This window comes from Marmota monax, unplaced genomic scaffold (assembly GCF_021218885.2).
Source record: "Marmota monax isolate L192 unplaced genomic scaffold, Marmota_monax_Labrador192_F-V1.1 WCK01_AAM20220418_F8-fsc00062, whole genome shotgun sequence".
Taxonomy (NCBI): Eukaryota; Metazoa; Chordata; class Mammalia; order Rodentia; family Sciuridae; genus Marmota; species Marmota monax.
Genome location: NW_026695221.1, coordinates 1,296,371 through 1,873,086, shown reverse-complemented (window position 1 = coordinate 1,873,086; position 576,716 = coordinate 1,296,371). Strand labels below are relative to the sequence as shown.

General features: G+C 40.2%; 8 protein-coding genes and 1 pseudogene across 33 annotated transcripts; 4 read left to right on the top strand and 5 right to left on the bottom strand.

The window, feature by feature from the left end:
* Nucleotides 1-26,687: 26,687 nt before the first annotated feature.
* On the bottom strand, nucleotides 26,688-33,824 carry Spata19 (spermatogenesis associated 19). Its single transcript, XM_058575274.1, has 7 exons — nucleotides 32,243-33,824; nucleotides 32,016-32,072; nucleotides 31,265-31,357; nucleotides 31,018-31,109; nucleotides 28,541-28,618; nucleotides 28,066-28,141; nucleotides 26,688-26,851 (listed from the first exon to the last, which is right to left on the bottom strand). The coding sequence occupies exons 1-6, from the start codon at nucleotides 32,318-32,320 to the stop codon at nucleotides 28,075-28,077; spliced, it is 465 nt and encodes a 154-aa protein (XP_058431257.1). The 5' UTR covers nucleotides 32,321-33,824; the 3' UTR covers nucleotides 26,688-26,851; nucleotides 28,066-28,074.
* Nucleotides 33,825-65,595: 31,771 nt separating this feature from the next.
* Igsf9b (immunoglobulin superfamily member 9B) lies at nucleotides 65,596-119,444 on the bottom strand. Of its 5 annotated transcripts, XM_046432808.2 has the most exons (21): nucleotides 119,177-119,444; nucleotides 108,260-108,457; nucleotides 106,285-106,431; nucleotides 100,315-100,466; nucleotides 99,862-99,979; nucleotides 98,576-98,717; nucleotides 98,115-98,260; nucleotides 95,373-95,515; nucleotides 94,946-95,086; nucleotides 94,745-94,861; nucleotides 94,312-94,462; nucleotides 93,068-93,191; nucleotides 90,427-90,602; nucleotides 88,820-89,046; nucleotides 87,905-87,989; nucleotides 85,683-85,844; nucleotides 85,265-85,310; nucleotides 83,016-84,662; nucleotides 82,271-82,360; nucleotides 81,472-81,517; nucleotides 74,673-74,789 (listed from the first exon to the last, which is right to left on the bottom strand). In XM_046432808.2, exons 1-20 carry the CDS (start codon nucleotides 119,238-119,240, stop codon nucleotides 81,472-81,474), a joined length of 4,122 nt encoding a protein of 1,373 aa, XP_046288764.1. In that variant the 5' UTR covers nucleotides 119,241-119,444; the 3' UTR covers nucleotides 74,673-74,789. The 5 variants fall into 5 exon arrangements, with proteins under 5 accessions (XP_046288762.1, XP_046288763.1, XP_046288764.1 ...); XM_046432806.1 differs by lacking the exons at nucleotides 81,472-81,517; nucleotides 82,271-82,360 and adding an exon at nucleotides 65,596-71,810 and having other exon boundaries at nucleotides 74,668-74,789; XM_046432807.1 differs by lacking the exons at nucleotides 81,472-81,517; nucleotides 82,271-82,360 and adding an exon at nucleotides 65,596-71,810 and having other exon boundaries at nucleotides 74,668-74,789; nucleotides 93,080-93,191.
* Nucleotides 119,445-253,249: 133,805 nt separating this feature from the next.
* Nucleotides 253,250-327,268, top strand: Jam3 (junctional adhesion molecule 3). Of its 2 annotated transcripts, none has more exons than XM_046432803.2 (9): nucleotides 253,250-253,365; nucleotides 311,800-311,865; nucleotides 312,334-312,447; nucleotides 320,010-320,162; nucleotides 320,613-320,815; nucleotides 321,787-321,886; nucleotides 323,258-323,387; nucleotides 323,475-323,529; nucleotides 323,958-327,268. In XM_046432803.2, the coding sequence occupies exons 1-9, from the start codon at nucleotides 253,290-253,292 to the stop codon at nucleotides 323,991-323,993; spliced, it is 933 nt and encodes a 310-aa protein (XP_046288759.1). In that variant the 5' UTR covers nucleotides 253,250-253,289; the 3' UTR covers nucleotides 323,994-327,268. The 2 variants fall into 2 exon arrangements, with proteins under 2 accessions (XP_046288759.1, XP_046288760.1); XM_046432804.2 differs by lacking the exon at nucleotides 253,250-253,365 and adding an exon at nucleotides 311,429-311,510.
* Nucleotides 327,269-327,768: 500 nt separating this feature from the next.
* Nucleotides 327,769-406,778, bottom strand: Ncapd3 (non-SMC condensin II complex subunit D3). Of its 3 annotated transcripts, XM_058575301.1 has the most exons (35): nucleotides 406,639-406,778; nucleotides 405,448-405,585; nucleotides 404,277-404,431; nucleotides 398,570-398,732; nucleotides 392,548-392,732; nucleotides 391,772-391,942; nucleotides 391,608-391,669; nucleotides 391,164-391,251; nucleotides 388,481-388,611; nucleotides 386,989-387,061; nucleotides 386,139-386,264; nucleotides 385,757-386,009; nucleotides 385,111-385,167; nucleotides 384,796-384,882; nucleotides 380,223-380,296; nucleotides 379,585-379,719; nucleotides 378,659-378,879; nucleotides 361,327-361,518; nucleotides 360,895-360,992; nucleotides 360,627-360,742; nucleotides 357,961-358,068; nucleotides 348,927-349,041; nucleotides 348,737-348,832; nucleotides 347,514-347,752; nucleotides 346,520-346,599; nucleotides 340,956-341,093; nucleotides 340,509-340,642; nucleotides 339,916-340,115; nucleotides 337,657-337,767; nucleotides 335,507-335,689; nucleotides 334,703-334,869; nucleotides 334,299-334,438; nucleotides 333,302-333,379; nucleotides 328,650-328,872; nucleotides 327,769-328,571 (listed from the first exon to the last, which is right to left on the bottom strand). In XM_058575301.1, exons 2-35 carry the CDS (start codon nucleotides 405,509-405,511, stop codon nucleotides 328,463-328,465), a joined length of 4,572 nt encoding a protein of 1,523 aa, XP_058431284.1. In that variant the 5' UTR covers nucleotides 405,512-405,585; nucleotides 406,639-406,778; the 3' UTR covers nucleotides 327,769-328,462. The 3 variants fall into 3 exon arrangements, with proteins under 3 accessions (XP_058431284.1, XP_058431285.1, XP_058431286.1); XM_058575302.1 differs by lacking the exon at nucleotides 361,327-361,518; XM_058575303.1 differs by lacking the exons at nucleotides 398,570-398,732; nucleotides 405,448-405,585; nucleotides 406,639-406,778 and having other exon boundaries at nucleotides 404,277-404,412.
* Vps26b (VPS26 retromer complex component B) lies at nucleotides 406,665-427,062 on the top strand. 2 transcript variants are annotated; one of them, XM_046432638.2, is made up of 6 exons: nucleotides 406,665-406,887; nucleotides 414,435-414,591; nucleotides 419,265-419,429; nucleotides 422,182-422,357; nucleotides 424,165-424,307; nucleotides 424,723-427,062. In XM_046432638.2, the coding sequence occupies exons 1-6, from the start codon at nucleotides 406,665-406,667 to the stop codon at nucleotides 424,867-424,869; spliced, it is 1,011 nt and encodes a 336-aa protein (XP_046288594.1). In that variant the 3' UTR covers nucleotides 424,870-427,062. The 2 variants fall into 2 exon arrangements, with proteins under 2 accessions (XP_046288594.1, XP_046288593.1); XM_046432637.2 differs by lacking the exon at nucleotides 424,723-427,062 and having other exon boundaries at nucleotides 424,165-424,634.
* Nucleotides 423,050-433,698, bottom strand: Thyn1 (thymocyte nuclear protein 1). 6 transcript variants are annotated; one of them, XR_006849347.2, is made up of 9 exons: nucleotides 433,007-433,332; nucleotides 430,700-430,881; nucleotides 429,649-429,717; nucleotides 429,187-429,279; nucleotides 428,526-428,621; nucleotides 428,010-428,160; nucleotides 425,373-425,549; nucleotides 424,257-424,338; nucleotides 423,050-423,375 (listed from the first exon to the last, which is right to left on the bottom strand). XR_006849347.2 is itself a non-coding variant. In XM_046432641.2 (8 exons), the coding sequence occupies exons 2-8, from the start codon at nucleotides 433,047-433,049 to the stop codon at nucleotides 427,642-427,644; spliced, it is 681 nt and encodes a 226-aa protein (XP_046288597.1). In that variant the 5' UTR covers nucleotides 433,050-433,068; nucleotides 433,561-433,698; the 3' UTR covers nucleotides 427,482-427,641. The 6 variants fall into 6 exon arrangements, 5 of the variants coding, with proteins under 5 accessions (XP_046288597.1, XP_046288595.1, XP_046288596.1 ...); XM_046432641.2 differs by lacking the exons at nucleotides 423,050-423,375; nucleotides 424,257-424,338; nucleotides 425,373-425,549 and adding exons at nucleotides 427,482-427,688; nucleotides 433,561-433,698 and having other exon boundaries at nucleotides 433,007-433,068; XM_046432639.2 differs by lacking the exons at nucleotides 423,050-423,375; nucleotides 424,257-424,338; nucleotides 425,373-425,549 and adding exons at nucleotides 427,482-427,688; nucleotides 433,339-433,433 and having other exon boundaries at nucleotides 433,007-433,068.
* On the top strand, nucleotides 433,591-451,700 carry Acad8 (acyl-CoA dehydrogenase family member 8). Of its 3 annotated transcripts, XM_046432634.2 has the most exons (12): nucleotides 433,591-433,724; nucleotides 437,832-437,932; nucleotides 438,370-438,539; nucleotides 439,159-439,268; nucleotides 439,687-439,763; nucleotides 440,103-440,240; nucleotides 445,413-445,548; nucleotides 445,977-446,074; nucleotides 446,434-446,586; nucleotides 446,934-447,036; nucleotides 448,800-448,881; nucleotides 450,943-451,700. In XM_046432634.2, exons 1-11 carry the CDS (start codon nucleotides 433,622-433,624, stop codon nucleotides 448,850-448,852), a joined length of 1,242 nt encoding a protein of 413 aa, XP_046288590.1. In that variant the 5' UTR covers nucleotides 433,591-433,621; the 3' UTR covers nucleotides 448,853-448,881; nucleotides 450,943-451,700. The 3 variants fall into 3 exon arrangements, with proteins under 3 accessions (XP_046288590.1, XP_046288592.1, XP_046288591.1); XM_046432636.2 differs by lacking the exon at nucleotides 450,943-451,700 and having other exon boundaries at nucleotides 448,800-449,622; XM_046432635.2 differs by lacking the exon at nucleotides 450,943-451,700 and having other exon boundaries at nucleotides 433,637-433,776; nucleotides 448,800-449,622.
* LOC124085118 (beta-galactosidase-1-like protein 2) lies at nucleotides 450,943-536,853 on the top strand. 11 transcript variants are annotated; one of them, XM_058575306.1, is made up of 24 exons: nucleotides 450,952-451,056; nucleotides 451,852-451,898; nucleotides 452,863-452,983; nucleotides 454,743-455,129; nucleotides 484,682-484,774; nucleotides 484,918-485,115; nucleotides 497,074-497,142; nucleotides 500,725-500,820; nucleotides 502,046-502,154; nucleotides 502,377-502,469; nucleotides 515,794-515,875; nucleotides 517,368-517,432; nucleotides 522,728-522,812; nucleotides 523,838-523,975; nucleotides 524,671-524,751; nucleotides 526,036-526,142; nucleotides 530,048-530,194; nucleotides 532,818-532,886; nucleotides 533,386-533,473; nucleotides 534,213-534,300; nucleotides 534,591-534,702; nucleotides 535,301-535,417; nucleotides 535,550-535,613; nucleotides 536,469-536,853. In XM_058575306.1, the coding sequence occupies exons 4-24, from the start codon at nucleotides 455,050-455,052 to the stop codon at nucleotides 536,474-536,476; spliced, it is 1,989 nt and encodes a 662-aa protein (XP_058431289.1). In that variant the 5' UTR covers nucleotides 450,952-451,056; nucleotides 451,852-451,898; nucleotides 452,863-452,983; nucleotides 454,743-455,049; the 3' UTR covers nucleotides 536,477-536,853. The 11 variants fall into 11 exon arrangements, 9 of the variants coding, with proteins under 9 accessions (XP_058431290.1, XP_058431288.1, XP_046288587.1 ...); XM_058575304.1 differs by having other exon boundaries at nucleotides 454,638-455,129; XM_058575307.1 differs by lacking the exon at nucleotides 451,852-451,898 and having other exon boundaries at nucleotides 450,943-451,056.
* Nucleotides 496,406-496,548, bottom strand: LOC124085268 (small nucleolar RNA SNORA42/SNORA80 family; annotated as a pseudogene).
* Nucleotides 536,854-576,716: the final 39,863 nt, after the last annotated feature.

The following is a 576,716-nucleotide window of genomic DNA, read 5'->3' as shown; positions in this document are numbered from 1 at the left end:
TTTGCCTTTGGGAGAAAGACAAGCAACTTTAGAGTGATATGGAAATCACTCCCTAAACATTTGCAAGCCTTGCAGGACTTGGAGCTGGTCCCAAACCAAATTCAATCAGCCCTTTTTTCCCCCCACATTTGCTGCCTCCAGCTGAGATCCTTCTCATACAGTGAAGCCCAGTGAATGGGGTGCACCTGATGAGTCCCAAGAGGCCCCTGCCCCACAGAAAGTCACCGCGAGAAAGGAGGAACGGGGGAGGAAAGGAAACAGAGCCAGGCCTGGGACAGCTGCCATCCTGCGCTCGCTTTTAACAGAGGCCTCTGCCTACACTGAGAAGGACCTTCGCCTAAAAACACAAATGTACACGGCAAGGAAGTGATGCTGCTAGCCTGTGGGGCCCAGTTCCTGAGCTTTTAAAGACTGAAAATGTTCAGCTTTTCAGTGTTTGACTCAGAAAGCCCTAAATCCTTCTGGCTTCTCAGGTTAATAAATGGTATTTGCAACTGGATGCTGTGATACTGGCTCTTCTCCCCATCTCTTATCCATAGAAACCTAATTGTAAAGCATTCATTGGATTCGATCCTCTGATGAAACAATGAAATTTCAAAGCATCCATAAAGAGGCTGAAGAAAGCCTTCAGCACACATTTTATGTGCTCTGAAACTATAATAGTGAATGTGTGTAATTGTGTCTCTCCTATCAATAGGAAAATTGGGTGATTCATGAGAAGGGCACAATCTTAAGGACCAGAGACTGGCCAAATGAATATAGGTGAATATTGGATACAAATTTCATAGGGCAGCCACCCAGGACCTAATTCAAGCTGTTTGCCCTAATCCTTCTCAATATTGATGGTTACACAATATGTTCTCCACCTGTCACACATTACAAACTCTCTGACTGCCACGGGTACACACAAACCCAGGATTTTCCTAGCAAAGCCACCACCAAATCCTGCTATATCAAAATATTTGGAGGATTTGAAAACCCCTAAGTGATGTCTCTCTTCTAACATGGTCACTGTCTAACAGTCTCAAGTGGAATTAGAAAATCTAAATGATGGAAACCCCTCCCACTTCAGCTTTAGAAAGCTGTTATGGTCCTTTAAGCAACAAGATATTTTGTTTTGTTGTGTTCTGATCTGGTTTTTGCCCTTATTGCACCTGTGTTTAGAGAGATAAAACAGAAACACTGAGGCCAAATGGTCATGATTTTGTGACCTGAGACTAAACTCTCAACTTCTTAGCACCTTGATACCCTGGGGTATAAATAAGGGTAGGGATGGGAATGACACACTCTGTATTTTTGTGAGACCAGTAAGTGTTGTTATCAATGACATTTGTGATTTGTGAAACCTGCTAAGTTCATCACAAAGTCCCTGTGAAAAAGATCTCCAAAGCCTGCCCTGCTCTGGCAGTACAACACCAGGACCTACAAAGTTACACGAATGAGAAAGCCCTGTTTGCTGAGCCCTGCTGGTAAATGATACCAAATCCTCATGAATTATACAAAATGCTTCATGTGTAAACAGAGATATCATTTAATGCTACAAAGTCACTTCTGAATTTTGCTTCAGTGGCCATGAACTATGGATTCTTACTTAGCTGCAACTTCTGATTTCCTAATTAAATCCTGTCTCCCAAAAAGGAGACTGAAAGCATATGTTACCTCCCCCTGGAGGACAGTCATCTATGAGAATGGACTTGAGAGCACTGGTCACCTACATGTCCCTAAGGTACCCTGCTCCTTCTGCAGTGCATTCTAACAGTGGAGCTATTTCCCAGACTCAGGGTCCATGCAGACTGCTGGGGTCAAGTTCATTTCCTGCCTGCAGTCTGTTTCATTCCTTCTGAGTCCCTTCTCCTGCACTAAGTCAAGGATGCAGCTGTGTTTGTGCTGACATTCCTGCAGAGGGGAGAGAACATTGCTACAAGGCAATAAGAGGATGATAATTAAAACAAACAATAAAATGAAATTTTCATCAGCATTTTCAAAATATGAGTTTTTAACCAACAGCATTTTATACTGAGCTGGGACAATTCCATTTTGGCAGACATCCTAAATCCTTTGAAGCAGGGAGAGTACCAGTGTCCTTTCAGGAGAGAGGTCTGGCTGGGCCCTCTGGAGAACTGGCCAGGAGAGCATTTGTTGATCATGGCCTGGGTCTTCCCCTTGCTATGAGCTTGGGCTATACTGCTCTTGTAATGTGATTGCAAGAGCTCTGAAATATCATGCCTCTAAGAGGCAAATGGGAAGGAGAAGAGACATTCATCAAAGGCATTGAGCCAATCATCTCTGATTTGGGAAACCTGACAAATACAAACAAATGGGGAAGAAGATGCAACCAGATTAGATAGGACAAGGCTGGACAAAAAAAGCTAAGAATTCAAAAGGCACCTAAGGGTAAAAGCCATCCTTAAAAGATGGCCAGGTAGTCCTCAGAAAAGCTAATAGGCCAGAGAGGAGAATGTCCAGAGTCTGGAGCAGGTGGTATAAAAGAGAAGGGAAATGGATAGAGCATAGTAGCAGAACAGTTGGAAGAAGATTAAAGAAGAGGATTGCCTGGGCTTTTCAAGATGATCTTTGATAATCAAAATGAGTAGCTAAGACTGTGGACACAGTCTAACTGAGGTCCAGTCCTAAGGAAGCACACATCTATCTTCCAAAGAGTCAGAGGCTGCAGCCCAATGGAACTGTAGCAGAATGTAGGAATGGAGCACCACAACAGGAAGCCCACAGCTGGTACACAATGGGAAGAGCAAGAATCTTCCAAATAATCAAAGCTGCTTCTGAGATGGCGAGACACGCCAAAGAGAAAGCCCCTCCAATCAGAAATGCACCAAGTGTATCCTCAACTATTTATAAATTTTTTGTATTCCTCAAGTTCCTTCTAAGGTATAGTGTATATTTAAAACCTGATTTTTTTCTAATTACCAAAGCAATATATATTCTCAGCAGAAAAAAATTAAATACAAAAAGCACAAGAAAGTGTAAAAATTACCTATACATCCCCCACTTCATGAGTAATCATTATTTATATGTTGATGTTTATTCTTTATTCTTTATATATCTATATTATAGTGTCACAAGTTCAAGATAATAATGCACAATCTATTTTATAGCATAATATTTCATCCAAAATGGCATGAACACTCTTCTACATTGTTTCTGTCTCAATCAACAATTGTTTATGAAAAATGAAGCTGAATAAAACTCAGTAACCATAGGAATTTAGGACATAAATTAGGAATCTTTCACAAAATGCAAGAAATGACAGCAGGGACATGACATTTAAGGACCCTTCCTTACTGTCCCAGGCACACAGTATCCTCTCCACTCTCTCTGCTCAGTGCATGGTGCTCTCTGTGACCCAATTCCCTGATTCTATGCACAGTAAGTAGCAAGCAACAGCAGAGCAGCCCCACCAGCTCCAGTGGACCTCTCTCATCCTGAAGGCATAACAGCAACCTCCTAAATTCCCAATTCCAGATGCCCACAGTAGGTAATCTCTGATGAACTCCATGTACATCATCTTCACACCCCTGAAGTAATCAGCATAGCTGTTGGGACTGGAAGAGGCAGGGACTGGTGTGCCAGTCCATTAGAGACTTACTTACAAATGTTATTTACTGTTTCTTCAAAGAATATGCCAGGAAAACAGCCTGCATTAGTCAGGGGAAACAATTGCTATTTACGAAAACCCCAATGACTTATTTTTTGCTCACATACCAGCCTACTCTAGACCAGTGGGGATGGTGGGGGTGGGAGTCAGGGGGTCATTCAGAGACTGGCTTCTTCCATCTGTGGCTCCCCCATATTGTAGGACTTTGGAGTCCTCTACTGGACTCTTTCAAACGAACCTGTGTGGAGAGCAAATGAAGAAGTCTATATAGAGAAGCACTGAGGGCTCAGCAAACAGGCAGAACCTGTCAACAGATATACCAGTAAATGAGCCTTCAATACTCCCAATCTCCAGCTACCATTCTCCCTGCTCAACCCTAAACACTGGGGGAGTAGAAATGAGATGTCCCTGCTATGTCCTGTTTGAATTTCTGATGCACAGAAGCTAGGAGTATAATAAATGGCTTATGGTATCAAGTTGCAGGGTGATTTGTTACAGCCCTAATAGCAAGAATATATTCAATGCTTCCACATATCTGTATTCTTTCTATTTCCTTATTTTTCTTGAAAATCATCTCATTCTTTCCTAATTCTTTTTTTTCTTATCTCGCAAAGGCATTCAATAAAAGCCCACCATGCCTATATATATATATATACATATATTCATGGCTAATATTCTATTTTCCAAATACTTCTCCTAGAGCTAAAATCTCCCTTCCAAATACCATTTGGTAAGCTTTTACAAATTGCTTTGCCTATGCAACATGGGAGTCTCCAGCCTTTTAGTCTCTGGCCTGGGTCTTTTTCACCATCCACTGCCTGATTGTAAAATAAGTGTCCCATGTTTAAACTTTATTGTTAGGGAAGTACTCATTTCTGAAATCAATTTCTATATTATTCTAGGTAGACTAACTTCTGTAGCCAGCCACCATTTACAGAGTCCTATTTATCATTCATATCCTGGCCTGAGCCTGTGGAAGGGTCATTGCTCCTTCTGTCCAGTTGATTCTCCATCTCCAGCACTCAGCAGTCAGCCTGGGTCTTGTACATTTGCCATTGCAGGGGATCCTGGCACTCCCAGGAGACCTGGCCTAGAAGTAGCCCCGTCATCTTACCCACATTCCATTGGCCACAACTCAGCCACATGAACCTTCATAGCTACAATTAGTGTCCCCTTACCTGTGATTTCCTTTTCTGTGATTTGTAACCCCTGAGAAATTGTGGTCTGAAAATATTAAATAGAGAATTTCAGAAATAAACAATTCATAAATTTTAAGGTATACACTATTTTAAATCTTATATGGTCTTGCTCTTCCCTGATGTGAATCAGCCCTTTGACCAACATATCCATGCTATATATACTGTCACCCATTAGTTAGTTAGTAGCTGTCTCAGGCATCAGATGGACTGTAGCTCATCCCAAAGCTTGTATTCAAGTAACTCTTTTAGAGGACCCTAATGCTACCTTATAATGCCTACACCATACACTTCATTTCATCTCATCAAAGAGTCATTGTATCATCTAACATCATTGCAAGAAAGGTAAGTACAGTACAATAAGATATTTTGAAAGAATACATTCACACAACTTCTATTATGGTATACTTTATTATTAGTTATTATTGTTAAATTCTGGATGTTCTTAATTCACATTAAACTTTACCATAGGTTATATGTATAGAAAAAAAACATGGCATATATGAGATTTAGTATTATTGCACTTAGAATGTATCTCCCATGGACAAGGAGACTACTTTATAAAGAAGGCTTATGAAATTAGTTGTGCTCCCAAGAAGAAGAAATGGATTTAATGAGCATCTAGCCAGCTTCCACTACACTACCAAAAGTGAGAAAGAGAGTTTTGGCATAGTCATTTGCAAGAAAGTGGGGAACTGGAGAACACCATATAAGTGAAATAAGTCACTCAGAAAGTCAAGGGTAGTATGTTTTCTCATACGTGGAAACAAGTGGAAAAAGGGGACCTCATGGAAGTTGAACGGAGACCAGTTGAGGGGAAAGAAGGGGGAAGAAAAGGCAAAGTATTGGGGAAAGAAATTGATCAAATCATGATGTGTGCTCAATGAATTCCATTATTAAAACGCACCAATAAATTTTTTTAAAAAAGAAAATATTTGTTTTCTTTCCTCTCACCCTTGAGATGATGTCTCATAGCCTACCAAATGCCAAATTGAACAGGTGGTTTTAGAGAGTTTTGGAAAGTTTTTCACATTCAACATAGTATTTCTTGTAGTTTTGAAGATAGTGAAATGTCATATTATCACTCTTTCAAGATAGACTCCTCTACCCATTTCCTATCAATGAATCATTCATAAATTGAAGGGAAAAAATAAAAATTGCCAGCCCAGTGTTATCATGCTACATACACGTGATGCCCTGACCAGTTGCCTGCCCAGAGCCCCTGCTCTGTGAGACCAGGCCTTCTAGCAGCTCAATCTTGGAGAATTGCTAAGATTTTGGTATGTACTGCCAGCGGGGTAGGCACAATATTGAACCCCCATAGATGTCCATGTCCTAACCCCAGACCATGAGAATATATCACCTTAATGGCTAAAGGGGCCTTACAGATATAATGCTAAAGACTTTGAGATTGGCCTAGATTATGTGAAAGGGCCAATCTAAAGTCAAAATTCCTCAAAAGCAGAGAAACCTTTCTGGGCTATGGTCAAAAATGGAGTTGTACTCAGAGAGAGGTACTGTCCCTGGCTTGAGCCCAGAAACCAAGGAATTCTAGATGTTCAGAGTTGGAAGCAAGCACAGAAAAGAAACCAAGAAAGGTGCATGACCCTGCTGACATGTTAGTTTTAGTTCACTTGGGCTTCTGACCTATAGAACAGTAAAATAGTAAATGTGTTTTAAACCCACAAGTTTTGTGTCATTTGTTACTGCAGCAATAGAAAAACTAAACAGCCAGAAACTGCTCTAAACCCTAGAGGCTGAGTCTAACATTTTACTAGCACACAGTGCCCAGTGCTCCGTACTAGGAGCACACGGTAGGAGTACATTCCATGTTCCTCAAACCAGAATCTGGAAACTCCAAGGGCAGCCTTTTCTAGAACTCTAGCCTGTCTTACACACACACACACACACACACACACACACACACACACACACACCACTCCATCCCTCTTCTCTTTCTCCCCTGCACCCAAACCTCTGAGAGTCATGCTCTGAAGGAGGTCCTGTCAGTGAATCAGGAAGTGAACATCCATCTGAACACATTTGTTTGCCACATGCTGTGCAGCTCTGGATCTGCTTCTGAGCTTGGCCTCTGGTAGAGCAGAAACACAGCAAACTGACCAAGAACTGTTGGTCTTCCACCCAGAAGGTACGTTGCTTCTACACAGATCCAACCTGCCCAAAGACAATGTGACCACTGTAGTCCTACCATCTCCAACAACTCTCCTCAAAAAAGGATCTGAAAATTACCCCTCTCCCTGTGGATATTAAAGATGATAGTGTAAAACTTTATGTGGTCACTTATGTGCCCATGGAAACGGGCCCATTTTACATCCTCTATGGTTTAAGAAAAAAAAAAAAAAAACTCAAAGTGTAGGATTTTAGGTAGCCTGTGAAGTATGAATAGGATTATTTGAGTCTCTGCTTTCAGCCTTCCATATCTGATATGCTACATGCCCACCTATAAATGGAGTCTATCCTAGCCATGAAACTATGTACACCTTTGGGGCAGAGAATAAGGAGGAGAGCTAGACAGAAAGGAAGAGAAGTAAGAACTGCAAGTACATGTGTAGAACTGAATAACATTCTGGCTGAAGCATGGGAAATGCAGCCCTTGGGGGTTAGAAGGATGTTTTAAATTCTGTGAGTGGGAAGAGAGAAGTGAAGAGCAGGGGATGGACTATTGGCTCCCGTGTTTTACGGGGGCTCTGACTTGTGGTAAGGTGGCAGCTCCTTTGGCAGTGCAGAGCCAGTGCCAAGCACACATCCTACCCCGCAGCCCACCCAGAAACCTCCACTGCTTTTCCTGGAACAATAACCTTCAAAGGCCCCCAGCTGTCCCCTCCTGGCTCTTTCCAGACCTGTTCTCCTTGAAGGCTTTTCCTCATTTCCCAGGGCCACACTTCCTCCGCTACTGGGTGGACCAGGCAGTGAGGTGGAGAAGCTTCCCAACTCTGTGAAGTCTTGGGGTGCTCTCCCAAGAACCTCCCAAGTCCTAGAACAGCCTCTACAGATCCTCTGGGGAATTCCTGACATAAACTCAACCGGGATTCCCTCTGATGAGCCATAAAAATTGATTAGCATAATTAGATCAGACATACTATGATATCATTACAGTCTCCTCTGCTGTCTTCTCCCTTCATTAATAAAGTGTACACTCAGAATATAATTGTCTAGTGCTGTCTTTGCTGGCTCTGAGTGAAGTCCTGTGTGGACAAAAAAATCAGAGCGAGAACAGAACTAGGGGGTGACTTTTGGCCCTTCGTACTCACATTCCTTCATGCCTCCTCTCTGTGCCTGTGTACTCCTCCCCAGTTGGAACTGCCAGGCACCAGGTTTCTGCAGGAGGGGAAAATGCACATTGAACTTGGAGTGCCGGTGCTAAACCTGCTGTCTAGAGATGGCTCATGGACTGACCTTCCCGAGGCTAAAGGAGAACACAGCCTACATAAGTATCAAAGATGAGGGACTACAGCAGTCAGGAAAGCACATACAACCCCGAGGTAGAGACACCCATACAGTAGCAGTGAAGTGTTCCCAGCTCAATCACAGAGAGAATAGCAGGAAAAGTTTGAGCTCAAGGGACTTTGCACATTATCTGGGTCCCTCTGTTTAACTGAAAATTACAAATGGGTCTTTGTTCCTCAAGACACATTTCAGTTTCATCTCTCTAGCCCAACCTTTAAATGATCAAAATATTGAAGCTTTCTTCAAATATTGTACTAAAAGAAATCCCATTATTCCATTCAATAAAGAATCCAGGCCAGTGATATCATAAGATTTAAGGACCAAGGTGATCCATCTGGGAGGGAAGCAAGCTGAACCCACAGGCCAGGTGTCCTGTCACCCAGCCCATGTTCTCATAGTTGAACATACAATGGAGTTGTTTACAATAACTTGGTAGAAAAGGGAATATTCTTGAGTATTTTACAATAAAAGCCGCCTTCTGCTTTCTGACACACAGATATATTATTTCATGACCTCTGAGACAAGGGGTACATGTTACGGTGCATCTTCCAAAGGTTCATGCCTGAGTGCATTACTCAAAGACTCATGTGCTGAAAGCTTGGTCCACAGAATGGTGGTGTTTGGGAGGTAGTAAGGCCTTTAGAGGTGAAGACTAGTAGAAGGTGGTTAGGTCATTGGGGGCTCCACCCTTGGAAAGGATTGATTCTGATCTTATGGAGCGGACTAGTGACTAATTCTGAGGACAAGCAGTTATAATGAAAATCTGGCACTCTCTCTCCCTCTCTCTCCCCATTTCTTTCTCTCCCCCCGCCCCCACCTTCCTGTCTTGCATTTCCATGTTTGTGATCTCCTCTGCATATGTTCCCACTACTGTGATACTATCAACAATGAGACCCTCGTCAGAGTGAAGCAGATGCTGGTGTCATCAATAGTCTTGAACTTCCAGAACTGAGAGTTAAATAAACATCTTTTCTTTATAAAGTACTTGGTCTTAAATATTTTGTTATAGCAACAAAAAAATGAACTAATACAAGGAATAAAATTCAATATATATCAACAGCAAAGACATGAAAATGGTCAGAGAGATTTTCTTCTGTGAGAATGTTATTAACAACAACCTTATCAAGTAAAAGTAGCATTGGGGGTGGGGGAGCAGTTGGACATGTCAGGCCCTCTGTTAAGTATTTCTTTATGCATTCCATTCATCAGTCCTCCTAAACATCCCAGGAGGGAATGATTGTCATTGCCCCCATTTTCCAATGAAGCAGCAAAATAAAAGAAAGAAAAAGTAACTCTCCTCATGTCACTCGATTGATAAAGCACTGAGTAGGGATTCAAACCAGACCTGGGTGGCTCTCAGCCTTTCTGCTCAATTTCAGTTCTGATTCAACCCCTGGGCCCTTTCCCTCAGCCCCACGGTGGAGGCAGACTCAAAACTCTTCTAATCACTAGGGGACAGGTGTCTATTGACTGCATAACAATGTCACCAGTGTTCTTATAGGCACTGACAGTAACACAACCAACAGAGCAAGCAAGACCTCTGCTGTCTTGGTGGAGCCTGGTAGCACTGAGAAATAGACCAAAAAAAAAAAAAAAAAAAACATGAAAATTAGAAAATTACACACTCTGTGAGAAAGTGATAAGTTTAAATGCAATGGGGGGAAAGGGCAGGAAAAAAGAGAAGAGAAATGCTAGAGCAGTCTAATTTTAAAAAGGGTGTTCAGGGAAGGCTCACCTAGAAACTGACATGGGAACAAAGACTTGAAAAGGTTAGGAAGCATGTGCATGGTACAGAAGCTGTTCGAGGAAAAGTTCTCCCCTCCCAGGCATGGAAGACCCTAATTTCTCAGAAGCTCAACATTTATTTCTTTATAAAGAAATACAGGATGTGTGATAGTTACTGGCACAGAGTAGGTATTCACCATATGCTAATTTCCTTGCCTCTTAACAAGGATGGGTTTTCTTTCTAGGAAGAATATTTTAAAAGAGTTCGGAAATTTGGGTTATTGAAGGACTGGAATAGAGATGAAACTGAAAGGGGCTTTGAGGAACAAAGGCTCATTAATAATTCTCAGTTAAGCAGAAGGACCCAGCCCTGTCACAAAGATCAAATTAAAGATGCTGCCTTTCCTTCTGTAATGGAAGGGACTTTGTATGCTTAAGGCCTGATCCCCGTATCTCAGAATGTGACCTTATTTAGAAATAAGGTCATTATAGATGTAATTAGGTAAGATGAGGTCATACTAGAGAAGAATGGGCTCCTGTTTAACATGCCTAGTGTCCTTTTAAAAGGGAAAATTTGGACACAGAGACAAATACACAGAAAGAACGTCACATGAAGATGGAATAAGAGCTAGGGTGATAGAGCAAAAGCCAAGGAACACCAGACATGGCCAGTGAACCGTCAGAAGCTAGGACAGGGCCTGGAACATCATCTCACTCAGCAGGAACAACCCTGGGGACCCTTAAATCTTAGACTTTCAGCCTCCAAATTTATTTTGGGGAAGCCACCCCGTTTTCAGGACTCTGTTATGGCAGCTCTAACAAACTAATACAGCTTCCAGGCCTATCGTTTCTGATGTCCCGTGGTGGCTGTTATTAGACTGAGAGAGGGGCATGGAGAAAAAGAAGGAAAAAAAACACTTGAGAATGAAATCTTGGAAAGAACTTCAGGTGCTGATGCTAGCATTTGGAACTGAATAGAAGCAAATAGTTCAGAAACCTATCAAGTGTTAATGGAAGTGAGCACCAAAGAATCTATTAGCAGGCCTACAAGACATGTCAGTGAAAAGCACCTGCCAGTAGAAAGGGTATTCCCTGAGGCTGTCCTCAAATGTGACCACAGGAGGAGACAGAAAAGGACAAATCTCCAGAGTTTAGGGCAGGAGTTCTGGAGAACAATGGACAAGAACATTTCTCTCCAAAAACAGAAACAGAATTCAGGTAAGGAACAGCCCCGTGGCCAGGTAAAGCATTCTCACGTGGCCTTCTTCACCAGATGTCATCCCTTCCGTGGGTGTTGTGTGCCTGCAACTGACACTGTCTAATGGGTGTTCTTGCTAGTTAGCTTGACCTCTCTTCTCCCTTATATCCTGAGGGTAGGTAAATTGCCCTTCTACCTCATAGGTAGAAAGGAAGGAATGCTTGAGAAAGAGTACATGCTGGAGGTCAGGCTGTGTGGAGGTGTTTTGCATGGGAAGGAGAGCACAGACAGCTTGCCAGCTGTCCTCTGTATCCAGGTTTCTGTTTTCCTCCTCTTTCTGAGCAATGTAAGACTGTTTGGTAGTCTTCCCTTATCTGCAATTTTGCTTTCTGTGGTCAAGAGCCATCTGAAAATAGTAAATAGGAAATTCCAAAAATAAACAATTCACAAGTTTTAAGTAATTTCTATTACAGGATATTGTTAAAATTGTATCTTATTAGTTGTTATTAATTTCTTCCTGTACCTAGTTTACAAATTAAACTTTATCATGGGTATGTGCATATAGGAAAAACACCTAGTATATTTAATGTTTGATAGTATTCTTGGTTTCAGGCATCTGTAGGCTATCTTGGATCTTATCTCCCATGGATAAGGGTGGACTACTGTATTTCTTAGTCACTCTCATGATTAGGTATGGCCACTTACTCGAGCTCTCCCCAATAGAACCTGGGTAAAACAGATGTGTTCCTTTTCTAGGCCAAAGCTTCTAAGAAGCCTCTGTGCCCCTCCCAGCTCTTGGGTCTTCCTCCATCTTTAGGAAGAGACAGCAGAGCCTTGGGAGATCAGAGAATCAAAGACCACACAGTAAAAGATCTTGAGTTCTTGAATCATGGTGGCATGGAAAGCCATCTGCTGATCAGAAATTCTGCTTTGTACTATTACATGAGCAAGAAATAAACTTCCACTGCACCAAGCAACTGACCTTTCAGAGCAGCTAGAGTTACCTTATTTAATATGTGCTGCTCAGTCTACCCAATAGCAGAAGCTCTTCTCTCAGGAGACATCATGGTATCCTGAGCTAAGCCCTGGAGTAAAGTCATTTCCAGAATCAGCTCTGTCATAAACCAGCTCCTTGACCAGAACAAGACATGAACATCATGTTTTCACACTGCATGCCTTTGGCACCCAGCAGTGTGGTCTTAAGGGCTGAGTGAAAGGGGCTTCAGGCAGCGTCTCCACTACAAAGAATTGCCAGCCTTGATTGTTAGGTGTTCTGGGCTAGCATGTAAGGTTTTTTTCTGAGGACACAAGAGTGTAAGAGGTGTATCAATACAAAGAAAGCTGAAAGCCCCTGCTCCAAGGGCATCCCCTGAGGATCTTGTCTTGGTCAAAGAGACTCAACAACTCCAGGCTCTCCAGTTGATGGGACCACAAAGTCAGAATGCAGATCTGGTTCCCTGAAAATCAGACCCCTTGTAGACACATCTGAGGGGCCCAGAGTTATTGACCAGTGGAGCAAGGAAAGCATAAAAACAGAGGGCCTTGTGTGGTATAGATACCCTCCATTCAATTCTCTGCACTTACACAACAGGCAATATTTTCCCTTCCATACACAGAACAAACCTCAGGCTCAGAGAGTGACCAGGCATGCCAGAGGTCACACTGCTAGGTGACATAGCTAGAACTGCAACACATATCTGCCTGATTCCAAAGCCTCTAACACCAACCCAGTGTCACATCCACATGCTCTCTGTGTGACCAACTGGAAGAGCCTGGTGTCTTCTCTTTACCCCTCTGTCCTTTACCACACCCATCCATAACCACCAAGCCAGGGAGGAGCCCCCTTCCCCACCATGCCAGGTAGGGGGGATACCCTGTTTCAGAGAACAGACTGTTTTTCCAAAGCTCCTTTCTCCTATCAGTGTGAAGGTAACATAGATTCTTCTGCCTTCACAGCAATGCTTCACAAATATCTTAAATATTCACTGTGATTTAATGTAAATGTGCATATTTCTATACCTTGTTACAACACCATTTCAAACATAACCCAAGGAATCTGGATAAACCATCCCTCTACTGTTTCCTCCCTCCTTCTCTCCCTTCCTTCCTTTAATGTTTTATTTTATGTTTTGTCACCCTAAACCCCTAACTCCTTTCCACTACCTGTCCATCTAAACGCTAAGGCAAGCTAAACTAATTATATTGCTAAATTTCTTGGATAAAAAAAATTAAACATCATTTTGTCATTAAGTAAAAATTATTTTATTGTCTTCTATTTAACATTACCCACAAGCAATTTCAAATCAAAATTTAACTGAGAATGGGAATGTCTGGTTCTAACAATCACAGCTTACAGAACACAAAGATATGCAGGGTTTTATGTGAAGGTCACAGCTATGGGACATGCACTAGGCAGCTGTCATTATCCCCATTAAACTGATGAGAAAATTGAATCTCAAACATATTATGTGAATTTCTTGAGGGAGTACAAGGTAGCCAAGGGATGGGAGCATTTCGTGAGGACCTGTGGGCATATAGATGGAGAAGCTCTTCACCCTTCCACCTTCTCCACTCTTCAACACCTGCAAACATGCAGGTCCAGCCCAACATCTGCAGTAAGATCAAAAAAGTTTTAGCAGCATAAACCTCCGGCATATTATTCATTTGAATGGCAGTGCATAACGTGAAGATGAATTTCAGAGTTTGGAGCCAAAGATTGAACTTAGAAGTGGGTTCGTGTTGGAATATTAATGTCAGAGGTGGGAATGGAGAGGACGAGGCAGCGAAAGCCAGAGAGGGAAAGAGAGCTGTCTACTTCTGTCAGGCGGGAGCTCCAGAGCAATAGAGATATACTGGGAGTTCAATTTCTGTTTGCCTGAGCCAGGGAGAAAATCTAATTAAATATGGTGTCTGAGTTTGGAGAAGCTGGGATGGGGCTGGAATATAAAGTGTGGCAGCTACCCATAGATCAGAGGGCAATATTAATAAACCCACAGAAAGGGACAGCAGGATCCGCCAGTGGTATTGATAAAATGCAAAGCAAAGACAAAGCAGGCTGGGAATATTGCATGATAATGCTGATAAAAGCGCACTAGGGACGCCTCCCCTCCCACCCCACCGAGGCTGGGATTGCTGCCTGAGGAAGTTGGAGGCACAGATGCTATTCCCCTTCTCTCTTCCTCCTTCTCCTCTTCACCCTGACTCTGGTCTCACTTCTGTTTCCCACAAGCATGCGAACTCAGCATCAGTGAGCTTTTCTGAGAACAACTGAAGTCAGGATGGGCTATAAAGAATGAACAAGAGGAATAAATGAGTCTCCATTTCAGCTGAGAACATTTGGCAAAGGAAGAAATAATAAAGACTGCAGAACTCCTGTCTCTGTTTCTGCAAACTTCAAGAAGCGGCTGTTGGCACATTTGGTTCATATAGAGGAGTTGTGCTTAGAGGCTGAGGCTGCCTAGGTGACCCTATGGAAATGTCTCTTGCTAAGCAACCCATGAGGTTTTGGAAATTTGCAGCATTTTCCAGCCCCCTGATACTTCCAAAACCAAAGCAGGAGCCTTGAGAACTTACATAAGTCCAGTTGTGTGAAAGCTTGGGACTCCTTGGAAGTCTAAAGGTATAGGCCAGTACAGTTTCAAGGACAGCCTGGAAACTAATTGCCGCTCTTTCCTGGCTCCTCAGGTTTCCTGAAAACCATACCCCAAAGGGGTAGACTGGGGGCTTTTCCTGGCAGGTAAGAAGGACCCGCTCCTTCATTCTTCCCCCACCCCCTGTCTTTCTCAGTGGCCACCGTCCCAGTTGCAGCAAGTCCCTAGGATTTTAGCTTTAGTCATCTGTAGTTAATGACCATCTACTGGCACGTTAAGATTTTGTCTTTTATCTTCTTTTCCTAAGCTTTCTGTGTTCTAACAGGCATAGAGTATTTGATTGTGCATTTCTGTGCAGCCTATAATGCTGCATCATTTTCCAAAGACTCTGTGTGTGACAGTAACAACAGTCATTTCTCTAAATAAGTCCATCTCTGCTTACATCAATCCAACTTTAAATCTTTACCTTGACCTGCCCCTATCCTACCTACTCGTACATTTCTTCTGAATTTAGATTAAAATGGTTTTCATTGAAAACCCACCTTCATCACTTGTGTGTATTAACTGCTCTGAATTCCCTGAACCTCAGTTTCCTTTTTCATTAAATGGGAATAATAATCATTTCCACCACTCTGGATGGAGTATGAGGATTTTATGAGATTATCTATGAAAAAGATAATCAAGTTCTGACACTGGTTTCTGGCCACAAGCCTGGAGAAATGGAAATTTGTTCCACCATCAGGAGAGGGCCTAATTATTGGGATACCGGATTGTGTTTTGTTTCCATTGTGTGTCACAGCTTCTAGCAGCCCTTATCAAACATTTCATTTGATCTTGACAATCTCTTATGAGGTTTGGCAGCGCTATCCTCATTTTATAGATGAGAAAACTGGATCATAAAATGAAAAGAGATCTTGTAAGACTCCAAGCCGATCATATCATTCTGCTGTTTCCTTAAACTTTTATCTAAGGAAAATCACTGTTCAGAATCCTAATCAGAGCCCAAGGCCCACTGAGCCTCACCCAGGATACCCTTGCCAGGCTCTTCCTGGGTCATTTGTCCTCACTCTCCACACTAACTGTGTCTCCTTGGAGAAGGCACTTACAATCACTCAACTCAACTGCAATCTCCACCCACCAGGTTCTTCCTGCTCCTTCTGCTCCAACTGCCACAGCTGCTTCTTAGAGAGTCCAAGCCCGCTTATGCCTCAGAGCTTTAGCAGGTACTATGTCCTGTCCCTGGAACCCCCTTTTCTAGATACTGGTAATTCACTTCTTCACCTCATTTGAATTCATCCCCAAATGTTACCTCCTTAGCAAAACTCTCAGTCACCACAACTTTTAAAACAGCAACCTGAAACCACTGTCTGTCAATTCTCTGCTTTACTTTCTTTCAAAGCATATAGTACCATGGGCCTTCTAACTATTGTCCATCTATCTAACAAAATTTATCCACTGCCTGTCATCTATTATCTACCTATCAATCTGTCTACCTGTCACCTATTTATCTTTCTATCACCTCTCCTCTATCTGTAAATGTGCTTATTTTCTACCCCATCCTCCCAAAAATGTCCTTACTTTTACTGACTACTGTGACTTCAGAGCCTGTAAGAGTGTCTGGCAACTAACAGATGCTCAGGAGACAGCAGCAGTAAATACTCCTGTCTTTCTATTTCATTCTCACAATAATTTCAACCATCAAGAGGAGGTACGTACAGGTTAATAGATATACAGGTTAAGAACCAGACAATAAAAGCAAAAATCTTGGTTTCTCCATTGGTAATCTGTGGGATCTTGCCCTAGTTCCTTGGGCTCCCTGGATCTCAGCTCCACCACCTATAAATACAGATGCACACAGCACCAATGTAAGGTTGTTTAGGGGAGTAAGGGATGATGTAACTAAGCATGGAGTAAATATTCAGTAGATGTTACCTATTACCATTATTATAATTTTCATCATTGTCATGGTCATCATCATCATCATCATCATTGTTAGCTTTAACCTGGTAAATTAGACCCAATGAATACAGTGCTCAAAATAAATAAATAAATAAATAAATAATACCCAGGGAGGTTAATTGTCCCAAGAAACAACAACAACAAAAAAGGTGACTGTCACAACTGGGACAAGAGCCAGTCTACATATCTACTAGCCAAGATTCCTGACATCATGTCCCCTCTTTGCCACAGGTGGGTGGCCAATGGCAGAGGGAGCAAACTCCTTCCCCTGCCTTCCCTACATGGCAGCCAGCCTTTGATATGGAAAATTTTCCTTCCTGTTTTAGTTAACTTTTTTACTGCTGTGACTTAAAGACCTGACAAGAACAATTGTAGAGAAGGAAAAATTTGAGGGCTAATGGTTTCATAGGTAATAGTCTATAGAAGGCCAACTCCATTCCTCAGGGCTCAAGATAAGGCAGAACATCACGGCAGAAGAGTGTGGCAGAGGGAAGCAGCTCACATGATGATCAGTGACCAGAGAGGGAGAGACTCCACTCACCAGATACAAATATATAGAACAAAAACCCACGCCTCTAATGAACTACTTCTTCGAACCACAGCCGCCTGCCTCCAGCACCACTCAGTCAATCCCATCAGGGATCGATTTACTCATTAGGTTAAGGCTATAACCCAATCTTTTTTCCTCCAAACCTGCTTGCTTTATCTCACATGTGAGCTTTTGGGAAACACAGCATCTAAACCATAACACTTTCCAAGACTTACAATTGATGCTGTTTGTTGCCTGTCCTGTAGCCATTTCCCCCTCATCTTTATTGCAACCAAATCTCATTTCTATTTTGACAATGTTCCCAGTCCCCAGGATGAATCATCACTGCCCTAAATCAGTCACAGAAACCTGACTCTCCCTTGACCAATGCTGACCAACAAGATGGAAGGGTACCCTGCAGAAATCTCACAGGTAATATTTCCTCTAAGAAACAAGAGAGAGCCACCCCAAGAAAAGAACCTTTTGCACCTCCCTTGGCCTCTCTACTTGGGATGCTGTTGTGTGCTGACATAGTGCTTTGGGCTGTGGTCTTCATCTTGCAACCACAGGCTGACCACATGAGAAAACAGTGTACGTAGGCCAGCTGAATATGCAGGAGGAGGGACAGAGAGAAGCCAGCCCTGAAGCTGTCTTCTCTGGGCAACTAGCCTAATCCTGGAAGCTGTGGTGTGAGAGGATTATATGGCTTGATCGTTCAGCCATTGCTAGTCTTGTGTTCTATCACTTGCTACCAAAAGCATTCTGATACCACTCACCTGGGACCTCCCTCCTTTTTCCTGGCATCACCCCTTCATGGTTTATCTGGTTTTCTGTCTGTTGCTTGCAATTCCAGTCTGTATTGGCACAGCTGAAATAGGCAATGAGCCTATTTTCTTGATGTGCACAATCCCCAGCAACTGTGTGCTACAGCCGAACTCTCCCTCACCAGCTTTCTTCAGCATCTTCCCAGAAGAAAAAACCCTAAGCTCTGTCATCTCACTGGTCATGTTCATTTACCCTGGTGTCCAGCTCAGACCCTCCCCAACAGTTTTCACATATTCACTTGTGACACCTGCCACATGACAAGAACTGAGTAGTTGTACTGGAGAGAGAGAGTGAACAAGATACACATGGTTTTCACCTTCATGGAAGGCACTTATATCATACTTTACACTTCTTGATCTTTCAATCATGCTATTAAGATAGGACAGAAATCGGCAGTTCAATAGTTCATTGTAGATATGTAATATTTAAATGAGGCTCAGAGAAATTAAGTCATTTGCCCTTAATCACATCTAAGAAGTAACAGAGTTAGGATCTCAAACTTGATTTTCTTTCTACCATATGAAAGCCTAAATTCTGAATAAGTACAATTCAAGTCTACTGTGATACAAAGAGGAGGTCTATGGTCAAAGACATCCTTTAGTGACAAAGATGTCACTACAAGTTATGCCAGCTGTTGGGCCCTCTTGGGCCATGCCATGTGCCCCTATAGCCACTCATTTCATTTCACTGTACCACCAAGAACAACTTAACATCAAGGTCTTAGCCAGGCCCCCTAAGCACAAGGGAGCAAAAAGATTGGTGAAACTGTAACACACCTCCTGTTTCCAGACCTTCCCAACAATTTAGACAGGACCAATTCTGGGTTGGGGGCACTTCAACAGTCCCATGTCCATGTCCCAGAAAGGTAAGCTAAGGGTCTACCTACACAGAATGACTTGCCTATTCTCTTTGGAGAAAAGAGGTACAAGAGGAGGAGTTACATAAGTCAAGTGGCTGAACCACAGTCTCACAGTAGCATGGACCCAGCTGGACTGCCTCCCTCCACTTTCCTCCATGTAGCTCACCAGGGTGCTATCCTTGAGAATACAGCTGGAAGCGTGCAAACTCAAAGAATGACACTCTCTTCACTTTCACTTCATGAGCATTATTTGTTCCGCAGGGTAGTGAAATGTGCACAAACATTCACAGATACCCCTTTGCCCGTGTTTCTTCAGTGTGAACGGTGACATTCTCCTGGTAACACATAGAATGGCCACACCCATGGTGGTGGATTGGTCTTTCTCTGTAGTAAGCACAGCCAACCCTCTTCTGGAAGAATTCATAAAAAACTAGAAATCCAAGAAGACTTGTGTGGGTTGGATTAAAATTAAGGGAGTCAGGATGGGAGGGGATGTGGTAATGGGTTCAAGCTCAATAGGTTTTTTTTTTTTCTATAGCTTGTTTCACTCAGCTTCTCTTTTGTTAACTGTCTTGGACCACAGCTGGGCAAGACACTCGAAGGTAGTCTCAAGTATAGCTGGCCAAATATATCCCCAAAGACCATGTGAAGAGCATAAAAGATGCAGAATATCCTGCTGCTGACTGTGGAGTGGCAAGTTGTCTAAGGGAAACCACATATTCATCTCCCTGTGTCCCAATCATAGCCTGAGGATAGCTGTTTTAGCATCACCCAGAGGGCACTAATAAAAATGCAAGTTCCTTGGCCCCATGGCCAGCCTATCAGACAATATGAATCAGAGTGGTGCCCACTGATCTGGATTTTTAACAAGTGCTTTCCTGGCAAGGATTGTATGCCAGGAAAGTCAATGAAGAGTCGCTCTACCCCAAGCTCAGATAAAGTGCCCTATAACTTAGGTCCCAAAAGGAGGCTCCTGAGCACTGGATTGTGATTCACAGCAATGTTTCTTCCTTTGTCTGTGCTGGCCATGCCTGACCCCTCACCCCCGCCCCTCTCACAGGAATCTTAGCTGGATCAGAAGACCCAAGTGCTGTGCAGGCAGAAATGTTGTGTTTATGGAATGGTCAAAAATAAATGCATTTACCTCCCCTGCTAATCACCCCTAGAACCTGCTGCAGCCAAGGGGGAGTATGCACTTCTCCCTCTAATAGAATAAAAGGTCGACTATCCTCTGTTCCCAGCTGGAGTCACTTCTGTCTTGAGAGCGCAGAAGAGGAGTTCACCCACTGGAAGGACAACCACAGAGTCAGCTGTAGTGCCAGGGGGAGTATACTGCTGTTTGGGCACAGAGTGCTGGATGGAGATCATCTGAGCACTCCGTTTGGGATTGACCCCGGCCTTTGGGGATACCAAGAGGGCCCAACAGCTGGCATAACCGTGTCAACAGCACCATCTACTGGTCACCCAGCACCATAGCACCTTCCTCCAGGTCCAAACCCAGAGGAGCCTTTCCTCCCTGCCACCAGGCACTGTTCTTAGAGTGTGGGAAGTCCTGGGGCCAGGCCCTTCCCAGGAGGACCTCTCTTCAGAGCCCATAGAGCCAGGACTCAAGGACGAAGAGGAACTAATCCCATCTTGGCTAAACATGAATCTATGTTGACAAACTCTCGCTCCCAGATGTGCACTTAACCTTTTTTTTACCCAATGCTGGAGATTGAATCAGGGTCTCATGTATGCTAGGCAATTGCCCAACCACTGAGTCATACCCCCAGTCCTAACACTGAATATTTTTAGTTTTCTTAGATATTTGTGGTTCCCCGTTATCTTTACAGATCTCTACAATCTTTCATGTTACAGTATAAGTTCCTAGAGGGAACAATGACTGGGTATTTCTTTACGGAGTGACTAGGTCACCAGCTCACATCGCAATAGACTTTGGAGAGAGTTCGTGGATGTGAGGAATAATAACCAGCAATTGTCATTTGTAGAAAGCACTGTGCTCTCGCTGATGGCACTTCCCTCTTCCTGGCATGAGTCATTGTGGCTGTTCTGTGCTGAGGTTTACCAAATGTCAGGTGTATGCGGCACACTCCCCAGGGGTTATCTCACTTAATCCTCACAAGGACTCTAGGAAAATGATTCAGAGAGAGATTAAGCAACCTGCTCAAGATCACATTGCCACCAAATGGGAGAGCCAAGATTCCAGGCCTGAGCAATCAAAAGCTGGAAACTCCCATCTTAACAGTTATGCTATCCACCTCCCAGAAAAGCCCATGCATCCCTTTTGCTAAAATTATGCAGTCAATTCCTCATTAAGCCTTCAGCATTCTATCTATCAGGTGGAAACTGCCACAACTCCCTTCTCCCTGTAATCACTTCTCAAACATCAGTTCTTCCTGTATGACCAGGTGGCCTCATTTGCCAAACCTGCAGGCCTGCCCACATAGGAGGAACTGGGAGAGTGGAGAAGGCCCTAGACCCAAAGTAAGCACTAAGAGTTAACAAAAACCCTGGACACCCAAACTCAGACGTGAGATCCCTGCAGTCATTCCTTTGTTCTACAACTTTTTATTGAGCACCTACCAAGTAACATATAGGGGGAACTAGAGAAACAGCAATAAATGAGAGATGGGTGTGTACAAATATGTAACAATAAATCCCACCAGTGTGTACAACTATAATACACCAAGTAAAAAGATGTGAGAAAGAAAGAAGGGCCCTCCCTGTCCCTCTGGAGGTGTATATCATAATGGTGGAGACAACTGGCAAATAAAGATATGGGCAAATAATCATAGACAGTGGTTATGCCAAGAGGGCTGAAAAGAAAGTGGATGGTTTGCTCTCTGCTCTCTGGTCATCATGTGAGCCATTTCCATCTGCCACACTCTTCTGCCATGATATCCTGCCTCACCTCAAACCCTGAGGAATGAAGCCTGCTGTCTATGGACAGAGACTTCTGACACCATAAGTATGTCAGAGTGGAATTGTTGAAACAGTATCATGTGTTCCAGTGAAAGGTGTTCTTTCAAAGAAAGAGGCTTAGCAGAGTGAAGAGGATTGAGGGAACAACCTAGGACCACCAACTGGTGAGAATACTCACAAATTTCCTTCTTTCTGAACTCCCACAAAACTGTACCTGAAGCTTTGTTTCCTGCATAAAAAAAAAAAAACAGCAATTGAGGATATTATTTTCATCTCCCGTCAAAATCCACATCCTCAAGAAGATCATTAGGCCCTGTGGAATTCAGTGTCTCTACCTAGCCTCTGAGGAAACCTCACCACCTACAAGTAGGAATCTAAGACGCTGCCTTTCTGCTTCCCTGGAAGAAGTGTGTGTTGCTCAACTGGAACTATGCAAAGCCTTGTGGTTAATCTGGTATGATGGGAGTATGGGGAGATATAAGAAGTCAATTCCAGATGCAGAAAGCATCTCAGTAGGTAACTGAAAACCAAAGATAATGTTTCCAGCTGGTTTGGGGTTGAGGAGTGATGCTGGAGAAGAACCACACATTTCTGATCTCAAAGGAGACCCAGTAGATGAATGTTAAAGAATGATCCTCACCATCTGGGAAATCCATGGTTGGAAAATTGGTAGCTAACTGTTCTCACTCTTTGCCAAATAGCATTTGTTACAGCTACCCAATATCAACCATGACCTGGACCTACTAGAATTTATAAACAATCTGGAAGAACAATAAGAAAACTCTTATTGGAGTTCTGTCTGTATATCCCTTATGAAAGTGAATGATCTCTGATGGAGAAGAGAGGAGGATCAGGAAAAGAGAGGAATGATGGAATAAAACCTACACCAAACTATCCTATGTACGTATATGAGTATACATAGCAAATTTTACCTTTATGTACATCTATAATGCACTAATTTAAAATAAAAACTATAAGTTAATGGAAGAAAGGCCAGCAGAATAGAGAAGGGAAAGGGGAAGGAGTGGGAAAGGAAGGGGATTAGGAGTGAGGACTGATTTGGAGCAAATTATATTCCATGCATGTATGATTGTGTCAAAATAAACCTCAATAATATGCATAACTCTAACGCATTAATAAATATTTTTAAAGTGGAAAAAAATACAGAAAGTGGATGGTTGAAAGCCACTAGGCTGGTTCCATAACTTGGCTATTGTGACTGCACTGTTATAATGCCTCCATTATAGTTTGTTGATTTTAGTTCTTTTGGATAAAGTAGGAGTAAAATAGCTCATCACATGGCGGTTCCATTCCTAGCCTTTTGAGGAATCTGATAATGATTTCCATAGTGGTTGTACAGAATTGCAGTCCCACCAACAATGTCTGTGTTATAACACAATGGAAGTCTGCTCAGCCATAAATGAAGGTCTGCTCAGCTATGTCATCTGTTGGTAAATAGATGGAACGGGAGCACATCATGTTAAGTGAAGTAAGCCAGACTCAGAAAGTTAAGGATTGAATACTTGCTTTCATATGTGGAAGCTAGAGGAAATCAATCGAATTATACTATGTGCATATGCAAATATATCCCAATGAATCCCACTTTCCTGTATAATTATAATGCACTAATTTTTAAAAAATAACAGAAGGGTGAACAGTAGAAGAAAGGAATGGGGACCAAGGGGAGGGAAGAAGAGGCAAAAGAGGAAGTACTGGGAAGTACTGGGTAATGAAATGGAGCATATTTGTGTTAGGTATAAATATGTGACGATGAACCCACTATTATAATCCACTTTTTTTTTTTTTTTAAAGAAAGTAACTGGTTTGGAGCTCCTCCACGAACCAGTCCCTGACTTTGTGGGCAGGGTGCAGGGAGCGGGGTTGGAAACCTGGAGGCCTGGGGTCCCCAGGTGGCAGCGTCTTCGTGCATCCCGCGCGCTCAGTTCCCAGTTCCGGCTGGCTGCCTCAAAGTTTCCCAACTCGCAAGAGCAGCTGCCGCTTTCTCTTGCCTTTGTTTTCCCCCTCTCAGGATGGAAAATGAATTTCCAGCATCGCTGCGGAGGCTGCCAAGTAATTGGAAAACATGTCGAACAATGTGTCTGGTTGCTCCGCGGGGGCGCGCGGCCCCCCTTCTGGTGGTTTCCTTGTCGTTCCGGGAGAGGACGAGCAGCACCCTCCCCAGGCCGTGAAGTCACCGCCACACCCAGGGTGGGAGAAGCTGCAGAAGCAGCTTGTGTGGAGAGAAGGGTGTCATTTGGGCACCTATATAAAACGGGCCGATATCAGAGCCGCAGGGCATACCGCAAACAGAAGCAGAAGCTGTCCGGGTGTACGCCCACTACGTGGAGGAAGCGCTGACCTATAAGTCATCAGAGGCGGATCTATGCCCAGCAGCCAGAGCTTTTACCTCCTAAAGCCTGATGTGGAGTCAGACCCCACAGGGGCTGAAACACAAGGCCTTCTCTGCTCTCCCCACTCCTTCTCCACCTCCAGCATCCTCCCCCCCATCCATCTGCCCCAGGCCAATTCTCCTAGGCGGAGCACCAACCTGGCAGCTCACAGGGAGCATCTGCTTCCAACATTTTGAGCCCAGCACGGCCCATTTTTATGTGCTGATTTGGCATCCTTGCCTAACCTCCTTCTCTGGGAATGAACCAGTGCCCCACCCCATCTAGCAATGGATACCCAGGACACTGGTTGTGTCTTCACTTTGGGAGTCCCCACGACATTTAGTGCAGTTCGTGAGAGCAGCGTTTTAAGTCCCCCTTACATCTCACTCTACATTGACTGTCTCTGGAGGCTCCTGCTTATAGCTGATCTAAACAAACCCATCTCCCCTTTTGCTCCCTGGCTAGGCTTCGCATAAGGTCTGTCTTGGATGAGATATACCAAAAGGCCCAAGTTGGGTCTAGGTCCCTATCTGTCTAGGATTAAAAAGGTCCTATGAGAAGGGACACACACCTAGATGATAAAGACAGACCAATGCCCCTCCCCAACTAGCACTTCAAGAAGTTCCTGGGTATGACCTGTACCTGTGCAAGCCTAGACCCTGCATACCTGCCCACCTCCCTCTCCTAGCCCTCCCATCAGGGAGAGATCCATGACCCAAAAAGCCTTTATTAGCTCTTTCAGCTCCATTTAACTACACAAATGGTTTGGTCACAGCTGACTGGTCCCAAATTTGCCAGTGATTTTCTTTTAATTTACCGTGGCTCAGTCCCCCTGTAATACAGGTAAAGGAGGCATATTTGTTTCCAAACTCCCCTCCTGGGGTTAATCATGCACAGAACAAAACTCCATTTGAGCCACTTAATGATTTCATTTCCATCCTAGGTTTAAAGGCATTGTAGCTATAATACTAATGTGGGTCCCTCTATCCCCAAACTCCAGATGTTTGTGTATGCTCAAGAAAGTGAGAGCTTGTCATTGTTTAACCATTCCCTACCAGGCCAGAGCTGGCAATAGTAAGTATCTGTCACTTTCTGCATGGGATGGGCCCCCCTCTTTTCCTAGGCACATCTTCTCTCTCATAGGAAGCCATATTTGTCTCATGTGATTATTTTTACACCCACCTGTAGGATCTGCAGTAACCTCTCAGCCTCTTCCCCCCTGCCATATGCTTCTCCCCAGCCTCCCTTGCATTCCAGACATTCAGAGCCAGGCCTCTTTCCCTAAACATCATCACATCTCTCCATATGAGCATTTCCTATACCTTGAGGACTCCTCCTTTATCATAAGAGCCTGGCAACACCTCCAAAACTCTGCTTAAACATCACCACTGTGGCAATCAGCTGATTTTTTAACTCTCTAGCACAGAAAGTCAGTCCCACCTCTGTTCCACCATCTATATTCTTTTGGCTTATTTTCACACAGTATCTCATTTTGGTTTGCATGGCAGCCCCTCCACCCTCTCTGAGTTCCCTGGGGGTAGAAGATTCATCTGGATATCCTATATTCTAGCATTAACACTAGGTATAAATGCTCGATATGTTTTATTTGAATGAATAGCACCTATATCATTTTATGTATGTGGCTATGAATTATATTCATAACTAAATAAAATATGCAAAGGAAGTCCATCTGCTTAGGCTTCCCAAAAGGTGCTAAAATCTATACCAGGCCCTGCACAGGAGCTGACTCAGGAAAGACCAAGTCACCGTCAGAAAATGTGGTTTTTGCATGCAAATGGCGCCATCTGGTGGTTTGAGTCAAAACAGCACTTCAGCTTGTCATAGTGGACAAAAGGCTTCACCCCTGGGGTCCTGAGATAGGTGTTCCCTACAGAAGGCTCCCTACCCTCTCCTACCTCTCTTCTGCTGAGATCTAGGCAGGGCCCTTCCTTAAACAGTCAAGGGCCTTCCTTGCCAGCAGCTCTTGGATGTGCAACTTCTCCACTTCGAACATTCTCCAAGCTTGCACCTCAGTTTATACCTGGAACTCAGCCTTGTGTCCACCCTCGATGGGTTCAGGACCCAAACTGAACTTCTCCCTTTAGCCTTGGTCTATCCTATCCTCAGGACCTTTATCATCACTTGTCCATGAAACACATATTGCTAGTCACCTATCCTGTCTCAAATCCACCCTCTTCTCACCTCTCCTTGGCCTAGCCCATACCAGCACCCTTTCTAATGTTCCAGGAGCATCCACATTGCCTTCAACATATATTGCTGAAAATTGCCCATCATCTCCCCTCAAATTTGTCAGCCACATGTCCCCAGAGCCAGACTTCCAGCATTGGTTGGATGAGTGGGTGGGTAGATGGCAGGCATAGCATCTGTGCCAACACCAGGGGAGGTTGTTAAATAGCTTGTCTCTTTATTAGCAGTTCAGCAAGAAGATTCCAGTGCTACCACTGTCAAAATGAAGGGCTCACCCACTGGAGTCTCTCTGCCCAGGTCTGGTCACCCTTCAGGTCAAGCGGGAGGTGGACTTTCTTCTGACACAGGCTGCTCCTTGACCCTGAAAGCCTTCAACAGGGAAGCAGACAAATGTTTAAGGGGCGCATCATGCAGATGTGATGTCTTCTTGTAAGCCTACTGTTTTTCATATTGTCACCAGGAAAACTCACAAAAGAAAAGTGGCAGTGGTATATCAGACTGTTGGGATTGAAGCCTGGCTCTGATTATTCTAACTTCAGAAGGCCCTGAGAGTTGCTTACACCCATCCCAGCACCTGTGATTTCTCATCTCCAGGAATATTAGCAAACAATTGATGTGTGTTTACCATGTGCTAGACAGCCCCCCGAGGACAACCCTCTGACGTAAACACTGCTATTGTAGATGAAGAAATAGAGGCACAGAAGCACCTGTCATGGGTCAGCTGGATTAAGACCCTGGCTTGGTTTACCCTCTACTGTCTGTAAAATGGTTGATTTGGGATCAAATTAGAAACCTTGACAAAGCGTCTTATGCAAAAGCTGGCATATAGTAAGTGCTTGATAAATGCTAACATTTTATCTCCATAGCCTTCTTTAAGTATATAAAGGCTGGCTGTGAGTAAATCATGCCTTTAACCCCCACAACAACCAGAGCAGTTTTTCATCCTAGCAGGGATGCACTGACTGTTTCTAGCAAAGATCCTGTGTTGGGATTGCCCTGCCATTGACCTTCTACCTTCTGAAACTACATGAACAGCCACTTTTACAACAACTAGTACTGAGTATAATCAAAGAGACCATGTATGACATGTACCAAAAGTCATGTACAATATCCCTGGTTGGTGCCAGGCCCAAAATCGATTTACCCTCTCTCTGTGATCCTGTGACTCAAAGTGAGGTTGGTAGACCAGCATGAGGCATTACAGAAGCCCGAGCAGCACTGCCCAGGAACTATTAGAAATGCAGAAATGCAGCCCCACCAAAACCTCAAATATGATGTACTAAGCCTGTGAAGGATTGAGAAATACTGCTCTCTGGCATCACAGTTAAGAGAGACAGAGAGGCCATTCTGAAACTTAGTGATATGTCCTTCCAGAAATTTAAGAGAGTGTTTTGTAAGAACTTAACAGCAGTTGCCGTCTCCCTGGGCTTCATTGCCCCAGAGCACATCTGCCCCACCCACCCACACACACTGATAGAGATATAAACTATGCCTTATTATGGAGTTCCCCATCCCAGAACTCTTTCTTACTACCCAGGATAACCATCTGCTCAGCCCAGTTCCTCACCTGCTTGCTCTCTCACCTGTGACTCTCAGCAGTTTGAGAGGGAAGATCGGAAACTTGTGTCCTGACATGAGTCAGTCCTAAGATGGGAAATGCTGTAGGAGACAGGAGAGGGGTGGGGTGGAGAGGAATCTGCTGGGTGGCAAAATCTATCCAAACCAAATACCCAGATGACAGCACAGGGGCAGGGGCTGCAGTGGGCAGGATGTGGCTGGGCCATCACCACCTGTAGACCTAGGAATGAAGTCCTAGGAAGAGAGCCACAGCCCAGAGCCCTTCTGTGAGTTGGAAGGCACTGTGGGAGGCCTGTGGAGCCACCACCATGTATAAAACAGGAGAGAGAACAGTAGCCCTGGGAACTGCTTGTCCCTGCCCTTGGTGTTAGAAAAAGCACTAAAAAGAACATAGCTGGGTTTGGGCAGGAAATCCAGCAGTGGCTCCCACCCCACCTACCCCAGGTGAGAAATGCAAAGCATCCAGTCTCAGTGACTTACCTTCGTCTCACTTGCTCTATTCGATCTTGTATGACGTCATCCATCATCTCACTTGGCACTTGGAAGACACGGGTATGGCTGCAAAATGTGATTCAGACATGGGGATTCTGAGCTTCTTTAGAACTAGGCATAGTGAAACTGCCAGAGTTGAGATCATAGGAACAACGCTGTTGCCTATTGCTATGAACTTTGAAGCTGACTCCTCACCGTTCTCATGTAAGGTTGTTTTGATTTTGTTTTATTCTGTTCTGGTTTTTGTTGTTGTTGTTGTCTTTGTTTTTAACTAACCAACTACTGGTGAACCACCCAATCATGCTGAGCAGGCAGCAATGTTCCTAAGGAGAGTTAAAAAAAAAAAAAAAGCTTAATCCTTACTAATGCCAGCAAGACATTGGTCTTGTGGAAATCTCAATTCCCCTCTAACTTTATTTTCAGCTCTTATGATCAGTATCATACCATATATACTACGATTTAGAGAATTTTCTAGAAAATTCTGTCACAAGGAAGCTGCAGACACCTCCTTGTTATCTTTTCTGCTTGATTTCACCAAGCTGGACTTGCCTCCCCCTTTCTAGCCCACTTGGCACCCTTTCAGATTCTGAATCCCAGTTCCCTTCAGAAACCTGTGATCTGTCCACTGAATACCCCACTTCAGTGCCCATCAACACTGCCCTCCCAAGGCAATGACCTTTTCCTGGTGCTGTGGGCATTTGAAAGTGACAACAGCATTGATACTGCCTCCAATGGTCCTCTGCCATAAGGAGGTAAAGGTGTAATCCTGAATATGGAGCCTACAAGGCAGAGACAGATCAGCACCCAGATGAGGAGATGAAAACAAGGAATTGTCCCCAATTGAGGGAGGAATTCCCAGCCTGGGAGGGAAAGGAGTGCTCCAGAGAAGAAGGGGTCACAGCCTTGAACCCTGGATACACATGGGATACCATGGGTACCTGACTCTCCTGGTCTCTGAAACTCTCGTCTTATCCCCTGTTTCTCCAGTAATGCCTAGTTCAAGAGCCAGTCCTGGCAAAAGGCCTGCTATGGAGTTTCTCAAAAATCCTGGGCAGCACAGCCCAGCATATGTGTGACCTACGTCCCCCATGCTGTGCTCACAGATACTCCTTAGGACTTCCCTAACACTATCTTTAACTTTCTCACACCATATCTACCAGGTCAACTTTTAACCCTCTGAAATTAATGACTGTGTCTTGTTCTTTTCTCTCCTCCAATGGGGCCAGCAAACATTGGTGGTGAGTACCTGTCTATTAAACCATTTGTGTGGGTGGGAAACAGGAAGATGCTGTTGGTTTAAAATCTCCATTGAAAATCCAGAGTAAAAAACTTGTATGTTGAAAATCTACTGGTTCCTATATCCTTTTTCTAAAGCTTAAATCTAATTAGGCTATACAGCAAAGGTTTTAAAATATTGGAAGATGATGTGCATATTATCCAAGAAATACAACACTTAGAATTCCATAGTGCAACTGCTATGGAAAACCTTGGATTACAATCAACAGCATTAATGATTTAAGGATCCCTGGCAAGTTTCTCATTCAAAAAGCTCCTTCCCAGAGAGTTCTCAGATTCCACCATTGGTTATCCCTTCCTGTTATGTGGTTACTGCACATTTAAATTCTCCTAAAATGTAGGTGCCACTGGAAAACCTGATATCCTGAAACAAAAATACATGTCTTAAGAAATACAGCCTCCTTGAGAGCAAAGAACAAAACCAAAGATTGGTGCAGAAGAGTTGAAAGATGAGAGTATTCTTCAGTTTTCTATAGACCCATTTAAGCCCACAGTCTGTCTACTAGGAAGGGATTTGGAGTTGTCCAAAGCTTCAGCCAAATTCAGGGACCAGAAAGGAAGTTAAATGCCTCTGCCCAAAGAGGGGCAGCTTCACACCAGCTCTCTCTTCCCTTAGTGTTAGCATCATCACAACCCAGAGAAAGGCTGGCCTGCAGAGAATAACGAAGCCACCATCATGTGGTTTTGTCACAGCATTCTAGCCTTGGGCACTGGGAAACCACCACACACCTCAGTTGCAGAGGAGGGCTTTGACTTTTGCATTTTAAAGATTATTTTTTCGGGTAACTCTTAAAGTACAGGCACTTCTGAACAATTCAAGTGCAAAAAAATGACAGAAATCTGAAATGTATTCAGAAGCATTTAGGGAATGGAGAGCAAGCCCAGTTTCCCAACCCCTCAAGTCATTTAAAAATATACAAATGATCTGAGCTTTCAAGACAGCAAAAATATTCCCTTAAGACCCCAAAGCAAGACTGAGAAATTTTGTGTAACTAATTAAAACAAATAAACAAACAAAAAAGACTGAGAAATTTCTTAGCCAAAGGAGATGGCATCTCTAGAGAAGAGCGGTTGTAGGTTTGTGTTGGCCCAGTGGGTCCTGGAAAGAAGTACCTGTGCTTTCTCATCGGCCCTCCCCACCTCTTTGCTCAGGGCAAATGATGCTTTACCTCCATCTTATGAACTGAATCCTTGTTCTCTCCTCCAGTACCTCTTGACTCTGGTTTGCTAATAGATCAGACTTCGAAAGTTGGTGCTTCACCTAGGAAATCCAGGCAGGGGTCCATGTGATTACTGACCAGCATGGGCCCCCATAGCTGGGAATGAGCTGAGCCCTGGCCCAGCATCCCTCATAGTGGGTCATCCTGCCTCTCCTCAAACCCTCATTCCCAGGGTAATCATCTCAAACACAGTTACCACATCTCTGGTCACGTGCACATCTTGGCCATGAGTAGGAGAAGAGTTGGTGGACATCTTCTCCTTTATGTCCTGGGAAGCCTCCTCTTCTGTCTGAAAAGGGAGTAATTTCCTCCTGAGAGTGTCATTCTCCTTTTTATTTTTTCTTCGTACCAAGTATTGTGCTTAACCACATCCCCACATCCCCAGCCCTCTTTATGTTTTATTTTGAGACAAGGTCTTGCTAAGTTGCTTAGGGGCTTGCTAAGTTACAAAGGCTGCCTTTGAACTTGTGATCCTCCTGCCTCGTGGCCTCCTGAGCCTCTGGGATTATAGTTTTTCATGACAACACCAAACATCACTCCCCTTTAATTCTGAGTCTTCCTCTCTTATTCCTTCTCTTTTCTTCTCCATCATACCACACATAACATGCATCCATGAACATATACTCCATACCCGACACTTCCTGCACTAAGCTCCTCTGTTTCTACTCTCCTTGAGGTCCCAGGGAACTCCCCAAGTCCCTGGCCCTATCTCGCAGTGTTCCTGAGACATGCGCCTGGTTTATGCTGATGCTAACACATATCTTACCAGGACAAGAGCCCCATTGTCTTTGTGGACATTTGGATGAATTAGATTCAACTCTAAGCAGGTATCTCATAATGAACTTGGGTTTCCCAGTTTTATGAAGAGAGAAGCCTAGATCCTTGGCCCCCCAAAACTATCTCTCTAGATCTTTGGATACCCAGAATCAGAGAAGTATCCTACTCACCTTTTTCAACCAGTGCTCTACTACCGATACAGCCTCACTTTCCACAACTTCAACATCCTGCAACAAATAGGTAATTGGATAATCTCAGAAAACCTAGAACCCAGCCCCCACCCTATGTCTCTTATCCAAACATAATACTTTAATCTCTTTTTGAAGTGCAGTGGGGGTGCAGTGGGGAGAAGGTAAATGGGGAAAAATTTCACACGGCCACCACCAAAACCACTTACCGAACTCATCCTTGGTGGGAAGGGGAGCCCTATACCTTTCCGGGCGAGAATGTACAAAATCCATGTTGTAATGATCATCTTTGAACTTATACTAGGCCACCTTCTTAGCTCCCTCCTTCCATTGAAGCTGCCTGAGAACTTCTATAGGACAGAGAGGTCATTGGAGGGAAATGCCCATCTGATTGGCTGACCAATGATGATGTGACAATGACTTCTCTTAATCTCCAGGCTCAGAGTAGAGATGGAGAAGAGAGACTAGGAAATTCCCATCTTAGTGATGATCCTAGCTCAGAAGGGTGGTGGGGAATGAGAAGTAAGGGTAAACTATTGCCAGTAAGAGCCCAAGAAGACACCAAGGAGAATTTACCCAAACCACGGATAGAAAATGTTAGGGTGGAGCCTGGAGTTGGGGGTAGATTGATGACTGGTTCAAGTCCTGAAAAATGCTCAAAAAAGAGTTTTTTCAAATCAAAAGAATAAATCTGTGGCAAAAATTACCCGAGCCCTCTAGATAGTCATTCACCACAATGTCAGAGGTATTTCCTGTTCTCTTTATGTATAGGGGCACAACAAAGTTTGTTATCCATCCAGAAAACACCAAATATGGGACAACAATTTTCTCTTCAGGGATATTTGCTTTATTTTTTGTCTACTTTGTTCACCCAAGTGATTTAAATCGTTTTTAAAAAAAAACCAAACAATAAGAAGTAGGGAGTAAACAGTGAAAGCGTATTTCTTTGAAAGACATTTCCTGATGACTTTAGTTCATCCTGGGCGGAAAAAGAATAAAGTGAAAAGGACAAGGAGATCTCCTGTGACTTGAGACTTGGGGGCAAAACAAAACCTGATAAGCGTTCAGATAGCTACCCTTCCCATCAAGACTTTTTACCAGGAATTGAAAGAAGCTCGGAACATCCCAAAGGACCCTGAGCCATGTGCAGCGGCTCTCAACAGCAGCTGGAGTTCAACTCAGTGGATTCTGAGACATTAGGCTACTCTCAAGGTCTCAGAAACTAGGCCTATAATTCTGTCTCTCCGTTAACTTGTTCCATGCCCTTGACCTGATCTCAGGTCCGAGTTTCTTTGCTCTTAAAATGAAAATAAAATGGGATCTCTAGTCTCCATCTGGCTCTAATCCTCTATCAATCTCCCCATTCTTATTCTTCTAAGTACTGTAGAAAACCTTTTTCTCTCTCCTCAATTTTCCCAGTATAACCACTATGTCTCCTCATTCTCAACAAATCACCTCAATTTTATGTCATCCCTGATTGGGGCAGAATAGGATAAACTGTGTTGAAAGTTGAGAAAACAAATGATCTTCCAAATCAAAAAGGTTTCTTTTGCACTTTCAAAAGCTCCAGTGCAAAGTAGGCAACTCTTCAGAGCAGCTGTGCTCCACGTGGTGACTCAGAGATGCTGGAAACTTCCATTTTGCCACTGCATGCCTTTCAGGATGTGTCCTCCTTTACAAAACAAGGGGAAAGAGCACACCGAGGGGTCAAATCAGCTCTTCTGGGTTTCTGTCCAGAGGCTGCTCTTACTTAGAGAGCCTTTGGGCTGGTACTAGCCACAGGGCCCCAACATATCTCCAAAAGAGACTGGAAATTGTACAGAAAACATTTATTGTCATTATATTTGTGTCTGCTACCACCTCCTAAAAATTATGTGTTCTTCCTTTTGAAATAATTTTATTTTTAATAGCAAAATATTAATATGATTCAAAAATCAAAACTATGTGAAAAAGATAAATTCAGAGAAATTTCATCTTCTCCCCTAGACCATTCTAAATCACTTCAGAAGTAAATTTTCATAGTTTCTAGGATGTATATTCTGTGTTTATGTTATCAAAATGAAGCAGATACATTAAATATACTCTTGCTTTTTTATTACTATATAAAAGCATTTAGTAAAATGTAAAAATATATGTGTACCCAGAAAAATTTTTGCAAATACACCAATTTGGCCACTTCCACAAAAAGAAATGTATATTTCTAATACGCCAGCCAACTTTCGGGCAATACTTTCCCAATAGCATTTTTTACCTCACTTGCTATAGTTTAAGTTCTGCCTAGAAAGATACAGTATGTATTCTTTTCTCTCCAACCTCCTTCACTTAACATTATGTTGTTTCACGAATCTGTAGTTTATCATTTCATTTCCTAATAGTATTCTGTTCTATTACTGTAGTGCCAATTATCAAATTTATTATTAATATGCATTTTTATTATAACTAGCTTGATGCTTCTAAAAATAATACTACTAGGTCTTGGGTTGTAGCTCAGTGGAAGAGCACTTGCCTCTCCTGTGAAGCACTAGGTTCCATCCTCAGCACCACATAAAAATAAAAAAATTTAAAAAAGATATTTTGTCCATCTACAATTTAAAATATTTTTTAAAAGAATGCTACTATGAACATTCTTTACTTGTGTTTTGATTGACATACAATTAAATCTTCTGAGTATATACCAGATATTGGAATTGTTCATGGTAAGTTTTAAAGATATTCAAAATTAGTATATATCAAAAAGTAATGCAAAGTGTTTGTACCAATCTACTGCCCATAAACAATGTGTGAAAGTAATAATTGCTCCATATTTGTGTCAACACTTGGTATAGCCACCTCTCTAATTCAGCCAGCCTGGTAAAGTTATAATTTATAATAATTTAATTTGTGTTTAACTGATTATTAATGGGATTAAACATCTTTTTTATTTGCCAATTGATTCTTTGGGGTATTCTCTGTGTGTGAAATGCCTCTTCAAGTCTGGTGCTGCCCTTCAAATATCAGTGTTTTCTTTATTGATTTGTAGATCTTTTTTTCTTTCTTTATTTCTTTGCTTTTGTTTTTGTTTTTAGTACTTGGGATTGAACCCAGGGATGCTTTACCACTGAGCTACATCCTCAGCCCTTTTCATTTTTTCTTTGGAGGCGAGGTCTCACTAAGTTATTGAGGGTCTTGCTAAATTCTGAGTCTGGTCTCCAACTTGCCATCCTCCTGCCTTGGCTTCTTGATTCACTGGGACTACAGGCATACACCACCACACATGGCTCTAGGATTTCTTTATTGTGTATAGGAATACTTTATAAATATGTGTTTTACAACTATTTTATCCCAATCTATGATGTGGATTTTCACTTTTAGTATTGTCTTTTAAGGAATAGAGACTCTTAATTTTTATGTTTTTTTTTGTTTGTTTGTTTTTGTTTTTGTTTTTGGTGTGTGTGTGTGTGTGTGTATGTGTGTGTGTGTTGCTAAGAATCAGACCCAGGACTTCTGCATGCTAGGCAGGTGCTGTACCACAGAGCTATATTCCCAGTCCTGAGGCTTAATTTTCAAAGTGAGTTTTATTGATTAAATATTATACAGTTCACCCATCATAACGTGTAATTAAATGATTTTAGTAGATTTATAGAATTATGCAACCCTCACAGCAATCCAGTGTTAGATCATTTCTACCACCCCAAAAATGTCTGCCATACCCATTTCCAGTTAATCACTGTTTCTATTCTCTGCCCCAGTCCACTTTCTACCTCAATAAACTTGCTTTGTCTGGACACTTCATACAAATAAAATTATACCATAATGTCCCTGACTTATTTCATTGAGCATGATGTTTTTTGAGGGTTATCTACAGGGTGGTATGTATCCTAAATATGTTCCTTTTTATCAAGGAGTAATATTCTACCGTATATATATACTACATTTGTTTACCCATTCACTAGTTGACAAGCATATAGATGGTTTCCTATATATATTTACATATATGTATGTTTGTGTGTGTGTACATGTGTTTTATTCTCTTGTATAGATTAGCAGGAATGTATTGGTAATTTTATGCTTAACATTTTCCCCTTTATGTTTCATGGTGCCATGGGTCAAACTCAGGACTTCATGCATGCTAGACAAGTACTCTACCATTGAGCTATATCCCCAGTTCTCTTTTTTTTTAACAGATTTATTGAGACATAATTATATTCCATAAATTCACCTATTTAAAATATACAAGTCAGTAGTTTTCAGTATATTCAGAGATGTGCAATGATCACCTAGAGGTGATTGGATAGATCCAATTTTAGAATATTTTCATCACTCCCAAAAAAGACACTTTGTACCCATTAGCAGTCAAATCCCATTTCCCCCTAACCTTCCCTCAGCTCCAGGCAACCACTAATCTACTTTCTGTCTCTGTGGATTTACTTATTCTTACCATTTCATGTGAATAAAATCATACAATACTTGTTCTTTTGTGACTAATTCCTGCAACTTAACACAATGTTTTTGAGGGTCATTCACACTATAGCATATAGCAGTCATTTCATTTTCTTATTGAATACAAGTATTTCATTGGCTGGATATACCACATTTTGTTTATCCATTCTTTGGCTGATGGACATTTGGATTGTTTCTGTGTTTTGGTATGAACAATACTACCATGAGCATTGTGTTCAGGTTTTTATGTGGATATGTTTTCTCTTGGTTTTATTCCTAGCAGCTGAATTGCTGAATCACTTGGTAGCCCTATGATTAACATTCTGAGAAAACTAAATGTTTTCTAAATGGCTGCACCACTTTAACTTTCCACCATCAGTACATGAGGGTTCCAATTTCACCACATTCTTGTCAACATTGTTGAATACATTACTCTGACTGTAGCCATCCTAGTGAGTGTGAGGTAGTGTCTCGTCATAGTTTTGATTTGTATCTTCCTAATAATTAATGATGCTAAGCATTTCTTCATGTGTTTAACAGCCATTTGTATATCTTCTTTGGAAAAATAGCTATTCAAATCCTTTGTCACTTTATAATTGGATTGTTTGTCTTTTTATTATTGAGTTGTAAGCACCCTATACATATTCTGTAATATATATATAACATATGTAGTAGCATGATATATGGCTAGCAAACATTTTCTCCAATTTTGTGGATTGTATTTTCATATTTTTGGCAGCATAATTGGAAGTTTTGAATTTTGACAAAGTCCAATTTATCTATTTTTACTTTTGTTTCACGACTAAGAAACCATTGCCTCGTCTATTGATCATGAAGATTTACTCCTATGTCTCTCCAGAATTAAATATTTGTATCTCTTATGTTTTTTTATGATCCATTTTTAATTTTTATAGAATGTTTGAAGTAGTGTCCAGCTTCATCTTTTTGGATGTGAATGTCTCATTATCTCAGCACTGTCAAAAGAACATTCTCTATTGATTGTCTTGGCACCTTTGTCAAAAATCAATTAATGATAAAGGTAAGAGTTTATTTTTGGAGTGTAAGTTAACCTTTTTTTGCCTGACTATATGCAAATATCAGTTTTATGACCAGCTTTCTGGTATGTTTTGACATTGGAAAAGCATGAGTTCTCCAACTTCACTCTTCCCTTCTCCCCCAAGATTGTCTTTACAGGTTTCTTAAATTTCCATGTGACTATTACGATTAGTTTGTCAATTTCTATCCCTTCAAAAATCTGCTGGCACTTCATTAGGGATTGCATTAAATGTGTTCATCAATTTGAGGAGTATTATCATATTGACAATACTAGTCTTCAATTGATAAAAATGGAGTGTCTTTCTGTTAATTTAGATCTTAAATTTCCTTCAGTGATTTTTTGAAGTTTCAATGTATAAGTCTTCTACTTCATTTGTTATTATTCTTAAATATTTATTCTTTTTCTTGCTATTGTAGATAGAATTTTTTTCTTAATTACATTTTGGATTTTTCATTGTTACTGTATAGAAGTACAGTGGATTTTTGAACAATGGTCTTGTACTTGTGATATTGTCGAACTCATTTATTGTAACCAATTTTTAGTGGTTTCCTTAGAATTTCTCTTTTTTTAATTAATCAACAAAGAAAGTCAAATATATAAAATATGATCATATATACATACATACATATGAAGGTATATAGTTTGTATGTGTACATATATAAGGAGAGTATATATCGAATGTGAACCCTTCTCACTAGTTTTGTTAGAATATTCTGACAAGGTGAAGAAAAGTAAATTATGAAAACAAATAAGAATTTGTGAAAAATATTGTTTTACCTAGATTTTCTATATACTCACTATAAGAACTTACCAGTTCATCAGTTAACAAGAAGACTGAGAACACATGTCCACTCTGAAATTAGTAAGACTTTTTCCTTAATTTCTGTAGTCATATATTTTGTTTTCTCGTCTCGGTATCCAGACATGCTTAAATACAAGATCAAACGATCTGCAAATAGATATAATTTTCCTTTCTTTCCAATCTGGATGCCTTTTTGCTCCTCACCCAGCTTACCTAATAGTCCCAGCTACACTATTAAGTAAAACTGGAGAGAGCAAGCACCCTTTTTACTATTAAGATGATGTTAGATGAGGGTTACTTTTTTAAAGATGATACCTTTTATCAGATTGAGGAAGTACCCTTCTTGTTCCTAGTTTTTTTTAGTGTTTTTATCACCAAAGGGCACTGGGTTTTGTCGAATACTTTTTCTCTACCAAGGTGATCATTTGGTTTCTGCCTATTATCTTATTAATATCACATGTTACATTTTTATCTTTATTTTCAGATGTCAAATCCCTCCTGGGATAATATCACTTGATCATGGTATATAATCTTTTTTATTGTGCTGGAGTTGCCTTGCTAGTATTTTGCTGAGGATCTTCACATCTCTGAGAGATGCTGGCCTATGGTTGTGTTTTCAGGTGTCTTGTTTCAGGTATCTTGTCTTGTTTTGGCATCAGATTGCTACTGAGTTCATAGGATAAACTGGGATATGTTCCTTTCTCTTCTGTTTTTCTAAAGAGTTTATAAAAAGATGAGCAGAAGATCTTTAAATGTTCAGTATACATTTAAATTTTTAATAAATGCCTAAAGTTTTCCAACAAGACTGTAATGTTTTACTCTCTCATCAGAATTGTATAAAGTTCAACCTTCTCCCCATCTTCATGACATTCATATTGCCTTTTTTGACATGGCTCTTCTAGTTGGGGTATAAAAAGACATATCTTTATATATATTTTTTTTTATATATCATCTGTCTTAATTTAAATTTTTTAGATCTGATTATGGTATTAATCTTTTATGTGTGTTATTTCCTACATGTATTAGTGTAACATCTAAATCACTTATTTTTTTTCTTTTTATGGAGTTACAAGAGTTCTTTACATGTTCTGAATGCAGATACTTGGACAAATAACATGATTTGTAAATAATTTCCTTCCATCTGTGGCTTTTTGTTTCATTTTCTTAATGTTATCTTTTGAATGGAAAAAAAGTTTTAATTTTGATGAAATCAATTTTTTCCACTCATGGGATATTTTTGGTATCACATCTGCACAGTCCAAGGTCAAGTAGAATATTTCCTGTTTTCTCCTAAAAGTTTATGATCTTAGTGTTTATGTGTAGGTGTATGGTTCACTCTGAGTCATTTTGTAATGTACGCTATGGTTTGAATGTGGTTTGTCCCCTCTGAAACTCATGTTGAAATTTAATCCCAGTTATAAGTAAGATATGAGATCTAAAAGTGATTATGGCTCTTCCTTCACGAATGGATTAATTCATTCATGCAATTAGTGAATTTATGAATTAATGTGTTAATAAATTATCTCCAAAGTATATGCTTTAAAAAGTTAGTTTGGGGTCTGGGGATGTGGCTCAAGTGGTAGCGCGCTCGCCTGGCATGCGTGCGGCCCGGGTTCAATCCTCAGCACCACATACAAACAAAGATGTTGTGTCCGCCAAAAACTAAAAATAAATAATTCTCTCTCTCTCTCTCTCTCTCTCTCTCTCAAAAAAAAAAAAAAAAGTTAGTTTGGCCAGGTCTCCTGCACACTCCTTGTCTCTCGTCCTGCGCTATCATGACTCTGCCCACAAGAAGGCCATCACCAGGTGCAGCTTCTCCATCTTACACCAGGACCCATACTTGACCTGATGTGAGAAAGCATTCTAGCTAATCTTGGCAGAACACACATTCTTTGTAAGTATGCTCGAAATATTCTCTAAAATAAATATGTGCTATTGTCATAAAAGAAATCTCAATAAATTCTTTAAAAATAAATAAAAAAAATATCATCTGAATACAAAAGCATTAAATTAGGATTCAACAATGGGGAGAAATTTGGAAATTCCTAGTTATTTGAAAGTTAAATAATATACTTCTAAACAACACATGGGTAAAATGATAAGTTACCAAATTATAATATATTTTAGAATTGAATTTATATGAATATACAATTGATAGAATACAACTAAAACTATGTATAAAAGGAAATTTATATCTAAACACCTATATTAGGAAAGAAGAAATATTTCAAATCAATAATCTAATCTTCCACCTTAATAAATTAGATAAAGAACAACTAAACCCATAGGTGGAAAAAAGAAATGATAAAAACAAGAATTAAAAATCAATAAATTAGAGAACAGAAAATCAAAAGGAAAACAATGGGGGACCTCAATATAAACAAAAAATGATCTTTGAAAACATTTTTTTAAATTAACAACTCTTTAGCTAGGATGAACAGGAAAAAGGAGAGAATATATAAATTACCAAAATTAGGATTTAAAGAGAGGACATTATCACTGACCTCATAGACATTAAAAAGTTTCTATGGATACACTATGATATGCTTTACACCATAAATAGACAACTTAAGTAAATTGATCTATAACTTCAAAATAATGCCTATCAAAATTCCGGCATGGTCGGGCATGATGGCACATGCCTGTAATCTCAGCAGCATGGGAGGCTGAGGCAGGAAGATGGCAAGTTCTTCAAAGCCAGCCTCAGCAATGGCGAAGCACTAAGCAACGCAGTGAGACCCTGTCTCTGAATAAAATACAAAATAGGGCTGGAGATGTGGCTCAGTGGTTGAGTGCCCCTGAGTTCAATCCCTGGTACCAAAAAATAATAAAATTTTTTTAAAATTCCAGCATGCTTTTTTTCTTCAGTCTGTTACTGTGAGGTATTATATGGATTGATTTTTTAATATTGGACCATCCCTGCATTCCAGGAATAAACCCCACTTGGTCATGGTATATGATTTTTTAGTATGTTGTTGAATTCAGTGTGCTATCCTTTTTTGAGGATTTTTGAATTGATATTCATAAAGCATATCGGCTTCTATATTTCTGGTTTTGCAACCTCTTTGTCTGCTTTGGTATCAGGACATAAATGACCTAAAAGAATGAGTTTAGGCTGGGCACAGTGGTGCATGCCTGTAATCTCAATGGCTTTGGAGGCTAAGGCAGGAGGATCACAAGTTCAAAGCCAGCCTCAGCAATTTTTCCAGGACCTAAGCAACTTAGGGAAACCCCATCTCAATACAAAAATATTTTTAAAAGGATTGTGGATGTGCCTCAGTGTTTAAATGCCCCTGGGTTCAGTGCCTGGTACAAGTGGGGGAAATGAGTATAAGTGTTCCCTCCTTTTTAGTTTTTTGGAAGAGTTTTGGAAGGGTTGCTGTTACCTCTTTAAATGTGTGGCACAATTTGCCAGCAAAGGCATCTGGTCCTTAGCTTTTCTTTAGTGGGAAGTTTTTTATTATTGGTTCAATTTCTTTAATAGTTATAAGCCTATTAAGATTTTCTGTTTCTTAATGATTTAGTCTTGGTAGATCACGTATTTCTAGAAATTTGTCTATTTCTTCTGTATTATACAATTTGTTGGCTCATAGCACTGTCTTATAATCATCTTCATTTTTATAAACTTGGTTATGGTATTCTCTCTTTTATGTCCAATTTTAGTTATCTGATTACTCTCTTTTTTTATTAGTCGACTTGATTAAATAAAGTCCTGTCAATTTTGTTGATGTTTTCTAAGGACTTCCTGGTTTCATCAGTTTTTTATATTTCCATTCTCTATTTTGTTTATCTGTGCTACCTCTGCTACTTTATTTATTTATTTATTTATTTATTTATTTATTTATTTATTTATTTCCTTCTGCCACCTTTGTGTTTAGTTTGTTCTTTTCTTCATTCCTCGGGGTATAAACTTAGCAGGGATTATAGGCATGTGTCACTGCACCTGACAGTTTTTGTTCTTTCTTTCTTTTTTTTTTTAATGGTACTGGGGATTGAACTCAGAGGCACTCAACCACTGAGTTTTGTATTTTATTCAGAGACAGGGTCTCCCTGTGTTGCTCAGCACTTCAAGGTTTCTGAAGCTGGCTTTGAACTTGTCATCTTCCCGCCTTGGCCTCCCAAGCTGCTGAGATTACAGGCATGCGCCACCATGCCCAGCTGAAGTTTTTGTTCTTTTTAATGTAAGCATTTACAGCTACAAATTTCCCTCACCACTGTTTTCATCGTGTTCCATAGGCTTTGGTATATTGTGTTTTCATTTTCATATGTCTCAATTATTTTCTAATTTCTCTTGTAATTTCTTTTTGTACCACTGGTTGTTTACATTCTGGAAAACATTTGTGGATTTTCCAGTTTTCCTTCCACTATTGATTTCTAGTTTTATTTTATTATGATTAGGAAAAATACTAAGTATGATTTCAATCTTTCTAATTGTAGTATGATTTATTGTGGAACTGGAGCCTAGTGATAGAACACTTGCCTAGCATGTGCAAAGCCTTTATTTTGGTCCCCAGCACTGAAAAAAAAAATAGAAAAGAAAAGAAAAAGGAAGGGAAAAAAAAAAGATTTGTTTTGAGACCTGACATATGGTGTACCTTGGAGAAAGTCCCATGTGCACTTGAGGAAAATTTGTATTTACCTGTTGCTGAATGTAGTGTTTTTTTATGTCTTTTAAGTCACAGTGGTTTAGACTTACTCAAGCCCTTTATTTCCTTATTAATCTTCTAACTGGGGATTTAGATGAATTTTCTATTCACCCACACATTCATTTTGACCAGTATTCTTCATTTCTTCATGTGACTTTGAGTTACCATGTGTTTCATTTCCTTTCAGTGAAAGAATTCCTTTGATATTCCTTATAAGGCAAGTGTGATAGGACACATTTTCTCAGTTGTTTGTTAGGAAATCTCTTTATTTCATCTTTTTTTAAAAAGATTGTTTTTTTCTAAATATAAAAGTCTTGATTGACTTTTTTTTTTGTCCTTTCATCATTTTCAATACAGGCTTCATTCAGTATCCACAGGGTATTGGTTCCAGAACCCTGTGGATACCAAAATCCACAGATGCTCATGTCTATTAAATAAAATGACATAGTAGTTTCATAAGCCTATTCACATCCTCCAATATTATTTAAATCATCTCTAGATTACTTATAATACTTAATGAAGTATAAATACTATGTTGTCATACTGTATTGCTTAGGAAATAATGACAAAGTAAAAGATGTGTACATGTTCAACACAGATACAACGATTTAAAAATATTTTCAATCTGTGGTTCATTCAGTCTTGTTGATTTGGAGGGCTAACTGTATGTCCTCTATTGTTTATGTTGTTAATTATATTATATTAATTATATTGTTGTTCCTTGTATATGATAAATCATTCCTCTTCTATTCTTTGTGATGGTTAATTTCGCATGTCAACTTGGCTAAGCCATGGTGCCCAGTAGTTCGGTTAAATGCTAGTCTAGATGTTGCCATGAATATCTTCTGTAGATGTGATTAACATTTACTATCAGTTGACTTTAAGTAGACTAAGTAGTCATTTTTGTGTCATTCTGGCCCAAATACCTGATAAGTATCACTTAGAGAAGGAAAAGTTTATTTGGAGCTCACTGTTTCAGAGATCTCAGTCCATAGATGGCTGACTCCATTGCTCTGGGCCCAAGATGAGGCCAAATGTCAGGGCAGAGAAAAGCAGCTCACTTCATGGGGGCCAGGAAGCAGAAAAAGATAGAGAAGGGCCCATAGGAAAGATGAACCCTTCCTGTGCACACCCCAGTGACCTGCAGCCATGCCCCTGCGGCCTATAGTTACCACCCAGTTAGTCTGTTCAAATTAGGATGGACTGATTAGGTCATGGCTCTCATGATCCAGTCAGTTCACCTCCAAACAATCCTGCATCAACACAGGAGCTTTGGGGGGACACCTCATATCCTTACTATCCATAAGATGGGTGGGCTTCATTCAATCAATTGAAGGTTTGAAGAGAAAATGCCAAGGAGTTCCCAAGAACAATGGATTCTGCATCAAGAAGGCAACATAGAAATTCTGCCAGTTTCCAACCTGCTGGTCTTCTCTGAAGATTTGGGCTTTCTAGAAACCATAATTTTATGACCTAACTCCTTAAATAAATGTTTTGCTCAATAGATGACAGATAGATGATAGATATAGTTTTAGATGAAGGTGTAGCTATAGATATTTTATTATTTCTATTTCTCTAGAGAACCCTGAATAATACAGATTTTGGTACCAAGAGTGGTTCCAGAGGACAGAATATTAAGGATAATTTTTCTGAATGATTTTGGGATTTCTGTATTTGGTTCTCCACTAGTAAAGAGAGCACTTATAGCATGAGATGGCAATAGAGATATGAAAAATATAACCACTGGTTCTCCTAATAAAATACTTATAAGAAACAAGGTTCTCAGTAACCTTGTATTTGATATGTTAGAACATTTTTTGTTAAACTAAGGAATTGTAATGACTTTGCCTGATAGCTCTTAATTATACTGGACATAATAGGAAAAGAAAAGAATGTGTGCAGGGACTCAGACTTTTAGGTTAAGCACTGCATAAATGACATGAAAGTTTCTGTGTCTGCCATGAAAGAAAGTCTTATCTCTTCTGATCACAGAAAGAAGGTTGCTGAAAACCAAACCAAGTCTCCCTGTGAGTTGTTGAATTACAACACAAATTGAATTCCCAATTCTCTTACTCCTTTCAGAATTCTATAGCAAAATACCTTAGACTATATAATTTCTAAGCAAATTGAATTGATTGTTCATAGTTCTTGAGGCTGGGAAGTTCAAGATCAAGGCACTGGCAGATTCAGCATCTGGCAAGAGCTCATTCTACTCCATATGTGGTAACTGTGCATCTTCACATGGTGAAAGTACAAGGCAGCTCCCTTCAACCTCTGTTATAAGGGCACCCATCCCTCTCATGAGGGTGGAGCCCTCACAACTTAATCACTTACCAAAGACTCTAACTCTTTAACACTATTATATCAGGGACTGATTTCAACAAATTAATTTTAAGAGGAAACCAGTCATCAGAGCATCAAGTGTTCAAGGTGTTTGCTGTTGAAGTGAGCACATTGATTGTGAAATAGTGGGACCCTCAAATTCAAAATAAGAATATATAGAAAGATCCTCAGGTAGCTGAGGACATGAAAAACCTAAATTCTTCTGAGTCTTTTTTTCCAGAAGCTGTTCTTCCATTCCTTCTGAGGAAATCAGCCCTGCTTTGCTTGCGTAACCTGTAATAGATTCCCTTGCAGTATCTGCCTTGCAAGAAAATGCTCATTCTCCTCAGGAGCTGTGCCCACTACCCCTTTGCTTCTATTCTGCAAGTACATTCAAGTCCCAACAGTCACCATAAGACAAAGTGTGGCCAATGAGGGGATAAGCAAGCCTCGAAAAGAACTAAATGGTTTTTTAAGTGTATTCAGACAGAAATTTGGGGAAGATATATTTAAAAGAATATTAAGGGTATAGGAGAATGGTGAAAGGAACATAAAGCTTGATTAAGCTGAGTTTATTCATATGGGCCCACTAAGCAGAGATTCTGGATTCAATATTACAGCTCAAAGAGTAAGAAAGAGTCATTTTTTTTTTTTTGCATGTGTGACCCCTCCATATGCTTTCCCCATTTCCCTATTGAACATTTAACTATTGTTTGGATTCTTGAGAGTTTTCTTATGCATTAGGTATACTAGACCTTTATCTTTAATACATGTTGCAAATATATATTTCTCAGTTTGTCATTTTTCACTTTCAGCCTTGTTTATGGTGTCTTGCCATGTAAATTTTTTCCTGATTTCTATGTAGTCAAATGTATTTTTTTAATTGTGTCAGGATTTTGAGTTATAGTGAAAAAGCTTTTTGCCACAACCTAAATCATGTAGGAATTTACCTATGCTTTCTTCCAGGACTTGTGTGGATACAATTTGTACTTTAGCTCTCTAATCCTTTGGGAGTTAATTAAAAATATCAGTTTATCTTAGTATCATTATTGATTGTATAAATAATGGTGTATTAAAAATGAACTATAAAATGTCAGTGAGACTGAAAAATTAAGTCTTCATTATTCATAAATTCTTGGGATAATAAACACTTGGAGACATGGATTCCTATTTCTGGAATCAACTAGACATCAGAGTTGTCTCTCCATATCCTGCCTAGGGTCACCCACATATCTGGGAATCAGCTAACATACTGGCTTCTTATACAGGCTTCATTCCAATTGGAGCAATGTGGCTCTGCTCCATGTCTTAGTGATCTTCCAGCAGGCCATCATGGGCATGTTCCCATGGCAAGGGCAAAACCACAACAGAGCAAGCACTAACACAGGCTTATTTCAAGCCTTCACATGTGTAACATATGCTGACATCCCCTTGGGCAAGCCTAGTCAAACCCAGAGTAAAGAGGAAAGGCTCTAGAGGGTTTGAATATAGGAAAGGTATAGGATAGAGGTCATCTTTGCAATATACTACATCCTGTAGTCTCCCAGATCTAGTTTAATCTAGATTTCTCATCATCTCAGGTTTCTTGAGAGTCATTGTCACTATCTCCATTTCCTCCTTTCCCTTTTACCCAATCCACTGCAAATCAGCTTCCTCTCCTGATATTTCTATCATACTATTTTCAACAAGGTTGCCAATAGTCTCTAAATGGCCAACCCAACATGTATTGTTTCATGTTACAGCACGTTAGTTGAGCATAAGCCTAAGTCAATTCCTTCTGTAGTCAGGTCATGTTTGTGCCAGACATCTTCTTATTGTCCCTCAAGATCTACTTTCCATTCCACCCTTCCCTTTCTTCTACTACCTAGGTCACATCAATGGACTTTTATGCCTTCTAGTTTTCTCTTGGCCTTTACGTGCAGGAATTCTTACCTAGAGATGGGTGGGGAAAATGAGTGAGATCAAGGTATTTTTTCCCTTAGTTTCACATCCATGAGGTCATCTTGGGCTGGCTGAAACTCTTAACACCACCCCTTTCAAATAGAGACCTGATCTATTTCATTCCTCTTTCCCAACTATAGAGGCCCTTCTTCCTTCTTGTCTTCAGGCTTAGAATGGTGACAGCCAGCCATTAATTGCCTTGGATCTTGCACTATCCATATGGTCTAATTATACCCTCTCACATCTAAGAAAGTTGTCTCTTTAGGAATCAATGTTTCTGCAAAATGAATAGATTTGTATTCAATTAAATGTATCTATCTCTTGTTGAAACCCCAACTTATATAATACAGCATAATTCAGCATTCTTCTTTCCATCCCTAGTATATATCCATTTGCATTTTGGACTTGGATATTGTTTCTTCTGCTCAATAAATTACATAATTTACATATGACACGTAAGGGGAAAAAATGGAGAGAACCCCTGATCCTTACCCTTCGAGATTCTAGGAATTGGGTGTTCTGACAGGAAACAAAAATAATCATGTAAAACAAAACAAAACAAAAATAGGACTTTATGTAAACAGTACATGGATCTCTCTAGCCTATAGAGCACAGTACTCATATGTGCATTCTTCACATTTGGATATGCTCATCTCTATCTATGCTGGTAATAGCAGGAGCAGGAAACATCCTGAAATATACAATCAGCTGCTGTAATGTCCTTGAATGAGGGCTCTTGAGTTTCTATACTCATCAGAAGCAAGAAAGATATCCAGGCTGGGTTCTGTACTTCATGTAAACACTCTTGAGGATTCTGAGAAACAAAAGAATAAGGGACCCTGAAAAACTGCCCTTCCTATTTACTTGCCAAATGAGACACATTCATTAAAATATATGGTTCCAATATAAAGCTAACCTGATTTCCACCCCATCTTGTGAAGACATACAGGAAATATTCATGACCTTTCTCATTTTGACCCTATGATCATTTCTCCTTCTTGACTCTCTGCTCCCTGATTCTCCTTCTATCTTTCTGATCCATCCTTCTAGGTATCCTTCATAGGTGTTCTTTTCTCTACCTGCCCCTTCAACTTGGGAATTCACCAGGATTCTATTCTTGGCCACTGTCCATCCCTCTCTCCATAAGCAAACATATTCACTTTCGTGGTTTAACTGGAGGCTTCACCTGTTCTTCCTCTGCAACATAATGACTTAGGAAAAAGTGTTGGAAAAATCCCAGGGCCAGATAGTAAACTCCATGGTTCTGGGAGAAATTTGGTATGTGAAGATAGCTGAACCCCAGGGGAAGACAATTACAGCCACAAGTCTGTGCCTGTTTTCTCTGTCCTCCAAGGAGCAGAGAAGGACTGGGCAAGGGAGTTCTTCTCTCCCCTTGGTGTCTTGAAGGTAGGTTGGAAACCTCTTGCTGCTATGTTGCAGACACAAAGGGTCTAAAATGTTATTTGCAGAAGTGCATACTCTAGAGACTTCATCTCCTATGAACATATATCTAAGAAAAGAACTTGCAAACAGACTTACCTCTCTCAAAAAAAAAAAAAAATCAGAATATTTAAGATAAAGGATTGCTAAGAGAAAGTAATAAGTAATAAACATTCACAAATTCATATCTATGTACAGGTATGCATTCATAGATATCATTTTATACACACGTGTAATTAAATATATATTAAAATAAGTATCAGAGAATGCATAATCTGAGAAATGAGAATTGCAAAATTAATTCTAATAATAGTTTAAAATAGATGTACTGAACTCTCACAAAATCTAGATATTAAAATGAGGAGATAGATATAAAAATGTTCAAAAATATCTTTCAAGTTTGGAAAGAGAAAAATAGGGAAGGGACAAATCTCCAATGTCTCATAATATTCAATATGGAGGAAGCAGTCAGATAATAGAGTGTCTCAGTGGAGAAAGAGGTGGGTATCTGTTATCATTTCACAGTGGCAAAGGAAATACGAACTTGATTGGGTGCTTTGGAATGAAGCATAATTTTTAGTGGAATGGAAAATGATAGTTGATTTTCACATCTATGAAAATTGTCTCTTTAGGAATCAATGTTTCTGCAAAATGAATAGATTTGTATTCAATTAAATGTATCTATCTCTTGTTGAAACCCCAACTTACATAATACAGCATCATTCAGCATTCTTCTTTCCATCCCTAGTATATATCCATTTGCATTTTGGACTTGGATATTGTTTCTTCTGCTCAATAAATTACATAATTTATATATGACACATAAGGGGAAAAAATGGAGAGAATCCCTGATCTTTACTCTTTGAGATTCTAGGAATTGGGTGTTCTAACAGGAAACAAAAATAATCATGTAAAACGAAACAAAACAAAAGTAGGACTTCGGGATCTCTCTAGCCTATGGAGCACAGTACTCATATGTCCTTGAATGAGGGCTCTTAAAAACAGGGCTCCAGAAAACAGAGGGAATTATAAAACAGAGTTCTAAGCATGAACTGATGCCCCAAATGTAATGAGGAAGTAAAAGAGAAATAAAATAGCAGCTAAAAAATGAACAGCATAAACCATCAAAAATAAGAAAAAGGAAAATCAGGAAATCACAGAATAAGATGAATTCAAAATACAAGATAAGAGAATTACGCATAAAGTGTAACAGTTGTCACTCAATGTGAATTAACTGAATGCTCATTTGAGAAACAGCCACTATCAGATGGAATTAAATACTTTTATAAGTATCCTATTTAGGAAAAAAAAAGCATACTTTAAATAAAAACAAAGAAATATTGGAGACTTCCAGTGTTGGTAAGAGGACTAAAAACACCATCCTAAAAGACTCCTGCCCCCCAAATCTAGAAAGCTGAATGAGCTGTAACAAGCATACTTCTGAATGCATAGTTTGTAATTGCTATTAGCCAAAAATGAAGAGGGAACTGGAAACCAGAGTTCTAAGCATGAACTGATGCCCCAGTTGACCTGGGAAGAGAAAGACAGCAAGAGGAAAGGTGAGGATTCAGGCTCATAAGGAAAAAGCCGGGTTTTATCACCAGGGGAGAGGGTAGGCTTATGCAAGGCAAATTGTTGGTCCTGATGTACCACATAAAGCCAGGATCCTCAAAGGACCAATCCTTCAAGAAAGGAACAATGCAGGGAGATAGAATGTTCATCTGTCTTTATCTGAGCTTGAAGTTTATTTATTTCTTCTCCTACATCTCTCAATTAAATGTTCCTATTTGCCCATCTTTAATTAGATTTATTCCTTTTTATCTTATTTTGCTGTTGTCATCATATTACAAATGTACATTTTTAAGTCATGCTATTTTTTGCTGGAATAAAGCAACAACATCAGTCTCAGACCCAGAAAATTTTCCTCATTATTTTAGTATTTCTAATAGTTTGTCCATAGATTCTCACATTTTCTACATAGATACTTATATTATTTGAAGATAATAAAAGTTTTGTTTTACTTTCTAAATTCCAAAATTTGTATCAATTTTCTTTTTTAACACCATCAGTTGAATTTCCAAATAATATTGCACTTTGAAGTTAATATATTTTTCTTGTTCCATACTTTAAAAGGAATGCTGCTCATACTTCACCATAGATAATGATACTTCCTGTGGGGTTTTGGTAGGCACTCAGTACTGTAACAACATGTTCAACCATTAGCATCAGCCTCTGAAAGATAATCACTGCTGAGAAGCTCAGTCCCCAACCCATCCTTTCCTTGGTGAATGGAAAACACTCTAGCTCAACCAGAAAACAGTCAGCTGGTGGATTTTTTGGTTTTCTTACAGCAGACCATTTTGGTATGCCATCTTTTTTGAGCTCTGAGATTATGTCTTCCATATTCTACAATAAAGTTCTCACCTATCTATTTCATTTCATGTGGACCATTATTCTTATTAGGCTTCCAAGAACCATTCCGGTAGCTACTAGAATCACCTTCCAGGGCCCTTGAAAAATTGCTAAATCCTGTATCATGGGGGAATGTCACCATATTAAAATCCCCCCTAAAGAACTTTATACTCTGTCATCCTTGACCCAGTAGCCCAAGGATCTATTCCAGGGCACATTCCTCCAAGTTCCTGCTCAATACATGTTATCCTGGTTCCCTATCTCCTTGAAGAAATCTTCTCCTCCCTCAGCAGACTTAACACACCAGTAAGGTCAGTGACATAGTTTTTGTCTAAATGATAAGAAGGGACAAATGAGGCAGCTGCTGAGGAAGTTAAGTGCCTCGTTTGAAGCAACTACCTGTTCTTTAAGCAAGAAGGGGCTTCATCTTCCAACAAGGACTAGAGGTCTCAGGGAGGTTTAAGGTCTTCTAACACATTTGTCTATACATTCCTATCACAGATTTCAGGGTCTTACTGCTTTCCTATCACGACCAAAATTTCAGCATAGGAGACTCATTCAGGCTAAGATTCCAAAATTCTGCAACTCTCATAACTGCATACCAGTTTAGGTCCTTGGCTTTGTCTGCCCTTCTTCTACTTATGGTGGTCTCGTTAAAGCTGACAAAGAAGTATTCTGACTCATTTTGTATTAAATTAGCAATTGGATGTCTTGATCTTGCATTTTCTCTCTTCAAAGCATCAACAGCAAAGGCTGTTGTTCTTCAACAGCCACTCCATCCCACAATTCCTAGAAAAATTCTTCCTCCAGTATCTCTCTAATGTAAAATGTTCTATGAACCAGTAAATCCCTTTTGCTTGTACCCAGCCTCAGTTCTGCAGCTACAAGCAGTTCTTAGTACAAGCAGCTACACTGTTAGCATATGACAGGGTCTATTAACACTGTACTACTATATTAGGGTCTTATTGCTAGCCAGTTGGTAAGGAATCCAGCTGCAGAATTCCATCCATAGAGACTCCTGGAAATATGTCTTAGAATGGGATCTCTATATGCAGAGCCTAAGACAGGCAATCAGGGGTATGTAGGTTTACCCTTCAAAAAGAAAAAGAAAAAGAAAAACCATAAGGTAATAAAGAAAGCTAGACAGAATCAGGGTAAGAAGCAACCAGATAGTCTCAGGTGAATTCTAGCCTTGGCCTGACCCTGGAGATTGTGAGAGAGGTGCTCTACTCCGTGGCAAAGGGGGTAGCAATTTTTATTCCTGTAACAGCCACAACTTTTTATATTACTTCTTGGGGGAGAAATATATAACCTCTTAGGCAAGGGGTCTTATGCCAGTCAAGGCTAGCTCTCCAGCAGGGAACCTGTGAGCCACTTATCATCAACATTAAAAGAATACTCAGTGCACCCATCCAGTACACTGAGACACTACCATGCTTCTAAATCTCAAACCAATGTCTTGGAAAACCCACTCAGTGATTAGCAAATCCCTGTTGCTAAAATTCCCCTGTGTTGTCAGAACATCCCCTCTGCCTCCTAGCCTTTGATTAGGCCATAGTCATTGTTCAACTTTGTCTTTAACTCATTCCACCCCAGTGGCTTTTATGAACCCTTTCTCTTCTCCATCTTTCTTCTCTTCTTCACATTTAAATACCATCTCCACCCATTAGAGTTCCAACCTCATACATCTGGAGCATCTCCAAAGGGATGTTTAATAATCATTTCAAACTTTGTGACTTTTGATTTCCCTCCCCTCTTTCCTCGGTCCTCCCATTCCCAGTTGCTCATATAGAAACCTGACAGTCACTCTTGATTCTTAAATGTTATGGTTTAGATATAAAAAATGTTCCCTGAAAACTCATTTGTTGGGCAATAAAAGAATGTTCAGAGGTGAAAAAATGGGATTTTAGAGATGTAATTTCATCAGTGGATCAATCCAATTGATAGATTAATAATTTAATATGTTACTGGGTGGTAACTATAGGCAGGTGAGTATGTCTGGAGGAAGTAGGTTACTGGGGGCATGTTTTCAGGGACTATATCTTGTCTCTGGCTTCTCACACTTTCTCTACCTCTCCCTCAACTCTCCCTCCTTCCTGGCTGCCATCAGCTGAGCAGCTTTCCTCTGCCATGCCTTTCTACCATGATATTCTGCCTTCATTTCAGGCCCAGAGCAATGGAGTCAGCCAACCATGAACTGAGACCTCTGAAACCGTGAGCTCACGTGAGCTCTCAAATAAACTTTTCCTCCTCTAATTTGTTCTTGTCAGATATCTTGGCCACAGAAATGAAAAGCTAACAGACTCTCTTTCCCTCACCTCTGAAGTGTAGTTTCTCAGCAAGCCTGACAACTCTCCCTTACATATATACCTAAATTTACCTGAACTCTTTCCATCTTCACTATAGATGCCCAGTCTAAAATGCCATCTTCCCAACTTTGGGTCGTATTAGTGATCTTCTCACTGGTCTCCTGCTTCTCTGGTTCACTCTCCACCAGCAGATCTTTTTAAAGGACAAATTAGCTCATGTCTTTTCCCCACCCTAAAACTCTCTAATGACTTCCCATCACCCTAAAAATAAAAACCAATTCCTCATTCTGGCTTACAAAATCCTTTATCACTGCAGTACCATCTTCCCCCACTCTCGCCCTCCTCACTTATGTTTCTATTCATCAAACAGAGCCCACTCACTTCTCCATTAGATCTGTATTAACTGTACTCTCTACCTAGGATGCTCTTTTTGACAGAATTTCAGCTAGCTGGTCCCTTCTCAAAAGCAATGTGACAAGGCTTATAGGTTATTTTGGAGAGTTCTTCCCTAACCTCCCAACAGAGAGCAAACTACCAGTTACTCTCTGCTGTACTATCCCACTCAATTCTGCATATTCCTATTACAATTTAATATTAACTAATCAGCTGATGGACAACTGATTACTGACTCTCTACACCAGAATACAGGTTGCAGGAAAGAGAACATATGCTGGTTCTGAGCTGTTCCTCCCTCCTTACACCTGCTCCTCTGAAATCTGTGCTCTTTGGATGGGCCATCTTACCCCACTCTCTATTGCTTCCATCTCCCATGGTCAAGATCCCCTTTTTATTCATTGAAAGTTTTAGCACCCGCCTCTAGATCTTCCTCTTTCCAACTTCAATTTTCCAATTTTCTCAGTGATAAATCCACCCAGGTGATCCATCCATCACTCTGGTCTCTTAATTTTTGGAGCACTTAACCTTTGGTGAACTTTTTTTTTTTGTTGTTTTACCTTACCTGAGCCATCTCTTCCCACTATCAGACTGTGAACCTAGTAATTACCAGAAAATCTTTCTTTAAATTGTTAAAACCAGAATGTGACTACAAGTTTCTATTCTTTAATCACAGTAGTTCAATGCTATCCCTGTCACACTCAAAAACTGAGTAGTAATCAAGACTCATCACTTAGTCATCAGTCTTATCCTCCTGTTTACTTGACAACCTTCAGATTCCATGGTTGCAAATGATTGTTCTTTTATAATCGCCCTCGACTACTTTGTCCCACTTCCCTTCATATACTTTCCTAGAAAATTCATAATTCTGGCTAAACCACAACCTATTAATAATCACCAACTTCAAACTGACACAAAACCTAGCCTAGCAATTCTTAGCATTTCTCTGGGAAGCTCATTTATTCTTCACATTTTCTCCCCACCGCTATGGCACCTCTGGCCTTTCAGCTGATAATATGTTTCTCAGTTCATGAGAAAACACAAGTCCTCAAATGAGAGCTCTCTCCAATTCTCATGACATCACAGACTCTTCTTCCTTCTGGGCAATACATCCATATGCGGTCTGGTCCCTTCACTCTCACTGCATGAGTGACCATGCTCTTTGAGTCAACGTTTTTCTGGTATCATCAGTCACTTCTTCTATTGGATGATTTTGGAAGCAAAATATATATATATATATATATATATATATGCTTTAATGTCATCTAACTAAAAATAAATGATGCCCATCCTCTGGGCACATGCTTTCACTGGCTACCATCCATGCCTCTGCACCCATTTGCTAATAAATATGTTAACCTTGTCTTTATTTCCCGTATTCCTAAGATTTGACATGTGAGCCTTGCTGACCCTGGAGGGATTGACCTCCCAAAGCTAGCCAATTCCTAGAAAGAGTAAAAAACACATCTATGAATGTAATTTTTAAATGCAAAGGTCATACCTTTACCTACTGCTCTATGAGGATCTCACCTGCTGAGCCACTATGCACCTGCCCTAGTCAATTCAGAGCCAAACACCAGACTACAGGGATCCCTATGCCCAACAACCCACTGCAGTTATTGAAACTAGCCAATAACTAAATCTTCTTACCTGGCATCATACATTCCTTCCCATAGAAACTACAGTAAATTCTCTTGTCCATATTTTCCTTCTCTCTCTCTCTCCGTCTCCTGACCAACTGTACAGTTGCCCTTTGTGGCCCCCATGGCTTGGCATGGCTTGACATGCCATGGCATGTCCCTTCTCTCAGGAACTGTAACTACCTTTCCAAAGATAATTTGTCTTTTTATCTGTTGGCCTTGCTATACCTTAAATGTTCTATTAAATATTCCATTTTAAAACACTAGGCTTCTCAAAAGTGTTGTCCATATAACCTTATCTCTCTAATCACTCATTTTCTTCTCTTTGCTTCACCCTGATTTGGTTTCTGCTTCCATCATTCCACAGAAGTTGTTTTTACCAAGGGCACAGACGACCTCCAAGTTAAATGATGTCGAATATCAAAGATATTTTTTCTGAACAGTCATTTATCCTTTTGATAAATGTATTTTAAGTTTTTCTTTCGGGACCTATCACACTCTACTAGCAACTGGGACTTAAATAACTCCTTGGAGGCACCCACCTCCAAAGAGTTCACACACTAGTAAAGTGGACATACAATGAGCAAGGAAAACAGTGTTAAGAGATACTTCCTATGGCCCGTGACAAATGCCCCAAACTGAGGACACACAGGAGCTAAGTACCTCTCCTCAAGAAAGCTGGTTGCCTCCAGCACAGCTTCCCAAGAGGAATTGCAGTTGGCTCTGCACCACCTCACCATTTCTATGGCTGGTAAGATAGAGCTAGAGAGGGAGATGAAAGGGAGGTTTGAAATCCAGACTCTCTGGCCTCATGAAGAGCACCTATAAATGCTAGGAGGTGTTTCCATCCTTCCCTTTGTTGGTGGAAACTAAGTCCTTTCTCCTCAAAACCAAGTGAAATAACAGCTCTAACATAATCGCTTTTAGAGATTGGAGTTGCCAGTGAGAAGGGGAAAGTGGCATGCCCCTTCTTGGAATGGCTGCCACTGAGCTGCAGAACGTGGTATCTCAACCTGGAGCTGCTATGGGAGTCCCACAGAGCTTGCTCCTTGGTGTTTGAGAGGATATACAAACACAAAGAAGGTACTCCTCCCTGTCACTGTTTCTGGAGGATACTGGCCTCCTCCTCCAGAGTTCCCTCAGAATAGTTAAGTGCTGTCCCCAGGTTCATCCCTGACTAAATGGTAGAACAAGGACATGGATTTCTTCCCTGGGAGGGAACAGAAGTAAGCCCTAGTAAAGGCAGATGGTTTATGCACATGGACTGAGGAGTCAGGGGAAAGCACTGTTCTTAGCAACAGGACAAAGAAGCTGGGACCTCAGGGTCCTGCTCATGCCCCCCACTGATGAAATAACTAGAGCATCTAAAAATTCCTCTTGCGCACTAGGTTCGTAGTCAAAGGTCCTCGGCCCCTGGCCATGGAGAAAAAGGGTTCCATGGAAAGAGAACCCAAAAAGGGAGATTAGGAACACACAAAAAAAGACTTTGGCTAATCTGTAGGACTGACTTGGGTACCTCAACAAACCTAAAAGCAAGGGGTCTTGACCTGCAAAATCAGTTGTCCTGAGGTTTATATATAGCCTATAAGGTTTGCTGTAATGTGGGCTCCCCACAGCCCTTCTTTCTTCATCACAGTAATTTATCTGAATCTTCACTAATAAATGTATTGCACTGCTCAGTGATTTCCAAGGGATTATATGACTTCACTTGGGGGAGTACAGGAATCCTGGGGACCATGCCATGTCCCTATGAAAGGAATTCTAAGGGGGAAAGTGGTGAGGCCTCATTTTTACTTTCTAGGCAACTTCTTGGTACCTTAAAGCCTTTGTGGGACAAGAGTAGGAAAGGAAAGGAGGGAAAGATGGAGGGAGGGAGCAAGGAGGAAAGGAAAGGAAAGGAAGAGCCATGGATTAGCTCACTTACTGGTTCCCACCAAATATTCCCACTAAGTATTTTACTTAACACATAAAATTACTCTCAGTGCCAATAAAATAAACATGTAAACTATGTAAACTATCAAATACTTTGTCAACATGAAGTTAGAACCAAATTTTAAAACACACTAAACTTCAGCCAGGCACAGTGGTGCAGTCCTGTAATCCCAGCAGTTCAGGAGGCAGAGGCAGGAGGATCTCAAGTTAAAAGCCAGTATCAGCAACTTAGTGAGGCCTTAGGTAACTTAGCAAGACCTTGTCTCAAAATAAAAAATAAAAAGGGCTAGAGGGAAGTTGCTCAGTGGTAAAGCACCCCTGGTTTCAATCCCTGGTACCAAAAAAAAAGGCTAAAATTCTTTAAATATCACAATTTAACACAGAAGGTCCTCCTTAAAAATTTATTTTATCTCACTCCTTTTTATTTATTTATTAATTATTTATATTTTGCTTTGCCTCGGAGCTTGCAAATATTAAAAAAAGGTGGGGGGCGGGTATCGAAGTCAACAACCTCACCTGTAAAAGACCTATTCCCTGGGAGGACCCAGGGGTTCACAACCTGATGTGGGTGAAACTCAGGACTTCACGTTCATAAGATGGGTTTGGCAATGTTGGCAGTGTTCATTTGTATAAAAGGGAGGCAGCAAATCACTCCATGTATCAGCTTTTAAAAATTAAAAATAGAATCCTAATTAGAATAAATTATACTCCATGTATGTATATGTCAAAATTCACTTTACTGTCACATACATCTAAAAAAGAAAAAAAATTTAAAAAGAAATACAAAAAATTTAAGATCAAAATATAGGGGCTGGGATGTGGCTCAAGCGGTGGCGCGCTCGCCTGGCATGCGTGTGGCCCGGGTTCGATCCTCAGCATCACATACAAACAAAGGTGTTGTGTCCGCCGAAAACTAAAAAAAAAAAAGTATTAAAAAAAAATTAAGTTCTTAAAAAAAAAAGATCAAAATATATAAGAAACAAAAAAATATGTATTTTCATTATGACCTGGATATTAAAAGACAGAGGAAAGAAGAACTGGAAATGAGTTAAGAATGAGAACTGTGACTGCCAATTGAAGCAGAGGAAAGCTGAATGAATTCTAGAAGGTTCTCAGGGTATAACATCTCCACCTGACAGTTTCTAGGGGATTTTATATGCAGACTTTTTAACCATAACAGATGTTATGAAATTTGTAGATGGACTTATTTTTTGATTGTTTGTTTTCTTCACTTGGAACAACAGGCATAAAAAGATCATATTTCAGTATATTTCCTCTCCAACAAAATCCCAAATAAAATGAGAAGTAAGCATAGTCAGAGTTGATAGCCTGGGGGTAGTGCCTAGACAGAAGATAGGAAGTTAACAAATGAGAATGATGATGTGGTCAGGGAAGGAAAGGATTTCAATTAAGACAGGCGACTATACCACACCACCCTGGAGAATAAAATGGTGAAAGCTGCTAATCCCTTCAAGTGAAGGAAAAGACACAGTTCAATGGCAAGAAGTCACTTGACCTTGACTCAAAGCATATGAAATTTTTCTGTTGGAGGACTCATTTAGACAAAGGTGGAGTCAAATCAGAAAATGACTTCATCACATCATTGCAGAGTCAGAAAAGATTTCAGGCATTGTAAAAAGGCTACAAAGTAAAGAGGTTTATAAAATATACCTTCAACACTAAAATTGGTTACCCCCTTGCAGTTCTTGCTCAAGTACTACCTTCCTGGTGAATCCCACTCCGATCACTCCTGTTTCGCCTCCAATCAACTCCCTCCTCCTAGACATCAGTTGCTCCGGATCCAATTGGATTTTTTTCTTTTTCAAAAGACTGACCACCTTATTGCATTGTATGTAATTTTCTTGTTGCAATAATCATTTATTACCTGTTCCCCCTGCCATTAGAATATAAATCCTCTAAGAACAGGAACTTTGTCGATTTTCTTTACTGGTGGATCCCAAGAGAACATTTCAGTGATTCACACATAATATACCCTCAGCATATATTTGTGCAATGAATGAAGAATACCTACTTTAACTCTAAGCCTTAAATCTTCTCAGAATCATTGTTCAGCTATGAGTTTACAAAGGGTTGATTAGGGAGACCTAGGACCAGCAGTGAAATCAGGTAACATCAGAAAATACTTCCTAGGTACAAACAATAATTAGAAAATGAATTTTTTTAGCAAATGTTTATTTATATCAAAATACAAAACATTTCTGAAGCAGAGTAATGTTACATGAGGAGCAATTAAATACTAAACTTCTTTTAATCAGTTTAACTTGCAACACTCCCAGGGCTACCTTCACTGGCTACACATCTGGTCATTTGATGTGGCTTTTTCTTCTCTCCCCTTTTGTTTGTTTGCTTATGTACTTGTTTGCTCATTTTGACTTTTAATTCAGGATATGAACATGCAGTGTTACTGGCAATGAGTTGGATAGTATTCAGCAAGCCTGAAAATACCAGCTAGTGGAGCCTGGCATGACAGCCTGAACTAAGGCAGACTTTAATTGTCTCCCTACTTGAGTTTGGGTATTACCTTTAACTGGCAAGTCTAAGGCCAAAGGAATCACTGTCATTGGTAGCCAGAGCAGGAATTATTGCTTAGGGCCATGGAGCAGGTGTGGCTTATGGGTCATCTCCAGTGGGGTCTTCTCAGTGGGTTGGAAAGGAGTAGGACAGCCAAATGGCAGCCTAGAGAGAGGTGGCAGCTACAGTAGGCCCCAGGTCAAGGAACAGAAGGTGCAGGCATCCTGTTGGAGCAACTTTCTTCCCCAAGAAACCAAGCAAGGGTTAGGGAGAAGAAAGGTTCCTTCTAGTCTTGGATGTCTGTGATTTGGTGGCTAGAGGTACCTGCCCCTAGGATGGGCCCTTTATAAATGCTTAGAGTTTGAATATTTTGAGGAAAAAGCACCTGTTTGAGAGTGTAGCTATTTCTAATACACCTCCATTCCCTGACCGAGAAAAAAGGGAAGGATGTGGGAAACAGAAGAGAGCATGTCCCCCTTCGTTCCCACAACTGCCCCATTCCCAGGGCCAACCTGGGTCTCCCTTTCAAGCCCCCAGTTAGCACATTCACTTTGGCATCATGCACCTGTAATCTTACACACACACACACACACACACACATATTCACACACACACACATGTGCACATGCACTCCACACACACACAAATGCCTGGTTCTCTTTCAGCATTTGCTCAATAGAATAGTACCCCATCTTTACCATCCTCTTCTACTCCCAGGGGACCCCTTGGCTCACAGGTCCCTAAGACGCAGCCCCAGGCTTGGCACATGCTGGCATTCCCAGGCTTTTGAGAACAGGGTGATGGAGCAGGGAGCTCCCCAGAGACAGGTTATACAGAGTGTAGAATATGTTTGAATAAGGCTTTGGTACAGCACCAATTTAATGTTCTTATAGTTTGATTTCTATGTTATCTTTTAGAAGAAAAAAAAAAGCTTACTGAAAAAATAGTTTTTATTTACTTTTGAGTTACATACCTGAAGTTCAAAAAGTAAGCCTCTAGTTGCCATCAAATTCACACAGAGAGGTGTTCTGTGCACAGCTGTACAATTTGTTGGTTTGTCTTTAATTTGGAACCAAAGTCAGCCAACCAATATCACAAAGTCAGCTGCCCATGGTAACTGACTGTAACCAATCCATACATACAGAGAAGACATAAAGAGAGAGAACACAAAAGCCACCCCTAAATCTCCCACCCCAAATCCCTAGAGGAAAAAAAAAACTCATAGAAGATAAAATACAGCAAGATCTAAGGGACCAGTAGGACAAAAGCAGTTCTGTCCAGCTGGCATCTTCAGGAACAGCACCAAAAAGCACCCTAGCGCAGTGATGTTGTAATACTCAACATTCAAGAAATGAAAATGAGGTTTGAATGGTCTTTACAAGAAGATCTGGCATGGATGGGAGAACCCCCCAAAAAAGTTGAGCAAGGAATAAAAGTTCGAAATGAGAGCAAGAAATCTCATGACGAAACCAATAGTCTTTTCCAGACTTGTTAGAAAAGAAGAAATAAAAGCAAGAGGCTGCCAAGCATCTGGAGGTATGGAGTTGGTAAGGGGTCTTGGGGAAGAAGCATTGGGAGCTCCTTCCTCCACACCATCTCTTCATCCCCACCCTCTGTGTCTATAGACCACAGGGTGACAGGAGGAAAGAAATTCACATCAAAATGACCTCCAGGTATGCAATGTAAGAAATATATCCAGATGATACAGTCCTTCCTGGTGGAAGAGATAAAGTTGATGATAAAAGAGGCCAAAAGTTACTGACAGGAAGCAGGATGTAGCCCCTTCATGTCAACAAGTTGGACAAGAACAAGCAACCAGGGAAAGTGAACCCCATCTACACCTTCAATCTCTGGTCCCACAAATGGCAGACAGAAAACAAAATCTGAATGGAGCTTTAAAACTTTCTTATACTGATGTATATGAACTTAGTAAATGGAGTGTTATATCAACCATTTCCCCATCTAACACCTCAGTCTAAAAATTTTAGCATGAAGATCTTCCATAAAGCTACCCTTCCCAGTCCCTGGATTCAACATTAGTAGTTTACTAAACAGGAGAGACCCCACACATTCCAGTATCATGATGAATTCCTCATGGAGAGAAAGTGAGCCATGTGTAGGCTCACCTGTTCTTCCACATCGTACACTGATATTGCCCAAAGTGGTTCAATATGAACAAAGAGGAGTGGGAGGGCCCAGCCAAAGCCAAGGAGAAATGGACAAGCCCCTCTTCTCCAAGCTCCTGGTTGATGACAATGCGAAGACAGATTCCACCCTGGTCCCTGGGACAGCAATTCTCAGCAGTCTACTCCACAGTCTTATTCCACACAGTAGACAGAGGTAGCAAAACTACAACTCTATAAAGATTTTTCCCCACCTCCTTCTCAAAGAGAAAGCACCAAAATTCAGTATCCCTTCTGTATCCTGGGGACCAAGAAGAAAGTCACAAGCACATGGAGGAACTCAGAGTCCTGAAAGCAGCTGTAGGTCTCAAAGGCCTCATCAGAGCACCTCTCCCACCTACCATTCCAATTAACTGAGGGGTTCAAAGACAAGACATCCTGCTTACTCCATATATAATCAGATCTCAATCCCTTTTGTTCCAAGAAACGGGAGATTGATACTGTACTTAGCAGTCTTTTCTTCTCTAATGCCCACCCCTTGCACCATCTTGCTGAGGGCTGTGTCAAGGAAAGGACATAGGTAACACATTCTCTCCAGGCTCTAAAATTGCAATTATCTTCTCTATTTTCCCCAAAATGAAGGGTCCTAGTTGACATTGAGGAATGGGATGGAAATGTACAGACTCCCAATCTCATGTACCTTGGTGCTACTGAGGTTTCTAAGGATCAAGCATTTGGCTCAATGTAGAAAGAGCAGAGTATTGTAGGAGCCCTGGGGCCTCATGGAGTATGAGCCCTCTAAGGTGCTCGTGAGCTGAAGTGATTGACTCTGCTGGTGACATACAACCACAAGTAGGAGAGAGTCTATAGAGAAGAAGAGGTGGGCTCTAAGAGCCAAAAGAATAGTAATGGAAATCCTTCTTTGGTAGCTCAGGAGAGGTTGCAACCTGCGAAGGGACATAGAATTTGCTGCTCTTCCACTTGCTCAACCTCCCAGAAAAATCTTACAAGAAACATCTTGCTGTGTACTCCTTAAGCCTCCTGAGGAGATTACAGGAAAGACTGGTCACCTGCAAAGATGGACCCAGTATCAGAGCCCTTCCAATATTATTGGAGAGAGCCAATTTTCCTGCAGTATCTTTGAAAAACAGGAAGTATTTTGAGCAGATAACCCCAGAAAGCCAAGAACAATGCCCTCATGAATGACAGGGTCACATAAGGTCTAGGATCAGGATTTAGACTCAAGCTTCTCACCAACCCACTCTTCCCATAATACCCCCAAGTAAATAAAGAGCCTTTCCCATGGTGGAGGCATTTGAATTCCTCTAATGATCAAACTCCATAGACAGAGCTCTTAGATAGCATAACATTTGGTTGAGAAAGAGGGGTTAGTATTGCCCTTTTTGAGTGACAAGCAGGAGTAAGAGCTGAGAGATTGCAGTTGAGTCTCTCCTGGCTGCATGCACCATCTGGCACTGCACCAGCTTCAAACACATCCCTGTGAGTTCTTGGCAAGTCAGATGGACGAGCAAGCACCTAGGAGATGCTGGCAGTGGTTACAAGACATATGGCCTTGCAGGGTGTGTGAGGTCTTGCATTCTCAAAGAGGCATTCTTCAGGTCACACAGTTTCCTATTCAAACACAAACGAACTCCTGCTCCATTCTTGATCATATTCTTTCAAAAACACTGTTCAGTTTTTTAAGTCCCAGGCTGAGTGCAGAAGGAGATCCTCCTAGGACCCATCTTTCCAGTTTTGCCCCAAATTAATCTCCCATTCCTGATCCTCCACTTGTCCTAGGATTGGAGCACCCCATTTCCAATGGCACTTTATTTTCCAATTAAAAATAAATGAAAACAGGAGAGATGACATATCTATACTAGATAATCACATTCACACTTGTTCCAAGAATCTATAGCAATAATTATCAGGGTGTCTCTTCATCAAGACTGAGCCCAAGCTGTCAGCCTCACAATCTCTCTTACCACCATACCCTCCAAGAACTGCTAAGCCCAGGTGCTATAAACTGAAACAGGTGTTAACTCTAAGTCCCTAGATAATCTCAAACTCCCACTTTCCAAGCTACTAAGCTGAATTCCTTCCATGGAACTGGGTACCAACCCATAGCCACACAGGGATGGAATCACAGTTTCCAACTCTCCATCATTCTTACTATATATCAAACACCCCTTTCAAATAGTTCAAATCAGTGTCCCCTCCAGTAGCAAGAGACATGTGGATCTGGATTCCCTACAGCTATTAGATCTAATATATCCTACAACTGTCAACTCACCTGTCCTTTCTGAGAGTTCTTTGTTTTGTTATTTTAAAGTTTGTTTCACAAATACATATTTCCATCAGAGAGACCCAAGAAACTCTGAACAGACAGTGTATCTCAGGAAAGATGGAGAAGAGGTGTCATCAGGCATGAGCTAGTACCCCAGACCACCTGGGGATAGTGATACTGCTCAAAGCATCTCTAAGCACAGGTACAAAAATAAAGCAAACTATGACTGCATATAGGTATATAGATATGTAGATAAGATAGACAGATATACTTTATATAGGTTTTCTTCATATTTATATATGTGTGCAGAGGGCATGAGTCCCCACTCATCCTGCCCAGCTTGCATTTCTTGCCCACCCACTCCCAACTCCCCACATGGACCACTTGCCTGAAGTTTCCACTGTTAGTCACCACTATTGCATCTGATTCTTGCCCACCCCCCCACGTAAGCTCCCCTCTCTCCTTAAAATAGAACAAGTTTTATATATTTATATAATTTTATATACAATCTCCATAAAAAATACACTTAAGATAGTGTATTACTAATTTGACCCTCCTACCCAAAATAAAAGTTGTCTAGCAAAGAAAAAGCCAACCAAAAAGAGTGTCTCCTAGGCCTGATGCTACTCAGGCAAAGCAGTGTGTTTCTATAAATCTATTACACACACATACAACATGCATACATACATGCACCACACACACATCCCATATCACCCACACCATACTATATACACATACATACAACACACTTGCAGATACCATACATGCCACAAACACACATCGAACATATAGATACCATGTATACACTACACACTCATACACACCACACAATCATTGCACACCCCATCACACTTACTTCCTGAATCCAGGAAACGAACACTGAAATAGAGAACAGGAAGATAACCTGGTACCTGCAGAGAGACAGGTGAGGTAATCCAACTTCTCTGACCTAGTCAGGACAATGTCAACTCATGACAGGCTTATCATTGTTCATGGAAGTCACTATAAATATTCACTGATAGAATGATTGACAGTTTCCCTTCCACGGATAGCAAGATGACCATTCATTCCCCTCCATCAGATAAAAGGTTCCATAAGTCCCTAAGTCAAAAAGAAGCAAAATGTCCCTATGCCCTCATCACCAGAATGAGGAGCATCAAGCATTTGCCCCTACCATCTACTTATGTGAAGATCCCACATGGTGCCCAAAAGCATGCTTGCAGTATTTCTAAGGCTGCAAATGCAAATTCCCCTCCCCAGCCCAACCCCTGTGCCCTCCCCAATTCCTTTCCCCACCCAACCACCTCCCTATCATAAACCATGCACAATTTCAAGATCCCTGGAGCCACATAGAAGTGGGGGACAGAAGGAAAGGGAACCTAATTGATGTGTATAAGAGGTAGAGAGGGACAGTTTGCCCTAGTTCCTAAAATAAATCCAAGAAACCTAGTACCAGGAGGAGATGGGATTGGTAGGGAACATTTCTTCAAGACCCTGAAGAAAAACAGGCTGGATAGTCATTCATGTCACCATTAAGTAGGATGAAAAAGGTAGACAACCAAAAGACCAAGGATGGGACCTGAGAAATTGTACCATACTAGTTGAATTTCTCAAACTAGCTTTCCCAGCAAGTGGTCCAAGTCAGACAACTATGTCATCAGCTCTCTTCAGAATCCCAACTACTGCCACTGACCCACTACAGAAGAGAATGTCCAAGTGATTTCAATGACCATTTGCTATTCTACCAAAGTACTTAGTGATTGAGATATCCTGACTCTTCTTCCCCTAAGCCATGCCAGCCATTAACAATATTTCACTAATGCTTAATTTTCCTTATCCTACACAGAACTATGGATTGCTTTGGTCCAGGCTTAATTTATGGGGAATTTTTCTATCTACTTAAAAAAAGATCATGAAAAAAATTACCTTCTCCACAATTAAATGCACAAAACATCTGGTGGGGATGTTTTATTTATTCCTGAAAGACTTATTTGAAAGTATAGATAGGGGTCCAGAAATAAGGCTCTGGACCTGTGCAGATTCACTATGGGTCAGAGGGAGGGGGTAGTAAGAGACACCCCTATTTAAACTTTAAGTTGGTATGAATGCTAAATTCCAATCTGGGCTTTGATCCTTGGTTTATAGATTTCTTCTAAAGAAGAGATTTTAAATTCTGCCTCTTGATCCAAAAGGAAGCAGAGTTGGAGACATTAAGGAGGAGAGAAGATTGGCTGGTCTCTGATTACAGGGTGAAACATTCTCATCTACTCACCTCAGCCAAACTAGTGACTTTTTAACTTATCAAAAGACAAAGTGAAGACTAGGCATGAAGCCACTGTGTAGCTTCGTGACCTGAAGTAATTTCCTAGACCTCAAGAAGAAAGGATGACAAATATGGATGCCAGGCCCCATTCCTCTTCTACCGTCATCTCCAAAGTCTTGTGAACATTTTTAAATAATGAATGAGGAGGAAAAGCAACCGACCACTTCTTATGAGAGCAAACACACAAAGCTCATAAAAAGGATCCTTCCTTCTCTGCTGACCAAGAGCTAGTGATAGAAGGAGCATTTCAAGGAACCCTCCTAGCTTTAGACCTGAGGAAACCTGAAAACCAACAGATAAAGCTGAAGTAGATGGTGAAGATGTTCATACATGGGCACTTAGTGTTAGAGGCTAATTTTGGAAGAAGCAATGAAGTTCAGCTAAGAGCAAGACCCAGTCTGAGCCTGCGTGCCAGCCCCTACCCACAATCTGCTCTCAGTGGCTAATCCCCCTCCCCCACTGATCCTGCCTCTCGGGCTCTTCACTGCTACCACTCCTCAGCCTGTCCCCTACCAGGCAGGCACTGTTTTTTCTTGGAATGTGTACACTACTCTATTATTTGTAACTAAGTTATCACATGCCCCAAAGAGAATGGTAAGGCTCGATGTCCCCTGCTTTGGGGTTTACAATCCCTGGATCCTCACTCCCTACTTCCAGACTAATCTAACATTCTGTTTCCTTCCAGCCTCACATATACCTGGCAAAGGATCAGGGTTTCTTCTCCATACTCCACCTCTCCAACTACCCTTCCTAGAGTCCCCCTGCACCATCATTACCATACTCAGCATAGAACTGATCATCAAAACACCTCCCAAATACTCCACAAATGCAGCCATGTAGGGCTCTGAATCTCTGTCTTACTGGAGTTTGCTTCTGACTTTATTTTGGAGAAGACACAAAAGGTAGGACTGACCCCAGGAGCACTACTGGCAATGCTCATGGTTCTCACTGAGAGCATCCAAGAGCTTCCCTATGTTCCCAGTCATCACTGCCCTTTGACTTCTTCCCACTGCTCCCCCCAAATCCCTGCCGTGCCCCCAAAGCTCCTTTACATGCAAGCAAAGCAAGCCCAAGAGTAACCATTAGCTTTTCTTTTCCTAGGGTTTTCTACATATTGATAAAATGTACTTAACTACAATTCTTCCCTCAGCCCACCCCCGAACCCCAAAAGGCTTTTGCTAACAAAACTGAAAGAAACAGCCCCAGCCACAGACATCTCAGCTCTGGATTCAAATTCTAGGCAGTAGCAAAGATACCATGATGCTCTGTGACATCTGTTTCTCTCCTGAAGCTACTGTTTGTCAACCTTGTAGGAAAAAAAAGAAAATTCCACATCTGAATTTACCTTACTGAGTATCTTATGCACGAAAATAGCAGGAGAATAAATAACTGAAATCTGTTCAACCCCAAATATTTTAGATTGCAAATCAAAAATAATGACAGAGTACATGGAAAAAGATCAACAAGTACTTACCCCTATCCACCCCTCTGGATCCTTCCCCCAAGGACATGATCATGTGACCCAAACCCTTCCTCATAGAAGGGTGCAGACCCTGTCAGCCCTTTGGAATAAAGGCATCCTTCCTGTTGAGAAAGTAGAATCTGAGAAGGCCTCTCCCATCCCCAGTCTCTCAAGGGAAGTTGCTATGAAGATAAGTTGGCCAACAGGCAGGGTCCACTCCCAGTTGCTGGGGCCACACTGACAATCCACACCAGATTCCACTGGTGGCCATCAATCAAACCAAGAAACAGGATCCACCTTCTCCTTCTTATTGCTCGCTTTCCCTAAAACAAATTGCAGTCTCTCATGTCTCTTAAAGAGCCACTTTATCCTCTTCCTGCTCTGCGGATCACCAAATGGTGAAACAGCCACTGTTGCCAGTCAAGATGCAGAAAGAAGAGGCCGACAAAAATCTGAGCTACAGGAATAGGTTTTTATCTGAGTTACTTCTACTGAGAGGCTACCAGATCCTAAAGGGGTTTGGAAGACATGTGATCTCCCACAGAGTGGAGGGGGAAAGTACTAGAAAACTTAAGAGTGGTCATTGCTGTGTTCAAAGGCAGAGTGCAAAGAGCATTGGTTCCCAAAAGTGGAAACACCCCCAGCATCCATGTGTTCCCAACTGGACTATTACACATGTGCCCATACCCAGCATGTAGTGTGACACCTTGGCCATCCACCCCATGGACACAGAGAGGACCATATTTTGTCAATTTCCTTTGCAGTCCTTCAAGTAAAGACTAAAATAGCTCCCAGGGATGCAGGAAGGCTGATGGCCTCCAAGGACACTGTCACAAGAAGGAAGCCTCCATTGGAAGGAGAATGAGTCCAAGGCCACTGAGAAATAGGTAGGCCTTGGGTCTTTTCCCTGCCCTGAGGACACCACAGCACAGCTGCCACCTAGTGGCCAGCAGAAAACACAGCTCCCACCATTTGGTCTGATATGCTGAGGTAAAGGGCACTGGCAGAGGCAAGAAAAGAAGGGAGTCAGCACCTTTGTTGGCACAGGACCCCTGGAAAGCCCAGTTGTAGGCAGAGACACCTCAGCCCACAGCATTGGGCTCTTGGCCCTGTATAACATCCTAAAGAAGCAAAGCCTTCTATACCAGCTTCTCCTCTTCTTTTCTAACCTCAAGGCCCAGATGGCCTCAGGGACTAGAAGTCCCAGGAGGGTGCTAAGAAGTTGGCCTAATTTATCCCATAGTTCTCCAGACCTGATGCATGGCAATCACCTTCCATTGCAGGACCTTGGCTGGCCAGCCTGGTGGGACAAAGACTACAGACTGACCTGCTGTAAGCCCCCACATTCCACACTGATATTTCAGGTAGGTCTGCTCCCCACACATCCTGGGAGAGATGCTCTAGTTAGCAGCCCATGTGGCACAGTGGCAGTGGTAGCACCACCTCTGAAAAAAAAACGCAAAGAGGCACACAACTCTACTTTTCCAGTTTGCTAGAGATGCTGCCCAGTAGTCAAGTGGACTCCAATGCCCCACAGAATGCATTAGCTGAGGGTCCAGGTCCCAGAGCAATACAACACCATCTGCTGCACATTCTTCACCCTTGTCCATAAATGATCTGTAGCTGTGGTGTAGCTCACATGGCAGAGCCTCAAGGGTTGGTCCCCAGTTCACTAGGAAAGAGTAGGAAGCACCAGGGCCTAGCTGACAGAGGCAAATTCCATCCCCCAAAGTGGAAGCTCCAACAAAGGACCAGCTTCCCAGCCCTCAGAGGCCATGTCTTGCCTAGGTCATTGGGCCGAGCCATTGGCAACTGCAATGAGACGAGCAGAAGCCTTCTAGTGCTCTGACTTACTTGGTCAATGTCCAGGCAGGCCACTGGGGAAGAAGTGAATGTCCCCACACCTACCAAGACAATAGCACCAAGAAGGAAATACTTCAAGGTTCCTAGCAATTTCCATTATTCTAGGCCAGGCCAAAAGGGTAGCCTCCTATACAAGAAGAGGGGAGAGTGAAAACAGTTCCTCTCTCTGCCCCATTCTTGGTCTTCTGTTCTGTTCTTGGGCAGCACCGTTATCTCATGGAAAGAGAAAGAGGTATCTGAGTAGGAAGATAGCCTCAAAAGAGCTTCTGGGTGCTAGTTTGAACTATGATAAGATTTTGGTAGAGGAAGGACCAAGGTGCACATCCCTGCCTACTCCCTGTTTCACCTCCATTCCTGTGCCTCAAAAAGCTTTATTCAAGAGTACTTGGAAAAGAGTACCCCAGAACACAGTTATCTGAGGCATCCTCAGGATATGCTACTAGAGCTTGGGTCCCCAGGGTGGAGGGGGACCCCAGGGTAAAGCAGAGATTGCAGGAAACAAGTGGCAAGTATGCAAAGGAGCCGCAGGCAGCACTACACAAGTGGCAATTAATCAATCTGGAGAATTAGCTCCTACAATAGGAAAGGAGGAGCCAATCAGCCACCATGGAGCAACACTCCAGAGAGTGCAGAGCTGGAGAGTGATATAAATAGAGCTGAGGCAGCTTGGTGCTCTGCACAGGTGGCCCCAGAATGAGAGAACCTTAGGCCGCAGGGCTCCTGGCCCTGGCTAGACCAAAAGGAACAGCTGATGCATGATTGTGTGAGCTCGGGTTTGTGCACCAGGGCCTGCCATTGCAAAGCAGCATCTACTTCTGTCACATGGGCCAAACTGTGGAAGGTAAGAAGATGCCAGTCTGGCCTTGTGCCTGGCCACCCTTTCTTCACCTGGCAACCAAGCAAGAAAGGCTTGTGTTTATTTCAGTGGTAACGGTTTGCTAAACCTGCAAAGCAGGCAGCTGGCAATCATGGCAGGGCCCCATTTCTGTTCTGGTTGGGGCAAGTTAGAGAGAACAATGGTAAATTTAGCTGAGAGACATGAATCCTGTTTCAGCAAGAATAATCCCTCGAGACAGACATGAGGGCACCCAGCCAGCTCACAGCCAACCCTGCTCACAAACCCCAGCTGTCCACTGCCCTCCTCCTTCTTTCATTGACCACAGAAAGAAACAGCATTTTGCTTCAATGTACATATATATACACATAGAGAAACCCACCAACTACATACATGTGCATTTGTATCTATATCTATATATATGTGGAATTTGAAAGATGTATGGAAGTCTAGCCATCTCCCAGCACTCAAAAAAACTAAAACAGAAGCAGAGAGCAGTAAAAGCCATTGTTTTCCTCTTCTTCACTTTCAAAGACATTGAAGAAGCGAGAAAAATCAAGGGAGAGGTGGGTGGAGACAGATGCCCTTCTGTCCCCAGCTTGCTCCCTGACTTTGACCCACAGGCAGAAAGTCTGCCCCAGCCCTCTGTCCTGTGGACAAGACCAACTGGCCAGGATCTGGGGGAAGACTCCCACTCTGGCAGGAGAGAGGGCACACAGGACAAAGGTCTGAGCCATGTGTTGGTGGACAGAGGATGAGGCCCCACATGAGGTCCCTCCCTGCCCCCACAGCCCAGGACCCTGCCCTGGGACACTTAGAGTGGTGTGGAGTCATAGCAGAGTGGCATGGCCTGGGTCATCATGATCCACACTGTTGAGGATTGCTGTCTGGTCTTCTGGAAGCTGGCGGTGGCACAAGTCTGAGAGCCGGGCAAAAGGGTCAGGACGAGAGTGTCTCTTCTTCTTTCGGAGGCAGACAGCTTCGTCGGGCCACAGAACCTGAGAGTTGGGAAGCTGCTGAGCCTGGGAGGCAGAACCGTCTAGAGAAGGAAACAGACACACCAAAGAAAAGAGAAAGGACGTGAAAAGGAAGAATGCAGCCTCATGCACTCACCTTTGGCACTATCGAGGACATATATGCTAAGTTTCTAATAGTGAAACAAAGGGATCACTAGAGATGAGACGGAATTAAAGAGAAACCACCTTCTTTACTGCTAAGGCAACAACCAACCTGACCTTGCTCAACCTGACCTTATTCATTATAATGAGTCAAAAAAGTTGGATAGATATGATTTTTCCTTCTACAAATTCATAGATCTCATGAATCAATATGCAAATATTTCCTTGGCATTATCTACAGGGTACCAGGTATCATTGTAGGAACCAGGAATCAGGGATTCTAAGAATGGGCTGGGATACAATACATTTTTCGCATCTACCTCAAACAGTGATGAACATTACACTGATTTTAATCATTTGCAATAGATTCAGGACTGGACCCTTCCTATACTGCCAGGGGCACTCCTCTGCCTCATGGCCAATCAAGGCAGGAGAGGAGGGGGATGCAGACTGCAATTTTAGCAGTAGACACAGCACACACTGGCCAGGTTCAGGATATGTTATAAAGGTTGAGCCAATAGACCTTACCAAAGGAACTGGGTATAATGGGAAAGGCCTGCTTTCTATAGGATTATACTTCAGTATGGGGGCTGGGAGAAAGAGAAACAAAATTTTCAGATGCCATAAGTACAACAATGAAAGATAAAGCACTCCTGTGATAACAAACAACTGAGGCACTGCTTCTGCTCCCTAATGGTTTAACACTTGAATTGAGTCTTCAATTATAAAACTTCCACAGACCTAAAGGAAAATTATTCCATCACAAGGAACAGCCAGTGCAAAAGTTCTGAGTTAAGAGCAAATGTGACATGTTCCACAGCCCAGGAAGACTGACAGGAGTATTGAAGGAGATTGAGATCTGTTCTGGTTGCAAGGGGTAGGCTTCTGACAGGTTTTAACCAGAAGCAAATGTGTGCATGTATGTACCCACATACCACTGAAAAAGAGAAAACTGTTCTGTCCTCTAACACTCACTCTGGTTGCTATGTGCAGCACAAGGAGTGAGGATAGGACAGGAGAACCAGATGTAAGGTACTGCAACAGTCAAGGCAGGAGAGGAGAGGGATGCAGACTGCAATTTTTGCAGTAGATACAGCACACACTGGCCAGGTTCAGGATATGTTATAAAGGTTGAGCCAACAGACCTTACCAAAGGAACTGGGCATAAGCCATGAGAGCAAAAGAAGAATCCAGGTAAAAAGCCAATGTCATTTACTAAACTGAGGAAGAAGTGGGAAGGAGCTAATTTGGAAAGGATAATCAATAACTCTATGGGACATTATAAAAGTTTCTAAAACATCCAAGTGCATGTTCAACAGTCAACTGGAAACACAAAATTTGACTTTACAGATGAGACCTGAGCTAAGGACAGACATGAGAGTTGTCAACATAGAGCAGGTTCCAGGTCCACCATCGTCAGAACAAGAGAATCTGATGAGGCTTATTTTGCAATAAGAAAATAAATTTTGTTTATTATTATAACTTACAATCACGTATTACATAACAACATTTTGGCCAACAGTGAACCACATGTACAACAATAGTCCCTTAAGATACCACCTAGTGATATCCTAGCCATCCCAGTTTTACTTGACAAAATTGCCTCAAGACAAATTTCTTAGAATATGTCCCTATTGTTAGGTGATACTTGACTATACACACATACACACACACACACACACACACACACCCCAAAAAAAAAAGATGGGTTTAGACAGATCACAAATTCAGCTTTGGGGTCTACTTTCTCCCCCAAACCTTAAAAATTCATTTTCTTTTTTTAACCTCAGTATGACCATCTATAAACTGATAGGAAACCAGCACCACACAAGGCTAAGGGATAGACCATCAATCACCATATCCTAACGATTCAGATGGCTTCACATTTGTAACACTTTTCTATAATCTTATCTATGAAAGAAGTTGCTCTATAGATCAAAGGTCTGCAAAGAAACTGTTGAGCATTCTTCCTGACAGCAACATTCTTAACCATTGGTAGAAACAGTATTTTGCTAAATCTCAAGGAATTTTTCTGAAGGAGGACTGAGTCATTTTGTGCTATTTTAGAAGCTACCTTTCACTGTTGGATAAACATTAGACATATTTCAATGGAGGTGCCTTTTACATGATAATGAGACTTTACTTGATGTAACTGAGAAAAGTTTGATCAACCTGTAGAGGCTGGTCCATGCCACATGTAATCTAAGCACCGTTATTCCTGTGTTAAACTAGAAGACTTGAAATTTTAGAGGAAAAATACATAAGGAAAAGGTATATTTGCACAGTATGCTACAAAATGCAAAACAAAATACAGTGCTATTTATGTTATTCAAAAACACCTTAAAACAATGAGCTATATGTTCAAAAGCTACATGCACAGAAAATACTCTGCAGACACATAGAGTGGTGGTTTCCTAGGTGAGAGGAAATTAATTGAGTGAGGGGGGCAGTCAGATTTGAACCTTATCTTTCTCATTTTATAGATGAAAATTACATTTGTGTATTACTTGAAAATGAATGTTTAAAAAGAAACCAAGAGGACCAAGGTACTGTAGCTTAGTGGTAGAGCACTTGGCTAGCATGTGTGAAGCACTGGGTACAATCCTCAGCATCACATAAAAATGAGTATTAAAAAAAATTTTTTTTAAACCAAGAACAAGAGAAGCTAACGAATTTGATTCTAGAGAAAACCCAAGGTTGGAATCCTGGACCCAACTGACAAGCCTCGTGACAATAGAAAAGGTGGAAAGAGAGGAGCAGGTGCTTCCCACCATTTACCGGATCGTTTCTTTGACTTCGAAGAGCCCTTGGATGACTTTTTGGGCTTCTTTATCCGTTGGTATTTCAGAGCCTCCAGCCTCTCAGGTGCAGCAGCATTCCCCGACGCAGGTGGAAGTGTTCTGAAAGGGACAATTAGAGAGGTACAGGTCAGCTCCCACATGAGGGAGCTTTGGAAGAGGGCTGGAAGAAAGCCAAAGAGCTGGCCCATAGAAGGATGGAGCCCAGGGCTACAGAGTCCGAGGTATCCACAATGGTTCCAACCTGCCTTTCTATTGCTCCTGAAAGGAAGAAAACCCAGTAGAAAGTTCCAGCACCAGGCGGCCTATCTCAGGAAAGAAACCTGTAGAACATCAGAAGACCCTAAGAAAGGGAGAGAGAGAGACTTTAATCGTAAGCCCCATCACACATGACTCAGGCTGGGATGAGTAAATGTCAGAGAAAAAGTGGGTTCAACGTCCACATTTCCTAGAAATCAGCACAATCAAGACCTTTAGCTGAAAAGTAAAAGGACAGTTTTAAGCAGAAGGTGAGCAACTCTTAATCCCAATTAACTGACCTCCATCTCTAGAAAATGGAAGGGCAAAACAAGAAGCCCAATGCCCAGTGTGATGGAGGTTCCATAAAACCCAACTGCAATGGGTAGCTTCCCCTCTGTCTGCAATATTGAGCCAGAATCTTGCAGCAAATAGCAAAAAATAATGGTCACAAAGCAACATTTTCAGCAGGAATATCTAGTTGACCCTCTGCAGATGAAGCTGATTTCCTTCATCTTATAAGAGAACAGAAGAGAGTAGAAGTAGATTATGACAGGGTATTCAAATCTGCAGCTTCACAAAGCCCTTACTGTCTGTAATAAGTATCCTGTGAATTCTACATTTTAAGATTTAACAAAGACACTGAGGTTAGGAGGGAGGAACCACGTACATAGGTCTCTTCACCCAAGGTATGGGGAAGAGGTGGAATTTGTTATTTATTTGATGGACTGACTACCTGGCAAGGATAGGCAACTGTTTAACCAGAGCCTATGCAGTCCAGGTAATCAAGAAGATCCAAGTGAACTGAGAGGAGAGCAGTGTGTGACCATCTGTGCATAGTAGAGAGAATTTTCATAAGTCGTAACTGAAGAAAATCTGGAAGACGTATTTATCAAGACATATTTATCAATGTCATTTCTTCTCAAAGGAAGCCAGCTTGGAGCCTGAGAAATAAAGGGGAAAAGCGAGATAAGACGCTCTTTCTTCCCACAGCACTGGTATTAGCACGCGAGCAAGGAAGTAGAAACATTTTCGGACCATGGCGCGGCGGAGGTGACTCACATTCTTCCCCTCCTCAGTCTTCACATCTCCCTCCCCCATCTCCATCACAATCATGTTTTTTTTAAATCCTAATCAAAAGACAGATAACACTGGGAGGGCCAAAGAAGTCCCCAAAGGTCAGGAAGCCATCTGAAGTTAAAAAGAAGAAAAAAAAAAAGTAAAGAAAAACAATGAGAGAGGTAATGAAAAGACTGTAAACCCATCTCCCCAACATCAGATGTATCTATGAGCACCAGGGAAGAGGAAACTTACAGATTCATTGTCGATAAGCCTCTGGTCTCTGCCGCAGTAATTGGCAATGAAGTGGCCTCCATCTTCTTTGATGGATGTCACCATTCTGAAGTCTTTGGGCACATAAAGTATCAAGAAGCCCCCTCAAAGTTCAAGTCAAGAGACAACTTTTTCTTGACTCTCCACAGCTTCCTGACAGTAGTGCTAAGCAGCCCACAGGTGTCACATGAAATAGTAGTAGTTTGACTCACATCAGAAGTCGGGTCTTTTCCCAAGTCCCCATAGATCAATACCCCACTCCTTCCTTTTCTACAAATCCCAGAGTCTACCCAGAGAGACTTTCTACCATAGTAACAGCTGGAAGGGAATTTGGATGGCTAGGGCAGGAGGGAACCTGCCTTCCCGAGGCTGGGAGACTGTCCTCATCCCCTTATCAGCCTTGACCAAGGCTTCTTCATGCTGCCTAAAAGGAAAATCAAAGATGTGAATCCAACTGTTCAGTTATCTCCATCTCCTGGTCTTGGGCAGTTTCTTCAGAAAGACCATAAAGCTGAGGAATATACAGTCTGAGGAGGCACACAATAGGCAAGAATAGTGTTCTCCAATATAATCCTGGGTAAGCTACAGTTAGACACAGTTCTGGGTTACCCCCCAGTCAATGGGCAGAAGCAGTGGTTTAAAGAGCAGTTTCTGGCACACATGGTGGTATCCACCTATAGTCCCAACTACTCTGGAGGCTGAGGCAGGAGGATCATAAGTTCAAAGCCAGTCTGGGCCATTTAGAGAAACCCTTTCCCAAAATAAAAAGCAGTTTCCTCCTCTATTCATTATCTGAATACAAACTTCACTTGTCTGCTGAGATACTGTAGATAGGAGACAGAGGAAATCCCTCATGTACACACTCAGACCAGGGAAAAAGTGAGTGCATCCATTCTCCATGCGTCCAGCAGACTGGTAGGAGTGTACAGGTCAGCACCAACCCAGCCTGACCACAAGCTAGTCACTCTCAGTGAGGTCAGAATACAGACTATTGGTGAGAAGTTGGTATAGGGCACCCTGAAAATTCCTATGGATTCTTCAAGCCAGATGAAGGCTTGAAGGAGGGATGTTATTATAATCAATATGTTATTATTATTATCATCATTTTTACCACACTGCATCTGTTTACCACTTACCATGCCAGGCCCTGTTCTATATTGTCTACAATAATTGTCTTTAATCTTTACCCTAAGGGATAAGTTCACATTTCAGATGGAGAAACTGAAGTTTAGAGAGATTGAGCAATTTATCCAATAATCCAGTATCACGAAATAAGAGTCAAGATTCATTAGTATTAGACTAAATTACTCTTCAAATTATTTCCCCAATAAAAATAGATACAGATGCTCCAACAAAATGAGAACACTGCTTCCATACCACACCTGAGAAGTAACTCTTCCCTGTAATATAGTAGTTGCTAGTCACCAATGTGCTATTGGTAAGACAGACTGGAGATGGGGAAAAACTGGCTGAAGTTATGTCTTCAAGGCAAAAATTCCCAAACAGTAATGATTCAGTGAGAAGGAGAAAGAAATATCCTCTTGAGAAACAGCCAGACTCCAGTCCTTTCAGGATACTTGCTCCCCACCTGATATAGCTCCTGACTCAGTGCAATCTGACAAAAGTCTCCTGGGTACCTCAGGACACTAGCCTAATGCCAGAGGAAAAAATAAGTGTCTAGCAGGACAGGTGGGAAGGAAGGGGGACAGGAAAAATGGATCTATTTTTGGTAAATTTTACAGAAAAGACACATGAAATGTGTTCTAACAGACTTTACCAACAGCATGAAGTCCTCTGAAATCAAAATGCCTCCCTTTTTTAGCAAGGGTGATCATCTTCCCCTGTTAATATCAAGCTCAACTGATACCCTTCTGGTTTTGGAGCCTCTGGTGCTGATATCTTGGACAGGAAGCTGGGATTAGGCAACTCCATTCCTAACCCCAGAATAAAGCTATCAAGCAAACCTGTGCTTGACCTATAAAAGACCCTGTTGCAACAGAACCTAACCTCAGGCTCTCCAAGAAGTTATGGTCCCTATTTTCCCCCCAATCAGCCAAAATCCTTCTAAACATATAAGAATGCTGCAAACTCTGAAGTTCTCCTTCCAGGAAGTAAAGGATACCACTGAAAAATGAGCCTAAGCCTATGGAGTTTAGTGGGTCTCCCCTTTTTCCATATATTTCAATTACTGACCCAATGGCATTTTAGTGTTTATTGAAGTTCAGAACTACCAAAAATTGCTAGGATTCTAATTTTTTTTAATACTTTTTAATTGTAGCTGACACAATACCTTTATTTTTTATTTATATGTGGTGCTGAGGATCGAACCCAGGGTCTCCTCGTACATGCCAGGTGAGCGCTCTACCGCTGAGCCACAACCCCAGCCCAGATTCTATTTTAATACTCCCCTCCTCCTCCTCCTTCTTTCTCTCTCTCTCTCTCTCTCTCTCTCTCTCTCTCTCTCTCTCTCTCTAACGATGCACACAAAACCCCAATCATGCTTATTTAACAAAGAGGTCCTAGCTGCTTGGATCTTTACTTAAGTAAGATAGCAAAGGAACAAGGCAGTCAGGTTCAAAATAGACAAACTTCAGGGAAAAAAAACCAAAATCATCTGGACACTTCCTTCCCTGGATGCCCTATCAGCTAACCATTACAACACAGTTCCCAGTTACCCCCGAGTCAACAGGCAGAAACAGTGGTTTAAAGAGCAATTTCCTCCTCTTCTTCACTGCCTGAACACAAACTCCACTTGCTCAGTGAGATACTGTGGGTGGGAGGCAGAGGAAATCTACTCATGTACACATTATGACCAGAGAAAAGGTGAGTCCATTCTCCAAGTGCCTCACAGACAGCCAGGAGTGTACAGGTCAGCACCAACCCAGCCTGACCCCAAGATAGTCCCTCTCAGTAAGGACAGGGTACAGACCAAGTCTCTGCCTCAGAACCTCAAAACTCAGGAGAGGTTTATAAACAAATGGGGTTCCCTCCTATGTTCACCTATTAAAGGCAGATGCACCCTTGCTTCCAAATCCCCTGCACCACTGAGGTCACAACAGGTAGTAAGGTGGAAGGGAGTTAGATGAAGATGTGAGCACAGAGGTGCTACCAGCATCTGAGCGAACAGCTCTGCCCCTAGCAATCCACACAAGGACAGGTCCACACAATACAACTCCACATGTTGAGATGGGAGTTGGGAAGAGGAGAAAAGGGGGAGAAAGAAAAGAGGAGAGATGGGGGAGACAACAACAGGCATGGGAAGAAGGAATAGGAGAGAAATTGAAGGGGAAAGAAACAGCGAGAACGAACGTAGACAAGAGGCGTCACAACTTCTCCAAGCAAGACCCAGGGGGAAAACATGCAAAGGCGCAGCATGAAGACAGCATCTACAGAGGAGCCTGTCATCTCCCCATGGCCCCAGCAGCAACTGCGCCCCAGGGAGGCTCTCAGCAAGCAGGAGAGCGAGCAGAGGCTCCTGTTGCCCAGCACCATGAAGTTCTAACTCGGAGGATGTGGGAGGATTTCGTTCTCCTAGGCAGGAGATGTTGGCCACCCCGAGAGAGAAACAAGTTCCTCATTGCTGCCCCTGGTTTCTGGGTTTGCCACAACAGTGATAGGATAGCTGGGTTCTCTCAGATCTGGCATGGTGGGGTCACTAGGGAAAAAGAGGTTCAACAGAATAGGGAGTGGGGAGTAGAAGTAACCAATGAGAATGGAGTCCAGGCACTTTTCAGGAGTTGGAATGAAAGCTAGTCTAGAGCTACCTACCCCAAGGGCAACAGAGTCATAACTGGGGGACAACAAGGAAGAGTGGGAAGGTGCAATTTGGCCAGTCACTCTCACTCCTCTGTAGTATTTAACCAGGAAGCCATGGGAGGATCCTGGAGCAGGTGAGCTTATTAATGTTGCCTGCTGGTCCTCATCCTCCCTCCAGTCCTGGGGACTGCAGCATGACACTAGTAACCTCATACACAATTCCAGGGCCTCTTGGCTACTGACAGTTGTTTAGCTGCGGGTGATCGAAAACTATGTCAAGGCAGTCCTCTTTATGTTAGGCCATTCTTAAGACCTAAAGAGACTTAGAGTCCTGAATTAGAAAAATCAGCCTCTCTTGGCATTGCAAGGTGGAAAATGATAACTACTTCTCATCTAGAGAAGCCAAAAGCACTTAGATAAAAGACTCTCTCCCTCCCATGCAGGTGCTCAGTGCAGTGCCATGCTCTCAGAAGCATGGTCAGTGTCATCCGTGACCAAAATAAGCTTCTTTTTAGGTAACCATGAGAGAGAGAGCCTGCAGTGTCCTGGGCTTGTTGAAGAGACTCAATGGCCCCCCCTACAATGGCCATATTCTTTTGGCCTCCACCCAGAAGGATGGTAGAGAAAGGAGTCACCCATGTAGGGCAGGCTCCTGCAGTGCTGATCCCTTGTTCTTCCCTCTTGCTAACTCAACTTCCTTATGCCTAGAGGAGGGAGCTCCTGCCAAGGCCCTTTCTCTTGGAGGTCTGCATAGCAATTACAGGGACCTTGAAAAGCAATTTGGACCAAGGTTGAGGTCACACTTCAGTCTTAAAACAACCAAGAACAGGCTGCAAATGCAAGGAGTATGGGACAAGTGGTAACATACACTCGAGCTCCTTAAGATAACCTAATATTATGATTCTAAGAAGTGGGTGAGGGACCAGCAACCCCAGGGGAAGATCCAAGCCTTTGTAGGCTGGGTGGTGAAGAGAGGGACACTAAGCCTAAGGCTGCTGGGAAAACAGGGCAGAGGTTTGAGGGTAAGGGGAAGGTCCTAAATATTCATGTGGGTGCAGATAGGTCCCCAAGGGTGGAGATGCAAAGCAGATCTTGGGCATCCTGGGTCCCTTGGGTGCATGCAGGGTCCCGGGCTGCTGGGGAAGAGGTTCTAGATGTGTTGGCAGCAGGATGATGGGAGTCTGAGAGGGAGCAACTGCAGGGGCTCTGGGAGGGACTAGACATGGGCTGGGAGGTTACAAGCTGCAGCTAGGGGTGTCTGGGAAGAGCTCATTGTACAGCTGGAGCAGCCTGAGAAGCACAATGTGGGGAACCCAGAAGCCATGGGAATCCAGGAGCGGCAGCTGCCCCCCATGGGCAGTGAGGGAATGTGGTTTGGATCCCCTGTCAAGGAAGCGATGGCCCTGCCAAAGCCCCGTCCACCTGCCCACCCCCGCCCGCCCCCGAGGAGCTCCCTTACCTATTGAGCTGAGGAGAGGCTTGTCTCGACAACACTGCCCAGATAGCTGAGATCAATCAGAAACAAAGCAGTTACCAACACCGGCCAGGGGGAACCACCCACGCACACCCAGAGGGGAGGAGGGGGAAGCACAGCTAGCAGAGACCCACAGGCGAGGCCAGAGAATGGGGTGAGGGAGGAGAGGAGAGAGACGGAGAACCAGACGCACGATGGAACAAAGCAGGTGAGCGGGCTGCACAAAGCAGACAGGGCGACGACAGCATCTCCTGCAGACAGAGGCGGGACGCCCTAGCCAGAGCTCTCCTCCACCTCCCTACCTTCTCCACCCACCCACCAGGAGCCCCCGCAGTGGTACTGAGGGTGGGAGGTGGGCTTGCATTTCCAGGTACCAGAGAGGGTGGGAGGGAATGGGGGCAGGGGAAGGTTGCCGGGCTCCTCTTCCCCAGCCACCTACCAGCCCCTACCACCAGGCCAGCCTCCTCTGGAACTCTGCTCCCCTCCACAGGCGGCTACATCAAGAAGAAAGACCAAAGGACGGAACCAGAGGGAGAGAAAGAGAGAGAGAGAGGGAAAGAGACAGGAGAAAGGGAAGGGGATGGGGGAGATCAAGGGGTACTACAGAGTCATGGCAGGCTCTTCTGAGCAAGTCGGGTCAACCCAAAGGCAATGGAAACGAAAGAAAGGTGGACAGAGACTGACTAGAGAAGGAAGGAAGGGTGAGGAGAAGGAGGAGGAGGAAGGTAGGGTAGAAAGACAGAGAAGAAGAGGTATGGACAGATGTCCAGGCTGACTCTGGTACCTGGAATACCAGCTGCTACAGTTTAGAGTGTGCTCTCTCAGGCGGGCTGATCGCGGGAGCTTGTCTGTCTGTCTGTCTCTCTGCAGTTTCCTGTGAGGCACACAGGTGGGGATGGGGGATGTGGCTCCCAGCACACAAGGCCTAAGGTTTTTCTCCCAGCCTCCAGGATGCACCCTTCCTGTAGAGGCTGTGGACAGGGCCTGGAGTCCGGCGCTCACTAGGGCTACTAATGGGCAGGAGTTTGGGAACAAGCATCCCTTGACCTGGTAGTCCTAGGAAGTCAGGCTCTGGAGTCCTGCTTAGCAAGAAGGAGGGGTGAGGGAAGAGAAGGAGGCTATACAGGAGGTCTCTGGGCAACTCCAGGGAACCACAACCCAATGTCAAGATCATAGGGACTTGGAAGGCCTTGACTTCAAGGGCATTACTCACAGAAATCACTCCTACACCATGTTCCCCTCCCCTGCCCCAAACTCCCCAGTATGCTGTGGGCCTCCTGCGAGCTCTGGGCTGGGTGGAGAAGATCCCTTAAGCTCCTGGTAGAATACCTGGGCAGGTAAGCCTATCCCACCCCACCCCAGTGACCACACCCTGCCAATGCCGCGGTCAGAACTCCTACCAAAGGGATGCTGCAGCATGTCCACACAAGCCCTGTCATTGGGGCGATGGAAAGGTGGAGGGCAAGGTGAGGCATGTGGGGAGGAAGTTGACCAGGTGAGGTGGGTAAGAGACAGCAGCTCATACTCACCCTGAAGTAGGTAATGTTGTTGGGGGCTCTGGTCGGAGCAACTCCTCCCCCATCCTCCGAGGGGAAGGTGTCTGTCCAAACACATCCAAGTTGTCCCCAGGTGCCGCAGGGGCAGGGCCCGGCGGTGGGGAGGGGTAGCCTGTGGCCAGAGTGGTGAAGCCCATGGCGGGCCGGTAGCTGGGGCTCCCACTGCGACTGCTCTGGGAAGGGGAGCCCGTGGATGGCGTGGACTTTCGAGAGAAGCTGACTGCAGCTGGAGGCTGCAAGGTGATCTCCGACATCTCTGCCTGCTGTAGGAGGCCCGGGCGAGGCCGGGCACGGGCGGCGAGCTCTGGAGAGCCAGTGCGGGAGCTGAGGGGACTTTGGGTCAGAGGTGAGAGCCGGGAAGGCTGTAGCACCACTTGATGTAAACTGGGCTCGGTGCGCCGGGCCTGCCGGGGGCTGGGCCGAGGCCGGGGCTCATACCACCGGGTGTCCAGGCCAAATGTGCTGGGGCTGCCGTGCCCCCCGGGCTCAGCTGGCTCGGGGTAAGGCAACACGGGTATGCCCATACCTTGGCTGGTATGTCTTAGCTGCCCTTGGCTCACCAGAGGTTGCATAGGTCTGTCCTGCCACTTGGCGGCGGGCGGCACTGGGACAGGGCCCCTGCCTGGTGACTTGCCTGCCCAACCCTTTGGTGCCTCCAGAGACAGGATGCCTGGGTAGGCTGCGGGCACCTGAAGGGAGGAGGGGGGCAGTCCTCGGGGCAGGCAGGCCTTGGGCTGCAGACTCTCGGCCACATCACAGGGGTGCAGCTGGTGGGGGAACATCATGGCTGGGGTATCCAGCCCCCCAAAGGGGAATTCTGGCCGGCCCCAGGGCTCAGGGGAGCGCCCTCCCGTAGGGGTTTGAGTCAAGGGCAGCGTGCTGTTAGAAGCATTCTCTCCATTTTCCTCAGGGATGGTTGGGTGACTAAATGGCCCCTCTGTGTGCAGGGGTGGGGACGACATGACTGAGCTCAGGGGGCTGCCCACTTCTGGCATGTAGAAGGGTGGCGGTTCCACCTCCCCAGGGCTGCTGCTGCTCAGATACCCATAATACTGGCCATGGTGGAAGGGCCGGGGGGCAGGGGGCCTGGTTTGGCCGGTGGCCTGGAGTCGACCTCCCAGGCCACTGGGGCCCTCCAGCCCACGGGGCTGGAACCGAGGGCTATATGCTGGTGGTGGCAGGTAGGACTCCTGGCTGGAAGACAAGGGAGTCAGCTGGGACTTCAGGGCAGCCACAGATGTGGGCACCAGCGGGTCCTCATTCTCCTCGTCAGACTGACGGAACTCAGGGTACATGTCTGTCTCTTCTGCAAAGGGGAAGCCCTCAATGCGTCTGCTTTTCATGGAAGGCTCTATCTCAGAGGGATCCATTACAAAGCGGCCATCAGGGCCTCTGCTGATCAACTCGATGGGGGTCGTGGCCTCAGCCTCTGCCTCAGCCTTGGCCACACTGTACTTCTTGCTGCTGATGGCCCTCTTGGTCTTTTTGTATAAGGACAGCTCCTTCTCCCGTGTGGGACTCAGCATCCTCTTGGCTGCGGGCTGGCCCTGGTCATCGGAGGACTCAGATGGAGCACGAAGTGTGCGGATGCTCTCCGGACTCACCTTGCCAGAGGACAAGCTGCAGGGAGAGTAAGAGCAGGGTTAGGGTGCTTACACCAGCCTGTAGGGTAAGGGTGCTTATACCAGCCTGCAGCTTCTTTTCATTCTCTTAACAAAACACACTACCACCCAGGAGGGCAACACCGAAGAAACAGAGCAAAGATGGGCTGAATATTTTGGTGAGAAATACTCTGGCCAATTCTCAATTGTCTAGACATGTATTGTCCGTTTTTGGAATGCACACCCACATTGCTACTTTTATTCTGGCCTACCCCTATATTTGGCACACTCTGTCTAAGCACACCTCCAACTGCATTCCCAGGTTGTTCAAGAAATTCAACCTCATTTTAATACCAACTTAAGTATAACACATCATTTAGGCTAATCTGTTAGGGGATAAAAAATTATAGAAGTACATCACAAGGCTAAAGAGAAATAAATAACCTATTGATTTGGATTATCTACACTACCACTCCCTTCATCTCTATGGACAACTTAAAAGTAACATGCAGATCAGTCAACAGCTAAGAAACACAGAAATGGGGCAAAGCAAGGCAAACTGTCCACCTACATCTAGGCTTCCCATCCTCCCCACATACCAACAACAGCCGAGACACTTACGGAGACTCAAGACTCTTCCTGCAGTGAGTGATGGAGAGCGGAGGGTCTAGAGGGGCAAATGAATGGAGAAAGCCCTCTGAGTCCTGAATTCACAAAAACACAGCATCCCACACCCTGGTATCAATGCAGATCCACACAAGGGAAGGCACTGTGTTTGTACTGCATCTTCAAGTTCAGCTCAGAGGCCTATGCCCACCACCAGACCCTGCCTTCCCTTCAATCTTCCCTGTAACCTGCTTCCCTCCTCTCTTTCAAATCAAGTCCCACACTGGCAGCTCTATTAGCAGATACCAGTTTCCCAAATTCCAAGGAAGAGGAGAGACTGGGTTGAAGGAGGATGCTACAAATGGTCCATCCTTACTGATGAGGAGCATTTGAAACAGGGCCACATAGAGAAGGGGAGGAGACAGACACCTACCTTTTTTTCGCTTGAGCTTGCGCTTGCGCTGCTTGTTGACAAAGCAAGCAGCCAGAGTGCTGAACAAGATGGCAGCTGCCAAGAAGCAAATGGTAGCAACAATTCCAGCCAATACAGGCCGGGCCAGCCCATCATCAGTCAGGTCCGGCTGTGGGAAGATGTCTGCAAGGGAGACCAGGGAGCACTATAGGTCCCATCCCTCTCCACAACCTCCTCTCACCCAGACACTCCATCTCCAAGTTTCTTCCCCTATTGCTGTATAATAGGCAATGTTGGGGCTCAGCCTCGAAGCTCAACTCCAACACTAAGGAGGTGTGGTTATGTGAAGAGGAAAAGAAACAGCATCCATTTCAATGATCATCTATATTTGTCTAGTTCTTTACTTGGTGCAAAACATTTCTGTGCATGTTATTAGATCTTCTCACATTAACCCCATGAGCAAGACAGAGCACACAAACTGCTTTCACTCCCTAAATGTAAACACTGTGATTCACTTTGAGTGACCAGCTCATGTTACATCAGTATCCTAATCACAGCCCAGTTGTTTTGACCTCCAGTCCAGGAATTTCTGCTTTTTCCCATGCCATGTCTGCCAAATGGGAGCCCAGGGGTGAAAGCACTTTGACAGTAAAATTCTAGAGCAGGAGAGGGCTTGTTGCAATAGTATTCGGACCCATCTATTTTCAACTCAATACAGACAGGCATGCAGCTTCCTATAGCAAGGATTAGCATGCCCAGGTCACCTAAGTTACAGAAGATGCTAGAGCTGGCAGGGAAGGTAAAGATGGGTTCAGTTCTCTCATTTTATACATAAAGATCTAAGCCTTACTATGGACTCAAATTCCCAGAGCTAGTTAGTACCAGAGCCACGACTGGACCCCAATCTATTATATTTGACCCAAAAGACAACTGTATCAGTAAGTGCCACTCTTAAGGTTCATCAAAGGGAAATTCGATATATAGTGATATATTTGGCCACAAGTCCTTGCTATGTCAATAATAATAATGGATAAAAATAATCCAAATTATGCTGATGGGCTGAGTGGAAATTGAATGCCACAGCCTTTGCAAATGGGGGATTTAAATACAGGGAATGCTGAGATTGCTACATCCTCATTGCCTGTGTGGAATCATCTGACTAGGCATGTTTCCTTTCGGAGGCCAAGCAGAAAGCTACTGAATACAGAAGAGTTTACAAAAATGAGCCCACAAAACGCTCAAGCCTTCAACTTTGGCTTTGGCTGTTAGCTTCCTTGTTCCTGCATCTCTCTGAGTCTTCCCTGGAGAGAAGCCAAGACAGAAGTAAGTAAAGTTCTACTGCCTATAGCAGGTAACTCTATTTTACAACAAAACCCTAGGGTGCCTAATATATATGACAGAAATCACACTCCAATTCTTCCCCTCCCCCAAGTTCCCTTGAAGCTCCAGTTCTGCCCTTCCTCAATCTGGCCTCATCAGTGCTTCTGTAACTTCAGGAGGCTCAGTGAGTGAGCTTTTGGCCAAGATCCTTGTCCCTGGTCCCAGAGGCCTCTGTGCATGCAGAGCCCAAGGAAATGGGGCCATGGTTTGCTTGCTATGCAAGAGCCTCTTCCATACCAAGGATACTGCTTCCTTGGGGGAGGGGACTTTGCTCTGTTTCAGGAACTTGAGCTGGAGAGAAGACGTGTAGAAACTGGACTGGTGCCAAGAGAAAGAGAGATAAATGGAGAAAATGCTAGGGAGTTGGCTTTATTTAGCCTGAAAAAAATCTAGGGAGAGGAAGGAAGGCAAGAAAACAACACCAAACAACAATTTTCCAAATAAAACCCATATAATTATAAAGAAGCCTATAATAGGCATCCAATAAACACTTGTTGACCCTCTGTTTCTTCCCTCCAATGCATGTCCCACCCCCAGAACACAGTACAGCACTAGAGAAAACAGAAAATGTATAGCAAAACAATATTTAAATCAAGTTCTTTGTGACAACTATAATGAGATTTGTTGAATTTCCTTCTATGGTTATCCCAAAGAACTGTCAGAAAACCAGCTTTTTAATAGGATAAAATGCCATGCATCATGGAAGCATGGATCTGAAGGGTTTCAGAAATGCTTTGACTATGCAGTTTCAACTAAATATCTTAGTTTCCAGCCCAATCTGTCCTGTTTCACAAAAGGACTTTCATGCAGTTCTGGGGTTTTATGTCCCTATTACTATAGCAGTACCTCCACCCCCAAAGTACCTGTGCTGGAGACTCCGGCGATGTTGCTGGGCTCACTGATCAGATCCTGCATGACAGCCAGAACCCGGAACTCATACCAGGTGTCCTACAGCACCAGGAACAACACCTAGTCAGTGGAGGAACCTGAGACACTACTTCTTCCATCACTATAGATCCTGAAAATGACTTCCACAGAAAGAGCACCTGAGTACTGGGGTCCCTGGTGAGTATTTAATGGTGACTGCTAGCATTGGCCAGTTGCTATGGTATAAATATTCCCACCATGGCTGATATAAAGCTACAGACGTGAGGTCACTGAAAGACTTGCACAGATATATGTGCAATGGGCTCTCAAAAGTCACTGTGAGCCCATCTCAGCATACCACTAAATGAGAGTCCAGGGGAAAAAGACAGAATGATAACATGAGATTGGATCTGAGCTGCTTCCTCTCCCAATAGAGACACATGCATGATTAAGGAGAGATTGCTTGAAAAAAAAAAAAAAAAGTATTTTCCTCCAGTGGCTCTAAATTGTTAAAAGACACATTCTTTGTTGGGCTAACCTAGGGGACAATCCTTCTGGGACCTCCTCTGCCCATCCCTCAGCAAAAGCTAAGGACAGTGTTTTGAACACATACATTGGCCTCTCACCCTGCCCTAACTGGTGTTTGTCCTTAAGAAAAGCCATCTATGCAGCACAAGTACCCCGTGCCACCAAGCAGGCCCTGAACCTGAGGGACCTCAGCAGCCATGACCCAAGGAATCCAAACCTTGATAGCAGACCTAGGAGAATCCAGGAATGTTATAGGGAGGAACAGTGTAGGGCTTAGCCTCAGGCCCCTGATCTGAGTTACTCCAAGTTTCTGGTGGCTCTAGAAAGAGTTGTGACACTTCCAGAATCTGGGAAGAAGAGGCAAGGAAAAGCAAGGCCCCCACCTGTGATAGATCCTTGGCAAAGAAATCTCCATCAGTGCCTGGAATGGCATCATCTAGCATCTCCCAGCGCTCCCCGACTCGGAATTCCATGATATAGCGATCAATAGGGAAGCTGTGATTGGCAGGTGGGAGCCAGGACAGGAGCACACCCTGCTGGGTCCGATTGGCTGTGAGGCACCTTGGTGGGGTAACCAGCACCAGGGGTTCTGGAGTTGTAATAGGGAATGCTGCAGCAGAGGGAAAAGGAAGATGGCATCAGGAACACTGAGGTGGCCATGTCCTCCCCCACCCATGTTGGGAGAAAGAGTCGACCAGGAACCAACCAATGCACCATTTTAGAGGGGAAGAGGATGTCACCTAGAGTGGCCCTCCTGGTCCAAGGGAAGGGAAGTCAGGGACAGTGGCTACCATCAGAGTAGGTCTAAAGAACATACATGAAGGAATCAGATATGTACTTAAAAGGGAAAAAATGGGAACTATAGGGAAGAAGGAAGAATTAAGTGTAATTTAAATACAATCATACATCGCACAACATTTTGGTCAGTAAGGACCCATATATGGTACTGGTCCCATAAGACTATAATGGAGCTAAAAAATTCCCATTGGTGAATAACATAGTAGCCAATGTAACATCATAGAATAATGCTTTATTCAAATGTGTGGTGATGCTGTGCAAACAAACCTTTTGTGCCGCCAGTCATGTAAAACTGTGGCACATACAATTGTGTACAGTACAGAATACTTAAAAATAAGCAACAATGTCACTTGGTTTACGTATTTACTATACTATACTTTTTATCATCGCAGTATACTCCTATTTATTTAAAAGAAAACATTTCCTATAAAACATGACCTGTTCCAACAGCATCAGCTTCATACATCTCATGTTTACAGTGTCTCTTGATCACATCACTTTCTCTTGGGCTGTACCATTCAGGTTTGCTTAAGTACACTCTATAGTGTTCACACAAGGATAGTATTGCTTAATAGCACATTTCACAGGGATCCTCAGATTGCACCCCTGCTAATAAGTGACATATGACTGTATCTTTTGTTCCCTTCCTAGAAACTAGGAAAATCTTCCTGTGGCACACTGTTTACTCTCTCAATTCCATTCTTAGCCCAGGGACACAAAATGAGGCCCAGCAGAGGTACTTTAGATCTGGAGGTGAGCATCCTACCCCTGCTGCTCATCCTTGTGGAAGTACAGGAAAGGATTATGACAATAGGGCCTGAGTTGTGCCCCTGACTCTACCTACCAAGAGCAAAACAAAAAAGAGGAGGGCAAACACATCAGTAGGAAAAAGATTCCCAGTCTCCCCTGTAAACCCCACAGGACATGTAAACATGTGGCCTAATGAGGAAGGGCAAAATAGAAAAGCTCTTCTTTCTATCTGAGGATGCAATAGGAATTTGGCTAAATATATTATGACATTGGACCAGACAAATCCAACAGAAGAACATGACAAGTCATCAAAGGGAACCACTATAGAGAGTACTTAGTAAGGTACTAAGCCCTAAACAATAGCTCTAGACCATGGTCATTATCATCTTTATCCCAGCTCTGTGAGAAAATAGCCCCAGACGTACCAGTCCCGGACCCTCACCTAAAGTGTTCACAGTGACCACCTCACTGAAGGCGCTGGTTCCCAGCTTGTTCTGGGCCAGGACACTGAACTGGTATGCAGTCTCAGGCTCCAGGGTGTCCACCAGCAACCAGTTAGGGCCCGGTGGCACTGACAAGGACAGCCAGTCATGGGGCCCAAACTGTGCCCGCTTCATCCTGGCAGAAAAAAGAAAGAATGGGGGACAAGGGGTGGGGTGGGTCACACTGGAGAGAAGAGCATGCATGCAAGGTCCTCAAGGATAAGGCAGTGAGAGGACAAGCATTCCCAGGTTCCAGGACAGGAAGAGGGGATGGCCAAGGTAGGGTGACCTGTCTGGCTCTGGCTGTGCCAACCCTCATGATGCAGGGTCACCTACTACCACTGGTACCTCTACTACATAAAGGCAGTCTCCCATATAAATCATGCTAAAGACACTGATAAGATTACGAGCTGCACTGTGGGACAATTCCATCTTGCACACCCCTAAGAGTAGGCTCTGTCTTGGGAGTACTGGGAAGTAAAGATAAGCATCTGTGTAATAGCAGGACTAGGGAAGGAACCCAGGTGACCATGGCTGCCTACCTCCCAGGGAGAGCTCAAAGTGAGACCCAGAATAACCCAGGAAGCTCATTCAGTCCAATCAGATTTGGGTCATCTGAGGATGTCCAAAGAATATGGCAAAAATGACCAGAGGTTTTCTCATGGTGGTACCAGGATCCCTAAGGCCCTAAGGGTTAGAAATCATAATCTAGGAGGTCACACTGTGTGTGTGTAGGGATGAGTGTTTTCTATTGTTCTAAAGGGCCCCCAAACTTCCAACAGGCAATGAAGCCACCTACTGCAGGTGCAGTACCACCACATTACCACAGAGAGGAGACATTGTCCTGTGGGATTGGCCCACTTTGGCAGACCTGCACTGTAACTTATCTGATGCCCACAGGCTTCCCCTCTAGGTTTAAAGGCCGCTACCATGTATGCCCAGGAGGGTGAGCTGAGGCAGCAGAAAGCATAGCAAAAAGAAGTAGCGTCAAACATCTGAGTCAGTACAGGGAGAGTTGGAGGCAGTCAGAAAAGAAAAGAGGGAAAGAAACCTCCCCAACCTTGGCACCCACCTTTTCCCCACCTAGGGCACCAAAGCAAGTGAGCAGAGTATGATAAAGCAATGCAGATGAGCAGCCGTGTGGAACAGCACCACAAGCAGCAAGGAAGCCCCCAGATGTGTGCCCAACCCTTCCACTCGGGCACCCCCAAAGATGGCTTAGCCATGCCAAACACCCCTTCCCCTAGCCAGCATCTTGTAGCAGCCCCTGGGTGGTATGAGGAGTTCCCTCCCTTTGCCCTGGCATGGAAGGAAAAGAGATAATGAGTTTGAATGATGTTCTGGTTGCAGCTTCCCCCCCCCCTCCAGGAACACATCACCTATCCAAAATTCAAGATACCCAGGATATTCAGCCTGAGAACAACCCTAAACACTATGACAGAAAAAGGAGCAGGCTCCCTTCTTAAGCTCCTGTGCTGTTGAGGAGCATCTCATGGGGCCTCCAAGAGTCCCCCTGAATTCTGCTCTGACATCTGATTTTTTCCCCCTCCCCACACACTCAGACTGAGCCTGGCTAGAAACATAGGCCCAGGTGGGAGAGGAGAAAAGGAGGAAGGGGGGAGGTCTGACCTCCCTACACAAGGACGTGAACAGTGACACAGGCGGAAGTTCTTAGCTCAGGACAAGAGTGTGGAGAGACAGAACTCTACAGTGATGGGAGGGAATTCCACTGGACTTCTCTTCCACCATTCCTGTACCTCCTGTGCTTACTCTGGTTCACACATTTTTTAAATCTTTACTTATCCTAAAGTTTAGACAAAAATCTCACATCACTGCATCTGGCTGAATTAATAATGAGACATGAAAACAAATAGATATAGGATTCTGCAAAGTGCAGCTGCTGGAGACAGGGTCAGTAACGTGAACAGAAGCTCTCCATACTGGCTTCTAGAACCACTGGGCATGGGAAAGAATCAAAAGTATACCCTTCATTTCAGGTCAAGCTATTTCATAAAGTTCTTAACAATTAGGAATCTCTTCCAGATTCCAGAGGAACCTCAAAAAAAAAAGAACAAGAGATACACCAGATATGGTGGCATATGCCTATAATCTCAGCAACTCGGGAGGCTGAAGCAGAAGCATCACAATTTCAAGGCCAGCCTCAGCAACTTAGCGAGGCCCTAAGCAACTTGAAAGACTCTATCTCAAAATAAAAAGTAAAAAGTCTGGGGATGTGGCATAGTGGTTAAGCACACCTGTCTTCAATCCCCAGTCAAAAAAAAAAAAAAAGAAAGAAAGGGAGGACACAACAGGTGTGGGGGGTTTATCTCAAGCTGGGAAAGAGCTACGGAGGGTCACAGACAATTTACGCAAAGGCTCAAACAGACTTCCCTAATCTTCAGGGTGGGAACTCAGGAGTGCTGAATCCCTTATGAATCCCCAGAGCCCATAAGAACCTAGTCACTGTCTGACCCACTTTGCTGTCTACAGGGCTAGCAGGCTCAGACCCAAAATCTCCTTGGACCCTCTACCCACCCCAGGACTGCCTGTGTTGGACAGGAAAGGGAGAAGCAGAGAGCAAAGCATGCGGGGCTGACTCACAGAGGTCCGTACCAAACTGAGAATGTCTGCTCGTAGCCTCCATCATAGCCTGGTTCCCAGGACACGTTGGCAGTTGTCATGGAGACCTGGACCCGGACACTGCCCGGGGCATGGGGGCTGGTGCCTGGAGACCAAGGGAGACCTCTCAGACTGAAAGGAGCTGAACCCATTTGCTGGGCACCCATAATCTTGCTGCAGGGAACTCAAGAGAGACCAAAGTATAGAGTACCAACATGCGATACCTCAAATGGTTGAAGACAAGTGGAATCTCTGAGGTGCTGCCACCCACCCCCCCGACCCTACCAATATCAGATAGAGAAGCCTATCTCACCATGCAGTCTAGTCTCACTAGCAAGAGGCCACCTGAACTTTAAGAGTACAGAACTAAGGGTAATCTGAACCTTCTTCAACCCAGGCCAAACTCCTGTGCTCCTCTGAGGTCCTGAGCAAACAAAAAGTGTCACTTCCTATAAAGAGTCACCTTACATCCAAACACTGGTGTGAGACAACCCAACATGGCAGGTAATACAGCAACTCAGGTCTGAATCCTGGTCCCACCTGTTATATGACACTGATCAATGTGCTAAGTCCACACCAGTCTCATTCTAATGTAACCTGGGGATTCATCAGCTCCCACCTCCCAGGTTGTAAATGACTAGGTATGCAGACCAGTTGGTTCAGAGCGCAACACTGAAGGTGAATGCTCAGAGACAGTTAGCCATAGTTATGATTATGGCTCAGAACCCAGTGGAACAGACAGGCTACAAGGAGACAGGCTGAGGTTGGGGATGCACACCATAGGCAATCAGACCCAGAAATGCCTGCAAATAGGAATACCAGTCACTTTCTCCTGCACCAGTCTCCTATGCCAGCTGAGCACTCAGGCCTCAGCTTGTTTCCCTGTCCAACATGCCACATGGCCCAACTGTCCCTCATTTCAGTTCTACCAGCTTTCCCACAGCTCTTTAAATTCCAAGTCTCCAGTGTCCCTGTTGACCACACAGCTGCATTTTTTTTATCAGGTGGGTTTCTAGGTACATTTATTTGCCTGTCCTTCCCAAGAACTAGACTCATGTGGACCTTCATTTACAGAGCCTGCAGAGGACAAAGGCTCTGGGGTCAAGGATGGACTGACCTAAGAAGGATAGCTGCAGAGCATGAATAGTAGAATGCCCCTTTGGTGTCCAATGCCCAGACCCAACTCTGCCCTACCACCCACCCCGCCCAGCCCACTGTTCACATACCAATGACAGTGAGGTGGGTGCTGGCAGTGATGCTTGTGACCACATTAGTGGCAACACATTCCCATTCCCCGTGGTCCTCCTTACTCAGAGCACGAAATTGGAGACTCCCGCTGGGCAGGGCACTGTGCTTGCTTCTGCTGGGCTTCCCTACCTTGGCCAAACAAGAGGACAAGGAAAACATGGGAGCAGAGACCAAGGTTAGGAAAGGAGCAGACAATAGCTCAAGAGTCTGAGGAGGATAAGGATGTTGAAGGACAATCCCCAGGCCCTTGGGAACCACACCCTCCCACTGTTCCTTCTCAGATCACCCACTGATCTACATCCCCCTTAACATCCGGCTTGACATCTGACCCATGAGAGTGGGTCCAGAGCAGATCTGGTCACTGGGTTCTCCCACCTACACCACAGCCCAGGAGATCAAGAGCCCAGGTACCTTTCTCCAAGTGATGACAGGGAAGGGGTCCCCTGCAGCTGCACAGGGGATGAGCAGCTCCCGGCCAGCCTCCTGCCTATACTCCCAACCTGGTAGCACCGTGAAATACGGGGGATCCTGAGGGAAGCAAAGGCATGAGCGTGAAGTTGGGCTTTCAGGTGCCCCCCACTCATGAAGCCACATGCAGCCCTAGAGTCTCACCTTCAGGACAAGCCGTGCAGGTGCAGACTGGCCCATGGTCCCCAAGGTATTGTAAGGCACACAGGTGTAAGTGCCAAGAGCCTCTTCTGTGGCCTCCTCAATTCGGATAGAGCCATCCTCCATCAAGGTCCAACCCAGGTTCTGCCAGAGACAGACAAGAGCAGAGAACAGTGGTCAGGGAGCGGATGCCCTGACCCACCACTCCAGACAGAGCACAGGACAGAACAGCAGCTACAGCCTAGGGCAGGCGCCACCTAGGTGCCCTGGGAAAACAGCCAAACCTCTGTGGGACTTTTTTTTTTTTTTTAATCTTTTTTTTTTTTTTTTAGAGATGGAGGAGCTCTGGCAGAGAACCAGAACCCAGAGCTAGCAAAGGGATCAGAAAGGCACTTCTCATTCTGAATGCCAACAAGCATCTCACTCGCACCTTCTCCACCTGCAGGGGGCGGCCGTCCTTGTTCCACTTCACCACGGTGGCTGGTGGCTCTGCATCCACAGGGCAGCGGATATAGCCATGGATTCCCACGGGCACATAAATTACAGGGGGCATGTTGAGGACACGGGCTGGGTCTGCAAAGGGGTAGTGTGGGTGGGAGAGAAGAGCTCTATGAGAAAAGCCAGATGAGAAATCTAGGCAGGAGATGAGCCAGGACACAAAAGGCACTGTGCTTGCAAGGCACACCGTCATATCTATCCAGCAGTCAGCAAATACTTACCACATGGCTCCTCAGTGCTCAACACAGCATTATGGGCCAGGGCCACAATGGTTAATGGGGGCCAATAAACCTAGCTCTCTGGAAATTCTGGCCCAGGGGGCACACATAGCCAGCCAGGTCAGGCTGCAGACTTTTGTCTGCCACATCTACCATGTTTTTAAGAACTTTAAGCATTTTTAAAGAATGCTTGGTGGCATTTAAAGGCCCCAGTTTTCAGTTCTCCTAAATTCCTCAATTCACAGATATTCTCCATGTCCAATTCCCTCAGCCCCTAAATTCTGAACCTCAAAGCCAACAGTGGCCATGTCTTTCCCCTATAGTTCTTTATCCCAAGGTCTCTCTTGAGCAGCAAGCAGTTGGCTCTCTCTGCACATCCTGAGCCAACATAGCAACTTCAGTTCTAGGCATGAGGCTATCATGGTGTAATCACAGTGGGTCCTTTTTCTCCTCTCTATTCCTTCTGCTGGTTGTTCAGCTCCCTCTGCCTCTGTTTTGTCATTGGCCTCTGCAGTTGAAATGCAGAATCAACCCTGGCCACAGCAGATGAAAGGCTCTGAGACAGAAGATAATGGCCCTGGATCCCTGTGATGCAGCTGAGTCACCTCCGTTCATTTCTCCCCAGTCCCTCCAAGGGTTATGGAGAAGGATCCAGAACTAGGGAGGCTGTGAGGATGAATGAGCTGGTAACTTTTAAGCATTTGAGCTCTTCAGAGAACAGCATTACATAAATACCAGGCCAAGTTATATATTTAGACATAGCTTCCTACTTTTGTATGATAGAGTCTTTTTTTTTTTTTCCTTCAAGGTTTTCAAAGGGTTTATGAATGGGAAATACTCTGAACACTGATCTTCAGCAGAAATAAAGATCCTCTCACCCACCTGTAAATCTCAGCCCCCTGGATTCTCTTTGAAGGCAGGAAGGAGGTAAAAAAGGACAAGTGGGAGTGGGTGGTGGTGCCGGCGCTGGGGAGAGATGGGGAAACCAAACACTTCTCCCAGCAGAAAGATGGCCTACATCTTCCAGCATGGAATCTGCATCCTAATTAGGGTCATCATCCTTCTGAAGACCACCCCTTTTCACACCCCTGTCCACCACAGTCATTGCCATCTTCTTGTTCAGGTGGCACACCTGCATACAGCCCAGAGGGATAGGAGACATCTATGAGATGGAGTCTGCTCCTTCCTTCAGGATCTTCAGCTTCTGGACAACTTGGACATATCCCAAGTCACTTAGGAGCAATTTCTTCACCTACTAGTCAGGTTTTCACCCAATGTTCTGGGTGTCACAGCACTTTAAAGCTTGGAACTTATACTATACCATGCTACAAGTCCTTTCAAGTTGCTGTCAGTAAAACTGGAGAACAGAGACCTTTGCCATCCCACGTAGTCATTCCACAGAGATGAGAAGATGATACAAGTCTGAGGTGAGGGGTTCAATGAGGCTCAGTATTCCATCTTGGCTCCACTACCTTGGCCACTCAAGGGCAATTGTGTCCCAAACACTCAGCTTGGTGCAGCAGAGTTGGAGGAGTTCTACCTCTTCGGGCCACAACTATTCCTCTACTTCTCTTCAGCTCCTAGGCTGACTAGGGGCCAGCCTGTCTCCAGACTGCTATACTTCTCACTCCTGCCACTCTGTGCCTTGGGTGTATGCGATTCTCCCATACCAGCCCTCCAATGATGAAGTGTCTGTCACCTACAGCAACATTGTGGAGCCTTTGCTGTCTGAGTGATGGGGCTATCCACAAATCAAAAGCAGGATATTAATCCTCATTACTCATCCTTCTTTCTCTGTCTTTCTCACAATGCTCAGCTTGCCAGGGGGTGGGAAAGCAACCAAAGACACTCAAGTATTAAAGATTAGCAAACTGAATTGTTGTGCTCACACAGAGGGCCTCAATCGTTCTGGCACAAGAATGAGGCTCATTCATTTGGGATCTCTACAGCCCTGGAAAGGAGCAAGGAGGCAGACACAGGGAGCCAGGCATGGCAAATGGACCAACCTATTCCAGAAGAGGGTCCTCTTCCCCTCACCCCAGGTTTGGCCATAATGTGGAAAGACAGAGTGAGGCTGGCAGAAAAACTAACCCTGTACTGGTTCTAAGCTGTGCTCCCTTAAAAACCTGAGAGAAAAATCAACCAACAGTGACTGGTTCAAGGTATAGAATTCAATGCCAGAACAACTATTCTGAAGGGAAATTGTTCAAAGAGAAGTTCAGATTATCCTTGAACCAGACCTATGCTTGGCTGATGCAATGAATTAATGATCACATAGTGATGCCTGACCCATAGAAGATGCCTAGCAAGAGTTAGCCCTGTCCTGGTTTGTTCTTTCCTCCATCCACACTCCCCTGAAAGCTGCTTAGTCTTAGCTATCCTCCAGCCTCCAATCTGGGTAATGTGGCTTGAATCTTTTGGAACACCCACAAATGCTCTCCCTCACCCCTACTCACACTGCACAGTCAGGTAAGCCGAGGCAGAGGGGGAGCGCCCCAGGCTGTTGCTAGGAACGCAGGTGTACTTCCCAGCATCCTCTGGCTTCACCCGGAAGATGATCAGCGTCCCATCAATTAGGATGCGCACCCTCAGCTTCAGGTCGCTGCAAAGCCAGCAAGGAAACAAGGAGGCGAGTGCTATTGGTAGGTAGGAGAAGAGGATCTCATAGCAAACACTCAAGCAAGGGTTGCCTTCACCTCCCCTAGGTGCAGCAAGGAGACCCACTATTCCTGTCACTCTTGAGTCCCTCTCTCATGGTCCTTTCATGCAAAGACTGGCCTGAGTATGTGAGACACAAGACCCAGACTTTCCACTTTCCCCCCTTCTGCAAGTCTCTGGAGCCCACAGGCAGCCTGCAAAGCCCATGTTTAGAGCCCCTTCCCCCTGCTGATCTGGGAAACCCCTGTGAGCTGCTCACTTCTGGAAGTAGACATTCTCATCCTGCCAGTACCAGGTGTAGGTGAGATTGCCGGGATACGCCTCTGCCCTGCAGGTGAGCAGAGCATCCTGGGAGATGTTGACGGTGATGTTCTCAGGAGGGGAAACAATAAAAGGAGGCCCTAGAGAGAACAGGAAACAAACATCACCTCCTGATGGGGCAGAGCAATGACACCAAGCCTCCCAGGAAGGTCTGAGGTGGTCAGGGAGGAGCACTATGGGCAGTACAGCCTGAATAGTTGTCACAAAGACTTCTAGCCACTACAGGCTCAAACATCCTCCCTCTACCCCACCCTCATGTTCCCAGACCAGCCATCTATCCACCCCACACACAAACCCTTCCTGCAAAGCTTGAATAGGAGACATGCAGGAGGGAAGAAGTCTGGTTTATAAAAATCTGCAGTAAAGAATAATCTTGTTTCTGGAGGAGACAGAGCCTTGTGACTGCTTAGTTGCCAGAGGTAAAGATGGCAACTCAGCAGAGAAGAGGCTGGGGGCTGAAGGGAGAGTGAAATTCCAGCAGTTCCTGGTACTTTCTGTGGGAAAGAGAGGCAGAGCTGCAGCCAGCTCTTTCCTGAGAGGGGCAGCTTCCAGCCAAGCTATAGAGGGACCTCTGGCCCTGGCTGCTGCTCAACCCTTAGGACAGAAGGAGCAAATACTATTGTAGCCACTCTCTCAGCCAGACACAGCTGCCACCAACTCTCCCTATCCCTCCAGCAGGTGGTAGGTGGAGAGGCAAAAACCTCTCCACAGGATTCCACACATTCTGGGCAGTGAGTATCCAACCCTTCTGGGGCACTCCTGGGACCAAGGCTGGACAGAGTGGCATCTCTCGGTGCTGACTGTACAGACCCAGCTCTGCCAAATGCTCTTGGTGTTGTTTAAATGTCTGGGGCTTGGATCAAATCCTTATCTTTATTTATTGATGCCATCACTAATGGATAGATAACCCAAGGGAGGTCTCCTCTTTTGAGGAGGTGCAGGCATGGTAGAGATGCTATCCAGACAGAGGAAAACCAGAAATCCACTTAGCACAGTGCTTCCCTGCTACACTGTGTGATGCTCTTTCCCAGGCAGGCCAGGATGAAAGATGCAACCAGTGAGCTATGTGTGATACAGGAGCCTTTGTCCAGCTTTTGTGGTCTGCCCGTATCTCCACCACCCCCAGCTATGAAACCTATAGCCCAGGAAAATACCACTGTAGCTCAGCAGGGTTGGGCATCCCCTGCAAGAGCTCAGGAGGAAAAGAGGAAATAGTCCATCTACCTTGTACCAGCAGGTGGGTTGTGTGCATAGCCTCCCCCTGGATACTGTATGCTCGACAGGTATAGGCGCCTCTGTCCTCACGACTGACTGATGTCACCGTCAGGCTGCCGTCACTCACCTAGGGGTGGAGAACAAACACAGTTCACACCCACCTCTGGGCCCCACAAATGTAGCCCTCAGGCTGAGAGATACAGGCAAAGAAGCTGGACTGGAGAAGGTCCCAGGAACACATGCATCAGGGGATCCAGAGAGTAGGTGCCTCCTTATCTATCTGTCTCCCTCCAAGACACCCAGAGGGGATGCCTGCAGCCAGGCCAGGCTGTGGGCTTTTCTGCCTCCACCTTCTACCTGCACAGTAGTGTCAATAGTCATCTGCCTTGCGGGGGAGAGAAGGGTAGGGAGGGAGGGTGAAGAAGAGTGACTACAGCAGTCCCAGCCTATAGCCACGCTCACCTGGTACTTCCCACTAGCACCGAGGAGCGTTCCCTCCTTGAGCCAGGTGACGATGGGCTTGGGGTTCCCAAAAGCTGTGCAGGTCATGGTAATACTGCCACCCTCCTTGGCCTCGATGTACTGGGGGGGTGTTTCTGTAAAGGTGGGAGGGGCTGCAAAGGAGACCACGAAGGTGAGGAATGGAACCAGCCCACCCATACAGAACTCTCATTGCAACTCAGCAGAACAATGAAAGTGGAGATGGGGAAAGTCCTGCCCAGGGATATCATAGGGAAGGGGAGATGTGGGATCCAATCTCAGTCTGGCTCTAAGGATAGCCCCAGTTTCTGAATACCAGCCCTAAAGCAAGCCACTCTGAGCACCTCTAAAGGCACCCAAAGCTCAGGATCCAAATTCTATGATTTATCTACCAAACTTAAATACTTCCCAGTAAAATATTTATTGAGCATCTACTACAGGGAAGCTGCCATAGTCAGCACTAGGTAAATAACATACACAAGACAGCTCTCTAAGTTCCCAAAATTTTCTACCACCTTTCAGTGTTTCCACTCAGGATTATCGTGATGCATAGGAACTATACTTCCTGCATTCCAGCTCAGCCAGGACCTCATATTTCTAGGACATTTGCCATCTGAGCCCCATCCAGACCTAAAACAGATCCCAGGCCAAGGCTAATTTAAAAATAATCTTAAATTCCCAGATTCTGCAGAGAAAAGTATCTATCTGCCTCCCTATCTGGCTTCCATAGGTAAAGGTGAACAGCTCCCTCTGCAGGTTACTCCCTCCATAACTGTCCTCTGATTATGCCAGATTATCTTTCCCCTGCATTGAAATGTGACTAAAACTCCATCCTGTTTGTATAATCAACTTTTAAGAGACGCAGTCCCATCACCTGAGCTGCTTATAGAAGTCATCCAGTAAATCTTAAACCCTTAGACTATTGGTTCTAGGATGTTCCAAAATGGCAAGATAGGGATGGCCCCAATTTCTGAATACCAGCCCTAAAGCAAGCCACTCTGAGCACCTCTAAAGGCACCCAAAGCCCAGGATCCAAATTCAACTGCTGGCCTGCCACTTGCTATAACCTTGGTTCCTCAACCTCTCTGGGCTTTACCTAAAACCTCCACCCTCTGGAATTGATGTGAGGAATAAATGAGATCATGTTTGTGAAAAGGATCTTATAAAATACAAACGTATTTTTTAAATAGTTATTCTGCTATTACTTCCATACTTATCATTTCCCTGAGAGCTACTGAAGCTACTGAGCTTTCAGGGGCTCCCTCTCATCCACACAGCCCTGAACTTAGAACTCATCACAAGAGTTTAGAATTTGGTCCTGACCAGCCCCAACCTCTTCTCCTAAAACATTCATCCCCTCCTGTGCTTTAGACACATCACTTTCTTAGTCTTCCCCAAATGTGGCAAGAACTTCCAACTTCAGGGTCTTATGTATTTGAGGTCCTCTCTAGAACTCTATACCCATATCTCACTCCTCCTGTTCATACAAGTCTGTTGAATGCTACCTCTGCCTTACCTAATCAGTCCATTTCAGATAGTACTTCTAGAATTCCCTGCTCCCTTGCACTGTTCTATTTCTGTTAAGGAACTTATCAGAACTAACATCTATATATATATATATATATATATATATATATATATATATATGTGTGTGTGTGTGTGTGTGTGTGTGTGTGTTTTGTTCTTTTTTTGTGGTACTGCAGTTGAATCCAAGGCCTTATACATGGTAAGCAAGCACTCTACAACTGAGCTACATTCCCAAGTTCAAATACATGTATTTGCTTACATGTTTCTTATAAGTCCCAATTTTGGGGAATAGTGGCTCCCTGAAAACAGACACCTTTTCTGCAGTCCCACTGAATGTCTAGCTTTTAACACCATTTCTGGATGAAACAAGGTTCTTAGCAAATATTTGTTGAATGAAAGAATAAGTAAAATGAATGAACAAATGAATGAAGGTTTCTTCCAACATAAATTTAAATACATAAAACTTCTTAAGAGCAAGACCATGGAAAGATCACCTTGGTCTATAATCTTCAAAGCCCCATGGCTCAATGTAGAGACACAGGAGGCATTTGAAGAGGGATGATGGAATGTATTAAGAAGCATACTTGCTGGGCATGGTGGTGCACATCTATAATCCCACAGGTTCAGGAGGCTGAGGCAGGAGGATCGTGAGTTCAAAGCCAGCCTCAGCATAAGCAAGGCACTAAGCAACTCAGTGAAACCTTGTCTCTAAATAAAATGCAAAACAGGGCTGGGGGTGTGACTCAATGGTCGCATGTCCCTGAGTTCAATCCCTGGAACTGCACCCCCCCCCAAAAAAAAAAAAAGACAAGAAGCACACATCATCACAATCAAAAGCATACATAATATATATTCTTGAGAAAATCAATTGTCAGCCAGCATTTAAGAATATAATAGACTAATGGCAAAAAAAATCATTTCAAATCCTTGTAAAGGGATTCTGGAGTCCTAGCCCCTAGGCCCCAGGAACATGTGCTCATCTCCAACAGAGCCATCCTCACCCAACCTGCTCCCTGAAATACAGTTAATACAGCCATAGCCTCTGTTACTTCTGGTCTCAAGCTTAAAAGAAAAGATAATAAATTAAACTACGTCCTGAAGTGACAAATTAATTACTAATTACATAATTACTTTATTATTTAGGTGCTAATCAGGAAAGTACTTTGAACAATTTCGAGTTTTCAGGAAAATAATGGTTTGACTCTCGATTATTTACTGAATTAGGTGTTAGCTTGCCAGCTGCATTTCCAAGCTTAATTCTTTTTGCAAGTGCCCTATAATTAATAGTGCAGGTTAGAAACAGGCTGGCCTCTCCTCCAAGTAATTTGCCAACCTAAAGCAAGACTTGGCTTGAGCTTTTGGGGTATTTTATATATGATAAAGAAATAACTGGGTTTGTTTCCACCCAACTGGTCTTCAAAGAAAGCACAGAAGGGGAATGAGACAATTTGTAATTCTAATTTTTCACTGGCCTTTCAATTTCTCAAGGTGATCCTGTTTAAAATTTAAAAAAAAAAAAAAAAAATGCCTGACATTAAACCTTCTAGTTTAGAAGAAATAGAATGCTAGCACTTAGACTGTTCCATAATACAAATATTTATGATGGGAGGAACCTCAGAATTCAGTTAAGAAGGGAAAGGGGGAATAAGAGGAGAGAGATCTTTCTCTGCTATTGGGAGGCATCTGTTCTGTTCTGCCCATTTCACAGATAAGCTTCTTGGTTATAGCAAACTGTTCTATCATTAAGCCCCGGTTCTCAAGCGTGGAGCAGATGGTGTACCATGCTTGGCGTTCCTGCCCAGTGCTTCCATATGAACAACCAGCCTGCACTCCCTGAATGAGGAGAGCCACTTTCCTCACTCAAGGGTTCCAGACATGCTGCTCCTTCTTCCTGGAGTTGCCTTCCCAACCTCCCATCTGCTCCTGGCTGATGCTTCTCACCAGCCAAGCCTCTGAACAGAGGCTATTTCTTCAAAGAAGCTGTCCCTCCTATGTGCTCCCAAAGCCACATGGCAATCATCTCTGGACTTGACTGTCTCTAGAGTTTGAAGGATATTCAAAGCCAGAATTGGGTCATGCCCCTTGCCATATACCTGGAGCCTGCCATAAACTGGACACTCAAAAAGAAGTTTTGAATAGATAACTATTAGTGAATTCATGAGAATTTTTAGACTACCAAAGTCCTCTGCATCTTCCAGACTGACATCCTTGCTAACTACACCTTCAACTGGCTTTATCTCTTGAGAAGGAGGGTGGCCAGCATTTTATCCATAACTACCCATATGTAATTAATGTTCCAGACACTGTGCAAGATACTTTCTCACACAGCATTTCATTGAATCCTCACAACAACTGTGCAAATAGACATCGTTTTTTGTTGTTGTTGTTGTTTTCCTCCTGAGGCAACTGAAGCTCAGTGACATAACTTAACTTGTCCACAATAACATAGTTAACACATAGTGAGTTCATGAAATAAACTAAACTCTTTTATGGGTCATGGTCCATGGTTATTCTACTCAGAGCAGTTAGAAACTTCCTAAGAATCAACTCCCACTGGTGCAAACTAAGAAACACATACAATAAAAAAAACATACATTTCCAAACTAGATTCTACTTTCCCACCATGTGTCAACTGAACACCTGGTATCTCAGGTTTCTGAAATGGACACCACCATCCAGAATGATGCAAAAGAAAAGGAGGCAGCAGCTCTAGACAGGTTCCAACCATTTAGGAAAGGGCCCTGGAGAGAAAGGAAATAACGTGGGGACTCTTGGCTTGCTATTCAACCAGAGAAACTTTGAGCAGCAGATTCACCTTCCTAATTATATTTTGCCTGGGCTAATATTAAGATGAGTTTGCATTCACTGCACACACAACAGCTGGCATCAAAATGAAGTGACTCAAAATCTTGCTGGGTGGTAAGGACAAACCATCCAAGATTTAAAATCTGTCTACAATTAGCCTCTTCAGACTGATTGGCAGGAAATAACCACATCTGATGCCTGAGCCAACACTGACCTAGGGCTACCATCTTTAACATTTCCTGTCCTCTGGGCCAACACTCTTGATTAAATACTCTGTTCTAGGGCTGGGGCTATAACTCAGTGGTAGAATGCTTGTCTGGCATGCACAAAACTGGGTTTGATCCCCAGCCTGGGAAAAAATGAATAAATAGAGAGATAGATAGATAGATAGATAGATAGATAGATAGATAGATAGCAGGCTTTGTTCTTCCAAGACCCTGGATAGGTTCTCAGATTCAGAAAGAGTATGGGTCTGATCCAACCCTACTAGGTAGGACAGAGTCATCCTTCAAGGCAGATCAATACTGAGAGAAGCCTCCAAGCCAGGAACAACTCTAATTTCTCTTTTCCAACCACAGCAGCTATAGTATCAGAATCCAAACCAGAAAGACCTACATTGTATGTGGCATATCTAAGCACATGTGCTGTTAAAGCCTCAATAACCAGAGTGGTGTCTACAGTGGATCTGAATACATTTTTGTCATCAGTTGAATAAAGAGGAATAAGCATCTGTCCAAAAGAACAAAGCAAAACAAAAATAAAATATGCCATTCCCTCCCACTCTGAAGACCACTTCTTCTCTATCCTTTCTCTATCCAGAGCATCTGTTCCCAGATAAGAACCCTCAGAGACACAGAGGGTACATTATCCCTCTGAGGAGACCCTGAAGACCCAGCCTCTAGTGACATCACCATCATAGACCCAGGTCCCCAGCCTCAGCCAACACAAAGGAGCTGGGCCAGTTCACTCAAGCTCCCTTGCCCCCATATGGATATTTGAAAAACATCTGTACGCAGCATGATCCATTTAACCTGAGCTATAAATAACTGACAGCCATTAAAATTGTTCCTCTTGCCAGGATTCTTACATTTTATTAGCTGGTAAACTGTGTACAAACAGGGACTGCGTCTGGGTTTCCTTACTGTTATTTACCCATCATCTGGTGCAAGGCTAGGCGCATAATAGACCCTCAATACTTATTACCCAAATAAATATATTTAACAAGAAACCACAGTATCAACCTAAAAACACTAATACTAGACTCCAGGAACTCCACTGGAGAGAGGGAATGCACTCTCTGGGGTAGCACTAATATCCCAAAGCTGGAATGACACTAGTATTAGCCCTCCTGGTTTCCAGAAACAGATTCCCACCTCCCTCTTAGGAACTCTGAGACCACCTTGTACATAGGGAACTGCTGCTTCTATGCACCTCCACTGACCCCAGAGGCTCCAGGAAGACAATGGAGGTAGGCAGAGGAGTGAGCTGAGATCTCATGGGGCCAAGGTTTGTCCAGGCTCCTCTGCAGCAAGAATTGGGGGAAGGGATGGGGTTCCTTCTAGAGCAGGCCCTCAGAGGAGGTCTTCTTGGGCTCTTTCCAGGAAGGGGGCCCATACGCACCGTTGATGGTGAGATGGACCCAGCTGCCGTTGTGGAAGGTGTCATACTGCTGGTCCAGCATGAGCACTTTGCACTCGTACCAGCCCTGATCCTCAGAGCGCACCTGCTCCAACCGCAGGGATGCTTTATCATGAAGACTGGCCCGGCCTGGGGGAACACAGTGGACAAAAGCCCAAGAGGCCATCAGGGCAAGAACAGCAGCTTGCTACCCCCACCCCAAACCAAGCTAAAGACAGGAGACCCATCACAACCTTCAGGTCACTTCCCACAGCAAGGCCCCAAAATGACAGCTGGCACCCATCCCTGCCAGCAGCAGGTGGTAAAGGGAAAGGCATGACACTTGGCCATGGAGCCACTGTCCCTCCCCAGCTGGCCCTGCCCCAGCCTACACTGGCAGTTCAGTGCACTTGGCACTGAGAAAACCTTCATCTCCTTAGAACACACCCATTCTTTTGGAGCTCACTTGAAACAAAAAAAAAAGAAAAGCAGATGGATACAGAGCTGAGAAGAGATGAAAGAGAGAAGGTAAGAATAGAAAAGAATAGGCCAGGGGCATCCAGAAGGTCCCAGTGCATCTCCATTCCAGTTGAGCAATATACCTATCCTAGGCAGGATGCCCAGAACTGCCTCACTCAGCTTCTATCTGTTTCTGCCTTCCCTATGGTAGGGCAGAAGGAAGGCAGGCCAGGAATCAGGACTAGGGGTCCTCCTCATCCTGCTGCCAGAGCCAGAAAAACTACATATCTCAATAAAACCCAGAGACTCCCATAAACCTGAGGACAAGGAAGGGAAGGGTGGGCAAACATAGCAAAAATACTGCAGCCACCCTTCCTTAACTCCATCAGGAGGCAATTCCTGTGATATTCCAAGCACTGAGAAAGTAAGTGTTGTTGCAGGACCCCTTCCTGCACACAAGCAGGAAAAAGCAGCTCTCGGGGTCCCCTTCAGCCCACCTTTACTCCTTTATCCCCACCTCTATCTGTTTTCCTCCTTGTTTGGCACTGGAAATCTGCCTAAAAACAAACTATTAAAACCAAGCCCAGCCAAAAGGAGAGTGAGAGATATTAGCTTAGAAGAAAGAGAGGCAGAAAAAGAAGCCTTCTTAGAGGAAGGCAACTCAGACCTCATAAGCCACAGCAAAGACAAAATAAAAGCAGTGCCCTGCCTGTTTCCTGTCTTCCTCGCAATACCAGCATATGTTCATCCTCACAGACATTCACTCACACTCTCACACACACACACACACACACACACACACCCCACACCCTCCTCCCTGGCAGGCTGGCGGGCAGCGGCAGTGAGTCACAGGGAGGCCACTGCTGACAGAGTAATTGCAGAGCAGGACACAAACAGGGCCAAGGGAAGGGGAGGACAGGTGGCAGAAGAGAGAGAGACTGACACCTGCCAGGGGCACAGATGGGTGGGTAGGCGGGGTCATGGAGATGCACACTACACTTAGGGATGGAAGGCCATCCCAACTTCAGAACCAGGAGGGAGTGAGTGGGCCTAATCAGACTGGAGATTCTGCGGCACACTTGCCTAAGGGTGGGGCAGTCTGACTCCCCTCCTTCCCTGGAGAGGGAGTCCTTGCTTTCTCACAGTGGTGCCTCTCTCTCTAGCTTGCCCTGGGACTTCTGGCCTCTCTCCAAACTCCCAGCTGTGTGGTTTAGGAGGGCTTTAAGTCTGTCTCCTATTTCCTCCCCTCCTGCCACTTAATGAAAATCTATCAGTGGGAAAAGATGGGAGCAAAGAGGCAGAAATGGTGAAAAACAGAGATAATGGATCAGTCAAGACAAAGATAAAAACTGATAGAGACAAAAGCAAAGGCACTTGGGAACTCGTGGGTGACCACTAAGGCCTGGATAGGAGCAGAAAGGTCAAAATGAGAGGAAGATCTTGTCCTCAGGTTTATAGTACCCACTGCGCTCAGGTCCTAAGTCTCCCGAGGGAGCAGCACTCAGTATCCAAACCTTACCTGCATACTCAGGGTCCACGTGGGGCGGGTAGTAGCCAAACTTGATGAAGATAGGAATGGGGACCCCAAACTTGAACCACTCTACAACATAGGGCGGGGGCTGTCCTGTCACCGGGTGGATCACATCGCATCGCAGGACCACGCCCTCGCCAGCTCTTGCAGTCACAAACTCGGGCTCCTCTCGCAGGCCGTGGGCACCTAATGGAGACAACCAAGTTGGGACATGGAAAGGTGACAAAGAGATCCTGCTCCAGCAGTCTTATGCACCCCTTATCAAAGGGTGGCCTCTGCTTCCCTTGTTAAAACCATCCTCCATTCAAATCCTAGGCTTATCCCACCTGCTTTCCCTGAGAGGTCCCAGTATACCCTCCACCTGCTCTCCACCTGTCTATTCGTAGGTCTCTCTGCCCTGGGGGTACCTGGGCATCCACAAAGCTTGGGGCTAAAAGGAAGAAAGGAGAGGGAAGTAATTTTTTCAGTCCTAGAAGCCAGACCTTCCCTCCCCAATTCCAAAGAATAGCAGGCATAATTGTGCCCTGTTCCACTGGGACAACATCCCCCACCCGAATTATAAGGAGCCATAGACATGGAGGTGGAAAGGCCTCAGGGCCTGGGAATGTGAAATAGTCTCCCTGAAGCAAGATACTTCCCACTAGAGCCTGGTAGATGACAGAGCCAGCTCTCCTCCACTGCCCCACCCCCAACTCAGCCTGATGTTCACAGCACTAAACAAGAGTACTCCATACAGGATCAGGGGAATCCCTAACAAGAAAAGCTGAGGCTGCTCATGGCAACACCAGAGGGAAAACCCCACCAGTCTGAGCTGGCTTCTCCAGCCCCTCCTCCTACCAGCACACAGAGCCAGCCCTGCTGCAGAGGGGAGTGGGAGGGGCTGCAGTCCTCCAGTTTCCAAGCCCCAAATCGAGCTGATTCTCACAGAAGCCCCAGACATTACCATTAGGAGAGTAGGATGCTGGGGGCGGAGAAGGGGAACCCTGTGTTGGTCCCTGCCTTTGGCAGAGAACATCAAAAACAGGCAGCTAGATAGGACACACCCATCCTGGCTGGCAGTGGGTGCGGTGGTGGGGGGTGGCAAGGAAGGAAGCAGGAGTGAGAAACCCCCAACCCCACCCAAGCAGCGAAAAGAGTAAACCACAGGAGTACTGTCCATGCCCACAGCACCCACTCCTGGACTCCAAACAGGCATGTGTGCAGCCTACCTCCAGCAGACATTCCTCCCATACCAGGTCTCCTCCATGACCAGACACAGCAAGGCAACTGGCAAGGTCACCTTGTTCAGTACATCCAGTGAAAGGGGCAGCCTTGTCCCCTTCCTCCCCTGTTCTACCCACCACTCCCAAGTTTACCACAGGCTTTCCCCATCCCCAACCCTCCCAGTCCAGTGTGAGCATCTCTACTCTCCAGGGCAGCACCTAGGACAGCAACCGACTGGCTGCAGGCTCAAAGCCAGGAGTCTGTGGGCCCTCCTACCCAGAGAGGATGCCAGAGGAGAGCAGCACTGATCTTTAGATCTTTGTCCACCTAGTTCTGACTGTCTGCATCTCTGACCCCTGTGGGCTCCCACCTCTCTCTGTCATTTATGTCTTTGTGTCTGGCTGCGAGTATGTGTGTGTCCTGTGTCTACCGCTGTCAGTTTTCTCTCTGTCTTTGTCTCCTCTATGTCTCTCTATATATCTCTGTCTCTGTGTCTCCTGTGTCTATTTTTCTCTATCTTCCTCTCTCTTTCTGGCTCTTTCTCTGTATCTCTGTTTCTCTATTCTCTCTCTCCTTCTCTGTGTGTGTCTCTCTCTCTGGTTCTTTATGTTTGTCTTTCCCCACTTCCCATGTCTCTGTATTCCTCTGGATCCTTCTCCACGTCTCTGTCTCTCTGTAAGTCTCTCTGTCTCTTGCTCCCACTCTGTGTGGGTGATTCTGTCTACCTGCCTGCCTTTCTCCCTGTTTCTGTTTCTATTCGTGTGTGTGTGTGTGTGTGTGTGTGTGTGTGTGTGTGTGGAACAAGGGTCCAAGATTTCTACTGGCTTGTGGGAGGGGAAGGGGTTTTGCTTGACTCGGGGGAGGGGGTCTCTATGTTCATGTGTGCTTCTGTGAATTTCCGTGTGTCTGTCTGTATGTCGTCTGTGTGAGTGTCTCATTCTTCTCCCTCCCCCTCCTCTCGACTTGCGGAAGGAAGAGGAGGAGGAGGAGGCAAGCCCTCCCAGAAGCTGATTGGCTCCCGGTGACATCACTGTTTTCTAGAGAAAGAGCTAAGATCACAGAGTATTTTTGGAGCAAAGCAGAGTGTTGCACTCACCTGCCCGAGGCCCCAGCAGGTTTCCCAACTCCCCCTCCCCCAAACTTGCTTCAGGCTAGGTTTGCAGCAAGGTCCCTTAGGGAAAGGAGAGAGCCCAGCTGCAGCTGGCGCCTCGCCCACACCCCCAGAGGCACCTGGGTAGGGGAGCCTGCCTACTGCATCTGCACAAAGGCCAAGGCTGGACCAAGAGGAACGGGTGAACATTGAACAGCAGCACCTGAGCAAGCAGGAGAAGCAGCACGTGTGCATGTATGTGCACATTTGTATGAGCATACATATGCACACACATATGTGCATATGCACACTCAACAACTGAGTATCCACAGCACAGATGAAGAAACAAACCACAGGAACCTGGTGGTAGGGAAGGGAGTTATTCCCAGGAGCCGGGGTACCTGGGAAAGATAGAGTGAGGGGTTTCTTTGGCCCTAGAATCTAAGCAGGAGAACAGAGGTAGGGGAACAGCTGAGCACTTCTAACAGTGAAACTGCTCTGGAGAGCTGGCTGCTGGGGTTTAAGGCTGTGGGGGGGGGCAATACCAAGAGGCAGGTGGGCTTTGACATGGCTTCCCACAGTGCCAGCTGCTCATTTGCACCTAGCCCTGCCTTATTCTCACTGCATGGAAATGAAGCAGCCTCCTTCACGCCTAACTTCCAGGGTATTGGTGAAGGTTCCAGGTTGCCACCTCCAGTCCCAGCCAGCCCCTAAGCTTAGCACCAAGCCCCCAGCATAAGGCCCACCCACAAAGCAGTTGGCCTCAGTCACCTAGCATCTCCTCTGGAGGAACTTTTCAACCACAGAGAAGCAGCTACAGAGATGACACATCCCAAAGATGACACAACAAAATGAGAAGGATTTCTCCAAAAGAAAGCAGGGGGTTGCAGGGGTTGTGGCTTAGTGGCATAGCATCTGCCTAGCATGTGTGAGGCACTGGGTTCGATCCTCAGCACCACATAAAAATAAATAAATAAAATAAAGGCATTCTGTCCATCTACAGCTATGTAAAAAAAAAAGAAAAGAAAAAACAAAGCCTCCACTCTCAGCCTAAGGCCTCCAGGTTTTCTGGATCCTAAAATATTCATCTGCTTTTCTTATTTTCCTACACACACACACACACACACACACACACAGTTGCACAAGCACAGATCATGTTCTCTCACCCCATCACCCACAAGTGCTTCTCCCTAAGCCTGATCCTTTCTGCACAAGAGTGTGTCTAATACAACACTCTTTCCAGAAATGCTGAGAGAGAGAGAGAAAGAGAGAGAGAGAGAGAGAGAGAGAGAATCAGGCTGGCAGTAAAGAGAGAAGAGGGGCTTAATGGAGGAGACACAAAAAGCTCAAACACAGGAGGAAACCAAACCCAAAGCCAGGAGTGAAAGAGATACAGAAGCAAGGAGGGAGGGAGGCCCATCCTACTAGCCAGACACAGGCCAAGCCCAACCAGGAGATAGCTCAGGGGTACAATACAACAAAAAGGAACACAGGGATACAAAGACACAGACCCTCAGAGCACCCCAGAATGAGGGGGATACAAAACTAAGCCTGGGCATCCAGGCAGGTCTTCTTTATCAGCAGGGCCAGCTGGAGTGAAGAAAAGACAGAGGAAGGGAAAGCAGAGGGAAGAGAAGGGAAAATGCTTGAGGACAGGGGCAGCAGGAGGGGACCCTAACCCCTCCCCTTCACAGCAGCTAGTAAGGGGCCCAGAGAAGCCAAGCTTATCCATCCAGAGAGGAAACTGGCCTTGGCAGAAGGTGAGCACATTAAGAAAAAGGCTATGAAGAGCCACAGGTCACATATACCCGTTATCCAGAAGGCAGAAAGCTAGACACCCTGAGCCTAGCCAATCTGCATCTTGGGGGGCTGCCCAGCCCACCTTGGAGCTCTGCCACTCTGGCAGGGAAGAAAAGGAGGGGCAAGCAGGGATTTTGAGGTGGCTCCCCATGGGCTGGCTGACCTTTCAAAAAGCCCATAGGATACAAATCTCCCACTCCCTGGGCCAGGTGGTACCCAGTGGGTGACAGTCCAGGGCTGCCAGCAGACCCCCACTGAAGGCACAGAACAACAAGGTGTCCAGGGCCTGACATGGCTGCACATCCAACTCTAAAGCCTGGAGCTGGGTAAGAAGGGTCCTGAGTCTTGGAAACAATCTAAATTATAGGGGAAGAGATAAGAGCAAGGCAGAGAAAGCCTCAGCAGGCAAAACTCTACTACCTACCAGGCTCTGTGAAATCGATCTCACTGAACAGCCTCAATGGCCACCTTGCCACGAATACTATTTTCTCTGTTGTGCAAATGGTGAGGCTATGTGCCTACCCCAAAGTTATGCAGGTGGCAAAATCCGGATTCGCACTCTATGCCACCCTCCTGCCCCAACCACAGACCTAGAAAACCAAGCCCTCTCTTTTACAGCCCCACCCCTTCATTGTGGCACAGAGTTTAGTCACTCTCACCCCATACTCTGGACAGGTTCTGGGAGTCCAGATTCTACAGCCCAGGAGGACCCAAGAAGGATTACTGGGCAGGGGTCTCAGAAGGTAGCTGGACCATCTCTGACCCTCCATAGCATGAATGTAATTCTGTCTGAGAACCTGGAGCCCCTGCCTAAGTCTGGTGGTAGCTGAGGGAGGGAAGGGACGCGGGCTGAGCATCAGCCTCCAAGGCTCATTAATCCTTGTTGCAGCCTCCTCCTCTTCCTCCTCCTCTGGGCACCAGACTCTCAAACCACAGGCCTGTTGTCTAATAATACCAGCGACAGCCACCGCCACCTCCATCTGCCAGTCTAAAAATAATCCCTGCTGAGTCCAAAAAAGGCGCAGCCCCCAATAGTCCCCCAATCCCTCCTCCTCAACAAGCCAGGAGGCTCCAGGAGATTCCAGGAAGCAGGCAGACTCAGGGCTCTCACCAAGTGGGAGGCTCACACCCAGAGGACAGCGTGAGGAAGGCAGAGGCTGGCTCTCTACTGCCCAAAGCAAAGGAAACACCTAGAAAGTCTGGCTTGGAGAAGAGACCTGTGCCCAGACAAAGAAGTTGTTCTGCTCTTCTCACAAGGCAGGTGGGCTAGAGACCACCTTGGAGATCCCTCTGCCTCTAGGAAGCACACCCCCCATGTCTACTCCTATCCTCCCCACCAGTGTCTTCACAGCCTGTCCAGCTGTACCTCCCCATCAAGCCTCAGGGTCTACAGTCAGAGGTCAGGTGTGCCTAAAGTAAGCCTATCCAGAAATCCTAGCAACCTTACTATGAAAAGCAAGGTACTGGAGTAGGAGACAGGAATGGCTGGCTCCTTCATTCTGTGGGTGCCTCTCCTTCTGAGCTCGGCTCCCCCCCAGCAGCTGGTGAGGCAGAGATGCTATTAGCAACCTTAATTTGCTTGGCTAGATTGTATTTCCAAGAGCCCTTTCCCCATGAGCCACTAGCAGGAAGGAAGTCAGTAATTCAATCTCAGTTCTGCTCCTTTAATGGCTCCTCAGCAGAAAAGTGAAGCCACACCCCCTCCCATACCCACAACTCTTTCCCTACCACCTGGGCACAGGCCTGCCCCTGTACACTCACCCCCAAGCCAGAAGGCAGGCAGCAAGGCCAGCCCAGTGAGGGCATTACAGGCTAGGCCTGCCACCAGGCCAGGATCCTGGGGTAAGGGGCCAAATTGGCACAATTACTAAGTGGGAAATCAAAGTTCCATATTTACTCCTGGTGAAACATCAACACTCCCTACTCTGGAGCCAGAAAATGAGGACAGTGACTCACCTCATACAATATTTGCCTATGTGCAAGTCGTATGCCACAGCCCTGTCTCAATGGGCACATGTGACCAGGAATGAAGTAAGGGGCTACAAGGGGGGAAAGGTTGCTTGTCAGTCCCCTGTCTTCTCAAAAGGGTCGTCAGGCTGACAGAGACCTCCCTCACAGCCATGGCCCCATGGAATCTTTCTCAAAAACCCTCATGGACAGAGGCCCCATCTCTGCTCACCACTCTTCTGCTTATTCACGCAAGAGAGAACAGAAAAGCAGGAAGATTCTTACGAAAAATAGGTCAGCTGCCTCTAGCAGACCAGGCCAACACCCATTGGCAGTGCCCCTGGGCAATGGGTGGGGGCTGACTATAAGCTGCCTCTCCCACCCCTGCCTCCTCTCCCACCTCCCCAGGGACCCAGCCCCTTCTCTGTTCTACACTATGCCTGGATAATGGCATCTGATGCCACAGTCCCCCTTTTAGACAGATAGACCATTTTCAGTGTCCCCATAAGCTCAGACTCTGTCCTACCATTTAAGTTTTCTCTCTAGAACCCCAGCCATCCTTTAATGTTAATAACTGCTGAGCTGCCTAGACTCAGGTACAGAGCAAGGGGATCAGAAAGCAAGGAATATACTGAAGCAGTAGTCTCACTGCCACCCACAGCACTAGGGGAGAAGTGGCTCCTACCTCATGGCTGCACCTAACTACCTTGCCCTGCTGCAGTCCACATATGTGCACATATATACACAGGTGCTTGCATACACACATATAACATACAAAAGGCTGTACACAAACCTGTGCACATATATGGGAATACATATACAAGTACAGGTATACATACAGTTATATATACAAATGCACACACATACAGGTATGCATACAATGCAGGGACACATTCAGATACACACACACACACACACATCTGGAAGTTCTCACCAATTACAGATCTTTTCACCATTGAAATCCATTCTTAACAAGTTGCTTAACACATTCCAGCAAGCAAGCATCCCAGCAAGCAAATGGAAGGAGACTTCTCCCTAGGGACCCTGAACCCCAGCCGAGAAGGCCATAGATGTTGGGGAAGGAGACTCTCCTGGAGAAGAGAACTGGTTAAATCTCAGGCCCTGCCTTCTATGGGGTTTATCACCCACCCCCACATCTTCAGCTCAGCAAACAGGAAGGCTATGGGGAAACAAGCCAGGATCCAGCAGGGCTGACAAGGAGTGGGCCAAGGGAGAATGCATACAGAGGGTCAGCCTCTGAGAGCTGGCACCTGGCTGGGGAAAGGGCAGAGAGGAAGGTATAGGAGGGAGGGCCAGAGAGAGAATAGGTTTCAGCATTTCTCAGAGAGGCAGTCTTTGCTCCTCAGGTAACCAGATTCTAGCTTTCTGTCTCAGAACCATAAACATGAAACCAACTAGGACCTAGGACCTGACAACTCCAGAGATTGGCATATGTGAAGCTACAGGCCAACAACTGAAAGCTCGTTCTTCCCACTGTCTCTTGACCATCCCCTTTCCAAAACATGGCCTCCCCAGCTTCTCCCAGGGTACAGGCTGCCAGACACACCCCTGACTCCAACATATATGCACTGGGGACATATATACACAAACACACCACACACACACACACATACACACCACACACACACACACATACACATACACACACACACAATGAACACTTCCTGGGCCAAGACTTCTCATTTGATAGGACCAGTGAGGTTTAAACCTCCTCTCTCCCATGTTCAATGCCAAAGGACAAAGCATAGGTCAAAGCCAGGTATAGAATAAAGGGCACTGGTCCAACCACCATCAAGATCTGAATCAGAATCCCACTTTATCTGGGGATACTGGAGGCAGGAATAATTCAACCATAGAATTTGTGGCAAAGAGGGGAGGCAGCCTTGAGAATAAAGCCCAGACTTCCTACTATGTCTGAGGTTCAGAGTGAGCCAAGCAAGGCCGAGGGTATTCCCACAGTGTGGAAACTCCCCTCGACTTGCTAGGCAGACATCTGGGATGAGAAACTATGCCAATAGTCCCTCTCTTTTCCTCACCCTCCCAACCTATCCACTGACCTCAATCACACACCACCAAAGTCAAAAAGAGAAGTCTATCTCCATATTTGTCCCATATCCCTGGGTTGACCCAGTCCTAAACCAACATGGCTTGAGGAACCCATCCCATTTTACCCTCTGCCCAAGCAGCCCCTGCTAAAATCCTAGAGTGGCATCCAAATGTCCTTCCAGTTTAGGGATCTCCCCAGAAGTCACCTCTGTCAGGAAGAGAATAGCTGAGCTCTCACAAGGAGTCCCACCAGCACCCCAACATTGGCTGGTGCTGCTCACAGGAGGAGACACCCACTCACTCCAAAGGCTAGGTTTTGCATCCTTCCCTAAGCCTTTGTCCATTAACAATTGAGCTCTGCAGACCTTTAGAAGGATTTCCAAGTAGCTCTGAAGATTGCACACCATGCACATGTCTCTGGATGCAGGGAAACAAGAGGCTCTGCCCAGACAAGGTCAGTCCATAAAGGGATCTCCAATTCTGACAGAGGCAGTCCCCTTAACTTCTCCCCAAACAGTCCCAAAAGGGTCCCAAGTGGACCAAAGAGGAAAAAGTAGAGGAGGGGCCAGGAATCCCAGAGATATTGAAATTATGTTAACATTTAATGAGCACATACTGTATAATATATAACAGGTAGCCACTTGTTTCTTTATAGCACTAATGTTTGGCGGGGAAAAAATACTATAAGCTCGTACTATTAACCCATTTTCCACTGAGGCAAGTGACATTTAGAGAGGTCAAGCAATTTGTCCAAGGTCACAGGGTCAGCAAGTGGTAGAGCCACATCTTAAATCCAGGTGATTTAACTCTAAACCTAGGTCCCTAGCCACCATACCTAGAGCCACTATGGTAAAAAGACCCTGAGACCAATAAGGTATCCCTGCTTTCAGAAAGGGGTGCATGCCAAACCATCTCAGACAGAAGGACCTCTGCACTCTATAAGAAGGCATAACCTAACCTTCATGCCCAACAACCTGAAATGTTGAGAAGTTCTTCCTGTCTTGACATTTTGTGTGTTGCTGCAATATAAATCCATTTGCCTTTATTCTGTGCATAAACTTTAAAAAAAAATTTTTTTTAAAGTCCATTGCCCCTACCCTGGCTTAGGTTTAGAAGCTATATCAGAGCCTTCCTTCAGTGTCTCTTCTATTCAAAGATCCCAGCACATCCTTTTGTGCTTTCAGCAACAGTCCCATAGCAGGAACATACCAAAAACTGGAGGGGAGGAGGATGAGGACATAGGAAGACTACAAGGAAACAGGGGAGAGGATGAGGATGAGGCACATATTCTCGGGCATAACCCGAGTCACCTCACCTCCATTCTCAATCCATAAGCCTTGGCAGTCAACCTAGACTCAGTTTTCCCACCTGACAAATGGAGAGTTTCAAAACTATTCAAATAAACATACCACTTGACTAAATCATCCTTCCCTTCACCCTTCTCTCCTTCTGTTTTCAGACGTCCCCCTCCCAAGTAGCATAGCGACATATTCCATTCCAGAAACTTTCTTAAATCACCCTCCCCCCGCCTCAAAACACACACACACACACACACACACACAGGCCTAGACAAGGAGGCGAGAAGACCCTGGAAAGGACGCCTCCCGCAGACCCCTTCTGCTGAGAGTGGGTGCGCTGGTTGGCGGGTCTCCACCGCCTACTTCCACCTACAGACCCGTTCTCTCCAGCCGCCATCTCCTACAGGCTCTGTGAACTTGCCCTCAACCAGGTCGTGTGTGCGCGCTGAGGACCATGAGCTCAGAGTCGGGGCAGCCTCCAGGCTCCGCTTCTACTTCCATACAAGGGCTGAGAGCCGGGGGTGCCACCCAGAGGCTCGCAGGTCGCTCTGCCGTCTCCAAAGCAAAAGCCCGCGCGCTCACGCACGCATCACCCAACACCAAGGGTTCCCTCTTGCTTCTTCTCCGACTCAGAACAGAGAAAGCAGAAAGAGGAAAATCCCCCACCCCATTTTTGATGCATTAGTGGGGACAACTCCCGCGTCGCCTTCGCCCCTAGAAAGCTCTGCCTCGTAGCTAGGGAGGGCAGCATGGGGTCGTCGCAGCTGCTACGCGCTCCCGGGGAACTTTTGTTTGGCCGGGACCCAGGTGCGGCTAAAACCGGCGCGGGAGACTGCCAGGGCCAGCCCAAAGCGGGCACTCCTCTGCTGGGTTCATCAATTCTCTTCTCACTAGGTGTCTAAGGACCCCCGCCCCAGCGAGTGATCTGACCTCCAACTGCCAAGCTGTATGGGCAGGAGGGGCGTGAGCTGGAGCGGTAGCTGCCCGCAGGGCCGAGAAGCCTGTCTCTTAGACGTGGGTGCAGAGTCCCAAGCCTCGGTGTCGCGCCTCTCAGTAAGAACCCCTCAGTGGAGCAGTGGCACTGCACCGGGCTGGAGCGTGCTGCGGACTGCCTGATGACCTGCAAACTCCCCAGCAGCCAGAGTTAGGAGAGCCACTGCCTCCCCCAAAGCTCGAATAGGAGGCTGCTCCAACTAGAGGCAACGGGTTCGATGTGCCGGTGTGGACCATAGGGCCCAAGGTGAGCGAAGTCGACCTCGATTCCAAAACATTCTTTCCTCAAGTGCCCGGTAGCCTATTTGCTCCAGCCCCTTCTCGCCGGGGTCCTCCAGCCCGCGGCCCCCAGGCCCTCCCCAATAGTGCCCCGAGGCGCGCCTGGCCAGAGCTGGAGCCTCACCCGCAATAAGCAGCGGCGTTCTGCGGAGTCGGGGAGCTAGAGCCAGGAGCAAAGGGCTGAGAGCGCCGGGAGGGGCAGAGGAGGGACGCTGCACTTCAACTCACCTTGAGCCGCAAGACCTCGGGTGCTGATCACACTTGCTATCAAAGTGGCCACATACCAAATCATAGTACTACCGCGCCAGCCAAGAGCCTCATCCTATCTCAAAGTGCTCTCGCACCCGCACACTTCTCGTGCCCGAGCGCCCGTATCTCGCCCGCCTACGACCCGCGCCGGTGCTTCTGCAACCCGGGCTGCCCGCTCTCCATCCCTCCCTGGCTCAGCTTGGCTCGGCGCGCAGCCTCCCCGGCCCCAGCGCAGCGGCACCTGCACTACTAGTGGAGGCAGAGCACAGCCAGTTCTACGGTGAAGCCTAGCCCGGCCTCTGGGCCCGCCCCCGCCGCCTATTTATTGGTCTGTTTTCATAAGTCTGCGGACCGATTGGTTAAAAGATCTGCCCGTTGCGGCGCGAAGGAGGCGAGCCCATTTCAAGGTGCGTTGAAGTGTGGCGAGCATAGAGCCGCAGAATCATGCGCATTGCCTGGGAGAAGGCGTTGTAGCGTCTTCGCTGTATTCCGTTCTCTCTTCACACTGCATGGCAAGTTAAAGGTGAAAGAAGAGCTAGCTTCTCGGGCTGGCTAACGGGACCGTAAGAGTCTCAATTACCCCTGACAAGTCTGAGGGGATGGAGCCCCCGCCCACCCAGGGAACCCAACATCCGGTTTCCATCCAGCAAAAAGCAGTTCCCGGGAGAACCATGCTGATTCAGTGATGGGGAAACCCTGGAGCGGGCAGCCTGGGGAAGCTCGGGAATGTCCTTCGCTGGAGATCTTTTCCAAAGAGGTCACGCGCTGTCTCCCCCACCCCCACTCCTTTACACACACAGACACTCTTAGCCCAGAGCGATACACCACCTCCACCAAACGTGATATCAAGTTAGGCTCCATCCAGCCTGAAGGCAGGGGGATGACTAAAATGACCTCTAAAAGTCGCTTCGATTTTAAATGAGTCATTGACTCAGCTGAGGCGTGTCATAGACCCCTCTAGAACACAATGTACACACTGCCACCCCCAGTGCCGGTCCTCGTTGCTCATCATTACTAAATCCCAACTTTCAGTAATAAAAGTTTTTCCCCCTCTCCTAAATAAACGCTGCTTCCTCCTGCACATGATCCCACCCTCCCCACCTTACTCAGTGCCTAGCCACCTCTCAGCAACTTGAAACCAAGATGAATTTGGGGAGCAGTTTAGAGGCTTGGGGGTGGAGAAGACCCAGAGAAAGGGAAGAGCCTCTTATTCCTACAGAGAAAAATAATTACAGATCTTGGGTGGTCTTCATATTTCCCAATCTTCATACTTTAGCCTCTCCTCATCCCCTCCCCCAATACAGTTGTATTTGCAGAAGGAATAAATGAGTGTCATGGAAACATCTACTACAATCACCTCACACCCAGCATGCTGAGGCTGCAGTGAAGATGTTTGTTCTTTCAAGGAGTGAAAGCAGTGGTAAGAATCACACTGCTCCCTAAGGTGGGCTGTTGGCCTAGGAAGGAAGACAAAGGGACAGCAAAGGAGAGCTCAGGAATTTCACCAGCTTAGAGCACTCATTAGCCACAAAGCCCTGCCTCTAGAACATGAAGCTTCCAAAAGAACAAGGAGACTTGCTCTTAGGAAAACACACATAGACAGAAACACACACCTTGCATAGAAAGAAGTCTTGAAGATGGAGAAACAGCCTTCCCTGAAACTTGAACTCTCTTAGCTCACTACCAGACAAGAGATAGAAAGCTGGGACCCCAAGCAGAATAGCAAATACACTAATAAAGTTTGACATCTGAATATTATCTGTAGCACCAGATTATCCGTAGCACTCTTAAGTAACCTGCTACCTACCCACCCATTCTATTCATGCAAACACACTAAAGATATATCACTCTGGGGACAACTCTACCTGAACCATTGACTTAGGTTCTCTTTCAAGACCAAATGCCTTTCTTGGGACTATGAAGTGAGCTGGAAGCTCTAGGCCTCATTGGTATACTAATTCCCAAACAGAATACCCCCAAAATAACAACTCCACCCTTAGCACAGGCACACACGCACAATCTCCCTGAATCCTAGAACTGTGAAGTCTAACTGGAATCCATTTGCAGGATTGGTGCTATAGTTTGGAAATGGTTTAATTGTGCTCACTCAAAGTGTTTTTAGTCAACTTTTTTGCTTCTGTGACTAAAAGACTCAACCAACACAATTATAGAGGAGGCAAAGTTGATTTAGAGGCTCATAGTTTCAAAGTCTCAATCCATAGACAGCAGTTTCCGTTCCTTGGGGCTAGAGATAAGACAAGACATCATGGCAAAGACTGTGGCAGAGGGAAGCAGCTCACATGATGATCAGAAAGCAGAGAGTCTCCACTCTCCAGATACAAAATATATACCCCAAAGCTACACCCCCAAGTCCCACCTCCTCCAGCCACACCCCACCACTGCAGTTATCACTCAGTTAATCTCTATCAGGGGATTAATTCACTTTCTGGGTTAAGACTCTTATAACCCATCATTTCTCTTCTGAACCTTCTTGCATTGTCTCACACGTGACATTTTGGGGGACATCTCACATCCAAACCATAATACAAAGATTCATGTGATTAGAGGCTTGACCCCCAAAGCAGCAGTCTTAGGAGGTACGGAACCTTTAAGATATGAGTGCTAAATCCTTAGGGGAATGGTCTCAGAAGGCTGTTCTGTTGGGAGCCCTTGCTAGTTCTCCCAAGAAGGTTTGTTATAAAAGAAGCAAGTCTGGCTCCTTCCTCTCTGCTTCTTGTGTTGAAATGTAACCTCAAGCCCTAACACATGTCACCATTATTGCCATCTGCTATCTGCTCTGGGGTCCTTACCAGAACTGAACTGTAAGTACCATGACCTTGAACCTTCAAAACCATGAGCTAAATACACCTCTTCTCTTTATGGAGTTAACTGTCTCAGGCATTTTGTTAAGGTAAAAAAAGAAAATTGACTAATACAAATGGTAATAATAGGATTCTTCCCCTTCCAAAACCTATAAGCAGCTCATTATGGCCTACAGGGTTCTCTAGGTCTAACCTTACTTCCTTATTCTTTAGTGGCATGAATAGGTAGGGGAATGCGAAGCATCTGGGCTCATAGCAGCAAACTGAAGAAAATGGACAGAGCCTCTATCACCATCCAAATTGGTCATATTTGCTTGGCCATCCACTTTGTCCTATTCAAGGTGGTGGTTTCTGCTAGGAAAACTGAAGCTGTCAGGCTGGAAAGAAAAAAGTACACAGTATAGCTTAAATGCATAACTCATGAGATAGTTCAAAGGAACCTCTTAAAATGAGAATAACTTTCTGGATAAGTCTGTTGGAAGTAGAGTAGAACAAGGAAGTGAAGAAAGAGAGGAAAAGGAAAAATTCAGGATACAAAGGGGAAATTTAGCATCATCTTTATCATCAAATTTGTGTCAGTTGAGTTACAGATCAGCTCAGGAGAGACATGCTGTATCAACTGACAATGAGGAATGAGACCAATCAAATCTTTTCCTCTTAACATATTGTTGAGCTTTGAATCCAGGAAGGATGGAAACTCCTCCCTCACATGGACACCAAATTGAGTATTCAAATACAGCATAGATCCCAACTTATCAAAGGAGAAACATAACCCAACTCCAAGAACAACTCCAAGATGTACCTAGCTTTTCACTGATGTCCCTAATAAATGTGGTGCTGTATCTAGGAATGTTGTATATGTCAGGTATGGAAACTTCTGTCATCTTCTCTTAACCTCACAGAAGTGTTTTTTTTTTTTTTTTTGTTTTTTTTTTTTTTTTTTTTTTTTTGGAAATACAGAATGCTAGGCTTATTAGTTATCCAATGTAAAACCACACCTAGCCATACACCATGCCCATAGGTTCTTGAAGAACAAATGGGAAAGGTAACTCACAGGAGAGTCAAGTCTAAAAGAGAAGAGTGTCCTCATTCCTTCTTCCCATCCACTGAACAAGCATGACTCAAAAATATTAGTTTGCTTACCTGTCACTTCTAACCTTCCTCAATGATTCCAGTCTTTTTTGTAGAATGTTATTGGGACAGCTCTTTCCAGGAAAAAGAGGAAATTTTAAATCAAAGAATGTGCCCCAAATGAACACAAAAGAGTGTTTAGGACTTATATGACTAGAAAACTGTATAAGTTATCTTGTAATACAAAAACCCATCCTCAAATAATGTAGTGGCTTAAAATAACAAGTCATTTGCTTGTGCATGTATCTACAATTTGGACAGGTATGGTGGGAATGGTCCTCTACTCCATGTGGCATCAGTTCCACTAGAACATGGATGTATTCAAGATGGCTTACTCACATGGATGGCAAGTTGATGTTGGGTGTTAGCCAGGGCTATCAGCAAAGAGTGGTATTTTATCCTCATGTGAACTTCTCTATAGGTTGCTTGTGCTTACATATGACTTGGTGTCTGGCTTCTAAGACCTCACATCTGAATAGAACCAGCTGGAAGATTCACTGTCCTTTATGTCCGGAGACTGGGAAGACACGTAGTGCCACTTCCATAGGTATCAAACACTTGCCCCAATTTAAAGGGAGAGGATGTAGATTCCATCTCTTTTTTTTATTGGTTGTTCAAAACATTACAAAGCTCTTGACATATCATATTTCATACATTAGATTCAAGTGGGTTATGAACTCCCATTTTTACCCCAAATACAGATTGCAGAATCACAACGGTTACACATCCACGTTTTTACATAATGCCATATTAGTGACTGTTGTGTTCTTCTACCTTTCCTATCCTCTTGAAACAGCAATATCTGTTCCACATTACAAGAAGAGTTTGTGGGATGGGAGATGGTGTTGCAATTTTGGAACTGAAAAAATTTCCATGAAAACATTTTTTTTAATTAAAACAAAAATGAATTCTAGAGGAAATATCTAGAAAGGTATTTTAGATTTTAGCTTTTAGTCACAGTTTTCAGATAAATAAAACCTGTGTGTGTGTGTGTTGTGTGTGTGTGTGCAAGAAGAGGGAAGTGGAGAGAAAAGAAAGAAAGGGATTTATTATGGGAATTGGCTCAGCAATTATGGAAGCTGAGAAGTCCAACAACATGCCATCAAAAAGCTGAAGATTCAGGGAAGCTGGCATGAGTCAGTCTGAGTCCAAAAGCCTGAGAAACTGTTTTAAGTCCTGATATCCAAAGATCTGAGTATCTGAAGTTCTGATGTTGAAGCTCAGAAGAATGCCCCAACACTAGCAGAGATGGAAAATCTGCCCTTTCTCTGTCTATCTGTTCTATCCTGGCCCTCAACATATTGGACAGTGTCCACTGCATTTGTAAGGGTGGACCTTTTTTACTCAGTCTACTGATTCAAATTTTCATTCATTTGAGGGAAACAACCTCATAGACATACACACACACAAAATAATGTTTTGCCAGCTATCTGAGTACCCCTTAACGAAGTCATGTTGACACCTAAAATTAACCGTCATAAAGAGCTTGACATACAGTATCTGGACCTGATGCTTTAATTCAATCCCAGGTCCTGAGGATGTGCCCTTAGCCCTGATAAAATACTACACCTTTCACCTTGTGAAATATACAGAGATACCAGTCAGCATGTTTTAAAACAACTTAGAAGAGAAGAAAATAAAGGAAATTGGGTCTCCAAAATATAAAAAACTAATCTTAAGATCTGATGCAGGTGAAGTGGAGAAAAGCTCTGCAAGTTTCTCAAACCTTCTTATTTTGAAAAATTTCTATCTAGACTCAAAATATTATCCATTTAGACTCAAAATTTGTAGATACCTTGTTTGGCTTCCTTTTCTGCCAATAGTTGTTGGTCTCTTGGGCAGGTGACCTAGGATCATAAGTTGTTTTTATGGACCCAAGTAGCTATTTTAATAGTCCACCTTTCCCTCTTCAAAAATAAGTGGGTCATTGTTGCTGTTGTTATTTGTGTTGTTGTTGTTGTTGTTTTGTGGTGCTGGGACTTGAACCCATGGCCTTGTGGATGCTAGGCAAGTGTTGTACCTCTGAATTACATCCCCAGCCCCAAACATTAGTTCTTAAAGACTTATAGAGTTCTCCTCCTCAGTTGCAATTACTCCTGAAGTCTTGTTGAATGATGCTGAATGACTCAAGAGACTGAAACAGTCCTTCTTGGAATGTGATACCTGTTCGGACCACTATAGGATCATTTCATGACATCTTGTCCAGATGAGTCCATAGCCCAGTATGTTAGTCAGATTTTCAAAGTACCTGACCAGAACAACTTAAAGGAGGAAAAGTTTATTTTGGCTCACAGTTTCAGAGGTCTCAGTCCAACCATGAGAATCTAAAACATGAATATCTAATCTTAAAATTCATTGCTCTGGACTTTAGGTGAGGCAAAACATCATGGTGGAAGTGTGTGGTAAAGGAAAGCTGTCAACTTGTGGCAGCTAAGAATCAGAAAGAGAGACATCAAGGCACCAGGGACAAAATATAAACCACGAAGGCATGACCCCAGTAAAATACTTCCTCCAGCTACACCCTACCTGACTACAGTTAACACTCAGTACAGTGTTAGGACTTATATGATTAGAAAACTGTATAAGTTATCTTGTAATACAAAAACCCATCCTCAAATAATGTAGTGGCTTAAAATAACAAGTCATTTGCTTGTGCATGTATTTACAATTTGGACAGGCATGGTGGGAATGGTTCTAGATTTCTATCTAGACTCAAAATTTTATCCATTTAGACTCAAAATTTGTAGACACCTTGTTTGTAGTCCTTTCAGATTATGAATTCATAAAATGGATTAATTCACTAAGTGGGTTACAGCTCTCATGATCTAATCATTACACCTCTAAATATTTCTGCATTGTCTCACACACAAGCTTACTGAGGAACACTTTTAGATCCAAACCATAACACCCAGGAAGAGGATCTACCAGAACCACATCCATTGCGGGCATGCAGTCTAAGATTGCATAGATAGATAGATAGACAGACAGATAAACACACACACACACATATGTATATATATACATATGTGTGTGTGTGTGTGTGTGTATATATATATATATATATATATATATATACACACACACACATATATATCAGATACAGCTCACCTGAAAGCAAGTGATGGATGCCACTCTTCTATAATCTGCACAGGTGTGTATGAACATGTATATTTACAGAGCAGAATTCTTTCATGCTGAGCCTGAAGTTGGAGTTCTTAAAGATGTGTTTATGGCAATGTAGTAGAAATTAAGTGATAAAGAAACCAGTTCCTGGAATTTTAGTCAAACTGTATTCATTTCTTTTCTGGCTGAAAAAGGAACAAGTCTTTCCCAAGGCAGAAAGTAGATCTATAATTTAGGATAAGCTTATTTGAAAACCAGATAGATAGCACCCTCAACTTCCTCCTCTTTCTTCTCACTGTTCCAGGTCAATTCTTAACAACCTCTGAGAAGACATGTTTCATGTTTTTGTGGCTTCATCTAGGAATGCAGAAAAGGGGTTCAATGCTCTGTGTGAAATTTGTGAACTGCCCCCAGAAACACACTACTGTCACTCTTCAGCAATTCCTCACCTTGCCAAAGACCACTTCATGGAAAGTGTGATGCTCAGGCTTCCTGGGCAACTCTGGCCCACCTGAGCATACATGTGCCCACCCATGAGTAAAGGCTCCATCAGTGAGGTTTGCAGGTACAGATGGACAGCAGTAATCCACATGTACACACGCTGGCATATGGGAGTCTAAAATACAGCTAGAAGTCAGGTCTCTACTGGACCATGCAAGCTTTGGCCCTAGTAGGTTGTAGGTCTGGGCCATTCCCTTACAACTGAGTTCTTCCTCTTCCATTCATAGAAGGAGCAGTAGAATGTGGTAGGAACTGAAGTCTGCAGGAGAGAAGGATTTGAACATTCTGATGGGAAGTTTTTCTGTCATAGACTCCCCAACAACCAAGTTTTATATCCCTGTGATACTATATAGGAGGCAAATTGAACTTGGACTTTTATCTCAAAGGATTTCTTGGCCAGGGATTCTAATACAGCATAGAAGCTATGTAGCATGTGAGATGATGAAGTCAGAAAGCTGGCATCATTGTAACTGGCAAAAGGTTGATGGAAAAAGAAAATAATGAAGATAGTGAATTCAGTCCAGGAGCAGTTCACACTAGAAGACCAGAAATGGGAGACCAAGGACCAAGGCCCAGAAAGAATCAACAGAAGGACTTTCTCAGTGGACCAGTAGCCCCTGAACACCAATCTGAAATAAGCACCATGCCAAGCATTGTGGAAGACATAGTAGTGAAAACCACCATCTTCATCACCTCAGGAGCTTAGCATCTAGGTGGAGAGTTGAGGCTGACCACATGAACAGCAATTACTAAATTCTGTCAACATAGAACCTCAAGAGAGATAGTGGCCCTGTCCATTTTTGTTACTATAATAGAATACTGGGAGAGATTTAACTTTATAAAGAAAAGATGTCTATGTAGCTCACAGGTTTGGAGGATAAAAATCTAAGATCAGGTGACTTCATTGGTTTGGCCTCTGGTAAGAGCCCAACAATGGATTGTATTATGGTGGGAGTGAGAGAATTTACTGCAATCCAGGAAGCCAGAGAGGGTTTCAGATTTGGGGCTCATTGTTACAACTTACTCTAGTGAGAGGTCTCATAAGAACTGCCTTAATTCCTTCCAAGGGCAGCTCCCTCAATGATCTGAGTATTTCCCATGTCCTCAACAACTAAAGATTAAAGGTCCTGCCAACTTTCAACACCACCACACTAATGAGCAATATTTCAACACATGAATCCTTGGGGGACAAATCATATCCAAATCCCAGCACCCAAGCTTGATTGCAATAGACCTGCAAGAAGATGGTTCAAGTTGGTGAGGCTGAGTCAAGTCTGAGCTTAGTCGTCAAAAATTAAGAGATGAGGTAGACAAAATGAGCCTGCAGGAGAGGGAGACCACTGGTCTGCAACATGCAGAGGACAGCAACTGGTATGCCAAGCATCCCTGGTGCCTCGGCCAGAGTGAACACTCAATAAGCATTCAAGGCAAATGGATGTGCAGAGGCAATAATAAATTGACCTGGCTAGGAAGTCCGTAGCACAAAGTAGGAGTTTTTGTGTTCAGAATAGAGACTTCTGGGATAAGTGAAAAAATACACAGTTGGGAAAGATCAGAATGAAGAGTAGGCAAATTGGAATAAGCAGATGATGAGGAGGGGTTAACTGGAGGAGGTGAGGAGTATGTTTGGTCCTTTTATGGTTTAGATATGAGGTGTCCCCATAAAGCTCATGTATGAAACAATGCAAGAAGTTTTAGAGGTGAAATGATTAGATGATGAGAATTATAACCAAACCAGTGGATTAATCTCCTGATAGGGATTAACTGAGTGAAAACTGAAGGTAGGGTATGGCTGGAGAAGGTAGGTCATAGGGTGTGACTTTGAGTTAATATTTTGTCCCTGGTGAGCAGAACTAGCATTCCCCCTTCTCTTGGTGCCATGTCCTGAGCTACTTTTCTCCTCCATGCCCTCTGTCATAATGTTCTGCCATGCCTCATGCTCAGAGCAACTAGAGTCTGCATCTGTGGAGACTGAGACCTCTGAAACCATGAGTGACAAAATTGTTTTTTCCTCCTCTATGTTGTTCTTGTCATGTCTTTTGGTCACAGCAGAAAAAAAAAACTGACTAAAGCAGGTCCTAAGGAAAACCTAAGGTGCTCCAACAAAGCTGAGGAACACCAAGGTGGGGGCTGGAACATTGAATAAAAAGCCCCTGTAATGGTGACAGAAGATTTGTGCTTCTGCTTTGGAATTACAGTTGGATGGGCTGGGGATGGGGGGAGGGGGAAAGGCCTGGGAGACACAGCTGGAGGACTTGAGGGGGATCTATTTCTGGCACCCATCAGACCCCAGACCTCTCATTCCTGGACCTTTCCACACTTAGCTCTCAACCCCACACAAAAGGGCCTTGTGAGTGAGTGTCGAGAGATGCCAAATGCATCTTTATGCCTTTGCTCCCCTCCCCTTCCCAGAGCCTTGGCATGAGTCTCGCTCTACCAGGTGCAGGAGACAGGAAGGGAGGGACTGGCCACCAGACAGGAGCCAGAGGTCAGAGGGAACAGTCAGCTTCCATTCCCCCTGCTGCCTCCACTCTGACCCTCAGTGTGATCCCATCATTCATCCCTTGCCCCTCTGTCCCCATCCTGATTTCACAGCCCCCCTAGCACAAGACCTCCCTTCTCAATTCTCTCCTTCTCTCTCCCTCTCTCTCTCTCTCTCTGACTCTCTCTCTCCTCTCTCTCTCTATCCACCCCCCCCACACACTTTGCTGGGCTTCAGAGTGGTACAGAGAGCCTAGAGACAGAATTGGATTTATTCTTGGAAAATGTCCATGACAGAGGGTACCACAGCAACAAGTTTCCATGGTGCTTGGACACAAGGCAAATACAGTCTAAGGAGAGATAACTGGCCTCAGAGTCAGAAGACCTGAGTCTGATCCCTGCCTCACCTCACCAGCAGCATATCCTTAAGCTGTGTAACCTCCCTTGCTGGGAATTCTAAAAATGTCCAAACATTTAATCAACTTCATCAGGAATTTCATAAATGTCCAACCCTTTAAATCTGCAGCCTGCACTTCCAAGTATGTATTATTATTTATGGGTGCATATAATCAGTGCAGTCATCGTCTTTGCCATCACAGAACTTGCAGTTAGTAGACAATAGGGTTGCTCCACAGAGTCGAGTGAATTTAGCATTAGTACAGAATCAGCTCACAGTTGGCATTCAAGGGGTGCTATGTACACAAGATATATCAGAATCCCAGGGAGAAGAGCGTAGTATAGCTTCTATGTATTCCATGAGTTGCAGCTGCTATGGCCATGGTTAAAATTTAGGGGATGCTGCTGAATCTCTGAGCCTGCCTACTGCATGGAATCTGCTTCTAGTTGGTTAGAAACAAGTGACAACATGAGAGAGCAAAGACAAACATACAATGAGACAAAAATCATCTGACATAGGAAGTTCTTTCTATAGGAGAGATTTTGGGTATATATGAGAAGATGTGTTCCTAGGGTGGGGTGGTAGGGATATATAACTAGTGATGGGACCTATTGGGGGAAAGGAGAAGAGTTTATCCAGAGCCCTAACTTCAGAGGGCTCAGAAGCTAGACTCCCCCACCAAATACACATGATCCCTTTCTAGGAAATCAACTTGGTAAAATAAAAAAAATTTAAAAAGATGGACTTGGGGGTAGGCACAGCTGCCAGGGAAGCCTGAGGGGGTGGGGGGGAGGAGGCCAGTTTAGACTCTGAAAAGAGAGCCTCATAAGGAATCCAGTACAATAAGCTGATAGAAGGAGGAATGTAGAAAAAAGAAGGACAGAGGGCCAGGCTGCTGTGAAGGCTGCTCCCCTGGCAACCTCCCAAGGTTAATGTAGGGGCACCAAGCAGCTTCTGCGACATTCCAACATGAGGGAGGCTGGTTTGAAAAGAGCATTTGCTGCAGGGAGAAGGGACTTTTCTCTGCCCGAGGCTGCTGTTCCTTTGTAGAGATTCTTTGAGGCATGTACCCGGCAAAAAAAAAAAAATTAGTGGGGGTAGGAAGCAGAGTAGATGGTTTGGTTGAATGATGAATGGCAAACCATCCACTCTGGCAAATCATCCACTCTTGGTGGATGAGAAGGACATCAGGGGTTGGTTCAGCTGCCTTGGGCCCTGAGATGATGGTAGCTGGGAAATCTCTATATGTGAAATTCCACAGAGTCAAACTCCACCTTATAAATTATGGGCATTTAGAGAAGGGCACAAAGGAAGAGAAGGAAGAAGGGTTGAGTATCAAGTGAAGATTCCCTTTGAGGAAAGAGATCAGGAGTTTACAGTGTGGAAGAAAATGCTGACACTTTTTCAGGACTTCAGATTAAAGAGTTTGGTATAGTCAGAAATGCCCAGGCTTTTACCATATGTATATTAATACAACTGAAATCCATATATCTCCACAAACAAACACACATAAGCAGCACAGTACACACATACTCGCTGTAGGGACAAACTCATGTATGCAAAATCACATGTGTGTAGATGTACACATCAATGCAGGACACTCTTGCACACAGTCATGAGCTGAATCTCTTTGTATTATCACATGTGTTACCTAAAGAGTCCACACCCTCTGAAGGTATTCTCTTGGAAACTGTGTGCTTCATCTTCGTGCATTGTGAAGTTAACAAACATTGAACCACAGTTTTTGTACATGGGACCTTGTGATTTCCCACACCAAAACTCCAGCATGGATAGCTCTATAACATTTTTTTTGCCCAAGTTTTGTTCCAAGAACACTTGTTCACATGAAATCCACCTTCTTCACCCTTGCCCAGAGCCCATTGTCCAGGTCTGCTCTCTGGGGTACCCAGCTCCCCAACCTGCACCAGCTACAGATGCTAGGGGACATTCACCAGCAGGTGGCGCCAGCAGGAGCTCATGTAACCTGAATTGGCGTTAATGAGGAAAAATCCACTTTTCTAGGAGGAAACACAGTCCTGCCAGTAGGCAAGTAACTCTCCTTAATATGCCAAGATCAAGTCCCTGTGAGTGGATCTACCAAACACCCAGGCCAAGGAAAGTCACTCCCAAGGGAGAGAACAGATATTCAGCAAGGGAGGGAGGGAGCAGTGCAGCACTTTCTGTTTGGGCCTTCCGTGGTAGATGTGTGTGTACATTCATGTTTTGTGTGAACTAACATTAGTTGTTTGCATGCACATCTGAGTACTGCACTATAATGCTGAGGAGTTACTTATGACTCAGTGGATATGGGCAAAGCATGTCTAAAAAAAGCTTCAGCATGTCTGTGCACATATATGTCTGCATGTATTGCTACACACATTGCCATTCAGGGAGGGAATAAAGATGAAGCTGAGAAAACTAGGACTCCTCACAACTACAGTTCTGCCAGCAATGCACACACCACCGTTGTTAGCCTCCTCCCACACACTCCCCACACCACATACACTCCAGGGAAACACACACACACACACACACACATACACACTCTCACACCACCCACACAGACAGGTGCTGTGCTGCCACATACAGACCTGCCCACCCACACACTTTCACACTTATATATGGCCCCGTAGAGAACCTGAGGGATACATATAGATATGGCAAAGACATATACTGCTCAACATGTACAGGCTCACGTGTGCACTCTTGAACATTCTGTGTATATTGGTAAATCCTCATGTCTGCACACTCCCAGGAAAGAGGAAGAGAGAGGTTAAGAGAAAAGATATGACTTTTCTGATCTGTACAGCATACTAGCTTCTGAGCCTCTGGGGATGAGATCAAAGAGCACCCCCTTCTTGTCTGAGGATAGGAAGAATGGGAGAACAGAAGAAAGCAATCCTCACCATATGGGTCCTCCTGAGTCCTCCAGCACTGTGGACAGCATTTTCATAGCAGGGACAGGAAGCCCCTGCACAGTACTCAGAGCTACAAGACACTGAAGCCCATTATCTGCATCCAGAAGAGCAACTAGAGTCAGATATGACCAAATTTCAACCCCTTTAACTAGGAGTCTTATAAGAAGAAATAAAATGCCTACCTCTCAGGGCTGTTGAGGACCCTATGACTGAAAATCTACAAAGCACTCAGAACAATACTTGTCACATAATAGATTCTTAATAAAGATAATGAAGGCTCTGATTTCCATCCCCATGAACTTCACTATCAGAAGATGAATCGTCTGTGTAAACATACTAATTAACATGGTGCCATGACATTACCATGTTGTAGAGTCATGAGGCAGATCTGGGTTCCAGTCTAATCTTGCCAAATTAACTCTAAGATGTAGGCAAACCACTTACCCCATCTGAGACTTAGTTTCTCCTTCTATTAACCTGAAATGATCACAATAATCACACTAACACAAATGTTGAGTTTCCCATATGCTATACCTGCTATAAACACTTTATAAAGATTAAATCATTGAATTTGCATGACACTAAATGGAATGATCTGTTATGCTGCCCATTTTATAGAGGAATAAATAAAAATATTTGCCTAAGAGCAGACCCATAGAAGGAAAAAAGACAGGGCTAAAACCTCGCAGAATCTGTTTTTTAATTCATGACATTGCACTGCATCATTCATGGCATGTTGTGTGCATCAAATGACACATAGGTATAAAACTTCTTTGAAGATTGCAAAGCATTATACAAATATGGGGGTATATTGTTATGCATCCCAGCTTAGCTCATGGATAAGTAATTGTACAAAGAGTAAGAACTGCAATAAATATAGGAATCAGGATGGTGATGGGTACCATCTGGGACTGCTATATCACACTGAGAAGCGAGAAATAGGTAAAGGACGGACCAAAAGGGACAAGCAACCATGCATCCTTGCATGGTTTTTGCCTCTTTCCTTAGTCAATGCATTTATAGCTTGAAGCCCAAACTACTTTATAGAAATTGAAAATAATTTTCAAGTCACCTGTTAATTATAATCATTGTCTCAACAATCTTTTTTCCCCTTCAGTACCTCCTATCACCACTCCTGGACCACATTCCCATCACGGATGTGTCACCTGCTCTGTAACATATTGAGAATCACTAATCAGAAGAGAACCACTTCATTAACCCATAATCATCCCAGGACAGGTTTTAGAAATATAGCCAAGTCAAGAGGCCTTAATAGATTAGAGAAGGTATCTTTCCTGTTTCCAAGAATAGGACATGGAGATAAGGAACTGTTATTGTTTAGATATGGTGTCCCCCAAAAGCTCATGTGTAAGACAATGGAAGGTTTGGAGAAATGGTTGGGCTATAGCCTTAACCTAATCAGTTAATCAATCCCTGATGGGATTAACTGGGTGGTAGCTGGAGGCCTGTGGAGTGTGGCTGGAGGAAGTGGTTCATTGGGGGTGTGGCTATGGGGTACATATTTTGTATCTGGAGAGTGGAGTTTTTCTCTCTCTGCTTTCTGAACATCATGTGAGCTGCTTCCCTCCACCGTACTCTTCTGCCATGATGTTCTGCCTCACCCAAAGCCCTGAGAAATGGAGCCAGTCTTCTATGGATTAAGACCTCTGAAACCATGGGCCCTCAAATAAACTTTTCCTCCTCTACAATTGTGCTGGTCACAGTGTCAAAAAAAAAAAAAAAAAAAAAAAAGCTGATTAAAACAGAAAGTTTTTTTGCAAATCTCTCAAGAAAAAAGAGACATCTGTTTGGCTTCCAACCTGACTCAGTCTGAAACAATCTACTGCTTCCCATAGAAGATTCCTGATTCTCAGAAAAGAATCATTTTATGTATATATGCAGGGACAAGTCCCATCTTTTTGTGCCTCTGTTCTTGGCTAACCACAATATAGGACAGAACAGTCACTGGCCAGGGAGGGAGGATCTTTGTTCAAAACCCCTCTTACAACCTCCCCGCTTTTACTTTTTCCCAGTACTCCTTTTCATTCTAGAATTCTGAGCAGTCCTCCCCTTCCCCAGGCTGGCCCCCCTTCCTTCCTCTCCATCCTGATGAATCCATTAGGACAGAGTTCTTTTCTTGTGTTCCTCAAGCTGGCAAAATTATCTCAGGCATTTAATGGCAATGGCTGTGAATCTGTCACCATTAGCAGTGCAGTGAAGGCACCCAAGCAATCCAAGCTCTCTATTTTGCTCTCGCTCCTTTTCCATCTCCTATTGGGCTTCCCTCCAATTTCACCTGTATCTCCCTTTTGCCTAAGAAAAATGAAATAGCTTCTCCACTAAATCCCAAGGAATGAGAGTCTTCAGGAACCTCCACTAAATGAGGGAGGTTAGAAATATTAGGGGAAAATCCCAGTGAACCTCAGGCTAGCCTGGGTTTTAGAATTGTCACTCCACTGCTCCCTCTATTCATGACTGGGCTCTCCTATTCTCTCTAGAAGCTTCCCTTCTTTTTCTACTTGCCACTGGCATACAGAATGCCCCATTACTCCTGCTTCCCTCTTGACAGTCACTTTGCCCTGAGTTGGTACTCCCTGTTCCTGACATTTCTCTCTTCCTTTCACTCCCTGTTTCTCCAAACACAGCTCGTGGGCCACCTGCGTAAGAATCACATGGAACACAGAATAAATTCTATCTCAGCTCAGACCAACCCCAGACAGACTGAATCAGAAGTCAGGGGCAGGACTTGAGTCCCTGCTCTCTGCAAAGCCTCCCAGTGGCTCAGGTACTCTACAGCTTGAGGAACCAATGCCCTAATAGTAGCAGGAACCATTCTCTAAAGCCACCTGGGTTACTTCACTTCCCATTAGCCTTCTTCCAGATGAGGATCTGATGATCCTGAAATATACAAGCTCTTTGACTTATTTGAGAATCGCTATTATAGGAGAACCTTGTACTTCATAGAAACTGTTCAATTGGTTGAATTCATCTGATTTCTGAAGATAATTTTCAAGTCACCCTGTAATCACGTGTATACAGACACACAAGAACACCATTGAAGTAAATTACAGAGGCTCCTCAACTTACAATAAGGGTACACTCAGTGAACCCAGTCCTGCCACTAACTTACCACAGGAATTTGGCATATTGCCACACATATTTGTCTCTGTTTCCTTAGCTATCAAATGGGGCATGATACTTGTTTCTCACTTTATGATTATGATGTAGGCTTCAAACAAGAAAAGTGAAAGCATACTGAAAGGCCAGAAGACTTGAATAAAGAACACACATTTTATTATTAAGTAAAAAAATGCACGAGAATGAAAGATATATTATCTGTCAGGAGATTCTGGTCCCACAACTGCGTGAAGCTTGGCCTCCAGTCCACACCACTCCCTGGGAGTCTCCTCAGAGCTCATCCGGGGTCCATCAGAGGAAAGAAGGCTGGGCTAGAGGTCACGAATTCAAGGAAGGATTGCCTGGGTCTCCTAGAATGAGTCTCCCTCAATATGCCTCAATATGCCCAGAGGCCACCAGCCCCCAACAAGGGCAGTGGGCCCAGCCCTCTGCATTAGCTCCTCTCCCTCTAATTACTCTTTACACACTCTGGCGCCAGGCCCGCCAACCAAATTACAATCGATTCTTCACTCCTCCTGGATCAATGCCATCGATCTGGGAAAGGGAGGACAAATCCAAACTCACCCTCTTGGAAGCCAGTGGCCCAAGACAAGCCCAACAGAGTTCTGTATTTCCAAACTTTGAATGTTTGTGAACATGTGACTATATGCAAGCACACACAGATACACACAAGTGCACACACGCACTCATTCCTTTGCCCAAGAAGCACAAGGACACATATGTGTGTATGTGTGTATGTGTGTAGGGCCATACCTAGGTATCCACATGCACATATATAGTGTCATATACATACATGGACACCCTCATGTCTATACACATAACTGAAAAGCACACAAGTACACTCATACAAAGAGACACATACACATGCCACTGACTAGAAGAAGAGGACACTTTTGGAACCACAAAAAAAATGTGCTCTGGCCAAGAAACAAGCAGAATTCTTATATATCACCATCCCCTTTCCAAGACCCCTGCTAGCTGCATGCTCTGGAGCACATACTACCTATCAATCATGGATGGGACAACCACAGCATGCTTGCTTGTAGCACACACCTCTGAGAAGAAGCACTTCTGCCAGGGAGGACCCTTGCTTTCCCTCCTCTGGGATATGTCTTGCCTATTAATCTTGGCCTCCAGTCTCTAGGGGTGTTGGAGAAATGCCCAACCACTTTCTCAGCAGACAGGTCCATTACAACTCAGCTGGGCTTTCTCTACACCTCTGTTCTCAAAGGAGCTTGGAGTACATCTGCACCTGAGGCCTCAAACAATTGGAAATGAGGTGCCAAATCTTACACATATCAACACAGGATGACAGTCATTAGTCCACTCCCATCCGGCACAAAAAAGGGGACCCAAGTACAAAGGAGAGAAAAGGCAGCAGCATAGGACTACCAAGATGCCCAAGCCCTCATACTACACTGCCCCCACCCTGTGGCCAAGTTTATCTACTATCCCTCACACACACACCCCTAGGCCACTGGCCTCATGCCAGTATGTAAGTCATAGAAACACAAAACATCAGAAGTAGAAAATCCTTGGAGACCAAGTCACTCTCTGCCTGCATTCTCTCAACGTCTAAATTTTCATATTGACATTCTCAACAAATGACTGTCCATCATACTGCACATGTTCACAGACTCCATGGGGAATGGAGAACTCTCATCAAGAAGCCAGTTTTCTACCTGAGTAGCTCTAAAAGTTATTTAATTCTAAATGATGGGTCCTCCTATTAAATCTGCTTAAAGGGTTAGACCACAATTTTACATCTCTCCTCACAGTTCTCAGTATGAGACTGCAGGGACTGATAAGAACCTTGGAAGTAAAATGACCCTTGGAAGAATATGCAGGTTCTGTGACCTCTCAAATCCAAAGGGAAGATCTTGAAAAAGTCTGAGATATATCTTTCTTTTTGTTATTGTTGAATTATTTTACTTGATATTTTAAGATTTTACAGTATGAATCTTTAATTCACCACAATATACTTGGAGTAATATTGTACTGTTTCACATAAAATATAGGGTCTTTTCAGAATAGTTCCTTTATATTTTTCAAACTATGAAAGAAGTATAATTTTGAGTTTCATCTCTAATTTTGTACACTAATTTTTCTATCTAACATTGGGAAGTTCTTGCATCTCACTGGGCCTCACTTCCTCCACAATAAAATAAGTGAATAGGATTATAACAGATGATATAAGATATATGAGGTCTGAGAGAGGACATTTTCAGTGCTGCTCATGTACCATGAACATGCCCAAACCTTGTCCAGCATTGGATCCTACATCCCAGCATGGAAAATGGAAATCTCTGTCTTCATGATCTTCACATTCATTTCTGTGTAATCTATTCCCACCCCTCACTCAGAGCTTCTTTTTTTCCATACCCTCCCTTGAGGACATAAGAACCATCATCTATACCCCCTGAATCCATCACACCCCACTAGCTATAAGTGATGGACTGAGGGGAATTTTTTTATCATTCCCTGCAGATCAACACAATAGAAAGTCCATCTAACAGAAGAAGGCCTTTTTGAGATCCCAATGGTTTGCTCTATCATCCACATGTCATTATCACCACCCCACCATCTGTATGAAAAACTGGAAAGCATTTCCCAAATCTCCTCTCATCTATGTTTGCAGGTGTGCGTTTGATTTCACCAACTGCATGTACTCACACAAGATTTGGAAGACAAACGGAGGCAGAGGTACTCTTCCTGAAGCCCTGGATGCTGTGGTTATCAAAGTCAGAACAGTCTTTCACTTTCTGAGTTGAAAAACAAAGTTTCAGCAGCCTCTTCATCTGACTGCCTCATCAAAGATTTTTACTGTCTCTTCTCCCATCTTCAGTTCTTCAGAGGCTTCTCTGGGCAGTTCCTATCTGGATGGATAAGCCCCCATGTTAGTATCAAAGTTACAGCTTCCCAAATCCTTTATTGTCATGGGAATCATTCTAGTAATCTCATCCCTTAACCTACTTCTTCTGCCCTTCCAACCATTGTGTAAGCACTGAAATTTCTGTAGTAAGTCCTTTTGTGCTTGAATAACCTAGAGTTTTTCCCTTCAATGAACATTGACATACAAGGTACAAGCTGAGTTAAGAGCAGTTATGTTGTCAACTCCACTCAACAGATATTTAGTGAGTATCAATCATTTAACTACAAGGCACTGTGGCTGAGGTAATCTTAGAGACAAGTAAGTCATGCATACAGGTAATCAATGTCCTGACATGTTCAGGTTAGGAAAGATGTGGGAAGGATGTCCCAGTCTCTACCCAGTCAGCTGGGCTCAGAGGAAGGACCATATGGCAAAGGAAAGGCAGCCTTTGGGATCAGAAGTATTGAATCCTGGGTCTCATGCTCACTGTGGAACTTGGGCAAAGGTGCTTTCACTCATGTTGGTCAGCTCTTTGTCACTGTGACCAAAATACCTGACCAAATGCTTGACTTATAGGAGGAAAAGTTTATTTGGGGTTCACAGTTTTAGATGTTCGGTCCATAGTCAGCCAAATTCATTGCACTGGACCTAAGGTGAGGTAGAACATCATGGCAGAAGGTCATAGTGGAGAACAGCTGCTCAGCTCATGGCAACCAAGAAGCAGAGAGTGTGCAGGGAACCAGGAACAAGACATAATCCCCACGGGCACACCCCACCCCCATAAACTATGACTGCCTCCAGTCATGTTCACCTGCTTTTAATTACCATGCAGCAGTCTATTCAAATTGTTAATCCATCAAATGAATTAATGTACTAATGAGGTTACAACTCTCATAATCTAATAATTTCACCTCTGAAAATTCCTGCATTGTCCAACACATAAGCTCTCTCAGGCACATTAAAGGTCCAAATTGCAACAATTCAAAAGATTCCGTTGTTTTTGCTTTCCTCCAGCATTGCTGCTCTCCTTTGCACTCTTTGTTCACATGCCTCTTCCCAAGAGGTCTTTCAGAATCTCCTCCATCAATGTGTTTGTTCTATACATCACAGAAACTATTCAATATGTTGAATTAATCTGATTCCCATCCTAGCATTTCTTCTTACACACACACACACACACACACACACACACACACTCTGCTTGAGTAAACTACAGTTGCTCCTTGATTCCAATAAGGTTACATCTTGATAAACCCATTGTAAGATGAAAATATCATAAGTGTAAAATGCATTTAATACCCTTAACCTATCAAATATCACAGCAACACAATACACTATAGGTATTGGCTGTAAGCGCTGGTGATTGCTGCCACTGTCCCTCATTTCAAAAGCGAATCATACTGCATATCACTAGCCTTGGAAAGGATCAAAGTTCAAAATTCTGAGTAGAGTTTCTACTGAATGTGTGCAGCTTCTGCACCACCATAAAGCTGAAAAATCCTAAGTTCAACCATTGTTATGTTGGGAACCGTCTGTATTTGATTAAGGGGAGGGTCCCCAAACACAAGATTCTGAGATAGGGGTTCATATAACAGGGATTTATTGAGGGAGGGCTCTCAGGAGGAACCTTAGGGAATTGAGGAAAACAGGATGGGAAGAGGAAGAAGGCAAGGAGGATGTGGTTTCATTTGAAGTCTGGCTTCAGTTCATTTTTAGAGTTTTGAAGTACTAGCGGCACCAAAGACTTGTCCCACACTGAAGAAAAGGGGCTGGACTTTTGTAATCTGCATCAGTTCATTATGACTGCAGATGACCCCAGGTGGAGGGCAAGCATAAGTTCCCAGGCATTTCCCTGAAAAGATGGGTCTATCTCTGAGCAATACTAGCCAAATCTCACAGAGCCACTGAGGAGAGGTATAGCATCTCCCCCCCCCCCCAAAAAAAAAGGATCTGGAGGAGCTCCAATTGCAAGAAGTATAAAATAACAAATGCACTATAGGATTCCTAGAGAATAAGAATTGGACAGAATGGGGTCAAGAAAAAGATAGCAGTTTCCTAATCCAGATATTTTTCTTCCCCATCAGCTAAGCCAGAGAGAGAGATGATCAGATTCTCACCAAGACAGCACATGGTCATAACAAAGATTTGGTTATGTATACTGGTATTGGGGATTAATAATGAGCTTATTAATTAAGCAACATGAAGTCACAGGATTTTTTTTATTATATGCCACAAACAGAGCTGTTTTTTAGGTGGCCATGAATTCTGAACAGTTCATTGGGAACTATGTGCCATTGATTGTTACAGGAGTATAGTGGAGGAAGGACATCTGGGGTTGTACTCTTAAAAGGCACATATAATGTACCTAAAAGGCATCACAGAGCCACATACACTTACCATCTCTCCAAAACTAGTTTCATCACTTTGTAGTGAGATCTCACCTTCTTCCCTTGCTAGAAGGTAGCTTTGTTAACACCCAGAAGCTGAGGATGGGCAAGAAAAGCCTGTTATTGTTGTGCAGTACATCCCAGTGAAGATACAGTGAGCCCATGATGAGAAAGAGCAGGCCTCGTCCAGAGAGAAGAAATGCAGACCCAGAGGCTGCAGAGTGACCTGGATGCCTTGTACCCTGGCAAAGAGGAGCAATGCCACAGTGACCGGCTGCCCCAGATTCTCTGTCCAGGGAACTGATCTCAGGGACATGTGCTGCCCGCCTGGAGGTGGAGCTCCAATGTTGGATTTGTTTTTTCGTTTTTGTTGTTATACCTAATCCAGAAATCCTGAATCCTATACTCTCCACAACAGACTTCTATGGGTTCAGAGCCACCAAATCAGGAAAAGAAGTGTTAGGAGAATTCTGCAGAAGTCTCTTTTAACATGCTCTCAGCCTCTCTCCCCTGCCTTCAACCTCCATCCCTGCCTTTTCCCACCCTGCCTAAATGAAGCAGGTGAAGATTCCTCTCAGAGAAGAATTGGCCCAAGAGAGCATCTCTTCAGGCCAAGAAGAGTAAGTGACAGCAGCGAGTCTCAGAGAATCTGTGTCTGTCTAGACACAGAAGATGCCAAAGAAACTAAACCTGCACCCGGCGCCACTGCCCCAGGGCCTTGGCAGGTGTCCCACTCATGTCTGGAGAAAACAAGACACTGGTGACTCCCTGCTCACCACGCTGGCATTGTATATTGTTTTAATTTGCTGTATAAGCAACAACCAAACTGGCTCTTATTTACATGGTGAGCACTGAGCCGTAGCAGTAAAAAAAGGGTCACATTTTACAACAGATCTAGTAGTGTTCCCCATCTGGTAACTGCTAAAGATGAAGGTTTAACCAGGAAGATGGGGCTCGGGCACCAAGGAAAGGAGATGTGAATGGTCAGGGGTTTGCAGGACTCCAGAACATAGGTTTAGCAGGGTGCAGGGCTGTTGGGGAAGGGGAAGGGGGCACAAGTATATAGTTTGCCTGAATCAACTGATTGGCTTTGGTCAGTCTCTAAAGCTAAAATCTGCCTTTCTTTCCTTTTATGTCCTCCATGTCCTTCAGGAAGTATCTTCCCACTTTTCTCTGGGATATTGCTCCTCCCACTGCAAACACACCATTGGCTGCACTCCAAATACTATTCAGAAATGCTGCTGCTTCTCATTTGAGCCATTTTCTTTTGGACAACTGCTACAAACCAGAAATGCTACACACTTGATGAATTCTGGGGGCTTGCAGAGGGCAAGCCACTACCCATCCCGCTACCTCCAAGACTTACACATCTTAGAATGCCAGGCATTCTTTTCATTTGTGTAAGTCACGTTAGCAAAGATAATACTTGGCCAAGGACCCAGAGTCCTGTGCACCTGAATCATGCCTGCCACAGATACTCTCAGTTCTCATCAACCCCTATGATGTTGCTACAGCGATAGATATTTGCAGCACAAAGTCAGGCCAAAACATGATCTTGAATTTTATGCTGCCAAACCCAAATGTTCCTGGCTGAGCAGCCTAGACACACAGGTCCCTTTTGACCAGTTCCAGATAGCAGGTGCCCTTCTTTCTCTCCAGATCTATACCCACTTGAGCACAGCAGTAAGGGAATCCAAGTCAAAGTGCAATATGAAAGCAGAAGCATTTCTTCTTAGAGACCAGTGTCCAGAACCCCACCCAGGATTCCATAAGTCAGAACAGTTCACCAATATGAAGGCAAGTCCCAGGCCACCAAATCCTGAAGGAAAGGCATCACACCTATAGCACCATCTTCTTTCCACTTGTGCATGAAATGAGGGAGGCAAAAAGGAGGCAGGGAAATCCTGATGCTTTCCCAGGTTGCAGGCCAAACTAGATCCCTAGGCTGTTCAGCACTCTCTCACATGAATATTAGTCCCTGTCTGAAATTCCAGAATATTCAGGTCCTCTTACTCTCACTTGAGCTAACAGTAAGAAAAGCCAAATGGTTGATGCTGTGGGAGGCTTCAAATGATATTATTCTTTGCATAATGTTGTAATAACATAGTTCTGCCTGGTGATTACTCTATTACTATATCTTAATCATAGGCTAATGATGTACACGCACCCTGCTACTCTCCTTAGTTTATATGAGATCTCACCTGGATTTTGAGGCACCTATCTGCTCTCCCAATGTCCACACCCCATCTCACCCTCAGGAGTCAGCTCTATTCTCAGCACTCCTTCTTACAGGTAAGGTCAGATGAGGGTCATCTTCATGTGTCTACATTCCAACTAACAACATCCAAATCCAGGGTTTGGAGCTCACAGATATTTAATACCCATTAATCCTTCTTCCTTATCCTTAGGTGGTCAAGATCCAGGAGTCAAAATAAAATCCATAAAAGGTGAAAGGTGATTTTGGTGGTTTTCTGGGACCCAAAAGAAGAAGAACAAGGTTGGATCAGTGGTTCTCTGGGACTTGTTGACTCATCTAGGGGCTGATTTAGCACTACTTTGTGCTAGGCATTCATTCACTCATTTAGTAAGTATTTTTTAAACCTTTCCTTGGCAATTACTATTTTAGGGAAAGTGAATAAAACAAAGTCCTTACCCTCATGACACTCTATTCCTGACAGATGTTTAATGTCACACCTAGGGGATACAGCAGAAGTTCTTGGTCTTTGACCTTCTAGTTCAGATAGTTCAAACCAGTCATTCAAAGGGAAGTCTGAGTCCACGGTGGGGTGCTAAATCAGAAGGAGAAAAAAATAACACAGAGAAAGAAATCCCACTCCTTGACTTCAAGGAATGTAGAGTCAGGTAGAAAGGAAGTACAAATGAATTCAGTACAACTAACCAGGCAAAGAAAGACCAAAGGGATATACCAATGAGATGGGTCTGATGGAGCTATCCAGAAAGATGTCTCTAAGTGAATTTGTACAGATACAGATTCCACATCTGTGATTTATAATTTACCCTTGTGGACCTCATTTTTTTCAGGAATGCTTTATGCCATAAAGGTTATTTTGTACATGTTCATCCACAATATAACTAAGGCATAGAATATGCTCAGACATAAAGTATGATGTCCTCTGCTTGAAAGTTACTAATAATGCTACCATGATAAGAAGAAGGAAGCTGCTGGTGGTGATGATACTAGAGATAAGAGGGCTTCCTAAGCAGGAAAATTGCACCTGGACATAAATTGGCATATGCTAAACCCAAGAAACACAAATGTATTTGCCAAATATAAGCATGACAGATAATTGTTCACACTACTTATCTTGTGCCCTCAGGCAGGCAGTTCACAAATGTGGCCCCAATGTTCCTGGCTTTGTGGTATCCACATGCTTTTATATAGTCCCCTTCCTTCAGCTGACACACCATGTAAATGATGGTGTGTGTGTCACTTTCAATGCTGGATCACAAAGCCATTGTGGCTTCTGCTTTTGTCCCCAGATTATTCACCTGAAGAGAAGTCATTGCCATGCCATGTGACACTTAACTGCCCTGTGCAGGAGTCCATGTGGAAAGGAACTGAGATCTTCTGCCAAGAACCAAAATCAGTTTGCCAGCCAGGTGAGTAAGCCACTGTGGAAGCAGTACTTCCAGCCTACCAAGCCTTCAATCAGGTTGACTTCTGATTATATTCTCCTGAGAGAATCCATGCCACCAACCCAAGCTGTTCCTGAATTCCTGACCCACAGATACTATGACAGGTAAGAAAAGGGTGTGGTTTATTTAACCCATTAGGTTTAGGGATAATACATTATACAGCAGAGATATCTAATACACTTCCCTAGCAATAACATCATTACTGAAATATGCCATATGAAATGATGCTTCATTGGTGAAAGAATGAATGCTATTTCTAGCAGAAGGATAGTAAGTCAGACATTGTGATCATGATGGGAGAGAGGGAATGGCCAGTCAGGAGAATCAATACTCAAAACCTAGAAAGACACAAAACCTAACCCACAAACTTGTGTATTCCAGAAATGTCAGAATACTTCTTTTCCATAATTAAGAATAAATTGATTCCAAGTTATTATTATTACCCAAGACCCCTGTCTACTCCTACATCAACCTCCCTCAAGAATCTGGGAAAGAACCTTATTGGGAGAGCCTCTACTCTTAAGTCTAATATGTTCATCTCTGATCCTCAAGGCCCACACACCTGGACTCTTTAAAGCCAGTTTGCCTACAGCTGTAACAACTTTCTTGGGAGTCCCACTGTCCAAAAGTAGTATTGTTAAAAATACAATGAAGCCATTCCCTGGAGAGGTCTCACAATTCATTTATTTATTCAACAATATACATTAAGTGTTGTATTAAGCAAGGCTCTCCAGAAAAACGGAATGAATAGTGTGTGTGGTGTATGTGTATGTGTGTGTGTGTGTGTGTGTGTTTAGAGATAGACCGTGTATATATGTGCATGTATAGAGAGAGAAAAAAAAGAGAGAGAGAGATACAGAAAAAGAGATTTCAAGGAATTGGCCCATGCCATGGAATCACCACGTTCCAAGTCTGTAGCATGGACTAGCACTGAAAACCAAGAGAAGGGGTGATGTTACAGTTCAAATCCAAAAGCCATCTACTAGCCAAATTCTCTCTTCTTTGGGGAAGATCAATCTTTTTCTCCAATTGATTCAAAGAGGCATGCCCATATTTAAGAGGGTCCTATAGTTTGGATTTTGAATGTTCCTAAGGTCCATGGGTTGAAAGCTTGGTCCCCAGCTCATGGCACTATTGGGAGGTGATGGAACCTTAAGGAAGGAGGTTCTAGTAGAAGGAAGTCACTGGGGTGTGCCCTTGAAACAGGGGTCTGCTTCATTCTTTGAACATAGCCCTTGCTGCTCTGCCTCTGCAGCTTATTTTAAAACTGGCATCCCCCCCCCTCCCTAACCTTGGGGGAAAGACAACTACCCTTTTTTTTTCATCCTAAGCTGAGTTATCTGTTCTTAAGTAAACACACACAGCAGGAATAAAGTAATTCAGATTTCAGGGACTTGTAAGAAGACCTAAGAAACAAGTATCTCTCAAATCAACAAGTGAATTATGACCTCCACAGGGCACATCTGAAATGCAAACTTTGAATTACTTCTTTAAAAGCCAGTATTCTCTCTGATGGTCAGAATCACAGACTCTTGGATGGGACTCCCCTGTGTTTATCCTTTGGTAGCAAAGCAATAAAACTCCTTTTTCCTTTTTCTTAAAACCTGTCCTCATTATTGAATTGGCATCAAACCTAGGAACCAAGCTTTTGGTAACACACTTGAAGGGTATTTTGGGACCCTCTTTCTTTCCTTCGTCATGCCCTCTGCTAAGATGTACTATGATGTCGTAGGGCCAAAGCAACAGGGACAATCAATCATGGACTGAAACCTCTGAAATTATGAGTCAAAATAAACCTTTTCCTCCTTTTAAGTTAATTTTATTACAGTGATGGAAAACTAACACAGAGTCTGACCACTTTACTCAAAGTGTACTGATTTAAATATTAATCTCATCTAAAAAATACCTGCACAGCAACATCCAGATTAGTATTTGACCAAATATCTGGGTACCATGGCCAATCCAAGGAATTACAAGGAAGGCCAATCCACATAAAATTAGCCATCCTAGATGTTGTTAATTGATCTAAGCTCTGGAGATTCAAAAGTGAACCCAAACAAACAAAAATATTTGAGCTACTAGAAAAGGGTAAAATACCCATAAATGAATAATCAAATACATATATAATCTATGTGGTAGTTCTAATGCAAAAGAGAAACATAAATCAGGAAAAATGAAAGAAACTAATGAAGGTAGCACTTTTACATAGTTGCTCAGGAAGATCTTGAGTGACATTGATCTGAGTGACAGATTGATCTTAAGTGACAGAGACCTGACTGGAGTAAAATAGCAAATCATATGATTATCTGAGGGAAGGACATTTTAGACTGAACAAACAAAAACTGCAAAAAATCCCATTCACCAGACAGTTGAGGCTATGCCCATCTTCCCAGATCCCAGGCCCTCTGTCCCACTCCCCACCCAGGGGCATCCTTCCCCTGGGAAGTTCCCCTCCACCTCGCCCCAGCCCAGCATCATTCCTCCAAGAAGCCCAGACTTTTAGAAAGCAAAACCCAAAAAGGAAGTTTGTCTATAAAAGCAACTTCTCTTTTGGCAATATAAATCTCGTCTAGTCATCAAGAGAACACAGAAGGAAGACCTGGCCGCTTTCTTAGAAAACAGAGGGATGGAAAAAAAAAAACAAAAATTAATTTCTCAAAATAATAAAACAGCCACAGGAAGAGCAGTTTCCCATCACAGCCCCATTCTCAGCTGGAGGCATTTGGCAGATTTGAGGGATGAGAAAAAGGGCAAGGGTGGTAGAAGAAGTGGAAAACTTCTCATTTTTAGAACTCTATAATTCAGGAGAACTCATGAATTTCTGAACAAGAAAGTACAGAAATTCTTCCTTAACTATACGGCTTCCCCTTCCCCAGGAAACTCAACATGGGCTTGAAAATCAGATGGGAAAGGCAAGAAGCTTACTCTGCATTCACACAATCTCAGAAATGGGAGCCTAGAGCTCTCTTCCTAGGGAAGAAGCAACCTTGCCTTCCCACGCTGCACCCTGATCCCAGCCTGTGGTCACTACTATCGAAGCTGATAAGGAGCCTTCTGGAAGACAGCCCCAGAGAACCTTGAGCTGTGGTGACTACTGCCCAACAGAAGGGGAATCAGGATTAGGCACTGGCCTCCCCATGACCAAGCTGTTATGTACTTGAAGTAAGAAACCTGGAGCTGGGGAAGAGGTGAGCTGATACCTAACACCTTCCCTAATAACAATGAGCTTAAAACAAAGACTTGCCTCCCAGGAGGGGAGGGATGGCTTAAGGACAAATGGTAGAGGAGACCTCATTTCTTCTGTCACTCTTTCTTTCCATTACCCTCTTACACTTCAGCTCTAACACACAAATTATGGAGAAGAGGGTATCTGGGAAATTGAAATCAACTCAATTCAACAAACCTATATACATTAAATGTTCTCCTCTATGCCAAGTACCTAGCAATGCCAAGAAAATGACAAAGAAATGCCAAGAAAAACAAAATAAAACCCTGCCCTCTGTAAGCTTATCCAGGATCAATGCAGACAGGATACTTGCAACACCATTAGTAAAATATGAGCACAGAGGAAGAAAAGATTAAATTCTACCTGGTGGGCAGAGTTCTGAGAAGGCTATATGTGACCCTTGGGGTGTGGGTTGGGGATGATGTAAAGAGAGTAGCTAGCCTGCACAGGGCAGATAGTCACAGCAGGAAGTACAGTTTGTATTCCAGGGTTGGTCCAGGTGCTGGCCAGAGGGCAGGTCAAGGTGAGGGTTGAGGGTTGCAGTACCAAATTATTAATTTAAGAAGGTGCTTGTTCTTCCATTCTGAAGGGCTCCGTAAAAAAGCTGGGACCTATTCTATAAGCAAGTTTTAAACTTAAGTGTTCTTAAACAGAGAAATGCACCTATAAACTCTTTGAGCAGAGTAACCTTAGCAATAGCAGGGCACCAAGAAAAGATTACAAAGAGGGAACTTGGATGACCTTAGAAATCCGGGTCAATGGTCCAGGTGCCAGGTGTTGCCAGTTCCTATTAAGACAATGTCAGTGAGGGTGGGGAAAAGCATATCTGAATAAAGTTTCCAATGGAATACCAAGAACTAGGGACAACTGGTCAGGGTGGACATAGAGAGCGCAGACATCCATCATGCCTAGGTTTCTGACTTGGTTGGTGGAAGAAGCAGTACATGAAGGTAGAGACTGTCTCATCCTAGCCTTAGCAAAGAGCTGACACGAAGAAGTTGCTCAATAACATTTGTGGATCAAATGAAGAAAATAAATGAACAGTGGTGGACAAGCAAAGGTTGCTATAAACTTGCCCTGTGCATTGTCCTCCTATGAATGAGTAAACTCATTTAGTGGGTTGCATGTCTAGGGATAGCAGCAGTGCATAAAAAAGCTCTTAACGCACATGCAGGACTAGCTGATGACAGAATGCTTGGCACCACTGAAGAAAATATTTCTAGTCAGCGGATCTGCCACTTACTCCTGCTCTGTCTGGCTTTCAGGCTAAATAGAAAGGTAGGGCCCAGTGGTGAGTGAGAAGGGCAGATCCTACAGGGGAATGAGAGCTGTCAAGAGGCAGTGGCAGAACAGGCAAGAGGGGGACAGTGAAAGAACTGAAATCTATTAACAGCAGGAAATCCATAACTGGCTCTAAGGCCAGGAAAAGGGATTTGCAAAGAAAATTCTATTCAGAATATATTTCTTTCTTATCGCAGTAAATGGTCTGCCAGAATGGTATTGCTCTGTATTAAAAACCTGCTGTCCTTTCAAAATTGCACAGAGACACCCATGCATTATATCTGCTGTGTGTACATAAAGAGAAATATATCCATGGCTCTCATTCATTAATGTGGGGCCTCACAAGTTCTAACGAAGGTGGTATGCGGAAGAGTACTTTCCACAGAGTAAATAGCTCTTTTCTAAGCAGGGCTAATTCTCCACTTACAGACCATCCCAGAATATGTGCTACTGAATAAACTCTACCCTTTCCATTTTTAAAAGATATTTTGATTAATTTTAAAAACCTTATATAGCAAAATTGACTCTTTTTTTCCTTTCGTTTATACCTCTATGAATTTTTGCAGATGTGCAGGATCATATAAGCACTCCACAATCAGGATACATAACAGCTACATTGTCCCCCCAAAACTCCCTCAAGCTAACATTATATTCTCAAACCCTCATTCAATTCATAACCCATAGAAACCGCTAAGTTGTTTTCCATCAGTATAATACTGTCTCATCCAGTATAACAAATAAATCATGCTGTATGTAATACTTTGAGACTGGTTTCATTCACCCAAGCTGTTGCCTTACTCATTAGCCCATTTTATTTTTCTGTTGAGCAATGTCCCATGATATGGATGAGCCACAGTTGCTCCCTTGCCCCTGTGGTCCACCTCATACATCCTTGATATCTTTCTTATCCTTAGTACCTTAAATCAAGAAGAAAAGGCTCAGTTTGATGCCTTCATCTTTCATTAAATTGGTATTTATGGAGTATCTTTCATATTTTAGGCACTTGTGAAATGACTAGAGATGTACAATAAGCAAAACAGGCAACAATCCCTGCCTTCATGGAGTGTTCATTCTAGTGGGAGGAGACAGAAGTATATGACAAGCATAATACATAAAAAGACATGGGATGTTGAGCAATGAGGTATGAGGTGGGTATGGTGATGCACTTCTGTAATCCCAGTGACCTGAGAAGCTGAGGCAGGAAGATCACAGCCTGAGCAATTTAGCAACATCCTGTCTCAAAAAAAGTAAATAAATAAAAATAAAAAGATGCCTCTCAGTGGTAGAGTACCCCTGGGTTCAATCCCCAGTACTAGAAAAAGAGAAATAGAGAGGTGATATGTGCCATGGGGGAAATAGAGAAGGGTATGTAGAGTCAGAAATGTTGCAAAGAGTTGTGGTTTAGAGATGGTGGTCAGGATAAGTTCCCTTAAGAAGGAGATATTCAAACAGAACCTCACAGAAGAGTGAGCGAGCTTTGCCAGTACCCCAGGGAAGAACAGCCATCTGGCAGAAAAAAAAAAAAAAGACCCCTGAATGGTAAGGCCTGGCAGGCTCTGCTATAGTTCTTCAAGACAGGGTGCTTCACCACTATGCCTTCCCCAGTTCCCTCTGGCTGCCACACCTCAGAGCATCCAAGATCATGGTCTCTTACTCACCTCTGGACAGCTAACGCAGGACAGACAAGCCCAGGGTAGGATGCAGGAGCGAGTCAAGTCTGAGTGTGTGTGTGGGGGGCATAGGCTGGAGAAGCAGAGGGGTCCTTCAGGAGAGCTCTGGAGCTCTCATAAAGCTCTTCTAGAAGCAGGCAGAAGGGTACTAATCCATGCCTGTCTCACTGGCAAGGGTTCCAAATCTCATTAACATTTACAAACGTAGAATTAATCTTCTCTTGGTAATCTTTGTGGTTATTGATTTTTATTTTTAACTCTTGTTTTATGAAGACACATAAAGTGCCTTTAGTAGCACAGATGTTCCCAGGGGTGCAGAGGAAGTGGAGGTGGAGGGGACAGGGCATTCAGACCAGATCAAGAATTTCTTGCAGCAGCTTCCTGAAGCAGTATAGGAAATCAGATGTGTGTGAGCTGTTCAACTGATCATGTACAGAGAGGACCCCCAAAAAGGATAGAGACCTGAACCCCCAACACACCAATTATACCCATCTGCAGCTGCTAGAGAGAGCTCTGATTCATCTTAATCACATGCAAGTTAAAAATAAACATCAATAACCAGCGGCATGGAAAAAGGAGGTGACATTTTGAAATGCAAATGAAATGGGAAGTTCCAAAGCCTAGCAAGGAGAGTCACCAACCCCACAGCCCCTCAGCACAAGTTGCCCACAGATGATTTGGAGATCACCTCCCAAACCCACACCTCTCCAGACCAGGTACAGAATGCTAATTTTTCAGTGCTGGAACAATGATGGCTTGTTACGCTTGGTGCCTTCATAATTAGCAATGATATCAAGGACAAATCTGGGCATTGGAGATAGAAGACATGGGCTCATATCCAAACTCAATCACTTCCCAACTCCTGAACCTCAGCTAGGTGATATGATGCAGGTGTGTCACCTATATGGGACACTTAATGCATAAGGGCTGCTCAACAAGCATTTATTTTTTCATTCATACTAGTTCCCTCTGAAGATAAAATCTAATTCTTAGAGAAATTAGTTTAAATTACAGAAGATAAAAATCTTGATTAAATATCAAGTATGAGAACTTTCTCATACTAAATCAGGCACCAAGTATTCTTCAGGAATATATAAAATCACTGGAATATAGAGACACGCATTGAATAACGACATTTGGGTCAATGACGGACCACATGTACGATGGCGGTCCCATATATTCTATTGGAGCTGAAAATTTTCTATCACCTAGCAACATGATAAGGTCATAATATAAGGCATTAGGCATTACTTACGTGTCTGTGGTGATTCTAGTGTAAACAAACCTCCTGCACTGCTGATTGTGTAAAAGTGTAGCATATACAAATATGTACAGCACATAATACTTGATAATGATAATAAAAAACTGGTTTGTGTGTTTACTATTATAAGGTCCTTGCTTAGCATCTGGATGACCATCTTCAGTGACAGTGGTCATTTTAAGGAAAAAGTTTCGCTTTCCTGCCCAAGGGCGTTTCTGGGAAAGACTCACCAGTCCTTCATACCCACCCAATCCTTAACTGCCCTCATTAGGACCCACCCAGCCCTGATTCCTGAGCCTGCCCCATAAAAGTCCCAGAACTCAAGACTGTTTTGCCTCTCTCCTTTAGTGAGATGGCCTTTGTCAGCTCTATGTATCTCTGCCTGGTCTGTCTTTCATTTCTCGCTTACCTGTCTCTCATTCCTTGTTTTCCCTTCATTTTGGAGCCAAAATCCGGGATCGGGTTCCCCAGTGTGCCTGCTCCCCTCTTCAAGGATCACTGAGCATCCCAGGCCCCAATCAGGATTCCATCATGGGACCAGACCCTCCATTCTGCCAAACACCCTCTCTGCACCTACCACTGGACATTTCAGGTAAGACCTCTGTCTCTGGTCAACCTAAACGACCTACAGGTCCTGGGAAGTGACCGGCATTCCCAGGGTTACCATGTGGTCAGGGGCACCCCGAGCTACAGCTTTCACAGGTACAGCTGATCCCTACTGTAGACGGGGGTCTATAGGTGGTCTTTTATTTGTGTCTTGTGTTTTGAGAAAGAACCACCGAGGATGGTTGAGAGTTGTTCCTGGTGAGACTACCTCGTGGTCTTGGGTTAATCTCTATGGGCTTTTGCCCCTTCTACAGGCTTCTGCCCCTATTACGTAGTCCGGGCTAGGTGCCCAAGTGCCTCTACGGTCACCTGCCCCAACTCTTACCCAGCGGTGGTGACGACCCCCTGAGCATAACCATCCTCTCGACTAGGTGATACTAGAGACTGGGGGACACCTCACCTCTAAACTCACCTCTTACGTCTCACCATGGGCAGCTTCTCATCCATTCCCTCCCTTAGTCCCCTAGTCTGCTTCCTGGCTAACCTGAGGTCTCTCTCTCATCCTGAACATAAACCGCCCAAAACTTATCTGCTTGTGCAATCAGATCAGGCCTCAATATCCTTTGGATAATGTTAAGTGATCTAAATGGTCACTTAACAGCACTCTATATCCCAATATTATCAGGGATCTTTTCAACTATTGTGAGCATTCAGGGAAATGGAAAGAGATATCATATGTTCAGGCCTTTTCCTTTCTGCATTCTAAGCCCTCTCTGCAACTCTTGCTCTCCTGCACAAGTCCACTTAGTTCTCACTTAAAGGGACAGAAGATCCTACCCAGGACTCCTTCTCCTTCAATACAGTAACTGTCCCTCAGCCCTTCCACGCTTCTCTCATCCTGCCACATGCTCACAGGCTGCAGCTGCCCAACCCACATCTCTGTGTCCTCTATGAGAGGTGGCTAGGGTAGTTGGTGTAATATAGGTTCATGTGCCTTCTCTTTGTCAGATCTTTCACAGATAGAAAAGCGGCTTGCATCCTATACTTCAAGTCCTACCACATATATTAAAGAGTTTCAATATCTGACTCAATCAAAAAATTTCACCTTCCACGATGTCCATATGATCTTTTCTAACACCCTCCTGCCCAAGGAGCACAGGAGAGTTTGGGAGCAAGCTAGAAATTATGCTGATGAGGTACATCAGACCTCCCCTGCCCATCCAATTGGCACTGAAGCAGTCCCTGGTCAGGACCCCAATTGGGATTATAATTCGCCTAGAGGAGTAACTAGTAGAAACCAATTCATTACTTGCTTCATGACAGGACTTAGAAAGGCAGCCCATAAGGCTATCAATTATGAAAGACTCCAGGAAATCTTCCAAGATAAGAATGAAAACACTTCAACATTTTTAGACCGCCTGACCAAGACTTTATTACAATATACTAATCTGATCCTGAAACTCCAGATGGAAGACAACTACGAATGACCTACTTTTTCTCCCAGAGTTTCCCCGATATCAAGGCTAAACTTCAAGAGAGAGCCCCTTACTCCCCAAGCTGAGGTTCTGGAAGTGGCCTTTAGGGCATGTAGGGGAGAGACAAGAAGGCCCAGAAGCAGAAATATCAGATGATCACTCAAGACATCCAGCCGGCCTTAGCATCTGTCCCTGGTTCTACTGGCCTATGGAAGGGTCCCTTTGGACTGCCTGGACCCTATTTTAAATGTGGTGAGTCACTGGGCTTGAATATGTCCTAAGCCTCACAAGCTTCCAGGTTCTTGTCCTAAATGCCATCAGAAGGGACACTGGTTTGTTGACTGTTCCCAAGCCTATAGTGGCCCCCGGCCATCTGGCCCTTTTGGTTGCCCTTTCCAAATCTTAGGACTGGCTACAGAGGACTGACAAGTCCCCATCACCTGACCACTACCATCACTTCACAGGAGTTCAGGGTAACTACACCAGGGCTACATGTTCAGTCCTGAAGGAGTTTTGGGGGCCTACTACTCATTCTATGACCTATGTTGTCAGGGTAGAGAATAAACTCTACATCCCTTATAGAAACCTAGCCTTGTTTGCGCTTTTGGCTTTCTAATTTTTACTCATTCCTTTTTGGTCATTCCACAGTGCCCTGTTCCCCTCATGGGAAGGGACATCCTCACAAAGGGCTAGGCTTTCCTTCTCCCCTCACATATGCTTCCATCTAGACTCACCTGCTGCTCCCCTGATCCTCACTCTTACCTCAGGACCATCCCCTATTCTGTCTGCCAGTGCCTTCCCATTACCCACTTCCAAAGTACACCCTACTGTCTGGGATGTTTCGAGTCCTTCTATCGCCTCACACCACAAGCCCGTTCACATCTGTCTCAAAGACCACCTCCATTTTCTGGTCCAATCACAAACCCACTCTCCCGACAAAAACTCCTAGGCATACAGTCTATCATTCAAGACCTCTTGCCAAAGGGATTCCCCTTATAACACCCTCATCTTGGCAGTAAAAAAGCCTGATGATTCCTACTGCTAGGTCCAAGACCTCTGTTCCATCAACTCTGTGGTTGTCCCAATCCATCCCATGGTAACCAATCCTTATACCCTTCTCTCTACCATTCCTTCCAGGACCTCTTACCTCTGAGTACTAGACCTGAAAGATGCCTTCTTCTCTATGCCCCTCCATTCTGACTCTCAAGACGTTTTCATCTTTACATGGACAGACCCTGAGTCTTATAACTCCACTCACCTGACGTGGGAAGTTCTCCCCCAAGGGTTCCAAGACAGCCCTCATATCTTCAGACAGGACTTGGCTAAGGACCTAGCATCCACACATCTCACTCAGTCTATGGTGCTACAGTATGTTGATGACCTCCTTCTTTGCAGTCCCTCCTTTGAGGTCAGTCATCAGGAACCTGTAAACTTCCTAACTTCCTTTCTGCCCGTGGCTATAGGGTTTCTCCATCCAAGGTACAGCTTTCCTTGGCAATAGTAACATACCTAGGCCTCCTCCTGACCCCTGCACACAAAGCCATTATGGTTGTTAGAAAGGGCCTTATTGCTAATATACCAATGTCCTCTACTCAGGAATTAGTAGGTATGGCATGATCAGAGCTTGAACTCCTAACTACTCTATATTGGCTAAGCCGCTATATGATGAGGCCCAGGGCCCACTCTCTGAATCCCTCAGGGTCTTGATCCTACTGTTCAGGGATGGGCTGCAGACTCTCTACTCATTAACGAGTCAAAGAAACTCTCCTTTGGGGTCCCACTCATCACCCTGGCTCCCCATCACCTAAAGGAACTCCTCACCTACAAGTGCTTACATTTCTTATCTCCCTGTCACCTTTTATCTCTACAGGTTTCCCTGGTGGAAGATCCCAGTCTTATTTTCCACATGAGCTCACCTTCAAACCCTGCTACTCTCCTCCCCACTCCTCAGGACTCTTCCACCTCTTCTCCTCTTACCCATTCATGCATTGAAACTCTGGAGGAGCTTCTTCCACATCCTTCCCACATACAGGAAGGCCCCTTTGCTCCAGACACCATACACGTGGTTCATAGACGGCTGCTCCTTCCTTCAGGAGGGAGTTCATTGGACAGGATATGCTATAGTCTCTCTAACCTCAGTTGTGGAAGTGGCTCCCTTCCCCAATAATACACTCAATCAGCAGGCTGAACTTGTTGCCCTCATCAGATCCTTCACTTTGGCAAAGGCAGCCTCCTCAGTGTCTACGCTGACTCTACATACGCTTTCCACATACTTCTCTCCCACTCTGCTATTTGGAAGGAGCACAGATTCCTTACCACCAAGGGAACTTCAATTACCAATGCTCCCTTTATCTCCTCCTTCAGGCCTCAAAGCTTTCCACTGCCATTGGAATCTCACATCGTAAATCCCATCAGACAGACACCTCCTTTGTGACACCCGGCAACAACAAGGCAGACTCTGAGGCAAGGGCTACTGCCCTCCAAAAGCCTCCTCCACCTGCAATCCTCTGCCTTGCTAGTCCCCCAGTGGACTCTTACCCACCTGATACTCAACAGATGCTTATCTTCCTTCACAACCTCTTTCACCCTAACACCACACCACACCATATATATATGATCATATATATATATATATATATATATATATATATATATATATATGACAGCAGAATGCATTACAATTTATTTCACATATAGAGCACATTTTTTCATATCTCTGGTTGTATACATAGTATATTCACACCAATTCATGTCTTCATACCTGTACTTTAGATAATAATGATCATCACATTCCACCATCATTAATAACCCCATGCTTCCTCCCTTCCCCTCCAACCCCTCTGCCCTATCTAGAGTTCGTCTATTCCTCCCATGCTCCCTCTCCCTATTCCACTATGAATCAGCCTCCTTGTATCAAAGAAAACATTATTTGGTTTTTTGGGATTGGCTAACTTCACTTAGCATTTTCTTCTCTAACCCATCCATTTACCTGCAAGTACCATGATTTTATTCTCTTTTATGGCTCAGTAATATTCCATTGTGTATATATGCCACATTTTTTAATCCATTCATCTATTGAAGGGCATCTAGGTTGGTTCCACAATTCAGCTATTGTGAATTGTGCTGTTATAAACATTGATGTGGCTGTGTCCTTGTAGTATGCTGTTTTTAAGCCCTATTGGTATAGACCAAGAGAAGGCTAGCTGGGCCAAGTGGTGGTTTCATTCACAATTTTCCAAGAAATCTTCATACTGCTTTCCATATTGGCTGCACCAATTTGCAGTCCCACCAGCAGTGTATGAGTATACCTTTTTCTCCACATCGTCGCCAACACTTGTTGTTTGTAGGCATAATAGCTTCCATTCTGACTGGAGTGAGATGAAATCTTAGAGTGGTTCTGATTTGCATTTCTCTAATTGCTAGTAATGATGAACATTTTTCCATGTATTTGTTGATTGACTGTGCATCATCTTCTGAGAAGTGTCTGTTCAGGTCCTTGGCCCATATATTGATTGGGTTATTGGGGGGTTTTGTGTGTTTTTTTGGTGCTTAGCTTTTTGAGTTCTTTATATACCCTAAAGATTGGTGCTGTATCTGATGTGTGAGGGGTAAAGATTTGCTCCCAAGATGTAGTCTCCCTATTCACCTCACAGATTGTTTCTTTTGCTGAGAAGAAACTTTTTAGTTTGAGTCCATCCCATTTATTGATTCTTGATTTTAATTCTTGTGCCACAGGAGTCTTATTAAGGATTTTGGGGCCTAATCTGACATGATGGAGATTAGGTCTTACTTTTTCCTCTATTAGACACAGGGTCTCTGGTTGTATTCTTAAGTCCTTGATCCATTTTGAGTTGAGTTTTGTGCATGGTTAGAGATAGGGGTTTAATTTCAATTTGTTGCATATGGATTTCCAGTTTTTCCAGCACCATTTGTTGAAGAGGCTATCTTTCCTCCAATGCATATTCTTGGCACCTTTGTCTAATATAAGATAATTGTAGTTTTAATAAACACCCATAAGTCAAAGGCATTTCTGTATATCAGTGACAAATCCTCAGAAATGGAAATGAGGAAAACTACCTCACTCTCAATAGCCTAAAAAAAACCCTTGGGAATCAACTCAATGAAAGAGGTGAAAGATCTATATAATGAAAATTACAGAACCCTAAAGAAAGAAATCAAAGAAGACCTTAGAATAATGGAAAGATCTACCTTGCTCTTGGATAGGCAGAATTAATATTATCAAAATGATCATACTTCCAAAAGCACTATACAGATTTAATGCAATTTCAATCAAAATTCCAATGACATTCCTCATAGAAATAGAAAAAGAAATCATGAAATTCATCTGGAAAAATAAGAGACCCAGAATAGCGAAAGCAATCCTTAGCAGGAAGAATGAAGCAGGTGGCATCACTATACCAGACCTTAAACTATACTACAGAGCAATAGTAACAAAAATAGCATGGTATTGGCACCAAAACAGACTGGCAGACCAATGGTACAGAATAGAGGACACAGAGGCAAACACCACATCTTTAAAACAATTTCTTACTTCCCACCTTAAATTCTCTCCGGAGGACCTATAATTTCTCTCTACTCTCTCTGCCTCCTGTGAAATCTTCCAAAAAAACAATCCCACCTCCAATCTCTGCCCACCTGCCTTTCCTTTACATCAGGCAAGATGACATCTCCCTTGCTCTGATTGGCAGCTAGATTTTACCCATATGCCCCCAGTCAAGCAGTACAAATTTCTCTTGATACTTGTGGACACCTTCTCAGGATGGGTCAAGGCTTTTACTACCACCAATAAATGTGCCCCTACAGTGGCCAATATCATCATTGAACACATTCTTCCCCAATTTGGCCTCCCCTCCTCGCTCCAGTCTGATAATGGTCCTGAATTTACTTCCCATGTTTCATGGTCTGTAGCTAAGGCACTCACCATCTCCTGGCATTTTCATATCCCTTACCATCCCCAGTCCTCTGGGAAGGTGGAACATACCAACCAGACCTTGAAGAACATTCTCACTAAACTATCCCTTGAATTACATTTAGATTGGACTAAACTCCTTCCCTTGGCTCTTCTTAGGTTACGAGCCCCTCCAAAAAGCCACTCAACAGCTCCCCTTTTGAGCTCCTATATGGAAGGCGTATCTCCCTGCTCAGCTCACCACCCTCTGATTCTCCACTACCCCTTGCTCCTCATCTTTTCTGGCCCCTTCTTACATACATTAGGAACTTTCTCTGGCAATACACTAATGCTGTTCTGCAAAGCCTAATTCTGCCTCTTCCCCTTCTCCCACTCTGTCTCCTGGCAATCTGCTACTTTTTAACCCCCAAACAGGCCCCACTCCTCCTCTCAACTCTCCACAAAATGGACTGGACCCTACCAGGTCATTCTTATCACTCCCTCAGCAGCCCGCCTTGAAGGCATCCTTTATTGGGTTCATAACCCCATTTAAAATGGTTTTCTCTGCCCTTTTATACAGTGACACCCTCAGGCCTCTCATGCTGCATTTCTCCAAGGCCAGAACCCTCAATCTTCCTTCGTACTCTGAGGACCATGAAGACACTGCAGAACCATGAGTACCATCCTTCCCTTTTTCACTCTTGCCCTCCTTCCGTATTCTGCACTCACTTCTCAGGGGTACCATTACTAGGAATTATCATTCCAATTTCTAGGAGACTTACAGCAACTTGTTCAAACCATACTACTCATACAATCCCAGCTTGATTCTTTAGCTGCTGTGGTTTTGCAGAATCCAAAGGGCCTTGATCTTTTTATGGCTGAAAAAAGGTGGATTTTGTACCTACAGGAGGAATGCAATTTTTATGTCAATCAATCTGGTATAGTAAAGGACAAGATAACAACTCCAACAGGATCTTGAACATCAGAAACAACAGCTCTCCGCTACTGAAGGATGGCATTTAAGTAACTCCCTTCTTCAATGGGCACTTCCTTTCCTGATCCCTCTCCTTGTCATAGGCCTTCTGTTAATGCTTGTCCCCTGCGTCACTAGATTGGTTCAAGACCAATCAAAAAATCTCTAATCAAACTATAAACCAGCTTTTGTTACAGGAATATCAATCCCTCACCAAAAATTGGGGCACTGGGGCAGCATTCTTCCACCACTCAACCTCTGTCATTGTTCCATTGCCCTCCCTCTTACTCTTCCTGCCCAGTATTGCTCTCAGGAGGATCCTCAGCTCAAGCCTGGGAGCTTCCCAGCCCCATGTGTCTAACTCACTACATCCCCCTGAGCATCTGGGACCTCTTTCTCATTAACACAAATTTCCTGAGCCCCTTTCCTTGTGTGCTCTGCCAGCTTCCAATCTGTTCCTCTCTGTTCAGCTCCTACACCCAATCACCTGACCATCATCCCAGTGGTGTAATCACAGCCAGGCCGGAGTCAGAGCTGCTGCACAGGACTCAGCCCATTGTCCCACCACCTGCCTCTGCAATGGGATGAGCCCCCCACAGCACAGGGGAGATGAGGCCAGAAACATTCTTCTACAGAGAAAAATACATCGTCTCATTGCTAGTATGGGGGGATCAGATGCAGCAATTGGCTGATTAGGAAGGCTACATTAACACCCAGTCAAAACAGCTCTTTAAAACAAGCTTTGACAAAATTGTCACATTAGATGTATCTGAATAAAGTCAGCCGGGAGGCTGGCAGAGCACAATTCTACATCATTTTGACAGCCTGCATTAAGAAGCTGCAGGCACCACCAGGAAATTACCTCCAAGCTAAGCCCAAATTATAGCCATTGCAACAGACTCAACCTTGGTGGGGTGAGAGGCAGCCAGGGAAGGGACTTTGAGGGCAGAGAATGGAAGTTTTCCTCTTCTCTCTTCCCTTAATCAGGGGTGGAGAGAAGTGATACTGTCTGGTGGGGAGGCAAAATGGATCTTAGTGCAGTAAGGAGAGAGCCTTTTTGCTTCCATCTGAGTACTAATCCTCCTGTGCTTGCATTTTTGTCTAACCTCCCAGGTTAGTGACCTGAGAAATGCCCTGGATGAGGAGACAGTAACACCAACTTTATATTCCTTCTTCTGTTTCTAATGAGCCCTCCCATACTGGGCAACTTACCTCCTTTTCCTGGCCCTGTATTGCTTTCCTAGGAAACAAAGAATGCTAGTCCATGTTCTGCAGGCAGTTCTGTAGCCTGATTTGTGCAGCCTAGAAGAGGAGATCAGACTAGACAATCCACATCATCAAGTGTGAAGTTTCCAAAAGAGAAGGCCAGGGAGAGGTGTTGTCTTTTCAGCACTTTGGTATTTCTGAGATTGAGGAGTTCTATAGAAGAAGAATGTTTTCAACCCCAAAGATGGAAGATGACTCCCTCAGGTTTGCAGAAAAATTATATCACAGAAGTGATCTTATGGGATGTGTGGTGAAAAATTCAAAACACCATAGTCTCAATTGCAGAAGAGGTGGTATTGTGCCATTTTTATCTGTTATGTATACTGAGGCAGGCTCTAGGGAAAATGTCTTTGAAAGAAGATTCTGTTTCTCATTTTAAAAAAAAAATGTAAGAAAAGGAGAAAAGAAAGGAGACAGCAAGGGAGGGAGAGAGGGAGGGAATTACCAGACTTCTAATTGCTCTTGTAGTCTTCGCTTAAATAATCCCATATTCTACAGCTCAGGATGGGCCCTTTTCAGAAATAATTATCCTCATAAGCTTTATGGCAACTAAGGTAACCCATGAATCTTGCATTTTTGATAATGGGTCAATCTGATGGCCTGAGCTTTCAGGTGTCTGAAAGTTGAAGGGAGACTGTGAAAGCTAAATCTCAGGCTCCCTACATGCCCCCAACTTTGAAACAGTGGTAGGAGAGTCAGCTCTCAGGGTCTCCATGCCCACTACCCCTGCAGAGTGTCACTAATGCAATCTGATGTAGCAGCCTGTGTGAGGAGAGGCTGAAGGGGGAAGAATGCAAAAAGGCGTGCGGGCTCTGAATATTCATGGTGCTAGTTAAGCAACAGCTAATTGGAAAATGTTGGATTTTATTAAAACCTCAGACTTATATCATTGCAATAAGCACCAACATAATAACAATCATCTAATGGCCATTTTGGGTTTTTTCCAGAGCCTCTTTCCTTTCTCCCTGGCTGTTAATGTGCAGGAGAGAGCAAGCCAGTGTGTAGATGAGGCCAAGGGGAGCCTGCTCTATAGCTTGGTTTGTGCAGACTAGAAGCAGGAGATTGGACCACATGATTCACATCATCATAAGTGAAGTTGCCAGAAAAAAAAGGGGGAGTGGGAGCTGGGAAGAGATGTCTTTTTTGTACATTGGGATTTTTAAGATTTGGGATATATATGGAAGGAGTATGTTTGCCAACCCTGAGGTTGAAGGAGGCTTTGCATGCAGCCCAGTGCCTTGCTCTCAGCTGATAGTCAGAAACTAAGTGGTGACTACAGGACAAAATGAGCTTTAGAAGGGAGACGCCATAGGGAGCTCTGCAGCCTCCAGGTGTATTCTCTGATGGAATTGGAAACTGACTCTTCTCTCACCTTGGAGAGTATTTCTCGAGGTCTATGTCAACTTGAAGCCCTGAACAACTTCAGAAGTTGGGCAAGACTCCAGTCTATTGGTACAGTTTTCCTACCCTGCAGAGAAAAAGAAACCTCACTCTTAAAGGAAACAGTATTAAATAGTAGGAGGTGCCTTGGATCCTTTGAAAAGTGTCTAATATGATACTGATGTTCCATTAGAGGACTAAATACAATCATACCTTTTCAACTTTGAGATTTGCTAAAATGGGGCTGGGTTTGAAATAGAGCAGAGAGAGGAGGTTCTGGAAGTCCCTTCTTAGTGAATACCTCTGTTATTTGAGAGGATATTAGAGCTTGAATGTTATCCAAGTTAACAGTCCCACTTTTATCATAGAAATGATGGCAGGGGGTAATAAATGTCTACTTAGAAAATAAAAACTTGAACATTAGAATTGGAGGAAATGACTATAAATACCACCTGATGAGTGGTGTATTTGATTAATCCACCTGCCTGGCAGAACAGCCATTGTCACCAGCAACAGGCAGCCATTTTCCCTGGTACCTAAGACACAGCAAGTGAGTGTGAGGACCCTGAAACAGGAGCAGGATGCGGCCATGCCCAAGCCCCATCCATCCCCTGCATCTACCACAGACCTCCAACCACTACCCTGCTCTGCCCAATCCATCACAAGTCCTTATGATGTGACCTGTAGGAATGTTCCTCAAGGACAGGTTTCCCTGGGGGAAGCAAGGCAGGACTGAAGTCTTATACTCAGGCACTCATGAGGAAAAGGTGATGTCCAGAATAAACATACTCTCTCTCTCTCTCTCTCTCTCTCTCTCTCTCTCTCTCTCTCTCTGTGTGTGTGTGTGTGTGTGTGTGTGTGTGTGTGTGTGTGTCTCAGGGCATTTCTGGGCGAGATTAGCATTTGAATCAGGGATTCAGTAAAATAGATTGCCTCCCCACTCTGCAGACTCTTCACCCAATGTCAGTGGTGACCACAGGGACAAAATGGGCATTAGAAGGGCATTGCTATAGGGAGCTCTGCAGCTTCCTAGGATATTCTCCCATGGAGCTAGAACCAGCATGTAAATAAACATGCCTTTTCCACCAAACCAGGAGTAGAATAAAAATCAGAGGAAAGGGGATTTTCTCTCTTCCTACCTACTTTCTTGAGCTGAGACATCTCATGTCATTTCTCCTGCCCTTGGACTGGGATTTACCCTAACCACCCAGGTCCTCAGGTCTTTGGACAGACTGGAATGAATCTGGTTCTCTCTTCCCAGTTTGAGTTTGGCATATTGTGAGACTTCTTAGCTTCCATAATCATGTGATCCAATTCCTCATAATAGATCTTTTACATATAGATCACCTATTCTGTTCATTGGTGAACTCTTGCTAATATGCTCCCAGACACTTGGTAGTTAAAAACCCAACAATAAGCTGAGCATAAGGCCTCTATAAACTGACCCAACAGGCATGTTCTCGGTCTGAGCTGATATTCCCCAGCTAGAGGAGGAAGAGGGAGGAGCAATAGGTCTGAGGAGGACAGTCATCTGGACATGTCTGTGCCTAATTTCTTGATCAAAAATTCCTTAAAAGAGCCAGTATAGTGGCATATGACTTTAAACCCAGCTATTTAAGAGGTTGAGTTAGGAGGATCATAAGTTCAAGGACAACCTGGGCAATTACACAAGTCCCTATCTCAAAATAAAAAAGGAGTAGGGGATGTAACTCAGTGGTAGAGCACTTGCCTGGCATGCCTGAGGCCTTTGGTTTAATCTCCATTTCTGCAAAACAACCAAAACATCCTCAAAAGGTGTGAGGTGATAGATATGTTCATTGGGTTGATTGTGATAATCATTTTACAGAGAATGCATAGAGCAAAGCAGCATGTTGCAAAAATTAAATTTATACAATTTCTATTTGCCAATTATACTGCAATAAAGCTGGGGGTGGAAAAGAACATTTTACTCTTTTAAAAAATCTGAGTATTTTTTGTCCTCATCTAATTCTTGTTTCTAAAAAAGAAAAATTTAGTTCATTAATGAGAGTTACTTGAAATTTGACATCAAAGTCTACATAGGATATATATGTGTAATATATGTGTGTATGTGCATATTTGTATAAAATGTAAATAGACATACATGCATACATACATGTACATATAGATACATAAATAAATATATTTAAGTACCATTATATTTTCTTTCCATGTTTCTTTCTGCTCCATGCTTTTTTCAAAGATGGTAAGCCTTCCAATTTCTAAGCATGAGCTTTCACAAAATGGAAGGTTATAACTCAGATATTATGTACTTGATATTTCCTGCAAGTTTGTTTTTCTAAGTATTTAAAAATAAAGCATTTTTCCAAGAATGGCAGAAAAAAAAATCTCCCCCAAGGGTCTTGGGTCAGTCATGACTCAATTCTGAGTGTTTGTTGCACTGCAGAAGACTGACCAGACATTACCCAATGTCCTCAGGCTGACTAGCATAGATGATAGAATAAGCAACAAGAGGTTACCCCAAGCGGCTGGTGTCAGTCAAACTGGCAAAGAGATGAGCGTTCCTACTCATGACCATAAGACCAAAGATGTGAAGATCAATGCAGAGTCAAACAATGAAAACGAGAGAGCGCCAGGGATGGGAGCAGAAGGGACAGGGCAGAGAAAAACCATCTCTGCCAGCACGTGATCCACACCAAGTGGGACTCTGTTTCCACTCCAGGTCCAATTCCAAAATCTGTGTCCCCCATTCCATCAGGTCACCTCTGATGAGTGTGCAGAGGAATGAAGAGCCATTCTTGCTATCATTTTCCAAAATCACAAGTTTTCCTTTTTTAATTCTCCATGCTACTGTGTTTCCTTGAGAGGAGATGTGCCATGCTGTTCAAGGCTGTCACACCCATGTCTCCTGTACATCCAGCTCTGGTACACTCCCCCTGCCTAGCACAAAATCTGAACCTGGCTGCTCTGCTCATCTCTCTGGCCTGAGAGTGAACTCGCTCATCTCAGATACTTCCTCTGTCCTTCCTGACCCTCTTCTCCAGTCACCTGAGTCTCTCCCTTCTCCTGGGAATCCTGTGGTTCCCACTCCACAGTGTTCTCTGCTCCCTGGACATAACTGGTCCTGCCTGAGAAACCACTCATATGTCCTTAGATGGCATTTTGTCCTCCCCAGCAACACCAAAAACCTGGGACAGAGTTCATTGCTTCTTTCTCCATAACCCCAACAAACTCAGACTGTTCTTGAACACCCCTGCCTAGAGAGTTTTTTAGTTTTTTGCCTTCAGCAAATATTCCAAGGGTCTCTCAAGTGTCAGGCACAGTACTAGGTGTCAGGGATTCCAGCATGAAATGATCGGATCCTATTAGATGGACCACTTTAACAAGAGATGTACAGAGACCTTAGCTCATCAGACTTTTCTGTCCCTTCTCCATCAATATGAAAGGCCCAGGCAACCCGGTAGGAGAGCAGACTTGGGCAGCAACCTGCAGTAGATCTCCAGGAAAAGGCTGCAGGGCTGAGCTGCTGCCTGCATGTCTCTCTGGTCTCCCCCCTGAGGCTTCAGGCCTGCCCTTGATTGGTGACAGATTTGACTGCTCTTCATCCACCGTCTGGCTGCCTCCCTGCCAGCCCTGGGTTTCTGCTCCCTCTGAGTCACCCTGACCCCAGCTGCCACTCGCAGCAGGCTCTGTCGGCCACAACTATCTCCTCAATAAGTGACAGCTCTGCTACCTCACTGCAGTGGAGCAGCACATAGTGTCCTTGACTTTCTCCTGCCTGCAGTGCATATTGGTTGTCCTTTCACCCACTACAGCTCTGTTCACATTCTGTGGCTATCCTGCTTTCTACCCTGAACTCCCCAGCATCAAGGGAAACCTGAGTTGTCCCTAGTCCTGCTATACAGCAGCCATGTGTTTGACCTTGGCAAATCTCTTGCCCTTTTCTAAATCTATTCTTTTCTCTCTGAAATAGCAACAGCATGCCTACTTGATCACCTCACAAGATTACTGTGGTGGCAAAATAAGATTATGTGCATGGAAGTTTTCAGTTTTTGCAAGTGGAAAAACCCTATGAGAAACTAAAATCATGTTATTCTTATTGCTGTTATTATTCCTATATTATGACTCACCCCAAACCTGATCATGGGAAAGCTGGACTGAGTTTTAATGGACAGGGACTGTCTCTTCCTACCTTCCCCACTCAGATTCCGTGGTGGCTCCTGGCTTAGCCCAGCAAGCTCAGACTCACAGGAAGGATATTGTGGCCCCACCTGATTGTGATAGTTAATTTGTGTCAATTTGACTGAGCCATGAGGTGCCCATTAGGTCAAGCATTATTTTGGGTGTGTCTGTGAGGTGTCTCTGGATGATTTGAATTCATAGACTAAGTAAAACAGGTGAGCCTCCCTATGGGGTGGGAATTTCCAAGCAGTTGAAACCCTGACTAGAACACCAAGGATAATCCCCTCCCAAATAAAAGAGAATTCCTTCTACCTGACTCCCTTCAAACTAAGACATTGGCTTTTTCCTGCCGTCAGACTCAAATGAAACTTGGGACTGCATGAGCCAAATCCTTCTAATAAATCTCTTCATACACACACACACACACACACTCCTTGTCTTACAATGGGTTATATCCCAGTAGCCCCATTGTAAGTTGGAAAATATTATAAGGTAAAAGTACGTTAAATATACCTGTTTTAATCAGCTTTTTTGTTGTTGTTGCTGCTGCTATGACTAAAAGACCTCATAAGAACAATTTGAGAGGGGGAAAAGTTTATTTGGAGGCTCAGTGTTTCAGAGGTCTCAGTCCATAGTCAACTGGTTCCATTCCTTAGAGCTCAAGGTGAGGCATAACATTATGGTAGAAGAGTGCAGTGGAGGAAGGTGGCTCATGTGATGATCGGTGATCGGAAAGCAGATAGAGACTCCTCTCACTGGATACAAAATACATACCCCAAAGGCATGTCCCCTCATGACTCACCTCTTTCAGCCACACCCTACCTGCCTTCAGTTACTGTTCAGTTAATACCCACCAGGGGATCCTACAGCTGATTAGAAGCTGTGGCTCACTGCCACTGCCCAACATCTCAAAGAGAGTGTGCTACTACATATCACTAACCCAGGAAAAGAGCCAAATTCAAAAAGTATGATTCTGCTAAATGCATATAGCTTTCACACATTGTAAAGTCAAGAAATTCTAAGTCGAACCATAGTAAGTTGGGACCATTTGTGTGTTTCTATACATCCACATCCACACACATCCCATTGGTTCTGCTTCTTTGAAGAACCATGACTAATATAGTGATCTTCCAGGGGGCTTCATGAGGCAGTGTGTGGGAATGAAAATGGCTGCGGAATTTTTTGGTTGTCAGAATGACTTGGGAGAGGAGGTGCTACTAACATATCGTAGGTGAGGCCTGAAGTTTCTATATAAACACGTAATCCCCATGTTCATCTCAATTAAAACACTCCTTTAAGACAGTGTGACTGGAACCCTTGCCAGACTCTTCAAATTCATCCCCTCCACTCTTGCCTGGCTCAATTTGCCAGATCCACACAGCAATAATAGCCTCCTTTTGTCCTTCAAACACACCACACTAGTGGCTGCGTAGGTATTTTTCACTCACGGTCTACTCTGGAGCAATCACCCCTCCTCCTGTGCTCACCCCACCCTCCCATGCTCACCCACAATGGTCACAATGCTGGTTCTTGCTTTTTCACCAGGTATTTTATAGAATAGCACAACAGAGGCCTCTCTTCACCCAAATCCAGGGTAATGCTCCCTCACCTGAGACACACATTAATCCATCTGTTTTACCTTACACAAAGCACTGGATTCCCTATGAAATGCTAATGTCCATTTGCTTCCTACTGTTCCATTGTCTCTTTACTACCACCAGAATGTAAGGACATCAAGTCACCCATTTCTATATTCTCATAACACAATAGAAGCCCAAGTCAATATGTATTAAATGTAAATTGGGGACCTATACTGTGCTGGATGCCATGCGGGCATTGAAAGATGCAAAGTAGAATAAGCTCTTCCCTTTGGGGGGAAAGGGTAGGTTCTTGAGTGCCTTTGGCAAAAGTTATCTTAGACACTAGCATTCCTGAGTAAGAGCAACAGATATCTACACAACTACCAAGGCATTGTCTACGCCCAGACTTCTGTTTCTGCCCATGGCAGGGTTGGTGGCCTCTTTCTACCTCTAGTCTGCTCACAGAGACACAACCTTTCCTCTGCTCTTGACTCTCCAGCTTTTTCCTGGGGGTTAGATCCTGTCCCACTCTGAACCCTGCTTATCTCCAGAAGTCTGACTAATAGTGTGCTAATGACCACAGCAGGGCCACCTGTCTGAGTGGCCCCTTCATATCTGTCATCCCAGAACAGCTTGAGTCTTCCCTGTCTCTCTGAATACTTCATCAAGTTCAGTTGTCAAGACAGGAAGCAGCCAAGGAACATGGGCACTTCCCCACCACTCTCACTCTCTCTAGACTGCCTCCAATTTAGGCTTCCAGAATCTCAGACTGCCTCATGGACATACTCACCTAAATTCAGATGGACAGATATTCTTTGCCCCAGGAATTGATCTTAAGGAGAGTGTTTCCAAGTTGGTTTGACTTTCAACTTGATCCCAAACATCTCTTTACTGGCTCCATCAGGCTTTGGGTTAACCAAAAATCCCCAGCTCACCAGCAAATATTTTATCTAATGGCCCAACTGGAAACTAAGTTCTAAGCTATCTGTAGAAAACAGTGGGCTTAATAAGACCACAAATATTGGGAGCAAAAAAAAAATACACTAAGAAACGTCAGTGACATATCCTAACCAGCTTTCTATAGATGGATAAGTGTTCCACAAAGGCCTCTATGGTAAAGGCTTGGTCCCCAGCCTGTGGTGCTTTTGGGTGGTAGCGGAACCTTTAAGAAGTGAACCAAGTGGCAGACGAAAGAAATTAAAGGCATCAAAATAGGAAAAGAAGAACTTAAATTATCACTATTTGCAGATGACATGATTCTATACCTAGCAGACCCAAAAGGGTCTACAAAGAAACTATTAGAGCTAATAAATGAATTCAGCAAAGTGGCAGGATATAAAATCAACACGCATAAATCAAAGGCATTCCTGTATATCAGCGACAAATCCTCTGAAATGGAAATGAGGACAACCACTCCATTCACAATATCTTCAAAAAAAATAAAATACTTGGGAATAAACCTAACAAAAGAGGTGAAAGACTTATACAATGAAAACTACAGAACCCTAAAGAGAGAAATAGAAGAAGATCTTAGAAGATGGAAAAATATACTCTGTTCATGGATAGGCAGAACTAACATCATCAAAATGGCGATATTACCAAAAGTTCTCTATAGGTTTAATGCAATGCCAATCAAAATCCCAACGGCATTTCTTGTAGAAATAGAGAAAGCAATCATGAAATTCATATGGAAAAACAAAAGACCCAGAATAGCAAAAACAATGCTAAGCAGGAAGTGTGAATCAGGCGGTATAGCGATACCAGACTTCAAACTATACTACAGAGCAATAGTAACAAAAACAGCATGGTACTGGTACCAAAACAGGCGGGTGGACCAATGGTACAGAATAGAGGACACAGAAACCAATCCACAAAACTACAACTACCTTATATTTGATAAAGGGGCTAAAAGCATGCAATGGAGGAAGGATAGCATCTTCAACAAATGGTGCTGGGAAAACTGGAAATCCATATGCAACAAAATGAAACTGAATCCCTTTCTCTCGCCATGCACAAAAGTGAATTCAAAATGGATCAAGGAGCTTGATATCAAATCAGAGACACGCCGTCTGATAGAAGAAAAAGTTGGCTACGATCTACATACTGTGGGGTCGGGCTCCAAATTCCTCAATAGGACACCCATAGCACAAAAGTTAATAACTAGAATCAACAAATGGGACTTACTCAAACTAAAAAGTTTTTTCTCAGCAAAAGATACAATAAGAGAGGTAAATAGAGAGCCTACATCCTGGGAACAAATCTTTACTCCTCACACTTCAGATAGAGCCCTAATATCCAGAGTATACAAAGAACTCAAAAAATTAGACAATAAGAGAACAAACAACCCAATCAACAAATGGGCCAAGGACCTGAACAGACACTTCTCAGAGGAGGACATACAATCAATCAACAAGTACATGAAAAAATGCTCACCATCTCTAGCAGTCAGAGAAATGCAAATCAAAACCACCCTAAGATACCATCTCACTCCAGTTAGATTGGCAGCCATTATGAAGTCAAACAACAACAAGTGCTGGCGAGGATGTGGGGAAAAGGGTACACTTGTACATTGCTGGTGGGACTGCAAATTGGTGCAGCCAATTTGGAAAGCAGTATGGAGATTTCTTGGAAAGCTGGGAATGGAGCCACCATTTGACCCAGCTATTCCCCTTCTCGGTCTATTCCCTAAAGACCTAAAAAGAGCATGCTACAGGGACACTGCTACATCGATGTTCATAGCAGCACAATTCACAATAGCTAGACTGTGGAACCAACCTAGATGCCCTTCAATGGATGAATGGATAAAAAAAATGTGGCATTTATACACAATGGAGTATTACTCTGCATTAAAAAATGACAAAATCATAGAATTTACAGGGAAATGGATGGCATTAGAGCAGATTATGCTAAGTGAAGCTAGCCAATCCCTAAAAAACAAATGCCAAATGTCTTCTTTGATATAAGGAGAGTAACTAAGAACAGAGTAGGGTCGAAGAGCATGAGAAGAAGATTAACATTAAACAGGGATGAGAGGTGGGAGGGAAAGGGAGAGAGAAGGGAAAATGCATGGAAATGGAAGGAGACCCTCAGAGTTATACAAAAGTACATACAAGAGGAAGTGAGGGGAAGGGGAAAAATAATATAAGGGGGACAAATGAATGTCAGTAGAGGGAGCAGAGAGAGAAGAGGGGAGGGGAGGGGAGGGGAGGGGAGGGGGGATAGTAGAGGATAGGAAAGGCAGCAGAATACAACAGACACTAGTATGGCAATATGTAAATCAATGGATGTGTAACTGATGTGATTCTGCAATCTGTATATGGGGTAAAAATGGGAGCTCATAACCCACTTGAATCAAATTGTGAAATATGATATATTAAGAACTATGTAATGTTTTGAACAGCCAACAATAAAAAATTTAAAAAAAAAAAAAAAAAAAAAGAAGTGAACCAAGTGGGAGGTCACTGGTCACTGAGGGCATGTCCTGAAAGGGGACATTGGACCTCACTCTCTTCCTCTTCCTATCTTTACCATCTCAGTTATGAGGTTAGTGGTTTTGCCACATACTCTCACCATGATGTGGTGCCTTTCCACAAGCCTAAATGCAATGGAGCCAATCAATCATAGACCGCAAACTCCAAAACCATGAGCCAAAACAACCCTTTTCTCATTGTAAGTTGGTATCTCAGGTATTTGTTATAGTATTACTATAGCTTACTAACATGAAAATCATTTGCTCTGACTTGAGGTCTCTCCCTCCCTTGAATTCCAGCACTGTTTCCGAATGTTTTTTGTTAAAAATGTGAATTTTATTATGAATATGCAGCCTGAGATGGGTTAAGTCTCAGTATGACCACACCACCATTTTCTCACACAGTAGGTTAAATACCTGAGGAGACAGGAGCCAGAGCAGGCCAAAGAAAGAAGGAAGAGGAAGGAAGAATTAAAGGGACAGATTTTCAGAATTTCACCTCAGGTCACAGTTTTGTGATATTTTCTCTGAAAGGCAATACCCCAGGCAAGAAGGGGATTACCAAATGTCCAATCCCAGCTGGCTGCCCCCACAGTCAGTCTCAGCCTTGTCCTGGATCACTCTGAGTAGGAAGAACCACTGTCACCCTCTCTCCTCCCCCAGGGATGCTACTCTGATCACTAAACTGTCTGAAAAGTGTGAACAATTACATTTTTTGGTCTTTCATAGCTGAAATAAGGTTGAAATTACTCAAAGGATTTTGGGGTTTTTTTTCAGACTTTATTTGCCTGTTTTTTATCTTACAAAATGGGATTATATCATACATGATATTTTCACTCATTGAAATCATTCACATTACATTGTAAACATCTCTCCAAGTCAGTGAACATTAACTACAAGATAAAAGGTCAAAATTGGAAACTTAAAGGAAATTCTTGAAGTGCAAAAGGAGAAAAACAAAATGAGGAATTAGAAAATGCTGAGAACTGCATTCTCTATTATTAATACAGTCATACCTCAGTATTCATGGGAGATTGGCTCCAGGACCCCTGTAGATACCAAACTCTATGGATGCTCAAGTCCTGTAAAATGGCATGGTATTTGCATATAACCTATTATGTCTTCCCGTTTATTTTGAATCATCTCTAGATGCCTTATGATATCTGATACAATGTAAATGCTATGTAAATAGTTGCTGCACTGTATTGTTTGGAGATTAATTACAAGAGAAGAGTGTACACATGTTCAGAACAGATGCAATATTTTTTGTTTTCAATTTGCAATTGGTTGAATCTGCCAATGCAAAGGCCCTAATTTAAAATACATTTCTTTCCACAGGTGGTAGTGGCCCCATTTACTGGAACAATTCCAGGTTTCTTCAGGATTTGTGTTTCTGTTCAATAAAAATTATGTCAAATCTATAAATGTCTTATTTTTTTCCTCAAATTAAGTAAGTTTGAGTTGGGTTGTAGCTCTGTGTAGAGTGCTTAACTAGCATGTGTGTGGCACTGGGTTCAATTCTTAGCACCACATATAAATAAATTTTTTAAAAAATAAAGATCCATTGACAGCTAAAAATATATTTTAAAAAATTAAGTAAGTTTGTTGTGTTATAATTTGCATGCACAAGAGCAATTTACTCAAATAATATAAATCATACTACAGATTATAGTCAAACTTTTATGGTCTGGATATGAGATGTCCCTACAAAAGTGTTAATGCAAGAAGTGAAATGGTGAGATTTTGAGAGCTATAACCCATCGTCTATCCTAGTTTGAATGAACTGACTGGGAGGCAATCATAGGCAGGTAGGAAATAACCTGGAAGGGTTCACCTTCCCTGCAGCACCTTCCCCTCACTCTCTGCTCCTGCCCACCATGAGAGAAACAGTGCTCCTCTGCCATGCTCTGCTGCCATGCTGTTCTGCCTCACCATGGACCCAGAGCAATGGAATTGACTGACGATGGACTGAACCTCTGAAATCATGAGCCAAAATAAACTTTTCCCCCTCTAAGTTGTTCTTGTCGGTATTTTAGTCACAATGATAAAAAGCTGACCAACACACAAACTTTTTAATATCATGTGTTTCATTTGATCTACATATTTTTAATCAAGCATACCTAATATATTGGTTGAAACCACCTAGAAGCTAGCAACAGGGGCCTCACCTAGACCTCAAACTAAAGCAACTTCAGGAGTGGGGCTGTTGGGTGCATAGGCAGAGTTGTATTTCTGCCTGAGGCCAGGCTGCTTGAGCCACGCCCTAGTCTTCGCCTCCCAGACTAGGGACACTACTCCCTCAGACCCCTAGGCATTTCAGATAATCAATTTTCACCTTGAAGATTCTTCAATTGTTCTTCTTGAAAGGTATATGTTCTGAGCTTCTTCTCACCTCAGCCTTCTCTCTGTCTTACTCTTCTGTCTGTTACTAACCAACTGTTGTTAAGGGCTCAGTGAAATTTATATTTGGAACTAGTCTCTCTACCTCAGTGCTTTTCAACATAACTTTCTGCAAGGATGGAGATGTTTAATGCAGTAGCCACTAGCTAGCCACATGTGAATTTTGAGTATTTAAAATATGGCTAATGCATCAGAGGATCTGAGTCTTAAATTCTGTTTTATTGTGATTAATTTAAAGTTAAGGAGCCAGCTATGGCTCATGGTAACTGTATCAGACAGCACAGCCCTAGTTAATGGCTAAATGGACTCATGAATAATAACAATATCCAGTAGTTGTCTGCCTCATGTCAATGGTCTATCTCTTATTCTCTCTAGATTGCAGAAACACTTGCATTGCAACTTATACCCCCCTTTTAGTCTGGGAGGTGCCTCATTTCATCATATTTGCAAAGCAGATTTATGTCTTTGACCTTTAATTCTACATTTAACCTATATAGCTATCTGTTTCTCTGCAGAGAGTTTAAATTACAGACTCTCACCCCTGGGAGTTCCTTCCTTCTCCTTCATGGGTGCCAGGGAGGCTTAGGAAATCTACTTACTAGAAAGGAAAAAAGGAAGTTGTACTGAAGGAATTTAGAGATGATGCCTTAAGAAGTGAAAAATCATTCAAAATACAGAGCTGAGAAGTAATAAAAGTAGTAGACATGTAAAGAAAGCCTGGAGATTTAAAGTCTGAAAGAGCTAAATTTGTGTTTTCTTAACTATTTTGCATCTTTAATATCCTCCAAAAGGCCCAAATGCTAACGTCTGGCTCCCTAGGTTGGTGTTATTTGAAGGCGGTGAAACCTTTTAGAGGCAGGGTCTAGTGGGAGGTCTTCAGATCATTGAGTGTGCCCTCAAAGGTGATAGTGGGACTCCGGCCTCTTCTACTTCTTCTGATTTGCTTTATGGCCTTCACCATAAGGTAAGTGGTTTTCCTTTGGCAAGAACTGCCCACTATGATGTGCCCATATCAGGTGTCTTGCTACAGATTTAAAAATGATAAGCCAACCAATCTTGCACTGAAGTCTCAAAAACTGATATGAACTAAACCTTTTCCTTTTATAAGCTTATTATCCCAGGTGTTTGTTATAGTAATGGAAAGTTGACAAACGTCCTCACTATAAATATATGTCTTAACATGTTTGAATATCAGTATCTTTGTCTTTAAAATTGTGCATAATGCCTACCTTAGTTAGGGTTCTCCAGAGCAATAGAGCAATTGGGGGGGGGGGTGCCGTGGAGCAGAGACAGAGACACTGAGATTGAAGGGATTGGCTTACACAATTAGAGACCAACAATATCAAAATCCATAGGATGGACCTGGAGATCTGGTAAGATCCAATGTATAATTCAAGTCCAAAGGCCCTCTGTTAATTCAAGTCCAAAGGCCCTCTGTTGACAGAATCCCTTCTTGCTTTAGGGAGATAGTCTTTGCTCTACTCAGATTATCAACTAATTGGAGAAAGCCCCCTCATATTAGGAAGGACAATCTTCTTTACTCAAAGTCCACCAATTTAAATCCCTAAAAAAATCCCTTACAGAAACATCCAAAATAATGTTTGAGCAAATTATCTAGTGAACCTGTGGCTCAGACAAGTTGATACATAAAATTCACTATCACATCATCCTGTAGTGAGGGTTGCATTCATTCACATTTTGAGAGAATACAGATGAATATATTTGAAACTGTCAAGTGCTGTAAGGATGCTGATGCACCCAACCTAATTCCATTTTAAGATTGGGACCCATCTCATCACAAAGTCATGAAAAGTTAATTTCTGTTTTACTATAAATTAGTGAGATTTCTAAATTTGCTTGGAATGCCTGCCCAGTCTTGAACTCACCCATGCGTGGCTTTCCCTGACCAGATAACAACCCTCTCTGAAACATTAGTGGCGCCTCATAAATTCTGGTTTTCCCTTGACCAGATAACAACCCTCTGTGAAACCTTAGCAGTGCCTCATAAATTCTGGTGTTGGGATCTAAATTTATTCCCTAACTTGAAATGTTAAACCATTTAGATCATTAACCTACTACCTGCCTTTGTATTATTTATGCTTGTCAAAATCCTGTTATCTGTAAATTCTCAAGACACCCCCTTTTTGCAACTTTTGGTGCTATAAAACCATGCTCCTAGAGAACTGGGGTACTGTCCTCTAACCCAAGGATTATGGGAGAGACAGTCCCAGCTGGCCGGAATTAAAAGCTTGCTTTAATTTGATTTAAAATTGGAGTCGGTGGTCTTTTCTTTGCATCGTGGTTTACCAGGCAAAGATCAACAGGTACATAAATAAATGCTCAATATCACTAATAATACGGAAAATGCAAATTGAAATTACAATGAAATATCATCTCAACCTTGTTAGAAAGACTAATTCAAAAAGAAAGAATAATAAGTGTTGGTGAGAATGTAGAGAAAAGGGAACACCTACACATTGCTGGGAAGAACATAAATTAGTGTAACCATTATGGAGAAAAGCATGGAGCTTCCACAAAAATTTACAAACAGAACTACCACATGATCTAACAATATCACTTTGTTTTAGTCAACTTTTTTTACTGCTGTGACTTAAAGACCTGACTAGCACAATTTTAGGGGAGGAAAGGTTTATTTGAGGGCTCATGGTTTAGAGGGCTTTGGACATAGAAGGCCATCTCTGTTCTTCAGAAGTCAAGGTGAGGCTCAACTTGATGGCGGGACAGGGTGGCAGAGAGAAGCAGCTCACATCACCGTGATCAGGAAGCAGAGAGAGAAAGAGTCCACTCTCCAGATACAAAATATATACACCAAAGCCACACCCCCAATTTCCACCTCCTTTAGTCACATTCTACCACTTCAGTTAATCTCATCAGGAATTAACTCACTGATTAGGCTGAGGCTATAATCCAATCATTTCTCCATCAAAACTTCTTGCATTGTTTCACAAGTGAGCTTTTGGGGGAACATAACATCTAAACCATAACACACTTCTAGGTATATATTCCAAATAAATAACTTCCATACATCAAAAAGACATCTGCATTCCCATGTTCATTGCAGCATTCTTTGTAATAGCCAAGATGTAGAATCAATATAACAGTCCATCAGTGGATAAAGAAATAGAAAAAATGTGATACACACACACACACACATACACACATCCCTACATATACAAAATGGAATTCTATATGGTTTCTAAAAATAAGGAAATTCTGTCATTTGGGAAAATATGGATGAACCTGGAGGACATTACACTAAGTGAAATAAACCAAACATAGAAAGAAATACGGCATAATCTCACTCATATATGAAAACTAAGAAAGTTGAACTCATAGTAGAACAACAGAATGTTGGTTGCGAGGAGTTGGAAGGGTGGGGGTGGTTGGGGAGATGTTGGACAAAAGGTAGAAAATTTCACTTAAAAGAATAAGTTTGAGGGATCTATTGTACAGCATGATGACTGTGGTTAATAACAATAGATTGTGTTCTTGAAAATCACTAGGAGAGAAGATTTTAAGTATTCCCACCACAAAAAAGGATAAGCATGTGAGGTACATATGTTAATTAACTTTATTTAATTATCCTACAATGTACACATATTTCAAAACATCATGTTAAAAATAAATATACACTATTTTTATTTGTCAATTAAAAACTAAACTTAAAAAAAGAACAAAAGAGTCATGAAGAATACAACGAGCATTACCTGGAGGTAATAAACAAACAGAATGGAGGAGATAAACTGGAGTGGGGGGGTGGGGGGGCAAGCAGGAGAGTGCAGTAATGGTTCAGATTGAGCCCTGGATGGGCTTGATAGATGTGGAATTGGAAAAATGGAGATGTGAGTGACATTTTAAAGAAATTCCCTTTGAACTTGATGAAGAATTGGATACAGTAAGGAAAGAGGAGGAATATAACTTCCTAAAATGTAACAAAATGCCATTGGAATAGACAGAAATGTGTAGTATGGGGAGCAGTGGGAATGAAAGAGATGGTTTTATTTTTTAACTTGTAGAATTTAAGGTGGCAGCAAAGCATTTAAAAGCACATGCCCATAAACAGTGGAAAGCTCCATATTTTAAAGAACCATGATGAATCTGAGATTTTATCCCAATTCACGATTCCTGGGTCAGAGAGAGATGAAGGATTCTGTCAATGGCAGTAGCAGTAGCCAGAGTATCATCATTTCCCAAGCACCAATTCCCACAGGATAGAAGCAAGAAAGGCCAGATGATGCTTGCACAGGCAGAGGGGGCCATGTTCAAGGACAAACCAGAGTTTAGGAGACTCAAACCCTTGATAATGGGCTGTAAGCTTGCCTAGCCTTTGCCCCAGGGGAGACACTATGTTTATATATTAGACCATCACATATTTGCCCTTTGTTCTGGAGGGAAATCCTACACAAATGTCCTAGAAAAGATGGTCTTGAAGGAAAGAATTCATGTCTCATCTCACAGGATGTACAGATACATGAGAACCACGGGGGAAAAAAAAACCCAATACCAATCTGGATCTTTAAAAAGAGAAAATGACTAGGAATTTAGATTTGAGATTCCCCAATTGATGTCCAAATCATGGGAATGGTTTAGCATTCTGAGAGTCTATCAGTCAGGATTTTGGCAGAAAAAAACTAATTCACCCCACTGGTCAAAATGAAGATATTATAATAAAGGGTTTACTCACAGAGGTGAAAGTAGTGGGGAGCGAGAATGGGTATACAGCACAAAACAAGCACTGCCCCCTTGGTCACGAAAGGTTATAGGCCCAACATGACTGAAGTGCTTTATATTGTATAAGTGTTTTACTCACATCATCTTGTTTGCCCCACACCCACCCCGTACTGGAGTACTTGATAATCTTTATTTTACAATGTAGGTAACTAGGGTTCAGAAATGTTAAGCAACTTTCCCAGGGTCACAGAGACATTCTACTACCTTCACATGTCATAATCATGCCACAACAACTGTCTCTTGATAGGGGACTTGGTAACTTACCCTGTAAAGCATTCTAAATTTTAAGAAGTATATTTACAAGCATTGTCTCCTAACAGTGCTCACTGTGTTAGTGAAAGATTACATTACTATAACAAACACTTGAGATAATCAGTGCACCTGAGTTCAAGCCCCAGTATCCCCACCCCCAAAAAACAAAATTATAAAGAGAAAAGGTTTATTTTGGTCTTATTCCACGGTGGATTGGCCCTATTGCTTTAGACCTTGGTAAGAGAATATGGTAGAAGCACATGAAAGAGCAAAGTCATTCAACTCATGAACAGAATTCAAAAGAGGAAGCAACCAGAGTCACACAAATCCCCTTCAAGGGCAGGACCCCAGTGACATAAGATTTCAAACCAGGACCCCATCTCTTAAAGATTCTACCACTTCCAGTAGAACCATGGGCTGGAGACCAAGTCTTTAACACCTGCTTGGGGGCACTTATCCAAACCATAGCACTCACTATGTAATAATGGCCCTGGTAGAAATAGAGCACATTTCAGCTACAACAATCCCTTTTTTAAAATTTGTTCTAATTAGTTATCTATAATAGCAGAATGTATTTTAATACCTTGTACACAAATGGAGCACAACTTCTCATTCCTCTGGCTGTCCATGGTGCAGAGTCACACCAGTAGTGTAGTCATACATGTATATAGGGTAATAATGTCCAACTCATTCCACCATCCTTCCCACCTCCATACTCCCTTCCTTCCCCCTCACTCCTCTCTGCCCAATCCAAAGGTCCTCCATTCTTTCTTACCACCTCACCACACCACACCCCACATTGTGGATCAGCATCTCCATATAAAACATTCAGCCTAGTTACCTACTTTGCAAAATAGAAATTATCAGGTACTCCAGTACAGGATGGATGTGGGACAATATAAAGCCTTTGGTTTTTTGAGTTTGGCTTATTTCACTTAGCATGATATTCTCCAGCTGTATCCATTTACCTGAAGATGCCATAATTTCATTCTTCTTTAAGGCTGAGTAATATTCCACTGTGTGTGTGTATATATGTGTGTGTGAATGGGTAAAGAAAATGTGTGTGTGTGTACACACACACACACACACACATTTTCTTTACCCATTCACCTGTTGAAGGACATCTAAGTTGGTTCCATAGTTTAGCTACAAAGCAATCCCTTTAAATGTAGATCAGATGATGCCATGTGCCCACTCTCTAACCCTCCACAAATTGCCACCAGTGATTGAGTGCGGTGAGTACCTTAGTCTATAGAGCTCTCAGTGGTCTGGTTTGGGGCCTGGATTTCTCATCCCACTTCCTCAGTACTTCCAAATTAACCCAGTCTCTTTGTCCTCCCTTCAACATGTCAAGAACAGTTCCCACCTCAGGGCCTCTACCCCTGGCTGTTCTCCAGTTCTATCGTTCATTCACTAGGAATTCCATTCCCTCAGGTTCCACATGGCTTGCTCTCTCACCTCATTCAAGTCTCTGATAAAATATAAAAATCAAACTTCTCAAGGAAGCCTTCAATGGAAGACACTCTAAATATAATGTAATCATACACACATGCACACACAGCAGTGTGCGTGCACACACACACACACACACACACTCCAGACCCCCCACCTTTTCCCCCTCTTTCCCTTATCACTACCTGGCAGTTTATTTACATATTTGTCTTCTCTCTTTTCCACTGGCAAATAAGCTCCATGAAGGTAGGAACCTTCTTATTTTTTCACTATTCCCAATACCTAGAACATATTAAAAGCACACACACACAAAGTTGCTGAATAATAAGCTTGTGAATAGGATAGGAGGGGTGAGGGAGTTCAGAAGGTTCAAAATGGCTGTTCCAGGCCACCCTCTTCCTCTTCTTCCTTCCTCTTCTCCTGCCTCAGGCTGTAGCTGTGATCTTTCAAATGTTGACTCAAGTGCCTCCATGCAGAGCCTGGGTCTGCTAAATATTGCAGAACCTTCCTGGGTGGAACAGATGCTGAGTGTCAGAAGGTTTGTCTCCAGGAACAAAAGCAGGAAATAGCCTCACCAATCCCAGCTCCAGATGTCTGGGGTCCATAAGACAGAGGGAGTGAGAGTTGTCTGGAGTTGTCTTCCCTTGGTTGCCTGTTTCATCCCACTCCCTAGCTCTTCCTGGGGCTTTCTTTAGGGGCTATAACGCCCCTTCTGCCCTACAGCACCTTCTCCCCATTTGCCTTCCTCATTAACCCAATAGAAGCCAAAGACTGTGTTGGGAAAGTTAAGGAGGACATATTTACTTTTCTTTCCATTTAGGTAAAAGAAGAGAGAGCTCAAGGAAGCCTCTGTCTGCATTCTTGTGTATAGGATGCTAGACATGTTTGTAATTTCAGGACAGGACCCCAGGAGGCTATTTTCCAAAGGAAAGTGGCTTCTTAGGAGAAATTTTTAATAAAGAAAAAAGAAGACAACGGCTTCATAAGTACTACTTCCAAATAAAAAAATGCCTAGCACATAGTTAGATTGTGAAAGAATAAATAATGAAAGTTTGCCAAACTTTGTGAGTCAAGGAGGGCAGATGGGAGGTGACTACCTCTGAAAGTCAGGATATCTATAGTGATAGAAAGCCAAAGCTTAGTTCTCCACTCTGGGACCACAGCTTGGAGTCTGGGGCTGACCTTCATCCACACCCTCCTTCTGGCCTGTCTCTGAGGATAAGAAACTGATGTGACTCCATTTTTGAGAAACCAGCTTCTTCCTCAAGGCCTGTCCTAAGAAAGGGGGCGTGACCCTTGTCCTGGGAAAAACCCACAGAGTACTCCTAGGCACATACTCACCCTGCTGAGTTGTTTGTCTGTAAATAACAGGAGAGATCTGCGGTGCCAGGTGTCCCTGACTCAGTTAAGCTAGGTGATGAGCCATAGCAACCCCCTAGCAACCTCCAATCAGCATGAAACAGGGAAAATACCTGGGATGCCAGATGACCCCCCAGTAGTTTATGGTGGTTGATAACATGTTGGGAAACCATGTAGTTCAGCACGAACACCCCTTGTGGCCTAAACCAATACCAATCAGTTCAAAGGAATCCCCCTCTTGTACTAACCAATCATCCCTCCCAACTTGTTCCTGCCAGTGAATGTGCTAATCAATGTTAAGAGTTGTTGTTTGATTTTTCCCGTGGTATGGAATGATTTGCTGTGTGATGTTGTGACACATAGAGTATCCCCCCAAAACCTATAAAATCCCACTGAACAAAGGACCGGGACTCACTCCCTGGGACCGCTGCATCGGGAACGGTTGTGAGTCCAGGCTCGAGCTTGCAATAAAGACTCTTCTGTGATTGCATCAGATTTGGCTCCTGGAGGTCTATTGAGGTCCCACGAATCTGGCATTACAACGATACCTGATGCAAGTCTACACACACACACACACAAACACACACACGCACACACCAGGGCTAGGGAAAGCACTCCACCAGTAAGCTATATCCCCAGTCCCCTAATGCAAGTCTTAAACAGTGAGTGAGGTAAGACTGCCCTTGGAGCTTTGAGAAGGTTTGATTACTGATTTTCCAGATCATTTGCCTCTGACAGGGTTCTCTAAACACCGGAGGGAAACCTCACTTTCAAAGTGGAGGATCCGATGTGTTGCTGGGACTGTAGAGCATGCAGCAGTGGGGGGCCATGGTACACTGGAACCATGAAAGGCAAAGTCACAGCCCCTCTTGCACAACACTGAACCCTCAGCAAGAAAAGCAGAGGCATAGACACCAGGAGGCAGGGAACAACATGGGCTGGTCATAGTCCACCTCAAAACTGTACCAGTGGAGATGTCGCCAAAATATTGAAGGGCTTCACAATCCCTGGTTAAAAGGAAGCCCCAGAGGCACACAGTAACATTGAGGATCTGCTTTCAATTTCAGCTTTGCCACTAACTCACTATGTGCCTTGAGCAAACCACATTATCCGTTGGATCCTCAGTTTCCATAGGTAAAGTGGGATGATAACACATTTTGAGACTGGTGTGGGTGACATGAGGACGATGAGCATCTGAGCATGGGCCCAGCCCTTCCTCACTCTCCCTACCTTCAGTTCTGATAGAAGTTGACATCTGCTAACCACACACTTATTCCTGCCTCACTGAGCTCTTTCCTGGTGAGGAAATGAGGCACAGTCCAGATTCCTTGGACAGGACAGTAATGCAAGCCCATTCTTCAGCTCCGACCTTGCATCCCCAGTTGGGGTTTTTATCATTAACACATGATCTGGTGCAAATGAGAGGCCTTATGGGTAGCAAGGAGGGGCCCAGGAGACAGCACCTACTGCTAGTGTGTCTCAGAAGAGACAGATAAGTTCCTCAGGGTAGAAATCAGACAGGATGAGGAAGGGATGTGAGCATTCTCCTCCCTCCTTGGGCCTCTTGCCCAAATCCCAGAGCTGACAGCTGCTGTCTGAACCCTGGACCACTCCCAGGAATCCAGTGGATACTTGGCAGTAGTCTCCCAGGACAGAGGTTTTCTGGATTTCTTGTTTTTTGGTTTTTTGTTTTTTGTTTCAGTCCTATGAATGTGTTTGTTTGCTTGGTGAGAAGTAGTGCTAAGAGAAGATTGCAGAAGGGGCACGAGTGACACAAGAAACAAAGTCCCATAATACACACTTGTACTTCATGCCTCCTGTGGCTCCAAAGGGTAGAAAAATCATAAAGGGTTACTGTGGCTACCAGAAAAGGCTACATGACCAAGTCAATCTGTTGTGGGTGAACAGTTGTAGGCATCATCAGAGTCTAAGGTGACCAACCATCTTGGTTTCCAGGGACCGATGGTTCCCTGAACCCAGGACCTCCAGCTCTGGAACCAGGACAATACTGAGTGCACCAGGATGAGTTGGTTCTGTATTCTTCTCAGGATGCTCTCAGCAACAGGACAGGTGAACTTGATATTCTAAACCAGCTTTTTCTCTCAAATGCCTCCACCCTCCATGAAACGCTCTAGCCCCGTAGCTCCCTCCATCCTTCTTTGACAGTTCCACCAGCAGCCTAGGACAGAAAGAGATGGGGACACAAAAAAAGCATGCATGGGACGGGATAGTCTTTCCAGAAGCTGAGCTGAGAAGAGGATGAAGGCAGAATCCAGAGGAAGAGGAAAAACCAGACAAAGCCCCTAAGCCATTTTTATTAATGAAATACCACCCACTTTTTTGACAAATCTAGGCTCAGCCTCCCAAACTCTTCCCTTCGGGGCTCTGGCGTGTCCCTATCTCCCTCACTGTACTTGCGAAGGCAGTGACATCCTGCTGACAGCTTTGACAGAAACACATCTAATTTAGATACAGAAGCAAGTCAGACTCCCCCTTTCTGGGCCCAGTGTCTTTTGTTCCCCAGGGGACAGATTTTTCCTCACTAGTGGTCTCCCCACCCCTTTCCCAAGAGAGTTTAGGGCCAGGGGTACGGCACAGGACCTTGTGTTAGAAATGGTGTCTGAGGAATCATGCTATTTCCTTTTAGAGCCTCTTCAGCTTTTCTAAGTGTTATCATCCATACATCTTCTCTTTTGATCTTGGTCAACCCTGTGAGCTCCTGAGAGCTGAGTTCATTCAAGGTCACAGCAGAACTGTGCTGAGGCCCAAGCTCTCTGTTTGCTCTTTCCCCTGGCCTATTTTGCTTCACTCATAAATGGCATTGTCAAACAAGGCCCGCCAGGGCTGGATGGTCCAAGCCAGATGAGAAAAGTGTCACATGCATTCAGTTAAGCTCCAAACCATTGGTGCCAATGACCTGAGACATGGCCCAGATGTCCCCACCTCCAGGGCCCTACTTTAGATGTCTAAGCCCAGCCTGAAACCAGAGGAAATACCTTTCAGGACAGACTGTACCTGCAGAGCTGTCAGCAAGAGCTCAGCAGGTCTCTAAACACTGGTGCTCGTTCCAACAAATACCAAAATATAAAAGAGGTGTCAGCTCTTTTAAAGTTGCATTTTCTTTAGTTTTTCCAAGTTAAAGAAGGTTTTGGCAACATTAGATCTTCTGAATAATTTTCTGCTAAATAAGAGGGGTGGGCCCTTGCATATACCCTAACATCGAAAATAGAAATACCATCCTTCCCTCAAAACACAGGGGAAAGGCAAGCATCAAGGGATTGGGATTCTCCCATCAATTCCTGTGACCTCCTTTGAATCATTGTGTCAGAACAATTCTTATTCTAAACATAAATCGAGGGCAAGCCAAAGATGTCCGTGGGACTTAATGCGTACAGTCTGAGTCCCATAGTTCTTCCTCTTACAGCAGGGTGGCAGTGGCCACTCACCCTCATGCCTCAGCTTTCTATATTTGTGAAATGGGAATCCTAAGAGAGAGTGCCCACGTGTGGTCATGGAATTGTCACAAGGATTGCATGAGTGGTAACAAGTCAACCTCTTACAGAGTGCTGGCTCTCAGAAAGTACCTGATAAATCTTGGCTAATCTTATTTCTGTGTGCAAATAATGTAAGGAGATTCTTGTAGGGACTTTACATGTGTCATGTTGTCTAATTTTTAAACAACAACAACAACAAAAACACCTTTTTTTCTTTTAGGCTTTGAGACAGATAGCATGCATCCCTATTTATGGATGAGGAAACAGGTTTAGAAAGGTAAGTGGGAGATTAGGAGTCAGGTAAAGGTGAAGCCAGACAGACAAAGATGAAGATTCAGAGTCCAAGTGGTTGTCGTAAAAATACAAATCATGCCGAAGTCTTGGCTGAATTCTCACTGCACTAAAGCTGAAATCCAATGTCTGGGTGGCCCACCAGGCCCTGCCCTAAGCCCATTGCCCTTCCCTGGCCTTTTAGGGCCTCCTCCTGTGTTTCTGCTCTTTCCGTTCTCAGCCCCTTCACACATCCTCTTACTCTTTCTGCAGAGCTCTTCACCCTGCTATGCACCTGGCACCTCCTAGAGAGCCACCAGGGCATTATGCAAATAAAGAAAAGGCATCCACTTCAGTAGTGCCAGCCATGCCCCCACTCAGCCTATACAACTGGTATAAGCTGGACTTTAGGGTCATGCTTCTCTCACCAGACCCCTGTCAAGGCACAGTAAGATAGCTTTCCATTAATGCACCAAATCAATTAAAAAGAGGAAAGTTTTACTGTGCCTTACTGTTTTGGAGCTTTCATAGGTCCTCATCGCTTTGGACCTATGGCAGCATAGGCCATCATGGTAGCAGTGCATGGATGAGGAAGCTCATTCACCTCATGGCCAGGCAGGAAAGAGAGAGGAAGGGAATGACTGCCACACAATCCTTTTTAAGAAACCCCAGTGACCTAAGACCTCCCATTAGGCCCACCTTTGAAAGTTTCCACTGCCTCCCAATAGCACCAAGCTGGGGACCAAGCCTTCAACACATGGGCATTTGGAGGACATTTAAGATCCAAACTCATAATCTCAGCATTACCTATTAGGATCCAACTACAAATATTTCTGCCTTTTCTAACTTGGTCTTCTTTATTGTCCTTATTCTTTCTTGCTTATCACTCACTACAATAGTGATTGTATATTTGTATGTATTTATTTGTCAAAATCTGCCACTCCCTCTAGAACCAATGAGAGCAGGAACTGCACTTGATTTATTACCCTCCCTGGAACATAATAGGTAGTAAGTACTATTATTAATAGTAGTACTAAATAGGTACTATTTATTTTGTAAATAAATATTTATAAGTACATGACTAGTTGAAAGAATGAATGAATGATAAGTATGCCTAAATTAAGTTATCTGTGTAGATTTTGAGGGCATCATTGATTAGGGGTAAAAAATATATCTGAGGATACCTACAAGGTGCCCTCACAGGAGGATCTATATATGCTTAGTGTGTTCAACATTCACATTGTGAATTTCCACAATAGTCGCTGCCACCACAGTTACAAAGGACAGGAACTTGCTCTATTTGCTTACCATGATATGCCTGGTGATAACCATGTCCCTGGCACACAGCAGGTGCCTCATACATTTTTGTTAAATTAATAAATATTCCCAGCAGGTATTCTTTCAAAAGCAGTCACACTTCTGTTTTTAAGCTTGAATCCTATTCCGTTGATCAAATATTAACTGGAAAATCGCATTCTTAGGGAAATTGTCAGGAAACTCCCCAGAAAATGTACTACTTACACAGGTCAGAGCCTGAGCACTCAAACATCAGGATATTGAATTAGAATATCTTGCTGTCATTGTCTCCTTACAGATAATAGTAATACAATGCAGACAATAAAGACTAAAAAAAAAAAAAATCACCCTCCACATCCAGCATCCACCATGTCTAGTCACTAGTCCTTAGTAGAGCTTCTTCCCTGAACATCACCTTTTTCATTTAGGTAATTAGAATACTCACCACATAGGGACAGATAGAATACTAGGTATTACCTGGCACACAATAAGCAACTATTATTATAATTGTTTAAACAGAAGGTATCATTTGAGAAGGAAGCTGTTTAAAGCTCTGAGAGTATTTTGTAGGATGTTCCTGGCATCATTCTATACATAGAAAGGTCAGAAAACGTTTTGAAGTATGCTGTCTTAATAAAAAGTATTTTCTCCGAATTCTACGTCTACCACAATCAGCTATCCAGTTTGAGGTGGATTCTGATTGAAATTATAAAAAAAAAATTGGCAACAAGAATGTATATTACAAAACAAAATGTGTTGCTTTTAAAGTGATTTTGGAGCCTCAGTAATTAGTCTAGCAAGTTCCAAAGATATATTCTGCAGTCATCATTCAGTATTTGTTTCCTTTGGTAATCTGCCTTTAGAAAAAAAAAATCAACTGGGGAAAAACATCTGTCCTATGGCTGCCTGGGACTGAAGCCCCCACCCCCACCCCCCCGCCAAGGCCTTCCTAGGCTCTGTATTATAAGGAACTTCTCTTGGATCCCACATTCTTTCTTTCTGCCAGGCTGCTCCTGGGTCACTTCTCAGCTCTGGTAGCTGCTGAAACAAGACAGATGCTGCTACACAAAATAACTCAAGAACATACCAAAGCCTGTTGCTTGCAGCACTTGGAAAATTTGACATTCAAATATGCAAATATTTTATGGCACGAAGAAAGAAAAAAAGAGAGAAAGAGCTGGAAAGTCACATTTGAAAGGAAACATACTAGAGATGTAAGCAAACTAGAATTTACACTTCTGGATTATAATTAAACGGGTGCTATTATCAAAGGAGCACACAGGATTTGCTATGATTTGCTGCAAGTGTCTCTTGTTACTGGGTGATGTCACCAGATATGTCAACTGGTTTTCAGCTCCTGCACAATGACAGAGCTATGTTTGCAGCTCCAGGTATGAGCCTCATTCTCATCCTGACCAAAAGTACCTGTTAGCACAAAGGGCAGCGAGAAGAGTACAGCAGAGAAGTTGGTACACTGACTTGACCTCATTTTTCACAGTGCAATATGCATATTTCTTCAATGATTTGGATTAAAATTCTGCCAAACAATCACCAACATTCATGAAAAAATTTGAATTATTTTTCCTAAAGCTCTGAGGGTATAAGCAAAGTCAGTCTATTGTCTCAATGATGAAGTGAAAAGGAAAGCAAACAGAAAACCCAAAATCAGTCTGGGTCACACCATTAGCCTCTGAGTTATTTTGATCAGTAACTTCAACTTCCATCTCTGTTTCATCATATATACTAGTAGAGTTAGCCTAGATGATGCAAAAATTGTGTTCCAGATCTCAAAGTCTGTGAAAGATGGTAGTTGAAAGATTAGAATCAGACAGATCCAACTTTAAATTGTGTTTCCTTTATTTACTAGTGTTTTTTGAACATGGGCAAAATATCTTAATATCTTGAAGCTCTGGTTTTTATTTGTGAAAGAGGGATAATAATTACTCCTATATCACAAGGTTGCTCTAAAGTTTAAATGCAATTATGTCAGTAAAACATTTGACATGGGGAAATGTTTTACTGCTTTTATTCCCTTTTCTCCTTTATGATGGAAACTACAGAATACAACTAAACAAATCATAATGAGAGAGAGAAAGAGTGAGTTAGTGGCCTGGATACCAGCAACACTGACCTCATTCATGTTGTGTCTAGCCAGCAGAGATAACTTTGGATCTAGATTCAGACCCAGCCATGCATGGACTGGTCACTGAATCATAAGAGCATTTGTGCTACCTTTATACCCATAATTGGCCATCCCCTGATGTTAAGTGTTCTTCCAAACATGCCCTGCTCTTATGATTTAGATATTTGGTGTCCCCAGTAAGCTCATGTGTGAGACAATGCAAAGAAAATTTAGAGGTGAAATGATTGGATTATGATGGAGTTTACCTAGTCAGTGCATTAATCTGTTGATAGAGATTAACTGGATGTAATTGTCTTGTGGGCAGGTAGGGTGTGACCGGAGGAGGTGGGTCACTGGGGTCATGCCCTTGGGGTTTATATTTTCTCTATGGTAAGGGGAGCTCTCTCTCTGCTTCCTGGTGCCATGTTCTAAGCTACTTTCTCTGCCACGCCCTTCAGCCATGATGTTCTGCCTCATCTTAGAACCCCAGGAATGAAGTCAGTCATCTATGGACTGAGATCTCTGAAACCATGAGTCACAAATTAACTTTTATTTCTCTAAAATTGTTTTTGTCATGTATTTTGTTCTCAGCAGTGAAAAAAATTGACTAAAACACCCGCCATCATCCAGTGATATGTATTAGGAGAATAGCAGTAATTTTTAATACAAATGTAGCCATACAAGTGAACTTTACCATTGGACTCTCTCTCATCCTATAAATCACATAAAGATATATGGAAATGAGGGGTTTTTTCTACTTTATCAGAAATGCTATTCCCCTAACTTGACGTAAATGTGAAATTCAGTGATATGCTTAATTATATCAGTGGATATTAAATACTAAGTCCTACTATTTCCTAGGAACTTTGCTAAGCATTTAGTAAACAAGAGAAACATTTCATTGGTTTCATAGAATGAAGAAACCTGCTTTATCGATGAGCTGGACGACAGTTAAAGATGCTACTGAAAAGACCAAATAAAAGGAGCTTACCTCTTAGAGAAACTGAGAAGCACATCATATCAGTTATCTATTGGTGTTTAACAAATTACTCCAAAATTTGTTGGCTTAAAATAATAAACACTTATTATTTAACATAGTTTCTAGAATCCAGGAGAAATCCAGGAGGAGCTTAGCTGAATGTTTCTGGCTGGAACTTTGCAAGGCTACAGTCAGGAAGTCAGTCTGAGTTACACTCATCTGAAGGGTTGATCAGGACTGGAGGGTCCATTTCCAAGAGGCCTCCTCATATGCCTAAATGTTAGCTCTTGCCATTGGCAGAAGACCTTAGCTCCTTCCTTGGCAAACTTCTGATGGGGTTGCCTGAGAGTCCTAGTGACATGGCAGCTGATTTTCCTGATAGAGAAGGATCCTAGCACAAACCTCAGTGCCCTGTGTGGTCTAGTCTTGGAAGTCACACTCTTTCAGATCTGCAATTCCTATTGACTACTCAGGTCAAGCCCATTCAGTGGTAAAGGGGATTACAAAGGATGTGGATGCCAGAAGGCAAGGATCATTCAGGGTCTGGACACCACACGTATAACTGGACAGAAAGAGAATTCTAACTTTAGATCATGGAGGGGGCACTGGGCAGCAACTCAAACCAAAGACAAAGAGAAGAAGGAACAAAGTTATCAGGGTAAAGCTCAGGGAAGAAGTAGAAATTATCCAGAAGTGTCACCTCTATTAAGAAAGTGGGCAGAGTGTCTGGCTACCAGAAGCATGATCCCACACATAGGGAGAAAAGAGAGAAAGGAAAGTATAAAGGTGTCAGAGGCCCCCACAGTCCTGGGAGGACTGATACTGCCCATATGCTATGATTTGAATGTGTCCCCCAAAAGTTCAAGGGTTGGAAACTTAATCCCCCAATTGATAAGTTAATGATATTTGGAGATGGGGTCTCTGGAGAATAATTAGAATTAGATGAGGTCATGAAAGTAGGGTCCCCATGAGGGCATTAGTGGCTTTATAAGAAGAAGAAGAGAGATCTAAGCTGCTTTGTCCCTCCATGTGATGTCTTTTCCCAGGTTATGAAGGGCCCTCACCAAATGCCAAACAGATGCCAATGCCACGCTCCTGGACTTCCCAGTACTATGAGTGAAATAAACTTCTATTTTTTATAAATTTCTCAGTCTCAAATATTTTATGATAGCAACAAAAAATAGACTAATATACCATTTAGAAGAGCAGAAAGTAAAGAGAAGAGAATGCTGGGTGGGGACATGAGATCTTCAGTCATCTCTACAGCGACTTCTTGTTCCAATGTTCAAAGATGCAAAGGAATAAGAGATAGTCTGGAGGTCGATAGGAACTATCCTCCTGGACTCTTAGTGTCTGATTTTTTTTTCATTTTTTTTCCACTCTTGCATTGAGTCCAGCCTGGATTCTTGTCCTCTTTCCCTTGTTCCAAATTCCAGGCTCCAAAAATTTCTCTTCACATGTAATCCTAGAACAATCCTAAGAAAGATACATTTATAAAGACCTTTAATTAAGAATTTTCTCCTGGATATCAGCCTCCAAATGGCCAAGAAATTGGTTTGGCTGGGGTTTTTTTATGCTTTAGTCATCTATGCTGTGAGTATCAAAATTTAAAAATAAAAACAGAGAATTAACCTAATTATGTTTACAAATGTTATCCTATAAGGCACCATTCCAAGGCTCCATTTCCCACTAAGCAAACAAATGTGGTTTCCTAAGACTCTATTTCCTTTCCTGGAACATATCCTTGGGGAGTACCTCCTTTTTCCAAACTGTTTGTAGGTGCTGAATGCTACCCTATGGCCTCTACCCCTAGTAAATGTGGCTTCATTTAGCCTCGTGAGTACAGATTATGAGGCTTGGTTCCCCCTTCCAGGGCTAAGTAATAACAAAGCTAATGACCTTTACTTCTCTCCCTTCCCCTTCAGTCCCTAAAGACTCCCAAATGGAAAGAAAATGAGGAAGCCAGAGAAAAACTGCCTATTGGTGAGTCTTACTCCTTCAAAGCTGACAGCACAAAGCTGGTACTGTCCTGGGGGGCTCCCAGGGCTTTGCAGAAATAAGTCTGATCACAGAGATTGGCGGGTTGTGCTGACGCTGTTTACTCTGCTGAATAATAAAATCAGGGTTGATCTGCTCAGAACCACCTTGCTACATTCCTCCTGGGAGAACCCAGGGCAGAGACATACTGGCCACGAGATGGAAGGACAGCTGGGGACTTTCTGCCCATGAAAATAGTGTCATCTGATAGGAAAAGCAGCAAAGATCTGGGGCCTGAGGGAGAGCTTCTCCACCAGCTTCTACATCCTTTAGTACTCAAGGAAGGTGTCAGCATCTCAGCAAGGATGAAGCAAGTCTAGCCAAAAGCACATTATGCAAGCAGTAGTGTTGCCAAGGATGGGTTGAGATGCAAAAGCCGAGGGCAGAGATAACAGCATTTCCCAAAGCTCTTGGCTCAGCAGAAAGACGGTTCACCTTCCACATCAGTCTGGAATTTCCAAATTACCTGAAGAAGTCATCCAACCCCTTGCCAACTCTTCTGCCTCTGACCCTCTACCTTATATTTAGGAATACTGCAGATTCTACCCTATATTTAGGAAGGGGGATAGGTCTTAGCTTCTTGATCTGTCCCCTTCCACAGCAGTCACCTGTGACAGATGCAGAGTAAGTCAGCTTACTCTTCCTGAGAGCCGAAAGAATATGCTAAAATCTGTGGAACTGTTTTACATGAATTGCCTCATATCTGGTTAATACATTACTCTTTTGTAGAGTTTTCTCATGTCCCCAGTGTGCATTCTTTCCTTCTTCTAACATGATATCCCAAAAGAGAGGAATCTGTATTTTCCCCTTCAATGGAGTAGGCTTGAGATGTGAGTCTCTAATTCCTTCCCTAATACCTAGCAAAGGAATCCTTGCCCTGCTGAAGGGCATGAATATGTCAATACACACATGTATGTGTGCACCCATATACCTCTACATACATACCCATATATCTAATCTTCAGAAAATTTGTATTGAAGAATATATATTTGAAGAATATATTATTTTCTTAGAGAATTTTGGAAAAGCAGGTATCCCAAAAGAAAAATTGATAAGAAATTTGAATAGGCAATTCATAGCAGAGAATATTCAAATTGCCATTAAATAGATGAAGAAGTGATCATGATTAAGAAGAAGTTAAAACTACAATGAGATACCACTACACACCTATCAGAATAGTTAAAACTAAAAGGACTAGCAATACAAAATTTTTACAAGTCTGTAGAGCAAAAGAAACTCACATGCTGCTGGTAGTACTTCAAAACAGTATAATCGCTATGAAAAACTGTTTGGCATAACCTACTAAATTTGACATATGACTTTCCTATATCTAGCAACATTACTACTAAATACATACCATAACACACATCAGAATGACATGCAGCAGGGTGATTTGTAGTAAGAGTGAAAATAAGCCAAATGTCCATCACCAATGAAAAGAATAAGCTGTGACATATTCATATAATAGAACACTACATGTGATGAAAACTAACAAGCTACAGCTACACAAAACAATATAGATGAATCTTAGAACATAATCTCTAAATATATTCTTTAATAAAGTAAGTAAACATAAAAATACATAATACATCATTCCATTTATAAAAAAAAAATTACAGATGAATGAAAACAGCAGTCTCTAGGGATAAAACTTAAGGTAGTAAATACAGGATGGTTTTCCTGAGATTCCCTTCTGAGGAGTGAGAGGGGGGTTGGTATTTGGGATTGGCTATGGAAGCTAGCAGGGTATTGGCAGTGTTCCATTTACTTGACCTTGACTGACGGATATCAAGAGTTTGGTTTATGATGATTCATTGACCTGTACATTTTTATTCTGTGCATTGTTCTATTTAATAATAAAAACAGTAACTTTAAAAAATAGAAACAGGGCATGGTGCTGCATGTGTGTTATCCCATCTACTTGGAAGTCTGAGTCAGGAGAACTGCAGGTTTGAGGACTGCCTGGGCAACTTAGCAAGATCCTGTCCCAAAATTTTAAAAATGTTTTAAAATGGCTGAGGTAGAGTGCTTGCCTAGCATGTGTTAGGCCCTGTGCTTCACCCTCAACACCACACAAAAAAAAAAGGTCATCCTTCTGCCTTACATTATATACAGTTCCATTGTCTTGGGACTCTAGTTTTGTCCATCCTAAGATCATCTTAGTCCTCCACATGTTTCATTTGGAGACAGTCTAGGATCTATGCCTTTGATGCTTCTGGGGAGAGTAGAACCAGCCAATTAAGTTTCAGTGGAAAGGGCACTGAATTTGAGTCGACAATTCTGAGTACAGATCCTTAATCCCTTATAGCTCAAGGAATTAAGTCATAGTTACAATATTACCACCTAGGTGACCTTGGCACATGACTTAATCTCTGTAAGCCTCAGTTTCCTTTTCTAAATGTAGAGATAATGGTGATTAACAAATAGAATCAGTGAAAGGATTGTATATTCTAGAATAATTTAAGAGCCAGCATAGTGTTAGAACATAGAAGATGTTCAATAAGTGATAGGTGAGCAAATTCAAAGTGATAGCAATTGTTGCTTCTTGCTCTGCTTAAGTTTACCTTGATCTCTTCTGCTAGGTTAGTCTGAGTTTTTTTACTGTAGCAAATATCTGAGATAAATCATTTTACAAGGAAGAAAGTTTAATTTTGGCTCATGGTTTTGGAAGTTTCAGTCCATGACTGATTGGCCCTGTTGCTTTAGATCTGTGGTGGCACATCATGGAGGAAGAATGTGATAAAGGAAGCTATTCACCTGTGGCCAGGTATGAAAGAGAGAGAGGAAGAGACGAGTATACCACAGTTCCCTTTAAGGGCACATCCCCTAGTGATCTAAGACCTCCCACTAAGCCCCACCTCTCAGAGTCCCTACCACCTTCCAAAAGGATTAAGCTTTTAATGTGGAGCTCTGGCAGACATTCCAGATTCAAAACAGTATCAGCCTAAACTATGAGATAGTGAAAAGCACTCTGAATCTGGAATTAAGTGGATAAAGTCATTTACTTTAACATTCAAGTATCATATTTTTAAAGGCAATAATATTATCTACTTCAGACAGTTCTTATAAGGATTAGATCATCCAGATCAGAAGAATGTTTCTGGCATCTGGTAGACACTCAAAGTTTGTTTCTTCAACAGTAGTCAGTAGTTGTCAGGAGTAGGTAGTTGTTGGTGTTTAACTTAGAACATTCACTAGTGAGAGACTATAGAAAAGAAGGCTATTCTAATGATGTATATGATTCTACAACTCAGTGACTCAAAATAACCATTTTTCTTTTATTCATAATTCTGTAGGTCAGAGGAGAAAGGCCAGGCAGGGTTCAGATGGGCAGTTCTTCCTTGGGGTCTCTCAAGTAGCTGCATTTAGATGTTGACTGAAGCTGTTGTCCTATGAAGGCTGAGCTTAGCTGGATATTCAAGAGGGCTTACACAGTTAGCAGTCACTGCTGGCTTTTGACTGAGAGCTCATGTGGAGCTACCAACTCCTACTGAGCCCTGGAGTGCCCTTCCCATATTGTCTGGGTCGTTTGGAGCCTTATGATTCCAGGGTTCCAAAAATGAGTGTCCAGGCAGACAAAGCAGAAGCCGCATTGTTTTTAATGTCCAAGTTTTGCAAATCACCCAATATCATTTCTCCATAATCTTTAATCAAATCCCCCAAAGCTGTCCAGATTCAAAGAATGGGGACATAGAACTTGTAGCCATCTTTTAGTGTTCAATTTATATATGAACACTAACATCATATGTGAATTCTGAAAACTGTTCCTCTAATATTACAGGCAATGTAGCATAATGATTAAGGGTTCTGTCTGGGTTCAAATTCTGCCTCTGTCTCTCATTGGCTGTGTATCTTTTTGTTATTCAATATCACTGGCTCTTGGATTCCTCATTTGTAAACTGGAGATAATAATAATACTATCTCCGTCATTGGGCCCTACTGCAAAGGAGTGTGTAGTCTCTAGTAAACAAGCTCAATGAATATTAGCTCTTAGTTTTTGTTTCCACCCAGAATTATATCTGGTTCCATTGGGTTCTAGTTGTGTCAGTCCTAAGATCATCTTAGTCCTCCACATGTTTCCAATGGAGACAGCCTTCCCTTCTGGGATCTATCTAGGTCTTTGTGCTGAATTTGAGATAGACAGTCCTGAGTCCACATCCTACATCTGCCTCTTATTTGAGGGATGTGGGATTCTCTAAGATGTAGTTTCCTCATATGTAACATGGGGGAAAATGAGATCTATTGATCAAAGGGTAGAAGAAATTTAATGAGAAAGTGTTGGTAGAGCATTTCATGGATATTTGGTATTTTTAGTTTTAGTTTTTCATAAGAAAGAGAGCACGAGTCACAGAGGAGAAAGTCAAAATAGTATATCTCAGTGCCTGAAAGAAGCACCTTGATTAAATCAATCTCTTTGGCCAAGAACAAGGGAATATAAACTCTTTGTCAAGGATGCTGTTGAGATTCCATTCTTCCCTTGCTCTTTTCTCAGTGCCTCCTTGCCCAACGCCCTATTTTCCATGAACCCTGGAGCTCACACCATCTTGACCCTCCACAAACACACAGGTTAGATACAGAGTTCTCTATAGTGGCTTATTTTTTCACCAGGGTCACTTTGGCACAGTGTTTTCACTGGACTTTGTTCTCTCTCCAATTTATATACAAGCCACTCTGATACTTGTACAAATTTCCCAGAAAACAAAACACCAGAAAAGGGGTTAGGGTCCTTGGTTGGAGCAAGGTATGTCCTTTCTCATCTGTTCACTTTATCTCTATTTATTTATGTATGTATGTATGTATGTATTTGTAGTGCAGGGAGTCAAATCCAGGGCCTGGTGGATGCTAAGCAAGTGCTCTAGAACTGCGCTACATTCCCAATATATTAGTTAAATTTCTATTGCTATGGTAGAATATCTGAGACTGGGTAACTTATAAAGAATAGAAGTTAATTCAGCTTACAGTTCTGGAGTCTAGAAATCCAAGATTAAGTACAGCATCTGACAATGGCCTCATACTGCTTCATAACATGATAGAAAATTGGAAGGGAAAGTGAGCAAGAGAGACATAACTTGAGAGGCAGCTCACTTCACAACCTGCTCTCATGGTAACTAATCCATTCCCTCAAGAGAGAAAGCCATTAATCCCTCTTATTGACCTAAACACCTCTTAAAGTTCTCATTAGTTCTCAATGACATTACATTGAGAATCAAATTTCAGCATGAGTTTCAGAGGAGACAAACCATATCTAAACCAAATAACTTCTTCCCCTGTAACTTCTTTGTGTCAAAGAGAGCTGTCCATCCTTTTCTACTCTCCACCATGTCCATTTATTCATATATTCATTCACACAACAGATCGTTTCTAAATTTATTTTTTTAAATAAATGACAGTGGAATGCATTAAAATTCTTATTACACATATACAGCACAATAATTTTTTATATCTCTGTTGTATATAAAGTATGTTGACACCCAATTCAAGTCTTCATATATGTACTTTGTATAATGATGTTCAACACATTCCACCATCCTTGCTAATCCCCTGCCCCCTCCCTTTCCCTCCCACCCCTCTTCTCTATCTAGAATTCATCTATTCCTCCCATGCTCCCCCTCCCTACCCCATTATTAGTCAGCTTCCTTATATCAGAGAAAACATTCTGCATTTGTTTTTTTGGGATTGGCTAACTTCACTTAGCATTATCTTCTCCAATGCCATCCTGCAAATGCCATGATTTTATTCTCTTTTATTGCTGAGTAATATTCCATTGTGTATATATGCCACATTTTTTTAATCCATTCATCCACTGAAGGACATCTAGGTTGGCTCCACAGTTTAGCTATTGTGAATTGTGCTGCTATAAACATTGATGTGGCTGTGTCCCTGTAGTATGCTGTTTTTAAGTCCTTGCCGCAGTCTGGCTGGGCACACAATCACGAGCCGCCACACAGCTTGTAGATTCAAACAGCAACTCTTTATTCCTGAACTCACACCAGCCGTCTACAATCACGTTCTGGGGAAATCCACGTTCTCTGCCCAAATCCACGTTCTCTGCCCAAATCCACGTTCTCTGCCCAAATCCACCTCCACTGGGCTTCTATCTCTCAAAAAATACTCTGAATCCCGTGAGAACTCAAGGGGAACTCAGGCAGCAGGATACGCCCTATTCCCAGCAGGAATAATCTTAAACCTTAAACCTGGAACCTAAACCGGGAACGCCCTAAACCCGATTATCTTAAACCGGGAACACCCTAATCCGCCTTGGTCCTTGAGCAAGGTCACCTACATTCAATGTCACTGCAACATGGGGTACGCTGGCAAGGAAATTGTCATACCCACTTGGCTAATGGCTCCCAGCAAGTCCTATTGGTATAGACCAAGGAGAAGGATAGTTCAGTCAAATGGTGGTTCCATTTCCAGTTTTCAAAGGAATCTCCATACTGCTTTCTATATTGGCTGCACCAATTTGCAGTCACACCAGCAATGTATGAGTGTACCTTTTTCCCCACATCCTCGCCAACATTTATTGTTGTCTTCATAATAGCTGCCATTCTGACTGGAGTGAGAGGATATCTTAGAGTAGTTTTGATTTGCATTTCTCTAATTACTAGAGATGATGAATATTTTTTTCATATATTTGTTGATTGATTGTATCTCCTCTTCTGAGATGTGTCTGTTTAGGTCCTTGGCCCATTTGTTGATTGGGTTATTTGTTTTTTTGGTCCTTAGCTTTTTGTGTTCTTTATATACCCTAGAGATTAGTGCTCTATCTGATGTATGAGGGGTAAAAATTTGCTCCCAGGATGTAGGCTGTCGATTCACCACCTCACAGATTGTTTCTTTTGCTGAGAAGAAACTTTTTAGTTTAAATCCATCCATTTATTGATTCTTGGTTTTAATTCTTGTGCTATAGGAGTCTTATTAAGGAAGTTGGGATCTAATCCCACATGATGAAGATTAGGGCCTACTTTTTCTTCTATTAGATGCAGAGTCTCTGGTTTAATTTCTAGGTCCTTGATCCACTTTGAGTTAAGTTTTGTGCATGATGAGAGATAGGGGTTTAATTTCATTTTGTTGCATATGGATTTCCAGTTTTCCCAGGACCATTTGTTGAAGATGCTATCTTTTCTCCAATGCATGTTATTGGCACCTTTGTCTAAGATAAGATAATTGTAATTAGTGGGTAGAGAGAGGTGATGGGAGGGGAGGGGAGGGGAGCAGAATACAATAGACACTAGTATGGCTGTATGTATAAACGTGGCTGTAAAACCAATGTGATACTGCAATCTGTACACGTGGAAAAATAAGAATTCATACCCCATTTGAATCAAATGTATGATATGTCAAGATCATTGTAATGTTTTGAGCAACTTATAAAAAAATTTTAAAAAAGATAATTGCAATTTACATACAACAGATCTTTACTAAATACCCATGCACAAAATAAGCAAAAACCTGTGCTCTTTTGGCCTTTATTTTCTAGTGTATGCATGTGGTGGTGGGGGCGGGGGAGGAAGAAGTCTTCACTTCCTCCTAATGGGCCTACTAGAGTTTCTTCATCAGACAGAAATTTCAGAAAACACAACCCACCAAATGACCCAGATGGAGCATTGAAGAGGGAGGGCAAGGCTCTGGTATAGAGTCCATAAGAATTTGTGGTTACTGATATGGTCGTAGTTCAGGCTGAATGTGAGATGGGTTAGGGATGTGGCAGCAGGAAATCAAATAGCCTGAGGCACAGACTTCTCCCGAATTTATAGAGAACACCACCAGAGTTGGATAGGGAACCCTACTATAGTTGACCTTCAACCTCAGGAAAGAACACTGAGAGAATGAGAGTCCAGAGACAATTACTTCTTTGAGGGATATAGGACCCTTGATTGATGCCAGAGGCATTGGAGATGGAGATCAGATGCCATTCTCCCACTAGGGCTTTATAAACTGCCCAACTCATTGAATAGGTTTTTCAAATCAGGAGGCAATTCTGCTTTTCAAAGTCAGAAGTAGTCACTATACTCAGGGACCCTCTGTTTTCACAAGAATGAGATACTACAGCCCACAACTGAAAACTACTACTGAGGAAAGAAGAACTGTTTCAACTTCCCTAGGTTTCAACCACAAGCAAATAACCTTCTTCACCCATAAAATGTGAAGCCCTGCAGAGTTGCTAGAGAAAACAAAGTTCATATAGATCTGGCTATATTTGAGTATCCACTTTTTTGTAATGATGATATATACCATATATGTAGGATATTTCCAGAGAGTGCTCAAAATAAAACTTATACAAATGGGTCAAACCTAAGCAAAAGAAAACAGGTATTTTAAATTTCTGACAAATTACCCAAAAATTCATCAACAGCATTCAATTCTCTTGAGTCACTTCATGACCTCTAGCTCAATCCATCTCTCACAAATCACAATTGGCAACAAGATTCTACAATCAAAATGTCACATGGATCTGCACTTCTGTCCTCTAAAAGGAATAGACTTTGAAAGTAATTTAAGATACAGAGGAAAAGGAAATTCCTGAGGGAACAGGCAGAGACAGATTAACCAAATTATATCAGGGTGACTGTTTTAGTCAGCTTTTTCTCTGCTGTGACTGAAAGATCTGACCAGAACAACTGTAGAGGAGGAAAAGTTGATTTGAGGGTTCTCAGTTTCAGAGGTCTTAGCCCATAAAAAGCGTGCTCCATTCCTTGGGGCTTGAGGTGAGGCTGAACATTATGTGGGAGAGTGTAATAGAGGAAAGCAGCTTACATCATAGAGACCAGAGGCAGAGAGAGACTCCACTCCACAGATACAAATACATACCCAAAGCCACGCCCCAATTCCCACTTCCTCCAGCCACACCCTACCACTTTACCACTCAGATAATCCCTATCAAATGATTAAATCACTGATTGGGTTAAGACTCTTACAATCCAATCATTTCTCCTCTGAACCTTCTTGCATCATCACACACATGAGTTTTGGGAGGACACTTCACATTCAAACCATATCAGTGACAAACACATTTATCTTGATCTATGCATAACATAGATGCTAAGTGTCCATTTTATTTTTAAAAATTTGTTCTTTGTAACCTATGGATGGTTGCCTTGGTATTATGCTGTCTTTGACTTGATTTCTCAAAAACAGGTTTCTGCCTCAAAAAGAAAAAAAAATGATTTTTACTTAAAAACATAGTTAAATAAGCCAGGCACAGAAAGACAAATACTGTATGTTCCTACTCATATGTGGAAGCTAAATACATTGATTCCATAGACATAAAGAGCAGAATAGTGGTTACCAGAGGCTGGGAAGAGTGGGAGGAAGGAAGATAGAGAGTAGTTGGTGATTGTTCAAAAATACATTTAGGGGAAAGTTCTAGAGTTCTTTAGCACAGTAGGATTACTATAAAATAATTTATTGTAGATTTCAAAGGAGAAAAATAAAGGATTTTGAATGTTCCCAACACAAATAAATGATATTTCAGAAGATAGATATGCTAATTGCCCTGATTTGATCATTACACATTGCACAGTTATCAAAATAATACACACAAGCTGGGTACAGTGGCACATACTTATAGTCCCAGCTACTCAGGGAGTCTGAGGCAGAAGAATCAAAATTCCAAGGCCAGTCTGGGCAACTTTGAAAGACCCTGTCTGAAAGTAAAATTTTTAAAAATGGCTAGAGATATAGCTTAGAGTACTTGCCTAAAATGTGCAAAGCCCTAGGTTCAAACCCCAGTACCACAACTACATATATATACATATGTATATATATTGCACAATTATTTTGTATCAATTAATTTTTAAATAAAGAACATGAACAAGTAGGTGATTCCTCCTGTTTTCCATCAACATGGAGAACATGACCTTGGGTTAATCTGCAGGAAGGAAATGAGACTATTCCCCTACTCACCACTCCTTATCCTATCTCTTTATTTGCTTCTCAGTTAAGAGACACTTCAAGGGAAATGTGTATGAAATTTGGAAATCCTGGACAGAAAGATTCAAGGAAGTGAGATGCTTCTACCTGGAGACCAAGAGCCTGAGCTTAATTGAAAATTCTGATGGAGTCCCTGGAAGAGAGGGAAGGAATGTTCCAATGGTAAAATGTTCCTGACAATGAAGAACAAAAGGTTCATAAGTAGAAAATGCAGACTAGGGACAATATTTTTCAGGGACACGTGATTAAGTGTTAGCAGAAGGATCCTGAAACTGCAGTAGGCAGAGAATCTGGACACTAATAAAGCAAGTTACAATTGTTATAAAGGACAGTTCCTGAGGAGCCATTACAGGTCTTCAACAATTTTAAATAGAGGGTAGTTAGGGAGATGTTGGTCAAAGAATATAAAATTTCTGTTAGGAAGAATAAATTTGAGATCTATCATCATCGAACACAGTGACTTATAGTTAATGACAATGTACTATATACTTGAAATTGCTAAGGAAGTAAATTTTAAGTGTTCTCTCCACCAAATGAGAAACATATGAGGTACTACATATGTAAATTAGCTCAATTGAGCCATTCTACAATGTATACATATATCAAAACTTCAAGTGGTACATCATAAATACAATTTTTGTCAATTAAAAATTAAATGAATATATAGGTCTGGTAGCAGAGTGTTTGCCTAACATATGAGGCCCTAGGTTCAATCACCAGCATTTCTAATTAATTAATTAGTTAATTAATTTAATTAAAAGAAATGATGTGGTGTATTTAAGGAAAATGTATTCATTCTCTCTTTTTTTTTTTTTTTTTTGTTGTTGTTGTTGTTGTTGTTGTTTTGGCACTTAATCACAAAGGCACAGAGCCATATCTCCAGCCCTTTTTATTTATTTGTTTGGTATCAGGAATTGAACCCAGAGGCCTGTAACCACTGAGTCACACCCCAACCCTTTTGTTTGTTTTATTTTGAGACAGGGTCTCATAAGTTGCTTAGAGACTCACTTAAGTTGCTGAGGCTGACCTTGAACTTGCAATCCTCCTGCCTCAGCCTCCTGAGTTGCTGGGATTACATACATGGGCCCTGGAGCCTAACAGGAAGAAGTATTCTTTCTTAATGACTAATAGTACAATATTTAATAATTCATTAAATTATACCTCATTGATCTAAAATGTTTAATTTGTTCTTCAAACATTACTTTCATCTAAGAAGTATAAATAAAAATTCATGCAGAAATGTGAACTTTCCCAAAGATTGGGTATAGTCTCAAACTTGTAGTTCTAAGGCACATGATAGGTGTTTATTGGGTACTCTTGTTGCATTATTGAACTGGACTGATTTAAAATATAAAACACAGTCTAAACACATATGTATCTATTCCTCCCCAACTACATTCAACTGATCATGGCTCGGCCGTCTGGCACGGGAGCTTGAGCTGGGCATCACAGTCTGGCTCCTATGCTGAGTCTCACACCTTCTGTGGAGACCTCACACCCTTCTCTGCATTTGTCCTTGATCCAGGCTGTTCTGTATTTTTAGCCTGGTTTCTTTGGCAGTTTTGCAAATGCTTTTCAAGATGCTATGGGTACATATTGAGAACTCCATGGTAGAAAATTGGGAGTACCTCTGAAACCTGCCCACCTTTGTCCTCCAGTCCACATGGATGATGGTTCCTATCTTGCTCTCTGTCCCATTTTTGCTCTCTGACACGTCTGAGTGCCAGAAACCCAATCTGGAGTTAACCTAATAAATCAAACTGAACTTTGGCATGAAAAGAAAGAGAAGGCTTTTAAAGATATTACTTTTTGTCATTAAGCAAAGAGTTAGTTCTCCTATGGACTGACCTTTATTTGACTTTAGAGGACTAAGCATATGGCTTATGAGCTTGGGAGTTCTGATTCTTTTACATCAACAAGAGAAGGCCAAACCAAAGGTTGGGAAAGAACATTATAGGGGAGGTGTCAAATTTGCCTGTTTGAGGTTTGTGGGAAAATGCATAAGCATAAGAAACTCCTTTCCTCTCCACTGAAAAAGTTTGGGAAGTAGGGCAACAAGACAAATGAAAATTAGCTGGAAAGAAGAGTTTGCTGATATTAGGTAGCATGTCCTGTCTAAAGGGATTGACAAACACTTTAGCTACCTTCTCCATAACAAACTTAAAATCACTCTTCCTTGTAAAATGTTTAGAAAGAAGAAAGTTGGCTCAAGAGAAAGTATATTTAAAGTGGGGGTGGGATGAACTAAAGATGAATTAAATACTGGGAATCACACTGAGGAAGGAGTGACAAGTCACTCAGTACTCTGGACCTCAGTTTCCTCTTCTTTTATAAATACTTTAGATTCTTTCAATAATTCAATACCCGCATTGTATTATTATACAAATGGGAGATCTTTTTGAGCTAAGGAAGAATTTGATTTCAAACATAAGTCCATAGGATGGTGGACTAGTAGTTATTACACCACTAGTAACTAGCAAGTCAATTTTCTCAATGACTTGAGGTGGCGTCTGGGGCTCCTCTGGTGCCATAAGGAAGAATAAATTATGGTTCAAGTAGAATGTGGGCTCACAAAAAAAAAAAAACCCTTCTGTGAATTAAAGAGATTGTTTCTATCAATGGGAGTCAGCATAGAAGAAGGAGCTAGGGAAAGATAGAAGGAAACATAGTAGGAGAAGCAAGACCTTCTTTTGAGAAAGATGCACAGTTTAGGGACTTGGAGGAGAGGGGAGAGGACTTGTATATTTGCCTGTCCAAGAGAGGCGATTTTGTCCAAAGAATACATGGCAGCATCAATGTTTATACCAGCACAATTCACAATAACTAAATTGTGGAACCAACCTAGATGCCCTTCAATAGATGAATGGATTAAAAAATGTGGCATATATACACAATGGAATATTACTTAGCAATAAAAGAGAATAAAATCATGGCATTTGCAGGTAAATGGATAGAGTTAGAGAAGATAATGCTAAGTGAAGTTAGCCAATCCCAAAAAAACAAATGCTGAATGTTTTCTCTGATATAAGGAAGCTGATTCATAGTGGGGTAGGAAGAGGGAGCATGAGAGGATTAACAAACTCTAGATAGGGCAGAGGGATTGAGGGGAAGGGAAGGAGCATGGGATTAGAAATGATGGAAGAAGGTGATGATCATTATTATCCAAAGTACATGTATGAAAACACAAATTGGTGTGAATATACTTTGTATACAACCAGAGATATGAAAAATTGTGCTCTATATGTATAATGAGAATTATAATGCATGATGCTGTCATATATAAATTAAAAAATGAAATATAAAAAAAGAATATATGGCTATCTCTGTATCTAGACAAATCATAAGGCTAGCTGAGAGACATAGACCTTTGTAAAATATCCACGCCCACCTCTTAGTGTTCATTTTAAATATAAGGCAGATGTCAGGGAGTACAGACTCTCATCTGCTCCCTTACAGTGACAGATATTGATGTGATGCAGAATGGTGGCACTCAGGCTGGAAGAATGGCAAGACCTTATTACAGTTGTTCTCTATGCAAATATTTTGTGCCAACTATATGTTCAAAATTTCCCACCAATATCTGGAAAAGTCGCTACAGTGTCTTATCAAACTCATCAGCATAGGGTGAGCAATGCAGTTGTCAAAAAGCATTGAGATTGGTACCATATCTGCCTTTACCTATGAAAACTCACAGCTTTTTCTCACATATGAAATGATGTTAATATCTGCCTCATCTTGTAGGGTAGTAATGTGCTCAAGTAAGTGCATGTTTATGAGAAGTCCCTAAAAGCATCAGGCTCAGTGTAAATGCAGGCTGTTATCATTACTGCCCTCTCTGTTGAGTGCATGGCTGTCATCCTAGACTAATTTGCCACACAAAAGACATCTCTGCCTCTCACCACCTGGAACAGGCATCTTGCTTCTGTCTATTTTATTGATTGCTGTCTCATTCCCTTCCTCACTTAAAAAAAAAAAAAAAAAAAAAAAAAAAACTTTTTTCCCCTGCTGATGCCTCTTAATTTCCTTCTCCTTTGACTGTTATTTCAGCAGCTCTGCTATTTAGCTCCATGGTGTCATAGCAGACAGTTGGTAGGGAATGAACTATGCTAAATGACATTGCATGAAATCCAGGGCTAGCTTCTTGGTGGTTAGAAAGCCTTCTCCAAAACTCATTGCAGCTAAATGACTTAGCAGGGAGTTCCTGTTGACAAGAGTAAAGGAATCACCTTTTAATCCCTTCACTCCCAACTTGTGTATACACAACACATGCCCCCCACAGGGAAATTCAGTGGACCTTTATTGCCAACTTGAACATGGCTGTGCCCATATTTCCTCCCTGGGTGGAAGGAAACACAGGTGTGCCAGTCACTGCTATGGAACCCAGACACCCCAACCACCTGCCCTCTTCTCAGAATAGCTGTGCAGCAATTGAAGAGCAAGCAGTGCATGTTCTTCTCAACACATTTGAACTTGGGGGAAAAACTCTCTCTTCTTGGAAGCTGGATGATATGTGCACTACCTGACATTAGTGGAGATGCCAGTCTGGCCACCAGGAGCTGGGGTTTTACACCTGGCTCAGCAGCTTACTTGCTGTGTCACTGTGAGTAATTCCCTTCTCCTGTCTCCTGATCCACCACAGAATTCACAAGCTGTTGGGAAATTGCTGCCTTTACTTGTTCTCCAAGAAGAATTATGATGTGGTAGACAGAAAATGAGACTTGAAATCAGATTGTTCTAACCCTAGCCCTGTCACCTGTGACTGTGTGACCATAGACAAGGGAGTGTTTAATCTCTCCAGACCTAAGCTTTCTCATCCTTAGAATGAGGACCAAAGGATAAAAGATAGAGATCTTCTACTCATATACACATATTTCCACTTAAGGATGTAAAAAGTAGATTTTGTGGATGAAACATAACTTATGCCATGTGAGTCTGTAAGGAAGTCGGCTTGAGACTTTAAGATCCTTTGCATTGTAACAGTTCATGATTCTAATTCTTTCTTAGACTCAAAATTCCTAAAGTTAAGATTTTAATCAGCAGCAATTACAAAGCCAGTCATTTGTTGAAAACCTACTGTGTACCATTCTACTCTTTTCCCTGAAAAACTTAAAATGTGAATGGACTATATTTTTTAATCATTAAAATATAAGACACTGGGTGACAAATAATGAGATTATATAATCCTTCTAGATTGTGAGGAAGAAGTGACTATCTCAGATGTTGGTACTGTGCTTAGCCTTGCCTATCCCCCATAAGACTCAGGACTCCACTAGACCTTAATTAATTTCTATTTCAGTTAGAAGAGGCCAAGCAAAATGGGTTATAAGGAGGAATAAAAAAAATCCAAATTTTCTGTTCTCAAGTGATATAACATGTTGTCTCAGGTCTTCTGTGAGTAAGCTGCTTTTTGCCAGCACCACGGTTTGGGGAGTGATGTCAACAAGAGGTCCCCTTGATGGCCCTATGAGAGGAGTGACTCTGCTCAGAGCTGTGTTCAGAAGCACCTGCAAACAGAAAGGGCACAGCTTTGATCTACCCAAGGATCCTTCCAGAATCCAAGTCTTAGCACCTCCTTGGGATAAGGCGGGAAGGGGAAAGGGAACTACTGGGGAATGTATTAGAGCAAATTAGGTTACATGCACATATGTCACAATAAACCCCATTACTATGTATAATTATAATGCAGTAATGAAATAAATGTATAAAAGGAAACTCAAGCACTGTTCTCCCTATTTCAGAAATAAGAAAACTAAAGAGAAAGATATTTACCCAGGTTTCAAATAAAGGAGACCAGAAAGTTGGAGCAAGTACTGCTTGTGAAGACCAAATTTCCAGGGAAAATTTAAAGATGGTATGAATTCCCCTTTCCCCTACTATCCCTTACAACCCTCCCACAGATGATGGGCTTAAGTGGGTGAGAGGCAGGCACTTTGAGCCTGAAGATGGCTTGCAATAGAGGGGAAAGAGGAAGAGACCTCTCCCTGAGGAGCCAGTTACTCTTGCTACTGAGTTTATGTTTTTAGAATAAATCACTTGGTATAATAATAGAATTGAAGGTGCTGGAGTGGAACATCAGGACAGTAAGAGTTCCCACTGGCATCTCAATTGGGTTTTTTGTTTTGTTTTTGTTTTTGTTTTTTTGGACCCCAATGTCCTCTTACTCACAGGCAGAGGGAATTCTGACCTGATGAGGGGGAAACTTCTCTTTTCCCTGCAGCTTCTTCTACTTGCCATGAGAGAGCATTCTCTTGCCACCATCTTTATTGACCCCAAATCTGACTTCTGGGAGATCTTAGCATCTATAAGCCTATTTTCTTTTGTTTGGTTTTCTTGTATGTTTTGGAGGGAGAGGACAATTCATAGCTATGAGGGACTTCAGGGGCCATCCAGTCCTGTTCCCTCATTATCTCACGAGGTTAGGTTCAACAACTTGCCAAGATCAAAGAAGCTCATTCATGGTAGATCCCATACCTGTGTCTTCTGACTCTCCTTGTTATAGTGAGTGTTCTTTCCACCCTAATATGCTCATTCCACTGAGAAGATTGCCGACAGGAGCCTATTCGCCCAATGAGAACAGAGATTTCTAATGAATTCAAGACATCCAGGCACTTGCCAGTCTCTTCTTATATTTCCCAAGCAGGAGTAGAAGTAATCCTCCTTTATGCCCTTCTCTCAGCTGTCTTCACCCACTTCACACCTATGCAGTCTCCAAAGCTTCACCCAGCATCCCTTTTACTGAGAGCTTCCTGTTCCCCAGGTTTACTTAATTATTCCTCCATTTGATTCTTAAAATACCTTGTGTTTTATGACCCAACATAGGTTTATTATGGCACAAGAAAGCCATTGATTTGCCTTCAGACTTCCTCATTCAACAGATTTGCTCTTCTGCTGGTGGAGACCTGATTTAGCTGACAAGGCAGCACTAACATGTAGTATAGTGCCTGGCACAAAGCATATATTAGTGAAGTTTGTTGAATAGATAAAGACTTATTCATATTGCCAGCAGGTGTCTGGTCTGCTAGAAGAAATCAGCCCCACCTCTGGAGACCAGTAAGACTTCCAATCTTATTGAAACTTCTCATGCTATTCTCCAGCTTGGGGGAAGAACAGCACCTCTGATGGGTACAAGACCAGCTGTGCTGTGCACAGAAAGCAGCAACAGGTGGAGTGGAGGAGGTCCCAGTGGAGGCGGTGATGGGAGGGAGGGAGGGAGCACACTCAAGATCAGTTGTGGGAGTAGTGATGATGACAAGTCCAAGTTTAAGGAAATGCTAAGTCACCAGGCAAATTATGAGCCACCCTGGAGGCAGAAGAAATCAAGGAGATAAGAGGAAATGACTGGTTTGACTTTTATGACTCCATTTAGAGCTTTTCTTTTTGCAATGGCTGGTGTCACCTAGGAAGAAAGGGGGTGACTCTCTAGGCTTAATGCCCCATGGCCATGGCAATATCCCCCTCTGTGTATTACCCCATTCTGTCAGACCAGGGCAAACCCCAGAATCTGTATAACCCTAGAGCCCCCCACAGGATGCCTAACAAAGTGTCTGAGGTAACAATTACTAGACAGAATAACTATTCAATTAACAGTGCTGTGCAGCCATGTTGTTAGCAGATCTTGGAGAAGGCTCCACCCACAAGGGGAATGGCTAACAGTTTGATGGCTTGAAATTCATGCCTGCTCTTTTACCATTGAGCAAAATTTTTTGATGAACCATTTTGTGTTTCACAAGGCCTCAGTTCACTTTTCTGGAATACCAAATGTTATTCTAAATCTGTGTTTCTTTTTTTATTGGTTCTTTTTAGTTACACATGACAAGAGAATCCATTTTGATATAATTATACAAGCATGGAATGTATCTTATTCTAATAAGGACCTCATTCTTGTGGATGTACACAATGGTGAGAATCACTGTGGTGTATTCGTATATGTACATAAGAAAATTATGTCAGATTCATTCCATTGTCTTTCCTTTTCTGATCCCCACCTTCCCTTCATTCCTCTTTGTCTAATACAATGAAGTTCTATTCTTCCCCTCACCCCCTTATTGTGGGTTATCTTTCACATATCAGAGAAAACATTCTAACTTTGGTTTTGGGGGATTGGCTTATTTCACCTAGTAAGATAGTCTCCAGGTCAATCCATTTACTGGCAAATGTCATCAAGTTGTCCTTTTTTTTTTTAAGTTGTTATTCTTAATGGCTCAGTAATCCTTCACTGTGTGTGTATGAGTGTGTGTTTGTGTGTGTGCATGTGAGTATGTGTGTGTAACACATTTTCTTTATTCATTTATCTCTTGAAGGGCACCTAGATTGGCTCCGTAACTTGGCTACTATGAATTGTGCTACTACAAAACATTGATATGGCTGCATCACTGTAGTTTACTGATTTTAAATCCTTTGGATATATATAGAGAGGAGTGGGATAGCTAGGTCAAATGGTGGTTCTATTCCTAGATTTTTTTTTTTTTTTGAGGAATCTCCATACTGCTTTCCAGAGTGGTTGCACCAATTTGCAGTCCACCAATAATCTATGAGTGTACCCCCTACCCCACATTCTTGCTAATATTTATTGCCTTTTGTATTCTTGATAATTGCCATTCTGATGGGAGTGAGATGAAATCTCAGTGTAGTTTTAATTTGCATTTTTCTAATTGCTGGAGATGTTGAACATTTTTTAATATATTTGTTGACCATTCATATTTCTTCTTTTGAGAAGTGTCTATTTAGTTCCTTTGCTCATTTATTGACTGTGTGTGTGTGTGTGTGTTAAATTTTTTGAGTTATTTGTATATCATTGAAATTAATGCCCTAAAGTGCAGGTGCAAAGATTTTCTCCCATTCTGTAGGCTCTATCTTCATGGTCTTGCTAAATCTATGCTTCTATGATTAGCTGTCCCTCAAGTCCCTGGCCTGAACATGATCCTATGCCCCAGTCCTCTATACTGTGCCCCGACACCCAGGGGATGACACTGCATCTCATCTGCCTTGAGGTGATAAGACTTGGCAAAGATTGGGTTGTAGCAGAAATTCAAAGCAGGTAGATTCAAAGAGGACCAAGACCCACTCTCCAATAAGGATGGATGTACAGCAAAATCTCTTCACTAAAGAGGACAGGTTCAGGGCTAAGCACAAGGTGCTGACTATTGGATCCAGGGAGGAAACAGAACCAAGCCAGCATCCTTGGCCCATCCACAAGAATGGGATCCTAATTATAACCTTTTTTCTCTTTCCTTTCTGCTCCTCTGCATGTTTAGGAGGCTGGAGTAAGGAGGACTCTGTGATGGAACCTCCTATTAAAACCGTTTCCTATGTGCCAGACATGGTGCTGCAAGCCTATAATCCCAGCAATTCAGAAGGCTAAGGCCCAAAGATCACAACTTCAAGACCAGGGAGACCCTGACTCAAAATAAAAAATTTAAAAAGGGGCTGAAGATGAGGCTCAGTGGAAAAGCACCCCTGGGTTCTATGTGCATGTGTGCGCTCACATACACCATGTGCATGTGTGTGGTCTCACACACACACTAACTCTTCTTTATCTCCTTTGTTAAGTAGCAAAGACAACCAATTCGTCCCTCTTCTGAGAGGCAATTTCCTCAGAAGAGGTCACCACAGCTCTATAACATTCTTCTTTTCATTTTGCACTTCTTACATTAGCAACTCAGCCTATATGCCGATTGTTGTCGTCCATACATTAAAATGGCAAAAACCTGCAGTCCATGCATGTTAAGTGAAGAGGAAGCTTCAAAGAAGAGAGATTTTATTGCTCCACAGCTAGTAGAGGCTGAAGAGTGTGTGAGGAGGCAGACTTTGGAAGAATTAGACTCCTCAGACTGAGAAGGATGCTCAAGAGGCCATCAGCCCTCTCCCTCCAGGAAGGAGCCTGCTTACTTTCAGACAGATCTAAGAATTAGAACTTTATTCCTAATGATCTCTGCAATAAAGGTCTTTGTTACTTGGCTCCACAATCTGATAGCTGTCATCCTGATTGTCAGAGTTCTTGAAGCTAACAGAATATACTGGATGTAGTTTGCAGGAAATAATTCTGAAAACCCAAACCTGCTGAGGGATGCTTCTAAAACAGATAAACTTTGTTTTTTCCCAATTTCATAATAAAGAAAAGGGAATGAAAGGGAAGCTCTGTAAAAATTGTTGATATCTAAAGAAACGGACAGCTGATGTCAAGTGTTCTTAGAATAGTCAGGAGTCAGGGTGATATAGGGACAAGAGGAAACAAGAACAGAGAGATGGAGAAGGACAACTCAGAGTGAGACTGCCAGGATCCTGACTCCCGGGGTGGGACCACCCTTAGCTGTGGGTCTTCACAGGAACTCCAGGCACCTGAAGCTGGGCTCTGGAAACACACTGTTGTCCCTGGCTCTGTGTCTCTGAAGTTGAAGAAGTGATATCCCTACCTAATTTTGTCCATGTGTATCTCATGTCCATCATCTCGCTTTTGCATTCTGGCAACCACACAAAAATCTCTTCTTCATTCTTCTTACTAGTCAAGTTTCATTCTGCTTTGGGATAAAGAAAAGTTGAAAAATAGTTAGCACTTCTTTATTTTGTGTGTGTGTTTGTGTGTGTGTATGTGTGTGTGTGTGTGTGTGTGTGTGTGTTAATGAGGATTGAACATCCCAGCCCTACTTATTTATTTAGATACCAGTGATTGAACTTAGGGGTGCTTAACCACTGAGCCAGATCCCCAGTCCTCTTTCATCGTTTTTTGTTTGTTTGTTTGTTTGAGACAAGGTATTATTAAGTTGCTTAGGGACTTGCTAGGTTGCTGTGGCTGGCTTTGAACTTGAGATCCTCCTACCTCAGCCTCCCAAGTCTCTAAGATTACAGGTATGTGTACTATGGACAGGTTTATTTTTTATTTTTGAGACAGGGCCTTGCTAAGTTGCTTAGGGCCTCACTGGGTTGCTGAGTCTGGCTTCAAACTTGAGATCCTCCTGCTTCAGTCTCCCAAGTCACTGGGATTATTATATACCTGTGCCAGGCTTAATTAGCAATTAATTGCCCCAATCTGAGATGGAGCATTGGTTGAACCCATCCACTTCTAGCCACAGCCCCATGATACAGTTTGTTCACTTCTCTCAAAAAGTAACTACATGAAAACAGTTGAATTAGAGTACCTCAATTATTCTATACTCAGTTCTTCTGAATGTTCATTGCTTTCTGACTTCTTGTATCTAAGATTCTGCACTCAAAACAGAAAGTAATATCTAGGACTCTTCAAGGCATTTTCAAGATATGTGCACTTTTAACATCTTCCTCCAAGGTGAAAAGTTGATTGCCAATGATAAAACAGTCTCTTTTATTCCATATCTACTGTACTTTTTAATTTTTTTTGGTGATTTGTATCTGTATATCATGCACCTTACCATTCTACTATAATAACTACACAAATAATCTCAGCCTGGTTCATCCTACTGGCAGGTTTGTTTTGTTGTTGGTGGTGGTGGGTTTTTTTTTTTTTTTTTTTGCTTCCTTTTTAACAGAGAGAGTTAATTAATACTGCTTCTCTGAAGGCATATGCTCAACGTGGTCTCTTCTGGGTGGAGATTAGCAAACGTAATTCCATCCCAGATTTAGTCCCAGCTCAAGGCTTCAGTAGAGAAGTTCCCACTGCATTTCTGTAGGGATCCATCACTTCTTTACTAGTCCAGGGCCTCAGCAGCATTGCCCCCATTTGTCCCAGTCTCTTGCCTCTACATCTCAGAGAAGACACCTCAACCTCTTCATATCACTGCTGCAGAATTAAAGAGTCAAAGGTCAAGGAGTGGTGGCTCAGTGGTAGAGCACTTGCCTAGCATGTGAAAGGCACTGGGTTTGATTCTCAGCACCACATACAAATAAATAAAATAAAGGTTCATCAACAACAACAAAAAAGGGCAGGGGATATAGTTCAATTGGTAGAGTGCTTGCCTTGCATGCACAAGGCCCTGAGTTCAATCCCCAGCACCACAAAAAAAAAAAAGAAAAAAGAAAGAAAGAAAAAAGAAGTCAAAGAAAGAATCTTTGATCCAGAGCCTCATAAGCTCCTCAGTGCAGGAAACACTATTTCTTTAACTGTCTCTGAATCACTCACCTCTTCAGGCAGCCTCCTCTCTCTGGAGGCAGGTGAAACAGGCAGGAGACAGGAGCAGCCAGCCAGCTTCAGCCCTGAGTCAGTGATGACTCCCATTGGCTTCTCCTCCACTGATTAATCACCTCCAATTATGGCTTCTGACTGGGCCTCAGTTGTTCACATCATCGCCTCCTCTGTCGACCCTCGCCTCCTCCCAACAGGCTGCCTATTTTTCTAAGGTGATGGCTGCATGATGTACTTTCCAGAGTCCCAAAAAGGTACCCCAGCAGCCAAATGACTCAAGAATAAGGACCCACCCTCTTCCCCCTCACCATCTGCTCTCAGCACCACAAAATCTTCTGGGGCAAAAAGAAAAGGGACATGAGATTTCTTCCTTCCAGCATCCTATAGAAGACAGAACCCATTAGCTAATTGTATAATATCTGTTGTGTCTCTCCTCAGCATTGATTAAAAAAGCTTGTTCTCATTTCCACTAATTATTCAGCCTCCTAGAGAAGACTGCCATGCACCCTGGTATGACCTGCAACACCCCCTTGGAGGGTGTCCCATGGCTCCACCCATCCTCTTGCCCTTGCTTCCCTCTCTAGCCTCACATTCACACCTGCCTCCCTTTTATCCCTGCCAAACAAGCCCGGGGCCCATCTGCCTCTGTGGAATTCCTAAGCATCCTTATTTGGCTGCTGGCCCAGGCACATGGGTACCTAAAGGCACCATGCCATCTGCCCGCCTCGAGGGGTATCACACTGGGCTTCCTGCCCTGAGTTGCCAGCAGAGGGAAGGGCACACAGCCCCATGGGGCATGGAGGAGGGGGTCTGAGTGCCAGGATATAAAGTACATTCCTGTAGCATGGTACCATTTACAAAGAACATCCACAGAGGTTGTTTCATCTGATCCTTGTGTAATCAATAGCAATTACTATACAACTATCCTCTAAGAAAGTTTGGTGGTATCATTAACCCTATTTGTTAGAAATAAGGACACTGGGATTTGACATGCCTGTACAACTCACCCACTCTCACTTAGCAATGCTGAATTCAGAGCCTGTGTTCCTCCATTTTATCAGTACCCAGTCCTCACACTAGGATTATGAAATAACCCCCCCTGCCAGAACTTTAGAATTACACAGCCCTGTAGTTGAATTAGACCCTGAGGTTTTATTGTTGTTGTTTTGTTTTGTTTTGGGGTTTTGTGTATGTGTGATAGATACTGTTCTGAGCACTTTTTAAGTACATTTTCAATTCATTTCACTTCCCTAACTGTCCTTTGAGGCAGAATTATCCATATCCTATACTGCAGCTCCAGGTAGAGGCCTGGGCCACCTAGCTCATGAGTCTAGCATGGGTCAGACTCCAGGGCTCCAGTCTAGCATGGGTCAGACTCCTTTTTTTTTCTTTAATCATTTTTTAATTGTATTGGACACAGTACCTTTATTTTTTATTTTTATGTGATACTGAGAAAAGAACCCAGGGTCTTGCACATACTAGGCGAGCGCTCTACCACTGACCCACAACCCCAGCTCCCAGGGCTGTCCTCTAACCACTCCACTGACATCTAACTTCTCCAACTTCACACTGTATAAACTTGAGCAAATCACTTACTTTTTGCTCTTCCAATATCCTTCTTCTGTCTCCCCCACCGCCCCCTCTCCCGCCCCGCCACCTTTCTCTCTTGATGTGGCACTGGGAATCAAATCCAGGGGTGCTTTGCCTCTGAACCACACCCCCACAGCCCTATTCATTCATTTATTGATTGATTGATTTTTTTTTTTTTGGCTCAGGATCTCATTAAATTTCCTAGACTGGCCTCCAACTTACAATTCTCCTGCCTCAGATTCCCAAGTCACTGGGATTATAGGAGTACTCCATCATTCCCAGCTAATATTCTCATCTTTTAAATGGCAATGGTAAGAACCTTCCTCATATTGTTGAATGAGGGCTAAAGAAAATAAAGTGGATATTGTATATAAAACATGGAGTCCAGGGCCTAGCAAAAAATGAACGTGATAGAAGTACCAACTGCAAAAGGAAAAGAGGGCAGGAAAGACAGAATATTGAGAAGGACTGTGTTAGAAGATAGCTTCCCTGTTCCCTCTGCTCAGAAGTCCACAGTGGGGAAAACAGTAGATGGTGGTGAACCTGTGTGTTGGAGTAGGCTCCAGGGAAGCGTGTCACATTCTTCCACTTCATGTTGAACTATTCCTTTCCTAAGCATCTCTGGAGCCTGCCTGTTCCACCAGTCCCTGAGATCATTCTGATTCCAAAAGGCAAAAGCCTTTGTAATTAAGATTCTTACCTACTGGGGACCTTCATCATCTTTGAGAATCTGATAAAAATTACAAATAATTTTTCCAGAAAAATTCACTAGTCCCCAGATACATAAGAATGTTCTTAGAAGTTCAGAATGATCATCAGATCACCAAGGGAGTCTGTTTGAGTCCAAGCTGATGAGCTTCTTTTCCATGTAATCAGGAAGCATTCTTATAATTTTATAATTATTATCATGGCTAAGGTTGTCAGATCTTGTCCTTTCGCTTTCCTCTCCAACTTCAAACTAGACTGTCTTTCTCTATCACACACAAACACAGGATCCACCCCCACCCTGGGCTTCCCTGGACACTGCTCCTGACCAGTGCAGAAGCTGAAACTGGTTGCGATGGCGATGGTGATGGCTGTTGCTAAGAGAGCCAGGAGGCCAGGGTTGGGGGAGGAGTGTGGGCAACCCAGCAGGGCAGCACCCCCCCTTGAGCTTGTCTGAGCGCCTTAGGCTCTGGTAACGGTGTTCCCAGCTGGCTGCCATGGCAACGGCAGGCTTGGGAAACTATTCATCACAGTCTGGACAGGTTCCCCAGCCTGCACTTGTGCTTTCTTTTCCCTAAGTGGCTAATTGAGGTGTGAAAGGGTCTGCTGTGAGTGGCAAAGGGGACAAAGGGCAAAGGGTTGGCACTGAGCAGGCCCCCCCTGAGGCTGAGAAGCTAGGGATGGGGGCTAAGCCAGCTTCCCAACAGAGGTCCTGACTGCTAGACAAACAGCCCATACACAGAGATGCCCATTCCTCTGCCAGGGACTTCTGCCTATGAGTTCTACTTCCCTGAACAAGCGCCAGCCAAAGAAGACCCACCAGTTATGTCCCAGGTAAGCCTGCAGCCAGGTGATACCTGGTGACTTCTAGCACAATCATTCAAAAGATGTGATGACTGTGGATTTTTCCTCAGGCTAACAAGAAGAGGATGTATGGGTAGAGATTGGGTGTGGATAGTCCCTGGGTCTAATACAAATGAGGCTAAGGGCAGATGAAGTCAGAGGTTAACAAAGCAGATTAAGGCCTCGTCATTTTCCTGAAGCTACCAATACCCTGGTGTGGTAATAGGTTCTATTTAAAATTATTGTCTTCCCAAAGCACTCTCCTTGTCACCTTTTATTGAGTGGTGAGTAAACACTGTACCTATCTCAATGCAATATTCAAAGCAAGCTTTTTATTTTTATTTTTTTCTTATTTGGTGCTGGAGTTGGAATCCAGGGCTTTTTGCATGCTAAGAGCACACTCTACCACTGAACTATACCCCTAACCCCAAAGCTTTCACAGAAGAGGAAACTGAGTCTCAGAGTGGCAAACCATTTGCCCAAAATCATGCAGCCACAAAACAGTAAAAAGCTGACTTTTGAGCTTGCATCTATCTGCTCACAAATCCCATCTTTCAGTGATACACCAGCAGACAGAAGAGGAGCCAAGTCCACGTGAACATGATTGTTCACTTCTTATGACTAAAAGGAGCACCTGAACTTTGAGGTTCGGTGGCCCAGTGATTGAGTGCCTCTCTTTCTTCAACCACATCCTGAGAGCAGGGTTCCAATTTCTTTAGAAACCAGAATCTACTGTGGTAATCACTGCATGGTTGTTTAAAAACACATGTTTCTCTGAGGCCCAGAGTCCTAACAGCTTAATGGTGACTCTTGTTCCCACAAGGAACAAGATCCCCAGTGAGACACATTGGACCCTCCACTGCCCAAGCAGCCAGGGGACAATCTCCTGGAGACTGCTTAGTTGACTCTGCTCTCAGAAGCTCTGAGAGCAAAAGGAATTGGTTGGGCCTAGCTGGAATAATGGAAAGAAAGGCAAGCATTTAGTAGATCTAGAAATCTTAGCACATTTATTTGTTTCACCTTCACAATAACCCTGTAAGGTTGACAGTGTTACCACTCATATTATGGAGTGAGAAACTCAGTCCAGAGGAGTGAAGTAACTTGAATAAGACCATAAAGAACAAATGCCCAAACTTAACTGGCTCCTAAGTCTGTACCATTTCTATTCCATCCTCTGACTTCCCACAGATGTTGGCCGCTCCTCACGGCCTGGCAAAGTCAGAAATCCCCAATTCAGCCTCAGAGCTGGGAGTCCAAGTAGTGTACCTTCTTCCTCAGGGCTCCCTCGCCCACACAACAGATGGGCATCTTTCTTCCTCTGGCTATTTTTATTTCTCTTTTCCCATTCTTCTTACCCTCTTGGCTCAGTCCAAGGAGGAGAGCAGGAGGAGAGCTAGCAAGCTAGAAGCCAGAATGAGGCTCTCATCCCATCTCCTGTAATTACAAGAGTAGACAGTGGACTCCTAACATCCCTGAGTTCCAGGGAGGTGCCATCAAGGAACCCTGGAAATGAGGTTTTGGTCCCCAGCCTGATTGTAATTCAGGGTGTACCTGTAAACTTTCCTCTTTGGTCTGTGTTGTGCTTTCTTGAGGGAAGCTCTAACATCCACTGCTCCTGCCTGGATCATGGGATAATCAGACAGGGTCAGACAAGTGAGCATCCTTAGTGTATACTGTTTTCATTCTTTGGGATGGATTCATTCATCCTCAGTGTGCCCTTCAGTCTCCATGCCAGAAAGAAACATCAAGCTCAATCTGATTTTAAGATCATGACCTTTTTGGGGATCAATTCCTAGGAAGTAGTTTGTAGTCATGGGAACAGCTCAGGATTAGGAATCAGAAGATACATGTTCTATTCCCAGTTGTGCCACCAACAAATTTGTTGATCTTAAACAAGTCACTTAACCTTCCTGGGCCTTAGTTTCCTCTTTTGCAAGAATTGGACCAATTAGTCCAATCTAATATTTTAACTGTTTCTCTGAGTTCTATATCTTCTTAAATACATTCCACATCTCCCTGCCCTTAGCTGACCACCCCCAAAGGTATAATGTTCCTTTCCTATTCACGCCCTGCCAAGATAGAAAGAGAATAAGGTAGTTGGTTTGTTGGTGTTATGACTTCTTTTCTTTTCAGGCAGGAAGTCAAATTTAAATTGCACCCTGGTCAGTTCCAAAGCACTGATGCTCAGGTCTCTCACACAATGGATTACATAAAAACAGCTCACCTCTTATCTCCCTTTCTCTTTGTTCCTGCTCTTTTCCAATGATTCAGTCAAGTAATATGTACTAAGTGGATGTGTCTGCAAGGCACTGCACAAAAATGTAATCCAAAATGACAAGGTCCTTGTCCAAGAGGAACTTAGAATTCCATAAGGATACAATACAGATGGGAGCATTAAAGGCAGCCTGCTGCCTTCATGCAGTGGGAGAGGATAAAGGATATTTTAATACCTTTAATGTTTTAACGTTTCTTTTTTCCCACTTTAGTTGTTAATTTTACAGTGCTATCATGTTTTTTTATGTTGGTCTTCAAGCCATGATCCTGTCTTCTGTCTTCTCATTCATGAAGAAAGTCAAACTGCTTTAGGTCTGCTCAGCAGACCCACCATCCTTGCCCTTTCCTGCTGGGTCCTCATTTTTGTACCCTAATATGCCAACAATCAGGTGATGTGACATTTCTGCAATGCAAGTTCCTGTATCTCTGCAACCTAATGCAAAGGTCTGAAGGCTGCAATATTGTAGCAATGACTATGGAAGCAAATGATAGCCCTCTTAGCAGGTAGAGCTCATAGAGGCAATGGACATCTGCCTTCCTCCTCCCTTGAGGTTCCCTGGGCTTTGAGGTATCTCCATGTTCCTGAGTTCTTTCTCTGAATTCCTTCACTAAGCCTCATAGAGGGCAAGTGCTGCTTGCTGCCTCCTGTCCTTCTTTTGTGCTGACACTTAAACTCTCCACATCTGCTTATCAATAACAACTTCTCTAGAGATCTTTACCATGAGTGAAGAGCTTGCACTTACAGTTTCTCATTTAATTTTCTCATTAATGCTGTGATAAAGGATTATTATTGCTCCTTTTTGACGGATAAGAACTTGAGAGTCAGGGATATGTAGTGAGTGGTCCCAGGCTTCATAGCAAGGTCAGTTGAACTGAGTGGGACCTCACTGAGCTCTTTTGATATTTCTAGCTCTTGCATAGTCTTATATAATTAAAGTCATACATAATTAAAGGGAGGACTTGCCTCTGCCCCCTGCATTCACTACTCCCCTAAAATATTACATCACCTACTTCATCAGGGCCTGTTCACCTGAGGGGCTCTGGGAAGCTCCAGCTCTCACCCTGTTTCCTCTTTCTGCACAAGAGCCCAGAGCTCAACATAATGATGTCTGTATTCCACAGGAGAAGGAGTGTAGCAGATGAAAGGAACAAAGAGGTGTTCTGGTACCCCCTCTGAGGACCAGGCTGAGGGTTCCAGACTAATGTAGGGTTCCTCATCCATGAGATCAAGGGTTTAATCACATAATGCATTTTTGTTTTTTTAGGATTGATTTTTTCCTAGGTAGAATTAAAAAAAAAAATTAGAAAAAAAAATTTAGGACTTTGGCCCAGGAGCCCCATGTAAAAACTAGGAAACAGTTGGTCATAGAGGAAAAGTCAGGGCTGACCTGCTGTCTTTGGCTAATGGAGGCTGGCGTGTGTAGGCAGGGGAGGAAGGTGTCAGGAGCTCTCCCTGGAGAAGAGGAAGTCTGCCATCTCACAGCTGCTGAGAGCTCCAGAATGGAGCCTCACATCAGTCTACATGGCTAGCAAACAAATCTGTCACAGATGTGAGTTGGGTGGAGGGGCTGAGCCCACAATCCTCATAGTGTTTCTAAAGGAGAAGTGCACAGGAGGTGCTAGGGGCTTAGACCAGAGTCATAAGCCATGGGGGACGAACATGCAGCCCAGCTCTAGTCCATTCCTCATGGACCCTCCTCCTGGCCACCTTCCAACTCCCTTGAACCCACACTGACTCCTTTAGCAGCGAGAAAACAAATGCCAATAAGTCAGGCTTCGGAGAAAGTAGACAGAAAGCAAAGACAGGTCCAGTGATGGAAAATGAGGAAGAGACTGGAATTCAAAGGATCTAAGGAGAAGGAAAAAGAAGAGAAGGGTCTTCTGAGGCCAGATGATAACTAAGCAGAGAAAAGAATTGGAGAAAGCACAGGGGTTGGGGAAGTAACATGGCAGTTAGTGTGGGAGGATAAGAGGTCATAGCAGTTCCCACCTACTCTTTACACTGGTAGACCATGTGAAACCAATGGGCTGGTGGAGACAAGCACCAGAAGGTGCCAGATCCTGACACTCACACCTCTCTCACCTTCCCTTCTGTTCCATCATTGCTGCCCCTTCCCCTGGGGGCTGAGCCAGTTCCTGCTGGGCTTCTCACCCCTCCTGCCCTTGAACTGCTATAGTCTATGTCCTTCTGACTCTGTTCATTCACCTGCCACTGTCAAGAGCTGAAAATCCAGAAGCTAAGATTCTGAGTCCAGCCCTGATCCTCAAATGCTGGGCAGTGCTGGTGGACTGACTTACAGTCTGAACACTGCCATTTCTTCATTTATGATCCTCCCATGAGAGTTGTAAGGGGATAATAGAGTGGATGTAAAAGGATTGTAAAAGCACCAAAGGATAAGACACTTTGGATCCTAAGTTTATTTATAGAACTGATTCCTAGGATTTCTTTAGAGGAGACATTCCATGTCCTCTACAGTATCACCTATCCACAGTGCTGTGATTTTTTTTTTTTTTTTTTTTTTTTTGTGGGCCTCAACACACATTACAGCTGCTCTGTCTGAATCAGAAGAGGAGACTTTGCAAAGTGAGCTCTGCTTGGGTAAAAAGTAGGTGAGTTTACAGACACCTTCTAGACAATCTGAACTATTGTCTGAGACAGGGTCCTAGAATTAAAGACTAAGAAGTATTACTCCTGAAGCAAATCTAGGCTTTTACTGTAAAATAATCTAGGTGAATTTTCAAGGAGCCACTGAATATGTATGAGAGAGAGAGAGAGAGAGAGAGAGAGAGAGAGAGAGAATGAATATGAATGAATATAGAGGAAATGGCAAAGAAGCAAAAGGGAAAATGATGGATAAAGGCAATGGAAGAAAGAAACGGAGACCTCAAGGACCAAGCATGAATGTGGTTGGATAGAGACACAGAGAAAGAATGGGGAGAAATGAGGAGCAGGGAAAAGATTCTGGGAGAGAAATAAGGAGGCCGAGAGGAGCTAAGCCAGGCAGCCGGTGGAGCAGGCAGATGGAACAACAGAGACAGAGAACAGAGCCACAGAGTGGGCACGCAGCAAGGCCTGGCAGCCAAGCCCTGTGGATTTCCGTGGGAAGCAGATGCTTAGATGGGAGCAGCAGCTGATGGCCCCTGAGCACATGCATCCTTGTTGACTCCAGGCCCAGTACAGCCTCCTCGGCAGCCGCCTGAGCCTGGAGGAGCAACTCGGGTCCAGAGAGGCAGATGAATGACAGCCCTGCCCCTGTGGGGCCTCCACTTCTTCTCCACCATCCTCCTCCAGGCTCCACCCACTCGCTCCTTCTTCATCAGAGGCCTCGTGAATCCAGGGAAGCCATGAGCTGCCACCTCATGCCCGGAAGGAAGCGGGCTGCGTTGGAGGGGTGAGTGTGAGCCACCTCACGGTGTGCTTAGCTCTTCCTGGGGTGGAAGGGTTTGCTGGGGTAAGCACGCTGGTGCGGGAGAGGTGGGGAGGGAGAGAAAGACTGAGGCGCAGAGCTAGTGCCAAGAGGCTAGGTCCCCACAGCACTGCTGGCTGCAGAGGGGAAGGGCTGCATAGCTCTCTCCCCTCCTTTGGCAAACAACTGCCTTCCCAGACCACCCCTGCAACCCAGTCCCCTGGCTGCCCTGATGAGGGTATCTGCAGCCCCTTTCCATCGCCCAAGCCACCACACTGCCACAGCCTCTTCTAAGCCAAAAGGAGCTGAATGGACCCTGGGTCAAAATAAGTTGGGGCTTTTCTAGCCTTATTCTCTTCAGCTGCTACCTACAGGCCATTTTCCTATTACTGCTGCAGAGAGCAGCATCTATGGGAGTCTGGTATGGATGATGCCAAATTCCCTCTGGTATGAAGGAAGCTCAGAGAAGGAGGTTTCTACCAGGACCTAGCCCTCTTCCTAGTCCAAGACAATGCCCATGCTGCCCCCTTCACCCACCCACATTGACCCCCTTTAGGAATGGCACCCTGAGAACACAGCAGTGACACTCTCATATCAGGCTCCCAGATGTTCCTGGAGCAGTCCTTCACTAGTCCCACACCCAAGGTCAGGGGTTTTTGCCAGTGGTCCCTGAGTAGACAAGAGTCACCAAGCCCTGGGAGGGATGGTGGTGAGGGAATGGAAAGGGGACGTGTAGTGCATTATCAGAATGCAGACACAATACGAGTGAAAGACAGGTACCATGGGAGCCAGATGGGCTAAGAAGAAACAGAAGTTAAGTAGGAAGAGACGGATAAACAGCAGACACCAAGCAACCAGCCAAGCATATGCTTTGCAAGTAGGCAACACAAGCACCCAGTAGGGTTCAGTTGGGGGAGGGGACACGGACCGATAGGGAGGGGGACATGGGTTTTGCTGGGGCTGACTGCTGCCTGGTCAGAATTAGTGATCTAATCCTTCTCCATGGAGCCTCAGAAAAACGGAGCTGCAGCTAGTGCTGGCAAGGAAAAGAGGCATTTGGCAGGGAGGGGGAAAAGAGTGCTTAGGCTGGTTGCCCAGGGGATCGATCTCAGTGGAAAAAACACAGTCCCAGACTTGAGAGTCTGAATAGCCAGGTGCTATTTCCAAGACCCTGGAGCAGAGACCCCTAAAACGGAATCAGCTTCAGGAAAGGAGTATTAGGAAAGGAGCAGAGAATTGCTGCATACAAACTCAGGAATCCTTGAGCCCTGCAGGTGCGGGTTTCCCCACTAATGAAGCCCTTCTAGGCTGAAGCCCTCAGTCTGGATGATGTCATCCCTTTGAGCTCTAGGCAAGGAAGGGGTGGAGCCAGACTGCAGCTTTGCGGAGTTTGCAGGCTCCACCCCCAGACCAGTCTCTGCTTCTGGGCCCTGGCGGCTCTGCTGTAAGCCAGGTGCTGCTGCAGAACTGAAGGAAGGATGAGGTTCTCCCAGAGTCACCCCTACAGAAAGCAGGTCCTGACAGGGAATGAGCTTATCTTACCTGCCCCCTCATTCACCACATCAGTGTTCTTCCCATAATTATTAAGGGAAGTCCTGAAATTTTGCAGAAGCCCAGTTTCCTGGAACCCTAGCCTCTGTCTCACCTTTCTTTCCCCTAGCATGTCAAGAAATGCTCAAATGTGCTGCCAAGTACCATGTGTCCCACTGGAATTTCTTCTCTGAATACTGATCCAGAGAAGAGTAATTGAGGGAGACAAGCAGCACCCTGGGTCTGTTAGTGCTGAACTAAAGGAATAAAGGCTCTGAGCTGAATCTGAGCCTGTTCTAAGCCCTAAAGCCAGCCAGAGCTCCTGCAGAATGGTCCCTTCACCTCCCACATGTTTGCACTGGACCTAAGCCAGCCCTGTCCCAACAGCTGGCCTCTTTCCAAAGCTGGCATTGGCCACAGCTTCCTGCCTCCCTTCCTCTTTCCCTAGCTTGTACTAGCCTCTGTGGTTTGGAGCCTTAGGTTCTCTAGAGGGCAATAAAAAGACCATGCTATAAGCAGATCTTATGTTTGGAGCTTGAAGTGTCCAGGTGCTAGATATGGAGGTGCTAGTGAGGATTGCCTCAGGCAACCCCATACCTGCCTGTAGTAGCACAGGTGGCAAGAACTAGCCCCAGTCTGGTCTGTGAAACATCCCACCACAGGGCCTCTTGTCTGGACTCAGCTGCTTGGCACAGCCCCAGTGCCCAGGGGCAGAGAGCAACTTTCCCAGGTGCAAGCCCTCAGAAGCCTGTGAGCCAGGCCCACATGTACCCACATGCCCAGGGCAGATGCTCAGCTCAGTGCCAGGGCCCTCTTAGTCCTCATCAAGCTGCTGGCTCTATATGCATGATAGGTCTGGACCAGAAAAAAAGTGAGGATGAGGGTGACAGTAGCAGGAGGAAAGGAAGGTCTGAGAGTAAAATTTCTACTTTGATTCATTGAGCCCTAGACCAGGGGTCTGTTGGCAAGATAAGCACCAGGGTCATTACTCCTAATTTTGCCAACTCAGGAACTTTACACATGGAACAAATCACCCCAGTTGTCCACATTAGCATGCATATTACACTATCCAGGCTGCTTTCTTATATGTCACACTTGATTCTCCTAATACTGCCATGATGAAGATAAAGCAGATAGTAATTTGATTTAGGATAGGGAAACTGAGGTAGGATTTGAGTATTTATGGAAAGCCTCACAAAACATGAAAGTAAACAAAAATTAGTGAAATAGCTTATTGTGAACACCACTAAGCTGAGCAATGGGACACCTAGATATCCAGTATGGTAAGCCTTGCCCTGTGTCACACTGCTTCCCATTCTCAACTCAAAATGAAGACACACAGCAAAGTGAGTAGGGGTAGACATTTCCACCCAGATTGCTGCTTGAAGAAGGAATGGGAAAAGGAGAGCAGGGCAAATTTGTGATAAAGTGAGCTGTCACCTGACATAGGCCTGGACGAAGGGTGCAGAGCTTGGGATGGAGAGAGGGGGCTGTGGCCAATGGGCGTGACCTGAATGGGCTGGTCTGGCTGGAGGGGTGTGGTCCACTGTGAAGATGCTGGTGGTGTGAAGGCTGTTATTTCTTTGTGTCTTTAGGACTGCATTTGTGTTCAGGTGCGTACATGCATGCATATATATATTGTGTGTTTATGAGGACATGTTAGGAAGGGTCTTTGCATGAGTTTGAGATAACCGTCTATGTTAATATATATCATATGATGACCACAAATACATGTGCTTAAAGGATAGAAAAAGAAAATAAGAATACATTTGCATGGAGATGTAAGTAGGTTCTATACATATTTTGGGGGGTGACTGTAAGAGAAAAATTTTACAGACAGGGTCAAGAATGTATGGACATATTTGTGTGTTTGGAAGCACATGCATAATGTGTGCAGGGAAAGGTGGATATGTGTGTAAAGAACGCTAGCACCGTGTCAGAAAGGTTTTATCCAGGGGTCCCCGGAAAGACTCTGTCCTTGAGAGGATTCTTTGAGGACCTCTTACTTGGGACAAATGGTGACCTTGCCCAGGCAGCTCTGAAAAAGCCTGTGTGACCTTCGTAGCACCTCCTCTTTCATTCTACTCCCCTCCCAGTTCCGCAGAGGACCTAGAGAAACCTCAGTCTTGGGCAGATCAATTATGGCTAATAACATTTAAATTCTGGCCTGGAGGTGCTGAGGAGGCCCTGGGAAAGAGGAAGAAAAAGGTGGAGTGGATTCCAAAGGAGGGACTTGGAGTTATCAGATCTTATGTTCAGATCCTGAAGTGTCCAACCCCACCCTCCTGGATGCCTGAAACCCAATCCCAGATTTCCTGAGCCCACCCCATTTATGTTGAAGCTGTGACTGGGCCAGAAGGCTTGTGTTCTGGGGGCAACAAGAGCTGCCTACAACCACGTCTCTGAGAGCCTTATAGGGAATCAGCCCATGGCACCACAGAGCAGACGGGTTACCATTCTCTATTTTCCTAGCCAATGCCCTAACTAAAGAACCAGTGAAGACAGGTATCTCAGCAGTATGGCTCTGGCTTTCCTTAGTGCCCCTTCCAAGACAGATGTGTGTCCCTAATCCTGGGAAAGCAGAGAGTCCTCCCTCTCCCACACACTCAGCTACACAGAGAGGCATCCACAGTCAGCACAGAACCCACTTCTCCTCCATCTCCAGGTGTTCTGGTTGTGCGGAGCCTTCCCCTGTGGAACTGAGATTTACAAGGCTGTAACCCCTGCCTGAGCAAAGGCAGCGTCAGCTTTAATCACAGAATGGGGTGCTAAATCTTAAGGCCTCTGCAGCCTTGGCCCCAGCAGTCAGTCTCAGCCACAAGAGAAAGAGTGATCTCAAGGAGGAGAGCAGGGAACTGGGCATGAGCAAGAGCACAGACAGTGAGGCCCTTGGGGCAGCCAGGAGTTCTTTCCAGGGCTCTAGTCCCTACCACCTGGGAGGTCTGCAGAGGATGTGAGGCTCTCTTTCTTCCTTTCCACCCTTAGTTGAGGGTGCACCTGTATGTCAATGTAGCAGACATTCAGAGCACCCATGGAAGAGCTGGAAGGGACCTCAGCTCTACTTCCATGTCCTAACCCTCCCCACCTTTTCACAAACAAGCAACCTGGAACCCCAAAGAAGGAAATTGATTTGCCAAGGTCACAAAGTTAATTTGGGGGCCACATCAAAATTATGGTTTGGGGGCTGGGATTGTGGCTTAGTGGTAGAGTGCTTGCCTAGCATGTACAAGGCACTGGGTTCAATCCTCAGCACCACATAAATGTAAAATAAAGATATTGTATTCACCTAAAACTAAAAAATAAATATTAAGAAGAAAGATTACAATTTGTTAGGATTTTTGTAATTTTTTTCCCACCATTTGGTGAAACTTAGAAATATTTCAGAAGGCTACACAGTGGCCAGCTTCCCTTAATCTGCACTAGTAAAACACTGTGATTAAAATTCTGCTACATAGCTCTTGCCGGGAAATGCAATGATATATCCAACCAGTGTCAGCAGGAGCAGTTGCCTCCCACACTAAAACAGGGACTCTAAGCCCAAAGTCCATGCTTGAGCTTCCTGGAACTCATAGCCCCTCAAATTGTAGGCAGGTTTTGGAATGTCTATGCTCTGGACATTTTTCTGAAAAGGGGTCTATTGCTTTGGTTTACAAAGGCATTCACATAGACAGGGTTGAGAATCATTGTTTTAAAGCATCAGGAATCTAGGATTCAGAGAAATCAGGCTTAGCAATCAGTTGCTAGGCACCTTAGCAGCATTTAGGGACCTAAAAGAGTTGAATTATTGTTTCCTTGTTTTATGAGTTGATATTTTGCAGTAGGAGAATGCTTTTAAGCTCTGGTATATAAATTCCTCAAAGGTGGGGTTCTGGTCCATTTTTTTCACCTATTTCAGGTATCTTAGAGCCTGGGTCTATGCCTGGGCATAATGAGTGAAAATACAAATTTGATAATTAGATTGATTTATGAATCTGCTCAGTAATTCTCTTTCATGACCACTCCTACTTGATCTCCAATAATCACAAGAATTGCTGTCATTAAGAGACCTCTGTGTTGGGCTGGGGTTATGGCTCAGCAGTAGAGTGTTCGCCTCGCACGTTCAAGGCCCTGGGTTCGATCCTTAGCAATTTTATTTATCAATCAATCAATAAAATAAAGTTACAAAAAAGAGAGAAACCCCTGTGTCAAGAATTACAATGATTATTTTATAATTCAATGTTATACTTCAAGGCCCTTTCCCTACACAGTTAAAGATGGACCACCTTGGGGAAATCAAGGCAGTGCAACCAAACTCTGAGTTCAGACCTCTTGGCATAGCTTCACAACTGTCCAAGTGCTTTCAGGAAGGCTGAGGCTTTAGAGGTAGTGGGAGGTCTTTGGGGGTGGGAAGCAGATGCAAATGTGCTATTTGCCTTGGGATACCAGCAAATAGAACAGGATTGAAAAAATCCCTGTCTCAGAGTCTATACCTTGGAAGTCAGCATTCTCAGGCATAAAAAGAGAAGAGTTCTAAATCAGACCAGGGTCAGGCTGGATTTGGGCTCTAACTCCTCTGCCTCTGTGTAGATTCTGTTTGCCCCTCCCTCCCTTGCCCCACTTTGCAGCCTTCACAGCAGCTCAACTATTAAACCCACTGAGAATTAAGAAGTGGAGGTACAGAGAGAAGCTTGTCCTGGGACAGAAAGAGGCCCTTTATGAGTAAGGAAGGGGAGAAGCGGATTCTCAGGACTCCAGCTGGGCCAGCCCTCCTTTTCCTCTGGCCTCTCCCACAGTAGCTGGAACCTCCCATGGAGAGCTGAGCTCTAAGAGGCGGTGGACAGCTGCTGCTTCTGTCTGGAGCTAAAAATAGCCTCCTCTCTGACCATGTCCAGCTCCAGCTGGGCCAGAGCTCTGAAGAGGACTCAGAAGCAAAGGGACAGAAAGAGTCAGGCCAGAAACAAGTGCCCCTAAAGAAGGCAAAGACCAAGTGAGACAAGGGCAGAGAAGGGACAGACTTGGGCCCTACATCTCAGCTGGGGTTTTCAGAAACTCCTTAGAAAAGAGATAGTGTTCCTCACCCCTGAGTTTCTGAGGGGAAATGAGTCATGTAGAGATTGGGCAGACTGACCTGAGTCATATCTAATATCCAACATGAATGAAGTGTTCATACGCACCAGGCACTGCTTTAAGATGTAAAAGGACCCAATAATGTATATATGGGTATTGTTATTTCCTTTGACAATGGAAGAAAGGAAAGGTCCAGAGACATTAACTCATCAAATGCACAGAGCCAAGTGAGGATGGGTTCTACCTTGGGCAATCTGAATGCAGAGCCTACAGCCCCAGTCACAGCCTGGGCCACAGCTGAGATACCATCCTAGACAGGGCATGAAGAGGCTGAAGAAGAGGAAATGAAGTCCCAGAGTTGCCACACAGGGTCAGCACCAAGTGAGATGGGCCTTGTGACCACAGGCTCACCTACTATAAGAGCTCATTATAATCCTAGACTTGTGACGGTTCCTAGGCCCAGATTTCCTTAGCCCCTCCTTTGGATTTGCTTCACTTTTTAGGTAAATCCTCTAGGTGCCTGTTCATGCTCCTATGTCCTGACAAGGTGCAGGGACATGATGCCCAACTGACTTCATGGTGTGGGAGTCTTAAGACACTGAGAAAAGCAGCTATAGTCTTCCCAGGCTCCTAAGAAATCATGAGAGTATGGGAACAGAGAAGGAGGGCCAGCTAAGGGTAGTTGGAGAGGAAGTTATTTAAATGCTTAGAGTAAAGCAGATTAGAATTTCATAAAGACTTCATGAAAGTGGTAGAGGTTAGAGGGAAGGACACACGGAAAAGAGAAAAGGAAAGTAGGAGAGAAGGAGGAAGAAAGATAATGAGAGAAGAATGGCATCCTCAAAAATAACTGTCAACCTGGCCTTTCTTTCCTCAACCAGCAGAGCCTCAGAGAAGGCTGATCCTGATGAACTGAAATGGAGATGAAGAGTACAGAGGCAGGGACAGAGCCCCAAGTCAGCAAGAGTGGGGAAGGACAGAGAGGGAGGATGGTGGCTCCAGATAAATGCACAGATACTTCTGTTGAGCTTGCCTAATGCAATTAACAAAACACCTTCATAAATCTTGCATGGTGTCTGGAGCTGTCTCTTTTCCTCAAGTGCAGAGGCTAGCTCCAGAGATGCCCTACAGAAGGCTATCTGACCTCTCCAGCATCTGGATCTCATGAAGAAGGCAGCATAACCTTAGTAGGAGAGCAAGAATATCCCCTTCCTCCTGAGCACCATTGCCAGGGTGGAGGGGAGACCAGAAAAAATATATAGAAACCAGAAAAGATGGGGAAAGGGGAGATGAATTTGTATTTGCATATGTGCTGGTCAGTAGTTTATGCCTTCTAAGCTTATTATGCAGAGGTCCACAGAATCACCTTTTAGAGGGTAATTTTTCCTTGAAGGACAGAGCAATAGAGAGTATAGGAGATCGAGAGTACCTGTGTGGTGGTGTGAACATGACTTGTCAGTATGTTGATGTTTGTGTTTTCATGTGTGTGTCTGTGTTCAGTCTGTAAAACTGGTGACTCACATTAACTGGGAGCTTTCTGATCTGAAAGCTTATATTCATCTATTTTTATCTTCTCTTTGTCTCTTGGCCCTTTTTTTCCCCTTGTCTTTCTCAAATGTACAGGGATTGGGGGTCTCTGAATGCTGTGTGTATGTGCTGATTCAAAGCTTGGGCCCAGAGGTGGTTACCCCCTTGAGGAACAGAAATAAATGTACATATGTGCTCTGTGGGTGTCTAGTGGAGATGCACTCATGATACACATTATCATGTTCTGTATGCACATGGGCATTCCTTGCATATATGCAAGCATGAAAAGACCGGGATTATCCCTGGAAGTGTATAAATCACCTGCTCAGACTCTTTGACGGTTGATGTGTAGCTAAACATTATGTATATTTTACATCTATAACTATCTCCCCCATCACTCATGGGAATGAGTTTTACCCACCTCACACCAACCAAGGTGGGCACACTCACATAAATACATGGCTCATGCCCACCTCACACCAACCCTGATGTGTGTTCACATGAACACACAGCCACAGGCACAGTTCTAGGCCCCTGTCTTTGGGAGATGCCCTTGGGCCCATGTCTTCTCTCTTCTCTGTCCAGTCACCTTCTTCCTTATTCAAAAGTTGTAGTATCTTATCTGGCAAGCCACAGACTCTGTCAATGGTCAACAGAGAACAAAAAATTTCAGCTACTGTGCTGGTCTCTTGTGACTCATCCTAGACCCCAGCACCTTTGGCCTTGAGGCACCTCTCCCCAGGCTAGCAGTCATCCAGGTATGTGGGACCTAGAAATACCTTGAAGATGAGCAGAGACTGAATGCTGCCCTACTCCTGCGAGCTCTGTTTCCCTAGTCTAGGAAGAGGGAGAAGGGAGAGTGAACTCTGATGGCCATCTCCTTTAGGAGCCAATGTGTACCAATCTGGGATACACTGTATTCTTCAGTGTTCTGGAATGCCTGAGGGTGCCTAGACCTTGACTCTGTGTTGATAAGACCGTATATACATCCCAGTGTCACAGTCTGTGTTAGTCAACTTTTCATCACTTTGACCAAAATACCTGACAAGAATAACTAGAAGAGGAAACATTTATTTTGGGCTCACAATTTCAGAGGTTCAGTCCATGGTCAGCTGACTCCATTGCTCTGGTCTGAAATGAGATGGGATAGCAGAATGAAAGGGTATAGCAGAGAAAAGCTTCTCAGCTCATGGCAATGGGGTAAGGGAATTCAGGGATAAGGTATAGTCCAAGGGCACATCCCCATTGACCTACCTTCTCCAGTCATATACCCACCTGCCAATAGTTACCACCAGTAGTTCATTTAAATTATTCATCTATCCAATGGATTGACAGGTTACAGCTCTCATAATCTAATGATTTCACCTCTGAATATTCCTGTATTACCTAAAACATGAGCTTTTTCAGGAGATAGCTCATATTCAAACCATAACATAGCCTGTAAGCACACACAGCATGTGACCATGCTCTCAATGCCACTGTACTCATGGGGCAGGCCACACTGCCTGTCTTCCCACCAAGTCCTGCATGTTGTGCACTGGCCCACAGCAGCACATACTGGCATGCACACACTCTTAGAAGATTGCATGAGAGATCAGGTGTGGGGGCCATTATTATGGGCACAGACACAAGTCATGGGCTTCAAGACCAGTTTATTCATAGCTCAAAAGCCTCAGCCCCTTAACCCAAAACCTCTGCTGAGGACCTTATCAGCCCAGAGGAGGAGCACAGGTATCTCATTTGTCTTCACAGAGTCACTGTGGCTCCTGGTATCCAAGCAGGCACTGAGCATCAGGTCCTGGAGGAAGCCAGCCATCTGTCCATACACTCACTTCATTCCAGTCCAAAAACATCTGGGGATTGAATGCTTTGTATGAAGCACTGAGTTGTCATTACAAAGAGCAGGCCTGAGTCTCTGCCCCCAGATCTCTGCCTCCAGATTGGCTGGCAGGGAAGAAGACGTCTGCACAATTAGCCATGACAGAATATGCCCCCTAGGCTGTGTGTGCTCTTGGCTCAGGAGGAATAATTACCTCCTACTGGGGCCTTCACAGAGAGCAAAGCAGAGGTTTTTGCCTGGGCCATGGGTAATGAATCAATTTCACCAGGTCTGGGGGATCTTTTCAGATGGGGGAACTGGGCTACCTGGTAGTATGGTATTGGGGGCTGTACAGGGCTTAGGAGAGAGAAATCAAATCTTACCAGTAGATGACCAGGGCACAAGCCCTGTCTTGACTAGTCTTTGGCTTTGGGACTTTCACCTCAAGTTTTGAATTATCTGCCTTTCTTCTTACCTTACCTGGAAAGAAAAAGTGTGTCTTTAAAAAAGTTCCAGATACATTTTTTTTAGTTGTAGATGGACACAATATCTTTATTTTATTTTTATGTGGTGCCAAGGATTGACCAGGGCCCCACACGTGCTAGGTAAGCAATCTACCACCGAGCCATAACCCCAGCCCCCAAAGTTCCAGATACTTTCTAAGTGGGCATCTTCTTAGCATTTGTAATAGGATACTATTAGGACCTACCCCACAAGAATGCTCTGAAGATTGAATGAGAAGGCTTTATGAAAAGCTGTTAGCACAGAGCTAAGTAACTATGTGCTGTTGGAGTCATTATTAGTCCATTGTATAAACTAACAGTGATTCTCAACTAGTTTTGTCTCCCAGAGAACATTTGACAATGTCTGGAGACATTTTTGGTCATTGCAACTGCTGGAGTTAGGAGTGGGGCTATTACTGGTATCTGGAGGATAGAAGCCAAGAATGATATCCTACCATGCACAGGACACCCCTACAACTATGGATAATCCACCCCAAGATATAAATAGGTTGAGAAACCCTGACCAAAGAGTTTTATGTTCTTCTAAAGCCAATGAGTTGATGTTGATTTTTAAGCAAGGAATCACATAATAAAATCTAAATTTTATAAAGAAAACTGGAAAAGTTGTGATATAATTGGAGAGCTTGATTGGGAGGCACTGCAGATATGCAGATAAGCAAGATTTGGTGACAGAGTGGCTCCAAGTGGCAGTCAGATTAGAAGGAGGGCACAAATTCAAGGGCCTTGGCAACAGGAAAGTGATGGGGGATGGAAGAGACAGGCACAGGGCATTTGGGGGGATTCTGAAGCTTGTAGCTTGTAGCTTGTGGGCTTAGGTGTGTGGTGATGTTCCCTTTTGATAGCTTATAAAGGGAAGACTCCATGTGAGAACTGTGTCCCAGGGGCTATATTTGAGAGGGAAGTAGCTCTGATAATCTGAGCAGTACCCCTCCAGTCCATCATCTCCCGCTCAAGTTGTGGGTCTCCAAACTTCAGGAGACCCACAGCTGCACCCATAGGTACTGAGAAGGGATGGGCATCCAAATGCAACATTTCTTTCCCCTTTTCCCATACAGTCATTGAATTAATGGTGACAGTGAGGACCTGAAAGAAGGAAAACCTCCGAAGGACCTTTAGCAGATAACCATAACCCACAGCTGTCCTCTTTTGATGTTTAAGATATGTCATATCCCTCATGTGATAGTAGTATCTGTCATGGGCAGAAAGGAAGGACTCACGAAGTCCAGGGAAGATTTGATCAGCATGTAGACTGAGCCTTATTATAACCCCAGTTCTCATTGCAAGCTGAGTTCTGAAGATAATTTTTATAAGAATAAAGGGGAAGTCCCCAAGCAGTCAGTACCTCTGGGAAAGATAGTAGAGCAATCTAAGATGTTGGCTTCTACTCTCACAAATATTATAGCTTCAATTAAGCCGCACAACTAACAGGTGGAAAATAATCAAAAGACAAAGACAAAACACAACTAAAGAAGTCTCTGGTATAGTATGAAGAGTACTAGATAGAGATTAGACCAGAGTTCTATCCCAATGCCTTGGGCTGAAGCAAGTGTCTGCCTCCCAAAGCTCCAGATACCTCTAACTAAGTCATAGTCCAGATTTTGTGTGGTGGTGGCTCTTCTGATTGATTGGGCACTGAAGTAGTTTATAGACTAAGCAGGAGATCTGTGATCTAATGGTGACTGGTGAGGCCTGCAGAGGGGTACCACAAGGATGTCATGGCCATGTGGTTGCAGTTTATTGACCATTACTGATTCAGGGCAACTGATTGGGGTGATTTCTGAGGACTCTTCAGTTCTCAAATTCTATACTTCTATGATCTAAGTGTAAAATTTCAAGATACTGACTGGAAGCACAATGAGGCAGAGATCTGTGTGGGTTGGAATGATCAGGGAAGGCTTTGGGAAGGAGGCGGCACTTTGGTGAGGCCTTGAGATGGGGGTGTAAGAAGCTGTATAAGAGGTGGGAGGACATTTATGTGCATGAAAATGGGGCTGAGCATGGGCTGTTCTTGGTATAGGAAGGAGGAGGCCAGCATTGCTGGAGCATTGTCTGTGGTCAGGGCAGTTAAGTTCAGATACATGAGGCTGGTTATGGGTAAAAACAAGAGCCAAAATTTCTTGAGAGCTTTCATGTGGTATACCACAGAGCAAAATGGTGTTCAGTGCATTAATTATCTCTTCCAAGCCTTAAAAGTCATCTGCGAGGTAAGTACTTGTTACCAGCCTTTCTTGTAAAAGTGGAAACAGAGCTATTCTGTGACTTTCTAAAGGTCACTCCTCATGAAGGTAGTAGAAACCAGCCATCAGCACAGGCAGTATGGTTCTCTCTGCTCTGTGGCCTCCTATCTCCTAGAACCTTGGCAACAAGCAACCCCAGTGATGCAACTGAGACCTTCTGTCTGAGTCTGTGGATTCTGAAGTCCAGAAAAAGGGTGGAAACAGCTGTAGATTGAGGAAAGAAGACTTTGTGCTATTTGAACAATCATACAAAATGATCCTAGTCAAGAATAGAGCGGAGTGGACCCAGACTACAGGCAAGTGCTAAGTACCATGGGTCGTGGCTCATTTGAGACTTTCTGCAAGTCTTAAATAATCTCTTCGAAACAATGGGAAGTATCCCAACATTGTTGGGTAAGGCAGGAATGAAATGCCAGAGACTTGGGTGCTCAGTGTGGGAAGGGGTGAGAATAAAGCTTATCATGGTCTCATCACAAGCTCAAAGGCAGAAGGCAGTAGCCTGAATAAAGATCTCATTTTAGACAAAGCTTAGCCCTGTCTTTGCCCATAGTCACAGCCTCTGACTCTCTCCATGCTGTCCCTGCCTGGCACCTGGTGGTGCACTTGGGAATTTCTGTCCTTTCACCCTCTTTTACTAGCCCACTCTCTCTTTCCTTTTTGGGTTCAGAAGCAGCTCCAGCCTCAACATTCAGCTTGTACTCTTAGTTCAATGAGACCCAGAAAGGTCCTGTTGTATGTCACCAGCACCTAAGCAGGTGGAGAGACTATGTCTTCTCTTGCTTTGATCATTCTTCCACCATTTTGTCCCAGTCCATCAGTAGTACCCATGTGTGCCAGTATGGCTTAGAAATCTAAGGATGGAAAAAAAGACAACCTAGGAATGCCCCATACTCACCCACAACCTCCCTTTCTGCTCCCACTTTTTGATCTTTCAATTTCTGATCTCCCAAAATCTGCAGACCACCTGGAGACTCTCATTTCTGGTTTCTCCGTGGAATTTCCTGTCATTGAGGAAGGGCCAAGCCTATAACATTGGGCTGAAAGATCCCAGAAACCATCAGCTACTCCTCCTCTTCCTTGCTGCCTTAGCTAAGCTCTCACTCTTGTTGTTCAGTATATGCACATTGACAAAAGGCCTGATCTCATAACTCCATCCAGGACTACTTTCTCCCTTCTGGGCTGGGGAGGCCGTCCTCACTGCTAGGAAGTTCATCTTCATTTTCCAGCTTAGTTTCTCAAATGCATTTATTCCTTTCTGTTTCAGGGAGTAGCTGGGCATGATACTTTACAATAACTCTATTCTTTAGTGTCCTGCCCTCAACAAAATCCATGCTTCATCTTATCTTTTTCAAAGCTATAGCCCCAAGCCAGGTGTAGTAGAGTATCTGTAATCCCAGCTTTATTCAGGAGGCTGAGGCAGGAGGATCACAAGTTCAAGGCCAGCCTGGGAAACTTAGACCCTGTCTTAAAAATAAAATTTAAAAAGGACTGGGGATGTAGCTCAGTGGGAGAGTATCCCTGGGTTCAGTCTCCAGTATCAGAAAAACAAAACAAAAAACGAAGTTCATGGCCCCAGGTCCTTGGATCTAAAGCACAAGAAAGAAAGAATGCTTTCCTTCCAGCTAATAACACAGGAAGACAAGCCAGGGCTCCTCCACTGTCTTTTTTGACATTGAAGAGGCCTTATGAAAGGGCCCACAACTCACCACAGATCTCTGGGCTTTGCTATTTTTTTTCCAATGGACCTAGTAGCCAGATCCTCTCAGTCAGGTAAATCACCAGCATCCTTGCTTCTGTCAGAGTAAGAACCTCTCTTCTCACTTGCTTCTTTCTCTTTTTATGTATAGCTCTTCACTTACATGCACACATACACATATCACTTGGGGCCCTATCTGGATCTGTCACTGACAACTCAAGTTGTGATAGGCAAATTGGCTTGCATGTTCAGAGACAGGAAACCCAATGATGCATCTCTTTCTGCCCAAAGAATGAGAAGATAAGAGAACAGAGATAGGTTGCATCTGCCAGCAATACTGGAAGGGAATTGCAACTAGAGAAATGATCACCTGCAACTGCAATCCATGCAGACCCAGGAGTCCTCTTTGCTATGGGTGGGGGTGAAAATGAAGTCATACTCATTCCCCTGTCATATATTGGACTAAAAGAGGGGCATTGGGTTTGTTCCCTATTTGCTAAGAAAACTTAAACCCTTTTCTAGTTGTAACAAAACATCTGTGGCCTTTAACCCCCATGTACTGCATCACAAAGATAAGGCAAGTCTCCTGACTCTGCAGTTAGCAGGGTCTGGAGAAGAAAAAGCTGTTGCAGAATGACTGGCAGCCATTCTGTTGCCATCATACTCTTGTTGCCTGCAGAATAAAGTCCTAGTTACGTAAAGCTCCAGCTGACTTGGTATAAGTTATGACTAAGAAAACTTTCCAACTTTCCAAAGACAGTTGGTGATCCTCCACCCTCCGCCCATCAACTGGTGAGAACTACCCCCACAGAGAGGCAAGCAGAGATGAGGGCTCCTAAGCTCCCCGTGGCCCTGACTCATCACACGCAAACACTCCCCAACGCTCTTTCCCAAAACAGTTCCCCTCCCACCCACCCACCCTCCTACCGGGGCTGGGTGACAAAAATGAACACCCCAGAGATTTTGCCAAATTCTGGGCCAGGGAACATAAAATTACCCATAGAAAATGGGAGGAGCAGACCTCCCACAGAAGCAAACAATTGTCCACTGGAAGGAAAATCACCATTTGACTTACATGATCACTGTATTGTTTTCCAAATAACTTGGACTATTTTCCCTCAAAAAAGAGCTCAAAGCTCTAGTCATAAAATATTAGAAGTTAAAGGAATCTCAAAGGTCATCTTTAACCCCTCTCTCTTTTCCAGTTTTCATGCACCAACCTATCCATTTTTAAAAATCGATCTGGTCATTCATCAAATAGTTACTAAGTTCCTACTGGAGAGACAACTTTGTTTCCTCAAGGAGCTGTCCTCTACTGGGTAAGAAAACAAGTGAAAAGACAGTTGTAATAAATGTGAGAAGCAATATGGGAGGAATAGTGAATGTTCTAAAAGCATGTCACCCAACTTTGCAGAGTGGAGATATACAGGGAGGGGAATCATATTTTAAATTGAGCTATGAAAAAGAAAGAAGAAAATTCCTTTTGTTCAATAGGAGGTCTGTTCAACTCATACTATGTTCAACGCATACTATGGTTTGAGAGATCATTTGTGAAGATGAATATGCTTGGTATTAGCAAATAGAGTTTACTGTCAGATAAAGGAAAGTAAAGGTACAAATAGCTTAAATATAATATGAAGCACTAGATTATGCTCTCATGAGGAAGATGCATGCAGTTTCAAGGAGAATTTTAAGAGGCAGTAAAGGGAAATTTCCAGGTGGGAAGATCAGAAAAAGCTCCATGGAAGAAATGGAATTTGAATTCATCCTAAGGATAGATAGGATTTAGAGGCACATATGGGATGGAAAAGGCATTCCAAGTCAAAATAAAGATACTAGCAAAGTAGCTAAGTAAATAAACATAATTAGCAGGTAAATGTACTAGCAAAGGGATGTAGCTTAGAGGTAGAGCACTTGCCTAATATGTGCAAGGACCTAGGTTCAAGGCCCTAGTACCCATGTATATGTGTGCGCGCACACACACACACACACACACAAAGAGTAAGGTAAAACTCAGATAGGTTAAGCAAAATTCTCAGAGTCACAGAGGAGTTCTTCTGAATTCAACTGTAGTGTTCCTTAGACAAGTAACACATGAGTTTTTCCCCTTGGGATGACTGGGTACCCCTCTCTGCTGGAGGAGTGCTTTAGCTGACTCCACCATCCCTAATGAGTCATTCCATGCAAAGAAAGCAGACTCCAGGTTAGCAATTCAGGCTGCTCTACTCTCTCTTCAGCATTTTTTGTAGGAGTACATAAATCCTCATAAAGAAGGTAGAAAATCAAAGGATCTCACTTTGGCCCTTCTGGATTCAGTTTGAAATATTTGGAATTCCCAAAGATGTTCTCCTTTCTCTTTCCTCGCCCCCACCAGAACACACTGACCTGTGGCCTTTAGCATTAACCTTTTGTTGTTTTATGTACAAGCCCAGTTCTGGGTTCATGGTGACATAGGAGACTGTTTATGAGTGCAAGTTCCTAAAATTCTGGGAACTTTACAAATAATTGCCTTTGAGCAGTCAGCATACAAAACCAGAAAACTTAGCATTTAAAGGGAACATTTTGCATTAAAGTGCCTGTTGGGGTGGATGTTGGGAAGAAATATGAAATTGTAATAGTAAGAATCAACCACAAGGTGGTGCAGTGAGGCTGCAGAAAGGAAGGGCCAGGGTGGGAAGGGGATCCTCCTGGATCCTGCAGCAGCCCACAGTGGGAGCAGGCTGCCTAGCCCTCTTTCAATAAGGTTCTGATTAGGGCTTGACAGTGGGATTCTGGAACATGGAGGAAGACTCCAAGAAGCAGATTTTCCTATTTGTGCTCCTCTCCTTTTGTAAAACATTTATGATCAAGAGCAGGACCAGGGACACCTACAGGCCACTGCAGCTGTAAACTGTCCTGCAAAACCATCCCTTAGATGGAAGAGGGAGCAGCCTGTGCCAAGAATTGAGAGACTGCTAGTGACGGGAAGTGTGTGTGTGTGTCCTTGAGGTTGGAATGACTGTTAGGCAGGGTCAAAGATGTTTTTTTTTTCTTTGTCATTGAATGAGCTTCTTGGAAACAAAACCCAAGTTTTGTTGCTAAAGGAAGCCACACCCTGGAAATCTGCTGCTTCCCCAGAATTGGATATTTTGAGGGGCTATCCTGAGAGATGGTTTGGATACTTCTAAGAAGCAGCTGAAAGCTTCCTTTCCATTCTTCATCCAAATGCATCCTACACATAGACTATGCAAATAAAAATCTTCTCCCACTTTGGTTCAGATCTGTTGTTAAATACACATTCCTGCAAATGTCCTTTTCCAGACACTTCTCAACAGTTTTCTGCAAAATGCTGCTTAAAACACATCAATGCGCGCGCGCGCGCACACACACACACACACACACACACACACACACACACACACCAGAATAGACACAGTGTAATGAAGAGACAAAAATAATCTCATGCAGTTTGAGGGCAGAGCACAATTTGACCTTGGAGTGGGACATTTGGTTCCTTCTTGTGCATGCTGGTTCTGAGCTCAGCCTGGAGAGATGGAGGAGGAGAAGGAAAAGAGAAATGGAGGAGAGGTTCTCAGAGTCCCATTTGCAACCTCTGCTGCCTAGCTGGAGAGCAAAAAATGCATCAGAGGGAGGCTTTGATTTGGAATTTTCATTGAAGTTAGGCGAGGAGTGAGAGGAAGACACACTAAGAAGAAGCTGGTCTCAAGAGGGCCAGAAAAGGCTTGCCTTGGAACTTTGCATTTAGTTTATATAGGGCAATGCAGGAAAAAGGAGGTAGAGGTGGAAAGTTGTAGCTCAGTGGTAAAGCATTTGCCTAGCACATGTGAGGCACTGGGTTCAATCCTCAGCACCACATAAAAATAAATAAAAGTTTTGTGTCCATCTACATATGGGTGTGTGTGTGTGTGTGTGTGTGTGTGTATGAAAGAGAAGGTATATGTACAGGGATCTGAGTGTAAAAAGAAAAAGTGAGAGACAGGGAAGGGAGGAGAAAAAGCCAAACCTAGAAGTGGACACATGCAATTGAGAAGAGGATACAAATCCAAGAGTAAGCCAAGGAGACAGAAGTGAAGGAAATGGCTGGAAGAGCTAACTGATAAGAAGAATTGGAATAATGCAAAGATTAAGGAAAGGGAATGCAATCTAAAGAGAGCAGGCAGAAAGGGTGAGATCTGAGAACATGAGGGAGAAGGAACGGGGTGGATGGTGGTACGAACTGTGCAAGAGCTGATGTGCAGCTGAGCTGGCCTGCCTGTGAGTGCAGCCAGGCCTGTGGGGAAGCCACCAGCTCATCTGTTACTTACAAGCACAAACTCCCCCTCAATCCTGATTAACAGGAATTAAGTGGCATATGGCTAATCCTCCCTGCCATGGTTATTAATACTCTTCAGACAGTGCAGAGGGAACCAGGCAGCATTCCTTACTCAGTCCAGAGGTTTCTCCTAGTCTGGCATTGGTGAGGGCAGGCTCTGGCCACCCACACCTGCTCCAGCCAGGAGGAGGAGGAGGGGAGGCAGAAGTGGCTAGAGAGCTTTCTCTAAAGTCCTTGAAGGACTTTTAATCCTCCACAAGTGTGTGCTACTGGCACATCTTTCTTGCAAAATACATCTCTGTCTGTTGTTTTATTTTAAAAGTCACAGAAAACCTATGAGGGCAGGGTAATATATGCTATCATTCCCATGAGAAAAAAATTAGAAAAACAAACCCAGGAGAAGTAGAAGAGACATGACATAGGTCCATTACTTATGTCAAGTCTGTGTCCTCACTCCTAGCCTAGTGAATGACAAATGGCAGCCACTTGCTCGATGGCTTAGGGAAACACACACACACACACACACACACACACAGGGGAGGGGGAATGAATAGGGGAAGGAAAGGGAAGGGGAGATAAATTTCTGATAGTGGGAAAGTAGGAGGAGACAGAAAAGGGGACATCAATTTCTGACAGTAGCTGGTACAAGGCTAAGTATACTATGAGCACCTGATGTGTCAATCATTATTTTTTAAAATTTGTTTGTTTAATTTTTTAAATTTATTTGTTCTAATACATGACAGTAGGATGCATTTTGACACATCATACATAAATGGATATATATATAAGTGCTTGTTCTTCTGGTTGTATATGATGTAAACTTACACATGTTATATAATCATATATGCACATAGGATAATAATGTCCAATTCATTCTACTATCATTCCTACCCCCATGTCCCTCCCCTCCCTTCACTCCCCTCTGTCTAATCCAAAGTACCTTTATTCTCTAGGCCTCTTACTGTGAATTAGTATCTTCATGTCAAAGAAAACATTTGGCCTTTGGTTCCTTGGGATTGGCTTATTTTGCTTAGCATAATATTATCCAGTTCCACCCATTTACTGGCAAATGCCCATACTTTCATTCTAATTTAAGGCTGAGTAACATTCCATTGTGTGTATATATAACCACAATTTCTTTATCCATTCATCTTTTGAAGGGTGCCTAGGTTGGTTCTATTGTGTCAATTATGATTCCTTGCTAGGCTTTGTCTTAGGTGAGTCATAAAGCTGACCCTGAGATAAGAATTTATGTGAAAGAAAGTGCTCTTATGGGGAAATTGCTAAGGAGTGTGGGGAGTAGAATAGGGAAGGGAAAGAAGTCAAGCAAGAACACATTTTTAGGCATGTCCCAACCTCAGATGATCCTTAGAAGAGCTCAAAAAGGAATATGACTTCTCAGTTTATTTCATGGAAGCAAGAGAATTGGACTTACAGGATTATAGTGGACAAAAACTGCCAGGCACTTCCAGTTTCCTAAGCATGATTGACAAGTGGCTCTAACACTACCACCTGCCATCCTTTGAATAGAGCTGTGAGTGCAGGCTGTTAGAAGTGGGGGAAGGGCCAGAGCATCACTTCTATGGTTCAGATGTTGAATGTCCCCCACAGGTCCATGTGCTAAAGGCTTGATCCCCAAGGTTGTACTATTGGAAGGTACTGTATGGATCTTTAGAAGGTGGGGCCTTATGGGAGGTCTTTCAGTCACTGGGGATGTGCCCTCAAAGAGGATTGTGGGACCCCAGTTTCTTCCTTTTTCTCTTGCTTCCTGGCCATGAGGTGAGAGGTTGCTTTGCCAGGCACTTGTCATGCAATTCTACCCTTTCTGAAGGCCCAAATCAGTGAGGCTGTGTGATCTTGGACTGGAACCTCTAGAACTATGAGCCAAAATAAATCTTTTCATTGCCTTGGGTATTTTGTTATGGGATGGAGAACTAAGTAACTACAATGCCTGCAACAGACAAAAGGCCAAGGCTTTCAGATCCTCCCCATTTCAGTGAAATGTTAATTTAAATTTGCAAATTTATCCATTCTTCTACTGAAGGGCATTAGGTTGGTTCCATAGCTTAGCTACTGTGAATTGTGCTACTATAAATATTGATGTGGCTGCATCACTTTAGTATGTTCTCGGAGTCCAGTATTAAATTCCAGTAAAATTTCTCTTTTACCCAACTCACTGAGAACCTTTTTATGTACTTTCTTGGTCATACATCACAGAGCAGTTTGTAGAGCAACCTCCTCTAATTCACCATCTTCTAAGAGTGAGCCCCATTATTACCTCTTTATATCATTGCTTACTTTCAGGTACAGTTCCTATTTTATTTATTTTTAAAGCTTTTCTTTTAAAGCAACTGTTAGTCTATCATCTCTTTACCTAGTAAAAGAAATACTATCAAATTGTTTTGTCTTTACTCTAGCATAATAATTTAGCTGGATGTAGAATCCTAGACTTATTAATATAAATAACTTTGAGATTTTTCTCTTAGTCTTTGGGTTCTACTATCTTACTAATGTTATGTCTAGGAACAACCTGCATGACTAGATGTGATGAACAAAATGAGATATGTCTTCATCCTTAAGTATTAGGCAGGGTCCCACAGAGAGACAGAACCATAAGCCTTGTTTATAGGCATGAGAAATAATTTGTTAAGAGAGTTGGCTGACATGATTATGGAGGCTGAGAAGTCCCATGACAGGCTATCTGCAAGCTGAAAAACCTAGGATTCCAGTAGTGTGACTCAGGCTAAATTCAAAGGCCTCAGAACCAGGAAAGTCTATGGTGTAACTATCAGTTTGAGACTGAAAGCCTGGAACACCTTAAGGGCTGGGGTGTGAGACTGACTGCCGGTATAAGTTTTGGAGCCCAGAGGGCAGCTAGCCTTGATCTCTGATGTCCTAGGTACTAGATGAAAGGTCTATCCCAGTTGTTGGAGAAAAGAGTTCATCTGCATTTGTTCTCTTTCACATGTTCAGTTGGAAGACAAATTTTGCCCACCTAGTCCACTATAACTCACATAGTAATCTCTGGAAACAACTCACAGACACATGTAAAATAATGCTTTACCAGGTTTCCAGGGGTTTCTTTTTCTTTTTAAAGAGAGAGAGAGAATTTTTTAATATTTATTTTTTAGTTTTTGGCGGACACATATTTTTGTTTGTATATGGTGCGGAGGATCGAACCTGGGCCGCACGCATGCCAGGCGAGCAGCTACCGCTTGAGCCACATCCCCAGCCCCTCCAGGGGTTTCTTCAATCAGTCGAGTTGACACCTAAAATTAACTGAGCTACAACTCTAGCCCAGGAACAATATTAATGTCTGCTGTTCTGCCACATTACACAGAAAAATTCTGAATAAGAAAAAAGAAAAATCTAAATGCATACTGAGCTGGAAACAGATTCTCAAGTGACAGAAAATGGAAGGAATTTAAAGCCAAAACAATAACTTTGCAAGTCAGAACCATTACAATATAGGAGGAAGAGAAGGATGAAGGGGGAGGATAAGCAAGAGAATGAGGAGGGGAAGGAGGAAGCCCTGGATGTATCAGAGCAAGAATAATATCCACTGGGTAAGGAGATAGCCCCTAAAGCTTTTTGAACCAGGATTATGTTGCTCTTTTAGGGGAAGGGGCGTGGTGAGGGGGGAGCAAAAACAAAAACTCATCAGTTTTTGCCTTAGGCTCTGGTAAGAAAAAACAAGTTCCTAAGAGAAACTAAAGGACTGTGTCACATGTTGGTGTTGACTTGAACTTATAAACTCTCCTGTGGCATGGATGTCCCCAAGCCTAGAAATGAATAATGGAAGATCTTTTCTTGCACCATGGAGTCCTGCAGAGCAATTGGTAGTTGGAAACACACAACTTGTCCTAGTACATTCTAAGAACACAAAGATCCTCACAGAATAAAACAATCTCTGTGAAGACTACTTAACTACAAACATACAAGCCACCAGGTGGAGAATCAGCATACCAGCACCTTGAGATAATGAAATAATCCTGAAAGACACCGCGCTGCACTACGAATGGAAGACACCACACAACACAAATCACCAGAGAGGTTCCACTTTATTACAAAAGGCTGTGAGCTTATATAGATCTAAGGAGAGGTGGCAGGGCTTAGGTAAATGACGGGTCGCCCGTTTATTGGTAAGTTCTTCCAGATGTCAGTTCCAGAGCCCAAGAAGTTAGTTCTTATTGGGGCTAAGGTTTCCCGCCAGCGGGATTTGAATATTGGTGCCCGTTGGAAAGGGAGAGGCAGGAAGAGAAGCCCTTCAGACGCCATGTTGGGGTTTTTGGGGTGTGGCTGCCGTTATATGGTTTCCCAACAAATCCAAAAGAAACAATAGAAGACACTTACAAAGTATAGACAGATAAAAGAACTAGAAAACACAGATAAAGAAAAAAGAGCATTAAAAAAGAATAGGCAATTGAGAAAAATTGCCACATAGAACTTTTAGAAATGAAACATGTATGAGAGGGAAAAAAATGGAAGAGGCAACTGGAGAGGCTGGGATAAGAGGATCATAGGTTTGAGGCTAGCCTCAGCAATTTAGTGGGACCTTGTCTCAAAAAAAAAAAAAAAAAGAACTGAGGATATACCTCAGTAGTTAAAGCACCTGGGGGTTTAATCTGTTGTGCCAAAAAGAAAAAAAAAATAGGAGAATAAAGGAAAACTGGTGAAGTGAAAGGTGGATCTCAGAAAATCAGGATGAAGCACAGAGGGATTAAAGAAAATATTGCAAAGTTGTCAGGAGATGTATGCAATATGAAATAAGAGTTGTAATGAAATAAAACAAGAAGAGAGATTAAATAAAGGCGGTAAACGAAGAGACAATGGCTAGAATTTTCCAGAGTTGCTGAAAGGAATTCAGGACCATACAGAATGTCATAATTTCATGCCCCAAAGTTGCTCAAATTCTAATGAGAAGGAGAAGGGGAAAAATTCAGTAATTATGATTAGGGATCAAAGCAATCCTCAGAAGAAACAACATTTTTTAAAAATATTTTTTCTAGTTGTATATGGACTCAATGTATTTATTTGTTTTTATGTGGTACTAGGATCAAATCCAATGCCTCTACTCAGTGGTAGACCAAGTGACAGTGAAGACAATATCTATTACAACTTGTGGGAGGCAGTTAAAACTGTCTTTAGAAAGGATTATAGCTTCAGACAAATACATTAGCAAAGAAAGGTTGTCGAAAGCACTTTAGAAGTCTGAGAACTACAAAGAAAACACATTACAGTGCAATGTAAGTATAGTGTAAAATTGATGCACACATAGTGCATTCAGAAGGACAGAGGAGGGCACTTAAATCATCTTAGAGGGAACAGGAGGATAAGGAAATTCTTACACGAGGACATGATAGAATTAGAAAACTGAGTATAGTAAGCAGAGAGAAAGACAAGCAGAAAGGACCACACAGGCCACTTCAGTGGCTTGTGAAAGTCCAACAAGTTTTGAGAACAACTAGCTCAGTGTAACTAGATTCAAGGAGACAGAAGAGGATGTAATATGAGATGGGGAAGTCCTAATGCTCATGAACATAAGACTTCTTTTTACAGCCGTGACTTCTTCAGTCATACTAAGGGATTTTAATTTTATTTTGAAGGTCGTAAGGATCCACTTAAGAATTTTAGGCAAAACAATCTAAGCAGATGTTGGTTTTACAGGATAAAGGAATCTTATAGTCATTCATTGCAAAGACATTTATTGAAGGGCTAAGGATGTAGTATTTACCTAACATGCCTGAGGAATTGGGTTCAGTCCCCATTAACTAACACACACACACACACACACACACACACACTTATTGAGATCCTATTATTGGCCTTGGTCCTGTCTTAGTCATAATTTTGTAAAGTCTAAACACAGAAAGAGCTTCCCGCAGACCATTTTAACAAGCCAAATGGAAAATGATGGAGCTTGCAATGGGCCAGTGACGGCGGCCTCTGCCTGCCGTGGGGAGGGCATAGAGAGAATCTTGTATGTCAAAATTGGTGTACTTCCCATTTTCCTTCCTATGGCCTGTCTGGGGAAGTAGCTAGAACTGGACAGTATAATTCTAGGGAACAATTACTGTCTGGAAAACAAAATATTGCCTGGGAAGAAAGAATGGACTAAGATAGGATCCCAGGGTGTAAAGAGTGCAAAAGTGTAATTTGCTGTTAGGGGATGGATGATTCAAGGTCTCTGTTCTTGGCAGGGCTGAGCGGCATCCCCACTGGAAGAGATCTCTGCTGAGCATCTTGAGTGCTTTGAGGATTCTGACACCACTCAAGAGGACATATCTATTCCTCCTAATCCTAAATTCTGTGGGAATATAATGCCGTGAAACTAAAGAGACACTACAGAATCTTAACCAGTGTCCCTATCCACAGGCTTAAGTATGGTGTTGTGAATAATCTCTGGGAGAAGACTTCCTGTGGTATAGCCTTCATCATGTTGAAGACCTGGAAAATGGAATAAAATACCCACTCTTTCCAGCCCTAGAACAGGATATCTAAAATATCTACAATAGCAACCATAAAAAAAGTACTCTCCCCACCCCAGAGAGGCCTAAGCAGTACAAGTTACTGTGCTGAAACCCTGGGCCCAGAGCTCTCTGAAAGAACTTGCCCCATCCCAAAATATTGAAATATGGAGTTGGTTCTAGCAAGATCCTGGTAGCAGAGGCAGAGTAACAACAAAGGCCTGAAGGCTTGGTCTCTCTCTGGTGCTGCTAGGAAGTGTACACTTCGATGGTACAATCTGTGTGAAGACAAAATTACCTTTAATTGGAGGCCTGGGATAAAAATATCACAATCTGTAAACAAAGTAGTTCTAGCATCCTGGAGGCACACTACTGAAGCACATAGCAGCAAGTACCTATTTACCCAGGTTGGGGCTGCCCCTTCCCTGCTCTACTTGGAAGTGGTCTCACACTGAGCAACAGTTGCTCCTGGGTTTCCCTCCAAGATAATTCTGGCAGTACTGGTGTCCTTGAGGATCATCAGTGGCCCTAGCCCTGAGGTTCAGTTTAGAAAAACAGTTTCTCACTTTCTCCCCATTCCAGTGGATGTATTCAACACATTAGTGTTTTTTTTTAAAAAAAAGTTGGTCTGTTTTATCTCATCACAAAATGATTCCTGCAGGGTGTCTGGGGACTGTTATTTACCTGCTGTCCAGGACCCCCTTTGTGGTGTCTATAAGGGCCCCCCCCCCTAATCAAAGAAATAACAGAGACACCCTGATAGAGCCAGCATGGATATGTACTTCACTAGGACTTAGTGTGAAGCATGGGGAAGCAAATTTTCTGGCAGGGACATCCATTATGCATGGTATTGCCCACTGTTGATTATGTTGTTGTGTTTTATGTATATTGTGTAGTAAATGTTCCCTGGCTGTTAGAGGATGCAGCCCCAACAGTTTAAGTCCTGCTTAAACCTCTGGTTATCGGTGACAAGTTCTGCTCCCTCACATAATAAAGTTTGAACATTGTTGAAACACACCAAGGCAAGCATATAAAGCAGGGTTTATTTAGAAAGGGATAACATAGACTTCTCACTGGATGGAGAAGGGGGCCATAACTGGTTATCTTGGTATCCCGTGAAGCCAGGTGTTCTGCCCTTTTTATGTGTCCTAGGCATCCTTTGTTCTCCAGTCCTCTTCCCCTTATCTTTCTCCTTCCTTGCATATGTGATTAGGCCCAGGAATGCCCAGTGGGATGACCAAATGGTGGGGAACAGGTGGGCTGAAGTGGGGAAGGGCAGGATGGTGCAGCCCAGGACACATTAATTAACAACTTAACTATAGCTCCCTGTAGGGAAGGGCAATTCCTGGGACAGGTTACCTTAGCAACAGGTTGGAGCAGGGGGAGGTTCTTTATGAGGGTGGAGGAAGGGCTCTGAAGGAATTAACATTTCAATCCCTCAGGGTTTCCTACTTCTCCGGACTCACTTAAAATTGGCCTGACTGTATCTGACCTGATTCGATTTACCTATCCTTACTGACTGCTTGTCTAATTCTGGCATCACTGCCCTACTACAAATGAAGGACTATTTTTAAACCCCTGTGTGTATGATTTTCTTATTAAAGAAACACACATGAGCACATGAACACAAAGCCTCCTGTGAAAGGTTTACTAAGTAGCTGCTAACAAGGGCCTCTCTCTAGGAAGTCACGTGATAAAAACTTAGCATGACCTTTCCAAATGAACTACTGCAAAAGAGAGGAATGTACAAATAAGTTGAACTGTAGCATATGTTACAGAGGGTTGTGTCTGCTATTATTTTCTTGTGTGGGTAGGGGAGGGGAATCTTTTTATTGAAATAAAATTAAAGAAGTACTTTGAAGACAAAGAGCATGGGATTAGAGCTGGGATAAAATGAGAGCATACATAGTAGGATATATTTCAAAAGATGGGGCTCAAATGGAGGGAAAATGAAATGAAACAACAAAGATGAGGCCAGACTCCCAACAAATTCTGTACAGGAATGTTTTAATAGAACAATTTTGGGGTAAGAGACTTCCCTCAGTAAAAGGATCCCTCTCTCTCATCCTATGAGGGTTGATTACACATGACCAGTCAAGGATATAATGGTACAGTGAAGGAACAGAAGCCACAATCATATGACTTTTAAAGAATATGGTCACACCAAGAAAATAAACACACTGAGGTAAAACTCCCTCTTCTCATTAAGGCTCTTTGGGAATATTGTGATTATTTTGCCTGACATGAATCAAAGTGGTGGAAAAGGGAAAGGGCAATAAATATTTATTGAGAATCAGTATGTTTCAGGTGTTAACCTCATGTAATCCTTCCCTGACATGAGTAATGTTATTCTTATTTTACAGACAAGGAATATAAGGCTTGGTGAAGTTAAGTTAACCTTTCCCAATGTTACAAAACCCAGACTCCTCTGTTCTGCTCAGAGACAAGTCTCATAGGAAACCATTTCTTTGTCACTTGATTTGCACTTTATGTTTGTATTGAACGGTATTGCAAATGCTTTTGCTTAAGCTCAGCACAAACATATTTAGTTCCTTGAACTCTTTTAACCCATTAATTCTCAAGTTTTCAATTCTGTCTGGAATTGTGGGACATGATAAGTTAAGAAACAGATCTCTCCAAACAGGAGGGAAATCAGTAGAATAGAGGTAGGAGATAGGGGGAGAGAGGAGGGAAAAGGGAGGTATTAGGGAAAACAATTGACAAATTATATTCTATTGTGTGCATATATGAATGTATATGTGACAACAAATCCCACAATTACAGATGATTATAATGCACCAATAAAAAATAAAATCCCATTGAAATGTTAAAAAATAAATCATTACCAGAGAGAGAGAGAGAGAGAGAGAGAGAGAGAGAGAGAGAGAAATGTGTCTCTGCCTAGTAGCCACACATTAGAAATAAGTATACTTGGATGATGCTGAGGCAGAGGCACAGACTGCACACCCCATGCTTGATGAATGTATCCAGAGCTTTGCTTCTGGCCTCATTGAGTTCTGATTCCCTTCTGATCAGGGTCAGCACTCTCCAGGGAACAATGAAATCCTGAAGAACAGACCATTTCACAGGGACACTCATTACCCAGTCCCCCTGCATCCCTAGACCCACTACTGTTCCAGGAATGTATCTCCACCATCAGTAATAACATTCAAACTCCATCTGTGGAGGAAAATCAATGTTTTACAATGAAGCACCTGCCATCCTCTCTCCTAGGAACCTTTGCCCCTTATAGAATATTCATGAAGGCTTTCTTTGTAATCTCTAAGTTTCCAAAGATTCCCTAAAAGACAAGACCTTTTAACAGAAAGAACTATTTCAAAATGCAGGCACAGGAAATTTAGCAGAAGAGACACTGGTTTCTGAAAACTATAATCGATCCACAGTCAGACACCATGTCACATTTCCTAAATAACCAAAATGTTTCTTCATTTAGGTAAATATGATCAGGTGAGATCATAAAGGGAGAAGAGAGCAGAAAAAAAAAATCCCTGGACCCAAGTGGAATTTTCCTCTTTTTGATTTTTCCATTTGTCTTTGATAAAAGGAGAGAGACCACCATTATAAAATGACTCTTACACCATATGCCAAACATTTATTTATGATTTTGGCATATGGTGACCTGAACTGGAAAGAAGGTTTAAGAAAGAAAAGGCAAATAGAATTATAAAAGTTTAAAGTTATTTAAATTTTTTTATTCTGTCATTATGAAATTTTTTTTGGAAGGTAATTAATTTGCATTTGCAATGGTTTGAGAAGTTTTAAATATGTATGAAGAAGATCATAGTAATGGAAATTGAGGCATATCTTAGCAACAACCTCAATCTATTTCATGTTTCTTGGCATTTATGTATATAAATTTGCTATATATATATATATGTGTGTGTGTGTGTGTGTGTGTGTGTGTGTATATATTTCCAAGACAACGTAGTAGGATGAAGTCCTTATGTTAACTATTGAGAAATACTCATTGTTGGAAACTGGCATGTTTTATTAATAAGTATATTCAGAAATCTGTTGTTATGCTGTTTCTGGGAGTGTTAGGAATATTCTTTATATATTTGATACAATGAAAGTTTTTTCAAGGATTTTTCACACTATTAAGTAACAATTTTTTTTGGGGGGAGGGGTTACTGGGAATTGAACTCAGAGGCACTTGGCCACTGAGCCACTGTATTTTATTTAGACAGGGTCTCACCGAATTGCTTAACACCTCGCTTTTGCTGAGGCTGGCTTTGAACTCATGATTTTCCTGCCACAGCCTCCCGAGCTGCTGGGATTACAGGTGGGCACACGGTGCCCAGCTTTAAATAAGATTTTAAATCCTAATTCCTCCTTAGGTCTAGTTTCTAGTTTGTTTTTATCCTTGTCTTCAGCTTCTTGTCTTCATAAGATTCTGCTCCATTTTTCTCCCCTAACCTTATTTGTTGTCTCCAAATATTCGGAATTCAAAGCAAAGAATTAACCCGATATTCTACATATAAACTATTTGGGCATGCCATTATAATTTTGATCTACCACAGAAATGAATTGTTTTAGAAGAATATTGCTTTTATGTACATCATAGTGTATGTCTTACTAATGTTTTAGGCAGATTTTTGTTTTCATCACATTTTGAATCAGGGCCCCTAAAGATGTGAAGATAATAATGCTTCCAAGATAACTAAGCTGCATCCTTATTTGTAAAATAAGAAAAAGATGAATTCCCCACATTTTAATGGAGTGTTTCTTCTCAGACCTGTAGTGACAGATTTATTCTAGTTATAGAAATGTACCCAGCCCCACTTTTGAACGTTTCTTTACCCTCCTCCCACCAAGTTCTTTCAAGAGATATCAAGGGCCAGGTTTAGAGCATCGCTGCCTCCATAGCAACCAGACTTCAGCTTCCTCTGTCACCATGGTGCTGCCTCGTCGTGGCCGGTGGTCGCTATGGTAACTGGGGGCGGGTTGCAGGCTCCAGACCGGCTGGACGCATGCGCGCGGGGTCCGCGAGCTGCGCCGCGCGCCCGCCGGGCCCCTCACCTCCCCTCGACATGGCGCTGAGGCTGCTACCGCGACTTCGGCTCGGTGCCCGGCTGCCTGACTTCTTTCTGCTGCTGCTTTTCAGGGGTGAGTTGGCGTGTTTCTGCCGTTGGGAGGGTAGGGTCTCCCTCCGGGCGATGGAAGCAGAGCGGGCTGAAGCGGATGGTTCTGGTACTGAAGGAATAGCGGTCCCAGCTCTGGGGACTCTGGGAGTCCCGGGCCGAAGTAGCAGCGCGAATCCCTGGTAGGGGGTGGGGTTTCGAGCCGGGGTCTGTGGGAAGCCCGGGCAGCCGGGCCCGGGCAGTGGGCTTATTTCGGGCAGGCGGAGTAACTCCGAACTGTGGGCGCTTCCCGGCGAGGGTCTGATCCCTGTTGAAGGGCCTCAGCTCTGGTGGAGAGCTCTCCGGGACGGTGGGCTTTAGTCCCCCAGAGTGGGCACCGCCTTCTGCGTGGACAACAGCAACTGTGGTGTGGACTCGGAAAGTCACTGGGAAGCTGCGGAGTAGTGCGGTGTCCAAAAGTGGACAGCGAGTGGCTTTGCAAAGTACCAGTGAGGCAGTACTCCGAGGCCTGTCCGGTTTCTTGGTTCCAGCTAGAGCTCTGCTGATCTGCTTTTCGCCAGTCAACAAAGGAATTGAATTGGGCAAACCCAGCTTTCCTTTTCCAGAGATAAAACTGCACGGTTATCAGTCCAGTACCTCTTTGTATTTAGCCTGGTGGGGGAGACCCTTACCCCAAATAGCATCTGGGCCATTTTGACCAGGGCACGCTGATAAACCTGAGAAATTTGTTCATATTCTTTGCTACTTTTTGGAATTCTCATGAGATCCGTATTTCCCTGGTTAGTTGAACAGAAGTGCTCTAATAGCTTCCATTTAGTATGTATTAATACACCCACACACTCTCACGGCATTTCAAAGTCATTATTTCGTTTAGACCTTAGAACCACCTGTGTGAGGTGGATTTTATTACACTATTTTCAGATTTTAATGGAGTCTATTTCTAAGGCTGCCTTCAGAGTAAGTAGTGTAAAACTCACATTTACTCAAAAGAGCTTCACCAACTCTTCTTGACTAGTAAGCTTTCCAAGGTAACCAAAACTGTCATCCCTTGATGTCTTCCAGAAAATACCAATTAAACCACGAAGGGGCTCTTGGGAATGGGGGTGGGGTGTGTGTGAACAGATTTAAGAAAACAAAGATTCTTGTGTTTGATGCTTATTCTAGTAGGATGCTCAGGTTGGTGGTAGTTAAAAACTAAGGGTCTGGCACAAAAATAAGAAGGATCAGTCTCAGCAAAGTTACTTCCAGAACCAAATGCAATTGGAGATAAAAGTGACCAAAGGCTAGCCAGGGGACAAGGGTGTCAGGAATGTCCAGCTCCCACTGTGTTGGTTACACTGACACTGTCCTATTCACAGACTGTAACAACTCTCTATTGTTGAAAAGATTTGTTCACATGAGTTTGCAGTTTTTATTGCAGAAACATTTGGTAGTTTCCTGCAGGAATGAGTTTCAATTTTGTGGTTTATTAATAATAATATGCAACTCTAATCTTTGATTTTGCCCTCTCTGAGGGGCTAATTTTGTGATTTTCTTGCTATAGAGTGTTGGAATTTACCTGAAGATCATAGCAGGAAGAATCAGATTTTCAAGACCAGGACTAATGACATTGAATCAAGGTGGCAGGATGTATTAATCCACTTTGAAGCCACTTTGAAGGGATGTAACTTTTTTTTTTTTTTTTTTTCTGATTGGGTTTTCCATTCTTAGGTTTATACTAACCTAAGTGTACTCTATTAAACTTTCACAAGATCTTGACAATGATGTCTTTTTAATTTTTTTTTAGGATTTTTTTAACTGCTATTACTATTCAGTGTTTTCTTTTAAAAAATGTCCCTGATTTTATAGCAAACATTAATAGTTAAACTTTATTGGCTTTTGTTAATTTAATATGAATTAGTGAAATTTTTATTCGGATCAGTTTAACCAACTAATCAAGTGTTCAAGACCGTCATTTGTAAATAAAATATTCCTGTGTTCAATTGATGACAGTTGCAATTCAACAAATCATTATTAGACTTGTGTGTTTCAAAAAAAAACAAAAGAACACCTGTCCCGGGAATGAGCAGTTTTAAATCAGCTGCTCATTCCCAAATGACTTGTTGATGGACATTTGTTCTTGAGTACTGCAGACTAGAGAGAGTGAATGGGTAGCTGCTAGAAATACTTAATTACAAATAATTACACTTTTATATCTAGAAAGATTTATCAGCCACCCAACCCTAAACTGTGTGAAACTTGCTCCTAAGTCAGCACCATAGCATAGATTTAAATCAGTTCTTTTGAAAAATAAGTAGACTTTTATCAAGCTTACTTTCTGAGGTGGCAGAATGTAACAGAAGGAGCTATGGATTTAGTGCATTCAACTAGCAGCTGTTAGGGATATGATATTAGTAAATTCCTTCTTCATAAATTCTTTGAATTTTTTTGAAGCACTAGTGGGATAAAATATGTGTGAATGAAGTTAGGATGTATACTGTCTGCTGAAGGATATCCTAGTTGTGAAGTTCTCTATTAAGATGTTTTTTAGGGGCTGGGGATGTGGCTGAAGCGGTAGCGCGCTCGCCTGGCATGCGTGCGGCCCGGGTTCGATCCTCAGCACCACATACAAACAAAGATGTTGTGTCCGTTTATAACTAAAAATAAATAAATAAATATTAAAATTTAAAAAAAAAAAAAGATGTTTTTAGAATCAGGTGATACTGTATGAAAGTGATGCTGTTAGAGTTGAATGCAAATTTTAAATTTTTGTACTCTCTAAATTCTAGCGTATATGCATATATCTTTTCTGGAGTATAAAGAGATCATGAAAAGAAAGTTTGAGCAAGCATATTCTTTTACACTCAGTTTAGCAAGGACTGTATCCACTACCGTACTGTAGTGTAGGAGAACCTTAATTTACTGCCTCTTTGCATTTGCCATGGCACACTAACTTTCTGAAAGTTAGTCCTTGTTTCTGATGTTCCAGGAATGCTGTGTTTATGTTTTTTTGGTTTTTTTTGTGTGTGTGTTTGTGTGTTGGTAACTGGTATGTTTTCTTTGTTTTTAAATAGTATCTATTATGTGTTATATATTGCATTCCCCATGCATAGTTAGTATGTATAGTGATTGCAGTGCTGCTTGTGTAAAAAAAATAAACTTTTTAATACAATTAGGACCATATAAACATTTTTTTACTATGTCTTCTTTCATTTGCAAAGTATCTCAAGACTCTTGTGGTTCCCACAAATTATTGCTAAGATCAGACTGTACTATATTCTTGATGTCTGCTATGTTTGACAACCTCAGCTTCCTAGCTCTAACTAAGCATATATCTTAGTCTGTTTTTCAGTACAGAAGACATTTTTTTTTCTTAGTAGCTGTGATATACTAGGCCCTGTTTTCCATGCTAAGGGTGCAAAATGAATAAAGCCCCCAGACCTTAAAGAACCAGAATGACTGCATATTGAGTTACACCAAGCTTTAGTTGTTTTGTTTGGTGTGAGTGCATTGTATCTTCTAAAGGATATTAAAACTTTCTTGGGAACAGAGGCTGAATTTCTTTTTTATCTTTCCAGAGGAGACCCTAGTAAATGTGTCACTTAAAAGTCTGTTAATAGTTTTTAAACATTTTCTATGTGTCTAGGCATTTTTAAATGTATATTATTTTCATTCCAGTGGCCTTAGGAACTTTGGGAAAGTTTCAGTTTTTACTATAGTAGTTATGGAATTAAGAATAATTATATCTTGGACTTATTTAATTTCATAGTCTGTTTTCTGCCATCTTCCCTGTGCGGTTACAAGGTTAAGAAGAAAAACATGGAGAAATACTTAGAAGTTGATACAAGCTGTAGGTACTACTAGTATATGTTTGTAATTACATAAAGTACTAGGGAAAACACCTGGAAGAAAGTGTACTAAAATGTAGGTAAGTTCTCTAAGTGGTAGGTCATTTTCTACTGTTTTGTTTTCCTGTATGATTCTTTTATCCTTTTGTCTGCTTTTCCAGTTTTCTTTAATGTGAGAGTGTTTATTTTATATTGAGAAGATTACATTGTGTTTTGAATTCTAGTAGATAAAATAGTGGAATTTTAAACTTGGCACTAGTAATGGAAACACTTAATTTGTTTAGTTTAATGTGATAGCTTATAGATTGTGCCTTTTTCTAGCTTCTTAATGTCAGCCACATTGGATGAAGGAAGGGCTGATTTGAAGTTCAGTTGTTTGATCATGTATTGTTTGTGACTCATTGAAGAGCTTGTTTGGTGTTGGCTTTTGGATTACAGAGCCAGCTGTGACATCACCAACAAATGGTTAATTGGAAAACTAAAAGAGAGCTGCTGAGAGTCCCTGTCTCCCCTCTTCTGTTTGAACAAACAAAATAATCTGAGTAATTGCTTTGTTCTACTTCTTCAGAGTTCAGTATTTATTGAACACTTAACTGTGTGTCACACAGGCAACTCCTGGAGGAGGATCTCTGTTCTCTTCCTCTCAGGTAATAAGAATACAAGGTCAAATTAATTTCCACTGAAAGTGACTCAGAAAGGTGTTTCTTGAAGTGAATCATCACCTAATGGGCCCCATCGCTCTTCCTGCCCAACATGGACTTTTTTTTTTTTTTTTTAACTTAAAATTTATTAGATTAAGAATTAACCTTTGTAAATTGGCCTCTGAGCAAAGCAGATTTTAAAAAAAACTTTTATAGTTGCATAAAATAGGTCTGAACATAAATTATAATTTAGGCATGCAGGATCAAAATTATGAGTTCAATAATATAGAATTTTTTTTTTTTTAATTGTTGGCTGTTCAAAACATTACATAGTTCTTGATATATCATATTTCACAATTTGATTCAAGTGGGTTATGAGCTCCCATTTTTACCCCATATACAGATTGCAGAATCACATCAGTTACACATCCATTGATTTACATATTGCCATACTAGTGTCTGTTGTATTCTGCTGCCTTTCCTATCCTCTACTATCCCCCCTCCCCTCCCCTCCCCTCCCCTCTCCTCCCCTCTTCTCTCTCCAACATGGACTTTTTGTTGGCTATCTTTCTCCCACGAAAATATTTAATGTCTTTAGAATGAAGTGCAGCTGTCTGGAGGTTTACAGAATGAAAATCCTGACAGCTGCTTTCCTTTACCTTTTTTTGGCCCATGTTTTCCTCTAAAGCATCTCTATCAGAGTTCTGAAATTTACATTTTAAAAAATTTTTATTGATTTATTTTTTTTAGTAGTGAGAACTGAACCTAGGGGCACTTAACATTGAGCCACATCCCTAGATCTTTTTATTTTTCATTTTAAGACAGGAATCTCACTAAGTTGCCACAGCTGACCTTAAACTAGTGATCCTCTTGCCTCAGCCTGCGAATAGCTGGAATTACAGGTGTGGGCCACCATGCTCAGCAAGAATTCTGAAACTTTTAATTAGCCAGCTCATATTTATTTGGTAGTCTCCATTTTTGAGGCAGTAAAGGCTTCAGTGCACAAAACAGAGAGATTTAAAATAATGCTGCCTTCAACTGGAAGTAATGGACAGTTTAGATAGTTAACCAAGCAAGCAGCCTTTGGGTAAATATTTTATGTATTTAAAAATGAGAACACTTAACTCTGGGTTGCTGTGGCAGAGAAGAATTTTTAAGAATCACTTGGACTTATTTGGGATAATTTTTATTTACATAAGCACAGATTTGTGGAAATGAAAGTGTTGAGAACCAGAAAAGTAGAGGAAATATATGAGCTAATATAAATAATATAAACTAATAGTATTTCCAAGTCTATACTTGGGAATACACATATTATTATTTGGGAATAGTGAGATATTATCATGATAAATAATAGCAGCTGTCATTTATTTATTTATTTTTTCTTAAATCTTTTTTATTTTAAGAGGGAGGGAGGGAGGGAGGGAGGGAGAGAGGGAGGGAGGGAATGAGAATGAGAATGAGAGAATTTTAATATTTATTTTTTGGTTTTCGGCGGACACAACATCTTTGTTTGTATGTGGTGCTGAGGGTCGAACCCGGGCCGCACGCATGCCAGGCGAGCGCGCTACCGCTTGAGCCACATCACCAGCCCCAGCTGTCATTTATTAATCATGTGCCAGGCATTGTGATGATTGCTTTATCTGGTATCTTAGTAAGTCCAGACTACTATAACAGAATACCATAAACTGGGATGTCCATGAACAAGGTGCTAGCATATGCAGTTCCTGTGAGGTTCCCCTTCCTGGCTTGCAGGAAGTCATGGACTGCTGTGGAGTGAAAGGTGCTCTGATACCTTTTCTTATAAGGGTCATCACTAATTCCATAATGGTGTCTCTACCCTCATGACCTCATCTAAACCTAATTACCTTTGAAAAGCTTCACCTTCTTATAATATTACATTAGGGGTTAGGGTTTCAACAGGAATTTCAGAGGGACACAGACATTTAGCCCATAGCACCCAAACTGTCTTTTTGGTCTCAGCAGTTTTTTAGGTCTCATTTTGCAGATATGGAATCTGAGGCTTGGGCAGGCTAATTACTTGTTGTCCACCACAGAGCACATTAGCAAGAAACTAGATTACAAAGCACTTTAAATAATAGCCTAAGAAATTTGGGCTGTGTTGTGTACAGTATATAAATTCATTTGTCAGTTTAAAGCAGGAAAGTTAAATAATCAAAATGTAATCAAGAATATTAGAAAAGAAAGGGCAGTGAGGAAGCTGTCAGAGTAGTTCCACCTAACATAATTCAGTGTAAACATCTTGATGTTGAACTAGTTTTTTTTAAATATATTGCCTGTGGGGAATATGTTCCAAGACCCTAAGTGGATGCCTGAAACTGCAGATATTACTAAACCCTGTATATACAATTGTTTGTCAGCTGTTTCGCTGTTGCTGTCAAAAGAAGAATTTTAGTGGAGGAAAAGTTTATTTAATGCTCTCAGTTTCAGTCCACAGGCAGCTGGCTCCATTGCACTGGGCCCAAGGTGAGGCAGAACATCGAGGCAGAGGAAAGGGGAGGGTCCTGCCTCCTCCAGCATACCCTACCTACCTAAATTATTACCTAGTTAATCCCTATGAGGGAATGAATGCACTGATTATGATATGATGTCGAGACTCTCATAACCCAATCATTGAATTTCTACACTTTCTTACATTGTTTTACACATAAGATTTTGGGGATACCTCATATCTAAGCAATAATAACTGTGTTTTTTTCCTGTATATACATAGACAAATTTAATTTTTTTTTTTCATTTTAACTAAGCACTTATGCACTTGTCTGAAACTTGCAGTTTGATGTACAACAAGAAAACTCACATACATTTTCTTTTCCTTCTTCACAATATTGTCTGTAGAAGATTCATTCTTTTTTTAATATTTATTTTTTAGTTTTAGGTGGACACAATATCTTCATTTTATTTTTATGTGGTGCTGAGGATTAAACCCAGTGCCTCATGCATGCTAGGCAAGCACTCTACCACTTGAGCCACAACCCCAGCCCAGAAGATTCATTCTTACCATAAATTTTAGCAATATCAAATGATTTTTTTTCCTTATTAAGTCTAAAATTTCTACCTTTTCCCTTAAGGGTAAAGCTTTCTGGCTTCTTTGTAGTATTTCTGAATTGCCATCATCACTACTCTTGCATTGTGGGGCTGCTATTAAATAAAATAAGGATTGCTTGAACATAAACAATGTGATATTGAGCCATGATCTGGTAACCATGATGTCTACTAAGTGACTAATGGGCATTAACTTGTATATGGTTATGCCGGACAAAGGGATGATTCATGTCCTAGACAGGACTTAGCTGAAAGGCATGAGATATCATGCTATTCAGAATGACATGCAATTTCAAACTCATGAATGCTTTATTTCTGCAGTTTTCCATTTAGTATTTCATTTCCTTATTTTGTTTTTTGTTACTTTTTTACCTGCCTGCCTTTCTGCCTACCTGCCCGACTCCCCTCACTCCCCCTTTCTTTCTTTCGCTCAAACTCAGCCTAGCATATGCTTTGGCAAGTATTCTACCACTGAGCTACCTCCTAGCCCCTATGTCTGAAATATTAATATTTCAGACTGCAGTTGAGCTTGGGTAATGAAAACTGTGGAAAACAAAACTGCAGATAAGGAAGACTACTGTATCTGAAAATATGCCTATATTAATCTTATTCTTGAAGTATGTGTTTGCTAGATTATAATTTTAGATTGACAGTTATTCTGTCATAAAACTTGGACTATATATGCCTTCTGGTTTCCATTATAACTGTTGTGAAGTCTGCAGTCTGTCTTATCTTCACTCCTATCTGATCTTGCTGTTTTTTCTCTAGCTACTTTAAAGATGCTTTGACTTTCTGAAATGTTACTACAACGTGTCTTGGGGGAATTTCTTTTAAGTTATTCTACTTATAATATATTGCACTCTGTATCTGTGAATTTCTTTCCTGTTATTTCACAGGTATTTTCTATTCACATATTGCTTGGCTTCTATTTTCTTGATTCTTCTCCTTTGGGACTCTGATTAAACATATCAGTCACTCTGGCTTTAAGACTGTTAATCTTTCTGTCATAATTGTATGTTCTTGACTGTCTACTGTTTTATGTTCTGTTTTCATATTTGTTTGTGATTAACTACTTCTGCTTCCAACTCTGTCTATTGTTTAGTCATGCATAGAGTTTTTCTCACTGATTGCTGTTCATTCCTGAAATTTTACTTGGTTCTTTTTGTCCTCTTTTTGCTTGTTTAATTTTTTATTCCTTAAAAAATTGAAACATTTTATGCTTAGCTTTTTTGTATTTCATATCTGATATTTCATATTTCAAATATCTGAAGTCTTAGGCATCTAAACCTATTTGTTGTTTCTTATGACTCTTTGCTTATAAGATGATATTTGGTTGATGTTCATCTCTGAAAACTGGTCTTAACCCAAGAAAGCATGCATTTTTGTTTTGTTTTGTTTTTAAGACCATATGTTCAGTTGAGTGCCAAGATTGCCACTCTCTGGGATGATTGTTGCCCCTTCTCTGTCACTGTCATAGTTTGAAAATATCAGCCTCTGCTTCTCTACTTTCCTGCTGGTCTACAGGTACAGTTTCCACACTGATGTGTTAAAATGAGCAAAATTTTCCCTCAAAATTTCCCTTTCCATCTTATTACTTTCTGGTTCAGCTCACAGATATTTGGTTTGCCCTTTTAGGGGTCTCCCATTTCCTGTGAGCCCAGAGATGCATGAAAGCCATGGTTTATGCTGGATATGATATGGCATACCTGTAATTCTAGTGACTTGTGAGACTGAGGCAGGAGGATCACAAGTTTAAGGTAAACCTGGGCAACTTAGACTTTGTCTCAAAATAAAAAAATAAATAAATAAAAAGGGTTGCAGATATAGCTCAGTGGTAAAGCACTCCTGGATTCAGTCCCTAGTAACAGAAGGAAAAAGAAGTCATAGTTTAAAATTTGGAGAATTACATCTATCCACACTAGATATTCACCTGAAACAGAGTTACTCTGTTGTAGAGGCTCTAGTGAAGACATTTAGAGGCAGAGTACAAAGGTAACCCTGAGTTTTCCAGCTGGAATCTGAAGTTCTGGTTTTTACATGATGAAATTCTGGCTCACTGAAAGGTATAGTCTTGTGAGGAAAAAAACTGCATCTGTGGAAGGTTCCATTGTTCATAGCCTTTAGATACTTTCCTAGGTGAAGGAAGGAGCACAGCACTGTGGGTGTTAGGCATTTCCCAGTTTTGCATGTGATTCATATTTTGGACCTTGGGGAAATAATTGGTTTTAATCAAACCATTTGAAAGTAATTTAAACCCTGCCTCTCTCACACTACCACCAAAATATCCACATTTCCTTCCTGTTGTTAGATAGCCCACTTTAGCTTCCAAAGAAGTGATTTTATAGGTATATCAGAGAATTTGTAACCAGTTAATTGAATTAGTCCATATTTGGTCATTATAATTGTATTTGAGGGTTTTGAAAAACTGTTTAACAGAAACTCTTTCTCTTCTGAAAGTTTAGAGGTGCTTTAGAAAAGCCAGGTAAATCTAGTTTGAATCCCCTCTGTACTCTTGAGAGGTGGGCAGAGTTATCCTTCAGAGCTTTAAGGTTTTAAAATTTGTTGGTTTTTTTATTATTATCTGTGCAACCTTACTTACTAGATCCAGTGTTTCAAGAGTTCCTGTGTTTGTTTGCCATGAAGAAGAAAGGGATAGCTAGTTGGTTTTGTTGGCATTCTTAATTAGATCTGATTTCTTAGCATCAGATCTGAAGTTTTCAATCTGACCATATTTGGCCTCGCTTTTAATTCTACTGATAAGAGAATGAGCTTGGAACCTTAGCTGTGAGTCTAGAGCAGTTGCTCAGTAGGAACAACTATTTAAGTGCTTTTTAAATTTTATTTTATTTACCAGGCACAGTTTTAGACTTTGAGGGAACATCAGCTTTTATGTTTTGAATAGTTAATAGGAAAAGGTGAAATCTATGATTCCTGTCCTTCAAAAGCACTTTTATGCATATAGGTGAAAAGTTTTCATATACGTTTTGGGATTTTATAACTCCCTAAAAGAAGAACATTTGTGTACCTCTGAGAAGCTGCTCTAGGAGTTCTTGGGGATACAGTCTTAGGGCATCTTCTGAAATGGATCTAACTACCACATGTAGGGTTCAGAAGTGGTAAACAAATGTATCACTTTGTTATTTTGTTATTTCTTCTTTCAGTTAATTCTGTTGGAGCCTGACTTTTTTTGCTAGACTATTTTATGATTGCTGACTGTCAGTTTCAAACATCTGTTCATACTCTCTATACATTTCTATCTTAAGTTACTCTACAAAGATAGGTCAGAGTTGAGACTTTGACTTATATTGAAAAACAAGTTATGCATGTAATTGTAGAAATGTTTTAATTCTGTGACTTTTATGGTGTTTCATCATGTTGGTATAGCTCCAGGAAGGGAATAGATTTAAGTCATATGAGAAACAGCAAAATGCTGATGTGAAATAATTGCTAGAATTCCTCTTCTATCTGACTGTGGAGTCCATTTATAACAGATCTCACTCTTTTTTTTTTTTTTTTTTTTAAACCCTCCTTCTTTCTCTCTAACTTAGGCGCTAGGACTGAGCAGACATTTCATAACATTGGATAAGGGATCTGGACCTCAATGAAGCCAAAACAAATATTTCCTCCTACTGTTACTCTATGGCTAATATCCCACATGCTGTTTGCAAATGACAACAAAACTCTCAGAGTGAGTTCAGAGTCAGGTAACTTTTTTGAGGAGTATGTTTTGTGTTTTGTTCTTTCTTGAACTCACAGGTTTTACCTTCTATGCTTTTCTTGTCAAGTACATTTCCTAAGTGTAAAGTAAATAAAATCTGTTAAAACCTTGGTTGCTTCTCTAATATGTGTGCAGCACCTTTTAGCTCACATTTTTAAAAATCTCCTTTAATGAAACCTCACAGGAAGAAAATTAGGTAGAGTTTAGAGACTCTAGTTTTAAGCCTTATGATTTGTTTCTTTCTCCCATCCATAATGGAATAGTTATATGACCTGGTTGGTTGTAAAGCCTGTTTTTGAGTGGGTGTCACTTTATCTTCAAAGGAGAAACTATTGAATTTGGCTTTTTGGATGACGGAGAGGGAAACTTTCTTTTCCTGCCTATGTCTACCCTTCCCAAAGAGGAGCTGGGGAGATGGAGGAGGATTCTAGAAAAATGTTGCTGTTCTCCTGTCTTTTACAAGGTTATGACTTTAATGATTCATTTTTCTTCTGAGAGGATCCCAAGATTAATAACATGGTCTTTGCCTCTGTAACATTGTCTGTCACTGTCTTCTGAATAAACTTGTTCTTTGACAGTTCCCTTCAGTGACTGTAGCTCATTCACTACAAATGCAGGACATTGGTTTTTCTTCCTGTTCATCTCCCATTCTTTCCTCAATATCCTCCTTCATGGACTTTTCTGTAAAGCTTCTCTTGTAGATCTCTAGACAGGCAATTTCTTCCTCTTCTGAATTCCCATTTATCTGGAAGGTTTGAATCTTGACATAGGTTTGAATCTTGGCTCTAATATATGACTCATGAAAGCCAATTCTTAAGAAAGTAGAAACAAAAATAACAGTCATCAATATAGTAAAATTAAAATTAATTCGTGTGAAGGGCTTAGCAGAGTGCCTAGTATAGTAGTAAGCTTTCAGTGTTTTGTTTTTCATCAATAGATGGTAGAAATTTGCTATTACTAATTGTTGTTGCTGCTGCTACAGCTACATCTATTACTACTATCCTACAGTTAATTTGATTCTTAATTATTCAGAGGCAAATTTAAAGTGAAGCCCATCACACAGGCTTCAGGAGCTATTCCAAGGCCCTGGATTTCACCCTGTCAGTGTGTCCTCAAATATGCAGAAGTTGTTTTGGCTACTATCAATTAAAACTTTTTTTCTTCCACTCTGTCTTCCTTTCTCTTGTACTTCTTAGGTTGAGTAGTATTGAAATGGCCATAGGCATTTTTTCCCAGCTAAGGGGAGGTGAGTTGGGAGCTATTCATTTTGGGTAATTAGAATTGTAGGCAACTCAGTGTCGGAATGGCTTCCAGGAGTGTTCTGTCATGTTATTTGACTCACCTAGGATTATGCCATGAAGCTGTAGGGCCTACCATGAAGGCTACTCTGTAGTGCCAAAGTTATAGTCTGTAATAACCATTTCAGGGAGAATGTGGTTGAAAACTGGGTAATAAACCTCTGCAGGGAGGGAAAGAGTGTTTAAGATTAGCCACTCTGCAAGGAAACCTGAAATGCTGATTTTTATAATGTGAAACTTTAGATTGAAGTTTTTCTAAGGTTAACAACTGCCCTTAAAACTGAATGATTTCTAGTTAATGAATATTTGATTTTCTCATGATATTATCAATAATGATTTGGAAGTAGAAACAATCCTTGCAAACTATTAATAAATATCAAATTATTATTTTAATATTTCATATTAAAAATTTTATTTACCATGCTAAAAGAAAGTCTTAATTATTCTGTTATTGCTCTAGATAGTATTACAAAATTATTGCTATATGTTGAGGTGATCAAAGATCATAAAACATGTAGGAAAAATTATAGAATACCAAAGAATTACTAAAAGTGATTTTAATGTTATCATCTCTGCTTTGCTTTTATTCCCCTGAGTTCTGAAGTTTCATTAGTTCTCTAGTTCTCCAAAATTATTACAGTCCTAACTTAGAGGACCTTCTCTTGTAGAAGCTTCCTTTATGGCTTATTTTGATGAGATAGCAAGTTTTAAAAATCCAGTTTTCTTATGTTGGAAAAATTTTATCTAAAACACAGATTGTCCCAAGTTTTTCTGTGAAAACAAAAATCTAGTTTTAAGTTTCGTGAGTAAAGAAGAAAATTTCTCTTTGACATTCTTGGATTTGAAAACTGGTTCAGTGATTATTTGTAGAAAAGATTAGACCTCTTATGCCTAGGGGAAAATGTCATGCCTGAACTAGCAAGCATCGAATAATAAAAGGTTTTAGTGGAAATTCCAGCATATTTTTAAGTAAGGGAACTGCCAGTATAAATCACTGAGTTTGTGTTCTAAACGGCTTATTAAATAAATAACTATTAAGAAAGGATGAGTTCAGGACAAGAAAATGCTATGTGAACAGATAGGCCCTGGGCTGTTTTTACCTGAGAGTTTCAGATTTGTCTTTCCCCATACATTGTTGGTGAAATGAAAGGACAGAAATATCACATCGTGAGATTATTGTGCCATGTACTGTTAGGATGAAGGACATTTTTTTTTCTTAAAAAAAAAAAAAAAATATATATATATATATATATATATATACACACACACACACACACACACACACACACACACACACACACACATATAAAGGAAAAGTAAGAGAGCATGAAAGGAAAGGAAAACACTTTAATTCAACAAAATCCTTCTGTTTAACACCCCAAAATTCTTATGCCAAAATTAACCATAGGCACGGGCATTAAACCCAAGCATTATAGGCATTAAATCCTGGCTTCCCAGCTCTCTCTCATGGATTACTTTAATATTCATTTCAAAGTGTTAGTTGAAATCTTTACAGTGATATTAATTATTGTTTAATAGCTAGAAGTATCAATTGGACAGCAAAATCTTAGAGTCTGCCTTATTATAGACATAGCTAGATAAGACTCTTAAAAAAAATTTCCTGTGAAGATTGTTTTAGTTGGCCTTCTCTGAAAGAAGGAACTATCTTATAGACCAAATATAGCTACTCGATAACTAGGCTGAGGGTCAGAGGAGACCCAGCTTTTGCCACTGATTTACATTATGATCCTAGCCAGTCATTTAATTCTTTTGTGTTAAGTTCTATACCCATAAAACAAGCATTTATTCCTCTTAACTAACATAGACATATAGGTTACAGAATTTCTAGAGCTAAAAGGTACTAGTTTCTTAAAGCTACAGAGTTTCTCAACCTTGGTGCTGTGAACATTTTGGGTTAGATAATCCTTATGAAGGAACATCTGTATATTGTAGGTTGTTTAGCAGCATCCTGGCCTCTTTGTATCAGTATGAATGTTCCAGTTGTGACAACCAAAAATGATTCCAAACTTTCCTGATGCTCTATGGTTGTCAGTATCCCAGTTGAGAAGTACTGCTATAAGACATTATTCAATAAGAAACAGCTGAGGCCTAGAGTCCAATTTTATTTATTTATTTATTTAGGTGATGCAGGGCCTTGCACATGCTAAACAAGAATCAAATTTTATTAATACACTCCCTCCTCAATTCCCCAGATTCTACCTTGAATTAATTCATTTTAATTCCATACCAAAAGTAGTGGCATATATTTAATACCAAAACAAAAAAATTGAATGCTCTGAATTTAACAATAATGTAGTATCCACTTACCACTTCTAAAGCTCTTATCATGCTTTAAGCATCTTAAATGCTTACAAAATGCTTGAACAATGCTTATTAAGAGTTGGAATGGGGGCTGGGTTGTAGCTCAGTGGTAGAACACTTGCCTAGCATGTGTGAGGCACTGGGTTCAATTCTCAGCACCACATAAAAATAAATAAAGGGCCACCAACAACTAATAAAATACTAAAAAAAAAGAGTTGGAATGGATCAGCCACACCAGTAAGTTTAATTGGATATGATGTGTGGGATATTGACAACTAGTGAATTTCATGCTATTGAAAAGAACGGAAGAATGCATTTCAGGAATCTAATGCCTCTTCACCAAATAAAATCAGTGTGATTTTATTTATATACAAACAGCCTTAGGTTTGTATTGAATTTCTTCTGTCTTCCATTCTTACTTTAAAACATCAAGTTTTTTTTTTTTGGGTGGGGGGGCTGATCTTGGTACCAGGGAATTGAACTAAGGGCCACTGGACCACTGAGCCACATCCCCAGTCCTGTTTTGTATTTTATTTAGAGACAAAGTCTCACTGAGTAGTTTAGCACCTTGCTTTTGCTGAGGCTAACCTTGAACTCGAGATCTTCCTGCTTTTCAGTTTCCCAAGCCCCACTGGGATTATAGGCGTGTGCCACTGCACCTGGCTTGTTTTTAATAATGGAAAATCTTCACATATAGTATGTAGCACTTATTAAATTTTATTTTATTATTTAATTCCATATCTGATGGCTCAATTGAGTAAAATTAGCTGTCAGAAAAGAAACTGATTATCAGTCAGGAAAGCTTAAAACCATTTAGGACACACTTTGCTTTAGCGCCAGAATATATCTTCTGAACATCTGGATTTTGGAGTGCTTTCAAAGCTCTTTGCTGAGGATGTCTCTAGATTTCAGTATAGTCTGGTTAGCAGAATTTTTTCTTTGACATATGTGTAACAAAGCCATCTATCTTTGAAAATGCCAAACTATTACAGTGTTGGAAACCTCAGATGCTTTTGTTTGAAGCTGCTTTTTTTTTAATCCGTTGAAATCTTTGGATTTAGATGTAATTGGGTTGTTATATAATGTGATTCTGAACATATTGGCATGCACAGTATGAAATCTGGATGTGACAGATTCTGAGGTTTGCAAACTGATAAAAACTATAGAATAAAGGACATTAGGCATGAAGGTGATTATCTGCCATGGTTATGTTTGCTTATTTTTCTATTTCTCCTTTCATTAAGTACATCATAAATTATCTTGAGCTAAAGTATTGGCTAGCTTAGATTCTTGTAGGTTTCATTCTTTAAATTGGGCATCAATATTCTTTGTGATATTTTCCACTAGAAATGTGATGGAACTAACAGCTAGACATTGTGGATTGGCTAGTACTAAAGGGAAGCTAAAAGTGACTAAATAAGTTACATATAAGTAGTGGTATGGAAGGACAAAATAGAGCTGTCACATAGAATTTATAGGAGACTCAGTGTGGGGTCAAAAATATATCATGTAAATTGTATAATGATGGAAAAGTTTCATGAGGTTAAAGAAGGGAGCCACCACAATGTTATGTTTGGAGACATGGGTTTTTTTAATTAAGAAAACTAATAGTATAAATTTTTTTAAGTTTAAAAAGTATACGTAAAGAAAAAAAATCACTCATAATCATACTGTCTTAGGGCATTATTGCAGGAACTTAAACATTTTTATGTATTTAGTCATTTTTCTATCCATTTGAGATTAATATAATTGATACTCTAAAATTTTGTATTCTGCTTTTTAAAATTCCCTTCTTCAAGTTGCCCTGCTTGCTCTCTGTATTTCAGCTTTCTTGGCTTGTTTTTATTTTTCATCCATGCTCAGAGATATTACACTTGCTGCCCATTGCATAGGATGTGTTCATTACCCACCTTTTTGCATACCTGGACCGTATTTATCCATCCAGTTCAATCTTAAATGTCCTTCCTGAGGTATGCTTTCCTTGATTCATACCTTCTGTTATACACGTTTATAGTACTTTTTCAATGATATTTAATGATGTAGAATAAAATATGTTTTGTTTATGTATGTATTGCTAGAATATTTTTTAAAATTCAGCGCTAGGAATAGGACCAAGAATTTTGAGCATGCTAGACAAGTGCTTTACCACTGAACTATAACCTAGCCCTCGAATACATTTTGTATGCAGGCTGTATGGGGATAGGAATTGTTTGCTGTATTTCTTAGCCTCCAGGACAGTAAGGGTAAGTGTTCAGTATTTCTTGAACAAACAAGGGAATGTATGAATAAATGAAGAAACATAGGCAACAGTTTGCTTTCTTCGTATATAAATATTTGTCAAAATTCAGTTGGCCCTCTGCTTTTGAGAGTGGATGTGCTTCTGCACCTTGGACTTTACCAATTGCAGAATAAAAATAGTTGGGAAAAATGTGTTCTGAACATGTATAGATCTTTTTATGTTATAATACAACTATTAACATAACATTTACATTGTGTTAGGATGTTATAAATAATCTAGCGATGATTTAAAGTTTGCTTGAGTTGTTTTAGGTTATATGTCAATGCTATGCCATTTTATACAAGGTTCTCGAGCATCTGCAGACGTCTTGGAACCAATTTCCCTAAGATACTGAGGGACAACTGAATGTGCTTGGTAGTGAATGTCTATTAAGTCTAACAGTGAATCTTTTTTCAAGGAGCTAACACTTTATTAAGTGTTTTTGAGTCACTGCTGTTTTTAACCAGGATAGCCCACATTCAGGTTTACTTTGTTAGGTATCAGGGCTAGAAGGTGGCTGCTCAGGATGGTGCTTATCCACTGCTTTCAAATTAGTAAGTAGATTTGGGAACCCTCTCTTCTGCAGGCTCACCACCCACCCCCATTTTTTTTTTTTTTTTTTTTTTTTTAGTCTGTGTTCCAGTATCAGGTAACCAATAATATTGAAACTTCTGCATCAGAACTCTCTTAATACCTGACTGGAAATTGTATGTGTGTTGTGTGTGCATCACTTACCTTGCACACATGCAAGCAGTCAAATGTTTGTTTTTCTTGCTATAGAAACAGGACCTGAGGGGAGTTTCAGGCTGCTACCATCCCACCTCTCTACAAGCAAAATCATTATCATCTAGGTGGGACCTTTTCACAACTAAATGCCTAAGATGATAGATGGTTGAGTGAGCTGATGTTAACAGTGGCCCCAGGTCCTAAGAACACGAAAGATTGACTTCATTACTGAGTTGGGGGAGGACAAAAAAGGGGCACCATGCTGCCAAATGTTTCCCAGCAGATACCATAGCAGCTTGTTGCAGCACCTCCTGGTAGAAATACTGCCAGATCTAACTCTAATTAGTCCTTTGAAAATGTGGTTCATGGCTTACAGATGAGCAACTTATAAAAATGCATGATCTCAGGCTCAACTACAAATGCAGTGAATCAGAATCTTCATTAAATATACAAAATGCCCAGTGATTTGCATGCATATCAACATTTGAGACACACTGGGTTTGGTAGTTGTATAATGTGTAAACTGACTGGTTGCAGGTCAAGGTCATAGCATTTGGAAACTTAAGTCTTAATCTTAGATCATGATGTTTAAAGGTGTTTGATCTAGAGTTTCTTCTGACTGGGTGAAAAAGTGGCCCCTATTCAATATGGTCATGTTGCAAGTAAATGAAATAGTCATAACTTAGTACTTATGTACTGTTTTTATTTAGAACATTTTATTTCCATTTAATTTGTCTGATTTTGTTTTTTATATGAGAACAAAACATTCAAGGTAGTCATCTTGTGCCAATGGGGGATAATGTTTTTCATGTTTGTATTTGTGTATGCAAAGAAATATTTAGAAGATATTCTAAACGGGTATTTTTTTCACTTAGGTCTGGCTTATTCTGTTATCAAACCTAATTTTAGCAAGTGAAGAAATAAAGTTGGTTTGTTCCCTTTTCCTGTTGAACTTTTTGCCTCTCACATTTGTTCAACAGACCAAATATTGACAATTTTATGTTTTCTTTCTAAAATTTAACTACATTTAAAAGAATTAATCTAGTAAGTGAATCATTTTTTCTTTGCTATACTTAAATATAATTATTAACATTGTCTGGACCTTAGAAGGACCAGATACTAATAGAGTGTGTTCTAAATTTAGTACAGAGAGGAATGAGCGAGGATTCTCTGGTCATTTTCCTGATCTGTTCACTTTCATCCAGGAAGGCTGGGTCTGTGGATAACCCACAGCGTATAAGATAGAGCTTTGTATACTGAGACAAACATTAAGAAAGGGCCTTTATGCTCATCATACTGAATATGATATACTCAGTAAGTATATAATAACATTAAGTTATGTTGGGCCATTTATTTTAAGGTTCTTCTCAAATCCAGGGTCTAGTTGTTGGGACAGATGTTTACTTGGGACTCTAATCACTTGCTTTTTCACTCAGGAACAGGCAGTCTTTTTTTTTTTTTTTTTCATTTCTTTTATTGGTGCATCATAGTTATATATAATGGTGGGATTTGATGTTATATATTTGTACATGCACACAATATAACAATATAATTTATCCAATAACATTCCCCAGTATTTCTCTTGAAGTCTTATTCCTGTTATCCAAAAGCTAGTTCTGCATTTTCCTACCCCAGTTCTTTCTTCCTTCAGCAAAGAATGGTTTTGTTTTGATGTTTCCAGCTGTTCTGTGCTTCAAACTGACTTCTGTGTATTGGGATATGCAGTTGATCACTCATTAATACATTTGGATTCTTCTTTCCTTTGGTAGACTTTGGCCAGAATTACTCTTAACCTATAGTGTACCAGTTGACAAAGGATGTGTTAATTTGTGGTTTCTCATAATTCATCAAATTTAGAGTACTTAATGAAATTTATTATTACCATTAAATATTTGCTGGGTGCCTGCATTGTGCTTTGCACTTTGCTGAACTGTTTGGGGATTACTTCAAGAAAACATATTGGTGGGGACTGGGGCTTTAGCTCAGTTGGTGGGGTTCTTGCCTCGCATGCCCAAAGCCCTGGGTTCAATCCCCAGTACCGCCAAAAAAAAAAAAGGAAAGAAAACATATTGGTGTGTCTTGGGGGTTGCAGAAAAGGGATGGAACATAGTCACTACCCCCATGCGGTGCAGTCCCTTTGTAGTTTATAGTATAGAAAAGACTTTCCTATCCCTTTCCACTTCATGCCTCATGACCAACTGAGCAGCTTGGGGTGAGAGGGAATACTAAGAGAGGAATGACACTTGTTAATGTCTTAATTTCTATGTACCATCCTCCTTTTCAGTAGTTCAAACTTAGAAACAATTTCTTTCTTTCTTTCTTTCCTTCCTTCCTTCCTTCCCTCTTTCCCTCCCTCCCTCCCTCCTTCCTTCCTTGTACCAGGGATTGAACTCAGGGGAACTTAACCATTGAGCCACAACCCCAGTCCTATTTTTTATTTTATTTAGAGACAGAGTCTCACTGAGTTGCTTAGGGGCTTGAGCTTTTGCTGAGGCCAGGTTTGAACTCGCAATCCTCCTGCCTCAGCCTCCAGACGAGCTGCTGGGATTACAGTTGTGTGCCACGGCACCTGCCCAGCTAGAAACAATTTATAAGAGGGAATCTCTTAAGTACTATAAAAGTTGGCAAATTGTGGAAATAGTCTTTAACTTCTGTGATTCATTTTCTACATTTAAAGATTTCTCTGCTTCTTGGATTGCGTTTCTGCTGGTCACTTTGTTTTCTGTATCATGCACTCAGGTACAGGGCGCAATGACACCTTCATTTTAGACGTGGCAAAATTACTGACTACTCTAGAATCATTTTATGAACCTTTTTAGAATGTAAGGATAAATCTCTTTAGAATATAAGGATATAAATTAATCTCTCTCTCTCTCTCTCTCTCTCTCTCTCTCTCTCTCTCGTATTGAGGATTGAACCTAGGGGTGCTCTACTACTGAGCTATGTCCTCAGCCCTTTTTGTTTTATAGTTTAAATTAGGGTCTCACTAAGTTGCCCAGGCAGGCTTTGAACTTGCTATCCTCTTGCCTTAGTCTCCTGAGTAGCTGGGATTATGAACATGTGCCACTGTGCCCAGCTTAATGTCTTATGGGGACATCTGTTACATCTTATTGGTGCTTAGCTATTCTGGCCTTGAGGAGTAGGCTTACTTCTTGTTATATGGTCAGCACTTTTTTCCCCTCTCCTAATAGAGAAAGGAGGCATAGGGCATTGGAAATCCAAATTGCAAAGAATTGAAAAACAATTTAAAATACTTTTTCTTTAACATTTGTTATAGTTCTGACTTTTTCTCAGGCTAATTATTTTCTTTAATTCTTTTTATATGGCATGATGCTACTTTATAAATTCTATAAATCAAGAAAAGTAGATTTAAGGAGTGATCTTCAGCTTTTTAGAATTTAAAATCTATTCTTAATTTTCTTATTTCACATATATGTCCTGTTCTTTGCCCTGTAAGATTGATACTGAATTCTTGCCATGGTAAACGACTCTACCCTTGAGTTGTTGACTATTCAGTGCTTTTAAAATTGTGAAGACTGTGTTAGCTTTTTCTAATCATATTAAGCCTGTGAAAAACCTATAAAGTTTAAGTAGCACACAGGAAACATGTTCCTTTTCACTTGGTTCCCCTAAAAAATCTGCATCAGATCCATTCCCTGAGCCTAGTCAATATTTATGGAGTGTCTGCTACACACATAAGGCAACTGCTGAAGTATGACTCTGCCCTCCAGGGGAAGAAGAGTTAACCATTCCTTTTGTTGCAGCTACACCATGCTGTCACCTATATGTAGAAATCTTAGTTTACAAATTGGCTGCTCTTCAGGGAAGGAGTAGACACAAAAGTTTAATCTCAGAGAGGAAAACTAAGAACATTTTTCAAATTAACTGAAATTTTTTGTTTTGAAAGGATCTCTTAGTGAAAGAAAGCCAGTTATTGGAAGAAGCACAATAACCAAAACCAGACGAAATACATTAGAAATATCATACAAAATATTTGAGATTTGCAAAATTAGCTTTAATGCTTTGGGAAAGACAGTAAAGCTTTTTCTATCTGTGCAGGATTTTGCTTCTCCTGCTTAACTCAAGTTAGAAAACTGTAGACCCTGAGATGTAAGTGCCAGGGCAAGAATACAGATAAGCATTCTCTTCATATTTGGGTGAACTCTCTTGCCTATCTCTTGGCCTTACCCCTTACTTAAGAATAGCTGAAGTGATGTTTGACTGAAATGTACCATACTTAGGACATTGTCAGAGTGCACTGAACTGTGAATTAGCAAATAGCAGCATTTTATCTTCTGCTTTCAAGGCTTTAGTTGTATGGTATATTAAGCTTTTTAAAGTGTGATTTCAGAGCTAGCTTGTAAGACTGATCTCTTCCCCTGCTGATATTTGTGAAGACTCTCCTTCCCCCAAAATGTCTTTTCCATCAACATTTGCACTGATACTCCACCCTTTGAGAACTTTAGTTTGAGTCAGAGTCTCCAGAAAGTCTCCAATTATATATACCTGGACTTGGGGGAAGAGTGAGATGAGGTAAATAAAAGATGAAATATTGGGGAAGACCCTAGGTAGGCTCTTGCCTGGGTAAAGCAGGCCCAGGAACAGATTTGAATTGTATCAACAATTTTGTTGAAGTCTGTTTCAATTTTTAAAATTTTCTCTCCTATATTTCACTGCTTGGAAGAAGATTTGAGGGTACACACATATGTGCTGCTCTTCTCTGGTGGTGGTATTGGAGAAAAATACAGTGTTTGTCATTTATAATTAACTATACTGTACTTACAAGCCAAATACTACTGTACTTGGTCTGGATATGTTTATTTCCAGATTTCTGTCTTTTTCTTATTTTTTCTAACTTCATCTTATGAGGCTTTGCCAGTGGAGATTTTCCAGTAGTGTTACCCAAGTCAAAGTGTGCTATTTTAAAAACTTACTTTTGGGGGCTAGGGATGTAGCTCAGTTGGTAGAATGCTTGCCTCACATGCACAGGGCCCTGGGTTCAATCCCCAGTGCCACAAACAAACAAGCAAAAAACCTTACCTCTGCTTTGAAGTTGGCCATCTTCTTTAATGAAAGATCTTCATGGTATTGAGATGTTAGCTCAATGAATGTGGAGATAGGAATATAGCCTTATCATTTCTAAAGGGTTCCACTGAAACTATTAGATTGTTCCAAACTTGCATTTCTGGTTAGAAAAATACTTTTGAGGTTAGTCCCCCTTTCCTCATTTAAAAAAAATTTTTTTTCCTTAGTTCCTATCTCTGGATTTTTGGTGAAATAATGACGTTTTTCTGATCCAGATAAGTTGCTGTGACTCTTCTGTTCTGTAGGGCCCTGTATCTTCTGAGGAGTGATTGCTTTGTGCATAACATAAAGTGTTTTTTGCTGCTTTCCACCCACAGAGCCTTTCTTGCTGAGGAGGAGGTGTGATGTAAGAAAATTATAAGGCTTTTCAAAAATACTTGAATTGATGGTCCAGATGGTGAGGAAAATCCTTGGGGAAGTTCAAAATTGAATGGGTGATATCAGATTTAAAAAATCCACAATTAGACTCTGATTCTCTTTTAAACCACTTTAGAGTTTCCACTCTTACTTTCGTGACTGAGTTTCCTTTCCCAGTTGAAAGTGTGCTTCTTGAGGGCAGTCTTGGGTTTGTACACTATCAAACCCCCAGCATGTGTAGACCAGTTCTCTAATAAAATAATGATTGCTGACATGTCCTGAATGCTTGTGTGTGTGAAATACTGTACTTTATGTGTGCTATCTTATTTAATTCTTACAGTCTTAAGAGGAAAACATTTATAATTATTTGTTTTATAGATGAGAAAACAGATTAAGATTCAAGTTACAAACACCTGGTGAGCAGTGGATTTAGAATTCAATTCCAGGTATTCTAGAATTTCACATATTAATTACTATATTTTACTACTTCCTTACTAAACACTTAATTTTAAAAGAAATATTTCTTGAGTAAAACAATGAATGAACCAAACATAAAATTAGTTTTCCAAAATCACAGTGATGTTTTATGTCTCTTTAGAATAAACTGTGCTTAGTGTTAAGCAATCAGCCAGGAAGCATGTTGCTGTGCTTGGTGCTACTTGTAATTCAGGAAGATATTGCCCCTGTTATAAACAACAATTAAGGGGTAATAGTGTAAACACTGCAAATATTTCTTCTCTGTTCTTATCCTTGCTAAACAGGAGCATTTTAACATTGATATTTGAATTAGGAACTCCACATTTTGCTTAGTGGTAATGACAAATTAACATGACATTGTATATAGAATGGTGCTGTCATTTAAGTACAAATCAAAAATGTGGATTTTCATCCCAGTTCTGTAGTAAGTAGTATATTCTGAAAACCATTGAGTATTTTTAAGGGTAATTCCCACTTAAGTGTAAGTAGGACTATTTGATTTGCTGAAGATATGACCAGAATCTTTATTCAAAAGTGGTGACTTGGGTAAGGATTCTGTGTCCTAATGGTGAGAACATTGGGCCCTTTTAAATTTCTGTTGGGAGTTTAGCTAAGGCATTCCTATCATTAGTACAGTTGCTCTGAAATTGGTATATTAAGTGCAGTGGAAAATAAGCAACCTTAGTGCCTTTTCAGTGGTGCAGTGTTCTTTGGGTAGGATTTTCCATACACCACCAGGATTACCTTTTCATCTTGAAAAGAAATCTGATCATATTATTTCCCTTACTTTTTCTTCATTTCAGTTTTTTTTTAAGTGCATGTGGTATGCCAGGAGTTTGTCTAAGTTCTTTATGTGCAGTAACTCATCATTATCTTAGTTACTTTATGAGGTAGGCACTTTACAGATAAGAAAACTGAGAAACAGTTAATACCCCAAATAGCATACCCCAAATAGCATAGAGCTCATATCAAGTCCCCAGAGTCCAATCCCCAAACTGCACTGTCAATTACTTCTCTATACTGCTTATCAGGGAAATATTTATTTCTAAAAATCTGCTGGGTGCAGTGTTGCATGCCAGTAATCCTAGCAGCCTGGGAGGCTGAGGCAGGAGAATTGTGAGTTCAAAGCCAGCCTCAGCAAAAGCGAGGCACTAACAATTCAGTGAGACTCTGTCTCTAAATAAAATACAAAATAGGGCTGGGGATGTGGCTCAGTGGTCGAGTGTCCCTGAGTTCAATCCCTGGTACCAAAAAAAGAAAAAAAATTCACCCATCAGATTTTTTTCTGAGCCCCTAGTTGTGAATTCAGAGATGACCAGGTGCAGACCTGTGGGATACAGTGATCTCTAAGAGTGCATTTAACTGGAGTGCTTTGTCAGTGATTTAATCAGGTGCTTGGAGCCACTCCAGTTCCCTGCCTAGTATACAGAAGGGAGCATTTTAATTTTAATTTTTTTAAATTTTTTATTGTTGGCTGTTCAAAACATTACATAGTTCTTGATATATCATATTTCACACTTTGATTCAAGTGGGTTATGAGCTCCCATTTTTACCCCATATACAGATTGCAGAATCACATCAGTTACACATCCATTGATTTACATATTGCCATACTAGTGTCTGTTGTGTTCTGCTGCCTTTCCTATCCTCTACTATCCCCCCTCCCCTCCCCTCCCCTCCCCTCCCCTCCCCTCTTCTCTCTCTGCCCCCTCTACTGACATTCATTTGTCCCCCTTGTATTATTTTTCCCTTTCCCCTCACTTCCTCTTGTATGTACTTTTGTATAACTCTGAGGGTCTCCTTCCATTTCCATGCAATTTCCCTTCTCTCTCCCTTTCCCTCCCACCTCTCATCCCTGTTTAATGTTAATCTTCTTCTCATGCTCTTCGACCCTACTCTGTTCTTAGTTACTCTCCTTATATCAAAGAAGACATTTGGCATTTGTTTTTTAGGGATTGGCTAGCTTCACTTAGCATAATCTGCTCTAATGCCATCCATTTCCCTGTAAATTCTATGATTTTGTCATTTTTAATGCAGAGTAATACTCAGAAGGGAGCATTTTTAAACTCTTAAGACTAGTGTGTGGTTTCAAGCCTCTAAGGACTCAGAATTTTCATCTTCTGCCCTTCTTACTCACAGTGGAGATATCTATATTAAGTACTTCTGATACTGTGAAAAACTCATTCTGTTTTATAGAATGAATAAGATCAGTAAGAGTTGGTGCTTGTGTTCATCACTTTCACCTATCCATCTTTATAACTGTGTGATCTCTCTGTGAGTTTGGTCATCTGTAATTGGGGTGCTTGTAGTACTTACATCATATAGGATTGTTTGGTTGAATAAGAAAGTTTGTTGCTTTATAAGGAGCTTATTGGTTAACACAGAAAATACTTCAGAAAACATCAGCAAGTGTGTTTATGTGTGTTTGTGTATGTGTGTGTGTGTGTGTGTGTGTGTGTGAGAGAGAGAGACAGTATATAATTAGTACATATTTATAAGCATATGTAATTGATATACTTACATTGTAATATATGTTATAATTTAATAGTGATATAAAGTAAATATATCAGTTATATAGGTAGTAGTTTTAATTATTTGACTTAAAACATGCACTTCCATTTCTGATGCTGATAGAGCTAATTTTCAGTTGTCATTGAAAGGAATTGGACCCAGGGTGATTATCAGTAGTGATCTATCAGCATTAGAAATGGAAGTGCATGTTTTATAAATATACTCACTGTATAGAGCTAATTTTCAGTCGCTCTTCTATATTAAAACTGTTGCCATATAAGATGGGTAGTTTTGGGCTGGGGTTGTGGCTCAGTGGTAGAGTGCTTGCCTTGCATGTGTGAGGCACTGGGTTTGATTCTCAGCACTGCATATAAATAAATAAATAAAATAAAGGTCCATCAATGACTAAAAAAAAAGATGGGTAGTTTCCCCAAAGAAGCTATGTTTCCGTTTTTAGAGATCCATTATTTTCTTTCCTCTAAAAATGGATTTGATTAGGAAGGCTGTGTCAGGAGGGAGAGGCTAGACCCCAGATCTCTGAGGTGTTGGACTGTGCTCATACTTTTATTGTAACTGGGTGTCATTTGTGTATGGATGTCCTCTTTATGAATCTACAAAATAAAAAAAATGTTATCTATCTCTTAAGATGAATTATCTGAAAAGAATACAGAGATTCCTGCTTTACTGTTTATCTGGAATGAGAACAAAATGTTTTTTTTAAAGCTTTACTTTCCCTTTATTTTGTGATGTTAACCTTTTTTCCAGTTTTCTTTCTACTTGGTACATAATAGGATCTCATTCCTAAAATATTCAGAAACAGGGCCCAAAAGTTCTTCATTCTAGGATGTTTGGGGAAAATCATTGCCTGATATTAGAAGAACTAAACTTACTTTCTTTTTCCCTTTATCCCTCTCTCCCTTTCTCCTTTCCCCACTCCTCCCTCCCTCAACCTATCTCACCTAGGACATCATGCATATAGCTATCACAGAGCTACACTTCCAACCCATTTACTTCCTTATTAGTGCTCTGAATTTACTGAACCATTTATTTTCCCTTAAAATTGTACACAACAGCAGGAAAAAATTAAATTGCTTGAATTTTCACTGATGTCTTTCTACAGATGAGTTAAAGGATAGGTGTGTGTTAGATGGGGTACCAGAATGGAGAATAAATATAAGAAAGGTATAGAAAAGAACAAAGAGTCATCAGTGAGGATCCATGTTCAGTGAGGATCCAGGGTTTTTTTGGGCAGGGGGCTGTGGGTACCAATTGAACCCAGGGGTGCTTACCCACTAGCCACATCCCAAGTGCCTGTTTTATTATTATTTTTTAAAATTTTGAGACAAGAGTCTCACTAAGTTGCGTAGGGCCTTGCTAAGTTGCTAAGGCTGGCTAAACTTGTGATCTTCCTGCCCTGCCTCCTGAGTTGCTAGGATTACAAGTGTGGGCCAGTGCACCTGGTTCATTGTATGTTTTTATACTCTAAGCTTTTCCCAGAAGGAAAAGGATTGAACCTAGTGCCTCACGTGCTAGGCAAACGCTCTGCCAATGCCCCAGCCCAATGTCTTTGGATTTAATATGAGGGTAATCTTGCCCTCATAAAATAAGTAGGGAAATATTTCCCTCTTTTTACTTTTCAGGATAATTTGTTAGAATCGATATTCTAACCCCCTCCCCCCTTTAAATCACCAGTGAAGCTTTCGGGCCTGAAGTTTCCTTTGTGGGGAAGATTTTAACTTAAAAAAAAGGTTTTTACATATACATCTTTCACAGCTATCCAAGTTACTTATTTCTTGAGTGAGCTTTAGTAATTATGTGTTTCAGGGAACTTATCAATGTTGTCAAATTTATAAGCATGAAATTGTTCATAATATTTTCCCCATTCTTTTAATTTATGTACAGTTGTACTGATGTTCCTTTTCTCATTCTTTTTTTCCTTAAATATAGGTATTTATTTGAAATTTTTGCTCTTTTTATTTGTGCATATTCTTTAAAATATTTACTAAATAATCATATTATACATTACCTATAAGATACAGTCTTAATAACCTTTTCTTCCATTCCTTTAAAATAATCATTGATTGGCAGTCATAACATTTTTTATGGCCATAACAAGGACTCTGTTGATGATTTCATGCCCTAAATGGTCACTAAGCACCAAAAGTGAATGAACAACTTCTTAGAGGCTAATCTTGAAAATATAGGTACTAAAGTGGCAATCTAAGTACACAAAAACTTGCCGTTATTAGTATCTGTTTTTGTCATTTGATAAAAATATCCATGCCCCCCATGGATAATGTTATCATTCTTGATACTGTTCATGTCTTCTCTGTTGTTCCACATTAGTCTACATAGAGGTTTATTGACTTTATTGATTCTGTCAAAGAATTAGCTTTTGATTTATGATTTTATTTATTTTTTCTCTGTTTTCTTTCTCATGGCTTCTGCTTTGGTCTTTATTATTTTCTTTTTTCTTTCTTTTTTTAAAAATATTTGTTTTTAGTTGTAGTTGGACACAGTACCTTTATTTATTTATTTTTATGTGGTGCTGAAGATTGAACCCAGGGCCTCGCATGTGCTAGGCAAGCGCTGTACTGCTGAGCCACAACCCCAGTCCTTTATTCTGCTTTCTTTATTCTTTATTCTGCTTTCTTTGAACATAATTTGTCTTTTTTCCTGATTTCATAAAGTGGAAGCTGAAATCATTGATTTGAGATCTTTTCTTAAATAGGCCTTGAGCACTATACATTTCACCCTAGTTAACTGTTTTAGTGGCTGACTACAAAATATGATGTCATGTATTCATTTGTCATTCAGTTCAAAATACTTTATAATTCCTCTCGATTTCTTCTTTGACCTATGTGTTATTGAAAAATATGTTCATTTCTAAATAATTAGAGATGTTTTAGATATCTTTCTGTATTCAGTTTCTATTTTAATTTCTCTATGGTTACACCGCGGACTTTGTGTGATTTTAGTCTTTTAAAATATACTGTGATTTGCTCTCTGCTTCCTGTCGCCTCATCCTGAGCTACTTTACTCTGTCATGCTGTTCTGTCATGATGCTCTTTCTGCTTCACCTCCTGCCCAGAGCTATGAAGTCAGCTGACCATGGATTGAACCTTTGAAACTGTGAACCCCAAATAAATCTTTCTTCCTCTATGAAAATCAAAAATTACTGTGATTTACCTTATTGTCCAGAATATAGTCTGCGTTGGCAAATGTTACATGTGAACTTGAGAAGGTGTATTTTGCTGTTTCTGTGTGAAGTGTTCTAGAAATGTCAGCTAGGTCAAATTGGTTGTATTATTGTTGTTGTTTTAGTCTTCTACATATTTACTGATTTTCTGTGTACTTGTTCTATTAAGTGTTGAAATCTCCAACCAAAACCTTGGATTATCTGTATTTCTCCAGTTTTAAGATCATATATTTTGAAACTCTTTTATTAGCTATGTGATTGTTTAGGATCTTAATGTCCTCTTGAAGAATTGACCCCTTTATCAATATGAAATGATTTTCTTTCTCCCTGGTAGTGTATTTTGCTCTGAATTTACTTTGACTTATATTTATTGTCATTTGATAAAAATATCCATGCCCCCCATGGATAATGTTATCATTCTTGATACTGTTCATGTCTTCTCTGTTGTTCCACATTAGTCTACATATGGTACTAGGGCTAGAACCCAGTGACTCACACATGCCAGGCAAGCACTCTGACACTGAGCTATAAACCCAGCCCAGAACAAATTTTCTTTATGAAAGAATTATAATTACTAAATGTAGAAAGAATGAGGGAAACAGAAAATCACCATTAGAACACCCCAGTAAAAGATCTGATTATTACCAAATTAGTGAGAAAACTTGAAGAAGAAACAATATTTAGATAGCCTCATAATAGCTAATCCACTAAAATACTTGTTAATTACTGTGATAATTGTTCACAGTTTTATGAATTCTTTGATTCTCCTCCCTCCAGGAAGTGAAACTTAATTCCCCTTCTATTTGAGTATGGATTGGACTTCCAGTAGAAAAGGGAAAGGGAAACAGAACCTTCACAATGAGGGCTGTGGCTGTGCTAAATAAAATTTATTATATTTATTTATATATTAAAATAAAATGTTAGTTTATACAAGTATCATATTAATATATGGCTACTCAATTTTTCTTTTTGTTAGTGTTAGAATGGCATATGTCTTCAGTCTTTTATTTATAAGTTATTTGTATTCAAAATTGTCTTACTTTTTTTCCCCAAATCAAATTTGACAATCCTGCCTTTTCATTGGGGGTGTTTAGACCACTTATATTTAATGTGATTATTAATATAATTAGGATTAAGTTTATTCCCTTGCTATTTTTGTCTTATTTGTTTTTTACTCCTCCTCTTTCTTTTCACTTGTATTAAATATTTCTTATTACTCTAATTTATCTTTGTTAGTTTATTAGCTATAATTCATGATATTGACATATTTAAAGAATAGTAGTTAGGTATTTTATAGAATGTCTCCAATTTTGTTTGTATGTTTTCTCATCGTTAGACTTGGGTTATATAAATTGAGGAGGTATGATAGAGGTATAGTGTACAACCTAAAACATTGCTGATAATGCTACCCTGAGCACTAGGTTTAGCCGGTGTTTGTTAGTTTTCTCCATTGTGAAGGTTCTTTCTTTCTTTATTTTTGTGTGGTGCTGAGGATCAAATCCAGGGCCTCGTACATGCTAGGCAAGCACTCTACCACTGAGCCACAGCCACAGCCCTCATTGTGAAGGTTCTGTTTCCCTTTCCCTTTTCTACTGGAAGTCCAATCCATACTCAAATAGAAGGGGAATTAAGTTTCACTTCCTGGAGGGAGGAGAATCAAAGAATTCATAAAATTGTGAACAATTATCACAGTAATTAACAAGTATTTTAGTGGATTAGCTATTATGAGGCTATCTAAATATTGTTTCTTCTTCAAGTTTTCTCACTAATTTGGTAATAATCAGATCTTTTACTGGGGTGTTCTAATGGTGATTTTCTGTTTCCCTCATTCTTTCTACATTTAGTAATTATAATTCTTTCATAAAGAAAATTTGTTCTGGGCTGGGTTTATAGCTCAGTGTCAGAGTGCTTGCCTGGCATATGTGAGTCACTGGGTTCTAGCCCTAGTACCATATGAAAATAAATAAATAAAATAAAAGTATTAGAAAAAATTAGAAAAGAAAATTTGTCCTATCTCTCTCATTTGTTTGCTTATTCATTCATGTATTTATATCAGTATGGATTCACAGATTTTTTATTCTCTGTGTTATAACACAAAATTTACATACTTTGGTTTTTTGCTCAAAATCTTTGAGCTTTGGCCATCAGACTGGGTTCTTTTAAGTTGGCTCCTGGTCTTTTGATATTTTCGTGTTTTTCTTTCTTTCTTTTTTTTTTTTTTAAGTACTTTTGTACTTTCTGGAGCTGCAAGATACTCTAGGACCATCTTGTATTTTCTCTGTTCTAGATTCTGTCATTTCTCCAGAGCCCTGGTTCCTGTTACAGGAGAATGTTATTTAGAAAGTAAGAACTGGCTGCTAGTTATGATCTTTGTTACTAAGGTATCACTGCTTCTATGAGTTCTCAGTAGACAAGGGTAGGGGATATATGTATTTATACTAACCCATGTATATACACAAGTATGTATTTATTTATTTATATATTAAAATAAAATGTTAGTTTATACAAGTATCTCTAACTTTTATCTAGCACAACAGGGCTAATTTCTAGCCTTTTTCCTTTCATATTCATAACTTCTCTCTGTGAGAGCTTGGTGTTTTGTTTTGCTTTTTTTAAATAACAGGGATTGAACCCAGGGGCGCTTAACCACTGAGCACATCTGGGCCCTTTTTAAAATATTTTATTTAGAGACCGGGTCTCACTGAGTTGCTTAGGACCTTGTGAAGTTGCTGAGGCTGGTTCTGAACTCCCTTTCCTCCTGCCTCAGCTTCCCAAGCTGCTGGGATTACAGGCACGCACCACCATTCCTGGCTTGGCTATATATGAGATATTTATTAATAGTTCTTTTTCAACCCTTGTATATTTGTATATTTAGTGGCAAAATATGGAATGCACTTCCCTTGGATCAGTAACAAGATGATACCTATTCTATTTCTATTCAACATGGTATTGTAGGCTCTAGCCTGCGTAGTTTGGCATGAATATTTAAAAGTCAACAATTAAAAACATCAAAGAAAACCCAGACTGGAAAGGAAGGAATAAAGTATTTTCAGAATTGCAAACCCATATTGCTGTGAGAAAAATTTTACCAACTAGAGTTCAATGTTTGGGTAAAATTCTTGTATTGGGGCTGGGGTTGTGGCTTAGCAGTAAAGCACTCGCCAAGCACATGTGAGGCCATGGGTTCGATCCTCAGCACCACATAAAAATCAATAAATAAAATAAAGATATAAAGAAATCATAAAAAAATTAAAAAAAATTATTGGTAACCTTTTAATATCCAGTCAAAATACTATTTTTTCATAGTAGTTTATGTCAGTTGCTTTCCCCCTGTCTCCTTAAATGAGGTTATGTAACTTGTAATACAATTTCCTTTGTCATTGTCTGCAGTCCCTCCTGGTTCCCTGGATATCCTGGCTAATTAAAAAAAAAAATGCAGTAAAGTTCCCTCCTTCTGGTATATAGTTCTGACAGTTTTGACAAATGCTTACCATCATGTATTTGCCCTGACAATTTGCCCTCATAGTTATTACATCCTTGAAATTCCATCATGGAGCCCCTTTGTAGTCAACCCCTATCCCAGGCTTCTTTAAGAAAAAAAAATTATTTCATTGTTCCTGATATATTTTGTTTTTGTTTGTTTCCTGTTGGTTTGTTTCAGGAAAATGTTAAGATAATTTTTCATAGTGACTTTTGGTATAAAAAATATGTAGGTTAAACAGGGCTAGATTTGTTGAAATTTTTTACATCACTTGTTGGAATAACTGTCCAAGGCCTGCCACTATTAATATTTTAAACATCACTTGCACTATAATGACATAGGCTAGCTGACTGTGATTTCTATATTACCTCCCCCCCACCCCCCGTACTGGGATCAAACACAGGGCCTTGTGCATGTTAGAGAAGCACTCTATTACTGAACTATATCCCCAGACTTTTTTATTTTTTATTTTGAGACAAGGTCTCACTAAGTTACTGAAGTTGTCCTCAGACTTGTGATCTTCTTGCCTCAGCCTCCCTAGTAGCTGAGATTACAGGTGTATGCCACCATGCCTGGTATTACATTTTCTTTTCTACATTTTTTTCTACTTCTATCATTCTTTCCTTTTTCTTATATTCATAAATATGTCCATTTATTCAATAAACTTTAAATATTTAATCCTGACCATGTATGTAGTGTTAAAACTGTAGATTTTACTCTTATATTGGCCTCTTTTCTCCTCTCTTTAAATCAGTTTTACACTAAATCACAACATTTATTTTCAAATATTAGTTATGTTCAGTGTCTACATTTATTTTTATTTACTGACTTCATATAGTCTGTATTTACATAATGTATATAATGAATATATTTTATTTCAGGTCTTTCAATTTAAAATATAAGTGGATAAATATTTTATTCTTTATTGAGATTAGAAAACAGTTTAAATTCTTTTCATGTTAGTATATGACAGAATAGTCATCAATAGGAAAAAAGGGTTTCCTACCCTTGTATTTCAGACATGCTCTATAGCTTATAATCTTTTAATTTTTCTATTTTAGGTGGGACTGCGCTGAAACTAATATGAACATAGGAGGTGTAACTTTTTTGTAAAGACTATGTCTTCACTTTCCTCACTCTTTAACATCTCAATTATCATTAGAAAATTTTGTAGCTTATTCATTTTTCTTTTAACATTTCAAGTCTAAAGCCCTATTTCATAGCTTGAGTATGTTTCTTGTTGCTCTGTCAGTGGAATAAAACAAAAAAGTATTTTGTCCCTGTCTTCTGTACAGTGTGGTCTTTGTTAGGTGAAATTGCCTTATATTTTTTACTCAAGGATTTCACTGAAGTGGCTCATCCATTCAGATTCTAAATTAGGATGATAATTGCTGTACTGCCTTTCATGATAACTTTCATGTATCTCTTGAGGATGTGAAGACAGAGTGGGCCCTTAAGAGGATATGCTAGGTAGGGAATTATTGCAGTGCATTTGTAGTTGGGATGAAAATGTAGCTTGGAATTATTCTCTGTAGCATATGAGAGCACATACTCCTCTCTCGGAATTCTGGGACCAGATTCTGTGATCAGATCCAAATAGTTTTTTCAGGATTGGGCTTACACAGAGACTAGTTTCATGTCAAGGTCTTATGCTCAGGGCAGTCATTTGAGATTATGTATTTGTAGATGAGGCATTTTACAGAAAAGAATTTGCCTTGACACATGTTCTTTGTTTAGTCATACACATTTGTCATGCCTCAGTACTTCCCAAATGGATCTCACAGAAACAGACAGGAGAGCTCTTTAAAGCCAAGAGTTTTTTTACACTTGTTCTGATTAGTCTGCTGTTAGAGAAGGTATCAGTGCCAGGTTCCTGTGAAGAAGCTGAACTCTCCACAAAGGATTTGTTATAGTCCTGTTACTTATTTCAGTGCGAAGCCACATTTATTGTAAGTAAAGGGGGATTCTGTGCAGTTCTATTTCCATTATACAGGATCTTTCTGAACTATTAAAAAAAATGGGAATCCTTTTACCCTTACAGTAGAAATAATGTCATTATTCTGGGCCATCTCTTTCTTCCTCCCTTTACCTTCTGCCTTCCTTCTACATATTCCTCCCTACCCTTCCTTCTTTCTTTCTTTCTCCCCAAACCCTGGTTTAGGATGTTTTATTCAGATTTTTTACTTGGTAGTGTTATGATGAAAGAGCATATGCAACCCAGCCTTTTTTTTTCTTTTTTTTTTTTTGGTCTTCTCCCATAGCTTTTGTTAATGATAGTAACTTCTTCCCCATGATAATCCCAAACCTTCTACTTAAACTGTGTAAAGCTTTGTATTAAAGAGGGATGGATAATACTCCTTCCAGGGAAATTATTTCCTTAAACACTGTAAGGTAAATGTTAAATGGAGTTTCACTCTGTTATGTGACAGGATTAATCAGATGCATGTGTAACAAATCTTTGATGGCTTGGTTTGGAGACAGTAGAATTAAATAGAAATAAGATAGTGTACTCAAATAACATTTCATGTCTTCCTGCTCCCTTAACATTGGAATATTCATAATACTCCTCTGACTGTGCATTTAGGGTTGTCCCTGAAAGAACAAAGGTGCAGTAGCATGACATGGATTCTTTCTCTAAAAAGAGCCATAACAGAATATTAGTGTGTCAGCATTCACCAAAGAAACAGAATAATTTGGGGATAGTTAGGTATGATAAACAGAATTTTTATCATACCTAACTGGCTTATGGGATTATGAAGGCTGATTGTCACTGTCTTCTGTATGAATCTGGTGTGGGTCAGCAACCAGGTGCAGATGAAGTCCAAAGACTATCTTCTTGCATGGGGGAATTGTTCTGTTCAGGCCTGTAGCTGATTAGATGAGACCTACTGACACTATAAAGGACAATCTGTTTTACCCAAAGTTGACCAATTTAAATATTAATCGTTTCCAAACACACCCTCCAAGTTGACACATAAATTCCCAGCAAGATTTTTTGAAATTCCATAATATTTGGTTGTGCATTTTTGTCCTTTATTTTTAAGGTTCTGATTGATTACATAACCATTTAGTTTTTGCCTAAATCACAATGGACAAATATAACCAGAACTTCATCTGTTTGTGTTCTTGTCAGAACCCATAGTTGATCATAAATTGACCAATTATGTTTAAGTGAATGGGTTGGGAAAACATTGATATGTGTTCTTTCTTCCTCATCCTTGGTCTTAAATTCCTTAAAAGAAAAAAAATATTGTTAAGGAACTGAGACATTGTTGAAAAGTTTCAGTTTTATAGGTTATATTTTTCTTTAAGATGGATTTTGCTAATCAAGTATTCACAAGTGGTCTGTTTTGAAGAATAAACATGTAGCTATTCTCCTCTGGAAGTCCTGAATTGCTGCTTTATATTTAGACTTCAGCCTTGATGGTCTAGTACAATCCCACAGTGACGTATGCTGACGTGCACCTACGCTGCCTGAATCCTGGGCATGGAAACTTCTTTTGAGTAGAACACAACTGGACAGAATGCCAGAAGGCTAAATATAACTCTTTAGTGAGCCAGACATAAACTCTTAGTAAACAGCACATCAGACTTAGAGTGAAAACATTTTCTAAAACAACTTTTTTCCATCTTGGTTCACAGTAATAAGTATAAAACCCAATTAATTTAATGTCTCATGAAAAGATAAGCCATTGATTTTTTTTTTTCTATTTTAGCCATCCTGCAGTTAAATAAAGAGCCATTGTTAAAGACAGAAAGAAGCCCCTTTATCTCTCACTATTCTAGCTTTTTGTTCTTTAGTTAACAGGTGTGTTCAACTGTCACATGATTTTTATTTCCAAAATTAAAAGAGAGGTAATTAACACATTGAGACTTTGGCTGCTCTTTGAATGGTTTGGAATTTGTTTTTTCATGGACCTTCAGGATGCTTGCACTGGTGTACTAAAGCTCCTAGAAAAAAATCAATCAAAATAATCTAATCTCTACTGAATTAGGGAATTTGTACACAGAGACTAACATTATCTCAGCATCTGTTATGGTTTATGTATGTTTTTATTATAATAATTTATGTTATTGGTTCTTATTTGCCTGAGGCTCTAGAAGCATTTTATAGCCAGTAACTCTTCAGAATAGTAAAGAGAAGTAGGAGTCATCCTGGTACTCAACAATAGAGCTATATTTCTGAGCACAACTCCAGATTTGGGGTCTGGCCCTCATGGAATGAGTAAATTAGGGTTCCTCAAATAGGGCTTCACAGAAGAATCACCGGATAGGCGTGACAAAAAGATCTCAATCTTTCCCATCCTTTTGAATTAGGTTTGGGGCAAGTCTGCTCCAAGGAATGAGGAAATGAGTTGGGAAATAGCATTTTATTTAAAAAAAATATTTATTTAAAAAGAGTACATGTATAATGGCATAAGTTGGCGTGAACATACTTTATATACAGAGATATGAAAAATTGTGCTCTGTATTTGTAATAAGGATTGTAATGCATTCCACTGTTGTCATGTATTTAAATAAATAAATAAATAAATATTTATTTATTTATTTAGTTGTAGATGAACACACAGTATCTTTATTTATTTTTATGTGGTGCTGAGGATCAAACCCAGTGCCTCACAAATGCGAGGCAGGTGCTCTACCACTGAGCTACAGCCCCAGCCTGGGAAATAGCATTTTAAACAAGTAAAGTGATCATCATATAACTAGTCTGACATCAGGTCCCTAGACCCTGTAAGAATTTCCGGAAGGTCTCTCAAAACTGAGAGAGGAAACAGCATTTGTTGTCCACAGCTGTGCAAATGATTCCAGATTATGAAAGGAAGGGGAAACAAAGAACACAGTAGCTTCAGAGAAGAATCCAAGGAGCGGTGTGAACTAGGAAGGCAGTTGTGAACTTCAGCACATCAGTATTTCCTCTCCTGCCTTATCATTTTCATCTGCCTGTTCCTTCCAGTCTCCCTTAACTCAGCTTCATGTCCTCACTGGAAGGAAGAAATGGCTGGGTTGAAAATGGTAGTGCCAATGCACATCTTAAAAGTTTTTTTTTTTTTTTTTTTTTTTAAAGACCATTTCCCTTCCAAATCCATTTAAGGCTTTCAGTAGAACAATAGGACATCAGTTTAGGCTTCAGGGTCTGATTCATGTCTTCCGTTCAGCTTCAGAACTCTACACATACCTTTGCTGTCTGTTTTAGTTCTGAATAGATTTTAAATTACGTTTCTTCTTATAAGAAATATTATGAAATAAAGCAAGAAGTATGGACTAGGAATCGGTACTCTTGGCTTTTGACTTTAACTTTATACTTATAGTAATTATTCTCTCTAGGATTTGATCCCCTATCTAGAAAGTGAATTTAATTATCCTTACACTCATTCGTAGGATGTTGGGAGATGGAATCAGTGTTCGGAGTGTGCTTTCCGAAGCCCAGATGATATTCAGAAGAACATACAGCTCATTAAAGTCCTAGCAGCACTTTTGTTTCTCTCTGCTTCATCAGTTATCAAAGTGTTAATGAAACAAAGTACGGTGTCTGCTTTATACTTTTCTCTATATTAGGCATCTAACAGTCCTGTTCAGGGAAAAGTACTCCAATGAGCTCAGTTCTCTTTAGCAGAATAGTCATCTGATCTACAAGAAGTAGCTTACCATTACACTTGCTACGTATCAAAATAACGTTTTCTGGATTTTAAAGGCCTCACTTCTCCTTGTCTGTTCTCCCCATATACACAACTGATTGGCTCCTTATATGTGGAAACTTATACTCTGTATAGCTGGTAGATTTTTCTGTGATAGTCCTTCCCCTGCCTATACTTGTCTTTTCAGACAAAGTATATATTTTTCCTTGTAGAACAGTGTTGAAAAGGTTGGGATGCTAGTAATTCTTGGGCCTAGTTCTTCATCAAGAGGTTACTTAGACTTAAAAATTGATCCAACTGATGTGATTCTGCAATCTGTGTATGGGGTGAAGGTGGGAGTTCATAACCCACTTGAATCAAAGTGTGGAATATGATATGTCAAGAAATTTGTAATGTTTTGAACAACCCACAATAAAAAATTAAAAAAAAAAAATTGATCCAAATTATCTGTGGCTCTCTAAGCTGTCCTAGCTTTACTCAGACTCTCTATCCAAATGAGGAAAGGCTGTTGTTCAAAGGCTGTGACTCACATAGATGAATAGCCCCAGTATGCCCCATCCCTGCCATCATCTTTTCTGCCCAGCTATTGCTGCAGCCTGCAGATTAATTTATATGCATGATGATGCTGTCATCTTTTTCTGAGAACTGCAAAAAAAAAAAAAAAAAACCAACCAAACAAACAAACAAACAAAAAACCAAAAACCTTGTTACTGGGAAGGGCTTGTGCTCTTTATTTTAGCACAGACCACATTTCTGCATGCTTAAGGCAGATTCAGAGCTGGCTTACTCTCCTACACAGTAGTGTCTCTTTCCTAAGGCTGTGATTATTGTAGTTCAAACACGAGCACACAAATGGGAGTGGACATTGCTGGGTAGCTCTGAGGACTACACAGGCAGAGATGACCTAGGAAACTTATGACAGAGCTAGGACAGCAAAGTTAGTTTCTTGGTCAGGTCTTCCTCTGTAGAAAACCCTATGCCTGATACCACTATTTATGGCATGGGATATGCACTTAGAAATAAATTTGTATTGTGTGTAATCTTTCTGAATATTGGTTTTATTTCTTTCTCTGCAAATCTTACCAGTTATTTCTAGACACTCAATACCTAGTTTTGGCCTTAAAGAAAATTATAACTTTCTCTTTTTCACTTGCTTAATGTCATTGTAATACATACAAACCTGGCTTGGATATTTTGTGGGATAGCCTTCCTTTGGACCATCATGTGGTCATTTAGCATTTGGAAATTAAGTAGTTAGATAATAGAGAAATAATTTTCAATCACTTTTATTTTCTCTTGCCCCATTTCTTTTTCTAATATATGTTTTTTAGTTGTAGATAGACAAAATACTTTTATTTTATTTATTTTTATGTGGTGCTGAGGATCAAACTAACCAAGTGCTCTATCACAGAGTTATAACCCCAGCTCACCTTGTCACATTTCTTATCCAGCCTACAAACAAACAAACAAACAAAAAAAAAAAAACTGGTCAAAATGTTTATTTAATTTTTTTCATAGAGTCACAGAAAAAAGAATTATAGGAACCAGCATTTAATGGAAGAGTATTAGACTTAATACAGTGTGAAGTACTAGCTCTATACCTTGGTTGTGGAATAGCAGGTCACTTCATCACATCATTATTTATCAATTGGAAATAATACCACTTGCTTTATCTTCAAAGGTAATCCTAAGGATTATATCTGAATCGTCTTTGCTTCCTTTTCCATCTCTGGAACTATGACATCATTGATGTCCCTTGTTTTGAAAATGAGGAATAATGCCATTGCAGTAAACCATTTTAAAGCTTGATGCCTCTGAAAATACAGAATTAGTTTAATCGATCTCAAACAAATAGGCCTAGTGGAGAATGTAGTGACAACTTATGACAATTGCTGCTCCTGATTACCTTAAAAAAGGCACAGAGGAGAAAAACAAGAAGAGAGTAGTAAGGCTAGTTGGTATTCAGCTGGCCTTTCCATGGTTGTCTGTGCCCATCCAGGACTCCTTTCTAATTCTTTGCACTGGATGTCTGAGCTGATGTGTTTCTCTTGTTGGGGACCAAGTGCCTCTAGGCATAAAGCACATACTGACTCCCACAGTGAATCAAATAGTAGCATTTTTGTTTGCAAAAGGAAAATCAGCATTTTGGGTGTTGTTTATTGTTAAAAAAAAATGAAATAAAGAAAAGCGTTTTCTCCTGGGTTTTATTTAGCCTTGACCTGACACAGCTGGTTTTTGTGTAGTGATACTATGGATTAAACCCAGGGACTCATACATGCACTCCACCACCACCAGTCCATTTTTTGCAATTATTAATCTGCTTAAGGACACAATAACCTAGGTCCAGTTTCTTAATATAACTAGTGATGCCATTCTGTGTGGTTTTATAAATCCATTGTCATCTTTGCTTCCTTATAGAGACAGCCCTCCCGGGAGTGGGCCCTGGTGTCTATATTCTCAGAACTCATGCCTTCCTTAGAAGGGATTAAATATAATTGAACAAAAGACCTTGTCATCTGTGCATTTAAGCATATTTTGAAACTCAAAAAATTTAGAATTTCTGGCTTTGGTGTAAATTTAGAAGTTATAATTTTTATATTTTTCATCTATGCACACATAAATCTAATATCTCTTCCTTATTCTTATAAGGACACTAGTCATATTGGATTAAGCCCTACCTTATGGCTTTTTTCAACCTTTAAATGCCCTATCATATTAGAAGTTAGGACTTCAGTGTTTGAATTTGGGGGGGAGGGTCACAATTTAGTTCATACATTCTCCTTTCAATTCTCTCTTCCCTTTTTTTTTTTTTTTTTTGATAGTCTGTTTTTCCTTCACCTGCTTTAGGCCTCATGCGGGATTTTCCTGGGATCCTCATTTGTATCATTCCACTCATATGTGATTAAATTTTAAAACTTGTTTTTCTCTAGGTCTCTTAGAAAGGCCATTGATCCCTATATAGCAAGTGTAATAATAATGGTAATAAAGAGTTCTTCTAAAATGTTTAATTGTTTATATTCAATTATTGACAAAAGAATAGTAAAGATTTTCTAATATTTTAACTTTTAGGAAAATGTAGAGGTACAAAATCACACTGAAAATAAAAGGAACATTATTACAAATAGAACCTATATTTTTTGGATAATATTTCATAGCTTTTTGCATATAAAATAATTTTGAAGACAGAGCATTCCTCTGTCATGAATTGGGTTCTAGTTTGCAAACATAACTTTTAGTTCTACTTGAAATAATTAAGTCTCTGGGAAATCAGATAAGCTAGGAATGTCCACTTACCAATTTACAGTGTGAGAGAACACTCCAATGTCAAAAGAAACACTGACACATTGTATATAGTATTGAAATGTAACATTCTATCCCATAAATATGTAAGTCACTATGTGTCAATTAAAAATATAAAATGTTTTACAAAAAAAGAAAAAAGAAACACTGACAGACCAGTGATCAGGGGTTGAAATATTGGCTTTCAGCCAGCTTTATTATACACTTGGTATAGATTTTTGTCATGCCATTTGCCATATGTGTTGAAATTGTCTGTATCTCTCTTTCCCACTTGGAACCAGTAACTCTTCCAAAAACTACTTGGGTCTTAGCATTACTATTGGGAATCAAGAGTATATGATGAACAAGAATGGCCAAAACTGCAAAGTAGTTACAGTGCTAGCTTATAGTGATCTGAGCAAAGTGGTTTTATACTGTCTTGATCTTGAATAGTTAGCAGCTGGTTCCGAGTTTCTCCCCTTAAGCCACAGAAAGCAAAATAGACCTTATTTGCTAAGTATTATATATGTCTGTTTTCACCTGTCTGGGGGATACCTGAAGGACTAGTGAAGGGTGCTTGTCTCTGTCTAACTAGCAAACCAGGCAAGAACAGTGGACACTACTTGTAAGAGATACAAAGTAACTATAAACCCACAGAGCCTGAAGAGATTCTGGCTAGAGATAAAGAGTAGGCACAGAGGTAAAGCTTTGTGAGATTCTTTAGGAGATAACGATACTCAAAAACAACCACATATATTGGGGAATATTGAAAGCCATGCTTACATCCAGGCAAGACACATACTCAGAGAAAGATCTGAGAAAACTTTAAAATCATATCTCAGGCTTGATCCCTAGGTTTAAAGCAAGACTAGCTATAGATAAGGGTGAAAGAGAGCTAGTCTGCAAACTTCATGTATGTTTCAACTTTTGGCATTCAAGGTGATCTCTGTTAATTCAAGGTGATCTCTGTTAAAATGTTAGTGAAATGAGGTTAAAAAACCATAGTAATCATGATTGAAAAGGAATAGTTTTGCAAAAGTTTGGAAGTCTCAAAATAAACTTGTAACTGCAGTGTTAAATAATAATTTTTATTTTTCAGAAACCATAAATAGCAAATCCTGGGTCAGGGGAAGAATCTGCTTTCAGAGTTATCATATTATAATAATCAAATGCCACATTTTTCAACAATAGAAAAATTGTAAGTATAGAGAGAATAGGAAAACATGACTCATTCAGGGGAAAATGGATTGATAGAAGTTGTCTCAGAAGAAACAGACTTTTGACTTATTAGACAAAGACTTTGTTTAAAATATGTTTAAAGATAATACGGGAAAACAAGAAAGAAGGACTAAAAATCAAGAATATGGTTTGTGAATAAAATGGGACTTATCAATAAAGAGATGGAAATTGTAGAGATGAACCAAACAAAATCTGAAACTAAAAACACAACAATTGCAAGTAAAAGTTTATTTAGAGGGGTTTAGTTGCAGATTTACACAGGTAAAGAAAAGAATCAATGACCCAATTAAAATTATTGAGTATGAGGAGCAGAAAGAACAAGAATGAAGAAATGTGAACAGAAGTTAAGAGACTTTTGAAATACCATCTGAGGAACCATCACACATTATGGGTGTTTCAGAGGAGAGATAAAGGGGAAGAAAGATTATTTTAAGAAATCATAAAGAAAAATACAGGGGCTGGGGATGTGGCTCAAGCGGTAATGTGCTCGCCTGGCATGCGCGGGACGCTGGATTTGATCCTCAGCACCACATAAAAAAAATAAAATAAAGATGTTGTGTCTACTGAAAAATAAATAGTAAAAAATTCTCTCTCTCTCTCTCTCTCTCTCTCTCTCTTAAAAAAAAAAAAAGAAAAATACATTTCCCAAATTTAATGAATGATCTGAATCTACAAGTCCAAGAATCCCAATGGACTCTGAGTAGGATAATCCAAAGAGATCCCCACTAAGATACATAAACTTCCCAAAGCCAAAGAAGAAGAAATCTTTAGAGTAATAAGGAAGAAGTGATTTGACAGATAAAAGGGATCATCAAGAAAGATTGTAAGCTGATTTTTCATCAGAAACCTTGGAGGCCAGAAGGGACTGGTATGATGTATTTAAAGTGCTGATGAAAAAAATTCTGTATTAGCCATAACAGTTTTTTGAAAATGAAACAGAAATTAAGATATTGCCAAACAAAAGCTGTAGAAATTCATTATCACTAGAACTTTAGAAGAAATATGAAAAGTAGTTCCTTAGGTTGAAATGACTGTACTTTTTTTAAAAAATATTTTTTAGTTTTAGGTGGCCACAATATCTTTATTTTATTTTTATGTGGTCCTGAGAATCGAACCCAGTGCCTCACGCGTGCTAGGTGAGTCCGATACCACTTGAGCCACATCCCCAGCCCCATGACTGTGCACTTTAAAAGACAAGTGCATAATAAATAATTATAATACTATATTGTTTGACACACAGTGTGTAAAGATTTAATTTATGACATCAATAACATAAAGGGGGAGATAGAATTGAATTTTTGTATGCAAGTGAAGTTACATTGGTATCAGTTCAAATTGTTTTAATCCTCATGATAACCAGAAAAAAAAAAAAAAAAAAAAACCCTATAGGTTAAAGCAATGAGACACTAAAGGAAATTAGAAGTGAATCACTATAAAACACACCCAAACACAAAAGAAGACAGTGATAGAAGAAATGAGAAAAACGAAAAGCTATATGGCCTACAGAAATAAATATGGAAATGGCAGAATTAAATCTTTCCTTATTTGTGATTACGCTAAATGTAAAATGGGCTAAACACCATGAACAAGTGATATTTATTCCTGAAATTCAAGGATGGTTTAACATGTAAAGTATTGCATTATAGAAATCAAGGAGGAAAACATGATCATCTTAATGCAGAAGAAGCTTCACTTTCATGATTAAAAAAAGAACTCAGTAAAGTAAGAATAGAAAGAACTTCCTAAACTTGATAAAGGCCATATAGGGGGAAAAAATCACAACTAACATCATACTCAATAGTAAAAGACTGAGCTGGGCATGATAGCACACTACTGTAATCCCAGCACCTTGGGAGACTTGAGGCAGGAGGATTGTGAGTTCAAAGCCAGCCTCAGTAACTTAGCAAGGCCATAAGCAATTTAGCAAAACCCTGTTTTAAAATAAAAAGGACTGGGGATATAGTTTAGTGGCTAAGTGCTCCTGGTTTTAAACCCTGGTATCAAAAAAAAAAAAAAAAAAAAAAAAGAAAGACTGAAAACTTTTCCCTTTAAGATCAGAAATAAGACAAAACATGATTATGTTCATCACTTCTGTGTTGTCAGCTTTCTGTTGCTGTGACAAAATACCTGATAAAATCAACTTAAAGAGGGGGAACAATTATTTTGGCTTATAGTTTCAGTCCTTGGTTGGATGGCTTCATTGCTATTGGCCTGGAGTGAGACAGAGGATCCTGGCAGAGAGGGTATGGTGGAGGAGAGCTGCTTACCTTGCTGCAGCTGGGAAGCAGGATGGAGTGTGGGGGAGAGGCAGATAAGAGCCCAGAGAGAAGATATAGTCAAAATTCTAAGATACCTGAAGATATCTAAGATATCTGCCATCAAAGATACTCCCTTCAACGAGAGTTGAACCTCCTGTGGTTTCCACCACCTCCAAGTAGTTTTCATTCAGCTGTGATCCATCAGTGAACTAATCCACTGCTAAGGCCAGAGCCCTTGTGATCCAAGGGCTGCATAGGAGACCAAGCCCTCAACACATAAACTTTGGGAGATTCTAGATACAAATTATAAAAACTTTTCTTTACCAGAATGAAGAAAATTTCTAGCTAGAGCAGTTGGTAAGAAAACAGATATCTAGGTTTGAAAGGAAAGAGGTATAATTATCTCTATTTGCAGATGACATGATCTTATATGTAGAAAATCCTAAAAATCACACACATACACACACACATAAATAAACAAATTTAAACAAAGATGCATTATACAGAGCAAACACATAGAAGTTATGGTTTCCATTTTGGCATGTGAGGAGCTTGGAGTCCTTACTCCATCCTCATAAGGCAAAGGATCAACCTAAGGATCATCATCTCTTAGATCATTAAGGGAACTGAAATCACACATCAGACCATTGCCCCAAATGGAGAGAAAGACAGGCAGACACATAGAATGCTAATCTACTAGAACAGAAACCCAGGAGCAGAAACATTCATGGGAATCAGTACCAATAGCAGGAACTAGGTTCTAGGAAGACCTGAACTAAAAATAAATTGCTGGAGGCTTAGTGTGAACAAGTTAAAAACTCCAGGGAACCTAGTTTTAGGAGGTTCCTGATACTTTTGAGTGTTACCTCCAGGAACCCTATCAGGTTCTCTTAGTGAAAATTGGAGGACAATCCCTTTCAGATGGAGGGAAAATGTATTATTTTGAAATACTTCTAGAGCATTCTGTTCTTAACAAGGTCTGCCCACAAGAGAAACTCTTTGCAGACTCTAACAATTAGGGAATATTATCAGTCCAGTTAACTAGAAAGAAGGGAAATATCTAAGTCCAGCTCACTCTGACCATCTTGTCCAACCTAAGCCCTGAGGGGACAGGAAAACACTTGTGAAAATCACAGCCCAAGGGCACAGGTCACTAAAAGATGAAAGACCTAATTATGGGGTTATAGGCTGTCTCCCCTGCCCCCACATTACCACTACATCTTTAAACACCTATATACCACAGTTTCTTTTACTCAGTACATCATGTTTGGCTTTCAACAAAATTCACAAAGTTACTAAAGGGCAAAAAACAATCTGAGAAGTTAGAACTCTAATGTGGCAAAGATGTGGGAATATCAGACCCTTGTCTGATTTAATACAAATGTTATTAATATGCTAAGGGTTCTACTGCAAAAAGTAGACAACATGCAAGAACAGATGAACAATGCAGGTAGAGAGATGAAAAGTCTAAGAAAAAATAAAGAAGAGATGCTAGAGATTAAATATTTGCAATAGAAATGAAAAATGCCCTTGATGAACTTTTGTCATCTGAACACAACTCTGGCAAGGATCTCTAAGCTTGAAGATCCCTCAAACCACAAAGAACCTAAAAAAAAAAAAAAAAAGGGGGGGGAACAGAATATCTAAGAACTGTGGGACAACTACAAAAAGTGTAACATGTAATGGTAATAACATTAAGAAAAGAAAGAAATGTTTGAAGCAATCATGATTGAGGATTTCCCAAAATTAGTGTCAGAACTAAACGATGGGTCCAAGAGTCTTGGTGAACAACATCAAGCAGGATAAATGCTGAAAAGTCAAAATCTATGCAATTATATTCAATCTGCAGAAATAAAAAGTTTTTGAAAGCAGAGAAAGGGGGAAAGTTCCTTTCTTATGGGAGAGGAAGTATATAAATTACACCAGACTTTAGAAACCATGCAGATAAGAAGAGAATGGAGCATTTCCAACTTTGACCATTACTTAAAAGCTTTTCTGAATGTTATGTATTTCGCTTTTTTGTATGAATATGAGTTTTCTTTTTTCTGGGATAAATACTCAAGAATATTATCGCTGAGTCTTATGGTAGTTGCATGCCCAGTTTATTTTAATTTATTTTTATTATTTTATGTCTTCTTTTTAGTTATACATGAAAGTACAATGTATTTTGACATATCATGGAGTATAACTTCCCATTTTTGTAGTTGTACATGATGTGTAGTTACACTGGTTGTGTATTCCTATATGAACATAGGAAAGTTATGTCTGATTCATTCTATGATCTTTCCCATTCTCATCTCCCCTCCCTTCCCGTTACTCCACACTGTCCAATCTGGTGACAACTGTCCCCGCCCCCCTATTGTGAGTCAGCATCCACATATCAGAGAGAACATTTAGCATGCTGTTTTTTTGTTTTTGTTTTTGTTTTAAGAAACTAACAAATGGCAATGGATATATAGCATAGTGAATCCTGATTATAATGTAACAATAAAAAAATTTTAAAAAGGAAACTGACAGGACTGGGATTGTGGCTCAGCAGTAGAGTGCTCGCCTATCATAGGTAAGGCCCTGGTCGATCCTCAGCACAACATAAAAATAAATAAATAAATAATAAATAAATAAAGGTATTTAAAAAGAAAAAAAAGTATGTTGGCGCATTTTTTTTAATTGGTTGTTCAAAACATTACAAAGCTCATGACATATCATCTTCCATACATTTGATTCAAGTGGGTTATGAACTCCCATTTTTTACCCCAAATACAAGTTGCAGAATCACATCGGTTACACATCCACATTTTTACATAATACCATATTAGTGACTGTTGTATTCTGCTACCTTTCCTATCCCCTACTATCCCCCCTCCCCTTCCCTCTCATCTTCCCTCTCTACCCCATCTGCTGTTGTTTAATTCTCTCCCTTGTTTTTTTTTTCCCCTTTCCCCTCACAAACTCTTATATGTAATTTTGTGTAACAATGAGGGTCTCCTTCCATTTCCATAGTTTCCCTTCTCTCTCCCTTTCTCTCCCCCCACTCGTCTCTGTTTAATGTTAATCTTTTCCTCATGCTCTTCTTCCCTGTTCTGATCTTAGTTGCTCTCTTTATATCAAAGAAGACATTTGGCATTTGTTTTTTAAGGATTGGCTAGCTTCACTTAGCATAATCTGCTCTAATGCCATCCATTTCCCTGCAAAATCCATGATTTTGTCATTTTTTAGTGCTGCGTAATACTCCATTGTGTATAAATGCCACAGTTTTTTAATCCATTCATCTATTGAAGGGCATCTGGGTTGATTCCAAAGTCTAGCTATTGTGAATTGTGCTGCCATGATCATTGATGTGGCAGTATCCCTATAGTATGCTCTTTTAAGGTCCTCAGGGAATAGACCAAGAAGGGCGATAGCTGGGTCAAATGGTGGTTCCATTCCCAGCTTTCCTAGGAATCTCCATACTGCTTTCCATATTGGCCGCACCAGTTTGCAGTTCCACCAGCAATGTACAAGTGTACCCTTTTCCCCACATCCTTGCCAGCACTTATTGTTGCTTGACTTCATAATGGCTGCCAATCTTACTGGAGTGAGATGGTATCTTAGGGTGGTTTTGATTTGCATTTCTCTGACTGCTAGAGATGGTGAGCATTTTTTCATGTACTTATTGATAGATTGTATGTCCTCCTCTGAGAAGTGTCTGTTCAGGTCCTTCGCCCATTTGTTGATAGGGTTGTTTGTTATCTTGTTGTTTAATTTTTTGAGTTCTTTGTATATTCTGTATATTAGGGCTCTATCTGAAGTGTGAGGAGTAAAGATTTGTTCCCAGGATGTAGGTTCCCTATTTACCTCTCTTATTGTTTCTCTTGCTGAGAAAAAACTTTTTAGTTTGAGTAAGTCCCATTTGTTGATTCTAGTTATTAACTTTTGTGCTATGGGCGTCCTATTAAGGAATTTGGAGCCCGACCCCACAATGTGTAGATCGGAGCCAACTTTTTCTTCTATCAGGTGCAGAGTCTCTGATTTGATATCTAGGTCCTTGATTCATTTTGAATTTACTTTTGTGCATGGCGAGAGAAAGGGGTTCAGCTTCATTTTGTTGCATATGGATTTCCAGTTTTCCCAGCACCATTTGTTGAAGATGCTATCCTTTCTCCATTGCATGCTTTTAGCGCCTTTATCAAATATAAGAAAGTTGTAATTTTGTGGATTGGTCTCTGTGTCCTCTATTCTGTACCATTGATCCACCTGCCTGTTTTGGTACCAGTACCATGCTGTTTTTGTTACTATTGCTCTGTAGTACAGTTTGAAATCTGGTATCGCTATACCTCCCGATTCACACTTCCTGCTTAGAATTGCTTTTGCTATTCTGGGTCTTTTGTTTTTCCATATGAATTTCATGATAGCTTTATCTATTTCTACCAGAAATGCCGTTGGGATTTTGATTGGCATTGCGTTGAACCTGTAGAGAACTTTGGGTAATATCGCCATTTTGATGATGTTGCTTCTGCCTATCCATGAACAGGGTACATTTTTCCATCTTCTAAGATCTTCTTCTATCTCTCTCTTTAGGGTTCTGTAGTTTTCATTGTATAAATCTTTCACCTCTTTTGTTAGGTTGATTCCCAAGTATTTTATTTTTTTTGAGGATATTGTGAATGGGGTGGTTTTCCTCATTTCCATTTCAGAAGTTTTGTTACTGATATACAGGAATGCCTTTGATTTATGCGTGTTGATTTTATATCCTGCCACTTTGCTGAATTCATTTATTAGTTCTAGTAGTTTCTTTGTAGACCCTTTTGGGTCTTCTAAGTATAGGATCATATCGTCCGCAAATAGTGATATTTTAAGTTCTTCTTTTCCTATTGTTATGCCTTTAATTTCTTTTGTCTGTCTAATTGCTCTGGCTAGTATTTCAAGGACTAAATTAAATAGAAGTGGTGAGAGAGGGCATCCCTGTCTTGTTACAGATTTTAGTGGGAATGCCTTCAGTTTTTCTCCATTTAGAATGATGCTAGCCTGAGGCTTAGCATATATAGCTTTTACAATGTTGAGGTAAGTTCCTGTTATCCCCAGTTTTTCTAGTGTTTTGAACATAAAAGGATGCTGTACTTTGTCGAATGCTTTTTCTGCATCTATCGAGACGATCATATGGTTCTTATCTTTAAGTCTATTGATGTGGTGAATAATATTTATTGATTTCCGTATATTGAACCAACCTTGCATCCCAGGGATGAATCCTACTTGATCATGGTGCACAATTTTTTTGATATGCTTTTGTATTCGATTCACCAGGATTTTATTGAGAATTTTTGCATCTATGTTCATTAGAGATATTGGTCTGTAGTTTTCTTTCTTTGAAGTGTCTTTGTCTGGTTTCGGGATCAGGGTGATGTTGGCTTCATAGAAGGAATTTGGAAGAGCTCCTTCTTTTTCTATTTCTTGAAATAGCTTGAAAAGTATTGGTATTAATTCTTCTTTGAAGGTTTTGTAAAACTCCGCTGTATACCCATCTGGTCCAGGGCTTTTTTTGGTTGGTAGTCTTTTGATGGCTTCTTCTATTTCTTCCTTTGTTATTGGTCTGTTTAAATTGTGTGTGTCTTCCTGACTCAATCTGGGCAGCTCATATGACTTAAGAAATTTATTGATGTCTTCACTGTCTTCTATTTTATTAGAATATAGGGTTTCAAAATACTTTCTAATTATCTTCTGTATTTCTGTAGTGTCTGTTGTGATATTGCCTTTTTCATCCCGTATGTTAATGATTTGAGTTTTCTCTCTTCTTCTTTTCGTTAGCATGGCTAAGGGTCTGTCGATCTTATTTATTTTTTCAAAGAACCAACTTTTAGTTTTATCAATTTTTTCAATGGTTTTTTTTGTTTCAATTTTGTTGATTTCCGCTCTGATTTTAATTATTTCTTGTCTTCTGCTATATTTGCTGTTGTTTTGCTCTTCCTTTTCTAGGGTTTTGAGATGTAGTGTGAGTTCGTTTATTTGTTGGTTTTTTCTTTTTTTGAGGAATGAACTCCAAGCAATGAATTTTTTTAAAAAAAACAAGTGCCAACAGTTAATTGCAAGAAAGTCTTCTATTAAAGATAGTTTTTTTTTTTTTTTTTTAGTTTGGAAGGGTCTACTGGACATTTCTGTACTATCTTTGCATTGCAACTTCCTATTAATCTATAATTTATAATTATTTCAACATTAAAACTTTTCTCAGCAAAAGAAACAATAAGAGAGGTAAATAGGGAGCCTACATCCTGGGAACAAATCTTTACTCCTCACACTTCAGATAGAGCCCTAATATCCAGAGTATATAAAGAACTCAAAAAATTAGACAATAAGATAACAAATAACCCAATCAACAAATGGGCCAAGGACCTGAACAGACACTTCTCAGAGGAGGACATACAATCAATCAACAAGTACATGAAAAAATGCTCACCATCTCTAGCAGTCAGAGAAATGCAAATCAAAACCACCCTAAGATACCATCTCACTCCAGTAAGATTGGCAGCCATTATGAAGTCAAACAACAAGTGCTGGTGAGGATGTGGGGAAAAGGGTACTCTTGTACATTGCTGGTGGGACTGCAAATTGGTGCAGCCAATTTGGAAAGCAGTATGGAGATTTCTTGGAAAGCTGGGAATGGATCCACCATTTGACCCAGCTATTCCCCTTCTCGGTCTATTCCCTAAAGACCTAAAAAGAGCATGCTACAGGGACACTGCTACATCGATGTTCATAGCAGCACAATTCACAATAGCAAGACTGTGGAACCAACCTAGATGCCCTTCAATAGACGAATGGATAAAAAAAATGTGGCATTTATACACAATGGAGTATTACTCTGCATTAAAAAATGACAAAATCATAGAATTTGCAGGGAAATGGATGGCATTAGAGCAGATTATGCTAAGTGAAGCTAGCCAATCCCTAAAAAACAAATGCCAAATGTCTTCTTTGATATAAGGAGAATAACTAAGAACAGAGTAGGGACGAAGAGCATGAGAAGAAGATTAACATTAAACTGGGATGAGAGGTGGGAGGGAAAGGGAGAGAGAAGGGAAATTGCATGGAAATGGAAGGAGACCCTCAGGGTTATACAAAATTTCATACAAGAGGAAGTGAGGGGAAAGGGGAAAATAATACAAGGGGGAGAAATGAATGACAGTAGAGGGGGTAGAGAGAGAAGAGGGGAGGGGAGGGGGTATAGTAGAGGATAGGAAAGGCAGCAGAATACAACAGACACTAGTATGGCAATATGTAAATCAATGGATGTGTAACTGATGTGATTCTGCAATTTGTATACGGGGTAAAAATGGGAGTTCATAACCCACTTGAATCAAAGTGTGAAATATGATATATCAAGAACTATGTAATGTTTTGAACAACCAACAATAAAAAAAAATTTAAAAAAAATGTGCCAACAATTAATTGCAAGAAAGTCTTCTATTAAAGATATTTTTTTTTTTTTTTTTTTTTTAGTTTGGAAGGGTCTACTGGACATTTCTGTACTATCTTTCCATTGCAACTTCCTATTAATCTATTATTTATAATTATTTCAACATTAAAACTTTAAACACTTTTATTTCTAAATGACAATGAATATCAAATCACTTTGGTATTTGGAGTCCAGTGAATAAATGAAAAAAATAAAGTAATGCTGATATTTACAGTTTTCTAGAAGTGATATGCTTTGCAGTTATTTAAACTTACGTAAAAAAATTAGATGCCAACCTAAGTAAATGGAAGAGTCTATAGTCCTTTTGAATTTTTTTAGGTGGATACCTAAGTTAAAAGAAATTAACTGTCTTAATTGTGTTTATGGTCAGCACATAATGAAAATCCTTTTGTGACCATGGATAATTTTGAGGTGACCTATGAACTTCTGACATTTCAATTCAGCATTAATGTTTTGAAGTTTTGCTTTGGGGGTCCTTAATGAACATCAGCATCTTGTAGTCTGCTGTTCTATCCAGCTAAAAGGTAGTGAAAAGAGAAAATAGCTGAGTCTGCATGATCAAAAGACTTTCTCTTTACCAAAAGTGGTTGTGTTCTTATCTTCATAAGACATTTACAGTTGAATGTGAGAGATGGTGTTCCACCCCTTTTCTTCACTCCGTATTCTATGTTTAATCTGTGTGAGTGATCTAGTTTTTGTCTTTGCCATCATCTGGTGTTATCACTATTTTTTAAAAGATATTTTAATTCTGGTAAAATATTCATACAAATTCCTTTTTTTTTTATTTTTATTTTTGTGGTGCTATGGATAGAATCCAGGGTCCTCACACACACTAAAAGCAAGTGGTCCACCACATCCCCATTCCCAAATTTGCCCTTAAAGTGTACATTTCTAAGGCATTAAGTAGAATCATAATAATATATGACCACTACTGTTTGTTTCTAGAAGTTCTTCATCTTTTTATCATCCCAAACCCAAACTGTACCCCTAAAGTAATACATTACTCCTTTTCCTCATTTTCTAGTACCCTCTAGCCTACTGTCTATAGATTGCCTATTTTAGTTATCTCATGTAAGTGAAATCATAAGTTTGTCTTTTTGTGCCTGACATTTTATTTTATATAGTGTCTTTAAGGTTTATCCACATTGTAACATGTGCCAATTTCTTTTTATTTCCTTTTTTTCTACTTTTTAAGGCTGAAAACACTATTGAATGTATATTCTGTATTTTATTTATCTATTCATTTGTAGATGGTCATTTTTTTTTCCCTTTCAGCTACTGGGAACAATGCTTCTGTGAACATTGTATGATATATATCAGTTTGAGTCCTGCTTTCAGTTCTTTTGCCTGTATGCATAAGGGTGGTACTTTAGCTAAATCATATAATAATTCTATGATTAACTTTTTGAGGAATTGTCAGACTTCTCCACAGTGGCTGTACTGTTCCCGTCAGCAGTGCACAAAGGTTCTGTTCATATCCTCACCAACACTTGTTATTTTCCTTTTTAATATTTAAAAAAATAGTTCCTCAGTGAATGTGAGGTAGTGTCTCATTGTGGTTTTGGCTTTATTTTCCTGAAGGTTAATGATGTTCAGCATCTTTTCACGTACTTACTGGCCACTTATATACTTTGAAGGAATGTCCTTTGCCCATTTTTGAGTCTGCTTGTTTTTTTGTGGGTGAATTGTGGGAGGATTTTTTATATATCCCTTTATATTTATGCTTTTCAGTACTTTCACTCTAAGTTGTCTTTACCCTTTGTTGATGGCTCCCTTTAAGCATAATTCTTAACATTTTGAATGAAGTCCAGTATACCTATTTTTCTTTTGTTGCTTGTGCTTTTGGTATCATATCCAAGAAATCATTGCCAAATCCAGTGTGAACATTTTCCTGTTTTCTTGTAAGAGTTTCATAGTTGTAGCTATTATGTTTATATTTTAGTCCATTTTGAGTTAATTTTTATATATGAAATATAACAAAAGAGCCCACCTTCACTATTTTTCATATGTATATCCATTTTTTCCCATCATCATTTTGTTAAAAATATGTCCCTTCTCCACTGCATGATGTTGACATCCTTATTGTAAATTATTTGAAAATCATGTGAAGGTTCATTTCTGGGATTTCTGTTCTATTTCATTGTTCAGTGTATCTACTTTTATACTTTTTCCACACTGTTTTGATGTCTGTAGCTTTGTAGTAAGTTTACATTCAGACATTGAAGATAACCATAAAGATGAATAAATATGGTGACTGTTTTTAAAAAAACTGAAGTGTAAGCTCTGAGAACAAAGAGTTTTATATTTTGTTTATATCATCCCTAATGTCTAGACCAGTCTCTATCATATAATACTTGCTAAATAGAAATTGCTCAGTAAATGGATCCTCCCATTTGTCATATGGGATAATTATATTTAAAATTCATATGGGATATTATATGATGGAATCCTCCTATAAGCTTAGAATCTGATGGACAGGACAAGACTAGACATGAAAATAATAGGAACAAGATTTGTTAGGTTAGCAAGTTTTTTTTTTGTTTTTTTTTTTTCCTTTCTTAAAAAACCCTTTCTTAGTTCTAAATATTGTCATCTCGGTGTGAGTATTCTGATAGCATGGGATTTGGGGGATGCACATCTAAACTTCAGCAACTACTACTTCAAGCTGGCCTACAGACTCACTTCTTAACTGGGTATGTTAAGATCTTATTCCTAGTATTTTCCACATGAGTTAACTTATGTTGTCTGCAAGTGTAAAGTTCATGGCTTGAAATCCTCATAGCACAATTTTTTTTTAAATGTTATTATTACTAAATTTAAAAGTGGAATTCTAGGCTATTGGAGATGGACAGACTTAGGAGTTTTAGAATACTTATAAATTTAAGAATTGTTTAGGAATAATGTGAGAATTCTGAGAAAGAATTCTCAGCTTGAACCTTATCAGATCTTGGGCCCAGTTGTTACAGTTAATCCCTTGCCTTGAAGCAGTTCTCTATTCTTGAATCTTCTTGGGACTTATTCTTTCTTAGGATTGGCACAAAAAGCTGCCTGTGAAACTTATCTGGTATAGAAGGACAGGAGAGAAATTACTCCAAGCCTCCGATATGAAATGCAGAACATTCACTTTTGTTCCAATTTTTATATGGCACCTTCCTTTTCCTCAGTGTAGAGGAATAAAAGAGATGATTATCTCCACTATTTGAGGTTATTACTTTAGTTTCTTTTAGGTTGTGTCACAGGAGAGTGAGGAGTTGAACCTTCAAACCTCAGTTTCTTGTATCTGATGAAAGAGAATGTAAAGTCAGACATGAAAAGCCAAGCAAGAAAAATTTTGTTGTAAGTGAAAGTGATACTCAAAGTATGATTTGGGGAGGGGGGCAGGGCATAGAGAGGGGTCTAAGCAGAGAATTACAAAGAAAACCATATTACTTCCAAATTTATTATTGTTTGATGTTTACCAGGAGAACTAGGACCCACCTTCTGTACTCATTGCCAATCACTTGTTTCACTCCTCCTTTTTGTTGGGAAGGGGAGGTTTTGACCCTAGTTGATCTTCTCCAGAACTATCAAGGAGACCATCACACACAGGGGCTTCATCTTCAAGTCATTTAATGTTAATATGAGTGTTGGGGGTCAACTTCATCTTAAAGTGCTTTACTAAAGAAATTTCCCTTCTGAAATACATTGAGAAACCTATAACTAACAGTACAAAGATCCCAGTAGACTCTGTCAGGATTTAGCACCATTGATCTTTCCTTCTGGACATTTTTCTTGATTGGTTCCCTTTGTTTTCACCTGTTTATTCCCAGGTTAGTATACCTATTGTATTTCTACAAGTTACTTGATTGTTCACTAAAGTCAATTCAAAGAAACCCTGGGACCCTGCTGCAATGTTGTTGGCTCATGTCCTATTGCTTAGTACTATTATCTAACAGTTTTAAGAAACAAATTGGTTTAGTTTTCCTTAGATATTTATTGTGGAGATATATATCTGTTGGCCTTCCATGAAAATTGATACTGTGCTGACTCTAGCTATTGTAGTGCCTACTTATCCTCTTGTCCACCAGACGTTGCCATTTTTAATATTTCTACCATTTTGATGAATCTACTTACCTCTCCTAGTAATCTGCGTCTACTCTATTTCTCTTCTGGCCATGGCTCTCCAATTTATTTTGTCCTCTTGGCTTGTTACTTATTAGAGAAAGGATATAACTGGGCTATGCAGTTGCTATCTAGTTGGGCAGTGCTCTTATGAGTCACCTCTTAGGCCTCTGTGACAGTCTTTGGGTTGGATGCTTATCCCTGGTCAAAGTTACTTGAAATCAGAATTTTGGTGTCATCTAAATCATAGTGATCATACTGAAAGAACTGTTGTCACTTTCCTTATAAGGAGCCTTGTCAGATACTTAGGGCATTTATATTATTCACCCATTAATAGGCTCCTGGGAGCTTTCAGACTAAAGGGGAAGTAGAAAGTGCTGCACATGCATTGGGTGTATTTTTGGTCTTCAGAAGGAGTTATCCAAAACAAAATATCTTTAGTTGTCCTGGCCGTATAGCCCTTTGTAGAAGTAGTGCTTTAGAAACTAGTAGCAACTCAGGTATATTATATTTCTGTTTTCCATTTCTTTGTTTAAATGAGAAAGAAAGGATCAGAATGTATAGCTGGACATGAATGCATGTAGCTGGACCATTAAATAAAATATAGAAAGGAAAAAATGGATTGTTTTGGCCAGCAGCCTACTAATGTACAGGGAATTGGAAGGCAGCTCAGAGTAGCAAGTCTCTATTCACATTTTCTTTCCAGCAGAGTTATGAACATAACCAGAGATCTCAGTAAGAGTTTTCTCTAGTAAGACCTTTTTTGGGGTTGCCACATTTCTTAGAGGCCAAGTAGCTGAAGGATGATATTTTTTTTAGGTGTTGATATGCCTACTTGATCATCTCTCTAAAATTAGTTGAGAAATTTTGAAACCAGGCAAGTAGTGTATCTTGATTTCATTACTTCATGGAATCACAGTACTGTTATCTTTTTCATTTCCACAAAGACTGATGCAAACTTATTCATGGACTGGAAACACTAGGTTAGATGAAAATACTGTGATGTGGACTCTGAGCTGGTTGAGAACTCTCTAGGGTGGTGATGATTAACCCTCTCTAGGGTCATCCTGAAGGGGTGGGGTAATCCAGACCAAGAGTTTGGAATGTGTGATGTAACACCAACAGCACTTTTGCTGGCCTTGAAGCCTAGAGGAAAGGGGAGAGGCTGGGAGGCGTGGCAAGAGAAGGCCCCTACAGATATGATGAAGATTGAGATTCTAAGTAAGAAGGGAATGATTAGAGAAAGGTTTAGAGCTTCTTGAGGGCTTTTTACTGGGACTAAGAAGGAGAGTGCATTTGTAGAACTCATTTCTTGGTTCCTTTCGGAGAAGTTCAGGCTGAAAGGAAAGTAGTCAACTTGCTAAGAGACTTTGTTTTGAAATATATTTTCCATCCCCTATGGTTAGGGACTGTAGCTTACATAGAAGGTTAAATCCTGATCTCAGTCCAAGGGTTTTTCTGAAGTATAGAGATGCCCTGTTTCTGATTTGATTTTTCTTTTTCCTTTCAGGCTGCCTGATAGGGGCTGTGAATCTCAAATCCAGCAACCGAAACCCAGTAGTGCAGGAATTTGAAAGTAAGTACATAGAGACACTCTGAGGAGAATGGGTACCCTCTAGTGGACACTTGGTAGTCTTGCAGTCAACTTCGGGACACATCTATATTGCGCAGGGCAGCTACTTAGTGTGCCTGTGGAGAGAAAGCAGCACATTAGCAGGCCTGCAGTACATGCTGTGCAGGTTTTACATTGGATAACATTCCTTTCTTGCCTGCTTTGTGCTCACTCAACAAAGAAGTTTCTTATATAAATCAGGGTTAGGGAAGCTGTACTCTCTAAGATCCTTACTAATGTCTTAATTGTTTTTCTGGCAAAATCTCATCTTTTTGCAAAGTCTTTTGGAACTTTGAAGGTATTGGCTGGGTTTATAATCTGCATAAAAGGGCTTTTAAACTAGAGATGGCTTACAGGGTCTGGTTATACTTGTGATCTCAGAAGTGTTCCACATTCACTGAGTGTTCATTTTTTTTTTCCTTTGCTTATTAGGTGTAGAATTGTCTTGTATCATTACGGATTCACAGACAAATGACCCTAGGATTGAATGGAAGAAAATCCAAGATGACCAAACCACATACGTGTTTTTTGACAACAAAATTCAAGGTATGATCTTGGAGTACTTTTGCCTGTTAACCTCTCCTTTGTCCACAGGCCTGGGCATGCACTTATGGCCAGCAGGATTGATAACCTGAATGTGTAGCCAGGACTGTTTTCATTTTTAAAATTTATTATGGAAAATTTCAAACATGCCAAAGTATTGAGAACAGTGTACAAACCTCCCTGCATCTGCCACTCAGCTTTAACAAATATCAATTCATTAGTTAAGACTTTATGCACAACACATCTTTTTGAGGAATTACAGTGAAAGTTTTCTCTCCTCTGCTGTCTTCTTGTCATGACCTGTGACAGGAGTGATATAAGGAGTGTATCGGACTCAGGTGTTTGTGGAGCTACCCATCATGTCCCAGGCTTGGTGCTAGGGCAGAGACAGCACTGGGCAAGCACAGGGTGTCATGGTATGACACAATGTGGGAGGAGCATGGTGGTCAAGGAGGTGGCACCTGGGCAGTGTGGGTTGGGGGAGAGTGGGCAATTAACCAGGCAAGGGGAAGTATAAACAAATCAGGGCAGGAAAGAATGCTTCTATGTGAAGACATAGAAGCAGAGAGCTTGACTGACAGGAGTACAGTTTTCTACCACAGCTGGGGCTTGGGCAGGGAGAGGAGGAGGAGATGAGGAGATGAAGCCGGTACACTGATTGCCAGGTTAGCCCACCAGAGACTCTGAGGGGAAGTTCAGTGGTCATATTTATGCTTTAGAAGATTGAAGTTTTGCAAGGAAGAGGTTGGGGATAGGAAAACTTGGAACAGAGTGCAAGTGTCATGTCAAAATTATAGTACCTGGAGGAAGCTAATGGTGGCCTGAACTGAAGCTAATGGTATCTGCAGTAGAGATTCAAGAGAGGAACCACTAGGACATCGCTGTGGGAGTTTGCCAGAAGGCCGGGGAGCAGCGGCATGGAGTAGAAGGACATCACCTTTTTTTTTCTGACAGAGAAGGAATTATCAGAAGGTCAGTACAGGTAGAGTCAGATTTTCAGAGAAGCTGAGTGTTGAGAAAGATTTATGGAAATAAACTATGGTCATTTTGGTTTGTGTTCTAAATATCATCAGAAGTCATAGGCTCTTAAAAATAGTATTGTTTTGCTCACTCACGTGGGACTTTCCCTCACCCCCCTATATTTAAAGAGATTGGAATATTACTCTGGGGGTAGGGAGCTGTTTTCTTTGGCACTTAAGCTGCCCCTGCTGAACTGTACATACAATTTAGATCATCAGAGAAACCAAGTGAGAAACTCTTTAAAGGATTTTCTCTTCTGGGAATTAAACATCTTACTTTTAGCCCTAGGGATGGGGAATGCAAAGAAGAGAATTCACCAAGCAGGACACGAGGGCTAGAGGAAGACTTGAGTCTACTTTATCTCTTCTTGTATCTTGAGGCAGGACAGTATCAAAACCACTCTGCTACGTCTCACCCTTTGATAGTGAACAGTTCGGTGGTTTGCTAGTATATTCACATAGTTATGCAGCCATCATCCCTATCAAATTCCAGAATATCTTCATCATCCCTGAAAGAAATCCCATCACTATAGCAGCCAGCCCCCAACTCCATCTCCCAGCAAAGCCCTTCGTCAGCTTTCTGTCTCATATCAATGTAATCTTACCTTATGTCTAGCTTCTTTCATTTAGTGTATTTCCATGATTCACTCGTAGTGTAGCATGTGTTAGTGCCACATTCCTTTTTATGGCTGAATCATTCCATTGTAGGTTTACCACATTATTTTATCCATTAATCAGTTGATGTACTTTTTGAGTATTACCAGTAATACTGTTATGCACATTCAAATGCAGATTTTTGATTTCTGAGGTTTTCATTTCTGAGGGATGAATGACAAGTACAATCATAGGGTCATATGGCAGTTGGATGTTTAATAATTTTTAGAAACTGACAAATTGTTTTTCAAAGCTGCTTTATCATTTGAAATTCCCATCAGCAATGTGCTTCCCATATCTTTACCAACACTTGTTATTATCTGCTTGTTTGTTCCTAGAAGTCTTAGAGGGTATGAAGTGCCTTGTGGTTGTGATCTCCATTTTCTTGATGATAAATTAATCTTTCCATGTGCCATTTGTATATTCTCTTTGGAGAAATGTCTATTCATAACTCATGTTCATTTTTAATTTGGTTATTTGTCTATTTGTTGTTTAGTTGCAAATTGTGTGATACTGGTCCTTTGTGAGATACATGATTTGCAGATAACTCTTTTCTGTTGTGTGGATTATCTTTTCACCTGTTTGTGTCCTTTGAAACATAAATTTTTAACTTTAATGTAAAGTCCAGAATAACCATTTTTAACTTTTGTGATTTCAAGTTATGCAAGCCCAGAATCACTGAACCATATCCCCAGCCCTCTTTTTTTTTTTTTTTTTTTTTTTTTTTAAAAAGGCAGGTTCTCCTGAATTGCTAAGGCTGGCCTCAAACTTGTGATCCTCTTGCCTTAGCCTCCTGAGTGATGGGATTAGAAGTGTGTGACATTGCACCCGCTAGTATAACTATTTTTTTTTTTTAATGTGCTTGTGTTTTTGATGTCATGCTGAAGAGGAAAATATACCTTATAGCTTTGGTCTTTGTAAGAGTGTTACTTATTACTGGTCTTTTTAAGATTGTTGTTTAAACCCTTGTTTAAATTGTAATATTTCTGTGCTAGGTTTGAAGCTCTTAAGAGTGTAAGCTTGCAATTATCTTGACAAACTGCTGCCTGAGATAAAAGCCACTTTCCTATATTACTTGCAGATGTCTTCTGCTTTGATAAACTGCTTATTGCAAGAATTCCAAGTTATGGTCTTGGTCACATGGGCCAAAAGTTCAAACCTACCAATGTTGTATTGGTTAAGAAATGATGTGAAATTTCCTATAAAATCCCTGTGTACCCTCAGCTTGGGTCCCAGAATTTCAGAGCACTAGCTCATCTAGGTCTGCCAATGAAAATAAACTTGAGTTCTCCAACTCTCTGAGTGATGCTTGGTCTTTTGTTGAATGCGATTTCCACAACAATGTCTAAGAAACCATTGCTAAATCTAAGATCATGAAGATTTATGCCTTCTTTTTCTTCCCCAAGAGCTTTAAAGTATTAACTCTAATGTTAGATCTTTGTTGTAAGTGAGGTTGAGGTTCGGCTTCTTTCTTTTCCTTGTGGATATCCAGCTACCCCAGCATCATTTGGGTAAAGTCATTGTTTTTTGTTTTTTTGTTTTAATCTTTTATTGATTTTATTTTTTTAAATACACGACAGCAGTGGAATGCATTACAATTCTTATTACATATATATACCACAACTTTTCATATCTCTGTTTATATATGAAGTATGTTGACACCCAATTTAAGTCTTCATACATGTACTTTGTATAATGATGTCCATCACATTCCACCATCTTTGCTAATCCCCTGCCCACTCCCTTTCCCTCCCACTCCTTTTCTCTATCTAGAATTCATCTAATCCTCCCATGCTCTCCCTCCCTACCCTACTGTGAGTCAATCTTTATATCAGAGAAAATGTTGGGCATTTTTTTTTTGATTGGCTAACTTCACTTAGTATTATCTTCTCCAACGCCATCCATTTACCTGCAAATGCCATGATTTTGTTCTTTTTAAATGCTGAATAAAATTCCATTGTGTATATATGCCACATTTTTTAATCCATTCATCCACTTGAGGACATCTAGGTTGGCTCTACAGTTTAGCTATTGTGAATTGTGCTGCTATAAACATTGATGTGGCTGTGTCCCTGTAGTATGCTGTTTTTAAGTATAGTCCAAAGAGAGGAATAGCTGGGTCAAATGGTGGTTCCATTCCCAGATTTCCAAGGAATCCCCATACTGCTTTCCAAATTGGTTGCACCAATTTGCAGTCCCACCAGCAATATATGAATGTACCTTTCTCCCCACATTCTCACCAACACTTGTTGTTTGTCTTCATAATAGCTGCCATTCTGACTGGAGTGAGATGATATATTAGAGTAGTCTTGATTTGCATTTCTGTGATTGCTAGAGAAGATGAGCATTTTTTCACGTATGTGTTGATTGATTGTATATCCTCTTCTGAGAAGTGTCTGTTCAGGTCACTGTTGTTTCAGTGTTTAGCTCTTTGATTTCTTTATATACCCTAGATATTAGTGCTGTATTTGATGTGTGAGAGGTAAAAATTTGCTCCCTGGATGTAGGCTCCCTATTCACCTCACAGATTGTTTCTTTTGCCGAGAAGAAACTTTTTAGTTTGATTCCATCCCATTTATTGATTCTTGGTTTTAATTCTTGTGCTATGGGAGTCTTATTAAGGAAGTTAGGGCCTAATCCCGCCTGATGAAGATTAGGGCCTATTTTTTTTCTATTAGACGCAGAGTCTCTGGTTTAATTCCTAGGTCCTTGATCCACTTTGAGTTGAGTTCTGTGCATGGTGAGAGATACGATTTAATTTCATTTTGTTGCATATGGATTTCTAGTTTTCCCAGCACCATGTGTTGAAGATGCTATCTTTTCTCCAGTGCATGTTTTTGGCACCTTTGTCTAATATAAGATAATTGTAATTTTGTGGGTTAGTCTCGTGCCCTCTATTTTGTACCATTGGTCTACCAGCCTATTTTGGTGCCAATACTATGCTGTTTTTGTTACTATTGTTCTGTAGTATAGTTTAAGGTCTGGTATAGTGATATCACCTGGTTCACTCATCCTGTTTAGGATTGCTTTAGCTATTCTGGGTCTCTTTATTTTTCCAGATGAATTTCATGATTGCTTTTTCTATTTCTATGAGGAATGCCATTGGGATTTTTATTGGAATTGCATTAAATCTGTATTATGCTTTTGGTAGTATGGTCATTTTGATAATATTAATTCAGCCTATCCAAGAGCAAGGTAGATCTTTCCATCTTCTAAAGTCTTCTTTGATTTCTCTCTTTGGGGTTCTGTAGTTTTCATTGTATGGATCTTTCACCTCTTTTGTTAAGTTGATTCCCAAGTATTTTTTTTTTTTTTTTTGAGGATATTGTGAATGGGTTAGTTTTCCTCATTTCCTTCTCAGAGGATTTGTCATTGATATACAGAAATACCTTTGATTCATGGGTGTTGATTTTATATCCTGCTACTTTGCTGAATCTTTAAATCTGAAGCTTAATTTTGCTGGATACAAGATTCTTGGTTGGCACCCATTATCTTTCAGAACTTGAAATATGTTATTCCAGGATCTTCTAGCTTTCAGGGTCTATATGTAATCTGATTCCTTTCTCTGTGGCTTTTAAAATTCTCTCCTTGTACTGTATGCTGGGCATTTTCATTATAATGGGTCTTGGTGTGGATCTGTTGTGATTTTGCACATTTGGCGTCCTGTAGGCTTCTTGGATTTGGATTTCCGTTTCATTCTTCATGTCTGGAAAGTTTTCTGATATTATTTCATTGAACAGATAGCTCATTCCTTTGGTTTGGACCTCTATGCCTTCCTCTATCCCAGTAACTCTTAAATTTGGTCATTTTATGCTATCCCGTATTTTTTGGATGTTCTGCTCATGGTTTCTTACAATTTTTGCTGCTGTCTACATTGTTTTCAAGATGATATATTTTATCTTCATTGTCTGATGTCCTGTCTTCCAAGTGGTCTACTTTTTTGGTGATGCACTTGTTTGAGTTTTTAATTTGGTTTATTATTTATTTCATTTCAAGGATTTCTGTTTGGTTTTTTGGTATAACCTCTATCTCCAGCTGTTGAGGTGATCTTTTGCTTCTTGGATTTGTTAATGTAGCTCATTGTCAAAGTGATCTTTCACTGCCTGTGTTTGTTCTGTAATGTCTTCTTTGAGATCCCAAAACATTTTAATCATGCATATCCTGAAATCTTTCTCTATAATTTTTTTTCTGCTGTAGCTGTCAATTCTTTTAATGATGTGTTGTCTTGAATTGTTTGTGGTACTTTCTTCCATTGTCTTTTCATGTTGCTCAAGTTTCTTTCCAGCTCTGTGGGACTGCTGTGTTATTGTTTTTATCCTATAGATTTGTAGTGCTCTTGCATGGTTTCAAGATCCCTCCTTTGTGGGGAAGGACAATGTTAACAGATCCCAATATCAACAATACATCACCTGTTCAGATGAAGATCCGAGCTGATAGCCATGCCCACCAAAAAATGTCAAGAAAGGTTTTCCAAGATGGAGTTGGTCTTCTTCCAGTGCCAGGGTGTCTGATGAGGTAGGGAGAGCTGGGATGTCCTTGTGCTATGCCTAGAACACAGTCAAGTGACCTGTGTGGGAGCGGAACGCAGTCTGGAGTTCTGCAGAGGTGCTGATTTGGTGATTCTGCTACGCTGTTTGAGAGCCGTGTGTGTTAGTACTGCGGGCTTTGGGTCTGGAGTCCAGAATCTTACTGGAACACGGAGGCTCTGATTTCTGTGCAGGTGGTCGCAGTGCTGGTGATTTCTGTGAAAATCCGCTGTATAGGAGTCCTGTCGCATGCTCTGAGGTGTTGTATTCTGTCTAGGTGAGACCTTGTGGAGAAGCTGCCTCACTGCTTTCTTGGATTCATATCACAGAGCAGCCAGAAACAGTACCTCCTCTCTTCCACCATCTTGGATCAAAAATGCTTTTTTTTTAATGTTACTTTTTCTTTCAATGGGGAATCCCTCTTGGGAATGATGAAAAGGAAATGAGGTTCCTGGCTTTAAGGACAGAGACACATGCAATGAATGTCTCTTAATCAGCTGCTGTTTGTTGCTCTTAGGTTACAAAGAGGAGTCAGTCCTGGTTATTGTCCTCATGTAAGATTGCTACTCAGCCTTGAGTGGGTGAGCAGGGAAAAGGCAATAAAAGGTGATTGAAAGCCACAGGGACCCTTATCTGACAGATAAGCACCCAGAAGGTGGGGGCTCTGTATGTTAAAAGCTCCCCCCAGCTTTAATTAAGAGAAATCACCCTTTTAGACCATATTGTCTCTAGGACCCTCCCTTATCACTAAAACCAGGTAATAACCTCACCCACCCTGGTGGCCAAAAATTCAGGATTCTCAAAAACTTGATGGGGGCTATTCAAAGGATAGTGAACCCATTACAAGATCAGGAAATGTAAACAAAAATGAGGGGGCTCAGTTTCCTTAAAAACTGCAACCCTGAGCACCACACCTTTCAGTTGGAGATGGTGGTTCATGCAATTCCTTTGCTGTCAGTCAAAAGTCAGGAGGTGGAGTTGGGTAGGACTCTGGAAACTTACCTGGAATTCCAATAAAAATGGATGGCAGAATGGGTATGCTATTCCTCTCTGTGAGAGGACCCTCTCCCCCTTGAGTGTGTGCCCCTTTTCCTCTTTTGTCTTATAATAAACTCATGCCTGTTACTCTTAGTAATATGTTTCAAATCCTTCTGACCTGACCCAAGAATCAGTGTTCGAAAGGGGTGGGGGGTTTCCGTGCTACCTCAACTTAATGGAAGGTCTCTGCCCTGTGACAATCACAGGATTCACTTCTGTTATATGGGAATAGAAACAAACCTGTCTGCAGCCTGGCATCAATTCCTGGCCTTAGTGACCACCTTACAGTAACAGAAATAAGATAGACCTGTTTTTTAAAAATATATAGGGGACCTGGCAGGTCGTGCAGAACTGTTGGGGAAAACTTCCCTGAAGATCTGGAATGTGACACGGACAGACTCAGCCCTCTATCGCTGTGAGGTTGTTGCTCGGAATGACCGCAAAGAAATTGATGAAATTGCCATTGAATTAATTGTGCAAGGTAAGAGTTCATGTGAAGGTAAAGTGTTCATCTTCAGGGCTCATGAGTGTGTAGCTATAAAGTAAGTCATCAGTTCCTATTTCCATTTCCTGAGGATATCACATGACTTGGGGGAGGAGAGCTTGGGAGTCTGAGACTGCCTAAGTTGAGGGGAAAGGTAAGAAGGAAGTGGAGCTGCCCCCATTCTCATCATCTGTGGGAAATGCTTTAGCATACTTTATCTCCTCCACAGCATCCTCTTGAAGATGGAAGGAATTAAAAATGCATGTGTGATTGGACTTGGGGTGGCATGAACTCTGAGGGTAGGATAGTCTCCAGATGTGATGACTGGGATTGCAGTGGTGCAGGAGCTTCTTGGCTGGCTTCCTTGTATTTGGAGCTGATTTAGGAAAATGTTGGATGTTGCCATGTTGCTGAGATCTTAAATACCAACCCATGCTTTTCCTGCAGTGAAGCCAGTAACCCCTATCTGCAGAGTGCCAAAGGCTGTCCCTGTAGGCAAGGCAGCAACGCTGCAGTGCCAGGAGAGCGAGGGCTATCCCCGGCCTTACTACAACTGGTATCGCAATGATGTGCCGCTGCCAACGGATTCCAGAGCCAATCCCAGATTTCGAAATTCCTCTTTTCTCTTAAACTCTGAGACAGGCACTCTGGTAAGAATCTTCTAAGAGGTGAGGATGGAGATATCTTTGTTGGGGGCAATGGATTCTTTTTGTGGAAAGAATAGTTATTAGGAGAGACAGTAAAACTATTTTGTATGACAGGAACTAAGAATCCAGGATTATTGAGATTCTACAAGAAAAATAACCCTTCGTTTATAAACAAGTCCTAAGAGGGTAAAATAAGGAAGGGAAACCTGTAGATATAAAACGGACCAAGGAAGTGATATTAGCCAAGTGTTATAGGTGGACATTATTTGAGTCCTGATTTGGACTGTACAAATCATTAGGAGATAATCAGGAACATTTGATTACTGACTGGATATTTGATGATAATAAGCAATTGCTGATTGCTTTAGGCACGATAATGGCATTGTTATTATGGTTTTAGAAGTCTTTATTTTCTAGAGACGCATATTGAAATATTTATGGATAAAACATGTCTGGAATTTGATTCAAAATAACCCAGTGCTGGTGGTGGTGGGAAGTATATGAGGGAAGGAAACAAGATTGGTTATCAGCAAGTCACCCCAGACTTTGACAGCAAGATGGGGTTGGTCTGTATAATACTCAACCATACATGGTAAATAGGTGGGTCTTAATAGGATCCTTAGTATTTGTTTTGACAAAGTGTTGCCTAAGGAGCAGTCCTGGTCAGAGTCCCTTCACCAAATAACAGCAAAGCACACACAGCTTCATGTTTTAGATGTTGCTGGCTTTGGCACCTCTGGATACTAAGGGGAGCTCATTGTTGGGGAACTCTTAGGCCAGAGTGTTAGGAAAGCAGGTGAGGGAAGAAGCCAGACAATGCCTGGGATGCCACAGGAAAACTAGAAGCAAATTAGCAGATTCTGACTACATTCTGGACTCAGTAGGACCTTGGCAGCTTTACCTTCCTCACTCCTATCCCTTAGAGGGCTGCCCTTATGATTGGTCTCAGTATTTACCTTCATTTCTTGAAACAGGTTTTCAACGCTGTTCATAAGGAGGACTCTGGGCAGTATTATTGCATTGCTTCCAATGATGCAGGCTCAGCCAAGTGTGAGGAACAAGAGATGGAAGTCTGTGAGTTACTTTTTGGAAAGATTTTATTCAAAGACTGGGAAGTGAATAGAATATTTAAAATTGAATATTAGATGGTCAGTTTAGACAATGTTCTGCCATAGGTCGCCTTTCTTTTGGAGCTGACGGGATTCACCAAGATCCCTGGGGGAAGTTTAAGGAAGGAAGAGAAAATGCTATATCTAGATAAGTAGGTCTCTAAAAGAGACCTTCTGAGGTCTCTTGGTGCTGGAAACATGACCAGTCATGTAACTTTCACAGAGTGTAATTAATGCCCTTTCTCTGGTAATTGATAGAATCATCAAAATACAAGGTGGTATAAGGCTTTTGGAAAATTTTCCAGTTACAAATTTTTTTCAGGAAACTGATTGACACTGTTTTTTTTTTGTCCAACTAATTTTACCCTGCTCTGTGATAATGCCCTCTCTAGGGTACTGGTTATAAGGGGAGGTTGTTGGAAGGAAGAGGGAGTAGATGGGGTATGTCTGAACCACTTGGGGAATTTTATGACCTTTTCCCTCTTTTCTGTTTGCAACAGTTGCAGAGTAGGGTTTCAAAAATTGCTTGATGATAAGAACCATTTGGACCACTGTTTAACAGAAAGATAGAAGAGCCTTCCCTAGTTATATGCCAGAAATTTGTGTGTATAATAAACAAGCATTCCAGTGATTCTTGTCTATCAAATTTGGGAAACTGCTCTAGGGCTATTTTCTCCTGAGTAAGAATCCTGAGTTGATAGTTTCCTGCACATTTTTACATGCACTGTTATTTGCATAAAGGAAGCAGCCACTGTTGTTCTCAAATTACAGGTGACCAAAGTGCCTTTGCCCAGTGTAGAAATGAGAAAAAGGAATGCAGGGGTTATTTTCTAAGGGGGCTTAAAAATAGGAGGCCTGCTAATGGAGTGAAAGGGCAAGTTTTCATTTAGTACTTTTTTTCTTTTAAGGCTTCAAATTAATTTTCTTCCCTTAAAATAGTCCACAACAAATAAGGGTTCTGGAAATTAGGATTTTTTCCCCTTTCCTTACATTCCCTGGCTCCTAATTCTAGACTTAATATAACCATTTCTTGCATTAATAGTATTCTCAGGCATTTAGCCAGAGGATTTTAAAAGATGAGCCCCACTTAATTCAGTCTTCATTGTGACTGCATTTGAACCATTACAGTCTCAGTACTTTATACATGGTATCAGGGGTTGTGGTGTCCTGTGTGTTCTAGTCTAGAAAGATTTTAAATGTTCTCAATATACTCTCCTGGCTAGGGTAGACATGAGAGGGCAGAAGGGTAAGTGAAGCAGTGAGGCACAGGTAGGTCAAGGTTTTTTAAGAACAGATAGTGTGTATCATCCCTCCATACAAACCTCCTTTTCTACAGATGACCTGAACATTGCTGGAATTATTGGGGGTGTTCTGGTTGTTCTTGCTGTCTTAGCCCTGATAACGTTGGGCATCTGTTGTGCATATAGACGCGGCTACTTCATCAACAATAAACAAGATGGAGAAAGGTGAGCCTGCCTTACATGAGAAAAGCAAAGTGCAGCCTGGCATTAATATGATAAACACACCACTGAACTGCCCTCTTCTGTTCACAGTTACAAGAGCCCAGGGAAGCCTGATGGAGTTAACTATATCAGGACAGATGAGGAGGTAAGGAGGAAAGAGATTAGGTAGCTTTTAGAAAAGCTGGGGGTGGGGTGGGGAGATTTATACATTGTATCAGGGGTTGTGGTGTCCTGTGTGTTCTAGACTAGAAAGATTTTAAATGTTCTCAGTTTACCCAGTGGGAAGATGGCATTCTAGCTTGGAAATGGAGGGGCCCATGGGAATATTTCTGAGTTATATTGCAAACCCTAAGCTCCTCAACTCTGCACAGGTAACCTGTGCACAGCAGTGGCACTGACACTTTGCAGGCTCTAGTGGATGTCACTGTTTAAACGTGATCATTTCTTTTATTTTGTTTTGCCCTTGGTTTCCTCTTTGGAGACTTGTTTAGCCCCTGTGTGATTTAACCAGTTCTCTTATTTACAACCTCATGACAACTCTGGATTGCTTCTAATTTTACACTGGTTTTGCAGGGTGACTTCAGACACAAGTCATCGTTTGTGATCTGAGACCTGGCGGTGTGGCTGAGAGCATATGCAGATACCTCTACTAGAAAGAAACTCCTGTCAAGGGCAGTCATGAGCCAAGTGCACTTGGACAGAGCTAGACACTCATGCACAAGCTTTTTGTTTTGGCCAAAGTTGACCACTACTCCTTTCTTACTCTTTTAACAAGCCACACAAATAAAGGAATCTTCCACAAGATGGGCACAGTAACCACAAGGAAAAGGAACTGTGAGTTCACGAGTTGGGTCTCCAACCTATTGCTGACCCAATTTTCACATGGGTATTAGGGTGATCTGAAAGGTCTTGCCCATATCTGTTCTCCTGGGCTGGGCACCACAGATCTGATTTTGCCACTGCTTGTTCATTAGCCATAAGCACTGGCCACAAGAGGATGAGGTGACTGTGATAGCAACAATGTGAGCATGGCACAAGGTCTTCAGTTGCCATTTCCAGTAATAACTTCAGAAAAGGATTTGCATGCAGTGCCTCATTCCATGGGCCCACAGGTCTCTTCTTAAGGCTCTGGTGATCAGTGTTGTTGTGTCCATCTTGGAGAATCTTTTTGGATCAGCATTTTATAAAAACAACCAAAATCAGGAAGGTAAATGGCTTGCTGGAAGAGGGTTCTTCTTACCCAAAGAACCCTGCTAGTCCATGAAGGTATAAGGATTTAAGGAAAACTTCATCTTTGGCTAAAGTCTGAAATGGTACTGAAAGATTCTTTTCAGTGGGTCTTGCTTATTTTATAAAATTTTACATTCTAAATTTTTCTAAAGATGTATTTTGATTATTGAAAAGAAAATTTCTATTTAAACTGTAAATATATTGTCATACAGTGTTTTAAAAACTATTTTTTTTAAGAGTTTCACTTAAGATAGAAGTTCTAAGCTACTAGTATTAAATTGGAAAGTACCAATAGTTGAGAGTATTTTACCCAATGAATCCTCTCAAGGAGACTTACTAGAACATTCCTTTGTTCATGTGCTTTAGCATTTTTCATTAGAAAACTTATGCCATGTGTACATCAGACCATTGTTACTTAGGAAACTTTTAGAAAATTCCAGTCTAGCCCTGTTGACATCTGCTTGCATCTCTCCAAAAGAAACTTAGGGAGCTCTCAGGTTAGCTCTGAACTGCCTTTTCCTGAGATCACAACTGCCTGTGCCTGGAGACTGCCAAAGAAGCCCTTAGATATCTGTAGTGACCACAATGATATATTTTTGGAGTTAAGTCAGATAACACTGACTTGTAGGTGCTGGTGAGAAGGCCCACTGTGTCTTCACAGTCCTTACCACAGCTGTGTCCCTATTAGCTTCAGTAGTGTTGTGTATTTGCTGTATAGCTCTTAGAAGTTCTAATGTGGCCACTTAGGAAACTTGGTGTCTTCTGTGTGGCATCCCAGCCTTAAGGTTCCTGAGACAGACCTTCTTTTGGTTGTAGCTGGCTCACAAATCAGTGGGTCTTGCTATTTGGTTTTTAAGTTAATTTTAATTGTGTAGTTCATAAGACTGTCTAGGCCAAAGGCCATTTTGAAACCAGATCTGTCAACTTAAGTAATATTTTTAAAAGAAAATGAATCCAGCTGTTTCTCTTTGCTATGAAGAAAGCACCCTGACACCATAGGTTCTCTCTCTCCTTCATAATAAACCATTATGTGGTGGCAGCCAGTCCAGCCTTTTGAAGACTATGAGGAAGTGCAGCCAGGTCAAAACACGATGGTGAGGAAAGTAAAATGCCTGCCTGAATCAAAAGCAGTTTTCTAATTTTAACTCTTTTATCTACCTGAGACACTGTTCACTTTGTGGGAGACATTAGAAACTTGGCCTAAAAGCCTTTGTTCTTCAAGAGTAGATTTTTCAGCTTCAAATACAGTGCTGTGTTGGACTCATGATGTGAAGTGGGTTGAATCAAGGAGCTTCTCAGAGGTGCGCCTAATTCCATGTGTGCCTGGAGGGTGGCTTTTTTGTAGAATGTAGTCACCTTGTAATTCAGATTTCAGTGTCTTAATTTTTTAATACTTTTGGTTTTTTTAATTGAATACTTGAGACATGTTGACTTTGATTTAAAGTTATATGAAATATTGTGCTGTGGGATATTTGGCAGGAACAGCAGGCAACTCTCCCACACTTTGTCAGTGGTACCAGTCTTGCATTTGCATCTTGAATGCTTAGAGTTGAGACTTGTTCTTTCATGTCTGCCACCTCCTGGAAGGAAGGGGGTCACTCCCCCAGTCTCTAACTGTTGAGGAATAACATGCTAGCCTTTTTGGCTGTAATAGTGATAGGGTGTCCTTATTACCTCCCTTCTTACACCCTAGAGCCTTCTGCCCTAGTGCCATGGAAGTGGTTCTGACGCGTGGAACTTGGGAAACTGTTAACTGTAACTGTAAAACTGCATACAGAGAAGGAGCACCCATGTTTCTTTAAGATTTGAATGTGACTAAAGAAGCCTGAACAAGGATGTTCTCTGGCCTGACATGGATGTTGCTGTACATAGTTGTTACAGACTTGTACTAACACACCTATAATGTGGTATTTGTTTAAACCTCATTTATAAAAGCTTTAAAAAAAAAATCTCTTCATTCTTTCTTGATTGTGATTATGTTAACGTTCATGTGTTCTCCTAGCATTTTATTAGGCAGGTACACTGAAAAGGTACACTGTCTGCGGGGAAGTCAGTACCTGAACTTGGAACCAAGTGTGTGTTTACTCACAAGCAGCTTTTTGAGTCACTCAACCAGTGATGAAACTATCTTTGTCACAGATCATTTATGGCAGAGCTGTGGATGGAGCACAGTAACTTTCCATCTTCCAAATCTAACTAATACACATGCTGAAAACACAAATACTGCTGGGCGTGGTAGCACACAACTGTAATCCCAGAGGCTTGGGAGCCCGAGGCAGGAGGATCTCAAATCAAGTTCAAGACCAGTCTCACCAACTTCAGTGAGACCATTTCAAAAAAAAAAAAAAAAAAAGGGGCTGGGATGTAGCTTTATGGTTAAGTGCCCCTGGATCCAATCCCTGGTACCAAACAACAAGAACAAAACCCCTACAATAGTAACTTTGGGGGTGGGGATGTTACATGGTGGTAGAGCACTTGCCTAGCATGTGTTAGGTCCTAGATTGATCCCCAGCACTTAGAAAAAAATTCAGCATGAGTTATTAAAAAGACAAAACAAAATACCAATATGTTTACACTTTTGCCTTTATAATAATGGAATCAGAAAATGGAACCAGTCAGGCATGTTGACCAGCTGCTGAGGCAGGAGGATGGCTTGAGGATGGCTCAGGAGTTGGGTGGGGGTTGGGGTAGAGGTGGAGCCTGGGCAACAAAATGAGACCTTGTCTCTCTCACCCACACACCAAAAAAAAAGAAAAAAAGCCAACTGAATTTCATCCTAGGCATTCTTGAACAAACATTATTTTAAGTTCGCCTGCTAGTGCCAATAAAAACTCAAGTTACACCCCCATTGTAAAGCAATCCTTAACAGAATTTCATACAAATCGGCCTCAGTGCTATTTCACGTAAGCAACATCAAGCTGTGTTTTAAAAAGTAAAACTCGTGCTAATAAGGCTGTTATTAGAAGGCAGACAGCTTCCATATGGGAACAAAGGCAGGTGGCAGATGAACCAAACCTTAAGGAAAAACATAATCATCTTTTTCTTAACAGGAAAGACTTCGTTTCATTCTTAAATACTTTATGTAAACTTAATACAACTACCTATGAAAGCCCTGTTTCTAAAAAATCAAAAAATTCTACTGAATACTAGAAGACTGTATTTTTTATGCTTGACCTTTATTATAATTCATTTTAGAAAGCTGTACATTTTTTAAAATCTGCAATTATAAATAATAGAAAAAATATAACAATTGAAATTTTGACATTAGACATGGGAAAATATTTACTATAAGGAATTTAAACAAGCTAACAGCAGCTTGATTCATATAAAAAACTGAAATTTTCCAAGTTGTGTTCATTAAAGACCAGATTATAGCTTATCAGAATGGACTTAAATTCAGATGGATAAAATTATGATATTAAATAGCTTAACTTTAGGATAAGAAAATCTAAACCTGGCATTTCTCTTATTTCACAATTTTTTTAAAAAATATTTTTTTAATTGTAGATGGACACAATACCTTTATTTTATTTTTATGTGGTGCCAGGGATCGAACCCAGTGCCTCACGCATGCTACGCAAGCGTTCTACCACTGAGCCAGAACCCCAGCCCTATTTCACAATTTTTTAACCACATATATTATGAAGAAAAATAACACAAGGTTGGTCAGCCAAACACAGGTGAACAAATACAGCACTGGGACAGATCCTAAGGAAAAGCTTTGGTATTACACAATGAAACATTGCCTGAGGCATACAGCAAATGATTCCTCTGCCTTTCCATGCTCAGGATTCAAGAATGTTCCCTTGGGCTCTTGTCTTCCTGGACAGGCACTGGAACACACTATTTCAGTTGGCTGTTTTCAGGGGGCTCTTTCGGAGGGATCTTCGACTGGGGTTTGGGTTGTCCTTATTCCTGGCTGGAGACTTCACATTCCACTGCTGAGGCTGGGGAGGTCTAGGAGAAGAAATGAGACAGTGATTCTGAAACTAAAAGAAAAACCCTGATCAAAACAGAACTCTTTGGTAAACTTACGGTTTATCAGGCAATGATAAACATAAAATGTCATTTCCTTGACTCTGGGCTTCAGTTTTCTCTGAAAGGGAGTCAAAACAGAAATTCAGTTTTCCCAGATCTTCAAAGCCAGCTAATGTATCAGACAAGAAGGAAACTGAGAACTTGCCTCTGGCTGAAAAAGAAGTCCATGGTGTCCCTATGTAACTGACCCCTGCTCCAAATGTGACATCACTGATGGATTCTGGGGAAAAGAGAAACAGCACTGTCAAACATGGGTATGAGACACAGTCACCTGAACAAGTAAATTAACAATTTACCCCATCTAGCAGGCCTCAATCTGACCTTTCCCCAGGACTTAGCAGTGTAGAGAAACTCTTTTCTCCTGGAAGCTCTTCCTTCCTCTGACCACAGCCCTCCTCGGCTGCTCTGCAGCCTCTGTATCATCCTTGCTCCTGTCTCTTGCTTCTCACTCAACCTTCATCTTTAAGGACTCCTAAGTGCTAAGGACCAACAATTCCACTCAGAGCCCTTCAGGTCTGGGTTCTATACTCCCTATTGTTCCTCATCTGAGTTCCCTGAAGAGATATCTCTGGCTTTACCTCTGCTCCTGACATGCTCCTTTTGTATTTCCAGCAAATAGATAATCTGTAGAAATACCAGCCATCATTAGCTACTCTGCCACAGTGACCAGGTCCTGTGCATTCTAGTTTCCAAGTATTCCTCCAACCTTGCTAGCTGTATTCCTGCCTTGCCACGAACATTTCAATGCACCTCACCCCTCACACCTTTCCTTTCATGGTGCTGTCCAATTCTGTGACCTTACCTCCTCCAGCTGTATCCTTGGGTGGCTAGAGATCTCAGAGCCTAGGAATATTGACTGGGTTTGCACTAACTATGGCTGTATCTTACTAAGAACTATACCAGAACCTCAATTCTCTTCATCTCTAAAATGGGAGTAAAAATGTATCTATCTTATGGGATGGAGCAAGGATTAAATGAGACCAATTATGTAAGTACTTAATACAATATTTGGTACAAGGTAATTGCTGAAGAAATGTTAGCTACTAGTATAATTTATTAGCTACTATCCCCTATGTCACTGGAGTGACATTTAATTAAAGTCCTTTAATTAAATATATGGTAGTTACTAACTTTCTTAGGTATCTCAATGACTCTATTCCCAGGAGGGCCTAAATTCCATTCTTGGTTTGAGTTGGCCCGAGCTGCCTTTACAAACTTATATGCACACGCACACTCTGCGTTCTATCTGCATTTACCCCATCTGTGCATCACTGTTCTCTGAACTGTCACACTGTGTGCACACTCTAGCTCCTTGGCCTAGCCTGCCCATCCCATCTACCCACAACATCCCCACTGTGTAGACCACTTCCAGGGGGCGGAGCACATGCTCAACTGCACATCTGATGCCCTCCTTTCTGCAAACACATTTGTGGGGCAAGCTTAGAGTTCTAACCATTCTTTATACACTGTCACTTCTGAGTACAGACTGAACTGAACTAGTCAATGTTTTCTTGTTTTTGCAGTACTGGAGATAGAACCTAGGTCCTCACACATGGCAGGCAAACATTCTATCCCTGGGCTACACCCTCAGCCCCCTGGCCTTTTATTTTATTTATTTTTTTGAGACAAGAGTTTTGCTCTTAACGAGGATGGTAAGTTCAAGTTTGCCTTGAACTTACCATCCTCCTGCTTCAGCCTCCTGAATAAATGGGATAACAGGTGTACACCACCACACCCAGCCTAGTCTGGGGTCCTAAAATCTACTGCAGTGCTATGTACCTGAGTGCTACTCAGAATTCATTAATAGTGGCAGAAAATTCTATCTCCAGTGCCTCCATTAAAGTAGCTCAGCACTTTTTTCTGTTCCTGTGAATTTTCTCTTTCCAGTGTTGTCATCTGGAATTCCCCTTCCATACAGATTACTTTTCTCATTCACAAATCTCTATATTCCAGGTGATATGTTTCCCATATTTACAAAAGAATCTATGTTATGGCTCTTACATTCCCAGTACACTCTCCTTAGAATCAAAGGCAGAAGGGTCTTTGCTGCTTCCATTATTAAAGCAGTGAGAGAGACGTGCTAAAATCCCCCACAGATTTCTAGTTAAAACTCTAGCTCTGAAAATGATTCCTTTCCACTTAGCAAAACCACTGTGTGAACACCACTGGTGGGCTACAATGGTTGAGCTGGGTAGTCATTTTCCTACTGTTTTTTTTTGTGTGTGTGTGTGCTAGGGATTGAACCCAGGGCCTTATGAATGCGAGGCAAGCACTTTAGCAACTGAGCTACATCCCCAGCCCTCTTCCTACTGGTTTTGCAGAGTAGAGATCACTTCCTAACAGTCACCCAACTAAACTTTAGAGTCACCAAAAGAATTTGTATTCCCAGACCATGCTGGAATCAGCACTGAGTGCTCTTAGTCTCTGATAACATTCTCTCAAGAAGGAGAGTTAATAGGAAACCATTCTTTAAGCATTTCTCCTGTTTCACAAAAGAGATGAATAGAAGTTGCACCAATAGAAACATTACATTCTGCTGCCTGGAGAAATAGCAAGTGCTCTCCTGACCCAGTGACACCTGAGTCTTATTTTCAGTGTGGAGATGAGTCTACACATGCAAATTAAAGTGGCATTAATGTACCATGCCATGTTTCACTGCTGAGGAACAAATGCTGCTAGGAAACAAAATGAAGACTGAAATCAGGGACTCATGAGATAAGCATAACTAAAATGAGATGTATTCTTCCTGTTTCTTCAGCAATATGGCACCTAACTACCAAAATAGACACATCTGATACCCCTGAGGCAGGAAAAGAACCGAGAACATATATAAACTTTTTCTCTTTGAAAGAGGCTGGTTATTTTACATATATAACATTACACATGTGAAATATACAGGAAGCCATCATTACCCACTGACTGTCATCCAGTTGTTTGAGGAGAGATGCAAGGTGGGAATTCTGTCATCCATGAATCTCCCTTAAAAGAGGGCCCTGTGTAAAAACTAGCTATAACCCTGTAAACATTCTAAACCACAGTATCACAGGTTAATACAATCAAAAGCAAGCAGCTAGGACACAGGAGGTATGCAGTAGAAGTGAAGTGACTACAGGTGTGACAAACAGTGGCCAATCTTGTGTAGCTCTCCTACCACAGAACATCTTAGCACTATGCTCATCTCTTAATGCCAGGATCAGAGGTTGCAAAGATGGGCTGAAGAGGTGACACAGAGGTTGGAATCAGAAGCTTGAGCTCAGCCCCCAGTTCTGCCACTGAATAGATCTCTACATTACCTCCCATGTCCCAGGCTCTGTGGTCTGTCTTGTGGAGACAGGAGTAGAAAAGCTTGCAAACAATTAGCAAGATTGGAGAGAAAATGGACAGAAGTGTGATGAGCACTGCTGAGAGGATCAGAGGGCCATGAGGGGTGCCTGCTCTAGTCTGAAGGTTCCAGATGAAGACATGGCATGTGAAGCCTGTACATGGCTTGTACAAGTATCCAAGGGGACTTCACATGGCTGGGTGCATAAAGTGGGGACATACAGAAACACATCAGGCAGCATTTGGAAAGGACAGTACATATTTTGGACAGTAACAGTTTCCTTATAATATAGGTTGAGTGTACTCAGCCGGAAAAGTGGAAATCTAGAATTTTCTAAAACCTGATATTTTTTGATGGAAAAGTAAGTAGGAAATTACATGTGTGACCTCTTAAGATGGGTCACAGGCACACTAAAAATATTATATAAAATTACTTTGAGGTTATGTATACAAGGTATATATGAGACATAAATGAATTTTCTACTTACTCTTGGGTCCCATTCCCAAGATACCTCATTATGTATACACAAATATTCCATAATCCAAAATATCTGAAATCTGAAACACTTCTTGTCCCCAAACTTTTGGATAAGAGATCCTCAACCTGCATAATCATTTTCTCATAATAATGGTTTTCATGGAGTTTGAATTAATAAGAAGTTATAAAACAAAAACTGGAGGGAAAAATACTCTTCTTGCTCACCTCTATTTTGAAATGAAAAGAATGGGACATTAGGAAAGAGCAACTAGTGGGGAATGAGAAGACAAAGGCTCTCAACATAGGTAGGATATAATCCTTGACACAACACTAGACTGCCAGCCTCAGTTTGCTCTGAAATGGAGCTCTATGACATACCAGGCACCTGCCAGAGCTATCCTCTGACCTTTCCCTAGGGCAGCCCAGCTTCACACACCAAGTATAGCTGTCCAGGCAGGGAGGTGGTGACAGGGCTGCCTCCACAAATGGTGCAGTCTGGGTCAGTGACCTGAACTAGCTGTGCCTCAAGCTTCACATCTGTCACACAGGATCCCTCATAGGTTGTTGTGAGATTTAACTGAGTTAACACACATACAAATATTGGGGAGACTATCCAACAATCCATCAGTCAGTGCTCACTTAAGTAAGCATATGGCACCTAAATATTGTAGTGAAATATTCAGAATGAAGCAGTCTGAATATTGCACTACAATGTGGCCAATTGTCAGGAGAGGCTTTATCCAATTACAAGAACTATCTTTCAAGAGAAAGAATGTTAGCACAACTCTATCAAATACATGACTGTAGGAGAGAGCAGGAGAAGCCAAGCTTATTCAAACTGGCTACTTACTCTCAGGGGTGCTGATTGCTCTTTTAGTTACATGGTCAATAGCTCCATTAGACTCTCGCTCCAAGCTGTAGGAAGATGCTAGGATAAAATGGAAAAGTCTTATCTGTTTTAAAAAAAAATAACAACAAAAAACCCAACACAATATCATAGAACAAAACAAGCAAATGAGAAAACATAAGGTATGTACAGCAAAATTAAAATCACTAATGTTTAAAGTGTTCTCATAGAGATGATTCAGAAAGTACTACAAATAAATGATACAATGAACAAAAACATGTTCATTCTCACTAGGATTCCAAGAAATGGAAATTAAAACCATACCATTTTTGGTTTACAGAGCTTAGCAAAGACAATGGAAAATTATAAAACCAGTGTTCCTAAGCAAGGAAAAAGACATTCGTGCACCATATGACACGGATTATGGATGGTTCGATACTACTAAAACTTTTCAAATATTCATAGCCTTGGCTGGAATTAATCTTAAGGATTACCCACATACAAGGGTATATGTGCAAGGATACTTATTGTGACATTACTTACATCAAGAATTTGAAAAACATCTACACTTTCAAGAGGGCAATAATAAATAAATGTTTTGATCTTTCCAAAATATTGAATGCTATAAAGTTACTGGGAGAAAAGTTTTGCAAGTTCATGAAAAAAACTTTCACTATATATTATTACAAGTGTGTGCAGGGAAGCAGGTTATAAAGCAATGCAAACTACGATCCCAATTTTATAAACAAAACATAGGTGTTTGTATGAGGAATAGAAAGTCTGAAGGACCAAATACCTCTCTACTGTGGGTGAGTTTTAAATTTCACTCTATTTCCCAAACCTTTTAGCATAAACATGCTTGTTTTCTTATATATAATCCTAATTACCCATTTAATGTTATTTGTTTTAAAAATAAGAAAACAAACAATTTAAAGAGGAATGAGAAGTAGATTATTTTTAAGCCACATGCTCTAAGTCTGGCACCAACCCTAAGGCTTACCAGGGCTGCACGGGTTTTCTGGGCTTCCAGAATTTAAAGTGAAAGGCAACACTCCTAGGCTCCGACTGCGATGCCTATTCTTTGATTCCACAGCTTTCTTTACAGAATTCAGGATTGCAATGGTACTCAGGGACATTGGCCTGTGGAGGACAAAATGCCACAGACACTGACTCTCAGTGCAGACCACAGTGTAGGTGGCAGTGAAACACTGCAATCTCTGCCCACATCCTTTCAAATGCATCACTCATCCACTCTCTTTCCAGTCTCCAAGGGAGGGGTGTGGAGTAAGGTGTCAGAACAAACACAGTGACAAGACTCCCAAAGCTGATGCCTGATGGGACAGAAGAGACGCCTCTGAGAATATCATGAGACTCAGCCTGTCACTGCCTCAGTGGGCTCCCTACCTGGCTTTGGGCATTAACATCTTCAGAGACCCGGTTTCTGGTGTGTGAGGCAAAGTCATTGTGTGGCCAGTGCTAGACCCAGGTGGTGTAGGCCTGCTTGTGGCTGGGGATACAGTGGCATTTTCTTGTCCATCAGGAACTGGCATTGTGTCTAATTCCAGAGCAACCTGTTAGAGAAGATGAATGGAATCTTTATATGTTATGAACAAGTCCATATGTAATCTATTTTAAAATATACCAGACGTGGGCAAGTACAAGTTTCTCTTCAAAACAGAGAACTATCAGCAAGCTGCCATACAGAGATGCTGTGACATTAAAGAAAAGAAAAAAAAAAAAAGAAGTTTTTTGTCCTCATCACTTTTTAATGCAATATCTGCCTAGATTCCTCAGGCAGTGGGAATATTGTGCTGCTAATGCGAGCAGCAGCTAAACCCAGATGTGCCCCCCCCAGGGACAATATGCTTTTAAAAGAGGGAGCTGCAAGAAAGATTGCAACATACTAAGATTCACAGATGTCTAGGATTCAGTAGTCACTGTAATCAAAGATCAAATAAATTTCCCAAGTTCGCCTTATGGGCTTTCACACAACTATTTCTCCCAACTATTCTTGTGGTTTCCCAGCAAGGTCCTGTGATAGGCCTGTGGGCAGGGAGTCCTCAAGCCACTGGTAGATCCATCACATTTAGCAAAGGAACACAGTGGCAAGATTCAACTCTGACTGACTTCTGGATTTTGGGGAATATTGGAAAACCCACAGAGAGCAGCCTGGATGGCTGGTCTACCTATGGTGGGCTTCCCACCTACCTGCATGGCTTCTGCCCTGTCACCACCTTCAGTCATCCTGTTCTCACTGGCCTCTTTGACCAGTTTTTGCTCCTGGACCAGCTGTTCATTATACTTCTTCATGTCGTACTCAAGCTCTGATGCCAGCTGTTTGTCAACTGCAAAGAAATCTTTGATTTCATCCCGATAATCTTGCATCACCTCCTAAAATGAACCCAGAACCATCCTTTAGTGTTTTCATGAATAAAAAAATAACCTGTCGGGGATGGGGTGGCTCAGCAGTAGAGCACTCGCCTACCATGTGTGAGTCCTGAATTCAATCCTCAGCACCACATATAAAGAAATAAATAAAAGAAAGGTATTGTGTCCAACACTACAACTAAAAAACAAATAAATAAATATTTTTTTTTAAAAAGAAATAACCTCTCAGACACAACTTGATTAATAATAACTGAGACAGTAAGACTTCTATTACGGCAGCAGACTGTTTCTATTATAGTAAATAACAAGTTACTTAACATAATGGAATATTCTGAGAAAACACTAACTATAATTATACTGACCACACAAGCAGGTGATCATGAAGTGATATATTAACTAGTCCTTCTGCTCTCTTAGGAATCTTCCTGTCTATCCACCAGAGAACAGGCAATCACCCAGGTTCCTGATCAGAGAAAGACATGGCAAAGGCTCAGAGACCCTTGCAGTAGAATATAGGAGGCTGTGCAGCCTACAAGCTGCTTATACATCCACATTAGCTTTCCCCACTACCACACAGGGGATTACAACTAAGGTTCAAATCCCATTTTTTCTGAAGATTTTTTACAGAAAACCCTTTATCACATCTGGGTAAAACCATTCTTGGGTCTTAACGATGGTAGCTAGAAACAAGGGCTCTTGGCTAACAGAAATTATTTCACCTAGCACTATTAGAGAAATAAAAAAATACACTACAGCTCTAACGAGGAGGGAAGCCTAACAAAGAGAAGGATATCCATCAACTTTTCCAGCTGCCATGAGGAGATTCCACAGATAATGATAAAGCAACCCTGCAAGGTGTCCTCTGGCAAGTGCTCAGAAATAAGAGAATGACATGATTTTCTTAAATGTTTAAGTACTATATTTAGGATGTAAGTACCTTTGCAACTCCACTCCACCCCATCAGTGAGGTTTAAAATAGGATAAAACAAAAATAATTGGAAATTCTTTCTCAATGTAATTGCATTGTATTCTTTTCAGTTTTAGGAAAAAACATATTATTTTATTTTATTTTGGGTACTGGAGATTGTACTCGGGGAACTCAACCACTGATTCACATCTCCAGCCCTATTTTGTATTTTATTTAGAGACAGGGTCTCACTGAGTTGCTTAGAGCCTTGCTTTTGTGGAGGCTGGCTTTGAACTTGTGATCCTCCTGCCTCAGCCTCCCGAGCTGCTGGGATAACAGGCATGCACCAGTACACCTGGCAGGAAATAAAATTTGAGGAAGAAAAATACATGATGTGAACAGAATAACTCTGCTAAATCAAAAGAAAAATTGCTGCTTTTATTTTTGAGCAATTTTGTCTGAGGTCTGAGGCCTCATTTAGGCCAGCCTGCCCTGTTAAGTAAACATATCCTGCCTTTTCTCAGATCCAATCTTCTCCTATAGCAACTCCAGCCCAGGAATGGTGTCCATCTCAAATGGTGCCCCCTACCCATCTAAGTGCATGCTGCCACAGGGCAGTGATTTCCTGATCACATCTGTCTGCAGCAGTGTGAATGGCAAATACCCCACATTGAATACCATAACCAACTTTCACATCATCCTTCATCAGGATGAACTAAAATGATGACTCTGTCCTTAACCTCAGGAGAGAAAGTCTTGGAAATGCAATCTAATCCCATCAGGGATATATATATGCTCAGCCCAGTGAGTCAGCTGTTTACAAACTTGACTGAATGAGAAAAGGAAGAAATAACTTTAGTGGAGCCTTTGGTCAAAATTCCCCATTTGCTCCACAGCAGACACTGGTCTGGCAGGCAAATTTCTAAACAGACCAAAATAAGGTTGCTTCTTTATGTAGCATGTCTTATTATTACTGCAGACAGTTACACGGGCAGAAGACACTAAGGAAAGAACTTGGAGTTAGGGGATGAAAACAACCACAAAATTAAAGTTCTTCATTTACCCTGAGATAGTTCATAAGTTCTCGCAAAGCTGGTATCTTTTTTTTCTCCAGCAGAGTTTTCAGGGAGATGATAATCGGAATAATATTTTCTATGAAATTCCTCTTTTGAACCTGCAGAAATACAAACACATGTTTTAAATGTGTAAACTTCTGAAAGTCAGATAAAAACTTTTCCTTAACCTAGTTCTTTTATTATGTTTAATCTAGTACACTAAATGTTTATTTTTGACTTCTGATTATGATACTGGGAATATATAGGACGTACAGTTTTTTTTTTTTTTTTCTGGACTTCTTTTAAACATTACCCCTAAATACTCAGGAGGTTTGTAAAGTAGGAGGTGGATAAAAACTACTCATATTTCCTAAGTGGAAAAAAAAAAAAAGTAAGAAATATGTTGTATAACTTGACAAACATTTTAACAAGTGCTAGGTACTTATGTAATACTTGATTAGTGCATCAAATATTTTGCAATAAATCTTAGAATTAAAAGTATTCATTATAGTAGTCCACATATGTAATATTTACCCTTCTAAACCTGAAAAATACTTTTTGTTTTCACATAAAGTCATTAGTATACATTTCTTGCTTGCAAATACTCAATTAAAAAAAAAGTCTTATCAAAGTCCCTAAAACAGGAGGGAAATAGGTATAAATATGAACAATTTAATAATAAAAATGAATCTAATAAGATTATAAGTTTAGCAATAGTCTTCAATGTGACCTAGAGTATCATCAAGCATATTTTATGTCCCAGATACAAAGCTAACTTCTGAGGATAGAGAAATGAAGTCCAAAATTCCTGCCCTCAGGTTGTTTCTAGACCAGTATGTGTGTGTGTGTTGTGATAAATGGTACAAGGTGCCAAGTGCACAGTGTTAAGAAACTCATGTATGGAGAAGGATGCCTAGGAGGGAAGCATTGTACATGAATATTGGAAGCCTCTGCCAGATTTGTAAGCATGGGTGAAAGGAGAGTGCCCAGAGCTTGTGGTGATCCCAAATCTCAGTAAGAGTCAGGTTTTGTGGGAATCAGGAATGTATACTGGAGGCTTCTTTGAGAGATGACACTTAGGATGTGTGGGGATGAGAAGTGGGTGGGAGAGTGGAGTGGATTGGGTGCTGCAGACGGAAGAACCAGTGTCAAAGTCACATAGCAGGCAGTACATCTCATATCTGAGGATTGGAATGATCAGAGGTGATAAGGGAGGAAACGGTTAGGGCAGGGACAGGCATACTAAGAGTTTTGTAGTCTTAAAGGAGAATCAGGTTTTTTTTTTTTTTTAATTCTGAAGATAATGGGAAGCTATCGATGTAGTTTTAAAAGATGCCATTAGTGAGATATAATGTTTATAAAATAAATTTACCTATTTTAAGAGAATAGTTCCATGAGCTTTGGGTGAAGTATATACTGAGCAACCAATACTACAATTTACTCACGATCCATTCCCCCAAAAGTTTCCTGCCACAATTCAGTCTATCTGGCTCTAGGTTATTTGAAGCAGGAGAATAAAATTATCACATTTATACTGAAAGAAAATCTGCTCTGGCAGCAACTTGGGCTTAGCTTGTGACAGACAGAAACCAGAGACAGCCTTTGTGCTAAGAAAACTACTGGATTTGGCACAGAATTAAAAAAAAAAAAAAGTCAGAACCAGGGGAAATGCAAAAGAGATAGATTTGTAAGATTAAGCCAACAGGATTTCTCAGCAAGTAAGAGGTGATAAAAGTCTATTCCTTTAGGGTCAACAGCCTTTAGGAGTCAGGTGGGAAATACAAATTGGCCATCCAAGATAGGCATAAGAACTCAGGGTCTGGTAAGGACTGTGGAAACTCAGCTCTTTCCCAAAGTCAGTCAAATTTCACCCTGGTCAAACAAGCACATGCCAGGCATACCAGACTCCTGCTCTGCATTCTGCTGTAGCATCAAGTTCCCCTTTGGATAATTTCGTAGACAATGGTTCCCTTCTCTACAACAGACTGGGAGAAGGAAGAGGCTAATATCAGGAAAAAGAAATGACTAATTGGTTTTGACAGAATAAGTTTGAGACACCTGTGGTACAACCAGATAGGTGAGAGAAATTGAACTCAGGCTCACAAGAGAAACTGGAGCTAGAAACCTGTTGAAAGATCATCATCACCTGGGCAAGAGTTAGAGCCTCTGGTAAGAATGAGAGCAGGGCCCCAGTAGAACACCACCAAGATCATTGGGGAAGCCCAGAGGTGTGAGCAGGTCTGCTGAAGGAAGAAGTGCACACACACCTGGGAGATGAGCTTTTTCTGGGCTTCCTGCATGACTACGTTTGCCAAGGCCATGTCATCTTCTTCCATAAGGAGATCCTTATCTGGTTTAGCTCTCATTGCTAAAAGCTTGATCTCCTTTGAGCTGAGGACCTCAAACGTATCTGAGAGTAACTCACTGGCTTCCATGTCCAGGGGCAGGATGCCATCTGCGAAGCATGCTAAGAAAGAGCGCAAGAAACCAGCTTCTGAGAAACATGTTAATTTACAGAACTGCGGGTTATCTGGGGCTGTGAGGGAGGTCTGTCTGCATGGAGTACAGCTGATAGGGAGTGTGAACAAAAAGACGAATCTTCCTACAGTACTGGCCCACTTGCCACAGGACTGCTATTTCATTTTCAACACAGCATTTCTTCTTTTTCTTCTTTTTTCCTTTTGAGACTGGGTCTTACTAAATTGCTTAAGACTTCACTAAGTTACTGAGGCTAACATTGAACTTGAAATCCTCCTGCCTCAGACTCCCGAGTTGCTGGGATTACAGGCATGCACCACCATACCAGGCTCAGTATTTCATTTTTTAAGCATACATTTTACCCCCAAAACACCAGGCCTACCCAAAATACTAAGGCAGATTTTAGAAGTGATGTTGAATCGCTGCTCATCTGTGAAGTGCTCTAGAAGAAATTTGTAGATTTTCATTCGCCTCTCCTTGTTTGTCTTTCCTTTCAGTGAAAACAGCCGCTTCTCTCTGTGGCAGAACAGCACAATTTTAGGGCGTAAAAGTGTGGGAAACAAGGATTTAAGACAGCATTTTTATAGCATCCTACAAGCTGTGTACCAAAGGCTCCAGGACAGTAATGAGAATGTCTTCACAGACATTCCCATTTGGACTCTGTTCTTACAACTGAATTTTCTTATGTTATCCTGCCAAGGAAAGTGACGTCAAAATATATGCCCAGATTACGACCTGGTCCAAACTTGCATTCAAAACCGCCAAACATCTCCTGAGCCTCACCCAATTCTTACTGAGACAAGGAGAGCATCTAAGCTGCTTCACTGACCTCTCTGACTGAGGGAATTTGTTATACTTCTCGTGCTTCTCATAGTTGTTGAAGTGAAAAATACACTCAATGAAGTGCTGAAAGAACATGACAGGGTTCCTCTTCAGTAACAGGTGAGCCAGGCAAAACTCTCCAAATCTGCAAAGAAGGAAAAGACAAATGAAGGAAACCCATTTATTATTTGTAGACAGCTTCTATAACTATACTAAGAACTCAGCAAAACAGAAGAATGCTAAATAAGGGTCAGGAATTCCAAATCCATCCAATAAACAGCTTTATCACATCAAAAGTAAGGAAGAAATTTCATTTGTTTTGTCTGTCTCTTCTGAATGCTCTCTTTTGAATCCAAGATCAGTATAAAGACTTTCTCTATCAGGTTTCTTTCAAAATTCTAACAAGGCATTACTTTCCACCTATATTTTGAACAAGGAAAAACAACTAACCCAAAACTGTTTCTTCAAGCAGAGGCCAATGGTCCTCAAGGCTATTGCAGTGACAATGATCACCTGAAAATAAATACCTGCCCTTCAGTTCCCAATTTCAAGTTTATTGTTCACAATAATGACCAAAAAAAAAAAAAAAAAAAAAAAAAAGTGAGTTTAGTAACTAGAACTTTATTCAAGGAAGAGATTAACAACAAAAGTTTCATAAATTGGGTCAGCAGGGTAAGTATTCCCACAAAACCTGACTCTTACTGAGATTTGGGATCACCACAAGCTCTGGGCACTCTCCTTTCACCCATGCTTACAAATCTGGCAGAGGCTTCCAATATTCATGTACAATGCTTCATATCTGAGAGATGCCACTGGGACTGCAGCAAAATGAAAGGCAAAATTCTGATGGTTTCCAAAGCCAAATGTAATTTCCAAAAACCCTAACTGTTCACCTAAAAGCCACCTGACCATTTCTATCTTACTATAATGGTAGGTGAAAGAATGACAAAGCTTTGGGTGTTCTTACAGGCCAACCAGAGACTATGTAGGGCTTTCTGTGGTTTATTTACTGCTGAGACAGTGTTTTAATTTCATTCCAGAGCTCAAATGCTACATAGAAGCACTCCTTAGCTCTCCACTGGAAAGGAGCAAACAAGGATGATCCAGACAACTTGAGCCTGACCTTGCAAAGCATTAGAACTTTGCAGGTGATTTACCTTCCCCTAGTGGTGTTCCTTGAGCTAAGATTCAACACACACATTAACAAGTCAGATAAGGTGAAGGTTCAAATCAGTCTGTATCCACAACACATACATTAACAAGTCAGAGAAGGTGGTTTAGAAATTATGATGAAAGTAAACCTGACTAAAAATTCTGCTGCAGATAATCACACTTTAACTATTCACCTAGTATACAAGGCAGTACTCTGACATAAATATATGAAAACAAAACAACTAAAGAAGCGACTGTATTTAATAAAAGTAATTCTCTAAAGAGAATTCACTTAAGTCCAGCTAGAAGCACCAGTTTGATCTAGGCAGTCAGAATACTCTATACAAACTATGTTGTTTAGGAACCCAGATTTGAAAGGTAAAGGTAATCATTCTCAAAGGACAAGTTTCATATCAGCACAATTCACAATAGCCAAATTATGGAATCAACCCAGATATCTGCCAATAGATGAACAGATGAAGAAAATGTGGTGTGTTTGTATGTGTGTATGTATACATATAATGATTTCCTTTTACAAGGTTAGCCCCCCCCACACACACACACAATGGAGATTTACTCAGTAATGAAGAATGAAATAATGGCATTTGCTATGATGGATAGAAATGGAGAAAATCATGCTAAGTGAAATAAGGCAGACTCAGAAAATCAAGGGCCGGATGTTTTCTCTCATGTGGAAGCAAGAGCAAAACAAAGGAGAGGATATCAGATATTATGAAGACACCAGGAGGAAAAGAAACAGCAATTTAAGGCTGGACCAGAGATGTGAAGGACCTACTAGCAAGAGGAGCTTGATTTTGGGTTGAGAGCTAGGAAGAACAAGGATGGAGGAAAGAACTTGCCTCCAGTTTCCAGTAGAATTCTGGTAGAAATGGGTGGGAGCCCTGGGTTCCACCCTGAGTAGGCACATGCAGGCCAGATCAGGAACAGGAGTTCAATAACAGTAGCCTTTGTTGAGCTTCAGAAGGGCATGCGATTTGGGAAGAAATGAGAAAGAAGGCCGATTTTATGTTTTCTACAAGCTGACAATAGAAGTGAATGGACTATATTTCCCCTGTAGCCTTCTTGGGCTCTTTGATCTAGGTTTCAATTCTTAGTAAGAGGATAATGATTTCTTTTTACAAGGTGAGGCCCACATTTTCCAGCCTCCTAGTATTTTCATTCATTCATTTAATACATGTTCACTTAAGTTTTAAGCTCCCTTTCAGGGTAAGTCCTCTGTTCCTCAGGAAGCCTGTACCATAGTGGGTACAGGTTTTGTACTGATTGCATGTATAACAGATGTTATACATGCAATCAGTACAAAGTAAACTGGCAAAAGTACTCTCAAGAAAAAGAAAAAGAAAAGCTGGAAGTGGGTGCAGGAAAGGGAGGGGAGTGAGGACTGGCTATTGGTTAAAACAAATGAACACATTGTTCTACCTGATCCAGCTGATAACATGCAGCCTCCCCGGTTATAGCTCCTATATCTGCCTACTCTGCTCTCTACTTCCTGGTATGTTGTTCCTAGTTTCCTTTTCCATTCCAAACCCCAAAATGAGACTCAGAGTGTCTGCAATGTTCATATAAAGAAGTTCATGGGACATTCTAACTTTTCACTTTCCTGACTTCACTGTTTTCAGTGACCCCACATCTTATTCCACATCGCCATTATGCTGTCACATCGCGGACTGTGTCACTCCATGCTACCTTGCCTTTCTAGCTGTGTGATTCCCTTACCTCTTTTGACTTACTGTGCAACTTCACTAAATCCTCTAGAAAGTCAAGTATTTCATTTTTCTTCCAAACTAAGCTGCTATCTTTTTTCTCTTTTCTTTTTCAATGGCACAATACATTAGATAATTTATTTATTTAGCCTTGAACTCTTTGCCCCCTGCCTTTCTGCACTTCTGTTTCAATTGGCCCAATAAACATTCTATTTGCTAAATGGCTATTACCCAATGGTTACTGAACCACAAGGCCAACATCCATTGGGCAGAGGAGAAAATATATCACATGATTCTGCAGCGTTGAAATTTGGGTTTATAAGACCAATTAAAAATGTCATATTAATTTGCTCACACCAGAACCTTTATGAAATCAGCTGGATCATATAAATAAATAAGGTTTGCATTGGTATATCCATATTGAAAAATTAATATAGTTAATGTAAGTAGAAAAGTCTGGACTTTAACCTAAAAATCAGGAAGAGACTGTTTTAGTCAGCATTTTTGCTGGTGTAACCAAAAGATTAATAAGAACAATTTCAGAAATGTTATTTGGCAATCAAGGTTGCAGAGATCTCAGTACATAGATGGTCAACTCCATTTCTAGTGGCCTGATGTAAAGCAGAACATCAGAGAGAAGTGTGTGGTAGAGGAAAGCAGCTCAGAACTTGACAATCAGGAAGCAGAGAGAGCATTTTTCACAAGAGACAAAATATATACTCCAAAGGCATGCCTCCAGTGACCCACATCCTCCAGCCATACTTTACCTGCCTGTAGTTACCACCTAGTTAATCCTTATTAGATTAACACACTATTTAGGTTAAGGCATCATAACCCAAACATTTCACTTCTAAATGTTCCAGTATTGTTTTATACATGAGCTTTTGGAAGGCACCTCATAAGTAAAGCTATAACAAAGACTAATAACTTAAATAACAGTTATCAAATAAGGCATCAGCTTTTAGAAGCTGAAAATTCTGGTCCACATTTGAACCATTATTTAAACAAACCCAGAATGCAGAAATAAAATGGAAAGATTTAAGAGGGCAGTATTAAATTCTTAAAAAGGAGCTGATAATCTTACCATAGTATAAGGTATCCTTATCTGGTTTTCTTTCTGATTGATGCTCAGTACCTGTATTCATTGGTTGTGCATATATTTTATGCACTGATCAATGTTCTCTTGGAAAGTAAGCTTAAAAACTTTTAATACACATTTATTTTTAACCATTACCTAAAAACATAAAAATTGTATCTATTTACTGGGTACCATGTAATGTTGCAATGCATGTATACATTGTATAATGTTTAAATCAGGTAAAACATATCACCTTTTTTTTTTTTTTTTACATGCACATATAGAAACTGGCAAAAACGGGGGAAAACAAGGAAATACAAGTTAAGCAATCAGTCTTACCTCCCAGACTCATCATCTAAGAGCATTAGAACACTTCTAATTATGCCTGCCCCTGGGCTGTGCACTGCACTGTACAAAGACAGCCACTCAAATCAGTGTTGGGAAGCATTAAAAAGGTGGGAAGGAGTGGCATAGCTATTTCATTCCTTTCTCAATTATAATAACAATGAAAAAGAAAAAAAAAAATGATAGCCCCAGTTTTTTGCTTCTGGCTCTAGACAGTATTAATTAGAATGTTAACCTTCTGCTGCTTTGTTATGTTAAATGTTCCCCCTTGGAAAATTGCACCCAAAGCTTTAAAAGGGAGCAGAAATTCTTCTGTGAAACTCAGACTAAATTATTGGTGGCTATATTTAGAACAGAGGAACCCATTATTTTAAGCTATTTTTAGTTAATGAATTCTACAAAGATCTTTTCCCCAATGTGTTGGCTTTTGCCATGGCATTCAACACCCTACTTTTCAATTATAGACTAGCTTTAAAAAGAATTATTCATACAACAATCTAGGGTGGCAAATTCTATCAAGATCACTTCTCGACCCCTTGAAAATAAATTTTTAAAATGATTCAAGTATAAGAATTAACAATTGGCAAAGTTAACTCCCCACTCCTTTCCAATTCTCAAGAAGCATCCATTTCTAAGGAATCTTTAAATAAATTTTAAATAAACTAAGGAATCTTTAATTAAACTCCAACAGGGGTTTCATGAGCTACATGCTATGGAATGTTTCTTTACATTAATAAAATTATCTTCCTTTTAACAATTTAACCATTTCTAAGGAATCTTGTAATTTGTACACTCTATTTTACATTGTGAAGTTGTCTTAATTCCTAGAATTCTTACAGTTTCTGCACTGAAAACAAAGTCCAAATTCTTTATTAAAACTAACATTTTTGGGGGAAGGGGCTTAGAAATCAACAGTTAAGTCAAAAGTTGATGGCTTCTATCCTATTTTAATGTGACAAAGGCATGTAATGTTCTTTAGTATTCAAGGAGAGCAAATGATGTTAGAAAAGGAAGTCAATGCTGAAATTATTTAGTGGTGAGTCTGAACACATTTAGTTTGTTTTATTTTTGGCTTGTTTTATTTTTGTTTTAACAAAGATCTGTTATATAGTTCAGTATTTTAAAAATCTACCATTTTTTTCTGATAACTACCAAGAGCTCACTAAATCCTAAATAACTCAACTCTAAGCCAATTTGGAAGAAAAGAAATCTAAGGCATACCAGAAATTAGGTAAACTGTTCAACTGTCTGACATGCAAAGGAATGATTTACCTGGCAATATCTGGGTGAGAATCTATCAGAGTGCTGACAAATCGAAAGAACAGAGAGCCCTTCCATTTCACAAATTCTTCCTGTACAAAGAGAAACCGGCATATTTCAGGATAAATTTTAACATGTAAACCTTAAATGCATCCAGTCACATAGCCACCTGTTGACTTTCCTTTGTATAACATCACATCTGCTAGCTATTACTGGTCTGTCTAGGACATAGGGGCATTCAGAGTATTCACTTCACAACCATCTTGAAATCATACAACATTTGTTAATTCAAAGAAATGTGGAGGAATATGTGGATAGAGCAGCATCAAACTTTCTACTATTTTAGGAAAATGACTCAAAGTACATGGTTTTAATGGGGTGTAGCCACTATTGCCTCTGTGAGGTACAGAATGCATGAAAAAAATGAGCATGTTAAGTATACCAAACTACACAACTTACTGAAATGCCTTCTTTTTCAAAATCAAATATCACTTTTTCCTTGTCAAAGGTCAAACACATGTATACAAGAAAATCAAATACTCTTTAGAGGTTTGCAATTCATTAAGTTCTTTTGCATGCTGAAATATCACATTGGACTCTAAGCAACACTATGTGATAGCCAGCACAAATATTATGATCCTTGTTTTACCAAACAATAAGTATGAGAAACATGGACTTGTTTAAGGTTGAGAAGAATAACAGAACTGGAACTATTTTTCTAACAAATATGCTTTTCTCTACCTGCTGTTTATTTGCAAAAGTGGAATTTTACACTGCTTGACAGGGTGTGTAAAAGAACACTCCAAACGAATATTTGCAAGTAACGAACAATGTATTTAAAAGGCTGCACTGTACATTAGAAAAGTGACATTCTAAACCTGAGATGAGGTTAATTATTTTTGAATTGTACTACAAAGCTATCATATTTCCTATGTAATTTAATATTCCTTTAAGCCAGAACAGTGCTAGAGAGAAAAAAAGACAGTTTAATAACTCTCATACATACCTGCAAAAGGTTGGTAAGTAATATGAGTGTCTGCTTTCGGATAAATGGATCTGAATCCTTCAGGCAGATGGAGATATTAGGAATATACTTGTCTACCATGACAGTGTACCGGATACAAAGATCACACATCACAATGATGACATTGTTTCGAACAGCCACATCTTCAGACACCTCTAGTTCTCGCACAAGGGCTGGGATACTCTTCTTTGCAAGGTCTTCATGCTGTAAACACAGCTTACCTGCCATAGAAGAAAGATGTCTTGACTATATTCTATGATTTCCACCCCCCAATACCAGGGAATGAACCCAGGGCCTGGCCTCACTCTACCACTAACCTACACTCCCAGCCATTTTCTATAGTTTTTATTTCATTAAAGTTAAAACATTATGCTCACAATTACAAAAAACAAAAGCAAGAGCCAGACAAATCCATCCCAAATATTACAAAGTTTAAAGTACTTTAACGAAAAATAAGCTCCAACAGGGGTTTCATGAGGTACATGATAAGGAATGTTCCTTTACGTTAATAAAGTCAACATTTGAATTTTGTAGTTATCTTCTCACCTGGATAATGATGGGTAAAATCTTACAGATGATTTATTTTACCTCTTAATGGGTTTGAAATGTGAACTAGGTAAGTAGGAAAAAAATGTCAACTCATATTCCTTCTTCATAATTACAGGAAGGTTGCTGAGTTTTGTGGCCTAAGGAATGTTCTGCTCTTATTAACAATTCTTAGACTTTAACAATAACCAATACCACAAAAAACAAATATCTTATATCTACCGTAAGATATACAATTATACTACAGGAAAAAAAAATCAAATTATAGCACAGAACTGTTTTCAAGATAAACAACAATTGGAGTCGATGGAAAAATATACGTATAGTTCTTCTGCCAGTTTTAGAAAGTATTAAATAAACCATCTCCTTTTATAAACTGAACTTCAAATTAATCTTTCTATTCCCAGAATGCAGTTTACTAAATGCAGTTCTTGATAAGCAGATTTCATGGTGCTACATTAGGAGTTTAAATAATTATAGGAAGTTATAATTGTAATAAATTCACATAATTCCACTGAAAAACATAAGTCTACTAGAGTGAGTATTTTGAATCTTATAGTCTTGGATAATTACCAACTCAAGGGCTCTCTCACTGTGAGCACTTTTTTATACACATAAGCAGACTACACAAGCTACATTTCCCCACATGTTGTTCTTACCTAAAGTGATGATGGCATGTGCTCTAATCACAGAAGGCATGACCTGAGATGGGGGCTGAATGGCTGAGGCATCACTGGTACCTTGAGATGATGGTACTATAGGAAAGTTTAAAAGCATTTATTGACAGTTCCTCAGCAGTTTACTCAGGCTTAAGAAAGTATGAAACAGAGTATAATTTCAGTGCCTTACAGTGATCCACATCAGCAGAAGAAGCCAGAATGGACTGAATCAGAAGGAACACTCGTTTCTCCACTCTGGCTGGACATAGCTGGGCTATATCTCCCAAGGTAAAAATGTACTTCACCTACAAAAGAATTGGTTTTGCAGTAAAAAATAAGGCAAAAAGAAAATTTACTAGTTAGAGTAACAATATGTCAGTGGGATTCTCCTTTTTTCCCAACTACACAAACTTTACTATTTTTTGTTTCAGAAAAACACATGACCATTGTAAAAATTTAGTCATATTTAATGAAACAAAAATTAGAGTGACCATATAATTTTATCATGTAAAATGATAACTTTGTGAGTAAACAGGGATACTATTAATAATTATGTTGCAATAACAGGTATAACACTCATCTATTTCTTTTTTTTTTTTTTAAACATATTTATTTATTTATTTTTTTAGTTATTGGCAGACACAACATCTTTGCTGGTATGTGGTGCTGAGGATTGAACCCGGGCCGCACGCATGCCAGACGAGCGTGCTACCACTTGAGCCACATCCCCAGCCGGACTCATCTATTTCTAATCCCACTAAAGATTATCATTGTTTTTGTTCTTTTCAAAATCACATGGCTTTATGTTCGCTTTCCTAATATACTTACCAATCATGCTACTTGGAGTTTGTAATTATAACTCTGAATATGAGCTATACTTTAATGTAAATACATACAAAAAATATGTTTAATGTCTATACAAGTAGGCCATTTAAAAATTATCAATGTTATAATTTTTCTCACTCTTCCACATTTAGTAAAAATTTATGTTATTTCTAACCCTTTACTATTATTTACTTGAGTTATGATGAATCCCTTCTATACTCTTGTATACTACTATATTTCTTTAGGTGTGAATCCAGGCTGAAACAGCATGTAAACCCACTTTACATTTTAAAATATATATCCAAATTGTTCTCTAAGTTTACTGCTTAGACTCCTCCCCAAAACACAGGGACCTGTTTCTTCAGCCCTTGCTACCCTATGTTTACTAATGGCATTTATCTTAGAGGTCAAATTAACACTTCTCTTTCTTTACCCCAAAGATAGAAGAATAACACTAAACAGTATATGGCAAATAAAAGTAAAAACTTATTCTAGGGGCTAGGGATGTAGCTCAATGATAGAGCATTAGCCTAGCCACGTATGAGGCCCTGGATTTCATTCCCAGCTCTGAAAAAACAAACAATACATATAAGCTTATGCTAGAGACAAGTGTGGGGGCACATACACCTACAGTCCTAGATACTTGGTTGGGTGAGGTTAGAGGATCACTTGAGCCTAGGAGTTGATATTGGTCTGGGCAACATAGCAAGATCCAATCTCAGAACAACAACAACAAAGAACCAAAGCAAAGCAAAACAAACAAACCAAAAACCTCAAAATGCTCATTCTAGGGTAGGAAAACCAATAGTAAATGTAGTTGGTTTTAGAGAATATCGAATACACAGTTATCTTAAACTTAGTGGATTAAAAAATAATTAAGCTCCATTTAAAGTAGTATGAATTAAACAATGTATATAGGGCAAAACTTCACTCTATGTTTTGACTAACGGATAGATTTTAGTGATATATTTAATAGTTGAAAAAATCTTAGGGGATTAACTCACTGATCATAAAAAGCATTCTTCTTCTTGTGGGCAATGGCTCTGCTCAAACAATTGAGAAAAGCAAGACTATCTAAAATCCTGGGTCAACTCTGAACTACACATCATGGCTCACATACCTAAGTGTCCAAATCCCGGTAATGATACTGTTCATTAATGAACATAAACGTACTAGTGCCTCAGGTACAATAGCTTTCTCTCTTACAAATCTAAATTTGGTCTACAATCACTAATACTTTTAAGAGTGAAATGAGTAAAGTGAAAACTGAACACAGAAAATAGATGCTCTTCTAATTAAAATGGATGGGAAAAATAGTTTTAGTTAAAGATGATGGTTTGTACCGAAGGGCATCAAAAACCATTTCCTTTATTGGATAGTGTCAGATGCTGGAAATAGAATTATAACAAAATCTATTTTGTTAACAGCCCACTGGCTTGACATGTCCTGACTCACAGGAATCATTTTCATGGAAACAGTTTCTAAAGTAGGAGTACCACAAAATACAACCTTGCTCCTCCAAGGTCATTTGTAAAATCTTTCCTTATATTTTTAGACACTGTAAGGACGGTTGGGAGTCGCCTGGGCTCCAAAGACTAACTTCCCCATCCCCCAAGAAGAGCTGTCCAATGGTGAGCCCTGCTGGCTCACATGATCCTTACCCACCAATCAGACTAGCCCTGCTGGCTCACATGATCCTTACCCACCAATCAGAAAGCACCCCATACCAACTGTCAACCGTTAAACTGTTAAGCTGTCATAACTGTCAAACCACCCCCGGCTCTATAAATATGCAGAGCTGTTCCTCAATAAATGAGCATTTTCTCCAACAAGCCTTGTTTGTTCTTTCATTGGTGCCAAAACCCGGGACGGGGAATGCCTCGCTGCTCGAGGGCCCCCTCTCTCAAGGCTTGACGTCCTTGTCCACTCTTTCGAGCGCTGCTACTATTCACACAACACCGGCTCTTCAGTAGGTGAGTTCCCCTATTGGGTATCCAACTTCAGATGGGCTATACGCAGAGGCTTTGACCGTGATCGTCTGGCAAACCTCTGACGCCCAATCTGGAGGAGAGAACGCACCCCACCACAACCTTCACCGTCACGGTGGACTCTGGAACCCGGTTCGTGAGGAGGTACTGGGGGGTGGAAGAACAGGCACTCCTCTCTCTCTCTCTCTCAACCACCCTTGTCCCTCTCCTGACCTATGGGGGCCTCTTCTTCCCTCCCTGCAGACTCCCCCTTATTAAATTCTGCACACAAGATTGGCCTTACTATCAATTAGACAATCAAAGTCAATGGCCCCCCCCGAAGGATCCCTAGATCCTGCAATTCTCAGAGATCTGTTTAACTTCTGTGAGCGCTCGAAAAAGTGGAAGGAGATCCCTTATGTTGAGGCTTTTTCTTTTCCTTGTTCTCCCCGACCTATTCAGCAAATGAACTCCCTCCCTACTGACCTCCCCCGTTGGCTCCATCCAACCTCTCAGGTGCTCCCCCTGACCCAGCCAACACCTTTAGTCCCCCCCCCCAAAAAAAAAAACTAGGTCCCAAGAGTTTCAATGGGTCCTCCAGGCTTATAGCCTTACTCACCATGATATATATATGTTGGGATTATAATACACAAGCTGGCCTACAGAGTAGGGACCGATTCTCTGCATGTATCATTGCTGGGCTCAAAAAAGCGGCACATAAGGCCGTCAATTTCCAAAAATTACAAGAGACCCCATCGGAATTTCTGGATTGGCTTACGAAAGCCCTTCAGCAGTAACGTAGACACTAGATCCTGATCCATCCTAGATGGCTGTCATGTCCTTATGACATATTTCCTCTCGCAGAGCTACCCCGGCATCTGGGTCAAACTAAAAAAGCTCGAACAAGGCCCTGCCACCCCCCAGACTGAGAAATTTCAGATGCTTGCCCAGGCCCTGCAGGGTGCTTCCTCGGGTTGCCGCCCATCACTGCAGGTCAAAAACACCCTGGGCGCCTGCTTCAAGTGTGGCAAGGAGGGACATTGGGCTAGGGCATGCCCCGCACCTTCACTCGCATACCCTATGCCCTAAATGTCAACAACAAGGTCATTGGGGCTCTGACTGTCCTAGATCCCGTAGGAGGCCTATGGCCAGGGAACCACCCAACCTTCTGGGCATGGCAATCGAAGATTGATGGAGCCTTGAGTCCTTGTCCCCGGCTGTAATGATCAATAGACAGGAACCCAGGGTGCAGATTCAGGTGGATGAACACAAGGTTGACTGGGGCTACCCTCTCAGTCCTGACAGAATTCTGGGGCACACAGTGCCGTCCACCTCTCGTATTGTTGGGGTAGGAGGAAAGACCATCTATCCAAAAAAGACTCCCCTATTACTCTGTTCCATAGACAACTTCCCATTCTCTCAGATGTTCCTAGTTATGCCCCAATGTCCAGTTCCTTTGCTTGGCCGAGATATTCTCTCTAAATTCAATACAACAATCAATATCCGGGCTCCTGGCATCAGTTAAGCCCCAGAATCTGCCTGTTCATCTTTTCTGGCCCTTTTGGCAGAAGACTGGCCATTCTGCTCCACTTGTGAGGCTGACATGAAACACCATACTAAAAAGGACGCCTTACCTACGAACCTGGTCGACCCAATTGTATGGAATACCCACTCTCCCTCCACTGTTTCCTGCTTATCAGTTAACATTCATCTCAAAGATCCTAACACGTTCCCCAATCAGGCTAAATACCTCCTGTCCACAAAAGCTCTTCTGGGCCTACAACCTATTATTCACGACCTTCTTAGCAAGGGGTACCTCCATCCTGCTCATTCCCCTTACAATACTCCCATACTAGCGGTAGAAAAAGCCCAACGGGTCCTATCGCTTAGTTCAGGACCTACGACTCATCAACACCTCCATTAGGCCCATACATCCTTTGGTTCCCAACCCATATACCCTGCTATCTCAGATCCCCCACACTGCCACTCACTTCTCGGTCATAGATTTAAAGGATGCTTTCTTCTCCATTCCCCTTGCCCCCAAATCCAAGATCTTTTGCCTTTACCTAGACAGATCCCACCACCAGACACTCTCGACAACTAATCTGGACTGTCTTTCCTCAGGGATTTCAAGATAGTCCACACCTCTTTGCACCCCCAGTGCCCCGAATCCACCCTCTTGCAATATGTTGAGCACCCCACCACAGCCTTTATGGCTACAGTGGCCCTCAGGAACTCCTTCCTTGGGCAGATTTGAAAGTCCTAGTCCTCTCACCTTAAGACTCAGCTGCTAGAGAGACGCTTACCTTCCCCTTCCTCTCCCTCTCTCCCCTCTTTCCCTTCCTCTCCCTCTCTCCCATCTTTCCGACCCTGGGAGTATCCAGCCTCTCCAGGAGGTATCCCGAAAAGCCTTGGCCAAGGTCTCCCATGGCTCCGGCTCCGTCCAGGACGAGAGCTTCAACTGTCAGGATTTGGCGAAGACCAATTTCTGCAGCTCAAACCTGCCACTTAGGCACTCCTGATTTTTTGGCTCTAGCAGGGATGCCCCTTTTGCCAATAAATCAGTTTCCTCCTTCTCTGCGTCCTCTTCCCTCCTCCTTACATGGGTAATGTGTCTTCTCTGCCAGTCGACTCTCCCCTACAATGCCTCTTAGATCAAATATAGTACCCAGGCCTGGCCCACTTATCCTTTAGACAACCAAAGCAGATGGCCCCTTTTTGGGTCCCTGGATCCCTCCATTCTAAGGGATCTCTACAATTACTGTGAGCGTTCAAAAAATGGGTAGAGATTGCTTATGTCCAGGCTTTCTTCTTGCTCCGATCCAATACTGCTCTCTGCACCTCTTGCAAACCTCTACAAATTCTTCTAGCCCATCCAAAGGGTGCTCAACAGAAGACACAGTTCTCCTACTTAATTTCTTGGCCTTAAAGGGATATTGGGCCTCTCCACAAAAGGCCCAAATAGCATGTAAAGAGGTCACATATCTAGGGTTCTCTATCTCTCAAGGGAAAAAGGCCATTACAGTAGACAGAAAACAGCTTATTGTGTCTATACCTACACCAAAGATATAATCAGGCCAAGGGCCCCCAAGATGAACCCCTACCCTCAGCGGCAGGGAAGCCCTTTACAATCCTTAAAAAGGCCCTCCTCCGGGCACCTGCACTGCATCTCCCTGAACTCGTCCCGACCCTTCACCCTCTATGTACATGAGAAACAAGGACAAAGTCTGGGTGTTCTGGGTCAGGAATATGGCCACACATTTGCACCAGTGGCCTACCCATCCAACCCCACAGGGGCTGGTCCCCAGGCTTCAGAGCCCTAGCAGTGACCCATGACCTCCAGAAAGAAGCACACAAGCTTACCTTTGGCTCTGTGCTAAACATCTCATCTCCTCACCATCTAAAAGATTTCCTCACTTACTAGGGGCTACAGTCACTTTCCCTTCCAGGGTTCTATCCCTCCTTATCTCATTCCTTAAAAATCCCTCCATCTCTTTTCAGCCCATGCTCTCCAATAAACCCTGCCTCCCTCCTCTCATCTTCTCCCTCACAAGATCCTGTCCACAAATGCCTGGAGGTACGATTTTACCCTGCCCTACTACCATTTCTGAGGGACCCCTGCCCTCTTCGGACCTCGTCTGGTTCTCAGATGGTAGCTCTTTTATACACAAAGAGGTTAAAGTGGTGGGTATGCTGTTGTTTCCCTCTCATCCATCATAGAGGCAAAACCTCTCCCACCCAATACCACCAACCAACAAGCTGAACTCATAGCTGCCACAAGGGCATGCGAGCTAGCGGAGGGAAAAACCCTCTCCCTGTATAATACGTCTTCCATATCCTGATCTCGATGCAGCCATTTAGAAAGAAAGGGGGCTATTGACCACCAGAGGTACGGCAGTCATTAATTCCACACTATTTCTGGCCTATTCCAGGCTGCTTCCAAACTGGGAATCCATTGCAAGGCCCATCAAACTGACTCCTCCCTTACTACTATGGGGAATTCCAAGGCCGATCAAGTGGCTCAATCAGCCACCCTACAGAGCTTTACCTCCTCTCCGCTACTCTTCGTTACCACCGGGGATTGACCCAAAGATCCCCAACAACTCTTCCAGTTTCTTCACTTTCTATTCCTCTCTAGTCCACAGAGTCTCACTACTTTCCTTCACTCCTTTTTCACCCTTTAACCATGTGATAAGACCTACGACAGATCACTTCCGCTTGTCAGATCTGTCAGAGAACCAATACCAATACTCCATTAAAACCTAAACCTTTCCCTTCTCATCAGGCCCGTGGTCATACCCTGGCTACAGACTGGCAGATTGATTTCACCAACATGCCCCGAGTAAAAAACATAAAATATCTTCTTGTATTGGTAGATAATTTTTCGGGATGGGTTGAAGCCTTTCCCACTTCTAACAAGCGGGCCTCTACAGTAGTTGATCTGTTGCTTACTTACATAATCCCCCGTTTCGGGATGCCCACTTCTATCCAATCTGACAATGGCCCAGAATTCACCTTGCAGATAACTCAGGGACTGGCTCACATGCTATCACTCCCTTGGCATTTCCATTGCCCTTACCGCTCCCAGGCTTCTGGAAAGGTTGAAAGGACCAATCGGTCCCTTAAAGCTCACCAAGCTCACCATGGAATTAAGCCTGGACTGGGTAAAGGTACTCCCCTTGGCTTTATTGCATATTAGGGCCTTGCTAAAGAAGCCTTCTAATCTCTCACCTTTTGAAGTCATGTATGGCCATCCCCTCGTTCCTCCTGGATTGCCTACAGAACCCCTACCCATCTCCGAAACCTATGTCCTGCCCCTCCTCTTCCATCTATCAGTATTTAAGGTTGAGGTATTTCACATAAAACCTGGAGAGATCTGACTGCTCTCAAAGGGAAATCTGGTAACAATGGGCCACTGTCCTCCCTTGGCCGCCTTCGTTCAGAGCGTGGGAGAAGCTGCCTCTTTATTACAAAGCCAGTACTTTCTTGGTGTGACTAGGGAAAGGTGGGAACAGTGATAGAAGTCAGAGAAGCAAGCTGGTTTGGAAAGCTGGGATATTTTGAGAAAGGTAAAGAGAGAAGCAAGCTGGTTTCAGAGACACCCAGGTAGGAGAGAGTTTCAAGAGCAGCCTTAATAGAGAGGGGAGGGAGCTAGATTGGACTAGGAATGAAGAGTGGAATTGAGGGTGTTAGGTGCAGGACAGGCTGGCCTGCAGGGCATGTCAAACAAAGCTAGCTGCAGGATGACCTGGCCTCTCAAACCCTCTGTCTGGTTCTTTATCACCTGTTTGCTTCAAGCCCAAATGCCCAAGCCCCTGCTCAAGGCTGAACACTTAACCCCCCTTGTGCCAACAAGGCAGCTTGCAGACCCAGAGACCCCAATAGATTTGGGCTATAAAAACTCCCTGTGCCTCTTCCTTCCCTTTATCATAAAGTTCATTCAGACTCAGGTGGGTAGAAAATTTCTAATCAAGCTTTTAACCAGCTTCTCCTCAGGAATTACCAACTCTTGGCTACTGATGATACCTCCAGTGGAGACCTATGCCGAATGGACTGACATCATCATGGATCTGTGGTGGCAAGGAACCTTCGCTGATCTGGTTCCTGAAGTTATATCAGTCCTCTCTGCCCTCCTGTGGGGGCTCCCCACTTCCCTCCTATTCTCCCATGCCGTCCCATCTCAGTAGGAAGCACGCAAAATGAGTGGATGCCCACTCTCATTTAATAACAAAGAGGGGGGAATGTTGGGAGTCGCCCCGGCTCCAAAGACTAATGTCCCCATCCCCTGAGAAGAGTTGTCCAATGGTGATCCCTGCTGGCTCACATGATGCTTACCCACCAGACTAGCCCTGCTGGCTCACATGATCCTTACCCACCAATCAGAAAGCATCCCATGCCAACTGTCAAACTGTTAAACTGTCATAACTGTCAAACCGCCCCCGGCTCTATAAATATGCAGAGCTGTTCCTCAAAAAACGGGCATTTTCTCCGACGACGAGCCTTGTTCATTCTTTCAACAACTAGACCCTATTTCCCCATTTCTATACTCCAATGTTCAAATAGCTCAGAAGTTAAGAAAATAAACAAAAGACTAAGGGCATATGCTATTGTTTTCTTACCTTATTATTTCTAAGTTGAACTCTACCAAAATTATAACACACATTGTGATTTTCCTATTGGAATCAGGTTTCTCATAAACTCTTAACTGGATGAAGTGTTCCATCAAGTTTCCCCCCAAATATTAAGTATATGAGATAAAAATAGATGGATTATTCATAAAAATTTCTTCTTGAAAAAGAGTGAAGCTCTAGGCTACAACAGCCCTTTTCTTTTTTTAATTGTATCTGAAGTACACATGTAAAATCATCCTCAAAAAATCCCTGCTGATAAAAAAAGAAGAGGAAAGAATGGTTAGGAAAAGCAGCTGCTTACCAACAGGTCTTCATCCATGTTCCCTGCCCCATCCTCCTTCAGAACGATGTTGGAGAGGTGGTACTCACAGGTAGACAGCACATTCCCACACACCTGCTTCAGTAGTTCCTGTGGCAAGTCACAGATCAGCTCTAAAGGATCCCATTCATCTCCCAGACAACCCACCAACCCCAGGTTCTCAGAGTAGCCTCTAGGATCTTCAAATGCATGAAAAACTCCAACCATTGTTCATGTGCAATCTTTACCCTGATTTATCCAAAAACACCATGACACAATTTAAGCAATCTGGCCATGAGAATTGGCTAAGTGAAATTTTCAAAGAACAGTCTGGGAATATCTAGTGGCTTCAATTGTATTATATCTTTAACAGCAATTACAATTCTTCTAGCATATGCAGGTGGCAAATTAAGTACTGTTAAGTGAACACTTCTATAGTGCACACTTTAAAGATATACACAAAAAGGACAGTTGCTATTCTTCTGAAACTTATTAATTAGGAACAAGTTTTCTGTGTTCTTTTCTGTTTATAATAACCTCCAGAGGTCACTGCTAGTGCATATCATATACTTCCAGAGGTCACTGCTAGTACATACTTGGTGCCAAGAGCATGAAAGAATTCTACAATTCATTTTCTCTAGGAGACTGTTCCTAGAGAATAGCTAAGGCTGAACTAAGTGCCTCCACCCCAGTACTTCATGTCACTTGATGCATACTTTTATTTTGGAAGTAACTGTTTTATACTGAAATTATGTGTCTGGGATATGTCTCTCCAACTGCACTATAGGTACTTAAGAAAAGACTCTGTCTTAACCATCATCTAGTACATAGAAGAACTAACACAATATGGTACTCAATGTTTGCAAAGTTGTAGGAAAATCATTGTTATGCATAAAATGCTTTTTAATCTGACTTGGCCTCAAATGTTTCAAAACTATTATCTTTACTACCTTTAAAAGAACTGCATCTAAGATTTTAATAAGACTGGACAATCTGGATCACATTGTTGACCAAAGAGAGCTTTATCTTGATGAAGAGACAAAGACCTCAAGACTTTTTATAGTTCACAATATTCCACTGTGCAGATAGTTCATTTTTCAGTTAGCATTGGTAAAAGAAACACTGGGAAAGTATCAAAGACCTGAGTTATAGTCATAGCTCTACCATCAGTAAGCTGTGTGCCACTGAAAACTGCAGGATCACAGTCATATCTGCCATAATTCCCCACCCCCCCATCATTCTCTCTTTATTCTTTCTAGAAACACCAAAACACCAACTACATTTTTTAATGCTATTCAAATGTGTTCTTTCCAATGTTTCTTATTTAAAAGCTTTTCATACAATTTCTTTGGTTTTCAGATAACAGGTTAGAAAAATAATAATTCAAGTATCCCTTTTAACAATATAATTATTGAAAGCCAGACACTAGAAAAACACCAGATACCATTTACATAAGAAACAGCTCAAGATTTTTTTTTTTTAAAGGTAAGTGCATTCCAATCACTTTTAAGGTCACAAGCAAAAATGTCACAGTACATTGGTGTATTAGATTTGTTATTATAAGTAGGAAATGTAGCATTAATTATGGACTTTCTCATAAGACCTTATACAAGAAAAGAAAGCACAGGAAGGTAGCTCAGATGAAGAAAGCAGTTTTCTGAAAAACTTAGATACACTTCAGAAATTATTTAAATTAACTTATAACTTTCATAATCATTATTAATAGTCCTCATCTCTAAATGTTTTTATTACAAATAGCACTGTTTAGGAGTATACCTCATGATAAAAGCAGAAGACACAGCAGCGCTAGAGGCATAGTTCATTGGTAAGAGCAGTTGCCTAGCATACTGAAGGTGCTGGGTTCTAACCCCAGCACCACATAAAAAGAAAAAAGGCACACTTATGATTTATTAGAGATTTTTTAAAATATTTATATTTTAGTTTTAGGTGGACACAATATTTTTATGTGGTGCTGAGAATTCAACCCAGTGCCTCACACATGCTAGGTGAGTATGCTACCATTTGAGCCACATCCCCAGTCTCTTATTAGAGATATTAATATGGATGCCTTTAAGGGGTCAAAGTAACTCTCTGCCTTACATAAATCACTGATTTGGAATTTATGACTATGCACCATTAGGTATAGGCTGTAGGGAACCTCAGGGACAAGATAAAGCAAAAAATATTTGAGTAATGTAACCCTATAGTAATAGGACACTCATTTTCCAAGATTATAACTTACCAAAAGATCAAAAATTTTTGGTGTGGAGGAAACTATCTGATGAGGTAGAAAACTATACATTAAATGTTCTTGAAATAAGAGTCTATGCTATAACTTGTTCTTGAAATAAGAGTCTATGCTATAACTTATAACAAGATAATCTTGCAGAATTCTCATCAGGAAATAAATGTTAAGCAACAGCATGTATTACTAAAAGATACTTGTATCTGGAGCCAAGGAGAGAATCATGTCTTGATTAGTCTATGTTCTTGGGGAAAGTCAGCTGCTAGTCACATAAGCACTGCCTTGTTGTACCAAAAGCTACTGGGGACTACACATCCTTAGTGTCCCATATTTATAGAGACACTCTTCGAACTTCAAAATAAACAGTAACAGGTCCAAATACAAATAAGTTGAAAACATATCAGAGCAATGTATAACGTCATACCTGTTCCTCCACTGGTGTCTTTGCAGATGCTTTACAAAGTCTTTGCAAAGTGTCAACAGCTGAACTGATCAGCTCTAGGGACCACTGAAATCCATTCAGCTTACACTTGACAACATCTAAGAAGGAGAACCAAATCCTACAAGTTAAACTGCTTAAAAAAACAAAATTTACACACACACACACACACACACACACTAAAAAAATAAATAAAATAAAATAAACTGAAGTTAATAGCACCAACAAGAAAGACTGTCTAATAGACACTCACCAATCACCTTGTCCCGGGTGCTCGTAGGAAGATGCTTAGCAATATGCCCAATGACACACAGGATATGTCCTAAGGTATTTGAATTGGGATTCTGCTGACTAGAGGAAGGATAGGGGAAATACCAAGATAGAACCAAATTAACCATTGTGCTGTCAACTAAATATATTTTCTTTTCTATCATTAATACTAGAGGAAGTAAGGTAGATACATGGCTTAAAGGGTCATGCTGTAGTTACCTGTAGGCACTTACTGAACTTAGGGAAAAGGTAAACTGCTTAAAAGTGAGTTTCATTTTGTTTGTTTTATGCCAAGGTTTAAAGAAAATATTTCTATATTCAAAAAGTTATTATTATGAAAGAGCCCACTTTCCTAACGCATGAGTTTGTAAGAACAGTCAATTTCCACCACTGTCTACATTGTAAACATTCGAACCTGCTGATTTTCTCCCAGGACTGTATTATTTTGGTGTAGTCCAGCTTGGTTGATGAGCAAGCAATTTTGGAAAGCAGCATCCAGGCTGGTGCAGAATGTTCTGTGCCAGTGTGAGATATCATATTGTTTATAAAAGTGGATGAGAATTTATCTTTTTTGGACCAGATATAAAAAGCCTTATTTAGGTAGCGGCTGGAAAACAAAAACAAAAAGGAAAGCAGAATTGTAACTATAAATAAACAAAACTGTTTAGATCAATCCCTCACTGAAAGGGTAGCAATATCTGCTGTTCTAGGATTCCACTGCCACATAAAACATCCATGTAGATGGTCTAGCTAGTAGTATATCTGATAACAAATTTTGTTTTTCTTATAGAATAAGTTGTATTTGCTTTTCTCCCTTACAAAATAATTATTTTCAAATGAATAAAATTTCATAATTGAGACCCTTCTTATCCTCATTCCATCCACAAATTCCATACAAACCTAAAGGATAGGTTACCATAATGGATATATCCAGAATTTATAGCTATAGTGATAAAAACATAGAAATACTATCCTTTTGTTTTTATCCACTGGAAGGATTGAAAGAAACCACATCCTAGCATTTAAATATGACTATAGTAAAAGAGATAAAATCTCAATTCACAATAGCTACATTGTGAAACCAACCTAGATACCCTTCTGTTGATGAATGGATAAAGCAACTGTGGTATATATACACAATGGAATACTACCCAGCATTAAGAGAATAAAATCATGGAATTTGCAGGTAAATAAATGGAGTTAGAGAATATAATGCTAAGTGAAGTAAGCCAATCCCCAAAAACCACATGCCGAATGTTTTCTCTGATATAAGGATGCTGATTTGTAATGGGGATGGGAGGCAGCCTGGGAGGAATAGATGAACTTTAGATAGGACAAAGGGGAGGGAGAGTGAGAAAGGGGGCATGAGGATAGGAAAGACAGTGGAATGAGACATCATTTCTCTAAGTACATGTATGAAAACACAAATGGTGTGACTCTACTTTGTATACAACCAGAGACATGAAAAATTGTGCTCTATATGAATTGAATTGCATTTTGTTGTCTATATAACAAATTAGAATAAATAAAACTTTTAAAAAGAGGTAAAATCTGCTGTAACCTATTAATACTACTCAGAAACAGATTTTGAAAACTTTAAACATAAAATTAAAAATGCTTCTGGAGGCTGAAGCTGTAGCTCAGTGGTAGAGCCCTTGCCTACGGTGCATGAGGCACTGAGTTTGATCCTCTGTACCACATAAATATAAACAAATAAAATTAAAGTATAAAAAATACAATAACACTATTTTTAAAAAGGTGATTATAAAGATCACCTCATAAAAATGCTTCTGATGTATTAAAGTATTCATATTATATCACTATTATTTTTAAGCAGTCTCTTATTTTACTTCTTACCATAGTACTGAGACCCTGACTCATGAGACAAAGCCATGTTCTATATATTAAGCAAAGGAAAAAACATACTTCTTCCTCCAATTAATTCTTCCTTAGACTGCTGGAGCACACACACATGAGATTAATTAGACTTCTTCATTAAATATTTTTTAAAAGAAAATTCTCAAAGCATACAGTCAAGATAGCTATACAAAACAAACATCTATTATCACAGTAAGTATATTATGCTTACTGTGATAATAGATATGTTTGTTTTGTATATAAATGAATGGTTTTATTAATAAATTTATTAATAAATTGTTTTGTACATAAATGAATGGTTTTATTAATAAATTAACTATTGTTTAAAATATATTTCCAAATCAAGAGTTTTACTACCCATAGCTCACGATATTTATGCTAACACCACATGATCTATGCAATCAACAAATATTTTAAAATTTGTTTACCCTAAGTACATGTATGAAAACATGCATGGTGTGACTCTACTTTGTGTACAACCAGAGACATGAAAAATTGTGCTCCGTTTGTGCAATATGAATTGAATTGCATTCTGCTGTCACATAACAAATTAGAAGAAATAAAATTTTAAAAAGAGGTAAAATCTGCTGTAACCTATTAATATCACTTAGAAACAGATTTCAAAACCTTTAAACATAAAATTAAAAATGCTTCTGGAGGCTGGGTCTGGTTTACTATATTAAGTGGTTTTACTATAAGGCAACCAACAGAATGAGGAAAAAATTCTCTGAACCTCCTTGAAGTCTCAAATCTGGCTCCTCTGACAACTTATATGTGAAGTACTTCTCATCTCACTCCTCAGCCACACCCCCAAATCAATCATAGACAGTACCTACCTAGTTAGAATGAGAAACAATAACAACAAAACAACAGAATGAGATTCAATAAATGCTAACCAAAAAGCACCAATGACTGTCTCCTAATGTCAAAATCAATAGTCAGTAAACTTATTCTGTTTTATTTGGTATCTCTTAGAGGTATAAACTGTTATTAGTCACCCTTATTACTCTGCTCTACCTAGTGGATCACTTTTATTTCCCTTCTCTAATCTCTTTCATTCTAATCACTTTAATTGCTGATTTTGAAAAGCTCTATTCCTGGTCCTGTTTTCTCTTACCTACAAGCTTATTCTATGGATCTCATTCATTACAATGAACTCCCCTCTCACATGTGATCAAGCATCCAAGACTACATTCAAAATTGGACTCCCATCTCCAGCCCTCCTCCTGGTCCCCACCTGACCTTTCTTTCTATACCTCAAGTCAATGGCACTTGAAAGTCATTTTCCTTAGCGAATTTGTGGAGCCTTCAGACCTCTCAGGCCTTTGCATTGCTATTTCCTACCTGGAAATCCTCAGTTCAATGGTTGCCTGATTAATTCCCACATGTTCCCCAATATTTAGCTCATGCTACCACTTCTAGGAAGCTATCTACTATGGTTTGCATAAGGTTTGAATGTGCCCCCCAGAATTCATAGGAAGCTTAGTCCTCACCATGGAGGTATTAAAGGTAGTGGAACTTTTACCATAGAAGTAAGGTAATGAGGTCATGGGGTCACCACCCTCAGAAGGGATTAATACTGGTCTCTCAAAGTTAGTTCTCACCAAAGCAAGTGGTTACCAAAAAGAGCAAGTCTGGCCCCTGAATCTCTTTGGCTTCCTGTCTCCTCATGTGATTTTCTATGGATGCTCTTGCCTTTGTGATGTCACCTACCACAAGTTCCTCACCAAAGGCTAAATCTGGTGGGGCCACTTGATCTTGGACTTAGAGTTTCAAGAACTATGAGCTAAATTAACCTCTCTCTCTCTCTCTTTTTTTTTTTTTTGTGGTGCTGGGGATTGAACCCAGGGCCTTGTGTATGCGAGGCAAGCACTCTACCAACTGAGCTATATCCCCAGCCCTTCACCTCTCTTCTTTACAAAATATTCAGCCTCAAGTATTTTGTAATAGCAACAGAAAATGGAAAAAACACCCCCCTAAGGTTGAAAGGAAGAAGAGAAGGAGTAAGAAAAAGGAAGGAGAAGGATGAACAAAGAAGAGACAAAGGAAGAGGGAAAGCAGGAGGAAATCACAAAAATGCTACATGCCCTTCCTCTGTGCTTACTTTCTTCCAAAGTGGGTGTAATTTACTTTCTACTAAAATCATGATTTTACTTTGTTTTGGAATTTCCACTGGATTGAGAGCAACCTGAGAGGAGCAAATGAGTTGAATTCTTCTCCAACACTTAAAGTGCTTAAGAGTGCTTCTGATTTTTAAAACAGATTCCTAAGATCAGTGACTCTCATGCCTTTTCATCTAAGGATCCTTTAAATTCTTTTCCTTTTTTTCTTTTGTTTTTTGGGTGGCACTGGGCCTCAAGCATGCTAGGTAAATGCTCTACCACTGAGCTGCACCCCCAGCCCAGAACCTCTTTAAATTCAAAATTACTGACCATCCCAAATAATTTGTCTATGAGAATTACTGTTGTTATTATTTGAGGATTATTATTGTCATATTAGAAATTGAAACCTAGAAATTTAAAAAATTGGTTCATTTAAAAATGACAACACTGTATGTTTATATATATGATCTATGCAATCAACAAATGTTTTTAAATTTGTTTACCCTAAGTATACATATGAAAACACAAATGGTGTGACTCTACTTTGTGTACATATATATAGTATTTAACAAAAATAACTCTTTTCCCAAACCAAATAAACTTAATGAGATGAGTGTCAATGTTAAAATGGGGAATTCTCATATATGCTTCCCTCTTTATGTTTTACTATTATCTATCAGATGGCTTCAGCAAAATTCCACTATCTTATCATGAAAGAATGAGTGAAAAATGGCAAGTAACATCTTAATATTATGATTAAAGGCAGATTTCACAAATCAATTACACCAGAATTACTGGTGTAAGAGGTTTTGAACTAGCCCATGTCTTTTAGTGGTTACCCTAAATCTTTACAGTTAAGGGCCCTACTCTACCTTTTCCTTTCTGACTGTAGGCAAATGAGTCTTATGACTGCTTTATTGAGAAAAGAAATGCTAGCAAGCTCTAGTGTTCATGTCCTCTTTTGTACTTCTCTTTCCACTTTATCTTTTGATTACATTTATCTCTGAACTTCCTTCCTCCTACTTTATTCATTTATTTGTGCAGGGAATCAAACCAAGGGTGTTCAGCAGAATAGGCAATCACTGTAACTCTGAGTTACATCTCTGGCCCTCCTCCTACTCTATGAAGTTCAAACCTTGAAACACTATTCTGTTAGAGTCTGTAAACAAGTCAAAATAACACCTGGCATTTTGCCAGGGGAATGTTAGAGTTCGTAAACAAGTCTGGATGGTGCCTGGCAAAATGCCAGAGGGAGTGGTTTGTGAAGTAACGCCAGTGAGCCATTAAGTGTGGAGATTCCTTATTGGTTGACTGATGTATCTAGTTTATGCTAATTAAGATAAGCTGTGTGGAATGTATAAATATTGCTCCGGTCCTACGATAAACGGCTTCCACTCCTGCTGTATCAATCTACACAAGTTATTCGTCACTCCCCGGTTATTTTGCTGTAGCCGGACTGCGGCACTATTCTTTTTCCAGAAACTTTCTTCACTACATATCATCCATCTTTCATTTACCCTCAATAGATTTTCTGCCTTTCACCTGTATTTCTCACCTGTGATCTCAAATATCCATAGGCTGTTTTCCATATCTGAAAATGAAAACAAAGCCTGTGGAGGATGCTGTCATACTCTCAAATTGTACAGTACACCTCAACTGCACATGTTAAAATGTGTTACAGAACACATGAAATGTAAGTAACTCAGACCAGGGGAGTCAGGTAAGACTTCCAGAGGGAAATAAAGAAAATCTTGAGGAACAAGAGCAAACAAAGGAGGAAAGGCTGTCCTTTTAGGGACAGAGAATACCATGCTGAAAGTGTGGTGTTCAAAAAGGCAAGAAGGTGTGGGGAATAGGCTGGGATTGTTAGGACATAAAACCCATGTGGGGAAAGATGAGGGATGCAAGAAGTGCTATAATTGAGGACATCTTATGAAGCTCTCTGAAGAAATTATGCATGCAGAAAGACCGCTCTGGGTAGAGTGCAAAATGACAAAGGACAGCCTGCCCAGGAAGGCTGGAGCACTCAGGGGAGGAAGAAACACATTCTTGGGATGGCAAATGTTGAGAAACAATGCTAGATCATCCTCTAAACAAGTCTAGACAATTTATACTCTAACCAAAGATGTAAAAATGTCCATTTTCTCAGATTCTTTTCAAGTCTCACATTTTGAGAACATAAAATTTATTTTAACTCCTCTGAGTGTTAAAAAATTTAATATCAGATTCAATATGCTTCTGTTTTTCATTTGTTTCAACTTTTGCAAACTGTATTTTAAGAGAATGTATCCATTTCTTTATTAGGAGATCATGCTTATTGATTTATAAGTATTATTAGTAGATACAGGACATCATCCTTTATCAAATGTTATACTTTTTCCAATTTGTTCTTTGTGTTTTAATTTCATTTATGGTGCCGTCTTAGCCTGTTTGTTTTTTTTTTTGTTGTTGTTGTTGTTGTTATAAAGTAATACCTGAGATTGAGTAATTTATAAAGAATACCAATTTATTGCTTATAGTTCTAGAGGTTGGGAAGTCTGGGGATAAAGCAGCAGCAGTTTCAGCAACCACTGAGGTCATTCTCTGCCGCCAGGTGGTGCCTTGCGTGCTGTGTTCTCCCAAAAGGGTGGTGTGGATATCTGTATGGGTAAAGAGGCAAGAAAAAGTCCCTGTTAAAGGTCCTACCTCCAGACACTGCTATTAAATTTCAACATGCGCTTTGGAGGGACCATTCAACCATAGCAGGTATTGACAATAACTATTCAAATAGGTATTCACTGAGGTGCTATAATGTACCAGGCAAGGTGTTGCTTAGGCTTAGTGCTGAGAAGATTTAACCTGTTCCCTTTAGAACTAGGTACAGAATTGTGTTCCTTTGAAATTTTTATGTTAAAATTCTAACCCCTATAACCTCAGAATGTGATTGTATTTGAATATAGGGCCTATAAAGAAGTGATGAAGTTAAAATGAGGGCCATTAGAGTGGGCTGTGATCCAATGTAACAGTTGTCCTTATAAGAGAAAATCTGGACTCACAACGAGATACTAGGGATATGCACGCACAGAGGAAAGATAGGCAGCACAGATGTGGCTATCTGTAGGTCAAGGTGAGATCTCAAGAGTAACAAAAGCTGCCAGAACCTTCACCTTGGACCTCTAGTCTCCAGAACTTGAGAAAATATATTTCTGTTATTCAAGAAATATATTCTGTGGCATTTTGTAATGGCAATCATAGCAAATTAATATAGGGGACTATATCAATGAAAACTTTAAATAAAAAACAAGTATGAAGAACTATATATACTCTTTTATAAAAATAGTAATATATTCTAAACATTTTAGAAATTTATATGACTGTAATTTTACCACCCATTTCACTGATAATACTATTTATCTGTGTCTTCTCTTTTCTCTTGGCAAATCTCAATAGCAGTTCGTCCTTTCCATTAAACTTTCTGAAGACTTGGTTTTTCTTTGTTAAGCCAGTACAGTAATATCTGCTCTTATTTTTTGGTATTTTTCTTCAAGCTTACTCAGTTACTTTTTCTAACTTAAGCTAAACATGTAGGTGGTTCATTTTCAGTCTGTGCTTCCCCTCCACCCCTTTTTTTGGTATTAGGGATTTAACCCAGGGGTGCTTTCCCACTTAGCCACATTCCCTTTTTATTTTTTGATACAGTTTTTCACTAAGTAGCTGAGGTTGGCCTCAAACTTGCAATCTTCCTGCTACAGCCTCCCAACCTGCACCACCACACCTGGCCAGTCTGTTACCTTTTCTAAATATTTAACATTATACATTTCTTTCTAAGTACCCCATTATATGATTCTTCAAGTTTTTCTGTATATACAGTTCCAAAACTAATTCACTGGTCTCTGACCGTGGAATTGTTTAAATGTTTTGTTTGGGGCTTTTTAACCCTTACTATTAATGCTCAGTGAATATTATCTGATCCATATGAATTGGTTGGTAATTTTTGATATTGGCCTTAGGAAGGTAGTACATGATCAATTTTTATAATTTTTCTAGCATGCAACAGTATATGAGGACATAAGACATACCAAAAATACAAAGCAGACTTCGCCCAACCAGTGAAGTTATCAGATGCACAAATCTAAAGTCCTTATGCCTAGTATAAGCAAGAAAGCAAAATACAAGATTGACAGTTTCAACAGAAAACTGAAAACTGTAAAAAAATAAAAATTCTAGAAATAAAAAATGCAATAATAATTCAGTAAAAAGATTTAATAGTGGAATATTCCAAGCCATATGAATAAAGCCTGGAATAACTAAATAATATCAAAGAACTATACAAGGACAAGGGGGGAACAACACAAGACTTACTCTACTATAGAGACCCAACAGAGCCACAATAATTAAATCTGTGATACCAAACGGGAAACAGATATACAAAAAAGGAGTAAAACAGAACTAGAATTAAGAACAACCTATTTGTCATAAAGATGGTACTGCAAAGCAGAGAATAAAAGTTGTCTTTTCAATTAATATTTCAATTGGATCTTTATTTAGAAAGACTTGAAATTTGATCCCTAATTATATGGTATACAAAATTCAATACCAGATAAATTTTAAAGATCTAACAGTGAAAGGGAAAAGAAAACTATAACAGACTTCTAAGAGATTATATAAGAAAATATTTACACAAATATACGGTAGGAAAAGACTTTACAACCACTATGGAAAACAGTATAGAGGTTTCTCAAAAAACTAAAAATAGATCATATGATCAAATGTGATCAAACTATCTCACTCCTGGGCATATATCAGAAGGAAATGAAGTCAGCAGAGAAAAAAGAAATACCTGCATCCCCATGTTTACTGTGGTATTATTTATAATAGCTAAGATATAAAATCAAACTAGGTGTCCATTAACAGATAACTGGATAAAGAAAAGAGTGTATATACAAAGGAAGTATTATTCAGCCATAAAAAAGAGTGAAATCTTGTCATTTGCAATAAAATGGATAGAACTAGAGAACATCATGTTAAGCAAAATCAGACACCCATAGAAAGACAAGTACTGCATTTCTTTCTGATATGTGGAAACAAAACGAAACAAACAAAAATAAATAAATAAGAAGGAAGAAAGAGAGAAAGAAACCCAAAAGTAGAAGAGGGATTATTAGGAACTGAGGTAGGAGGAATAGGGTAGGAAGGTGAAGGAAAGAGAGAGGGTAGAAGACGAAATGATCAGTAGGACTTGATCAATGCGCAACATATGCATGTATAGAAATATCACAGTGAATTCCACTAATCTGTACAACGTGTTAATAATTTGAACCACAAATAAAAACCAATAAAATGATGATATGCTAATCACAAAGAAAACCAATAACAGACTAAACACAATCAAAAGAGTAGAGAATGCCCTGGGTTTAATCTCTACCACCAAAAAAAGAAGAAGTAAAGAGTAAAAAGGTAAACCATAGAGTGGGAGAAGACATGTGCAATATATAAGCTTGTTTATTGAAAATGTAATGAACACTTTCAGATGAATAAGCAAAAGAGTAACAATCAAATAAAAACTAAGACAAGAGACCTTAACAGGTAATTCACAAATATGAATGTCTAAGTGGTAATCCACATGAAAAAAGGCTCAATCTCATTAGTCAACATGGAGTCTAAACTGAAGACAATGAAATACCGATCTCACTCACCAAAAGAAAAAAAAAAATTCAAAATGCTGTTTGAGACACAGAACAACTGAAATACACTAATAGTAAAAATGTAAATTGCAATTACCACTCTGGAAAATTCTAGCAGTTTTTATTTAAAGATGAATACAAACATTATTATTTAACAATAATTTTCCTACGTATATACCCAATAGATGTGTATATATAAAGATATGTATATGAATGTTCACAACATAAATTTGATTGTGTTTCAGTCACAAATATCACACTTATGTGTATTTGTGTGTGTGTGTCCAGGAATTAACATGAATGATCGACATAATAATCTGAATGACTTCTACATTATGTTGAATGAAAGGAATTAGATTCACAAGAGACATACCACAGAATTCCATTTATATAAAGTTCAAGAATAGAGCAAAGTAAAACGTGGTGTTAAAATCACAAGAGTAGGGGGCAGAGCAGAGCCGCCGCCCGCTCCCGGAACAGGCCCAGCGACCCGCTGGCATGGTAGTCACGTCACCCCAGTTGGAGTAGCGGCCGAGCAGAGCCGCCGCCCGCACCCAGAACAGGCCCAGCGACCCGCTGGCGTGGTAGTCACGTCACCCCAATTGGAGTAGGGGCAGAACAGAGACGCCGCCCACGCCCACAAGGTAGGCAGACCTGCGACCGAATGGCGGAACAGGCCCAGTGGCCTGCCGGCGCGGTAGACATGTCATCCCAATTGGAGTAGGGGCAGAGCACAGCCTTCGCCCGCGCCCGGAACAGGCCCAGCGGCCCGCCGGCATGGTAGTCACGTCACCCCAATTGGAGTAGGGGTAGAGCAGAGCCTTCGCCCGCGCCCGGAACAGGCCCAGCGACCCGCCGGCGTGGTAGTCACGTCACCCCAATTGGAGTAGGGGCAGAGCAGAGCCGCCACCCGTGCCCGCAAGGTAGGCAGACCTGCGACCGACCGGCGGAACAGGCCCAGCGGCCTGCCGGCGTGGCAGACACGTCACCCCAATTGGAGTAGGGGCAGAGCAGAGCCGCCGCCCGTGCCCGCAAGGTAGGCAGACCTGCGACCGAACGGCGGAACAGGCCCAGCGGCCAGCCGGCATGGTAGACATGTCACCCCAATTGGAGTAGGGGCAGAGCAGAGCCGCTGCCCGCGCCCCCAAGGTAGGCAGACCTGCGACCGACCGGCAGGACAGGCCCAGCGGTCTGCGCGTGTGGTAGACACGTCACACCAATTGGAGGAGGGGCAGGCAGAGCCGCCACCCATGCCTGCTAGGTAGGCAGACCTGTAACCGACCGGCAGAACAGGCCCAGTGGCCCGTCAGCGTGGTAGACAGATCACCCCAATTGGAGAAGGAGCACAGCCGCCGCCCGCCCCTGCAAGGGAGACTTTTCAACTATACAAGAGCAATATAAATATATAGGGGGAAAATTTCAATAACACAACAGTTGCACCAAGCAGAAAGAAACGCGAGCAGTATGAAAAGACAAGGAAAGAAAGGACCACAAGCAATGCAGGTCAACTCAACTTTAGAAGAGGTAACAGCTGCAGCAGATGGAATGTCAGATAAAGAATTCAGGATATACATGCTTCAGATGATCTGGAGTCTCAAGGAAGACATTAGACAGCAAAATCAGACAATGAAAGATCACTTCAACAATGAATTACATAAACAAATCCAAGAAGCAAAAGATCAACTATACAGGGAGATAGAGGTTATAAAAAACAAACAAACAGAAATCCTAGAAATGCAGGAAGCAATAGACCAACTTAAAAACTCAATCGAGAATACTACCAGCAGAGTAGATCACTTAGAAGATAGAACATCAGACAATGAAGACAAAGTATTTCAACATGAAAAGAACATAGACAGCTCAGCAAGACTGTTAAGAAACCATGAGCAGAACATCCAAGAAATATGGGATAACACAAAGAGACCAAACTTATAGTCATTGGGATACAGGAAGGTATAGAGGTCCAAACCAAAGGAATGAGCAATCTATTCAATGAAATAATACGAGAAAACTTCCCAGACTTGAAGAATGAGACAGAATCCCAAATCCTAGAAGCCTACAGGATGCCGAATGTGCAAAATCATAAGAGATCCACACCTAGACACATTATAATGAAGATGCCCAACATACAGAATGAGGAGAGAATTTTAAAAGCTACAAGAGAAAGGAAGCAGATTACATTCAGGGGTAAACCAATCAGGATAACAGCTGATCTTTCAACACAGACTCTGAAAGCTAGAAGATCCTGGAATAACATATTTCAAACACTGAAAGAAAATGGGTTCCAACCAAGAATTGTGTATCCAGCGAAATTAAGCTTCAGGATGGAAGATGAAATTAAAACCTTCCACGATAAATAAAATTTAAAAGAATTTGCAGCTAGAAAACCATCTCTTCAAAACATCCTCGGCAAAACATTACAGGAAGAGGAAATGGAAAATAACAATGAAAACCAACAGTGGGAGGTAGGACAGTAAAGGGGGGGAAAATAATCAAAGAGGAAAACAAACCATGTTTAGTAACAGAAATAAACAAATATGGCTGGAAGAACAACCCATATCTCAATAATAACCCTAAATGTTAATGGCTTAAACTCACCAATTAAGAGACACAGGCTAGTAGAATGGATCACAAAACAAGACCCAACAATATGCTGCCTACAGGAGACGCATTTGATAGGAAAAGACATACATAGACTGGTGAAAGGTTGGGAAAAATCATATCACTCATATGGACTTTGGAAACAAGCAGGAGTGTCCATACTCATATCAAATAAAATAGATTTCAAGCCAAAGTTAATCAAAAGGGATAAAGAGGGACACTACATACTGCTCAAGGGAACCATACACCAACAAGACATAACAATCATAAATATATATGCCCCAAACAATGGTGCAGCTATGTTCATCAAACAAACTCTTCTCAAGTTCAAGAGTCTAATAGACCACCATACAATAATCATGGGAGACTTCAACACACCTCTCTCGCCACTGGACAGATCTTCCAAACAAAAGTTGAATAAGGAAACTATAGAACTCAATAACACAATTAATAACCTAGACTTAATTGACATATATAGAATATACCACCCAACATCAAGCAGTTACACTTTTTTCTCAGCACCACATGGATCCTTCTCAAAAATAGATCATATATTATGTCACAGGGCAACTCTTAGACAATATAAAGGAGTAGAGATAATACCATGCATATTATCTGATCATAATGGAATGAAACTGAAAATCAAGGATAAAAGAAGGAAGGAAAAATCATGCATCACTTGGAGAATGAACAATAGGTTACTGAATGATCAATGGGTTATAGAAGACATCAAGGAGGAAATTAAAAAATTCTTAGAGATAAATGAAAACACAGACACAACATATCAGAATCTATGGGACACATTGAAAGCAGTTCTAAGAGGAAAATTCATTGCTTGGAGTTCATTCCTTAAAAAAAGAAAAAACCAACAAATAAATGATCTCATACTTCATCTCAAAATCCTAGAAAAAGAAGAGCAAAACAACAGCAAAAGAAGTAGAAGGCAAGAAATAATTAAAATCAGAGCTGAAATTAATGAAATCTAAACAAAAGGAACAATTGAAAAAATTGACAAAACTAAAAGTTGGTTCTTTGAAAAAATAAATAAAATCGACAGACCTTTAGCCATGCTAACGAAGAGAAGAAGAGAGAGAACTCAAATTACTAGCATACGGGATGAAAAAGGCAATATCACAACAGACACTTCAGAAATACAGAAGATAATCAGAAATTATTTTGAATCCTTATACTCCAATGAAATAGAAGATAGTGAAGGCATCGATAAATTTCTTAAGTCATATGATCTGCCCAGATTGAGTCAGGAGGATATAGACAACCTAAACAGACCAATATCAATTGAGGAAATAGAAGAAACCATCAAAAGACTACCAACTAAGAAAAGCCCAGGACCAGATGGGTATACAGCAGAGTTTTACAAAACCTTTAAAGAGGACCTAATACCAATACTTTTCAAACTATTTCAGGAAATAGAAAAAGAGGGAGAACTTCCAAATTCATTCTACGAGGTCAACATCACCCTGATTCCTAAACCAGACAAAGACACTTCAAAGAAAGAAAACTACAGACCAATATCTCTAATGAACCTAGATGCAAAAATCCTCAATAAAATTCTGGCGAATCGGATACAAAAACAAATCAAAAAAATTGTGCACCATGATCAAGTAGGATTCATCCCTGGGATGCAAGGCTGGTTCAATATACGGAAATCAATAAATGTTATTCACCACATCAATAGACTTAAAAATAAGAACCATATGATCATCTCGATAGATGCAGAAAAAGCATTCGACAAAGTACAGCATCCCTTTATGTTCAAAACTCTAGAAAAACTAGGGATAACAGGAACATACCTCAATATTGTAAAAGCAATCTATGCTAAGCCTCAGGCTAGCATCATTCTGAATGGAGAAAAATTGAAGGCATTCCCTCTAAAATCTGGAACAAGACAGGGATGCCCTCTCTCACCACTTCTGTTCAACATAGTTCTCGAAACACTGGCCAGAGCAATTAGACGAAAGAAATTAAAGGCATAAAAATAGGAAAAGAAGAACTTAAATTATCACTATTTGCAGTGACATGATTCTATACCTAGCAGACCCAAAAGGGTCTACAAAGAAACTATTAGAGCTAATAAATGAATTCAGCAAAGTGGCAGGATATAAAATCAACACGCATAAATCAAAGGTATTCCTGTATATCAGCGACAAATCCTCTGAAATGGAAATGAGGACAACCACTCCATTCACAATATCCTCAAAGAAAATAAAATACTTGGGAATCAACCTAACAAAAGAGGTGAAAGACTTATGCAATGAAAACTACAGAACCCTAAAGAGAGAAGTAGAAGAAGATCTTAGAAGATGGAAAAATATACCCTGTTCATGGATAGGCAGAACTAACATCATCAAACTGGCGATATTACCAAAAGTTCTCTATAGGTTTAATGCAATGCCAATCAAAATCCCAACGGCATTTCTTGTAGAAATAGAGAAAGCAATCATGAAATTCATATGGAAAAATAAAAGACGCAGAATAGCAAAAACAATGCTAATCAGGAAGTGTGAATCAGGTGGTATAGCGATACCAGACTTCATATAGCGATACCAGACTTCAAACTATACTACAGAGCAATAGTAACAAAAACAGCATGGTACTGGTACCAAAACAGGCGGGTGGACCAATGGTACAGAACAGAGGACACAGAAACCAATCCACAAAACTACAACTATCTTATATTTGATAAAGGGGCTGAAAGCATGCAATGGAGGAAGGATAACATCTTCAACAAATGGTGCTGGGAAAACTGGAAATCCATATGCAACAAAATGAAACTGAATCCCTTTCTCTCGCCATGCACAAAAGTTAACTCAAAATGGATCAAGGAGCTTGATATCAAATCAGAGACATGGCGTCTGATAGAAGAAAAAGCTGGCTACGATCTACATACTGTGGGGTCGGGCTCCAAATTCCTCAATAGGACACCCATAGCACAAGAGCTAATAACTGGAATCAACAAATGGGACTTACTCAAACTAAAAATTTTTTTCTCAGCAAAAGAAACAATAAGAGAGGTAAATAGGGAGCCTACATCCTGGGAACAAATCTTTACTCCTCACACTTCAGATAGAGCCCTAATATCCAGAGTATACAAAGAACTCAAAAAATTAGACAATAAGATAACAAATAACCCAATCAACAAATGGGCCAAGGACCTGAACAGACACTTCTCAGAGGAGGACATACAATCAGTCAACAAGTACATGAAAAAATGCTCACCATCTCTAGTAGTCAGAGAAATGCAAATCAAAACCACCCTAAGATACCATCTCAATCCAGTAAGATTGGCAGCCATTATGAAGTCAAACAACAACAAGTGCTGGTGAGGATGTGGGGAAAAGGGTACACTTGTACATTGCTGGTGGGACTGCAAATTGGTGCAGCCAATTTGGAAAGCAGTATGGAGATTTCTTGGAAAGCTGGGAATGGAACTACCATTTAACCCAGCTATTCCCCTTCTCGGTCTATTCCCTAAAGACCTAAAAAGAGCATGCTACAGGGACACTGCTACATCGATGTTCATAGCAGCACAATTCACAATAGCAAGACTGTGGAACCAACCTAGATGCCCTTCAATAGACGAATGGATAAAAAAATGTGGCATTTATACACAATGGAGTATTACTCTGCATTAAAAAATGACAAAATCATAGAATTTGCAGGGAAATGGATGGCATTAGAGCAGATTATGCTAAGTGAAGCTAGCCAATCCCTAAAAAACAAATGCCAAATGTCTTCTTTGATATAAGGAGAATAACTAAGAACAGAGTAGGGACGAAGAGCATGAGAAGAAGATTAACATTAAATAGGGACGAGAGGTGGGAGGGAAAGGGAGAGAGAAGGGAAATTGCATGGAAATGGAAGGAGACCCTCTGGGTTATACGAAATTACATACAAGAGGAAGTGAGGGGAAAGGGAAAAAAAATACAAGGGGGAGAAATGAATTACAGTACAGGGGGTAGAGAGAGAACAGGGGAGGGGAGGGGAGGGGAGGTGGGATAGTAGAGGATAGGAAAGGCAGCAGAATACAACAGACACTAGTATGGCAATATGTAAATCAATGGATGTGTAACTGATGTGATTCTGCAATCTGTATACGGGGTAAAAATGGGAGTTCATAACCCACTTGAATCAAAGTGTGAAATATGATATGTCAAGAACTATGTAATGTTTTGAACAACCAACAACAAAAATTAAAAAAAAAAAAGAATTATAATGCAAAAAAACAACAACAAAGTACATGTATAAAGGCATCAATTGGTGTGAATATCCTTTATATACAGAAATATGAAAAATTGTGCTCTGTATGTGTAATAAGAATTGTAATGCATTCCACTGCTGTCATGTATTTTAAAAAAAATAAAATCAATAAAAGATTAAAAAAAAATAAAAAAATCACAAGAGTAGCTCCCCCACTAAGGAAAAGAGAAGGAGGCTGGCTGGAAGGAGGTTGAGGGTACTTCTTGGGCCCCACAATGGTCTATTTCTAGACCCAGATAGTAGTTACATGGGTATATTTTCTTTGTAAAATGGTTTGTTTAATTTTCTATGTACCTCTATACACATACTGAGACATAAAATTTTGAAAAAAAGAAAAATGGAATAAACCTCCCAAAAGCGTCTCGAGCTATCATAGATTTCTTTTTGTGTTTGTGTGAAAAATTGATTCTACTTTTAATCATTTTACCATGAAATTTTACTACATTGGTTGTGCATAATAATATAGCCCTACAACAACAACAAAAAAATCAGCTGATTCTATTGCTGGTTAAATCCCTCCCTTCTAGGAAACCTCAGTAAAGCCACCTAGTTGGTAGTGAGAAAATATTTACTGAATGAATGTTTTTTCAGTCATAGAGAATAAAATAGAATAAAAAGAATAAATAAATAAATAGAATAAAAGAATAATTTGCCACCGCCACAGAGTGGTATTTTATGACACTCAATTCTATTACTCTTTCTATTGCATTATTCTTCCATAACTATATGTAAAAAGCAGGGAAATATTCGTGGTATGATAAAGAAATACAAGAAAAAGAAAAAAGCAACCAAGATAGCTCACACACAAATCAATTATAAGATTACTACAATACAGATTAAAATGTATCATTATGCATGCACCCTTAACAAAATGTTCACTATATGTAGTATAAGCTCAATAAATATTATCAAATGGAAAAAGTATTGCAATGTTATTAAGTCCACTAATCCAATAAAGTGTTACAAAAAGTTTAATTTGTAAGTCATTTTTCATAATAACCAGTATTAGGGGAAGGTACTAATATGATGCATCCATCAATGTTTTGTAACAGATATTTAAATACCAGATCAAATTGAAAAGGAGACAGAGGGAAGCAAAGAAAGCAATCAATTGTGACACAAAAACAGTCACCACAAAAATGCCAAAATACTTGCAATGGAAAAATTTATTATTAAAAAGTCATAAAGCCTTCTATGAGAAGCAAAAATCATATAGTTAACATACCTTAGTTCCTGGCTTTCTGTAGTGAGGAGGGCAAGAAGTGACCAAGCGAGTACTTGGTTGTCATCCTCCCCATGAAATTTACTGTGATGCTTAATATTCTGCAACAGGAGCTGGTCCAGGCACTCCAGGGCCTTCTCCTGCACAGTGCTCTCACAGTCCATCACCACCGGGATGACCCCCATCAGCCAGGCTTTCTGGATCAGGACACATCTAGGTTGGGCCTAAGGATTAAAAAATTATATATTAGAAAGTCTGATGCTATTAAAAGTCTAAAAGTTCAATCTCCAGCTTATTATAAACTAGTACATACTGAAATTTTAAACTTATTTTATCCCAAGGAATAATTAAAATAAATACTGATAGAAAAAGTAAAAATATGGATTTCTTAAAGACTTCTCTCATGAAATAAAGAAATAAACATGGTTTTAAACTTCTGAATAGCCAATTAGTTGGCAGAAGCAAATTATAGAATTAATGGACCTCTTTTTTAGCAATATCATTTACATACATCTTAATTGACAAAAATTAATCTTGGCCTCTAACTTAACAAAATTCATCCTGAGAAACTCTTTTTTCCTATCTGAGATTTAAAATGAATTCAAGAATTCAAGAATGCATTAACATTCAGCAGTAATTCCTAATTATATTTAATAGGAAGCACAGTAATTGTAAGACTGAAAGATTATCTCTTTTATACTATACATTAGTTTCTACCAAGTCAACTATACATTAGAAACAGGCCATTATTATGTAGAATTACTGTTTTTTTATTTGTTGCTGTTGTTCATTTGTTTTGTGCTGGGGATTGAACCCAGGGGTTTTGAACATGAAAAATATATGCTCTACCACTAAGCTATATCTCCAGCACTAGAATTACTTTTAATGTAAAATACCATGCATTAGATACATAATGCTTTGCCTCTCACCATAAGAAGTTCAGTAAGAGATTGTAGGGCCTGCTTCCGGACAGATACTGCGGGGTCCCGACAGAGGTCCTGTAGAGTCGACAAGTCCTCCTCCATACCCAAGATGTCAGAGTGTTTCAAAATATTCACTAATACCTGAAGGCATATAAACAATAAGAAGTGATGATTATAGCATAAGTATAGAAAAACCAAAGACAAGGGATACTTAAAAAATGTGATTCTTAACATTTTGAGAGTCATGTATGAATCCATCCGTTCCCTACAGCATCGCAACTTCTCAATCTGATGAAAGCTAAGGCCCCTCTCCAGACAAAAATTTTTATATTTATAAAATTTTTAAAAATTTCCATCAATTTTACAAACCTATGGAAATTCATCCACGGTTCCCAGATTAAGAATCTAAACAAAACAAATTATAGATACAAATTTGTGATTTTTTAAAAAGCTAACAACCAATAAAAAAGCTTAAAAGCAGATAATTCTTCTGTACAATTAATCTATAACAGAACCAGGGTTAACTATGAAAAGTCAAGTTAAGTAATAAATATGGCCTTGAAATTTTAAAAATATTGCTTTGTATTTCCAAGTTTCTACTGCTTACAAAGAGTATTTTTTTAAATGCATAGAAAAATCTCCACCTGAACCGCAGACTTCCTGACATTTGTCTTCTCGTCCCTGATTCTCTTTCTCAACATTGCCATAACACATCTTTCTGTTGAGGAAACATCAAAAATTATTCCTGAAAAACATAGGATGCTATCTAACATTTCACCACCCAATAATGAGAAAATACGCTCCTCCTAAAAACTCTCTCAATTAGCTTATTTTAAATCCTAATAAATCACATTATTCTGAAAAGTATTGAAAAAGAAGAAAATTTAAATAATTAGGTAGTCACTAGAAAATATTAATCCTGGAATATTAAAAAATTAGATTTTAGAATATGGAACTTACCTCTAAAAATTATTTAGCTTTTCTATTTTGTTTAGCTGTAAACAGGGTTCTCTAACCCATAGGGTTATTTTAAAAATTCAATGAGATAATATATAACAGTCACTTTAAACTTTCCACACTTAAATTGCTAAAGACTCCAAAGAACTTTTTATAATGTGAATTATAATTTTTAATGAGTTAGAAATTTAAATTGAGAATTTTAAAAACATTTAAAATGCTTTGTTTTGTTTTGTTAAAACCCAGGGGCACTTTACCACTGAGCTACATTCCCAGCCCTTTTTATTTTTAAATTTTGAGACAGGGTCTTGCTAAGTTGCCTTGAACTTACAATCCTCCTGCCTCAGACTTCTGAATTGCTGGGATTACAGGGGTGAGCCACCATGCCTGGACTTTAAAATTTGTTTCAAAATAGTAAGACATGCACTTTTAAAATGAAAAATAACTCTTATTTTCCAAAATAAAACAAAGACAAAAAAAAAAAAAATGAAAAGAGTGGCAATGTTTTACATTTTTGAAAAGTCTTTAACGTTTGGTTTAATAAAAGCCAGCTGGATTTGCACTTCTATTTGTCATGATTTCACACATCTCAGGACCTCAGGAAAACTCCAATTTACACTTGCAAGAAAATCATGGTGTGGAAAGTAAATGATGTCTTGATATTATTATGAACAAAGTATTCATTTCAAGGCCCCCTGGAAGAGGCTTAGGAAAAGGCTTAGTTATTCCTCAGGACCCCCAAACCACACTTTGGGAACTGCAGATATATAAGAAGGCACCTTAAAAAATAAAATATAGAATGGACATACTTCTAGAAAGGTATAAACTACAAAACTGACTTAAAAAAAATAGAAAATTTGAATATACCTATAACAAGTAAAGAGACTGAACTGGTCATCAAAAAATTTCATACTGCACATATACAAAAGCCAAGAAACAGATGGTTTTACTGTAGAATTCTACCAAATGATAAAAATGAACACAAATCTTTCACAAGTTATTCAAAAGGTAAAAGAGAAGAACATACTTTCCTACCTCATACTAGGACAGTACTGCTACGACAGCAAAACAGACAAAGACTTCTCAAGAAAACAAGGGATTAATATCCCTTATAAAAACAAACACTAGAATTCTAAACAAAATACTGGAAATCAAATCCATCAGGATACAAAAGTATCTTGGGATTTGTGTAAGGAATTAAATATTGATTCTATGTGTGAAAATCTAATGACATAAAAGTGATAGCAACAGAATAAAGGACAAAACTACCCAATCATCTTGATAGATGCAGAAAAGGCATTTGCAAAACCTAAACACTTTTTATTATAAAAATGTTCAACAAACTTGGAATAGAAAGAAACTTCCTCATACTGATTATCCTGGGGGAAGGGAGGAAGAAAACCATTGCTAGCATGATATTCAATGGTGAAGACCAAAAGCTTTCCTCAAATACAGGGAAAAACCAAGATGTTTATGCTTCGTTTCTCTATGAAACACTGTACTATGGAGTTTACTTAGAGCAAATAGGTAAGACAAAGAAACAAAAGGCAATGAGATTAGAAAGGAAGAAGCAAAATTATCACTATTCATAGGTGACTTGATGTTCTATGTTGAAAATCCTAAGGAATACACACACACACATACACACGCACACACACACAAATATTAGAGCTAGTAACAAGGTAAGCATATTGCAGGATACAATATCAATACTCAAAAAAAACATTTCTAAAAACAATGAACAATTTAAAATGAAAAGAGCAATTTTATTTATAATAGCAACAAAAAGAGCAAAATACATGGAATTAAATTTAAAGAGTTGCTCAAATGAAAACAACAAAAAAACACTGAAACAAACTAAAGACCCAAACAATGAGAAATCCAATCTTCAAAAAATAGGGGACTTATTACAGTAAGATGGCAATAGTCCCTCAAGTGATCTACAGATCAATCCCTTTGAAAATATAAGATGGCATGTTTTGTAGAAATTGAAAATTGATCCTAAATTTTGTATGGAAATATGAGGGACCCTAATTATCAATTTTGAAAAAGAAAAAATATGGAGAACTTATACTTTCTGATTTCGAGAATTATTATTGAAGGAAACCAGCACCTTAATGACTCTTGAAACAAAAATTTTTGAGGTAAAGGCAATCAAGAAGCATTAAACAAGCCGGGCACAATGGTGTACCCCTCTAATCCCAGCGGCTTAAAAGGCTGAGGCAGGAGGATCAAGAGTTCAAAGCTAGCTTCAGTAACAGTGAGGCGCTAAGCAACTTAATGGGACCATGTCTCTAAATAAAATACAAAATAGATTGTGAGTAAATTTTTGGAGATGTGGCTTAGTAGTTGAGTGCCCCTGAGTTCAATCCCCAGTTCAAAAAAACCAGAGGAAAACCTTTCTTTATCCTTTCTGTTTTCTGTATAAAGAAAGGATATAAACTTTCTTCTACTGGAGACAACTCTGGATTTTTATAGCCCAAAGGCAGCACCAAAGGAATCTGCAAACAAACCTAAAACTTCATCCCCCACCCCAATCTATTTTCCCACAAATTAACTGCTTGTTGTTGAAGGGGTGAGGTAAGTAGAGTTTAAGCCACTGCTTTGAGTTACTTCCCATTAAGATTTCTCAGTTTCTCATCAATCTATCTTTTGTTTCATGGATTCATTCCAACTGAAAACTCATGAGGGTTGAGGAAATATTAATTTTCCTCTTCTGCACTATAATACAACAGTAATTAATGCAAGGTGGTACTGGCATGTAAACAGATATTAGATCAATGGTATAATATTGAGTACAGAAATAAACTCACACATCTCTGATCAACTTACTTTTGACAAAGTTGCCAATAACATCATCTTTCAAACAAGCAGTACTATGTCAACATGCAAAGAATGAACCAATATCGTACCACATGCAAAAATTAATTCAAAATTGATCAAAGACCTAATTATGAGAACTAAAATTATGAAACTCTTAGAAGAGGAGTAAGTAAATCTTTACGACTTTTGATTAGGTAATTTTTTTTTTTTTTAGCTGTGACATGCAAAGCACAAGAAAAAATAAATAAATTGAATTTAAAAATTAAGTGTTTTGTGCCTCAAATACACTATGAAGAAAGTGAAAATACAACCCACAGAAAAGAACATTTAAAAATCAAATATTTGACTTAGGGTGGTGATACATTCCTGTAATACTAGTAACTCAGGAGGCTAATGCGGGAGGATTGTAAAATCAACAGTCTCAGCAATCTAGCAAGATTTTGTCTCAAAATAAAACATGAAAAGGGCTAGGGACATAGCTCAGTGGTAAAGCACCCTGGGTTTCACATATTACTCACTGCAATTATGGTATAGCTATTACAAAAAGTTACGGTTCCTCAAAATGTCAAACATAGCTACACCATGACCCAGCAGTTCCACTTCAGTGTGTGTCTACACTAAACTTATAGAAGAATGTTCATAGCATTTGTGTAATTCTACATCATGTACAACCAGAAGATGAGAAGTTATACACCATTTACGTATGAAGTGTCAAAATGTATTCTACTGTCATATATAACTAACTAATTAGAACAAATAAAAAAATGTAAAAAATTTTAAAAAATGTCACAGTAACTTATTAATTGGATTCTGGAATGACAAAAGAAACAGGATCAGGTATTATTTGTCTTTCCCCCTTCTTTGTGGTGACCTTTCCCCAAACACAAATGTAATCTCTATTGAACATTCCCTAGTAACTAGTTCTTTTTTTGACCAGCAATCCCAAGAGTTTGTAACATTTTTTCAGGGGCAGGTGGCGGGGCATGGAGGTTTACCCCAGATGTCAGGGGCACTCAACTACTGAGCCCCAGCCCCAGCTCTATTTTGTATTTTATTTAGAGACAGGTCTCACTGAGTTGCTTAGCACCTTGTTTTTCCTGAGGCTGGCTTTGAACTTATGATCCTCCTGACTCAGCATTCGAAAATGTTGGGATTTCAGGCGTGTGTCACAACACAACACTCTATTTTAATAAGAAATTAAAATATTTGCTAATGTTCTCTGTAGTGTTACAGTACACTGGGGTTTAGTACATGATAACTAGGAAATACTTTATTCTACATCTTAAAGTGAAATACAGTATAGTACAAAGGCATCAATTAAGGATAAAATAGAGATTATTTTACTTTTAAGGAAGTGTCTTAATTCTTAAGAGTAAATAAGAAAAAAATTAAAAATTTTTAGTACTACCCATTTGATAATGATAAAATCTGACATACCTCTAGATCCAACTTCACCACTATTGTTTACGTTCAACTCCCCTGAGGGTTCAGAAGGGTTAATTGTCTGTCTCTGGTAGGAAAAAGCTAGAAAAAAAAATACACTAGTTAAGGTAAAAATCTGTTACATTTTTAATAGTATCAGTAAGACATGTTCCTCACTTAAGTTACTAAGTTATTACTGAAATGAACTTCTTTGATAGAAGCAAAGTACAACATTAAAACAGGTAAATATGGTGGCAGAAAAAATATTTCAAATGTTTAGCAAGTCTTTAAAAACAATTATTAATATTTAAAAATATATTGATATATTACCTGATGAATTTCTCAGTAAGGTACCAGTATGAGTCCCTAGTTGTGAAACTATCGGACCTAAAAATAAGCAGATACATAACAGGGAAAAAGTGTCATGAACCCTGAGTAAGAATCCATAGAGGAATCAAATTCAAGATAATCAGACCTAAAGACAAAGCATGTATTCTAAATAGCTGACAATTGATAATGTTTCCTAGAAGGGAACATATGGCCCTATAATGCAATGCCCCACACCGTAAAGTAACTGGAAAGGCAGACAACAACTTTACCTCTAAAATATGAATATATGACATTCTTTACAAGGAACTTTAAAATTAATTAGGCCTCCCTATTTTAAAAGTCATTTGAAGCTGGAGGTACAGAAAAGTAGCAGAGCACATGCCTAGCAAGTGCAAGGCCCTAGATTCCATTTCCAACACCCCTACCCCCAAATATACTCAAAATGATTTATGAGAGTGAAATTTAATCATATCAGATCCATTATTCTTGCCATAACAAAGAATGATCATCTTGCAGTCCATTTCTTGATTCTTCTTCTTTTTTTTTTTTTTCCCTTTTTTATGGTGCTTTGGTTTGAAGCCAGGGCGTTGAACATGTTAGGCATATATTCTACCACTGAGATATGCCCTCAGCCTCTCCTACTTACTGTTAATGAGGAGCTCCAATACACTCTCTGATGCATTGCTAATGGACAACTCCAAACAATGTGCAAAGCTGGACAGTGCCTTGCTACGGACAGTAGGTGCCTTGTCTAAACAACGATCAAACATAATTTCTTGCACCAAGAATTTGTGCTTAAGGAACTTCTGATGCTCCAAGGAGACAGTGCCATCTATCTCTCTTTCAGGCAGCTCTAAGAGAGCCAAGACAACATCAAGAGTAAAAACCCGATGTGGGATCTGGTAAAGTAAAATCATAAGAATTATCATCAGTAGGAGAACCAAAGAAACCCTTCTTCATTCAGATCTGGCTGTCATTAGAGGTTTGCAGAGCCAGAACCCAGGATTTCATGCAGATACATTGCCTACCTTAGAACTTCGTGAGTATTTGTAAAGCCAGGCAACGAATGTAGCATAATCTGCAGAAGGAAGTTTACTGAGCAGCTGAACCAGGGACTGAGCTGCAGAAGTACGATACTCTGATTTATCTATCACCTGAAACACAGAAAGAGAAAAGTTGTCTAGCTAATAACCTCCTATAGGACAAGTGAAACTCATGTTGTAATACAAGTTGAACATTAGTGAGAATAGCTAGTTGAATAATCTTTAAGTGTTAAGTAAATGACTTATAAAGTTTAGGTTTCAGGCCCATTTGAAAATTAAACCATAAATCCTTTCTCAAGGAAAATGCAAATACAAATTTAGTATACAATTTAAGAGTCTATGGATCTCCAGGGCCCATAGGGTTCAAACTAAGAATCATTTGTCAAAACAGTCACATAAATTTAAGATACTCATGGAAATGAACATTGACTTGACAGTGGATAATATTAGAGAATTACTGTTTTGTTTAGGTTATGTTTTAAAATGCTTATCCTACGGAATATACATGTGAAATATTATGAGTGAAAAGATATGATGGAATTTACTCCAAAAATATGTTGGGGAGAAATAAATAACACAAAATTGGTAAAAATGGGTTTTGTTTTACTTGGTGGATTATCATACAACTCTGTTTCTGTGTTTAATATTTTCTAAAATATAAAGCTTATTTTTTTGAAAAAAACACTGTTTTGGGAAACATCAAGTATTCAATAAAACTACTCATTCCCAAGAACAAATACAGGCACACACTTCCTAATAATTATGTACTTACATATTATTACAATATTACTATTATTACTATTACTTTTGCTACTAGTAGTAATGCAAATGATACCTTGGCACAGATGTGCTGCAATAAAATACGAAGGACTGGAAATATACTTTCTTTTAGTTCATCCACAAGTGAGCTATTTAAAAGAAAACATACCAACTGCTTACAATATGCCTCTTTTTCAAAACATAATAGTTATTACCCTTGACTCTGTCCTCAAAAATTATTAGAAATCCCAAATATTAAAAACAATCCTATACATTAAAAATAATCTACTCCCATATTATAAGAACTATTTCAGAAAAATAAAGAATAAAGATATATCTTAAGGAAATGTATATACTATATATATTTAACATGTATACACTTTATATAAATATATATATATATATATATATATATTTTTTTTTTTTAATTATATATATTATATCAGCACAAAACTGTTAAGGACTTCCTATGCACTGCTTAAGAGAGCTGCTGCTGAGAAGTTGAACTGTCACGGAAGAGTAAAAAATGAAATCTTCATAAAACTCTTTTGACTATTAAATTTCATATTAAGATGTAAAATATATCCTATGTCCTTTTAGGGTAAATATAAGAACAGACTAAGACACAGTACCACCTTGTGGCAGATAAATGAAATGCTGATACTTTAAAGCAATTGTAACATTACTTCTTCAAAAGAAATTACTGTAATACTTGATCCAATTTTAGCATTAAGTTTATTTGTACTATTACGAGTATTATTATAACTGGAAACATGATTAACTGTAAAAACTATCAAATCCAAAGTGACAGTGCTTCCTTTTAAAACAGTTGTTTAATATTTACATAAGTCCTTAGTGAGGGACATTTGCTCAGTGACCAGATACCATCTATATACTGCATCTCCAACCACACCACACACCTGTAGGTATGTAAAACTTTCATGTGCACATACCACTTCTCTTCTGCATTTCCATGCTATAATAGAAATAAGGAAGGAAGGAAAAAAAAGCCAAGGACAGAGCAAACATGTCTTTCCCAATAAAGTTAATGATGGAATTTTTAAGCAGAGTTGAATGATTTGTGGGAGGAAAAGTAGTCTTTCAATTTTTGCTAAGGAAGTAAATGCAATTTACTTTTTTCCTTCAGGAATTATCTTCTGTAGGAAGAGGGTAATAGAAAAATTAGAAGAAAAAGGGGGAAATGGGAGAAGAACAAAAGCAAAAAGACTAGAAACAGAAATGAAGAAGAAGTCCAACTTCCTTTTCTGTTGCAGAGGTGAACACAAGCAAAAATGATAGAAAAGGAGGCAATTGTCCTTTCTTAGCAATTGATCACACGGATGACTGGAATTAACCTAGAGGATGGCTCTAACCCATGATTATAGGTTGTCTATCTCAAAATGCAGAGGCAGTGATACAGACCACAAGAACCAAATTATTTTGACTCATAAAACTACCACTGGGATACATATTCCAACTCCATAAATGTCAGAAATTATGTTAGTGCAGGGCCCAGATAACTGAGGGAATGTGATAGAGAGTAAAAAGTCAACATTTGTGTGCTTCACCTGATAAACTGGATTGCTTGGTTTCTACGATTAATGACTTGTGATGTAATAGTAAGGGGGGCACGATGGGATCCTTTTACTTCTAACATCAATATTACATTTAGCATTTGATGGAAAATGCTACCAATAACCTAGAAGAGAAAAGAAAAGTCAATTTAAGATATAAGAGAGTCCAAGAGCCTCAAAAGTAGTATATAGACTATAGTAAAACATTTTGAGCCATCTAAAAAGAGGCTGAGTTAAAAGAATTTCTGGCTGAACACTGGGGATATATTTCTTAGGTAATTAGCTATTCAATAAATGAACAATGTAAACACTTTGAAAGAATTGCTTTAAGTTAACAAACATTCCCTGCATATTATAACCCAGAATTTAGGGCAAGAGGAGAACTGCCAATTATAAATAGTAAACAATACTATTAAAATCCCCTCATTAAAAAGTGGGGAGAGAATACCTTATACTTATATTTTACTTGAAGTTTACAAAGCACCTTCCAAGATATCATTGCATATAATTTTTTCACCTGGCAAATAAAACATTTACTGTAAAACTAAGTATGTGGTAGGTGTTGCATTAAGCCCTCTCATATATATAACTAGACTTTACTGTATTTAGTTTTAAGCTTCTCAACAACTCCATGAGGTAAGCAGGACAATGTATAGTTTCCACTTTACAGATAACAAAAGAAGCTCCAAAGGTGGGTTGTCCAAGGACAAGTAATTAAAGATCAGGCTAAAACCAAGTTGCCTAACCTCAGGTCAATATTATCACAATTTAAAAGACACACCATTTGTAGAGATACAGTGGACCTAAAAGGATGTATTTCCTATTTATTTTATCTTTTAAAAATGTTAAAAAGGGCATGAAAATTAAAAATACTTCTGTGAATTACATCTACAGTTCAATTTCAAAGAAATGACATATAATAAATTATAAAACACTGAAAGGTCTCTAAATAGACATTTTGCTCAGTGTTTGGCATGCTTAATTTCATTTAATCCTATGACAAACCTCAAGCTTTCACAAGGTTGAGTAACTCATACAAGGATATGTAGTTAATAAGTAGTGGAGTCAGAATTTGAACACAGATAGGTAGAACCCCAAGCGCGCCCCAAAATCTTTTTACCCACCACATACTGCCTCTGTAAGTTAACCATATGATAGCCACTAAAAGTCACAGGACTTAGAACAGAGAACTGGGTGTGAGGGGGGGAGATGAGATAGATCAAAGTCCTGTGACTTAATTATTACCCTAACCATGATGCTTATTGGCAAAACTTCTGAGGTAATTTAGGGGGAGGAATACAGATATCATTAGGAACTCCTATAAAATTTCTGTAGAATATCAATTAAAATAATACAAATAATAATAGATATACTGGGCACACATGAATTGACAAGGGAAACTTGAAAATTCTATGACTGTCTATTCTTTTTAAGACAATTTGATGAATATTTCTGTACTAGTAACTGTGCAGCAGTTTATCTGTTCTTCCTACTTAATTCACACCAGAACCATTTGTTTTCTGAAACCTTTCCCGCAGCTATCAAATATATTGGATATAAACTTGACAATGAAACTGGACAGCAAACAGAAATAGTGCTAGTTTTTATCTTACAAGTAATAGAAGTTCTTGCAAATGATCTAGTAAATTAAAATGGTATTGCAGCAGTTGACCATTATTCACAGAGGATATATACCAAGACCCCCTGGTAGATGCCTGAAACTGTTTAATATTAAACCCTATACTGTATACTAAGTTTTTTCCTACGTGTATATACCTATGATAAAGTTTAGCTTATAAATTAGGCATATTAAGAGAATTAACAAGAACACTTCACAATAAAATAGAACAATTACAACATATAAAAATATATAATAAAAGTTATGTGAATGTAGTGTCTTTCTCTAAGTATCTTAATAAAGCCAGACATAGTGGTGCAGACCAGTAATCCTAACAACTCAGGAGGATGACTGCAGGGCCATCACAAGTTAGAGGTCAGCCTTGGCAACTTAGTTAGATTTAAGACATTTAGCAAAAAAGTATCATTTTCAACTTTAGCTTAGGAGTGAGCAACAATGTTGAATTAGAAACAACAGTATTTCCTTATCTGGCCATGACAGAGTAACTGATTTTATACTTGCCCTCCAACTGCCCTGAACAACTCTAAAACTGAACCAAAATGTCTGAAAATTTTTGGTTGCTGGGGATATAGCTCGGTGTTACAGTGCCCCTGGGTTCAATCCCCAGTACCATAAACACACAAAGAAATCTTATTGTGCCATACTCACCATGCTCATCCTTCTTCTTCCCTGCAATTGACTATAGGAACCTGAAATCTTGGGAAGTGAAACCAGGATTTTTTTCTTTGGTGGTATTGAGAATTGAACCAAGGGCCATGCACTCAGCCACTGAGTGCTTGTACTGGGGACTGAACCCAAGGGTGTTCTACTACTGAACTATATCCCCAGCACTTTTTAAAATTTTATTTTAGACAGGGTTTCCATAAGTTGCCCAGACTGGCCTCAAACCCATTATCCTCTGGCATCAGCTACCTCGTAGCTGGGATTATAGGCAAGTGCCATCACATTCAACTATCAATTTTTTTAACACCTTTCCATTATGTGATTTGCCTTCTTTCAATACAACTAGTAGCTAAATTAAATCCTTCTCTCCTTTACCTTATCTCCTTCTCCATGAATTGGGGAACACAGCAAATACAATCCACAATAAGCCAGTTCTGGAATGTACTTTGCTTGGTTAAGGTTTCTAAAGAAAAAAGGCAAACCAATGGTTAAAAGACAAGATTTCACTAAGAATATTCCTTGACCCTATACGCCTTGTTTTATTAGTACTTTTTATTTTACTTATTTATTTTTTTTGAGATATAGTCTTACTCTGTTGTGCTGACCTTGAACTCCTGGAGTCAAGCAATCCTCCTGCCTCAGCCTTTTATGTAGCTGGGACTAGAGGTGTATACTCTCTCAGGGCTCATCTATAATTAGTATTTAAATGAATAAGTTCTACCCATATGCCGATTAGAATAAAACAGCATCTATACTTCTGTTGGATCAAAATTATTATACAATATTTAAATTGTAGCACTGAAAGATTTAATGGCTCACCTGACTTGTGAAACATTAAATTCATGAAGAACTGGCTCAAAATTAGTTAATGTGACAAAGACCTGGAAGAGAAATACCAAGAAAAAGTGTAATTTTTCTTACTCTACAAATTATCAGTTATGATCTATACCTTTCAAATTAAAATTATTTGGATTTTCACTTGCCTCTATACAAGTCTGTACACACTGTGGCTTTTCTTTGAGGGAAAACTTGGGCAGAAGTCTTAAAAAATTCTTCAAAAGTTGAAAGATGGCATTTCGAATTTGAGAAAGGTCCCGGGCAGAATAATAAATATTCTCTTCATCATCTTCTTCTTCTTCTATGATTTCATCTATCTGGATTAGCAAAAAATGTGTAAGTGACTATTTAGTAATGCCTAACACTTTGTCCCATGCCTTTCACTTTATCCAAATCAAGGCCAGCTAAACTCCGGCAGTAGCTGAGTTGCTGATGTGATGTGACTTTGATCAAGTCTCCATGGTCAAGCGGTAATCACTGAACTGGTTGACTACTATAGGAGTTTCTTACCTCTCTATTTTTTGTCAATGAAAAATCTTGTGTTTCTAAGATGTTTTGATGTCAGTAAATGCTATCATCCTATTTTGTCATATAAGAATTTGGAAATCATGCTATTTTATTTTATTTTCATGAACATAAGTCCTTGGGATACTTCAACCACCCTCTCTAATGACAGTAAGATAATGCAAAAATTATACCAGTTAGCACGCTGCCAAGCACACTTGGGAATAAGCCTATGGAAAGATGATGATGAGGGTAAAAGATGACAAGGCAGAAATAGGACTTCAGTACTATACAAAGCCTAAGAGGCAACCTCAACTCATAGAGGATAGCAGATGATAGTTTAAGATCTTTTGGTTATAATCATGATTAAAATCTTGTTTTTGTATAAATACATTTTATTATTCCACTTACTTCTTACCTCAGTATCCTCTTTCCTCAGTGGCTTTCCTCTTTTTCTGTTCCCCCTTGGATTAGCCTGAGAGCTCTTAGGTTGCTCTTTCTTTCTTTTTCGATTCAAGTTAGATTCCTGAGGCCAGCTCTTCTTTAGAATCTGAATGCACTTGTCAAACATTACTGGGTGAAATACTTGATTGGCTACACTACCTAGTCATAAAGAATAAAGAATATGGTGTGAACATACTATGTATACAACCAGAGATATGAAAAATTGTGCTCTATATATGTAATAAAAAATGTAATGCATTCCACGGTTATATATAAATTAAAAAAAGAATAAAGAATAAGCAACTTACATATAATTATCTTGAGATACATCTATAACAACAGATAATAAAGTTAAAAAAGTAAAATACAGGCTTTTCATTAACTGTGAATAATAATCATCCTTTGGCAAAAAAGGAATCATTTTTAACTTCAGCTTGTTGGGTAAGCAATAGTGTTGAATTAGAAATAACAGCATTCCTTCATCTGGCTATGACAGAACAATTGATTTTATACTTGCCCTCCTACCATAAACAATTTAAAACCAGACCAAAATGTCAAGAATAACTATTTTAAGGCATTGAGAAACTAGTGGCATAAGGAAAGCAATCCTTAGGAAAAGGGAAACAAAGGTAAATCCTGAAATTGGCTCAGTTTTATTTCTACAAGTAATTTCTGGACAACAGGAAAGAAATGATAAATCTGTACAGATTATGATGGTGTTTCTAAGTTGAGACATGAGAGTCAGAAAGACAGGGCTAGCTAGAATTTATAAGGAAGAGTACATTAAAAAATAATAGAAATCTGCATAGGGCTAAATGTAAGATATGTACATGTCGGGTAAAACTTCATTATGGATGGCTAAAAAGAAAAAAACAAAAACAACAACAAAAAAAAACTTTCCAAGGCACCAGAAGAGGAATTATTTTCACAACTCACATAGGATTGAGAAGTTTGAACTCTATAGACAGCCTGAGTGGAGACCTTGATAGAACTCTGAAGCAATCAGATACATCTTAATAGTAGGACTAAACTAGATGTTGAGTAAAGGCTGCTTTATTACCTGTCATAATAAAGGATTTTTAAAAGCTTCCATAGAATCAAGTTACTCTACCAAAAGTTGTCTATCAAGACATACTTAAATCCAGACATTCAACAACCTAATCTTTGTCTACTATCCAATAAAAAAATTACTAAGTATGCTAAACAAGGAAAGTGTACCCCATGAAACAGAAACTAGTCAACAGAAACAGTCCAAGAACAATAGGGATAATGGAGCTACCTGACAACAACTTTAAAGCAGATATTATAAATAAGCTCAAGAATTAGGGCTGGGAATATAGCCCAGTGGTACAGCATGTGCTTAATAAGGCCATGGGTTCAGTCCCCAGCACTGAAAAAGGAAAAACAAAAAACAGGTTTAAGATTTAAATGTAGATATTAGAATAATTAAGAGAGAAATGAAAAAAAAAATTAAAGAATCAAATGGAATTTCCTTGATCTGGAAAAGAAACTTTCACCAGATGCACTGGATGCTTTTAATAGTCGATTAGACATTACAAAAATAAAGATAAGCAAACTTAAAGTAGAAATATAGAAATTAAAAAAGATTAATAAAGACTGGGTAAGCTAAGGAAGAATATCAGTTTACCATGAGTCCCAGAAAAAAGGAAGCTAAGAAAACATTTGAAGAAATGTAACTGAAAAATTCCTAATTTGTTGAAAACTATAAATACAAAGATCCAAGAAACTTAATGAACTCAATCATGATAAATACAAAGGAAATTATAATGAAGCATATCTAATCAGATTGCTGAAACAGAAAATCTTACAAGTAATCAAACACCCTCCCCTACTCCTTGAAAAAAAGACACAAAGCATATAGAGGAACTATGTTAAAAATCACAGATGTGCAGTCACAGTGGCACACACCTGTGATCCCAGAAAATCAGGAGGATCTTGAGTTCAAGCCCAGCCTCAGCAACTTATCAAGGTCTAGACCCAGTTTCTAATAAAATATAAAAAGGGCTGGGGATATGGTTCGGTGGTTAAGTGCCCCCTGAGTTTAATCCCTTGTACCAAGAAAAAAAAAAAAAAAAAAAAAAAAAAACCCAAATCACAGATGCCTCATCAGAAACATCGTAAATATGTAAATGAGACAACCATGAAACATCTTTAGACTACCAAATGAAAAGAAGCAAATCAAACCAATATAAAACAAAAAACCTATCAACCTAAAATTCTATATTTGGCAAAAACATGATTAAAGGTGAAATAGTCATTTTGTGCAGTCAAAATCCATGAGAGTTGATCTCCATCAGACCTGCACTATAAGAAATATTAAATAAAAGTTCTTGAAGAAAAATTACATGAAGATGACAACTTTTATTTATTTTCTTGATTTAAAAAATTCTATAAAAATAAAGAAGAAATGTTAATGAATCATAGGGTTTACAACATATAGAAGCAAAAGTTTGTATACCTATGCAAAGAAGAAAGGAAAATATACCATCTTAAGGTTACTGCATTATGTGTAAGTCAGCAGAATAGTATATGAGGATAGACCCAAATCAAGTACTTACATACATTCAAAAAAGCATATATAATAAGCCAAAAGAGATTTATAGGGTACTAAAGAAATCACCATTAAAACAACAACAACAACAACAACAACAAAAAAACACAGAAAGAGGGACAAATGGAACAAAAACAGATGGAATGGGATAAACAAAATATAAATAGCAAGTTGTCAACCATCCATACTGAAATTATATGAAGTGTAATTTAAACAATCAGAAGGATAAAAAATACAACCCAGTAACAGACAGTGTGTAAGAAACCCTTCAAACACAAATACACAGATTAAAAACAGGGTTCAGTAGTGTACCTGTAATCCCAGCAGTTTGGAAAGCTGAGGCAGGATGATCACAAGTTCAAGGCCAGCCTGGACAATTTAGTGAGACCCTATCTCAAAGTAATTTTTTTATTTATATTTTTTATTTGTTCTAATTAGTTACACATGACAATAGAATGCATTTTGACACATCATACATAAATGGAGTATAACTTCTCATTCTTCTGGTTGTACAGGATGTGGAATTACATCAGTTATGTAATCATATATGCACAGAGGGTAATAGTTTCCTATCCATTTTACTATCCTTCCTACTCCCATAACTACCCATTGCCTACTCTTCACTCCACTCTGCCTAATCCAAAGTACCTCTATTCTCTTACCCTCACCCCTTATTGTGAATTAGCATCTGTATATCAGAGAAAACATTCAAGCCTTTGGTTCTTTGGGATTGGCTTATTTTGCTTGGCATAATATTCTCCAGATCCATCCATTTACTGGCAAATGTCATAATGTCATTCTTCTTAATGGTTTGGTAATACACCATTGTGTATGTATACCACATTTTCTTCATCTGTTTAGCTGCTGAAGGGCACCTAGGTTGGTTCCACAGCTTAGCTATTATGAATTAAGCTGCTATAAATATTGATGTGGCTGAGTCACTATAGTATGCTGATTTTAAGTCCTTTGGGTATAATCTTAGGAGTGGGACAACTGGGTCAAACGGTGGTTCCATTCCAAGTTTTCTAAGGAATCTCCATACTGCTTTCCATAGTGGTTGCACCAATTTGCAGCCCTACCAGCAACGTATGAGTGTAGCTTCCCCCCCCCCCCCATCCTTGCCAACATTTATTGTTGCTTGTATTCTTGATAACTGCCATTCTGACTGAAGTGAGATGAAATCTCTGTGTAGTTTTGATTTGCATTTCTCTAATTACTAGGGATGTTGAACATTTTTCATATATTTCTTGATTGATTGTATTTCTGCTTCTGAGAAGTGTCTGTTCAGATCCTTAGCCCATTTATCAAAGTAATTTTTTTTAAAGAGCTAGGATGCAGGTCAGTGTAGAGTGCTTGCCTACCTGTATAAAGCCCTGGTTCACATCTACTCAACATTGTATGGGAGATCCTAGCTAGAGCAATAAGGTAAGAAAAATAAAAGATAGCCAAATTGTAAATAAATTAGTAAGACTGTGTCTATTCACAGATGATATGGTCTTATGTTGAAAAAATTCTTTTAGGACCAATAAATGAGTTTTAGCAAGGCTGAAGGATACAAGATAAATAATCAAAAATCATCTCATTGCTACTACTAAACAATCCAAAAATGAAATTAAGAAAACAATATCATTTATAATAGCATTGAAAAAAAAAAACAAAAAATATTTAGGAATAAGTATTCAAAATAAGTGTAAGAGTTATACACTGAAACTATCATTTAAACATCATTGAAACAAATTTAAAGAGACCTAAAATAAATGAAAAGATATCCTGTATTCACAGATTGGGAGACAACATTAAGATGGTAACACTCCCCAAAATGATCTACAGATTCAATGCAATCCCTGTCAAAATCCCAGCTGTCATTTTTTGTAGAAATTCACATGCAGAACCTACAAATCATACAGAAATGTAAGGAACAAGGAACAGCCAAGAAACTCTTGAAAACTGTGAATGAATACTAAGTATCAACAGCATCCCAACCATACTGCAGAGACATTTAAAACAGAAGGTAATTGGCGAGAATATAGCTAAGGCATAAATATCAATCCGAATCATCTGGCAGTGAAAGGCAGGAGTGAAACAAAATTTCTAAAACTACCACTTTTCTGAGATGGCCCAGTTACAACCGAGATACTACAACACTTAGCAACTAAATTCTTTAGGAGCAAGTCATTAAGGAAGCATTAATAACAAATTGTTGTTCAAGGTTTTAAATATATTTTTACCTGTTCCCAAGCCATTCTGAAAAAATCCTTAACATGAATTACAAATGCATTTATACACACAAGCAGGCCAATTTGACCAATCCTGTGACTTTCTTTTCTGTAATAAATAGGTTGGAGGCATGTAGCTCAGTGGTAAAGTGCTTGCCTAGCATGCATAAGGACTTTGGTTCAATCTACAGCACCACAAAGAAAAACAAAATTTTAGGTTCTTTAGCTCCAGCTCAATGTTCTACTTCTTCACTTCCCACAGGAAGAACAGCTAACCTAAGCACTATGACAAGCACAAGGAAAAAGAAGAATAGATTTCATAAATAGAATCCTTTTCGGTTGTTTCCTTCATCGAGTATTCCTAGTTGCTTTCACACTTTGTTGATCAGAATGGTTTTAATCTATTTTTAATACTCACATGGGAAAGCTATAACACAATGACTCCTCAGAGAAGCTTTTCTCAATTTTAACAGTAAGTCAGAAAAGAGGACAGAATCAGAATTTTATACAAGGGCTAGGAGGGGGTAGGAGCAGAGTTCTTGAAGTTGAGAAGCATTCCCCCTCCAGCTTGATACTTCTCAGATTATGTGTATTAGGTTATAGATATAGCATCATTTCAGAAAACAAACACGTCTAATGTTAAAAGAGAAAGACATCTTTCAAACACCTATAATATGCCATGTACTTGCTTTCCTTTAATCTTTGGAACAACTCTAAGAGACTGGTTACCACTGCTTCATTTTATAAGTAAAAAAATGTGTAAGCATTGAAAACAACACAGAAAAAAAAAATAACAAATGATTTGTCCTACTGTATCAAGCACAGTCATCCTTTGGTATCTGCAGGTGATTGGTTCCAGGACCCCCATCAGAATCCAAAACTCAAGAATGTTCAAGTTTTTTTTTTTTAGTATAAAATAGCACATTTGCATTAACCTCCATACATGCTCCAGCACACTTGAAATCACCTCTACATACAATACCAAATACAATGCAAATGATAAGTAGTTGATATACTGCACTGTTTGCACTGTTTAAGAAAAAAAGTCTGCTCATGTTCAATAGAGGCAACCATCGCAGGCCTAAATATATATATAATGCATCAATAACAGTGTAACATTTTTCTTTTTAAATATTTCCCATCCAATAGTTTGTTGAATCCACAGATGATGCTGAACCCTCACAGGAGACAGAAGAAGGTATACATACCTGGTACTTCTAATAACAAAAAATAAAGCCCCGCAGCATGAAGACCATATTCTCGATATTGTACATTGACATTTTTCAAATGGACTATTTGAACAAAGTGATAGAATAACGCCACTAGTGTACTATGGGAAATGTTGTTCTCAATGAAGAATGTCCAAAGGCTCTGAAGGAAAAAGGAAAATCACAAAAGCCAGTAATTAGAGAAATAAAAAAAATCTCTTACTTGCTTTTTGTAAGAACTTAGTGACTTATAAGAAGAGTAATAATGACCAGGAATGAAGCTCAGTGGTGGAGTGCATACAAAGCACTGAGTGTTCACAAAACCTGAGTTTGATCTCCAATAACCCCCATCCAAAAGGAGTAATAGAGCAGTGTGATTTTTAATGACAAGGGTTTGCCATCTGAAATGATAGATCAAAATAAAAAAATTATCATTCATCCTAGAATTGCAATACCTTCTGGTCTATTCCAAAATTTCTCTCCCCACCCCTAGTAACCATTGTTCTACCCTCTGATTCCAATTCTTTGCATTGATTTTAGAATCTGCATATAAGTGAGATCAGATGGTATTTTTCCTTCTGTGACTGAAATATTACATTTGGTGAACAAATAAGTCTAGGGGTCCAATGTGCAACATGAGGACAGCAGTTAAAAATACAACATTGAATGCTGAAAATCTGCGAAGACAGTTGACTTCAAGTGCCCTTAACACAAAAAGGTAATTACAGAAGGTGATGGGTATATAAATTTACCTGTGGTAATTATTTTGCTATGTATAACAAAACTTGTAAACATTATATAAACACAAAAACAAATTTATAAAAATCTAATAAAAAATTATAATTCAAATCAGATGTGGTAGCACATGTCTGTTGTACCCGGTACAGGCTTAAGCAGGAGGATCCTTTAAGCCCACAAGTTCAAGATTAGCCTGAGTAACATGGTAAGACTGTCTCCAAAAAAAAAACTATTAAAAATTGCAAATATACAAATATAAGAGAAATACATTCTTGGTTGTTTTAAATATATATACTTATTAAATTATTACAATATAAAACCATAATAAAACTTCAGGAATACTCAGAAAAGTTACCCTTCCATCTATGTTAAATATACCCAAATCCATTTATCACTTCTTGCTGAGAAAATCAGAACAATTTATATTAAAATTTAAATGTTCTACAGACTGTGGGCAATAGGAGCAGAAAAAGAAACACTGAAAAATTTCTTATTAAAATTTCAAAAGTAACCTAGGTGAGAAAGAAAACAAACCCTAGGGCAAAAATCACAGTTTTATTAATTTTATCATTGCCCCTCTGCTTCTTCCTATTAAATACATGAAGAGGAAATGAGTCATTTTATAAACTAAACAGAGAAACTAAATATAGTAGTTTTAAAAAACACAAGTCTCTTAAAAAATGAATATCATACTTCTTGCTTCCTTGAAAAGACAGGGTACGTAGTAGGTAAGGCTACAGATTAGTCACACTGAATAGCATGTGGCACTTTAGAGGCCATTGAAAATCTTTCCATACTCTGCTTTCCTCCATGATGAAACTTTTGCAAGAAATTATCTCTTCCTACCCTTACAATAGTCACATTGTTATTCCTAGTGCCAAGTGCATTTCCACTCTACTTGCCTGGCTCCAGCTGTTGGGTCACCTCAGCAGTATTTGATCCCACGGCTGCTGTCCAGTCCTGGCCCCAGAGACCTGCAGTCCTATACTTCTGACTCCTTCTCCTATGGTGCCCCATTCAACTACTCTCCATTCCTGTCCTGTCCTGATCTCTTTTAACTTGATCTCATGCATGGCTGTGCTTCCACACATAGCTTGATCTGGAAGTCTGCTATTTCTCCTGGTCTTTTGAACCACATTTCTGGAAGGTGCAACTCTCAAAGATCTCCAAACAGAATCTCACATTCAAAAGTCTAGAATGGGCTGGGGTTGTGACTCAGCGGTAGAGTGCTTGCCTAGCATGCATGAGACACTGGGTTCGATCCTTACCACTACATTAAAAATAAAATAAAGATATTGTGTCCACCTAAAATTAAAAAAAAAATTCTAAAAAAAGAAACAAAGTCTAGAATGGAACTCAACATTTCTACATGACCTTGCTTTCTCCCTTACTTCTCATCATGATTAACAATATCATCATCCTCTAGTTTTAATATCTTGGGGATCTTTGACTTCAATTTTTCTTTCCCTGCCAATTTAGCATTTTGCACCATGCCTTAGATATCTGACAAAGGCTTCCTAGTTCACAAAGTCCTATTAATTTTATCTCAATAAAATTCCCTAGTTTTTAGTCTTTCTTTGTGTTCCCACAACCAAAACTCAAGAACACACCATTAACACTCTACACTACCATAAAAGTTTCTCAAGGATCTCTCTGTATACATTTTTTCCCCCACTTCATTTTGTCTGCAGTCAAGAATATTTGTCCTAAAACTAATATGCTCATGTTATTTACTCTATTGCTCACTGTAATCTCTTCCATTTGGGGCTGACTTTGAGTTAATATATTACAATGCTTAGAACAGAAACTCATTTTCAATATTTACCCTATCAAAAGTTTTCTAAACTCCATAGTTAAACCTCACTTAAAGGTTACCCAGGATCAAATAGAACTGTTAAACCATCTCTATGAGTAGTATAGTACTATCTGTACTTCTTCAGTGATGTGGAGTAGATGGGAGGGAAGCAATCACAAAAAGTAATATGTTAGTGTGTTCCTACTTGGACATTTTCAGATATCAATTTTATGTATGTTTTGTGTATTTTGTTTTGCTGTGGATATAATGTAAATCTATTGATGTTAGAGGTTACCAGTGTATAACCAATTAGTAAAATTAGCACACTTTGTATATTTTGTGTTGAAATTCACAGGAAAGCTTGTCCTCTGTAAATGACTTCTGGACATGAATTTGTTCAACGATCTCCAAGCATTGCATATGCCTGTACTTGCCTACTAGACTGAAAGTAGAAGAAAGTAAGGAGGGAAAGATTCAAAGACAAAATAGCATATTAGAAGATTATAACCATTGCTATGTGTACAATTTTATTTAACAGTTCTGTGTACATAGTGGACAGGTGCTTCTATATATTTGTAAGTAATTCATATATTTAAAAGTAGAAGTAGAATAAGACCTTTTGTAAACAGCTTTTAAAAACTGATGGGAAGGGCTGGGGTTGTGGCTCAGTGGTAGAGTGCTTGTGTAGCACATATGGGGCCCTGGGTTCAATCCTCAGCACCACATAAAAATAAATAAATAAAATAAGGGTACTGTGTCCATCTACAACTGAAACAAAACAAAACAAAAACTGATGGGAAATACTGTGTTTGGAATTGTTAAACCATTTCTGAACAGAATATTGCCAGTACTTGTTCACTGGGTTGAGGGAGGTGAGAGGGGAGAAGTTGTAAAAGGTGTTTCATTAAGAGTATGCTAAAAGGGGGATAAAGCCCAGTTGGTAGAGTGCTTGCCTTGCATGTACAAGGCCCTGGGTTCAATTCCCAGAACCACACACACACACACAAATAAAGAACCAACATGCTGTTTAAAAAAAAAAAAAAAAAAAAGCATGCTAAAAAATTTCAACTTACACATTGTCCTATAATGCACATTTCATTTAACTTTGTTGTACTGTATATATTGTATATATACCAGACAAAGAGGTCCCAACTTTTTAATATCTAGTCTCTAAATAGTAATAGAGGATGTTAATATATGAAAAAAGTAATAAACACACATTTTGTACACTTTGTGCTAAAATTCATAGAAAGGCAGTCTTCCGAAAAGAACTTTTGGAAGTGAAATTGTAACATCTGTGTGTGCCTATATCTATAGCATGTGACACAGGAGAAGGAAGTGGAAGAAAGGAAGGATTCTAAGCCAGAATGATCCTAATTAGGAAGATACTTTCAGAGATACACATTGTTATATGTGTATAGTTTATTTAACACTACTATATATATAGTGAACAAACTTAAGACCTTATTTGAAACCTCTAGTCTTTCTAGATGTTTAGAAGTGCACAAATATGTTAAAGGTAGAAGTTGTAAACAAAACATTTTGTAGTTAAAAAAAAGTTACCCATGATCTGTTTATTTTCAGTCTAATTTATCGTTCTGTATCCCACCATGCATTTTAAAAATGACACATGCCACACACTCACAATTCTCTCAACATTCTCTGCATATTCCCATTGTGTCGTTCCTTCATTTCTTTTAGTTCACATTCTACCCAACTGTGAAGACTCACCTCTGGCTGACTGCTTTCTACAATCATTCCAATCCTACCATGGTCCCTTTTCCATGGCCCTATTAGATGATATCTGCATTTCTTTTGGAGCATTGTTTACAATATGATTCACAAAATACTTCTAGGTTCCCTAGACTAATGATGGCACTGTACTTCTCCCCTCTCCGCAGCTACATGTGGTCATTAGATTCACTTTAACCAGTACTCAAGTGTTTCTGGAAAGGCTATTTACTAAGGGACAGACTCTGTACCCTTAATCTCAACTGTCTTCTAAGGTACTTAATGAAGTGCTTAGCATTACAAAGATGAATTAATTATCAGGACATATTAATAGTACAAAACAATGAGTTTCATTGTGACATTTTACTGATTGATAGATACTGGAGATTGAACCTCAGACCTCATAACATGCTAGGATTTTCCTCTCCACTGGGCTACCTAACCAGTGTTTTCTATTTTAAATTTGAGAGGGTCCTGCTAAATTGTCTAGATTGGCCTTAGATTTGCAATATGCCTGCCTCAGCTTCCCAAATAGTGGGATTACAGGCATGCATGACCATGCTCAGTTCTCATTATGACATTTTCATAATGCACAAAAATGCTTTGATCATAACCACCTTCCTTATTACCCACCCCTTCTCTCCCTGGGGATAATTTAGTTTTGAATAAGTATATACAACCTGTAATGAAGACACTTTTTGTTAATTTAAATGTTTCAAGAATATTAATATCTGTTTTTTAAATTATACTTCCCAGCACCCTCCCCCTTTTTTTTTTTTAAAGAAGTTAATGATCTAAGTATTAATAAGCACACTAGGTAGAACTCAATATTTAAAGGTAATCTTTGGAAACCTGTAATTCATCTAATCATTTCTCAGTTAGGGCATGTCTGTATTGTTATTTCTATTATTTTTGGCCTTTTTTTTTCATATTTTGATTGTCTGATTTTCTTCTTTGGTTTTGCCTTTACACTTTTGCTTAATTTGCTGTGGTAAAAAGTGGTCCTGTGTTGTCAAGTGTAGTAGTGTAGTGCACACCTGTAATCCCAGCAGCTGGGGCAGCTGAGGCAGGAGGATTGCAAGTTCAAAGCCAGCTTCAGCAAAAGCAAGGCATTAAGCAACTCAGAGCGACCCTGTCTCTAAATAAAATAAAAAATAGGGCTGGGGATGTGGCTCGATGGTTGAGTGCCCCTTAGTTCAATTCCTGGTACCAAAAAAACCAAAACCAAAACAAAAACAAAAATCAACAACAAGCACATTAAATCTTTCGAAGGAAGGTTATTAAGATGTTGCAATGAATGAACCATATTCTTTATTATTCTTATTGTATCCTTTATGAATTGTGAATGAAAAAAGCTAAATTTAAAATTATAATGACTGCTACTTTTAACACCTAAAGATGGCTTACTTAATTTTTTAAAATAATTTTTATTTTTATTTTTACCTCCGAGGACTCATGTTCTTCAGTAGCAAAGGGAAAAAGACTTTCATAAAGTTTTGTGAAGGCATTCAATCCAGTCTCTATGATCTCTGCTTCTATGTTGGAATCCAGTGGTTCAGTCTCTGTGAAGTCCAGTTCCCACACTGTGTGTACCCATTCTAGGGAAAAATGTAATGAAAATAAAAGTGCTTTAAAGCAAGTAAAAGTTGTCACATACATTCATGAAGACAAAAATCACAATTCACATTTAATTACAGCAATACAAATGTTACATCATTAAAAGAAAGTAGTAAAGGTTATGAAAAAATTAAACCATAACTGGCAATTAGGTTAACCATATAAAAATATCAAAAAAGAAAACAGTTTTTAGATGTTAAAAAGCTTTGGGGAATGAAATTTGAACACACTTAATGATGAGGCTTTTCTATAAGTTCTCTCTACAAAAAAATAAAATTAATCAATGATGGCCTCGGATGCTTCTTTCTGAAAAATCTAATAACCAAGTTAATAAGCCCAAATAAAGTGACATTTATTTAGAAAACAGTTGTTTTTTCAAAAGTGGCCCTGCACAGTGTAGGGAGTGGACAGGAACAGTTAACATTAGATACTCCAGAAATTTCTCAGGTTGACTATGAAGGCTTGGGCCCAGATGGCAGAATCGGGAATGGAACTGGTAAGCAGAACAACCGGTTATGGTGAGCGTTCATGAAAGGGAAAGTGTAGCTTGACTGGTGCCATTAGCTGGCTTTAGGAATCCCAGTTTCATTCTTGTGACGTTTGATGTCCACACGTGATACATCTAGTTGATGCTTATGAACAGGAAGTACAATAAATAAGTCAAGAGGAAGAAAGAAATTTGGGATTTAAAACTAAAGAAAGAGATGAGAATGGATATGTCCAAGAATGAAATCGGGGAGGCCATAAAAACAGATGCAGACTCAGTGGAAGAAATCAACCAACATAAACTCTTTTTTAAAACGGTTAACTAACGATATTGAGACCCCACGGTAAATCAAGCTGGTCACGATCCTGGCGCGGCACAATCCTGGAGATCCCAGACAAGGCCGAGTGTTTAGTGTCCCCACCCCTCCCCCATCTGCACCCGGACCCGGGCTGAGGTTCCCTTGGGGAACCCTAGTCCTGCTCCCAGGGACTCGCGGCTGCGTCTGCTTACCGAGGCTGAGATCCAACGGGAACCATGGTTGCAGGCCGCTCCCAAGGTCCCGCAGGGCCACCATAATCTCTGAAGCCCGGCTTGCCACCGCCGTACCCAACTTTCAAAGCTCGCTCCCGCGCGCGCTCCGAGACGTTCCTGCGGACCAATCAGCACATAAGGAATTTCTAACCGACCCACCGCCAGGCTGGGTGGCTTTTATTATCTCAACCAATCACGTGGGTCGTTCGCCGCATGCGCAAAGAATGAGGTTGAGGCTAAGACTGGAGGCTTAAACTAGGTTCCACGGGGTGATTTGTGTGTGTGTGTGTGTGTGTGTGTGTGTGTTCTCGTTAAGGCAGGACCAGGAACTAAATTAAAGCCTAATAACTTAAGTCCCGTCTCACTTTTGTATGTGGGAGGAGATCTAAGGAGAATTTGAGACAGAGTGATTCCTGTAATAAGTCACCTTTGCTCTCTGTCAAGCGACATTTCGCGTGCCTGTCAAAGAACTACCTTGGAGCGGTCAGACATCACTCGAACATTGTATATATCTGAATGTCATGGTAGCCCAATGTCTATCGAGTTAAGATGAAAAGGAAAAAACAACCAAAAGTCTTCTGAGAACACACGGATTTTACGGAATGGTTGGGCCGGAATTCTGCTGGAAAGAGTCGGGGCTGCCATGTCAACTAAGGGAGCACTACACATGCGCACAGGAGCAGACCTCCTGGTGGCTTAGCGGCCGGAGAGGGAGAATAAGGTGTGCGCATGCGCGTGGCATCTCTTTCCCATCCGGGCCGAAGCTCGCCTCCCCCCACCCCCGCCCCGAGCCGCCGAAGCACCTCGGTGCGTTGCACCGCGGGAGGCTAGGCAGGTTGCGGTGTTGCTGGCACCGGGCGGTGGAACTGTACACGGCTCTGCAAGGCTGCCCTCCCCTGCATTGCACCGCCGACCCTCGCCTGCTAGCTGCAGCCAGCGGATCCGGCTTGCATTGCTCCTCCGTGCATTGCTGCTCCGGACGCTGCAGCCCGCAGCCTCCAGCCTCACCCTGCCTTCCACCTCCTCGTTGGAACACGCAGTCGGTGGTCGCCCAGCGCAGCGGCGGAGCCAAGCTGCGGTGCCAGTCGCCGAAGGCGCTGCCGCAGCTGGCCCTCTGGCCTTCTGTCCCTTAGGGCAGCCCGCGCCCGGGAGGAAGGGAGCGGTCCTTACCTAGACCTGCCCTGTCTGGCGGTGAGATGAGCTTCTTCGGCTTTGGGCAGAGCGTGGAGGTGGAAATCTTGCTGAACGATGCGGAGAGTAGGAAGCGAGCGGAGCACAAGACGGAGGACGGGAAGAAAGAGAAATATTTCCTCTTTTACGACGGAGAGACAGTCTCCGGAAAGGTGAGCCTTGCGCTCAAGAACCCCAACAAGCGCCTGGAGCACCAGGGTATCAAGATCGAGTTCATCGGGCAGATTGGTGAGTGGACCACCCTTCCTCCCTCGCCCCCGTCCACCCTCTGTTGGAGCGGTTCAGACGGGGCTTGGCGCCGAGTTGAGGGCTGGCGGGGACCAGAGTGTTTCAGGGCCCAGCTCCAGTAAGGCCTGTCACAGTCGCTTGTCATCTGCAGTCTGAGGCCTGGGGCTCAGCCACAAGTCCCGCCCGTGGGTGACTCCCCCTGCGTTACTGTCTTCCCTGCCCAAAGTGACAGCGCAATGCCAGGGAGGTGGTGACAGCCAAAGGCGGGAGATAGCGCCCTGCCATGTGGTCAGATGGGCACCTGGCCTTGGGCATTGTTGTATTCTCTTCAGCATGCTCCCAGCTTTGCTACTTGCCCCCAGGATTTCAGAATGAGGTGCTCTGGGCATAACCGGCAGGTGGGTGTGTTAGGGAGGAAACAATTTTTCAATTCTGGCTTTCCCTTTGCATGGACAACTACAGCTGTCAGACCCAAAGTTAAGCTGTGCCCCAACTAGTCCCCTTTTTCTCTTTAGATATGGTGTGGGAGAAAAGACTCACCCGTTCTGTATTATCTCAGTTCTAAACAACCTATCTTGTGCCTGTTTTGAAAAAGAAGAGGTATAATTTTCTACCTCAATCCAGCTGCCTAGTATAGACTATTTCTCAGACTTCTATTCGAATGTTGTCCTTCAGTCATCTAATTTTCTCCTTAAAGCCAAAGAAATGATGTTTCTGAAGCAGCAATTAAATGATCAAAATTTATTTTTCAATGCTCTGTAACAATCTTTGACATGACTATTAACTATTACTATTAGAACTAGACAGTAAGAGGCAGTAACAAGAAAAAAATTTGAAAGCTGCCCATCAAAACTGGATTCTAATTCTAAGATTATTTAGAGACTTGTGTGTGATTAAAATGCTCAGGCACTTCTAAAATAAATGTTTTTTTTTTTGTCAAGAGATCACGAATAGGTTCGCAGTAAATACTCTGTGAGCCATAAACACCTGTGGCAGAGAACCATGCCCTATACCCCATGCTGCTCATATGACACTGTTTTTAGAGACTTCCTTGGGAAATATTATTAAACTCTCTCATATCCTCAGAGTTCAGCAAAGCATTTTCCCTCCTCTCTTTTATAGAGGTAGGAAACACTGAGAGAGAGGTAGGAGAAACCCAAGAAAAAGGAGTCCTGGCAGCCTGGCTCTGAAGTCCACCACCTAACCCCAAGCATTTTGCCTCTGGTACTTAAGAAAATAAATTAGGCTGAGGACTGGCTGATCCTATAGGAAACTTTTTTGCTGTTATTTTAAAGGCAGACTATGAGAGGTTTGTTACTATACCAGAAATGGGGCTGAAGATTAGTTTTCACGCCTTTTGCTTTTCTGCTACTGGTTAAATGACAAGGTTTCTTAATAGCAGTGCTGTTGACATTTGGGGCTGATAACATTTTGTTGTAGCAGAATGTTTAGCAGCATCCTCAGTCTCTACCAACCAGACACCAATGGCATCCAATTCCACTTATAACCAAAAAAAATGTCTTGAGATGTTACCATATGTCTACTAGAAGGTAAAAATCACCCCTTGTAAAGAACCCAGTATAGATTGGATAAATACAAAGCATTTTATGACAAACAAATAAAATAGTCAAGAAATTCTTCCTCTTGATAATAGGTATTTTAAAATAGGTGTTTTAAAGTTATCACTTCTTTGCCTCTGTAATACTAGTGTAGACTGGCATGTTTAAGCTGTGTCTGTACTGTCACTCCAAGGTGGTATGGAGCTTCCTAATATGTGGAAGATAACCCAGAATATCCCTTGCCCCAGATAATATGAAATGCACCAATCTAGAAGGAACAGTATCAAAGTCTTTCCCTCTGGTCTAAATGAAAAGGTGGCAGAGGAACTTGTTTGGTGTCTCTGGCTTCTTGTCCAACTCCTTAATTCCAAGACATCATCCTTACCAAATTTTCTGTTATTGCTTCCACTTATAACTCTTCCTGGGCTCCTGGGCACTCTGGGATAAGATGGCTATGAGATTCTGGGGAGTATAGACTTCTCCCTGGGCTTCAACTTTCTGAACTGTAAGGCAAGGATAATAAAATCACTCAGTGATTATGTTGAGCATCTTAGGTAATCATGACTCACACCCCTTATAGCTGATCCCTTTATAAAAATAATAGCAGCTGAGGTAGCAATGTTTCCATTTTACAAATTCAATTATAATCATTCATATACTGCTTTCCCCCTATACCTCCTATATCCTTTCCCAATAAGCTTATCATGTCTGCTTAGAGGGAGTGCATATTTCAGCCTTTGCTTTAAAATTCTTGCTTCTGCATTGTGGGTAAGTCATGTCTGGTATAGCATAGAGAGCCAATCCCAGCTATGTGCTAAAAGAATGTAGTTTTTTCCTTATCTGCTCTAAGAGAAACCAAAGTTATTTCATGAAAGAAAGTTGTAGAATAATAGGGGGTGGTGGGTGATTTTCTTATTATTTGGTTTTTCGATATATTTCTTGATCAAGAACAAGGCATTAGATAAAAATCTTCTAGTTATATTTGATATAAACGGGAGTTTCTGTTCCTAAAATTGGTAGTAAAGACATACCAGACAATTTGGAGACATAAAGTGACTTTTCTTAAACTATTATGTTTTTATTTTATTCTCCTGGCTCCCCTGAAAAAGCAGTCCATGAAGTATTGTGTCATCCACCTAAGACAATCATTATGTACTGACCTCAAGGCACTAGAGCGAGGCTCGTGGGTAACTTCACTGAAATTGTGGTCCTGTGGTTTTCTCCTTCATTGCCTTCTTTGTGTATCAAGTGGGTGGATCTTCTGCTAGTTTGGAGGAGTGGCAATATGAGTGATACAGAGGTATAAGAAAGTTACTGAGTACTGAACCCCTTCGACTGATTTTAAATAGGGTTTTAGAGGAAGTAGAACTTTTATCCCCTATTGCTTCTCACTCTCTGGTAATCTCCTCTGCACCTATGACTTAAGTGTCAATTTATATTCTGATGACTCCCAAATGGTTTCTTTGTCCTGACAGGAACTCTCTTCTCAGTTTTACTTGTCTTTCTAGCTGCCTGCAAAACATGTCTGATATCCTCAGGTACTTCACAGACATATTCAAACAGAAACATCTCTGCTCCCCATTCCTACCCCATGCTGATGCTTCTCCTGGTGTTTTTTTTTTTTTTGTGTGTGTGTGTATATGTGTGTGTATGTGGTGCTGGGGATTGAACCCAAGGCCTTGTCCAATGTCACCTGGGTCCATTTGACCACAGAAATGTACAAGTCATTTGTAGATCTTTATGCATCCAGTTTTCTTCTAAATTTTCGTCCTCTTCAACAGCTCTGTAGTTTATTTTAAATCTGAGCTTTATTTTCATTCTTCTGCTACTCCCTTTATTAAGCAGCCTCCTACCTGATATTCCTGTCTGTGTTTTCCTCTCCTTGAGTTTATATTCAGTAAGGATGAACTGTAAAAGGCAATTGTAACACTGTCAGTCCCCTCCTTAAAGTTCTTCATATTTGACTCCCTCTTGGTTCAAGGATAAAACTATGAGCTGGCACCAGCATCTTTCAAATTCATCTCTCACTAACCCTCACCACTTGTATCTTCCTCAACATATCCTATTCCTTCTACAATGTTGAGATCTTCACTTTGTATATTATCATCTTTCTGCAAAGTATGACTTTTCACCCACATATTTTCTCATTCTTTCAAGTCCAACAAACATCATACCCATCTGGAAAGCCTTCCTTGACTTCCCCAGGCTAACTTCCTCCCACTGGTACCTCTTTTAAAGCAGGATATGCCTTAACAAAACAAAAACCTTTTCTGTCTTCCTTGCCTGAGAGCCAGAGATCTTCAGTCATCATCATTCTAGTGGCTAAACTTTAGACCCAGTGGCTAACTCATAGAAGGTGCTCGATAAATATTTGTTAACTGGATACATTGGTCAGATCTAAGAATTTACAGAAATTGTTCCCTGGATTTTTTTTTCTTATCTGCTCCAAGAGAAACCAAAGTTATTTCATGAAAGAAAGGGAGTAAGCAGGTTTGCTTTGCTGGTTACCATTAAGCATCTGGACATCCCACTATGCTTGTGGAGGAGGCATTAAGGAACTAGGCACAGCTCTTAATCAAGACCACTGAGGACTCCAATGATTCATAACTGGTATGTACCCAAGAGAGCAGCATCCTCACTGAGAGAACTGTGATAAGAAATAAAATCACCAAAACTAATATCAATTCATCTGCTTTTGCATCTTTCTTCAATGACACTCTTATGTCAAGTTGACATTGATCTCTTCCTGTATGTGAGAAAATAGGAGTTGTTAGAACCACGGTCCATTTGATCCTGCACTGTCTACTCAGATCTAATAGTTTAATATGGCCCTTATTATGAATGTAGGATCTTATTTATTCACTTACATTGTGTATGTTTTTGTTATCTTCAGTAAGTTTTTGAATTACATTGGTACCCTCCCAGTACCTAGCATACTTTTTTTCCAGTGGCTTGGACTGTGTAGTGAAGCAACCTTCCAGTTCAAAACCTGAGGTCTAAGATCTAGTCATTCCACCCAACTAATGGCCCACATTTTTAGAAAGATTAAGTAAAGAGCAATGAGGGAGGAACTGAATTGTTAGAAGCAGACAAAAACATTTCTCAGTTTGAATCCTTTGGGGAACACTGGTGAAGGATGTAAGGCAGATCTGACCCATCTTGGAGACTAATGGGGTTAAATAAACCAAACATGAACATCACTGTATTCTAAAACCAAATAGATACTAACTAGTTTTTTAAAAAGTTTTTGATAAACTCAGTACCAATCAAACCTATACTTTTAAAATCTCCAGAGACTTTTATTTTAATTCATTAACCCTCAAAGTACTAAGTGAAAGGCAGATTGAGATTAAATAGATTGATTTTGGCCTAGTTAGTAAATTACCAGCTGGGCTTGGAGTAGAGCTGTCCCGAGCAGAACTGGGTATGGGAAGGAAGCCCAGAGGTATGATTGTTCTTGCAGGTTTAGCAAGGCTGGGAGATATGAGCAGGCTATGGCAAACACAAATCTTTACCAGGTTACCAACCTGCAACCAGGCTATTAAAATCAGATGTAAAGGAGGCTCTTGCTGATTTATATTTCTTCTAAGACCAACATGAAGCCTGGACTCTATGTGATCCTAGCCCAGTAGTGAGTTCCAGGGTATCTGTCAACAGATCAACTTGTGATGTAAATCTGGCTCAATTTCCTTCCAAAGTGGCAACTTCATTTCTTGTTCGTTGCTGGCAAATTTTACCATGAAAATATCCTAAGTGTGAAAGTTATTTCCTCCTATTGAACTGAGAAGAAAACTAAAGAAAGAGAAGTTACCTTGGGGGAAAAAAAAAAAGCCAGTATCTACTTCTAGCCTGAAATGTATGTCTCTGATGGCTTCATGGTTGGGAAGAATTAGGGATGGCTTATTGTTGCTTCTTTAGGACAGTTCACTGTCTTTTTAGGCTCAAATCTCTTTTTAGAACAACTTTGGACTTTCTGTTTTAATTTATGCAAGACAAAACCAATCAGCAAATAGCTTATGACTGATTAATTTAAAAGGCCAATCTAGCACTGCTCAGATCACATACTTGCCACTCTTCTGTGGCATATGATGAAGAGCTGATGTTAATGTGTGATAGGAAGAAAAGAACTAGGGACAAAGTGATGCTATGCAGGAAAGGACTTCTTTTGCCCAAGTCCCCTGCAGGCAGAGAGCTTCTGCACTGTTGCTAAGATCCTCAAATGCTGGCAGCCTGCATTAGTTCTCAAATTGCCTTTGGACTGTGTGGTCACATTTGTGTATTTTTCCATTCTTCTTTTCCCATCTTCCTCTTGACTTTATTATTTACTACTTAAAGTTCATGGACATTGGAGCCTTGCTCTGCCTGCTTCTGTCCCCTGGAAATAGGGCTGTAATCTAGCACATAGGAACTGAGGCACCATGTTCCCAAGTTAAGAGTTCAATTCTCACATAGAAGGCAGTACCATCAACCAGGGCTTAGGCAGCAGTGGCGAGTAAAGGAGTCCTTGTCACTGGGGCTGGCTGAGTGTCTGTTTCTATCCTTTCAAAGGTTTATTGGGGGTAGGGGGTGAGAGGACAGTTTCAAAGGTTTATTGGCGGTGTGGCGGGGAGGACAGTTACTGGATTGCTCACTTTTCCTGAACATAGTTTCTAGCTGTCGTCTCCCTCTAGTGGATTTATGGATGATCGCTCACTACTCAGAATGTTGTCGACAGCTGAAACCATTTAGTGTTTGAAAAAGAAGGGAATCATTTGTAATAAAAGACTGGTCAAAGTATAACTACATAGGAAAATCTGCCATAAACTATAGCCACATAATACATTGTAAATTCATATGGAAGTGGAGTGAAATACCAAAGGGGTGTTACAGTCAGAGTTGACTGTTCACCACTGCAGGGTCATCTGGAGATAAGGGACTCGTCTTTAAAGGGCTTTCAGTCCAAAGTGGAAAAGAAAGACTGTACAGCAAAACTTATTATTTAAATAGCAGAACATAAACAGACATAAAATAATGTGGGACAAACGATAGCATGAGCTTATCATGAATATATATCAGAAATGTTTTGTGAGGAGGATGAATTTAGAGCTTTGCTTCTCAAACGTTGTACCAGCACCTCTTGAGAACTGGTTAAAAAGTCACATCTTCAGACCCCACCCCAGGTGCCTGAATCAAAGACATTAGTCCTGATGCCCAGCAGTCTGAGTTTTAATCAGCCTTCTAGGGGATTCTGATATACATTGAAGTTGGAACACCACTGATTTATAGTTTGAGGGAGTAACATTAAAACTTTCATGTTAGGTGGACCACATGCTTGCCTTTCTGAGTGAGAGCAGCAGCTAGTGGATCTACTTATTATTAACTAGATACTGTTCTAAATCCTTCACCTACATTACCCTCACCTCCTCACAAAAACCTTATAAAGTAGGTTGTGTTATTATCCTCACTATAGCCAATCATAAATACAGATGTAGTTCCAGAGGAGGCCTGCTCTAATCTCACTCCCTGGCTGTAATCCAGACATATTACCATGCAACTTCTCAGTTTTCTTCTCTGTTAAATGGGTGATAAGGCCTGATCCATCATTTTGCAAGATTATTATCAGGGGTCTGGGGTTGTGGCTCAGCAGTTGAGCGCTTGCCTAGCACCTGTGAGGCCCTGGGTTCGATCCTCAGTACCACATAATAATAAATAAATAAAATAAATGTATTGTGTCCAACTACAACTAAAACATAAATATTTTAAAAAAGATTATCATCAGGATAATATAGTTATATAACTATGAATATACTTTCAAAAATTAGGAATGTAAAAGGATAATCAACAGTGAAGGGGATGGGTTCAGGGAAAAAGGGAAAGCCTAAAAACAAGGAGAGAAGGGGTCTGTTTGGGGGCAAGCCCCTTCAGAAGAGTGGCACCTCCACCCTGCAGTGCCCTCACTAGGGCCTATGTAGCCCTGGTCTGATAGGGAAGGCATTGCTCTCTCTTCAGAACTCTACTATGACCGTGGGAACCACCATGAATTTGTGTCCCTGGTGAAGGACTTGGCTCGGCCCGGAGAGATCACCCAGTCGCAGGCCTTCGACTTTGAATTTACTCACGTGGAAAAGCCGTATGAGTCCTACACAGGACAGAATGTGAAGCTACGGTAAGTTGTCACTGCTACTTCTCCACCATGCCCAGAACCTGCCCATTTGGGTGAGGACCTGAAAATATCCCTGTTTCTTAAGATCTATTTATGTGGGTATCAAGAAAGAAAGTGCAAGCTATGATGTACTGGTAAATATTCAACAGTGGGTGCTCCAGAGAAAAGCTCTTCAGTTTGTAGCATCTTCAGTTTCTGTAGTCAAGTATTGCCACCATGGCCAATTTCCAGTTGCCAACCTGGTATCCCTGAACACAGAGGTGAGGAGAAATGTACAGTAGCGATTTTTACATAGCATCACCATCATATAGAGTCATAGGGTGTACATTTCTTCAAGAGCAAAGAACATTGTGAAGTCTAGGAAAATAATTAGGAAACGTTGAGTTTTTAGTATATATTACCCTTATTTTTACCATAATTCACTTAATTATAATTTTATGTCATTTAACTTTAAATATTAGCTGTGTTTAACAAAATTCCTAAAAATTCAATAATCAGCTAAACTGGCCCCAGCCACACCCCAGGCTGGGTATTAGGACACACCGACCCCCATCTAGCTCTGGCACACAACATCATGTGATCTTGAGCTCTGTGCCTTACCTTTATCACTTGAAAAATGGGTAATAGATTTGAATTCTAATTCTAGATCTGTCCTCTCCATCTTTGGGGGGAATGATTAGAAAATAAAATGTAACACAGTATAACAAGGTCTTTAAAAATTAATGAATAGAACTGAGGGTATAGCCCAGTGATGGTCTTGGGTTTAATATCATGAAATAATGATAACAGTAAAAATATCAATAATTAACACATTGTAAGTACAGGGGATTGTTTTTACTGCTTCATTCTTAGAAATGCTGAGGATAGGGAGTGATGCCAGGGCCTCTGGGGTGAAAAATTACACAACAGCTAAGGTTTAGGTGCAACCCTGAGATTATGTGATGTCATTGGGATAAAGCAGACTCCTCTGTTACTGAACACATGATCCCAGGTCTTAATACGATACCATCTCATCAATGAGCTTGTTTTATCACGTGAAGGCCTGGGTTTGGGACGGTACAGACTATACTAGACCTGTGCCTCCCCTTGTCATTCACCCTCTTCCATCAGCAGTGTCTGTAGATTCTTCTTTTTAAATCTTTTCAGAGAGGGAGGTATAATCACTGAGCATTGACATATCACCACTAAAGACTGTGTTTCCTCATATTACTTTGAAAAGGCAGTAATAGTGAGCATCATCTAGATGGCACTTAAGTTGGCTATGGAACTTATTACTTTTTTTTTCCTTGTAGTAGATTTGTCTTGAGTAGTTTTATGTTAGAAAGAAAGGTGTTGGAAATAATGGTGATTTCTTAAAAAATTAAACATAGGGCTGTGGGTATAGCTCAGTGTTGAGCATGTGCTTAAAATGTGCTAGGGCCTGGGTGCAATATCCAGAGCCACATGCACAAAAATATTAAATATATAATTACCTATGTTACAGCAATTCCAATTCTAGTTATATATCCAAAAGAATTGAAGACAGAATCTGAAACAGATATTAATGCATCCATGTTCACAACAGCATTATTCACAATAACTAAAATAACTAGGACACAACCTAAATGTCCATAAGTGAATGTGTAAATGAAATGTGGTATATTCATACAGTGGACTATCATATAATGTTTTAAAAAGCAAATTCTATTGTATGGTAAAACCTTAAGGATAAATATTAAGGACATTATGCTAAGAGAAACAAACCAGTCACCTTTTTGACTGATCAAATATGGGATAATTCTATTTATATGTAATATAATTTGACTAAAATAGTCAAATTAATAGAGAACAAACGTAGAATGGTGGTTGCTAAGAGCTGAGAGGAGGGTGAAATGGGGACACTACTGTTTATTAATGGGGGACAGATTCAGTTGGTGATGAAGGAAAAGTTCTGTCAATGACTGATGGTGATGGTGCACAACAATGTGAATGTACTTAATGTCACTGAACTGTGCATTTAAAAAATAGTTAAAATGATAAATTTTGTTATGTGTATTTTTCCACAATAAAAGAAATGAAAGATGTATGTCTAGATGAAGACTTTAAGATTCACGTTGAGAAAGAGAAGAGGTAAAGATGGGAAAATGTGTTGAGGACAGTATAGAAAATGTAAAATTCCACTTGTAAATTCCATTCTGAAGTGTGTATTTTAAGTGTGTATCTTATTACACAGGCAGAGGAAAAGCATAAAAAGATTGTTCTGAACTTTTTTCCTTTTGTTTTAGGCATGGGAATGATTCTTTTGAAAGATAAAAGCCAATATGTAGAATTTGATGAGTGGGGAAAATGTGAAAACCGAATTGATCAAAGCTAAGAGTTTTATTTTGGTGGAGACAATGGGAACAGGCAGAAATGGAGGAATTTAATAGATAGCAGCAGAATGTACTAATAATGTAGCCATGCAGCAGTGGAGACAGAGACAGGACTGTCAAGAATAATAAATGATTGGGAAATTAGATGATTCATCTAATGTTAGAGAGGAATTTGAGGTACTGCCTATATATATATATCTATATATATAGATAGATAGATATGTAAAAGCTCATCAGGTGATACAGCTGTCAGTAGAGGAACTGTCTTGTGATAGCTGCCTGTGGAAAAAAAGAAAGGGAACCTGTGGTAGGTAGGTTAAGAGTATGATACCTGGAGCTGTTTGGGGATTGATTAGTTTGGGATTTTTTTTTTAATAAACTCAAAGGACAAAGTCTTTAGCTAGAAAGAGACTGACAATGAGAGAGATTGGAAAAGCAGAAGGATGAAGATGTTGGATGAAGATGTTGGTCCCCACATTAGAATTACTTGGGCAACTTTGACCTTCAGCAGAGCAATTTCATGTCAGATGTGCCTGGCATCAGGATTTTTCAATCCTCTCGGCCTCCTGCAATGTGATCATAATGTGCGTGCAGGTTGAGAGTGGTTGTATCAGATGGAAGAGAAAAGGTCTTAGGAGAGGGATGGTGCTGGAAGGCAAGTGAGGTACAGAGACATGTTTAGGCCCTATGTTTAAAAAAAATGGCACAGAGCAGACAAGGGAGAGAATTATAAATCTTGACTTGGAAGATCATTTTTTTTGTTTTGTTTTGTACCAGGGATTGAACCTCAAGGGCACTTAACCACTAAGCCACATCCCAGCCCTATATATTTTTTATTTTGAGACAGGGTTTCACTAAGTTGCTTAGGGCCTTACTAAGTTGCTGAGGCTAGCTTTGAACTTGGGATCCTCCTGTCTCAGCCTCCCAAGTCACTGGGATTACAGGCATGCACTACTGGGCCTGGCTCTTTGTCATCTTAGTAGAGGAAAAAGCAATGTCTTCCACAGGCAGGGAATAAGCTCCGGACCTGAGCAACCAGAAAAGGGTTAGAAATTTCCAGGCATATTGGCTCATATCTGAAACTCTAGCTACTCAGGGGAGGATAAGGCAGGGGAATTGCAAGTTTAAGGCTAGCCTGGGCAACTTAGAGACCCTGCTTCAAAATAAGATTTAAAAAAAATGTTTAAAAGGGTTAAGAACAAATGTCTTGGGCAATGTGACAGTTATTGAGATGACTAAAAAGGATTGCCAGGAAGCAGTTAATACCATACAGAGGACAGAAGTCCAAATGTGTAATTGATTTGATGAGCGTATCTTTATAACTTTCACCAGCAATGCTTAAGCATGCCTTGAAGATTGTGTTGTTTACAAGAAAATATAACTAAAGGGCTGTATTCTCCTTTGTAGGATATTAGCACATCACATCAAGGAAATAGGGATGCTGGGGAAGGCAGTTAAAAGTGGCTGGCTGCAGAGGTTGGCCTTGTTATACCTTCAAGGGCAAGGTTTCTGTCTTCTTTCTAACCTGTTCCCAAGCACAGCAAACTCCTCTTCAAGGCTGAGCCAGAGACTTCTTTGCTATTCATAGTCAGACTCTGGTGCTTTACAAGAAGGTTTGTTCATCTTGGAAAGCCCTTTTTTCCTTCCCCACAGCACTGGATTACAGTATGTGAATTAGCCCTTTCCATGTGTTCTAATTTTCAAGTTTATTTGCCAATCTCCCCTAGTGAGTTTTAAGCTTCCCATGAAGCTGCATCTTATTCATTCTATGCCCAATACAGTACTTAGCTCAATAAGTTTGCTGAATGGATAGCTTACTTAATTTCTTTATTTCCGATTCCCCTCTTTCAACCATGAGGAACTTGAAAAACGTTTTTTTGATTGAATATAGTTAAGTGAACAGGCATGTGGATATAATTGTGTTATAGGACAGATCCTTGTACTCAAAAACCTGGGAGTTAGTTGAAGAAATAAATAGAGGTAAGGGTCATGAAAGACCTAAGAATATCATACTATTGGAGTACAGAAGCGAGAAATCACTTTTACTTAGAACAGAATTCTTAACCAAAGCCCAAGCTCCTAAAAGGGATTTGGGAAGATCTTTGATCTTCCTAGAATTATAGTTGCAAAATTTTGTGTGTAGGTGCACATGTGCAGAATTTCCTGGGAGAAGGGCCCATAAATTCTTAAAAGGACAGAAAGCCCCAAAAGATTAAGAACTACTGTAAGGAGTTCTCTTAAGTGGGTCAGTTTGCTGCCTATATCTAGGTAGCATCTGGAGACTGGGAGTGTTCATTCATGCATGACAAGCTCTATTTCCTACAGTTATTTCCTTCGAGCCACTATCAGCCGCCGCCTCAATGATGTTGTTAAAGAGATGGACATTGTAGTTCACACACTCAGCACATACCCAGAGCTGAACTCTTCTATCAAGATGGAAGTTGGGATTGAGGACTGCCTACACATTGAGTTTGAGTACAATAAATCCAAGTAAGTGTCCTGGGCACCAAGGCTATGGAGTAATTATTTAGGGAGGTTAAGATAGTACTTGATCTGAATGCAAACTGACAAAGAGCTCAGTGTCACTGCTTCATGTGACCTGCTTTGGGGAGGAATACCACAGAAATAATACAGTGAATATGTTAGGTGGGTTACAGATAGATGGACTAGGAAATATAAACTTTTACTTTAAACTACATTTAATTAAAATGGTATATTTAAGTTAAACATCCTAACATGCCTTTCAAATTCAAGCTAACTTTAAAATTGTTTTAGATTCAATGTAAAGCTATTTCTTTCTGTGGTTGATAATAATCAGAGAATACAATTCCATTATCATTTGTTTCCTCACTCTCTTTAGAAATCTAAGTGAGGAAACCAAACACTGACAATGGTTTGCTAAAATGAATTGTGGAAAGAACACCTGATTTATTTTTATAAAGGTCTTAAGATAGCTTTATTTTAGCTGGCAAATTGTGAAGCTGTGCATGTTATTAAACTGTTTACTATAAAAATATCAAAATATTTAATTGCTTATAAACCACAAAACTTTCTGGCAGTCTGACAGTTTCAGGGCCATCTTTAAAAAAAAAAAATAGTATATTCCAGAAAATGTTTAAAAATCAAATACCTGAAAGTGAAAAGGATATTCTAGTTAGAGTTAAAAAAAAATGTCAAAGTCTCCAATTACATTTCTCACTGTGGTTCCCCCATGCCCACTGTGAACCAGAGGCTAGGGGTAAAGGGACCTGAGTCAGATGATTTGCCTTTGAAGGGTAATGGAATTTTTTAAACCAGGAACATAGTTGATTCCTGGAACAGGCATGAAAGAAACATGGATTTTTTTTTTCCTCTGTCCCTGGCCTGGAGCCAAGTGAGTCCCCATTGAAATGACTAGTGTGACCTGGAACCAACCTGGCTTGGCTTGGCTCACCTGTGGAACCAGGGAATGGGGTGCTGAGAGGGAGGCTGATCTGGGCCCAACATGGGAATAGTCTTCTCTTTTATCATCACTGCCTCAGGGCTTTGTGTGGTCCTGTACTGTGCCCCAAATACCTCATGAAGGCAGTGGCTAGCAACAGTGCCACCTGTAAGAGCTGAAAATAGCCATTAATTGGCAGTGTATAAAAGACCGAATTTAGTGTATAAAGGTGCAGTTACATGCAGTCAGGGGATGAATACAGACCACTGCTCTTCTTGCAACAGATTGTATTGTATGAGAATATATATAATTTATATGTAGTAGAATGAACCCAAGACTAAGAATTAGGCTCTATTCTGCCATTAAGAAATTTGGGTAAGTTGGGCACAATGGTGCATACCTGAAATCCCAGCTACTTGGGAGACTGAGGCAGGAGGATCACAAGTTCAAGGCCAGGCTGAACAATTTAGCAGGACCCTGTCTCAATATAAAATAAGGACTGAGGGTGTAGCTCAGTGTTAGAGTGCCTGCCTAACATGTGCAAAGCCCTAACCTCAGTCCCTAGCACAGGAAAAAAAAAAAAAAGTTTGACTAAGGTTAGCCATTTTTTGTAACTCATCTGAAAAATAAGGAGTATAGACTAGGTCAATGGGCTTCAGACACACACAGTGTGAGGTGAAGGAAAAAAACAGGGATCAGGACCCTTAGACCTTCCTCCTTCCTTCAACTATTTTTAATGACTCTCACACAATTATGCTTCTGTGTGAGATTTCATTTAGAAAAAGGAATGTTCCATTTGCCAAAGTTTAGAAAACTTTAGTATTCATGGTTTCTAAGCGTCCCTGTGAAATGTTGCAGGTGGTTTCCTGCTGTTTTGCAAGTGTGCTGAGCTTTTCTACTCTATCTGTAGTCTTCCCAACAGACTAAGCAGAAGAGTGCTGTGAAATAGTGGGGAACACTCAAGCCTGGGATCCAGGAACCTGGGTTCACCTCATGTCTCTGCCCTCTGTGCACATCCTAGTCAAATGATCTCTCTGTTCCAACTTCCTTTTTTTTCACCTGAATTATAAGCAAGTTAAATTCTGAAGTCCCTAACAGCATCCATGTCCCATGAGTCTAAGCTTCAGGTTTGGAGTTTGCTATCTTTCTGCCATACAGGGCTCTGTCCACAGACTACCAGTGCTATGGGCTGACCTAAAGAAAAGTTTGAAGAGTGAGAAAGTGTTATATAATATGGTTGAATTCCTTTTAGTTCACAGAGCACAAGTCATTGAGCAGAGCCCAGAATAGGCACTGATGCAGAGGGAGTTCCACTTCTCTCACTCTACTATATGTGCCTGGTCTGTCCAGTTCAGAGCAAACTGAAATGTTTGCTGTAAGCCACTGAGGCCCAGTTACCAAAAGACAGAAAGACAGATAGACCTGGTTCCTGTGTTTTTAAGGGCTGGCCTCTTAAATATTAGAAAAACACACATAAAAAACACATACACAAATATAAAAGGTGTATGCTGGGGAGATAAAACTGATGAACAAATATGAACAGTTAAAGTAGCATGTATTATCCTTTGAATTGGCTGTAGAAGACACTTAAGATTTAGGAAGTATAACTACAATGTTCTTAAAAAAAAAAAAAAGATTCATGAAAAGAACATACTGGAAAACCATTCTACCACAGTAGTGAGGATGGGAAGACAAAGGAGTGTGCCCTGAAACTGGACCTCCAACCAACATGCATGGCCACGGCAGTGTGCTCTCTACACAAACAAAAAGAGACCATCCACTATACCAACATCTTACTTTGCTTGTCTTTCTCTTCCCCAGATACCACTTGAAAGATGTCATTGTAGGAAAGATATACTTCCTGCTGGTGAGAATCAAAATAAAGCACATGGAGATAGACATCATCAAACGGGAAACAACGGGCACAGGCCCCAACGTGTACCACGAAAACGACACGATAGCCAAGTACGAGATCATGGATGGGGCACCAGTACGAGGTGAGTCTCCTGGCCCAGGGCCTCAGCTGCAGCCTTTTCTCCTCAATCCTGTACAGAATTTTAGAAGGGCTTGATGGGATTACACTGTTGAGTTGAGATGTCCTTTTAACCTATGACTTCTTAATCTCTAGTTGTACTTAATGGGTGCTGATGAGGAGGAAAAGAAAGGCTGAATCTGTGGAATTTCTGGTTCCTACCCCATCTTTGCCAATATGGAGAACAGCTCCATGCTGACTTCCTTTATATCATTAGGCTTGTATCTTAGATTTAATCTCAAGAGTTAAAGCCTGTTAGAAAAATATTTGAAAAGTACTTATTTAAGATAGTTTGAACACTTAAAGATAGTTTGAACTTTTTCCTATTGACATGCTGTCATTCTTTGTAGCTTAGACTGAGTTTCATGCTTGGTAGTCATTTTTTGTTACTTAATTCTAATTCTGGTACAATTATTTATTTTAATTAAATTAAAATTTATTTTTGTGATGCAAATATAGGGTCTTGCACATAGCAGGAAAGTGCTAAACCACCAGCCTCTATCTCTGACAAAACGATTTATTCTCTGAATCCATTCACCAAGTATGAAAGAGGACTATAGGCCACACTAACTCATACTACCAGGTGCTGCAGATAGCACTGGGAACCAGCTAGAAATGGTCCTCCCCCAACCTCCATGGAGATAATTACATCTAGGATTAGTGGAATTGAATTTCTTCTTTATTTGGGAATCTGTGATTATTTGGGAGTAGCAATCACTTGTATTCTTCATTGACTGTAGCAATCAATGTGTCTTCTCATTTTGAAGTGCTTGCTTGGTCTTTCCAAGATTTTATTTCATTCCTTCCAAGAGTTCATCCAGAGTATTCCCACAGTCCATTTCATGTGGAAGGAGGTGTGCCACAGATTAAGCAGCCCACAACCCTGGGGACACTTCTCAGCAGATTCAGGTGTCATTGCTCCAGCCCCTTGAAGAGTTGGGGCCCAGTTTTTCTCTTCCTGATATTCTATTTTTGGACCAGCTCTGCAAGTAAAGCCAACTATTATTTCTCCTTGACAAATAAATTGGAGCATTGGGAAACAAGACAAAATAGCAGATAACTCAAAGATCATTCATATTATAGGTTTGTCATTTTTCAGTAGAATTTCTGACCTAATTTTGTTTCTCTTTATCTAGGAAAGGTACAATATCAGTGCTAGAAGGGATTTAAAATATTGTGCAGTTGGATTTTCTCAGTTTTCATGTGAGAAAATCAAGAGAAAGCCACAGGTTTACTCAGAAGTCATACAACTGGTTAATGGAAAACAGGGTCTAGAATGAGAATTTCCTGTTTTCCAGACCACCCCCACCTGCTGTCAATTCACATTAGAGTGGAGATATATTCTGAGGGCATATAGTAACCAAGATGGAGGGAGATGGCATTATAATTGCTGAATGACATCTTATAGCAACTGGGGTTTGACAACTGCCTCTTGAAAACCCAGTAACTAGGCACTTTGCTTGTAATCAAAATATGCTTAACAATAACATCCCTGTGCCTTTCATATTCAACTGTTCCTCCCTGTTTTCTGCATCAGAATGGTGAGAGGATATTAAGAAGACACAGCAATACTGAAATGAAACTGGAGTCACATTTTTGCTTCAGCAAACTACTGGGCATCAGAATGCAGTCTCAAAAGGCAGAAGCATTTGCTTAGGGTTCATGCCATGCTCAGCTGGCATCTCATCTACTGTGGTCAGAGAGGGATTTGATGTAAGGCAGAGTAGTTCACTTTGTCCCTTGCCCTCATTCCTCACTTTGCTCCTTTACAGGAGAGTCCATCCCAATCCGGCTTTTCCTGGCAGGGTATGAGCTTACACCCACTATGCGGGACATTAACAAGAAGTTCTCTGTGCGCTATTACCTCAACCTGGTGCTGATAGATGAGGAGGAACGGCGCTACTTCAAGCAGCAGGTGAGGTGCTTCCACCAGGGCCCTGGATACCCTGGGGACAGAACAGAAAGGATATCATTTCCATGGAGGAATCTGTATTTTACACTAAGCAAAATGGTAAGAGAGCTGCTAAGTCTCTATGCTACTTGTTATTTTTCCAAGAGCTGGAAATATTAAGTTACCCAGAATAACACAGCAGGAATGACGGTTCCTACTTGATACCCAGAGTATGTTTTCTTAGGCCTGACTCCTGCAACTGCCACACTATTCTGACCTATACCAGGGATGGGAGGTACTGACAACCACTGCTTTGTTGAGAGAGAACCAGGGGAGGTTCTTGCCCAAGATTCCCCAAGACAAATGTGGGTGCTTCTGGGAAACCCATCTCTGAGCCTTCCTCTTAGGTATCAAGTTGTTCCCTCTCCCAATTCTGCAGGAAGTGGTGTTGTGGCGGAAGGGTGACATCGTACGGAAGAGCATGTCCCACCAGGCAGCCATCGCTTCACAGCGCTTCGAGGGCACAACCTCCCTGGGTGAGGTGCGGACCCCCAGCCAGCTGTCTGACAACAACAGTAGGCAGTAGGCCTCTGGGCCAAGAAGCTGCTGGGCTTCCACCCCAGCACCCCCATCTACCAAACACCAGCGGCTGGGGGAGGGGGAGATGGTATGAGGCTCAGCTGACCGTTACTTGCAACCTGAAAACAATTCATGTTTTTGACTTAAATTCTTTTCTCTGAAGGACCTAAGGGGCTTGGGTTAGAAAGCAGTCTCCTTGGGATTCTGTGGCTGATGTGGGATAGGGAGAGGAGCATCCTGGAAGCTAATCTCTCCCTGGGGAATAAGTTGTCTGCTGAGGCTTTCCTCATGGGCTGCCTCTTATCATAGAGCCGAAAGTGTGTCCTTGGCTTCTAGTTCTCTGGGCTTCCTGATACAGGATCTGAACATGTCCCTGGAATTCAAAGCTGCCAGCAGGGCCCTCGGTAGTCATTTTTCTTATTCTCCCCTTGACTGTCCCTGAGGTAGTGGGAGAAGGATTTGGGCCTGTCCCATCTAAAGGGCAGGGTTGGGGGTAGATCAGGAAGCTACCTTTTTGGGCGTCTTGAATGTGGTGCTCTGAGGTTTCCACATGCCACCTTCTCTCTGGCCTTTCACTGCTGGCACCAGACACCTCCTTTCTGCATCTTCTCTGGCTAGTAGGAATGTTCTGGGACAGAAACCTGTGGAAGTGCCTGGGGTCATCTGTCCCTCACCAGTGAGAAATACCTGTGCGCAAAAAAGCTCAGAGGTTAATGTCATGCATGGATGCCAAGAGGCTGAGCCAGGCCTACTGAGGAAGGGTTAAGGCAATGGCAACTGTCTGCTTTCACCATGTAACTGGCTTGGCAACCCTGAGGTCTGGGTTGTTCTAGGCACATTATTCTATGTGCCCTAACAAGCCCTAAGCAAGAGAGTCCATTTCCTTTAAGAAGATATCCTGGAAAGGGGCCAGGATCCTTTTTGCTCTCTAACAGTGGACCCTCATCACTCCTTGTCTCTATCCAACTTCTAAGAATTGGGGCTTGATTTCAAACATTTTGAAATTTTGTTCTTACTTTCACCCCAAGATCCTTCACTCCTCATCACCTACAAGATAAGGGAGATGAGGGCCCCAATAGCAGACTCTGATGCCACAAACTTCAGTAATTTGCTTGCCAAGTTACATCTATGTCATCACCAATTCACTGACCTAAGTTTAGGATCATTGGTATTTTTTGTTTGTTTGTTTAAAAACACAAATATAAAAACTCTGGTGGATGTAGTTATGCTAAAGAAAGGGGCAGATTTTCCTGTTGCTCTGTTCTTGGGCCTATAGTAGTTAAAATAGTCTTTTCTGCCTCACTGGGGATGACTAGGAATTACTCTTCTGTTGGCTTCCCTTCCCTTTACAGAAAGACCAACCAGACCCCATTGGCCAATATTTGGTGGTCTGAGTTCTTGGTTATTTGGACAGTAGAGAATTTCGTTCCTATCTCATGTTTCAGTTAGTGCAGAAAAAGGGGAATCCTTGTTTTTTCAGAAATATGTGCAATCTTAGGCCTTGACTGGGCAGGGCCCATGGATCAGAGTTGAGATGAGGGGAAGACATTTGGGGTGACATGTGGTTGACAGGTGGCAGCAGAATCAAAGAAGGCAAATTTGTTTCCCCCATGCCAGACCCTGAGTTCAGGTGCGACATACAATCCCCATGGGAACAGCATTCCCATCCAGCTGCCCTTGGATTGTCAAGGCTGAGGCTTAAGCAGAGAGGCAGATTCTGTGCTCTTGCCTTTTTCAGATTATGAGATTGGGCTCTGGTGTGCCTCCCTTTAATAGCTGGTATTCTAATTAAAAAGCATTTGTCAATTCCTCTGCCTCCCAACTGATGACACAAATTCATTTCCCAACTTTTCCTAACATCTTCAACCTTCCTTCTGGGAGAATTAGAAGATAGAATTTGCTTTCTCTCAGGAGCTGTGCACAAGCCAGGTCTTATTTTCTCTGTTTTTTCCCCCATTCTCTATTCTCTGCCATTTGTGAAAGTGAGGGGTCTCCTGTCCCCCTCCTTTAAGGTCCCCAGACCTGGGAGTGCATAGGTACTAAACCAAGCAGTGCAACTTGTAATTAAGAAGCTGCAGTGTTTACATGTTTCTTAATGTGTTGTCTTTTCAATGGCTGTATTTTAAAAGAACACTTGTTTTAATGGTCTAATTAAAGGAAGCCCCTGTGGCTTTGGAGGCATTGTGCCCAAGGTCCACCAGGTTCTGTGGTCTTTTCTGTCTTACACTGCCCAACTCCTATCTTCAGGAAAGGTAGATGCCCACCCTAATTCCAATACAGCATCTTCTCAGAATAGAGCCCCTAGTGAGCAATGCTGAGCACTTTACTAACCACCTACTTTAGAATAAGTTCTTGGTTAAGAACTGCTGTAGGACCCAGAGCACTTAAAAGAGGCAGGCGAAGAAGGTTGGTATTGTGAAACCCCACATGTTTTGGAGGGTGTAACTGACCAAAGGACTCAGCCCTAAATCCTGCTATCTGCTATATAACTGTGAACAACAATAAAGGCAGATGGTAGAGGTGCCTTAAGTCTTCCAAGTGACAAAGGGAGATAAGAGATCTTTTGCAGTGGTGTATTCCACTATACCCACTAAAGTTTTAGAAGAAAAGCTTTCCAAATTTGACATTAAATGTTTTATTGAAAGAAGTAGGGAAAAAAAAATCTGTGTACATGATCTCAGGTAAATGCACACATAAGCCTTCACACACCATCCTTTGTCTAATAAAACCTCGCCATCTTTAGAGTAATGGTTTGTCCATTCCAGCAATACTGTTTCAGTTAACTTGGTTCCTTTTCCTCCAGGCTCAAAATAAAATCAAACTCTTCTACCAAAAAGAACAAAAAGGAAGAATTAGGTTTCATGTCCCTTCCCTCTTGAACAGGGAAGTTAATACCCATCACTGATAGGTAATTTACATGTTGCCAAAATAGGCATTCAAAAACTATGGAGTTTCTTACCAATGCCAAGCACTGTTGGATACTAGATACATAGTTATGGGTAACTCAGGACATAGTCCCTCCCTTGGTGCCACAGGTGAGGGCAGTGACTTAGAGGTTTAATACTGTGCCCAAGTTTAATCAGTTAGTAAATGTGAATTTGTGAGGTCATTTCTGCTATGTGGGTAAGGGAAAGGGCCCACTCTTACCTTGGGTCAGGGGCTGGACTGAGAGCCTCTGGCGAGTGAAGAGAGCCATATCTTTTAAGGGGCCACCAGTAGCCTTGTGAGATTGGTGACAGGTTTTAAGCTCAGCCAGGGAGATGAAACGCTTCATCATTCGAACAAACTGTACATCCACCTAGGTGACAACAGTTTATTGAACAGAAAGTTATGGTTATCCAAACTCTGCCCACTGCATTTTTTTTTTTTTTTAAGAGATGGGTTTCACTACATTGCCCAGGTTGAAATCCTAGACTCAAGCAATCCTCCTGTCTCAGTTTCTCCATCAGCAGAGCATATAGTCACAGCCATGCCATTATGCCCACCCACTGTTTTTACTGCTTGCGGGAGGCTCCCATTGGCAGCACTGCTAATGTTCTGCTCTAACCTCCAAAAGTCAGTGTAATCTCATCTGAATAAGAGCTTGACCTAATAGCACCACACACCTTCCTCCTTCCTTTGTCCATCATTCCCTTCTCATGAAACAGGAAGAATTGTCTTTACCATGGACCATTTGGGGTTGTCCTCTTTGCTGGATGGGTCATAATGGGGACTGTTTTTCTCAAACTGTGTGTGGTCTGGGTAAGCCTCCTTTACAATCTGAAACCAAACCCAAAGTCTCCAATTATTTGTCTGCCTGGTCAGCTCCATGGCCAATCTTTAATACATATCTAACTTTGACTTCTTACCCTACATATTCTTACTCCATCTGCCTTGCTCTCATCAATCAGGATTCAAATATCTAGAAATAATACATAGCCTAAGGAAGTACAGTTAGGAAATCAACTATTTTTTAAATATAAAAGTTTAGAAGCATATTCTAAAACTCAATGGTAATGGTTATCATTGGTATTTCCACCCACCCCACCAAATGCAGAGTCAATGATTTTATCCTGGTAGCTCTTTTATCCTGAAAGAGCTATCAGGCTTGTTTCTGAGTGAGAAACCAAGGATTAGAGATGGAGAAAAATGCATGCTAATGAGCCTTAAATGAAGGCCTACCTTTTTCTAGTCCTTATCATATAGAAAGGGGCCACAGCAGTTTTCTCTCTGTTCTTCTGACTATGGTCTTTAATATTACCAATTTATGGTATATCACTTTAAATATACATGAATAAGACACTCTGTAGGGAGAGAAATTTAGACTAAAACCTGTCCATCTAACCTTCATAAGTCCTACAATGCCTGGTTCTTTGCAGTTGCTATGGTAGAAGAAGGCTTCTTCCTCCAGCTTCATAGCTCTAAGGAAGTTTCGTGCCTGTCCCAGGAGAGAAGAAATAAGGATTACCCTTCCCACCAGTGGGAAGTGCTAGCTTTAAACAGAAATTAAGTCTACTTTCATTAGGTGGGCTTTCTGTTTTTAATTTCCCCCCAATTCATAAGTCTGTCCCCTTTGCCGAGACTCCCAGATTTATACCAGGACACTGGTTAGAACCAGGCCATTTGTAGATTTCATAAAGTCAGAGTAATTCACGTATTTCTGAAAACACTTTCAGGTAAGGATTTAAGTATTCTGGGAAAAGCAACTTTGGCCAAAAGGTTCTGTAGCTGAACAAGTCACAAGAACCAGGCAGGCATTTATCCTGCCCTAAGTCTCAGGATTCCTGCCTTTTATCTGTCCTCTTACCTGGTAGTTACGAACACCATCCCAGCATGCTGTCTGCAAGGGCTGTGCTTTGAGATCCTCAATGCTAAACTAGGTAAGAGAAAATAAGCATTCACTAAACAATCCTTGGCCAGTTAATAGGCATATTTGGAAGTAGACAGTCCCTTCCCAACATTGAGAGGTACTACAGGCTATAATGGAAATATGTAAGTTCATCACAGAGCCACTGATGATGAGTGAATATAGGTAAGCCTTGTGTTATACTGTTATCTCTTCTAATTAAAAGGACCAGCTGAATGCATAATCCAGATGCTAAAGTAATCTGTTGGTTCTCTACATTTTACTTATTAAAGTATTATGTATTTCTTCTATAATATTTCTATTTACATTTTCTCCAGGCTATCAAAATGGGTTTATATTCATTCCTTGAATATATACCAACTGCTGGCAGGGAGACACCTAGGAGCATGGCAAGTGGTAAGAGTAAAGCAAGCTAAGATTAAGATTGGCAAATTACAACCTTTAGGCCAAATCTAGTCCCATACCTCCTTTTATAAATAAAGTATTATAGGAACCAAATCTGTTTATGTGCTATTAGCACTTACTTGCTACAAGGGCAGAAATGAAAGAATATAAGATACAGTAGTCTACAGTATTTATTGTCTGGCCCTTTGCAGAAAGTCTGCTAGCCCTTGACTACGTAGAGGATTCATCGAACAATTAAACAGAAATAAGCTGAACATGCCTAATTAAAAAATCTGAATGTTTTGGACTTTGGAGCATTTTGGATTTTAGATTATGTTTTGGATTAGGGATGTTCAATCTGTAAAGTCTAAACAAATATTCCACAATCCAAAAACTCCAAAATCAGAAACACCTCTGATTTGAAGCATTTCAGATAAGGGATACTCAATCTGTACTTGATGGTAATAAATTCTGTTGATTTTATTCATATTTTGCCTTTCTTACTCTTTGAAGATGAGATGCTGGTGATGGAACCCAATGGTATCCCATATTAACCTTTCATTTTTAAAACCGCATAATGAGATAGGACAAAGGTACACAATCTCACCTTCACATCTACACCTTTGTCTAGTCGGCTCTCTGGCTCTGATTTCATCAGCCAGTAGTTGCTTAGATTCCTCCCACAGTTTTTAAAGACTGAAGTCTTCTGAGGGCTGGAGTTCTCCACTTTTGCTGATGCCTCACCTGAGTTCTCAAATTTGGTATGTTTTTCTGATTGCCCGTTCTTTTCTACAGGAGAAACAAAAAGCAAAGAACTATCAATGCTTGCTGAGTGGTAATGTTCTATTGTGCAGTTTACCCTTTGGTCTCACACCTGGATTCAAATCCTGGATCCTGCAAAAACTAGCTGTAGCCTCTACTGTTATAAAGAAAAAAACTTCAGTTTATCTATAAAAACTGGACAAGAATGCATGTCTTTCAGGATATATTCTGGATTATGATTCAGTGAGAAAAAAACACCTTAGAGGATTAAGACTAATGGGTCCTAGTAGCAGTCAATAAATGTTTCCTTCCCTCTCTGTCTCTTCTGTGCCTTTACTTTGGCTATTCTTTCCAGTGAGGAAACAGCCAAAAAGCTTAGAAAATTCCTGGCATTGTAATAAATGCTCAATAAATATCCATTATTGTCATCATTTCATCCATCCTTCCCTCTTGCTCACTGTACTTTATTTTTGCTCTTCAAGATGCCAAGAAAAACTGGAAAAAAAATGATTCATGTGGGTCCTTAAAGACATCCGTAAAGACTGGATTTTGTCCTAAGAGAATTAGAGAAAATGTGCCTGGGATACAGTGAGTCCTCAAAACTAATAGTTGTTAAGTTCATACTATATCCGAGACCCCTAGCTAGACTTGGTGGCGCACACCTGTAATCCTAGAGGCTCTGGAGGCTGAGACAAGAGGACTGCAGGTTCAAAGCCAGTCTCACCAAAAAGTGAGGCACTAAGCAACTCAGTGATACCCTATCTCTAGATAAAATAGAAAATAGAGGTTGGGGATGTGGCTCAGTGGCTGAGTACCCCTTAGTTCAATCCCGGTACCCACCCACCCCAAAATCTCTATCCAAGGCCCCAAGCTATACATGTTACTCTAACCCTAACTCAGTTAAGATACATAATGTGTGAGATATTCTATTCTTCAATTGGAAAATGTGCTCCAGATCACAATTCAGTTATGACAGAACCAAGATACGAGGTCAGGGCCTACCACTCTGGTCTGTCTGAATCTATGCTTAATGACTGACTGTACTGTACTGTCTCCAAGTTTAGTAAAAGTTTCAACATGTGAGGTTAAAAGATTAATCATTTATGGATGTCTAAATCTCTGGACTCAGCATACCTTCCTTGCCCAACTTCTCAGCAGTCCTTAAGAGTTAACAAGCACACTGCAAACACCATGTGTTATTAAATAACTATGTATTTTAGTCAATCTGGAACTCTTGCCATTCCTAAGAGTCACTTCCACTGCTTTATTTCTGCCTTTCATCCACTTAGCATGCCATTCATCTCTGTGAATACAGAAGTGACATCACATTTTCTGGGTACTAAAACTTTGCCTGTAGAAAGCCTTCCTGTTCTTTAAGGCTGGACTCAAATTCCACTTCCTTCCCAAGGCTTTCCCTAGTATTCCTGGCTCTTCTCATACCTCCAATAATTCAGTCTTCCAGGCCCTTTCACTTACACCTGTTTGCGTTTACCCTTAAAAATCTTTAAATTTTAAAATTAAAAATTTTAACTGAGGCATAAAACATGTGCACATCAATGGTGTTCCATGTAATGTTTTGATACACGTATACATGTAATATTTAAATTGGGTTAAACATATGTCTCCTCAAACATTTATCATTTCTTTTTGGTCAAAACGTTCAAAATCATTTATTCCCACTTTTTGAATGTACAGTATATTATCGTTATCTATAGTCACCCTAGATGTTTAAATTAGAACCCACTGATCAACCTCTCCCCAACTTTCCCGTTTCTGGTAAGCACTGTTCTACTCTCAACTTCTGTGAGAAAAGCTTTTTGAGATTCCACATATCATACTTTTGTTTTCGTTTACTTAATGATATCCAGTTCCATCCATGTTGTCGCAAAAGAATTATATTCTTTACCCCAGCGCATGCCACCCATAACCCAAATATCCTTAGTTAACTGGATGAACAAGCAAGCTGAAGGGGCGTTGGGTAGAACCTTGGTGGGAAGAATAAAGAAGATGAAAGGTGATAAGGGATGATGGAATAACAGGCAAGTCTCAAAGGCTTCTCTCCACAAGCAGGAAAGAATATGAACAGTATTAAGCTGGCCCCAGAGAAACACTCTTTTGGGGGTCGCCTCTTTGCAGGCTCAGTGCAGCTCACCTGGGCCAGCAGCCCCGGCTGGTCTCTTCCGGGGTCTCGGCATGGTCTCTCTCTGCAGGTGGCTGAAATGAAGAGGGTTCTGAAATCAAAAGGGAGATTCAAAAAGGAACTCCACTGCCCTTCAAAACCCGCGCAGAGCAAGATGGAGACGACGCGAGGAAGTCCAAAGAGTCTCCAACTTTGCTAAGAGCAGATAATTGTGTTTAAGGGTTTCAAATCCTTCCCTCCGTTAACTGTGCCATTTCCATCTCGAATAGCCTGCCGTTAAACTCTTCCCAAGTATTCCCTTGAGCCCTGCCTTATCCCCGTAACCATTCTTTCAAAACACCAACCCCAAGCTCCGCAAAATGGACCGCTAGGTGCCCCAGACCCACAGGGCATCCCAGGGGCTTTGTGGCGGACACGCCAACGTTGCGCCGAAGCCCCAAGCATCTCTGGGAGTTGTAGTTCAGTTTCCGTGTCTTTCTGCTTGACACCTCGGCTGCGAAGGCTTCTGAGGGACTACAACTCCCAGGGTGCAGTGGGGGCAGAGGCCGCCTGCCGCAGATCCTTACTGAAAAGAACGTCGTGGAGCTCCAGGGCTCACTGGCTCTGGCTAAGGAAAGAGCAGTGGCGATGTGGTGCGGATACCGGAACCTCGGGGTGCTCCTCGGGCGGTTGCGTTGTAGTCTCCCGGTCCCCAGCAGCGGCTACCGGAGCTTGACCTCCTGCATCGATCGTAAGGCTCGCCTTGGGCGAGGGGGGAGCTGGACACGGCGTCTGGAACCCGGGCGAGTATCGGCAGTCTCCCCACTCCGGGCCGCTCCCCGCTCGGTCCCGTGACCCAGACGCGCTCCCCGCTTTGTTCTATGACTCTTGCACCTTCTCCCCGCTCCGTCCCGTCGCTCAAGGACCCGCTTAGCGGACTATTTAGTCCCCCAGAACTCGCTCCCCGATTCGTCTTGTAATTCCTGGGCCCGCCCCCGGCTCGCCAATCCATCCTGTGACTCTCGGACCTGCCCTCCGCAAGGTCTGTTATCCCGGGACCTGCTCCCCGCTTTGTCCTGTCACTCCCGGACCCACTCCCAGCTCCACCTCGCCACCTCAACTCGGTCCCTTGAGCTCCTGTCTCGTCCTCAGTTGTGTTACGCCCAGATCCATTCCCGCCCTGTCCCGTGACCCCGGACCCTGTCAGGTCACCCTCAGCCGGGTTCCCATTCCCTTTCCTCACCTTGATCAGGTCTCTGCTGCGTCCCATAATTCCAGGACCAAAGAGACCACTCTCCGCTCCCTCCTGTCTTTTTGGGACCAGCCCCCCACACTGTCTACATCCTGTCTCCCGACTTTGTAGGTCACTCTGTGTGCTTAGAGAAGTAAAGGAACTTGTGGCTTTTTTGTTTGTTTCATCAAAATCACCATTGAGAGGTTCTAAAGGCAGTGGGAATGTAGAGCTGGGTACTTGTCACGATGGATAAATAAAAGCTCCAGGTAATACATCCTGTGTAGATTTCAAAACTTAATACCTGTAGCAATAAAACACGTGCTGTTGAAACAGGAACAATGACTGTTATTGCAATTGGTAATCTCTAACAGGGATTACAGATCTTGAATGTCTTCAGGCACCAGGTGAATAAACCAAATATGATGAATGATTGCCACCCAAGTAAGTGATACCCAATTGTAACTTCTCTGTCAAGTAAGGGATACCCAACCAATTTATGACACTTCTCTGTCAATCTAACCTTTTTTTTTTTTTTTTTTGGTTCTCTTTAAACTCTTTAAATAATTTACTTGGGCTGGGATGTGGCCCAGGCGGTAGCGCGCTCGCCTGGCATGCGTGCTGCCCGGGTTCGATCCTCAGCCCCACATACAAAAAAGGGATGTTGTCTCCGCCAAAAACTAAAAAAAATAAATATTAAAAAATTCTCTCTCTCTCTCTCTCTCTCTCTCTCTCTCTCTCTCTCTTTCTCTCTCTCAAAAAATAAATAAATAAAATAAATAATTTACTAATTTAAATAAGTGATAAGTTTCTTTATCAAACGAATTCCTTAATTGACAAAAGAGCTACAAATTTGTCACTAAGGTACACAACATATAAAATACTGTTCTCTTTTTAAGTCTTAAAACTCCTTCAAGAGGTGCTGCCCTTTTCTAGCACTTAAATTTGGTAAACAAGGTCACCCTGGTTGATAACAAAGCAAATAAGAAATTAGTCTTACAACAATAAGCTAAATATGAGTATTTCCAGCAGCAAACTTCAGCCATTAAAGGTACTCTTTCACTTTGTGTGTGTGTTTGGGGGGAGGATACTGGAGATCAAACTCAAGGTACTCTCTCTTTCTATGCAAGCATTCTACCACTGATTTACATCCCCAGGCCTTTTTCACCTTTTTAAAAGAAATTATTATCTTTAAATTAGTCAAGTGAAATCATCTAGTTGTATATTTGTACATCAAGCTAATTAACAGCCTAGGGATATAGACCAGTAGTAGAGTGGTTGCCTAGCTACTCAAGGCCCTGAGTGAGTTGGCTTCCCAGCACTGCACAAAAAATTAAAATAAAAATAAATTTTAAAATGCAGCTAACTGCATTTGATTATTTTATTGCATATTTTAATGTTAATACATATATCTGATTGTTTATTGCATATTTTAATGTTAAAAGTAAAGTTTATTTAGTTATTGAATATTATTTCTTCATATCTTAGGTGAGGAAATTTGCTTAATGTCTAATTCAATCACTCATTTTATAGTAGGGTAACTACTATAGATTCCTGTCATTATTTAAAAATTTGTGGGGGTTTTACCTTTTGCTTACCCTGAGTTGCTATACTATAAAGCCTTTCCTTATCTCATTTGGTCTGTTTTTCTGTGTAGCTTTACCATTTATGTGTATGTGTGCATTGCGTGCGCTGATACCTTAAACTCTACCCAGTAACTCTCGCAAAGTTCATGAGGACTTTTGTTTGTTTTTATAGTGTATTTTTTTCTGGAGATATATAATATATATATATATATATATATATATATATATATATATATATATCACACATATATATCTGTTTTTACTTCGTCACTATATTTTCCTGTATGTAATTTAATTTTTTAAAAAAATTTTATTTATTCATTTTACTTGTCTTGTCAATGGACCTTTATTTTTTATTTATATGCGGTGCTGAGAATCGAACCCAGTGTCTCACATATTCGAGGCAAGCACTCTACCACTGAGCCACAACTCCAACCCATGTTATTTAATTTTTAACTTGATTTTCTCTTTTTTTTTTCTCGAAGTTGTGCTCTCTTTTTATTGATCATTTCCTTTTCTAAAATTGACTATTTGTTGTTTATCTAAAAAGAATGTGTTATTGTATCGTGTTTACTTACGTACATGATTTAAAACTCTTCCCTATTGTTTACTTAGAAAACAATTCAAATCTATTTCTTTAACCTTTGGTTGCTTGAACTATTTATCTTAGGAAGTAACCATTTACTCTGTCAAAGAAGAAGATGAAGTTTTCTTAATATTTATTGAACTCTTGCTAAGATTAAAATTCTTTTTTCTTATTGTACTGGGGATTGAACTCAGAGGCACTTTAACCACTGCGCTATATCCTCAGCCCTTTATTGTTTTGTTTTGAAACAGTCTAAGTTGCCAGGGCTGGCATCTAACTTGCAATCCTCCTATTTCAGCCTCCTTAGTTGCTGGGGTTACATTGTGTGCTGTTGTGCCTGGCCTAGAATTAAAATTCTGTAGTACTTCTTTTTATACAATGTTTCCATTATCATTAATTATGTTATCCATTTTGTGACTGAACCATGAACCATATTTCTTTTTGTAACACTGAAACTGTTAGATAGTAGATGCTCAATAAACATTTTAAAACTATTTTTTAGTTGTTAATGGAATTTTATTTACTTTTATGCAGTTCTGAGAATCGAACTCAGTGCCTCAGACATGCTAGGCAAGTGCTTTACCACTGAGCCACAACACCAGCCCCAATTTTTTTTTAAGTGTACACCATTCCCTCCCCCACCCCCCAGCATGCTGGGGATCAAATCTGGGGTCTCATGCATGCTAGGCAAGTACTCTACCACTGGGCTACACCCCCAAACCCTTATTTTTTTCCTTTTATTTTATTTCTGGGGGTGGGGGGTGGGGGGCAGTGGTGTAAAGTTCTGGGAATTGAACTCAGGGTTACTTTACCACTGAGCTACATCCCTAGCTCTTTTTAATTTCTATTTTGAGATGGTCTTACTAAGTTGACCAAGTTGGCCTCAAACTTATTGAGTCTGGCCTGGAATTTGCAATACTCCTGCCTTAGCTTCCCAAGTCCACTGGGATTTCAGTTGTGTGCCACTGCACCCAGTTCTTCATTTCTTTCAGTGGATTTATGAGGAAGAAATAAAGAAGATTTTTTACAGGTAGGTAGGTAGTAGGTAAATAAAGTCAGCCGATCCATTTGGAGTAAAGGAGGAAGAAAATGGTGATGTGTGCTCAGTCAGTGTCTTTATTCATAATTTTTTCCCACTCTGACATTGTTTGCATCCTATTTCTATCCTATTTCTTTCACTGTGGCTTCCAGCTCTTTTAGGTCTGCAAATGTATTTAACTGAGTGACTAAGGTAAAAGATGTCTGGAAAGCTATTATATACTGTCTTAGGTTGATCTGAGTCAACAGGGAAACGGATTAGTGATGAATGATATGATTATCTTGCTGTTGAAGGCTCTGCTCTGTATGGAAATTGCTACAAAAAGTTTACTGTTTTCGGCCTCATAGTGCTTCTTATTGTTGATTCTATTCTCTGACTCCTGTCCTAGAATTGAATATGTGCAATTCTGCCCACAGCTTCCATGGGACTAAATGAGGAACAGAAAGAATTTCAGAAAGTGGCCTTTGACTTTGCTGCCCGGGAGATGGCTCCAAATATGGCAGAGTGGGACCAGAAGGTAGGAGTTTTCCTTATGACTAGATGTTTCAACATGTGCCACATTAGCAACCTTTAACTTCAGCTCCTTATAATCCTAAATGCTCAGTGTCTGTTACCAGCTTTTAGTGCAAGTAAGAGGATTGGTAATAGGTGATTTCTTTCACAGACGGTATCTGATCATTTTGTAGATACCTTTTTTCCTTTCTTATTGAACAAATACTTAAAACTAAGGCAGTTCTATAGATAATTAAAAAGGAAAACTTGTTAATCCTAAGAAAACAATTCTTAGAGGACACACATTAACCTATACTATTGTAGGATGACAGACACATATTAAAAGAAGCCCTATACTCTCCCAAATGCAAACATCCTGATCACCTCATCATAATACCCTCTAAAGGAGAGTCCATCTCTGAATCAGTTACTGATGACCCTGCTCTCTTTTTCTGTATGTAGGAGGTGTTCCCTGTGGGTGTGATGCGGAAGGCAGCCCAGCTAGGCTTTGGGGGGGTCTATGTCCGCACAGACGTCGGTGGGTCTGGACTGTCAAGGCTTGATACCTCTGTCATCTTTGAAGCCTTGGCTACAGGCTGCACCAGCACCACAGCCTACATAAGCATCCACAAGTGAGTGCCCAATCTGGGAAAGCAAAGTGAGGTATTCATGTGAATTGACTGGGGAATTTCAAGTTTATAAGGAAAAGATTGATCATGTAGGTGGATTGCTCTTAAGGAACTAGATTGTTAATAGTTCACACTAGGTCTGTTACTTCCTGTTGGACTTGATTCTGTTATCTTTTTCATTGCTCAGAGTATCAGGTCTTCCAGCCACCTCCAATCCTAGTTTAAGTTGGTACCAGCAGACTTCTCCAGTAGAGTGGTCAAGTCCTATCACCCTTTTCTTCAATCTACAGATGAAACTTCCAGGAATTTGAAGTTTCATCTGTATTATTTTATAGGAAGTACATGGGATTGATTTTTAGAGGCTTATTTAACTTAATTAGATGTAGTGTCCACATCCAGGTGAGAAATATCTTGTCCCTGGTTATCTTTGAGTAGTACATATTCCAAGAATATGTTTAAATCTAGTCCTTTAGTTTTAAATTTGATTCTTCTCAGTTATGACTTTTCGTTTCCCATCTTTCTTCTGCTTAACTCTGTTTCGTTGCTCTTTGTTCTCCCTACTCCATTTCCTTTTCTTTTCTGTCTTTATTTCCATCAATGTCTTTTCTTATATATCACTCAGCATGTGTGCCTGGATGATTGATAGCTTTGGAAGTGATGAACAGAGGCACAGATTTTGCCCACCGCTCTGTACCATGGAGAAATTTGCTTCCTACTGCCTCACTGAACCAGGTGAGTTTGCCATCCCACAAGCAAGAACTAACTGGGAGTGATACGACTCATGTAGTCGCTGAACATTCCTTTCCCATTGACATACATAACCACTGTTTACAAAGCAGTTTGGCCATGGAATAATAAGAGCCTGTAACCTGAAGTCACAGGACCTAGTGGCCTTTAGGTCAGATTCCCTCCTGCTGCAGACCAGAACCTTCTTGCAAAAGGTTAACTGCAAGCTAGAGTGTTGGGAGAGGTGAAGTAGTCTGCTTGGTGGAAGCAGTTTTCACCAAGAACAGAAAATTCCTTTGGCCATCTGAACTTTAAAGTAGTGCATGCTGAGCTGTTTCTCTCTCAGGATGGTTTACCAGGATATGGAACCATGCTGGGCCCCTTGAATTCACAGACTTTATCATCCCCTTTTGATCTTGCCTAGGAAGTGGAAGTGATGCTGCATCCCTCTTGACTTCAGCTAAACGACAAGGAGATCATTACATCCTCAATGGCTCCAAGGTACCAGCATGCTGTCCTCCTACAGCAACTTGCTCCTGATATCCTCTAGTTCCTGAGTCTATGAGTTAATGTTCCCATGCATTTTTACATGTTGGATAGATAAACTTTGACACATTTCTCTTTCTTCACCTTCACTGTTTGCTGCTTCCTGTCAAATTCCAGATGATTTCATTCCTTTTTCTTTCTCCTTTTCATATTCTTTTCAACTAAATCCCTCCTCAGTCTCTGTGCCATACCTGTGTGTTCTATTTTTGGGAGGACTCACGTTGTTTCCCGGATGTTAGATTCAGAACTCTTGTATCCCCTGATCCCAATTCTCCCCCTTCTCCAATCCCACAGGCCTTCATCAGTGGAGGTGGTGAATCTGACATCTACATAGTCATGTGCCGAACTGGAGGATCAGGCCCAAAGGGCATCTCATGCATGGTTGTTGAGAAAGGGACCCCTGGCCTCAGCTTTGGCAAGAAGGAGAAAAAGGTGCGTGGTTATCGGACAGGAAGCAATTCAAATTATGAGGCTCCATCACCTGCCAGATGAACCTCTGCCTTATTTTATGAAATAGATTCACCTACTTGGTAACTTGCCTTTGAAGCAGTTGCTTCTATTAGAATTTTGACAGGGGCATATAAAATAGAATAGGGCATTTTTAAAAAAACATTTAAGTTTCTGGGGAAAGTGACATTTGTCAATTAGTTACAAGCTAGCCTATTAACATCCCATCACCTCTCCTGCCTGTGCTTTTGGCTTATATTTCTTATCCAGCTCTTATCTTTTGCTGCTGTTTGTTGAGGATCTAATGTTGAATAAAAATCTTAGAAATGAAAAGCATATGGGCCACTTTTCTTATTTAAATAAAGTGAAACTCATTGAAGAGATTTTGGGTATTCTAAGGACAATGTTTCCATAGGTACTTTGAAAAATAAGGTACTCCTAGGATTAAGAAACTTCATAGCCAGGCGATGAACAGAGGTCTTGTGATAAGACAACTCTAAAGGTGAGATCTATTCAAATTTTTTAGCCTAGGTTGTCAAAAACAGCTTCTCTAACTCCAGTTGGTACTATTTTTGTTAGGACTTTTGGGGAGATGTTAGTTAATGAAATGGTCCCTGAATATACTTCTCTCTCACTTCTTCTAGGGTTTCCATATTTTCCTGCAGGATCCTTTCTTGACCCTTTATAACTGTCAAAAGTTATGAGCATTAACCCCCTGCCTTTTGTAGCATAACAGGCATTGGCTAGATACCTATTATAAAACCTATTTCTATATAAACTCTTTACATTATATATATGATATATAAGTTATGTAGCTGTAGAATTTCTCAGTCCTAGAAATGTCTGTTTTATATAGTCTGATATAGTTCTACATAATCAAGTTATACTGATTCAGATATTTGTGCTTATAAAGATAGTGATGATTAGTAGTATCCATGCAATATTTGTGCTGTATGTTGGCAGAACACCAAACTAACAAGTTTAGTACTTTGAAAAAATTTACAGAGAAGTTCAATAAGCAAAGAGTGTATCTTATTACCCCTTCATTTATGTGCTGGTCACCTTTAAGCATACATATTTTTTATCGTTTTTTTAATTAGTTTTGCATTATATATTTTTAAGTATAAATAGGAAATTAAAAAGGACTTCTTTCATTAGACAACTCGTGTGTACCCATTGTGTGTCTTCTTCTAACTAATAGGAGGAGTACCTCAGTAAGCAAGACAGACATGTTTTGCCCTGTGAAATTTACATTTAAGTAAGTACCAATCACACAAATGAGGTACTTTCCTAATTTAGTGCTAAACATTTTGAAGGAAATACAACAGAGTGACCCCACCCTAACCGAGGAAGAGCTTTATTACACAGGGACAGACTCTTTGAGGCCATAACATTAAAGATGAGATCTCATGTATTAGAAGGACCATCTCTGAGAAGAATTCTGGGCAGCGGCAATAGCAGATACAAAGGGCTTGAGTTAGGAATAAGATTAGCCTACTTGAAGGAACAAAAAAGAAAAAATTGGTAAGGCCGGAGTGCAGTGAGTATGAAAAGGATGATGCAGATGAAGTTGGAGATGTAATCAAAGTATGGTGGGCCAGTATAAGAAGGTATTCAGCTCCCCATTGTTCTTTGAGCTGTTTTGGTGGCCTAAGCAACAGGCCTTTCTCTTTCTTTGCTTCTTGTTAATCTTTCCTACAAAAACATGATTTCACTTAGCATATTTAACACACTGTATTGCTGATAGTTTTGAACTTCCAGTTTTGCATTAATTTGATGAAAGAGCAATAAAGATTAGCTTTATCTTAGACTTAATTATTTTAAGGTCTTATGTAGTTTTATCGTGGAGGAGTGGATGAGAGAATTTTTGTAAGAGGGTAATAAGATAATATACACAAGAGGAGTCAAGTTTGAGCAGGATTGGTCTGTGGTAGTAACTAATGGTCCACGTATTCAGGGTTCTCCAAAATGTAGAGTGGAATTATCTGTCCTCACTAGCTGCTACTTTCCTGGGACTGATAGGATTAGAAGAGGATTGCTGTATGCATCGGAGAAGAAGGTAGATCTTTTCACTGTAAGGAGTTAAGAGGTAGCAGCTATTTTATGGGTTCTTTAGTAATTAGATATTCTTAGGTCAGAACTTTCTGTTACATTCTTTTTTTTTTCCTCTGTTACTGGGAATTGAACCCAGAGGTGTTTTATCACTGAGCTACATCCTCAGCCCTTTTTATTTTTTTATTTTGAGACATGGTCAGTTGCCAAGACTGACCTTGAATTTGTAATCCTTTTTTTTTTTTTTTTTTTAATTTTTTATTGTTGGCTGTTCAAAACATTACATAGTTCTTGATATATCATATTTCACAATTTGATTCAAGTGGGTTATGAGCTCCCATTTTTACCCCATATACAGATTGCAGAATCACATCAGTTACACATCCATTGATTTACATATTGCCATACTAGTGTCTGTTGTATTCTGCTGCCTTTCCTATCCTCTACTATCCCCCCTCCCCTCCCCTCCCCTCCCCTCCCCTCTTCTCTCTCTGCTCCCTCTACTGACATTCGTTTGTCCCCCTTATATTATTTTTCCCCTTCCCCTCACTTCCTCTTGTATGTACTTTTGTATATCTCTGAGGGTCTCCTTCCATTTCCATGCATTTTCCCTTCTCACTCCCTTTCCCTCCCACCTCTCATCCCTGTTTAATGTTAATCTTCTTCTCATGCTCTTCGACCCTACTCTGTTCTTAGTTACTCTCCTTATATCAAAGAAGACATTTGGCATTTGTTTTTTAGGGATTGGCTAGCTTCACTTAGCATAATCTGCTCTAATGCCATCCATTTCCCTGTAAATTCTATGATTTTGTCATTTTTTAATGCAGAGTAATACTCCATTGTGTATAAATGCCACATTTTTTTTATCCATTCATCCATTGAAGGGCATCTAGGTTGGTTCCACAGTCTAGCTATTGTGAATTGTGCTGCTATGAACATCGATGTAGCAGTGTCCCTGTAGCATGCTCTTTTTAGGTCTTTAGGGAATAGACTGAGAAGGGGAATAGCTGGGTCAAATGGTGGCTCCATTCCCAGCTTTCCAAGAAATCTCCATACTGCTTTCCAAATTGGCTGCACCAATTTGCAGTCCCACCAGCAATGTACAAGTGTACCCTTTTCCCCACATCCTCTCCAGCACTTGTTGTTGTTTGACTTCATAATGGCTGCCAATCTAACTGGAGTGAGATGGTATCTTAGGGTGGTTTTGATTTGCATTTCTCTGACTGCTAGAGATGGTGAGCATTTTTTCATGTACTTGTTGATTGATTGTATGTCCTCCTCTGAGAAGTGTCAAAATGGATCAAGGAGCTTGATATCAAATCAGAGACACGCCGTCTGATAGAAGAAAAAGTTGGCTACGATCTACATACTGTGGGGTCGGGCTCCAAATTCCTCAATAGGACACCCATAGCACAAAAGTTAATAACTAGAATCAACAAATGGGACTTACTCAAACTAAAAAGTTTTTTCTCAGCAAATTTGTAATCCTTTTGCCTCAGCCCAAGCAGCTAGGATTATATAGGTGGTTACCATTAACCTTTTTGTTAGGTTATTTCCTTTAGGTATTTCTATTCTGTTCAAGGAGATAAAGTACATTTCAGTCAGTATTAGAAGGTTTCAAAGGAGCTTAAAGAAAGCAAGCTTAGTGATGATTTGGGTGACTAGGAAGCCTCAGAAACCTTCCTTTAAGCTAAGCTTTGATGGTGGTTGGGAATAAAGAGAAGTCCCAGTAGAAGGAGATGAATTATGAAAACCCAAAAGCACAGATACAGGCCAGCTGTTGAAGTAGAGATAAGAAGAGGATAGCCCCAAATATTAGAAGACCTTCATAAGGCTTAGGAAAATGACCAACAATCTAATGTAAAATGTTTATCTTATCAACTAAAGAGAGCTGAATGTTTTTAAATAAGGAAATGAGATAAAAGCAATGGTGTTTTCAGAGACAGAAAGGAACCTGGGTATTTTATATGGCATATGTTTTTCATAATCTGCCTCATTAAGCCTCAAAGTTGAAGTCTTGGAGTACCTAGTTGAGTAGATGAAGGAGATTGAGTAGTGAGGGCCTTATTTATTTATTTATTTATTTTTAATATTTATTTGCTTTAGTTTTAGGTAGACACAATATCTTCATTTTATTTTTATGTGGTGCTGAGGATTGAACCCAGTGCCTCACACATGCTAGGCAAGCGCTCTACCTCTGAGCCACAACCACAGCCCAAGGGTCTTATTTATATGTGAAATATCCGAATGAGATTTGGTTTGAAGAAAGAGGTTCTGTTGACTTTCTAGTCCAACTTCTATATTTTCCATGGAAAAATCAAGTAATTTGTCCAAAAGATGAAAAATGAAACTTAGTAGTTGCATGACATGGACAAGTATTCAAAATTTGCTCTGGGCTTATGACTCACATATCCAGTGATACCCTAGTAAACCAACTCTCTGGGAAAAACAAAAGGCAATTCATATTTGTAGTTTTTGCTGATTCCTGTGATATAAATACTTCATCGTGACTGGTGTTAAGCCACCACTGTGATATCACAGAATGCTAGGTTAAGAAAAAAGTCCAGGCTCTCACGAGCTGATGCCAGGACATTACATGATTTCTCTGCAGCTAAATGCTAGACCAGGGGTTGCCAATACAGTGCATGGTATTCTTCCCTCTAATTTTAGCATCTTTTAGGAACACTAAACTTCTAAAAGAAATATGACTGTTATTAAGGTCTTTAAAAGTAAAATAAACTTGTCCAAATAAACGTAGTCTGTTTTTATAAAAGAGCATATTCATGGAGACACCAAAACTGAGGACAAATCCTGTCCTGATCCTACGAGAAGTTATGAGAGTGTTTGTGGATATGGTAGTGTAGTAGGGTAGACATTAAAAAGTTGATTCTTTTTAATATGTTAAAAAAATGTTTTGCTGAAATAAGCATCTTTTTGAGTGTTTTCAGGCCTTTAAATCTGAACTTTTTCTTTTTCCTCATTTTACATTCTCATGGTCTAAGTCTCAGGGTGCTGGACCCCATGCTTCGCAGGCTTCTGTCTACAGGGAGGCCCACCCTGTGTGGTGGATTGTTGGGCAGCCACCTAGTCCTTGATTTTTGCCAGGTGGGATGGAACTCCCAGCCAACTCGTGCCGTGATTTTCGAAGACTGTGCTGTCCCTGTGGCCAACAGAATTGGGAATGAGGGGCAGGGCTTCCTTATGGCCATGAAAGGACTGAACGGAGGACGGATCAACATTGGTGAGAGTGAGAAATAGAAAGTTTGGTGGTCCATTTTCAGAATATAGTATTTAGCCTTATTGGGGATGAATGATCCAATCAAAGCCATTTTAACTCTAGCCCTTCCCTTTGTCTACCCCAATTTTAAAATTAGCCAATCAAGTAGATCGTGACCCTAAGCTCTTCTTATGAGGGCAAGAGGGAGCACTGCATTAGGGATAAAAGCAAGTGGATTGCCAGCCCAGGTATGCTTGCTAGCCAGGCTGGATAACATGCCCTTCTGGCAGAAGTAAAGTTTGCCTTGCCTACATACTTCTGAGCATGTTTGATTTCTTGTGGTACCTTGGTATTTCTGAAGGCAAGGAGAAGAAAATGTGGAGCAGGGAGAAGACCTGGGCCAGCAGCATTGTACTTAGGCTCAGTTTGAACTTTCTCACTACTTCCTCCAGCTTCCTGCTCTCTGGGGGCTGCTCATGCTTCAGTCATCCTCACTCGAGATCACCTGAAAGTCCGGAAGCAGTTTGGAGCACCTCTGGCCAATAGCCAGGTAAGGTCCCAGGTGATTTTGCATTTCCTTCCACTCTTTTGAACCATTCTAGGGCCCACATTCTGTAGGAGAGGGAGGCCATGATTACCTCATGGAGCCAGAAACTATCTTAACCAGAACTTGGCATTTTTGTTACCAAGGATCCTGTTTAGGAGACAGTAGTACCAAAATGCAGGGCAAGCAAAAGTAGACACAGACCTTGTAAAACAATAAGTTTTCATAGAGGAGGTAGGAGACTTTGAAACATCTAATTATTTAGAAAAGGCACCTAATTAGAGATGTCTTATCAAGAGTCACAGATCAGGTGCCCATCTAAGCCCCTCTATCTTGTCTGGTTCTCTTCTTTGCTATTGCTATAGTTTCTGCAATTCCAGTTAGCAAATATGGCAACAAGGCTGGTTGCCTCGCGGCTGCTTGTCCGTACTGCCGCAGTTGCTCTGGAGGAGGAGCGGGAAGATGCAGTGGCTCTCTGCTCCATGGCCAAGTTCTTTGCAACAGATGAATGCTTTGCAGTAAGTGAAAGGCCATCTGGCCCTCTTGGGATGGAACAGGGAGTACTTACTAGGCACAGGAATGTTGAATGTTGTGGGCAGTTTCTTCCCCACACGTGATAAATAAATGAAAAAGTCAAAGAGTTTTGCGAGTTTTGATTGTTGAGAACTGACAAATTCAATATGTGGATTTCCTTGTTGTCTCTGTCTCTACAGAGCCCCTTTTTGGGTATGGGTGGTTAGCTGTGGGTTGTTCTTCCTTTTATGAGTTTACTGCAGGCTGCCATATTGGGGACTAGGGTGGGTAGGGAAGCCAACTATTCCTCAGTCTTCCTGGAATCAAAGACAGCTGGTTCTGGTCCCTGCAGATCTGCAACCAAGCTTTACAGATGCATGGAGGCTACGGCTACTTGAAGGATTATGCTGTTCAGCAGTATATGCGGGACTCCAGGGTTCACCAAATCCTAGAAGGTAAAAATTGCAGAAGGTTATTCTCTTCCTTTCAGAATTGTAATAGGATCAGTGCTTTCTAGACTTTATACTGACTAGTTCTCAGGTTCCCATCAGGCCTTGTCTTTTGGATTTCTTCTTCCTTCCTTTCCTCAATCATGCTTTGGAAGTGACTTGTTTGTGCATTAGAAAGGGCACTAGCCTGGGAGACAGCAGATGTTTTGTCTCCATGGGTAAGACATCAGATCACTCCGCTTCCCTTTTTTTCTTTGTAGATTTGAGAGAAGGTTCAAACTGAGATAGCATATGAGAAATCCCATTGAAAACTATATCAGTGGCTCCTCTTTACTATTATAAAGGATGTGGTCCTCACGGATCCCAGAACTCTGTACAATAATTTACAAGCATATGTGAACCGGTGTGATCACCAGCAACTCTACAAATTGAATGTCACATGATCTCTGAAAGATGTGTGTATCAAATTTGGCAGTGAATTTTTCATTAAAATAAATTGTCAGTATATGGGTATCTTCTTGGTAGCCACAGACTTTCTCTCTGGAGAACATGTAAGCTGGTGGAGTCAGGCTTAGAGCATGGTTTTCTCCACTCTACAACTGCTGTATAAGTCCTAAAGTGACAGGGCTCTTATTGCAGCTAGGTAACTGGGGCTGTCATACTGTAGGAAAAGTAGATGAGGCTCTATAAGTGACTTTCAGCAAAACAGTGTGGGAGTTGCTTTAATTATGACCTAGGAGAAGCCTATGAGCACTAGCACCCTTGATTCTTTCAGAGCATCTTTCACAAACCTGAGCAGGCACCAGATCCTCTGGAGGACTTTTTAAAAACAGGTTGCTGGGCTCTAACCCCAGAGTGTCTGCTCTAGTGGGTTTAGCTTGGGCCTAAAATTGACATTTCTAACAAGTTTTCAAATGTGGCTGCTGTTCCTATTGAGGAAACTACACTGAACCCTACTGCTCTGATGTTATGTCTAAACTATAGGATTCTAAAGGTTAGCCTGCCACTTTTTACTACCCACCTATCTCTAGCATATGCTTACTGAACACAGTCCCTAGTTCTAAAATTACATTCACTAGAGTTTTATGAGTATGCAAAAATTTACTTTCATTCTGTCTTTTAATCCTGCTATTTTAAGTGGGAAAAAACAAGTAACATTTATATCAGGTCATCTACTTATAGAAAAATTAGAGCACAGTTTACTTTATCACTTTTGCCATGAATTATTGACTAAATCCAAAATTTTAGATTTCACTTTGAGATTGTATATATTCATTACTCAAGAGAATTTTTATTTCTCTTTGCATTAAAGGCCACTGCTAAAAGTGAAGCAAACAATTGATCCCCTCCTTTCAGGGAAAATGTTTCCTTTTAAAGCTCCTTTTTCTGATTACTAAAGAAGTGTGTGTTTATTGTTGAAAATTTATAAGATATGTGAAAAGAAAACGGAAAAGATCACTTGTATTTCTACATCCAGAGTTAGTGTTTTGGTATATCTTTTTATGAACTTTTCATATGCTTTCATAGGTACTTTTTAAAAATTAGAATACTATTTTTATTCTACCTTTTGAAATTTGATACAAGCATTTTTATCATCAGAAGAGGTATTTTGAAAAGTAAATATTATTTCTCATTTTTTGTCATTTCTTTGAATTTTGGAGAGAAATTAATGATAACCTCATCCCTCCTAGGGAAAGAAATGATTCTAATTTAAGTCCACCACTACTCTGCTTGCTACTAAATCCTTCCTTTATTCTCTTGTCTTGCAGGTAGCAATGAAGTGATGAGGATGCTGATCTCTCGAAACCTCCTTCAGGAATAGCACCCACACTTGATATTCTGGCATGGGGGGTCAGTGTGCAACTGCAATCAGTGTAGAGTGTTTCCATTGTGGGCTCTTTGGTGCTAGATGAATTGTGGATTAGATTGAAATGTTGAGCTCTTGCATATGTGTTGATAGCAGTGTTGGCTCTTAGACTGGAGCAGGGTCCTCAGTAGAACTGGAAGAGCTGGTCTGATGAGAAATATCACAAGAAGACCTGCCACCTTATTTTCCTAATGCCAGAAAGATAACCAGTGAATATTCTGAACCAAAGTCTTGTTCTAGATCTGCATTATCTTGATTTGTCTGCAATTTGCTGGTTCACTGGATCCTTTTACTAGGGGCCTGGGTAGATCCACTGAGGCTTTTCCAGACTATAGGGCAAAGGTGTGGGGAAGGAAAGAGAGAGAAAATTCCCTCCTGTCTTTACTTTTGTGTACCATAGCTCTTGGATAGCACTCATCTGAATGTAATCATGGTAAAGTGAATATTTGAGAAGCTATTCCTAAGCTATGATTTAGGGTGTGTCTCTTCTTCTGGATGCCCTGAATATCAAGGGCTGAGATTATTTGGAATTTTGAATATTTGGTTTTTCTTTTTCTTTTATCTATCATCTAAGAATAGTATTCAGAATTTCTGTAACACTTCCTGAGAAGAACTTTGAGTATATTTTTTTCTGAGTTTCATTTCCTTTTTTTGGAACTGCTTCTCTTTTTAAATATTTTTAATCCTTACATTGATCAATAAAATTTATTCCTTTCTGTACTGTCTCCAATTGTACTAATGTTGGGTTTTTTCCTAGTTTTATTTATTTTTCTTTACAACTATTTTTAAGATTTTTATTGTATTTGATTAAATATTTAACTGCATTTTGGAATAATATCAAAAAATCATTGGCCAATTATTGTCTTTTAAATTATTAATAATTGCAAACTAATTATTGCTTATGAAGTTTGAAAGTAGATTTAAAGATAAGGACTTTTTAGGAAACCCTGTTATTATATTGATCATTATATTATTCCAAATCCTCATCTCTGTAGGAAAAAAAATATGCAAGGTAATAGAAAACAAAATATGCATCTGTTGCTACAACAAATATATTCTCTTTTGAATGCATCAAGAAAATTAGTGTGGTGGTAGAGCCGGGTGTGGTACTACATGCCTGTAATTCCAACAACTTGAGAGGCTGAAGCAGGAGGATCACAAGTTCAAGTCTGGCTACAGCAACTTAAAAAGAGCTCTAAGCAACTTAGTATGAACCTGACTCAAAATAAATCTGGGAATGTAGTTCAGTGGTATAGCACTCCTGGGTTCAGTGCCCCTCCCCACCCCACCCCACCACAAAAAAGAAAAAAATCAGTTTCAGAGAGGAAAGAGCCAAGAACAAGAAAAGTACAGGGTTTGTGTGGGAGCTGTTGACACTTTTGCTTACTGTGATTTGGGCTTAGCATAGGACAGGAAAAAAAATTTTTTTTAAATAAAAATTATATATATATATGCACACATGCACACACACAATATATATATATACATATACATATACAGAATCTGGATGACAAATAGTGAAATCCAAGAGTGGAGTTTTTATATGGTAGGCAAGGGAGAACAATGGAAAGTTTTTACTGAATAAGATTAGTTTAATTCATTCATAATACTATTCTGGAATGCATATGCCAGATGTATACGAGTGGGGAAAGACAGAGTGTGAGACATACCTAGTCCATTAGTTCTTGAAATAGTCAAGATATAATAAGAGTTTGAGCCAGTGCTTGGATATGACTTGAAAGATAAAAGGGAAGAATATATGGGAGCAAATATAGAGCAGTATGTAGAATGTCCATTGTGGAACTTGAAAACATCCATAATAATCAGACTTCTGGCATTCTAATTCTGAAAGACTTCTATTCTGACTCAAAGAAAAAACTGCTGTTAATATCTATTCACCTTAAGATTTTATCAAAGTTACAATTATTAAAAATACATATCTTTGGGCTGGGGATGTAGCTCAGTGATAGAACACTTGTCTAGCATGTAAGAATGAGATTCTATCCCCAGCACTTGAGGTAAAAGTATATTTCTGTCACCCTCAGGTGTTATTCAGAGATTTCAGGAAAACCTATATATCAGGTGGTATATAAGATGAAGGATGTATGCAGATAATCAGTACAACTTAGTTTGGACAGACCTATGGACTGGGAAGGCTGGTAAGTAAGAAACAGTTTCAGTATGTAGTGGCAAGAATAAAGACATGCATAGAATGTTCTGGACAGGAAATATCTTATATCTTATGATGATGGCCTAGGGCTGAATTGGGTTTCCAAGGATGCCTTGATGACTTTTCACCCATTATAATTATCATAGTATAATGATTTATCTCCCATTATAATATTACACTTGTGGGGGAAATGTAAATGCCTCAATTTATACACACACACAACACACACATACACACGTACATTTTTTTTTTACCTAAGAGAAAAATATTTAGCTCTCCTGTAAAATTTTTCTTTTTATCCTTTTAGATTTGATAAATTAGAAATATGCATTTACTGGTTATTCTTTTACATTTAAAATACAAAGATTGCTCCAAAGTGCTTTGCTGTGAATTATCTCTTTATCGTGATTTTCACAAGGATAACCTGCACAGAGTAGGCACTCAGGAGATACTTGTGTTAAATTGCTTGAATTGAGTAAGCTCTGTTGTAAACAGCAACTTCCAGTGTTGCTGGTGTGTGCCGAAATGATTCTGGATTCAGACTGCATTTGCCATTAACTGTGACTTAATAGCCCTCTCTTTAGTTTATTTCCTCCTATGTAAATTGAAGGTAATAAAAAAGTTTCTACTTCCTAGGCTAGCTGGTGAATCAAATGAAAGAATTCATGTACAGAGTTCAGAACAGAGTATGGTACACAAAACATTGTCAATAAATGTTAGTCAACATTTCTAAAATTCAGATTTACCACAGGCAGAAGACTGAACTTTTAAGCTTCTTTTTCAGGAACCCTTAAAATATTGAAAATTATGATTCATCTGCTTTTATTCCAGGTAAATGGTAAAATTACATTTCCTTTTTGCCAATTTTACAAGTACAAACGTGAAACATTAAGGTTTTTAAAAGGGGCCATCTACATTAAATACAATTAAATACATTACATCTATTTATTTGTTCTAATTAGTTATACATGATAGCAGAATGCATTCTGATTCATAGAACACAGAAACTGAAGTTTCATTACCTCCGCAGTGAAATCCCTATTTTCCATCTTTTCTGTGTCTGAACATCTCCACATACCTTATCATCTAAATTTGTTTTGTTATTGGTACTCAGGAAGACTCATTATTCCTGAGTACTAGGAACAGCAAAATGCCACTGCACCATGCCAGTGAAGGCAAGTGATTGACTTATTCAGTGACCAACTCTATATGTCTCTACAGTACCACTTCCCCAATCCCAGGTTAGCCCCATTGAAAAGAAAAGAGTGTCATGGGAGAAAAGGTTTCTCTGAAGATGTCGGAAAGTGTCTGAGGAGTTTCCAGAGGGGAGGGGGAATTTGACTGAGGTCTAGTGGGTTTTTTTGGCATAATTGATGACAAAGAACTTCAATATGTGCCAGTCAAAGGCACAGAAAGAAGATTATTTAGGAGAGTAGATACATTCCAGGGGAAATAGGGGAATCTCAAGAGAGTTGCCTTTGGGGTAAAGCAATGAATAGTATTTAAGGAAGAATGTGGGCTATCTCCAGAGGGAGAAACAGAAACCCATTGGTGTGGTATTTTATATATATAATCAGGCTATGCTAGGGACTGGAGTAGAGGTGGACTAAGGTGGAGTTACATAATTTTGTGCTAGTCTTCCCTGCACCTGTGCATTTCCTTTTACATGGGCATGGGCCAAGAACATACAGATCAGAAATTACATTATTCCTTAGTGCTTTCTGCATATCAATGGCTCATAGGTGTTTCCTTTAAGACTCAGTATCTCTCTCTTTACCCTAAATTCCTACCTCAGGAGAAAGGTTCCAGAGAGGCAATAGTCAAATGGAAGATTCGACTGGACCAGTTTTTCCAACTGAAGATGAAACCCCAGGTGCCAGGTGACCTGTAACAAGGAGTGGATGAGAAGGAAAAAAGTAAGCCTGTAAAACCTTAGAATGGAGAACAATTTGTCACTATAACCCCCTTTGTGGTGAGAAGATAGGGCCCTTAAAACTTTGTTAGCCTGATTGGGACTGTACCAAACTTCTTTTTTTAAAATTAATTAATTTATTTGTTCTAATTAGTTATACATGATAGCAGAATGCATTCCGATTCATAGAACACAAATGGAGCACAATTTTTCATTTCTCTGGTTGTGATGACCATTTGTGTCATCATACATGTTCCTAGGGTAATGATGACTGTCTCATTCCACCATCTTTCCTACTCCTATGCCCTCTCCCTTGCCCTCCCTCCCCTTTGCCCTATACAAAGTACCCCCTCCCCATTGTGGATCAGCATCCACTTATCAGAGAACATTCAGCCTTTGGTTTTGGGGTATTGTCTTACTTAGCATATTCTCCATCTCTATCCATTTACCTTCCAATGCCATGATTTTATTTTCTTTTAATGCTGAGTAATATTCCATTGTGTATATATACCACAGTTTCTTTATCCATTTATCTATTGAAGGACATCTAGGTTGGTTCCACAGTTTAGCTATTGTGAATTGTGCTGCTATAAACATTGATGTGGCTTCATCTTTGTAGTATGCTGTTTTTAAGTCCTTTGGGGTATAGATGGAGAAGTGGGATATCTGGGTCAAATGGTGGTTCTATTCCAAGTTTTCTAAGGAATCTCCATACTGCTTTCCAGATTGGATGCACCAATTTGCAGTCCCACCAGCAATGTAAGAGTGTGTCTTTCCCCCCAGATCCTTGCAACACTTACTGTTGCTTGCATTCTTATTAACTGCCATTCTGACTGGGATAAGATGAAATCTTAAGAATAATTTTGATTTTCATTTCTCTAATTACTAGAGATGTTGAATTTTTTTTTCATATATTTGTTGATTGATTGTATATCTTCAGAGAAGTGTCTGTTCAGTTCCTTAGCTTATTTATTGATTGGGTTATTTTTTTTTTTTTTTGGTGTTAAGTTTTTAGAGTTCTTTATATATTCTTGAGATTAGTGCTTTATCTGATGTGCGCATGGTAAAAATTTACTCACATTTGTTATGCTCTCTCTTCACTTCCCTGATTGTTTCTTTTGCCGAGAAGAAGCTTTTTAATTTGAATCCATCCCATTTATTGATTCTTTTTTTAAAAAAAAAATTTTAAATATTTTTTTAGTTGTAGATAAACACACAATATCTTTATTTTATTAAATTATTTTTTATATGGCGCTGAGGCTCGAACCCAGTGCCCCACATGTGCGAGGCAAATGCTCTACCACTGAGCTACAGCCTCAGCCCCCATTTATTGATTCTTGATTTTATTTCTTGTGATTTTAAGGTCTGGTATTATGATACTTCCTGCTTCACTCTTGTTTCTAAGGATTTCTTTGACTATTCTGGGTCTCTTATTTTTCCAGATGAATTTCACTATTGCTTTTTTTCTATTGAGACTGTCATTGGGATTTTGACTGGAATTGCATTAAACGTGTATAGTGCTTTTTGGTAGTATGGTCATTTATTTGTATATAAATGGCTAGAGTTTCAAGGACTGTGTTAAATAGAAGTGGTGAAAGAGGGCATCCCTGTCTTGTTCCAGTTTTTAGAGGAAATGCTTTCAATTTTTCTCCATTTAGAATGACATTGGGAACATGGCGGTGGGCGCAGAGAGATCAAGTCTCTGACCTCTTCAGCTGTGCGGGCATAGGGAGTCATAAACCGTCTAAATGCTGTTTGCTCAGGATCACTAGGCAATGCTGAGCTGACGTGGATCTGGGGCGAACAGTCTGGGCCTCTCAGAACACACACCGAGCCCGGATTGGCTGAATTCAAGCTCCCGTTCGCCTGCTTCTCGCAGACAAACTGCTGTGACTCAGCACTAAACGATCCTGCTGAACAACTGGTCGGCCCTTCTGAACCTACGGAGGTAAATGCCAACCGAGCCTTCATAGGCAGTGGCCACATGATTGAAACGAGGCTGGGAGAGACAGTCAGGACCCACCCGTTACATTGGTCACCCGGCAAAGGGAACGAACTGTCACCATTTGCATGGGATACCACCATGGCAGAGAACAGACGTCACCAGAATGCGGCAGAGGAGATAACTTCATTGAAACCAGCGGCGACAGGTGTGTAATCCACTAGCCTTCCCTCTCCACACAGCGGGGAAACCTTAAGGGCCCCTCCCAGCTCTCCCGTGAGCGCGTTAGCCAGACCAGGGGAATCAGGAGTGGCGCAGGACTCATGGCGCGGAACTCCCGGCTACCGCTCCCACCAGTGCTGACAACTGAGGTCTCTTGCACCAGCTTCCGGGGCTGTGGCTACCGGAGGGCAAGCAAAATTCACTGAGGGTTCTCAGCCCCAAGCTCTACAAACTTAGGGTCTGAGGGAATGGCAAACAGGGAGAGTGTGCCCAATCGTTCATGAAAACAGGGCTCCCAGGAGCAGCAGACCTGGTGTGTAGCCAGTATTGTGGTGAGCGTCACTGGTGAGCGGGGCCTGGCTTGAGGAAAAGTGGGGAAGTGACTAGACACAAGAGAAGGCCCTAGGCACTCAAGATTGGAGACCCGCCCAGTCTGGGAGGAGGAGCTGCTGCACAGTGATTGGTTCCTGCATATTGAGAGGAGAAGCTTGGCCCTGTGGGCACAGCTCCACCTACTGAAAGAGAAGTTAATCAAACTCTAAGACTGCATTTATTAATTTTTTTTTAAATTTGGGTTTTTTCTTCTTTTTTTTGTTGTTTTTTAAATTTTTTTTTATTTTTTTCTAATTTTAATTTTAATTTTTTTATTATTTTTAAAAATTTTTTTTCTTTTCTATTTTTTTCTTTTGTCTTTTCATTTCTTTTCAATTTTCTTATTCCCCCTTCCTTGAATTCTACCTGCTTACTCTCATTCTCTTTAGTGACTACTTCCCTTCCCTTCTAATACCTTTCCTCCCAAGCATCAAATAAATTTATAGGAGTAAACAGTAACTCAGTAGTCAAACAGAACAAGAAATAACATGAGCAGCATGAAAAAGCAAGGAAGAAAAAGAGTACAAACAATGCAGGACAGCCTGAATATTCAGGAGGACCTAGAGTCATCAGAAAAATAGTCATATACAGAACTCAAGGAATACCTTAGACAGATGGAATGGAACCTTAAAGAGGATATGAGACAGCAAATTTAAACAGTGAAAGAACACATTGAAAATGAATTACATAAACAGATAAAAGAAGAAGTTAAGCATCTTTATCAGGAGATAGAGATTATAAAAAAATCAAACAATAATTCTAGAAATGAAGGAAACTATAAAACAAATTAAAAACTCAATTGAGAGTATCACTAACAGAGTTGAGCAAGTAGAAGCCAGAACATCAGATAATGAAGACAAAATATATCATCTTGAAAAGAGTCTAGTCAACTCAGAAAGGCTGGTAAAAAATCACGAGAAAAACATCCAAGAGATATGGGATAACATAAAAAAACCAAACTTAAGAGTCATCGGGATAGAGGAAGGTATAGAGAATCAAACCAAGGGAATGAGTAACCTGCTGAATGAAATAATTACAGAAAACGTTCCAGAAATAAAAAAGGAAACAGATATACAAATTGTAGATGCATACAGGACACCAAGCATACAAAATCACAGTAGACCAACGCCAAGACACATTGTTATGAAGATATCCAATATACAGAACAAAGAGAAAATATTAAAAGTTACAAGAGAAAGGAGGCAGATTACATTCAGGGGTAAACCAATAAGGTTAACAACGGATTTTTCATCACAGACGCTGAAAGCGAGAAGATCCTGGAACAATGTATTTCAAACACTGAAAGACAATGGATGCCAACCAAGAATTCTGTATCCAGCAAAATTAAGCTTCAGGTACGACAACGAAATAAAAATCTTTCATGATAAACAAAAGCTAAAAGAATTTGCAGCCAGAAAACCAGCATTGCAAAGCATCTTGAGCAAAACACTACACGAGGAAGAAATGAAAAACAATAACCAAAACCATCAGTGGGAAGTGCCTCAGTAAAGACAGAGGGTGGGGGGAAAGCTAATCATGGAGAAACAAACTAAATTAAAAAAAAAGATAAATAAACAAACATGGCTGGAAGTACAAACCATATATCAATAGTAACTCTAAACGTTAATGGCTTAAACTCTCCAATAAAGCGACATAGGCTGGTAACATGGATTAAAAAAACAAATCCAACAATATGCTGCCTCCAGGAGACACATCTGATTGCAAAAGACATACACAGGCTGAAGGTGAAAGGTTGGGAAAAAATATACCACGCACACGGTCCTCGTAAGCAAGCAGGGGTGGCCAACCTCATATCGAATAAAATCGACTTCAAGACTAAGTTAATCAAAAGGGATAAGGAAGGACATTATATACTGTTAAAAGGAACTATTCACCAACAAGACATAACAATTATCAATATTTATGCACCAAATAATGGTGCTGCGACGTTCATAAAACAAATTCTTCTCAAGTTCAAGAATCATAGACCACAACACAATAATTATGGGTGACTTCAACTCACCTCTCTCACCATTGGACAGATCCTCCAAACAAAAGTTGAATAAAGAAACTATAGAACTCAATATCACAATCAATAACCTAGACTTAACTGACATATATAGAATATATCAACCATCATCAAGTGGATATACTTTTTTCTCAGCAGCACATGGATCCTTCTCAAAAATAGACCATATATTATGCCATAGGGCAACCCTCAGTAAATATACAGGGGTGGAGATAATACCATGCATTTTATCTGATCATAATGGAATGAAACTGGAAATCAATGATAAAAGAAGGAAGGAAAAATCCTACATCACATGGAAAATGAACAATATTTTACTGAATGATCAATGGGTTACAGAAGACATAAAGGAGGAAATCAAAAAATTCTTAGAGATAAATGAAAATACAGACACAACATATCGGAATCTATGGGACACAATGAAAGCAGTTTTAAGAGGAAAATTCATCGCCTGGAGGTCATTCCTTAAACAAAGAAAAAACCAACAAATAAATGAGCTCACACTTCATCTCAAAGCCCTAGAAAAGGAAGAGCAAAACAACAGCAAATGTAGCAGAAGGCAAGAAATAATTAAAATCAGAGCGGAAATCAACGAAATTGAAACAAAAGAAACTATTGAAAAAATTAACAAAACTAAAAGTTGGTTCTTTGAAAAAATAAATAAGATCGACAGACCCTTAGCCATGCTAACGAAGAGAAGAAGAGAGAGAACTCAAATTACTAACATACGGGATGAAAAAGGCAATATCACAACAGATGCTACAGAAATACAGAAGACAATTAGAAATTATTTTGAAAACCTATATTCCAATAAAATAGAAGATAGTGAAGACATCGATAAATTTCTTAAGTCATATGATTTGCCCAGACTGAGTCAGGAGGATACACACAATTTGAACAGACCAATATCAATGGATGAAATAGAAGAAGCAATCAAAAGACTACCAACCAAGAAAAGCCCAGGACCAGATGGGTATACAGCGGAGTTTTACAAAACCTTTAAAGAAGAATTAATACCAATACTTTTCAAATTATTTCAGGAAATAGAAAAAGAGGGAGCTCTTCCAAATTCATTCTATGGGGCCAACATCACCCTGATTCCGAAACCAGACAAAGACAACTCAAAGAAAGAAAACTACAGACCAATATCTCTAATGAACCTAGATGCAAAAATCCTCAATAAAATTCTGGCGAATCGGATACAAAACACATAAAAAAAATTGTGCACCATGATCAAATAGGATTCATCCCTGGGATGCAAGGATGGTTCAATATACGGAAATCAATAAATGTTATTCACCACATCAATAGACTTAAAGATAAGAACCATATGATCATCTCAATAGACGCAGAAAAAGCATTCGACAAAGTACAGCATCCCTTTATGTTCAAAACATTAGAAAAACTAGGGATAACAGGAACTTACCTCGACGTTGTAAAAGCTATCTATGCTAAGCCTCAGGCTACCATCATTCTGAATGGAGAAAAATTGAAGGCATTCCCTCTAAAATCTGGAACAAGACAGGGATGCCCTCTATCACCACTTCTATTCAATATAGTTCTCGAAACACTGGCCAGAGCAATTAGACAAACGAAAGAAATTAAAGGCATAAAAATAGGAAAAGAAGAACTTAAACTATCACTATTTGCGGAAGACATGATTCTATACCTAGAAGACCCAAAAGGATCTACAAAAAAACTACTAGAACTAATAAATGAATTCAGCAAAGTGGCAGGATATAAAATCAACACACATAAATCAAAGGCATTTCTGTATATCAGTGACAAATCCTCTGAAATGTAAATGAGGAAAAACACTCCATTCACAATATCCTCAAAAATAATAAAATACCGAGGAAGATGGCCGCTGTGCACAGGGATTGCTGAAGTGCTGAGCGTGGTGCTCAGAGCAGCGGCTTTAATCAAGATTTCGCACAGCGTGTAAGAACCCTTTCACCGTTAATCTGTAGCGGACCACTTTGCCAAGCAGCAGGAAGACCAAAGAGATCGCAAAAGAGACGCTTGACTCCCGGACGCTTTGCCGCCCAAAGCCGCGGGCGCTTTGCTCCCATCTGCTTCCTCTTTCGCTTCGCTCCGGGCAGAAAAGGTGAATGTGTAATCAGCATTTGATTGTAAGTACCCGAGGCAAAGAAAGCTCAGTGCGCCCTGCCTTTTTTTTTTTTTTTTGAATATTTTTTTATATAGGGAGAGTTTGTGGATTGGGATTGTTGGCTGGACTGCGGTTTCTGTGACAAAACCTCTGAAATGGAAATGAGGAAAAACACTCCATTCACAATATCCTCAAAAAAAATAAAATACTTGGGAATCAACCTAACAAAAGAGGTGAAGGACTTATACAATGAAAACTACAAAACCCTAAAAAGAGAAGTAGAAGAAGATATTAGAAGATGGAAAAATATACCCTGTTCATCTATAGGCAGAACTAACATCATCAAAATGGCGATATTACCACAAGTTCTCTATAGGTTTAATGCAATGCCAATCAAAATCCCAATGGCATTTCTTGTAGAAATAGATAAAGCAATCATGAAATTCATATGGAAAAATAAAAGACCCAGAATAGCAAAAGCAATTCTAAGCAGGAAGTGTGAATCAGGTGGTATAGCGATACCGGATTTAAAACTATATTACAAAGCAATAGTAACAAAAACAGCATGGTACTGGTACCAAAACAAGCGGGTGGACCAATGGTACAGAATAGAGGACACAGAGACTAATCCACAAAGCTACAGCTATCTTATATTTGATAAAGGGGCTAAAAGCATGCAATGGAGGAAGGATAGCATCTTCAACAAATGGTGTTGGGAAAACTGGAAATCCATATGCAACAAAATGAAACTGAATCCCCTCCTCTCGCCATGCAAAAAAGTTAACTCAAAGTGGATCAAGGAGCTTGATATCAAATCAGAGACTCTGCATCTGATAGAAGAAAAAGTTGGCTCCGATCTACATATTGTGGGGTCGGGCTCCAAATTCCTTAATAGGACACCCATAGCACAAGAGTTAATAACAAGAATCAACAAATGGGACTTACTTAAACTAAAAAGTTTTTTCTCAGCAAGAGAAACAATAAGAGAGGTAAATAGGGAGCCTACATCATGGGAACAAATTTTTACTCCTCACACTTCAGATAGAGCCCTAATATCCAGAGTATACAAAGAACTCAAAAAATTAGACAATAAGATAACAAATAACCCAATCAACAAATGGGCCAAGGACCTGAACAGACACTTCTCAGAGGAGGACATACAATCAATCAACAAGTACACGAAAAAATGCTCACCATCTCTAGCAGTCAGAGAAATGCAAATCAAAACCACCCTAAGATACCATCTCACTCCAGTAAGATTGGCAGCCATTCTGAAGTCAAAGAACAACTCCTGGCGAGGATGTGGGGAAAAGGGTACTCTTGTACATTGCTGGTGGGACTGCAAATTGGTGCAGCCAATTTGGAAAGCAGTATGGAGATTCCTGGGAAAGCTGGGAATGGAACCACCATTTGACCCAGCTATAGCCCTTCTCGGACTATTCCCTGAAGACCTTAAAAGAGCGTACCACAGGGATACTGCCACATCGATGTTCATAGCAGCACAATTCACAATAGCTAGACTGTGGAACCAACCCAGATGCCCTTCAATAGATGAATGGATAAAAAAAATGTGACATTTATACACCATGGAGTATTACTCAGCACTAAAAAATGATAACATCATGGAATTTGCAGGGAAATGGTTGGCACTAGAGCAGATTATGCTAAGTGAAGCTAGCCAATCCCTAAAAAACAAATGCCAAATGTCTTCTTTGGTATAATGAGAGCAACTAAGAACAGAGCAGGGAGGAAGAGCAGGAGGAAAAGATTAACATTAAACAGAGACATGAGGTGGGAGGGAAAGGGAGAGAAAAGGGAAATTGCATGGAAATGGAGGGAGACCCTCATTGTTATACAAAATTACATATCAGAGGTTGTGAGGGGAATGGGAAAATAAACAAGGAGAGAAATGAATTACAGTAGATGGGGTAGAGAGAGAAGATGGGAGGGGAGGGGAGGGGGGATAGTAGAGGATAGGAAAGGTAGCAGAATACAACAGTTACTAATATGGCATTATGTAAAAATGTGGATGTGTAACCGATGTGATTCTTCAATCTGTATTCAGGGTAAAAATGGGAGTTCATAACCCACTTGAATCTAATGTATGAAATATGATATGTCAAGAGCTTTGTAATGTTTCGAACAACCAATAAAAATAAATAAATAAACAAATAAATAAATAAAAATAGAATGACGTTGGCCTTGGGCTTAGCATGGACAACTTTTACATCGTTGAGATATGTTCCTACTTATCCCTATTTTTTCTGCCTATCCAAGAACAATATTAATCCTGATAATATTAATTCTGCCTATCCAAGAACATGGGAGAGCTTTCCATTTTCTAATGTCTTCTTTAATTTCTCTCTTTAGCATTCTGTAGTTTTGATTGTAAAGGTCTTTCACCTCTTTGGTTAGGTTGATTCCCAAGTTTTTTATTTTTTTTGGAAGTTATTGTAAATGGGGTAGTTTTCCTAATTTCTCTTTGAGAGTATTCGTCACTGATATAAAGAAGTGCATTTGATTTATAGGTGTTGATTTTATATCCTGCTACTTTGCTGAATTCATTTATTCGTTCTAGAAGTTTTCTGGTGGAATTTTTCGGATCCTCTAAGCACAGAATCATGTCGTCAGCAAATAATGATAGTTTGAGTTCTTCTTTTCCTGTTTGTATCTCTTTAATTTCTTTCGTATGTCTAATTGTTCTGGCTAAAGTTTCAAGGACTATGTTAAATAGAAGTGATGAAAGAGGGCATCCCTGTCTTGTTTCAGGTTTTAGAGAGAATGCCTTTAATTTTTCTCCATTTAGAATGATGTTGGCTTAGGACTTAGCATAAATAGCTTTTACAGTTTTGAGATATGTTCCTATGTATCCCTATTTTTTTTCTAGTGTTTTGAACATGTATTTTGTCAAATGCTTTTTCTGCATCTATAGAGATGATCACATGATTCTTATCTTTAATTCTATTGATTTCCGTATGTTGAACCAACCTTGTATTTCTGGGATGAACCCCATTTAATCGTGGTGCTTTTTTGATGTTTTTATGTTCGCTTTGCCAGAATTTTACTGAGAATTTTTGCATCTGTGTTTCTTAGAGATATTGGTCTGAAGTTTTCTTTCCTTGATGTGTCTTTGTCTAGTTTTGGAATCAGTGACACTGGCCTCATAGAATGAGTTTGGAAGTGTTCCCTCTTTTTCTATTTCATAGAATAATTTGAGGATCATTGGTATTAGTTCTTCTTTGAAGGTCTTGTAGAAATCACTGTGAATCTGTCTGGTCCTGGGCTTTTCTTGGTTAGTAGGCTTTTGATGCATCTATTTCATTGCTTGAAATTGATCTGTTCAATGTGTGTATCATCCTGACTCAGTTTGGGTAGATCATATTGCTGTAGAAATTTCTCGATGTCTTTGATATTTTCTAGTTTATTGAAGTGTAATTTTTCAAAATAGTTCCTAATTATCCTCTGTATTTCAGTAGTTTCGTTGTGATATTTTCTTTTACATCACGAATTTTAATAATTTGAGATTTCTGTCTTCCCTTTGTTAGTGTGGCTAAGGGTGTATCCATTTTGTTTATTTTTTCAAAGAAACAACTTTCCATTTTGTAAATTTTTTTCAATTGTTTTTTTAGTTTCAATTTCATTGATTTCAGCTCTTATTTTAATTACTCCTGTCTTCTACTACTTTTGGTGTTGAATTGTTCTTCTTTTTTCTAGGGCTTTGAGATGTAATGTTATAGCATTTATTTGTTGACTTTTTCTTCTTTTAAGAAATGAACTCCATGCAATGGACTTTCCTCTTAGTACTGCCGTTATAGTGTCCCAGAGATTTTAATATGTTGTATCAGTATTCTCTTTTACCTCTAAGAATTTTAACTTCCTCTCTGATGTCTTCTGCTATCCTTTGTTCATTCAATAGTATATTATTTAGTCTCCAGGTGTTGGTGTAGCTTCTATTTTTTATTTTATCATTGATTTCTAATTTAATTCCATTATGATATGATAAAATACAGGGTAGTATTATTGTAGGGACAAATGAGGTAAGGCACCTAAGGTAGCAGGAAACAGTTTTATTTGGCTGCAGCCAGGTTCAGAGGGCACAGCTTTCACTGTAATCAGTTAAGCCCCTGAACCCCAAGTTCAGGTACTTTCAGAATTTTATACCCAGCATGTAAGGGGAGGGGCTCAGGAGTTCACAGTTTGCAGAAGTTCACTTAAAAGCAGCTTTTTCTTTCACTGTTCTGGGCAGGTTAACCCTTCAAGGACAACACCTGAGAAGGGGAGAGTTTCTTTTTCCCCCTTCTTTCCCTCCACTGCCAACTGTTACCATAAAGCCCAATTGGAAACTTCTCTTATCTTAGAAATGTAGACATCTCTGTGAAGCTCCAGCTCAAGGCTAGAGGCCTTGTTTACACATTTCTACAAACTACTATACTGGATAAATGTTTGTGAAAAAACTAGTAAGAGTGTGTTCAGCACCAGGAGTGCTGATTTCTTCCAGACTAGCTGCCAAGTAAAATAGGGCAACACGAAAATAGGAAGTTTATCTACATTGAACTCTTTTGTAGAGATCTTTTGCTGACAGTCTTAAAATCAACCATGATGAAGATTTCTGGAGATGCTTAGCTAAGATTTTTTTGTAGAGGTGGGGGTGCTATTACATTATCTCTACTTTTGTTGTTGTTGTTGTTATATTTGCTTAGATTTGCTTTGTGGCATAATATATGGCCTATTTTAGAGAAGGATCCATGTGCTGCTAAGAAGAAAGTATATTCACTCATTGATGGATGAAATATTCCATATGTCTGTTAAGTCTAAATTATTGATTATATTATTGAGTACTATAGTTTCTTTCTCTAGTTTTTGTTTGGGAGATCTATCCAGTGGTGAAAGAAGTTTGATTGTCACACCTCTTATGTTGTGGTCTGTTCGACTCTTGAAATTGAGAAGAGTTTGTTTGATGAACATAGATATTCCATTGTTTGTGCCATATCTTTATAATCCTTATGTCTTGTTGGTGTATGGTTCTCTTAAGCAGTGTGAAATGCTTTATCCCTTTTGATTAACTTTGGCTTGAAGTCTACTTTATCTGAAATGAGGATGGAAACCCCTGTTGTTTACACAGTCCATGTGAGTAGTGCGTTTTCTCCCAGTCTTTCACCTTCAATCTGTGGATGTCTTTTCCTATGACATGAGTTTCTTGAAGGCAGCATATTGTTGGGTCTTTTTTTTAAACCAGTCTGCCAATCTAGGTCTTTGATTGATGAGTTTAGGCCATTAACATTCAGAGTTATTATTGAGACATGGTTTGTATTCCTGGTCATTTTGGTTTATTTTTGGTTTTTAACTTGACTTAGGACTCTTTTGCTGATAGTCCTAAAATCAACCATAGTAAAGATTTTGGAGACTCTTAGTTAAGATTTTTTATAGAGGAGGGGGGTGCCACTACAGTATCTTTTGATTGTCTTTTTCTTTAGTATACTTCCTCCTTTTTGCACCAGACTTCTCATATCTTTGTATAGTGTGTGTATTATTTCCTGTTACCTTTCTTTTCTGGTTACTTATCCCTTTTCACCCAGCCTCTGGATATATAACTCCAACATCCTGAATCTGTTGAGGGTACTAGAATACGTACCTGTCTCCACAAACAGAAAGGTCGTAGTTCTACCTACCTTTGTTAAGGGAGAACAGAAAGAGGGATTATCAGCACTCCTCATCCCAACAGAGCAAGTGTCTCAATACTAAGGGAGCATTGCTTTCCATTGCTTTGGAAAAGTGGAGCCTCTACTTTCTTTTTTTATTTGGAGAAGGGGGTCTTGCTATGTGGCCCAGGCTGGTCTTCAACTCCTGGGCTCAAGTAATCTTCCTCTTTCAGCCTCCTGAGTAACTAGGACTACTGGTATATGCCACCATGCTTGGCTGTGATTTAGTTCTTGAACAGTTCTACTCTGTTCATTTAGTTCTTCCATTCTCCAGCTTTCATGTTGGCTTTAAGCTTTTCTCACATTTTTGTAAAGAGCTATACAGGTAATATTTCAGAGTGGTTCCCTGGTTACCTTCCCTCGTCCATACTCAGACCACAGAAATTCTGATCCTTTTACAGAAAATCTAGAAGTATCATTGTTTCCCATTTTGTCTGTAAATGAATCCTTGGCGTTAGATTCATTCACCAGACTTTAAGGTCATCAGTCTAAGAAACATACCTGATGCATTATCCTTGGTGTCTGTTTGGCACATAGTAGGGAACTCAGTGTTTGCTGAACAAATGAGAAAAGACAGTAAAGAAGCCGTTACCAATAATGAAATATTAATTACTGGCAAATTCCACACAAGATTTGGCCTGACACATCAAAAAGTCAACAAGCTGGACACATAAGGACTTGGATAGACCTCTATGGAAATATGGGAAGTGAAAAACAAACTGAGAAGGTTACATACAGTGTGGGTACCATTTAGGTAGCATTATTGAAATAATGACATCGTAGAGTTCAAAATCAGATCTGTGGAGCTGGATTAGTGATAGTGTATTTGTCTAGCATGCACAAAGCCCTGAGTTCAATCCCTGGCACCATAAAAAGAAAAAAAAAGTTACAGGGAGAGGAAGAATGTCTCTATAAAGTACTACAGACATCTTGTTCCAGAACAGTTCAGACCCAGTCTGCCCTCTTTCTGGCTCTTCAATGGCAGGCCCAGTATTGTTACTGAAAGGTTGGTCCTTATCCCTCATGTTAATCCAATAATAAGAACATGGTTTTGAGAAAAAGGAAAAAAGAAATTTTATCACAGCCTCCTGTCCCAGAGGCTGTGATTCTACCCTTAAGGGGGAACTGGAATCAAAGGCTACATTCCATGTGTTCTCTGTGCTCTCTGTCAGGAGTTATAATTCACTTGTTAATTTTGAGAGGTAGTCATTTCTTAAATCTTCTGAATTACTTCATTCCTGTGGTGAGTGTGTGTTTCAGGATAAATAACTCTGCCTAAATAGAGATGAAAATTAATCCTGTTTCCCTGAGATTAGGGAGGGGAAGGGAGAAAGGAAGAGAAAGAAATATCTCTCTTAAAAATAAGTCAAGGGCTATATTTAGAGCATAAGTTGACAGGTGTTACCTGTACCTGCCTGTGCTGCTGTGGTTTGCAGAGCTTGCTTAGAGAAGAGTATAAGCGACTGAAGTCTCTGAGCCAAGGAAAGGTTGAAAAATAGTGCTGTGGTGAAGTTACCAGCTTGGTGGGTTCTGATATTCTTCATCAGAAGGATCAGATAAAGGCACAACTATGAAGGGAACAAGACTCTTTATTGGGACATCTTGCTTTGAGCAGAAGGGAGATCAAGGGAGTTAGGTCTAGTCTGGCTCTGTGAACAAAGAAGGAAGCAAGTTTTATTCATGTGTAAGGAAGATAGGAATGGACTAGACATTAGGAATGTTAATTGGCTTTAGGTACATTTCAAAAGGTGTTTTTCTTTTCCTGGGCAAGTAAGTACTTTAACCTTGAGGGAGGGGTAGTTAGCTGGTCAAAGTGGTGCCAGTTATTACATTTCATACTGATGCTGCATCCTGTATAAATAACTCTGCTTTGTGATAAAGATGAGTTGCTTTAGCTGTTAAGAGAACACATAGGTGGGGAAGTGGAAGAAAACACAAATCATGGCAAGCAAGAACTTAAGGGTCCTGGGAATTTGCTATTTTGGGTGAGTCTTCAGCAGTTTTTTTTCTTTACATTATTTTTCCTTGAAGTATCATGGCAAGGATGTCCTGGCTTTAATGATGTTTTTTTCAACTATTTTTTTGAGGCCTATAAAACTATTTGAGAATGCATGACAGAGTAGGGAAAGGCACATAGCATGCTCTTAATAGCTAACAAGAACAGAGATACCAGGCTTTAATAGCTAACAAGCTATGAGTTAATGCCAAGGAGTGCATTTACCTTCTTCACTATGGTGATCTCAGTGAGGCAGGCATTTGGCGCTATGGATTGATTTTTAAGCAAGAAGTTTGGTACCCGAAATTCAAGCCTTTAAGGACAGTATTCAGAAAGCTTCTGTGCCCCACAGCATGGCTCATGGGGATGCTTGATATATTTCCTCCCCATTCTCAGAAACAATATTCAACTGTAAAGGATCTTGTATGCCAAGGAGTTGTATTTTATTCTGTAATATTTATATATCCAATATGTAAAAGAATGAAATTGGACTTTTACTTTTCATCTTGCACAAAAAATCAACTCAAAATGGGTTAAAGACCAACCTTAAGTGGAGTAAAGACTTAAAATTAAGACCTGAAACCATGAAACTTCTAGAAGAAAAGAAAGAAAAAATCTTCAGGACACTGGATCTTACAATGATTTTATGGATATGACACCATAAGCATAGACAACAAAAGCAAAAATAGACAAATGAGATTATATCAAACTAGAAAGATTCTGCACGACAAAGGAACGAGTGAAAAAGCAGTATGCAAAATGAGACAAAATGTCTGATAAGGAGTTATTTTCTAAAATATATAAGGAACTCCAGGAACTCAATAGCAAGAAAACAATAAGCTGATAAAAATGACAATGAAGAACACAGATGGATTTTAAGACAAAAGAGAACCTTAGATTTGCTTTTCAGAAAATTGTCTTGTAGAGGTGTAGGAAATGTATTGAAGTTGGAGAAAACAGGGCAGGAAGACTAGTTAGATAAGTTGCCTGAGCCAGGAAAGGGATTGGGGCCTGCACAAAAGTGATGAAGAGATGAAATGTAAGCACCTATCAAGGAGGGCTGGAGGTGAGAAGATTCTGAGGAAGGAGCAAAAGGTGACTCCCAAACTAGGAGAAAAGGAGAAACTGGGGATATGAGGAAATTGTAGAACAGGTTTGGAGACATTGACCTAAAGCTGAGAGGGCACGCATTTCAGATGAAACATTCAAATGAACAATAGGACAGGTGGCACATGGGTGTGGCACTTAGGGAAGAGGCATGCCTGTCTGACCTTGCTGTGGCTCACTAAGACTGATTATCATCCCTTTTTATTAGAGCTGCAAGTGCTTGAACTTCTACTCAGCTAGAAGTTCTACTACATGCTACTAGATGCTAGAACTTCTACTCAGCTGTCTTTGCTCCTGAATAGTTTGGAGTTTGTTTTGGAGGGTTTTTTTTGTATTCTTTATTATTTTATATTTGTTCTTTTTAGATATACATGACAGTAGAGATATTTTGACATAGTATACATACTGGGACTATACCTTATTCTAATTAGGATCCCATTCTTTGTTTTCTTTTTTTTTAAGTTGTAGATGGATACAATATACTTATTTATTTATTTCCATGTGGTGCTGAGGATTGAACCCAGTACCTCACATGTGCAAGACAAGCATTCTATACTGAGCTACAGCCCCAGCCCATGGATCCCATTCTTGTGAGTTAGACATGATGTGGAGTTATACACTGGTGGTGTATTCATATCATATATCAACATTGGAAATTTGTGCCAATTCACTCTACTCTTTCCTATTCCCTTCTCCCTTCCTTACCCTTCATTTCCCTTTGTCCAGTCCACTGAACTTCTAGTCTTACCTTCTCTCCACTTGTTATGCATTAGCATCCACATCTCAGAACATTCGATCTTTAGTTTTTTGAAATTAGCTTATTTCATTTAGCATGACAGTCTCTCCAGATCTATCCATTTGTTGGCAAAAGTCATAAAGCCATTCTTTTTATTGCTGGGTAATATTCCATTGTGTGTGTGTAAAACATTTTCTTTTTTAAAAAAAATTTTAATAGTTATTGATGGAACTTTATGAATTTATTTGTTTATATGTGGTGCTGAGAATCAAACCCAGTGCCTTACCCATGCTAGGCAAGCACTCTACCACTAAGCCACAACCCCAGCCCCATGTATCACATTTTATTTTTCATTCATCTGTTGAAGGGCACCTAGGTTGGTTCCATAGCTTAGCTATTGTGGATTGTACTGCTATAAACATTGATATGGCTGTGTCACTATAGTATGCTGATTTTAAGTCCTTTGGGTATATACCAAGGAGTGGGATAACTGGATCAAATAAATGGTGGTTCCATTCCAAGATTTCTGAGGAATCTCTTTTGGAGTTTTTTTATTTGTTTGTTTTTGTATTGTTTTGCAGTGCTAGGGATCAAACTGAGGGCCTAATACCACAGAGCTACACTACTAGCCCCAGTATAATTTTTGTAGTTTTCTAGTCTTCCAGTATAATTTTTGTTATGTTTGACCTGACTCCACAGAGTTTCTGCTATTTCCCCTGTTCACTGATGCTTGTACCAACCTGATTACTCATGAATGAAAGAATTTTCTGTATATAAAAGCCGATAGAGAGGCTGGGGTTGTAGCTCAGTGGTAGAGTGCTTGCCTTGTACGCGTGAGGCCCTGGGTTACTCAGCACCACATAAAAATAAATAAATAAAAATAAAGATATTGTGCCCATCTACAACTAAAAAAAATATTTAAAAAAAAAAAGCCGATAGAGGGGCTGGGGTTGAGATTCAGTGGTAGAGCACTTGCCTAGCATGTGTGAGGCCCTGGGTTCAATTCTCAACACCACATATAAATAAATAAAATAAAAAATTAAACTAAAAACTTTTTAAAAATATAAAAAATAAATAAAAGCCCATATATATTTAAAATGATGCTGCAGCTAGGACATACAACCAGGAAACTGCTGAAGCTCTAACCATATTCAAAACTATGAACCCTGCAAAAGTGAACAGCCAAAAGCAAGCCATGTGCTTTGGTAACTGAAGGAGTTAGTGTTAGCACAGCTCAGGAAGAGAGAAGCAAAATCTAGTCTTTAGGGCTGGAAATACTCTGACGGTAGAGTGGTCATGTAAAACACAGGATGCTCAGTTTAAGTGCTAGATAAACAATGAATAATTTAGTATAAGAATGTCTCACACAGCTGAGCATGTTGGTGCATGCTTGTAATCCCAGCAATGTGAGAAGCTGAAACAGAGGATCCAAAATCAAGGCCAACTTAGACAACTTGGGAGACCCTGTTTCAAAATAAAAAATAAAAATGACTGAATATGTAACTCAATGGTAGAGTGCCCTTGGGGTTCATTCCCCAGCACCCCAAAACAAAAGAAAGAGAAGGGATGAAGGGAAGGAGGGGTGTGAGAGAGAAAGAGATGGAGAATATGTCCCGTGCAATATTTGAGGTATATTTATACTAGGTATTTGTTTTTTGCTGACTTTTAAATTTAGTTGAGCATCCTGACTTTTTGTTTGTTGAGTCTGGCAATCAACCTTTCTCAGGGGCATCTCCTAATATTCTCTCTCTTCTCTATGCTGCAAATTAAACATTCTAACATTTTCTCAAAAATATTTTGGTCATAGGAGATAGGGAAATTTCTGAGAGAGTTCTGTGATCCCTCTTTCCTGAACTAACTCACTCTCTCTCTCTCTCTCTCTCTCTCTCTCTCTCTCTCCCGCCACCTTAGAACTTAATCACTATCTGACGCACTATAGTATCCTTTTCTAGTTTTTCCTTTTTTGTTTTCCCCTTTTAGAATGTTAGTTCCTTGGAGGCAGGATTTCTTATTCTGTGCTTTCCATCTAAAAAGCAATCTTTACCATATGAAAAATACTCAATAAATATTTACTTGAGTGAGTAAATTAATTTTCAACTCATCCCTTTGAGAACTTTTGATCTATTTATGGCATTGCAGAAATCACAAGAGAAAATTTTGAAAGAAGAAACAACAGGGACTTTCAGTGTAAAACTAAGAATTGAGCTTGCCTACATCAGAATTATCTATAGAGTCTGTTAAAAATATGGACTTCTTCATCTTACCCAAGATCTTCAGAATAAATCCCTATGATTGGGACCCAAGAATTTGTTTTCACATTTGCTGCTACTTCTGAGTTGTTTTAGGTATTTTAAAATGACCAGTCCAAGCACTGGCATGTGGGCACTATGACCTATTCAAACTTCATATGGAATCTAGGAGGAAAATAAACTTTGTGCCATTCTTTGAAAGGCAAGCCTATAGTAAGGCCAGGTATGTAATTAGACATTCATATTAGAACTGCAGTTAAATGCACCACTGAAGGAATTGAGATAGTGTCATGGGTACCTCCGAATGTGACTTATTTGGCAGATGTAATTAGATAAGATGAAGTCATGCTAGACTACATAGGGTAAACCTTTGATCCATCCAGTAAGACTAGGCCTTATAAGATGGTCATGAATACACAGGCACAGGAAGATAATCATATTAAGAGGGAGGCATATTGGAGTAATGCATCTACAAGTCAAGATATACCAAGATATACCAATTGCCAGCTGTCTCCAAGAAGCTAGGAGACAGGCATTAAACAGATTCATGTAGCCCTTATGAGGAATCAACCCTGCTGACACTCTAGCCTCCAGAACTGTAATAAAATAAACCTCTGTTGTTCAAGCGACCCCATTTGTATTTTGGGTTTTTTGTTTGTTGTTTTGTTTTGGTGTTGGTGTGCTTTTCATCACTGTGACAAGAATACCTGACAAGAAAAACTTAAAGGATAAAAAGTTTATTTTGGCTCATGGTTTCAGAGACTCAGTCCATATTGGTGGACTCCCATCATTCTGGACCTGAATTGAGGTGGAACATCAAGGAAGAAAGGCATGAAAGAGGAAAGCTGCTCAACTTCTGGTAGCCAGGAAACAGAGCATGAGGTTCCAGGGAAATATAAACCCCAAAGACATGCCCCCAGTAACCTATTTCCCCAAGCCATGTCCCACCTACCTAAAGTTATCACTCATCCATTTAAAATAAGAATGGACTAAATAGTTTCAACTTTTATACTCTAATGATACTTTTACCTCTGAACATTTCTGGTATCTTTGGTGGGGATACCTCATATACAAACCATAGCAGGTTGTTTTTTGTTTTTTGTTTTTTTTTTTTCTTCTTTGAGACAATCTCACTAAGCTGCTCAGTATATCCTGGGGTTTGTGATCCTCCTGCCTCATAATCCTGTGTAGTTGGTATTAAAAGCCTGCCCCACTGCTTCTTGCCAGTCTGTGATATTTTGATATGGCAGCCTGAGAAGACTAAATAAATCAACCTCATTGCAATCTTGTAAGGTAAGATTAATCAGAGGAAGTAGTTCTAAAAAATTAATCAGAATATATTTACAATATTAGCAGTAAACAATTGTGAAATGAAATTTTAAAGTATCATAATATCCCAAATCAGAAAATATTTAGGTATAAATTTAAGAAAATGCATCCAAGACCTCTGTATTAAAAGTAATATAAAGTATTGCTGAAAGAAATTAAAGAAGACCCAAATAAGTGGAAAGTTATACCACATTCATAGGTTGAAAAATTCAGTATCATTAAGATTTAAATTCTTTCAACTGATCTACAGAATCAATTGGAATCAATGCAATTCAATTAAAATTTTAGCAAAATTTCTTTTTGGAAGGTGTCAGAATTTGACAATTTCATTTGTAAAGTATACAGAAAAACAAAGGACCTAGAACTGCCAATCATTGAATATTTATTAATGAAAATTCAATGTAATATTGAATACTGAAAAATACAAGAATAAAGTTAGATGGTCTTACTCTACCTTATTTCATGACTTTCTAGAGAACTATAAAGATCAAGAGCATTTCATATTAGAGTAAGGATAGGCATATTAATGGAACAGAAGAGAGTATACAGGAACGTTACAAATATATGTATATGTATATATATATATATATTTCTCTATATATACACATACATACATACATACATACATATACTGATTTATGACAAGAGAGAAAAGAAAAGCAATTCAGTGAGTAAAGGGACTCTTAAATAAATGGTGCTGAAAGAGCTGGATCAAGAGTTCAAAAGAATGAAGCATAACTTCAATTTCTACCTCTCACAAAGATGAAAAGTTATTTTAAGAATCACATGTGAGGAATGGAGGAACATTAGATATGGCAAAGGGGAGGGAGAGGAATGGATAGGGCAATGGGGTAGGAAAGATGGTGGAATGAGATGGACATCATTACCCTAAGTACATGTATGAAGATACAAATGGTGTGACTCTACTTTGTGTACAACCAGAGATATGAAAAATGGTGCTCTATATGTTTACTCTGAACTGAAATGTATTCTGCTGTCATGTGTAATAAATTAGAATAAATAAATTTAAAATGGAAAAAAATGGCAATAAGAAGACACTAAGCCACAGACAATGAGAATATAACACACGTATCCGATAAAGAACTTATAACTGCAACTCAATGATAAGAGGACATCTTGCAATATGTATACGGGGTAAAAATGGGAGTTCATAATCTGCTTGAATCAAATGTATGAAATATGATATGTCAAGAGCTTTTTAATGTTTTGAACAACTAATAATAAAAAAATAAGAGGACATCTTGAAATTTTTAAAAATGGTGACAGGATTCAACAAGTACTTACAAAATAAGATACACATAGATGAGCTAATAAGTACATGAAAAAGTACTCTATCAGCAGATATCATGGTAATGCAAATTAAAATAAAAATGAGCAGACTCATTTTAGGTAGTAGTGGAGAACTTTCCTACCACGTTCAAGGTCCTGGGTTCAATCCCCAGCACAGGAGGAAAAAATAAAAATAAAAAAGAGCTAGTACTTCAAATCTGCTACAAAGATTGAAATTAAAATTCCTGAAACATCAAATATTGGCAAGAATGCAGAGCCACTGGAATTGTCATACATTGATGGCAGAAAAGGGACATGTAATAACCACTCTGGGAATTGTTTGGTTGTGGTTATTTTTGCTTTTTCTGAAAAACAAGTATTTCTAAAATCTATGCACTAAAAAGCAATGGAAACCTGTTAGCAGTGAGACTATCTAGCCTCAGATTTGTGTTCTCTTAGAGGTAAAATGAATTAGGGTGCCTTGGAATATTATCTGTGTCCAGCTCTTAGGCAGGAAGTACAAATGATGGGCAGTACCACTTTTAGTACCAAATGCAAAGCAGATATCAAATAGACAGAGGAGCCACTGGTGAAGGGGCTCTCATTGGCCAAAGATGGAACTTAAAGTAACCCCATTTGTGCAAAAGTCTGTAGGTATCAAATCTATGCATTACTGGGTATGTGAATCTAAGTAGCAACACTATTCTCCAAATACATCAGAAGAGAGTTTGCTGTTTTCTTCTGTACCACTTGCCTGAGGCATGTTCAGTAGAGTATGGGAGCTACAGTGTTCCTTGGTCAGTGCAGTCCATTTCTTTTTAGAAAAAAATAGAGTAGCAATTGTTCTTTTATCAGTGTTCCGGTAAGGGAAGATTGTGTGACAGGGTTTAGAACTGCCTGTGGCAAACTGTTTTCTTTCTTTCTTTTTTTTTTTTTTAACTTTTTAAATTAACTCTTAATATATCGAAGTTCTACATGTAAATAATCTAAGTCAACTATTTTGATAAGACTTTTAATGAAAACTATAGCCTTCTTTCTCATCTTACTCCACTCCTGGTTCCTGTTCTTCAGAGTCATTTTCAAAGCATTTATTTGGTTTTTTTTCTGGTAATTATTTACAGATGTCAAAACAGCATGCTTAAACTATTATTGATTTTTAATTTTAGGTAAATTTATTCATCTTTATGGGAAATTGGAATTTATAGCTCCTGACTTCTTCTACCTTCCACTCTGCCTATCATATCAATAGTTTTGGTTAAGTCAATGTTCAATATTTACATTACTATATATATTGTTTATTGTTGAGCCTCAGTGTTCTATGGTATCCTTGCACAATAATGCAATTTTGGAAATCCTCAATCTTCTCTTACTAGACAATTAGAATACTAGCTAAGTAAGAATTAATAGATATTTGACTGTAGTCCAGACTTTGAAGTAATATATTTTAATTAGATAATGCAGCTATAATTCTAATTTAATTTTGTATAAAATATAATTAATAATACCAATGCAAATACTAATGTAATAATTAGTGCAGATAACACTAATTATTTATAATAATATTATTGTAATACTAACATAAAAATAAATACTGGGAAGGCTAGGGGCTATATCTCAGTAGTTTACATAGTATATGAGAAGCCCTGAGTTTGTTTTCTAGCACTGAAAAAAATTAAATAAATTTAAAATAATAAAAAAAAACAAGTACTAGGAAAATGATGCGGCAAAATATATACTCTAGAATATCAAATTGAATTGGCAGTTTTGCCCTGAGACATCAGGGGTAGTAAAAAGATTGGAATAGGTTTTAGTTAGGGAGCCAGACCCCAAATGGATCATAAACTCAAATGTAAAACAAAATTACCATAGTGTGTGATTCTGTGTCCATGAAAATAAAATCAACCTAGTTGAGAACAAAGAAAATTACATTTATTCAGGGCTAATTAAGATTGTAATTTTGGAAAACAGAGATTCAAATAGTTTTGAAAATGTGCTTTTTGGCCTTTTCAAAGTGGAAAACCACAAAGGGTAATGGGGTGGTGCCTTCATCATTTGCTTGTCAGGAATTGCGATTGATATGAACAGGAGTTAAGCTGTTTTCTATGAAAGGGATTGGGTGTGATCTCAATATCTGTGCAATTTAGGGAAATCAGGAAGGCTTCAAGAATGGTGAAAAAAAAAATGAATTGTGGTTTGGCCTAATTTTTAGTCACAATGCATCTGGACAGGTAGGCCAGTTCAAAAAGGTCAGTGAAGATATGTCTGAGATCTGGTTAACAATGGCCTCCAGACTCCATTTTAAGTGTTGCTGAACCAATGCAACTCCCTTTTGATTTTTCTTCCCTGACATATGTATATAACATTCTTAAAATGATAAAATTTTATAACTGAAGAACAGATCTCTTATTGCCAGAGCCTAGAGAGGGGATGGAGGAAAGAAGTAGGTGTGGCTATAAAAATGCAATTCCTGTGGTGATGGAAAGATTCTGTAATTTCTGTGAACCAATGTCAACAACTTGGTTGCTATATTGTATTTAGGTTTTTTTAAAATTATGCTTAGTACTTGGGTTCATTTTGACAAAATCATACATGCAAGGAATTTGATTTCAATCCCCATTCCCCACTTTTGTCCTCCTCCTCCCTTCCCCTATTCTCCTTCCTCTACTGATCTTCCTTTCACTCCTTTGTTATTTTTTTATTGGTTCTTTCTTCTCATAAGGATGAAATTGCCTCTTGTACATTTAGGTGTGTAAATAACATAATTTCACTATATTCATTCCATATTTCTTTTCTAAAAAATATTTATTCTTTAGTTATAGGTAGACAAAATATCTTCACTTCACTTTATGTGGTGCTAAGGATCAAACCCAGCACCTTACACGTGCTAGGCGAGCACTCCACCTCTGAGCCACAACCCCAGCCCTTCATTCCATATTTCTTCCCCTTTCCCTTCCTTCCTTCCTCCTTCTTATTCTCCTTCTTCTAACCATTAATCTTCCCTATATGCTTATGATATTAATCCCCACCCCCACTGCTTTCTTTCCCTTATTTTACTCTAGCTTCCATATATGAGAGAAAACATTGATTTTTGATTTTCTGTGTCTGGCTTATTTCACTTAGCATGAGGTTTTCCACATTCATCCATTTACTGGCAAATGCCATTATTTCATTATTTTTTATGGTGAGTAAAACTCCAATGCATGTATATACCACATTTTCTCGATCCACTCATCTATTGACAGACATCTGAGTTGATTGCATAATTTGGTTATTGTAAATTCTGCTGCTATAAACAGTGAGGTGGATGTATTGCTATAGTATACTGATTTTAGTTCTTTTAGATAAATACTGAGGAGTGGGTTAGTTGTGTCTTATGGTGGTTCTATCCATAGTATTTTGAGGAATCTCCACATTGCTTTCCAGAGTGGTTATAATAATTAGCAGTCCTCCCAACAATGGATCAGTGTACGTTTTCTCCCATATCCTCGTCAGCATTCATTATTGGTTGTGTTCTTGATAATTGCCATTCTGACTGAAATAAAATGAAATCTTAGTATATTTCTGATTTACATTTCCCTGATTGCTAGAGATGTGGAACATTTTTTTTTCATGTATTTATTTGTTGGCCATTTGTGTTTCTTCTTTTGAGAAATGTCTCTTTACTTCTTTTACACATTTATTGGTTGGATTATTTGTTTTTTGGAATTTAGTTTTTGCATTATTTATATATAATAGGTATTAATCTCATCAGAGGAGTAGCTAACAAAGATGTTTTTCCCTATTTTGCAAGCTCTCTCTTCATGCTCTTAATCATTTCTTTTGCTGTGTAGAAGCTTTTTAATTTGATGGCATCCCACCTATTGATTCTTGATTTTATTTCTTGAGCTTTAAGGGTCTTGTTGAGGAAGTTGATGCCTGAATGTATATGATGGAATGTTGAGCCTATGTTTTGTTCCAGCAGTTGCAAGATTTCTGGTGTAATTCCTAATCCCTTTGATCCATTTTGATTTGACTTTAATGCAGGGTGAGAGGTAGGCATCTAATTTCATTCTCCTACATATGTATATCCAGTTTTCCCTGCACCATTTGCTAAAACAGTTGTCTTTTCCCCAACATATATATTTGGGCACGTTTTTCAAGTGTCAAATGATTGTAAATATGTGAGTTGGTCTCTGTCATCTATTCTGTTCCATTGGTCTTCATGTCTATTTTGATGCCAACACAATGCTGTTTTTGCTCACTATAGCTGGTTAGTATAATTTGAGATGGGGTATTGTGATGCCTACTATATAATTTTTCTTGCTCAGAATTGCTTTGGTTATTCTGGGTATCTTACTCTTTCAAATGAATTAAAGGACTTTTTTTTTCTAGATATATGGAATGTCATTGGTATTTTCATGGGTATTGCATTGAATCTGTATATTACTTTTGTAGTTAGGCCATTTTGACAACATTAATTCTGCCTGTCCAAGAACATGCAAGGTCTTCTGAGATCTTCAATTTTTTTCTTCAGTGTTCTAGAATTTCATTGTAGAGATCGTTCACCTCTTTTGTTAGATTAATTCCCACTTTTTGATGTTATTGTGAAAGGGATGGTTTTCCTGATTTATTTCTCAACTGAATCATGTATTGGGAAAAGTATTTATTTATGAGTGTTGATCTTGTATCCTGCTATTTTGCTGAAATCTGAATTCACTTATCAACTCTATAAATCCTCTGTTTTTTTGTGGGGGGTGGGGAGAGTAGACTTCTAGATATAGGATCATGTAATCAGCAAACAGAGATGGTTTGACTTTTTCTTTTTATATTTGTATTCCTTTAATTTCCTTCTCTTTCCTAATTGCTCTGGTTAGAGATTCAAGAACTATATTGAATAGAAATGATGAGAGTGGATATCCTTATCTTGTTTCTGACTTTAGAGGAGAAGTTTTTAGTTTTTCCCCATTGAGTATGATGTTGGCTTTGGATTTGTCATATGTAATCCTAATTACAACAAATAAGTATGTTTTTCTTTCTTTTTGACGAGGTTGATTTTTATTCTCAGTCAACACAATGATCTCTGGAGATGTCCATGGATTTATAAACTATTTATATGCATGGATGACTCCTTTGGAGTATTGATTCTCCTTCAGCAGGAGTCAACACTTTCACTCCATTGTCAGCGTGTCCCTGGGAGCACTAGTGGCCACAAGAAACTACCATCCCATTTTCTCTGTCCTTTTCATCCAGACTCATTTAAACAAAATTGATATCCTTTATCTATTTTTTCTCCTTGAGTTCTCACCTGGTCATTCAATTAAACTTCATTAATCACAACATCCTTGTAGCTAAATTCAGTGATCAATTCTTAGTCCTCCTTTTACTTGACTCTCAAATAATTTGACACAGTTGATATCTCTTTACTATTTTCTTTTCACTTGGCTTCTAGAACATAATTTTCACAAGTTTTCTGTATTTATAGCCCTGCTTCTCACTTTCACTAGCTATTTTTTCTTGATCTGCCTCTCCTCCCTAGGCTCAGTCCTTGGACCTAAGATCTTCTTCATCTTGACTTATCCCCAAGACTATCTTTGAATCAAGGTTTTTTGCCTTTCAGTACCATTTACATGCTTGTAACTTATAGGTTCATATACCAGTCCACCCCTGCATTTCTACTTTTATGATCCTACAGCTATCCCTATTCCATCAAAGACAACCCCATCTTTCCATTTTACTCAAAAAAAAAAAAAAAAAAAAAAACCCTGAGGCCATCCTTGACTTCAAATTCTACATCTAATTAATTGGCAAATCCTGTGGCTGTACTTCTAAACATGTCCAGAATCACACCACCTCACACTATCTACATTGCTCCTACCCTGGTCCAAACCAGCATCAACTCTCACATATTGAAAGAAAGCCCTTTCTTTTCTTTATCCTTGCCCCAGGCATTTAGACCATGCTAACAAGGAAGTCTGATCACACCACTTCTTGGTTTAAAGCACTCCAGTGGCTTCTCAGATCACTCAGAGCAAAAGTAAAGCAGTTCCTTTGAACTCCAAGTCCCTGAACAATTTAGACTCCTCATTAACCTTTCTGATTTTATCAGTCTTTTGTCTTAAAGCCTCATCTTTCCTCAAGTTTCTCTGGCTTTTTCAAGTTTTTGTTCCTGCCACAAGTTTACCAGAGTGTTACCTGCCTGAGAAAGCTTTCCCACCCACCCCCCTAATGTACTAAGATGATTCACTACCTTACTTTTTATATTTACTCATTTACTCAAATGTAACCTCCCTCCCCTGTACTGGGTATTGAATCCAGGGCATTGAGAATGCTAGGCAAGTGCTCTACTACTGAGCTATAATCCCACACCTTTTATTTTATTTTTAGACAGAGTCTTGTCTAGGCTGGTCTTAAATTTTCCTGCCTCACCCCCACCCCCAGTGCTGTGATTATAGGTATATGCTACCATGCCCAGTGACATGTCACCCTCTTGTTAAGACTTTCCTAGCCCCCTTACATAAAATAAAGCTTAAATCACAAGACTACCATTTTTGAAAATGAGGAAAATATGTCCATACAAGCAGTCATGCATGTTTTGTAGGACCACCTACAAATCACAGGATATTGATTAATTTTAAAGATTTAATTAACTTTTAGAGAACATTTTTTTTTTTTCTCTCAGGGCCTTGTGTATGCTGTTTGCTTTTATAGTGAGACCAAATTGCCCAGGCTAGCCTCAAACTCATAATCCTCCTGCCTAAGCCCTTGAATAGCTGGGATTACAAGTGTGCAGTATTATTCCTGGCTCAGAACATTTTTCAAAAATGAAATTAATTGTAATTCTAGTGTTCACTGTCAATCTGTTTGCCGATGTAAATAATTGTATTACCCTTCACATAAGGTAAGTCTGACTCCCAAAATATGCACATATAAGAGTAATGTGAATTGTTTAATATTATAAAATAAGGATAATAAACTGAGGAAAGAGACAAAGACTAGGAAACTGGAAACTCAAAGGATGGTGAAGACCAGGTTTGGAAGAGACAGTGAAAAGAGACAGTTTTTACTATGGCCAGGAATAACATTGTAGGATTTATATCTTGGTGATGGGATTGTTTTACTATTGAGGGTAGTATGTAATTCTATAATTTAGAAATATGAAAAAGATGGCCTAGTATTTCATTGACAAGGATGAAGATGTCACCAACTACAATAATGTCAGGAAATGAAAAGAGAAAAGACAATCAGCCAAGTCTCTTTAGAAAGTATCCCATTGGGGTCATTTACTGTGAACTTCAATTATGTGGGCAAAAAACAAATAATACCAGCAAAAGTGAAAATATAGTTCCTATGGATAACTGCAAGTAGGAAAAAGAATTGTAGGGAAATAACCTGAAACAACATAATTGTTATAAATTAAGAAAATTACAGAAAAAGTCAAGTTCCAATAGTAGAGTGGAGTTTAGAAGGAGGTTTGCTTTTGACATATTTCAGGGGCATTGCCAAGAATAGACAGGAGGTCTAAAATTTAAGGAGAAAAGAGGGAGATGAAAAGTGCACTTATGAAATTTGATTTTTTGGTGGGGGCAGGGTGGGGTATGGAGTTTGAACTGAAGGGCACTTAACTACCCAGCCATATCTCCAGCCCTTTTAAAAATATTTTATTTAGAGACTGGGTCTCTCTGAGTTGCTTAGGGCCTCACTAAGTTGCTGAGACGCTGACTTTGAAGTCGCCATCCTTCTGCCTCAGGATCCGGAGCCACTGGGATTATAGGCATTTGCCACCACGCCCAGGAGAAGCAGCAATTTAACAGAGAAATCATCAATCACAAAGCTTCCCGAATGTCTGTCAAACTTTCAATTGTTTAGTGGTAGAGGCAGAGGAATGGAGAATCCATAATCAGGATATGGTCAAGAATTGACTTAGGAAAAAATAGCCTAATCCAAAATAAAGATACCACCTTTAGGGAAAGTTTGTCTACTGGAAGATAGAGATGAAAAGCTATTTTTAATTCTCTCTTCAGTTCCAGGTAAATTTGCTATAAAGAATATATATATATATATATATATATATATATATATATATACACACACACACACACACACACACACACACATAAATAATTAAAAAAAAAAAAAAAGAGTTAAGTAACTTCTTTTGGAGCCTGTACCTGGATTATGTATAAATTAAGCTGGGAGAATTTTAAATGCTGGAACTCCCACCCAAGTGGGGAGCCTGCAATGGTTGTCCTCCCCACAAAACAAAAGAAAGAGGGCTGGGGATGTGGCTCAAGCTGTAGCGCAAAATATTCTCTCTCTCTCTCTCTCTCTCTCTCTCTCTCTCTCTCTCAAAAAAAAAAAAAAAAAAAAAAAGGATCTTCCCGTGAGGTTAAACTAACAACTCCACTTTGACTCTCAGTTCCCTACCCTTCACTTTAGGGTGAAAGGTGAAAGGTGGGGGGAATTGGAGACCTGTGATAGTGCTTTAGAATTGCCTGGAGGGTGTGTCCCAACCCCAAGGCTGGGCTCCACCCCCTACCCCCCAGTTGAGGGTGCTGTGGACTGTGGATCTGGAGGGGTACAGAGAATTTCTGCTGCTTTTCGGATAAGGTACGCTGTGCCGACAGTTCCACGCTTCGAGAACCACCATACCACCATTCTAGGCGGAATCAAGTGACTGGCTTCCTTCAGGACAAATCCAGTAAAAGGAACCAGCCGGTTCTTCCAGGTGGCCATCTGGGCTTGCTCAACTTTCCCCTAGACTCCTAATCTCTAAAGGAAGGAGGGCATGTTTTGGTCTTCGTTTTTTGTGTCTCTACCGCCAAATGCTGGAGACTGGGAGCCCGCGTGCGAACAAACCCTGTTAGTATGCGGAGGGGAGGGCGTCATGCGTGTGGCGACCTGGACTTTACAAGAAGGCCTTGCAACTGGCCCATCTCCTGAAGTCAGTAGCAGCACGCGCTGCCCAGGAGCTGACAACACGGTGGTACTCGCCTGGGCTCTGCTGGGAGTGCAGACCATCAGAGGGGAGCATCCCCCAGGGCAGACGGGGGCGGGTCTTGCTCTGGCTGGTGGGATGGAGGAGGAGGTGATCCTCGAGGTGGGTGTTGGGGGACAGGTAGCCGCGGAATGCGTCTGCCCACACGCGAGGGACCAGTCTCCTGGGGAAAAAGAGGGTAGCTTTGCTGGGGGGGGGGGGGAGGGGCGAGGCTGCGGGTGTGGGCCGAGCGCGGTGCCGGTTACTCCCCCCTTGACCCCGCACCTGGAGGCTGCTGCCGGGAGCTGGAACTGCGGCGTCTGCCCAGAGCCGCCCTCACCAGTAAGGTGGGTGCTGGCCAGGCAGCGGCCCCTAGAGTTCACTCATCCCACCACAGTCGCAGGACTCAATAGCTCTTCCCGCACCGGGCTCTGTCATAGCCCTAGGCTGGATTCACAGCCCCAGGACTGAATGGACCTTGACGGCTGAGTTTCCAGTGAAATTGCCTCACATTCGATACCCCTCCCCCGCTGGACATTTCCTTTAGGTTTTCTTAAGGCTCTGCTTCAGGCTTTCTGTCCTCCTCTCTGGAAATCTCTGCTGCAGCATCTCCCGATTTCACTTTCAGCCTCTCTGAACTGTCAGGGAGTCGCTGCATCTCCATTTCTTATCCTCTCAATCTTGCCTAGAAGGTCCTGGGCGCCCTGCTTTTCTAGTTGTTATTTTATTTAATCTTAGGGTCCCTGTCCTGTATTTTCTCTGATTTTCCAAAATTTACATCCCAATTCTTCCTATGGCAATACTCATTAAGTCCAATAAAAGCTGACAGGTACTGGAGACAACGTAGGTTTTTTAGTGATTCTGGCAACACATAGATTTTTTTTTTTTTTAATTACTGGTAAATTAAAAAATTGACTTGAATGTTACAGTGATTATGAGAGCTTGTGAAGGGGTGGGGAAAAAGTGGATTGAATCAGTGCACACTATGTGCATGTACTGAAATCTTGTGTATTGAATTGCTACATACAATAGATACATGTTTATAAAAATTTTTTAAAAATAACCGGGGGTTGGGGTGTGTACCTCAGTGGTAGAGCGTTTGCTGTAACATTCTCAAGGCCTCCTTGTGTTCCATCCCTGGCAATGCAAAAACAATATGGACATCAACCATTTAAAAAAAATCCTTGAGTGTCTACTATGATTCAGGCAATGCTTTGGGTGCTGGAATAACAACTATGCCCTGTGCATACTGCTTTTCTCCTCCCAGATGGGCACAGCCCTCTTGTCCTTGCTATACAATATTGATTCAGTCCACTCTGGACTGGTAAAAAATTGATACAGAGAAGAAAGAGTATTTGCTCTATGAGTAGCATAAAGAAAATCACAGGCCACATAAATGATAAAATATGTTCTGGCAATTCAATAATTATATACACAATATATAATTGTGTATAATTATATATTGTGTATATAAATATACACAATATACTGAGTATAATATTATTATACACAGTAGCAGAGTGAAAAATTTAGGTTAGAGAAAAGAACTGGGACCCTCTTTCTAGAGGAATTTCTTCTACACCCTATTCAGTGTTCTTTACAAAGCAACTTCCTTCCTTCCTCCAACCCACCATATCTCTTTGACCTCATTCTATCTTATCTGTTTAGCATGTGGCCCTTCCTGGTGAGATTTGAATGTATCCTGTTCCTTGCTTCAGCCTTTTCAGTGATAACTCATCTCAGCCAAGGCCTGTCACCCAGGTATGTTTGAGAAAGGAGGACTGGGGAGGTTTTGCTTACCATTGGAGGAATGCTTAGGGCCCCTGAAAAAAAGGTCTTGATTTGCCCAGCCTATGTAAATGGTAACATCTCTAGGATTTCATGTACCTTCTCTGTCCTCATAGGATTAATCAAAGTCACCTGATCCCCTCCTACCTGAAAAACCGCAAGTCAGGTCTAAAAGTTGAGGGCTCAAACTTCACACTAGGAGGCTTTCCGTTCCTGATCATAGCAGGCACTGTTCACTATTTCCGGGTGCCCAAGAAGTATTGGAGAGACCGTTTGCTGAAGATGAAGGCAGGTGGCTTCAACACCCTCATCACGTGAGTACTTTTTTTGAGTATTTATTTTAATTTAAGAACTTGTCATCTGAATTCCTAAAGATTGACCTTTTTAGTACTTTCTTTGTTGTTAGAATATCCAAGTCTCCTCTTGATATCCTGAAAATTTCTTGTAAGTAGAGCATCCTCTAATTCTTCTGATAGGCTTCTGTCTAAACAGGGTTACTATGGCCTGGACCCAGAATTCCAACTTTCAGAGGCAGTGGCAAGTACAAATGGCAGTAGCCCATGTTGTCCCTAACTATTAAAAAATATCATGTCTGGGTCTCAGGCATGGGTCTCATGCCTCCTCAGATAACTTTACTTGTCATTGGACTCATGGCCTGTAGTTTTAAATCCCAGGGTATGATACTGTTCCACAAAGTCTTGTCTTTGAAGATGGGATTCATTGAAAATAAGGCTTAGCAAGTAATCAATTAAAGAAAAATAATTTTTGTTGTTTGTATGCATAATAGCTACCATTCTGATTGGAGTGAAATGAAATCTTAGAGTGGTTTTGATTTGCATTTCTCTAATTGCTAGTGATGATGAACATTTTTTTCATGTGTTTGTTGATTGATTGTACATCATCTTCTGAGAAGTTTCTATTCAGGTCCTTGGCCCATTTATTGATTGGGTTATTTTTTTTTGATGTCTAGCTTTTTGAGTTCTTTATATACCCTAGTGATTAGTGCTCTATCTGATGTGTGAGGGGTAATGATTTGCTCCCAATATGTAGGTTCTCTATTCACCTCACAGATTGTTTCTTATGCTAAGAAGAAACTTTTTAGTTTGAGTCCATCCCATTTATTGATTCTTGATTTTATTCTTGGGCCATAGGAGTTGTATTAAGGAAGTTGGGGCCTAATACCACATGATGGAGATTAGGGCCTAGTTTTTCTTCTATAGATGGCAGGGTCTCTGGTTGTATTCCTAAGTCCTTGATTTATTTTGAGTTGAGTTTTGTGCATGGTGAGAGATAGGGGTTTAATTTCAGTTTGTTGCATGTGGATTTCCAGTTTTCTCAGCACCATTTGTTGAAGAGGCTATCTTTTCTCCAATGCATGTTCTTGGCACCTTTGTCTAATATAATATAATTGTAATATAATATAATTGTAATTTTGTGGGTTAGTCTATATGGCCTCCAGTCTGTACCATTGGTCTCACTAGCCTGTTTTGGTGCCAGTACCAAGTGTTGGCCAGGATGTGGGGGAAAAGGTTCACTCATACACTGCTGGTGGGATTGCAAATTGGTGCAGCCAAGATGGAAAGCAATATGGAGATTTCTTGGAAAATTGACTATGGAACCATTTGACCCAGCTATCCTTCTCCTCGGTCTATATCCAAAGGACTTAAAAATAGCATAATACAGTGACACAGCCTCATCAATGTTTACAGCAGCACAATTTACAATAGCTAAATTGTGGAACTAACCTAGATGCCCTTCAATAGATGAATGGATAAAAAAAGTGGCATATATACATAATGGAATATTACTCAGCAATAAAAGAGAATAAAATCATGGCATTTGCAGGTAAATGGATGGAGTTAGAGAAGATAACGCTAAGTAAAGTTAGCTAATCCCCAAAAGACAAATGCTGAATGTTTTCTTTGATATAAGGAGGCTGATTCATAGTGGGATAGGGAGAAGGAGCATAGGAGGAATAGACCAACTCTAGATAGGGCAGAGGGGTGAGCGGGGAAGGGAGGGGGCATGGGGTAATTAATAATGGTTTAATGTGATGATCACTATTATCCAAAGTACATGTATGAAGACATGAATTGGTGTGAATATACTTTGTATACCACCAGAGATATGAAAAGTTGCGCTCTATATATGTAATAAGAATTGTAACACATTCTGCTGTTATATACAAATAAAATTTAAAAAAAGAAAATATTTTTTTTATTTCTGTCCTTCTAAGCTTTGAAATTGCATGTGCAAACTGTTTTGACAATCAGTTTTATTTGTGTATTCTTTTTCAGTGGTTTAGCTATTTTTAAAATACAGGTTTAGAAGGAAAATATCTGGAGTTTAATTTGGAAAGTGTTAACAGATGATGTTTTAAAACACTTCCCTTCCAGATTGACATAATTCCTTTTACACATCATTTCTCCCTCATTATTTGTTTGCTTTTGTATAGTACATTTGTTACAGTCTATGAACCTACATTGATACATCTTTACCACTTATAATTTTTATTAGGATTCTTTATTTTTTAAAATATTTTTTAAGTTGTCAAATAACCTTTATTTTATTTATTTATATGTGGTTCTGAGAATCGAACCCAGTGCTTCATACATGCTAGGCAAGCGCTCTGCCACCAAGCCACAATCCCAGCCCCTTAGGATTCTTTCTTGACATTGTACCTTCTATGGGTTTTGACAAATGCATAAAGATGTATACCCAGCATTATCCATTTTGATATAATTATAGAAGCATGGAACATATCATATTCTTTTTAGGACTCCATTTTTGTGGATATACATGATGGTGAGATTCACTGTGATGTAATTCATCACACAGAACAGTTTGCTGTCCTAAAAATCCTGTGTGTCCTACCCATTGATCCTTCCCTCCCTGTGAACCCTTGGGAACCACTGGTCTTTTTTTTTTTTTTTAATGTCCCTATAGCTTTGCTGTTTCTGATGTCATGTGGTTGTAATCATATATTATGTAGTCTTTTCAGAATGGCTTGTTTAAAATTGGAAATATGCATTTGAAGTTCCTCCATGTCCTTTTATGGTTTGATACCTTATTTCTTTTTAGTCTTAATCAATTTCCATTGTTTGAGTTTACTAGTTTATTTATCCATTCTCTCCTTGGAGGACATCTTGGTTGCTTCTAAGTTTTATGGATAATGCTGCATTCCAGTTTTTGTGTAGATGTAAATCTTCAACTCATTTGGGTAAATACCAAAGATTATATTGGTATTGACTTTTTGTACTAAAAAGTCATTGCCAGATCCAAGGTCATATTGATTTTCTCCTGTTATTTTGTAGAATTTTGTATTTTACTTTAGATCTATGTTCTATTTTAAGTCAATTTTTGTGAAGAGTGTATGGTCTCGGTTTGTATTCTTTTATCTTGTATATTAGATGCTCAGTTGTTGAAAAGACTATCCTTTTTTTTTTTTTTTTTTAGATACTGGTACTGGGGATTGAACCCAGAGTGCTTTATCACTGTACTGCATACTCAGTTCTTTTGTTTTGTTTTTAATGAAGCAACAAATTTCTTTAATTTACAGTAAGCTCATATAAACTGATAAGAAAACCCAGTTCTTTTTATTTTTTTTATTTTGAGACAGGTTCTCGCTGAGTTGCCAACACTGATTTCCAACTTGCGATCCTTCTGCTTCAACCTCCATAGGTACTGAGATTTCAGGCTTGTCCCACCACGCCAGTATGGAAAAGATTATCTTTGCTGCATTAATCTATTTGTCTGTTTGTGAACGTCTAGAGCGTTCGGGTCCCCGGGTAAGGGTCGCGAGATAACCAGGACACAGGGGATGCAGAGCAAAGGCAGCAATTGCAACTGCATCCTGAAGTTTATTTGCAAGTTCCTTTTATACACTTCTTCTAACAAAGCAAGCAATTCTTCAATAACACTTTACCCACATTGTCCAAATATCATGCCTCAGCGGATACACAGAGCTAGATTCAAATTCTTCCTGTTTGTTTGATAAGTACCCTCCTAAAGTTCTTTGTAGACATTATCTACTCCTCTGAGGATGCATTTGTTTCTTCAGAATGTACTGTTCCCAGGATAAGTATGCAGGAAGCTTCTTCCTCTTGGCCAAACCATGCAGAACTTGTGCCTTGCGATAAGGGGAAGAGAACTTTTCCTCCTCCTAGCTGAGGTTTGCCTCAGCTGACCTAAATCACAGCCACAGCTCTTGTAAAATGTCAGGCCTGAGGGAGCTAAACTCTGCACACTTAAACCCCAACAACTGTTCTTTTACTATAGCTTTGCAGTGAGTCTTGAAGTCATGTAGTGTCCATTTGATCATTTCTAATATGTGGGAAAGCAATTGACTTTCTAAAGCATATTAATTAGCCTTATATTCTGCAACTTTTCATATTATAGTTTCCAGAACTTTCAGTTCAATGACAAGAGGCGGTGGTGGGAGGGAAATCCTTGCCTTGATCCTGATCTTAGTAGGAAAGCTCCATTTTTTTTGCTATTTTCTGAAGAACTTTTAGCATTTATTTCTTATAGTTTTTTATTGATTCTTTTTGTTATACATGGTATTTACACTTATAAGAACGCTTCTAAGTGTAAATCATTGATTTCAGGGCATATTCTTTTCTAATATGTGTATTCAGTGCATTTCCCTCTTATGCACTGCTTTTTTATATATTACTACTTTAGATAGATTATATTTTTATTTCATTTACTTCAAAATAGTTTTTAATTTCTCTTGACACTACTTCTTTGACCATGTGTTATTTAGAAATATGCTATTTAATCTCCAAATATTTTGGGATGCTCTAGTTTTTCTGTTACTGATTTCTTGTTTAATCTTCCTACACCTTTAAGAGTATATTTTGTCCATCTATTCTTTTATATTTGTCAAGGTATTTTTTGTGACCAAGAATGTGATGTGTCTTGTGAATGTTCCAGGTAAGCTTGAGAAGAATGTATTTTGTGCTGTTGATGGATAAAATATTCTACATATGTAATTCAGTCCATTTAATTGATATCATTTAATTAAACAATATCTTCATTGATTTTCTGTCAGCTGGATATGTCTAATACTGATGGAAGATATTTAAATATCCAAATATAATATTGGATATACCAATTTCTGTTTGCAATTCTAAATGCCTTATGTATTTTTATGCTCTGTAGGCATATATACATTAAGGAGTAAAGCTTTTTGGAGACTTGATTGTGTTGTCATTTTCAGAAGAACTTTTAGCATTTGTTTCTTATAGTTTTTTATTGATTATTTTTGTTATACATGATAGTAGAATCCATTTTGATATAATTATAGAAGCATGGAACATATCATATTCTTTTTAGGACTCCATTTTTGTGGATATACATGATAGTGAGATTCACTGTGATGTAATTCATATATGTACATAGGAAAATTATTTCAAATTCATTCCACTATCTTCCCTTTTCCTGTCCCCCTCTCTTCCTTTTATTCCCTTTTGTCTAATATACTGAACTTCTACCCCCCCACCACTTATTATGGGTTAGCTTCCACATATCAGAGAAAACATTTGACCTTTTTTTTTTTTTTTGGAATTGGCTTATTTCACTTAGCATGATGGTCTCCAGATCCATCCCTTTACTGGCAAATGTTATAAAGTCATTCTTCTTAATTCCTGAGTAATACTCCATTGTGTATATAGACCACATTTTCTTTATTTATTCATCTGCTGAGGGTAGCTGAGTTGGTTCCATAGCTTAGCTATTATGAATCGTGCTGCTGTAAACATTGATGTAGCTACGTCACCGTAGTATGCTGATTTTAAATTCTTTGGATATATACTGAGAAGTGAGATAGGTGGGTCAAATGAGGGTTCCATTTTTTGAGGAATCTCCATACTGCTTTCATAGTGATTGTAGTAATTTGCCATCCCACCAACAATGTATACCTTTCCCCCACATTCTCACTAACATTTATTGTTACTTATATTCTTTTTTTGTTTTATTTGTTCTTTTTAGTTATCCATGATAGTAGAATTCATTTTGATATAATTATACAAGCATGGAATATATCTTATTCTAATTAGGATCCTATTATTATGAATCTATATGATGGTGAGATTCACTATGGTGTATTCATATATGTACATAGGAAAATTATGTCTATTCATTCCACTGTCTGCTGGGAGCCATTAGCCAAGTAGGTATGACAATTTCCTTGCCAGCGTACCCCATGTTGCTGACATTTTGCAGTGACATTGAATGTAGGTGACCTTGCTCAAGGACGAGGGCGGATTAGGGTGTTCCCGGTTTAAGATAATCGGGTTTAGGGCGTTCCCAGTTTAGGTTCCAGGTTTAAGGTTTAAGATTATTCCTGCTGGGAATAGGGCGTATCCTGCTGCCTGAGTTCCCCTTGAGTTCTCACGGGATTCAGACAGTATTTTTTGGGAGATAGAAGCCCAGTGGATGTGGATTTGGGCAGAGAACGTGGATTTCCCCAGAACGTGATTGTAGATGGCTGGTGTGAGTTCAGGAATAAAGAGTTGCTGTTTGAATCTACAAGCTGTGTGGTGGCTCGTGATTGTGTGCCGAGCCAGACTGCGGCATTTGGCGTCCCGTGCGGGGAACTTCTGAAGCTTAGAGGTAAGTGAAATTTCTCACCCTTGAGGAAGAGAGAAAGAATGGGTGAACATTTCAAAAAACAATGTGTTATTGTTTTGATTTATTTTGTTTTTATTTCAAGTTGCCTGTTCCTAGAACTTTCTCAGGCAAACTGGGGAAAATGGTTGACTCAAGGTTTGAAGTTGTTCGCCTCCGAGGAAGAGAAATTGTTAGAGAAAGGAGGCACCCCAGTAAGACCAAGAACAGTTAGGACATATGTTGATACAATACAAAAATGTAGCCCATGGCTTTTTAAAGATGAGTTATTAAGTATATCAATGGGACCATAATGGTATCCTGTAGAAGGATTTTTCTTCAACAAGAAAAAGATGGCTAGTTCTGTTTACTACATTTGTCTAAGATCTTGGTTTTTACAGACATCTGATTAATTTACAAAGCTAAAGTGTTAAAATATCAACCACTAAATATGAAATCAAGTACTCTTTACTTATTAAGTTCCATAAGGTAATATATTTAAACATTATGTGTGTTTTCATAAATTGGTGAATGGAAAAAAGATTTAATATTGCTTTGGTCTGTGTCTTTGTTAAAACAAGGTTACTAAGTGTTAAGATTCTATCATGTGTAATTTATATACAAAGAGTAGAAAAATTTTCAGTTGGGTTTCAATTATAGTATTATAGTATCATAAAAAACGTGAAAGTCTTTCATCTTATTAAAGTGGAGTAATTTGTCTAAATCAGAAATTTTATAAGAGTTGTTTCAAAATGTGAATTTATAAAAAGGGTTAATGGTTAAAAAAGAGAAAAAGATTCAAGATGTGGAAATATATTTTAATATAAAAGGTTAAAGGAAAAAGAAATGTTTCTAGATGAGATAATCTCTGTGTGGTAAAGTAAAAAGTTGTAAAATGCCGTTTAAAAAGATTTTGAGGAAACTAGACTTACTTTAAAAGCTTGAGAAAGGAAGAAAGAAGAAAAAGGTATTTGTACATGGCAGATTGAGACAAAGCTTCTCAATGGAGTTAAAAAAAAAAAAGGCCTTTGGTTGAAGGGCAGCCATGTAAACTAACATTAAAGCGATTTAAACAGAATCTAAGCCTCGTTTAAAAGAGTGAAGCTGTAGGTGGTGAAAAAGTACATTTAAAAGTACAGTATAGATGATAATTAAAAGGCTTTAAAAGGTTAAATTGAAGGTGGTTAAAATGCCTTCATGATGGAGGAAAGAAGCTTAGTTAATCTTAAAGGCATTGCTTTAAAAAAGTGAGAAGATAATAGGATAAAAGATTTAGATAAAGAAGATTAAAAATTTGAAGTAGAAAACTTTAAAAACAGAAGTACAGAAAGGTAAAAAAAAGAGAGAAGATGTAGAAAGATAAAAAAGATATAGAAAGATAGAAAAGATGTAGGAAAACAAGAATTTTAAACCCACAAAATTAAAAAAAAAAAAAAAACAAAGAGGAAAAAAAAGCAACTAAGGGTGAATGTACTAACCTTAAAGGAAAACTAGAAGATGATCTTTAAGGGGTATATATCCCCCAAAGATAAACTTAAAATAACCCTTTTTACTCTAAACTTTTTAAAATTTAGATTCATCAGGACTTAGTGCTGCGGAAAGGCATATGTATCCAAAAAATGTACATAAGCCTAAAGTACTTTGGAAAGAGATTCTAACAGGACAATGGAAAGGTCCTGACCCAGTGATTGTCTGGAGTCGGGGGTCTGTTTGTGTTTTTCCATAGGGAGAACAGCAGCCGATTTGGATTCCAGAGAGATTAACTAAAACAATTTCTACAGATCAAAAAGAAGATGATTTGACTCAAATCCATAACAGCTGATATCCAGAACTCCAGCTTGGCCATTCTTACATCTGCGACAGTGATTAACCAGTGATGCAATTTTTATTTCCTTGCCAGCGCACCCCATGTTAATTGTGGTAGTGCTGACATATCTTTGCTGATGGTGTCACCAGTGATGCAATTTTTCCCAAGGAGCCGTCAATTGGCTTGGTGTCGTGGCATTTCTGTATCCTCCTCCCTTCTGCTAGTGATGGTCTAAAATTTGGGGGCCAATGGCTGTATGCTGGACCGGTAGTCAGTGACGGGTATGATCCAATTGCAGTGGTATCAACCTAAGACAGGAGGCTGACGCCTAAAGGTCAGTTTTCCGATGACGGGTAAGAACCATATGTTGAATTGGACAACCTACCAGGCACGGTCCTTAAGCCACATTGCTTGTTGTTTAATTAATCAGAAGGGGGGAGATGCTGGGAGCCATTAGCCAAGTAGGTATGACAATTTCCTTGCCAGTGTACCCCATGTTGCTGACATTTTGCAGTGACATTGAATATAGGTGACCTTGCTCAAGGACCAGGGCGGATTAGGGTGTTCCCGGTTTAAGATAATCGGGTTTAGGGCGTTCCCAGTTTAGGTTCCAGGTTTAAGGTTTAAGATTATTCCTGCTGGGAATAGGGCGTATCCTGCTGCCTGAGTTCCCCTTGAGTTCTCACGGGATTCAGACAGTATTTTTTGGGAGATAGAAGCCCAGTGGATGTGGATTTGGGCAGAGAACGTGGATTTCCCCAGAACGTGATTGTAGACGGCTGGTGTGAGTTCGGGAATAAAGAGTTGCTGTTTGAATCTACAAGCTGTGTGGTGGCTCGTGATTGTGTGCCCAGCCAGACTGTGGCATTTGTGCCCAGCCAGACTGCGGCATTCTTTCCTTTTTTGTACTCCTCTCCCTTCCCTGCATTTCCCTTTGTTTAATCTACTGAATAACTATGATTCCCCCAACATTATTGTTACTTGTATTTGTGATATTTGCCATTCTGACTGGAGTTAGATGAGATATCAGTGTAGCTTTAATTTACAATTTTTTAGAGATGTTGAACATTTTTTTCATATATTTTTGACTATTTCTATTTTTGAGAAGGGTCTGTTCAGTACCTTCGTCTGTTTAATTGATTGGGTTATTGGGTGTGTGTGTGTGTGTGTTTGTGTGTGTGTGTGTGTTTGTGTGTGTGTGTGTGTTAAGTTTTTTGAGTTCTTCTCTAACTCCATCTATTTACCTGCAAATGCCATGATTTTGTTCTTTTTTAATGCTGAGTAAAATTCCATTGTATATATATGCCACATTTTTAATCCATTCATCCACTGAAGGACATCTAGTTTGGCTCCACAGTTTAGCTATTGTGAATTGTGCTGCTGTAAACATTGATGTGGCTGTGTCCCTGTAGTATGCTATTTTTAAGTCCTATTGGTATAGACTGAGGAGAGGGATAGCTGGGTCAAATGGTGGTTCCATTCCCAATTTTCCAAGAAATCTCCATACTGCTTTCCATATTGGCTGCACCAATTTGCAGTCCCACCAGCAGTGTATGAGTATATAAGGCTGATGAGCTTTTTAAAAGAACAGTTTTTGCAAGGCAGGTTTACTATCTACCAATTTTCTCCATTTTTTTGTTTCATTTTTTTTCTTATTTTGATTTTGACCCTAGAAAGTCTTTATTTCTTCTTAACTTTTTTAAAAAAAATATTTATTCTTAAGTTTTAGGTGGACACAATATCTTTATTTTACATTTACGTGGTGCTAAGGATTGAACCCAGTGCCTCATGCATGCTAGGCGAGCACTCTACCACTGAGCCACAACCCCAGCCCCTCTTCTTAACTTTTAAAGGATATTTTATTGGATACAGGCTTTTCATTTGATAGGATTATTTTTCTTTCAAATCTTTAAATATTATTCAGTCTGTTTTTTCTTGTTTGCTTGTTCATGAAGAAAAGTCTGATGTAATTATGATGTCTCTTAAGTAAGATACATTTTCCTCTGGCTTCTCTCCTTTTTTTGATTTTCTAAAGTTTATATTTGTTATGCCTAGATACAGATTTTTGAGGGGAGTACTGGTGATCAAACTCAGGGTCTTATTTCAGCTAGAAATGTTCTCTACCACGAGGCTATACCCCTAGTACTGATTAGATTTTTCATATTGTTTTTTGATGTTCTCTATGCTTGATGTCTACATTAATTTTGAAAAATTCTTGACCACTATTACTTCAAACATTTTTCTTTTTTTAAATAAGCTTCACACAGCATCTTTGATTATGCCTCTTATTTTTCTTTTAATCTCAACCAATGCCCCTCTTTATTTTCCTCCCCTGCTGGCATTGACTTGTTCATAAACTAGGACTTTTTTCCCTGTGGGGTATCTCATACTATGTCTGTTTCATTTTGGTATTGTTTATTTAATTTGTTTTTCTGATCCCTGGATCTTCTTAAATAGAAGTTAGCTACTTTGGCTTGATTATATTTACAGTCAACATGTTTTGCCAAAAAATACATATATATGCATATGTACGTTTATATAACCTCATGGTTTACAAATTATGTCTATTCCTAGTGATGTTTAAATTTATCAATGGGTTCAGATGACAGTAGTCTAATCTTTTCTTTGTAAATCTTTCCATCCACCTTTAATCCATTCTTGTTTACCTCTTTTCAAATCACTTGTTTCCTTAGGGAGGGTTTCAAAGTGATTTGTCATTTTGTCATTCTTTTTCTATTAATGATCTGGATTCTTCTCTAATAATTGTTTCCTTAAGCTATCAGAATTATTGTCTACTCTTAAATACAGGTCTCTGCACAGAATGCTTAACTCTCTATTTTTTTTAAATGAATCTTTCTTTTTTTGTAGATGGACACAACACAATGCCTTTATTTTTATGTGGTGAGAGTAGAACCCGGGTCCCACCCATCCTAGGCGAGCACTCTACCACTGAGCCACAATTCCAGCCCCTTAACTCTATATTTTTAATTGCTAATTTCTTTAAAATAATTTTGATAATTTACATATTTTTTCAATATTTGACCTCTTTATTCATATTTAAGTATTCTTTAAAGTTTTTCTATTAGTTACATTCCTTTTTTAAATTCCTTCTATGGCTTTGTTCCCTTTTGATTAATTTCTCTGTAATTTTGTGTATCATAATTGTTTGTTTGTTTGTTTCTTTTTCCCACTGTGTAACCCGCTTCAGTGCCAGCAGCCTACAGGCAGAGGCCAGGCAGTGGTTCAGAGCCACAGTTTTCTCTGGCATGAGGCACTATGAGAAACCATAATCGTTTTTAAAAAGCATATTCTTTAAAAATAAATTCTATGCTGGATGTGGTTGCACATGTCTATTGTCCCACTTACTTGGGATTTGGGAGGTTGAGATGGGAGGGTCACCTAAATCCAGGCATTTATTTATTTTTATGTGGGGCTGAGGATCGAACCCAGGGCCTCACATCTGTGAGGCAGGTGCTCTACCACTGAGCCACCACCCCAGCCCCTGATTGTTTTCTTTTATCCCATTGTAGATGCAGATTTAAATATTTGAGGTATTTTTGTGAGCATTTAAAAAAAGAAATTTGTGGGTGTATCCAGAAAACATTACATACACTCTTTTATTATCTGAAATCCAGAATCATGGCAACATATTGGCTGCTTGGATCATTGCTGGGAATTAGAGGAAGAAAGTCTTACAGATAATACATAGTACACACATAGAAATTTGTTTACTGAAACCTTCAACTTCTTTTATGGTAGAGATAACTTAAGCGCTGGAGGAATTAAAACTGGAGGAATCAGTATGGAATCAGGTCAAGTAAACGTTTCTCTCTCTTTTTTTTTCCCCCTATTTCAGGCATGTTCCCTGGAACCTTCACGAACCCAAAATAGGCGAATTTCATTTCACTGGAAACCTGGACGTGATGTATGTGTTCATGTTTTAATTGCCCAATTCTGTGGCTTAGAGACAGGGGTTTGGTTTTGGGAATCAGATGTAATAAAAGGGGACACCTGATTTTCTACTTTTAAAACTATCAGAGAGCTCTGATAATTATTGTTTCCTGGATGGAAAACCTCTTAAGCAGGGAGTCTGTCCCAGTGAACCATAGATCTTAGTGTCACAGTGTGGTTTAAAAGTTGTTCATCCAGTATTCTACAGTGTTAATCTATCATATAGAACCTGCTCTGGTACTTAATAATAGGAGATTTCTAGACTATAGTTTATAAGACTTCTAAGATATGACAGAAGTAGAGTAACTGTTTATTCAAAAATATGTGTATCTGCAACAATTTGACATTATCTTTGGTGCTGGAAATGGATAGACAGCACTGTGCTTTGAAGAATAAAGATTCTCCTTTTTTTTTTTTTTTTTTTTGGTGCTGGGGATTGAACCCAGGGACTTATGCATGCAAGGCAAGCACTCTACCAACTGAGCTATATCCCCAGCCCGTGGTATAAAGGTGTATTAAGAATTGTAATGCAAAAGAAAAAAAAAATAAATCAATAGGAGAGCTCATGTATAATGGCATAATTTGGCGTGAACATACTTTATATACAGAGTTACGAAAAATTGTGCTATGAATGGATAATTATGAATGTAATGCATTCCACTATTGTCATGTATGAAAGAAATAAATTAAAAAAATAAACTGCAAGAATCCTAAAAACAGACAAATAAAAAAGAATAAAGATTCTCTGCCAAAAACAGGCAAATACAACATACCAAGGATATACAGACCAAACTATGGAAACAAATCAGGAAAGATAATGTGAACATACAGCTGAGGAAAGTTTCAAATTTGAACAAGAGTTAACTAGAAGGGGCTGGATGGTATTTCAGGTGGAGTGTATATCACCTAAGGTGATGTCAGATGCTAAAAAAGGTAAGCCTTATATTCCATTGACAATAAATATTTTTATTCAAGTAGAATTTGAAGTAGATATTTCTGATGTACATATATATCTCAGTTCGAGTTAATAATTTGAGGGTTTCAGGGTCTTTTCTATCTTATGCTGTCATAATCTTTCATACATAACTTCCAAACCACTGAACTCTTCTGCCTCCAGCTAGCAAGTTGAATAAACAACACAAAGAATCTCCTTCAGAAGTTGCAAGAGATTGCTTCTGTTCACACCTTATGGGCTGGAAATCAATCACATGGCCCCATCTAGTGCTTGATGGCTTAGAAGTGTAGTTGAACTGTATGTCAGAGAAGAAAAAGGAATAGATTTTCTGGTTAACTTTCTGCCACACATCTTATTTATTTTTTATTTGTTCTAATTAGTTATACATAACAGTAGAATGCATTTTGACACACCATACATAAATGAAGTATAAATTCATATATGTCTGGTTGTACATGATGTAGGTCATGTAATCATATATGAACATGTCCAATTCATTTCTACCCCCATTCTCCCTCCCCTCCCATCACTCCCCTCTGTCTATTCCAAAATACCACTATTCTACCCCTACTCATATTGTGTATTAGCATCTGCATATCAAAGAAAACATTTGGCCTTTGGTTCTTTGGGACTGGCATATTTCACTTAGCATGATATTTGCCAGTTCCATCCATTTACTGGCAAATGCCATAATTTCATTTTTCTTTAAAGCTAAGTATTATTCCATTGTGTATGTATATCACAATTTCTTTATCCATTCATCTGTTGAAGGGCACCTAGTTTCATCCCATAGTTCAGCTATTGTGAATTGTGCTGCTGTAAACAGTGATGTTGCTAAGTCACTGTAGTATGCTGATTTTAAGTCCTTTGGGTATAATCCTAGGAGAGTGATGACTGGGTCAAATGGTGGTTTCATTCCAAGTTTTCTTAGGAATCTCCATAGTGGTTGCACCAATTTGAAGACCCACCAGGAATGTTTGAGTGTACCTTTTCCCCCACATCCTGCTACCATTTATTGTTGCTTGTATTCTTGATGACTGCTTTTCTGACTGGAGTGAGATGGAATCTCAGTGTAATTTTGATTTGCATTTCTCTAATTGCTAGAGATGTTGGAACATTTTTTTCATATATTTGTTGATCAATTGAATTTCTTCTTCTATGAAGTGTCTGTTCAGTTCCTTTTTCCATTTTATTAATTGGGTTATTTGTGGGGTATTTTTGCCATTAAGTTTATTGAGTTCTTTATATATCGTGGAGATTAATATACTCTTTGAGGTGCACCACATCTTATTTCCTGGGATCTGCAAGTAATGCTCTTCTACTACTTTTAAGTGGAGATACTGTCAAAAAGTAAAGCTGGAGATTTAGCAATATTCAGATCTTGGCCTTATATACCATGCTACAGATTTTGGGACCCATTCTAAGAGCACTGGGGAGTCACTTGAGGAATTTTGATTTGGGAAACTTGTGTTTACATTTAGAAAGATCATTCTACAAGGTGTGTGTGTGTGTGTGTGTGTGTGTGTGTGTTTTGCTGGGGATGGAACTTGGGGTTTCATGCATGCTGTGCAAATGTAGTCCTATTTAACTATGTCCCCAAACCCTGGCAATATTTTTAAGTGGCAACATAACAGAGAAATTAAAATTTCATTTCTGGAGATTCTCTGCCTGAATTTTAATTTTAGTTTTCCCATTTATCAAAATTGTACCTTGAGAAAGTTCTAACCATTAAAGTCTGTATTTTCTTTTCTTTTCTTTTTTTTAAAGAGAAAGAGAGAGAGAGAGAGAGAGAGAGAGAGAGAGAGAGAGAGAGAGAGAGAGAATTTTAATATCTATTTTTTAGTTTTCAGCGGACACAACATCTTTGTTTGAATGTGGTGCTGAGGATCGAACCCGGGCCGCACGCATGCCAGGCGAGCGCGCTACCGCTTGAGCCACATCCCCAGCCCTAAAGTCTGTATTTTCTTAACTGTAAAAATAGAGAACACACTGATACCTATCTTATACCATTATCCAAAATAGTATAAAACTTAAATTGAGCAGTAGTGCCTGATGCCAATACAACATAAATATTAGTCCTATTGTTCATGGTGACACTGTATTGATAGTAATTGGAGAATGTCTGAACGATAATAAGAACCAAGAAAGTAAATCAATCAATCATTCTAATAACCGAGGTGCAAAATGAGCCAATCTGATTGCAGTAGGATATAGAGGAAGGATAAACATGATTTTGTTCCTGACACAGTAGGAGGTGAGGAAGAATGAGGTGAAAACATGATTTGTAAATTTCTGCCCTAAGTCGTTTCCTGGATGGTGGTGCCATTCAAAGTGCAAGGCAGTTAGTGGATTTGCTTGGGAATACTGGAGTTGTTTAGGAATTCTGGGCTTTCACTTTAATACTCTTCTCTCCAGTGCCTTGACAGAGCCTATTTCTAACTCAGTGTTGATCTCCTCCAGAATGTCTTCTGTAAGGACTTTTGTGGGCCAGGCTGGGAGTTTCATTCATTCCAACCTCAGAAGAATTCAAAGAGAAAGAAACAACAGGTTTACTGATCTCAGCATTCAATGTGAAGTTATTGTTATTGCTTTGTTTTCTAGGGCTTTTATAACCACAGCTTCAGAGGTGGGACTCTGGGTCATTCTGTGTCCAGGACCCTACATTGGTAGTGACTTAGATCTTGGAGGCTTGCCCAGGTAAGTTGTGATCTAAGGGTGACTGCACATGCCCCATAAGCACATTCGAATGGAACTTAGAGCAAAGTGTTTTGCTTTGTTTTCTTTGTACTTTTTTTTTATCTGCACTATTTTGTCCATAGTGAATGAACCATAAAGTATTTGGGACTATATAGTATTTTAAAATAAACCTCTATCTCTACAATGCAGATGGGGTAGAGTTCATATTTATTCTTAAAATAAACTAATGGCTACCCTTAAGCAATATCTTCATGAGTTCTAGGGTTTGTGGTAACAATACAAATATCAAGGCCAATATCCCTTTTTAAAGAGGAGTTTTATTGTTATTGTTTTGTTTCAGGTCTTTTTTTTATTGTAGTAAAATATACATAATAAGAAATCTTCCATTTTAACCACTTAAAAGGATTCATTTCCATGATATCAACTACATTCAAAATGTTGAACATCACTACCATTATCTAGTTCCAGAACGTTTCATCCCTCCAAAAGAAAACCCTGTACCTCAATCCCTCCCCATTTTTTCTCCTCTTCAATTACAATGGCAACCAATATTCTACCCTTTGACTCTACAGATTTTCCCATTCTGGATATTTCATGTAATTGGAATTAGACAATATGTGGCCTTTGTGTCTTTTTTTCACTTCACATAATGTTTTCAAGGTTTATTCACCTTGTAGCATGTGTTAGTACTTCATGCCTTTTTATAGTCTGGTAATTTCCAGTAATGAGGTTCCCCTGCTACCAGCTTCAAAATAGCTTTATAAAAAATCTCATTCTAGACTAGAATTTGGCAAACTCTTCCAGATTGTAAATATTTTAGACTTTATGGGCCATATGCAGTCTCTATTGCAACCATTCAATTCTGCTGATGTAGCACAAAAGTTCCTGTGGCAATATATAAATTATTGGCTATGATGTTCTGCCAATAAAACTTTATTTACAGAAACAACATGTCTGATTTGGCCTTTGGGCTGTAGTTGGGTGAGCTCTGCTCTAGATCATTGTTACATACCTCACCCTTGCATTTTGAGGAAAGACTATGGATAACCTTTATCAGCTGTTTGTAGCTGGTACCCATTGCTCTTTCTTGAAGCTGGATTAAACCTTCACAAGTACAATTGTGTATTTGCAAATGTAGGCTGTCTGTGTTTTCAACCTTCTACACTTGAACATTTCTTAATTTTGTCTCCCATTCCAAGTCTGAGTCTCCCTTTTTTGATCTTAGCTGGTTACTCAAGGATCCAAAAATGAAGCTGCGGACAACTTACAAGGGCTTCATTAAAGCAGTGAATTTATATTTTGATCGTCTGATTTCCAGGCTGTTGCCATTGCAGGTAAAACCCAATCATCCATTTATGCAACTATGGAAAGTAATCACCTGTGTTGATTTCTTGAGGGCTTACCACTTTCTATGCACTCTGAAGCAGGAAGAATATTATTTGCTAATAGGATAGTTACATAGTTATTTCTATGCATGTGCTCTGTAAACTCAAAAAAATATAGTCTTTTTTCTACCATTAGAATCACTCTCAAATTCTCATCTTCTTGACCTTTAGTATAACCGGGGAGGCCCCATCATTGCTATGCAAGTTGAGAATGAATATGGTTCATATTATCTGGATAAAGAGTACATGCCATATGTCAAAAAGGTAAGTGCTTCTTTAAGTTTTCTCTGTATTTACATACTTCTCTTCTCACTAACAAAATGAGAACACCAAATAAAAAGTTTGTAGAGCCAACATATACTGAGTACTTGTAGGCTTGCAGGAACCATGGGATATGAAAGTGAAGATTCAGTTTCATTTTTCCATGCATTTACATTCTAGAGTAAGGACTGAACACACAATGCTAATGTAAAGCGAAAAGTGATGTTAAGATATATTTTCTGTGGGTATTTCCGCTCTCTTTTAGTTGATGTTTACATAATGCATACTTTCAACTTTTCTGTATCCATTTGTTTAAGGTACATGTCTTATAAGTAATATATAATTGGAATTTGTTTTTGTTAATTTATTATGAAAATTCTTGCCTTGTAGATGAGGTTATTTGATTTGTTTACATTCAATATAATTGCTGATGTATTTTATTTAAATTTACCATCTTATTATTTTTCTGTTTGTCTTATCGTTTTTGAGGTCCCTTTCTTTTTTTTCTTTTGTTCTTTTGGATTGATTATTTTGTATTATTCTGTTTTCTCCTCTCCTAGCTTTCTCTGCATTTTTTCACTGTTCTTTTAATATTTTCCATACAGTGTTAAGTTTCTACTCTTGAATTATTACCATCTAAGTTAATATGTTTGCCAATTCCAGGGAAAAATCAACTTAGAACAGTTTGATTATATTTTACTCCATTTTACCTTAGGTATTATTGTTATCATTTGTTTTAATGCTATGTATACTTTTTACCCACAGATATTGTTATTACTTGTATTATATAGAGTTAATGATTACTTAGATTTACTCAGATATTTTTTGTTTCTTCCCCTCTATCTCTGTAAGTATGAGTTTTCATCTCATAATTTCCTCTGCTTTTAGTATTTTCTTTGTTGCAGGTGTGCTCATAACAAACTCCTTTACCTTTGTTTGTTTGAAATATATCTAGTTTGCCATTATTATTTTGTTTTTTCTTTTTTGGTGCTGAGATAGAACCCATTGGCATTTTACCACTGGGCTATTCCAAGCCCCAACCCCTTTTTTAAAATCTTGAGAAAAGGTCTAAGTTGCTTAGGGCCTCACTAAGTTGCTGAGGTTGGTCTCAAACTTGCAATCCTCCTGCCTCAGCCTCATGAATCACTGGGATTAGAGGCATGAGCTATCATGCCTGGGTTAACATTATTTTTGAAGAATTTTTTTTTGCTGTATATAAAGTCCTAGGTTGGTAGTTATTTTCCTTGTAGGTTTTTCTAGCATCCAATATGGCTCTCATTTTTTCCTTTGAGGATAAAGTTTTTTTTTTTTTTGGTTGTTGTTTTGTTTGTTTGTTTTATTCTGGCTGTTCCTAATCCTTTTCTCCCCACAACAAAATACTAAGATTGCCTAGGTGTAATTTTCTTACTAGTTTATCCAGTCTGCATATTTTTTACTCTTCAATTTGTGGATTGAAGTCTTTATCAGTTTTGGAAAATTCTCAAATGTATATGCTGCTTTTCTTCTCAGGTTGTGTACTATGTATTTCAAATACATAAATGTTAGATGTTTTCATCATGTATCACATATTTATCATTCTGTTTAGATTTTTCTCTAAGCCATCTTCTAATTCATTAATTTTCTCTTTGGCTTTGTCTAAGTTAATGTCAAATTCATTCTATTAAGTTTGACTTCAGATAGTTTGACTTTTGTTTCTAAAATTTTTATTTAATTCTTTTCGTTAATCAATGTTTGTAGTAAATCAGCAAAGCTTTAATAATATTATTTCTGTGTAATTTTTTTAAACTACAGACATGGGATGAAGGGAAAAAAATTCTACAAATATTTAGTGTATCTTGATGGTCATGGTATAGCACTGAGTAAAGTTAGGTGGGTTCTTTGTCTTATGGATTTGAAGAATGAAATCCATGGACACAGGGTGAGAGCAAAGTAATAATATTTATAAAAGTAAAAGAAAGAAGGCAGAACTCCCAAAGGAGGAGGGGGTCCCAAAAGCAGGGTTACCAATGGGTGTCTGTTGTCTTGGGGTTTGTATAAATCTACAGCTAGCCCTGACCTAATCCTAAGTATGGCACTCAGAGACCAAGAGCTTTTCAACCTTTCATCCAGTCAGGTTACCATGCTTTTTGGGGGGAGGGTATCTGGGAACTAGGCAAGAGATGTCTCACTATCAGTTAGTTTTTCTGGTTACACAGGAATTGGCCTGACCTTGATGAGGCTTAACTTCTTATGTCTGTAACCTCTTAGCCCTGCTACACAGAAACTTGATCTTGGAGGGGCCCAAGTTTCCTATCTGTCTGTTTTAATTCTATCCCACCTCATTCCCCATTCTGATGAGGTGATCCTAACTGCTTTTGAGGAAGAAGGGCAATGACAACTTTAGGAGTATTGATGGGAATAGCAATTAGGATCCCTCTATAGAGGTCTAATGGGCCCCTACAGAAGTCAGGTAGTACCTCAATGGCAGTTTTTGTTTCCATGACCATCTGGAGTTTAATGAACTCTGTGGGTACCTTACACATCAGGGCAGTCCAGAGGTCCTTGATGGTGGTTGGTGGGTGATTGGAATAGGTATACATAAGTCAGGGTTCATGCAAGAAGAACAATAAACAAGACAGTAAAGTATTATTATCTGTAAACAATTAACATAGAAACAATCAGTGTTATAAGCCAGTCTCTGAAGACTATGAAGACAGTACTTATTAGAGTTTAATATGTGGTTTATATACCTTTGATTTGTGACCATTAGACCATTCAAGGCTTTAGAAACATTAGCAGTGTTGCTGGAAACATGTATACAACATTTAGTTTTTATAGTGGCACAGATGTCCCCTTGAGCTGTGGAATGCCATTTCTGTAAAATAGATTTCTGTAAAACAGCTTTCTCATTGTTGTTACCTCTGTGTTGGTAGAAGAGTCCCTGTGTCAATTACAACTCTCTTGGTAAAGTTAGGGCTTTCATGTGCCACATTATATCCTTTAGACCAATCTGAGGGATAAATATCAAGGTTAGATAATCATTCCAGTGAAAAACAGAGTTTACCTGTGTAGGAGTTCAGGAAAATTCTTAGGTCTCAAATTGACTCATTACAAGCCTGTGACTCTAGTAGCATCTTTTGTGATAGTTGTCAGGTGCTCTTGTACAAGAATCCTTTCTTTATAACCTACTAGTTTTACTTGTTTTGGAGAGGACTGACACAAGTGTATATCTCAAGTTACATTAAAAAATCCATTATCTTTTTTTTTTTTAATGTCCATGTATGACTATACTTTGGTTAGTTTCCTGCCAGGTGTTTAAGACAAAGTTGGTCAAAAAATTGACCTTTTTCCTATCTGCTATTAAAAATCATCTGAGATTTTGTCATGGATCACTGTTAGGAACTTGTGAGAAGCCTCTTGGCTCCTTTATCTTTATTCTACCAGTCATGCTATCTGCCAGGATGGCAGTCTTGCCAACTACATGTGGCTTCCCTTGAAACTTCAGGGACATTTACCTTTCCAGTGACTTTCCTCTTTGCAGAATGTGCATTGGTTGGCTTTTTGTTCTCTAGGGTCTTCACAATCCCCTGATCAAGAGGTCAGGTGACTCACTGGAGTTGCAGGGACCTTAAAGAAGTCCTGTTGTTCCCTGCGTTCTGGATGATCTTAGGGGGCAAAGGTCAAAATATTGGCTACTTTTTCCTTGGCCCTTTTACTTAGAGACTTTTGTCTCTAAGTTTGGATTTTAAACATCTAGTAGTCCACTTTTGCCATTCTTGAAATTGGAGTAATAGGTTGTAACTTTAATGTTTATAATTTTACAGTTATTCCTTTTGTTTAACTAGGGTATCAGTTTTATAGTTACTCCTTTTGTTTAATTATGGTTAATATCAGTACTGGAAGTCAGCATTATATTCTCTCGTCCTAGAGGTAATGCTTTATTATCTCAACTCAGGATATTCTGATAGAAGTAGTACTTCTGTAAAACACTAAGAGGTAATAGTTATAAAGTAAAATTAGCAAGAACTTGATTTGTAAACCCAATAGACACAAGAAGTTATCTTGATAGGTAATGTTATAAAAAAAAAATTGGCCTTTGCTTTCTCCCTGATGTCTATCCAGTAATGAAGACAAGGTTTTGAGAAAAAGGAAAAAGAAGTTTTGTTTCTTTGTTAGCAAAGGAGAAATATAGATGACTAATTACCTGGGGAACAATGGTTCTTTATAAAAAGGTGATTTAATGGCTACATTTCAGTTGCCCCCCTCTTTAGGGTCATAATTTATTTGCAGCTTTGAGAGCTATTTTTTTTTTTAGATTTTTTTGGCAACACTGAATTATTTCTTTCCTCTGGTATGTGAGCCCAGGGATAGACAACTCAGCCCAGAATGAAAAGAAATGTAATCTCCCTTCCCCCAATGTTAGGGAGGGGAAGATGGAGAAAAGAAAAAATTGTGTCAGTTTTAAAATAAGATGCAGAGCAGCAAGGTCTACACTCAGAGCATGAAGTAGACTCTGTTATAATGAGAGCAGATCAATGATTTAAGGAATGTTGTTGTTTTTAAACGTGAAGAACTAGATTTTATTCTCTATCAAAATATTAGAAGTTGACCATAGGTAAAAAATGCTTAAATAACTTTGACTGTGATTATAGCCAAATTAATTGCCCACAAATTTTTTGAGATTTACTTTTCACAAACCATTTGTAACTTAATTAGATACTCTCTAATTTCTTTTATCCTTAGTTTTGTCTTTTATTTCAAAAGGACTTTAAGACAAAAATATTATAACTAGGACAAAATATTATTCTACTCTACAAGATACTTTCTCTTTCAGAAACATTTATTTTTACCTATTATTTTTTCTTAAGATATATTTTCATATTTATAATGTTCTTGTAACTTTCCTAGTTGCTGACATTTTAAAGTATACATTCTGAAACAATCTATGAAATTTCTGAATTTAGACAATAATAAGATGAAATACTTTATGCTTTTCTTATAGTTTTTTCATCAAAACACAACTTGGTTTCTTTTTGTTCCTTGCATGTAGAACAACACATGTAAGTATAATTCTCTTAGTCACCTTGTTTTTTAGTGAAGACCCAAAAATTTATAAAATGTATTTAATAGACCCATATATATGTTGTCTTACAGATTTTAAGAAGCCAAGAATACTTGGATTTATATTTAGCAGTTGATGTTTAGTATTTTAACCTTGCAAATTAATCAGATGTCTCTTCTAACAAACACATTTATAAAGATTAAACCCATTGTGTTAAGTCTAATTTACCCATTTTAGTTATTAACTTTGGGTTACCCTTGAAAACCAAAATATCAGACAAGTCTACTTAATGTTTTAATCATCTTTTTCCTGTTGAAGAAAAACCCTGGAAGCAATGAACATTGCACCTTAAACAGTTTATAAAAACCAACACTCTATGTGTCAGGAATTTAAAACAGTCTTTAGTATTATCTATTTAACCAGTTTAAGTCATGTAAAATAAAAGGAATTTAGTTCTATTTATTTATATTTATGAGTGTTCATTTATCTACATGCCAATTTTTGTACCATGCACATGATAATATAGACTCAAGCACATATGTCAACACAACATATAAACACAGGTGTGCACATATTCATAAAATAGACAGGAAACAAAGATTGTATAGCTTTGAACCAGGTATTAGATCCCCCACAGATAGAAGATAAAATACCTACAGATTTTTCTTACACACACTGTAAGATTTAACTCTTAAGAAATTAAAATAGAGCTTGTCAGAAATTTTTAAAGTACGACTTGGACATGGGAATAGCCTTACATTTGGGAGATGTTAGAAATAAAATCTGTTATCCATGGGGATGCTGAAATCAAAGGTTCAGGTGGCCACTTGTCCTCCACAGGGACAGATCCACTTCCAACATAACCACTGTTTATTTTCCCTCCTTTGAGCTCTTCACAGGAGACATTCTCTTTCCCTTTCTATTGTATTTGAAAGTTAACCCTTGGATAATGGCCTCTGAATAAAAACAACAGGAAAAAAATAGAAGCTAGAAACTCAGGTTAGACCAAACAAAACTAATTGGTGCAGGACTGAAGGTGAATTCATAAGAAAAGCCTTGAGCTCAGCAATAGACAGAGTCTTTGAGAAAATGGCATAGCCGTAATTACTCTAGTAAAGAGCAAATAGAACATCTTTATCGAATCAGAGTGCACTTTTGGATCAGATTAGAGTCAGCTCAGATACTTAAAGTGGGAGCCTATGAAGTGCTAAGGAAGAGATTTTCAAGAAAAAAATTTTTTTTTTTCTCGAGAGAAGAGAAAACCATGTTAGCAATTAAGGCATTTTTTGACATTCCTGGGCCTGTTTTGTCAGCATCCTGAAGCTGAATTCCTATGATTTTGGGCAGTGCCTGCTAAGTTGTTCCTGAAGCAGAATGTGGACTTTTTAGGCATCCTCAAGAGTTCTGGGGCCTGGTGCAGCTGGACTTTTCAGATTCCCTTCCTATTTCTTTCTTTCTCTAGCATTTAAAGAAGGACTTGGAAAAGGGCAGAATCCCAGAGCATAACAAAAGAGAAAACAGTCTTTTCTGTCCCATAACAGCTTGGATTTGAAATTGACACTTTTGATTTGTTTTATTTTGTTTTGTTTTTGGTCTCACATCAGTTTGGGCACTTGCTCATGCAGCTTACATTCCAGAGAGATATTAGGCAGGCAGCTAAGGAACAGAGAAAGCAGTCATTTTGAGCATGAAAGGCAAAAAAAAAACCTTATACATAGGGCACTTTTGACATTTCCCCCTTTTTGTAAAACAAATCCACCTGTAATATGGTATTACAGTTTGTGTTTCTCTCCAGCGGCTGTTTTTCCCATCCCCTAGTTGGTAACTAGGCCAGGCTTGGGTGCTGAAAAATGTCAGGTGTTTTATTTTTCAATGTCTGAAAATCAAATTGACCTAAATTTTTCAAAACAAGTATCACCTGGTATTTTTTTTTTTACTTCTCTTCTATGAGTGGCTGAGGAAAAGGTTGAAGCCTACTGAGTTATATGTTCTGACCGATGTGGCTTAAAATACTTTGAGGGAGTATTTCACATCTTTAAGGACAAAAAAGGAGAACAAAGCATCCTCTGCGATCTTTGTTTCAGCTGTGCCCAGGGCATCCTCTGGTATCTTCCTTGTCTATGGGAAGCCATAAAAAATTTTATCTGCCCTTACAGGTGTGACTTGTAACTGTGAAATCATGACACCCTTAGATGAGCTACTTGTCTTCTGTGATAAATTCTGGATTGTGTGTGCTGGCCTACCATCAGTTGAAAAACTTTTTGAGGGAAAACTGGGCCTCACTCAGAATGGAGGATACTAACTTCTTGCTAATTACTGCAGTTAGGAGAGGGCATTTGCCAGCTGTTTGTTCCCTTAAAATTTGTCTTAAATGTTTCCTTTGTCTTTTGGACCCTCATACTCACAGGACCATGGTCTCATATTTTTTTGCTCAATTTGCATGAGAGACAAGCCTGATAGTGCTCCAGTTGATGTCCCCAATTGAGAAACGCAAATAATCTAGCTCCCTGAACTAGGTGAGATAAAGGATAGTTTGCTATAGTTTCATGAGAGTAAACTTTTGGTCTTTTTTCCTGCAGGATTTTTATGGGGCAGCTGCTTAGAAAACATACTAAGTCTGAATTTGAGGCAAATCAAAGAATTTTATTTTACTTATCTTTTCCTGGCCAGGGATGCTTCTTTCAGAGTCCACGTGGCCTTCTGATAGAAGCGCCAGATTGTCTGTGGTTCCAATATTTAAGGAAGAAAACCACATCCTATGGAATCTGAGAGTTGCAAGCAAGCAGGATACAAAGGCTAAAAAAGCGTTTAGTAGAGTAAAACCAGACAACCACATCCTGGGTTCGAGTACAGTTGTGGTGGTACATCCTGAGTTTGAGTACATTTGCAGGTGTATGAAGCACAGAAAAACAATTTTTTAATAATTTAAAAAACCCAGCTTATATAAGAGTTTCACACAGGAACCTAAAGATGGAGTCACTATGGCTGTACTTACTTATACTTGTCTATAACTTATTTCTTATATTTAACTATTGTTCTACTGGCCTCTACCTATCTGTAACTTAACCTATATTTGTCTGAAACTGTCTGTAACTATATTTAACCTAAGAGCATACACTTATCACCTTATATTGTCTATATCTTATTGCTAACAACCTTAAATCCTATGTCTTACAATTATATGATTATATTATAGTACTATTATTTCTTCTATCTTACTGTTACTTCTTCTTTCTTATAACTAGGGCAGACCTAGGTAACTTAACATTACTAATTCTATAACACTTATCTTATAATCCTATTGCCTTTCCTGTTTCATTTATCTATATTTTATAATCCTAATCTATAACCTATAATGTATTACTTGTATTGATTAATTTAGATCATAACAGGATGAGGGGAAATACAAAGGAAAAGATATTTTGTGGAATCCCAGAAAAGGCAGTCTAATTTTGAATCCAGGGGAGCTCTATCTTGATAATCTCCCTAACAGGTTCCTTTTTAAGAGGTGGACACCAGGAACAGGCTTATGATTTGGGTTCCAGAAAGTGGTCAAAAGCCTGGAGGTTCCTAGAGATTTTATTCAGGTACTTGACAGAAGGTGAAAGAATTGAGGGTAAGTAGTAGAGTAGGTGGAAATAACCTACACTCCAAGGCATACATAGGGAAGAGACATTTTTCTCACATAGGAGAGAGACTGTTTGGCTCATGCTCTGGTCACCTCTTTCCCAAAGACCTTGGATCAGACCAAGACTTTGTTTCAGGATCCAAGAGATATCAGGTGAGGGTTCCCTCTACCATCAGGCTAAGTTAGTCAGAAGCTAGAAGCAAGGGACAGAAGGACAGATAGTGGTTGACATTTGGTACTCCTGAGAGCTGCCAGGGTCAGGCTCAGGATATCAAACCTTTGTGAAGCACCTGGGAGTCACCCCAGTCTTTTGCCTTCAGTTGTCTCAAGCTTTCTCTGTCCCACTCACAAATTCTCTCCCACAGAAAGGAAACCAAAGCAAATCAGGACTGACATTTACAATGCCTAGGAAAGGGGGATTGGCCCTGATGGCCCAAGAAGCCTGTTATCTGAATCTTATAGAATGGCTATTCACTTTATTTTTTTTTAACATTGTTAAGTCTTTTTTAAAATTTGTTATTACCAGTTATATATTACAGTAGAATGTATTTTGACATATTATACATGTAAGGAGTATAACTTCCCATTCTTCTGGTTGTACATGATATGGAATTTCATTGGTCGTGAATTGATTAATACACAGGAAAGTAATGTCTGATTCATTCTACCATCTTTCCTATTCCCATTCCCCCTCCCCTCCCTTCATTCCCCTTTGTCTAATCCAAAGTACTTCTAATCTTCCCTATCCCTGCCCCCACTTAGTGTGATTTAGCATCTTCATATCAGGGAAAACATTGATTGTTTGGGATTGGTCTCCAGTTCTGTTCATTTATTGGCAAATGCCATAGTTTCATTTCTCTTTATGGCAGAGTGTAAATGTACCACATTTTCTTTATCCATTCATCTGTTGAAGGGCTGATAGGCTGATTCCATAGTTTAACTATTGTGAACTGAGCTGCTGTAAACATTGATGTGGTAGCATCACTAGTATGCTGATTTTAAGTCCTTTGGGTATAAACTGAGGAGTGGGATAACTGGGTCAAATGGTGGTTCCTTTCCAAGTTTTCTTAGGAATCTCCATACTGCTTTTCATAGTGTTTGCACCAATATGCAGTCCCACAGCAATTTATGAGTGTACCTTTCCCCACCATATCCTGCCAACATTTATTGTTGCTTGTATTCTTTCTTTAAATTTTGGTAGTTGTAGATGGATAGCATGCCTTTATTTTTTGTTTATTTTTATGTGGTGCTAAGAATAGAACCCAGTGCCTCACATGTGCTAGGCAAACACTCTGCCACTGAGCCACAACCCCAGCCCCATATTGCTTGTATTCTTGATGATTGCCATTCTGACTGAAGTGAGATGAAATCTCATGATAGTTTTAATTTGCATTTTATCTAACTGCTAGAGATGTTGAACATTTTTCTGTATATTTGTTGACCTGTCATAATTCTTCTGTGAAGTGCCTGTTCAGTTCCTTTGCCCGTTTATTGATTGGGTTATTTGGTTTTGGGTGTTAAGTTTTTTGAGTTCTTTATATATCCTGGAGATTAATGATGTATCTGAGGTACAGGTGGCAAAGATTTTCTCCCATTCTGTAGGCTTTCTCTTTTTACATTCTTGATTGTTTCCTTTGCTATGAAGAAGCTTAAGTGACTGACAGATGCCATAATTTCAGAGCAAGAGGACTAAACATTTGAATGGAGCTTAGGGCTACCAGAAAAGGCAGTGAATCATTGGTCCATTTTACTCACTCTTCCATAGATCCTGGAGGAGCCCCCAAAAGATGCAGCACCGAGCAGGACTGGGTGGGTTTTTTGTCTCATGAATTTGAAGAATGAGATCCATGGACACAAGGGTGAGAGCAAAATAACAGGAATCATAAGAGCAATAGAAAGGTAGCAGAGCCATGTGCAGCGGCGCACACCTGTAATCCCAGTGCTTCAAGAAGCTGAGGTAGGAGGATTGCGAGTTCAAAGCTAGCCTCAGCAACTTAGCGAGGCCCTAAGAAACTTAGCGAGATTCTGTTTCTAAATAAAATATTAAAAAGGGCTGGATACTGGTTCAGTGGTTAAGCAACCCTGGGTTCAATCCCCAGGAACAACAACAACAATAACAAAAAAAGCAGAATTCCCAAAGGGGGATTGGTCCCAAGAAAGAGTTGCTGATGGGTGTCTGTTTTCTATGGATTTATGTGAATCTACAGGGTGAAAGAAGCTAGTCATGACCCAATCCTGGGTAAGGAACTCCGTGTCCAAAAGCTCTTCACACACCCTTTCATCCAATCAGGTTACCATGCCTTTTTTTTTTTTTTTTTGGGATGGGATCCATGCACTAAGCAAGCTATGATCTCACTAACAGTTTTCCTGCTTATACAGGAATTGGTCTGACCTTGATTAGACCTGAATTTTTATGTCTGTAGTTTCTCAGCACTGCTACACAGACACTTGATCTTGGAGGGACCCAAGTTTCCTATCCGCCTGTTTTAACTCTTTGTCTTGCCCCAATAGTAAAAATCACACTGTATCTAACCAATATAAATTATAGAATAGTACTATAAAACATAAATATATTTATATTTTCTAGATAATAAGAAGAGGAAAAAGAGACATTTTAAATTTCTTTTTCTTCTTTCTCAAACTGAAACATCTTCTTTGGGATATACCTGACTGTAGTTGAAAAATGCTTGATGACTTTAAAATATGCACATAAGCCTGAGGCCTACATTATCTTTGGATTCCCAGTAGAGGGGATATTGTCTCTATTTACAAAGAGAAAATCAGTGTTTATTAAATCAAATCTCTCTTGTACCAGGCAGGATCATGTTAATCACCTAGTTCCCTGAATGTATATGTCTTAAATCACTATGTATATTAGATAAAATTTCCTTGAAAGACCTTATCTAGTGCAAACTTGTTTATCTGCCCAAGCAGTATAAGGAACCCAGTAAAAGGACCAATCATGTTTGGTCCTTTAGTATCACAAAGCACCAACCAATAAAGGTATGATTTTCTGATTTTGTTTGATTATTTATTATTTCTATTTCTTTGCCAAGACTTCTCATTTTTTCTTTTAATTCCGTGAACACATTAATTACATCTATTTCAAAACCTATGTCTAATAATTAATCTAAGATCAAATCTCATAAGGACCTGTTTCCTTTGTAATTTTTCTTATGGTTTCAACCTAGTCACTTTTTTATTCAATATCAGACATTAGCTTATGAGATCATTTGAGGCCTTTTGTCATCCCCGAGATTGATTCATTTTTGCTTCTGGCAGGTATTTGCAATGATTTCAAACTAAGATATCCTTGTGAAATGAAATTCTCGTTCACCCTTTTTTCTAGGGGACTGCTCTTCTGGTCTTGGCAGGAAGCCTAGGATTTTTTGTGGTTCCTTTACTGGGGGGTAGTCTCCAAACTGCAGTTTCTTTCTCCAAGTCTTATAATACTATACTGCTGGCAACCCTTCTAAATTTCTCAGACTCTCAACTGAAACTTTAGGAATGAGCCACTATCTCATGGGAAAAGCAATACCAAACACTAGCTTCCTTTCTCTCCAGGATCTGGGCTCCTCATATTCTACCTTAAATATCTATGTAGCATCTCCAAATAAGTCTTTAGAAAATACCTTGTCCAGCTTGTCCAGTTGTTATTAGAAGGAAGGTTCATTGGATATAGACGTAGAATTTGTTTCTATCCCTATGAGTTATGAATCATGTCTCTTGGTTTTGTCCAGGACATCCACAGGATGCTAGAATAATTGCTATCACCTTTCAGTATCACGTTTTCTAGTTTCAATATGTTATATGGTCATCTGCGAGTAAGCCATGTTGCTCACTAGGGCTAGAGATGAAGTACTGCATTCTCATAGTATCTACAGAAGATGGAGTGGGATAACAGTAACTGATAGATGAAATTCTGTCTCTTCTCACATGAGTCACTTCTTTGCCTCACCTATTTTTCAAAGGAGTCACTAGATACACACCAATTCACAGTACCCAGTAAAGGGTTTAAGGGTAAATTTCAAGAATATTTTCTCTTTCAGGATGTTTTGGTCCAAAAGACAAAACACACCTTTGGCTTTTCTTAGTATCCATGGCCACAGTCTTAGTTTTTTACCCCTGAATTAGATAAATCCCTTGTTTCTTGCTGTCTTTGATTTAGAATCTCCCTAGCACTGTTTCTAGTTAATGTAGGAATATTAAGGGCTGATGCAGCAAAGTGACTATGGATGGATTTAGCAACAACTTACTGTCTTTGCCCATTGACGGAAGGAAAATAGCAGAGGCACGTGTGAATTTGGCCCATGACACATGGTTAATTTGGATGACAGTGAGGACAAGAATGTTTATCTTAAGCTCTGACATACTGAGAAAATCCAGAATTTAAGTCCTTAGAGAAAGCACTGTATTACATGAATGTAAATAATTCCACTGCCTCTTCTATGAACTTATAGTTGTCACTTTGACTTTGCTGAGTGTGACTGAGGCAGAGACTATATTTCTGTTTTAAATTTCTAACTTATAAGAAGTTGATTGAAGACTTAGACTTTCTTTTCCATGTTTCAGCCTCATTCTAGTATTTTTTTTTCTATAAAAGAAACAATCCCATGGACCCAGGAAAAATCTGTTTGTCTTTCTGAATTCATTCCTAGGCCCTGGAGAAAAGAAAGGTCGAGGTGCTTCTCATGACTGCTGATAGTGGACGAGTGCTGGGAAAAGGCCGCATAAAAAATGGTACAGTTTTGGTTTCGCCTTGTGTTCTCCAGTAGACAGTTCTGGAAGAGCAAGAGTCCTTCTGGTGCTTCATTATTTCCATCTCCTATGAGGAAGTTTCATGGTCTTTAGGTGAAAATGGTTGGAAATTGAGGTCAAAACTGAGTTAGCATGTTAATCAGCTTTTTGCTGCTGTGACCAAAAAAACCTGACAACCTTAGAGAAGGAAAAGCTTATTTGGGGCTCACAGTTTCAGACATTCAGTCCATGGTTGGCTGATTTCATTGCTCTGGGCCCAAGATAAGGCAGGACATGATGGATATCATGGTAGAAGAAGCAATGCTCTACTCATGGCAGCTGAGAGGCAAAGACAGAAAGAGGAAATACCCTCAAAGAAGATGAACCCTTCCAGGAGAGCTCTTAGTGATCCACCTCCTCCAACCATGCCCCACCTGCCTACAGCTGCCACTCAGTCAGTCCATTCAAACTAAGATGGACTGATTAGGTTACATCTCATAATCCAATCATTTTACCTATATTTCTGCATTAACACAAGAGCTTCGGGGGGAATACCTCTTATCTAAACTATAATAGGAAGCCAGGCCCTATCTTCCTGTTCCACCAGTTGTTACCCCCAGAGCAGCATAACACAGAACACTTACTTCATCTTCCTCAATCCCTTGGTAGTCCAGAAGGGGTTCTGACTGGGATCAGAGTAAAGGTTATTTCCAATGCTGTCAAATCACTCTTAATTGAGAAACAGGGAGCAGATGAGTGTCAAAAATAGCAATGCTATGAACCTGGCCTTGGGAGCTGGTAGGGTAAATAAATTCATAAAATAAAGCAGTGGGGGTGCTGTAGATGTAGCTGAGCAATAGAGTGCTTGCCTAGCATGTGCAGAGTCCTGGGCTTAATCCCTAGCACAGCCGGAAAAAAAAAATGTGGGAGGGATATAAATTACAAGGAGCAAACACAGGTTGATATGCAGGACAATGCATAAAAGTAACACACAAATGGAGATGAAAAAAAAGGATAAGGGTGTGCCCCTATGTGATAGAGTACATACTTAATATTAGCAAGGCCTTTGGCTCAATCCCAAGCACCTCCTCCAGTCCCCAAAAGAGGTTAAGTGTCCTAGAGTCAAGTTTTGGGTCTTAGGTGATTTATCTCTCTGAGATGAATTTTTTCATTCAGCCTGTCTATTCATCAGCATCACATGGTAGTTTATTTAAATTGCACTTGTTACTTTAAGTTCTCTATACATGCTAAGTGAAGAGATTTCTTTAAAAGCCCTTTGTATATTGCATGTGTGGGTTATATCTTTATTGCTAGTCACCAAATGAAATGTCTGAAGCTTGTATACATAGGAGGTGCTGAACCCAGCTCTCTAGTCTATTTCTGTTAGTATGTCTTCTGCAGTTTGGGGACCCTGGTGGAGAGATTGTGACAAACTCTAGGTTCTCAATCAAGTCACAGCAAGACTTTATGCACTGTTTCTCCTTTCCCACCACAGTGCTGGTCACTCTCCACATGAAGAATATACATAAAGGAACTTACAAAGAACTTTCTTCAATTCAGGTAAGGACATTTCAGAGATGCAAACTGATAGGGAAATTCTCAGCAGAAAACTGAGTTGGTTCAGTTAAAAGTTTAATCATTTGTGCCCTAGAATGCCTATTCTAGGTGGTTTTAGGTTCAACTGAATCAAAATCACATGCTCAAATTACCAGGTCCATACCCCACAGCTATAGAAAGTCCACTGTTACTTTTTTTTTTTTCAGTGCATTTCTTATACTTCACTAAAAAAGTGAACATACAAAACACAGTTTTAGGGGCAGATGTAGTATTAAATGAATATAAGGAAAAAGCAAAGCTTTTGAGCCCCCTACTTTTTAATTTTTTTATTTTTTAACTACACGACAGCAGTGGAAAGGATTACAATTCTTATTACACATATAGGGCACAATTTTTCATATCTCTGTATATAAAGTATGTTCATGCCAATTTATGTCTTTATACATGTACTTTGTTGGTTTTTTGCATTACAATTCTTAATACACATATATACCACAATTTTTGTATCTCTGTATATAAAGTTTGTTGACACCAAATTCAAGTCTTCATACATGTACTTTGTATAATGATGTCCATCACATTCCACTATCCTTGCTAATCCCCTGCACCCTCCCTTTCCCTCCCACCCCTCTTCTCTATCTAGAATTCATCTATTCCTCCCATGCTCTCCCTCCCTACCCCACTATGAGTCAACCTTCTTATATCAGAGAAAACATTCCGCATTTGTTTTTTTGGGATTGGCTAACTTCACTTAGCATTATCTTCTCTCTACTATCAGCGCCATCCATTTACCTTCAAATGCCATGATTTTGTTCTTTTTTAATGCGGCGTAAAATTCCATTGTATATATATGCCACATTTTTTAATCCATTCATCCACTGAAGGACATCTAGGTTGGCTCCACAGTTTAGCTATTGTGAATTGTGCTGCTATAAACATTGATGTGGCTGTGTCCCTGTAGTATGTTGTTTTTAAGTCCTTTGGATATAGACCAAGGAGAGGGATAGCTGGATCAAATGGTGGTTCCATTCCCAGTTTTCCAAGGAATCTCATACTGCTTTCCATATTGGCTGCGCCAATTTGCAGTCCCTCCAGCAATGAGTGGACCTTTTCCCCCATATCCTCGCCAATACATATTGTTGTTTGTCTTCATAATAGCTGCCATTCTGACTGGAATGAGATGACAAAATAGAGTAGTTTTGATTTGCATTTCTCTGACTGCTAGAGATGATGAGCATTTTTTCCTATATTTATTGATTGATTGTATCTCCTCTTCTGAGAAGTGTCTGTTCAGGTCCTTAGTCCATTTGTTGATTGGGTTATTTGTTTTTTCAGTGTTTAGCTTTTTGAGTTCTTTATATACCCTAGAGATTAGTGCTTTATCTAATGTGTGAGGGGTAAAAATTTGCTTCCAGGAATGTAGGCTCTCTGTTCACCTCACAGATTGTTTCTTTTGCTGAGAAAAAAACTTTTTAGTTTGATTCCATCCCATTTATTGATTCTTGGTTTTAATTATTACGCTATAGGAGTCTTATTAAGGAAGCTGGGGCCTAATCCCACATTATGAAGATTAGGGCCTACTTTTTCTTCTATTAGATGCAGAGTCTCTTGTTTAATTCCTAGGTCCTTGGTCCATTTTGAGTTAAGTTTTGTGCATGATGAGAGATAGGGGTTTAATTTCATTTTTTTTATTTAACATTGATTTTATTTATTGCATCTTACTTAAATATCTATAATTCTATAACCATTTTTATAATTGAAATAAATTTATGTTTAAAAATAATAATACTTGACTGAAGACCATAATTTTGGAATCCTAACATGTTAATATAAAAATGGAAGTCATATCTACTCTTAGTCCATTCTTTCTTTTTCTTTTTTTTTTTTTAATTTTTTTTTATTGGTTGTTCAAAACATTATAAAGCTTTTTTTTTCTTTCTTTCTTTTTCTTTACCCTTCCTTTTCACTTTCTTCACCTTTTATCTTCTTTTTTTAAAATTTTTATTGTTGGTTGTTCAAAACATTACATAGTTCTTGACATATCATATTTCACACTTTGATTCAAGTGGGTTATGAACTCCCATTTTTACCCCGTATACAGATTGCAGAATCACATCGGTTACACATCCACTGATTTACATATTGCCATACTAGTTTCTGTTGTATTCTGCTGCCTTTCCTATCCTCTACTATGCCCCCTCCCCTCCCCTCCCCTCTTCTCTCTCTACCCCATCTACTTTAATTTCATTTTGTTGCATATAGATCTCCAGTTTTCCCAGCACCATTTGTTGAAGAGGCTATCTTTTCTCCAGTGCATGTTTTGGGCACTTTTGTCCAATATAAGATAATTCTAATTTTGTGGTGGAAGGATCTACCTTGCTCTTGGATAGGCAGAATTGATATTATCAAAATGACCATATTACCAAAAGCACTATACAGATTCAAAACAATTCCAATCAAAATCCCAATGGCATTCCTCATAGCAATAGAAAAAGCAATCATGAAATTCATCTGGAAAAATAAGAGACCCAGAATAGCTAAATCAATTCTAAGCAGGAAGAGTGAAGCAGGTGGAATCACTATACCAGAACTGAAACTATACTACAGTCAATAGTAACAAAAACAGCATGGTATTGGTACCAAAACAGGCCAGTAGACCAATGATACAGAATAGAGGACACAGAGACTAACCCCTACTTTTTTGTGTCTGTTTTCCATTAAAGAGACTCTTCCCTAAATTAGACAAGGTAGAACCCACATAGTTAAAGGGTAGCAAATACTTGAACTCGATGATGTTAGAGGTTTTAAATTTAAAAATTTAGATTAAGTACTTTTTTTTTGACTGTTCGTTTTTGAGTCAGTTTTTTATTAGGTTCTAGGTATATATTGGTCAAACAGACACATTCCTTGCTGTGTAGAAGCTATATCTAGGTTTGTTTACTGTGTGTGGATGTTCTCTTGCTGCCTTTGTTCAAATTGATATTCTCTTAAAAAAAAAAAAAGATGGACAAATCATCCAAGCGCGGTAGCACACATCTATAATCCCAGCTATGCAGGAGGCTTAGTCAGGAGGATAACAAGGTCAAGTTCAGCTTGGGAAACTTAGATCTTGTCTCAGTATATACCTCAGTAGTAGAGCATTGGTCCAGCATGTGTGAGGCACTGGGTTCAATGTTGAATTCCCAGTACTGAAAAGAAAAGAAAAGAAAAAAGATGAGCTAGTCCAGATGAGAGAGTGCTGGAAAACAGTGGGATCTCCTGGATCTCAGTGGGCTGAAACCAAAAGGCAATAGTTAGTTATACAATATTTACATTAAAATCAAAACAAAATAAAAGTAGAAAATCTTCATGGGAAAAATGCAGAAAGGAAGATATCAGTTTAACAATCTGTTATTGACACTATGTTGCATGAAAGATATTTTGGAAGTTATGTTTCACCTAAATAAAGTCCGTGACACCTACTGCCAATAGGTCTTAAAACTTAGGTTTTATTGATAGAAATGATATCATCACATTTCTTCATACTTTAAGAATACATTTGAAGCATTTGTTTTTTTGAATTTTTTTCTGCTTAGGTCATCATGTCTTAGGTTGCATTTTAACAAAGTGGAATACTTCCAGGTGACATGGTTTAGAGGTTATGTAAAGATAAACTAAAAGAACAAGGAATGAGTCTCACATTAAAGATAAGATTCATTTAATGGGCATCTTAAAAGTTTATTTTCATATTTGAAAGGGAAATTCTTTTTAGTTCCATTAGTTTCAATGACACCAAAAATTAATGAAAAACCCATATTAGCTCATTATAAGGATTATAATTTCTAACAATCTGATTGCTCCAAAAATTAAATGAACTGCCTTAAGTAGCAAAGAATTCTTTATCATTACAATAACAAAGCTTGGTCCAATATTTAGAGAAGACCATGCCTATGTGAAGTGAGAAATAATATACTAAAAACTGGAATTTTAAAAAGCCTTTCTAATGTAAAAACTATGAGTCTCATTCTGCTTGGAGAACTATAACAAAATATCACAAATAGAGAAGCTTATAAACAACAAAATTTATTTCTCATAGTTCTGGAGGCTGGAAAATCCAAGCTCAGAATGGTGGAAGATTTGATATCTTGTGAAAGCTATTTCCTGGTTCTTATATGGCATCTTTTTCTATGAATAGGCAAGGCAGCTCTCTAAGGCCTCTTTTCATAAGGGCACTAATCCTTTCCATGAAATCACTTACTAAAGGCCCTGCCTCTTAATACCATCACCTTTAGGGCAAAGATTTTAAGTATTTGTGGGGTTCATGAAGTGCTAAGATTATATGATTTAGGGATCTTGTGAAATTAAGAGGAGGTTGCAAGAGCTTGAACCATTTGGCCTCAGTTTAATTAGTCTTAAAATATTGAGACTATTTTGAAATTTAATAAAAAATTTTAAAAAATCTAAATATAAAGACCACCAGGCAGAAATAAAGATAAGGTCAAACCATATGAATTTGTGGTAAATCAAATTGGCAGCTCAGGTGTGAGGGTTCCAATTGAAGGGTCCCAGAGTTGGAGATTGTGATAGTAATGAGACAGCAGAAATTCAAAAAAACAGATTAACTTCATAGTGCTAGAAGGAACAGAATTCAAAGGGTCAACTACAGAGTGCAGCCAGAATAGAGAGGCTAGCAAATCCCCAGGAACTGGAAAGATAAAGGAACTAGAGGGCATACTATGATGGAAAGGGAAGAGTGAGCACTTACATGTTTGAGAATAGTAGGTTTGGGGAATACTTCTTCTCATTCATTCATTCATTCATTCATGTTGCTGGGGATTGAACCCAGGGCCTCAATAGCCAGGCAAGCACTCTACCACTAAGCTACATCCACAAAACCCCAAATGGGGAATTCTCTTTTAAGGGAATTCACCATTTTCAGTATTCATTTGTTGAACATTCAGTGCTTCCTTTGTATCAGTTATTTCCTTACTAGACCTCTACTGTGATCATTGAAGAGAATGAGAAAACTCTATTTCTAGAAGTTTTCAGATTCTATTTCTAGAATGTTCCAGAAAGAGCTATGTTGGAATGGCAATTAATTTTACTAAACCTTAAGATGACCAGTGAAATCACAAGAGGAATAACAGAACAGGAAAGTGATATGAGAATGGGAGAATAGAACTCAGAGTTTGTGAGCAGTGATAGATTGTTCTGAGTTGCAAAGAAGTGTGAGAACTGGACTTTACAATTTCCTTCTTAGCAATTCAGAGCTTCTAAGTTGTATAAACATTTTCTAAATTGTTTCTTGACTTTTCTCAGGGTCATAGTCCTATAATGATGATGGTATACACAGTGAACTCTTTTGACTCATGGGGTGTTGCCCACCACCTTCCAGACGGACATAGTGAGTATTCCTTAGTTCCTTTCTCTAGAGAACATGTGATACAGATGGCACCGACCTGTTTGTTTGCTTATTTCTTCTAATTAGTGTATTTGAGATTTAGAAGATAAGACTCCTACATGTTATAACTTTATAAACATCAACATAATTAAGTAGATATCTGAAGGTAAATGACCACAGAGCATCGACATGAAAGATATCATTGTAATTGAAATTTAAGTTTTAACAGTTTTCATTCTAATTATATTTACTGAGGCTATAAAAGTAATTAGAATGAGTTGTTCTAACAAGTAGGGGAATTGCATGAAGGGGAATTGGATGGAAGAAGGAAGTTATCTGGCCTCTGATTATCTGATCTTGATTTGCCAGTCCTCTCTGGAGAATTGTTGATAATCATTAAAATGGATTTCAGCTAGCCAGGTGTGGTGGCTCACATCTGTAATCCCAGTGGCTTGGGAGGCTGAGGCAGGAGGATTGCAAATTCAAAGCTAGCCTCAGCAAAAGCGAGGCACTAAGCAACTCAGTGAGACCTTGTCTCTAAATAAACTACAAAATAGGGCTGGGGATGTGGCTCAGTGATCAAGTGCCCCTGAGTTCAATCCCTGTAACCAAAGTAAAATAAAATGGATTTCAAAGGTGCTATAATTTCAGACCAATCACAGTTAGAAATAAGACCTTCAGAAACAGTAAATTGGACATTTATGTACCTGAGGCAAAAAGGCACAACACCAAATATTTTATATGTGCAGTTTGTGCTAGAAAAAAATATCCTCTCAAACATGAAACCCAGAGGAAAAAAATAATAAATGACTTTGGGTTATGAAAACAAATCTGGGAATAATTCCATGAATCCTTTATTGAATGGATTGGAATGCATCTCAATCATTTCACACATTTTCTGGGTCTGAGATTATGGTGGACCTTGAACATTTTAGGGATTAGGTGATTTGAATATCCATGAGGACTTATAAATTCTCTCAAATTCAATTTACTCCTCCTTTTTACCTTTTCTTCCTGCCTCTCTGCAGTGTTACTTAAGGATGTACGTGAAATGCTCAAGCTTAGGTTCTCCCTCAACTTCTACATGTTCCATGGTGGCACCAACTTTGGTTTCATGGGTGGAGCTCAACATTTGAATGGTTATTACCCTGTTGTCACCAGCTATGGCAAGTACCTGTATCTCAGAATTGTCCTCAATATTGACTACCCCCACATTGGAGACTGAAGCTTCTTAGGTTAGGCCCCCAAAGACAATCTCTAGAACTGTTTGCCTGTTTTGCCATTAACATGTTGGGGATGGAGGATTAGGGATTTGTTCTTCTTGACAGTACCAAAATTTACCTACCATGAGGATTTGGGCTCTCAGGGACTTTGCAAGCAGAGAAGGTAGTAGCCTAATCTTCTTCATTTGTTGTACAGACCCTTGTCTTAAAAGTTCCCTCCAGAGCCAGTTGCTTTGGGTATCCACTAATGTGTCTTCCCTAGTACACAAGTCTACTAAGATACCTTCCCTAGAAAAGGTGAATGAAACAAAGGAGTTCACTTAGAAATTGGATAAGAAGGAGAAACCAATAGGCACTATGGTTTGAGCCTTGGGCTCTCAACCAGGGCTTAGTGGGAGACCCATGGACGGGGGCTTTTTTGCCTCTTATTGAAAGCCCTGCAAAGCTTTTCAGATGTCTCTTAGTTTGAACAACAGGGACGTGGAATTTTCTTATCTAGTGCCCCCTATTTTTTTTTCTCCCAAAGCTGCTGAATTAAGGATCTTTTGCTCAGTACCAACCTCTCCTCTTTTCCTGGAGAAAGAAAATGACAATGAGCCTTTCTTGGAGAAAACAATAAAATTTTTTGTATTTTTCAGAGTATGGGGCACTGCTGAGAGAGAATGGAGATTACACGCCTGAGTATACCACATTTCAAGAGGTTTTTCGGTCTGTTATAGGTACTCTGCAACAACCTCAATATGAATGGTGACTTAGTCTTCTCAAGCAGGAAGGGAGTGAGGGACTGGGTGAACATATTTTGGAGAGAAGTTTGATTTGCTACAGTTTATTTTATCAGTAGGCACTGGGAGTATGCACAAGATATAGAGCCTGCTGCTATTTTTATTAGGTCGTTTTAGTTATATATAATGCCAGGATTCATTTTGACATAATTGTAAAAGCATGGAATATAATTTGTTCTACTTCAGGCCCTAGTATTTCCTCTTTCCCTCTCCTTCTCTCTCCCCCTGTTCTCCTCCTTCTACTTCACTGATCTTTCTGCTATTTAAAATTTTTTAATTTTAAATTTTTAAAATTAGTGTCTTGTGGATATACATGATGGTGAGATTTACTGTGGTATATTCATATATACACATAGAAAAGTTAGGTCAGATTCATTCCACTATCCTTCTCTATCCATCCCTCCATCCTTCCCTTCATTCTTTATCTGCTCCACTGATCTTTCTTCTATGTTTTTAATCCTCTCCTTCTTTTGGATTAGCTTCTGCATATCAGAGAAAACATTCAACCTTTGACTTTTGGGCCTGGATTATTTTTTTTAGCATGAGAGTCTCCAGTTCCATCCCTTTATTAGCAGATGCCACAACATCATTATTCTTCATGGCTGTGTAATACTCCGTTGTGTATACATGCTACATTTTCTTTATCCATTCATATGTTGAAGGCCACCTAGGTTGGGCTCCATATCTTGGCTATTGTGAATTGTGCTGCTATAAACATTGATGTGACTCTGTCACTGTAGTATGCTGATTTTAAATCTTTTGAATAAAGGTGTTCAGCACAGGACCATGTTGCTTTGGTCTTAGTTGTACATGGAATCCTCTGTTGAACTTCTAAATTTCAGATGTTCCAGGTCCTTCTCAGAGCTATTATATAGGTATGTTATATGGCCTAGTTGAAATGGGAAAGGAGGTGGGGGAATCTGCGAGCATGTGCATTTTCCATTGGACTTTAGGAGATTCTGATGAGCAGCCTGGGTTCAGCAGGTGGTATTAATGTGCCCCTTCTTCTTCCAGGATAGCAAGGCACTTGTCTCAGAGCTTAAAGGTATGAGAGGACCCTTACTTAATCATTTCCTGCTTTGATTCTTCTGAAATTAGGAAGTTATGTCGTGACTGGGCCCTTTATTCTTGATGGCTTTGGGATAGCAGGGTATCTAGTGTCTTTGATTTGGTTTGGGAGGGGGTCCTGGAATGATCCAACTTTGTGTTTTCTCATTGCAGCAGCTCCTATGCCCCTCCCGCTAAATTACATACCAAAGAATGCCTATAAGTCAGTGACACTATTATACTTCATGACACTATGGAACCTGCTTCCCTACCTGGACTTGGTGAGCATTTCCTGGGCATAGACACATGGAAAATATTTTGGATAAAAGAGAGAGAATTGAAATAACATGGAGTAAATGAATAAGGGAAAAAAGGAATCCTTAAAGGTGTTGGTTCCTTCTACCAATTTTATAATTCAGATAGGAAACCTTTCTTTGATTAGAAATCAAAGAAAAATGAGTTAGGGAAAAACTGAATACTAATTCCTATAACACTCATTGAATATTCATTTTGGGAACTATATTGTTAAGATGATGTTTTAGGCAACTCCCAGTCTAATGAGTAAGAAAAGTGAATGAAAAAGTGATTATAGGGTCATAGGTCACATGGAAGAGGAAATGAGGCAGCACAGTGTTGTCAAGGGAACATGCTGTGCTAAAAAGTACAAACACTGGAGTCACTGAGTTGAGTCTTTGCTCCAACATTCACTGGCTGTGAGACCTTAGGGAGGTCATTTAACCTCACTCTATCTAAGTTTCCTCATCTATAAAATAAGGCCCTTAATTGTTCTTACCTCATCAGATTCTATATGGATTCAGCAGTTAATGTCTCGATTTGTGTGTATATGTGAGTGAAATTGAAAGTATGTCTTTACCGCTGATTCACATCCCTAGACCTTTTAATTTTTAAAAAAATTTGTGACGAGTTCTCATTAAGTTTCTGAGATTGAGCTTGAACTTGCAATTCTCCTGCCCCAGCTTTCCAAGTCACTGGGGTTACAGGCATATGCCACCATGCCCCACTGTGATGTGCGTTGTTTTGTGTAATTTGATGGCATTTTTAAAAAGTGGAGAGAATAGTAGGGAACCCCCATGCACCTAACACCCAGCTTCAAGTTTATCAATACAAGGCTAATCTCATTTCACCTATACTCTCCTCTTCTCCCCTTACCTTTTACAAGGTTATTTTGAAGCAGATCCCAGACTTATCCAACTCCAGCTATAAATCGTTCAATATGTATACCAAAAGATGTTTCTTTTTTTAATAAAAGCAACAAAATCATTATTATCCTTAATAATAATGACAATATTAATTCCTTAGAATTATTGATTTTCTGGGAAATGTTTAGCAACTGGCTTGGAATTAAATGCTGGTTCATAGTGTTTGCTGATTTCTGGTGGGGAAATATTCCCACCATGGTTAATTTCAGACTGCTAATATGATGATGCTGATCACAAGCTGGGAAGATACATCCATGGGTGGTTGTAACAAGCTCATACAAGCTATCTCTAACACACCACAGTTTAAAATAATAAAATAGCCAGTACTTGAATTTCTCAATTATCTTGAACTTCTTTTTTAGCATTGATTTGTTCATGTCAGCATCTATGAAGTCTATTATACATCATTTGATGTGTCTCTTTAGTCTCCTTTAATCTAAAGATTTTTTTATTTTTATTTTATTTGTTGAAAAAGTTTGATTATTTGTACTATAGAATTGCCTACGTTATGAGTTTTTTTTTGCTGATTAGATCACCACTATGTCAAGTAACACGTTTCTAGACTCATTATCTATATCTCAGTTTGATAGGTAGTTAGATCTAAATGCTTGATGGGATTTAAGTTAAGTTTTTTTTTTTTTTAAATATGTTTGCAAGTATACTTTGTAAATGGTGCTATTGTACTTTTTATGCATCGTATTCTAGGCACATAATGCTTGTTGTTTCTGGTTTCATAACTGATCAGTGGGTTCAGGAGCTGTTAGTTTCCTTTCTTCATTTTCATTTTCCCATCAACCTTCTACCCAAAGATTTTATCAGCCATTGACAAATATTGCATTAAAATTTCTTGTGGTGGGAGTATTTACACCACAGAAATTGCAAACACTACAAATCAGTGTTTTTTCTTCCAGAAAGACAATTGCTAAATGTTTTCCAGAAAATCAATAAATTTAGGGAATTGTATTTATAACATTTGTGATAAATTGTATTTATTACATGTTGTGATGATGATTTTGTATTTTTTTAAGAGTTCTAATTTTTTGAGATGTTCATTGAACTATTTAAAATCCTATGCTATCTGCTTTAAAATAATACTGTAAGGGATAGGGAGGTAATAGTAAGGAATAGATGAAAGTCATGTCTTGATAAATTAAACCAATATTTCATTATAGGCCTTGAAAATGGTATTATTCTAATTCTGCAATTCCTTCTGCATTTACTCACTTGAATTCTTATAACAGAAGAACTCAATTCTTCATCAATTATCTTATTCTGAAGTGTAGTTTAAATAGAAACATCAGGACAAAAGTTCAAGTATTTTCTTTTATCAGTAAAATGATTTTTTCCTACATATCCTCCAAAGTTAGCTAGTGAGTTGTTTTTCTAATGTTCTTTGTATGATTATAAACTCATAATTTTTTAAAACACATTTACCAATTTTCCACCCTATTGCATTTCTTTTTGATGCTCAAACTATCCCATCTTAGCCCAGCAGGAGCCCTTCAAATTGGCTTTATATCCTCTTGATGTGATTCCCATAGCTTTTGATATCTTCTTTGCTTTTTGATCCCTCTAGATGTTTTAGACTATATGGCTCCAGAGACCTGGAATAATCAGTATTTCTCCAAGAAGTTCATAAGGGCCATTTCTTTTTTTATTTGTTTTTTTTTAGTTACACATGATAGTAGAATGTATTTTGACATATCATACATACATGGAGTATAACTTTCCATTCTTTTTTAAATATATTTTAGTTGTTTACAGACCTTTGTTTTTATTTACTTATTTATATGTGGTGCTGAGAATTGAACCCAGTGCTTCACATGTGCTAGGCAAGCACTCTACCAGTGAACTCCAACTCCAGCCCCTAACTTCCCATTCTGTGGTTGCACATGATGTGGAGTTACAGTGTTCTTGTATTGATATATAAACATAGGGAAGTTATATCTAATTCATTCTACTGTCTTTCCCATTTTCATCTCCTCTCCCCATAGGGCCATTTCTGTGTGCTAAGAAGTTTGAAAATTTCTCTGGAAGCTATGAGAATCCATCATAAAGCAAAGCTAGGAGTTTCTTCTGCATTTCAGAAGAATTTGGTAGTTCTGTGAGGTACAGCTTAGGGTGGGACCATGCTAGGACACTTAAACCATATAGAAGTATACTGAACTTGAGCTTGGTGATAGGTATGAAGAAGGAGGGTTAGGGAAATAGACATTTAAAGTCAGACTCTAAAGTAGGTGATGACTGGATGATATATAGGATGTGGAGAGGGAGGAAGAAAAAGAGAGAGGACACTCTCCATGCTTTATACATTTTTGACTGGATGGATGGTGATCCTCTTTTTTAAAGGAAAGAGAACAGGGTGTAGATATGTCATGGTGCCTACAATTTGGATAATATTGCATGGAAAACATTCATGGACCTCCAGATGGAGAAGTCTAGTGGACAGGAGGGTAAATAGCCTTGGAGCACTCTAGGTTAGTACTAGAAAAAGCAATTTTATGAAGAAGTGTGGACAATTAAAGTGTGAGCTAGAACGATCTCTCCTAAAAGATGCAAAAAGGGAAAAGAAGAGAAGGCGAACAGTAGACATAATCTGGCACAGCTGGGTAGGAATTCTGGGGACCAGAAATCTTGTCCAGACTCTACCATGAGTTAATGAGGAAGGCCCACAAATCACTCTCTCTTCTTGACGGCAGCTCTTTCATTCAAAATATAAGAATAACTCATTGTCTAGTAAATGCAAAGAAATATGAGGTTTGTTTAGTAAACAAGAAGGATAATTTATATGCTGCACATAAACATGAGTATCCTCTCATATTCCTTTTGGATTGTTCTGTTTGCGAGGCTGTGGGGGTCATTCCTTTGGAGAACTGGGCTTTGATTGGCAGTTTCTGAGATTTTTCTCTACAGCCTGAACCTTCAGCCTGTTTTTTTTTTTTTTTTTTTTCCTGTCTTTGCGACAGCCAACCAAGTCTGTAAAGCCACTCACCATGGAACAGCTGTCTGTGAATGAAGGAAGTGGTCAATCCTATGGGTACACGCTTTATGAGACTGCCATTTCCAGTGATGGCATCCTCACCTCAAAGGGCCATGTTCAAGATCGGGGTCAGGTAGGGTGCCATGAAGGGGTTCTAGTTATGCTCATCTGTTGTCACTAACAAACTGTGTTCCTGAGGGTGAATGTCTACATGGTGGGGTAAACCATTTTGACCTTCAACTGTTTCTTAACATCTGTTCCTTCCTTGAAATCTTTTATATATAGACTAGTGTGTGTCTGAGGTACACAGATACCCCTGGGAATTGTATCACTAAAACTTACAGGAGCTGATGATTTTTTTAAATTTTTTTTTCTCCTGATGGTGTTTTATAAAGAACTTACATAGTCCCTATACTTATTTTATATCAATCCTTAATATTTCCATTGCATATTACAGTTGTTGTTCTCATTTAACTCTTAAAACGGCTGAGTTATTTGTTACAAACAAGGAAACCTCAGCATGTTAGATTTCTTTTGCCATGAACGTATACATGAGAAAATGGGCTTAAAAGGGGGAAAGATTTATTTTAGTTTCAAAAGATTCAGTCCATGTTGCCTGGCTCTGTTGCTTTGTGCCTGTAGTAAGGAAGAACATCATGGCAGACACACATGGTGGAAGAAAGCTGCTCACCTTATGGTGACCAGGAGGCAAATAGAGAGGGCAGAAGAGGTAATCCCAAATGTCTTAACTTCCACTAGCTCCTATCTCCTAAATTTTCTATTACTTCCCAATATCACCACAGATTGGGAGCCAAGACTTTAGTTAATGGGCCTTTTGGGGTACACTCCAGACCCAAACCATAATACTCAGAGAAACTAAATGACTTTCAAAAGCTGTTCAACTAGAAAGCTGCAGAACTGCAACTGAAGCCTTCATCACATGGCTTCAAGTTAAGAGCTGTTTTCTCTAAGCATTGTGAAATTTTCTTGCTGTCATACTTTTTATATCATCTTCCTCCCAGTCTTCCAGTATAGGTCAATTATAGGTCAAGGTTAGAAAATCCAAACTCTGAAGTACTCAGAAATTCAAAGCTTGTTGAGTGCCAATATGATGCTCAGAAAGTTTCAGATTTTGGATTTTTGGATTAGGTATGTCCAACTTGCACAGTCTATGAAAGTATTAACAGCAAAAAAAAAAAAAAATCCAAAATTTGAAACACTTCAGGTCCTCAAGACTTCAGACAAAGGATATTCAACCTCTACTTCTATTTTGTGTCTTCAGCCTTCCCCTCCCTATCTTTAGCTACAGACCATATTTCTTACTGTTTCCTGTACATTTATCCTTACAGTGTATGTTCCATAATTTTCAAATTCATCACATCCAAAGCAAAACTCACTATCTTCCTAACTAAGCCTCATATTGGCTTATATACTCACATCCTCTCAACCTACAAATATTGTTCTCTTGTTCTCTTGACTGCTTTTCTTTATTACTTATTTTCAACTGGTCCCTGTGTGGTTCAGTATTATTCAGTTGTTCTTTTAATATACAGACTGTTATTGCATTAGACTTGTTCTTGTGTTTCACATCTCCTATTGGAATGTCAGAATATCTCTTACTATTTCAGACTGCTTGCTCTCATCCTCTGACCTCTTCCTTGCTGAACACATAGTGCTGTCAGTGTTTTCTCTCTCAGGTAAAAGTCTCATCATGGCTACTTCTCTTCTTACAGTCATCCCTTAATTCCACGATTCACCCATCACCATGCCTGTGAAGTAGCTTGGGGTCTGCTGCTGTTTAGGATGTGTCATTCCTTTCTCATTAGTTCCACAGTAGTCTGTCCACTAGTTCAGTGTCTCCATGGTTGCCACTATCATGTGTTCTGATCATTTCTTTGTATAGTTCCTTGGGTTCCTCAATGGCCAGCTTTATTTTAACCTAGTTGAACTCCTCCCTATGGAAATATTTAGTTCAACAGTAGTTGTTCAATAAATGGTCATAAGATATATAAACCTTATAATTAAACTCCAAGATTAAAATGTGAATTATGCATTTTTTAGCATTAATATTTTTTGTTTTTAATATTTGTGAATTTTTATTGTTCTTCCTAGTCAAATCTCATTTGAAAATTTGTGGTTTAATTTAAATAATATAAAAAGCAAAATTATTTGTCCTTATTTGGTCTTATATGGCTACAGTGGATTCTTCTGATTGACTTATTAATCTAAGGCTGAACAATATGATAGGTAATAGAAAAGAAATATATTATCTCTAAAACCAGGTAGAGTATGGCAGCAGATTAGAATTTCTAGATAAGAATCTGGTTCATCTGGCAAAACTGGGTCTATTGCAGAGTTGAACCCTTGGGGAAAGGCACTCTGACAGAACAGTTGCTGTTTCTCTAATTCTCTTGCTCACCCTTTGCCATCATTTCCCTCACAATACTGATTTGTTATCTACTTTATTTTTCCCACTAATCTTCAGATCTTTTTGATATTTTTTCCCCCTCTACATCCTGCAGTGGAGCTAGGGCCCATATTCCATATCGGGACACTATTGAATAGACCTCATCTCAAGCATTTCAACACTGTTCTACATTACATATAATCTGTTTTGTGAACTTATGATCAGCTTATAGATTTCTGGGAGACAAAATATTCATTATTTCTGATGTTTGTCTTTTCAAGTCTGTTTCCATTTTTTTTTTTTTTTTTTGCTTATGAGGACCTAACAGTACTTTCTTCTTCTTTGGCAGGTGTTTTTGGATGACAAGCACGTGGGAATCCTGGATCATTCCAAAGATGAGCTAACTATTCAGAAACATGTATATAACCAAATGCTGATTGACAAATAATTCTAGCACCTGCTAGGCCATGTACCCAACTATATGTGTGGTCTGCTCTATAATAGCACATTTTCTCCTTCACTGCCTTTTGGATTGATCCTTGCATAGGAACCCAATAGGAACAAGGGAAGGTTGTATACATCTCTAAGGTACAGATACATATGATTTGAGGGAGCAAAGCTTTTTTATTTTGAATTTTTTCTGCTCAAAATACAGGTTGGTCACTGGTTTCAATAGCATCTTAGATGAAGTGTGTGGGTTCCTCTTTCCTCCCTGGAAGACTTGGCCCAGAGAGTGGGGGGATGAAAAGGAAGGGCAGGAACCCAAGGGTTTGCCTGGCTTAGAGCTGGAGATCCACAGGGTTCTGCTGGCTGTTAGTCACCCTGCCCTTGTTCTCATCTCAGCTTCAGGGGAGGCCCAGCAGGTCTGCAGAAAAGTATCTGAGTAGTATTCACTCTGGTGGGTCTGTCTTCCACAGGACCACTTGGAATACCACACTCTAAGGATCTTGGTGGAGAATCAAGGCCGACTCTCCTCTGGGAAGAGCATGAACCAGGAGAGAAAAGGTGGGCTCCAGATGCAGATGCTGAGAACTCTCAGCACTCCGGACTGAGAGCAGATGGAGACAGGCATATGGTTGGAAGAGAGCATGCTCTTTGGCTGTGAGACACCTATGTATAGAAACTGTGATGATTCCTTTGTGTTCTGTAATTACCAAGCAGAGCCAGCACTGGGCATTTTTTTTGGGGGGGGGATTTCAAAAGTAGCTCCATCAGGAGAAATTTATAGAGGTCTCCCTGGCCAGGGGTCCTCTCTCAGGATTTTGCCTCTTCCTTCCTAGGAGGCTAGACCTGTGTATGTCCTTCCCTGAACCCCAGAACTCCCAGGCAGAGTCACACATCTTCCTTCTACCCTTAGTGATTTGACATGCATGAATGTTCCAACGAGTCTGAAGCCCTATGCCAGCCAGACCTGGAAGGAGCTGCTGTGACCTCTGTGCAATAAATGTGGAAGATGCAGGCACCATCTAGGAGAGATATACACTTAGAAGGAAAAATGTATGTAGGATTTGGGATAGAGATGTAGCTCATGGGTAGAGTGTTTGCCTAGCATTTGTGAGGTCCTGGATTCAGTCCCTAGTACTGCAAGAAAAAAGAGAGACAGGCAGACAGACAGACAAAGGAGAAAAATTATGTGTAGGAGTTTGCGGAAACCTTACAATGGGACTGGAATCCCTGGAATCCCCGGACATCTCTTCTCCCTTCCAGCCTCCTTTATGTCCCCCTTTTTTTCAATATCCTATAGGTTTAACTGGGGATATTTATCTGAACAATTCTCCATTAAGAAAATTTACAATATACAGCCTGGAAATGAAAAGTGTATTCATAAAAAGGTAGGTGCCTGACCATTGATTCTAGGTGATTGATAAAGATGGAGAGCATGTAGATATGGAAGAAGCCTCAGAGTTCCTCCAGATGCACCTCTGAGTTTTCAGATAGGGAAATCAGAGACCAGAATATTGAAGAAAATAATTCCATGTTTTGTAGCTGTGTGGAGGCAGCTGGATTCATGACTTACTGCATTATACATGCTGAAAGCATAGCCAGTGCCATAGAGGGGGATACCAGATTTCAGGGAAAAGACTGAAGAAAGGTATGACAATCCTATTTGACTCCCTTTTAGGAAACTCCCCAAAATCTGGAAGCTAATCACAGAGAAAGTTAAGGGCCCTGCCTTCTTCCTTGGTTACCTAAAAATCAGTGGTGATCCCAGAGACACCTTTATACAACTGGAGGTTAGTACAATTTATCCCTTGCCCATGTGTCATCCAACTACACACCCCTAAGAACCTTTTAACAAAGCTCATTTAGTGTATAGTCTCTGCCCTGTGTGAGGGAATATAAGCTCCCAAAGACCTCAGCTATTCTACAGCCATCTGGGAGATTGTCTCTCCCCCAGAGTTAAGTAGGGCAGGGTTAGAAGGTAAACAAATATGACAGAGATATGAGGAGTTGCCAGCACATATTGGCTGCCACACCTGAAATTCTGCAACTCTAGCTGTTTTGAGCCTGGCATATTTTAATGAGTACCTGTTGATAAGTGGAAATTCTCTCTCCTGGCTTGGGGCAGACACAGGGAGATGAATTAGAAATTAGTGCCTCCCTGAGGCTTGGATGTTGAGTTAATCCCCTGTCAGAGACAGTATCACAGGACTCTGGATTTACCTGCCACATAAGATTTTAGTTGGTATTCCACCCTGTCTGGGTATATCTGTACTGTGATTTGGTGTGTCAATGGTGTATGAGGTGTGTGTATTTGTGTGTGTGTCTTCATCCCTTATGTGTTTACATCTAGAATTTATACCCTGAATCCTGCATTCTCATGATTTTCAGGGCTGGAATAAAGGAGTAGTATTCATCAATGGACAAAACCTAGGACGATACTGGAGTATAGGACCCCAGGAAACTCTCTACCTTCCAGGACCCTGGCTCCATACTGGAACAAATGAGGTGAACCCACATGGTACCCCATCTCCACCAAGCTACTTCCTTTGAGTTCTTCTGCCTTGCTTCTGAGATGAAGCTTGAATTTCATGACTGCCCCACAGGATTTTTGTTTTTGTTCTGTTTTGTTTTTTGCAGATTATCTTGTTTGAGGAATTGGAAAGTGGCATAGAGGTTGGGTTTAAAATGGAACCTCATTTAGGTATGGCAATCTCTTTGTTTATTTTTGTGGTACTGAGGACAAAACTGAGGGCCTTGTGCATGCCAGAAAAGTATTCTACCCTGAACTACATCCCTAGTCCCTCAGTATGGCATTCTGAAGGGTAATGAGCTTTTTGGATCTTTCTAGATGTGATAGAGATTTTTTAAAAGGCAGGCTGTGCATTATCTCCCAGGACCCTGAAGCCTGCCTCTGTACACAGTGGATAAGATCTTCTCTTGTACCTGTCATAGCCCCATTCATGCCCTCCTGTTTAAAGATGAACTAATCAACTCCATTCTCTGACACCCTTACCCCAACTCCCTCAGCCTCCTTTCCCAGCATTCCTACTATATTTTCAGGGTCCCTTTTCTTATTGTGATCCAATCCAAACATGCCTCTTACTTATCTTGTCTGAGATATATTGTGCTTCCTAGGGCTTTTTCTCAGGCTTCCATATTACATAATTCCAAGACACTTTTTCTGGTTGCTGTAGGCAGGGAATGTATGGACTAATTATACAAAGCCTAACTGTTGCAGATGTTCTATATTTGTGTCTAGAGAATGCCCACTTTTTGGGTCCCTAGCCTCCCTAGTGCCTTTTGTTGGTAGTTAGATCCCAGTATCCTTTGTTTTTTTTCCCCCTTTCTTTTTTATTTGCATGTTAGACATGGAACCCAGGGTCTTGTGCGTGTTTGGCAGTGAGTCTACCCCTGGGCTATATCCTCAGCCCCAGATATACTTTCGGCAAACCACTCTCCCTTCAGTAGAGTCTTTGTGGACCTAATAATCAAGCTGTGCTTCCTCCCCATCGGTCACATGTGACATACAATAGACCAACCAGATTTTCTTTTCCAGGATATTGAGTCATAAGTGGTGTGTAGTAAATGGACTGAGCTGTCATGTGAGCAGTGGGGCTGTGAGTAACCCATCAATCCTGGCACTTTGGTCACCACAACCACCCTGGCTTCTCGATTCAGCTCCAGCTGCCTGGAGTCCACCATCCACTTCCTGATCTGCCAACATACCACTCTTCTGGCTTAAGTTATCCCACCTGTTTCTCATGTTTACTACAAAATAAGTCTACCCAGTGCACACCATTTGTCATGCTGCCACCTTAAAAGCTATAGTGACCACCAAATAAAATGTTGAAAAAAATGAGAAGATACTCAGAATACTTGATCTCATAAGTATAAATTGAAAGCAACAAGTCAAATAAAATACAAATGCATGCAGGAAATGACAGGCAATTCATATATGCTTTGTAAGTTTTAAATGCACTGTTTTCCTTTTATTGATCTTTCCATACCATTGGTATTCCATGCTCAGGTAAAAACCAGTTGTTCTTAGAGGCTGTCAACCTCTCCTTACCACCGTTAGTACCTGAATCAATGTCCTTTTTGATTCCCTGCTCTTACTCTGGGTTCTCCTCTGGATGGTTCCAACCCTTCTCAGCCATAACAAAGGGCAGAGATAAGTGTCTGAGCTCCTGGAGTGAATCAGCTTGGCCCAGTACAGGTAGAGGGTAGACTTACAGAGTTTTGTGTTTTTCAAGCCATTACAAATCCAGCATGGTGGGATAGCTGACAGGCTGTCAGGGCAGCTTGCAAAAGGTGAGTTGGCATGATATTAAGGGCTACCGAGGGGACTACCAAGCCAAGACAAAAAGGAATCTCAGCCAGATCTCGGAAGCTCCCTGACCTCAAATGAGGGCCAGGGTCAGGCCAGTTGCACAGAGGCCACTAGACCCTAGTCAGCCCAAAAGCTTAAGATCATGCAAAACCCCTTTTAACCTACATCTGTAAATGTTAGTGGCCAGCTGTACTTATATAAAAAAAGTAAGGAGCTACCTGCTTAGGTGTTTCCTTCATGTTCCATGCTGACTCCATTCTCTCATCTGAAGCCCATTAAGAAAGCAGAACAAATCTTAATTCCCTCTGTTTCTTTCTTCTCCCCTCCTTTACTGAGCGCCCCTAAGTATCGTGTTTCCCCATATCATAATCTTTTACCTTAACACTACGGCACACCCTCACAGTCACCTAGAAGGCTTGTTAAAACATTGATTTCTGGTCCTCATCCCTGGAATTTTATTTGGTTGGTATGGGGTGGGGGCCTGAGGATTTGTATTTCTAACACATTTGCAGTGATTCTCATATTGCTGGTCTGTAGGGGGTCACACTTTGACAAACTTTGCCATAAAGCAGGCTCTCAACTACATAGTCTGTGAGGCCAGATACTTCTTTGTGATGGGGACTGACCTAATCATGGTAGGATGTTTAGCAGGCTCCCTAGTCTCTCTACTTATTACATGCTAGAATCACCCACCCCCGAGTTGTGATAATCCAAAATGTCTCGTCAGATATCATTAAGTATCCTGGGGGGATCAAAACTCCTCCAGGTGTCCACACTGCTGAGGGGCATAACTGATTGGGCTAGAAATGACACTTTTGCTACTCTATTGGAAAGCACTGGAACTGGGGCCTTAGAGATCAACCCTAAATTTTTAAAAGGTAGAAAGGAATTTGGGAAGTTATCTTTTGGGACAATGTCTATCTGGGACCCCAAGTCTATTCTGCACAACACTAAGTTCTAAATAACAGAAACAGTCTATTATTTTTCTCTTGTATTACTTTTGAAACAAATTCTTATATTCTCAAAGATAAATGGGTTCCTTAGGTGAATTGGGGTAAAGATTATGCCCGGGGGAGGCTAAAGATAAAAATATATTACTCCCTTTAACACCTATAAGCAAGCAAACAAGACATGGGATGATGCACAAATTATATACATAAAAGGGAATAGCTCATCACTAGTGCCAGGCCTTCTGTCCTCCATCTTCATGACCACCAAGGGTTCTAGGCAATGTGGAGAGCTCTCAGACCTGCCATGCACTCTCATCCAAGTTATTCACTGGAAGAAAGTTTAAGGGGGAGAAGATTGTATGGCAGTGGTGATTCTTCACCAATAACCAAAAGTTAGCATCTTTGGTGAAATACTGGATCAAATTATAGAAAATAGTTTTTCTCCCCAAGTTAGGTGAAGTGTGTTTGCCCTTTCATTGTGTCTTTATGTTCTATCTTGATTTTAGGCATATAGGAGATGCACAAATAAGCTAAATTTAATTGCATTGAATATTCCCACCTAGATTCTGTAAAAAAAAATTGAACAGGGATACTAAATATCAATTTTATTTTTATTTTGTGAGGGTGGGGATTGAACCCAGGGTCTCACACATACTGGTAAGTACTTATCATTGAGCTATAACTCCTTAAAATTTGTGCTCCTCCTACCTCAGCCTCCTGAGTTACAGGGATTACAGCTGAATATCACTGAGCCTGGCCTCACCATCCCTTTTTTCCATATTTTTAAAAATTTTGCATTGTAATTGTACATATTGCTGGGATTTGTTGCTACGTAATTCTACATGTACTCAATATAATAATATAATTTGGCCAATATCATTCCCCAGCTCACCTCCTTTTAACATTTATTTATTTATACTAGGGATTGAATCCAGGAACACTTCAACCACTGAGCCACATCCCCAATCCTTCTATTTTTTTTTTTTTTTTGAGACAATGTCTCACTAAATTGCTTAGGACCTCACTAAATTGTGGAGGCTATCTTTGAACTTGCTATCCTCCTGCCTCGTCTCTCAAGTTGCTAGGATTACAGGCATGTACCCTCATGCCCAGCCTCATCCTCCCTTTTTAAAGCAAGTTAAATTTATTTTGTTTTTTGAATTTTTTCTTTTATTTAATTTTTTTCTTGGTGCATTATAATTATACATAATAGTTAGATTCATTGTTGCATATTTATACATGCATACAATGTAACAGTATATTTGGATCAGTTTTGTTCTCCAGTACCTTTCCTTTCCCTGATCCCCTTCCTCTATTCTATTGATCTCCTGTCTAGTATCATAAGATTCCCAATCCCAACCTTTTTTTCTCTCTACTTTCTTTCTACATATGAGAAAAAACATATGACCCTTGACTTTCTGAGTCTGATTTATCTTATTTACTATGATGTTCTCTACTCACATCCATTTGCTTGCAAATGACATGGTTTCATTCTTCAAATAAAAGTCAATTGTGTATATATACCACATTTCTTTATCCATTTATACATGGATGGACACCCAGGTTGGGGCCAACTATATGGAAAATACAAATTGTCGTTGCTTTTGGCACATGCATAAAAGGAGAGAAAATGATTGACACAGGGGACTGCGAGGCTGGCTGTAGCCACTCTGCAGACTTTAGATGATACCTTAATCTCAATCCCCATGCCAGCATGGCACCACTGGGGGCAAGTTTCAGACACTCTGCCACCTGAAGTCCAGTCAGTAGTCGACTTGCCATCCTGACTTGCTCACCAACATGTGGATGAGCAAGTGTCTCATTTGTTTTGTCTGACTAGGAGAAATCCTGAGTGTAGTCCTCTCATTTTGAAGAGACAGCAAAACAGACCCAATAGAGAAAACTTGTTCTCTGGAGAAAGAAACGTGGATTCACATGTCACCTAACCATCAGTATCATCCTCTAAATTCATTTTAGTAGCGTAGTCCAGAGATGGGGTGACACACTGTTGCTGACTTGCAGCAATAATCAGAGGAAGGCTCCTCAGAGAGATGAGGCTTGCTGCATTGCTTCTACTTTCCAGATGTCAGTAGCACCTAGGCCTCCAGTTGCAACAACCCAAAATGATTCCAAGCATCACCAAATGTCTTCTGGGGGTAGAAATTCCTCTAGGTGAGAGCACACTACCATGGGGCATTTCTGTTTCTCCCAATCAGAAATGACACTTTTCTAGGCTGGGTGTATATCTCATAGATTGTGTGCTTAGCATGCTCAAAGCCCTAGTTCTACACAGGAATACACAAAAGAAATGACACTCTTTCTACCCCGTAGGAAAACACTAGAACTGGGGCCTCATGTATCAACCCTTAATGAATAAAAGACAAATATGAAAGGATTTGGGAAATCCTGTTTCAAGATGATGGTGAATCTGTGGCTCCATTTTTCCTCTGTATAATTCTAGTTCTGAATAAACAAGGCTGAGGTACATCTCTGAAGCTGGTGATGTGCCTCTTGCAGTAAGAATTTTTCCATCCAAAAGCATTGAATTTCCTCTTGTTATGATGTGAATGTGTATTTTTTCTCCCAAGGGCCAATGTATTGGAGACTGGGTCCCCAAGGTGGTAGTGTTTGAAGATGATGGAACCTTTAAGAAGTGGACCTAGTGGGGGTTGTTAGGGTCATTGAAGATGTACTCTTGGAAGGAATTAATGTAGCTTTCAAGGGACCCCTTGAGCTCTCAGAATAGTGAGTTATAAAAATGAATGCAACCCCTAAATCACTCTCTGGCTTCCTGTTTTAAGACACAATCTCTCTCCTCACATGGGCTCCTGCCACCATTGTGATATCATATGTTATTAGGAGACTGAATAAATGGGGCTTTCCCAGTCTTGAAATTTAAGCCTCCAAAATTATGATCTAAATGAACATTTTTTTTTCTTTTCAAAATTAGCTGGCCTCAGATATTTTGTTACAGCAGTGGAAAATGAACTAACAACCTCTTGTTTACTATATAGTTGAGATTTTTATTTAGCTTTAATGAAATCCATGAAAGAAAAGAAAAGAAAACCCAGTTTTTGGAAAGGAGATTAGATTAAATAATATACTCCAAGTGTATTAGAGCAGAGTTTGTAAAGGTCGGGCGAGCGTCGGAGGAAGAGACCACCAAGAGACTGTCTCATGCAACAGCAAGGGGTTTATTGGGGGTCCAGCATGCAGGGGCTCAGAGCTCACTTGAATAGAGCAAAGAGCCCCGAAAACAGTTTAAGCAGAGCTTATATACTTTCCTTGGAGAGGGCAGGGAGGGAATGGGTCAGGGCGAGTGGGCGGTTTGCGTGCAACCGGGTAAGGGAATACATTCTGCAGTTTGGCAGTTGGGGACAGCACATTCTGGGAACAAGATTAGCAAACAGTTCTCAAGATTATTAACCTTTCAAGTTAAGAAAGAGCCTAGTGCTATGGAGCTGTCTATGGCTGAAGCTTCTCACTTTTGGTGTGTATTACAATCATCTGGAGAGCTAACAACAAATGGAGAGGTCCAGGCTAGTGGAAGTAGCATGAGGCCTGGACATTTGCCTCAGCCTCCTGAGTCACTAGGATTATAAGCATATGTCACCACATGTGGCTCAAAAAAAAATTTTTTTTTTAAATTTTAAGTGTTTAGTAATTCATTTAAAATAATGACAATAAATCCATGATGTTTTATGAAATATAAAAAGTATATTTAAAAAAAAGTCAAAATATTTTTTCAGCAAAATCTACTTCAGATATGTTACATTTTTAAAAAATATTTAGGTTATTTATTTAGCAGAAATAAAATAATGTTTACCAGCTGGTAAGTAACACTAGTACCTTTATTTTCCCTTTCCATATTAGTAATGCAAAAACAGTAGGTAAATCTCAGTTGAGATTTAATCAATTTGAGATATTTAATTTTGAATTGTCAAATAATGTTACTTATTAACAAGAACATTCCAAAAATCTGTAAATAATATACTAAGAAATAAAGGCTTTTACCTCTAATGATTTTACTTGCATGTATTTTCATATGCTTTCCCCCTCCCCTTTTTTGCAATGTGGCGATCAAACCCAGGACTTCATAGATGCTAGGCAAGTGCTCTACTGCTGAGCTACATTCTCAGCACTTTTCATGTTTTCTTACATGGGAGAGAAAGGACTAATGCTTACCTAGCATGGTTTGGTAATGGAAAGCTGAGAACATAATGTATTATATCATTAATGTATTATATCATTGTATATTAATGTAGAAATTTTCAGCAGCATGAGGTGGTACAAGCGTATAATCCCAGTGACTGGGGAGACTGAGGATTGCAAGCATGTAATCCCAGTGACTAAGGCAAGAGGATTGCAAGTTTGAGGCTAATCTAGGCAACTTAGTGAGACTCTGTCTCAAAACAAAAACAAAACAGCTGGGATTCAACTCAACGATAGAGCACCCTTGGGTTTAATTCTCAGTACAGGATAAAAGAAAAGCAGAAATTTTAAATCCTTCTAGTTATTTGTGAATTAAAATCCATCCATTAGAAATGCAATAGTAAAGAACTAAACCCACACATCTGTTCCTAGTCACGCCATCCATTTTTACTGCTTTTAGAATTATAAGCTCATTTATCTGATTGCCTACTTAACAACTCCATTGGGTTCCCTATCTCATCCCATCACCTTGTTCTCCCAGTCTGCACAGCTTGCAAATAGCCAAACTCTGGAAGTCATGTTGGATCCACATTTTCCCCTGTCCCCATATCACACCCCTCCCTGTGACCATCTGCTTGTGGCCTCTGAAGTACTTTTAGTGTGTTCACTTTACCAGTCTTCCTTGACATCATCAAAGCCAAAGCCCTTGTTCTTTCTAACCTGAAGCATAAAAATAACCAACAGTTTTCTTACTGCCTTCGTCATTTATTTTTTCCCTCATTGTATAGCAGCTGGAGTGACATTTCAGAGCTCTGAACAAGACATGACTTCTCTTTCAAACTTGCCAAAGCTTCCTGTTTATTTCAGATACAGTCTATACTCCTTCCCCTGGGCTCTTCTGTCCTGCTTCATTTGGGTTTTACCAAAGTCTTAACAGTGTTAGACAGCCTACTCTCTCTGCTCTCTTACTCTTCAGCCACATGGAATTCCTATACCTCCTCCAGCACATTCAGCACTCTCCTCCTTGGGGACTCAGAACTGACTCTAATCTGATGAGAGGGTAAGAGGAAAAGAAAGACATCTCTCATCTCCAGAGGCTGCCATCCTTTGACTTAATTTTCCTTGACCAGCTTGTCCTATCTCCACCTACACTATGTTTTATCACATGTGCCTGGTCTTTTCCTGCATAATTATTCTGTATTTATTGTTGTTCACTAATCTGGGAGAAGGGAACTTATCTGTCCACATTTACTGTTTTGTCACTATCATGCCCCAAATTTTTTTAATATTCTATTTTTTTACTTGTCAATGGATTTATGTGGTGCTGAGGATTGAACCCAGGGCCTCACATGACCAAGCAAGCGCTCTACCACTGAGCCACAAGTCCATCCCACACCCCAATTTTTACTGGGTTCCTGACACCCAATGGATGCTCAGCAACTGTTGTCTGAATGCTTTGGTCAAGTGTTCTTTAATAAGGACCAGTGTTTTACAGAAAGCTATCACTACTTGAACTGTTCTATTTAACAGAGAGTCAATTAATTTGTCTTATTGGCTGTACTTGAGGTATTTTTCAGTGTAGCTTCCTTTTCTTCCATTTTCAATTAACTATTCAGAGAAATGTCACTTGATGGGTGTCTGATATTAGGTCAGGAAGAAGGAGCCCTTTAAGACTAGGTGTCCTCAAGAAGAGAGAATAAAGCATGTGGGGAAATGAGTCTATCTGAGTCTGCTGGACCAGTTTTACTTCATAAACCTGATCCTAATTCTTGAACTCTTGGATAGCAATTGTTCCACATTTGGAAGCTCTTATTAAACCCAGGGCCTGAACATATTAGGCAAATGTCCTACCACCGAGTCATAAACCCAGCCCTCTTAACACACATTTGAGTGCACTGTGTCAGAATTCTTAAAGCAAAATGAATGTATTTCCATTTTTAAGACCCCCAGTAATGCTCACTCTGGAAAACTGAACCATTGCAAATAAATTTTCTTTTAAAAAAATTTTCTCCCTTCACTTTTGGCTTCCAAAATTATGTTTGGAGTTCCTTGATTCTCTGCAAAGCTTTTATACAAATGCAAACACCAAAATTTTAATCCAGACTGGAGAAAAGCACAGTGACATATCTATTATATTTGTGGGTTTTAAATTTTTCAATATTTGATATCTAAGATCCTTTGTAAATAATTTTTTTCCTTAGGGTAAGAAAAAAAAAAGAGCTTGGGGCTGGGGATGGAGATTTATGGTAGCATGTACCCAGCTTAGGCCTAGCATGTACAAGGGTTCCATCCCTTGCACTGCAAACAAACAAACAAACAAATGAATAAAAGCTCTAGTATAAATTTTGCAATCATCAGCATGTCTGTAAGTTGTTCATTTCCTAGTCTTTTCCTGGGAATCTCTCATGTTAATCTTAGAGAGCAACAGGTAACCTTGGACATGAATTATATATCACTAAGGACTATATACAGTTAATAATTTATTTTGGAATTATAAAAACTCCACATTCTGCCTTAGTAGTTAAGCCAAGCCCTTGTCCTAGAGCTGTGAAATGGCAGACTGGATGGTCTAGAGCATGGGCTGGAGCACAGGCTGCTAGCCCAGGCAGCAGCCCTGTGGAGCCTGTCATGTCTGCATGAGCCTGAGGCATAGCCAAACAGGACCAAGGCAAGTCAGGTGGTAGCTCGGCCCAGGCCAGTGAGGAAGCCCACTCCACACAGTGATGCACCTCAAAACCCCAGAGCATCCATTATCTACCCACCTCAACTTCTTGGGAAGCTGGGATTGAATGCCAGTGGTGAGAATACAAATGGGGCAGACCTGAACGAAGGTTCAGACTCAAGGGTTAACCCATAGCATTAGTACTTTCCAAAACCTGATCAGCATAAATTTTAACCAATAGCATTAGAACTTTTCTAAACCCTTATTAGCATAAATTTGGATCAATAGTGTTATTAGTATAGTATAAATTTGGACCAATAGCATTGGCCCAAGTGCTATGTAAGCCTTAGGACTAGCATATTCAAGCATCAACCCCTTTTGGATCCCTTCTTGCCCTGTGGGAGTTGTATTTCTATTGACACTTGAATAAATCTACTCTTACACTCACTTATCCTCATCTGTGGCATTTGTTTTTGAATTTGCAAGACAAGAACCCAGGAAGAAGAAATTGTTGGTGAGCTGCTGGGGTCTGCTGCAACATAGGGTGGTGGTGGTGGGGCGATTGGCCAACATTAAGAGCCACCAATAAGAACAGCAACTCAATATTAGTGGAGAATAAGCAGGATTTCTTGGCTGCAAAGGCATTCAGTGTACTTAGACCCCACCTGCCAGCAGAAGGTGTCTGGTTTCAATAGTGATTTTTCACACTTTTATACAGAATCATTATTATAATGTCCTTTGAAAATGCTTTACGCTTTGAAATGAAAAATCTATTGTCTATTCATCATGTTCTTAACAATATTAAATGTGGAAAAGTATGGCAATTTCCAACAAGATGTTGTACTAGTAGGTCTCTAGCCCAACCCTAGATATGCATAGAGACTATAACCTGTGTGCAAAAGGTAACAGTTGTCTTCCCACTGTAACAGCTACTCCTTTAGGTGAGTTTTTTTTTTTGTGTTGTTTTTAAGCTTGGTTACCATAGAAAGATTCCATTCTGCATTCTTTATGAAGGTCTGGGTGATCCCTCAGGAAAATGAAAACTTGCACTTATTGGAGCTCTCTCTGTTATCCTTGTCTCCTGCAAAGAGGAACGTATAGAAAGAGAGCAAGAACCAATCTGTGCAAGGTCAAGAAGTAGCAGAGAAGCAAAGAAAGCTGCCATCTGAGCATAAGATGCAATGTTTAAATGGGACATCTCAGCCCAAAGTGATGGGGAGTGCCTCTTAACTTAAGACATGAATGAGAGTTCCCACCAATTTTAGCCTTGAGTGAGATTTCATTATGTTCAAGTGGTCTGGAGATAAAGATGACAGGGTAAGAGGAAGAGAAAGAGTCCCTTTACCTTAATGAGCACCAGCAATCAGGAACATGTATTTGCTAGCCTTCAGACTATGCCAGGGAGTGCCCTGACCAGTAGTCCTAAACTATTAGACAGGGCCTATCCACCAAAATGATGGAAAAAGGAAGCCCCATCTTCTTGTGCTATAAGGGCCAGGGATGACTGAATTCCAACTGAGAATATCTTTCAATTTTACAAGGTACCTTGATATCCTTGCCAGAACTGTTAGTTGTGACTCAATATGCCTTCCAGTCATCAAGAAACAAAGGCGTAGATTACAAGTAGTTCAGAACAGGCAAATAAACTAGGTGTTGAACACCAAATGTTACGGAGCAAGGACCCACCACGTTGCTGAGGCAGCCTCGGTTGTTCTCAGTTATTAGATCTTGTTACCTGATGGAAAGAATTGGAATGGAATACAGAATAGCAAGCAAAAGTCTAATAGAGTGAGAAACTGATGGACTACTGCCAAGAGATGATGGTGTGGTGCTCACATAATTGCAGTTTTTATGGAAATTAAGTCCTGTCCTTGCCTCAATGTCCTGTCCCCTTAACTGATTTATTACCCTGTGCATAACTCTCAGCAAACTTTCTTTGAAATGGTCTAGACCTCCTGGTTTCTAGGGTGATTGGGCAGTATGACATACTTTCAGCAATAAGGGAGAGTCCTGGTGACATGACATCATTTGGAAACAGTAGTTTCCCTTGATGGGTTATAATTAACTATTGCCGGGGGAAGATCTGAATTAAAGATGAGGATTAAACCTAGGGTGCTGTACAACCAATTTTCTGAAGCTCATCTGCTTCCATTGGTTCTCTACGGTTTTAAATTCCTCAAGGGATTATAAGTATCTACAGCTTGAGGAAAGTCAGATATTCCATCCCTCATTCTCCAAATTCTTGCCTGTTCTTGTAAATTCACTGTGTTTTCAGTTTTAGAACTCCCGGATTATTAAAATATGCATATACCTAATGTCTGTCCTTCATTGTTTATTTCTCTACCCACCTGTTGATAGTTACCTAATATTGTGACTTAGACAAAGGCAAATATGATTTTATTATTGCGGTATGACATGGCCTATATAATGGAAAATGCACTCTGATTTAATATGACTGTTTTTTTTTTTTTTTTAGAAATGACTTTTATTTTGAGTGGGTAATGAGGAGTAAACCTAGGGTTCTGTACAACTGAGCTACACACCAAGCCATTTATTTATTTGTTTGTTTGTTTATTTATTATTTTAAAACAGGGTCTTTCTAAGTTGCTGAGAGTCTCACTAAATTGCTGAGGCTGGCCTTGAACTTGTGATCTTCTTGCCCTAGTGTCTTGTCCTACTTACTAGGATTGCAGGTGTGTGCCATTGGAAATGGCTTTTGACTAAGATATTTGCAGTTGGTTTATTTTTGCCTTTTTGAATTCATTTTATTTTTTCTGGTGAATTCACTTTAGATTCTGATTGCTTAAATTAGTTTTGTTCTGTTTGATTGGAGGCTTTGACTCTGTCCATATGGTTCTTTTTCTACACTTTACTCTTTGCTCTTTGGAGAATTGTTATTTTGGGTAGCTCTAGCTAGAATGCAGACATCAGAAAAGTTAAATTCCTGGCTATTTGGGTCTAAAGGGAAAAAGGGGGGGAAGTTATTTTTTAAAAACTCAGTTTTAAAATTTGATATATTTATATTGCCATGCTGGTTTGTCTTATGACTAAAATGTTAAAATAAGTAAATCTCTGACAAATGGGTCAATTTTAAATTTGTTGAAAAGGTAAAATTGAAGCAATGTCTTCAAAACTATTAACATACATTTTTTCTGTGTTGTTAGTTAATCAGGGTTATATTTATCTCTGATATTTATTGCTTTCTATTTATCAAGCATAACAACTCTTGGGTGTTTTTGTTGTTGTTGTCACACAAATAACTTAAAGTATTGATCATACTTGTTTAATACCTTAATTTTCAAGGATAATCTAAAAATAACAAAATGAGCAAATATAAATGAGATAAATATTAATGTACCCAACAGAGATAAAACAGCTGAGTTATTTGTAATTAAAATACTGAAGCATTAACTGCTAAATGTAAACTCAACTCAATCTATAAAAAGAGAAAGGGATCCAAGATGGCAGGCCAGAAGGAGGCAGCATCTGTGTCACTCCGTGACCTGGGACTCAAGAGTGAGAATACTGCTTCTCTGCGAGCAATATTCCTGCTTCCACACAGGAATCACGACCACTGTGCCTGTGCAGGGCTCCAGGCCTCAGTGTGAAAGTAGGTCTCCCAACTACTCACCCACACAGGACTACCAGGTGCCTGAGCGGGACCATAGGCATCAGCACCCACCACCTACCTGAGCAAAAATCCTGGATGCAGCTTCCACACAGGACACTCATAAGCTAACCATGCACAGGATCTACAATTGCCACTCCTGTGTGGACCCCCATCAACCAACATGGGGCTCCCCCAGTCGCATCCATCTTGGGACTCTGAAGCAATGGAAATAGTTCCTTACCCACCTTAGCCCACTTGTACCAGGGAACTTCACATAGGATCTGAAGACAGGCACAGCCACATGCTGTACACCACAGACCCAGTCTCTGAACTCATCATCCCAGCTCCTTCCACCTGACCCGACACCCCATCGCTGAAAGAAAATGGCTTCATCTTGGGTCACCTCCATCACCATCTTTAGTGGGGGAAACTCCTAGATTGGGACTACAGCTGGCCAGTACCCAGTGTCTAACTCCACCTCTCCCCAGCAGTCATTAACCCGTGTAGTGACTGCCCAACAAAAAACCATCTCTCAGCGGGGCAGGTGTGGAGCTTGCCTAAACTGCCACACACAAGAACCCTGGAGAGAATGGTTCCTTGTTAGGAAGCAGTAAGGGAGAGGGTCAGTGTGATACAGTTTAGAAACTAACAGAGACCAGGAACTGTGAGGTCTTCAGGTGAGATAAAGAGATAAGATCTGGTGCTCACATCACAAGAGCAGGCCCAAAAAGAGATCCCTGAGGTGTAGTCTCTCTTTGGGGACCACCCCCCACTTCCAGGAGCCCTCTACCCAGGATCAACCCTCCCTCCCTGGTTACCTTTACCATCCTGAGGGCAGAGATACCAGCTAAAAACAGACGACCCCACCTATTGGATGAGAAGGGAAGCAGGAAAGACACTGATCTCCAACCAAAACAATCCTTGTTTCTTCCTCCAAGATATTTTTCCTTTTTTTCTTTGTTCTCTCTCTCTATTCTCCTGCCCTTACATTCCCAACATATGTGAAACCAAGTACTTTGCATTAATTAGGATATTGATGTCTGAGACAACTGAATAGCATATTACAGTTGTGTTGTACATACTTTTTTGTTTTTGTTTCTATTTCTTCTTTTTTTCTCTTCAATTTTTACTATTTGACTATTTTTTATTTTTCTTAATATATATGTGTGTGTGTTATGTACTCTACTGTCTTCTCTCTTACTCATCTACCCCAAATTACTTCCTCTTTATTCTCCTGTTGCTAACCTTCTTCTTTAGACTTCTCTTTCACACTTCCTAAGATATAATAACTCTATATCCTCACCTCCTACCTCCTCAGCATATCTTCCTATACCTCACCCCCCAGTTCTTTGTCCACCATCAGAAACTCTAAACCCTTTTACAAACCTACTGATTATATTGTAGATAATAATTGAATTCACCATTTCTGAACATTGTGACCAAACTGTAAACATCTATTAGCAAGTATTTGTTTTTAGGTGGCATATTGTTTATATTTGGATCTGTTAACATTGTTCTAACCCTCAAAGGAGAGGTATTGGAACCTTACAGGGGCACTATAAGCCTATAGGGTAACAACAATAATGCCTGGGATCCACAGTCCTAGAAGGGAAGACATGAAAAGACATGGAAGACCAGGAAGAAAATGCCCCAAACAAATCAAGATACCACATTATTAGAATCCATGGCCAGTACAGCAGATGAAATTACAAAGAAGGAGCACAGGATGTACATTATTAAAATGTTCTGCGAACTGAAGGATGATATAAGAGAGCAAATACAGGCAGCAAAAGATCATTTTGACAAAGAGCAGCATAAACAAGAACAGGAAGCAAAAGATTACTTCAATAGGGAGAGAGAGGCTCTAAAGAAAAACCAAAAGATTACTTCAATAAGGGAAGGAGAGGCTCTAAAGAAAAAACAAACAATTCCTTGAAATGAAAGAAACAATAAACCACATAAAGAGTTCAATTGAAACCATCACCAACAGATTAGACCACTTGGAAAATAGGACATCAGACAATGAAGAAAAAATAAAAAATCTTGTAAAGAATGTACACCACACAGTGAAAATGATAAGAAGCCATGAGGAGAACATTTAAGAAATATGGTATAGCATAAAAAGACCAAATTTAAGATTATTGGGATAGAGGAAGGCATAGATTTACAAACCAAAGGAATGAGTAATCTATTCAATGAAATAATATCAGAAATTTTTCCAAACATGAAGAACAAATTGGAAAAAAATGCAAAAGGCTTACAGGATGCCAAATGTACAAAGTCACAACAGGTCCACACCATGGCACATTACAATGAAAATGCCTAGAGATAGAGGCAGACCCATGGCACAGTGCTCAGATCAGATGGAGGCAGCACAGAATGCAGAGGCTTTGCTTGTGGGTCACCATACCAAGCTCTGGCCCTGTACAAGGTCACCCCAGCAACCCCCACCTCACCAAACACCCGACAAGAAAAACAGATGGAATCCATCTTGGAAAACCTTACCTGCCATCTGTTGGTGGGCGTGGCTACTAGAGCAGTTCTGTGGCTGATCAGGTACCCGGTTTTCAACTTTCTCACCCCCAGCTGTGATGACTCAAAATTTTTCTCACAAGCTTTTGGGTGGGGCATAGCTATCAACGCAGAACAGCAACTGTACAGGCACCTGGTTTCCAACTGAGAAACTAAGAATAGGGAGGCTCCAGGTAGAAGCTCAAGTCCTCTCACACTGGCTATCTCCATCATCCTGAGCATAGACTCAAGCTAGGAATAGACAATGCCACCTACTGAAAGAAAAGAAAACAGAGTTCTGAGAGACTTTTTTTTTTTTCTTTTCTCTCTCTTCTATCCATTCTCCTCTACCCTTCCCCCCTTTGGTCCTCACAGCATCAACATATGTGAAACCAAGAACTTTGCATGAAATAGGACTTTAAGAACTGAATCACCAGAATAATATAATATAGAGGAATTGCATAGGTCCCATCTCCCTCCTTTTTTAAAATTTTCTTTCTCCCTCTCCTTTTTTTTTCTTTCTTTTCTTGTTATTCTTTTTTTCCCTTTTTTCTTCCTCCCTCTATCCCACTTTCAACCTACTAACTTTTACTATTTATACTTAGGGTAATTTTCTAAAATCAGATAAGGAGTTTGAATTTATACCTTCTTCCATAAATTACCCCTATCTATTCATTAGAGTTCTCATTCAAAGTTGCTATGTTAGATTAAACCCATACCCTCACTCCTTTCCCCATTAACATAATGTCCTACACCTGACTCTCAGTTTTCTATACACCACCAGAAATGGAATGCCTTTTATGAAACTAATGACTATATTCTAAATAATAATTGAAACCAACATCTGTAGACATAGAGTCTAACTATAAATTATAATTATAATGAAAACTTGCTCATAGATGATGTATTATTGATGTTGGGAACTGTTAACATTGTCTTTCTCCACAAAAGAGAGATTTTGGGACTATACAAGAGCAATATAAGTATATAGGGCAAAAACATTGACACAACAGTCACACAGAGCTGGAAAGAAATGTGAGCAGCATAAAAAGACAAAGAAAGAAAGGACCACAAACAATGCAGGTCAATTCAACATTAGAAGAGGTAATATCTACAGAAGAAGGAATGTCAGATAGAGATTTCAGGATATACATGGTTCAGATGATCTGGAGTCTCAAGCAAGACATTAGATAGCAATGCAGACAATGAAACATCACTTTGACAATGAATTACATAAATAAATCCAAGAAGCAAAAGATCAACTCTACAGGGAGATAGAGGTTATACAAAAAACAAAAACAAAAAAACCAGAAATCCTGGAAATGAAGAAAATAATAAGCCATATTAAAAACTCAAATGAGAGTATCACCAGCAGAGTAGAACACTTAGAAGACAGAATATCAGACAACGAAGACAAAGTATATCATCTCAAAAAGAGTGTAGACAGCACAGCAAGAGTGATAAGAAACCACGAGCAGAACATCCAAGAAATCTGGGATAGCATACAGAGATAAAATTTAAGAGTTATTGGGATAGAGGAAGGTATACAGATCCAAACCAAAGGGATGAGCCATCTGTTCAATGAAATAATATTAGAAAACTTTCCAGACATGAAGAATGAAACAGAAATCCAAATCCTAGAAGCCTACAGTATGTCGAGGTTTCAAAATCACAAGAGATCCACACCAAGACACATTATAATGAAGATGCCCAACATACAGAACAAGGAGAGAATTTTAAAAGCCACAAGAGAAAGGAAGCAGATTACATTTAGGGGTAAACCAATTAGGTTAACGGCTGATCTTTCAACACTGAATCTGAAAGCTAGAAGATCCTGGAACAATAGATGACTCCACCTATTGGATGAGAAGGGAAGCAGGAAAGATACTGATCTTTCAGAGCAATTAGACAGGTGAAAGAAATTAAAGGGATACAGATAGAAAAACTTAAATTAGCACTATTTGCCAGTGATATGATTCTAGACCTTCATTATCCCAACCCCAAAATAGGACAGGAAGTAATGATAACTTTAAAAAGTACTAGTAGCATATACATGGTTTTTGACTTCTGAGATGGCATCATTTTGCAATAATCTTAGAATTATGTTGTTGTTGTAATTTAATCACATATCCTTGCAGTACTTTCAGCATATAATAGCACAGTATAAAATCATATATATATATATATATATATATATATATATATATATATATATATATATATCTGTATGTATTAAAATATTTAAATATTGTTCCCACAAAGAACATGGGAACATGAGGTTAAGATGATAATTCTTTAAAGTGAGCCCACTCTGATGACCACCCCACAAGCTTTATTTGCCAAAAAGCAATCTGTCTGCAGACCCACCTGGCCTAGGCAGTGGAGAAGTTCAGGCATTCAGTGTAGACAATGAATGATGTGGATTGAGAGAGGATGGACTGGTTATCAAACAGAGAGGACAATGGGCTGTTAACCTCTGAGATGATGCTCTTGGGCACTCTGGGTTAATAACAATTAACTTCCAGGTCCCTGCTCTCTGGCACATACATGGAGAAGAAGAAAGAGAGAGCAACAATTAAAAGAGAAGTAATGGGGTCCATAAAAGATCAAGATACACTTCTTCCCACAGACTCCCAGCTCTGGAGCCCTTCTCTTCAGAGAAGTCTGTTGCTATCACTTTCTTAACTAAAACTTTCTTTCTATACTTCACTTGGAATTTCTTGAGTGTTTAATTATTCAATACCAGAAACAAGGACCCATTCCTGATCTCCAAGACCAGTATCAATATGTTCTGGTTGAAGATAATCTATTTAGAAAGAAGATGTTTTTGAATAAGAAAAAATTTATATGTAACATTTTTGTATATCAAGATAATTTATTGTGTTTTCTGCTTCATTGTTTTAATTAATTTTAAAAAACTAAGTATTAAAAGGATTAAGGTTTATTTAAGCACATATTTTGGAGTCTTAAAATAAAACTGGGTTTATAACTCTGGTTAAATAAGCAACTATTACTTTACAATGATATGGGGTATATTATTGATATAAATATTGTAAGGTTTTTACAGACCTGTCTGTCCTCTATCAGTAGGACTAAGAAGGATTATTTCTTCATTTGAATTTACTGCAAACTGCATTTGCTTTGCTCTTATTTGTTTGTTTTGTATTTTCCTTGTAAACTTTGTAACTATTGCCTGTTAAGTTCTGCATAAATCCCCAAACTTGAAGATGCTAACTAATAACTACAAAATACATAAGGTTATTGATGAACTCCAAAAAAAGTTAGCCTAAGAAGCATTCTTTAAAAAAAAAATTTAAATTTTAATTTGTTATATATGACAGCGGAATGCATTACAATTCATATTACACATATAGAGCACATTTTTTCATATCTCTGGTTGTATACAAAGTATATTCACACTATTTGTGTCTTCATACATGTACTTTGGATAATGATGTCCATCTCATTCCACCATCATTTCTAATATGCCCCCTCCCTTCCCTTCCCATCCCTTTTCCCTATCTAGAATTAAGAAGCATTCTTTTAAACCTTTTTTGCTCATATTTGGCTAAATTCTTTTTTTCCTCTTTTTAAATTTTTCCTCTTTTTAAAATTTATATATGACAGTGGAATGCATTACAATTCTTATTACACATATAGAGCACAGTTTTTCATACCTCTGGATGAATACAAAGTATATTCACACCAATTCATGTCTTTATACATGTACTTTATATAATAATGATCATCACATCTCCTCCAACATGGACAACTGGGATAAATTTGTCTCAGCAGTGATTGATAAAACAAACAAACAAACAAACTACTGAGTGGTTTTAGAAAAAATGTTCAGAGACAAGGGGAAAAATTGTGAAGACCAAAAGAAAATCTCCTGCCAACTTTTCCCAAAAGTAAGCATGGCTGGAGAGGTTTTTGGAATGGGAAGGGAAAGAGTCCTTTTGCATGATTGCCTAAAAGCAAAACTCCACTGGGTGGAGGTATTGGATAGCCTCTGACTTTGGCTCTGTTTTGTATTGAGCTCTACAGTATGAAATGGTACTTCTTTTCTTTCAGGCTCAGGCATCTGGCTCCTTTTTACTTATTAAGGATATGAAAAACAACAACCCTCAGAGAGAAAGGAGGGCAATGTGTTCCCTGGACTGGGGTGGGGTGGGGTGGAAAAGGCAAACAATGGGATCTGGACTTTCACCATTTCCATTTCTGAGAGACTTTAAACTTTTACAACTAATAAGATGCTAACTAATAACTAATAACTGACTTGGGCTTTGAATTTGCACAACTCTTCCCCCTAACTGCCCAACAAATGCATTCTGCTATGATTTAAGTTTCACTTAAACCCTATAAAAATCAGACCCCTCTTATAACCCGTTGCCATGTTCTCTCCTGAAAATGTGCCATTCTGCTGCTTAATAAAGAAAGTCTTGCTGATCCATTGAGGTCTGTCCCTGTTTCAGTTATTTTTGCTTTCATTTATAGGTTTCAAAAGTCTTCTGTGTGATCTATGCACCAATCTAGCTATAAACAGCCAGGTAACATGGTGCTCCAGATCCTTCAGATTGAAGAATGGACAAGGGGGAATTATAAAAGCAGTCTTCCCAGGGTAATGATTGCTTCTTTAAAATTGAAAGTTTGAAGGACACCCAGCCATTGTTCTGCAAAAATTGTTCTTTAAGTTATTTCTCCTTCTAATCTCCAACCAGTAATCATATTCTGCTGAGAACAGAAACATTATAGAAACTGCCCCCAAGGCCCTGGTGCCTAGAACCAGAATGCAAATAGGACATGAATAACCAGAATTACAACATTCCTCTGGCTCACAAGCCTGACTAAATAAACATATGCATATCTCTGAATGCCCTCCTCCCCCTTTGTTCTTCTTCTATTTAATCCTAATATTTCTTTGGATTGGAGAAAGGCAGAATAGATGTCTTCTTGTTTGGCCAAATTGTGAATAAACTTATTATATTCTTATATATTCTTAGTTTTTCTTTTACTCCAGATGCAGGTGACCAAATACAGCCAGTGGGGAGCCATTATAACTCCCTTGCCCACCAAATATTCCAGTAACACCACCCTGTGATGACCTCTAAACTAGTGCATGAAGAAAATGTGTATACAGGTTATTGCTCCAGTCAGCTTATTATCAGCTTCATGAAACAAAGTTTTAGAGTTAAGAAAACAATGAGGCTCAATTTTCTAAGTATTTATTTTAGGAGGAGAGTTTTCAACCTAGCAGTTTAGTGTGGTTGTCATTCGATGTCCCAGGATTAGCATGGAGTTAAGAGCTGCTTTCCTATCTAGGATAGCCTTGTCTGATAGCCTTCAGGCCCCAGGCCTCACTCAGAGCTGCTGGCTGCATGGGTTCTAGCAGTAATTAGCACACCTCCAAAATTGATCCATTTGTAATGAGCAAATGTATTACTAATGCAGAAGATCTACAGGCAGATAGAAATGGGGACCTTGGAAAAATGGGGTCTACACTAGATTGAAACCCTGATGTTATAGGACCAGTGCTTTCTGGGAAACTGAGGCAGTATGAGGCCTCCTTTAAACCTTGCTTCTTGCAATCAAATCAGAAAGATTTAAGACATACCACTCGGAGTGTAACAGTGGTCCAATTCATGCTTTACTACAGCCACTAACGCTTCTCTTTAAATGAGCCTGTTTTTTCCTCTTATCTCTCTCCCAAATTAACAAGTGAATCACAATCCCTCTACAAGGAACCTACCTGGAATGTAGCCTTTGTATATCTTCTTTAAAAACCCTCTGTTCTCCCTGATGGGCAGAATCATAGCTTCTGGGACATGATTCCCCTGTTCTTCTCCTTTGCTAGCAAATTAATAAAACTTCTTTTCTTTTTTTCCCCAAACTGTGTCCTCATTATAGAATTGGAGCTGCGGACAAGGACTAAGCTTTCAGTAACAAATTGTCACCAGATTGTATTCAAGAGCAGCCCCATCTTTGGCTTTTTTGGGCACATCTGGCACTTCAAACAATACCACTTCCATGCAGGAGATTCAAGGTGGCTGGCAAACTTGTTGAGAGCCAACTACTAGAGAGTTAGGAGATTGGTGAGTGCGCCTTGGGTTGAACCAGAAAAAACTATTCCTATGAGGAAAGAGAGGGACTAAGGGACCATCCTAGTAGCTTATGAAACCTCTTTTGCTTTGGGGAACTCATGCTTTCTCTCCCAGAGATGTATAGATTGTTTCATCTTGGTCTATTTTAGGAAAAAGGAAGCTGAACTCAGTACAGTCACAACACCTTGGCCATCTTGTAACTCATAGTGTGCACGCAGAGACACTTGTTTCTACAAATTTGGTTCCCTTTTGTAGGAACATCTGGTCCCTCTTTGGGATATTTTTAGTGCCACTTGTGTAAAAGTCATGGTTAAGTGATAGTTGGGAATGTAAGGTCTGGTCTGTTTTAAAGTATCCCCTCTGTTGGTCATGGTTTGGGGAATCCTTTCCTGTTGTTTGTGTTTTTGTTTCTGTTACTGTCCCTTTTAAGACATGGAAAATACTGCATTGATTCTGTAGGTATTCTCTTGGGAAGAAAGATCTTGGCTGAATGAGCAACCTATAGGTATAAGCTTAATGAAAAGATAATGTTTTACTGTAACAATCTGGCCTTTGAATGATTTTCTGAATTATTGTACAATCTTGCAGTTGAAGTTGGTCTGTCAGAAATAAAATAAGTGAAAGAAATTCTGTATGTATAGGTGTTTATGCAGTTGCATAATACGGAGTCTGAACAGTCAAAAATTGAGAGTGAAAAAAGGCACACCCTCTTGTGTGAAAGAATAGAAGGACACTGGAAGAAAAGGTTAAAAAAATTAAATTCTTTCAATCCATTGCTGGCAGTCCCAGCACTGCTTCTCAGCCTGCCCCAGGTAGTGCAAATCATCCTGCTGTGGTTCAGGGACACCAGTTCTGAGCTGAGAGAAAAAATTCCAGGAAAGATGACTGGGATGTAGAGAAATGGGCAAGGAGAACCTGGCCTCTGCCAGGGCTTCTAGTTCTTTTTTGCACATGGGAACAAAACCAGTTTGAAAATGAAGCTCTTTTTGCTGCTTCTGCTAGTGGGTGGGGTCTCTTTGGGCTGAAAACCTCACTGATTTCTTTCTGAGTTCCTGAGTCCTATCTTATGGGTCTGAAGAATGAAACCCACAGACAGTAGCAGTGAGCAAAAGTGAAAGAAATAAGATGTATTTGTACAAGAGGAGTGTGAAGGTCAGGCGAACGTCAGAGGAAAAGACCACCAAGAGACTGTCTCATGCAACAGCAAAGGGTTTATTGGGGGTCCAGCATGCTGGGGCTTCAAGCCTACCTCGAAGAGGTAAAGAGCAAAGAGAGCCCTGAGAACAGCTTGAGCAGAGCTTATATACATTCTTTGAAAAGGGCAGGGACTTCACATACAGCATAACAAATCATCACACGCCGCGGGAAAATCAAACAACAACTCTTAACCATGATTAGCACATTCACTGGTGGGAACAAGTTAGGTAGGGGTGATTGGTCAGTACAAAAGGGGTATTTGTTTGAACTGATTGGTTTAAGCCAAGAGGGGTGTACGTGCTGAACTACATGGTTTCCCAACAGGTTATCAACTACCATAAACTATGGGAGGGTTATCTGGCATCCCAGGTATTTCCCTGTCTCATGCTGATTGGTGGCTGCTAGGGGGCTGCTATGGATCCCCCACCTAGCCTGACTGAGTCAGGGACACCTGGCACAGCAGATCTCTCCTGTAGATAAACAACTTAGCAGGGTGGGAATGTGCCTAGGAGTGCTCTGTGGGTTTTTCCAAGGACAAAGGCCATGTCCCTTCCTTGGATAGCTTTGCTCTGAGATAGAGGCTGGTTTTTCAGGAGAAAAGATGGAGCTGTAAGGATGAGAAGGGGAACCTAGGGGAGGGTGTTTTCCACTTGGGTATACTAGTCTGGGGACCTATAGCTTCTGGATAAAGACATTGATCAGAGTCCATGCTGAACAAATATTTAAAAATTGTTGGGCTAAGGTTGGAATCTATATTGTATGGGCATTGATGAAGCCAGACTTAAAGGTAGTTAGTGTAGTTAGGTAAATTGGGTCTAATATTGAGTAAAATAAAAAATGAAGGCCATGCTGAGAATGGAGCCCAGGAAAGCAGAGCAGCACTTGGGAAATTGAAATGTTAATGTTCCCAAGGCCCAGAGCCCATTCTAAAGAAATGTTAATGAAACAGCTCCCAGCAAACAGGGAGATGCTAATCAGAAGTGGCCCCAGGCCCTTCCTGCCCAGATTACCCCTCTGGCCCATCTGCCCCTCACCTTTTGGGTCTCCCCACCTACATTCTATCACTTCAAGATGACAGAACAAATAATAGGAACACCTGCAGAAATGTGGGAAAACTGAAAGAAGACCTTAGCTATAAAAAGGGGAAGACAGGGCTCTTCCACAGATTCCACCTCTTGGGTCCCCTTCTTCCTCTGGGGAGAAGTCTTTTCTTCTGTCCTTATTAAAGCTTCTACTTTCCACTCTAAACTTGCCTCGGTGTGCTTCTCTGGTGTTATACTTCAGCATTGGGGAAGCAAGGACTCATTACCGGTAAACAGCAGTAACATTGAGAGTGTACCAAGGCTTGACCCAGGACTTTCTAATTGACTCTGCCCTTTCAGTCCTTGAGTCTGAGGTTTTCTGAAACCTCCATTTGGATACACCCCACTTCTTTTTTCACTCTGCTCTGGACAAAGGAGTTGAGTTGAATGTTTAAGCTCACAGGGTAGTCTTTATATTTGTAAAAAGTAAAAACCTAATAGGGGCCCATTACCCTGATTGCCTAACCCTTATTGCCTATCTTATTCAGGGTATGAAAGCTGCCAGTCACAAAGGACATGGCAATAAGTTCTGGTACTGTTAGATTATAACATAGGAACAAAATTATCTCCCCTTTTAAGATCTGATAGGATGCTCCATTTGGTCAGGGGACATTACTGGGTACAGCCCTTCCTGTTTCCAACAGAGCAAGGGGCTCCTATAATCTGAATGTATTCAGGTACCTGTATCTTGGACCTGCTGATTTCTGCAGAGAGGTTCCTAACAGTTTCTGTATTGACAACATGGCCTTCATTAGAAAGTGCCCTGAATAAAACAAACAAACAAACAAACAAAACATATCTGGGTACAATTCACAGTGGTGTAAGAAATACCAGGATGTTGCAAGGAATTAAACTCATGCTTGGATGTAGCTCAGTAAGGCAAATTTTATTTGTTGCTAACCAAAGGGTGGCAAGCAAGCACACTTGGATGGGCAATCCATCTGTTTTTATCCCTAATGAAGTACTGACCCTTTCTCTGATAGGAGCTTGGGGTTACAATTCACATGACTGGATCCTTTTAAAATTGGGGCAGGCAAAGGGAAGGGCTATAGTTAAAATGGCTACAATTGGATCTAAAAATGACTATGATTGTATGTTATATCCCAACTAAGATGTAATGCTGAGTTCTGAAAATGGACCACTTAACTCACGAATCCCCCCCTTTTCTTTTATGCCTTTTGGTCTCATTTTCATTTTTGTTCTTGTGCCCTTTGGTATTGCCATCAATCTTAGACATGCTAACTTTTTTGAAGTGGAAATCACCCATAGCAATGAGTTCTACCCTTTTAAGCAATTCAGATAGCTGTGCTGGTGATTAGGACACTTAGTAACGTCCTTTTCAGCTTGGTTGAAGTGTGTCTTTTGTCCAGGTGTTGCAAATAAAGTTGCCAGGCTAGAAGTGATGAATTGCTAACTCCAGAAGAAATGAGAAGCAGCTCATAATAATCATATTAGACCACCCCCCCAAAAAAATAGGTCTTAAATTGACTCAGAACAAACTTGTACTCTGACAGAGCTTTTTGTGATATTTATCAGGCACTTCTGTATAAAAACCCTTCCTTTATAACCTCTCAGTTTTACTTACTTTCAGGAAGATGGCCATGAATGTACATCTCAAGTAAAACAATTGTTTTATTTTTTAAATGTTCATGTATGACTGTGTTTTGTTTATACTCTTCTGCCATGTATTTAAGACCAAGTTGGTAAAAATTGACCTTTTTCCTATAACTGTTAAGAGTCAGCTGAGATTTGCCAGGTGTCACTCTTAGGAACATGTGAGAAGTCTCTTAGCTCCTTTAGTTTTTCCTCTATGAATTGTGCTATCTTCCAGGATGGGTCAGAATTTTGCTGACCACATGTGGCTTCCTTGGAAGCATCAGGGACAATTCCCTCTACAATGATCCTTCTCTTTGCAGAATGTGCACTGGTTGGCTTCCTGTTCTCTAAGGTCCTCTCAATCCCCCTGATTAGGAAGTCAGGTGAGTCACCGGAGTTGCAAGGGGTCCCATCATTCACTGGGCCCTGGATAAACTTAGAGAGCAAGGGCCAAAATATTGGCTGCTTTATCCTTGGCCCTTTTACTTCTTTAAATTTGCTCTTCAAGTTTTGGTTTAAACCTCTAGCAGGTCAGTTTCACCAGTCTTGAAGTAGGACTACTGAGGTTTTACTTCAATGTTTATAATTTGATTGTTACCTCTTCCATTTAATTGGTTTCAGCATTTATAAAGGTAGAAACCAGCTTTGTATCATAGCTATTGTCTCAAATTAACCCAGGTTGTTCTATTAGAAGCTGTACTTCTGCAAGACACTAATAGACAACAGTTACAAAGTTTTACAAGGAAAATACAAAATGAAGCTCACAAAAGCAAAAACATATTTACTTTGTATAATAGCTGTGAACCAAGAAACAAAATTTTTTGTAACCCCCAACCTTTAGTTATGTATTATAGCCCCTGTTTATTTTGAAATCACAGTAATCCTTACAAAAACAACAACAACAAATCTATCTTTTGAGCATAAATTTAAAGATGCTTAATTCTAGTCTACTTTGGAGCCATCCTAACATGGAATAGTGTGAGAGCAGAGCCTTATCTCAGGTGAGGGGGAGCTCTTTGCAAATCTTAAAGTGATCTATTTTTGAAGCTGATCTTTGCATTTTTCTTAAATAGTATTTGACAAAGTTCTCATGCATTATTTCTGAATCTATCAGAATATCAGGTAATATAACATTATATCTGAAACATGAATAAAACAGAAGGGCCAAGAGAGCACTTAAACAAATCAAACTCTCATTACCTTCCAAAAATACATTTGAATTCCCATCCCAGTAATACTGGTCTTAGAGATCAGGAATGGTCCTTGTTCTCCAGTTTTGAAGATTAAATACCCAAGAAACACTGAGGCAAGCATAGAAAGCAAGTTTTATTTAACAAGGGACAGAGACAGCAGACCTTTTCAAAGAGAAGGGGCCCCAGAGCCGGTAGTCCATGGTAGGGAATGTGTCTTGCTCTTTTATATATCCCAGAATCCCTGTCTTTAATTTTTGCCTTTTCTTTCTTTTCCCTGTAAGTACCTAGGGGCAGGAAGGAGAAGGAGCATAGGAATTAATCATTAGCAACCAATGTGCAGGAAAATGTAATGTCCATGATTAACTGTTAGCAACCCATTGTATTTTCTTTGATAATTGGCTCTCATCCTCTTGATCCCCAAGATTCATTACCCACACTGACTACCAGGTCTTCTATGCACTGCCTCAATTTGCTGAGGTATGTGACATATCCTCACTACTCAGGCCTGGCATGGCTGCAGACAGATTTTTTGGCAAATAAAGCATGGAGTCAGTAGAGTGGACTCATTTTATAGAATTAGTCTTTTAACCTCATGTTCCCACCATTCTAATCTATCTGTACCCTTATACCAGTGTAAAGAATGACACAAAATGCTATATACATCTTGTTGATTAAAGGTTACCTTTATCCAGTTATAGAACATTAAATGACATAAATACATCCCCAAGTAAATTTGCTATTTTTAGATAAGTCCAAAAGAGATTGCCATTACAATTTTTTAAAAACAATTGTTCTTATTAATTATAAATGACAGCAGAATGCATTTTGATTCACTGTACACAAATGAAGCACAACTTTTTATTTCTCTGGTTGTACACAATGTAGAATTGCACCATATGAGCAAGTCATACGTGTACCTAGGGTAATGATGTTCATCTCATTACACCATCTTTCCTGCCTACACATCTCCTTTCCCACTCTCCCTCCTCTTTGTCCAATCAAAGTTCCTCCATTCCTCTCACCCTTGCACCCTTATGGATCAGCATCCACTTATCAGAGAATATTTGGCCTTTGTTTTTGGGATTTGATTACTTAGCGTAGCATGACATTCTCCATCCATTTAGCTACAAATGCCATAATTTTATTCTCTTTTAATGCTGAGTAATATTCCGTTGTGTATAGCTATTATAGACAATTTTAATTAGGAGAATACCAGCTTGGTAAAGTGTTTTCCTAAGCTTTCAAATGTATACATATCTCTAGTCACATATATTTAGGGTGTTTGGGAAAGCTGACTCAGTTCATATTTTAAAATTTTTTCCAGAAGAGAATAAATCCACATTAATACCTCTCTTTTTAAGGGGGAAGTTTCTTTTTTTTCTTCCTAAGGCAAGTTATTTCTCCTACAACAAAATCTTGGTTATGATAACATTGATCACCTTTTTCAGGGTCTCTTTGGCTCAAGTGGCCTTACTCAGTTTTAGTAGACCTCAAGCACAGCAGGTTTTCTTTTCTTTTTCTGAGAAGCACTTGCAAATGAATTTGTTGCTCTTTAGGTGAGAATGTTATCTGTACATTTAATTTATACAACAAATTTTTATCTCAGGAGAGAATCTAACAATCTGGCATATACAAACAAACAAACAAACAAAAATTTTGTGCCTTAATCTCTACTCTTTCCAGTTTGCATTTAAGGGTTTGGAGCACAGAATATTGTTGAACCTGATCTGCTTGGTTCAGAGGTGGCAACAGCCTCCAGACTCCAGCCTCAGCTTCAGCTCCCAGCCCATCCATTTTTGCCCCAATCAGTTCCATTTAGCATCCCAAGTCTTTTACATAGGCTGTTTTTATATGCAGGACAGACAAAGAAAGCACACTGCCAACAAGATATATCAGTGGGCACATGCTCACAAGCAAATGTTTATGACCTTAAGTACATACACTGAATCACAGTATTCTGAACTTGAATGCATACTGACCATAACATACTGGACTCATGGTCTTGGCTCACACTAAAAACTTAACTTGGCTCACAGGAAGCCTCCACAAGGGAGCATAACTATAGTCATTACCACTTAGCTTTATCAATAGCCCCAATAATACAGTCACTTACAATCTAGATGTTGGTCTCCATTATTTTCTTCTATCACTAAGGAGGTAAAACAGCATTGTACAGTAGTTTATTTATTTATTTATTTATTTTGTGTAGTGTTGGGGACTGAAGTCAAGGCCTAACATCCTAGAGAAGCATTCTACCACAGAGCCACACCCTTGTCCTTTAAAAAATTTTAAAGAAATGCATTCTTACTATGTTGACCCAGGCTGACCTCTAACTCCTAGGCTTGTGGGAGCCTCCTGCTTCTGCTTCCCAAATAGCTGGGACTATATGCACATGTCAATGCATCTGGCTCTAGGGAAGTTTTAATTTTGATAAGATTTTTTTTTTTTTTTTGGTGTGCATGTTACTAGAGCCCAAATCAAGAAGTCCCAACAATCTAGGTCTGGCCACTTGTCCCAAAAACCAAATAGAATAGGTCATAGTGAAAAGCAGGAAAAGAACTTTATATGGCCATATTGGGAAGGCAAAGTGAGACCCAGCATCTCAGCCCTGTCTTTGGGGCACTGACATTTTAATAGAAGAATCAGGGCAGGAGGAGAAAGGTGTGAGAAATAGAAAGTTGGGTGGTCCATTTTCAGAATATAGTATTTAGAATTGGGATCTAAGAAAGGCAACCTGTAGCCTATCTATCTAAATTCCTGGATCCAGTCTCTAAAGGATGGCCTGAATGTCCTCTTATAGCGATTCTGATCTTCCCCAACCTATACCAAATCATAGCCAGTTTTTCTATACAGCCCTTTCCTTTGCCTGCCCCAATTTTAAAATAGCCAATCATGTAGATTGTAACCCCGAGCTCCTCCTATCAGAGTAAGGGGTAGTGTTACATTAGGGATAAAACCAGGCAGACTGCATATCCAAGTGTGCTTGCTTACCAGCCTTTGTTCAGCAGAATATCTTTTACAGAAGTAAATTTTGTCTTTTTGAGCTGCTTCTGAGTACACATCTGATTCCTTGTGACAATACAGAATTTCTAACATAGGTGTGCATATTAAGCAGTCTTGGTCAAACTGTGGTCTGGTTGGTCATTTTCTCAGTTCTGCTTTTTTGAGGCTGCTTCTGAGAAGTGTTTGTCTTTTAAGGGGACAATTTCCACTTGTTGATTAGGGCATTTATCTATCAGACCTGTGATCCTGAAACTGGGTGATGATTGCACTTCTTGGCACCACGGCAGGGGTCTGTTGCTGTAATGTAATTCTAGGCATCACTCTAGAGGTCTGATGTTGAATGTCTCTGAAAATCTTATCTCAGTCTTGAAGGAGCATGAGATAGGTTAGGTAATTTAGGACTAATAAATCTTGTATTACTAGTTTTTAAATGAATAATCCTTAAATGGTTGTGTGTAGAATTGAGCTTGTGTGTAGAATTGAGCAGGAATCTGACCTTAAGTTGAAGGCAATAAAGGAGACAGATTCAAATGAAGTCAGAGAGGCTTATCCTACTTTCAGTTACCCTTTGGGCATTTGCAGGCCTAAGAGTCACTAATTTTAGCATATGTAGCCTAATTCCCTGTTAGAGGAGGGTACATTAGAAAGGAAAAGATAAAAAATCTTTTGCATTGGTTCACAGAAACAGAATTTGAGAAGGATAAAAAGATGGGGGATGAAGAACTTTCAATTCCTGGGTGGCTGTGTGATCATACATGATATGGAGACACAGCTATACTGAGTTACTGAAGATAAAAGATACCAATGGAATTTAGAAATGTATTCAGCTCCTGGGAGTTGATTCACTAGGTGCAGAAAGAAATTCAAATTAATCAAAATATACAAGCCCTTAATAGCTAGGATGTAATTAAGAGTGGTGGGTCTCACCTTGAGGCTAGACCAAACCCAGATTTCAGTCACTCTGTGCATTGGTCACCAGACTTGGAACCATTCCTCTCACCCAAGGAAAAGTTATACAGGGACAGCAAAAAGCATCTTTGAAGTTTGTGGCTACAAAGAAGGTAGTGAGTGCACAGGAAGAACAAAAACAATAAACTATTGGAATTAGAGGGCATAATGTAAAGAAATGATTTAATTCATAGATCATATCATTAGTTCCCAAAGGAATTATTCCTAAAATTGATTCTCAGAGTAATTTATGAGAGGTATCTTTGGTTTTAAAGGCTACTATATGGAAAAGCATATTTGAATTGATGCAGAGACCCACAGCCTATTGTGGCACAATTGAATATGAGTGTATATTATTCAGACACATGGGAGGTTAATCCCAAGGAAATAGTTACCTGCTGAGCCAATTAGGATTCCAGGGCTTCTCTTCTTTCTCCTCTTCCTGCTCTGTGTTGTTGGGCAGGCCAGTCTCTAGGGTGCCTTCTGGAAACCTATTTGGCCTGCTTACAGCCTCCCTGTAGTCTTGCCTCAGACTACCCTACACTTTTTCAAACCAGACTTTGGGGTCAAAGTCAAATTAGAAGTGCCATCCTCATGTGGATCCTGGTATCACAAGGGAATGGCAGTGCTCACACATGAAGAGGTTGAACAATACCTGATTTTTGTAATACTATTCCAATGGCAGCAACACAGAGACTCAGGTGGGCATTTACATCCTCAGCAATGACAGAGGTGGAGTTCAACACCACTTCTGAGACTCTGAGTTGTTGGGAAAGTTTCAGACGAAGCAGCGGATTTATGGCTATGACAGCAAGTTTAGCATTTTGTGGAAGGACTTACTGATCAAGTACACTATCTTTTTACGTGAGCATTTCTGCCTTGATTGGGAATGGTTAGTCAGTCTGTCTGGAAACAAATGTTATATCTTTCCTATTAATGCCACATCTCGTATAGTTATCTTTGCCTTGTGATAAGGACAAATTGCTACATTTGAGAACACATATGTGGGAGAGCGGGGGTGGGAAGTGGAAGAAAACACAAGCCATGGGAGTCACAAGTTTAGGCCCCAGCAATTTGTAGTTCTTTGTGGTGATTTTTCAATTGTTTTGTTCTTTTATCAAGTTTCTTTTTTATCCTTGAAGATATTAAGATGAAGCCATCCTGCTTCAATGATGCACCTGTTTTTTTGAGGTTGCTAAGATTGTTTGAGAGAGGGAGGATGTAAGGAAGAACACATATCACACTTCTTATTGGGTATCAGGAACTTAAGGGTTGGGGAGCAGAAAGAAACATGGCATACTTTGGGGGAGTGTACTAGAGATTGAACCCAAGGATGCTTAAACACTGACCTATATTCTCAGCCCCTTTATTTATTATTTATTTATTAATTTTTTTAAGATGTCAATGGACCTTTATTTTATTTATTTATATGTGGTGCTGAGAATCAAACCCAGTGCCTCACACATGCTAGGCAAGCACTCTACCACTGAGCCACAACCCCAGCCCTCTCATGCCTTTTTTATTTTCTATTTTGAGACAGGGTCTCATCAAGTTGCTTAGGGCCTTGCTAAGTTGCTGAGGCTGGCTTCAAACTTTTAATCCCCCTACCTTGGCCTTCTGAGTAGCTAGGATTACAGACATGTTCCACCAAACCCAGCTCATGGCATACATTTATTGGCTGACAGACTGTGAGTTAAAGTCCCAGTAGTGCATTTTCCCTTTTTCTGGGAAGGGAGGAGTGTCTGACTGTGGGAGGCTGCCAGTGTCTTTCCAGGGGGTCCTTCTTCCTGTCCAGGAGGGTGTAAGCCACCAGAGAAAATAAGTCAGAAATAATTAGTGAAGAACAAAAGACACAAAGTCAGAATTATAGTTTTAAAGTAGATTGCCTGATAGATCCAGCCCACCTAGGAGTTGGAGCTGGACAATTAAAAAATGGCTCCCATGGTTTATTTAAGGGAGTGCAGGGATAAGGTTTCAGGGGTGGAGCCTTGCTTCATGATGTCTTGCAGTCAGCAGGTTGACTGGCATCTTGGCAGCTCACCCCATCTCTGGTGCTGTGTGGGACCAGGCAGAGCTGAATAGGGCTCACAATGTGTTGGACGGTCTTGGCCAGAGGAAATTTCCAGTGGAAGTTCCCAGACACCAGATTCTCCTATTGACTAGGTTGCAATGTTGATGTAATCCACACACAGCCCATGGATGGCTTGCAACATCTGACTGTCTCAAGAGAACCAAAAACACCACCATGCTGCCATTTTCTGAATACCTATCTTATGAAGAGCCTTTAAGTTTGTTTTTGCATGTGCAGATAATCTATTACTTTATATTTTCTTATTTTCAATTGTTAGAAGAAATAAGGATGAATAGAAGATAAACAGGGTAGGAAAGAGGATTATAGTTTTAAATCTAAAAACTCCATGAACATTCTTTCCTGTACTTCCCATGCCTGTTTTTTCTCCAGGCCTAAATTCTTAAAAAGTGTAATAAATCCTAGAGTATTGTAAATCCATATAATTAGTGTTTATACACCTTATTAATCTATAGAAAGTATTTTTAGACTAATTAAAAGAAGCTAAGAAAGAGATATTTTTAGAGACTCATGGTAGAACTATAGACCATTATAGAAGTATAGACCATTAACGTATTAAATAGGTAATGTTCTAACTAAAGATTCTGAAAAGAACCAGGACCCATGGCCTTCTCTGTGCTCTACAATCAAAAGAATCCAGCTTATTAAGCTGATAACATTCCATGTACCTCTCATGCTCACATCTAAGTTGATAAAACTGAAATTATGATATGCAACTTGAATAAACTCAATAACTTGCGATACTGGGATTGAATCGAGGGGTTCTCTACCACAGAGCTATATCCTGAGTCCTTTATTATTTTTTAAGATAGGGTCTCATTAAGTTTCCCAAGTTGGCCTTGACTTGGAATCCTCTTGCCTTAGTCTCTCAAGTAGATTGGATTACAGGCATGCACCACCAAGCTCAGCTAAAGTTAGTTTTCTTTAAAAAAAGAAGCCTGAGACTCCAAAAGCACATCTCACTTTCCATGACCTGCACTCTCTCTCATTTCAGCATGTATTCTGCTTTACTGCCTGCCTTCCTGAATAAATCTTTGCTTCTGCCTCTTTTGTTGTGTCCCCAACTTCCTTTTTTGTGGTGTAAATCAAGAACCTGACTGGGTTTAGATCTTCTTTTCCCTTCTGGGGAATCATCCCTCTAGTGACACAGTCATCTTTCTCTACACCTCAGACCCCATCCCTTTTTTAATTCCATAAATACCCCTAAATGCTATCATCAGGCAAGCAACTTTGAGTTTGAGTAGTCCCTGTCCTCATGCTTGGCTTCTTTGTGAATTAAATCATTTTGCAAAACTCACTGCCTCAGGGTTGGGCACAGTGCAAGACAGGTGAAGGTAAGACTGGTTTAGTAACATATGCCAAAGAATGGAAACATGCTTTTATCTCTTTTATAAAATATGGAAAAGATAAATATATTTGGATATGTTTATATAAAATTGTGTTATGAAAATACATGTTTCTAATTTAAAAAAATGCTGATGTGAAATGGTTCAAAATTGCTCTTTAGAAATTGCTCATCAGAAATTAATGTTCTTAAAGGTTAAAATTTTTCTAATTAATGATAATTAAAAGTAGAGATAATAAGGAAAAGAAGAAAAGATATGTTTTGGCAAGAAAAATTATAAGAAAGACTTGAAGATTTTTTTTATTGTTGTTATGAAACAGTAACTTTGGTTTCATGGTTGTTTCTGAATGAAGGAAGGCAGGCAAGACTAAGTTGATAAAACTGAAATTATAATATGCAATTTGAATAAACTCAATAAGATCAGTCCAAGTCAAATTACCTATAAATTATTTAATAAACAGGGCTTTGCAATTGAATTGTAGAAATAAAATTGGGTTTTGAAAGGATATAAACCCTGAGCCTCTTGCTTGCTAAGTGTGCTCTACCACCGAGCTATACCCTCAGCTCAACGGATTAATTTCTAAGTGCAATGAGGAGTTTGTTTATATAACTCATATGGTAGGAATAGATTAAAATAACAAAATAAGAAGTGAGTAGATGGGTAAATAAATCAAAATCAGGTAAGTGATATAAAGAAAATACACAAAGAATTGGCCATGAAAGAAAGTGTCAGGTTTCTATTTAGACTTAGCATGCTCAAAGAAGGGCACTCTGAGGAGTAGATATAAAATGTCTTATTTAAAGTATGAAATAGAGTGCCACTCAAGGGAATGCACCATTCTTTCACTGTATTACATTTGCAAAGGCTTTGATGGGTAGTTCATAGTGAACAAAGGTAGGAGTGGTTAGCATCACATATAGAATCTCTAGATTTTTCTCCTGGTTATGCATCACACTTTCCTACTTTTTGTTTGCTGGTTAGTTTTGATTAGGTGCTAGGCATCATGAGTCTTATGCTATTTTTGCTGGGCTTTCTATAGTACACAGTATGCAGTCTGGAGGGGACAGAGGAAAGAATAATATAATTAACAGAATCTGAAAGCACAGGGATTATAGACTTCATAAACAAAAAAACAAAAACAAAAACCCAAAAAACAGAAATGCAGACATCTGTGGGAAAAATTACAAAAAGATCTAATGCTCATACTGTTAAAGTGACAGAAGAGAGAAGAATGAAAGAGTGCAGAAAGAATATTTGATAAAATAACAGAAGTCCACTTGAGAGGATGGAGTAAATGCACTAACACAAAAACTTGTACTCAAATGTTCATAGCAGCATTTGTCATAATAAGCAAAAAGTGAAAGTATCATAAATGTCCATTAACTGAGGAATGGATAAAAAATAAGGAAGACTCATGCAATCACATATTATTTGGTCATAAAAATGAATACATTGATATATTCTACAATGTGAATAAATTTTGAAAATATTATGCTTGGTGAAGGAAGCCAGGCACAATGAACCCAATATCATATGATATTATTTTAATAAAATGTCCTAAGTCTAAGTAGCACATCAATAGAGCCAAAAAAGTAGATTCATGGTTATTCTTAGTGCTGAAGAAAGGGAAAAATGGGGAGTGATGACTAATAGGTATGGGGATGCTTTTCTTTTTAGGGTGATTTAAATTTCTTGAACTTAGTGATGATGGTTGTATAACCTCATGAATATACCTCAGACCACTAAATTAAACACTTTTTAATGGCAAATTTTAAAAATTTAAGTTCCATCTCAATTTAAATAATAATAGATGAAAAATTCTTGAATTTGGTGAAACAATCAAACCTCAAATTAATAAGATATTCAAATTCAAACAGAAAAAAAAAAAAAACAAAGAAATATACAGGAAGCCTCACAATTAAACCAAACACTAATTTTCATGAAAGCAGCCAGACAAAATTGATTATCTCTAGGGGAACCCCACCTGAAGTTGAAGCCAATTATGAGACATGGAATACAATCCTATTCAACAGAGGCCAGAGGAGATGGCACAATATTTTTCAAATTCTGAAAGAAAATAACTCAAATGAAAATTGCTATTTACCCTAAACACACAAGAAACAGAAAGCAAAAATAGACAAATGAGAGTACATCAAATTAAAAATTTCTGCACAGAAGAGTAAACACCAAGATGGTGAAAAGAAAAAGTACAGAACAAGAGAAAATATTTGCAAAGTATTCATCTGAAAGGGGTTAATATCCAGAATACATAAAAACTAAAAACTCAATAAAAATAAGTTAAGTAAAAATAGGCAATAGATCTAAACAGACATTTCTTAAAAGAAATATATGGCTAACAAGTATATGAAAAAATGCTCCACACTAAGTATCAGGGAAATGCAAATCAAAACTGCAATAAAATATCACTGCACTCCAGTTAGAATGCCTATTGTCAGGTGGGAGGTCAAGCCTGGTGGTCCAGATCCATTCACACTGGCCTGTTCGGGACCTAGGCTCACAGTAGGCCCCATCCACCAATCCCCTGGTGGGGCAGACACCACCAGAGCCTAACCTCTGGCACAGGACCTCCCCTTCCAACCAGCAGACTACCAGGGGAGCCGAGATCCAGGCCAAACTGCCCACACCAGCTCATAGGGGACTCAGGCTCACAGTAGGTCTGGTCCACCCTTCCACCAGCGGGCCAGACACCCCTCTGGAGGCTATCCTCTAGTGTAGAACTGCCCCTTCTGAGGAGCAGACTACTGCAGGAGGTCACGCCCAGTGGCCCATCCACACCAACTTGCGCAGGACCCAGGTCCAGGATGCAGTAGCATACATTGAGGGACACAAGCAGGGTCTGGAAGCCCAATATCAAGGTGAGGTATAGACAATCTTCACAGGTACTACAAGAATATAGAGAAGAAACTGTAATATCTCAGATCCACACTGCAAGAAAGGAAGCACATAGACATCATGAAAAAATAAGGGAGGAAAGTGCCCCAAACAACCCAGGACACCATAATAACAGAACCCATGGACAGTGGAGCTGGTGAAATGTCAGAGAAGGAGTTCAGAAGGTTCAAATTAAAAGTATCTGTGAACTAAAGAATGACCTAAATGAGCAAATACAGGCAAAAATTGAATACTCCAACAATGAGATAAAAGAGCAAATACAGGTAGCAAAAGATTACTTCAAGAGAGAGATAGAAACTTTGAAAAAAAGCCAGTCAGAAACCCTTGGAATGAAAGATATAATAAATCAAATAAAAAACTCAATAGAAAGCTTAACCAACAGACTAGATCACTTGGATGAAGGAACATCAGATAATGAAGACAAAGTATATAATCTGGAAAATAAAGTTGATCACAGTGAAGATAGTAAGAAAACATGAACAGAACATCCAAGATTTATGGGACAGCCTCAAAAGACCAAATATAAGAATTATTGGGATAGAGGAAGGCACAGAGTTTCAAACCAAAGGAATGCACAATCTCTTCAATGAGATAATATCAGAAAATTTCCCAAGCATGAAGAATGAATTAGAAAAACAAATACAAGAGGTTTATAGGACACTAAATGTACAAAATTACAACTGATCTACAGCAAGTCACTTTATAATGAAAATGCCTAGCATACAGAATAAGTCACCTTAAATACCAAAAATAAACAAAAATGGCTGGGAATACAAATCATGTCTCAATAATAACTCTAAATGTTAATGGCCTAAACTCACCAATCAAAAAACATAGATAAGCAGATTGGATTAAAAAAGTCTAACCAATATGCTGCCTCCAAGAGACTCATCTCATAGGGAAAGACATCCACAGACTGAAAATTAAGGGTTTGGAAAAATCATACCATTCACATGGACTGCAGAAGCTAGCAGGGGTTTCCTTCCTCATATCAAATTAAGTAGACTTCAAAGTAAAGTCAATCAGGATAAAGAAGGGCACTACATACAGCTCAGGGGAACCATACACCAATAAGACATAACAATTATAAATATGTATGCCCCAAACAATGGAGCATCTACATTCCTCAAACAAACTCTTCTCAAGTTCAAGAGTCAAATAGACCACAACACAATAATTTTGGGTGACTATAACACACTTCTTTCATCGCTAGATAGATCTTCCAAATGAAAGCTGAACAAAGAAACTATAGAGCTTAATAATACAATCAATAACTTAGACTTAACTGACATATATAGACTATTTCATCCTTCAATGAGAGAATACACTTTCTTCTCAGCAGCACATGGATTCTTCTCTAAAATAGACCATATAATATGCCACAAAGCAACTCTAAGAAAATATAAAGTAGAGATATGACCCTGCATTCTATCAGATCATAAGGGAATGAAATTAAAAATCAATGATAAAATAAGAAATAAAATCCACTCCAACACCTGGAGACTAAATAATATGCTACTGAATAAACAAAGGGTTGCAGAAAACATCAAGGAGGAGATTCAAAAATTTTCAGAGGTGAATGAGAACACAGATACAACATATCAAAATCTCTGGGACACTATGAAAGCAGTTCTAAGAGGAAAGTTCATTGCATGGAGTTCATTCCTTAAAAGAAAAAAAAAAAGTCAACAAATAAATGAATTAATGTTACATCTCAAAACCCTAGAAAAAGAAGAACAAATCAACACCCAAAGCAGCAGAAGACAGGAAATAATTAAAATCAAAGCTGAAGTCAATGAAATTGAAACAAAAGAAATGACTGAAAAAATTGACAGAACAAAAAGCTGCTTCTTTGAAAAAATAAATAAAATTGACAGACCCTTAGTCATGCTAATGAAGAGAAGGACAGAAAAAACTCAAGTGACTAACATATGTAATGAAAAAGGAAATATCACAACATACACTGCAGAAATACAGAAGATAATTAGAAGTTATTTTGAAAACCTGTACTGCAATAAAATAAAAAATATCAAAGACATCAACAAATTTCTAGAGTCATATAATTTGCCCAAATTGAATCAGGATGGTATACACAATTTAAACAGATCAATTTCAAGTGACAAAATAGCAGATGCCTTCAAAAGTCTACCAACCAAGAAAAGCCCAGTTCTGGATGGATACACAGCTGAGTTCTACAAGACCTTTAAAGAAGAACTAATACCAATACTCTTCAATTTATTTCAGGAAATAGAAAAAGAGGCAGCACTTCCAAACTCATTCTATGAGGCCAAAATCACCCTGATCCTCAAACCAGGCAAAGACTCATCAAAGAAATAAAACTTTAGACCAATATCTCTAATGAACATAGATGCAAAAATTCTCAATAAAATTCTAGCAAATAGAATTCAAAATTATATAAAAAAGATTGTGCATCATGACCAAGTGAGATTTATCCCAGGGATGCAAGTTTGGTTCAACATACAATAATCAATAAGTGTAATTTATCACATCAATACACTCAAAGATAAGAATCATAGGATCATCTCAATAGATAACAGAAAAAGCATTTGACAAAATACAGCACCCTTTTATGTTCAAAACACTAGAAAAACTAGGGAAAACTGAAGTATATCTCAACATTATAAAGTGTATCTACACTAAGCCTCAGGACAACATCATTCTAAATGGAGAAAACAATAAAGGCATTCCCTCTAAAAAACTAGAACAAGACAGAGATGCCCTCTTTCACCACTTCTGTTCAACATAATTCTTGAAACACTGGCCAAAGCAATTAGTCAAACAAAAGGGATAGACATAGGAAAAGAAGAACTCAAATTGGCACTATTTGTTGATGATATGATTCTATACCTAGAAGACCCTAAAAGTTCCACTAGAAAACTTCTAGAACTGATAAATGAATTCAGCAAAGTAGCAGGATATAAAATCAACACATATAAATCATACTCAGAAAGGGAAATGAGGAAAACTACCCCATTTATAATGGCCTCAAAAATAAGATAAAATACTTGGGAATCAACTTAGCAAAAGATGTGAAAGACGTATATAATGAAAATTACAGAACACTAAAGAAAGAAGTCAAAGAAGACCTTAGAAGATGGAAATATCTACCTTGCTCTTGGATAGGCAGAATTAATATTATCAAAATTACCATACTTCCAAAAGCACTATACAGATTATATGCAATTCCAAAAAAAAAATCCCAATGACATTCCTCATAGAAATAGAAAAAGCATAAAATTCATCTGGAAAAATGAGAGACCCAGAATAGCTAAAGCAATCCTTAGCAGGAAGAGTGAAGCAGGTGGCATCACTATACTAGACCTTAAACTATACTACAGAGCAATAGTAACAAAAACAACATGGTATTGGCACCAAAATAGACTGGTAGACCAATGGTACAGAATAGAGGACTCAGAGACTAATCCACAAAATTACAATTATCTAATATTAGACAAAGGTGCCAAAAACATGCATTGGAGAAAAGATGCTAAGAAAACTGGAAATCCATATGCAACAAAATGAAATTAAACCCCTATCTCTCACCATGCACAAACCTCAACTCAAAGTGAATCAAGGACCTAGGAATTAAACCAGAGACCCTGCATCTAAGAGAAGAAAAAGTAGACCCTAATCTCTATCATGTGGGATTTGGCCCCAACTTCCTAAATAAGACTCCTTTGTCTCAAGAATTAAAATCAAGAGTCAATAAGGGGATGGACTCAAACTAAAAGGTTTCTTCTCAGCAAAAGAAACAATCTGTGTAAAATATGGCGGCGAAGGGAGTGCATCAGCCCCGTGTACCGCGTCACTGTGCGGGAGAATGACGAGTTAGAACGGCTAAAAGCTATCTTGTTAGGAATTTCCAGCAAAATTCGGGTGCTCCAAAACCTAGAGGAAGGATTTCCATCGCACAAGGATCAGCCTCGGGGGCTCAAACACGAGACATTTGTCCGCACGGAGGGTCACGCTGCTTATTCAGCAAATCGCCCTGTGGCTAGAGTCTGCGGCACACGCTGGGAAACGACGAGATAGCAATGCAAAGATACAGCTCTGCGGGCTTCTGCCAGCTGTGCAATCACCGTGCTCAGGGCTGAATTCTG

What these genes read in the sequence shown, in the direction of transcription:
- Spata19 (XM_058575274.1), bottom strand. Translation starts at nt 32,320, where the DNA reads ATGATCATTACAACATGGATTTTGTACATTCTCGCCCGGAAAGGTATA. An exon ending in TAGAGCACTGGTTGAAAAAG is followed by an intron (nt 31,358 to 32,015) that starts GTGAGTAGGATA and finishes CTCCCTTTTCAG; the next exon opens with ACAGAAGAGGAGGCTTCCCA. An exon ending in ATAGAGCAAGTGAGACGAAG is followed by an intron (nt 28,142 to 28,540) that starts GTAAGTCACTGA and finishes TGTCTCCTACAG; the next exon opens with CATTTCCCATCTTAGGACTG.
- Igsf9b (XM_046432806.1), bottom strand. Translation starts at nt 119,240, where the DNA reads ATGATTTGGTATGTGGCCACTTTGATAGCAAGTGTGATCAGCACCCGA. An exon ending in CGTGGACCCTGAGTATGCAG is followed by an intron (nt 106,432 to 108,259) that starts GTAAGGTTTGGA and finishes GTGTTCCCCCAG; the next exon opens with GCCGGGCCAGTCTTCATGAT. An exon ending in GGTCACTGTGAACACTTTAG is followed by an intron (nt 89,047 to 90,426) that starts GTGAGGGTCCGG and finishes CCTCTGCTGCAG; the next exon opens with CATTCCCTATTACAACTCCA.
- Jam3 (XM_046432803.2), top strand. Translation starts at nt 253,290, where the DNA reads ATGGCGCTGAGGCTGCTACCGCGACTTCGGCTCGGTGCCCGGCTGCCT. An exon ending in AGTAGTGCAGGAATTTGAAA is followed by an intron (nt 311,866 to 312,333) that starts GTAAGTACATAG and finishes TTTGCTTATTAG; the next exon opens with GTGTAGAATTGTCTTGTATC. An exon ending in AATAAACAAGATGGAGAAAG is followed by an intron (nt 323,388 to 323,474) that starts GTGAGCCTGCCT and finishes TTCTGTTCACAG; the next exon opens with TTACAAGAGCCCAGGGAAGC.
- Ncapd3 (XM_058575301.1), bottom strand. Translation starts at nt 405,511, where the DNA reads ATGGTGGCCCTGCGGGACCTTGGGAGCGGCCTGCAACCATGGTTCCCG. An exon ending in TTTGTTATTAGAAGTACCAG is followed by an intron (nt 392,733 to 398,569) that starts GTATGTATACCT and finishes CTTTATGACTAG; the next exon opens with GTAGTGTAGCCAATCAAGTA. An exon ending in TGGTGAAGTTGGATCTAGAG is followed by an intron (nt 380,297 to 384,795) that starts GTATGTCAGATT and finishes TTTCCTCAACAG; the next exon opens with AAAGATGTGTTATGGCAATG.
- Vps26b (XM_046432637.2), top strand. Translation starts at nt 406,665, where the DNA reads ATGAGCTTCTTCGGCTTTGGGCAGAGCGTGGAGGTGGAAATCTTGCTG. An exon ending in CGAGTTCATCGGGCAGATTG is followed by an intron (nt 406,888 to 414,434) that starts GTGAGTGGACCA and finishes CTCTCTCTTCAG; the next exon opens with AACTCTACTATGACCGTGGG. An exon ending in GGACAGAATGTGAAGCTACG is followed by an intron (nt 414,592 to 419,264) that starts GTAAGTTGTCAC and finishes TATTTCCTACAG; the next exon opens with TTATTTCCTTCGAGCCACTA.
- Thyn1 (XM_046432641.2), bottom strand. Translation starts at nt 433,049, where the DNA reads ATGCCGAGACCCCGGAAGAGACCAGCCGGGGCTGCTGGCCCAG. An exon ending in AGCCGGGGCTGCTGGCCCAG is followed by an intron (nt 430,882 to 433,006) that starts GTGAGCTGCACT and finishes TTTCTCCTGTAG; the next exon opens with AAAAGAACGGGCAATCAGAA. An exon ending in ATGGTGTTCGTAACTACCAG is followed by an intron (nt 429,280 to 429,648) that starts GTAAGAGGACAG and finishes CTCCTGGGACAG; the next exon opens with GCACGAAACTTCCTTAGAGC.
- Acad8 (XM_046432634.2), top strand. Translation starts at nt 433,622, where the DNA reads ATGTGGTGCGGATACCGGAACCTCGGGGTGCTCCTCGGGCGGTTGCGT. An exon ending in CTTGACCTCCTGCATCGATC is followed by an intron (nt 433,725 to 437,831) that starts GTAAGGCTCGCC and finishes TTCTGCCCACAG; the next exon opens with CTTCCATGGGACTAAATGAG. An exon ending in ACATCCTCAATGGCTCCAAG is followed by an intron (nt 439,764 to 440,102) that starts GTACCAGCATGC and finishes CCAATCCCACAG; the next exon opens with GCCTTCATCAGTGGAGGTGG.
- LOC124085118 (XM_058575307.1), top strand. Translation starts at nt 455,050, where the DNA reads ATGGGATACCACCATGGCAGAGAACAGACGTCACCAGAATGCGGCAGA. An exon ending in CCCTGTTGTCACCAGCTATG is followed by an intron (nt 523,976 to 524,670) that starts GCAAGTACCTGT and finishes TGTATTTTTCAG; the next exon opens with AGTATGGGGCACTGCTGAGA. An exon ending in AAAAGTGTATTCATAAAAAG is followed by an intron (nt 534,301 to 534,590) that starts GTAGGTGCCTGA and finishes ACTCCCTTTTAG; the next exon opens with GAAACTCCCCAAAATCTGGA.